A 450,313-nucleotide genomic window follows, 5' to 3' on the forward strand; every position below is an offset into this window, starting at 1 on the left:
TTGAAATGCAGTTTCTGGAAGCTGCTTTCCTCATAATGAGGCTTAAAAGAAAAGAGAAATATGCAAAAGCATATTATGCAATTAAGCTCTATTTTAATATAATTAATGGGATGAGTCATTACTAAATTGGCTTCTTCAAATGCTGAGTGTTTTATGGCAAACCTGACAAAAACAGCTGCTCCATGTGTGGTTTGCTGAATTCAAAAGAAAAATCATCCAACTCACCAAGAAATGAGGCTTCACTGTCGGGTTCATGCAGGTGCCAACATGCTGCTCGGTGATGTAGTTTGACCTCGCCGACACACCACTGAGACTAACTGCCCCCTTTTTGACCCCACCTGCAAGATGATGGACAGGAAAAAGAGAGAATAGAATCATATAGCTCACTTAGTAATATTCTTCAAAGATTAGGCCGTTTCAAAACACTACAACTACTCATTTAACAGAGAAAAAAATCAGCGTTATTATTTTATGTCTTAATGAAATCTCCAATTGTTTATTCCTCGATATAAGGAGTAGGCAAGATAGGGATCAATGGGAGAAGAAACAATCATAGCTTTATAACTTCACTGTATGTCTTTAAGTACAAATAGCCTCCTGTTCTACCTGTGTAATTGATTTTAAGATAAAAAAGTATATTTTGAAGCTGCCCTTAGGTCAAACAGATGCCATAAATAGGCATCCAGTGAGGTCCATTGAAAAAGTCTCTTCTCTTAGTGGCTTCCCTTTAGTGTGATTATAAAAATATTCTTAAACTCCTGAGGCTGCATTTGCATATACTTAACCTCTCAAAAGACACATTAAAGACGGCCTAAATCTGACGTGCCTTTGGAATAGCTTAAATTTGCATTTGCATTCCGTCTGCCTCCTGTGCAGGTGATAAAGCAGTATTAAGCCCGGATTACAGTATTTGATTTTGTTTGTGTGCCTGTGTGTGCGTCAGTCTGGGACTGTGTACAATGAATATAGACTTAGCTGTGTACCTGCATATGAGCAAACTGGATTCTGTTTGAGCTGTGCTGGCATGCTTCACTGTCGCCAGCAGGTCCAAAAGAGAACTGTGTGCTGTGCCTGACTGCCATGTTACTCATGTGACCTCTTGAAAGTACAAGTCCCTCCAAGCGGTATAATAAATCATGGCCGTGTGGCCAGTAACACATGCACATGCACTTTATTCTAGCCGTAACACAGTAGATCTAATTTAAGGGTGAAAACACAATCATGCCAGGCAGGCTGACCCTTCAAAGAAGCAGGATAGAGTTACAGTCATACAGCCACAATGGAAGAACTGCCCAGACTCATTAAGATGACCTTAAAGTTATACTTAACAACTCACCTACTAGAATGATCTTACCATACAACATACGTAATCAAGAAAGAGACATTCAATAAAAAATGTACTCTATCTTTGCATGGCCCACTGTCACACAGTGGCTAGTACCCTACTTGGTTTAACCTCTTATGTCCCAGTGTCAGCACATGTTACATTTTTGGTTCCCTGCACCATTACTATTAATTTTGTCAGATCAGCTGATTTTATACAAGCCCGCATCAGCTGATGGCCAGCTGATTTGCTCTAAGCAAGCTACTGGACATTCACTTGTAATGTTTCTCCTACCCAGCTTCTCCTTCATTCATGTAACAATAACTCAAATTAACATTGTCAGAGATAATACCAACACTTTTACAGAGTCTATAGGGGTCCAAAGAGTGCTAATTTGATCTTGTAACCCTCCTCCACCCCAGCTCCTCCTTCATTCATGTAACAATTACTCAAATTAACATTGTCAGAGTTAATACTGACAATTTTACATAGTCTATACAGGCCCAAAGAGTGCTGATTTGACTCTTTGGTAAGAGTTGGTAGCTCAACAATAATTAAGTGTCTGAATAGAGTTACTTAAGCTCGAGACACTTATTTTTGTTTTGGAAATTTACTCTTTCAGTGGATCATTTAAAAAAAAAATCTCATATTAACACTGTAAGACCAAACTATGGCCTGCAGCAAATTCTAGAAACAAAATGAAGTATGGCCCACATTTTGGCATGAAGCTTGTGCTTGACTGTATTGTACTTTCATGCTAATTGTAAACTGTATAAATAAAAAAAAAAAAACATCTCAACAAAAATAATTCACTGATATGTTTTTTTGTTAATATACTAGCAACACTGTACAAAGTTAAAATATTGGCAATCAAAATATTAACATGGTTTTTTCTTACTCCCTGATGAGTTTCAGCAGCAAAAATCAGTACCAATAATATTCCAGGGTCAAAGCCAGTGGTAGTTGGGGCCAAAGAGGGCCCCTGAAATCTGATTGGCATCCCTAAAAACCTGGAAATTATTGAATTATTGTCTTTTTGCCTTTTCAGCCAATTAATTGAGCCTTTAGTGTTAGTTCAGGCGGGTCATGGAGTCAAGCTCTGCCCAGATCAGCTAATCTAATGCAAGTACGCATCAGCTGATGGCTAGCTGATTTGCTTTATTGGACTATTGCTCTCATGCTGCCTGATTTAAACTGCTCTTGCCTGGCCACACTGTGCCACTCTCAGAAGAGCCACATCGCCAAACATAAATATTTCTATATGTGGCTCTCAGTGGAAAAAGAAGTTTAGACACCCCTGCTGTAAGTTGTACATTTCTATGTGACTAATTATAGACAAAATATGATAAAAAAAAAAGATTTCCTTTCACTTATGGTGTAAATTTGAAGTTCTTACAATTTTCAGTTGTTGGACACCTGTGGCAAGTCAGGTTTTTTCAGTGTTTTCATCAAACATCCTTTGATAAGAATCAGCTCACCACCCTTTTCTGTGCACCACCCCATGTCACAGGTCGAAAGCCAGGAACTCAGTGGATAACTTCAGTCATGGTGCAGAAGTGTCTCACATCAAAATCCACAGAAAACATGAACAAAGGCATACTGGCAGTGATGAATGCACAATAGGCAGGATGGTCTTTTTTTGCAAAAGCACATTAGCTTGGAAGTTGTTGAATGCTAGCATTTCCTTTATGGCAGAATTGGTTCAAAAATATTATTGAAATTGTGACTTTATGTGCCAGATTTTCACTGATAAACATCTAAGGTAGTTAATTTGCAGCTTTAAACACATAAAAATGCTTGACCTGCACCTCCAATTTTTGATTTTATAAACATCATAACACTATTTTAGCTTCCCCTGAATGTAACTCTTTCCACAGTAACCAGAACACAAAAAATCTTGTGAGCAGTTTTACAAAGGAAACTTTCAAAGTTGGACTCTAATCCAGGTCACCTGCTATTCCTGCAAATTGAGTTTTACATAACACGACCGCCTCTGACAAGCGTGTGGGCACCTACGTACAGACTATCGTCACTTAAAATGCTCTGCAACGTCATTTAACAAATGTCTCTCTCTCTTAGAAGAAACAGAAGCTTCAATTCAAATTTAATGCCTTAATGGCACCCAAACAGGGCATTCAGACGGGCTCCAACAGGCAATGCCACAGGGACTATTTTGCATCTGTCAGTGACAATTCTTCAGGCTCAAACTTAGACTAAGTCACTTCTCAGTGTTAAATATTTTTTTCCTCTTGCCTTTCCACTGAAGCCACATTTGTTGCTGTCATCTTTAATTTGAATCACTTCGCCACCTGGGCCTCCAACAAATTTTCACAGTTTTTCCACGGTAATTGCCATGAGGGACAGAGGGCATCATATGTGTGAAATGCTCTGAGTGAAAAGCCTCATCCCCTCTTGGCGCTTTCACTCACCTATTTAACACACTTGGGAGTAGATTGGAACCTGGAGGTGAGGATAAGGAGCAAAAGCAAGAAGCTATGTCCTAATTACAGGATGCTGGGTTTTGAAAAAGCCTTCCATATAAGTCTACTTCAAAAAGTAGCACAAGGCAAAACTTCCCTCTCAGGTACATTTGATAAGTTCACTGGCACTCCTATGGACCTGTATAGGAATGTTGTGGTGTGTGCTGGCCTCTGCCCGGGGAACAGTAACTCACAGCAGCACAAACGCTCCAATTACGGCTGCACCAGCAAGTCTTTAGGGGAAACCACAGCACTGCTCATTGATCTGAAAACAGCTCTGTGGAAAAGGGAAACTTACTATTTCCACAGATATGATATTACGACTACAAAATAAGTATAATGCAGATATCTTAAAAGATAATTAAAGAAGTAATTTGTTAAATTTAAGACATGGATTACTGTTTTTACTGTTATTAAATAACACATTGTATCATATTTTGTTATATTTCACGTCACATTGTCGGTAACTCCCCAGCTAGTGCCCCAAAAGGGTCATGTGACTTACTAGATGCCATTGATAAATGACTTCTTACCCACAGATTTATTATATTCATGCATTGTCATTAATTTGTCCATCCATATAGGGGTTTCTAGCATGTGCTTCCTGGAAAGTCAGCACGCTACCCACACTACTTTCAACTGAATAAGAATTTGAAAACACAGAGTACTCAGCATTGCCTCTTTGTTTAGTCTGATGTATTTTGACAGTTTCATGAAAACTACAGAAAGAATTTTTCATGAGGACGTAGGCATTTAGGCTTTTGTATGCTTAAAGGTTGCTGCCTGTGTATGGAGAAACGCCTTTTCGGTTCTCGATTCTCAGTTTGTAGGCGCTTATAAGGTGACTCATTTCATTTGACAGACTCACTTATATTTGGGTTAGGTAGGCTGACTCTATTGTATTACTTTCTTCAACTTTGATGGCTCCAAAATACACCTCAAACATCATTTATGGATGAGTGAAGTCTAAAGAAAGCCTGGCATCTCCTCCACATGCTGGTCACCAGCCTGGTCACACACTACCATGGGATGATATCCCATTCTTCAACCAGCATTTGTCACATGTCAACCAATGTGGCTGTGTTGGTCACCGTTGCACAAACAGCACGCCCAAGCTGATCCCACAATTGTTCAAGGGGGTTAAGGTCAGTCCATTCCAGTCCCAAATTCTGGATGTAGTCTCTGATAAACCCCACTCTGTGTGGGCGAGCATTGTCATCTTGGGTTAGGGACTGTGGAGATAAAGGATTGCCTCGGGTTGCAGAATCCCATCTTGATATTTCTGCATTGAGATTGTCTTCAACGATGACAAGCATCATTTTTCCAATGAGGGAGATGCCGCCCCACACCACCTCACTGCCTCCACCAAAAGATGTTACTCTTTTAGTGCAGCAATCAGCAGTGTTCCCTGCACCTTCTTCATACTTTGACCCTACAACCCAAATGCCAAAAGCCTCACACAGGCTGTGAGATTTTAGCAATCCTATAAGTTTCTGGCATGCTGCCCTGTGTGACATGAATCTCATATGACATCAAGTTTGATGTGTGCAGACTGAATGATGACAACTTACACCAAATGCTAAAGACTAAGACATTTGCCGATACTCAAGAAACAAATGTCATTGTGTGCATCATCCATCTACGCTGCCAGGGCCTATCTTGTTTGTTAGCACAAGTGTCATGTTTATTGTCATTTCTTGCTACATCCCTGTTGGTTCTTTGGTTGATGCAGATCGTAGCATTAGCAACATTGTGAGATGGTCATCTTACATTTCCGACACTGTCTTTATCCTGGGCTATCTTTAGTCGCAAGACCATGACAACGGTCGTCTGTCAACCTGTCTCACAGTTAGTGCTTTCAGACAGACACTGCTCTGGTTCTGGCTTAGTTCTGAAGTCTCACAACCTTGGTGCTTTCTTAAACCAGCCCACGTTCACACCAGTGTAAGCATAACAAAAGTCGGAGGACGTGATGAACATGTATCATCACATCCAGCCCCACTTTTGCCCAAGTCTTCTTGCAGTCCTGGTATTCTTCCTTCAGTTCCTTTCCTTTCTTGAGTTTATTAATTATTTGGTCTCACATTCGGGTGACTCAGCCTTCACCATCTCTTCTCCAAGTTCCTTCCTTCCTTCCTTGCACTACTCTCCAGCTTCACCTGGAATTCTGTCGATGCCCAGATCACAACCAAACATTTTGTCTCCTCGGCAGATCACTTTTTCCTCCCTTTTTCACTCCTCATCACAACCTAGAATATGACACGCCCATCGATGATGTCATGGTCCCCAAGGAAGAGTCAGCTATTGTTTGGTTCCATCTGATAACCAACTGTTCAGGTTCAAACCGGCTGGTTCATAATTAAGTTGGGGAACCGGAACCAGCTCAAGCCCTGCCAGTCTGAAAGGCCTAATTGTGATGTAGGACCACCGAGTTAGAGCCACGACCAAAGAAATTGCCACTAATACTCATCTTTCTTCTGGAACAGCCCAAAATTACACAGTGTATACCAGCCTTAAGACAGAATCTGGACTCATCGCTGAACATAACAGGTGCCAATCAGGCTGCTGATTGTCGACGCCTGGGGGTACCAGAAGCTCAGAACAAGGGTCAATAGCAACAAGATAGGATTTGGCACATTTTCATGGGTGCAACCCGTATACTCAGCTCTGCTGCTCATCTCTCAAATGCATGTTCCTTACAAACGGTGCACCATTTGTTTCCCCTTTTTTCAGTTAATTAGAGCAAAATGTTATTTGGAATCCACAATTGATGTGAATCGGATTAAACTGACCTAATCAAATGGAATCGCATTGAATTGTTCTGTATTTAAATGAACTGAACTGAATGGTAGCCTGTAAATCAAGATTTGAATCAAATCATTTAGAGAAGGAGAGACCCCTTCTCCCCTCCTATTTTATATGGTACAATATCATATTGTGAAATGTAGTAACTTTGTATTACACTTAGGCATTCATGGTCATAAGAGAGAGTGCTGTGTGAAGTACAACTTAATATGCATTTAAAGTAGGAGACCAGAGGTATGAATCCATCCTTGTGACAGTATTCTGGAGATTTGATGTGATTTCATTTGGGTCATCTCCTGCCACCAGCTTGTTTTCTCAGGAAGCCTCTAGTTGTACTCTCTCTCTCCCTCTCTTTGTGTTTGCATGTCAGTCCCTTGAATGTGCTAAAAGCACCTGTCAGACCTCCATCCATCTAACAGCTGTGAGAAGTGCGAATGACTGCACTGTCTTAATTTAAAACCTACAACCAGCAGCAGTGGAGAATTTTGTACTCCAGAGGGCACCATTAGCATGCTTTATGTTTGACATGAGCATCAGCAGATGTAGTTCCAACAAGGAATCTGTCATCCAGGATAGCTGCCATTCAAAAGAGTGTCTTTTTTAAATTGCTCCATGGAAATTTGAAATGAAGGTATTTAAAAGGCTTGGAGTATTATTTTTGTGCCTGAATTGACATCTGAGCATTTCTAACTGGATTTTTGTTGTGTTTCATTGAATCATATAACTCAAAAGGAAGGCTTTTACTCAGGATGTAACAAGCTTACCAGTTTGGAATAATTGATCGCGATTGCTGCCTCGAACCAGAGTGATGAAAGAAGTGAACTCCTCAGAATCTCCCTGCAGAGACAAACAGAGAAAGAGAGGTCAAGACTCCATTCATAACTTAACACTCAGTTCATGCTGCTGTGGATAAAAGCTATGTTTATTCACACATGGCGAGCGTGAAACAACGTACACAGTAACCACTATGCCTTGCTGCGTTATCAGCACAGTCCCATTAGGTTTGGTAAACATGCTTCATGTACTTTTAGGAGGTGATTTTCAGTTGTGCATAATGAGAGAGGCTAAAAATAGACTCCAATGCTGACAGCGTCTCCACCGCACACTGAAGACAGGATAGCAGGATGTTTGGTTGTGTGTGCTTGTAAGTAATAATTTCTGACAGTGACTCACTCTTGTACATCCTTAGTTGTGTGCAGGGAAGCATGAATATTAAGTGATGCACATGCACAGCATCTGAAGAGCATATAGCGCACATACGTTGAACGCTAATTGATTTTGTCAACCGCTGGGATCAGAGTAATGATTGGAAAATAATGGGGTGGCAAGGGATCCAAAGCATCTTGTTCCTTCTTAAGAATGTCATGCTTTCCTTTGTGAATAACAGAAACCATGCTAATCTCAATAATGGAAGAATTTAATGTTTGAAGACTTCAAGAGACACATGATTGACAGATCTCTACCAGTGTTTCCTGATAATTGGATATCCACACACCTGCTTTATCTACTGTCCACTTCTGCATCTTCAAAGCGCCACAAATGTGAATCTGTCTTGACTTTTCGCATCCCGACTTCGCTGAAGTACTTGATATGCAAAAATCGTATGTTTACTTTCCAGATCAAAGTTTCCCTCCCCCTCCTCCTCTCCCACTTTCCCATCTAAAAATGGACTCCTTGCATTATGCAAGGCAACAAAGAGCAGTGTCTGCTCACACAGCCCATTCCTAGCATACTGATTAATTAGCTTGTATAATTAGCCTAATGATTTAGAGAAACATGACCATGGCCACCCAAGAAGCTATGCTAATGGAGCCCTGTCCATAGCGATTAAAATGCCCATAACTTAACAATGGCTGCCTTAAAGTCCAGATAGCTGCTGTGAAGAAAAGTAGCTGGTGTGGTAATTGATGGAGCACCATACTATTCATGTGTTTGTATTGGATATCTTCAGGAGTGCAGACCCCACTTGAAGGCTGAGAGCTAATGAAGCGTTTTTATTTTTCACTCTGACTATTAACTTGAACGCCAGCAGCACATTCGATTCACTCGGACCCTAAATTGGACTTGAAATGTGATGTAATCCGCTGAAAGCGTGAGACCTGCTTTTAGTGTCACAAGGACCCAATTTATCTTCCATCTGTCCTATTATGCAATCCCATATATCTCCTATCTGCCAGTTATTTGAAGTTCTTCTTCTGAGCACACACTGTAAAGTGCACGAGTGAGGATGTGAACTTTACAGTTTCCATTAAAATGTGGAGCGAAAGCAAACTGTATCTCTGCTTCCTGACAGTAGCATCAGCATTCCTGGCTGCACTCAGCACATAAATCGCCCGTTTATGACCTTCTCCTGAACAGTAACCAACAGAGACACCGGCCTCTGCTCATAAAACCTCCAGAATGGTGAGGTGGAGGAGAGGATATTACTTATCCATACACGAAAACGCCAGTCAAGTGGGAGCAGTTAAAAAATCTAATCTGTATTTGTTTAGTGGCACAACAGAACGCTAGGAAGATCACAGCCTGTCTTATATTAAAACATAGTAAATATGTGGCCAATGCCTTGTATAAACATTGAAAATGCACTTTGTGTGTATTTCTGTCTTATGCAAGTTTGACATTTCAGAAAAATTCCAAAGTAATGGTTTGGGTATCTCTACACTCATTTTGGAAATAATACTAAGACACAACAGCAGCAACTAAAATGTCATCACATAAATGCGGCCCATAACACTGACATTATACCCAACCTAATATTCTTTATTACAGCCCATAAAAACATTTAAATACTTCATAAAGACTGAATTTAAATCCATGAGCTACTTTTTCTGGCCTCTTGAGAGCAGCAGGAAAAGATGTAAATGTGATCACCTTATAAAGCTTTACAAGTGCAGTCCATAAAGATTATACAGCTAACTGGCTGCACATCGAGCTTTCACGAGGCGGCATTAGCATTTACTGTGAGTCATCTTGCTGGCTTCCCTGTGAATACAAGTTCAGTACGTGCAATTCTCTAACTTCTGCTCCACCCAATGTCTAGCAGCTTCTGGTTTATTCCAGATAGTGTAAGTATGGTCAAGGCTGCCTATAAGGGGGGACAAAGAGCTCTCCGGGGCCCAGCCAAATAGGGGGGCCCATTGAAGTCTGAAAAATCATTGTCTACGTTAATGCTAAGATGTTATAACCATATTTTTGCCTCAATAATAACCACTTCTATTAAAACCATTTTTTTTGTATTGATTTACAGTGTAGTCATCCCATCCTCAAAATGTAAACACATTATCTTAAGACGATGAAAATAGATTAAACGTAGGGAAAATTGGCTAAAAATGGCAGAAATAGGATGAGAGAGGCAAAAATAGGCAGAAAGTGGCGAAAATGGGCATAAAGAGAGGTGAAAAGAGGTAAAAATGGCAAAACAAAAGGTGAACAGAGAGAAAGTTGCAAAAAAAATGGTTTCAAATTGGCAGAAAAGGCAGAAAAACCAGCAGAATGGTTTATAAACTGGCAAAATGGCTTTAAGTTGTAAAAATAAGGCCACTGTGGTGGTGAAATAGATTTGAAAAGTGGAAAAAATAGGCTTATAATGGCAAAAATAAGATAACAGACAAAAAATAGGTGGAAATTGGCAAAAATGTACATACCAAATCATGAAATCTGGTAAAATTGGCAGAAATGGGTATAAAGAGGGGTAGTATGGCAAATGGTGATGAAAAGCATTGTAAAGGCTAAAAAATGGCAAAAAATAAGATAACAGAGTCAAAAAATAGGCAGAAACTGGCAAAAATGGGTATAAAGAGTAGTAAAAAGGGATAATTGAGGCAAAAAAATGGTAAAATTGAGGTGGAAATTGAAAAAAAAGGATTAAAATTGGTTAAAATGCAGAAAAGTTGTGGAAATATTTATTACAGTGGCAAACTGACGTAGAATTGATCAAATAAGGCAGTCATGGTGAAATAGGATTGTAAAGTGGAAAAAAAGGGTTAGCAGAAGCAAAAAAAATAGCAGAATGTGGCCAATATGGGTCAAAATATTCATGAAAAAAATAAAATAACATCATGCAGTTGAACCTTGCACTCTGAGTCCATTGCATTTTTATTTGCCTTCTCTGTTTGAATTTGTAGAGTTTGTTGAATTGTTCTGCGGTGAAAATAGCCAATGATGACCCTCTGGCTCCGTTACTCATTGAAAAATCTCTCTGGATCCATCCATCCCGAAAGAGTTTCGTATGCCACCAGTTCTGCTGTCACAGCTGTGCCAAGTTGCAGAATGGGAGAGCAACTTTTAATTCAGCCTCAGTTAGGAAGCTGTGAGGACAAACTTTTGCCTCTATCTGTCATAATACAGGGTCAAATCAGGGAGTTTAAGGTGAGATTTTGGTGCAAGAGAGGGAGAGTGAGAGTGGAGGGGTCGGGGGTTGAGTCATCATCTTAGTGAATTGGATTGATGCGAAAATTTGCATAAAATCGAACCAGCTCTGTAAAAGGACGGATGAAAAATTCGGAGTCAGTTTGCAAACATGATTTGAACAAAATGAGCTCGATTTTTTTTTTTTTAATGTGAAATTCAGAAAAAAAAATTGACCCAGTGTGCAAAGGCCTTAAAGGTGAGGTCTATCAAAGGGCCTTAAATTTTCTTGGCATGTGGCCCTCAGTGAAAAAAAAAGTTTGAACAGCCGTGTACTGCACAGTACTGACTGTAGAATGAAAGATTCAGACCCACTTTGTTGGTAAAAATATATATTACTACAGTTGAAAACCTCTTTTTCATGGTATGATGAAAGTTTGTAGCTCTGTGAGCTTTACAGCACATTTCAGTGAAAGATTAAACGTTAAAAAGTAGCCTTCATCTTAACACTGACACAGCATGGCACTGGAAACAGTGACGCTCCCATCTGTTAAATAATTTCAAAGAACAGGAGCTAAGAGAAGAAATAAAACCCTCCAGACAACCACTCTGACATTACGCAGTTACTAAGTTTAGATCTGATGTAAGACTGGCCTCACCTTCCTTCTTGTTTCCAACCACTTAGCCCTAGATCAAGTTTTTGCAATTACACGGTACGTCAGAATTGAACACAACTATTATTAATCCAAACATGATTACTAGATAGCTCTGCAATTACTGATTTGATCACCAGGTCCTCCATATGCCATCTTTCTGCCAGCCTCTTTAGTGAGACATTGTAAAGCAAATGTGCCATTAGCATCCGCAGCACTCCCAAAACACACTAATTGCAACTCAGACTTGATAACAGTCTGTTTGTGTCTCAGTCTGCATGTTGCCAGCAGGTGCAATGCTTTTCACTTGTGTGAGCTGAACATCACAGTCTCCAGTTTGACACCATTGTGTCAAAAACTCTGTGCTCAGCTCGTCAGCTCTGGTGCGCTGTGCCCAAACAAGCCAGCTAAAAATGAGCATTTGGGAAGTGATCTGCCATTCGCTTCCCCACTCTTTTTCCTTCTCTCTCTGTACCAACAGCTGCCTCAGTGGCGCAGGGTAGCGTCACTGTCAGACGTAGATAGAATTAGTTACATAGTACATCATATTTCTTATTCACAATTGACGTCACTCAATCCAAAAAAGGAAACGTTATGGGTGAGAGTTGTTTTTCCTTTTTTTAATATATTTTAGAAACATTTGCATACGTTTGTGAAAGTCAGAAGGATGTTGACAAGACATCAAATCTTTCGTGTGAGCTGTCTCAGTGAGATGTTCTCATCTAACCTCAAAGATAGAAGTCTTTTTTATGTAGCAGCAACTTTTGCTTATGAGTTATTTGCAGAGCTGGCATGAAAAATGGAAATGTGTTTGAGGTTTATTTATAAAGGTGGCAGTTGCAAATTGCTCATCTTTCTCTAAAAAGCTTATCAAGTCAAGTTTAATCTTTTAGGCACATATATTTGCTGATTTGAACTGATTAATCTACTTACTGTACAAATAACTAATTTAATCTATTAACCATAATCATATGGTGCAAGTAATTCATCTCCCCCTGTAACTTCAATACTGTAGAAGAGCCCACTACGGTAAAATGCCTCACCTCATATGCATTTTTGCAATACTGAATCTACTTATCAAAATAATTACTGATCTAATTCAATCTATTAACTTAACTCATATGCTGCAAGTAACTAATCTATTCACTGTAACTCAAAGGCTGTAAGGGGCTCACTGTGGTAAAATTGCTCATCTCATGGGCAGATTTGCACTAATAAATCTACTCACTATACTATTGACTGATTCACTCTATTAACTGTACTCAAATTCTGCATGTAACTATTTTATTCACTGTAGCTGAGATGTTGTAAGAAGGCTCTCTGTGGTAAAATGCCTCACCTCATTTGCATATTTGCACTAATTTATCTACTTACTGTACTAATTACTAATTCAATCTGTTAACAGTACTCAAATGCTGCAAGTTATTCATCTATTCACTATAACCCCAATGCTGTTAGAAGGCTCACTGCAATAAAATGCCTCACTTTATCTGCATATTGCACTAATCAACTAGATTATCCTGTCTACCTCATGTAAATCTGCCCACATTCTTGCATGTTTTATACTCTAATCATGTCATCCTTGCACCCTTTGCACATCTTGCAATCATACCAACAGTGCATAGACGTGTATATACCTACACAAGCTTGTACATATTAAAATCTTAGTTTTTATCCTTTTTTCAGTTTTTTTTTTTTAAATTTAACGTTTAATTCCTGTACAGTCAAATGAGTCAAATTCCTTGTGTAAGAATACTTCGCCAATAAAGCTGATTCTGATATGCAGGACCAAACTGAATCTTCCTCTCTATCTTTCATGTAGAATGAAGACGCTGAAAGGCCTCTGCTGTGTCGTTGAAGACGTGGTGAGTGCAGGATTTCGTACCTAACCTTTCCCTTGTTGGCAATCAAAGCCGTCTTATCAGCGGAGTTTTCAATCACGCTGAAAACTTTCCATCATGCCCAAACTGCTGCTCCCTAAAGGCTATCATAATCTGCTCAGCATGTTAATCGTTCAAATGTCTCATCAACACAACAGGATAAGTATGCTGAAGAGGTTAGGAAGTGTCTGAACGAGACAAAGAGGGTAAAAGGTGAGGGATTATATGTGATATGGAAACTGAGTATCAAACAGGAAATAAGCAGCAGAAGAAGGGGAACACATTAAGGCAGAAGTGAGCGCAGAAACGTAGAGGAAACTGTTAGGAAACTCTGCACGCTGTCGCTGTTTCCAGTCAGCTTTGGCGAAGATGATAGCATTGATCATGTTCTTTAAAAGACCGCTTTTCCTGTCACTGTATCACCTCACATCATTAAGATGACTGGTTGAGTTGCCTTAAAAGGTTTTCTCTAATGCCTCGCAAAGATTATCTTCCACATTCTTTCATGAGACTGCTGACAAACCTCAGAAAGCGTCCGTCATATCGATTCCAGCTACCAGCTCTGTTATTAGATCAGATCTAATGAAAGTGGAGGGGAACGAAATCCACTCCAGACTGAATTGTGACCCAGCCCAAAGGCGGTGGGCACACGGATTGAGATCACTTGGAAACACATGTACATCAATCAAAAGAGTGTAATTCCATCACATTCATTGCCTCCATGACGGATACTCTATTTCTATTGTCCTGCTCTTTCTTCCTTCTACAGCCGGTTTCCCTAAGGACATTCTCAAATCTCATGAGTACCAGGCGAATGAACAGAGTAAATAGATTTTGTTCTCTGCATCGCTCCGCTATAAATCCACTTGTCGCAGCATAAATCTTTGGGAAGTTCAGGCCGCCCCTGTGCCTCTGCTTATTAGCCAACCCAGGATCAATTTATCACCTTTGAGGACAAAGAACGGGAGCGTCTGGGGGATTCTCTCCCTCCCTGTGATTTATGGAGTCGGAGCACAAACAGGGCATTTTTGGGTCATGCAAATGCGTCTCGGCACAGACGCCTGCCCCACCTTCCTCCTCTTTTTGTCTGATTAATTTCAGGAGTGGGAGAGTCATGTGGTTAGAGTGTAAATGAGAGCTTGTTAAAGTGATTGGTCATGATTGTGCCTTTTCAACGCACTGACCGTATATCAAAGGGAATTTTCACTGAAGGCTGAAATAACCGTTGTTAGATTTGAATCCTCAAACAGACTCGAAAATCCACTCCACAGATCTAAGATGTAGTGTCATGCCTTCGCCACTAGTCTGTACTATTGCTCTTGCAAATTCTTCTTCTTCTCTTTTGACCCATTTTTTCCCATGCAGGAGTGAAGCTGCTCCACCTCACCTGTGCTAAGTGGCTGCAGCCGTCTCTGCAAATGAACTACACTGCTAGGCTCTTGCTCTGTACAACTCTCTCATTTGTAATTGTCCTCATGTAAATGATGGGACAGGGGTGTTAGGGGCTTGTGGGAAATGTATTTCTTGTGAAGTAAGCCAAGCAGCTTCAGTGAGGTTGATGGATCGTTGCTGGTTTTTGGGTTTGCGGTTACAAGGCAGGTTTGAAACATTGCGTCACGTTTTATTTGGTGTGAATTCAGTGTGATTCAACCGCTTATCATCCACCACTTCAAAATGCAGGGAATGGGAAAAAAGGCTCTTTTTTTGAGGTTACAGATTGAGTCTTTTTGTGAGTTGTATGCAAGCACGAGTCTCTGTTTGGACAGCTGACAGAATAGTGACTAAATGCCGCTCTGTGTTTGCTTTGTCAGATATTGAAATCCAGATTCTACCATTTCAAACTCCTGCCTTTATCCTGTTTTCTTTTTCCCAGTGCGTCTTAACCACAAGCTGTGCGCCGGCTCCACCTCACAACTCACTCGCCACCGTCTTGGCTCGCATCCACACTCATCCCTCCTCATAACAAATGAGCTCGCACCGGCCAGCAGATTTCTCCAACACCTACCCTACCGCCACATCTTTGTCATCTTCCCTCTTCTTCTTGCTTCCTTGCCTTTTTCCCCTTTTTCTACCTTGTTTAGGCACACTCCAGCCTTGTATTTTCTGTGGCAGAGAGCACAAGACTCGCCGTTTGCTGAGTGGGCAGCGGGGAGCGGAGGAGGAAGAGGAGAGAAATAGAAAGAAAAAGGCACACAAGGAGGAGGGAGGAAAGAGAGAGTTATCTAACAGGATTAAAGGAGAACAACGGGAATGGAGAGCACTTAAAATACTCATGACATGAGCCCTCTTGCAAAAAGGAGGGGATGAGTAACAATAGCTGAATCACTCATGAGGCTCTCTACACAATATGCTCTCTCTCTCTCTCTCTCTCTCTCTCCCCTTCCTCTCCCTCTCTCTCTACTTTGCCACCTTTGTCTCTCTCACACTCTCGCCTTCCATCTCCCCTCCCTTTCGGCTTCATTTTTACTTACAGGCCCGGGGATTTGATGGATCTCAGAGGAGTTGTGTTAATAATGTGAGAGGGAGAGCTGCTTTAATTAACCAATGCAGGAAAAGGTATTCAATTCAGATGGAATGACAAGACTGCAAGGGGAAGATAGTGTTTGATGGCGGTGGGAAATCAGAAGAGAGGGGGAAAAAAGAGACCTAGGGAGTGAAGCAGAGGCGGTTATATGAAGAGAGTTCATTAAATAAAGGGCAATCTAGTGTAGCTTAAGTGTTAAATACAGGGTGATGAAGTATTTTCCTGTCAAAATTCTCCCCAGGGGCGATTTTAGAATCAAAACTTTAGGGGTGCTCAGCTCCTAAAGACATTGTGACACGTAGACATTTTTGCAAGGGAGCATAAAACCCTGAACAGGCGAGATTTTCCTATATGCATCATCTTACTGCTATAATTGGTGGCGTGTCTGTCTGTCTGTCTTGATTTGTACGCCACATCATTGCTCCAATTGTCCTTGATACGTCTCAGAAGAATTCTTGGGTGTACTGGTTTAAAAATGGTGCTATGATAAAATCATAAATATGTACAAATTATATTTATAAAATTCCCAAATTTCAACACCTTTCGCTTCAGTTTGCCTAACTCACAATCCCCATCTTGGCACACAAGTCTGCTAAAAAGCAAGTTGAAACACGCCCACAAGTAAATGTAATAACCTGACACGCCAGATGGAATTGTTTCATAGATCCACCTGGTAAACATCTCATAGACGGCGTTTGGGAAAGGGCAGAGCCTTTAAAAAAAAAAAAAAAAAAAAACTTGGAGGGTGACCGGATGAACGTTCTGTCTGTCACATCTTTACAGGCCAATCAGAGCAACAAAACACGTGACACAGCCGCTACCAAGGAGTAAACGCCATATAGCACTGCATAACGCGAACCATGGTGACTGTAGACATGTCAGTACACGACTTTTGTCATTTTTGAAAAAAAAAACAAAAAACTCAATGATGTTCTTTGTCCTTATTTTAATGAAGAAATGTCGTCAAGTTCTGATGAAACTGGCATTTTAGCAGCATCCAAGGTAATCTCTTCCGCCATAATTGCAGCGACCTCTTATTGCTGCTTGTTTTTATCACGACTCCGCTGTGCCTGAAAGTACCGCCCCTCATCGCTGATTGGTCCTGTCCCTCTCTAACCCCGCCCAAACTGTTCAGACAGGAGCTTGCAAGATGGATTCGCCAGTGAGACACATGGAAACAGGCGTATCCATCTGCGTTGCAAGGTTAACACAATAAACTTTGTAAGCAAGTCAAAATTCACGCATTAATGCTCCTCTTAATGTGCTGTTGGCCTATCACTGCAAATACGCACTGGTGCGTGGAAACACTGAGTCATTATACAGTTATCTGGGGGAAAAATTGACTACTTTTTACATGAAAATTGCATTAAGCATCTAATGACAAGGATGGTAACAGCACAGACTTGAGAGGTGATGGTTGTGCACTTCACTTTTTATGATACACAAACTTTCCAGAGATCAAGAAACAATTTCCCCTCTGTGTGACTTAAGAAAAAAGGTCATAAATGATGTATAAATAAGGTCAGGAAATATTACTTTGACATTGCTATTAGTAAGCCATAACCAGGAGTTAAATCAGTCTGAGACTCCCAGCTTTTCTTTTATCCATGTGTGGCATCATTATACATGATGTTAATGTTAGTGTTGCAGTTAGAGTTTAACTTCATTCAGAGAGGAAACTTCCCCAAGCTGCTGCTGAAGTGAACACATTAGTATAACCAATTCTTTAATTAAACACAATGTCTATTATTCTGAATATTGAATATTACTTTAAGTACTTTAAAGTAATATTACTTTAATTTCAGCATAAATTTCACCAAATGACCATCTTTTTGTATTACATTTAATTATTTTTTTTTTCATAAAATTGGGTAAAAATGCAATATTATTTAAAAATATCATTTTTGAAAGTGATGGGTAAAGTTCCCACTGTCAGGATTTCTTTTGTATAGTAGAAACATCACAGATTACAACATTACAACATTATTTAAACCATTTTTGCTTATACGAACACTTTCACAAAGAAAGAGAGTGAACAACACAGACCACAACGCCAAATATTTCCAGCTGTGCAAAGATATGACAGGAATGTACCCATATGTTGAAATCTAGGAGAAAAACCAAATAAATTTGACTTTTATCTCATATTTTGGCCTTTAAACTCATGATTTAGAGTTTTATTCTGTATTTTGACCCTTGAAATTCATGATTTCAACTTTTAGCTCGTAATTTGACCTTGTAAAATCATGATTTTGAATTTCATTTCATATCTTGCCCCTTTGAAACTCATGATTTAGAATTTTATGCCACATTTTGACATTTAAAAGTCATGATTTTGACTTTTAACTCATAATTTGGCCATGTAACCCATGATTTCTAATTTCATTTCATATTTTGACTTTTATCTCATATACTTGCCTTTTAAAAACATTATTTTGATTTTTAATTCAGTGTTTTGACCTTACGATCTAGTAAGTTCAAATTTTTATCTCAGATTTTTAGCCTTAAAGTTTCTTTTTGACTTTTTCCATCTCAAAATCATATCATCAGTGCTAAGGTTTTTTCCCCTGTAATTTATGACTGGTGAAAATGAGGTTAACACTGTGTGTTTGAATGTTGACCTTTAAGGCTCTCTTGTTTGACCTAAATTCATAATACGTCCCCTGCTGTGATTGACTTGGACACCCCTGATCCAGAGAATACCTGTCAGATTTTACAAATCTGTTTTGGCAATGGCTCTTTCTTTTTTTGGGGTGCTAAGATGAAATTTAGGGCTTCTTCAGTACACAAAAAAGGGTCTAAAATCACCTGTGCTTGGTCCACTTCTGTACCAAAGCAGGGAGGAGAAATAGAAAAGGATTTCACAACAAGGCCGAACAAATCTGTAAGTTACCTTTACCGCTCTGTTACGCACAAATGTGTGTACAGAAACGTCGACTGCAAATAGGAACAAATACCTTTCCCTTCACTCCCACAATAGAAGAACCAGAAAGGTGGAACAACATGACAAATTCTCCTCAGGGTGGATCGAACCTTTTCGGGAGAGAACAGCACTTCAAACGATCGGCGTGCTTCGCCAGTTTCCCCTGCTCGTCTGACTCACGACGATAGCAGCCTGGCAGTCTGTCCGAAAAACCACGCACGCACACATGGAAGCGTTCCTTCACACGCAGGTGTCAGAGCACTCAGGCTTCTGCATAAAAACACACAAAACCTCTTCTACTGTACTTCCCAAAAATACAACACAAACACAGAAGCATCCTCAACCTTTTAGAAAGAAAGACACAGCGAACCTCTTCTTCAAACTTGCCCAAATTTCAAGTGGGTTTTTAATGCACTGAGCTAATGTGTTTACACTTGCTATAAAAAGATTCTACTTGGCGCAGAATATCTGTGGAAGAGGTCTCAGGAGTTGCCGCTGCCTCTCTTTTTATATCACATAACAAACATGTGACGGCAGTGGGAGAGAAACTCTCCAGCCTTTGTAAATAGGGCACCATTTGAATATTTTACTTGTAGCTTGTGCTTATTTAGCATTCATTCCTTTTCCAAATAGAGAGCAGGAAGTAAATAAGTATATAAAAATATGTCTCCTTTTCCACCCTTCTTCTCAGCAAGATATTTTTCATCCTCATTGGTTACATAAGGGACGGCTTTAATGATGGTAAGATCACGCATAACATAATCATGGCAGCCTGGTAAATTGACTGAAAGATCTGGCTTTTGGTGCCGACTCTCCCACAAGAGGACTAAAGGAGCTTCTGGGATTTTAAAGTTGAAAGAGAAAGGCTCGGTTACACTTGGGGATCTGCGAGTGCTTCAATTTTCAGCTCCGCGCCATGACAAGAATCATCACTGCTGGAAAAAAAACGATGATAGAATAACTCAAAGGCATAATCGGTTGTTTACAATGGCAGAGGAAGATGGAAGAGGAGGAAGGAGACGGATGACGGCGGGGAAAAAAAAAACCTCAGAGTGACCAGACGGCACTCTGACATATTCTGAATTCTCGCTGACACACTCCTGATGTGTGACAGCAAGGGACAGATGGGAAACGCAGAGGGAGAAGTAAATGTGGAATGATGGAGGAATGGAAGCAGCTGAGGGGCGGTTGGAAGAAAAAAGGTGAGAGATTAAAGTAGAAGGAGAAGCTTGAAATGTACAGAATCTCCACATGACCTGAGAGTTCTTTCAAGTTTACTCAAGTGCCCCTTAGCAAGGCACTCCAACCACTCCCATGGAAAAACGCACACCGTTGGGCAGCTCCCAGGAGTGAAGGTGTAAATGAGTATGACCCCTTCCTCTCTCTGCAGCTACTCCCCAAGGCTGTTTCTGTAAACAAGAATGTGTTCCCAGTCAACACGCCTTGTCTGATAAAGGGTCGGGCAGTAAAGAGAGCAACATGGAGGGAAATAGAGTGAAAGCAAAACAGACCCCCAGAAAGGACACGGAGGAAGAGAGAGCAACAAATTACATGAGACTGTTTTTAACTTGAGATACAGTGAAGACGACGGTAAGGTCAAAGACACCCTTCCTCCATGAAAGCTGCTGAAGTGAGAGCTGTGACAGAGAGAGGCACAACACTACACACTTGGCAAAGACTTAGAGAATACTAAAAAGAAAGGCACGTCACTGGGAGGAGGGGGAAAGGAGGAGGAAGTGAGTGGATCAGGTGGAGTTTGAGAGGAGATGACGGCGAGGGAGGGATACATAAGGGTCATACATCCTGAATAAGAACGGCTGAACATACACCTGCAGTGATGTTGTTATGAGGAGATGTAGCTAGTAAACATATCCAGCTTTCACCCCTTTGGAGTTTAACCCTTTTATTAATTTTATAAATCAATCATGGTCAACATAATTTGGCTTTTTTGACCTAAAAAAAATCAAAAATCCCATTTAAAGTGACTGACCTAATTCAACAGAGGTCCAGCCAAGTGATGCTAGAAGTCTCACAATACCTGGCTACCATCACACCATGAAGGCAAAAGAACACTCTTTCTCAGAGAAAAGTTTATTAGATAGTATGAATAAGTGGATGGATACAAAAAAATTCCAACACACTGAACATCCAGTGAGCGTCCAGAGAGAGAGAGAGAGGAGGATTCTGCGGAGATGTTTCTCTGACTACTCATATGGTACTGCTCATAGAGCTACAAACTAGGGCTGGGACTTTATCACATTAATTAAGATTAATTAATTACAGAAAAAATAAAGCAATAAAAAAATAACGCATTTAATCTCAATTTATTTTTGCACTCCAAACAGCGCGGATTGTTTCTCATTGCATGAGTTCCCGGTATACCCGTAATACTGATGCACAGGACACAACATGACAAACACCATGGAAACCGATGAGAAGTCGTTGCTGGGTTTGGTGGGCGGAAAATTTAGTTTTAAAAAAACTACCGGATGGACCCCTGGATAAAAGCACAGTTGTGTGCAAATTGTGCAAGATAGAATTTCTTCTAGCCTCTAGCACAGACAATGTTCCTAGTTCGAGCAGGCAGTGTCGCCAATCCACACTTGGTAAGATGACTGGGTTCAGAGCCAAAATGAGTAAGTCCACGACTGACAAATTAACAAACTCACTGGCAAAATGGATTGAAGTGGACTGTCGACCACTCTCAGTGGTAGAAGATAAGGGGCTAGAAGCGGTGCTACAGATAGCGTCGTCTGACCCAAATTATGAACTGCCATGCAGAAAGAAAATGTCAAACAATGCAATCATAATATTCATTATTCATATTGCACTTTATGTTAACACTCAATGATGAAAATCAACACAATTTTGTTGTTCAAGCTCATTTATGTGTATTCATTGATTCAGTCATATACCAAATCCATTTCAATTAAAAAATGTTACTTCTTGTGTCAAATATTGATATGCGATTAATTGAGATTAATTACTTACAAAGCCTCTAATTAATTAGATTAATTTTTTAATCAAGTCCTACCACTACTACAAACCTAAACTCAATGAGTGAAAACTTGACTTATAAACACATATGCGATACAACAATTGTTCTTGAGCATGTCTGTTTTTCCTGAATCCCCCTGAGATCACTGCACACATCATGAAGAGGTGAATCTCTGTGAGCAATTTGAAGCCTTTTATCACTGTGCCAAGACCAAAAATGCTGATCTCTCAAGTCATAGGACAGCCTGTGTCCAGATTAGGATTAAATGTTCAGTTGTATAGAGTCTGTTTTATCGTTATGAGAGGAATTTTTACCGTTTGATGAGACCTGGAGTTAAATACGTAACAGGATTTATAAACAATGTCCCATTTAAATGTAAGCGATCAAGACCATAATTGCACTTCTTGTTGACATAAAATTAAAATTGACCCCTTAAAGCCTGAAAACACAAATAGCCAGAAAATTCTCTTTTTTTGGAATTGAAATGTTCATTTAACTTTCTACTGAAATTTTTAAAAATCCAAATTTCCATAAAATTTCACAAATTTATTTTTAGTATCTTATTTCATTCATTAGATGTTTTTGGTGACTGATAATCCACTTGAGGGCATTTTTATCATTTATCAGATTGCATTCAAAAGTTTTTTTGAGTAATTTATTGAGCATATTGATTAGATAGAGATATTATAAAAGTATGTATCAAATATGCGACAACAGGCGTTAAGGGATTAAATCGTATGTAAATAAATGTATTTATTAGTTTGGCATTACACATTTTTATAAATAGTGATTATATCAGGCTGGAGATTGAACTGAGTTGCTCACCAAAGCGAGATACGATGTCTGCATTTGTCGCTGACAGTTACGCAGGGAAAGTATTTGCTATCCTGAGAGCAGCTGTTTTAATCCCCCACAGGGATAGGAGTTTTGTTTTACCTCTGACATTTGTGAAGGCCTGAGATGCAGAAAACTTGTCAGAGGTGCAGGCATGACTGGACTCAATGAAAGTCTGTGCAGCTGTGCACGGTGGTTAAATTCTTCATCTTAAAACAAGGAATAAACAAAATAAGACAAAATAAATCCCTCTCCTTTAGTCTTAAAAATCATGCAGTCTGTATGAGACTCTTTTCAGACAGCATGTTTGTAGAGCTGTAGTGGTGAAGCAGCTTTGCTGCTGTGCGCTCTGCTGTGCTGTGCGTATTTTAAACACCTAAGTAAGTAAATATTAAAAATAAAACCTTATTTTCTGAAATTTCCTTCTTCTTTCCCAAATGTCTCGTGGGCCAGATGACACCTGCTGGCGGGCGGGATCTGGTCTGCGGGCGGGAAGCTGGCCGCCATTTGGGGATGGCTGGCTTAGATGTATTTTATATCATAGAAAAAAACCATTAAAATCTCTTGAGCTTGTGTTCACCACAGACCTTGCTCTGCCCCACACAGTGGTGTTAAGGTTCTTTTTCCATTATTAAAGCTGATGATCCTGTCTTGTGATAGGAGCATTATTTTCTGCTCTCACATATTTTTATCTGCACTTCCTGTCTAAACCGGAAGTAGTGTTAGTCTGCAGTTTCATTGTCTGTGGCTGCACAGTGGAGCTTAGAATCTTTATTTTCTGCATGCTAGAGCAATGTCTGTTAGCATGAACAATGTTTAACATATGTATGTCGACTTATCTGCTATGTTGTGTGAGTTTCTGTTAAGTTTATTTGATACCAGTTGAAGCAACATTCAGCTAACAGTTAAGCTAATGCTAACACACTGATAAACTAGCACCACCTTGCTAAAAGGCTAGTGATGCATTGATTTATACTTAGAAATGACTTATTTCAAGTTTGTGTAGAATATTCATAGAGCTTTTTTTTCTTTCTTTCTTTTTTGCAGTGTCACAGTTAAGAAAGTCAAGTATACCCTGAAGTAAACTTCATGAAAATGATCAATCTTGGAGTTCTTTGGGGACTGTTTAGCTGGTTGGATAGCTAGCATCAGAAGCTAGTAAGACCTGATTTCTGACAGTTTACCAAAAACTCAGTCAAAAATTCCATCGACTTCCAGACAAGGGAAGTGTGCTAAAAAGCTAGCTCACGCCCATATTTTAGGACTCATTCTTGCACCACTCAAAGAGAAATATGTATACAATCTTGTACCTTTGCCTTTCTCTCTGTTTTTGTACGCCATTATACGCATAATCCAACTTTTAGTAGTCATGAAGTATGGGTAGCTGGTTAACTTGGTTAATGCATTGCTATATTGTGTTTGGGACAAGATAGTGTACGACCATATTTTTACAGTAGCAATAGAAAAAAATTTACATTTAAAATCTAATAATTTAGATTAAAATAATTTTCCTGCTGTGATGGAATCCCCTTTACTCTCATTATATTTTTGTTCCTGGTTTTTGCTTTAAAAATCTCAAGCATTTGCTACAAACAATCCAGCCCCCTCATAGCTACCCCAATCACAATTCCCTGGTGCTGCTACTGTTAGATGACAGAGCATCAAAGTGTGGAGTGTGTACTGAAATCGAGACAGAAAATCAACCAGAGGGAGAGAGGAAATGGAGAAGAGGAAGAGGGGGAAACGGTGTGAATGTATATGAGGAAGAGCGCTATTCACCTGGTGGTAATATGGATGAAGGCGGGGAAGAACCGGGAGTTGGGGAAGGTGGAGACTGTCTAAAAGTGAGGAGAGTGTGCATTAGAGAGATAGGGCTTCTGACTCTCCACTGGGAGGCTTTGGGAAAAAAACAAGAAAGACAGCTGAGATAGAGAAAGAGTGAACAGGAGAGAATGGCGAGGGGACATCTTGGATAAAGTAAATGGAGAAAGCAGAAGAAAAATTTGGGAAGGAGGGCAGAGATAAAAATAGAAGGAGACAGAAGGAGAGACAATCCGAACATGCCCAAACTACCCGGCTTATCTCCCAAAGTGCAGACAGTACATTATCGCCAGAGGTGCTAAAAACAGCCTGAATCATCAATAAATGAAATCCGGCACAGGTAAACACGACACATTGTTTCAAGCAGAGGTATCAGCGCTGACAAAGGGAGGGCGATGCTGAGAGGATACGGCGATGCAGACGATTTCTCATTATCTGCCGTGTGTCAGTTATTAACGCTGTGTCCATTCCAACACCTAATTAATGCAGATAGCCAAATGCCAAACCTGATGAAATACCGTGATGAGGGATTAGCTGGAATAATAAACCCTTCGACCGGCATAACTTTGTCTCCTTGATTAGGTGGGAGATAGAGAAAGGAGGGGAGAGATTTTCAGATCACTTAAGTCTCTCTCCCTTCCTACCTCCGCTCTCTCTGTCCTTAATGAAGACTTTTTCCTTCTGCCCCCATTCTCCCAGCCTCTCTCCCCTCAGCTGCTGAGTGCTGTCCTAATTCCATTCTGATAGATGGAGAGGAAAAGAGGCTCATTAAAAATGGCTTTGCTGATTGTGCTGCTGCTATTTTCTTCAGTCAACTGTGTGTATTTTAGTGTATGTGAGTTGCACGGTCAAGTTGTTTTGTCCCAGGTGCTGCAAGGTAAAGATTCAGCATGTGGTGCAAGGGGGAATTGTAATCTGGAACAATTTACAGCCACAGTTTGCCCAAAAAAGTTTCCACAATATAAATCTTACATTACATTAAAAAAGAAGGTGAGCTAAAGCAAAAAAGGAGAGTTGCAACCAAGAGCAAAATATACAGGCCTGCTTTGCAATGATAGAGGTATAGAGGCTACATATACATGACAATGAACCACTGAAAATTGATCTTTTTGTGTCTTTAGTTTAAAAAAAATTTAGCATTGACATTTTGATAAAACCAGTCCACGCTGTGGGGGGTCAGTGCACCTGGGGCCCACTGCAGTCTGGTCTCTAATACACCTAACCATTATACCTATCCCTGCAGGTGGTGGGCCCACCATGAAGTGAAGCCCAGCCACGAGACACTCGTCCTCGTGCCAAGCACCCCAGGTCTGGCCCTGAAGTGACTCCAGACTGTAGATTCCGAATCATAAGGGTCTTCATGAATTACCTTAAAGTCCGAGGCTGTTGTCCTCTGCTGAAAAAAGGTGGATTGCTCCCTCCAGGTTGAGTCTTTGCCCCACGTAAAGTAATTCAAGTATCTCGGGTCTTCTTCACAAGTGAGGGTAGAATGGACCGTGAGATTGGTGCAGCATCAGCAGGCATTGTACTGAGCTGTTGTGGTGAAGAGGTAGCTGAGCAGGAAGCCAGAGCTTTCAAATCACCGGTCCATGTTCGTTCCAACCTCATCTATGGTCATGAGCTCTAGGTAATGTCTGAAAGAGTCTGGGCTCAGCCTTAGAGATAGGGTGAGGAGCTCAGACATCCAGAGAAAGCATAAAGTAAAGCCGTTGCTCTTTCACATCGGAAAGAGCCAGTTGATGTGGTTCTGGCATCTGATCAGGATGCTGCCTGGTCACATCCCACATCCCTGGAAGGGGACCTCCAGCAGATCCAGAACTTGTTGGAGGGGTTATACAGTATATCCCATCTGGCCTGGAAGCGCCTCAGAATTCCTCAGGAGGAACTGGGATTAGAGCTGGATAACTCAGTGGGTTACATGGTTGACTTGCAGGAGCTTGATCATTCAAATCCAAGTCAGGGCATGATCAGCATCCAGTGCGGGCCCTTTTGGCAAGATCCTTAACTCCTGGAACACCTGTCAGATGTACTTCGCTTTGGATAAAAGTGCCTGCTATATGACATTTTAACACTGGAAAATGGTGGGGAGCTGAACGTCTGGGTTGACTTACTTTGTCTGCTGCCATTGCAATCCAACCCCAGATAAGTGGAAGAAGGTGGATGGATTTTGATGAAAAGTTATCTGCAAAAAAGGCTAAGAACACTAGTTTACATGCCAGGCCAGTAGTTTGCAGAATGGCTTTGTAAAGCACTCACAGCAATTTCAGAGTGGGTGTAAAGTGGCTGCATCTCAGCTGCATGGTAACAAGCCAAGGCTTTTAGACTGCCCGTATTAGCCTCATATGCCTGATGTATGTGTCGCATTTGCTGAGAATCTGGAGAATAGAGGGCTCGCCTATCATTTTCTGGGAGCCGTGTGCATCTTTCTGCCAAAATAGACAGGAAAATAATAAAAACAGAGCCCTAGTTACTTAGTTTTAGAAGATATATGCTGCTTTAAAAAAATACATGTCACACAAGGTACTGCTGATGTTCCATTATGTTTCGTGTGGTTTACTGCTTATCAGCACTTCAAATTCCAAATTACAATTAAATAACTAGGAAGGACAATGTAACTCAGAGTTATTAAATGTACCAATTTAAAGAAACTATCAACACTCAATGTGGCTGTTGCCACTGATAGAATATGCCAGATAAACAGTATGATTTGATTCCAGTTTGTGCTTTTCAAAATAAAAGCCTGGTTTGACATTTTTGTGGAGAAACGTACCTGGTTTTTACAGATGCTCTTATTCTGAATTTCTTCCCAGCATGGTTAGACGATACAATTAATGATATGACTTGTTTAGAGATTTACTGCTGTAAAATTTTTCAACTTCAAGAGTTAGACTACTGTATTGGGTTTAAGTAGCGACTGGTTGCACTGAGGTAGCCGTGGAAAGTGGACTGGATAAAAGTGCTGTTTAGAAGTTTTGATTCTGTACTCATGTCTATGTATAATGAAACAACATGGGAGTTGTGTTTCGCTTCCAACACACTAATTCTTTGTGCATAATGTTGAATTGAAAGCGGGAGGAGCTAAAATTGGGAACTACCTACCTTTGCTACAATAAGCTAAAAGACCCTCACATCTGGATCTATGGATAGTAGACTCTTTCCTATAAATGTGAAAAGGCTGTTCCCCAATAATTCTAGTTTATTCATTTTAGACAAACTAATTTACTGCCACATCCAACTAGTCATTTATTGCAGTGTTTATAGATTGAAATTTGTCTTTGATTAGTGAAGTGCCCTATTCTACATACAAGGGCTAAGTGGGCTAAAATGGATTTGAAATTCCACAGCAGCTGAGAAACATCAATATGTAAAGGCTCCAAACACTTTCCAGATGAATCAGATCCTCAAAAGTGCCAAATAATGGAATGTGAATTCATTCATTCATAATTCAGGGTTTAACTGTAGATGTCAAGATTGGAAGTCACTGAATAAAAGATACTTAGAAGGTGCAAGGGAAGTGGGGAAAACGTGATGTGCCATATGACAACATCAGTTTTAGATCACTGAAATGGCTATTGATAAAGTTTTATAATGCACAGTCTGAACTCTTTGGGCTACATGTCCACATTGAACATGTATGAATTTCCCATGTTTTTTTCCAAAACTACCTGTATTTTACAAGCCTGTGACACATTTTTGCTCTGATTGCTGACAGTTCTGTAATAGCCAATTTACAGTGTCACTGTCAATGTACAAAATGACAGTTATGGTTGTAACCAACACTGACAGAATGACTGGTTTTGAGGAAATGCAGTAAGGATGGGCCTAATTCTTCCAATCAAACATTAATTAGTCTGTTTTTCATCATTAGAATCACTAAAAAGTTCACGCCTTTGTTTGCAGATATATTACAAAGCACAATACAGTTTGCACACACATTGCAAATGCAATTCCCCTATCACAAAGTTCCCCATTAGAAATGCCATTGGCCAATCCCATTTCTTGCTGCTACACATTGCACTTTGACATAGACCTTCACAGAAAAGCATTAGAGGTTTAAATGGGTATTACAAAGAGTCAAATGATGTGCATGGAGAGTGGAGTGCTGGTTTGATTAAAAATAATCTTTAAAGGCAACAAGTGAAAGGGGGCTATGTCCTACCTACTGGTGTATACTGCCACTTTTTAACAGCTTTTCGCCCTCCTTAAGAAATTATTTTGCAGTTAAAAAATTGTCATAGACTGTTAACTAAAAGAGCCCCTGGAGTGCTGGTTTGATTGAAAATATTCCTCATTTTTCATGCTGGTTAAAACTGCTACTTTTTAACAGCTTTTCCCCCTCATCAGGACATTATCATAAAGTTAAAGAAAATAGTCATAGACTGTTAACTAAAAGAGCCTCTGGAGTGTCATTTTAATTGAAAATAACTCTCATTTAAAGGCAACAACTGAGATGGGGCCGCATCCTACATTCTGGTGAAAACTGCCACTTTTAGCAGCTTTTCTCCATCATTAGGTCATGATAATGCAGTTAAAATAAATGGGGATAGTTATAAGCTAGTGGAGTGCTTGTTTGATTGAAAACCCTCCTCAATTAAAGGCAACAAGTGAGATTGGCAGTGCAGTTGATCTGACATGCTGATGCTTTAATTCTGGACTATTTTATTTCATCTGGATTTGTTTTTAGCTTCACAAAGCTGCCAAATTGCCTCGTGTCCCCTCCTCCCCCTTAAAATGCCATATCACCAAGCCATAGCGCACAGTCCCTCCTCCTCTACACCTCATTCACGGTCATAATCTGTATAAATAGCTTTCCTCCCACATGGGATCCAACATGCATAATGCTCTTACACTCTTAGAGAACCCTGTAGCACAGACATAATCTTACACATATCACCGCCGGGGATGAGCATGCGTTTATGCAATCAACCAGCCATGAGATGCGTGCAGGCCATGTTCGATTATGTATGGACTTCCATCCAGTGCAAGTGCATGCAAGTATCATGCATGTATGTGTAGACAGTTGCACTTTTAATATCAATGACAGAATAGCAAATGGTTAATTGAAAAGGCTATTTCAAATAATCCAAATTTAGATGTCTGCGTAATTTTGTTGCTAAAATTGACATCCTTTATTTGCTTAAAAGGGATTCAGTTCAACATTTAAAGCTTGCATCACTAAATTAAAGTGGAAATGTGAGAGGAGACGCATGGGAATTGTCTCTCTTCACTGTCTGCCTGTCTTACTCTGAGTCCTCTAAAGATGACTCTCTTTTCATCTGCTTTGCTTTCTGCTCCTCGCTGTGTACACAATGCTGCCAATTAGTTAATGGCAGACAGCGAGGTGAGAATCCAACCTATTTTCCTCGACTTAATTTTGTCTTTTTGGAATTCAAGGCTGTAAAGAAAATAAAAGAGAAAATCGAATGCTTAACGAGCTCAGAGCACACATGATTACATCCCAGCATACAAGGTTGCCCATAAAGAGAAGTGTTTTCTGGGCTCATAGAGGTCAGCAAAATTAAGGTCCATTGTAAAGTTCAGCTGTTATTACTGTATTATATTGTTAACCTGAATAATAACCACTCTTATTAAAGCAGCAAAAAATGAATTTTATTTATGAATGCTGTTGAACACATAAAAGCCTTTTTCAAAATGAAAAATAACCACTCTTCTTAAAACAGAATTACCTTTTTATTGGTCATGTTAACAACCTGGACGGGCACACAGAACTAAACCATGAAAAAATAATGTTTGACTTCATGGCTAAGCCATTATATTCACACATGTCATGATGCTGGAGAATAAAATAAAAGAACCTGGGACAATTTGAAGGGAAAAATAATTAAATAATTCCAAAAAGTGACAAAAAAGGTTAAAACTAGCAAAATTGACAGAAAAAATGGTGAAAAGTGGTTAGAGAGTGGCCAAATTGGGTGCAAAGAAACAACAATGGGACAATAGTGGCAAAAATGGGCAAAGAAAGGCAAAAAAGGGTGAAATATGGGGGTAAGATGGCCAAAAGTGGCAAAAAGAATTGGCTGAATGAAGTGGGGAAACATTGTTGGAGTGCAAGCATGGTTAAAGCTGGCAAAAATGGGTTTAAAGAAACAAAAATGGGATAAAATTGGCAAAAACTGGTTAAAAATGCCAAAAATGGGTGAAAAATGGCAAAAAGCGATTAAAAAGTAGCAAAAATGAGTTGAAAGTGGTGATAATTAGTTAAGAAGGACAAATATGGGTGGTAAAATGGCAAAAGTTGTTGAAAGGGGCAAAAATTGGAAGAAAAAAGTGATGGCAAAAATGAGTTCAAAGAAACAAAAATGGAATAAATGTGGACAAATGGGCTTAGAAAGGCAAAATGGGATCACAAATGAGGGGTAAAATGGTTAAAAGTGGCAACAAAGGCAGGAAAAAAAGTGATGAAAAGTGTTTACGGAGTGTAAACTTAGTTGAATGTGGCAAAAAATTATTCAAAGAAACAAAAATGGGACAAAAGTGGCAAAATGGGTTAAGAATAGCAAAAATGGGTAGTCAAAATGATTGAAAAGTGATTACAGAATGGCAAAAATGAGCTCAAAGAAACAAAAAAGGGAAAAAAGTGGTAAAAGTTGAAAAAAGGCAACACTGGGTGGAAAATGGTGAAAAGTGGTTTAAAAGTGGCAAAAATGGGTTACAGGAGTCAAAATGGGCATGAAGTTTCAAAAATGGGAAACTTTAGCAGTGAAAATGAGTTTAAAAGTAGAAAAATTGGTGACAAGTGGCTTTAAGAGTCCAACTTTGACCAAATGTGGTTAAGCAGTGGCACAAATAAGTAATTTGAACATCAGAACCCATAAACAGTTTGACATAATTTTCAGCTCCAAAATAAGGGAACTTTTAGCCGGGATGCAAGCACCAACCCTACTGATCCAACACACATGCACTGACATCATCAATAATCCCATTCTCTGGGTTTGTCAGGGCCCCGGCCAGTTCTGTGGGCAGGCCTGCCAGCATGTGACTACAACAAAGTGGAGAAGACTATTCCTGCACAACTTCAATGCAAACACAAGCCTATACTGAATTCAGCTCTACTTGACAGGCAAAGAAGCACAGTTTGACTGTGAATATGGGCATAGAAGGAAGAGGCAGCCTATGGCGGGACATATTCTAATTCCTGGCTGTTTTGATGCTTTTTTTGGAGTTCACTGGGCCAAAACCATCAAAGCAAACATTCCCCCTTTACATTTTTACACTCTCATACATGCAGACTTATCTGCTCTTAAACATGAACAGAGTCGTCAAAATCTGTATGGGCTTTGTGATAAGCGTGAGAAATATGTTTGAAAAGCTGTTTTATATGTAAATTGGAGGCTTCATATAACACACATTATAGCTACTGTCATGCACACCCTACAGATTTATCAGTGACCATTAATAAAACTGTAGCATTTGATTTGCAGAGCGGAAAAGATCAGGGTGATAAAGTAAGTGCTGCAGCTGTGGTGAACGCTGTAATTGTAACAGCAATGGTGTGGATGGGGGGCAAATGGAGCCTGCAGGAGTGAGCTGCATGCTTATTGCCTGGACGTAAGCCCTGGTTAGTGTTGATAATGTATTCTTGGCCATCAAAGACTCCAAGTTGAGAGTTTTAAAGGAGCTCATTGCTATTGATTTTGCATAAAGAGTACCTTTCCAGGTTCATTATAAAGATTCCATAAGCGTCAGGGCCATCCACAAACAACTGCTGAGCATTCTTGTGTTGTTCATAATGAAAATTTGCTTCAATCATTCACTGTTTTGCATTCTCCAGCTATTAAGAATAAGCCTTGGCTAATGAATACAATCCAAATGACTCGAGTCCCCCCGGCGCTTTTTCACAATTAATACATGTTTTAATTGAGCTCGAAAAAAAGCGGGACCATTTGGTGCTTAGCAGCAAGACGAGAGTGGCAGCAATGATATAATTGCAGAGGTTTTCTCAGCCTTGTCTCTCAAGGAGAAACTGTTTTTCTGCTCGTAGCCTTTGAGTCATCAAAATTGTCAAAACAGCTAAAAATCATGCATTTTCATGCAGTGCGGTTTGTGCTGTGTACGAGAAGTGTCAAACTCAATTGTGTGCAAATGCTTTGGTGGAGTCAGTGTGAAGCTGCTTAAAACTGATGCATATTCATTTAGTTATTTTGGGTTGTTTTGGTCCACTTTGTGCTGTGGGAGTATATGAAAGAAGAGAAAGTATGTAAAAATGTATGAATTATGCGGTTGTATTACTTACAGTTTATTCATCCCAACATCAGACGTGTCTAAATTGCACAGCAGCGCTCTGAATGTGCTTGAACAGATGGTCGATTGTTTATGGTGGACTTGGAGAGTATTAGACAGACAAAAGTGTAAACATCAGAGCGGGCAATCAATATCTCATTAGGGTGTCTGCTTTAGTTCATGTTTTGTCGCTTTGCATTCTCGGCACACACTTTATCTGATCGGTAACTACAGGCATTCGGAGGGAAGGGCGATGCAGTACATAGCACCAGTTATTAGAAAAAAATGGACCAGGTGTTTGAAAAACATTCGAGCAGCAGAACGTGTTCACACTCCAGAATTTTTAGCATCCTTTTAGCATATTTTTAGACGGAGGGAATCAGGGACACAAGATAGCTTGTGGTGCTGGTACACTGAGAGATAATGCAGGATGAGCCTCAGGCAAAGGAGGGCTAGAAAACTCCTCTTGTCACTTTAGATAAGAGAGAGGAAATGGGACTGGTTGCAGAGGGACCAGCTAAGTGCTTGTCGCTGTCCCTTTAGCTTTTCAACAACAGGCCCGCTATAGTGCCTCTGGACAGGCAGATGCCCATCTCACCACAATCAGTCGTATATGGGGGTCATTCCCAAATGTGTTGTTGGGGAGAAAGGTTGATGAGAGTGGGTCTAAAGTTTGCAACTGAGTTGAACTTCAGCTGTCATGCTTTGGAAAAGTATCTCATGGAAGTGGCAGATCAGAAAAAGTGTTAGAGAGGCTGTCCATCATGCAGAGTAGACAGATTTGAACCTGTGTCAAACATCCTAGGCCAAAATTCTCAAATTCTTACGTAGATTCTTATTCAAGACACAAGTTTACAGAAGGGAGCCATTAGGCATCAAATTTTGAAAAGTTTCCTTTGACTTTGGTTATGGAGCAAGCAAATATTATTACAGATCTTTGTAATAATCTGTACTGTGAGCCACTTGTTGACACTGCCTCTTTAAAACTTACCAACAGCACTGTTTCTTTTAAGGTACATTGGAAAATCTGGGGAGTCATTTTTTCGGAGTTACACAAATTTCCCTCAAAAATAGTAAAATTTACTCTTTTTAATACTACTAGCTGCCACCAGAATTGGAGTAGAACTTTAACCACACCCATTTCGTAATTGTCAGTTTAACTACCATCACGACTCTGGCACTGGAAAAAGCTGGCTGTGAAGTAACAGAGGTGCGTAACTTTCCTTAATCTTATTTCAGTCAGGAACTCTCTGGTCATATATTTAAGCATTTTAAAGCAAAATGGATTTACAGATTTGCTTGGTGGAGAAGGGGCTGCTCAAAAGATGCACCCTGGGTTAGTCAAGCAGCATGCTATGACTTTCCAGAGATCAAATAGCTAGAAACCCCCATATGGATTGGTACATTAATGACAATGCGTACTGAATACAACAAAATTAGTTCAAAAGCAATTACATGAATCTGAGGGTGCAACAAGCTTTATGCTATAACGGAGGAGGCTGGGGTGGAGGAGGTTAAGCTTTGCAAGCAGCTGCAGCATTGTGGTGCATCAGCATTAGTGAGAAGTACGTCATTGAAATTCACCGTTGAGAGAAAGAGCTGTGATTGGCCTGGGGGGGGGGGCAGATGTCACAGCTAATCCTTGGCAATAAAGATCTCCTTTTAATCACCTTGTGTTGTACCTTCAGACACCAGAGTATACAACAGCTTTCAGTGAGGTAACACCTTTTTGTCCTTTTCTTTTGCAGTGACCCCGCTGGTGGTTGGCAAACGCAGTGACCAGTGCGTCTGACAACCACCAGCCAGTATATTCACCATCGTTTGCAGTACTGTTGTTATTAAATATGTCTAATACTTTGTCTAATACTGTCTAATGCTTACATAGCCAATAAACTGATTTGTTATTTACAGACAGCAGAAAGATAATTATCTATTTACATTAAAATGTAGCTCTGTATAATGACGAACATTAGTCTATTTAGAGTGAAATACAGCTTCACATAAACTTTACCAATGCTTATGTATTTCTATAATTTTCAGAGCTTTTATTCAATTACAGTCAAATTCACTCAAGTAGATTTACTGTGTAGGTGGTTTTTATTTGTCTATAAAGATGACAACTGTCTTTAACAGAAATGTAACTGAATCTCTTAAAAGGGGGCTTGAAAACTGAAAATTGGCTATTAAATTGACTTAGATGTCGCACCAAGATGACCAGTAATATCTCAGTCTGGTGTCAGGCTTGTATGATAGGCCAATGGATTTCCCAAATCAAACCCACCTTGGAGTGAGATTGAGCTTTTGCCTTCAGGCAACTTTCTCAGGGCACAGTTGCCCAAGACCAAAAGACTTTTTTAGATGTAGTGGTGCAATTTCAGGTTGCTTTTTTTTGCTCTACTATTGCACATTTGAACTCCTCTACATCGCCCTTCTGCAATATTATAATATTTAACAATTTACATGTTCATATTGGGATTTTTCCTGCATGTGAGGTGGCAGCCTGTGCATATTTCATAGCACCCCTGGGCCTCAACAAAGTCTGATGAGGATTTTCATGAAGTAGTCCTGGGACAGCACCTGTTGAATTCAGCACTTCAAACTGCGATTCTATCATTGCATCTATATGATGGCGGTGTTTTATCCTTCTCAGTCCTCTGAAACCAGAAATGGTGCTGCAAAACTGCCAAAAAGGGAGATGATGAAGAAAAAGTTGTTGTGAAACAGTGTGTCCAGCCCCTGCTGAATTGTCCCTGTCAATAATTCATCCAAAACCGAGAAGACATTCAGATCTCTGAAGCACCATTTGTCTCTGCTAGTAGAGAAAAGACTACTCTGGGTCTCCAATGTTCATTTCATTTGATTGTGAAGATCATATGTCCCATTTCCAAAAGCCATGAGCAAGTAGGTGGACTACAACAACAACAATGGTGCATCAAAGTCATTGTTAAAATGCTTTGTCTCTCTCAGCTGTTTGAGTCTGTGGGCTTTGAAAAGACACAACAACAACGACAACAAACTAAAATAAAAAGTGAGCAACTCTGACTCAAGTCACGACAGCATGCCATTTACTGATATACAAGAGAATGGAGAGGAGCAACTTCTGCTGATGGAAACTCAGCAGGCCGAAAGAGAGGTGGGGGGACTTGAGAGGAAGCCAGCAGGAGAAATCCCAAGTTACCTGTGGTGTAGGTGTGTAAACTGTGAGCCCATGCCCATGAACCCAGAGAGCTACTGCTGTCACGACGCCTGCAGTCTGCATCACTCAGAGTTTCTTGGTGAATGTTGGTTTTGTACGAATCTTTTCAGCTTTTCAAAGATAAATGGGAAAAATGCCCCCAGCCAGGAGGACTGATTGGAAATTTGTCATCAAAGTTTGAGGGTCACTTTATTTTCTCATAAAGATACAGTGCCTATGAAAAGTCTTTACCCCCTTAGGTGTTTTACCTTTTTTTCTTGTAAGAAATCAATTATTGTCAATGATTGCAGTATAAAGACATCTGTGTCTGGAAGGTCCTTTCAAGGGCTATTCAGTATTCCTGGCAACCATTACACTATGAAAGAAAGAACACTCCAAGCAACTCAGAGTTGGTGGGTTGATACAAAAAAAATTCCAAGGCACTGAATATCCCCCAGAGTTAAGTTAAATCCATCCTAAAGAAATGTAAGGAATATGGCACATGTGTAAATCTGCCTAGGTAAGGCCGTCCTCACAAACTGAGTGACCGTGCAAGAGGGAGACTAGTGGGAGAGTCGCCACCAAGACACCTATGACCACTCCAAAGGAGTTTAAAGCGTCTGTATACAACAACTGTTACCTGGGTTCTTCATCCGTCAAAGATTTACTGGAGAGTGGCAATGAGAAAGCCACTGTTGACAAAAAGTTACATTTAAACTGGACTTGAGTTCGCCAAAAAGCATGTGGGAGACTACATGGTCAAGTGGAAGGAAGTGATTTGGTTTAATGAGACCACACTGGCGCTTTCAGACCATCAGGTGACAGCATCATGCTGTGGGGATGCTTCCCAGCAGCAGCCCCTGGAAGGCTACTAAGATAGAGAGTAAAATGAATGCGGCAGAATATAGGATAATATTATTCAGTCTGCAAGATAACTACCGCTTAGGAGAAGATTTATTTTCCAGCATGACAATGACCCGAAGCATACAGAGAAATTGTTTGATTTGGTTAAATTGACATGACTTGGTGAAAATCTGTTACACATTCACATTAAAGTGTTTTTAAGGGTGTTTCTTTGTCAAAACGCCAAATTATATAAACCATGATTGATTTATAAAATCAATAGAAGGGGAAAACATCTAAGAGGGTGAATAATTTGTATTAATTGGTACTTATGTTTGACTTTACTTCCCTGATTTTGATCTTTCTTTTAGTCTTGATCTTTGCTTTGAGTCTTTCTACTATATCAAAGTGGAATACTATGAAGCAATTAAAAGAATTGTAACATAAACACTGACTAGGGCCAATTTTACTTTGACAGAGCTGAAAAACTGAAAAGTTTGCACAATAAACACTTGCCTTACTTTGTACCCCTCCAGAACTTGTGATTGCACTTTTAAAAATGCATTTCTCCTCGTCATGATTATTGATTTTGCTTGCTGATGTTTTGTTGTTTTTAGGGATGTGTATAAGAAAGTATCGCTCGGAGGGATGTTTTTGTAAGAAGCCTGTTGTGGAATACTTAAAAGGGAAGTGATGCTCGCGTCTGGCCGAGCTCGATTGATTCTGTCTTCAAAGTCTTAGCATTTTCAGGCCGCTCTTCTTTGGCCCCTGTGGCAAAGACGAGGCTGAGGTCGAACCAGGGCTGTGGTTAAGTGTTAGCATGAAGCTAAAGAATCATGTCGGGTCTAATGAAATGCCTGAATCCAGAGCTATTGTAGGGAGTTTCATCACTTAAGTCAGCATGCGTGATCTCATCATTTTGTTTTCACTGAACACATTTAATAATCTACCCAGCAGGGCTTTAGTTTCATCTTATTTTTAAATGAAAGAATGAACAAAAAGTTTCTTTTAGAAACAAACCTTACAGGCTATTGTGTAGTTTTTTGTTTATAATGCTGCTTGATGGATGAAAAACTGCTGTCACAAACATCCGGCCCACCCACCCTCTTTCACTGGAAGGTCAGCCGCCATCCAAAACGTGTTTATTTGGAAGATAATTGCATCAGATTGAACAGTGAAATACCGTCACCTCGTGTCTGTCCCTTAGAAGATTAGCGCCAAGGCCATCAGCAGGATCGATCAATGCGCCGGTCGGTGCCTGCTTGAGGGATGGGAAGGTCAATGGCTGTGATATTACTCACGTCAGGGCGAGATCTGGTGTCAGGGGCGTTAATTTTGAAGAGGCTAAATAATGGGGATAGTTTATGGACAAGGAGGGGACCGATCGACATCAGCGATAAGTCGACACAAGCAGAGGAGATCAAGAGGCGGAAGTGTCGACGTAAGCCTCTTTGAGTCATCTTACAGGATGCTCTGATATTTTCATCAGCATGTATATATGATTCCCAGATCTCATAGAATGGACTCTCCCATCTTCGGTTTCAATGGATTCTGCACACATTTTGTTTCCTTGACTGAAGTTTTTTAATGCTGAGCACATCCTCTGGCGGAGTCAGATCATCAGAGAGAAGGAGCTGACTAATCTCAATCCCTAAATTTATTCATGTTCAATAAAAGCTATTCATCAGCTTAAACCCGCCTGTAGTTCAAACTAAATTCTAACCACCTGGGAGAAATTTAAATGACTCAAAGGCGACGCCGTTAAGTATCCCGAGTGGAGGGAGTGTGAAATGTTTGGGGGAGAGGAGTGGCAGGAGAGAGGAAAGTGTCCCCTGAGTGTGAAACCTCTCATAACCAGCAGGCCAGAGGGTGAATCTGTGAGCGCCTGTGTTTGTTGATCAAAGCTTGGCCATTGTCCAGTCGCTGTAAACAGTGTAACAGGTGAGTTGTCTCTGGCAGGCCATGCACATTGATTATTGATTGCTTGGTGTGATGTGGGCAGGAGTTTGGAGAGAGCAAAAAGAGGGCAAGAGAGAGGAAAAACTTAAAAGAAGTTGGTAAAATGGCCTTTAAAGAGAAAGGACGGACAGGTAAAGATCTATGGATAACAAGGAGCTTTGTCCTCAATTGTCTAAATGTTCATAGCTCGTAATGAAAAGTTCTAAAAGCTGGCAGTAAATAAATAAGTTCCAAGTCAGCTTGAGCCTAGACTGGCTTATATATGTTGGAAAGAGCATCGTCACACAGTAGGTATCAGTAGTCCTACGCGGAGCTGGCTATGTTGCTGCTGGATGGTTACAAAGTGGTTACAAAGTGGTTACACTACTGCCCAGAAAGTACATGCTATGAGTTGTTCCAGTGGCTAATAGGAAAGCAAAATCCAATGGCAAAGTGGACAATCCTGTACATATTATTCATAGCAGAATGTTTGTCTGCATTGTAAGAGGTGTCGTCATTGTCTAATGTTAAAAAGCTTTACCAGATGCAGGGTAACTCATAAATTCTGTATCTGTGGCAGAAAGAAATGGCCCAATTGTGCCACTTCCTGCTGCCAGTAGGGGGCGCTAGAGCAAAAAGATAAAATTAACCTTTGAATGTGTAGAGGTGCATACCTTGATCATGCATGTGAAATTTGAAACAAAGCAGATGTTTGGTATGAGAGTTATGGCAACTTCCTGTGAAAATGGCGAGATGCCAGTGAGGCTTTAAGATATGTCAGTGTTGTGGAGACGCTCAGTTAAAAAAATCTGAGCTTGATACTTTCAGCTCAGAAAGACAAATGAACAAATGACCCATTTGTGTGACTTCCTGTTGGCAGGATGAGGCATGATGAGATGTTTGCATTTGGGCATGTTCAGTGTGATAGTGTTGAGTTACCTCAGAATGCTGAAGAACACAGAATGATGTTCAAAAAAGTTCAAAAAAGGTTAAAGTCATTTGTCACCATCAAAATGCCTTATCTTGAAATTGAGATGAAGCTGGTAGACTTCCTGTGGAGATATGGGCACCGGTCCAAAAGGCTTTTTTGTAGGTCTGATTATGATCCATAAGCATACTAAAAATCATAATCCTAGGTTCAATGGTGTGTGGGGGCTGAATTTTAAAACTTTTTTGAGAAAAAAAAATCAAAATTCAGAAGAAGAAATATTCAATTGGTAGAAGGGGGCGCTGTGCCAAAGTGATTACATTGATGCATGCATGTATTTAAGATCAAAGTGTGATCATCCCAGGGAAATATGGTGATGATTGACATAAACACTGTAGAGATAGAACCAAAATAGTTGGCACACTTTAAAAAAATAGTAAAAAGGTTCCCTGACTTTGGGCCCTGATTACAGCCCCGTCCTATAGTGAAAACTCCTGTGTTTCACAACTTTAGATGTCCATCTTGTCTGGATTAAGCACAAAAACTTTGGAGACAATCTGATGAAATCTGTAGGCAGAGATTATTCAAGTGTGTGACCTGTGATGTTGCCCATATCTACCAAAAATGGCCAAAATTTGACCTTTAACTGTGCGTAGTGTGCATTTTAGAGGATGGTGCCAAGACCTTTCTTTTCATCTAATCCTGATACATACAGTATGTGTACTGATTTTCATGCATGTAGCTCTTACTCAGTCCCCTACCTCACAATCACTTTCTTGGGTCAGGGTGTGAAGCTAACACTGACGTCAGTCTAATCTGCTACGGTGCAAAGCTGTCAAAAGTAGCAGGTTTTCTTTTCCTTTTTAACACCAAAGGCTATCAATGCAGTTGTATTCGGTAAATCTAGCATGCCTTTGAATGTATTTGTGTTTATAGGAAAAATATAGATGCACTAAAACAAAACTGTTCAAAATAATCTCAATTAGGCATTTTCCACATATCAGTCAGCCCTTGAAGAGCAAAATGAGGACAGAAAAACATGGATTGAAAGCGTGAAAGCTCACTGCAGAGACGCTGCTGTGTATAATGTGCAGTGGAGCGTGAGACTTCACTCTCCACCTCAGTCACACCCTGCTGTTCTTCTCAGGTAAACACACAAACCAAGCCCAACCGAAGAAATGAGAAAACACACACACCAACTGGCAAGCAAACAAAAAATCTAAACCTAGCAGCTTTGGTTTAGAGCCGGCATCGAGGTCTTGCGGGCGCAGGAGAGGAAACATATAAGGGGTGTTTGTTTGTTCTGCTTTATTTGAGAGGATTGAAGGTTAAAGCACACATTGGTACAGAAATTTGAGGTTGAAATATTAGTGGAGTGCCAAGCTTTTAGGGCTCAAAATGTGATCCCAGTATCAGGTGTAATAATTTCTTTGCTCAACTTCAGAAAGGCAGGAAATTCTCTCTCTTTGTTGTCTCTGTCTCCTCCCTAGACAGTCTGCGTCCCATCTTATATTGCAGACAAATGGGAAATCAGAAACATCAATTATCCCTGTAAACAAGTTTGACCATGTAGAACATTCAATTATACATTAAACATTAATAGCCTGGGCTTGTTTCATACATCCATTAGATTGTGTTAAACATGGATACTCAATCTTATTAATAGAGCTTGAGTGACTTGAGTCTTTTTTCCTCATACATGAATTTAATTAGGGATTAATAATGGTGTGATGGGTGGGTATCAGCCATGCCTGAGACAAACAGTACAAAGAGGAAAAGTATGTAAAGGATAGAAGACAAGAGTCTACGAGGGTTACCAATGGGAACAGGAGGGAACACTGCACACCTTTTAAAGTGATTGTTGGATGAAAGCTGTGGTACTGAGCTCCATTTCTCTGTGTATAATACACCTCAGAGACTCTCCAGTTAGATCTTCACAAGCCTCAGAAATACAGTACAGGGACCCAACGCCCAGCGGTGGTTAAGTAAAAGCGAAATATTAATGCTTGAAAGTCTACCAGTTGTTTGGTTTGGCCCTTTGTGTTAACACAGTTAATAAGGGCATAATGGTTTTATTCAGGCTCTCGACATTACCCTTTTAACATTCAGCACTGCTTTAAAAGAGAATCAAGCTAGCAACTAAAGGACAATTTATTATGTAAGGAATAACAAAGTTAAATCTGCTTTTTATAAGAAACCCTGAGCTTATTTAACAAGTCAACCAATAAAAGATTGGAAACAATCTGTAGTGACTTTTGGATTGTGTTGATAAACTGGTTCTGATTTATGAGAGTTACAGTAGAAAATATACATATGTCATATGTCATGAGATAATAGAGACATTTCCAGCCAACTTTAGACTGTTCTATAAAAAATGTGACAGAAGCATGTTTCTCCTAACACCGCTCTCTAAGCGGCCTCCCTCCTTAAGTCGGGTGACCTCAAAATTCCATCTCTGCTTTTTTTTTTTTTTTTTGCAGATGGTTCTGTTTACTTCTTCTTCAGCTTGGGGCCTCCAGCAGGCACTGGGCGGTTTGTAGCTGAGTGCGAAGCGATTGGGATGAGGGTCAGCTCAGTGTTAATTCTGGCAGCTATTTTTAGTTTTAGTTGTAGTCTTTAAACGAAATGCATTTTAGTTTTAGTCACATTTTAGTCATTTCTATCCTTTTTTAGTTTTAGTGTAGCTTTAGTCCATAAAAAGTCCTCACATTTTAGTCTGTACTTTTATTCCAAGCATTTATTTTCTTACCTAAATTTGGTACCAAATCATGGTAGTGTGTTTTCTGCACCCTGCCAGACCTGGGGTCCCTGCTTTCTACGACTGAAAGGCATTAGAGCTACAGATGCGTTACATTTTGACAGATTTACCCACAGTGGAGAAATATCACAGATTTTAAATGTCCGACAAAAACTAAATTACATTTTAGTCTTGTTTTAGTCGTTTTGACAAAAACTAAACTTTGTTTTTGTCAGTTTTCATCATCACAGATCCATTTTTGTTAGTCTTAGTCTAGTTTTTGTTATGGAAAAAAAGGCTGTCGACGAATAGTTTTAGTCATAGTTGAATCGACCAACTTAACACTGGGTCAGCACCTCCAAGTCAGAAAACAGTGGATTGCTCCCTCCATGTGGGGAGGGTGTCTTTGGCCCAAGTTAAGGAGTCCAAGTATCTTGGGGTTTTATTTATTTATTTATTTCGGACAAACAATTAAAAAAATAAAGCAATGATGAAACAATTCATAGTCCATCCCATCCTGGGGTTTTGTTCACAAGTGAGGGTAGAATGGACCAGGCAGATTGGTGCAGTGTCGTAGATGTTGTACTGTACAGTTGAGGTGAAGAGGGAGCTGAACCGGAAGGCAAAACTCTTAATTTCCCAGTTGATCTTCGCTCCAACCTTCACCTATGTTCTTAAGCTGTGGGTAACTCACATTTCTGAGTTACAAACATTACATTGTACTGGATTATTGAGGTGAATATGGAGTGTTAATTTCGTCGACTAAAGCCAAGTCTAAAAATGTTCGTCAACAGCCTTTTTTTCCATGACAAAAACTAGACTAAAACTAACAAAAATAGATATGTGATGACTAAAACTCACAAAAACTAAAATGTTTTGAGTTTTCGTCGACTAAAACTAGACAAACTAAAAAGGATATAAATGACTAAAATGTGACTAAAACTAAAATGCATGTCATTTAAAGACTACTCCTTTGCCCTGAAAAGAGCCAGTTGAGGTGCTTCAGGAACCTGATTAGGATGCCTCCCTGTGGAGGTCTTCCAAGCGCATCCAACTGGCAGGAGACGCCAGGGTAGACCTAGGACTCGCTGGAGGGATCAAATATCTCATCTGGCCTGGGATTCCTCAGAACCCCCACAAAGAGCTGGAATATGTCGCTGTGGAGAGGGACGTCTGGGCTGACTTGCTTAGCCTGTTGCAACTGCATGGCCCCAGAAAAGCAGAAGAAAATCCAATAGGGATACTGCCATCGTCCAGCTTCAAATCCACAGAAACAAATAAGACAGAGACTATCTGTGCTGTAAATTCTCTTTGTGTTGGCTTGCTTGATTCTTGTCTTTCTCATTAGTCCTTTCATGACAACCCAATCCCCTAGAGAGTGCTATCCAAATAAAACAAACAAGTGGAAATAAACGTCTTGATAAGCTGCTTGCATAGACAGTTCTTGACGTTTTATTTTGGGGAAAAATTATTCACACATGGTATTATACAAGAAACGGTGTGAATAACACCCAGTAAGAGTTTAAAGCCATTTTTGCAATGAAATGAATCCCACTTTCATATCTAGGGTAGTTTGATATGTTTTTGATTGCCAGGAAGCAGTTTATCACCATACTCTGTCTTTATCAGCCTGCATGAGTCTTGATTCACCTCTAAGTTTATTTTGTTTTGTTTGTCTCCATCGATGTGCAAGCATCAGATTGTCTCTGTCAGGGAACAAAACAGTGTGCAACCTGCTCGTGCTCAGTTGTGGGGAAAAAAAAACAAAACTGCACACCATGGAGGGTCTCTCCTGCTGGGCTGCTGACAGAGCTGTCAGATGAAGAGTCACTCACACTGGATGGCAGCAGAGCAGGTTGGAATGCAACGCATAATTACCACCATCTCATTGGAGAGTGGTGTAACCAGTTTACTGACAGCCATCAGTTGAGCAGGGAGCATCAGTGCCTTTCAATGGTTAGTCATTTTGTTTATTCTGTGGTCATATGAGGATACGACTGTTAAAGCCTGACGTGTCTTTGCACCTGGATTGCTTTGACGCAACGGCGACTGTTTGACAATACAGCTTTAAAACAGTATGTATTGATTAATACAGCTCTTACTAATGCAGGACATAGATTTTACAGAGTTATTCAGAAATTAAACACATATTGTGTTATTAATAAAGAGGAAGTTTGCAATGCCATATCTTTTAAGAACGGAAATAAATGCTAACATTTTCTAAAACAAATCAGATTAAACTTCTGTTTATGGTTAAGGTAGGATAGGGTTAAAACCTGACTTTAAAATCCTAATTGCAAAACATCGACTGAAGCCAAATGAACAGTATGCTTACAGGAAAAAAGCGTGTCCTCCATGAAAACATTCTAACGCAGCAAATGTAGCTTATATACCTCCATTAGCTGTGCTATGTAGATAATATGGCTAAGTAGCTCTGCTAGCTGTGTAGAAAACATAGTTCTGTTAGCTGTGTGAGCAATGTAGATACATAGCTTTGTAGCTCCATTAGCTGTTCAGACTTTGTAGATAATGTAGCTATGTAGCTGTTAGCTGAGTTGGCTAAGTAGAAACATTGCTATGTTATCTGTGTAAACAATGTAGATACATAACTATGCAGGTCCATTAGCTATGTAAGCTTTGTAGATAACATGGCTATGTAGCTCTGTTAGTTGAGTAGATTAACAAAAAACATTGCTCTGTTAGCTGTGTAAGCTACATAGACAACATAGCTATGTAGCTCTGTTACCTGAGTAAGCTTTGTAGATAATGTGGCTATGTAGCTCCGTTAGCTGAGTAGATTAAGTAGAAAACAACTCTGATAGCTGTGTAAGCTACATAGATAACATAGCTATGTGGCTCTGTTAGCTGTGTAGGCTACGTAGAAAACATAGCTCTGTTAGCTGTGCAAGCAATGTAGATACATAGCTTTGTAGCACTGACAGCTGTGTAAGATACATAGATAATGTAGCTCTGTTAGCTATAAAAGCTATGTAGATAATACAGCTACATGACTAACATAGTTATTTCACTAAAGTAGCTAAAGCTAAGCTCACAAAGTGGCTGCATTAGGTCCATAGGTACATTCTCTGCCTAGCTACAATAGCTTAAGCTTAGTTTGCTAAAGCTCATGTTGCTTAAGCTAACTAAGCTACACTGACATATAAAGTAATTTTAATTACACAGCAAGCACAGCTATGTTAGCTTTTGCAAAAGCTAACAAAGCTAAAGCGAGCCACCGTTCATGTAACTCATGTAACTACTTCTAAAACTAGTTCAAACCTCTGATCCTTTTCTGTTTAATTGATAAAATGTTGCTTAATCTATAATCTTTGCAATGTAGTTATTTCCTGAATGTAAATGCCAGTGCTTTTGGCAATTCTGTTTTGAAAGAGATGACATCTCAGGTGAATTGACTGTGAGATTGTTCTGCTGCCAGACTGTCTTGGAAAATGTTCAAAAAGTACCGGCAGTCATACTGAACTTATTTCAACAAGTTTTACATAAAAAAAAAAAAAAAAAAAAAAACACACACACACACACACAAAAAAAAAATAGCATTGGATAAGATCCATATGACAAGACATTTGGGAGCTGAAAGAGCTGTCTCTTGTTGCTGGGCTGATCTAGATGACCAAGATCACTATAAAAGGCTGGAATTACGATTATGTGAATGCAGTTTAGATTTATAATTTTGGTCATTAAAACACACTTTGAAATTTCAGGAATGAGGATGATCAAAGAAAAACACTTCAGCTTACATAGGTCTGCCTAAAACTCCATTAAATTATCTATATGGCCGACATTTACAGCTGATGGTCCTGAATGCACTAAATGCCCTCTAAATCTAAAACTGACACAGTAGCTGTTAGTCACACACCTGTCAGGTTACTGCACTCATCCTGCCTCTACATGTCTCTATGACACTTTATTTGCAGGTATAGCAACACCAATGTGGTGTGAAATACATCAGGAAATGGTATTGACTCGATTCAAGGGCTTGTTTTGAGTCGGCCAGCGTAGATCTATTACACAGATCGGGCAGGTCTGGGCATGCTGCCCAGGTCTGAAGGAAAAAAAAGGGTTTATTCCCTTTCGTAAGACCTGGTTGGTACTGACTGTGACATGGCTGGCTGTTTATTGAACACAGCTTCTATGACAAGAGTCAAGTATCCTTCATTAATTCAAACTGATTGAATCGAACTTCAATTTTGATCCATTTAATGACCAAATCAGAGAAAGACAAAGACAACTCTGAAGATTAAAGAAAGCAGTTATCTGGAAACTCACAGAGGTACCAGAAAAGAAGTCGTCACTTTCAGAATCAGTGCAGAAATCATCATCATCATCGTACTAAAGGTATTAAAAACTGGTCTTTTTTAGTCTTACACCCAACCTGCCAGTGCAGCAGCAACAAGGGGATAGGATGTGAAAAGAGGCAGGAGACTAACATTTTCTCAAGCTGAAACTTGTTAATTAGTGTTCCTCACACTTTCAGAGGGCGTTTTTCATCTTTCTAAATTTAAAGATATCGCCATCGCTATTCTCGTGCATGTGTTAGAGAAGTATTTCTCCTACAGAGAAAAGGTGAAAGCAGAGAAGTTGTTTCAGTATGTTGCTTCTATACGTTCTGGTCTCCCTAGTGTAATGCATTATTCAGTATATCACTGTCACGATAAGTGTGTTTTCCCCACAGCAAGCTTTACACCTCATGGTTTATTTTATTTATTTATTCTGACAGTTGTTACTTCTGATTTTTCTCTTCCGTCTTGTTTCTGATACATTGATACATATCATACAGTTTCAAATAACGGTTGAAATGAATGAGTAGATGTTAGCAAGATGCCAACACCACATGACTCCTAAAACTCCTAAGATATTAATGCAGAAATGCAAAAACGAAAAATATTTTACAGGATTTAGAAACATCAAGCCTGACTTTGCTAACCACCAGCTCTGTGATTTAGTTTGTTGCATCACCTCACGGCTACATACACCCCTGTTGGTAGGGCTCTCAGGCATTGAGTTTTCTGTCCTCTGCCTGTGTCAATGAATAAAAAAATTCTGGCTCCAAACCAAAGACATGTTGCCAGAGAGTTGGCTCCCTACAGTAACAGCTGGCCCGTGTCTGAGGCATCACATCCGATGATGTCACTGATGTGACACTAATCGTATGTGTGGCTATCTGCTGGCAGTCCAGTCATCAGATCCAGCAGCCTCCAGCAACATGTCACTTCTGTGTCGACTGATTGTTGCACTGCTTGAGACGGAAGTATTTCATTACATAACACAGTTAATGTAGTCAGAGGACTTTTAATGGAAACCTTACATTAATATGTTTGTTTATGTACAAATACAGAATACAGAATCATTTTATTGTCATTGTACAATGTACAATGACATTTTTTGTTTTTGTTTTTTAATATCTGTCAAAAACATACCAAGCAAGCCAGAGATGAAGCCAACAGCTCTGTTATGCTAGTATCTCTGAGGCTGTACTTGTTATACATTTTGGTTTTGAACTAATCATCAGCATGCTCTTGTGCCTAAAATGACCAGCTAACATGCTAACATTTAGCACATCATTTAGTGTACCCTGTAAGCATTCTAATATTTTGCAACTATAACTATAATCAGACCATAACTTAAGCCTAGCCTTCGTCAAAACCACAAATGTAATACAAATAAGCACTTTTTAACAATCATCCCACAAACATAATACATTTCTGCAAGCGTAACAACTCCTTGCAAAGGTAATAAATACTAACTTGCAGGAATTTGTTCGGAAGCTTTTAAAATTGTCATTATTTTCCACAAATGCAATGTGAACACGAAAGCTAAATGTTTGGGGTCAGTGTTTGTTTGTTGTTGTATGTTAAACAAGTCAGCTTAAGCTCAAGTCACATCAGAAAACCTAGTCCTATAGATTCTTTGTCCGCCATGAAACAGGAAGTTGTTTACAACCTGTAGATACCTTTTAATCCACTTTACTAAGATTTGTGGCTTGAAAAATGTTATAAGACTTCCTGTTTCATGGTGAACAAATAATAATACCTAGCAATCTAGAGATGATGCTAAAAGCTCTGTTATGCTAGCACCTCTGAGGCTGTACTTGTTATACATTTTGCCTGAAGGAATCAACATTAGCATGCTCTTGTGCATAAAATGACCAGCTAACATGCTAATGTTTAGCACACCACTTAGTGTAGCCTATACGTGTACTAATATTAGGCAGCTAGATCTTAAATCGCACCATTAAGCCTAGCCTACACTGAGCCCACAAATGTGATCGAGATCAGCAGTTTTTAATGTAATAATCCCACAAACACAATACATTTCACACAAATGTAACAGCAGTTGCTTACTGCAAGTGTAACAATATATTCCTTGCAAAGGTAATACATATTATGTTTTCAGGGATTTATTTTGTTCATGAGAAGGTAGAAAATTCCAGCTTTTATTTATTTGTCATTATTTTCCATAAAAATTATATGATCATAACAGTTAAATGTTTGGGATATTTGTTTGTTTCTTGGTCAAGCCAGCTTAAGTGTTTTTTTCAAGTAGTTTACAATTTGTGGATACATCATAATCCACTTTTGTAAGATTCATGGCTTGACAACTGTTTTAAGACTGGAAAAAACTTCCTGTTTTATGGCGAACAAAAAATCTTACCCAACTAGCCAGAGATTAAGCCAACAGCTCTGTTTTGATAGCATCTTTGTGAGGATGTACTTGGAATACATTTTGCCTGAAGGAATCAACATCAACATGCTCTTGCGCCTAAAATGACCAGCTAACATGCTAATGTTTAGCACTTCATTTAGTGTAGCCTGTAAGCATACTAATGTTTTGCAACTAGAGCAAAATTTAGACCATTACTTCAGCCTAGCCCATACTGAAAGACTTTTAAAAACTACACAGATGTTTAAAATGTAAGGGACTGTTAACACCTGCAAATGTAAATACTGCACATGGATGTTAGAAACCATATACAAAAAACTAAGTTGCAGTTTTTAAAGTAATGCATTTCCCACAAATGTCATAGCAGTTGTCTACTGAAAATGTAATAAATAATAACAAATAATTAATAATGTAAAAATGAAGACTTTACTCATTTTACTCAGTTATGTCAGAATTGAGGATTTGGGCCTTCAAGCGGCCCTGTTATTTTGGAAAGTAAACCCATATTCAGGCTGATGTCTTGTGCTGACAGTTATAATAGAAAGAAATCTGTGCAGGATGAAAATATGGCAGTATGAAATGGGAAAAATATTTTTCACTGCTCACAGTCGAGGAGCTTAGGAAAAACATAAAACACGCTTGATAAATCAGGGCATGGCTGAAAACTAATCAGATGCTTCGTTGGCCCTTAGCCTGACTTTCCAGCACATTTAATTAAATCCTCTATGTTGATTTCAAGATACAAACCAACAAGAAAATAAACAGATATGCAAACAGCCTGGACTGCAAACATAACCTCATTGGCTGATGTAATAAAAGAAGCATTGCACAATCTCTCACCACTTATAATCCCAACAAAAGGCGCGCTCAGAAATTGAACCTTTTTAACCTCCATTGTATATTTTATGACATTGAAAGTCTTAATGAGAAAAGAAGAATATTTCTCAAGGATGGAGGCAGGATATAGTGGCTTGGAAATGTTATAAAGTCAAATGCAAATGCCTCAGATGATAAGAAAAGGCAGTAATGTCCAAAATTCATGGAATGATGACGCACTTTGTCTAAGCAGTGCTGCAGTCTGCAGTTGTAACAGATGGGAAAATTGAGACTCGCGTGTCTTGAATGCAAAATCAATCCCTTAGTTCATTTTAGACATCAAGAGAGGCCTTTGGATGTGAATGAAAACACTTGTCATGACAACTTACGAGTTACTGCACAAATATGTGTATTGATCAGACACTCTTGCGTTTCATAACAACCCTGACATGACAGAACCTTTACTCCACCTGCAATGTTAAAATCAAAGAGAAAAGCATGGGAGTTTAAAGAAGCAATTCAACATAAAATGAAAAGAAATTTAAAGGGGACATATTATACCCTTTTAAGACAATTTTAAAATGTTCTCAGAGGTCCCCAAAACATGCCTGTGAAGTTTGTTGCTGAATAAACACTCCAGTATAGGATTTTTGCATGTCTGAAACCCCTCTCTGTTTCAGCCCTTCTCAGAACAAGGTTTTAATTAAAAAAAAAAAAAATAATGGTTATCATCATGAAGTTTGTTCAAAAACATTTGAATCATGCTCTAATGGCTGATGACTTGAAAAACAGTCTGACTGTCATTTGCACTAATATTTAGGAAAATAAGAGAAAAATGTCATTTGCTTAATAATGTGGAACGTGGTGTATTTTGTTAGAAAAACCTGAAAAAGTGATTTTTGCATAATATGTCCCCTTAAACATTTTTTTCTGATTGAGGTTAGAAGGTACTAAATTTTTGATCTAACATCTACAACATATGGGAAAAAGCACCTCTTTAGAGTCAGATTGCATGCTTAAGACAGCCCTCTTCTATTATATCATGGCCAACCTGCACTGGCCTAAGCTTACTGATATAAACACCTCCAAATACCCAGTTTCGTATACTAAAGTGAAGCAGCTGCTCCCACTGGCAGTGTGAAAGGGCCTTGCTCTGCATTGTGTTGCGGGATCATCTTCCATTTCCTGCTTCCTGTTTTCTTCTGGCAGTGTTGCACTTGCTACTAACACAGACCTTCAGTGGCAGTCACAGTCTGGTGTGTAGCCTGGGCTTGTGTGAGCTCAACCCTGACTGTCCCTCACACACCCCAAGGCTTTGTGAAAAATGAGACCGTGGAGAATGAGATAATAACATTATAGAAGGGGGAGCGAATGTGGATTCTCGTCAGTTTTGTGCGTGCGCTGGGATGTGTGTTCGCATAGCCTGCGTGGAAGATAATTGTGTCCTCCCATGTGTAAAACTATCAATCAGCTTCACTTAATGTTCTGTCATTATGGGTAAATTAAAATTCCACAGTGATCGATAGGGTATTGACTGTCATATTATGTGTGAGCATCCTGATTAAATTCTTTTTAACTCATTTCATTCCCAATTTATTCTGGATATCAGGTTTTTGTTTGTGTGTCCAGAGAGGAGCAGCGCGAAGCCTCTACGTTTCTGAAAGCAGGGCCAGGGCCAGGTTACAACATGGAAATGAGTTTTCTGTTCACCCCTGAATTAGCATCATGTGTTGACAGATAGCCTGATAGGACAGCCAATGGTCCCCTTGGAGTGCTGTCTGTGATTTAGCATGTTCACTTATTCATACATGCCAGGACTACTGACAGTCTCTCTCTGCAGCCAGAGCCAACATTGCCATAATTGAGCACTCATGATGTGTTGTGACAACATATTGGCATAAGGACAGAGCAGACAGAACTAAGCACCTGCAGAGAACATTTCATATTTATAATTGTCCCTTTGACCTGGATGCATCTTTATCAGAAACTGATTAAAAACAGATGGAATAAAAAGCTTTTGCCTCTTTTTGATAAAAATATTCTTTTCTGCAAAACTGCTCAAGCTCCGTTGGGTTGTATGGGGATCAGGCATGAACATCCCTTTTTAAGTCCAGCTACAAATTCTCTATTGGATTGAGGTCTGGGCTTAAACCATTTCCTGTGTACCTTTGTCTGTACGCTTCGGGTCAATGTCTTCCTGTTAAAAAATAAATCTTTTTACCCTCTACTTTAACAGCCTGCCTTTTAGGGCCAGCTGCTGAGAACCATCCCCACAGCATGATGCTGCCACCACCATGCTTCACAGTGGAAATGGTGCATTTGTGGTGATGTAGTCCATCCATCCATCCATTTTCTTCCACTTAAACTGAGTTGGGTTGCAGTGGTAGCAGGCTAAGCAAGTCAACACAGACATCTCTCTCCCCAGCAACATTTTCCGCCTCCCCCAGGGGGATTCCAAGGTATTCCCATGCCAGATGAGATATATAATCCCTCCAGCCAGTTCTGGATCTACCTTGGGGTCTCCTCCCTGTTGGATGTGCCCGGAAGGCCTCCACAGGAAGGCGACCAGGGGGCACCCTGATCAGATGCCTAAACCACCACAACTGGCTCCTTTTGATGCGAAGGAGCAGCGGCTCTACTTTGAGATCCAACCAGATGTCCGAGATCCTCACCCTATCTCTAAGGCTGAGCCCAGACATCTCTCCTGAGGAATCTCATTTTGATCGCTTGAACCTGCAATCTTGTTCTTTTGGTCATTATGCAGAGTTCATGACCACAGATGAGGGTTGGGACATAGATCAACTAGTAAATTGAAAGTTTTGCCTTCTAGCTCAGCTCCCTCTTCACGATGACAGTGCGGTAAAACATCTGCAATACTGCAGATGCTGCACCAATCCGCCTGTTGATCTCATAGTCCCTTCTAACTTCACTCATGAACAAGACCCCAAGGTACTTGAACTCCCTCACTTGCGGCAAAGACACCCCACCCATGCAGTATGGAGTACTATGGAATCTCCCACATTCCTTTTGGCAAACTGTAGTTGTAATTTGATATAGATTTTCTCCAATAGCGGCTTTCTCTTTGCCTCTTTCCCATAAAGCTTTGACTGGTGAAGAACCTGGGCAACAGTTGTTGTATGCAGAGTCTCTCCCATCTCAGCTGCTGAAGGTCGTACCTCCTTCGGAGTGGTCATCGGTGTCTTGGTGGTCTCTCTCATTCGTCTCCTTCTTGCAGTCATTCACTTTGTGAGGACGGCCTGATCTAGGCAGATTTACACATGTGCTATACTCCTTCCATTTCTTGATGAGAAATTTCACTAAACTCAGTGCCTTGGAATATTTTTTGTATCCATCCCCTGACTTTTACTTTTCACTAACACTTTCTCTGAGTTGCTTGGAGTGTTCTTTGTCTTCATGGTGTAATGGTAGCAGGAATACTGATTAACCAGTGACTGGATCTTTATCACTTGAGACACATTCACTGCACTCAGGTGATCCCTATTCCACCAACTGTGAGTCTGCTAGCCCCAGTCACTTACTTTAACTGACATATTTGTATTGTTACTTAACGTTGTAGAAATCTGTTTTCACTTTGACATCAAAGAGAGTTTTTTGGGTAATTTATAAAAATTATATTGACTTAGATAGATTTCTAAAAACAATAACAGGTTAAACCATCTAAGGGGTAAATACTTTTTAATGACTGAATTTTCAAAAGGTCACTGGAATGGGTTCATGCTAACCAGGAGTAACAGGAAGAATAAAAAACAGTATCCGACCATGTCTACTTAGACGGCTAAAATCCAGCTTTGGCTTTGAAAGTTTTACCATCAGACACACCAACAGTAGTAGGTTTTAATAGCAGCAATCAGTTTCAACGTTACACCTCATTTTTGGGCTTTTGTGGTCCCTACTTAATTTCTAAAATGGCAAAATATCACTGTTAGAGACTTAAGTACTGCATTTGACAACTATATTCTTTAACTTTTTAAACCCCCATTTAGTGCCATATCACAGCTGGTCTTCACTCCATACAGTTTCTGAAAAAGACATGCTGGAAAATCTCTTTGGTTTCATTACAAAGTCTCAGTCTTGAGAGAGAGAGAGAGAGAGAGAGTGGTGTGCACAGAGACGAAAAGCAGAAGTGTGTCCTCCTGAGTGTGCGTGCTTTTCTTTGTTTCTCTCTGAGTAACTGTGCACATGAGACACACACAGTGAGTGTGTGAGACTGATAATCTACCTGCCTCTCTCCATACGCTCCCTTGTAAGTGCTCCCTTCGTTCTCATTAGGACTTAAGCAGGACAGGAATTAACCACAATGAGTGAAAGCTATGCCGTCTTTAATAATATGGCTGATCCAATTTGGCAAAACCGGATTATGTTAATATCATCATAATGCACCCATTTTAAAATAGCCTCACTGGAAGTCTGCCCTGTAAATTACCTGCTCCAACTCGTTAATACAGCTCACACACTGATGACATGATCTTCCTTATGAGGCACTCACAGGGTTCATCATTTCTTTCAAGAAGACCTTAATCTTACTAGATAATCTTGTAATGAATGTCAGAAGCATTTGCAGTTGTAAAATTAGGTTGCATTTGATACTTCAGTGCAAGTATTTGTACCTGTATGGCTAAGTTTCATGGCCTCCCTCTCTGGATTTGATTGATAACGCCTGTTATAAATGTGAATGGTAATTTGCCACCAAACAAAATGTTTTCTACCATAAGCTCACATTGTTTGAATCCATTTGAAAATCTGAAACAATGGGAAACTTAAGAGCAAACACAATTTCGGGGATAGGAAGAAGAAAGCAGCAGGATAAAAATAGATAACAGGCAATGTTTACAGTGCAAAGCTAGGGGGAGGAATAAAAATGTGGGAAAGATTATTCACTGCCGTTGACTGTGCAGTGTCAGCTTGTTATTCTCGCATACAGTTTCCTGATTCCCTTTCGTTGCTTGCCATCTTTCAAGTGAGGTGATTATCGCACCGAGGAAAAGAGGAGAAAGTTTGAGAGCAAGGAAATAGAAGAGGTGGTTGTGTGGTAACAAGATGGCAAATTAATGATGGGGTGTGATGCAGCAGTGACACATGTAACAGCCTCTTCATTCCAAGGAACGCCATGGTAATGCAACATGAGGATGCTATGAATGACTTCTGTAGCCTGGCAGTCGCAAATGCTATTTAAAATGCGTGGCATGAATGAAACTAGCCTTTTGATAAGTCCTTTAAATACATTATTTCAATGTCATCTTAAGCTAAACAGGTAGGCCAAAAAAGTTTGCCGTCACTCCAAGAAATTTTGTCATTATTGGACGGTAGCCAGTGGGTTGTGCAACTTGGCCCCACCCAACATTCCCCAAAAGTTTCAAGCTATAAAATCATCGTGTGTCTAGGGAATTTCTCATCCAACTGGCAAGTTAAAGGGAATAACAGGCATATATATTCAACCCCTTCAAAGTGACCGGCCTGAGGTTCTGCCAGTTGGTGCTAATATGCTCACAACTAGTGGCATCAGAGTCACTTAAGTGCAGTGAATGTATCTCAAGTGACTGTGTATAATCACTAGTGGTGTTCCTGGTGACCATTGCATCATGAAGACAAAAGAACACTCCAAGCAGCTCAGAGAGCAGTTGAGATGAGAGAAACTCTGCATACAAGAACTGTTGCCCAGGTTTTCATCAGTCAAAGCTTTATGAGCAAAGAGAGAGCCACTGTTGAAGAAAACACAGAATATCTGGACTAGAGTTCACCTAAAGTCATGTGGGAAACTCTATAGTCAAGTGGAAGAAAGTTCTTCCATCTGATAAGACCAAAATGGGACGTCCAGGCTGTCAGACAAGACACCTTATTTTACGGACGCCAGACCCCACACATCATCATAAATACACCATTCCCACTGTGAAGCACAGTGGTGGCAGCATCGTGCTGTGGGGATGCTTCTCAGTAGGACAATTTAATTCAATCTGCAAGAGCTTGAGAGAAGATTTATTTATTAGCAAGACAATGACCCAAATCATACAGCAAAGGCCTCACAGAAATGGTTTAAAGCCAATGAAGTGAATGTTCTGGAGTGTCCGAGTCAAGTTGCAGATCTCAATCCGATTGAGGAATTGTGGCTGAAATCCCCATGCAACCTGAAGAGCTTGAGCAGTTTTGCAAAGAACAGAGTAAAATTGTAGTGTCCAGAAGTACAAGCCTTATTGGAACCTAACCACACAGACTCAGTGTTGTGATTGCAGTCAAAGATTAATTTACTATATTATAGTATGGTATTTTGCATTGCCTTAAGTTAAAGGAGAGAGGTCTGTGTCCATAGACAGCATTTTCTGCCAATGACCTCAATTTCAGAGTCTTTCTTTGTTGTTGCAAGGAAGCAAATGTTGTGTGCATAATGTTTCCCTTTATCTAAGGATATATAATAAAAATCACATCCTGACTTTGTAGCTCAGCTACAATAAAGAGCTGAAGCCAAGATTGTGCTGTGGGCAAAGGCCCTCATTCACCTAATTCAGTTAATACGTTGAAGTTATATTAATCAGGATTGAAAGGTATGCAGGTCAATGTAAAAGTGACTGAGCCCCTCAACCTCTCTGATTCCATTTACACCTTGCCTGTCCATCACAACAACCCACATGCTTTAGGAAATCCCCTTTTTAAGGCCAAACTTTAGCATTTGATGGCAATTATAAGATGCTAATTCATCAAATTAGAGCAGAATGTGGGAAGCTGGGAATGATACAGCCCAGATTGCAGAGAAAAGCAGGTTTTCATGAAGCTGTGTAAGACTCGTGTCCTTGACATTTGAAGAAATCTTACCTCAGCACAAAGCCAGGAACAAATTTGCACATTTCAGACGGATAAATAAAGAAATGAACATTAAAAGATGCATAGCTGAGCTATTATTTAAATGTTCCTTCTGTGCAATTTCTAACTTGGCTTTGTCTTCCGCTGAGATCATAACCCTGTTTACAACACAGCAATTCATTAACCCACCCATATGCCACAAGCTTGAATCCTTTTGCTCTGTGGGGTAACCCCGCAGCAAGGCCTATGGTCACCAGAGGCTCTTGGCAAGCACAAAGCCAACCAATACTTCCCTATTTGACCTGCAGGAATGTCAGCGCACATGTCAGAGGGGAGAGAGAAAGAGAGAGAGAAAGAGAGAGAGAGAAAAAAAAAGCTTGGCTCAAGTTTCCCATCTGGCTGCAGGCCTTAATCTGTAACAAGGGACAGTTGAGGACACATCCTCTCTTGTATTTACAAACCTGGATTGTCTGTATGGCGGGCCACCGAGGACTAATTAACACAAGTTTCTATTTTGGGATCGGTCAAGAAAGCAAAAGTAGTGTTGCACTGGGACATGCTGGAGCAGCTTTGTGTACACAGAGCTCTGCAGGGTAAAGATGCTGCAGCCCTTAAGCACAGTACAGCGAGGCATGCTGCAAAGTTAAAAATAATTAAGGAAAAGAAACAACTTAACACAACAGGACACGGTTGAGGCCTCAGGCCTATAAATCATTCTATTTTGAATGCTAATCACTTAATATGTGATACATTTTTTATTGTATAAGACTTCCTATTTTTTTTGGATCAATTACTATTCAAATGTCGTCTCTCAAAGAGCAGCCGCTTGTAACTCTGAAGGAGTATCAAGCTTCAGCAGCTGAGAGGGGGGAGAAACTCTGCATACAACAACTGTTAGCCGGGTTCTTTTACCAGTCAAAGCTTTATAGGCAAAGAGAGAGCCACTGTTGAAGAAAACTCATCTTAACTATGGACAAGAGTTCACCAAAAGGCATGTGGGAGACTCTAAAGTCAAGTGGAAAAAAGTTTTCTGGTCTGATGAGACCAAAATGTTGCACTTAAGGCCATCAAAGAAGACACTATGTTTGGCGGTTGCCAGACATTGCACATCACCACAATCACACCATCCTCACTGTGAAGCACAGTGGGGGCAGCATCATGCTGTTGGGAAGCTTCTCAGCAGCCAACCCTGGAAGGCTTGCAACAGTAGAGGGTTAAGTGAAATGAATATAAAAATATAGGAAAATCCTGGAGGACAGTCTTTAAATATGTTGTACTGATTTACAAGCCAAACATCTTCAACTAGTAGTCATCTTATAATAGTTCATGTTTGCATGTTTCAATGACTCTACTTGTATAACAACTTCTGCAACTAAAGACTGTTTGGCTGCAGACTACAGCTCTCAGAAGCCCTCAATTGCAGACCACTACTGTGTCAGGACAGAAATACAAGCTAAAACTTTTTAAGTTAAATTGGATTAAACATCTGGTTTGCAATAGGGGTAAGGCTTTTAGGATTACAAAGGTTAAACGTCAAATAAAAAGGTAACAGAGCCAACCAAAAAGTCTACTTACTAGGAAAAAGCTTGTAATTCAAGAACGTTAGCCTATGCTCTTTTTGCTAAAGCTAACTTAGCTTCATAGCTAACTTATCTACATTAGCAAATGAACTATGCTGCAAGGTTACGTTGTTACAGCTAAAGCTGACGTAACCACATTGGCGTAATGTTAGCTACGTAACAAGTGTAGCTACATTAGCTTTAGCTAAAGCTTACAAAGCTAAAGCAAGCCACTGTTCATGTAAAGGCTTCTTTAATGGGTCTATGCATAATTTCATCCCAGATTCGACTTCTAACATATATTCTGTTGTATTTATCAAATGTTGCTTAGTCTGTTATGATTATTACAACTCAACCAAAAAGGTAGAAAAGCCTTACCAGCGCTTTCAAAATCTTGACATTTTTAATCATGATTAACCTCAGAATTTCTGTAGTTAAAACAGATTAATCACATTGTTTATTTATCACATTTTAAAATTCCACTTCTTTGCATTCAAAACTGTTTTTTGTGTCATTTTGGATTTTTCTGCTGTCTTTAACTAAGGGTAAGCGACTTCCTATCTGATTACAGACCACAGCTTACTGATCTGCTTTTATAAGGTGGATCGAAAAATTTAACAAGAACCTAACCACAGAAAAATTAACTTGTTATGGATTGAAAAGGAAATAGTTGAACAACAAGAAGGTCCAGATGACTTTTGACTTGTCCACTGAGCTATCTGTGAGGTTTTGAAAATGGAATTTTTTTTTTTTTTTTTTTTTTTTTAATCACTGTGGCTGCAGGAAGATGCTGCAGTAGCGTAGCTAAAGTTTGTGGAAAGGAAAACAAAATGTGCAATTAATCACAAATTTAAAAAACTATTATAATTATGGATTAATTGCGATTAATGGAATGAATGAAATGATTAATCTCAATGGGCTAGACCTACTATAAATGTTATCCTTTTTCTTAATAATGCAGTCTATACTGACAGCCCTAAAAATACATTTTAGTGCTGCCAAAACATAACATTTTTTAATCATAATTAATTGCAGGATTTCTGTGGTTAGTCATGATTAATCGAACCCTTTATATCACAAAACAGGTCTAAAATTGTATTTTAAGTCTAGCATGGATTTCACAAATAAACAGAATATTTACAGTAGAAAACTATTCAAAAATAAAAAGAGAGAAAAGTGATGTACACTTATGGCTGGGGTCTCAATGGCCAAATTTTAGACATGGTCCATGTCCTATGCATATGAAAAATACAGTCTTCTCTAAATGTAGCATTAGCATGGGTTGGAGTGTGAGTTTTTCTTAAACCACAACATTACTGCACCTGAACATATTTTAAGAGGCTGAACAAACACGGAGGCTGCTGGGTGCTACCATGCTGCTTTTGACAATAACCCCTATAGAAAAAAAATAGGGCCGTCACAGGCCACAGCGTGTCACTTATATAGTATTGTAGTCAAATGGGCACTGCACTGTGGCCTAACTTGAGCTATAAAACGCTTGAATACAGTGTTCACATTGAAGGAAAAATTAAAGTTTATTTAATTATGCTTCTGAACTAATACTCATTGAAATAAACCTGCCCTTTGAAGAGGATTCTTTGTTTCTAGCTGTGACATTCGGCATGACTTTAAATGAAGGCTTGCTGTGATACGTCTTGAAGTCTATCAAGCATATGCCTTTGCATTAAACACCTCTACAAACCTTGACATCCCACAAAGAACAAATTAATTAGCACCACTTTGCAGCTGTCAAAACATTGCTAATCAAATAGTTGACAATGACATAATCTTTCTGAATGCTGCTCTATGATGTGCACAGCCTGTCTCCACTCAGACACCCACAAAACACGCCACTTGATTACTAACATCCAGCCTCCGCTGCATGTAGTCTGTGCCAGACTGGCAGATGGCTTGGCCACCCAAAGACCTCTGACATTCAACCTTCAGAGAGGCAAGGCCATGGATTCTTTCCAGTGGTCTTGATCACTCTAAAATGTCCTGCCAGTTTGGTTGCAGGAGGTTTGAGTCAACTTAGGCCAGATGCTGTCTCTAAGGAGAGCATATGACTTCAGCTGATACCCCAACAGATTTTATCAGGCTTGATACTGCAAACATTAGAGGAGTGTTATCTGTAGATGCAGAAAATACTATACCAAGAAGGGCCTTATCTGAAAGTTGGAAGTGTTACGGTTCTTTCCAGCTGAATGGAAAATAAGACTATACTTGAGACATGACCCCTTATCACTGTCTAGTTAACAAGATGATGTAAAATCCAGTAAATTTCCATGATTGTTTCTCAATCAGGCACCATCGTGGCTTCACCCTTAATCAGCTGAGCCTATTGTGTCACTTGTTTGACTGCTTTTGTTCATTTAATGGCTAAACCCTGATACACAATGCAAAATTAAATCCTTGAAGAGCGGGCTAATTACTGCTGCTTATTAGGGAGACGTCAAAACAGGAATAACAAAACAAAAAAGGGAAAGCTCGAGGGGGTTTGTGGGATGCGTGCAGTGACATATGAGAGAATCCATTCATGAATTGGAAGTTGGCACAAAGTGGGTGTCAAGACTGAAGAAGGGAACGAAGCAGTGTGTTAAAAAAGCACTGTAGGTCAATCTGAAATATGAACTCCCTGTTTGTAAAAAATAATGGCTAGAAAAGGGAAGTGTTCAGTGTGGCAGAAGATGGCTGTCGCCAGTAAAAAGGAAGCTGTTATTAGCCGCTCTTGCCGAGTGCTTCCTCGTGCTGGATTAATGGGGGTCTGTCTGAATAATATATCAAGGAGCACTAATGGTGCCATACTATCCAGAATCTACTGGCCACCATCTGACAATGGAATATGCCAAGGAGCCAAGGCCATGTTAGCATTAAACAACTTCCTGCCAAGACTTCCCTTTCCATATTCTGCTTTCTTTACAGTTCAATTAACTTGGACCAAAAAATTCTTTTTGGTACATCCCCTGGAAGATTGCAACTTCATCTGTTTGTGGTGAGTCTTGGTTTAACTGTAAATACTTCATTTCAGAGGTGAACCGACAGAAGACAGGAAGTAGCTTGGGATCCCAGGCTAGTGAGTCAAGATATGCAAAGTTTGATGTGACAGTAGGGCTCTATCTGACTGCACTCACTCTTATTATGCTGCTAAGCATTATATGGATTACCACGATGCATAGTTTGCATATCTGTAAACCCATTTACAGTTGACTTCTGTGGGCGCCAAGACAATTGTTAGCCGCCATCAACCACTTTAAGAGAGAGCATTTAGAAGAGGGATGATAGCAAGAGATAGAAAAGTTTTTAAAAGAAAGAAAGAGACTGATGTAAACAGAGGAAGCAAGAAGGAGGCCTTGCTAGCTGTAAATGTGAGATTTATAAATGAATAATAATGCTAGCCAAAATCCAGCAACTATAACCCAAATGGCCGTCCTCCATTCCTTCACTAGGCCCACGCTCCTTCTCTCCAGGTATCCTCCCAGTCCCTCCCTCACAACAAGAGTCAGTAGCAGCAAAATAAGTCGTTTGGCATCGGCAGAGAAGACCCTGCAATTTTTTTTTTTTTTTTTAAGATTTATGTTTTGGCCTTTTTATGCCTTTATTTGATAGAGGAAGGGCAGTGGATAGATCCGGAAACAGGGAAGAGAGGAGGGAGAGACATGCAGTAAAGGCCAACAGGCCAAATTTGAACTCGGGCCGCCCGCGTATATGGGTAGCGCCTTAAACCACTCGACCATCTGCGCTCCCAAGCCTGCAAATTTTTAATGGGTGCAACCCATATACTCAGCTCTGCTGCTCATCTTAGAAACACATGCTCAAAAAATGGGCAAAAAGTTGCAGAAATGGGCAGAAAGCAGCAAAAAATTCATAAAAAATCACTAGTAAAGGGGTCCAAATGGGCTAAGATTGGCAAAAAAAATGCAAAATGGGTTAGGGTAACTAAAAGATATGGCAAAATTGGCAAAAAGTGCCAAAAAATGAAAAAGGGGCAAAAAGCAGCAACACTAGTAAAAAGCAGCTAAAGAAGTGTCAAAAATGACTGACAAGTGGCAAAAAAAAGTGGAATAAAAAGTGGTAAAATAGGGCATTAAGCAGAAAATTTGGCTTAAAGTGGCATAGAGAAGCAGCAACAAAGAGAAAAGAGCAGCAAATGGGTAAAAAGTAGCAAAAATGGGTAAACAAAATCTGAGGAAATGGGTTAAAAAGTAGCATGAAAAATAACCTCAACATCAGAACCCAACAGAAGCTTCACACACTTTTTAGCTCTAAAATTAGATAACTGCTAGCCATGCTACTGATCCACCCCACATGCGCATTAACATCATCAATAAAGTACAGCCAATTCTGTGGGCAGGCCTGCTACCAATAGAAACAAGAGAAGTAACCATACAAAAATCCAGGGACTAGTTAGTTTTTAGAACCATTAGTGTTTTAATTTTACAACAAACGCACTTAAATGTGTCAATGAAAGGAAAAAACAATGGAAAAAGAGGTGTAGAAGAGCTTTTCATGACAAACACTTTTACATCTACTGTGTACTTTCCAGATTACATGAGGTGAATCAAATTTTTGAAGTGTGTCTGATTTGCATCCAACCCAACGCTGTCGTGTTGGTGCATGGAAGACTGAGCCACTTGCTCAAGCAAACAAGGCTTTGATTGACACTCGGTTAATGTAGGAATGCAACACATGGAGGATCTGGTAAACATACTTTCCTTCCAATGTTGGAATCGAGCGCTCTACTGGGGCGGTTAGGTGGCGCGGGGTGGCAATGGAGGCTGAAAACAACACTTTCTCGACACAGCTGAAATTGCCTTGTAATTCCTCTCCAAGATGAAAAAGAAACTCCAATACCCCGTGAAAACAGTGTTTAACTGTTAAGCATTCCTTAGACACAAACTAGAGGAAGGGCAAAAATAGTAAGATAGCAGGTAGATGGATGGGTAGGAGAGCTGCAGAGCTTTGAAAACATGCACAATTGATCAAACAGCAGATCTCAATTTGGGTGCCCACTCCCTCATCAGCATGTTGTCCTGTGAAGTGAGCATCTGATGCTTGGCTGCACAACCACGCCATAGAACAGGAAGGCAGGGAAGAGAGAGAAAGGACACCTTAATGTGCCTCCGCCATATGCTGTTAGCTACTGACGGATGCTGCTCTCCCCAGGCACTAGAGCAACTTATCGCGTTTGCGTGTGACACCGGGCACCGCTGATAAAGTTAAAGATAAGCCATCTGTTCCCAACAGCAGCCCTGGATTGGGGCATCCATGTGTTTGTGGTGTGTCTGCCTAAACTGTAATTGCACATCACAGAAGCATCTGCATGTGCTTGGTATGTGTGATCATACGCCATAATGAGTGATTATTATGTAAATATCAAACATTGTCGATCAAAAGTAAGAGGGAGGGATTGACAGGCTCTGCTAACATAACGCAACGTTGGCGGATTTCTCTAAAGCGAACACTCGGGGAATCTGTCACTCACGTCTAATCACAGTGGAATGTATGCAAAGTCACGCTAACAAGCTATCAGTCATATTTCCTATTAACAACATATCCAGCGGTAGTTGTGTTTAAAAAAGAAAAGAGGGGGAAGCGATCACTTTAAGCTCCCTCAAGAGCTTTTGATATGCCAGGAGGCTTTTGACACATGCTTGAGAAACTCACCATTAGCGAAATGGCCCGTTACCCAGAGGGCACAGCTAAAAGTAAGAAAGTGCTAATATTAAGACCCGCCACAGGAACAAGCTACGGTTGCTCTCTAATGGTTTGGGGTAATGACTCCTCGCTCACTTTCCATATAAGCACTCCTATGAGGGCTGTGAATGCAAGATCATTGCCATCAAACATGTTCTGTTACCTTGCTTCTTTACACGGAACGAAACTATAGACAATGCAAAAACATTCTCCTAATTAAGCATTTATAAAAGATCATTTTTCCAGGGCATGAGAAGCCCAGATGGAGACTTGAAAGCACTGCGAATAGCATTGTTCTTCCCCTCAGAGGGACGAATAAACCAAAAAACCATTTCAGAAGAAGCCACTCCTGAGCATTACAAAGCTGCCAGTGCTTTGGATACTGTCCGGGCCAGCCTTTTATCATTCCCACCAAGCACAGATCTACTTTTAGCCTTCAACGGCACAATGGTATTTGCTTAACTAAGCAGCCAGCAATCACTCTCCTCTCTTCTGCCAGTGTCATATCGCTGATCAACTGTGGCTCAGTTCCTGTCTGAGAGGAGTGCTGCCAGACATAATGCAATAATAACTGGTGCACAGCTTGTCTAAGAGAACCAAGGTCCTATTTCACTGCTTTCACGATACCGGGATGAACTCTTTGTGCTCTTTTTCTCTTCTCTCCTTTTCCGTCTCTGGAGCCCTTGAGCTTCCGAAAGCATAATGAGCCAATTGTAATTCCTCGCCTATAGCTTGGTATTGAGTGTGTGAAAAAAAGAGAGGAGTACTGGACGTTTCTACTGTAAGTCAAAAGAGTGGGCTTCAAGGATTATCTAAGGAAGGAACATGCTTTTTAGTCTTTCTTCGACAAAAATCCCTTCGCCAAATCTTAAGAGGGAGATAAGAGGAACTTTGCTGACTATCTGACTATCTCCACATAGGTATTAAACATAAATTCAGACTCCTGTATCTAGTCTTATATCAGCAGAACAGCAGAAATTCTCCTAATTAATAGCAACTTAATGCCTCAGTTAAAGAAAAAAGGCCATTTTGCAGCACTTAGTGACTGCAACGGCCACTACAATCGTGCAATAAATGTCTTCAAAGGCATCCATTATGGAGACATTATTTCAGCTTCCACTATAACAGGTGGGTTTAATGTATTGTGAAATGCTGACCTTGAAAGTAGGTAAATGCATCATCTAGATTTGATGCATTCAAATGTAACAGCTTTTAGTCTCGACAAAGAGCACTCCTCTTATCCGACACGGTGGACGTGAACCTGCTCTGCTCTCCCACAGATGCCTAGTGTGATGTTTGACAGATTTCTCCCTCTCCAGCTAGGCTCCACAGTAAATGTCCATCTGGCAGCTTCCCATGGGTACTTATTATTCTCAGCTAGCCAGGGGTTTTCTGTTTCCGAGCAGTCAGCCAGCCAGCCTCAAAGAGTCGAGGGCCCGGACCAGAACTGCTTGCAGATGCTCCGCCGGGTAGCCAAACTGTGCGAGTGTAGTGGCATGGCGCTGGGTTTTCAATTACACAATGAGGTGGCTGTCTCCCAAAACTGTCTGAGTATGAAAGTCAAGTGCATCAGGAACAAGTTTGTATCGGAGAAAAATCGCCAGCCAGGAAAGAGTAACGCGGAGGTATGCCATCTCACTAATTTGTCCAATACGCTCCACTTTGGAGATGAGATGATTGATTTTTCCCGTGCGAACAGATGCTCAGAGCCGTGGGCAGCATCCAGAGGTCCTGCTGTCCTGGTACGAGGCCCTGCTATGGTGGATTCAATCATGCAGTTGACCTCTATCACACCCCAGCAGCCCGCGGAGCCTCTCTGGAAACACTGACAAAAACATAGGATGCTAGACTCGTCTTGGCATCCAGCAGATTGGGTCGTTTGCACTCTAGGTTCGTTTGCTTCAACCTATTGTTTCTCATTTCACTAAGCCTGTTAGTCTGCTGTCAGCTGCTGTTTACAGCTGATAAAATCTGTTTTATTTGTATTGTGTTGTACTCAGAACAAAGGGCAAACTGTTTACAACTGTTGGCAGGAGAAAGATTAGTGCCATTTTGGCATATTTAGTAAACTAAATCCATCTGATGAAGGATCTTGTATCAAGCCAGGATGGAATACTATAACCTCCACTGAGGCACCTTTTCTCATTTTCTTTTTCTCAAGGATGGCAAAGTACAGCTCAAAAGATTCCAGGGCTTTAGGTTGGCTCATGTACTTCCCCCATGTCATCGCTCAGTTTTAGAATTAATATTTCATCTTACTACTTTCATTGGCAGTGTGTCTGTCTCGATTTGCACGCCACACCGTTACTCCAATTGTCCTTGATACCTCTCAGAAGACTTTTAGGGTGTACTGGTTGAAACTGATCCCATAAAAATCATAAATATGTACGCATTTTCAATCCAAAACTGTTTTGCCTTTGGCTTGGTATTTTACAAACCACGAGACCAAATTTCAGCTGTAAAAAACATGTCTTAGTTCAAGAAATTAAGCTTCAAAATCAGGAATCCTAATTCCTAAAGATATGTGAAGTTATCTCACTCTTTTTGTTAAGTTGCTGCTGAAAACACTCCATTTCCTGATGTTGCTCCTCAAAATAAAAGTCTTCAATGATGATTAGGATTGGAGGCTTTTCATTGTGACAGAATTGGCAGAAATAAAATGTGCCTATCATCTGATACGTTACCGAACGTTAGCCTCACAGGCTAACAGACAGGAGGGATTGAACTGTTGCTGCTTTGAGAGAGACAAAGCCACCGTCGGCGTCTTTTAATCGTCCAGAACCGATAAACAAGAGAAATATGGATTAAAAGACACCTTCAGCAGGTAAGATGTTTGCTCCTGCTGAATTTGATTCAAGTGAAAATTAGACAAGCACTCCAGCAAATAGCCTGCCCCTTGACTTTAAGCTGATCACTCTCGGCCAAAGAAGAGAGACAGCAGTTGGGGGTTGAATTTACTGTTTTCTGGCACAATTCTTGTTGTTATGATACTTTTAATGACCCGTAGGCCACCATGGCTCATAGATTTTAGCTGGTTGTTAACTTTCAATGAAGACAGTAACATCAGCTAGCAGTAGGCTGTATCAAGATGAACTGCTGATTAGTTATTTTTAGGGCTGTCAAAGTTAACGCGTTAATATCACGTTAACTCAAATTACTTTTAATGCCACTAATTGTTTTGTTGCACGATTAATGCATGCGCGTTTTGTGTGACCCTTGACCCATCCCGTAGTTTGCCAGATCAGGATGCGGCACTGTCATGACGCAGTGCAAGCAAGCAGAAATGGATACAGGAGACTTTTGAATGGCAGGTTGAGCTTTGAGGTCATGCCAGATAAGACTGAAGTTATTTTTCCTCCTACTGTCGACATGAACTGAGTTACCAGGAGTTTGTAGAGTCTTAAATAGCCCGTACCACTCTCTGGCCGAGCACATCACTAATGCAGAGAGGCGCCCCCTAGGCCATGCTGGATTGTTTACAATAGAGATGCTCAGACAACACTGCAAGCAGGGATGGACTTGCTATCTGGCATACCAGGCATTTCCTGGTGGGTCGACGCACTTTTGGGTTTGGCATGATTTATTCATTTATTTATATCTGCTACGAACCGACACTACAGCTGCACTGATCCTTTATATTGACTGTTTACTGGTCCGTTAGTCTCCTAAAGGTCCGTTTACCCCCCGCTCCCATCCACACTCAGTTCCTGCTTGAAAGTGAAAGTATTCAGAGAAAACTGAACTTACTAAAACGATCAATTGGAACTGTAAATAAACACCAAATTTAAAAAATAGTCAATCAGGATGCGACAACAGTGTCAAAGCCTCTGCAGTCCCTATAGGAGACTGTCTGACGCTAGCGAATAACAGCTATATCAAGAGGAGAAGGAGGGGAAAGAACAGGAAATGCTGGTGTGTGACAGGGGAGCAGAAGTGCAGACAGGTGAGCCTGAGAGTGAAGAAGCTCTATAGAGTATCATAATGTAAGCTAAAAAGCATTATTAGACAATGGGTCCCCTTTATTTATGAAGAGATAAATGTTTGAGATTAAATCTGTAGCTCTTCTATGATCTGAAGAATGAAAAGATGGTTAAGTCTCTTACTACACCTTAAAAGTTCTCCACTGAGACTTCTTTTACTTTGTGTGTTTATGAGTTTTGAAATGCAGCTTCAAATGTGTGTTTATTGACATAATTCCAGTAAATCTACTGGACTGATAACAGTAATTTCTTACTGTCAGCATTTATTTTACATTTGGGCATTTTTTTAGTTTGAAAATAAAAAGATGATAAATTACAGCAGACATTTTTAAAGTAATTACTTGCTTTTTCTCTTGAGTAGGGCAGATGTGTCCACCTTACTCACCTCTGACCACATCAGAACAGTGAAACACCATTAGATGTGCCTATGCCTTACTGCTGAGCTCTCAGCAGAGACTTGACTTCTCCCAGTAATCTGTAGTGTAATTCTCTGACTGTATTTAGTCTCTCTTTTTGAATCATCCTGTTGTAAGTCCTCTTGGTGTAAAGGGATGTCAGTGTGAGCCTTTATTTCCCTCATGTGAGGCCGAAATTCTCTGCTTTAGTGTGAAGGATCCAGGAATGATCTTTAAGTGATATAAACTTCACTGGCTATGTTCTTTATGTCCATGTGTGATGATGAGATCTGAGTCTAAAGTTGGACACGACATCGTGGTATTACTCAGTAATGTTACATTAAGGTCAGTATCTCCATCTGTTGTCCTTGTTGGGCTTGAGTTTACGATGTTATGCTCTCAGCATATTTTTGATGCATTCAGTATCTTTAAACTTACACTTGAGAATTTCTGGACATTATCTGCTGTTGTTTTGGGTTGTTGACATGGAAAAACATTTGCATAAAGAAAGTATTTTTGTCCACTTGTGTTGATAAGGGTATTTAAATCATGAGAAACAGTAAGGTACATTTAGAACAGACAAAAAAGTGTGATTAATTTGCGATTATTATCGAGTTAACTATGAAATTTGTGAGATTAATCGCGAATAAAAATGCTTATCTATTGACAGCCCTAGTTATTTTATATCGCTGTAGAGTAAAGGGGAGGTGTAATTCCCAGTAGGGACTGGTGATATCATGGGCTGCTGTGTTTGCCCTGTCCAAGATAAAACCAAGCCAGGAAAGAGGTGAAAAAACTTGACACATCTAAATGAAAAATCAGTCACACGTAGATTTCCGTGTATTTACATGTTTACAGCAACCTTATTCCAACATTTTTTAGTGTGTTAAAATACAAAATTTGGATTTCAATTTACAAGGATGTTAAATCAGTCTTATTTATGTGGTTGTGAGAAAAAAATTTTGACCTTAATCTGTTATGTTTCATGGTTGAATTCCACCGAATGCATGGGCACAACATGTTGCAAGGGAAAGAGTCGCCTTTAGTTATTTTTAACTCTGACATTATAATTCTATTCAATCCTCCACCTTATAAAGTGTTCAATCACAAACTACTTTAATCTGATCAGGTTGCTTTCCTTAATTTCTCCTTTCATTAATTACAATAATCTGGATTAATGTATTGAATGTCTGTTTTTTCTTGATCAATTAATCAGAAATACCACCTTTTCAGGACAGCTGTAATTACAAAGCAAGTTTAAAGTGAATAAAGGTTTGAAGATCCTGAAAGATGTCTATAAAGTAATGCTCTGTGGACAGGGCATCCAATGCGACGCCACCAGATGGACGCAGTCAGAGTCCACATCACCAGGGGTTTATGTTGACAGGTGGAGTTGGATGCTGCAAAGGGTTCTCAGCTTCCCATATGAGAAATGTCCACACGCTCACCACAGTGAGGAAACAGACACCATCCGTGCTGTGCTTGTTTAAGTCAACACTGCCGGCGTATTCTTTGAACAATCTGGGCCAGTTGATTCTCATTTGAATAAATTCAAATTGAAAGCATGGAGCCCACAGTCCGCTTGCCAGAAAAAAAAAAAGTACCACTGTGTATTCTTCTGAGCACATGTGGGAGAAGGGATGGGTGAGGATTGCAGAGCCACGGATACCTTACTGAAAAAACAGCAGCATCTTGGTGCCTCTTGGACTCCACCCTCCTATCTAAAGCCTCCTCCATATTTATGCATTCATATCACTCCCAAAGACACATGACAACTCAAACATGACTCCCACTCTTGAGAAACAGCACTGTGAAAAATGGAATGAGTCTTACCTACTGTGGAATCGTTGGTCACATCTGTAAGTGGGCCATTGGGGAGAAGAGGGAGCAGGGGAAAGAGAGAGAGAAAAGAAACGTCAGCAAATTACAATGTACAGCAAGCTAAACTTCAATGCAGGCTGTCAAAAGCTCCACAGAAAAATGATAGTGTCCCAGAATTGTGCAGGCTGGGGGGGTTAAGAATAGTCCCTGTCAGGAAGGGGGCATCATTTATTAATCGGGGCATATGAAACATCTGAGATAGTTTCCCCTGAGAATCCAAAGTTTGCACCACTTGCATTAATATTTGTCAGGGTGTTGAGATTTGGAAAGTAAAGGCGGTTAGAATGTAAGCAGAAACCTTACCTATTAACAACCAGACAAACATACACCAACATACTCCCTACCCTCCATACGTCTCTGGAGTAATTTAGTACCCCAAGGTATCTCTGACCAACCTTTGCTTCGTTTTTCCCCAAGCTTGTTAGTTTGACAGCCAACAACAGTGTTTTACAACAGCAATGTGTCTGCGCCAGAAAGCATACAGATCTTCCCAGGACTGTCATTAAAACAAAATAATGAGCACACTGCACTTTATACAGTAGTACTGTATGCCAACAGTAGGTGGCATCATGACCAATGAAGATGCTGATACCTAGTTGTGATTAGAGCAGGACCTATATTTATTGTAAACATTTAAAAAAATCAGACGTAATATGTTAGAGTTGCTACTGGCGCCTTTGGGGAGTGGCACTTCAGCATTACCATGATATCAAAACTTAAATGTGTAGAGGGGTAGGCTTTGATCGTACATGTGAAATTTGAAGCAAATCAGATGTTTCAAAAGAGAGAGTTTTTGGCAACTTCCTGTGAAATTGGCAAGATATCAAAATGTTTGCCATTGGCAGTGAAGTGTTCAATAATATGCACATCACATTTTGTATATGTAGTATTACTGCCTGTCAACCATAGCTGGCATTATGACAAAGGAAGATGTTGATACGTAGGTGTGATTAGAGCAGGACCTACATTTATTGTAAAAATACAAAATAAATTGGATGTAATATGTAAGAGTTGCTACTGGCGTCCGACAGGAGTGCCGCTTTAGCAGAACCATGATATCAACATTTAAATGTGTAGAAGGGTAGGCTTTGGTCATACATGTGAAATTTGAAGTGAATCCAATGTTTCATAGGAGAGTTATGGCAACTTCCTGTGAAACTGGTGAGATATCAAAATGCTCACCATCAGCAGTCATGCATCCTTCAATACAACATGTCGGTGTTGTTGACAAATATTGAGGTGTTTCTATCAGAATCTAAGCTTGATAGATTGAACTCTGTAAGAGGAATAAAGACCAATTGTGACACTTCCTGTTGCCATTAGTGAGCGATATGGCAAATCAATCAAATTAACCTTTGAATGTATTGAGGGGCAGACCTTGATCATGAATGTGATATCTGAAGTAAATCCGATGTTTCATAAGAGAGTTATACCAACTTCCTGTGAAATTGGTGAGAAATCACAATGTGCACACTCAGAAGTGACACGTCCTTTAATATAACATGTCAGTTTTGTGGACAAATATGAGGCACCTCTATCAAAATCTGAGCTTGATAGATTAAACTCTGTAAGAGGAATAAAGAAATAGCCCAATTGTGTCACTTCCTGTTGCCATTAGTGGGCAATATGGCAAAACAATCAAATTAACCTTTGAATGTATTGAGGGACAGACCTTGATCATACATATGAAATCAGATTTTTGAAATCAGAGTTATGGCAACTTCCTGTGAACCTGGCAAGCTATCGAAATGCTATTAAATTGTCCATTAATGTATCTGTGTTGTGGACAAGTACTGATGACTTCAGTTGGAAATCTAAGCTTGATACGTTTGGCATGTTTAAAGAATAAACAAATGACCTGTTTGTGCAACTTCCTGTTAGGAGTAGAGGGTGCTACAATGAAATGTTTGCATGTGGGCATGTTCAGTGTGATGCTGTTATCTTGTGGGGCCCCTTTGCAATGGACTTGCCCAATTCCACTACTAGAGAAAAAGTCGCACTGGGGGACCATTTTTGGAAGGTTTGGGGACTTTTTAGGCTTGTTAAGCCCCTCAAAACAGTTTCAGTGGGGTCCTAACTCTGAGGTTGGTGCTTGGGCCCGTTAAAGCTATAAGATGGTTAAAAAAGAATGAGCATCATGCAACTTATTCTTGTTTTACTAGACTCTTTCACAGTCCATGACAGTGCTGTAATGACGTGCCATCATCATTACACCTTAACACATTTGGACAGATTATTTTAGGTTATAATATTTAGTGTTTGACTCTGCAATGATCATAGCCAAGGGGAAATGCCACAGGGGTAAGTACTGAAGGCTCAAACACAAAGTTCTTGTTATTTAAAGTTGGTCATTACATGAATTTTACATTTTAATTGGAAAAATTAAACACAGTTGATACCTCTTTAGATAACACAGCGATAAAAACAGTAGTCACAGGCACCCAGTATTGGGTATTTCTTTTTGGAAAAGAAACAATCTGTAACATTTCCTCCTTAAAATAGTTTGAAAGGTCTATCAGTACAGCAATTTTCAACGTGAATAGAAACACTACATTACTGTAGAGTGCCCAGGCTGCCTGCTTTTATCGCTGTATAACTGTGGCAGCAGTTGTCTTGGGTCAAGTGCTTAAGGTTTTAGTTCACACATCAGCCATCTGCTCAAAAGAAGCCAGACAGCCCAGTTTGGTAATGTTAGATGTAACGTCTGAGGCTGCAAGAGGACTGTGACGGATGTAGTGAAAAATAGAGATAGTGATACTTAAGTCTAGGTATAGGATTAAGTTGCGGCTCTTAAGTGAACAGACTGAAACTGCATTCATCTTTGATTTAAGGATATTTTGGATCCATCTTGTTGAGGTAGAAATCTGAATACGACTATTTTGGGTGTTATTTTGGGTTTGTGTAATTGTAAATCCCCCCATGGTTCACTGGTATTTACTCTCTGTGCCAGAATGCATCACATTTTGAATCTTGCCGCATCCCACTCGTCTCTTTTCCATTTATATTGTTGTCTCTCAATGCCATCCCTTCAAGTCTTTCGGTCTCTTGCTCTCCCTCCACCAAACAACACTGATGCTAATGTCATTGAAACCCCAGGTGCTTCTCGTGCCTCTTGAAGTCTGACATCAGTCCCTGCCACCTCTTCCCCTGGGTCCAATTTTCCCGGCATGAAGCTTCAAGGTCCTCAGCTGAGCTCTCTGTTTAGCAACAACAGTAGCCTGCGAGTGTGAGAGTGTGTCAGACTGAATGGTAATGAGCGTCCCGGAGATTGAACCCCCTCGTCTTCTTTCTCTCTCTTTCTCTCTCCCTGAAAATAGATTTGTTCTCACGTGCAAAACAGATACTGTAATCGCATTCCTCCATCGTTGATCCCTTTGGGATTTGTTGCATGCGCACCAAAAATGTAAATGAATGCAGGGTGGGGATAGACATCATCAGCGATAAATCATATTACTGGAAAATTCTGCTTAGCAACACAACTAGACTGCACAGTAAGCAACGGCCACTGAGAATTAGCCCAGAGTCTCGTATTTCCCAAACACTACGCACGCTTATTGTCAGCCCCCTCCATTACCTTGTTTTATTGCACATTTACAAGAAAGCAAAAATGTACTTTAGAAGAGTACATTCGAAGAGGGACCAGTTTAATTGTAAAAAGAAAAGCATGCTGTAATGGAAATTCACTTTTCTTGGCTGCAAGAGTTGATACAGGGGAGCATAGGGCTTGTAATACCGCTTTAAATCACTCTTCAGAGATGGGGATGTCACAAAGCAGTGGTTAAAAGGCACTTTTTTTTCTTTGCATAGTGCGTCATTGGTTGTGCCGGGGCCAAATGCATCACAGAGATTCTCAGGCCCCATAACAAGATGTTACAAAGGGCCTCTCCACCACAGCCTGAGCCAACTCAGAGACATTAGACAAGAATTGGTCAAACTCCTGCACATGAATTGCATTAAAAGACATTCAATGTTTATTTACTGAAAATTATCTTTTGGTACAACTAAGGCAGGAGTTTACTTGCAATCTCTGGCAATTAAAGCAGCGACATGAAGATATGGTTAAGTGTGCTCTGGTGCCCACTGGAGGTCACTGAGTGCAACTGCACTTTAATACAACATACATAAGCCACCCCCGTAATAGACAACAGGTTTTTGTAAAGGGTGGTGAAGATGGCAAAGACATTGTGAACATCCGAAGAACATTCTCCACTGAAGAGGTACTGTAGAGTACTTTTTTTTCGCTCAAGTATGACTGAAGCAATTACAAAGCCTGTGGATACTGAACTTCCAAAGGGAGATCGGACCACCTTTACTGTCAAAAGGATGCATCAAATACCAAATTAGCTACCATCATATCAAAGCTATTGTATCATTCAGTGGCTTCCCTGCTAACATTACCTTTAGAAAAGCATGGATTCAATAGTAAAAGCATGTATCAATTCAAGCCTAAGCCTGTAGTAATATCCACTGAATGAATTTGTGTTTGAAAGGCAACATTAGCTGTGTAGCTTTAAAGTCAAGCTGCTTTTTTATTTCCACATAATTGTATCGTCAGTGAAGGGTGGGACATTGGTGCCGGGTTAGCACTGTTTCCTCACAGCAAAAACCTTCCTTTAAATTCCTGAGAAATTTCAGGACAATTCACCCAAATATCTGATCAGATTTACAAATATTCCCCCAAATTTCTATGGAAAATGATCAAAAACAAATCTAAATCACTCAAAAACGACTCAAAATCTGACCAAAAGTCATGACCACGGACCTAGCACGAAGTTTGAATGGGAAATCATCAAAGGCAGAAACAATTCCCAATACCCCAACATGCTATCCAAAACTCCCCACAAATCTCAATAAGCTTTTCTCAAAAAGCCAAAAGATTTACATAAAATGTACACCAAAAAATCCTGGAATTTTTCAGGGAAATTCAGACAAATTTCTGACAAATTTGACAAAAGTCAAGACCACATCTGCTGCAGAATTTCACCAAGAAATGGACCACAGCAGAAACAACACAAGATTTCTGTGTAAATTCAAAAATCCCCTTAAAGAAAAGTCCACAAAACTCCCCAACATCTCATTAAGATTTTCTAAAAAAGCCAAAAGATTAAGATAAAATGTTCATCAAAAATTCCATTAAACTCCTGAAATTTTCAAGCCAAGGCCCCCAAATAACTGACAAAATTCACAAAAAAATTACAAATAATTCCCCATTGAAGTTCTGTGCTGGAAACAAATTTGACTCAACTGAAAACCAACCCAAAATTTTATCAAAAAGTAAACTCCCCAAACTCATGTTAAAATTCATCAAAACATTACGGAAAATTATTCACCAAATTCCATGAAAATTATGGAAATCAAATTCTGAAAAACGTACATATAAATTCCTGAAATTCCCTTGAAATAAAGAAAATTTGACACCCCCCCAACTCTCCAAAATATACAGACCTACCCCCCCCCCCCCCCAAAAAAAATTACAAGAAAATTCCTGATAATTTCAGTGTGATTTAAAAAAAAGAAAATCTTTAAAAAAGTCATTAAAATTTAGAAATAAATTCCCCCCAAATTCTGTGGAAAATTATGGAAAACAAATACAAACAGTACACATATATTTCTCAAATCCTCATGACATGAAGACAATTTTCAAAGCACACTGCTCCCCTATGCAGACGTACTCCCAAAAATTTACAAGAAATTCCTGGAAATTTCAAAGCAAATTCCCAGACATTCCAAGCAAATTATTTAAAATGTTATTAAAATTCTGGACAATTATGTCTAAATTTTAGTGGCAGAATTCACTGCTAGGAAAGTCAAAATGTAACAATGGCCTCATCTGTGCATGCAGGGTCTCAGGAGGTCAATACTACCAGACATCTGATCCTGATAACCCTGTCAGGCAGTCTTAGAGGTCAGTACCAGTGCCAGGAAGAAAGTCTGGTTTGTGAAATAGAGGGGGTTTTGGAAGTTTTGTTGAGATTTTGAAAGTTGGGAGGTCTGGCCGATAAAAACAGAGCATGGGCCTAAGTGGATTACACTAGCAGGAATTGTGGTGGGGGTCTAGAGGGAGAAACCAAAGCTCTGTTGGCTTCAATAAACCCACTCTGTGAACCAGGAAAAAGATGGAAGACGGAGACTGTGTTTTTTCACCCTCTCTCGCCCTCCTGTTTTAAGCAGATAAGCTGCTTGCGGGGTCTTAGTTATGCTGTGTAGAACCCACAACACGATATGGAAACTTTTGACGAGGCAAAGAAAAGCTGAGAAGTCCGTTCCTCGTGTTGTCTTTTCTTTATTGACAGGAGGGATTTAGGGATGTTTGGAGTGGTCAGTGCTGGGAGGAATTACAAAAAGCCGCTGTGATGCGACACAGTGAGCATGGCACTGGGAGTCAGTAAAGGCATGGACTCAACTTTGTAATGTTTCTGCTCTGACTAACCATTGCAATAAGGCGGGAATGGCAATGCCAACATGAGTAAGTGGCAGCCACAGCATGACCCCTGCTTCCAGATTAAAGTGGGTTCTTTTTGTGTGTGGTTTGACATTTTTATGAGGCAGTTCTCCTTCATACGGCCATCGCTCACTATGGCATCTCTTGGGCTGTGGAAGCAGGGCATTGGAATATTTTTGTATGGCTTAGAATGTGGTGCCAGCACCCATTGATGGCTTGTAAGGTAGTCATATAAACGCTCATGTGCACATGACAGTAGGCTGAATTTACAAGGGATTCTTGCTGTGTATAATTTGAAAGAGGCTGTCAGAATGTAAAACATCATTCAGGCTGCAGCGTGTCAACACATTTGATGTTTTTGGCCTGAAATGTCACAAACTTGTTTTGCAAAACTAGGCGAAAGATAAGACTTTCTTTTGAAATTTTTATTAAACTTTTACAGAGACATCATCTGCCCTTGGTTGGATTTTTGTGGCGCTGTGTACTCAGTCCTCTGAGACTTTGCAGCTCTCGGACAAGGACATCAGTTTCCTCGAGGGAGATTCCTTTTGACACAGCGGGTCTTGACTTTTCTCATTCATCACACAACAGTCACTGCACCATGGTAGGGACAAAAATGCATTTTTAGGGAGTCAGAGGAGCCGCTTTGTTTGGTCTCTGACAGTGAACGGCAGCTTCACCTACTGATACTGATTCCTAATGATTCCTCTCATACATAATATATGATGTCCGTGCCATAACAGTGATCTCTCCCAATATTACAGCCAATGTGATAAGAACTACACAGGTTTTAAAATGGTACACTTTTAGTGCCTGTCTCTGATAATGAAGTCTACCCTCATAATTTACAAGTAAGATCACAAATCATCCACTGTCATTCTAATAATTCCCTGAGAAATAACTCTTTATCTGGCTTGGAATAGCCATACCCATTACGGCTTTTACCTTCCATAACACAAATGACCACAATTTATCTTTTAGGCCTTGATAGGGTTGTTAATCAGGACCATTATTCTTCGCCAACCACCGGAAACTCTGTCAAAACATTTCTTGCAAAAGTCAGTTTTAGACGACCCGGCCCCACCGCTTCAGTTTTCAGTGGAGTAGAGATGAAGGACTGACAGTGGGGTCAGTTAAGGGAAAAGAGAAGGCTTTACTATTCTAGAATCTCGAGTAGCCCTTATCTTTTCTTTCATTTTAAATATCTCACTCACTCACTTAATACAAGTATCTTCTCCAAGGTAATTATTCTCGGTGTTAAAAGGGAAATGTGCTATCTAACATTTATGGTTGAGTGTTTGAACCTAAGCATATGCATTTTCATACACTATTAAACTCTCAATTATGAGTACTCTTACAGCCCACATGGAGCATAGTGGTATTTAATACCCTTTAAATGTATACATTGAAGCACTGTTGTTCCGTAAAGCTAATGAAGTATAGGCTATCCCTAATAAGTGCATATTTTTAGAACATCTTATTCATCTATTTGAATACTTCTAGAAACCGCCATTCTAGAAACCGAAGACAGATCATACAACACAGCAGGATGTAATGTCTACATTGATGGGAATAAAATCAACAACGAATACATGAAAAATGTTGCTGGAAAGAACACATCGATTCTGTAACCAAAAAAAGTGCCAAAATCAGTTTGAATTATCAGAAAAATCCACCCATTTATTAATAGATCAGTCTTGTTGACTCTATATTACAGTCTACTCTACCTTAACATATTGAAATATTGTCGGGGACAGTTGCCCCCCCCCCATCTAGCCTTTATAAATAACGCTTAATCCAGAAGACCCACAAAACCAAGACACCCAACTAAATTTATGAACCTTATGCAACATAAATGCTCTACAAATCTGTTCATTCATCTACAAAAGTAAATATTCAGGTTTCACTCTCCCAAATCATTTACAACAATATATTTCTAATGATTCCAACTTCCTTCCAGACCCAACAAGAAAAGCAAACAACCTCCAGTAACACTTTATTTTTAGGGTACATTCTCACCATTAATTAGCAGCTTATTAGCATGCTAATCAGTAGCATATTAGCTGATTATTAGTCATTATTAAGAGCTTACTGGTACCTCATTCTACATAATCTATGGCTAATAGGCCCCCAACTATGATATTTCCCGTGTTAACATCTTTATTGCTGCACATCAATAGCAAACTTGGAACTTGTTTCACATTAATCATGATTTATTCAGAGTAATTAAGGGAGAAGAACTATTCATGTTGTACCACTACCTTATACTAGGCAAAGCATGTTGAGATCATAATCATTAATGAAAGTATTGATGCATAAATGAGTGTTTTAAGTTGAATATTAAATCTACAATATGGCTAATCTGATAAGTAGAAGAAAATTCATTTCTTGACTGATAGTAAAGACTAAAATGTAAGGATTTTATATTGACTGAAACTCGAGTTTTCATCAAGTAAAACAAGACTAAAACTATACAGATAAAAAGTGATTAAAGTGTGACTAAAACCAAAGAACATTTTAATATAAATACCAAAACAATGACTGCATTCAAAATAGCTGCCCACACAGAATAAATCTATGTTACGTGGACACTCAAGTCAACCCTATAGTGATGCAATTCATACTGATGAATACCCACTATGCGTCCTCACGAGCACCTAAAGTCCCAGGAGCAAGCTGTAACTCTGTGGATAACTTCACTCATGGTGCAAATGTTTCTAACATCAAAAACAACAATCAACTAAAATGTGACTAAAACTAAAAAGGTCAAAAACGACTAAAATGTAACTAATACTAAAAAAAAATTAAAAAAAATAATATAAAGACCAAAACTAAAACTAAATTCAACACATCAGCCAAATTAACACTCGTCCACATGAGATACAATTATTTTACACTTAAATATTCTTCAGAACAACAGAGATGCAGTAACTCTTGAAAATCTGTGCCAAGGCGGGTCTCTTCTGGCAAGAACAAAGGAAAGTCTCAATCTAAGCAAGATAATTCATACTGATAAATAAGCATTATGTGTCCTTAAGAGCACCTTAAGGCACAGACTAATTCAGTGGATAACTTCAGTCATGGTGCAAATGTGTCTCACATCTAAAACAATGACCATTCAACATCCTGTACAACAGACAACATCAAACAACAATTTAAGATGTACTCTTACTCTATCTTTCTGTCATGAAAAGCATATTTTTGGTCGTTTTCCCAATAAACATTTTTCTCCTTTTCAAAGGGAAAAAACTTTTTTTTTTTTAATCAGTTTGATGTGTTAATTTCTCAAAATCTCAAATTAAAAACATAATTTTTGCCTTATCATTGGAAACATGCGTGCCAGTATAGGGTTTCTGTAATGACACACAATCATGTTTTGTTCCATATGGTACATACTTCAATACTCTTTGTTAAATAGATTTAAAGGTCACATATTTTACCCCTATAAGACAAGTTTATACAAGTCTCAGAGGTCCCCAAAACATGCCTGTGAAGTTTGTTGCTGAAAAACCACTCCAGTATTAGATTTCTGCATGTCTAAAAAAACAAAAAAAAAAACAAAAAACAGTTTCAGCCCTGCTCTGAATGAGCTGTTTCTGTATCTGTGGCTTAAAATGTTAATGAGCTGTCTGACTCCGCCCTTCCCAGGAAATGGATGTGGCTAAATGGATGAGGTTGTGGTGAGTGCTGAGGATGGACCAGTTGAGAACCACTTCTTTAGGGAACACCCAAAGTCACAGGTGACCTCTAACTCAGTGGATAACTTCACTCATGGTGCACATGTGTCTCATCAAAACCAAAAACAACAATCCAACATAAACATAAGCAACAGAACCCAAGCAGGGACTCTTCCCCAGAGTTGAACTGACACTGGTGGATCAGCACTGTCAGAATGGATGGAGCTAAATTTACATTCTGGGGGTTAAAATCACAGTGGATAGATAGTCGTTTTATAGATTTTTTTTGTGTTTATTTTCTCTAGTTTCCAAAGTAAACATATCAGTGACGGTATGCACTCGCTCACAAACACAGACAGAGTGAGGGAGCAAGAGTAGACTCTAAAATGGCTGCAGGACTGAGTGCTCACTAATTGGAAATCAAACGCAATGGAGCTGGAAGGCAGCCGAGAAGAAACAGTGGAACCCTCAGCGCCTGTTGTCGGTCAATTTAGACTGTGACGGAAAAAAAGCCCTGTTCTGTGTGTCACCATTTAACCTATTCACCAGTGTGGAATGGGAGCAGCTGTTTTTTTTTACAGTTCCACATAATGGGACAAAATGGCTGTGACTGGCCATGCTCCAGCTTGCTACAAAAAGGCCCCAATGCAGAAAAAAACACAGGCAAGGTGTGAAACTTGACATTGCAAGAGACAGAACAGTTCTGCCATGTTATCAATGATGCCGAGGGAACTCGCGCCCTTCCATCTGAGCTGATATAAACATTTCTTCCTTTTTTTCCGCTGCAACAAAGACTCAGAGAAGCACTGAGAGAGGCTACAGATGGCCCGGGCTCACACAGACTGCTGAAGTATCTCGAAGTTTACACAAGTCGTACAAGAAGCCAGATTGGCGCACAAACTGAGGCTGTTCTTTGAGGCGGGAGAAAATATTGCTCACTTGTTTTTAATCTCTCTTTGAGTGGAGGTGTGAATAAGTACTTTGTGAGTGACAGCCTGAAGAAACTCCAAACTTCATCAGGCGTTTGTCAGGCTCAGCGCTGTCCGGTTTAAAAGGGCCGCTCAGGCATGACAGTACAGGAGTGAGGTACGCTTGTGCAGCAGATGTTCAGCTCCTGTTGCAGCTGTTGAAAACAGAAGTGATGCACGATCTCTCTGTATGTCTCAATTTACATGTCTTCATTTTTTTCTCTGATGGCAGACATGCTTATAACGCACAGATTTTGATTGAATTTATTTTAAAATACTTCCCCTATCCAGCTTAAAAAGAAGGTTGAAATATTAAAGATAGTTCATGTGACTTTTCTTTATGGCCGTCTGCTATACCATAAGGGTAGGAATAGATAAAAGATATACAGCCATGTTCTGATGTATCCTCCCCAGGGTCTTGCCCACCCTCTTGTGTTAAAAAAGAGCCACTCTGAGGGGATTTAAAGGACTTTTTTGTAATACATCTTTTTAAAAAATTCCGCCTGGCAGACCTTGATGAGTGATCAGAAGTTGGGGAGATCAGAGACCCATGAGCTCTTTGCTCAATTCTGACCCCAAGTTCAGCTACACAGAGGTAGGATAAAGCCTTTCTTGCCTCAGGAGAAAAAGAATGGAAGGATGGACTGAAGAAAAAATGAAAAGAAGAGAAGGCAATAGCCTTGATTCCTCCAGCAGCACAGCACTGACTTGGCCCCTTCATATCAGACACTTATGAGATCGAGGGGGGGAAACCCTACAGGCAGTCATATGTCAGCTGGCATGATCGAGGCTGGACTAAAAGCAGCTCGGATTGGAGAGGTTCCTCTGGGATCTGGTGTGAGCGGCTGTAATAATGTTTGACACCTCACTCTAAACGCACAAATCAGGTTCCTAAACAATGGCAGCATGAAAACCATTAACAAAGGTCAGGAGGACACTCCTGACAATTGACTGTGTTTCCATTTGAAATGCAGCAGGTCCAAGATCAGAGTCATTTACAGCACCATGAACGCCGACTGTCGAGAACAGCCCGTACAAAAGGAGTCTTTTAAATCCTGACTCAAACAGATAATTAGACATAATGAGTAAACAATGTGGCTGCAAGATGCAAGCATGCTTATTGCTTTTTAATTGTGCTCACACAAACACACACCCCCTCATGCGCCGAGCGTGTTCCGAGGGCTCCGGTACCTGTGTGCGCGCTGGCCCGTGCGAGGCCAGGTGCAGTCATTACCACGGGACAGATGGATCAGCAGAAGTGGTGCTCGTTTTTCCCCTCACAAGGCAACACGGCGGCTGCCATATGTAGGCTCATCATTAAAATTGACCGTTGACCTTCCAGTGGGTGCCTGTCATTTTAATGGAGTTAATTAAGAGTGTCCACTGGTGTGCTAGATGTGGGTTTTTCTCTCTGTTTGTCAGGAAAATTACACTTTTTGCATGCATATGTCATTTTGTTTTAACCTGAATAATTACTACTCTTAACAAAGAAAGAAAAAAAATACGCTGTTTTACAATTTAATCTTTATTTCAAAATGTAAACCCCCCCAGAATGAGCTTTTTTATTGGTGATGTTTACAATTGGATATGCTATTGAACTAAACCATTTGGAAAGTAATGTCATACTTCATAGCCAAGCCATGATGTGCACAAACTACTGGATACCAAAAAATAAAGTAGAAAAACACTGGGACACTAGTAAGGTAAAATAAAGGAATGGAAAAAAAGGGCACAAAATAGGTGAAAAATGGCCAAAATGGGCTATAACTGGCAAGAAACTTGTAGAAATGGCCAAAAATCAGCTAAATCTGCAAAAAGAACAGAGAAATTGGGCATATAGTGGCAAAAAAGTGGCCGATGAGTGAGCAAAAATGGGACCAAATTAGCAAAACAGTGGCAAAATTTGGAAAAAGGGGGAAAAGTGACATACATAGCAAACATTGCAAATAGGGCATAAAACAGCAAAAACTGGTTAGAAGAAGTAATAGAGTAGGTTAAATTTGCAAAAAAATAGGTTAAAAGTGGCAAAAAAGAGTGACACAAAGCAAAAATGGGTGAAAAAAGGAACAAAACATTGGTTGAAAGGGGCAAAAAAAGGTTTGAAAGGGGGCAGTTGGCAAAAATGAGTTTAAAAGTGACGAAACAATGGCTAAACTGGGCAAAAAGTGGCCAAAGTGGGCATTCAGTAGAAAGTAAGGGTGACAAATAGCAAAAATGGGTTCAAAGTGACAAAGACGTGGCAAAATTGGGTGCAAAAAGGCAAAAATAGGTGAAAAAAATTGGTTCAATTTGGCAAAAATGGTAAGAAAGGGTGAAACAGCAAAAATTGGATAAAAGTGTCAAAACAATGGACAAAAAGAGTTGAAATAGTGACAATAAATGAAAGCAAAATGGCAAAAAGGGGAAACTACAAAAAGTGATAAAAATGGGCATTCAGTAGCAAAAAAGTTACAAAAAGCTAAAACTGGCAAAAAAATGATGGCAAAAGTGGCTGAAGGATGACAGACACCAAAAATGGGTTCAGAGTGACAACGAAGTGGCAAAATTGGATAGGTAAAGGCAAAAATGGTTGAAGAGAAGAAAAAAATGATTCAAAGTGGCAAAAAATGGAAAGAAAGGGTAAAAAAATTGGTTAAAAGGGGCAAAACATTTGCTGAAATAGGAAAAAAGTGGCTAATGAAGTGGCAAAAATGGGCCTTAAGTACCATTTTTTGACAAATGGGAAAAATTGCTGAAAAGAAGTGGCAAAAAAAGACAAAAAATGGCATTCAGTTGCAAAAATAAGGTGTGAAAGAGCAAAAATGAGTTTGAAGTTGTAAAAAGTGGAAAAACTGCGGAACAAAGGGGTGTTAAGTGGCAAAATAGAAACAAAAATGGGTGGAAAGTGCAAAAGTTGGGTGAATATTAAGAGCAAAAAAGCAACACATGCTTTCAGGTCCATATGAGGTAACTGTTAGCCAAGACGCTAGCACCAAATGCTACATCAATAAATCACAACTGGGGAGGGCCCTTTCTCTGGGTTTTTCTGTGGGCAGAGCTGGGTAGAGATGATGCATTTGCACGTGAATGTCCTTTACATGTTTAAGTTTGGGAGCGCTTCTTAATATTAGCAGTGCAGCTCCTTTGAAAATTCATTAAAGAGCTTCGACCCTCTGCCATCTGCGGGAGCCGTAGAGGGAGAAAGAGAGAGCAGCTGGGGAGAAAGTAAAGATGAAAACTCTGACACGTGGGCAAACCCCTCAGACACAGAATTAAGATGCGCCAGCTTTGAATCACTATTTAGCTATGGCTAAAGTGTAAAAAAGGCTGGAGTGAATTTTAGATGCAGAGATAGAGAGCCAGCTCTGAATGGAATTTGAAAGACGAACGTAACTTGTTACATAATGGCTTTAAGACAATAATAATAAAAGAACAATCCCCTGGAGATCTCATTAAAAATGCTGCACACATTGCTTAGAGTGGAGCAAAAATGTAATTAACTCCACGATTACATACAGGGAAGAGTGTCGCCTGATTATACTAATAAATCTCCATTGTTGACGTGAATTGCATATAGAAGCAAACACAGCCGAGCCAGATCATCATCATAACCTGGCGCTTAATGACTTAACACACATTTGGAGCCTTAATGCGCCCATGTCTGACACTTACCCAGATTTGAGCTCAAATTTAATTCACCAGTCCAACTCATTATCCGTGTTTCTCTTCCTTAACTCCAAAAAAAAACAACTACTTGACTAACAATGCTGCTTCTTCAGGGCTATTTTCAACTACTGTCATATTCATGCCAATTCCCTCACACAATAAAGCAATATCAGTGTCAGTGTTTATGCGGCGTAATCACTTTCTCCTAAACCTGATCTCCTTTTTATAAACTCAGCACGCAAACATTATTGCTGTTATTGTCAGAAAGATGCGGCTATGTATTATGCATTAACAATGATCTCCTGCAGGGACATGCTTTGATGGCATGCGTGCTTTCCTAGACAAATGTCTGCAGGTGCACATGCACATTTCCTGGCCTTGTCTGTCCCTCACGCTTATGCACACACTCACACATCAACATATGCCCCAAAGCTTTGGGGTGTAATGGAGGCTGCTTGCACTTTGCTTCGTCTCCCCTTCCCTGACACTAATCAACACCTCTTCTGCTGTTAAAAACACCACTTCATGCCTTTTGATCTGCTAACTACCTCATTTGCATGACTGGCACTCAGTAACAGAGGACTGGTGTTGGTTTGAGGTGCAACACAGGAAGGCGGCGATGATTGGGGTGAGAAGAAAAAAGGAGAGATGCTTAAAGATCATCTGCACACGCCGTTCAAAATAATAAAGCTTGGAATGAAATTTACGTCCAATTTTAAGTTTCCAGGACCAAAACCTGAGGTCTTTCCTCCTTCCTCCTCTTGGCTGACTTTGCGTAGCACCGTGGGGCTTCCAGTGAGCCTGAGCCTCTTTGGCAAAGACCTGTGAGCCTGGATGGCATTGAAGAGGCTGCGATGAAGCATCCACACAATGGGTGGAGTTGGGCAGGGACGTGGGAACAGGGGAAGGGGGGGGTGAGAGGGGTACGCTGCAAATGAGGCCGGGTGATGTGCAGAGATATAGAAGGTGTGGAAACCATTGTAGGTTGTTTCAATCACTCTGATGCCATCTGTTCCACTCCATTTTTTCCCACTGACAGAGGATTTTTTCTCTCCCTTGGTGATATGAGTGTGTGAGTGTATGATGATGAGAGATAGTCAAGGACAGAGCAGTATGGGCACAAAGTACAATACATTTATCGAGAACATACAGTACATCTGAACTGTAAAACCCTGATGTCTGACTCAAGTCTTGATAACTCAGTTTATGAAATCTCCAAGAATAGTAGAAAAATGTCCTGGAGCTTAAATTGACCTCTTTGAGTTACTTTTTATGTAATTTATTTATTTACAAAGCACCACTAAATCATTTAAGTTTCACATGATACTTTGTACACCTGCAGCTGGTGTATCATTCTCCACAAGTAGGCTGGGCTGTACATCTTAGCCTGTTAGCCTGATTTACAAGAAATTGCTGGAAAGTAGGGGCAGGGGTGGAAAGAGTACATGACTGTTGCTCTGAGAAATGGCTTTCAGTGTTGCAGTTATTTAAAAGTGTGAATCAATCTGACTAGAGCCAAATGATCTAAACTCTGCCCACTGCCATTTCAAATCAAAGCGTTTTCCAATCATGCCCTTGGGCAGAGTGTTTCACATGCTACCTTGTGTATAGTGATCACTGCATTATTATTGTTTTTGATGTTAGACATTTCTGCACCATGAGTGAAGTTATCCACTGAGTTACTCAGTTTTTTATTGTTTTCTTGGACATCAACTTCAAGCTGCTGACCAGCTCTTTAGGGGTGAATATTGCACAGTGCTGCTTTAAGATCAAGGCTTAGCGTGCTAACATGCTAGCTAAAAGTGCTAACATACTGTAATTTAGCAGGTTATTTTTGTACTTCACCATCTTGCATGCCAGAATTACATATTCATATGTGAAAACATATACAGCAATCACTGTATTATCATTGTTTTTGCTGTTAGACACTTTTGCACCATGAGTGAAGGTATCCATTGAGTCAGTCACTTCCTGCCTGTGGTAATGATGTTTAGAGTTAAAGTCAACATTGTGGGAGTTGAAATGACACTAACAATTTTGCTGTGTATAGTTAAACTGCACTTTTAAAGAGTTAAACATTTCACAGAATGACAGAGCTTTATTAACTCTTCAACATCTGTGGCAAGGTGTTTCCACTCTGTCACTATGCACTATCAGTCCTTTAGCACCCCCCAAAGTCACAGGTGTAAACTCTAACTCAGTGGATCTTGTTAGCCATACTAAAGGTATTTTCGTGAAAAATTACTTCCCATAATGCAGGATAACAGTACTCTATAGTGTCGTTGGATGTGGCAAATTTTCCAGTGGAAAATTTTACTAATATATGAAAATATGTATAGGCATCACCCAAGGGTAACACTGGATACAGAGCTAAAGTTTTATGAACTAATATGTGGAATAGGCATTCTAAATTCAGATGTCCCTGTCAAACGTTCGATGCACCCAGCAAGCATTTAAGTTATGTTTCTGCAACACCACAGATTTTGAGCTTCTAATGAAGCCAGATAATGACAAATTACATTTAAAAACCACATATTAGTGTCGCTTAAATATTGACAAGATAAGTAATGTGGCAAATTTTCACAGTTGGGATGCAGAGCAGGCTAAGTTTATTATTATTAAAGAAATATTGAAATTTAAACATTTATTTCATTTCTCCTGGGTATCTTTCTCTCATGAGATGCACTGCACCTGGTGTAATTTCTCCGCCTGGGCACTGGTACCTTCATCCTCAGGGCATTTAACTCATGTTATCTCTCTGCTTAAACATGCATGAAGTTATAACAGTGCTCCCGTTCTCCTCCGAGCTCTGTCTCCCCCTCATTTGCTCTCTCAACTGGATCTTTCTCTGTCGCTTTCTGCCTGTCTTTTTATGAGCTCGGCCTGACTTTTCTTTTCCCTCCTCCTCTCGTCTCTCCTTTTTTGCCCCTTCATTACCCATCCTGCGTCTCTAGTGTCTCTTTCTTTCTGTATACCTCTGTCTCTCCTTCCTGGATGAAAGCTATCAGTGAGAAACCTTTGTGTTTCACCCTTGTTGCTCATATAAAAACTTCCAACTCTTCAAGATAAAAGGCTACTGAAAATAACACCGGCATTAGGGTTTCCTTTTTCACAGCGTTATACCTCTGAGGGGTCAGTGAATCTGTCTTATGTTGAATATTGAAGAATATAAAGATTGGAGAAGAGCAATAATATTTTTTTCAGCATGTTTGCTCAGTGAATGCAGTGTTATTGGATCTACAAGTCTGCTTTAGTGGTTCAAGAAGAAGGTCATTGTTGATCTGCATTAACATCTCAAAAAGAAATTCAGAAAAAGGAGCAAATTTAAAGGCATAGAGCGTCTTGTGGAAGAAAAAAAATACATATGCTAACAGCTCAATTTGAATGTAATGAAGCACAGTGTTCCAAAGACAAGCTAAGAACATGCTAAAAATCTTGCTAAGAGCGCTAACAGTAGCAATAGCCAATGCTAGATGGACATACAACTGCTACAAAGTGGTACAAACTTGCAAAGCATCCCTTTTGGATGTATTCAGGCTGACTATGACAGTTACATGCTTATATTGAGGCAGGTACACGTTTTCAATGAAATTCTAGCAAAGAAACGAGGCAGTACTAAATGTGCACTCAGACCTCTGTAGGTCCCTTTGGTTTAAAAACCAAACCTTAACTTTAAACCACCCTGATATATAGCTAGAAATGTTTACTACCAACTGTCACCATGCTAGCTAACCACTGCTAAACAAAGGCACTGTATTCTAACATAACATTTGTTGTTATCATCATATTGAAACCAGGTAGCCAGACATTAGCATTAAACATGCTAATGTGCTAAAGATAGGCAGCTATAGTTCTCTTTAAATGTTAGCATACTAAAAATGCTACTCTAACAGTGTTTGCCACAGCCTCTGTTGTTATGTTTGTTGTCAATCCAAACACCATACGTGAGTATTGGAGATGCTAATATGCTAATGACTGGCAGGAATACTATTCCTTTAAATGTTAGCATGCTAGAAAAAAAATCGATTTTAACAGGGTTTGTTATAGCCTCTGCTGTTATGTTTGTTGTCCAGCCAAAAAGCCACACATGAGTATCAAAGATGCTAACAAGTGGCAGGAATACGGTTTATTTTAAAATTAGCCTGATAAAAACAAACATTACTTATCAAACAGTGTTTGTCTTTTGTTGGTTTGTTTATAGTGAAACAACAAGCTAAACACTGGAATTAATCAGCTTTCTTTTTGCTAATATTTAGCAGATATAGGTTTAAGCTCATTATTAAATGACAGCATGTTAAAACATAGTTGACATGAATGTCCTGAGACAGTTCAGTTGTTGAGGACAACATTGCTTTGATATGCATACTAAAGACATGCTTACATGCCCACAACAACAACGCTAACAGTGCTAAGGTTTTTAAGGTAATGTTTGGCAACAACTTTTTGCAAGCTGTAGCGAGAACTATAGCTATTGCTGATCAAAAGCATCTATCTTTTATCTTCATACTACTGGAATCATTACTGCTTCTATGCTAACAAGCAACATCAAAGGATGGTATGCTAGCAGTGCCTAGCAAATACAGTATCAGACAAAGTTTCTGCTGGAATGTCAATTCAAATGGTAAAACATTAGCCTTAAAATGCTAATGTACTAAAGATAAGCAGATATAAGATTTCCTCTTTAAATGTTAGCATGCTGACAAAAAACATTACTTCTCTCACAGTGTTTGTCATAGCCACGAGTATCAAAGAAGCTAACATTGTGCCAGGTAGAAGGAATGTTTCCTTTAAAAGTTAGCATGCTAAAAATAAACATTAGTTCCCTAACAGTGTATGTCATAGTCTTGAACCAAATAGCCAAATATTTGGGCCAATCCTCTTTCTTTGCTTATGATAGGCAAATACAATGATAGGCTTATTATTAAATGTTAGCATGTTAAAATAATAATTTTGGATTGATGGTGTGGCATAGCGCAGTTGTTGAGGATGACATTGCTATGATATATGAACTAAACACATGGTTACACATTCACAGCTAGGTTTGTCAGGTAATGTTTGACTTTTAGCAAGCTATAGTGAGAACTTTAGCTGTTGTTAATTAAAAGCATAATACTGAACTAAACAGGCAAACTTTGGAATCAAAACTGCTTATATGCTCACCAGTAGCATTGAAAGATGGCATGCTAGCAGTGAACACTGCCTAGCAAACACAGTTACTGGTATAGCCTCTGCTGGGGTGTTTCATGTCAACACAAATAGGCAAACACTGGCATCAAACATGCTAGCATGCTGATAATTAGCAGGTTAAATATTTTCCGTCAAATGTTAGCATTCTAACAACAAACATTACTGTGTCTGAGTAGCCTCTGCTGTTCTGTTTAAAGTCAAACCAAATAACCAAACAAAGGCATCAATAGTTCCAATTCTTCCACTGTCCCGTATGCTGCACTTTTAGCAATTAGCAAAACAAACAATGAGACTGAGTGGTTGGAGGTAGTCTGCTGGGATCCAGTCCCACCTAATAGTCCAATTAAAGCCATTGATTGCTTATATAAGCACACATAGGCAGTGGACATGCCCACTAACAACCACCCACAGGACCAGTAATTAGCACAAGCTGTAAGGTGCGGTTTTACCAGTCACTGTTTCTCCCACCTTGTGCAGCGGTATTGTTTTTTATTAACACTCTTTGCGTGTGTGACCTTTTCGTGTTGTTGCTTTTGTCCTGCATGCGCTGCCACTCTCCTGTGACCATCCCTATCACTCCCCAGCATCTGTGTTCAATCAGCATTCAAATCTCTGCCCCATTTTTCCTCTTTTTTTTCCAAACCCCACAATAGTCCTGATGATTTGGGATGTCTAAATGGGACACTGAATACCTTTGTGAGAGCTGTCTGGATTTGATGGCCCCCAGCGAGATCCATTGTCAAGATCACAAAAAGTCAGACACCTCACCTCTTCGGGCTCTCTGAGGCATGATTTTTATATCCCGCTGTTTGTGAGTTGTGACTCTTGAACTTACTGAAGGGGAATCATATTTAATGAATACTGGTGCACCCAAGGAGGCGAATAGGTTTTTTGAAGTGAATTATGTGAAATAAAGTATGCTCTGATAAAGCACAACACCTTCCTTGTGAGAAGGAATGTCGGAGCTTTCTTGTCCTATAATGCTGTTTTTTTCTTTAAATGAATGGCAAGGACACATGATAACCAAGAAAAAACAGATCATGTGGAAGAACATTTTTTATCTATTTGTGAAAGACAATCACAAAGTAAAGGGAGAGTCAAAAGTGCCTCCAAGAATTAAAGTATTATCCACACATAATCCAGTGAGGATACCCATGGACTTAACCAGTCTCCTATCTCAGTAAACAGGAGGGCAGATTTATTGGAATGATGCAGCAATTGGATTCTCACAGCCTGAGTTAAGCGCCAACAATAAGGAAACACAGGTTAAGCCTCCGTAGCAATGATAATAAAAAAACGAGGCAATATAAATTCTGAATTTGATCACAGACAATGAAATTTAGCGACAGAGGTCAAGAGGATCGTTTTGGCAGAGAGCTGGATGACAGTGCTGTCATGAAAATTCATGGCAAGGACACAACTGGTTTTCTCACCGCTTTGAGAGCAGAATACACTGAATGATTTATAGTACAAGACAAAGAAAACTGAATAGAGAGGAAAGAAGAGGAGCCTGATTCTCTCTGGAAGGCTGCAGAATATACATCAGCACAATGAAAGGCTTTAAAAATGGTAGTAAGATGTCCTGTTAGTGGTTTGTGTCCTAGAAAAAACAACCTTTCGTTATGTTTGCATACCTAAAAGTGGCGACAGCTATTCCAATACCAGTCATGATAAAGATACACCAGAACTACTCATAGAAAGTCACATATTGACTCATATATGGGATCAGTAAATACACTGTGCTGCGTTCCAACCAACTTGATGTGTTTCTGGCAGCAGAACGCAACCATGAGCAGCTGGAGACAAAAATAATCACAGGAGAACTACAAGTTCGCACTGGAATAGTATTTTATGAAGCTCATTCAGTGTTCACTTTGTGTGATTTTTTTTTGTTTGCTTCTACCAAGGATGAGACCCCAGAAATGGCTGGGCCCCTGACAAACCCAGAGAATGGACACTTCCCCGTGGTGATTTATTGACCATATCAATGTATTTGTGTTGGATCAGTCACATTGGTGCAAGCATGCTAAAGAGAATTTCAAACAATTATTGGGTTTGGATGTGAAGATAATTTATTTGAGCCATATTTAAACCCCTTTAACCACTTTTTCCACCAATTTTTGCCACTTTTATTTGCCAGTTTTGGCACGTTTTGCCCTACTGTCGCCATTTTCGAGCCATTTTTGCCACTTTGCATCTATTTTTGCCTCTAACCCCATTATTGTATAAACCCATTGTTGACACTACAATCTAATTTCCTCTTTTCTGTCTTTTTTAGCTATTTTGAAGACATTTTGGCCGATTTTTTAACTCTTTTTCACCACTTTATCCAACCACTTATGCCACTTTAATTTGCCCATTTTTCATTCATTTCTGCACTTTTTGTCCATTGTTGCTACTTTTAAAACATTTTTGCCCCTTCCCCCAATTGTCTATTTTATTTATTTATGTTTTTGCCTCTGTTAACCAATTTTGGTCCAAACATAAATCACTTTTTCCCCACTTTTTTTCCTGTTTTTGCCCATTTCAACCTATTTACAATACTTCGTACCTTTTTTTCCTCTGTTTATCCATTTATGCAAAACGTATCCCCTTTTCACCACTTTATTGTCCAGTTTTGCCACTTGTAATTGTTTTTCACTACAAGTAACTTCCATTTCTTGCCACTTTTAACACATGTGCTACTTGTACCCCTTCTCACCTCCTTTTAAGCCAATTTTTGCCACTTTCTCTGAAATTTTTGCCTCCTTTTATTCATTTTTGTCTTAACCCATTTTTGACAATCTAATTTCACCACTTTTTGTGGCCATTGTTGCTACATTGAAGATATTTTCCCACCTTCCAACTGCTTTTCCCCGTTTTTACTGCCTTTTCTTGTCACTTTTAATGCATTTTGCCACATTCTGCCTCTGTGTATCAATTTCTCCCATTCTTAACCCCCTTTTTCATCACTTTTTCTGTCTTTTTGTGCACATTTTAACCCATTTTGACCTCTTTTGCCTCTGTTAACCTATTCATCTCACTCCAAACCCTCTTATGATACTTTGTACCTTGTTTTTCCACTGTTTACCCATTTATGCAACTCGTACCCCCTTTTCAATACTTTTTTCCAACTTATAATCTTTTTTCACTACTTGGCCCATTTTTGTCTTTTTGTTGCAATTATTTCATATTGATTCTCAAAACGCTCTGTTTTCAGGCACCAAAAACATTGTTGGCATGTAATTAATCAGTATTCAAATGATTTTTGTTTTATTTTACACAAAATTAAAAGACTATACAGGAAAAACAAATATTTAATTTCAAATAAACATCATGTGAGAATAACAAATGACAGGTGACATTTATCGAAGTTGGTAAACAACATTGCAGTTCCTTTGGTGTCCACTTAATGCAAGTTGAAAAAGCCTCAAAAGTCCCATCTACATCCATATTACAAATGCAGATCCTTAGCGCATAAATATTCAAGTTTACAACCTGGTTGAAAGCATGCACTTGATCTGAATAGCTCACATTTTAATTCTTACATATATTTTGATGATATTTAGGCTAAGGAGTTATGCAGAAATAAGGGCATGGTTGATCTGATCCAGCTGAAAGTTCAGTTGAGATGCCAGTTAGCTCTGCTTTTGGACATCAACATCCCTGAGGCTGCCTCCATGTAGTTTATAGATTATCAGATTAAAATGCTTTTTTTGTATCTGCATTTTTATAAAAGGTGCTCTTCCTCAGCCAAAACTTAAGGTTATGTAACCAAATCCAAATCAGGAACAGGAAATGGTACAGACAGCTAACTACTAAAAATTGCACCATGATTGGGCATTGGTAAAAGGGCAGATATCCATATTGGCCATAAATAAAAAAGCACCCTCTCCTGGCTAGGAAACCATATCATGTACTGTGGATAATTTTAGCCAGTTATACAAAAGTATCCCCTGCTCTGAATCACACAGTATGTCAACTGGATGCTGCCATTGTCTCCAGCCTTTAAATGAGGTCTGACTTTGCAAACTGTTACCGACTGCACACCGACAGTAAGCCTGCACAATGCAGAATCAACTGTGTGACAGGGAGAGAGAGGGAGAGAGTGGAGGTTTGTATTTACTGGCAGAGAAAAGTCCCGTATTATGGCTGAGCCGGGCGCTAAGCTGCGTCCAGGTGTTCGGCTCTTTCCAGGTGGCCATGTAATACTCCTGACGACCCAGATCATGGCAATCATGGAGCTGGCGGAGATGGCTTGTTGCCGACACTAGCGTAGCGCCCGTGTAATGCGCCAAGTTGGCAGCGGTGTGCCTGAGAAGCAGGCGGGCAAACAGGCAGAGAGGCTGTAATGCTCCTGGAGTGGAAAGGATGGTGGAGAACCTTTTGTTTTCTCTCTGAATTCATGAAAACAACAGTCTGGTACACCACCTTTTCCATTTCTTTGACTTTTTGGTACTGTTAGTCACTCTTTGCTGCAAGAAGAATTGTCAGCGCCAGACCTCCTTCTTGCTTTATTTGCAAGTAGTCGCCCGTTTCAGCTGGATTTCTTGCGTTTTAGCGACCCTCAACTCGACCCCCGACTGGCTGGACTTCTGTCAAAGATTGTTGACATGCTACATCATGTTCAATCAAAAATCCCCACACCACGAGATCATCTCCATTAGCTCAGGAAGCCAGACTTGTCTGCAGCTTGACTCTGGCCCGTACTGTCTGGGCGCTGTGTGCTCCACAGTGTAAGTAGCTTGGCTGGCAGGCAGCCACAGACAAGCGCTGTGTTTTCTGCTTGCCATCCTCTCATTTGACTGCATGGTAATTACCGTCTCAATGCGGTAAGAAAAAGCAGCTTTTGGTGGAAGGATTGAGAGCGAGAGAGAGAAAAGAGGAAAATGTGAGGGTGTGTGGCTTAGCAGCTTAATGAACATGTCAGATGTATTTAAACAAATGGATTACCACATCTGTACACACTCGGCTGGATCAGGCTCAAAACACTTACCAGTGTGGTGAACGCTAGAGACTGGAGAGAAATGGGAAATATGACCCCCTGCATATGAGGGAAATTAGACCTGTGCCAACTAAATCAATTCTAGCTGTCACTCAACTCTACATCTAGAAGTCACCATATGTAATTTCCTGCTCTTAAAGGCTATAAAATGCCATACATTTAATTTAAACATGATGCCAGATATTTAATACAAGCCTGCATTTTTTTCCTGTGACCCTTTTAAGCACTTTTCTTGCATGCTAGTGGAAAATATTTAACAGAAACTCTTCTTTTCTATCCCTATCCTGCAATTTTATTTCTAGGAGGTTTGTCCTGACCTTACCTCTCCTCTCACCAGAGCTGCCCATGTCGATACATTGACAAAATGAATAATAGATGCTCTTTTGTGGTATCCTCCTGCCAAAGCGCCTTCTCTGGAATTTGGACAAAGCTTCTTGGCTCAGACTCAGACAAAAATATGATATTTTGTGGCATATTTGCCTGCCTATATCATTACATAGAAATGCATGGGGAAATCCTTAACACAAGTATTTTGACCTTTTCTGTATGTCAAACCTGATGCAGGTAGGAAAAGCCCACCTAGTACACTTCAGCATGCACTCATGCATCCAGATCTATTTCCATTTCTAGCAATGTGCGAGGTGATGATAACTTAAGAGCTCACTTGACACACCCTCGTGAGCCCAGCTTAGGCTGTGAGCACGTGTCTCAACCTTTGTTTGTGGCCTCAGGGCATGTTTGTAAAGAGACATTATTGCCAGTCGGCTGTCATAAAATAATCCCTTCGTATCGAGTCAGGAAATAGTGTGAACTCTGAGCAACCTAGCATTAGCGGAGGGCTAAAGGGCCACTCGGAAAAAGATGCTTTTTTGGCAGACGCCTCATGCTGACTTTTTATCTTTCTTGAAGTAAGAGCTGCTGCTTGACTTCAAACTGATCTCTCTCACTGATGTTTGAGCTACAGAAAAACCCAAAGCTGAATAAAATACATGAACTGAGGTGAACTTTGGAATTACGTCAGGCATGTTGTTAGTTCAGATTATCATCCTGCAAGCTTTGGCCCTTGATACAACTTTTCTATAGTACTGGGGGTACAAGAGTACGTTTAAAATATCTAAGCTGATGAGCATAGTAGCATAATGCCTGTGTGAATTTTACAATCTCAAAATGAAAACAGATTTCCACAAGTAATGCCAATTAAATAAAAAAAAAAAATTATTGCCAAATAAGTAACTGAATAAATATTCAACCCTTTCAAGTCAGCATTTAGTAGATTTTCTTGCTTGGAAATAAATCTCCCAAGCTGTAGTTCTCTTACAGGTTAAATAAGATTGTCCTCCAGCATTTTCCTACATTCATTTTACCTTCTACCTTTACAAGCCTTTCAGGGCCAGCTGCCGAGAAGCATCCCCACAGCATGATGCTGCCACCACCATGCTTCACAGTGGGGATTAGGGATGTATGCGGTTAAACTGTTAAATTTGTTTATCAAATTAGGTGGCCTGAGAATTACGAGTTGGGTAGACTAATTCTAAAGGTCTATAATGCTCTTTTTAACTGTGATGAACTTCCCGCCACTAGAGGCCGCTGTCGCTTCAGTGAATGGCCACTGCCTTCCTGTACGAGCTTTCCCCCAGCACTTCACCGGATGTAAATATGAAAAGCTTAGCAGTTAGCATGTAGTAGGAAATAAAGTTGTATGTCTGCTTTCGAGGGTTGAATTCACATATAACTACTCAATGCCACATATCAAAGCATGATATTTGTCTGCAAAAAGGAACGAAGGCTAGCAGAGCTAGCTGCTAATGTAAGCGCATGTGATGTGAGCCTGATAAACTCTGTACATATATATATATATATAAAACCCTTTCTCTGAGTTGCTTGGAGTGTTCCTTTGTCTTAGGGTGTAATGGTAGCCAGGAATATTGGCTAACCAGTGACTGAAGCTTTCAGACATAGCCGTCTTTATACTACAAAGGCGCCTACTACAAACATGTACTGCACTCAGGTGATCCCATTTTCACTAATTTTGAGACTACTAGCAGCAATTGGCTTGACCTCTGCTGAATTCTTTTTATAGAGCGACTGTGGCTCAGTGGAAATAGTCGGATTGGAAAGCTGAAGAGAGACAGGAAATATGAGAAGACATGCACCATACAGGACCAGTATTGGGGTTAAAATCTGGGACCAGTGCACTGAGCTAAACTGGCACCCATTTTGGTGCATTTTAAAGGGGACAGATCATGGAAAAATCTACTTTTTACTATTTCTGCACATACATTTGGGTGTTTGGAGACTCTACAGACCCACAAATTGTGACATATGCCAACCCAGTCTATTGGTTATGGTCAGCGAATCTCTTAAAACCTGAAATCTGACAGTTTGCTCAGGATCTGTGTTCTTTTTGATATCATAATGGAAGTCAGGATAATAATCACCACCCCTCACCTGATTATCTCCACCTGTGGCCATTAAAGCCTGTGCCACCACACCCCAGGGAAGAGGGGCTAGGGACCTTATTGGCATTTAAAGAGACCCACACCAGAAAGAAAGGCTGTTAATAGCTGGTTTATACAGAGTCCAAAACTTTCTCTGGTGCTTGATCCATAGAGACAGAAAAGGTAAATAAATGCTTATTATCCACATGTGTGTGTGACACCCTAATGTGTTTGACAGCCTAAGTGTGTAGCCCAGTTGGTCCACCCCAATCAACCACACAACGTGGCCCTGACTAATCACTGCATTGTCGAGCAGTTTTGCCAACTAAGTACCCAGGGAATGGTGTACCCTTTACCCAGCTGAGACTGGCCAATTAAACTGACCAATTGAAATTGAGTGAGCCAGGTTGTCCACCTGCTGCAGAGGTTAGAAAATGCCACTTCTACTTATTGCTCATTCTGGACGATACAAGACCCATTATTCTTGCAGTCATTACTAAGCACGATGTCAATAGCTTATTAGAGAGAGGGAGGGAGAGGGGGAGAGAGAGAGAGAGAGAAACATGGGAAGAAAGATAGATGGAAGCAAGAGTGGAGAAGCAGTGCAGAGTATTCATGCAGGTTGAGGCTTACATGTGCCAACAATGGATCCCTGCCTCTATGTTTGCAGTTTCTAATGGGTTGCTAATGTGCCGACGCCCACGTCTCTCTGAGCTAATCCTACCTTGATCTCTCTTTAACTAACTCAACAGAAAAGCCTCCTGAAACATCTCTTCTGAGTCCAGTTTCACCAACATTAAGAAACTTCACATACAGCAAGAGCACAGAGACTCTCCTCCACATTCCCCGTCTCTCTCTGTCTTCTTTTCTTCCTCCTGCTTCCCTTCACTCGTGCACTTTTGCTCCTCTGTCTGTTTCTCTCTCAGCATTGTGCAAATGTTTCTCTTGTCTAAGGAACCGTTCCATATGTTTGCAATCGCTCCAGCTCCCTCGCCTGCACAGATCATTTAGCAGGCTCCCTCATACATTTCAATTAGGCCCACCTAGCGAAGCCTCAGACATGGGAAAGCAATATTGATTTCTTGATATCCTGTGCGTGGGTCGGACCAAATTAACGCTTGTACTGGGGGATATGATAGATCCATAACTATTCACTTGTGTTTGTCGCCATATGTGTGATGTACTTGGATTGTTAGCACAGAGGAATGCCAGTCATTTAACTGAGTTGCATTTTTGACAGATGTCCCATGCACTCTAAAGTGCTGTTATGAACAGTAAATAGCATAATGAAACTTCAAAAGACTGAGCCAAAATAAGACCTTTATTTGGCAAAAAGAAAGTGAAAGAAGACATACCAGGGAGTCTTTGTGCTTCAAAGTGATGGAGGCATTTACCAAACGTCGCCTGCATCCTTAAAATGTACTTATTATTCAATTACAACCTGCTTTTAAAAGATAGGCTGAAAGCTGACGACTGGTTGCTTGGGGGAGCAGCTGCTGCCTGCTAGCTGTCAGTCACTCTCTGCCACCTCATCCATTCTCCTGACACTCTGCCAGGGCCCAGAGAGAGCGATCAGTCAAAGTTCGGAGAGACAGGGATGCTGCATCACAGAGCTGAGGGAACTTTGGAATTCTGGGGCACTGCGCAAAACTGATCTGTATATTAATTTTGTTTAATAACTGTTTTGATGGCTAAATATGGACAGAAAAAACAGAAACGATTGACGATTAGGAATTCAGTTGACATGCAGGGTAGCGCTTAGTATTGCTATGGCTGATTAAACATGGAAATACTTTCAGTCAAGATCCTTCACTTAGATTATTACATTGGTTTTTCAGGTAGGCTTAAACTGATTAGAATTATCATGCTAACTTGAAAATATTAGTCATTTTATGCTAATGCATCAGTATAATTTATAGTGATAAAAAGCTATGTGTCGTGCTGCAATGCAATGGGACAACCTGGGGTCTGGGACGCCCTAGTTGGGGAGCCAAAGATCTCAGACAGGGCATGAGGCTTTGTGTGCTTGAGGCTGAAAAAGTTAGATTTGCACATACTGTCTAAAACCATCTAAAACCATGACAAAATGAAAACAGTTATCATCTGCCCTCTTTGTAAAGTGTCTTAAGATAATTTTGGTTATGAGTTGAGGCCATACAAACAATGTTTGATTGATTGATGGCTTTGTTGTTTTGTCATGCTCCATGTATGAATAATGTCTTCAAGGAGGGGAGAGTGGGTTGAAATCCTGCCTTAGGCTCCTTTCCTGAACATTAATTCCTTCTCTCTACCCCCTATGTCCTACTCTACCAGTGTCCTATCTAAATAAGGGAAAATTAATCTGGAAAATATACAAAATATTTCAAATTAATTTCAATTCAGGTTTGTGTACACACAAGTATATTTCCATTAATTGGATATTTAATTGCATTTTCAGTGTTATTATTGATATTATCTAATTATCTATATTTGTTATTAAAAGGGATTGTTTATAACCCAAACCACCAGATGGATTTGTTTCACACATCCATCTGGAAAACCTTCCATAGAAGGGAAAGGGCAGAGGCTTTGAAAAAAAAACTCAGAGGATGATTGCGGGCCAATCAGAGCAACAAAACACGTGGCATAGCCGCTACCGAGGCATGCCCCTATCGAGGAGAAAACTCGATAGAGAACTGCATAACGTGAACCATGGCGACTGTAGATGTTTGTCGTTTTTGAAAATAAAACAACTCAGTGCTGCTCTTTGTTCTTCTTTTAACGAAGAAAAGTTCTGATAAAACTGGCGCTTTAGCAGCATCCACGCTAATGTCTTCCACCATAACTGCACCGGCCTCTTGTTGCTGCTTGCTTACGCCACGACCCAGCCGCGCCCCTCATCGCTGATTGGTCCTGTCACTTTCTAACCAGGCCCAAACTACTCAGATGGTAGCTTTGCAAGATGGATTCGCCAGTGAGAAACACCAAAACGGGTGTATCCATCTGCTTTGCAAGGTTAGACTGTTTATTGAGGAGGGGCTGAGGAATATGAGGATGGTGGTAGCTTCTGTACATGATGAAAATCAAATCAAATCATTGGAAAAAGAGACAAAATGATAGCATACAATGCATCAAGTTGCACTATGTTACAATATAAAATGATACACAGCATTATGACCTTGGAGGTTGTGTCTTGGACTCCCAATCTGTGCCTAGATTTAGCTGCTACCACATTTGCATTAATAGTTTGCATTACTTCTGCTTTGTCCACATTAGATACATGTTGAGGGCATTATGTGAGTTGACTTTAATTCATTAGCACTAGTAGGTGTATTATGTCAGATCCATATGATATTAATAAAAGTGAAGAGAAATAATAAAGGAATATGAAACATAGTAAGCATCACAATGCTGCTGTCTTTCAACCCATTTTACACCGATAACTAAGGGTTAACACACTTCATTGATCACATCCGTAACCTGTATTTGACCCTGACTCCAGAGAAGCCCTTTAACAGGTTAATGATTGTGCATTGCCACCCTTAATAAAAGTTCATATGGCCCTTTACATAGATAATTCCCCACCTTTTCTGAAAAAGCCTGTTACTCACAGCTGATCAGTATCTGTCTTAAATGAGGCTGTCTGGCCTTTACTACCACCTTCTGTAAGTACATTCTGATTCAGACATACCACCCAGACTCCCCTCAAGGTTTCATCACATAAAAGCCTGGCTGGGCTTCATAGACTCACTTTGCATGCAGATGACATCAGGTAAAAACATCAGAGAATATATTAAATTGAATATTAGACTCATCATTTAAATATATTTTATGTCTCCATTTAAGAAAACAAGACAATAAAGGCAGTAAATCTTCTTAAAGAAGATATTTCATTAATTCCCCCATTTCTTCTTTAGTCTTAGACCTAAATAAATGAGCAGTCTATAAAGATTGAGTAGGGATAATGTAGAGTAACTCAGCAGCATTTAATTTAGTTATAAGGCCATCTGCGGCTAATGTTGACTAATTGTTCCAGTCAAGTAAATGGCCGTGGCTTTGCCCTCTTATAAAGATGCATGTCCAGACTTGTGGTTTATCGCTATTCATGGGTTGGGTGCAGGGGAGGGGGGGAGGTGGGTAGTACACGTAGAGTCTGACATTTCTGGTAATTATCTTTATGAAGATGGGAGGCCTCTTTATTAGAGTGGCGCTTTATTAAAACTAATGGCTCTCCTCTCTTGTGCCAGTGAGCCGACTGACACGGATGGAGTCAAGTTCAGCCTCAGCTTGGGCTGGAATCTGTAAAACCAGTTCTGTAAACCTCCATGCTAGCCCGGTGCAAACTATACATTTTAGGGAAACATGGCATGGAAAGCTTCAGCACTAGCAACTTTATCTAAGCGATCTCCCAGTGAGTGTTTTTACATGTAATAGTGTTATCATTTTTGCTGCATTCCATTCCAATTCCATCTCCCCTTTCCCCTTTCTCTCAAATATACACTCACAAGACACACTGACTTGGCCTCCCTGTGTAATGACAGCCTTAATGGAAAACAAAACTGGCTCTCCAGGGAGTGTGATGGTCAGGGCGGCCATTACAGAGTCACTCAATAGCAGCTGATTGACTCGCTCCCCCGCTCCGTTATAAGCCAGTTAAGCTGCTGCTCAGCGTCAGAGCGCTGCTCTGGGCACTCTCTGTATTACTGGTGCTCGCCTTTTATAGGCCAGTGGATAAAGTGCTTACCCTGATTTGGACAAACTAAATAGTTGAAGACCTCATTTGTGATAGGTAGAGAAATATATTCAATCAAGGAGAAAGGAATGGGGAGAAGTTTCAGGTTCAGGTTAAGATTTTTTTTTATAATGCAGGAGGTTGGAAAGATTATATTTGCAAAAAGCATCTAATGTGTTATCTTATTTACTCAGCACATAGTTATTCTGCTTATTCTGATCAATGGCTTCCTACTGGTAGAAGAAAGGTTATGTTTATTCAAGTACTTAAGTTTCATTCAAGTTTAAGATAACACTTATCTTTTAAAAAATCTTTAACATTTTCAGTGGGATGATGATCATCCAAGACCTTTCAATTTATTCTAAATGAATTTTCTACATAAAAAAGCCTAACCGTGTATACAAGAGTTGTCTTGTTAAGGCTATGTCTCTATTCAACTTACAAGTTATTCAACACTTCCAAAAACCCAAAAGTCAAATAAAAAATTGCAGTCACAGAACTTTAGTTTGTCTCCAGTATAAATCTACCTGCAACCCCTTATGTTTATCTCACTTAACCTTTCGATCAGATTCACGGTAATTAACTCCCCAAAAGCATAAGAGGCTTTAACTAGCTGTGTACTGACAAGCTGAATCTTTAAGATCCTGTCACATTGTGATTGGTCACATAATATTGCGCTTTTAAATATCACACCACAATGGTCTATTGAATAACAGTTTATTGAGTACTCATTTCTGATGTGTCTCAGATGTGTTTAGCATGATTTAGTGGTACTAACTTAATAGGCACCTAACAAAGACATCAGGCTTCATCCCTAGTGGATAAGGTTTGGGAACTATACTGGCTTGCAGAAGTCATTGCCAGGTCCCTGAAAGCATCTTGTTACAATGAGTGCTTTGTCACATGGCACATTATCATCCTGGAGGAGCAGCGTGTGACCATGAAAGGATGCTCCTTATCTGCAACAATGCTTAGGTACACTATGGCTTTAAAATGATCCTCCATTTGTATTGAAGGGGCCTAATATGTGTCAAGGAGACACTCTTTGCACCATTACACCAGCGTGTTCTTGCTTTGACAAAGCGCAGCGTGACTGCAGATATCGATGCTCAATTCAAACCAGTTTTGTTTGCGAGCCGGTGAACAGCCTCTGCAGGTCACCCTCGCAGAAGTCCAATAAGTCGTGTGTTGCACTGAGCTTTTATTTGCATACTTTCGGCATTACTGTTGGTTTAAATGATTCCTTCCTCTCAGCCCTGACACATCTCAGTGACAAGTTGTTTTCTCCCCCTCGACAAAGAACTGCTGACTGCATGTTTTTCTGCTTCAAACACCATCCTCCTCTAACTCTGGACAACACAGTGTTTGAAAATCCCCGGACAGCAGCTGTTTCTGCAATTCTGGAACCAACTTGTCACGGCAGCAGCAATCACATCTCATTAAAAGTCAAGCACGAATTTAATGTTTGCTTAAATTTCTTTTTGCATAAGGAAGCAATGGACAGGATTTGCAGATATCAGATGTCTTTCTTCTTTAACAAGCATATACCCAATGGGATGCAAGTGTACACACTGTATGCTCTCCATAAAAGGATCTTCTACCTAATTTAGACAAATACACAAACAAAAGAGCGTGTTCAAATGGGATTCAGTGGAAAGAAATAACCCTAATGTACACCCACAATATAGCCTCGCACACAGACATAAAGAGAGACATGCACAATCTTTCATCCCTTTCTCCATTTCCCCTGTTCCTTCTACCTCAGGGAATCTGATCACCTCCTGATGTGAGGCTTAGAAACAGTAATGCAATAGACAGTCAACTTATATTTCCCCAGTGAGGAAGCCACAGCTAAAACTTCATACTCTTCAGCAACCACACAGCTCAGGGAGGAAGATGGCTGCAGGACATGAACGGGGAAAGAGTCAGGGAGACGGATGGAAGGAGAGATAGATAAACGGATATATACATAGAGGTTTATATACACGCCAGTCTTCTTTATTTCAGAATAGGACTGAAACAAGGCCGAGGAATGGAGCATCAATACTTGCCGACTGCCGGGTTAGCCTGAAAGACCAAACGGGCTAATGACACCTAATCATATCAGTGAGAGGAAATTCTAACCGCCCCTACAATGGAGCATCCCATCAGCAGAGAAGGAGAGAGCAGAGAGATGAGGAGAGAGATTTTGAGGCGAGAAGCTCCAGCTGAAGCATTTGTGAGGAGATGAAACAGGCGGGCAAACAGAGCGGGTTGTGTTGACACGCTCAGAGTGAAGCAAACAAGGACACGCACAGTCACAGATGTGATGCAGCCCACACTGAGCAGCAGCACTGCTCAGATAAGAACAGGGGATGAATGATCATGCATCAGTGTGGTGCAGAAATGCAATGTCTTTTGTTGACCACTTGGAGGCTGTTGACCTAACAGTGGTTGATTTTTACTGTCTATTTATGTGACAGTGCCTTGACTCCATGATAGCCTGATACCAGTGCACCTGTCTCTTAGTTAGGGCCTTAATGTATCTGCAGGCGTTTTTAGATATCATCATTATCTTTCCAACACTTCACGGCTTGTTTTGGGGGCCTTTACATGCATAAAAAGTCCCCCGAACCCTTCCAAAAAATTGTTCATATTTTGGTGGAATGTCCCAAAATGTGAGATAGGGGACTGAGTGAGAGCTTCATGCATGAAAATTGGTGCGCATATGTATCATGGTTAGATGAAAAAAAAAAGTCTCTTGAGACCATCCTCTAAAAGTCACAGGAAGTGCACTACGAACTGTTAAAGGTCAAATTTTGGCCATTTTTAGATGTTTTGAGCAGCATGGTTAGTGTCACATCTAAAGGATCTCTGCCTACAGATTTCATCGGATTGTTTTCAAATTTTTTGTGCTTATTCTAGACAAGATGGACATCTAAAGTTGTGAAAACTGTGAATTTTCACAGTAGAGTGGCGCCATGAATGGGGCACAAAGTTGGAAATCTCTTTTTAAAATTTTTTAAGTGTGCCAGCTATTTTGATTCTATATAACTCTACAGTGCTCACGTCACTTATCACCAAATTTAGCTTTTTCTACATTGGTAAAACCCTGGTTATATTCTTTCAAGCCTTTATTGAATCTGTCCTGTCTTTCCCTTTTCTCATGGTTTGGTAAGAAAAGGGATAGGGAAAAAAGGATATTTTTAGTCATGGGAGAATTAAGGTTAAATGTATTTTCTTCATTCCAGTGTAAATTTTAAAATGGTACCACCATTCTTAGGACAGGAAAGCTTTACATTTTATCAACCAGTTAACCAGTCTTTATGAATTACATCCAGTTGTGTTCTGTGATGACTTAACTTCAGTTATCGTAGTGTCAGCATTACCATGCCGTGTCTATGTAAACTGAATGATGTGCATTAAAAAGGATCTGAAGTACAATGAACAAAAGAGGCCGTTTAATCTTTTATAAGGCACTCATTAAAATACTTGAAATTACTTGCAATTTTTCTCCCAACATTGCAATTGCAGTTTAATAAGCAGTTATTTTTCAAAGTTCTTTATCTTCAGCAAACTCAAGCAATGAATCATTTTTTATTATAACAAACACAGTATTAGATATTTAAAATGAGGGCTGAACAATTTTGAAAACATATGATAAGGATTATTTTGACTCATATTGCAAATTCAGTATGAACTGTTATTGAAAGGTGTGTTCATTCTTTATACTAACTTCATTTTGAATGAGAAAAATGCATCCAACTATGAGGAAAGCTGGAAAGTAAAGTTAAATAAATACGAGTATTAAATGAGTATATACTAGTTTATTCTAAATACAAAATATTTGTTTTAAACACATAATGACTTTTGAGGTTCACACTGAAACTTCAAATAAAACTTAGGACATGAGGCATCAAACAGGGACAGGTTAAACCTCAGAGTCATCTGAGACAGCTTCAGTAGATCCTGACAGGCTCAGAAACATCAGAGTTGGTGAGGTTGTCTTTACATCCTGACCTCTTTAGGAGTCAAGACATGATTGACATCAAACTACTGTAGAAGTACCACAATTATCTTAGAATTCCAACAGGACACTTAAGAAAAACATATTTACTTATTAAGGGAATTTTAGTAGTGATAAGACTAAAAACAGATTTTTGCGATCTAAGTTTAATAAGCTAATAAACTGTCTGAATCAGTAGTTTCCAAAATGGGGGTCAGGACCCCCAGTGAGTTCGCGAGACAGTGAAGGGGGATCACAGGATGCCTTCCGAAAACAAAGAAAGGTTTAATATGATTTATAATCATATATCTTATACATTATTGTAAAAATATTGTTAAAAAGAGTTCAATTAGAAAAAAAACATCGTTATCAAGTGACATTTGTGCTTAAATGTAAGTAAAAGTCATAAAAAAAACTACTTAAAATGTAAGTATTATACATAATGCTTTGTGCAAAATCGTGCACCTTATCCCCCTTAAGGAAAGATGGGGGTCCCTGATCTCTGGCGCCATGATTTTGGGGTCACAGGCTGAAAAGTTTGGGAACCACTCATCTAAATCACTTAAATTTCACTATTTGTCCCACTTAATCTTCCTCATAATTCCATTGGAAACCCTAAAAATATCCACAAATCCTTTTGTCACGCCCAAATTGCTGGATATTCTGTGCCAAAAAAAAAAAAAGCTATCATGACATAAAGCACTATTATCCACCGGTATAATATGAGTTTCATTATCTTACTGTGGTTAGTAAAGACATTAGGGCCATTTGGGACCAAAATAGATGTAAAACTGCATTTCACAAGTTCTGGAGGAAACAGGAAGTTTGAAACATTCTTGGTCACTCCTGATTGGTCACATAGTGTGATGTCACTTGACATGATGTTAGCTGATCATGGATTGGCTGAGAAAAATCATTCTGGCTCTACTGTATCACAAAAAGTTGGGGGATGCTCCAAAGGAAGTTGACCAACGTGACCATATATGGTTCCTTGCCCCATAAAAAGTTAAGATATTACCTTGAATGAAAGGACTACTTTCTACCAGAGGAAGTCAATGTGATGAAATGTTTCATAAAAAATAAATTTCCAACAATAAAAGTAATTATAGTCAAATTTGTACAGTTAAAAGGAGCAGAGTCTGCTTCGGTTAAAGCCTCCAAGAGTTATTTTCACTCATACCTTGAGGCCTCTTTATTATTTTTGAGCTGGCTCAGTTTGCACAAAGACCCACCGACAGAAATGAGGCATCCACACACTCGTGAGCTATAGCTGTGTTCTCTCACAGCAAGAAGAGGATGCATACACAAACAAGTCCTTGTTTGTGCAAACTGGTGAAAGTCCACACATTTCCCGCTCTCCTCCTAAGAATGGCCGCCTTGACAAACACATAATGAAACTGACTCATAGTGAAAGAAACAGAGAATCTACATAAAAGAGCTGTGATTACCAAATGAGCAAAATAAAGCGTGTGCATGCATGTGTGCGTGTGTGAATACGTACATGAAAGCGTGCGTGTGCAAAGCTCAACAAAGCCCCATAGTGAGAAGGAGAAGAGAGAGAAATGCCTTCAGAGCCAGAAGCGTGGGAGGAAAGGCGTCACATAATACTTGAGGAAATGCATCGGCAACAAAGAGGAACCAGGTGTAATACACTCATGAATAAATATGCTGAGGGCTGGAATTGATCATTAGTGCTGTCTGGGGGAGGTAAAAAAAAAAAGACGAAGAAGAAGAGAGGACCTGCAATTTGATGAGTGGTGTTGAAGCGTGGAAAGATCCTTGAGGGATGCTTTCTTTTGTCACTGATGACAAATGGCTGTAGTTTTTGTGCTGTCTAATTACCGCCTTTTCTTGCTCTATTTAAGTCATTTTTTCTGCGTGGCTGTCTTTTCTTAACAATATGAGATGTAATTGTTTCTTGAGTTTTCTTTTGTGTATCACCACTTCTTTTTTAAATTTGTCAAGCCATAAATTATGATGACGCATCTACAGAAGTAAAAACACAAGCCCCTTATTTAGACTAGAACAGATTGCACCAAATGTGCTTCTGTACCAGTCTTAAGCTTGGACATAAATGCTCCCGGGCTCTTGTGTAGTTGATGTGATGTAAGGCCAGGGAACAAAAGGTTGTCTTCCCTGCCTCCACTCAGGAGTGAAGCAGCACGGTTTTTAATTGGCACTCTGATCAGAGAGGGATCTGGGCTGTGGGACCTGCAGCTCCCAGCTCCACCGTCATCCTGGGAACACTAGGGTGTTGCTCCTGTCTGTCTTGATTAACGACCCTCTCCCTTTGACCCCTCCCACGAGTCCTGACAAGTACCTCTGGAGCAGGCGCAAGCACAAATACAAAGTGCGTGCACTTTCCACACAAAATCCTGTACTTGGATGCTGGAGTGCACATGCATGCTGCTCAGAGTCATGTGGCTTGATTTAATGAGTAGGCTTCTGAAGAAGATCAGGCAGAGTGGAGGGCAATTTCATTGGCCCTTGATGACCGCACAAACACATGACCACTCTCTTTCCATTCATCATCTTGCTATGGTCGCTGAAATTAAATATAGATGACCTGGAGTGCACTTGTTGTAAGGCAGGAAACAGGAACTGCTCTGCATATTCTGCATACAGCCTTTATTTGTCTTTGGTCAGCACCCTTTCTGTGTACTGTTATTTAATCTAAGACACCAGTAATAAATCTGACTCCTAATGCTGATGCTCTCTGCTTGTCCTTTGGGCACCGGGGCAATATGTGATTCAGAAAGTCAGAGAGGTCTCTCGGTACATAGTAAATGGACTTTCCTACCCATTCACTGTACATTCATACAATGATGATAGAGATTGCTATGGAGAATTGGCCCTTAGCATTAGCTATTAGCATTCATATACACATGTACATGCCAATGACACAGCAGTAGAAGCAAACTGGGGTTAAGTGTCTTGCCCAAGGACACGTCGACATGTGACTGTAGCTGGACTTTCGGATTGCGAGACCTGCCGGGCTGCAGTCGCCCCTCAATGAAAATTTGGTGGTTCTGGTTTAAACAGTGTCTGGTGCTTGATCCAAATTATATGTTGATCAAAGCACTGCACAGATGGTTCATTTTGATGACATGTACTATATTATGATAGCTATAATAAGGTAAATGTCACCTTTAATGTTGGAAGTTCCACATCATCTATCTCCTGTTTCATGGCGTTCCACAAGGGTCAACTTTAGGTCCTCTGCTGTTCTCTATTTATATGCTCCAAACATGAGATAGGGGACTGGGTAAGAGCTACACGTATGAAAATTGGTACACATGTGTATCATGACTGAACAGAAAAAACTATCTTGGGACAATCCTCTAAAATGTACAGGAAACGCACTACCAACAACTTTCAGTCAATTCTTTTGGTCAAATTTTGCTGTGTTTGGCTGATGGACACGTTGCACATTATTTTCGTCCCCTTTTAAGTGATTTCATCAGATTCACTCCAGATAGTTTTTACTCATTCTATAAATCTTGAAGATCTAAATTTATCAAAAGCTTGAGTTTTCACCATAGGGTGGCACGGTGACCAGGGATCAAACATAGATAACTTTTTTCTTCTTTTTGCCGTCTTCCAGGAACAATACATACACATAACACTGCCGTGTTTATGTCAATCATCATGAAACCACAAAGGGATAATCACACAATAATGCTCAGTACATCCATACCTCTGATTCCTCTTTTTGTTACAGTGCCACCATGTGGCAACACAATTTTCATTCTTTTTTTATTTTTCAAACAAAGCAATAAACATTCAGCTCCAACTCTACTTTAAACTAGACCTACGATCTTTGGTACTTATATGCGTCATGACCTCAACCAAAAAAAAAAAAAAAGAAGCCTCTAGGAACTGTGTCCAAATCCCAACAGCAAGTCCGCTAACTTCATCTCAGTTTCAAAATAAGGCATTTTTTGATGGTGGCAAATGATTTAAAGTTCTTTTAACTTCTGAAAACATTATTCTGTGATCTTCTACTCTTTTAAATAGGAAAACAGTGTCATACTGAAGGATCATACTAAGGATCTTAATTTTTATAATTACTTTACTTTGCATCAACTTTTATTTGACATGTATTTAAGAAAGTATATGATTAGTCAATATCCTTATTTAAAGGTTTACCTTACATCATATTTTATTGCCCATATGCTTTAGAAAGTATACTGTGTAATTACTCATCTTCATTCAAATGTGTATTAGGTGAACAACAATAATTTAAATGTAACAGAAACAAACACTCTCACAAATGTAATGTGAGTAGCTTAATAAGTTTCCAATACCATGCGCACCTCTAGCACAATGAAAAGGTTGACTCGGATCACAAAAGCTCAGACAGCATAAGTGAAAGCAGCAGTGTTTGTCTTAAGAGACTCGCATGTGACGCAGTGATTAAACACACCCTCCATCAGGGTAAAGCCGTGGAGCCCTCATCTATAACGGTGTGTGCCAACTCCTCCACATCCTCCCTTCTATCCCCTCATTGCTAATTATCCAGAAGATGGATTACATCATGGGATCTAATAGAGAGAAGCACCATTACACTAAACCCATCCCCAAACACTCACATACACACAACCAGTCAGTACTCCCAAGCCCTGACAAAATCACTCAGCCGATCTGCCCATTTAGTTCCACATTCTTATTAACAAAACAGGGAGGAGTCGCTCGTTATCATCACTCAAAAATATGAGCCATATTAGTCAGGGCTTTAGCATTGTGAGGATAGATAGCATGCCCTGATAAAGGATGATAATCCACATCATTGCATGACCTTTAAGAAATAGACTTGAAATGCTCAGGACTGATTTAATAATGCAAAGCAAAATAGTGGACTAGCTCTTTATTAAAGCCTGCATGTTATTATTCCTTACATTTAATCTTTAAAAACTGAGTGATCAGCATAACACTTTACAGTATAGATGTTACAAGAAAATCCACTGGGTTTAATTCAGTGCAAAAATACATTAAAGGGTATTTCCTTTGGGCTTCTCTGCTGTGTGTTAAGTTAAATCTTACAAGCGGATTAAAATGTGTCTCCTTGTTTTCAGAGAGGTATAATTGCAGGGCGCCTTTGTTGGCTCTGCTCCCACCCTTGCTAGTTCAATACTCCTCTTTAAACTAATCTGGTTATTTGAACATCACCGGAAATAGAGAAGGCTTCAGTAAAAGAGAAAAGTAAGGTGCAAAAGGGATCCAAGAACTTGTGTGTGCATGTTGGCAACTCTTAAAAAGCTTTCTTTTACAAAATCCTAAACTCCTGTTGCTATGGTAACAGGGAGAGGGCTAAGGGGGAGAAAGTCAGTGTACAAAGACTCATTTGAAACCAAAAGTTGCTACTTCGAGATGCAAGACTGAAGTTTTCCCTCTTTTTTCATTCCTCCAGGCTAAAATGACAAGCGTGGTGACTTGGTGTGCACACTTGTTTGTCACTGCAGAGAGTAAATTGTATCTTGCGAGGTTCTTATCCAGAATCCAGAATATTCTTTTGGAGGAAGGAAGGCCGCCCATAAGGGAAGATAAAGGGGAGAGCTTTCTGTGTCCAAGCAAACTACGGGGACCACAGAGGTCAGGAAATCCATGGTACATTGTAAAGTTAATCTGTCATAACCATATTTTATATCTAACCTGAATCACTTTTATCAAAAAATGAATTGTATGTATTTATTTATACTGTAGTATAGTATAGCCTATTTAGATGAAACCCCTTTCATAAAGCAGAATTAACTTTTATATGTAATGTTAACAATGTGGATGAGTACATTAAAGTGAACCATTTGAAAAGTAATGTCAGACTTCAGCCAAGCATGATGTGCACAAATGTCAGGACGATGAAAATAAAATAACTTTAAGAGAAAACTGATCTACTTCAAAAAGAGGGAGAAAAAGCTGAAAATTGGTAAAATGGGTTGTAAGTGGCAAAGAAAAATAAGCAATTTAGGTAGAAAAAATGGAGAAAAGCAATTAAAACAGCCAAAAAATGGGTTAAAGTGGGTTAAATGTTGCAATAATGGGCAAAAAACCTCTAAAACAAGAAACTGGGATAGTGGGCCAAGCAAGGCAAAAAGGGGTGAAAATGAAAGAAAAAAAAGGATGAAATGTGGTTGAAAAGTGGCAAAATTGGTTACAAGCTGAAAATATGGGCAAAAAGTGGCAAAAATTAGTTAAAAGACTTCAAAAAGGATAACAGCAACAGAAATTGGCTAGGAGATACAAAAATGGGAGACAGGAAATGGTGAAAAGTGGTTTAAAAAGTGCAAAAAAACTGGTTAAGATAGGTTACAAGTACAGAAAATAACAAAAAAGAGTTAAAAGAGATGAAAATGGGATAGCAGCATAAAATGGGCTAAGCAAGATGAAAAGGGGCAAACTTGGAAGGAAAAAGTGTGAAAAGTGGTTAAAAAGTGGTAAAACAGGTTCCAAATAGAAAATATGGAAAAAAGTGACAAAAATGGGTTAAAAAGACAAGAATTGGAAGACAGTGGAAAAAAAGGGCAAAGAAATGCAAAAATGTGGGGAAAAAAAGGTGAAAAGCGGTTAAAAAGTGATAAAAATTGGTAAGTGGCAAAATGGGTTTAAAGAGGCAACAGTGGATTACAGAGCCAAAAATATGCAAAAACAGATACAGTGGGTTAAAAGTGTTTAAAAAAAGTTGCAAAAATGGGCAGAAACGTTGATGAAAAGGGGTCTAAAAGTTGCATTAATAACTAATTTGATCGTAATAGCTTGACACATTTTTCAGCTCCAGAATGAAATAACTTTTTGCTTTTCGTTATAACAAGACAAAACAATAAGAGGCAAAAATGGGTAGGAAAATTTTTTTGAGAAAATCAGTTACAGGGGCCAAAAATTTTTTAAAAGTGGGTTAAAAGTGGCAGGACTGGAAATAAGTTAAAAAAAGATGAAAATTGGATGGTGGCAGATATTAGCCTGGCAAGGCAAAAAATTGGTTAGAAAGTGGTCAAATTAGTCGCAAGTGGAAAATATGGGTGAAAATAGTGGCAAGAATGGGTTAAAAAGTTTTAAAAAGGGATAACAGAAGCAGAAATGGGCTAAGAAATACATACATTGGGGAAATGGTGAAAAGCTGATAAGAAGTGTCAAAAATTGGTTAAAAGTGGCAACATTGGTTAAGAGAGGCAAAAATATGCAAAAGGCTGCTGAAATAAGTTAAAAGGTGGTGAAAAAACATGGAAAAATTTGGTGGAAAAATTGATGAAAATGGGTCAAAAAGTGGCATGAAAATTAAGTTGAATATTAGAACCCAATAATAGCTTGACACATTTTCAACTCCAGAATGCTAGGATGCTGATGCCAATGCTACTGAGTAAACACACATCATTTTATCATCAATAAATCACAAGTGGGGGCCCATTTGCTAGGTTTTTTAGGGGCCCAGCCAGATCTGTGGGCAGCCCTGGGATGAAGGTAGTCAAAGCTCAGCTCTGTGCTTGGAGTCTGCTCCACTGAAGATAGAGCCAGTATGGGAATCACTTAACTCACCATCTTCACTCTGTCTAGCATCCTTGCACTCATCTATTATCTGTCTTTGTACTTCTATGTTTACTACTCTCTCTCTTCACTGGCTCTCCTTCTAATCCCCCCCCGCCCTCTCCTCCCAGATGAGGTGGTCTGGCCCTGGCCCCGGCTATTCTATTCCCTTCTAATCCCCTCCCCCCTCCCTTGTTGCCTGATTTGCACACTTCATGAACTGGAACGTCTCGATGGCTGGTATTCCCCTTAGCATTCGCCCCTGCGCGCCATCCCTGAGCTGTCGTGCCACCTTGAACACATCATCAGCCCCGATGACCGTGAAGGCAGGCGGCATATGCATGCGCACAAGCACGCTGGAAATAATAATGACGTTCCTGCCTCGCTCGCTTGCTCACACATTTCTTTCTGCCTCACAAATGAGTGATCACAGGCTTGCTGTCGAAGTCTCTCTCTTGCTCGTATGCGTTTTCGCATCCTGTCGAGGGACTCGATGCAAGTTTGAAGCTTGATGACAATCATCAGAACAGCCTGAGATGTCTACCTCCGTGTTGGGGGAAAGTAAGCCGGTGCTGCCTGAGTAGAAAGTATCTTCAGATGAAGATAGACGTTTATTCCCTGAGAAAAGTGCCAAAGCTTCACATCAAATTCCTTCTTTTCCTAGAATGATTGACTTAAACTTTTATACATACTTTCCTCCCTTGGATATAAACCACCCATGAATTTCTCCTCTCAACATGCACCCAAACTGTTGACCTCTAGTGCTAATTCGCCAGTAAGCCATGAGTCCCTAGCGGGTTTAGTGCAGGAAGCCTGCTTGCCTGTTTTTGTCACTGTGTGGAGGCTTGACTCATTGTTCACTTGGCCTAAGCCTGTTTTGGCCGGGGAGAATCAGGGTGATAGGATGCACTGGAGAATGCTGCCTGCCTCATGATCCAAGGGCTGGCCTAATTTGTAATTACCTTCTGCAGTGTTCTGGAAGACTGCAGTTTGCGCTTGTCCAGGATGTGGATTATCTAGTGTACTGAGATGGCGGGGTTGCATGCATGCGCGTTCACGACTTGCCCACACACAATCCCTTATAGCTGATGAGTTTCCACAGCCCGGCACTTGATTGACTGAGGCAGTCATGTTCTAAATTCGATTTTCCTGTCATGGTATTGTTAAATTTTTAATCAAACCTCTGTGTGCTACCTGCTTCCCTCACACTGGATTACATTTAATTGTGTGAATTAAATTTGAGTGAGCGGTAAACTTCGATCTTGGCAAGGTTACCAACTTGGCTGAAGTCTTTGAAGCAGACAATTTAGTTGGTAATCCACTGAATGCTGTTGTCACGTTTTCCATTAAGAGAAGATAAGTAAAGTTGTACAGAATGAAGGGAATCAAAATACTCTGCAGACTTCCTATTCAATCTTTACAGCTATTAAACTGAATAGCCTGAATAAACCAATTTTTCAGTCATAGGACACTTCATCCCATTATTTCTGTGCATTTAAGGAAACTGTCACAGAGGAATGAAGCTGGGGATTAAACAGAGAGAAAGTAGAAGCTCTTTTAAAGGAAAGAAGACCTTTAATTGATCTTATCCTCCAGGTTTCTACTTTTGATTTTTGTTTTTTGACTAAATAAATGGCTGTAAATCAAACTACATTAAAGGATGTTAAATGACATCTAGTGACAGTGAGTTATAATTCTTTCTCAGTGATGTAATATACAAGAGGATGAAGACAACAACGACCCCTCTTCTAGGGAAGCACCCCCACAGCATGATGCTGCCACCACTGCACCTCACAGTGGGGATGGTGTGTTTGTGGTGATGTGCAGTGGTTGTTGTCCTCTCTGATGGCTAAAAAGCACCATTTTAGTCTCATCTGACCAAAGAACTTTCTTCCACTCTACCATGGAGTCTCCCACATGTGTTTTGGTGAACTCTAGTCGAAATAAAATGAGTTTTCTTCAACACTGGCTTTATCTTTGCCACTCTTCCATAAAGCTTTGACTGGCGAAGAACCCAGGCAACAGGCTGAACTATATCAGATTAGTCATAGATGTCTTGGTGGCCTCTCTCACTAGTCTCACTCTTGCACAGTAACTCAGTTTATGAGGACGGCCTGATCTAGGCAGATTTACATGTGTCATACTCTTTCCATTTCTTGATGACAGATTTAACTGAACTCTGCGGGATGTTCAGCGCCTTGTCATTTTTGTCTCTTGAGTCTCTGAAGTTGATGCAGCAGTGAAGTCAGACAACATCTTTTTAAAAGTGCATAAGTCCACTGGAAGTGGCAGTCAGGAGCAATGGCCTGTTCAGACAAATAAAGGACCTCATCTAGGGGGACTGAGGTTTGATTCCTGAGTAATACATCCAGCTGATTCCAAGCAGTCTGCGTCATTGTTATCAATGTTAAGTTTAGTGCTGTGCAATTAATCTAATGGCACCTGCAATGTCAGGCTGTGCAATTACATAGCAGTATGAAAGGCTGCAATCATGTTTCTATTAAGTAGTAGTAAGCCCTTAAGATTGCAATTGTGCCACTGCTTTTGTAGAAGTACCTTTATTTTCAAAAAGGAAAACATCTATTTTTGAAGATTTTGAAGTCCCTGTAAAGTGAAATCCAAAATATGTGTCTTCACACACTTGATATGTTGGAATATGGTTGCTGTAAATATGTGAAAACACTGAGATCTATGTGTGACTGAATTTTGGATGTAGACTGTTACAAAGTTATTCACCTCTTTCCTGGCTTGGTTAATTTGGGCAGGGCAAATATAGCAGCCCAGAAATTGCCCTGCCCCCCCTAACGCTACAATGATATAAAATCACCAAGCAGTTCATTTCAATACAGTCTGTTGTTAGCTGATGTCACTGCCTTCAATGTGAAGTAATCAGCCATGGTGACTAATAAAAGTGCCATAATGGAGAGATTTGTGCCAGAAAACAGTAAATTTGATCCCAAACTGTGTCTCTCTGCTCCTGCACAAAGCCAGGCATTTGCGCTCTAGCCAGAAATCACTTTGAGGTCAGAGGGCAGGCTAATTGCTGGAGTACTTGTCTATTTTCCAATTTTTCAAAAGCCTTACTCAGAGCAGGAGATGGAAACTAGCAATAGCTATCATCTCTGTATGTGAAACATTAAGCACTCATAGAATACAACAACTCTGTTATTGTGATGGACTCATCAGCTTATCATTGAATTAGCTCAGCTTAGCGGTGACACCATTGAGTATACGCTACTACAGAGTCTACAGCTGCTTCTCTTACCTCGTTTATCACCACTTACTTTGAATCGTCAACTAAAACAAACAAATCATCAGTTTAAACACATCTTTACACAGATGTTGAAGCTGCTGCTGCTGCAGCGCTGGGCTCCAGGCGGTTTAGCTGTTCTTAAAGCTGCAAACAGGCTAACAGAGACACTGTGCAAAGCAAACACTCGCTTCATATTGCTGCTATTACAGACAATGAACTTGGGGAGGAGAGAACACATCTTTTACCTTTTTACTGTGCTTCAAATTAATCACACTGGTACAAGTGGGTGATGTTTGGCTTGTATGAATTGGCTGATGTATAGATTCTGACTGAGCTGCATTCTGTCATACATTGCTTTGTTATGCTAGCAGCTGCATTGTTTATGCCTTGTGTGCCCCTAAACACAACACATGCATTTAAACTGGTGATGAGCATGTTGCAAAAATCCACGGCAGAGAATTTATCGGTTACGTTACTGATACTGGTTCACTGCCCACCACTACAGTAGTGTAAACCTTAAGGTTTTGTATTTTTTTTAAGCTACTGCTGCTAAGCTAAGCATTTTAGCAGTTATTTTGCACACCCAGTACAGAGACTGTAGTTCTTGAAGCATGCAACCTGGTTTGAATTTGACTCACGGCACTTGAACCCATTCAATATATATATATTGATAGCATTTGGCAAAAACCTTGGATCTCCATTTTATAAGCTGATTTTTTTTCTTTCCATAAATGAGTGCTATTAGTCACCCTTTACATATTTCAGTGGGTTTTAACACATTTCAAAGCTATAAAAAGAGTCAAATAGATGTGGACTAAGACAAATCAGTGTTAAATTAATTTTAAAAAACAAATTTCATTTACTGAAAAATGGTTATTTTGGAGATAGGAGGTTTTGGCCTGGCGCCAGTCATATGTATTTTGACAAGTGTCACAGACAGGGTCCCATACCCCCCTGAAACCCTTTGCATCTACCCTAGGGGTGCCCAGACCCAAGGTTTGGAACCACTGCTCTACACTGAAGGCATATAAGCAAATAATAATAATAATAATAATGCCACTTTTTAACCACTTTTCACCTCATAATGATTGTCTCCAAGTTTTTAGAATATAATTGAAACTAAGTCTTTTCCCCAATTCAACTGCTTTTCTTAAAGTGTGAAGTGTTACTGTATCATTGTATTATGAAGGTTTGTGTCACAGACTAAGCTCCCATATCTGTCAAGTTAACCACGAGGACATGTTGGACCACTTCCTCCAAATTCTGACCACTTAGAGATGCCCATCATCCCTGCAGGCAAGATGAGAGAGTGACTTCTCAGCCTTCAGTGGACAAACGCTGAGCTCTGATATCACCAAAGGGAACAAAATAAACAGGGAGGAAAAGTGCAACACTTCCTCACTTAACTTCACTTGACTTCACACATAAGAAGCTGCACGCTGCTTTTCCTGGCCTTGGCTTACACAGCAGTCCGACCTACCAACAATAGCCGTGTACACCTGATTTGACTGTGTCGGGGTAAGAGCGAGCAAAAAAGTGGCAAACTACCAGAGCATTCAGAAACTTCGAGCGTGAAGGGAGAACTCTGCCAACTGGCTCCTCGCTCCCACACTGAGAGAGCTTTGTGACCAAATCTAGCAGCCCAATCAGCTGTGCCGCAGTGGGAGAGCTGGAGTCGGGATAGAGGAAAGGAAATGATTAAGGCAGAGAAAAAGACGAGTGTCAAAAGGATGATAACACATTTGAAGTACTTGTTTCAGCACTGATTGGCCGAAGCTTATGAATTCAAACTCGCCTTGGAGAGGCAGTTAACACAGACAGCATTTCAAGCACCGGGCTAATTCTGTTTCCCATCTGGTGTCAACAAGACTTTTTAATGAGTAAAACCTGATCGAGCATGGCGTTGACAGCTTTGATAAAGGGTGCTCCATGACTGCAATCTGTTGGTCCTGAAATCCACACAAAGATTATAACGGGGCAAGTACTCCTGATGGTCTATGAGGTATGTTCAGATCCTGTCGTGACTGATTGATTGCATTTGAGAAGCTCCCCTGATCCCGTGCTGAATGTGGTTTTGATGACTAAGTGAGACCTTTGAGTAGTCAGAGGACTAGAAAAGGACTACAACCTTGAAAGGCCAACATTTCAAACACCTAGCCAAACATTCAGAGGTCCTCAACATACTTTTTATCATTGGCTCCAGATTCATATTTAATTTTTGAACTGACTGGTGCAAAAAGAGTGCCAGTCTGACATTTTTAAATGTGGAACTGTATGTCAGGTTTGATCGTCAGGGTTCATACTCACTGCTCAGAGAGGTCAGAGACAGTGTTAAAGGCCAGCAACCATGGTTTTAATGTAGTCTGGTTCATAGGCTCAGTGGAGTGGTTGGCCTACAGTCTTTGATTTGATTTGATTTATTTCAACTTTGATCAGATTTCTATCTGATGGAGAAATTTCAACTGTGAATCGGCGGGCAGACACACGTACCATAAACAAGACAGAAATGTGAAAATGAAACAAGAACTGGTGTGCTTTCCTCTAGAGATTTAAGTCAACTGAGGCAATATGGTTTTTATTTAGTCTTTTCCAAATGTTGATAATAAGCATGGGATCTGAGAGTCATTACAGTACTCAAGTGGTTTCATTTCCTTATGAATGTATGTTTATATATTTAAAAAAAAAAAGTCGTGGCAAGAGTTTAACAGTGGCAAAGGGGCTTAATAGTGACAACATGGGTGGATGGGGCGGTGAAATAGAATTAAAATCTGGCAAAATGGGCTAATTGTGCCGAAATGTGACTAAAGTGACAAAAATGGGTTAACAAAAGCAAATGAAAAAAAAAGACGGGGGAAAAGTGACAGGAGGTTAAAAAAAAAAGCGGCCAAAATGGGCAGTAAAACGTGATGAAAAGCGGCTAAAATGTGGGGAAAAAAATGGGTAAAACTGTGCAAAATTGTTGGTAAGTGGAAAATGGAAGTGACAAAAAAGTGGTCAAACAGGGTCGAGTAGTGGCACGAATTAATAATTTGAACATCAGAACCCAATAATTTCTTGATTGCAAAAATTGGCTAAGACAAACAAAAATTGGATAAAAGGGGTTAAAAATGCCAAAACTTGGGTTAACAGTAGATAAATGTGGAAAAAAAGGCAAACAACGTAATAAAAAAGATAAAAATGGGATAGCAGCAAAAATAGGTCAAGCAAGGACGGGGAAAAAAATGATGAAAAGCGGTTAAAAAGTGGCAAAATAGGTTGTAAAATAAGTGGAAAATACAAGCACAAAATGGGTTTATAAAGACAAGTGTGAGCAGCTGCAAAAATGGGCTAAGAAAATCAAATTTGGAGGGGAAAATGGTAAAAAGCTGTTAAAAAGTGGTCAAAATGAGTTGACAGTGGGTTACAAGTGGCAAAAATGGGCAAATGGGAATAAGAGAGATGAAAATGGGAAAGCAACGAAAATAGGCCAAGTAAGATGAAAGCAGGCAAAAATGGATTGAAAAAAAAAGGTGAAGAGTGGTTAAAAAGGGCCAAAACTTGGTTGAAAGTTTGCAACAGTGGGTTACAGAGGCATGAATATGCAAAAAGCTTCAAAAATGGGTTAAAAGTGGTAGAAATGGGCAGAAACATTGATGAAAGGGGGACCAAACATGGCATGAATAAGAACGGTGAACATCAGAACCCAATATCAGCTTGATACACTTTTCAATTCCAAAATTAAAGACCTGTTAGCCAGGATGAATGCTAACACCAATGCCAGTGATCCAGCACACTTACACTGACATCACCAATAAATCACACAACTGTGGAGGGCCCATTCTCTGTTTTTTTTTTTTTTTTTTTTTTTCCAGGGGCCCAGCAGATTTTGCGGATAAGCCTACATCTGCATTAATTTCCAATACTGCCTAAAATGCAAATAATATAAATGAATTAGAAAGTCAGAGGGTTAAACTTGAGTTTAGGTTTGGGAATCAAAGGGAAAAAACACATCTTTTAGTTGATACCTCTGTGATCGACAGCTTTATTAGCCAGTTCTGTGTTGATCAACTTTAGCTCAGGCCTGGCTGCTACTTCTGTTTTGAGGATTTGAAACGGTGCGAGTGGCACTCTGTAGATAAACTCAGTAGCATAAAAATCTAGAAGGGGGGAAAAGACGTGCCAAAACATGTTTTCTGCAGTACAGGAAGCTAATAAACATTTAAATTAGTTACGCATTGTCTTGATTCACATGTTAATTAGACAGGGCCAGTCATTCAATCATCCCAATGAACGAGCTTTAATGAATACAAATGTTTGGATCCCTCAACAACTGCTAATAATACCACTCAGGGGCATAATTCAATTGGATGGCATAATTGGCACTCCGAGAACAGAAACACCGGGGAGCGGGTTCCCGACGGTCCACGCTGGAATGATAGTGTGACAGAGCTGGCAGAGTGTTGGCCTTTAGCTGAAACCTTTTGCCAAGAGCCTGTCGAAACTGAGCAGACCCCGATGGCTCCGCTCTCACTTTACAGAGTTAGGTACACCATTTAGAAGATTAAATTGGCATGAAAGATACCAGCTTTTAGAACTCGCTCGCACTTTTTAAAAATAATAACATGTACTCTGCTTAACAACAAAAAAATTCAGAGATAACCTGCTTGTGTATAAAGAAAACCAAACAATTGTTTCCCATATCAGGACCCTCTGCTTGGCATTCACAATGGCTCATTTTGCCAGGGCTGGACGCGATTACACAATGTAATCTTTCCCCGACTGCACAGCCATGGCATTAGGATTAATTTACGCTAGACAATGCAGGGGTGTGCTCCTATTCAGAAACAGCAAAATGATGTCAGCTTTAGGGGTATCCAATCTGTTGGCATCCTCTTCTAACCTCACAATTATGTTAAGGTCGCCCATGCCTCTCAAGAGCACTGGGGTGACTTTGGACATGCCGAGGTTACAATGAGAGGTAATTGCTAAAATCCACGGCGGAATAGCGTGATCTCTCACTGACACAGATGGGAGGGAAAAGACAAAGAGCCTTATGAATATTTAAATTGCAATTTTCTTCATTTTCTTCAATTGACCCTTTTTTTTTTTAGCAAGCGCAGAAAGGAAACACTGGGTAGACAAGAGTGTCAAAACTGGAGCATGTGGCTCAAGGCAGAAATCAGATCAAACAGCTAAAGAGGCAGAGATTTTCAGTGTGTTAACTGGCTTATGCCCTAATTCATTTGCTGAAAATGAATAAATCTTTTTGTTTTAGTTCACTGAGGCAGCATCTATTCTAAAGCGTTTGTGTTTCGTTTTATTTTCTGAAGTTGAAAGTGCACTGCTCTTCTGTTGGAGCTACAGAACAACAGTAAGGGTAAGATGGAGGCTAAAACAATGCAGATGACTCCTGCATGAACTATTGATTGTCCAAACATTAATCCCATGTATAAAGCATGTAAAGTACACTGTAAATCCATGTGATATGTACTGATTAACAATATCATGTTTGGAACAAGGAAAATATTGCAATTTAAGATTCAGGGCCCTGCTAATTTGTGCAGTTACTGATGTCTAGAAGCTGCTAATTATAGCACGTGCACAAGAGTGCAGGGCCATTGCTGACAAGACAAGGAGATCAGTGGAAACTTAAATCGGCTGGATTTAAACCTTACATCCAAGTGGTAACCTCAGATATTGAAAAGCAAACCAGTGTGGAAAACTGCAGTTCCTTGAGTGTCCACTTGAGGCTGGCCTCAAAAGCCTCAGAAGTCCCATTCATACCCATATTAAAACACCCATTAGGACAGCAGAAGTTACAGCTTCATTAAAAAGTTACATTTGGTCTGAGGAGCTCATGTCTTATTAGCACATACTGTACAATGTTGAGTAATTTTAAAGTTATAACTTTAGTTGTGCACAGTAAGGACCCTAGCTAATCCGGCTAACAGGAGCATGTGTTGTAGCTCTTAGTCAGGAGACTAAATGCTGGCATCGGTTACTAGGTACACTGGAATTTACCTCTATATACTAGAGCATCAGAATGCTTTGGAATCCATCTACGCCATCTAATAAAAAGTATCTGTCCAAGTTAATGCATTAATTCAGATTAGTTATTGTACTCAATTAGCACAATGTTTTTTTCATGGTGATTAACTGCATTCTTCTTTCCCTTTCAGTACACTTTAGTAAAGCCAGTGCAGCCACAGAGATGTAAAATAAGTACACCACTGCTCCTTAATGTCTGATTTAACTTTTGCTCAAATTTGGCAACATGCAGTCGGTTGACTCATTTCCACCGTGGTTTTCGCTCAAATTTGGAGACAAGTCAACAGTTGATACTTTTTCTTATTTCCGCTGTGATTGATTTTTTGCCCAAAATTAGCAAGAGGTCTGGGTCATGACTTTTTCATCAAATTTTGAGTTGATTCTACCGTGGTCAATTTTTTGCTAATACTTGGGGACAGGTCTACAGTCATGTATTTCTAGTCAGATTTTGAGTTGTTTCCACTCTGGTTGATTTATTCTCTCAAATTTGGCAACAGGTCCAAAGTCCTGAATTTTTAGTCTAATTTTGAGTCCATCCTGCTGGAGTCGATTTTCCAGTCAATTTAGCAAGAGGTCCACGGCCATGTCTTTTTTGGCAACTTTTGAGTTGTTTCCACAGTGGTCGACAATGGCAGAATAGACTGTTGGCAGAGAAGATTTGGCAATTTTTTCATGGGCACAATCCACATACTCAGCTCTGCTGCTCATCCCACAAATCAATGTTGCCAACATATGTGGCACAATTTTAAAGGGAAATAAACAGGCTTTCTAATGGTATAAACACACTGTGTCTAACTTCCTGTCTCAGTTGATCTACGCTGCTCAGAAAGGTAAGTGTTGGGAGTGGATCAATCAACTAGACTCTGTGTATTTCACAAGCAGAGCAGAGCAGAGTCGAATGGCACCTCTGACACTTGCTCAAGAAGGACCATGGTGAGGACTGTGTGACCAAGAAGCATTGACAAGGTGTGGACATAACACAGTGCACACAATCCTGTGAAATGTGCAGGTTAAGGCCTGCCTACACTCCACCTTCAATCTGCCTGTAGACGGATAGAGCAAATCCAATATGGTGACCCCCATCACTGGGATTTAAAAGTGTGCTACCAATGTGACACCAATTGGCTATATCTGTATAATAATATAATAAACACTACCCTGTTCTATGTAAACAACTAACCCGTTCAGTAAAAATGCAAAACAATTTTTGATTACATAAGTACACCAAGTAGTCATCTGCATAATGTTGAACATATGTAGAACAGTTTATTTGGCATGTCCTATACTGTTTCTTCACCATGGTACATGGGATCCGTTTGACCCAACATGAGTCACAAAGAGTCCCAGCATGCCCTAGTGTGGTGAGAAACACAAGCTCTTAGTCTCAATGTCATGCTCGCCTTGCTCAGTTACTAACCTGAGGCCATACTGCTCTCTACCACCAAGTAATGACCGAGTACACTTCACCTCTGACTCCTCGAAAAATCCCCTTCACCTTACTTAGATTGGAGGTACAGTCTCATTTGCAAAAGTGTTGGAATCGTTGCATGCTTCACAGAGGGTTCTGCCCCCAGGCTGCATTTACTGATCAGCTTCCAGTGCAGAATAGATAAGGAGGGGTTTCATTCACAAAATCCTAAACTTGCTCAGGGGAGAGGCCTTGTACCAGTGTGTTATAAGCATACTGGCAAGACCCTACAGCCCCTGTTCATTTCCTTTTGCATTAAGTGAAATCCCCCCCCCCACACACACACTTGCATTACTGTGCATAAGCCATGAATATAAACCACGAGTAACAGGCGTCTCATAAATGAAACATAGGTTGCAGGAATAAGCTCTATTTGGTTTGTATTAAGGCTCCCCTTTGCTGGGATAACATGGTATTGTTATTCACCTTAAGACAATTATTTGCCTTCCACAGCTGTTTTGTTGGAACGCATTGCCAGTAATCCTCACAGGCGCTCAGGCCTCTTCGTGCCGTTAACCCCATGCAGCCTTGCATAATAAAATGCTACGGATAAAGCTGGGAAAGTATTCTCGCCTCTGTGCCCCCACCACCATATTACCTGGTGAGATATGACACCAGAGCACCTTGCTGGTATCAACAAGCAGTATAAATAACTGCCAGTTATTTTATCTTCCAGTTATGATACAGGATCATTCTGGAGATTTTTTTTTTTTTAATTAATTGAATGTTTGAAGGTTGAAGTGAACGGGTCATTAACACAATGACATGTTATAATTTGAAGGTGTTCTTTCCTTTGTTTTTCTAAGATTGTTGTTTGTGTTAGTAATCCTTCCACAACTCAGCCATCACGGTGAGAGTTTGCATTTTAAGCGTGCTGTTTTTGATCATGGCAGTGAGCGCATCATCGAGGCATCTCGGCATCTTTGATGTATTGCATACTGATGGAGCGCATGCAGTTTTTTCCCCTCCTCGCAGCTTTTAACAATCTCACAGACTTCCGACGGCCTTTTTTTTCCCAACATGCCAGTGAATCATCTGCCAGAATGTGCACCCTGGGAATAGATCCGAGCCCTGATGAGAGCAACTTGCACAAGCGATTGTCATTAAAAGAGCTGCTGCCGAAGCTAAAGATGGACATCATAAGCCTGTAACAATAATTCTGTCTTTAATTAGATTATCCATAGGAATCAGCTCAAAGGCGTGGCTTTGCTTTAATACATTTTCCCACACAGCTTCCCATGAAAATAACCCCAATAGGAAAGCAAATCAGTTGCATCTTCATAATTCATCACCCCTTTCAAATGACAGGAGTGAGATCATGACGAGGTGCAGCAGCTCGGGAGATGAGCAGGGAGCTTTATAATGGCGGAATCCTTATTGATCCGGATCGGTGTAGAGGAAGGGGATCGATAAAGCTGATCCCTCTCAGTTGATCTTAAGAGAGCTGAGGTGCCAGGTGAAAAATGATCCATTAGAGGGATGTGGAGCAGCCTCAGTGGAGTGCATTAAGTCATTGTTCAAGGCTTCGCCACTGTCCTGTACAGCTGTAAGGGTTTAACCCTTTTATTGCCAAGTCATCATGAAGAACTCCTGATCATTAGTTGCAGATCTTGTTTTCCATATTAACTGTTTTAGCCATTACCATTTGAAGATTATTATTGTCAGATGGTAGGAGTGGGAATCATAGAACAGGATAGTTTAGGACAGGACAGGAAACCATAGGGTTGAATACAAACAATGTGATACTTGCCCCAGGATAGCAATTATATCATGATATATTGAATCTATGAGTATTAATATATTGCAAGATGATTTCAAAATGATAAATAGCAAAATCTTAATAACTGAAAAGTACTTTGTTCCTCTTAGATGTTAAAGTTCAGGAATTTTTTGTCACTATGTGCCAGCCTGCATCCTCATATCCTCAGGTGGGGGCCTCCTTGTCATTCCAAAGTTGAGACTTACAGCCAAAGGTCCATCAGGGCTTCTCGACTTTGGAATGACCTACCTGAAGAGATAAGGCAGGCAGACACAGGCACGTCTAGTAACTTACTTCTTTGAACATATTTTACGTTTTGTGAAATGCAGACTTGTACTTTTTTTTTTTTTTCTTTTTTTTTTTTAGGTATGCTGGTCCTGGCCAAAATCCCTCGAACTTAATTGTATTTAAGGCCCATAAAGGCTGATATTTATAGCTGACTCCTATGTACCAGCCTGCATCCGCAGGTCCTAAGGGGGAGGCCTCCAAGTTGGTCCTAAGTCGAGACTTAAATCCAAAAGTGATCAAGCAAATTCCATCAGGGCTATTCGACTTTGGAATGATCTACCTTAGGAGATAAGGCATGCAGAAACAGGCACATCTTATAAATCACTTCTTAAAACAAATTTTTACATTTTGTGAAATGCTGATATGTACAATTTTTTTTTAGGTATGTTGTCCTGGCCTAAACACCATAAAATTAGTTGTACATAAGGCCAATAATGCCTGATACTTAGAGTTATATATCACAGTTGTTAACATCTATGAGCCAGCCAGCAGCCTAAGATCCTTGGTGGGGGGGCTTCCAAGTTGTTCCTAAGTCGAAACTAAAAAAAAAACAAAGGTGGTTGAGCATATTTCATCAGGGATCCTCAGCTTTGGAACAACCTACCTTGGGAGATAAGGCATGCAGAAACAGGCACATTTTATAAATTACTGTACTTCTTAAAACAAATTCTTACATTTTGTGAAATGCTGATATGTACAACGATTTTTTTTTTTTTAGGTATGTTGGTAATTGCCAAAACGCATCAAAATTAGTTGTACATGAGGCCAATAACGGCTGATTTTTACAGCTATATATCACAGCCATTAACCCCTATGTGCCAGCCTGTAGCTTAACATTTTCAGTTGGGGGGCTCCTGGTTGTTCCAAAGTTTAGACTCAAAAAAACAAAAAAGTGATTAAGCATATTCCATCAGGGCTCCTCGACTTTGGAACGAAGGCATGCAGAAGCAGGCACGTCTTATAAATTACTTCTTAAAACTCTTTACAGACTTGCTTTTATGTGATGTTGTCTTCTTTCTTAGCTTTCATCTTCTAACAAAAGTTTCATTATTTTGCATATTTCAATTCCTCTTCACCTCAGTGTGTTTAATCTTCCTAAATGTCAATTTATTTCATTGCCCTTTTGGCTGTTTTTAATCGTTATTGCTGCCCTGTCTTTTGTACTGTAGCTGAGTATGGTATGGAGCACTTACACAAGCCAAAAAACCACGACTTTGAGGGTCAAACATGCTTGGATATAGTATGGACTTTCCTAACTTGAACAAGAAAACCTACGCAAAAATTCAAATGTAACCAAGGCAAAGCTGAGGAACACTGAAACTGAAACTACACAAAAGCACTGATTTATACTCCTCATGATATCAGTCCTCCACTTTATGTAAGCCTATTTCAGCATTCAGAAACAATGTAGGAGGAAAACAATACAGCTTTTAGATATAGAAGACAAACTGCAAACAACAAAATTATAGTTGAAAATGCATTTTCAGAAGTTAAAACAAGCTTCTATGGCTCCTATACTTGAAGTTTAGGACTGGTAAGAAATGCTCTTTTCTCGAAAGCCCTCCTGAGCAGATTAGAATGAATTTATACATCAGCACACATGTAAAAAGAAGACAAAGCCTTCTATCTTCCACGCGTCGTCGTCCTTACATTGTCCCCCAGGTGAACAGGTCTGGAAACACCCTGGAACGTGAGCGCTCATTCTTATATCGACTCGCTCTGGCGCAGCACATGACTTAACACGCTGCAACATCTGCCCCGGTGTGCAATCACCTCACGAGGACATTTCCTGGACACTAATCTGAGATTACAGTCAAAAACTGCGGCAGGACGAACAGGGATTAGTGTCTCCTCCTGTCACTTTCACTTGGCAGAAACATGGTATGATCACACCTCGGGTATTATCATCGCTCTCGCCCACTGTACCGCGTCTCTGCATGTGGTGCTGATGTACTGAAGGTGGTTTTTAAAAAGGTGACTGCAATTACAAACACCATCAATGAAATATTCCAGGTTGTGATGTTGAAAAAGGAGACATTATTACTCAGTATTTCTTCAAAATCCTTGGCTTTGATTTAATGATATAATTATCACATTTAAATTTGACTACCTTTTGTTTCATGAGGTGCAAAGCCTGCAATTAGAATCTGACAATGTGTAATATATTGCAGCTGTGCTGAGTTTCCTGTATTTAATAATTCTCAATAAGCACCTGTCTATAAAAGCAACATAAAAGAACACAAGGCCTGAATTATCAAGGAAACAATCCCACTAATGGTGCCCCATTATGTTGCTGATTTCCAACAGACTGTATCATTTAGCAGCAAAAAAAAAAAAAAAAATCTGACAAAAACAAAACAAAAGATGAATGAAAACAGCCATGCAGGTCCCTGAAAGCATACTTAAGAGCAGTAGCTGGCTCTCTGTACCCTTCAGATTGGCAGTTTGGATGGAGAAGAATGGGAGAAATGAAACACACACACATGTGGAAGTGTGAAAAATCTTTCAGAGATGATTTAGCCAAGACTGGAGGGATTAGCACAGATAGAAATGGAGCCAAAGTAAACATCACTACGCTTGTTCTGACCAAATAAATCCTTTGTATCTCTGAACATTGTTTCTTAATTAACCCAAACAAAAGACTGGATGTTATGTGTTGAACAAAATGATTTTCTTTTTGTTATAATCTGCTGATATAAAGCATAGGTGGGCATTCCCCCCTTTCCAGCTCTGTCTGGCCACAACTGATCTCTAAAGAGGCACAGTGAAGCCCAAACACTGGTGATCACCATATTGGAAATACAGACTCCAACTAGCTTCAGGCTAACCTTGAAACAAACAAATCCTGGTGCTAAAACACGTCTCTCCAGCTGGTCTATAAATTTTGCCTTTCTTGATGAAAAAAATCTACAAACAAATCTCTTCAATGTCAAAGCGACAACAGATTTCTACAGAGTAATGTCAACTAAATAAAAATATGTAATGTAAAATATGTAAATGCATAAATATTCATCTCATTTAAAGTGACTAGAATTCAACAGAACCTGGCCAATTGGTGCTAGTAGTCTCACAATTAGTGAAACCCACAGGGTGTTGTGATTGCAATATTAAGACACCTGTTTCTGAAAGGTTCAGTTTATGAGCATTCCTGGCTACCATTACATCATTAAGACAAAAGAACACTCCAAGTAACTCAGATAAAAGTCTATTGAAAAGTAAAGTAAGTCGGAGGATGGATACAAAAGGTACTGAACATCAGCTGAATCATCGTCAAGAAATGGTGGGAATACAGCACGTGTAAATCTGCCTAGATCAGGCCGTCCTCACAAACTGAGTGACCATGCAAAAAGGAGACTAGTGAGAGAGGCCGCCAACAGACCTATGACTATTCTGATGGAGTTACAAGCTTCAGCAGCTGAGATGAGAGAGACTCTGCATACAACAACTATTGCCTGGGTTCTTCACCAGTCGAAGCTTTATGGGAGAGTGGTAAAGAGAAGCTACGGTTGAAGACAACTCATTATATATTGACTGGTGTTCACCAAAAGGCATGTGGGAGACTCTGTGGTCAAGTTGAAGAAAGTTCATTGGTCTAATGAGACCAAAATGGTGCTTTTAGGCCATCAGACAAAATGCCAAACACACCATCCCCACTGAAAAGCATGGTGGTGGCAGCATCATGCTGTGGGGTTGCTTCTCAGCAGCCAGCCTTGGAAGGCTTGTAAAAGTGGAGGGTAAAATGAATGAGGCAAAATATAGGAAAATTCTGGAGGACAGTCTTATTCAGTTTGCAAGAGAACTCCGGCTTGGGAGATTTATTTTCCAGCAAGTCAATGACCTGAAGCAAACAATGAAAGCTACAAAGAAATGGTTTAAAGACAACAAGGTGAATAGTCTGGAGTGACCGAGTCAAAGACAAGACCTCAATCCAAAGGAGAATTTGTGGCTGGACTTGAAAAGGGCTGTTCCCACCTGATCCCCACGCAACTGACAGAGCTTGAGCAGTTTTGCGAGGAAGAGTAGAGTAAAATTGCAGTGTCCAGATGTGCGAGCCTGATTGAGACCTTTTCACACACTCAGTGTGTGATGGCAGCCAAAGGTGCATCTACTAAATACTGACTTGAAGGGGGTGAATTTTATGCAGTCACTTATTTTACATTACATATTAGTATTAAATCAACATTACTTTTTAGAAACCTGTTACACTATGACATTAAAGACTTTTTTGTCATTTCTTTTGGTTAAAAAAAGCCAAACTACACTGACCATGATTCATTTATCAAATCAATACAAGGGTAAAACATCAAAGGGGATAAATACTTTTTTAGGCACTGTTTTCTTTAGAAAAGGTTTTAACATTATTCAAGCTTGTTAAATGCTTAAATGTTTGACCCTTTAACTCAAAATCAATGGTTACTTAATGGTAGTAGTCAAGGCAGATTGAATAAATGATTACAAATTGGTGACTAAATGCGCTTTGGACATGACCTTGTGCACACTTCTTAGTATCCCCTATGAGTCTGTGCCTCATTGGACTACCAGATCTTAAAAATCCTGGACACATGCATTTTCACATCAGCTCACCAACCTTTTCCAAACAGTTTTTCTTGCAGTCATCTCCTACATATAAGGTTAACTCTCCTTTGCCCTCCAAAGCTCCGTTTCCTTAATGAAACGCCTCTATGGATCCTTCACGAAAAGATCACTCATCTTTTATGGCCTGCTCTACTTGTCCATCTTCAGTGTTTGTGCTTTTGTCGCTTGGTTAATTGTGTGTAGATCAAACTAACCTTGTATCAGGCGACGCTTGACAAAGAAAATGTGAGAGAGTATTGATTTAACCTCTTATTGAGCGTGTGCAGGGTGTGAGAGGGGCTGCATTGCACGCCGCTGCCTCTCGTATCTGCCCTCTCGGATTCAGGGCAGCAGTTTCTAGCAAATGCTTTTTAAGAACAGGAAATGGCTTAGAAGAAGCAGTGAAGGGTGCTCTTAAAGCTGTAATCTTCACGCAAAGTGAGGGCAGTAGTTACTTAACAGGCGACTGATTGCAGGTAATGACAAGTCTTGCAAGCCAGTGGGTATTGTAAAAGTCAATGCAATTGCACTATATTTAAGGAGAATTGTTTGTCTGGATGTGACTCTGCTAAAGGCTGGTCTTTGAATCATCTCTGCACTCTGTATGCTACTTGAAAGCTGAATAATTTCAGCCAGTCATTTAATCTAGGATGTGACAAAAAGCTGTTTGGATTGGGGCTTGATTCCAAGTTTTAGATGGCAAAAATTTCGACTGAATTGCTGCCATTTGGTAATTTTGTACTTCCTGTGAAGTGCCGGTGGATAATATCAGCATTAAAGAGTTTATTTATAACACAGCAGTTAAAAAATTCTCAGTTCACTTCCATTTTTTTTTTGCATCTTTGTCATCAATTTTGTTTTTGCATAACTTCAGAGCTTCAGAGAAAAATGTGTTTTCTTTGTGACTACATGCATCCCTAATACTAAGTGCTTCAGCTTGCAAAGTTTGAAACGAGAAGCACTGTTACAGCTCAATTCATGCTTCTTGTCTTTTCATTCATGCAATCCATCAGCAGCTCCATTTGCATCTCTTTAAACCAAAGGTAATCTCCAGGGAATACTACAACAAAACATCCGCCCCATTGACATTAAGCCCGTGAGCTGGCAGAAGGGTTAACCTCGCTTCAGATATACGCTCCCTGCTCAGGAGCCACCCGGCTGTCAGGGAGAAGGGCACCCACTGTATAACTGCATATAAACATAACACAAACTGCCAAGCGTGATAAGAACGGGAAGGAGGCTTCAACACCAATTTCGACCGAAGACAAACGACTGCTGGTGGACTTATCATGGCTGATTCGTGTAGCTGGTAGAGGCTTTGCTTTTGTTTTTTTTCCCTCCTTCTGTGAGTGGTTATTTATAGTCGGAGCACTTTCAGTCTTGTCAAAAAAGTGAGTGTTGGATTGAATGTGAAATAATTTAATGTGGATGTCATTAAATGTAAATGAGCAGATGCTCCCAGGTGGCTGTAGAGCCATTTAAGTACAACCCCAGTTTAAATACTTTTCCTTGTCCATCCCTAACTTCAACGCTATCAGTTTCCACTGTAGATAAGTGCAGCTATTTTAAGATCAATAAATAGAGACATTCAACCAACAAGAAGACAACAAATCAATTCAGCTTGACAAGATGATTTTTAAAGGATTTATAGCTATTTACTGTTATTACGGAGCAACATTGACAAATACATTACAGCTGCCACAATCACAGCAAGAAGATTGAATGTGACTTTAATTATGAAACATGTCACAAAAATGTGACCTAAATCACGTACATAAGGTCTCAGAGCACTTTAACCTTCAAAAAAGACATTAATACACCTCGATGTAATGTGTTAAGATACTCACTGTGGAACTGTTATTGTGATATTATGATGTGCCATGAAATCACTGCAAAAGACTGAATTCATCTCACACTAGGGTGTCTGCAATAGAGGTGGGAGAAAAAGTTGATGATTTGATGCATTGAGATGTGCCGGTGGAAGATCCTGAATCTATTAATAAATGTCCAATAATCAATAATTGTAATTGTTAATAGTTGTTTGTAATTTCAGATATGTTACAAGGAAAGTATGCTGCTACCTTTGGTTCAGTGCAGTTGTAACTTTCTAGTTTACATGGATCTTACATAGAGGATAGTGGAAATTTAATTCAGCTCGTTTTTTCTAAACACAAATGTAATGTTTTGAATGTGTTTGGCACAGTGAGAACAACAGATATGTAAAAAACAAACAAGTGCATCAAAATGCATCAATAATCGATTAGGAATCGTGAGGTGCCTAAAGATTTCCACCTCTAGTCTGCAGGGTCTTAAAAAGTGTGAAATGTTGCTAAATCATTTTAGCCGCAATCAAGGATTTTAAAAGGAATTGAAGGGCCTTAATAGAATAGAAAAAAATAGAACAAGCCCTTTGACCCTGCTTCATGTAAAATACCATGCACTGTCTCTTACTGCGGTACTGTATGTTAATACAGTAAAAAAGCTCACTGTGAAAAGAGTTTCACCTCGTGCACATTTGCACTCACAGATCTATTAACCGTGACTAAAATTTCTGTGGTTAAATGCCTCAACACATGTGCATATTTACACTATTTTAACTACTTACCATACTAATAACTGATTTAATCTATAAACCGTACTGAAATGCTGCAAGAAGGCTTACTGTGGTAAAATGCCTCACCTCCTATACTTTGACTTAATCAACTATCCTAAATTATCTACCTCATGTAAATCTGCCCACACCCTTACATGTTTCATACTCTGATCATGTCTAGTCAGCATCCTTTCAGCCTTTGCATATCTTGCTACCATACTAGGAATGCACACAGACTTGTATTTCCTAGAAATAACACCCTGAAGAGCTTGTATACATCTAAATTCTTTACACTCAGTTTATTATTTCTTTGTGTTTAATGTTTAATTCCTGTACATTTAAACCCATCAGGCACTGCTGAAATACACAGCAGCAAAACTGACTTTTAATGTATGAATGCTCTGACTATTTTTGCCCTGGGACAAAAGCCTGGCTGTAAATATGATGCTTTCATACATGATGCCAATTTAGTCATGAAAAAAATATTTTGGGATTGAGCAGGAACATGCTGCAATCACAGGGGATGGTGTAAAACACAGAGAATAGCACATAGACATAAATATTGTGAGTTTAAGCTTTTTGATTTTTGTTCATTTATCTCACATCATGTCCCCATCACAATGTTAAACAATGTTACATCACATTGCATATTTGTCTCATATGGTTCAGGCCAAATTCCTAGGTGTTGCATCTGTGAATACAAACACCAAAAAAGGGTCAGTCACACTACCAAAACAAGCTTCTCTTGGTTTCCAGTCAGTAATCCTCAGCTGCTCTTGCATATGAGTTTATGTGACATCTCTACACAAACCTGTTTTATCTGCTTGGCCTGTCAACCCCGTGTGGTTTATTCTGTGACGTCGGTACATCGCCAGCGAGCCCTAGAGGCTGCTGTCCTCTCTGCCACTTGAGCTCCCCTTGTTGTCGACTCAGCATGTCGGACAAGCTCCCCGGCTCGCTACGCACTGTAACGGCTGACACACTAGGTGGTTAGTATGTACTAGTGTGGCATGTGTGTGTGCCTATGTGTGTGTTACGAGGTCAGCTGTTGCCAGAGGCCGGTCGCTGGAGAGACAGCAAGGTTCCCAGCGGCCACCTGCTGCGCGGCCCCCCTCCGCCGTGTGTTGTCACATGTTATCATGGCTTAGTGAGGTTGTGGGGAGCAAACATGGGGAAACAAAGCAGTGGCAAAGTGTCAGTGGTAGTCAGTGTGTGCGGAAGGTTATGTTATGCATAAATAATGGGACAGCTGTGGTGACACTTTTAGGGTCATGTTAGGGAACACAAAGAGGGCAATGAGGGGCACAGTGCAGTGATGTCAGACATGGAACTGCTGGGTATTGATAATTGACATCATATCATGGGTGATCACTAAAACATCACTGTTCATGAAAGGGGGTCAGTGTAGTGAGAAATACAATTTCATGTGGATGTCATTGATTTTTAATTACAGAGGTGACTAAAAATCCCCTAATAGGCTAAAATGAAATACACCATATTTACCTTTTGACTTCTTTTAAATCTTTAATGTCCATTTAATTAATGCACACACACATGGAACTGATGGAATGGTATGGGTATTTGTTTATCCATCCATCCATCCATCCATCCATCCATCCGTCTGTCCGTCAAAGGTATCCATCCATCCCACACCAATTTGTTCATCCATCCATTCAATCCATCCATCCATCTATCTATCCGTCTATCTATACATCCATCATCTCACCATCCATCCCCAATCCATGCATCAATCCATCCATCCAGCCATCATCTCTCCATTTGTTCCCAATCCATCCATCCATCCATCCATCCATCTCCATTAATCAATCCATCCATTTTATGGTAAATCTGTCAGGCTAAAATTGGCTCCACCATTCAGATACATTGCTGTGACAAGCTAGGACTGTGGATAGTAAAGCTCTTTTCCACAAGACTGCAGATAAACCATGATTTTCTTCAAAAACCTTTGATAACATGCAAACATGTGTCTTCCACAGAACCATTTACCATTGCTTTCACATCTAAATTATTTGGAGTTGAAAAACTGCTCAATTAACAATCAAGAAACTATGCAGTATCTTATATGTGATAAAAATATGTGTATCAATAATATATGGCACCTCTACTGCTGGTGCAATTTGTGTTCAATTTGATAACAACAGCTCCATGTCTGATGTAACTTAGTGTAATGGGTATTTTTTTCAGATGGGGAATATTCTACACCACACTATGTACTTCCTGAACAGACTCCATTCTAAAAAGCACCCCTGGTTTCTTAATGAACTCCAATAATGAGCCGTGTGGAATTATGCATGCGATTAGGGTTTTGTTGAACAAGCCATTTGAGTGCGAGACATAATAGCCTCCAATTTTATGGCTAGATTTACAGGCAGTAATCATCTCCGAGTCCCCTCACCAAATCTCATTCTGTGTGACTGCTGTTCAAGAGCGATTATTTTTTGTTAATACTCCTGTAATTAAATGCATGCTTAGACTCTGAGTGATTACTGTTCCTGTCGAGTAATTGCGCTGCAGCTCAGATCGCTGCGAGAATGATAATCAAACGTGCAGAGTTTGTGTCCGTGTGTCCTGAGAACAATTACACAGGGATGAGTCACGGCTCCGGCAAAGAGAGGAACAGTCAGATGAGCGTCCTTTTAAACAGTGACACGATAGACTGTTACTCTTTCGCTATGGCTGTTTTTGTGTTACTGTGCGTGTTAGTTTAAAGAGCCTGGGTGACATTTATCTCAGACCAATTTCAACATTTGTAAGAGTGAAAGTGAAACTGAAATTGCACTCCTGCTGTCCTCGCCTCTGAGCAATCCTCGAGCAAAGTAACAGCCCGGCTGCTTCGAGGCGTCATGCAACACCTTATGGACATCCTGTCCACATATCTGAGCACATGTTTGCATGCTGATCAAACTTCACACACAAGTTGAATCTCCACTTTGCACAGGCACTTTAAAAACGCTCAAAGATAGCATTCAGAAGAGCTGCTATTTATTCCACTTATCACCAGAGAAACAATACCAAAATAGGCACATCAGTGGCTTTTTAGGAAAAATTGGAAGCAAAACAAGTTGAATAGCTGCCATGAAAACAGCAACAAAATCCCAGAGAGAGAGAGAGAGAGAGAGAGAATCTAAATATGAACACAAAGTGAATGTGGCTGATTAAACAGCGCTCCCGTCGGTGTCTCCCCGCTGTTTTTGAGCTGTGACATTTTCCAGTAACCTGGAAATAATTGCAGCTCTCAGCTGTCAGTTCGACTCTGTCACTGCACAGTTTTAAGCAATGGGGTTTTTGCACTGTGCGAAACACCGGGTCCGGGTAAACTAGGCATCACCTTGATGATCCTTGATGTCCCACAGCTTTATCAGCTCTGCAAGGGCGCAGCCGGACATCATGTAAGACAGTTAAGGTGACGCCAAATATAGACTAGTGACAGAGGAAAAAACAATGCACGGACAAATTATAGGGTGTTAGCAGAGCAAGGAGAGAGAACATAATATTGATGAATTATGTGTACCTAAGAGGAGCAAATTTGCAACAGCATAAGGCAGCAATTAGCATGTGATTCACTGTGAAATCGATGAAATCATCCTAGTACGCAAGCGGATCACTCAGTGAGTCATTTTATTGTAAAACAGGGACAAAAATTTATTTGGCATAAAAGGTAATAGACACAAAACAAGAGCTGTGGTATAGGAAGAAAAGGAGGCCACATTACTTTAGCAATGTTTTAAAATCACTTTATCTGTAATACATCAAAATAAGTCTACAGGCAGTAATTATTATAAAGGTTTCTTATGATAAAGAAGCTAAACAGTTACTCATTAAAAGAGAAGGGCTAGAATTAACTAGATTTTGTCCTTCAAAGCCACCAAATCATCAATAAGTGTTGTTTTCCTTTGTTGTTTTCTGTATGTATTTTTCTGTGCTTGTTATTTTTCTTTGTCCATCTTTACTTGCTTCCAAATTTTACCCCAGCATTTGTAATGTTCCAACATTTTAGAAGATTACCTTTCTTGCTCATATAATACATGATAAATACACAATGAATTCAAGCAATAGTTTGCTTAGCTTGGACTAAAGGGCAAAAAGGCAAGCAGCTGCTTTCAGAAAATAAATATCATTCTTTTCTGAGGGTACACTGCAGTCATATGCCCAGTAGTGGTGAGCTGACGGCCAGCTGATCCCAATTATCGCCCCCAGCTCCCACAGCCAATCACAGCTCTTTCTCCCAACAATACAAATATGACGTACTTCTCACTAATCGCTGCTTGCACCAGTGATGATGCACAACAATGCTGGTGCTGCTGGCAAAGCTTAGCCTCCTCCACCCCAGCCTCCTCCTTATTAGCATAAAGCTTGTTGCACCCTCATACTCAGAGTCATGCTACTATGTATTGATTTCTGTTGAACTAATGTTATTGTTTTAAATATAATAGTCATAAATGTATCCATCCATATGGGGGTTTCTAGCTATGAACTTCTTGGAAAGTCAAAGCATGCTGCTTGACTAACCCAGTAAGCAATATTTGAGCAAAGCATTCTCCGCCAAGTAAAACATATCCACTTTGCAATAAAAGGGTACAATGTATGATGAGAGTGATCCTGACTGAATTGAAGTTTTTTGAACTCTCATAAACTTTTGTGTCCGAAAAATAGTGAAATATTCAAGAAAAAATAGATTAAAAAACTCATGATGAACTCAGGAAAAAGCTAGTTTTTCCAAAATGCCAAACTATATTTTATCACTAACTTGGAACATGTTAGGCTAATGTTAACAAAAATGCAAAACTAATGTTTTTAACTAACTTGAAACATATTAGGCTAATGTTTACAAAAATGCCAAACTATTGTTTTTAACTAACTTGGAACACTTGAGGCTAACTTTGACCAAAATGCCAGACTATTGTGTTAAGCTTACTTGGAACATATGAGGCCAATTTTTATCCCTAAATGTCAAACTATGATTTTAAGCTAACTTGGAACATATTAGGATAATTTTTTACCAAAATGCCACACTATTGTACTAAACTAACTTGGAACATATTAGACTAAACAGCTTTACAAGTTTTGTCAGTAAGGGATCAGAGTTTTCATATGTATAAGACGGATGCACGGGAGAAACGGTAGGGATGGCACCAAATGGATTGGAGTACAGCTAGCAACAGCTAATACAGGGCTGTAGCTCCTGTGTATGGGCCGATAACTCTGCTCATCAACTGAGTCAAACCAGCTCGCTGGGTTTTGTTTCTGGCATTTAAAAATTTGAAACAAGAAGTGTATGAAACCTATTCATGAAAACTTCTAGTTAAAGGTAAAGCTTGGTGCAAGTTTTGAGTGTATATGTAAGCAGGGTCAAGTGTTTTCCAGAAAGGAACATGTTTAGAAGCCTTCGTGTTTTGCTAGCAATATTTTTTAATTAGCCTAGTGGCTATTTCAAACACCAGTCCTCTTCCTTTTATTATCATCCCTATCTGTAAAAATAGCCCTTTTCACACTGGCTTACTATAATTTTTGAAGACCTGGCTTTTGTGAACAATGCCTGATGTTCTTCAGGCCTCCCCAGGGTGCATGCCCCATCTCTTTGACCCGCTTCTCTCTATATTTTTTTTTTTCCATCAAGGCTCACTCAGCTGTATCTGTCTTATTTCAGCTCGCAGACCCTCTGGGATGCTCTCATTCCCATCGCAAAGGCTACCTTTGATATTGTTGATACCTTTGCTGCACACAGGTTGGTTGAGAAATTTATACCGCAGGCATATAGCTGGAAATTTCATAACTATTATCTACACATATAGTATGAAAGCTAGAATCTGCTATTAAACTCTGTCAGACGTTCAGCCGCTTCCATAGATGAAAAACACATCCTGAATACAATAAATAAATGTGATTTCATGTAAAGATAAATTGCTCAGCTCCAATTTTATGCATAAACATTCCCTCTGCAAAGTATTTCACTGTGAACAGTCCATTTATTTAGTGGAAGTAAGATGGAAATTGTCAGCTAAAAGGCTGCATACACAACAGAGAATTATTCATATATTAACCAGGGATTTCTATGCCGATTACTTATGTGCTCTGTAGAGGACATGCACTGCAGGCCAAAACGTGCAGTGCATTTTAAACAGGGTTTTGAAACATATCTTTCACTTTATGTGACTGTGCACAAGCATTTTATTTTTGCATGACGGTTGCCATGTGGAAGTCCAGGTGAGACCCCATCTAACAAAGCAAAGCAGCTACAAATGAGTTCTACATTTGCAAAACCATTTTAGCCCCCTGATTATGTGAGTAACAGGCCTTCACGCGATATAATATCAGAGGTGCGAGCAGCAGTAGCAGTGCATCATGATTAAATGCTTGCGTGGGTCGCAGTGAATGATCTCTGCATTTGTCACCAGAACGGAGCTTAGCGTCCATCAGAGCTGCCAGCGGAGGTGCGTCTGCCACCGAGTGGGAACAGAACAGGCCAGATTGTGTGGGGAGGGAGGCCTTGGCACGTGACCAGGTGCATCCGAAGCCTCCTCTGATCCTCCAATGTGCTTCTGAGCTGCTCTATTCCCCCAACACAACGCCAAACACCTGCTTGGCCCGATTGTCAGACTGAAAGCTCTGTTATCGGCGTGGGCCGACCAAATGGTGAGGCACTCTGCTTTCATCAGCGAGTAGTGTGGAGCAGGGGGGAGATTTGTGATTGATGTCAGTAGGAGACGGTTTGGAAAAAAGAGATGTCATGTGAGTCAGTTCGATACCTAATGTAGTAAAAAACACATGGACCTCAGGTTTAAATGCAACCAGACCTTCCTTTTAAAAGAAAAGTCTTCAAAATATTCACATACAAAAAAATCCTTGTGCTTCTTTTTATTGGCTCCATTTGTGCCACTACTCAAAGCACTTCCCGTCTGCAGAGACACAGAGGCCCACATCACGGGCTCTCTGTCTCTCTTTCTCTCCATTACGAGCTATTGAGGCCGTGTTCACCAGGATCTAAACATTGCAGCAGGTGCAGTTTGAAAGCCTGCCATTGGTTGACAGCCCCTTGAAAAGCGTTCTGGGAAACCAGTGTGGCATTATGCATTAGTTCATGCATAATTCATACATTTAAACTTGTATTACTTGGCCACTTAGCTCATTTAATGATTGTTTTCCAACAAAAGATGGTTCAAATGAAGAATTGATGGTCATGTGGAAAACTGGAGCAAGTTTATTATTGACCTTGTCTTAAGAAAGACAGTTTATTCGTGATCTCAGACAGCAGGACTACATTACACACAGTCCTCTGGTGTCACAGCAACATCTCTGATTGGTGGAGTACTTTCAGCTGTTGTCTGCAATGACTGAAGTTAATGGTGCTGGGAAAAGTGGATACTGCTGAGCTCTATTGTGATGGTGGATGGAACCACATACATCACAGCACCAGACCAACCAGTAGGAAATGTTCCAAAAAATTCAGTTGCAGTAGATGATTTCAACCTGTAGGGGGCAGTTGCTATGCACATTTTGAAAAGAAAATGTAGATTTTCATACCCTTTGTGCGAATCGTACTAATAAATGTACCAACAAAATGTATTAAAATACTTTGTACTCAAATGTTGGGAGACAGATTTGAATTTTTCAACGACACTACTCAATACCCATATACATAGCTGAAGAGTGGCTTGGAGGTTTACACCAACGTCTAAATTATTGTTGTTGTTAGTTTGCCAGGTGAGCCTTATTTAAGGGAAACTCCTTAAGGAGGTTGTCCCAAGTAAGTCACAGGTTTCATGGGGAAAAAAAAGATCTTTCTGGAGATGAAAAGTGTGGAATAGTAGAAAAGTATAAGGGAATAGCACTGTGAAAAGACGTGTGTGATTAAGAGCTTGAACGTATTAGGAGAGCAGCTGTGAAACATCCACTGACAAGTATCAAACAGTTATTAGAAGCTGTTGGTTCCTCTGGAGTCCCAAGAAACTCTGGATGCAGAATCCTCCAGAGGCTTTCTGAGGTACATAAAGATGCATTTCAGCCACCTTTAACCAGTGCCCTCAAGGAGAAATGATTGCAGTGTTCTAGTTGCATTTTAAAAGCAGAAATTAATATTAAAGTGTGGACAACGAGTTTGTGGTGCTGTGCAAAGCGACGCCACTTCTGACAATGACATACTGTTAGGACGTGAGTAAGTGAGCAATAATATTAAAAACGGTATGGGAAATGCTTCACATTGCTGCACAGAAAGCCAAAAATAGAAGAGTTTAATGAATAAATGGAAGAATTCACGAGTTTTAGTAGTTTAGGCATTTCATTTTTTTTTTTTTTGTTTGTTTTTGTTAGGGGAACTGAAGTACCTGGAAAAAACCCCTCAGACACAGTGGGAACATGCCGTCTCACAAACAAAAACATGCTCTTTTCTGTTTGTTCTGACTACATGTTCCCTCTGCTCTGCTCGGCCTGCTACGGCTCAAGTGCAGGGGTGAGAAGGAAGGTCTGGAAGAGTTGGTCAAGACCTCTCTGCAGCTTGTGCTGACGGAGGCTTTCCGGAGTCAAGAGTTTTTTAACTTTCCTCCACGGAGAGACCTGTTCATCCAGGAGATGCTTGATTTCCTCCACAACACTCTGGAGGATGTTGGCCCTCGACGAATAGTGGTCCCTCTCACCTCGAAGCCTCTGAATCTCCGTCCGCAGAGCAAGGCATTTCTTCTTTTGGACCTCAAGATTAGATGTGAGCGCTTTGTTGCTGCTGGCCATTTCCTTAAGCTGCTCTTTGTTCTGAAGGTCCCTTCTGGTGGCCTCTGCTCTCTGGACCCGAAGCTCCTCTTCTAGAGAATCTTTCTCTGCAAGAAGATTCATGATCTGCATCTCAATCTTCTCCGTAAATGCCGAATGCTGAAGTTTGACTTCCTCCAGTTCTCTCTGGAGACAGTCAGCCCTCGTCATACAGTTATCACTTTCACTCTGAGACACCTCCAAGTCCTTCTGCAGATCACGGTTGGCCTCCATCTGGACTTCTAATTCAGAGGAGAGCTCAAGGTTGTCCCTGGTCTTGTCTTGGAGCTGGTTGATCAAAGTTTCCAGTTCTTTTTTGTGCTGGATCTCCTTGCTGGTGGCCTCAGCTCTCTGGACCTTAAGCTCCTCCTCCAAACGGGTCTTTTCTGCAAGAAGACCCAGGACCAATGTCTCAGCCTGGTAGGTAAACACTTTATGCTGAAGCTTGACTTCCTCCAGTTCTTTCTGGACAGAGTAAGCCCTCATCATATGGTGATGACTCGCTGTTTGAAAAACCTCCACAGTCCTCTGCAGTTCAAGGTTGGCCTCCTCCTTGGCTCCTAATTTGGAGGAGAGCTCAAGGTAGTCCCTGGTCTTATCTTGAAGCTGGTTCTTCAAGATTTCAAGTTCCTCCTTCTTGATCTTATCCATGCCTGTGGACACTTTACTTTGGTCCAGAGCATCTTCAGTACTCATGTTCAATTTCTTGGCCAGCATCTTGTTGCTGTCAGTAAGCATCAAATTCTGATGTTTGACTTCTTCTAGTTGCTTCTGTAAGAAGTTCTTTTCTTTCTGGGTCTCCTCCAACATCTGTAACACGGCCATATTGCCGTCCTCCCTGGCTTGGAGTTTGGTTTGAAGCTCAGTGATAACTTCTGTCGCAGCCTCCAGCTGGGTCTTCAAGGCCAAATTCTCCCTGACTTTGGCGTCCTTGTCATCAATGTTGGAGTCATCCCTCTGTTGGTGAAATTTTTCTAACAAGCCGTCTTTTTTAGCCATTAGGAGTTTAAATTGCGTGTCCCTGTCAGAGACCTCTTCTTTGAGGCTTTTGACCTCTTTCTCCAGGGACGCCTTCTCTGCCAACAGCTGTTTTACCAGGATTGCGTCCTTACTGACGGTCTCCTCCTGCTCCTTTGCGAGGCTGTCAGCTTGTAGGATTTTACAATCCCCACCTTTTTCTGAGTCCTCCTTCATCTTAAGGAGTGCTGTGCTGCCTTCCATCTGCAAGTCCTCTGGCTTTTCCTGCAGTGCCTTATTTTCAGCAGGAGGACTTTGTTCCAGCTTGAGATCACTGGAGGATTCCACTGATGGATTCGAGAGCTTCGGCTGTTTATTTAAAAACATGATCTCTCCCCATTGCTCCAGATTCTCTCTGTGCCTGAGCTTCAACTCTTCGTCCATATTTTTCTGCATTTTCATGTTTATCTGCTTTTGGAGAATTTCCATCCCCTGCTGTGCATTTTCATCCTCCATCATGTCATGGTAGGATTGAGCCCGACGCAGACGCCGGCCATTGTCGTTTTGGCAGTGGCTTTCTCCATTGGCTCCATTTACTGAATCGTTGGATCTTTTATGACCCCTCTTCTGCACATCTTCCTTGCTCTTAGATTGTCCCATTGTTGGAAAAATAAGCGGACTGAGTCAAGGTCGAAAATGTTTGAGTCTTTGTCACTCGGACGACCTCGTAGATAGACTTGTCTCTGAGCTGTGGTCTTAGTTCTGAGAGTGTGGCTTGCCTGCCTGTCTTATTAGTCCTGAAGAGCTCTGATCTTGTCATAACAAGGGGATTGTGATGTCACATGATTCCAGAATTTTGGAAAGGGGATTTTTAAAAACTGTATTTAAATTCTGTTTCCATGACAACACATAATCCTTCAAAACAGGCTGTTATTCCAAAATGGCCTCCATAACATCAACATTCCAGGCAGCCCCTCACTGATGCAGTTTTAAGTTTTTCTGCTATTTTGAATCAATTCTTAGTATCTAGATGCAATTTTCTTTAGTCAGTTTTAACCTTTTTATTTTATGTCAAAGTATCGTTGATCAAAACTCAAACAAAAATTTGTGTCCAGTTTTAGTAAAAACAAAAAAACAAAAAAAAGTCCTCACATTTCAATCTTTAATTTTTGTCACATTTATCCTCTATAAATTGATTAAATCAGCCAGATTTGTTAAACTGGTAGCTTTTCATGCAGTCCATTCTTCGGCTGTGAAAGCATTCCCTTTAAAAAGTGTGGAGACCAATTCTTAAAGCTGCCGTGAGGGTTTTTTTAGCTGTCAATGAAAACTACTGAAATTAATAGTGATGCCTCTATGAGACCTAAAAGCAAACACTGTCAGCAACAAGACTGATTATTTCTACTTATTTTAATGCTTTTATCTTATGCTCTGGAGCAGGTGTCAGACAAGATCATTAGCAGCATAATGCAGAAAATACCTTTATTTTTAGTTTATTTTGAAACAGGCTGAATGAATACTGATGCAAGAACAACAAAAGCAAATATTGGACTGAGGTCTGGGCTTTGAGTCAGCTACACCAGAACATTCACCTTGTTGTCTTTACACCATTTCTCTGTAGTGTACACTGTACTTTTCCCAAGCCATAGTTCTCTCTGCAGAGATTTTCATATATCATGCTGCAGCCATTTTGTCCTCTACCTCTACCTCTACAAGCCTCACAGGTTTCTGAGAAGCATCCCCACAGCATGATGCTGCCACCACCGTGCTTCACGGTAGGACCTTCAGACTTATGCACCCTTTTAAAGCAGCCATCTTTTTGATCATTTTTAAGTCATTCTGGGAGATTTCCTGCTTGATTCAAGACAGTCAGACTGTAGATCTTAGACGCCCCCTCTCGAAGAATGTTACTGTGAGAGCCATCGCTGTCAGAATGGAAGTGCTGTAATTTTCTGGTAGAAGTATTTCCAGTTTTTTTTTAAAACACAACTGTCTTCATAAAACAAAGTCTGGCAGTTACATTCATGAATCAACCACACTGCAAACATAACAGACCAAGCAACATTTCATAAATGAAACAGAAAAAAAATCAAAGTTCTTATCTTTGATTAAATTGTGTAGAGACCCATTGTAAAAGTAGATAAGTGAATAGTGGCTTGGTTTAGCTCCATTAGCTTTAGCTAAAGCTAACATAGCTATGCTAGCCGTGTAGTTAAAGTTACTATGTTAGCCAATGTCGCCATGTTAGCTTTAGCAGTGTAAGCTCTAGCAACTACAGCTACATAAGGTACGTAGATAATGTAGCTTAAGAAGGTAACATTCGCTTTGTAGCTTCATTAGTGTACATATCCATGTGCTTTGTGAGCTTTAGCTTTTGCTACATCAGCTACATAGCTAAGTTATCAATGTAGCTTGCGTAGCTAACAGAGCAGTGTATGCTAAGTTTGCTCAATGAATGTTTTCACAGAGGATGAGCTTTTTATCTGTAAGCAGACTGTTTACTCAGCTTTAATTAACATTTTGTAATTAGTTTTGCAGGTCAAGTTTTTAAATTTTAACATTTGGAATCCTAACCCTGACCTTAACCCTTCCCCTCACATAACCGAAAGTTTAATCTGATTTTATTTTAAAATTTTAAGTGTGTGTTTACATTCTCATAGTAAAGGCCCATGAGAGGAGACGTCTGAGTTATGATCAGCAGCTAGATACATCTCACTTTGGAGTATGCCTGAGCCCCCAGCGCTTCAACCTACCTGGTCCACTCCAATAAGAACAGGGACACCCTACTCCTGGATGTGAACGTGCAAACATAGTGGTAGAGCTGCAGTGGGGTAAAAGGATTTAACAGGCCTAACCATTAAAGCTCCTGTGAAATTTTAACCTGGCTATAAGTCATACTGAAACTAATGGTGATGCCTCTATTCTCACAAAATGCCACAGAAACAGCCTGTTTTTACATTCTTGATTAATTTAGACATAATTGATGGTTAAAATAAAACAGGATACCATTTTTGTTAAAAAAAAAAACAAAAAAACACAACTTACATCAGTACCTGATAGAGAGATTATCCATCATACTGCCCTGCATACTGAGGCCATATTGGTTAAAAGTCACATTAACTTAATAATCTCACATGCATCAAAATAAAACCATTTTAAAGTCACAGTCTGCTTTTCACCATGCTCTCTATAAAACGTTGCTATCTGCTGAGGTGAAATATATATGTGTCTGCTATCTATGGTAATTAATTTGGATTTAAATGTAAGGGGTCTGGGGTCATCATCAAAAGGACGCACGGTCAACAATGTGACTCGCCTGTGATGGAACAGAGATGTATTTGACTAATGAGAATTCTGCAGAGAGACATCCATCAGATAGGGAACTAATGCCCCGATTCCCCCGTCATCACTCGCAGCAATGGCAAAAGATGACGGAGGCGCAGTGATATGACATTCTAATTGAAGGCATATTTCAGAGCAGAACAACAATATGAGCGCTCTGGGGGCCCTTAGGTATTTTTGCCATCATGTTACAGGGCAGCACAGGGAGATCTGAATGACTAATACAGTCTTTATGTGGAGCCGATTGGTAAGTCATTAAGTGACAGCGCTCCGCTGGCAGCCAGGATGTGAAGTTGTTGGGGCAACCAAGAGTGGCCGATCACAGCGTTTGGCAGGAGAGTAATTGATGGAATAAAAACAAAAGTGACGCCGGTTGTTTCGGCTCAACGGCGGCGTGATGGCAAAGGCGCGTTAGACAAAGATGTCTGGAGTGAGCGGGGCGGCGAGGGGGGTTTGTCGGAGAGGTGGTGACAGATAAATGAGGCCATCGCTAGCAGAGGGAGGAGGAGGGGAGGAGAGAGTTGCTCGTGAGCTCCCTCGCGATCTGTACCTGCCAAGTTCCTACCCTGAACAGCTGCTAGCAACTCTGAGGATGTGTAGCAGCTTACATCCGCACAACATCCATCTTTTGCAACCTCTGATTCACTTGCACTTCGATCTGTGTTTGATGCAGCATTTTACCTCGACAGAACCGTGTTATTTTTACTTTATAACTCTTATGGAGCCTTTATAGAGGGAACACAAAAGCTATTTCATGCTTCCAAATTCCAGCTGATTACTACTGGGTATCATAGAGGATTGCTTTGGTATCTAGCATGAATGTCTTGCATCCTTTTTCATTCTTTGTTTGGATAAGGTGCATCTTTGTAGACTGCAAACTCTTTTCAAACCCTTTTCATGCTTTCTTTCTGTCTTTGCAATACCAAAAGTAAAATTATCTACAAGTATCATGTCTAATTTAGCTCATGCCTCAACCCCCAACACTTAAAAAGCTGCACCCTCTCATTCATATCCGCTCTCCATGACTCGCACCTGCACTTGTGTTATACAACAAGCCTGTCCGAGAGCCACTCAACATGCCCGGCATGTGCAATGATGCCCCTGCCGTTAAAGACGCTCTGTCATTCAGGGCACACTGTGTTTTCTTATTCATAAACTCAAAAAGGTTTCAATTAGACATTTGTGGCTGGCCTCCCAGCAGTTTGTGTGTTTAAATGAGACGTCTCTGCGGGGTAGACGATGGAATAGTTCTATTAAAAAGCGGCCAGAGAGTAGCAAAGGAGATGATGAAATGCATCTTTATATTTGCAGCAAGTTTTGAGTCATTAAAGTGTTCTTGTGAAGCACTATTATCTTCCATCGAAGGCCATTTTTTTATTGTTTAGCTGCACTGAGCATGTAAAGCCTTTCTGTGAGGATTAAGATTGATTGCCAAACAATTCTCAACAACACCATTGTAACTTTTCCTAATTGTGACAGGCGAGACCCTCATTTGAAGTGTTTAGCCTCCTCTGGGCACTCTGATTTTGAACAGAAGCCAGCTCTATAGTAAGTGATAATGAAAACCCCACGTCAAGATGCAACACTCGCCAATTAGCTCCACTACAAAGGAAGTAGAACGTCGCCATGAGTGCGACCCAGATGTGAGCACGCACACAAAACTGGATGAAAATAGTTCAGAGGGGGAAACTAGCTGTGGTAGTCTTAAGGAAAGATGCCACATTTGGCCAAAAAGTTCACTCTCTCTAGCATCTCTCTCCACTGTAGAGCCTCGGAGCACTCAAAGCAAGGCTGTTATAAGTGGGATCAGGTCATCTTCACTCTGGCAGTGATTGTAGCAGAGCTCCGACTTGAAGTAGAGAGCACTGATAAGTCTCTTGTTGCGCTGATGTCAGGAACAAAGTTTTGGCCATGGTGTCATTTCTTACAGGGAGACAGGAGGGGAAATTAGCGTCCGCCGCTGCCAAATACGGGCATTTCTGAGCAGTTTCTGGTGAATTTGCTCAACCTACCAGCCACTGAGGCAGGCAAACAAAAGTGACATAGCAGAGTGATTTTGTCGTGGTAATAATAACCTTGACTGAGAAACAAGATCTTGAATACTTTCCTATAATAATAAATACTAACACTAAGCAGCGCATGGCATGGCCCAGCTCCCAGAGCCAATCACAGCTCTTTCTCTCAACACAGCGAGATCCATTTAAATGTGACATATTTCTCACTAATACCTGCTAGCATCAATGCTGATGCACCATGCTGCTGCTGCTGCTGCTGGCAAGTTTAACCTCCTCCACCCTAGCCTCCTCCTTTCTAGCATAAAGCTTGGAAAACCCTCTGGGCTTTTATTCCTCTAATAGAGCGATAGGACGGTAGAAAGAGCTTGAAACAGGGATAAGAGTGGGGAATGACGTGCAGAAAGAGCCACAGCCAGGCCACCATTGCGCATGGAGTGCGACCTAACCACTAGGCCATTTGAGCCCCGATTCTTGATTTTCCTATCATACCTCACTTTAGCTGCTTGTTAAAATAAATGGCTGGTAAAAAAAATGTGACTGGCTAGCAGACTTTTGAATCCACCAGACACAGTTAAAAATTTAATTTCCAACCTTGCAGGGTGGATAAAGTGTTCAATCCGCTTCACAGAAATGTGTCAGAAGAGGAGAAATGCTCAAGGAGATGTTATCAAATCAAGATTGTAAAGGAGAAAGTCATAAGCCCGCATGAAGAAAGAAACTGAGCGTAGTTGTGGAAAGAAATTGTGCATAAATAAAATACATTAACTCAAAGGTGAGAAACCCTGGATTGTTGCTGCCTCTTTTTCTCTTGGTGTGTAGAAGCATTGGCTTTGTGTGGAGAGTTCACTGCTGCAGCTATTTAATATGCACAAAGAGTAGGAAGTCATATTCTGTGAGGCAGAAACCTTGGCCTGGCCTTCTTTTTTTTTTCTAGAATTTGGTTTGACCTGATTGAATCTCACTCACTCTGAAAAATTAATACAAATTATAGGTCAGAACCTTCATTTAAAAGAGATAGCTGGCATATTGTTTATTTAAATTGTGAAACCATGGGCATCTGGGTAGAAGGTGAAATTAATCTACATAATTTTTTTAAACACTTTTTTATGGAATATAAATGTAAAATTGCATTGTGGCATTAATAGTCACAACTGGTTCTTTTTAAGCTTTGAATAGTCAAAGGTTTAATATGCCACTTCTCATCCACACTGTAAACCCCAAAGTTCAAAATAATTAAATCGATCACATTGTGTAAACTCAATCAACAAAGATTTAATTTAATTCATTATTTTGAGTTTCTGTGACTAATTCTTCATTTTGATCAATTGAAATGTATCATTTTTTATTAACCTGAACTATTTTGTGGGTTAAATAGTCCATTTAACGCGTGTTTTTCATGAACTGGGCTGAGTTGCATTAGAGGTCAGATAAATTAATAGTCTGGACCTTCACATAGAGAAAGTTGTCAGACAGACCTTGGAGAATTGTAATAGATGACCCCTGAGCCATATCAGCCCAACTGATTCAGTTGATTACTTGCAATTTCAGTTTCAAGCAGCCATGACTCGAGCTAAGTATTTTTTTGTCATTGTACTCAAAGTGTTTGGTAATCACCCCTTAAACTGAGTATGGGTGCTAGACATGATGGAAGAGCTCTTTCTGGTTCAGGGTGCACTTTTCATACATTTACTGAGCAGAAAGAGACGATTTAGAATGAATTAGACTGAGTTAACTTACGAAAACAAAACAGCCACATCAGCCCTGCTTTTCTTCTCTTTCGGGGTTTGAACACCTTCTGCACCAGGAGTGAAGTTACCCACTCATTCAGAGAAGTCCCATCTGTATGAAGCAATGCTACTCTTGTGTGGCTGGTGACGTACTGAATACAATGGAAAAGTCTCTTCTAAGTCTTGGTGATCATGGAAATGTGATAATCTGGGCTAATATCACAGTTATTTCCATAATTATCAGCCCCAAAAAGAAGTTTGATTTGATTAGGCTCTCAACAGCAGTAGTAGTGTAAGGAAAACAGCTTCATTTGGTATGATTTTTTACACACAATCAACAATTTTTGACATTATAACCTCAAAATTCCAAGCTTTAGTTCACATAAACATACATCTTTTAAAGATTTTTACATTGTGAATTTACAGTTGTTTTTTAACTTGAAAATGTTGAGTTTTTACTCATAAATAAGTGGAACCTCTATCATTTTATCTTTTGAAGTGGCGCTCAAACACTGCTATGCTGAAGGATAGTTTATACATATAGTACTGTGCAGAAGTTATAGGCATGTTTGGGCTGAAATTTGAGGCTAGAGTAAGGCGTGCAATGGCGAGTAGGGAAGGAGGATTGACACAACCCAGGTCATGCTCTGGATGTCTTTGTACATTACCAAGGGCATGGGAAAATAATCTGATGAAAACAAAACAAAAACCACAGCTTTAGGGCGGAGTACTAGGGTACTGTTAGGGTGGGTAGGAGGGTTGCCACAACCCCCCTGGTTGTTGTGTGTATGTTCTAAGCACCTGAAAACTGTTGGTGGTTGCTGGGCGTATTACCAGGTGTGCAAAGGTCCGGACAAAAGACATGCTGTTAAGCTCGACCTTGGCTGCTGAGCGACACATGTACGTGTCAAATGTGTCAACACTGACTCTGATATGTGAAGAACCATTAGCGCTCTACATGCCTAAAACTTCTGCACTGTACTGTAGATCTTTTGGCAGGAACCTGTTATATAAGCAGGCCAAATATGTCAAGATTTTGACAATGAAATCAACTGAAATCGTTTGATTTTTCTAAGTGGGTCACAATTATCATAATAACAAAACACAATAATTTTACAAACTTTTCCTCTTCCTTATGCTAAAGTCATAATTATATTGCAAAGTGTTGCTTATTTTATCAAGATGCATGTGTGATTACATTATGAACAGAAAAAAACTATTAATAATAGTCTTAACACTGACTGTGGGGGGGTGGGGAAAAATTGTTTTAAACATGTTTGAGCCATTACCAAAGCCAAAGGAAGCACCATCTGGTCAGTGTGAACACAGAGTTGAGAACAACAAACCTAGAGGGAATCTAGCTTCACTCTTTTTATAGAAGTATTACATAATACATTTTGTTAAAAGTTTTATACCATTGATAAAATGAATACTTACTCTTTAGTGGATCATTTACTGGTATTAAGTTAAACTAAGACTGATTGTAACCACAAGAGACTCAAGATAGAAGCAATTAAAACAAAGAAAATCCTGTCTGATGAGTTAATTTATTTATTTAATGGTCAAAACATGTCACCTTTCATTGACTGTTTCCCATGGTTTGTATCACATCGTCGACAAACAGGGAGAGGATCCCTTGGGAGTTAATGGAGTTGGCAGATAGAAAAATAATAACTCTGAAGCCTTTCTACTTTTTAATAGCATCACTGTAGAGTACAAAACATACCCACAGCTTACAGACACGCCTGAGCAGCGCGCCTTAGCTGACAAGCCTTTATTCATGACTGTAATGTGATAGAACTCTAAAACCATCAGTGCATCTGCATTTAGATCTGCCACAAACAACCCTATATCTGGATCCTGCCGTTGATTTGCATAATTGGAGATTGTGGCCCGGCCGCTTGTTATTCATTGACTTGACACTGCGGAGAGGCAGATGGAGGGATGTACTGAACTGACTGTTCCAGTTTGTGTCGGGCAGGGGTGGTGGTGTCTTGGCAGACGAGGACCAGCGTTGCCACCCAACGCCACAAGCAAAACTATCTCTGTCTATTTTGTTTGTTTTTTTGAGTGATGAATTTGAAATTGACATGCACGTCAGAGTCTAAGAAGTACCAGGGAAAAGCAGGTGGAAAACAACTGAGCAAAATGAGCTTTGTTCTGCTTTTCCCAGTCAAATTTAAGAGAGAGAAAAGCGAGCCGTGTGCTGGTTTACCAGCCAGCAGGCCTCTAAATAACCTGAAGTACGCACAGCACCTGACTGAGATGAGACACCGCTGACTGACTGACACATCCATCTCCTCTGCTATCTGTCTGAGTGAGGGAGGGGAGCGATTGCAAGTCCCTCATGCATGAAGAAAAGAGCGCTGCTTATTAGTGATGGGAGACAGAGGGAGAAAAAGAGAGGGGGGAATGAAGGGGGGGCCGGGGGAGATTGCATCGTCTCAGTTTCGGTTTGATGAAGGACACAGTGTCTCCTTAGGATGAGTGGAAATCTGTGTCACGTCGGTGTGGTTAAGACTTCAAAAGTGTACAGTGAAAATGTGCCGTGACTTCAAATAGTCTGAAAAGGCAATTCTACAGTGACACCAGGCAGGGTTATCTTCTCCTACAGGCCTTTATATTCCTTCTCGATGAAATGCAAATCCAGTGCCGTTGACCTGCATATTCAGCTTTTACCTCTCTGCAAAGGAAAGTTTCAACAACTTCAGGGACTGTAGGAAAAATATGATGGGAGGAAGTGGGGTCAGGGAGAGGGTTGGTTTTGTTATTTTCATTTGGCACAAGGGAGGGTAGTCTGCATTTTTGGAAGCAGTGAGGAGTGGCTTCTATTTTAGATTTTGCATTTTATTGTCATTTTAAAATTGTTAGAGGCCTCTCACTAAATATGGAATTTATTTATCATAATTCCAAATACTACCATACATAAACTCTGTCTGTAAACATGACGGGGGCCTTAAAGTGTCTCAAATTGTTCCACTTCATATTGTTTTTGTATTTAATCATTTTCCATTGTATACTTCCTAAAATCTAACAACAGTGCTTGGTGTTTTTTTCCTTACAATTAGATAGGGCCAGTTGCGCTGGGATAATGTTCTAGTTTATTTGGATTTTTATCAATGTTATCTTTCCTGATAAAAATAGCTGCTACTGTGGAGAAAGCTGAATGGTTGAGGAATTTGACTCCAACGTACATTTCGCTTACATAATTCAGGACATTAATGTGTACTGCATCAAATCGTTGGTGGGTGTTCCAAGGCATCTATTTCCCTTTTTGGCTAAATGCCCATTTATATTGCATTCAACCAACTCCCCTAAAGAGGCAAAAAAAAAAATAATTTCAACACAGGGTAATTGATAATCTTTACAAGCCTTCCAGGGCCAGCTGCTGAGAAGCATCCCCAAGGCATGATGCTGCCATCACCATGTTTCGCAGTGGGGATGGTGTGTTTGGGGTGATGTGCAGCGTTTGGTGTCTGCAAAGCTCATAGGTGAGTCATAAGTGTCTTGGTGGCTCCTTTTAACTCGTCTCCTTCTTGCCACTCAGTTTGTGATGACAGTCTAATGTAGGCAGATTTGCACGTGTGCCGTATTCCTTCAATTCTTGATGAGGGATTCAACTGAACTCTCGGGGGATGCTGAATGCCTTGGATGTTTTTTTTTTTTTTTTTTTCATCCATCCCCTGACTTGTACTTTTCAATTACCTTTCCTCTGTTTTGCTTGGAGTGATCTTTTGTCTTCATGGTGCAATGGTAACCAGGAATATTGACTGGTGACTGGACTTCCCAGACACAGATGTTTTTGTACTCTGTATCTCTTTCGCCTCTTAGCACTGCTTGAGACACAGTCACTGCACTCAGGTGATCCCCATTTCACTAACTACACTATGAGACTACTGGCACCAGTTGGCTGGACCTCTGTTGAATCAGGTATGTCACTTAAAAGGGGGTGATTATTTATGGAATCACACATTTTACCTTACGTATTATATTATTGACATTGTAAAATCTTAAAGAGTTGTTTTTTTTGTATGTTTTTTTGTCAGAAAAGCCTAATTATATCGACCATGACTGACTTGAAAAACAATAAAAGGGCCACCTTTCATATAAACAGCAACACTACGTACGTCATATTTTCTCCCTGACATTTTGCAGCTTTGAAAGTGGTACCATTTTAAAACACAACTTTCTTTGTGAACATGAGGGCAGGAAGAAAGCTGCTGATTTTTAAGGTAAAATGTGGCCCATTCTATCTTACCACTCAGGTTATAATTCAAAAAACAGATAAATATTTATAAAGGATCAATATGGGTCAACAACATTTTTCCCTTTGAAGATATTTTTTAATTGTAATTTGTCTGGCCAGTCTAGGGGCCCTTACACTTGGCACCCTACGGCTGCAGCCTTGGCCAACCCGTGTCTAAATCTGCCCAAGGTTTTTGCCATAGTTTCTGTTCTCTCCCTCCCTTATAATTTATCAGTCTCTTTAAAATGTGAAAATAGCATGTTTTAGAAGTAGCTACAATAATATTTGGAGGCATTTGCTGTGTATGCTGTATATCAGGGAATGGTCTACTTCTTTCTAGTGCATGGGAGCTACACATTCAAAGAGATCAGGCGAGTGAGTGAGCAGTAAATGTCAGTTTACGCTGTAGCCTCCACATTTTATTACAGCACAGACATTCTCATGATGCCTCCCTCTGAAAAACATCTCCCACTGTGACAGCAGAGGTGAAACAATGGTATGTGGTCTGACGTACGAAACTTTTCTGGCAGCGTAGTTTGGCTGAGGAGGCACTTTGTAAATTTAGAAAACTGAAGTAGCCACACGTGATTTATGCATGTATCATCTGAGCCAACAAACCTTTTAAAGCAGCATTTCCTGTTAAAAAAACTGTGCCAAAGGGACATTAAAATCTTTACATGGACGGAGATAAATCATATAAATCCTCAGCTGTTTGCTCTGTACACGGACGCAGCATTTCACAGGGAGTACTCCTAAAATGCGTGTTTATGAACAGATCAATCAATACATCTGACCTATTACCTGCAAGGGCTTGTCATGGGTACTATTTCAGGTTTACAGCCTTTCAGCGTGAGCTCTATTGATTGCTTGCCTTCAAGAACACTTCTGGTCTGAGGACATGAAGGGGGAAGGGGGGCTGGGGAGGAAATGGTTCATCTCCCGTTATTGGAGTTGTGGGGATTTGGATCTGAGGTTTGCTTGAACCACAAGAGCACTAATGTGTGACACAGCAGGCTTTTCTCTTACAGTGAAAAGGAGATTTTACTGGATGAGCTGACTTGAATTCAGAGAAAATATTAGAAGGGTGTAAAAGGTCAAATACAAAAATGATAGGTGGAATTTGATCTGTCAACAAAGCATTTTATAGTGATTTTCTTCTGAAATATCCTCTGAAGATAAAATAAATTTATACTTTTCTGAAATAAAAGACTATTTTATCTGAACAGCAGACTTCTTTGTATTTTTTTCTTCTGGTTCTCTCTTTCCAGCTAAATTTTGACTGTTAAGGACTACTATATTGCCCTTTAAAAGCAATGATTATATAACATTGTCCACGTATACATAAAGACCTTCTAAAAGCAGAGCCATATGGACATATTACACAATCCTACATTATCCGTGATGCGGAATCTTAATGGACTTGAGCGCAAATGAGAGTTTATAACAGTTCAGCCTGATCTGAGAGACCCTGAATCTTCCCGAAGAGGATAAAAGTCGAGGCTCAGAATGAAGAATGTGGACTGAATCTGACAGTTTTCTCTGGCTGCCCATTAACAGAGTGGGTATAGGCGTCTAAATAGGAGGAGGCAATGAGCCTGCACCCTATCGCCATGAGAAAATCAGCTCTGAATCAGCAAATTACTAACAAATATAAGCTTCCCAAATGAGATTACACAAACCAAGAACTATTCAAAGTCTCAAGGGCAATTCTCAAAAAAGTGTTGGTTCATCATTTTGTTCACACCAAAGGCCTCAAAAGTTTAAACTGCGGTAATTTGTATTGCATACTTATATATACATTGTTATATATACTATAATACCATATGATTCATTAAATTCAATGATGAAATGCTTCTTATTGTATCAGTGTATGGTGGTTTAGCCTGCGCTGAACATCTGACACTGCAAACATACCTGTGTTAGATCCACCTGGCACGTTTACTTTGAGCTGCAACTTTGCAATAACAAAATAATATGCATATACTCAGAGCTTTTCGCTTTTTAGTCTAACCTTTTCGCCAAGTTTGCACTAGTTATTATCCACCTTTCTCTCTTGATTATAACCTTGACTGTCTTGGGTCAGAGGGCTCACCCATTGACAAGGTACATGCAAAACCAATGTAACAGTATTGATTCCTGCCAGACGGACAAGGCAGCCAGAGAGAGAAAGAGAGGGACACAAAACTCAAACAATGAGCGCTCTTACCTGTGTCCATCCCTTGCGATTGCAGCTTGTTTAATGCCACTGTACACCGGCCCTCATCCTAGGACTGATTTCTAGATGTCAAATGTTGCTGTTGTATTATGACTACAATAGAAAAGTTGATCATTTCCCAGAGCTGTGGAAAGATCACTACAATTAATGCTGCAACTTGGTTTTATAGACCGCGAGCTTGAAGTTGCCCTATTTTAGGTGCCAATTATGCACCTGACTGTCAGAACCTGGGGGCACCAGAAGAACAAAACAAGAGTCAGTAGCAACAGCAGAATAAGCCGTTTGGCATTGGCAGAGAAGATCTGGTAAATTTTTCATGGGCACAACCCACATACTCAGCTCTGCTGCTCATCCCACAAATGCATGTTCCTTACAAATGTGGCATTACATAAAAGGCAAATAAACAGTCTCTCCAACGATATAAGATTTGTCAGTAAGCATTGTTACAACAAGAAATAATCTCCAAAAACTTCCAGTTCCAGGAGATGTTTCTTCACCAATGAGTCCGGTTCTGCATGAGGTTTCTATCTGTTAAAGGAAGGGTTTCCTTACCATGGTTTTCCAGTGCCTTCTCACTGACGGAATAATGTTGGGTTTCTCTAGACAAAGAGCAATGTCTAGACCTCTGAACAGTTCCCTAAGGCTGCAGTTGTTGTGAATTTGGGGTGTATAAGGAAAAATTTAAGAAACAGACTGATTTAAAAAGGTTTGGCCATAGAGACCAAAGAGTCGGTATATTATTTACTTGTGATGGCTGAAGGTAAAGGCCAACGGAAAAAGAACCGGGGGAAAAAAAGCAGTAACAAACATCCTGAGGGCTGAAACTGGCCCTGGGGCTTGTACAAAAGTGAGGAAAATAGAGTTCAGCATGTCCTGTGTTCTTAAAACAGAAGGCTTTCGATCCGTGCAGTTCGACAGTTTTGCTCTGACATCCCCCACAGAGAAGGGGAAAAAAAAATCCTGTTTTTAAGAATAAACGATGGCATCCTTACTGTCCACGCTCATGCCATTTCACAGCAGCTCTGAACATGAAGCTGTGCACTTCAGAGCTTGTTTTGTCTCACCCTCAGATGCAACAATCTGATAAAATCAAGCCCAGTGTGTCTGAAGCGTCACGGCCAGGAGGTTTCCTACCTATGCAGTGAAACGCTAAGCAGTTATGTGCTGTCTGGCTCGACAAACCATGTCATGTTTTAGATCGCTGATTCCCACGGATAAGCATTTTGTGTTTGAAGATTGTGGACTGGGGGAATAGAACAACAAAGAGGAGCACAGCAGCAGTCCACTGCTAAGCATAAGCATGTTGTTTTTTCAGAGATGCAGCTTAGCAAGCATCACACGTCTTACTGTGGATATTTGCAAAGATGGATATTGCTGTGTTGCGGTCTTGGACTTCACTGTACTGCTTCTTGATACTGGATTATGTTTAAGGATATGTGTTGATGCTAAATAAAACAAAAGACTCAGCAATAAAGAGTGCTTAGACTAACACCTGCATTTTAGTGCTAATGGGAAAGGAAAGAAGATGAAATGATGTAGCTGCTGAAAATGATGCTAGTAGCAATTATGTCCATGGAGAAGAAATAAAAGAGACAAAAAAGAACTGTACTAATGGACGCCATTGCTGTCCCCTTCATCAAAATACACCCAAAGTTGTCATCAGTCAATTTCATTTTCACTCCCACTGAGGACTGCGAGGCGGCGCAGAAATAAACATCACAAACATCAGCCACAAAACAAGCTCCAAAGAGATTCTTCAGAGGCTCTTTCAAGTCCAACCGTTGGATGGGGAAAAAGAGTCTCTGACTCAGGAGGAAGAGGGAGGGGATCAAAAACAAGCAGTTATAAAACTATTTACATTTACAAGTATTTAATGTTTGGTTTGGAGCTCCTCAGGATGCAAAGCCTTCCCATTCTTACATCTTTCACAGCTCTGAGAAAGGATTGACTTGGCCAATCGTAGTCATAATACAGCAGCAGAATCTGACAAAAAGGTCTAATACATACAGTATGCTGCATTTTGTGCAGAGTGGTCTTGTTCTGGTCAATTGGGTACTTCAACTATATGTGTTTCAACAGTCAAAAGATGGAAAGGAGCCAAAATAAACAATTCATACCCTCTTACTTTTTAGACACCCTTGGTGGTCCTGTATCGCAGCCACAATAATGGACAATCACAAAAAATTAGGGATGCACGGTATTGGATTTTTGACAATATCCGATATGCCGATACTTTAAAACTCATTTTGGACGCGCTGGTAGTCAACCGGTTAAGGCGCACGCCATATACACAGGCGACCAGGGGGTTTAAATCTGGCCCGTGGCACTATTTCCTGCATGTCTCTCCCCGCTCTCTTCCCTGTTTCCAACTCTATCCACTGTCCTATCTAATAAAGGCAAAAAAGCCAAAAATAAATCTTTAAAAAAAAAATCATTTTGGCCAATATTGGTATTTAATTACATTTTTTCCACTGTAAAAAAACACCAATTCCATCCTCTACTAACATTTTTTTAAATATTGGTAGCCAATTTTTTTAGAAACTGACAAAACATTTTTTTTTTTTTTTCTCAAATACAGCCATACACTAATGAAAAACTTACAGTAATGTCTTTGGGTTACATGTGCATCACATGCTACATGTATCTTTAACAGTACAGTCAAAGTCATCTGCATCTTTGAGGGCAATAAAAAGCAGCAAAATAACCTGCTGACTCTGAGCTCCACAGTGCAAAAAAGGAATGGCTTATAAATTTAAATTGATTCTCCTTATTACTCAGCCAGTTTGCAGGATGGCTCACTGAGATACTCCTGACAAAGTCATTTAAATAACAACAGATTCAGAGCTTAAATATGATTTTTGAGACTCAAGATGAACAAAAGAAATAAAACTTCAACTGACGTAGTTCTCCTGATTCTGCTTTAAACAGCACAAACTAACTAAGCATCCAAGTTTAATGGGCATTTGACTCAAAACAGCTCTGTAACAACACAACAACACAGGACACCTGCCGAGTGAGCGCCATGCACGGGAGACTTGGCACAGAGAAGTCCGTCATTGCTTTTGCCATGTTTCGTGCACTGTCACATAACACAGTGTGCTTGTTCTTTTTCTCTATTTTCCATATCCCAAACATGTTATCAAAAATGACCGCAACTGCGGCTGCTGAGTGAGCACACCTGTGAGTGCAGGACAGTCATTTTAAGAGTGAAGTCCTCATCTATGAGTGAATGAGGCTCAACATGCCTACAGGACGAACACTTGATGTCCATATATCCGTGGTGAAGCTAATATGTTTAGCTTTAATGAGGAGCTTCTCTACGTGACTGGAAATGAAGTTTTGCAGTTCAGGTAAGGCTATAAGCGCTTGCTATGTATAACGTAGCGGGGCTTTAAATGCATAATTAGCCTGCAGAAGCCCGTATATTCTACCATGCTGAAAGACTGATTATCAAGAGCTATAAATTCAATGATTTTCCTGTTCAGCTCCTTACCTTTGGGTGGTCGTTGCTGTATTTTTTGGCTTTGTCAACTTAAGTAGAGGCTGTTGACGGGTTTTCCTTTGCACAAGGTTTTGTCATTCTTTATCTTAAGAAAGTCCTTGTAGTCATCAGGGTGATGGTTTTTTAGATGCAAAATTAAAGTGGTGGAGTTAAAGGCGTGTTGTCATGCAAACAGCTACTTTGCTGTCTTGTTCCCACACAGCTGTCATGTTGAGTTTGTTGTTGGCGCACATCTGCCGTCATCGCGTGCGCTTAGTTATGACGTCACATTATCAACCGTACAGATGGGCGTAAATTTTATTATCAGCCAATACTGATATACTGCCGATAATATGGTGCACACCTACAAAAAATACCCCACAACATGATGCTGCTGAGAAGCATCCCAACAGTATGGTGCTGCCACCTCTGTGCTTCACAGTGGGGATGTTGTGTTTGTAGTGATGTGCAGTGTTTAGTGGCCAAAAAGCACCATTTTGGTCTCAGCAGACCAAAGATCTTTCTTCCAGTTGATCACAGAGTCTCCCATACGCCTTATTGACGAACTCTACTTTAGATCTAACGAGTTCCCATCACCAGTTACTGATGAAGAACTCCGGCAATAGTTGTATGCAGAGTCTCTTCCATCTCTTGCTAATATTAATATATTCTAATATTCTGACTTCTGCTTCCAATACAGGAAGATGCTTTTGCTAAATGAGCTGTAACAAAGTGTGCACTGCATCAATTTAGATTGTAGAAAAAGATTTTCAGTGACATGGTGAAATCTTTTTTCACATTCACAGAATTCTTGGAAACAGACTTTCTCCTGCAAACTTTATGTTCACAAAGAGGCTCTGCTTCAAACATTTCTCCATTTACTGACAGTAAAATAAGTGACCTTTACTATTTTTCTGTCCTCTCCCCACTCTGCTCTTTGCATTTTAACAGTGTTGTACCGTTAGTTGTCATGCTTCCTGTTTTCCTTGAACAGTACCTAAAGCCATGCCACCTTAACAAATTGGTTTCAGCCCCAGTTTGATTGTTGCAGAGGGGTTTTATTTTTCTGAACCGCAGAGCAGAAAGAATATTTAAAGGATTCAATTTCTCTGAAGAAACGAGTCATATGCAGAAGTTCTGCCTTCAGTGAAAATATTCCAAGTCTGAGCAAGACAACTGGCAAACATTTTAATCATGGCTGTAATTGATAGGGAGGAGCGTCTCTGAGAATTAATGAATCCAAAAGGGGCCCTTTGATGTGAGTGGGGACTGTGACATTCAGATTTGTGCTCGGCTCAGTCTGAAGCAGATAGCGGCTCAGAAATAGCTGACTTTGGCACTGGTCGGCCATCATCCATCACCTTTGATATCAGGCAGCAGACAGGTAGATTGATATGGCTGATACAGATTACAGAGGGATCTGACACAGGAACTTTGACTTTTCTACAGGTCAGCTCTCCTACTTTTAATCAAATTTAAATATATAATATCTGTTTTAAACCAGTGGTTGAATCACATTATATATGAATTAAAACTGAAAAAGAGCTTTCTGTTTAAACTTCGAAATACCATATCAAATAATGTAATGTCTGAATGCCAACGTAAGATCAACTAAAGTTGATACAATAAAATAAATATTGACGCCTTTTAAACCAAGACAGAGCAATCTGTGCATTGTATGCCACTACCTACTGTAATGCCGGGTGATAGCATGAAGCATTGCCTCTTAACACTCCATGATACAGCTGTTGGGGTCATATTCGTTGTTGAAGCAAGGCATTTATATTTATGGTCAGTGGTGGACTAAGGATGTTTAAGGGGCAGGGGGAACAAAAATAAAAAGGGCACCTATGCAGTGGGGCACCAGCACCCAAAAATACATGATGAATAACAAATAAGTCATAAAACAATTGAGGATTTTTTTTTTTTTTTTTTTGCAATTTAACCAGTTCTTACACAAAATACACCTCGCATGAAGCACTTCATCATGATTTGTCCACTTAGAGGGAACCCTAGAGGGCACATTACCTCGTTGTGTCTGCTAACAGGGCACTCATCACATTAGGATCCCAGCAGGACAAGAGGGAATTTAAATCTGTTTTGTTCACTTAGACAGCATACAACAGAGCACTTTGTTAAATTTCATTCATTTAGAGGGCACCACTTTGTCCATCTTTGTCCACATAGAGGACACTTTACCATGTTGTGTCAACTTAAAAGGTCCCCTGGAGGGCATTTTTCTTGCAGTGTCTGCTAAGAGGGCAATTATTGCATTTTGTCCACTTACAGAGCACCACTGAGGGCATTTTGTCCAATTTTGTCCACTTAGAGGGTACTTTATCATGTTTGGTCCATTTAGAGGGATCTTAGGCCCTGTCCACATGGAGATGAAAACGATATATTGCCGTTTCATTTTGAAAAAGTTTTCCGTAAAGACGGGACCGTTTGAGGAAATATCTGCGTATGCGTGAAACCACTGGAAATGACTGAAAACGCTGTAGTGCATATGCCAAGCCTGTACGTGGTGCTGTGTTGCTGCCATGGAAATGCACCAAAAGAGAAAAAGAACATCACAAAAAACTGATACAAACTTTGTTCTAGTTGCCCTTCTGGTTGTTCTCTGCATTGGATTTAAGAACATCTGGTGTGTGCGTTTCGGGGTGGTGGTAAAGGAGCATTAGATTTTTCTGTAAAAGCCATAACAAGCTCAGTAACTTCAGCAGCACGAACATAACCATGTAGTCCGCTATTATTGTTTTGGCCGGACCCGCGCAGGCGCCTTAAGGGAGCTATGCTGTGTGTGACGTAATTGTTTCAAGAAAGATGCGGGTAGCTGTCCACACGGAGACGGAACAGTAGTCGTTTACGGATTTATGCACTCTTTTCAAAAAGTGTCATTTACAGTCACCCAAAACGCCGTTTCCATGTGGATGAAACGGCGGTACGACAAAAAAACTTTTGCGTTTACACCTGAATTTGTCCCTGTGTGGACAGGGCTTTAGAGAGCTGTATATCTCATTGTCTCTGCTAAGATGTCACTAAGATTCACAGTTTGCCCACTTAGAGGGAAGCCTAGTGGACTTTTTAATATATATTTTTTCCACTTAGACATGCAACCTAAAGGGCACTTTGTCAATTTACATCCATTTAGAGGGGACCATAGAGGGAGATTTGTCACATTTTTATCCACCTAGAGCCCACCATGGCATTCTGTCCAATTTGGTCCTCTTAGAGCGGATCCACTACAGGTACAATAGGGGGCATTTTGTCTAGTTGTTTCCACATAGAGGTCACTTTAGGGCACACAAGAGAGTACATTACCTTGTTGTGTCCACTAACAGGGCACTCATCACATTATGCCCACTAGGGTAAGACTAGAGGGACATTAAATAGTTTTTGTCCACTTGGACAGCATCCTAGAGGGCACTCATGTTTTGTCATTTTAGAGGGAATCCTAGAGGGCGCTATATCTCGTTGGGTACCCTAAGAGGCCAATTAATACATTTTTCCCACTTAGTGGGAGTCTAGAGGGAGCTTTTATATGTTTTGTACACCTAGACACAATCATAGAGGACACTTTGTCAAATTTCGTCCCCTTAGAGGGCCACAACACTGACATATCTCATTAATCGACCCTTTCCTGGTGATGGCAAGCATTTTGGTATCTTCCAAGTTCCACAGGAAGTTGCCACGGCTGTAATATCGAACTTCTGATTTCATTCAAATTTTACATGGAGAATCAAGGTCTGCCCCTCAATATAATCAAAGGTTAATTTTATCATTTTGCCATAGCATCCCCTATTGGCCATTTCTTTATTCCTCTTACTGAATCAAACCTAGCAAGCTCAGATTTTGATAGGAAGGCCTTGGTATTCGTCCACAACACTGACATGTCTTATCAAAGGATGCCACACTGCTGTTTAAATATCTCGCCAATTTTACAGGAAGTTGCCATAATTCTTTTGTGAAACGTCTTATTTGCTTTGAATTTCACATGTAGGAACAAGATCAGGCCCTCTACACATTTAAATGTTAATTTCATGGTTTTGCTTAGCAGGATTATAAGATTCCAGTAGCAACTCTTACATACTACATCCCATTTTCTTTGTATTTTACACAGTAAACATCGGTCCTGCTCTGATCACATTTACATATCAGCATCTTCCTTTGTCAAACTGCCACCTACTGTTGAAAGACAGTACTGCAGCATATACAAAGTGCAATGCGCTCAAGTCCCACATACCCACACTTGCCACACAGCCCGATATGTGCCAGGGTGTGTATAATAAAGCCAGATGGTATGGTATGAAACATTCACCATCAAGTCATCAGCTTGTTTGAGGGAATTAGCAGTTGGTCTATGTAAATACGAAGATGCAGCGGTTTGTTTGCTATGCTTGATGTCTTTAATAAGGTTAAAGGAGCGGACCTAGGGATTACTCCTGATGCAGCTAAAGACAGATGGTAAAAGGACATGACCTCAATAATGGCTGAAAGATGAGGGTGTTCTGACTGCAAAGGAGATCACTGAGCACTCTGGAGGATTCTGCATCCAAAGGAAGAATAAACATGACTTAATTAACTAACAAAAGAATGCATTATCACAGTCTGCCCAAATAGGCACATGCATGATCGTTCCATCAACAGGTACCCCACATGGAGAGATTTCCTAGGCTCCCGAACAAATCCAGTTTACCCACATGGCATTTTGGCACATTTGAGAGAGCTTGGCAGCGTACTGTATCGCCTTTGGGGGAATCGCATGCTCCAGACAACATGAGCTTGAATGTTGTCTTAGATAGACCTCTGCTCGTTTTTATTGGAGGCGATTTATCCTCAAAGTCAGTCAAGCGGAGAAAGAAAGGTGACCTTCACACACACACAGCCTCCTTCGATACACTCTTGCTGAACATTAACAGCTCTGTGAGCATGCTCAACACCATGATGCAGCGAGTCGGCCTGTGTGGAGCATATTTAACTCCGAGTTTTTCTCAGGGATGGGTTGCTTCAGCTGGAAAGGAACACTTTATTCTCCCAGAGATAAATCATTCATCCTGTGATTGACCTCTTTGTGGGGCGGTGATTCTAAAGGGATCCTGACCTGTCAAAGCTGATTTGTTTCAAATGTCAACAGGGCCACAAAGGTGCCCTGATGTGAATTGTGTGTGATTAGAGAAGTTAGAACGGAAGAGAGAGCTACAGAGATTTACTACCAGAGGTAGAATTTAGCAAACTCAATTTATCAGCAACACATCATCCTGCTTCATAATCAATGCTGCTACGATTAATGGTCCTTCCAGGTGCATCCAAAGGCAAACAAAATCCCCTTCTGCATCATATCTTTCTTTTTTTTTGTACCAATTAGTCTTCCATTGGTACAAAACAGTCGACTGCAATTATTCATCTTCTTTTATTCTCTTGCAAAGAGTTTGATTCATTTTCACTTTATATCAGGAGGGAGCCAAGGGGTCAGGACTGACTGGCCAACGCATATACAGACCAGTTTAAGAAGTAGTAAAGTGAACAGTTGCTCACTTTAGCTTCATACTCTTAAACTCATGCTCATGTAGCTAAACTAGCTATGTTGTGGACATTACTATGTGAGCCAATGTAGATACGTCAATTTAAGGTTAAGCAACATAAGCTTTAGCAACGTACACTTGAGCAAATGTAGCATAAGCTTACGTGGATTCAGTGGCTTTTTAGCTATGCTAGCTACTTCGCTATTTCATATGAATAAAATGGAGAGATTTGCAAACCTCTAAAAGGTGTACAGTCTTCAGCTGCGTTACTCATGTAGCAAATATAGCACTGTGAGCTTTGGCTAAAGCTCACATATCTACACTAGCTACATAGTTTATGTTACTATGTAAGCCAATGTAGCTATGGCAGCCTTAGCTTTAGCAACGTGAGCTTTGGCAAATGTAGCATAAGCTAATGTGACTCCTTTGGCTTTGTAGCTGTTAGCTCCTTAGCAAATTTACATGAATAAAAAACGTGTTTAAGAGATTTGAAAAACTGTATAAGGTGTACAGTCTTGAGGTTATACTTATGTAGCTAATGTAGCATTGTAAGCTTAGCTAAAACTCAAGTAGTTACACTGGCTAGGTAGTTTATGTTACATAGCTACATTGACTTTAGCTCTAACAATGTGAGCTTTAGCAAACATAGCATTAGGTAACGTGGCTTCATTGAATTTTAGCTGTTACCTATTTATTGATTGATTTTTAAAACTGTAAAAGGTGTACAGTCTTCAACTACGTTACTCATGTAGCAAAAATAGCATTGTTAGCTTTAGCTGAAGTGCACGTATCTCCACTAGCTTCAGTGTTTGTTACTGTGTAAGTACATATGTCAACTTTAAGCCTTAGCAATGTGAGTTTTAGCAAACGTAGCAAAATCTCACATGGCATCATTTACTTTTTAGCTGTTAGCTACTTAGCTATTTTACATTAATAAAATATGGGTTTAAGAGATTTACAAAACTGTCAAAGATGTACAGTTTTCAGCTATGTTACCTACATAGCTTTGTTAGCTTTAGCCTTAGCTACATTAGCTGGGTTAGAATGTTTTCATTGAGGACAAGCTTTGTTCCTGTAAGCAGCCATTAGAGACTCTATACATGTTTATTTGTTTATTTTTTCCCAGATAAACCTTTCCCTGTCCGATCATAAGTCCAACCTTCATCTGGGTACACTGTTTGTAGTGGCATATAAGAGTGTTGTCATAAGAATACAGTCTGGGCTTCATATCCACAGGAGATCAGTCTTATAAATGGATGCACTTAGTTGGAGAGAGGTGTGGGGAAAAGGTAAGCAGAGGAGGTTTGTTTTTGGTGCAGACAAGCGACATCTATTGGATCAAAAGTTTAACAATTATACACATTAAAATCAAATATATTAATGTTTTTATGTAAATTCATGTAGATATGGTTGGTAAAAACAGGGAGTATAGATGCTGTTTAATCATGGCTCCAGATAAAGTCTGGATCCACCCATGCCTAAAAAGTCCATGTTTTATCCTCTTCCCAAATCTCATTGACCTTATAGATCAACTGTTCAAGGTTCACCTGAGGAGAAAAATACTACACACAGTACTGTACGGTTAAATGAAAGCCGTGGCGGCAGACCGGATAGATAGACATGCTCATTCATCCATGAAACCCGCTGCACTTTGTCAAGTGTCAAATTACACACCAGCAGAAAAAAAAAATGTAGCCAAAGCCCTGGGAACCTGAATGATCTTTTACTGGGAAGTCAATTTTTAAATATGTGAAGAATGATGATTGTCATGGCAAGGGTTGGTAAATTAATTTGTGATATTTCTGAAGATTTATTTTGTAGGATATTTGATATACTGTCTATGAAGCTGCACAGACAGTAAGAATGAAATCCCCAGGGATCAAGCAGTGATAAATAAATAATGCCTTTTCAACCCTGGAGTGATGTTTTCTATTTTATTCTTTCTAATTATCTCTAATAAGGCATTGTAATTGGAAAGCTAACGGTTTTGTTTCAACATTATTGAGAATATGTCCATGTAATACAGTTTTTCACCCTCTGATTACATTTTAGCTAATAAGTAGATTTCACTTTGTGTGCCTGTCAAAGAGAACAAGCCTCAGATGTCGCTGAAAATGCCAGAAAAGTAAAGAGGAAGAGAAAAAAGTCTCTCAGGTCCCAGCAGATTTTTAGAGGCCTTGATGATCCTCCACAGCTAAACTTGGGATTATTTCCGGAGTTGGCAGTTCATCACGCTCACATGCGGGAGGTGCTGAGGGGCGAGAGGCTTGTCAGGAAGGCATTCTGCTGCCAATTAGTATCAATCGAGAGGAAAATAAGGGCTGCACTGTTGCAATCTTTTTTTTTTACAGGGGGCTTTTTTCCTCACCACAGCTCCATTCCCCCCTGCACATTAGAGCTGTTTTCACGTCTTTATCAAATAATCAAACCTCCGAGCTGTGATGCTATCTGTGACACAGAGCTTCTGATAAAACTACTTGTGTAAAATTATATTAATTATCTTTCATTTGCTCTGCTGGGGGAGAGATCTGAATCGCAGGAAATTTTAAAGTAGGGCTTAACACTGATTGGGCTATTTTGTGCAATTTTCTTATAGCTTTTCTTCGTTAGTTAAATGCGATCTCTGCATGTGATAAGGATACATATTTACATCTAAGGCTGAAAATATCTTAAGCTGCTTTGTGAAGACTAATATGCAATTTATAGAAGTGGAAGTTGCCACTTGGACTTCATAAACCGTATGTTGAGTTGTTACTTAACTTGTATATCAGTATTCCTTACTACCTTTACACCATGAAAACAAAAGAACACTCCAAGCAAGTCAGAGAAAAGGTTATTGAGAAGTATAAGTCAGGGAATGGATACAAAGGCACTGAACATCAGTTAAATCCATCATCAAGAAGTGGAAGGAATAAATCTACCTGGATTGGACCATCCACATAAACTGAGTGGCCGTGCAAGAAGGAGCCTAGTGAGAGAGGCCACCAAGACATCTAAGACTACTCTGAAGGAGTTACAAGCTTCAGCAGTTTAGATGGAGAGACTCTGCAACTGTTGCCCAGGTTCTTCACCAGTCAAAGCTTTATGGGAAAGAGGATAAGAGAAATACACTGATTAAATCTGGAATAGAGTTCACCAAAAGGCATGCCAGAGACTCCATGGTCAAGTGGAAGAAAGTTCTTTGGTCCGATTAGTCCAAAATGGTGCTTTCTGACCAGTGTTAGTTTTATTTTTTACAGATAGACATCAGGGCTGAATGAACATCATACATTTTTAAAAACATATTCAAACAGGCTACTCTTCACTTATTATTTATTCTTTTAATGATGATGTTTGAATACAACTCCAGACATAAAACTACCACTATGTGAAGTCTTAACCAATCAGATCAGGGAATTTTACACTCCCCAGAATTGTATGTAGGTGCCAGTCAGTGTGGTTGTGTCAAGGACTGAAGCTAAGGATATTTTGTCTCCATTTTTATTTTATTTAGTTAGTTTTGTAAGTGCACTATATAGTTTTAGTTCATTTTTTATTTTTATTTTTTTGGTAAAGCTTAGTTTTTATTTAGTTTCAGTTAACTAAATTAATTTTTGAATTTTAGTTTTAGTTAGTTTTAGTTAACTATAACAACTTTAGTACTGCACATCACCACAAACACACCATCCCCACTGTTAAGCACAGTGGTGGCAGCATCATGCTGTGGGGATACTTATCAGCAGCTAGCTCTGTAAGGCTTGCAGAGGTAGGTATAAGGAATGCAGCAAAATAAAGGAAAATCCTGGAGGACAATCTTATTTGGTCTGTTAGATAACTACGGCTTGGAGACAATGCAAGACAATGACCCGAAACATACAGTAAAACTACACATAAATTGTTTAAAGACAACAAAGGGAATGTTCTGGAGTCAAGTCAAAGACCAGACCTAAATACAATTACGAATTTGTTGTGACTTGAAAAGGGCTGTTCACATCAGATCCCCTTCAGATACTTTTATAGGCACTGTATCTGTTGAATTAGATAAATTATGGTAAGATAGCTTTTGTTTTTCAAGTCAGATCCCAAAATTAACAAAATAGTAGCCCCTTAAAGGGTTGTCATGTTTGTAGTTTACATCCCACACAAGGTAGTTGTGTCCCTCGGGAGCATGAGTCCATTATAGATAGGTATATTTAAAAGAATGCTAATGATGCAGCCAGACTCATAAGCGAATGGCAAGTGCATCCCTGTAGCACAAGTAGTGTCGCCACCTGCGGGCCATGAGGAAGAATGCAGCGCTCCATTTGAACCAGGAGGCTCTTTCCCTTTTATATGGACAAAAAATATGGTTTATCAGGGGAATAAACTACCTTAACATTGATCTGAAATTAAATATGCTCTAGATGCATTCATCTCTGAATATGGTGTCTCAGGCTATGAATTTCAGTAATGAAGCACTTTTGGAAATAGATTAATGAGAGTTTAACTTCATGAAAGTTTTAATTTGGATGCAACAGCAGCAGAATATTTTTTATGCATGCTAAAGTAATTTAAAGTCCAATTCAATCATAAATTAAGAGTTTCTCCTGTCAATAAGTTGTGTTCCTTTTTTGTTAAGGTATATTGATGTAAACCGAGTAGTTTAAGGATCTCATGGCTGGCTGCTCTTGGAGAAGTTTTAGAGGTTATGCCCTTTTGTCCTGATAACTCCAACCTCCCCTCAGGACATCAGATCAGTTCATAGGAGGCTCGCCAAAAATCTATGACTTTTCTAAACTGTGTTTGAGAGGGCCATTTAGTTCAACCGCTGAAGGCTATTTCAGTACACATCCTACTCGATTTTTGAGGCGAGGGAAACATCCAAACATAGATTCTGGCAGTTCACATACCCACTTGTATTCCCTTCGTCACTCTCTCCACAGCAGCCATCATAGCAGGAGAAAATCAACGATCTATTGGGGACTGTCAGTTGAAGTGCAGAGGTTAAATTTTAATGAGAGTTTGGATGTGCCTCTGCCCTGATTTTCCTACTAAACTGAAATGATGTGGGCCGTGTAGGTGGCTGCTTCTCTGCTAACACAGGTTCAAGCACACGGTCATGTGTTGACACAGCCACTGAGCCGTTCACCCTGTTACTACCCACTGTTAAACAATATGTCAAACCTGCTTATGTCTGCTGAAGAACCTGTGCTGTTTGGCTCTGGGGACTCTTAAAATGCATCGTGTGTGAGATATCAAAGGAGCGCCACGTAACGATGGATGCTTTACCCGTCTCTCCTCAGTATTCAGTGAAAGCCTCCTTTGAAAAGGGAGGAGAAGGGCTCTGTGTGTAAAGTCAGTGCTGTGTAGGAGTTGGAGGCATCCCTGTTCCTGCTAATGTGATTAGCATTCTGGGCTGTTGTAATAGTTGTAGGACACACTGGAGATGGTAAAAGCCTGTGTCCATTTACAAGTGTTATCATTGTCATAGTACATGCAGTCCACAGTGACGTTTGTCTCCATGTGGCTTTAGCACTTTCTGCATTAGTAAGGCCTATCTGGCACTTTGAGTTTTTTTGCACCGAAGACTGACTTCCTGTTCGGATAAAGACCTGCTTTAATTCTGAATGAAAATAAAACAACATTGCAAAGAACTTGTCATAGATTGTTAAGACATAGCATTGTACTTATATGGCATTTCTGTGGCTAAAGAGAGAAGTTGCAGTGGCTTAATCCTCTCAGCCCTAGCTATTTTTTAACAGTTATATCTCACCTGGACTTATTGTCTTAAAAAGCTTGTAAAACATCAACCCTGTGGAATACAGTCAAGCTCTTAACATCTTTTTTTCAGGACAACCTGGGCTTTAAAAACATGTGTGCTGCCGTAATGCCATTTGAATTTTAAAAGAAGTTATGGGACTTTAAAGAAAAAAGAAAAAATGAAATGGAAACCAGTACGATAACCCCTGAAACAGGCCCAAACAACACCTCCATTTTTGCTAATTTATTCAAAATTGCAGATTCCCTATTGGAGTAAGAGTTTTGCTCCAGCAGACTTTTTTGTAGATCTCCCTGAGCTGAACTTTCACACCAAATTTCATAAGTCTAGTTCAAAGTCCCTTTTGGGGCTGTTCTGTACAGGAGTACACGTAATCGCTCCCCCTGCTCCTCACTTAAATCAAAGTGAGGGCTGTTTGTGTCATATATCAAATTTTACCCTTAATCCTTTTGAAATTCTTAAAGAAGTACATTGACAGGCTGCATAATGCTGGATAACCAGTTTCTGTTTTCCTGTAAACCTTCCTGTCAACAGCTAGTAAGCTTAGCTTGGCAACAATACTAAAACAGTTGGGAAAGGGATAGCCTGGATATAGTTGACATACATGCTCAAGACTCACAAATGTACCTCCTTTAAATTGTTTTCGATTAATTTTGTATGAAATTAAATAACTAAAGGGTCCTCTATGGTTAATTGTACTCAGCCGTTGATATGTGGACTGTTTGATAAAGCCATCAAAGCAGCACTTTACCCATAACAAATCTACCAATAAGCCTCAAAGTAATGTGGCTGATCTCTTTTATGTCACTCAGTCCCCAATATCCGGCCCCAGACAACATCAGTACAAGGAACACTGACTCACTACAGCAGCAAACAAAAAGCTGAAAATAAAGTGATTCATTTTTATTAATATTATCTCACTCCATCAGCCTGATGCAGTCCTGCTACAACTGACTCATCCGCAGAAACACAGACGTAAACGTGTACAAAATGGTATTTGGAGGTGCGTGTTTTTCAGTCCAGGCCACGCATTGAGCTGGAAGAGAAGGTCAGAGGGAAGAAATATTTTCCATTGTAGCGTGAAGCTGACAGGTCAGTTGCCCCTGAGTAGAGCAGCACCTTCTCTATTCTGAACTTATGAAATATTCAGCCGACTGGGAGACAAAGGAAGTGCTCCTGTGACATCGACCAGCACGAGCTGCTCCCAGTGGCTCTGAGCCCAACTGCGTGCCGCCGGGTGTGACTGCACCTAGCAACCTTTTGAGCACTTAACTGACCCTCATAAGAGGTCAGTGCTATAACAGGCTATGCTGCTGTTCATCGTCTTTAAAGATGAATATTAAAGTCCTTGTAACAGGAGTCAGAAGTCACCTTGTGAAATGGTGATATTAGGGAAAGGTGTTTTACGTAGAGGATATTATACAGCAGGCAACAGCTGTTAAATACTTCTTTCTGATTGGTAAATTTGGAGATGTTTGCTTTAATGCAAGTATCGATGGCTATAGGTTAGCTAGTTTAAAGCTACTATGAGGAGTTTTAAGGTGCCTTTATAACAGACTGAATTCATACAGATGTCCCTTCAACACCTAAAGAGGTCGCAGAGACCTGAAGCCACGAGACTGAGCTTTTTATAATTGTTTAAGTTTCAGTCCCTGAAGCTGCTGGCAGGGGGTAGGTGTCAGACATAGTTAGATTTATCAGACTGTGTCCTGATGAGTGATTTTTTTAAATGAGATTTGTGGTCAATCAAGACATGACATGGATCTTTTTTCTCCACAAAGGCCACCAAAACTGAAGCCGAAAGATCGTCACAGGAGCTTTAACCTCCTGAGGCCTACATGAACATGCTATGAGGTAACATTTCAGCTAAAGCAGTTTTACTGGAGGTAACTGTCCAGAACTTCCATGAAAATATAAGTCAATTCTTGGGATTTCTTGAGATTTTTTTTGGGGGGGGGGTCTGTTTTTTTTGTTTGTTGTTTTTTGTTTTGTTTTTTGTTTTTTAATATTTTCGTGGGAATTCTAAGAATTTACTATTACTTTTTTATAATTTGATCTGAATTTTGTTGGGGAATTTCCTTTGAAATTCTCTTGCATTTTCATGGAATATTTAGGGAATGTCTTTGGATGTTTGGGGGGGATTTGTTTGGAAATTTTCCATCATTTCCCATGGAATTTTTTGGGGATTTATTTGTAAATTGTAAGGAATTTGATTAGACAATTTGGGTGGAATTTGCTTTGAAATTTTGGGGGGATTTGCCTGGATTTTTTTTCAGAACTTTTGCATGAATTTTTTGGTGCAAATTTTATGCATATCTTTAGGCTTTTTAAGAAAAGTTTACTGAAATGTTTGGGAATATCTGAGGACATTTTTGGGGTATTTTTCAAAAGGGATTTTTGGAATTTAACAGAGGTTTTTGGTAATGTCTTGAAAATTTAGGGGAATTTTTATGGGGATTTTCCAAGACCTCCAGAACATTAAGTATTTACTGACTGAACAGCCCACTTCAACTGACCGAAATACACTCAAAATTCATTTAATTTCATAAATAAATAAATTCTGTTGTGTGTTGTACAGTAAGATAAGCTTGTTTTACTCATAAAAGGACATCATTTTTGGGTGAAAACTACTTCCTGTTCAAGGTCAGGGCTTAGTTTTTACACTACTATCAGGTCCCACTTATCCTAAATGAGTGGGAGATACTTAAAATGCATTTGAAAAAAGAGTGAGGGTCTCAGGAGGTTAAAAGGCGTTTACTATATAAAGTGTTGCTGTGGACAAATGTTCCCTAATTATGCAATCCTAAGGGACCAATCTGATTCCACTCTGCCATAACAACTTACTCTCTATATTATTCCACTTATACATGATTGCTGGAGGAAATCAATGTCTTAATATAAATATATTGATTTTGACCCAGTTAGACTGATTTAATTTCTCCACAGCCCCTCAGATTTTATTGGTCTGTGGTGCCTCCAAGGTAATGACAAACTGTAAAACCCTTATCAACTCAGTGCTTCTTGGTTCTAAATCCTAAAGACTAAACAATTGAAGTCACAGGTTTGAAACCTGACTAGTTTGACTTCTGTCAGCAACCTTTTCTATTTCCCAGCCTTTAAACACTGACGTAGCACACACCACATTCCATTTATGTTCAGACAATATGTTGTTGATTTCTCTGGTGCAGCCTTTTCCCCACCTCTCTGCTTTTTCTCTACAGTCTTCGTGTCTTTTTCTATTTTTTTCATAGTAACCAGGCCAACAGCAAATTACTAGACTTCTTCCAGGTGACTGGTATGGTCATTGTTCGTTTTCTGGAGTCCGTGCTCAGATTAAGGGTCTTCTCTTTATAGCAGTAGGCTGCTTTTCTTTCATGTGCCCTACACTATCAATCAGAATTCAGCACAGAAGTGTTCAAACCTTTTTAGGAGCTTCAATATTTAGAGACTCTTACAGGCTATCTGGTTTTGTACTGTAGATCAAAATAAAGACATTGTATCTATGAAAGTGCAAACAGTAATGGAGATGGACTGAAATAAATATGTCACACTGAGAGCCTTCACGAGATCTGTCAGCCTCAGCAGCAAGCCGTGTAAAATTTGCAAGTGTCTTGTTTCTATCAGTTCAATATCATGACTTCCTTTTCCCTAATACCCACACTGACAGAAAAATATAACATCTCTCATTGTGTCGCATGCTTAAGCAGAGGTGCCATCTGACAGCCCAAAAGTGAAATCCATTGGCGGTGCCACTCAAAGCAGCACTCTCTTTTTCGGGAAGCCGGCTTCAGATGGCTCCTTCAGTTTGCAGCTTATGATGTATGCAGCCGGTGCTTTTCGCTCACGCTCTTGATATTCTGAGACTGCTCTTGCCGCAGCAAATTGTCCTTGCTGAAAAGAAGAAAAAAGTAGAGTGCTTAAACTGTTTTGTGCCCCTACAACAAAAAAGAAACAAAAACACGGTGTTGCCTCAGCAGGAGTCAACAACACACAGCAACAGAGAAGGAATTGATTTGTCTTTTACTGTAAGCCAACAGTAATCAAGTGTGGTTGAGCACTTAAAGCACATTTCAATTCCCAGAACTCGTCCGAGTTTGGAATTAGTAGCAGTGGGAAGTCTTTGTGTTTGTATGTGTGGTGAATGATAAGCCTGAAGATCAGTGTAGAATTAATGGCTGAGGTTTAAATGCTCCAGTTTGCCAGCTGGTTTGTCTTTGTACGCTACATTAACCTCAATTTTAGAAGCTGCATCTATAGAAACAGGGCACAGTTATTTTTCAGGGTCTTTAAATAATTGTCATTACCTAGAAAGAAAAGAAGTAACAGGACACCCTCTACCCTCTGTTCTGCTTATCGAACTAGAAAAATTGTTAATCAGTTTGTTTAAAGACTCAGAAAAGTTGTTTCCAAGTCTTCAATATTTCTCTTTTACATGTAAAGTTGTGGCTAAATTTTGGCAGCTATTTTCAATGTAGTTTTCCTCTTTTGACAGAAGAAAATTTTTGTTTTAATCACATTTGAAAAAGTGGAGAACATTTTCTTAGCAAAGATAGATATTTCCAAAATTCACGGCATGATTTGGTTTAACCAAATATTCAGTTTTGAGTAAATGTTGAGATTTTTAGTTTCACATTTCACATGTCCAAAATCCAGCTATTGCCAATTTGACAAAATGAAGCTTAGCGTTCATGCAGGACAATCACAGCCCTTTCTCTCAACACAGTGGTGTATTTGACTCACTATTCCCTGCTTGCATTAATGCCAATGCTGCTGCTGCTAGTTAAGCTTAACCTCCTCCACCCCAGTCTCCTCCTTTATAGTATACAGCTTGCTGCACCCTCATATTCAGATTCATGCTACTATGGATTAATTGCTTTTGAACTGAATCCATTGTATTCAGTATGCATTGTCACAAACGTATCTATCTTTCTAGCAATGCACTCCCTGGAAAGTCAAAATACGCTGCTTGACTAACCCAGGAAAAATATTTAAAGCAGAGCCTTCACCACCAGTTAAACTAAATATCCATTTGCAATAAAATGGTCAAATTTAAGACGAGAGTGTTCCTGGCTGAGCTGAATTTCTGCCAACGTCATCACGTAACGGTATTCAGGCTCTGATGACTTGATTTACATCGCCCCGTCACATTTAAAAACAGATTTGTTGCACCATGTATCGTTGATCCAAAAGGGGTTTAAGATGTTGAGTTCCCTGTTGTTTTAACATTGATGTTGATGTTGATGTTGAGGCTATATCTGTTTTAAATTGTTGATAAAACATGCAAAATTCTCCTCCTGACAGCTTTTCTCCAGTATTTTCATTTGGTCACTTTCAGTGGCATATTTAGCAATTTTGGGGCCAAGGGCAATCCCAGGCAGGGGGCCCTCCACATCCATTTTTCTTCCTTTTTTAAATTCTTATTTGTCAAAGAAAGAGCTACTTTAATTTCATCTTTTATTCAGTCTTTAAATGGCAGTAATGTAAATATTTCTGGATGTCTATTAAAAAAAAAAAAAAAAGTCAAATAAATGCACTCATTTAAGAAGCTATGAAAATGTTATTTTCTGTATTCAGTTTGATCGTATAGTTTAATACAGTGTTACTCAACTCTGCACAACCAAAGATATAAATTGTTGAAAAATATCTTTGCAAGAGCCACAATCTAAGTGGGGAAAAGTGGCAAAAATGGGTTAAAGTGCTGGTAAAAGTGTAAGAAAATGGATGAAAAGGGGCAAAATAGGCATAGCATGGCAAAAACTGGGTGAAAAGCAACAAGAAATTGGGAGAAAAAGTGGCAAAAAAGGGCAGGAAGTGGCAAAAATGGGTGAGAAATTAAACAAAAATAAGGTACCTGTCGCAAAAATAGCCACAAAGTGGCAAAAACATGGTAAAAACGAGTGGAAAGTGACTAAAATGGGCAAAAAGCAGCATAAAGGTGAGAGAATTAGGCAAAAATGGGGTAAAAGTGGCATGAAATGGCAAAGGGCACCTTAATTGGCCAAAAAGTGGCAAAAACAGCACACAAGTGACAAAATGTAGTGGCAAAAATGAGCAAAAAGCACCAAAAAATGGATTAAAAGTGCCCAAAAAGAAAAAAGAGGCACAAATTGCAATTAAGGGCAATGGAAATAGATACAAAGTTAAGGCTGACAATTAAGCCTAAAACAAGAGCCATGTGTTGAGTATCACTGGCATATTTAATTTCTGATTTATTTCTGCAGTCTTTTAATGCCTTCAATATTTCATTTTATGCTCAAGTCTAGAGATGGTTTTGTGTGAAACTCCCAGTAGATCAGCCATTTCTGAAATACTTAGACCAACAACCATGCCACATTCAAAGTCATTTGAACCCCCTTTCTTCCCCATTCTGATGCTCAGTTTGGGCTTCAGCAAGTCATCTTGATGACGTCTACATGCCTAAATGCATTGAGATGCTGCCATGTGATTGGCTTATTAGCTACTTGTGTTGAACAGGTGTACCTAATAAAGTGGCCGGTAAATGTATAACATGTAAATCTCCTTGTTGTAGGCACTATATCACATTGAACTTGAAGCAGAACTTACAAACAAAATCAAACAGCAGTGAATGAAAGTCACAGAACATGAATTATGCAAAGTTTTCAAAGTTAGCAAGTGGCAAGAAAAGAACACAGCCTGGTCATTTCCCTAATGGCGCACGTTTCCTTTTGTTGTTTCAGCACTCTGGTAAAACTTTCTGCAATTAAAAGATCCAAAAAACAGATATCTGTGATAAGATGTCCTTGGCAGGCACAATGACCACCTCAGATGTAGCACACGCTGCTCTCTTGGAGGAACAACTGGAGGTGGCTTGTTAACTCTGCAGCCTTGTGTTTTCCCAACATTTCTGCTGTGTGATTCATCTATTGCTTCATGGCTACTCGCCTTTAACTCCTTCAACTCCTTTAACTCCGACTGTGTCTTTTTTTACACAGGCTTACGAGTGAGAGAATGTTTATCTTTAGTTCATTAGGGCTCAAAAATGGCTGGTGTATCCCCCTGACTGTGCTCATTGAACTTAGTGACTTCCCCTTCAATTCAACGCAGTAACACCAATTGTAATTATGCCTCGCAGTTTAGCAGAACCACTCATGTTGTTCTTTTGTTGTTTTCCTATTTTGTCTGACACATTACACTCGCAAATTATGGTAAAAGAAAAAAAATCTCGATCCTACTCACTACTTTGAATGCCGGTGCTGAATTGTTGCTCTTGTCAGCCAGGTGATCAAAGCGGCGTTTGAAATGAAGAGGCTTTCTGTACAGAATTCAAATCTCCCAGCGTCTAATTGTGCTGTTTAGAGCGAGAGAGTAAGGCTGCTAGATATGGCATTCATTTTGTTGTTACTCATTCACGGCTAGGATGTTTCCGAGCAAAATATTTATGCACAGGGTAACATCAACATCATTTGTGCCCTGCCTGTTATGCAGATGCTATTTGCAGTGCTCAATTTCCTCATCTGCGTCAGAGTGCTACTGTATGTGGTGATTTGATTGAAGTAGGATAATGTTACTTAAGATTAGCTTGTCAACAAGGAAAAAAACAAATGATTTCTTTGGTGTCAGCTTATTTCTAATGAAAAATGGACATATTAGGAGTGCAAATTGTCAAAAAACTTTTGTCAGAAATGCTTGCATTTTTTAAGTTCCCCCCAAGAAGTGACACATCAGCGTTTCATAAGATAGTGATTCTTCTCTGCTGCCAGAGGTATAAAAAACAAAAGTTTCCATCATGAAAAAGTACTTTTCCAACAATTCCTCCAGCCTGTCTGGATGTGAGAGATTCTCTTGTTGTTTGAACACAGCTTTTATGCTGCTATCATTCTTTCTGAGATGCTACAGTGTGTGCCGCTGCATCTCTGAGTTCTTCTCGCAGATAAATGCCAGGTGCTAAGAGCAGCAGGTACAACAAGAAAGGTAGAGCTGGACCTTTCACTCAGCTTCAGACAGAGCCAATATATCCCTGAGAATTCAACAGGGGGAGCTGGCATAAATAGAAAAAGCTGTAGAGGAAATGTATTTCCAAGGGAGCACACAGACGAGGAGAGCAGAGAGGAGAGGAGAGGACACCCCCTTGAAGGGCTCTTTCTCACTCCTTCGCCTGTCCCCCTGTCACCTGTCCTCGGCGCGTCACAATAAAGTGGAAGCCATTCCATATTCGCCTCTGATTGTCTTGTGAGTCATTACATTCGGCTCGACGTCGGGCCCATTTCAGCGCTGACACGACTCGCTGTCACCGTTGAATTGCATTGACATTCACAAAGTCTGTCTCCACTGGGACTCACACCTTCACACGTGTGTTTATGTGAGATGGCAGGCATGTGTCTATTTTACTCATATCAGCATCTGGGACAACTCAAAAGGTGCATATTACGGCTTTTAGCAGTCTCTCACTAGAGGCTGTCGAGCGCTTGTGGACTTAATTGAACTATTGCAATAGATTTGCAGTGATATTGCTGGGCATGGCCGTTTGGGTGACCTATTGAGCGCTGCGAGGCTGCAGGAATACTAACCTGTGGGGCCTTTTACATGTGGATGTGTGCAACAATTAATCCATTATGCATGAACTTCCTCCTGGGAAAGCATAGAGATACTCAGCTGGAATACCAACATTGAATTGAGTGTTGCTGACTGTACAGAAGAGCCTTAAGATAGAATAAGCAAATGTAGACTACATCACTCTTAAGGTTGAGCAGCGCTGACAGATGCCAGATGTTGGCAACAAATGGAATCAGGTGATGCAAATGCTTTGATAATGCTGTCAGTGAGGAATTGCTTTAAAAAGTATGATTTCATGAATACTGGGCACAATTCTCCTTGAAATGATGAATAGCCACAAAAGACAATGTTTTTTTTTCTTCACATATTACCAGCTAGCAGGTCACTGGAGTCCTTGATTGGCAAATGGGCAACATGGACTTCATCCTTATCCGACATCTTTAGCATGTTTTAAAATTGTGCATCAACTATTTATACTTACAGTCCGTGCAGCCTTTGCTTTACATTCATTCTTTTATGCAACCTATTAGTTGTCCCTTGAAAGTACCTTGGGTTGTGTAATACATCACAATTACTATCAAGTCTGCATTCATTTTTGTCAATGTCACTAAATAGTTGTGATGCAATTGATATCCAGCTGATCTAAGAGCAATTATAGCACTATAAAAAATGATTAGACTTGATTTTATTATGATGGATTACTTGATATAACTTAAATGTAACATTATTTTGCTGATTGATTTCGATGTGCTACCTTAATGTATGGAAGCAACTTCATGCCTTGAATGTAAATATATCAAACATTAAATGCTCATTAAGTCAGCTATTTAAATACTTCTGTCATTTTCTAAATGATTATTCAATCAAAGGGTAAGGGTTAGGTTTAGTCACTGAGCGCTTAACAAATTTATTAGAGACCATCCAGCATCATGAAGTGCTTTAATGCAGACTCTGTCATTTTCACTGAGCTCTCCACGTTTTACCATTTTGAACAGGAATGAGGAATTTCAAACTGAATTCACCTTTTTATACCCAAATTTGAGCCAGCTCACTGGGCTTCTCTGAGAAGTCAGAAATTAATCAAGCACAACATTTAACCACTAAAACTCATTTTTCTGTTCAGGAATAAGTGAGGAATAAGTAAATGAAAGTAAATAAATATAATTTGATATATTAATCAAGAAATAATAATATGCTTTACTGTTTTTTCAGTTTTTTTGTAAAATCAGTAAATTTGAAAATTCATGGATAACAATAATAACTATGTTTTAGCATTACAAATATCATTTGGGTTAAAGAGCTTCTACATATTGATGTCTAACCATTGCAGAAACATAAAAAATGATTTTGGTGATTACCAATGCTGTTAATTTAGGGCAGCTGTGGCATAAACCTTACTTTGGGTGGTGGTCTAATAAATTTGTTAAGCACTGTATGTTTACCAGCCTCAATCATCAGTCAATCGATAAATCATTCTTTATTTGTATATGGTCAATTCATATCCAAAGTTATCTCAAAACCCTTTACAAAGAGGGCAGGCCGTCACCAGGCTTGTAAAACCAGCATTCACAACAATAATGGCAATGATAAGAGTAGATGTCATTGTCAGAAACATGGGCTGCCTGTTCAAATAGCCTATTAGTACAGAAAAGACAGTAGTTGGCTGTAAAGGTAATTTTTTTGTTGATGAATTTAACCTAGAATCTTATTTTGAAACCCAACCTTGTGCACCTTAGATCAATAACTTCTATTGAGTACATGATATCCTTAGTAACTTAATGTACATAAATAATGGGGTATACATTGTTGATTTGCATACTATTACATAGTATGAGACTATGTATGCAGTGTGTAAAAATGCTCACTCAAACTTTAGGGCACTCCCTCCCTCATTATGCAGATAAACATCACCTGATAATGTTTCACTCCAATAAGCATTCCAGTTTATAGAGCTTTGAGTTGGAAAATATGCATGAAAATGAAGATAATATCAAAATACTCACTTGCCTAATAATTCTGCATGCGGTGTAGCACAAGAGTCCCATAAGCATAATGTTTTGATAAAAGGCACACAATGAAGCACACCATTCAAAGACCCCTAGAGAAGTTGAATAGATATTTTTTTAATTCTACTCTTAGCGTGCTCACAAAGGCACAGGGACTTGCAAGACATAAATCCCAATCACTGTGCTATTTTTGTAAAGGTACTGTTGAACACCATGGGAAATATGCTTTCACTATTACAAAGATGACTTCCCTTTGTGCTCTAGCGGTACTAATGCCTGCAGGTGTACCATGTTCCAGAGGAGCCAAGGGGCGTCATTAAAAAGTTGAGAATTATCTATGGATCACAATGAAAATTGTCTCCCGTTCATTTAGTTTTTCACAGCACATCTGGACATGTTTAACCTATTCCACCGAGCACCCAGTGTAATCCGTGGGGTGTCTAAAAATGAACTTCAAAGAGGTGGGCTTTTTTTTTTTTTTTTTCTAAAAAAAACGAGACACACTTAAAAAAATCTCACTGCACGGTATGAATCAGACAGCCATTGAAAGCAGGGAGGAAAGCGTAGGGGTTGGATATCAGAGGGTTTTTGTGAGTCACTGGAAGTGGAGAGAGTTCTCCTGCAGACAGAGGTAACTGAGAGTTCCATGCATGTATTACAAAAGCTCAAAAAATTAACCTCTGAATAACATTTCAAGAGTGATAGTCTACTAGAGTTAGACATTAGAATTAGTCGGGTGCCTGTCCTAGCCACTACTACGTGAGCTACATTTATTCTAATGTGTAATTAAGGCTGCAAAACAAACCGTGCAATTAATCCTGCTTATATCCACAATGCTACTCTCTCTGTCTGTGGAGCCTTTCCTTTGCTTACACCATAACACAGTAACCTTGACTTCTGAATATCAATGCCAGGACATTAAGCCTTTTCTGAGCCTTGATCAGCAAATGTATAAACAGATTTCAGCTCTTTTACATAAAAGGTCTGTAGCTGTAGCTTTAATTAACTTTAGCCACTTAGCTTATTTGGCTAAGTTAGTCAGTGCTAACACTTTCACATGAAAAGAAAGATAATCACCAGCTGAATTTACATTATTCCTAAACTTGATGATTTATTTGTACATTTTGCTCACATATAATTTAGACATATTTCTACTGACGATATGTAAGGCCAAGGCTAAAATAGCCAAAATGTTCATATCTATCAACTGAGCTGTCTCTACTCTGGCACAGAGCCAGGCAGCTGTGCTCTGATAAGAGTTCACGGTAAGGTCAGAGCAGGCTAATTTTTTGGAGTGTGTATATTTCACTTGAGCGAGTTGCAGCAGAAACAAACATCTTAGCCTGCACAAGGTGTATTTTAATCCATATTCCCCTTGTCTTGAATTCTGTTTGATTAAAAGAAGCCCACAGTGGCTTTGTCTCTCTCAAAGCAGCAACAGTTTAATCCCTCATGGCTGTTAGCATCACAGTGCTAAAGTTTAGTGAGGCATCCTGAGTATGACGGCATGACCTGTAATTGTCAGTTGTGAACAATCAGTCATGAGGGGGCGATTGCCGATCCTAAAGGGCATTAAATGGTCAGTTTAAAGTGATTATTCTTGCTGCTGTTGATAAGAAAACTAGCCCATTTACACAGTACATAAAATTAGCTTAAGTTTGACAACAGTGTTTCCTTTGACATGTTTGAAATGAGAAGTGGAATGCCAGCTACAGGTGATGCAACAAAAGGCTGACAAGACCCTTAAGTCCTTGTTTCTGAATGCCTAAGTGCTTTCCAAAGGGATAAGCATTCACAAGTCATTCAAAAGTATGCACTGAATTTAATGCAGAAGTTCAGCTAACCCCATTTTCACAGCTATTACATTGTTTCACAGCGATTGCATTTTCACGCACACAGCTTATGTACTTGTATGAGTGACTCCGATAAGCATCAGACACCCTGTCTTTTCATGCATCAGTTAGTCCTTTTTGCTTCACTTTATATGTGTTCAATTTGCAGACAGTCAGGCGGGCATCCATCCTGGTAGAAGGCGGGAGGGTGGCTGGGGAAGGTGGCGATCGTGGGGGTGGATGAGGGTTGAACCACAGAGAAGAATTATTGTTGGCTCTCGCCGTGTCAGCTGTGACAGTTGGGAGGCCAAAACAGCTGCAGTCTACCCACCCCTCACCACCCCTCTCTCCCTCCACTTCCCTTCCCCCCCTAACATCAAAGGGAGTCTGTGGCACGGCTTCAGCTGAGCTGGCCGGTCGGCTGGAGCTGCTACACTCAGGGCCATCTCTGCTTTAATACTGTATTGACACCCTACACTGCAGCTGGAAAGACCCAGACTTTGTTCTTTCGTTTTCGTCTTGTCATCTTCCTTCAGGCTCTCTTGCTCTCTGACACAGCAGCGTGCCCCTTGTCCCTTTGCCTCTGCCCCTTTTTCACAGAGATCAGGGTACCACAGATTGTGTAATAGGCATTGCTGGACATGCAAGCAGAGGGATGGGAATACTGGCAGTCCCGCAGTGGCGAATGCTGCCCTGGAGCTGTGACGGAATGATTCTGAAGGATTAGTCACCTGTCCAGTCCCATACCTTGGTCAAAAGTGTAGGTTTTTTACCGCAGCAGCAACACTGCAAATTTCTTTTAAGGCCAACTTTGAAGAAGTTGTACTTTCTGTGCGAAAGATGTCAAAGTTGTGTCGCTAAGTGGTTCACATTGTTCTAGGCTCCCAGCTTAAGGAAAGGGAGGTCACTTCAGTGCACTGTGAGAGACACAGCGTTTCTCTGAGGGAGGCGCCAGGGCACCCGGCCAGTCAGGCACCTGCTGGGAAGATGAGAATGCACCTGGGGTCGATTCCTGGGTGTGTGGGTGTGCTTGCATTTTTGTGTGTTTTATTGGAGAAGGCTGCATGAACCATACACTAGAAAAGAGGGCAGAAAAAGGATTTTTATACCGTGATTCTTTGTTAGATTTGATCTTTAGTACCAACAATCTAGTTTGTAGTTTAACATTAATAGTAAACCCAGCCTGTAGATAGTCTCATTACCATTTTTGATGATTGCAGACCTTCTTTTGTGTATATTTGCAAGTTACTATGACCAACAACTGTGTAGAATGATACACAATCCCCAATATTTGCTTGCTTAATTTGTTTTCAGTGCCTTTAAAAATGACGGAATGAAGGATGTGATGTTGGAACTTGAGTTTTCACCTCATCTTTCAAGTACTAAAATAGCACTGATTGAATTTAAATTTAAAATAGGCAGCATTTTAAGTATTACTATAGCAGGGATCACATACATCTTGAAATATCTACTGTATATAAAGCAGTAGTAAACTATGTTAATTGTTCTCAACACTGTTCACTTTTAAAATACTTGAAATGATTTCACATTTAGGCATGATTGTTTTGTACCAAACCCTGGCCCGACTGTTCCCCCACCTGGGTTGCTTTCATGTTAGTAATATTGTACCGTGCCAGAGCACGGATACAGTAGGTATCAGTATGCATGTAGCCGGTTGTAAATCTACCTAAAAAAAGTATCAGATTATCCCTTGTAATTATATTTCTGCTAATGCATCACCCCTTAAAAATCCACCACTAGCTGTGTAGTCAAATGACAGGCAGCCATGGTGCATGGCATGTAGCCTGTCAGAAACTCAAAACAAGAAGTAGTAGTCATGTGACATCGCCCCATCCAGTCCACCACACAGAAGCGCCATGGATGAAAAACTCCGGCTAACTGTGCTACATGAGCAGCTCAGTGTTTCCAATTAATTGCTTTTACTATGGTGCAGCGCCAGGGTCTTATCTATCACGCCATTGTCCAATTTGCTGCACTAAAGTCATATTTTTATGAGGCTGGTGCTCAGCAGTTGGCATGGACACCAAGTGACAAAATTGTTTGAAGAGAGTAAGGTTTTTACGGATTTAGCCACATGATTTTGTAACACGAATGATGCATTTAAACTTTAAAATATATACAATTTTCAGTTATTTACCCAGCACAAACCCAGTCAGGTGTGGAATCATCATTCATTAATGATAATCGAGGTGAAAAGTTAAATTAATAATGATTTTGATTTGTGCCGTAATGGCCTAGCCGTAGCCTGTGCTGTGGGAATAAGACAGTCTTTGAGGAGACAGAAGACATGTAGAATCGCATATGCAACTTTACTCACTGACTACAACTTGCAGTCATTTGTAAGGTTAGTTATAACACCATTTGTTGACTAAATTTCTACAGTGGATTCAGGAAAGTGTGAGTAAATTTGAACACCATTTGGAGTGAAATGGTCTCCAGTGTTGGTGTTATCTGACTGTGTTGGTCCATCAGTGTTAGTTCAACTCTAGCCTCTATGATTTCAAATCTGGGGTGATGTTTGGGCTGAGTTCCCCATTGTTTCCTTGGGTAGAGTGTTTAGATGTATTTTAGTAGTTGTGTTGGGTGTTGCCCGATGTACAGTGATCCCTGCTGGAGTTCTCCTGATCATGTTTCTGGTTGGTTATTGTTGTTTTTGATGTTAGACACAGATGCACCATGAGTGAAGTTGTTCACTGAGTTAGAGTTTCCACCTGGGACTTTTGGGATTCCTTAAGGACGCTTACAGTACATGATTGTTGTACTTGAGGACAGTAGTCGTGTTCTTTTTCCATCTCTGATGGAAAGGTTGCAATCAAATCTCCTGCATACTGGGTCAGAGTCCACATGAATTGTGCCCAAGTCAACCTCTCCAAGCAGACATTAACATTTACACTGACCAAACAGAATCAGACTTTAGGCTCGAGTGTGCTTAGATCTGCTCCCCTGAAGTGAAAGCTCCAATAAAATTATAAAAGCTGAATCAACTTTGCTGCCGATCTGAATGGGAATAAGCTGCACGGTCAGAATACTGAGAGAGAGGAGGGGGAAATGGGAAGCATAACTGTTTGTGTTGGTTTGAGAGACTGGTGTGAAGAGTGAAATCTACTGGACATTTCTGAAAGTGCCTTTAAACTGATAAATAATTAACCCACACTTTTCACGAAGCAGCTTGTGCATTTGCATAAAAAAAGCACATTGTTTGACGTGCTGTTAGGCGCCATCAAAGTCTGATTTATCTGAAAGTTTTTGTTGATGACAGGCCAGATAGAATCATCACTGTTGCACAGCTGCATTATGTGTGAAAGGATGTGTTTTAGTGGAGAGCGTGTGCTCTCTCATTTGCATCCCACACAAAGTCAGTCATAAAAGGATTCATTCTAAGCCAAAATGGTATCTTTTATTTACCTCATTGTCAATGATGTACATTTCTCCTCCCACATAAGCGTGTGAAAATCTCTGCATGAATCATAACACATTAGGACACCCCTTTAGTTCTCCTAAACATTAACATGGTATGAGTAATACGCTAAGTTTAGAAAGTTGGTCAAATATTTCAGCTTTTTGTTCAAAGTGTGCCATAATGAGAAATTCTGGCCTTTTTGTTGGACTCCTATCCTATTTGTTTTCATCATTTTAAACACTGGCCACACATCCAAAGCTAGTGTGATGAAGATAGCATATGTCTGGAGAGCCTTTACACAGGATAGCAGCTGTAAGAATTCTTTTCTTAATGTACAGTGAGTCCATGGAACATTTTCTGTATATAAGCAGAAAGGTCGGCCTTGTTCTCTGTCACTGGTCCTTTCTCCACGGAGAGACTGAGGATAGGAGAATCTTGCTGTCAACTCCTCTGACACCGCTTGGGATGATCGATGGCGAGGTGTAAGCTTAGCAACCGAAAAGAAAAAGACAGGTACTATGGGCCAGACACAGGCTGAGAGAAAGAAAAAAAGAAAGACATCTTCAAGGGACATTGCTCTCTTAAAATGAGATCTCTCTTTCTTCTTCTCAGCAGGCGTCAAAAATGTGTCAGAGTAATGGAGTCACTAGCCTTTCATTAATTAAATTTCAACACCTACATAATTAAGCAGCTTCTTTAATGAAATCTCTCACGCTCGGAGCTGTGAAGACAGAGGAGAGGCAGCATCTATGCAGTGATAATGAGGGAGAAAATGTTCATCTATAGGCAAGGTGTTAAAATACAAGATCTTCATTTTCACTTAGAGAGAACATGAAAGGTCCCGATAGCTCTTGCAAACTAAATCCATTATGGGTCTGATTCCCTTCAGTCTCTTGGTACAAATTGTGTCAGAATAATCTTTTGTTAATGAAGCAAGTCAGCCAAAATCATGAGAATGTGATTGATTTTTCAGGGGGAATACCGTGTTCGAACAGCTGCCGTTTTTCCTTTGATATCACACGCAAGCTGCGCCTCATTTTGGGCCTTCAAAGGACCCCACCTATGAAGAATCCAGCCTGAAACGAGACAGTCTGGGGCTTCTAAGTGCTGCCCCTGTCGCCTAGCCATCTCAACAAAGCCACATAACCAACGTTATGTAACAGAACCTCTTATTTCAAGTATTTAAAGTTTTTTGAACATCAGCATTGGAAGCTATAAGACTGAATTGAAACCACTTACTCTAAAAAATGTAATTATCTGGCTACTTCAGAGTCCACCAGCTCATTTGAATCAGTAAACAATGAATCTTGGAATATGGCCGTGAAGAAAGCACCCAATGGCTCCTTCAAGGGGGCCTTCAAAAAGAGACAATGCAACGCCAGCTGTATACGGGTCAATGATATTTAAGGCTTCATTTATCTGCAAGGCATCACCTAAAATTTGCATATACATGTCCTTAGTATTTGGTCGCATTGCCTTTAAACTGTATGACTTGGATCAAACTGTTTGGGTATCCTTCCAGAAGCTTCTCACCAGAGTTTTCTGGAATTTTGAGTCTATTTCTCTTGACACAGCTGGTGTAACTGAGTCAAGTTTGTAGGCCACCTTGCTCACCTCTCAGGAATGAGATCAGGGCTTTGTGATAGCCACTCCAAACATTGACTTTGTTTTCCCTAAACCACTTAGTAACTAATTTGGCATTTTGAAGACCCATTTGCACCCAAGCTTAAACTTCCTGGCTGATTTTTTCAGAAGTGCATCAATATTTCTACATAATGTTCTTTCCTCATGATCTATTGTGTGAAGTGAACCAGTCCTTCCTGCAGCAAAACACCCCCACAACATGATGCTGCCATCCCCCTACTTCACAGTTAGGATGGTGTTCTCAGGATTACAAGCTTCCTTCTTTTTCCTCTAAATGTAACAATGGTCATTATGGCCAAACAGTTCAATTTTAGTTTCACCTGACCACAGGACATGTCTCCGAAAATTACAATCTTTGTCCTTGTGTGTGTATCTTGGGTGATTTCTTTGGATTTCCCCATGACACATTAGGAAGCAGTGTGTTTGAGGTGCATTCAGTTAACTCAGATGTTGTCAGTTAAGCTACCAAAGCCATGACAAATATTATAATATTTCAGACAGATTTTTAGATTTTCGATTCTCAACCTTAATAGGACCTGAAACCTTCAATGCAGCTGCTCAACTGTTTAATGGCATTTCCAGTCTTAGCTCGATCAAGGGGGAAATATCAGTATAAATATCAGTTTGACTGATCACCTTTTAATACTGTCCTTTTTTAACTTTGTTTGGGAAATACTTTGACAAGTCCCACTTTCCCATGAGTTACTAGCCTGTGTGTCACATAGCTGCTGGCCCAGCTTTGTTGCATTCATACCTTTATTCCACAGCATTGATTAAAATGCTACAAACCACACCATCGCACCAACAGCAACAGGGAATAAAAAAGAAAGGAGAGAGATGCATTGTGGTTTGTCTTTACATTTTCATATGCTTGTGCATGCAGATCTCTCTAAAAATCCCTGAGGCTTTCTTATTATCGCTGACTGGAATATACTTGAGCTCTGTCATTACTTACAGTTTAATGTATAATACGCTATCCTGGCAAGATGGGGGTGTGCTAGATAGAAAGTATGAAGACAGACCAGAGGGGGAAAAATGTGTAACCTTGCATTTTTTTCCCTCCTTTTCCCATTTTCAGCTGAGCCCTGTCTGCCTGCACCTTCTCCGCCACACACGTGCCTAATCCGAGGAAGGGATTGTCAAGAGTCCTATGCATAATGAAGGTGGATATTTCTCCTCACACAAGTAGGCCGGTTTGATGTGAATTGTAGCGGTGTGTTGCAGTTGCACAAATAAAGCCTTGTTTGATATTTAACAGGAGCCGGGATGGAGGACGGTAGGAAGTCGTACACGCTGCAGCGCGAGGGGATTATAGGGTTAGGCTGAGTGCCCATTCAGCACATTGCTGCAAGTTAGACTCAGAAGAACTAACAGTGCACGATTAATGATGTCTTTGAACAATGGGTTCCATGCAAGCGCACTGTATTATTGCACTGATAGCAGTCTTCCTGGCGTATATCCTCCCTGTTAATGAAGGGGGAGTGATGGGGTGAAGAGGTCACCTGGCAGGGGTGTGGATCTCCACCCCTGGAAGCTTGCACTCCTAACAGGAAGACATTTGGGAGTCAGAGCGTAATGAAAGCGAGGTCAAACGGTTGGAGACGGGGTTCCTGTGAGAAAGGTTCCACACAGCGGAGAATCTCAGGGGGGGCAACTCGAAGATATGAATCTGCTCGGAAAATGAGAGACGACCTATGACCGCGAGCCGCTTGCAGGCTGCACACTAGCTTTCTATTTCAGAGGAGAGAGACGATCAGAAATAGAACAGAGGGGCTGTGGGAGCTGGGAGTTGATCGACAAAATGTTATGCAGCTGTCAATAACGTGTTTTTGGCCAGCAAAGGATCTCATAATACAACAAGCGAAGGCTGAGTGGACCTTTCATGAAAAATCAAAGTGAAACAATGACATTAAAGAACGGACTGGATGAATAAAGCTTGCAACTGTTAAATACTATCAAATGAGGCAAATGTAAACCTTCAGTCTAATGTTAAATCTATTTACAAGCTTCAGCAGCTGAGATGGGAGAGACTTTTCATACAGCAACCGTTGCCCAGGTTCTTCACCAGTAAAAGTTTCAAGGGAGAGTGGCAAAGAGAAAGCCACTGTTGAAGAAAACTCAAATTAAATCTGGACAAGAGTTCATCAAAAGGCATGCCAGAGACTCCATGGTCAAGTGGAAGAAAGTTCTTTGGTCTGATGAGACAAAAATGGTACTTTTTGGCCATCAGACGGGCACAAAACACTGCACACTGCTGTGAGGCATGGTGGCAGCATCATGCTGTGGGAATGTTTCTTGGCAGCTAGCCATGTAGGGCTTGTAGAAGAAATTAAAATGAATGAAGGACAATCTTATTCAGTCTGCAAGAGACAATGGCTTGAGAGAATATTTATTTTCCAGCAAAACAATGACTCGAAGCATACAGCAAAAGCTGCACAGAAATAGTTTAAAGACAACAAGGTGAATGTTCTGGAGTTGCCAAGTCAAAGCCCAGACCAGAGGTGTTCACATAAGATTTCAATGCAATTTGACAGAGCTTGAGAAGCTTTGTAAAAAAGAATGGAGTAAAATTGCAGAGTCCAGATGTGCAAGCCGGATTGAGACCCATCCACACAGTCGTAGTGCTGTGATTGCAGCTCAAGGATCATTGATCCTTGAAAAGGTAGGAAAGTAGTCAATCTAGAGATTTTTGGACAATGGTTATTCATCTCTGAAACATTTGTAAAACAATGACTACATTAAAAAAGCCAAAGCTTACAAGACATTTCGGGGTCACATGGCTGTAATTTTCTCATGTTGTCTGAGTTTCCATTCATGCTGCTTTTTCATTACAAAACGTCCTTGAATGTGCTTCATTCAACTAATAGGGCTTCATGTGCTAGTTTGTTTAGTGCTTATTATCTCAGTGGGAAATGGTAGGCTCAGCACAGTGGTCATCCACATCAATCCACCACATTTCCAGCACTTTCCTTCAGTTATTTCTCTCCCTTGCTGAACATCTCCTTCCACTTCAGACGCAAAAGAGAACGCAAAGACCAGACACAAAGAAGGAACACATGTACTTGTGTGAAATGAGACGTCTTTCTCAGTCGAGCATCGGCTGAAGCGATGTCAGTTACTGATGATGGCTGCACAGCTGGCGTACGTGTCAGTGGGCTTGTTGCTGCTTGTTAGCCATCGTGTTGCTGTGGAGTTTGTTTACACTGACAAGGTGACAGAGCTGTCTGGGTTATTTCAGGTGTCCTTCCACAAATGACTAAATGATTACTATGTACATGTTGCCCTTTGGAGGAAATCGGTATTTAACAGACGGTTTTCATCATGACAGCTTGGACAAGTAAACTGTGTTGTTTTACCGGATACCAGACATGCATCGGTTACTCTTCTAATGGGTGGGCTTTATTGCTCTGATCTTGTGGAGAGCTGCTCAGCTGTTGAGGGAAACTGAATGGCAGTGGTGACACTAGAAATAATTTAAAAATAGTCATAAGGAATAGCTCTCAATTTAAACTTTAATGGGGCTGTTTATTAATTCAATATAAAAGAGTGTTTTAAGATGATTCTCAAACAGTAAGTGGAGCACAAATGCATCGAGCCTCAAGCAGTGTGTAACAACACCAAAGCATTTCTTGTGTCATAATTCTCATTCATTTGTTCCCCTATAAATGAAAAATTTCTAATCCAGAGTGTGAAGAGAGCGGTTTATAGTGTGCTTTAGCCTTTCAAATGGCAAAAAATAAAATTAATAAAAAGAAGATACTGAATATGGTAGGCTAAACAAAGGTTTCATTGCTGGGAAATAGACAAATTTCTCTATAACAAGGCCCCGAGGGACTATTGTGTTCACTGGCCTTTCCAGTTCTACCCTTTTCGGAGGAAATGTAAAGGAAAAGTTCATTCATGGAGGATTTCCTCTCATGAAGATATGATAAACACAAATAAAAGCATTTATTGTCTGACATTAAGCATAAACTTATTTTATGCCCTCCTATAGGAGCCTTTATTCACCATTTTCTCATTAAAGACAGAAATATCATGTACCATGAAGTACCCAGTAAATTTTCAGGTCATGTTAGGAGGAAGCATGTGAACAACAAAAAAAAAGAAATGTACTACACTCAGCTGAGTTGTGTGCTTGAGCTCAAGCCAGTGAGTTTCAGGACCTTGGACAGCTCCTGTTCTCTTTTCTATGAAGTGCTTATCCTCCTTCCTGCAGCAATAAGGTCAGGGTAAGGGTTGAAATGAAGTATGATAACTGCATTTTTAATTTCAAATTCTTTATGGCATATTTTCCTTAAGGTAGCTTCATTTATCCAAAAAAAAAACTGCAAAATGAATAGAGGAATATGACAGCAAAGTTGATCTGTATTGCCCTACTCTGCTTCAAAACAGTTTTAGTCCCTTAACAATGGTTAAGCAGTCATCATATAGTCATATATAGCGTCATATTGACATCGTTTCTCCTGCCAAGCTCAAAATTATTCTTAATGGCTTTAAATTATATACTGTAAGACATGCTACAACCTGCTTTTACCAAAAGCCATTTACAGACTTGAAAGTATGATTGGCACACCAAAAACATGCTTCCAAGTGTGATTATTTCAGGGAACCATAAGAATAGTACCGCGAGGCCACAGGGAACCACTGATGAAAAAGACCCTTAAATGTTAGAAGGAGAAAGTCAGGAAAAGGAGAGAGTATACAAAGAAAAAATGAAAGGGGGAAAAGTACACACTAAGAAGAGGTAGGAGTGAAAATGTGGAGGTGAATTAGTATGCAGCAGTTGAGGCGGCCCTCTGAGCTTTGAGCGCTCTCTTCCTTCCAGGTGCTGTGTCAAAACAGCATAGTTTAGCTGTTAATTGTGCCAGAAATAAATTATCAGGGATTCTCATATGCATTTATGCTTACATACAGTGTTAACCCTTGTGTATGGCCCAGTTAACTATACTTTACTGTTAATAATCCAAAGTGGTTTCTTAAGATGAACAAAAGAAAAATCTTAACAGCTTGGTAAAAATCGCGAATCAGTTTTTTGGCTACACATCAACAAATCCATCATAGAGCAGCTTGTTAGCCTAGCTTAGCTTAGAGGTTAGAAACAAGATGACAAAGCTTTCTTTGTTAAAAGGTTTGAAAAAAATGTGTACACCAAAACACTCTAAGTAGCCTACAGATCAACATAGCTGTTAATCTGTAGGCGACTGGACTGTGCTAAGCACCATGCTAACCAGATATGACATGTAGCCTTATGTTAATTAGATCGAAATGAATATGAATTTTATAAAAGTCTCCTAAATTCAACATTTCACATTTGTGTATTTAATCACTATCAAGCAAAATAATCCTCTGACCTTCAAACAAAACCAGGCTCACAAATTCACCAGCGGTTTTAGCGTTTAGCGCTAAGCTTACCAGATACATGAAGCCCACAATGAAAGATGGAAATTAACGCAAATCAAAGCCAGCTCCATGAACTCAGTACAGCTTCTTCAATAATTACAATTATGCTGCTGGTTAGCATAGCTAATCTGAATGGCTGCTAACAAGGAAAAACAGTTAACTTTGATCCATCAAAAGTTAAAACATTAAATGAAATAAAACTTTTAAAAAAGGACCCTACACCAAGAGCTCTTGGGGCATTTTATTTTGTTGAATCTGTTCTGGTAGGATAATTTTCTGACCACCAAACAGTTTTAATGTATACTATCAAAGCCAGCTCCATGAATTCAGTACAACTTTGTTATTTGTTATTTTCAGGCTGCTAGCTAGCATAGCTTAGCTTAGATGCTAAAACAAGGGAATGCTTCCTTATTTGAGACAAGAGGGATTAGCTAAACTTGCGATGATAGCTAAACTTGGGATGATAGCTAAACTTGGGATGATAGCTAAACTTGCTATGTGCAGGGGTACGCTTCCCTTACAAACATCATATTTAATCAGGCTAAATGTTACTGAAATAAAACTAGGTTTGCAGTTCCCACTATTTTAGCCTTACCACATAGCTAACCTAGTCAATGAAACAAATAATAAAGCTCTATAATATGATGAAAATAATGAAATATATATGAACATAGACTTTCAAAAATTAAATACAACTCACATCTATGAAATTTATGACTATGGAGTAGCTAGTTGGCATTTTTCTGAATCAAAACTACACATACAGTTCCCAGTGTTTTAACCTTACCACCTGGCTAATGTAGTAAATGGATAAAGCTCTATAATATGATAAAAGTAACAAAATATGTAAGAACACAGATGGCTCAGAAATTAAATACAACTTGCATTTATGACTTTCAAGTAGCTAGCTAGCATGGCCTAGGCTGTAAGATAAAAATAAGAAGAAACAGCTAGATTAGTTGTGTCCAACGGGTAAAAAGCTGGTCAACAGCAATGTTGACATTCATGTATTGACTTATTAGTTGATTGAGTTGTGTTGAACAAGACATTTTTGCAAGTGACACTAGCTTTCTGTTTGTTTTAGCCTTTTCACTAAGCTAATACGAGCCTTATATTTCACAAAAACAAACAGGAGTGGTTTAGATTCTCTTGCTAGTTACACAACCATTAAAAGCCGCTATTCCTACATGAAGACAGCTCCATTAATGCATTTTGTTATCGCTGCAAATTTCCATCAAGGTTTGATACACATCAAAAAATTCCCCAAAATGCTTAGGGATATTCAATACATAAGAAGAAGAGCATTACTGGGTTTTTGTTTTGTCAAAATTTAGCAACCATTCCTTGTCAAAGTTTGAGAAAATGGTAGTTACTATAACAGTCTTTAAGCTCTCTACTTTTAAAAAACAAAAGTTATTTGAAGGAAGTCAACTTCTAATTATAAGTGGTTTTGGCCTTTAAACAAACAAAGAGATATATAGAGGAAATAAGTCAAAAGCCACACGTCAACCCTGTTGTTTAACTTGCTGCCTGAAGTAGGGAAGCTAATGCCCTGTTTACACCACGTTTTCAGATGAAAATGCAAGACTTTTGTAGCGTTTTGGCTGTCCGTTTACACAAGAACAGCGTTTTGGCACCTGAAAACGGAACAATTTGGAAAAGGGCTCCAGAGTGGACGTTTTACAAAACGCCCCTGTCGCCGTCTCCGTGTAAACAGGGAAAACGACACTTTCTGAAAACGCACATGTGCACTATGCAGTCAGCTGTCAAGCGTAAGCGTTGTAGCGAGCTGTGGGAGCTCGAGTCTGTTGTAGTTTACTGTGATTCAGCTTGTCAAGTCAAAGACAGCTGGATTTAGAAAAGGGGACACATTATTCTCGTTTAGAGGGCTATCAGTGCCAGTTTCTTTAGATAAAGTCATGCTATTAATTTTGAAATGATTACATTTACCTTTTTATCAATCATCATGATAATCACCATCATCATCATCGTAGCGAGGCAGAGAAATTTCAGGGCTCATATTAACACAAAAAATGCTTCGCTAGATCAGTCTTGTTATAATGTAGATATCCACTGAGAATAATTAATTCCCCACGGACAAATTCAGCTCCTACAGCCTTTAACTTCTCGTGGATTTTCTCATAAAGGGCGACACTGCACATGAGCACAGCTGGAGCCTTTCTTTTGCTGCACTAAAAGCAGGAAGTGCTGCACTTTCAGAGAAAATCCACGACAAAAATTGTCCCTGGAAAATCAGTCTTAGCAGGATTTCATTATCATAAGACTGGTCTTGCAATGCATTTTTGTGTTAATATGTGCCATAATATTTTGCTGCCGTGCTACCATGGTGATGAGGAGGAGGATTTAGTGACTCCCATGCACATGTGTATGATAAAAATGTTACATATTCTCAAAAACACATGAAAAACACTGTCCTTGTTGTAGACACAGTTTTATTGTGCAGTAAATCACCTTACTACAGCGTTTTTCTGTTTCCTTCGTTCTCATGTAGACAGAAATTGTTTTCAAAATGTTGCCATGTAAATGTGAAACTTTTTGGAAACGAAAACAGAAAACAAAGCAAAACGTTGCCGTGTAAACAAAGCATTAATTAGATGGAGTTGCTATGTCAGGTCAAATGTTATACTATGGTAAACTTAGGATATTTCTTAGTGACCTTGAGTTTGTATTTCTAAAAGTCTTAGCAGGCAATAGTTGATGACTTCAAACCAGGACCCAAGATATTCGAAAATGTGTCTTAGTATGACAGCCACATGTGCAGAACACTCATACTGTGAGGAATCCCAAAAGAGCCCTTCAGTGTCTAGCTCAGTGTCAGGTCTCCTCATTTTGTTGTCGCCTGTGTTGATAATGTAGCTCGGCTTTTTACCTCTGTCTAACACTTCATGACTGTCTGAGCTTCCCAGACAACTCAACACTGGAAGTAAAAAGTTGTTTTCCTGTGGTGTCTGTAATTTTCTTGGGTTTAGATGTTGTGTGCTGACAGCTAAGGGAAGGTTATTCTTACTTTGGATAATAAGCAGTTTGGTTTGAGATTTAATTAGGGCCTTGGAAGTCTGAGCTCCTCAGGTAACAGTGCCATCAAAAATGTTTTCACAGTTCAGTACATTTTCTCCTGTCATTCTCCTTCTACTCTAATAATCTGGTGCACACAGCATGGCAGGAGTTTAATGTGTCAACAAAGCTTTCAATCTTGGCGTTATACCCTTTTTTAAAGCATCAAATAACAAATTAAAGGTGCATTTCTGAGAAAAAAGAACAGTCAGACATAAATCAGCATGGCAGGAACTGGCTCTAATAACAGAAACCATGTATAAGAAAAAGCAATTTCAAGTTTGAACTAGGTCCCATCTGTTAACATGGAGGAGGCAAGCTTATGAATGATACTGGAGCCAGACAGGAGAGCTTCAAATGAATTGGCTCCAGTGTTAGAGCTTTTATGTTGTCCTTTTAAATATTTGTATATATACATATTCACATTAGTCCTGGGTGAGCTATTGTAGATATAAATATGAGCGGCCACAGTGGCAGATGCACGTCATCACTGGGACGTAAATGCACTGCACATTATGCACCGTGTTGCCATAGCTGGCATAGCAGAGTATCGTGTTGCACACAGCTCAGTCTAAGTCCAGTCATCAACATATTTTTCTCCAATGCCAAAGGGCAGTCTGATGGCAACCCAAATGTCACCTGTATATCAATGTGGAGTACAGCAATGAGGTAAGAGATGTGCTCTCTCCTCTTGAAGTTTAATGTCCGTATTAACAGCAATTTTACAGGCCGTACTCTGTCAGCCTGTCAGTGGCTTAAATGCAGCAACTCATATTACAACTACTTAACCCACTGGGACAGATGTTACAACAAGAGGAGTCCCACGTTACAATAAGTTGAACACTTCTGAACCATAAATTATAGACACTTCCTTTCATTCCTTTTAAAGCCCTCAGTTTTGCTGTTCTTAATGCCTTTGTAGCCCTTATAGTAGCTTTTCCAGCAAGCCTGGAACTTGGGTGATTTTCTAGGGTCTTTCAGGATTAAACTCACACCAACCCTAAACAGATGTCACATGGACTGTGACAACCAATGGCAGGCGTTTTTGTTGTCATGTCAAGCTTTGTCAAACAGCAACTCTGCTATGTTACCTCTCTGATATGTATTTAAGCTTAAAAAAAGCTGGTTTTAAAGTAGACAATGGTCAGCCATGTTTGTGTTTTTGAGCTGGCTATGTATGTATTTCAAAGTACAATACTATTTTAACCATCAGCTAACAGTGCAACTAACAAAAATAAAACTAAAACAAAGGCACGCTGATGTGACATGCCAAGGCTCAAACTTGGCTCTACAGCTGCTTTAAAGTAAGTTAAGTTGTGTCCCACCTCCTTTAACAAAATGTGACTTGCCTAATTGCTTTGAAGACACTTACACAGTGACAATAAAATTAGCTAAATATGCTTGTGCATGTTGTCTGAGGCTACTTCTTCATATTGACCTCTAATTCTTTGGTAGTAAAAGGTAGAGGCATAATTAAAATATCATGTCTGAGGTGTAAATGGCGACATTCACATATCTTAATCTCTGACTCACTCCAATAATCAGGATTACCATGGAAAACACTGGTTTGGCAGAGGGTAGCGGAAGTCACACCCATGATTTACACATGTATCTTGGGGCTTAACATAAAGTGGATAGCCTTTCTTGAACAAATATTCACATTTACATGCATATTTAACACTCATGCATCAGTTCAGGGACAGATTATTATCAAATGTGTATCCCAAGGGGTCAGTTGCATATTTAATCTGATAAATTATGTGCACGCTTTGGCTTTTAATTACTGATTTTCTAGTTATAATGGGTCATATGAGTGGTCTCATCTCTCCCATTTTTAATGTATTTCTTAAATAATTTACAACCACTAATTGTTATACTCCTGGAACAAATTGGCTGATTGAAGGGCACAAATTATTATTTCAGGTATTACAAATGACTTTTTAATGCACACAAAGGACCAAAACTTGACTGCTGATACATGTTGAGCTTTGTAGTGAGACAGACAAAAGCCAAATCAAAATCCTTGACTCAAATAGTGTGACTACAAGGGAAAAGGACAATAGAGAAGCAATAAAAACCTGATGATATCAATGCTTGGGGCAAAATAAGCTCATAAAAGGAGCAGTGACTTAAAAATGTGGGCCACAGTGTGTTTTTTTCTCTTTTTTTCACTGAGGTAATGGGAGCTGTAATATAGCTGGTGAAATCTGGACCCTATGGGCTGGAATTCACAGAGAAATGGCTTAAAAAAGCCTTTGATTACACTGCCACTAGCTTTTTCCTCATAATGCAATAACCTAAAACGGCACTGAAATCAGGTAAGTTTTATATTCACATCATTTCTGCAGGAGAGGGTCACAAAAACAATTCAGTTGCTGTTAGAAATTAAAAACCACATGGGGGTTTGTCTTGCTTGAACTCCACGGCAAAGCCACATGCATCCATCCTATTTACTGCAATGAAAAACCTATTGAGAAAAAGAAGGAGAGGCAGAAAGGATTGTCTTCTATCCCACACACTGAGGCCCGGCCGCTACACTGAATTAGACGTGGAATGAGATGTTTTGTTGGTGTTATTATGCTCACATTACGCGGATTGCTAGATCTTCCCCACTGGGCCCAGTGGGCTTTGTGCCTACGAGAGAGACAGAAAGAGAGAGAACCTGCCAAAAACAGCTGCCTGGCAAAATGACAGATTCTTCTGGCTTTGTTTAGGGAGGGGGAAGACGTGGGATTGAGAATGGAGATGGAAGAAAATTGGAGTAATCAGGTCCTAATGTGCTACGGCTTGCAAACATCTCCAGCCCTATTACATGGAGCGAAAGAGGAAAAAAACAAAATGTCAGGCTTCTCACTAGTTCTCACTAAAACATTAAGATGATTAAGCCTCTTCAGTGGTGGGGAAAAAAAAAACAATGGCACTTGAAATAATCGGTGGCAGTTGAGCCGTGGTCTTGGAATATTAATTGCAGCTGGAGCAGCCAGGGTTTTAGTGGCATACAGCTATGATGCTTTATACCCATTTTTCTGCTATTTTTCTCACAGGGCTTCTTGTCTAACTTTCAGATTAATTCTAGTCGTCCTAGCACTGGAGTTCTGTATTTCAAATTTGTAGCATGTGAAAAATATGCATACATTCCCCCCCAAAAGTGTTGGAACAGTGAGGCCAATTCCTTTTTTTTTCTGGCTGCAGACATTGGTGATAGCCAGTACAACCATTTGGAAAGTCCTGAAGAAGATAGAAACCACTGGTGTACTAAATAATGGATGCAAAACGGGTAGACCAGGAAAACAGCATCTGTTGATGACAGAAACATTTTGAAAGCTGTAAAGAAAGACCCTGAAAAAACTGTCAGTGACATTAGCAAGAACCCAAGAAGGCAGGATTGAAGGTATTACCATTTACTGTTCACTTAAAACCTCATGAACAAGCTACACTAAAATGTACAGAGACAAGCCTAAAAAATTCTGGGACAAAGTTTGATGGACTGATGAGACGAAGATGAACCTTTACCAAAGTGATGGAAAGACTAAAGTTTAGGGAAAGAAAAGATCTGCTCATGATCCCAAACATACAAGCTCATCTGTGAAACACAGTGGAGGTCATGTCATGGCTTGGGCTTGCATGGTTTCTTCTAAAACGGGCTCATTAATCTTTATTGATGGTGTAAAACGAGATGGCAGCAGCAAAATGAACTCAGAAGTCTACTGAAATATTTTGTCTGCCAATTCAAAGAAAGATGCCACCAAACTGATTGGGAAATCCTTCATCAAACAGCAAGATAATGACCAAAAACACACAAGAAAGGAGTTCATCAGGGGCAAAAAGTAGAAGGTTTTAGACTGGTCAAGTCAATCTCCAGACTTCAACAGTAATGAGCAGCAGTTCTCAACGTGGAAGACATTTAAAGGGGGTTTCCAAATGCCTTAAAAAAAAGAATATTTTTTTAAATTACACATTTGCCACTTTACTCCAATTTTGTATAATTTTAACCCGTTTTCCTCACTTTTCCCCACCAATTTTAACACATTTTTGCCACTTAAAACCCATTTTTGTCAATTAAAAACCCATTCCACCAGTTTTTTCTGCCTGTTGTTGCCACTTCAAAACCAGTTCTGCCACTTTCCACCTGTTATTGCCACTGTTGAGCCATTATTGCCACTTTTTACGCCCATTTTGGCCAGTGTAAAGCAATTGTTCTTCCATTTTCATAACATTTTCCACCCTTTTTTGCCACTTCAAACCCATTTCAACCATGTTTTTATTCGCTTTTACCATTTTTTTTATGTCTTTTTATGCCACTTTAACCCATCTATGCCATGTTTTGCTTATTTTTTATGCCACTTTTATCTAATTTTTGCCATTACTAACCCATTTCTGCTACTTTCAAAATCCAATTTCACCATCTTTTCCACCAATTTATGCCATTTCTAACCAATTTTAGCTATTTTTATCCTTCTGTTTTTAAGAAAAGGGTTGTACAGTTTTAAGAAAGCTATTTACTCTAGCACAAAAGAAATACAAAATGTAATGTATAACTGACCATGATTTTGCTGACCTCCATGGTCCCCCAGTTCGGCTGAGCCCCAGAAAGTTCTCCCATTTATGATTTTGCATGGCTGTGTTTAACCACCTCCAGGTACAGTAGGGAACCCTGGTCTCTGGCACCTTTATTTTGAGGGTCGCAGGCTGAAAAGGTTAAGAACCACTGCAATAGAGCATACATTTAACCTGCTAAAGAGGAGACTGAGGGGAGTAACCCCCTAAAACAAACAACTTACAGAGGTTACAGTAAAAGCCTGGAAAAGCATCACAAAAGAAGAATGCAAAAGTTTGGAGACATCAATGAGTCACAGATGCAGTTATTAGAAGCATAGAAAATAATGCTATCTTCTAAGTTGTGTATCAGATCTTGATGTAAATACCTGGAAATGAAAGCTGAAATGTTGATCTCTTGTCTTGTATTCCTTTTTTGATGTCAAACCCAGAACTTTTGATTCTACAGCAAAAATAAAGGAATTGGCCTCACTATTTCAATAATTTAGTAGAAGAAATGCTAATAAATTCCACAGAGAAAACTTGTGTATTTCATTAATTGGATATTCTGTGTTAATAAACCAATCAAATGTTGTGATTGGCTTATGGAAAGAGGTGGCATTTCTGTGCTCAGAGCATGTTGAAGAAAAATGGAGAACACGGTCTGTCACAGAGGTGGTGTCTCACATAATGAACGTAATTTAACATACACTCTGAATAATGACTTTACAGAAGCAGCCGATAGGATTTGCACTCAGCAGGGAAAATCACATTTAGCATTAAACCTTCCACCCTGTGACTTTGCAGGAAATAGTCCCCCCCTCTCCTAGGTGAGAGTGGTTATACGTCCTGATTACTCCTGAACAATCACGTCTAAAGTAATCGGCTATGCATTTATGATAGGGCGTTCCTTAGAAAAAGGCCAGACAATTATTTTTTTATGATTACTCTGTCGTGGTGGTTGTGAATGTTAATCACCCTCCAAGGTGAAAGAGGCAATTTTGGGGGGAGAAACAATAAGTAGAGTCTGCATGTACCTTACTAGTGACATTCGTACTAAAACTTCCCTTCAAAAGCACATGTGACTGTTTCCGACGGTGCTGAAAAGGCATGAATTGAAGTGTGGTCGCATGGTTTGATGCAAGCAGCTGACAAATCGGCTGGCAGGCGCCGCTGTTAGTTAATTGGAAGCGGTGCAGGCTTGCTCGTAACTTACCTGAGATTCTCATCGACAGAGGGATTCTTCAGCAGAGAGAGGGTGGGAGGGAGGCGTCCAGATGCCCCGATCGATGACTGCCATCTTTTACTCACACGGCAGGAGGGCGGGGGGGGTTTCATAGTGACGGAGACCGTGAGAGAAGAAATTATAGCTATTTGCCACTTGAGAGCAACAGGGGAGGGAGTGAGACAGAGGCCCCTCATGGAAAAAAAATCAATGCTAATGAGTGGTGAGTGCTGCCACACAAACGCTGATACATACACATATTAGACACATATACGTAGTTGGTGCAGACACACCTAGACGGCTGTCTCTCTCATAGTTGAGGATGCTTGAGGCAGGAGCTGTGCAAATGACTGACATCCAATTAAAAGAGTGTTAAGGAAGCTGTAGTGATTACTGTCCATGGAGCTCATTGATTGCTGATGGGCACAGCTGTCTCATTACACCGCTAACTACCTGGCCTTATTTTTATTTATCTGTTCCTTTATTTATAGCGCAGCATTGACCTTTCAAACATCCCTCTCCCTCACAACCTTGACTTATACCTCTCTAAATCTGCCCAAAGTGGCGTACAAATGTAAGACGGTGAAAATACGCCCGAGTCTGCCTTATAGGTCAACAGAGCTGTCTATTTCTACTTTACCCAAAAAAATGCCAGCCCCATCCCTATCTGGGTAAAAAAAAAAAATCAACCAAAATGAACAGCGGTTACCTGGACAGACAATATTGTTAGGGGTTTTAAAACTTAAAATACAAACACTGACAATTTAACAGTTATAAAAAGCCAGAGGTCAGCTAAACATGAAAATGATTACTCTTCTGAACAGCGATCAGGATCTAAACATTGATTAAAATAAAGTTATAGGTGTGTATAGGCATCTGTTGAGAGTCTCATATACACACTCTTGTGGGGTGGGAATAAAGCTTTCTAGTGCCCAGAGTCATAGAGGTTAGTGATAGGAATCCAGGCTCTTTTTGGTGATCCAGGTCATTTGGCTCAGCTCAGAACAGTAAAATTTAGCCAAATTTAACTTTGTCATGAAATTCTATTGATTTTTGTGCTGCTATTTTACTCCAATTATGCTTCATTTTTCAATTAATTAAAATATCATCCACAAGATCATCCCTACGAATCATCAAATAACACACAAATAAAATATATATAATTATTATAATAAAAAGAACATAAAACAACACTCCAGTGGGATTGGGCTCTGATCGTTTGTGTAAAAAAGAGCTGGCCCGTTTTTGAATGACATATCACTAATGGAGTTTACCAAAGACATGGTACATCCTAAATTTAAGCAATGATGATCTGCTTTCTTACACCTGAAAAACTCACTATTGCATTTTTTAAAATCAACCAAAAAATACATATTCTAGTTTGATTGCATCATTTATTATACTTTTACGTGTTTATACAACCCCAGAGATACCAGTGCTTAAGCAAATCATTCATCACAAGTAATGCTGTATTAAACAATCCATTCTGCCTCTTCTTCAAAATCTAAGGAAAAAAAGTTTCCATGCCCGAAGCAAAATTAAACTTTTTTCATATTAATCCAACCAAAACTAGACAAACCATAAATAGGGCAATAATACTGAAAATGGGGGTGAAGGTGGCCCAGTGGTTTAGGGCGCATCCTCTGTATGCAGTCGGCCTGGGTTCGAATCCGGCCTGTGGCGCTTTACCTCATGTCTCCCCCCAGCTCTCTTGACCCCGTTTCAAATCCTATCCACTGTACTCTGCTATCAATAAAGGCATGAAGAGCCAAAAATTAAAAATAAATAAATAAAACTGAAAATGAAACTTGTTCTAAGTTTTCCTAAGGTCGCACAACAATCAAACTTTGTCTTCCTCTGGAATGGGGTTAAACATGCCGGTCTCTGCAGATAAAGGTCAAGTTCGTGACTGCAATAAAAAGCTTCAGTGTGGCTCTTTTCTCCTGTTTTAATTAAAAAAAAAATTGTTTTCCAGCTTTGATAAAAGTGTCACTGTGGCTACATCTGATAGCAATAACTCAGACAGCAGCCATTTTTAAACCAACTCACACTACAGCTCTCTTTGTTACTGTCACAAACTCACGCCAAAGCAGGTTGCCAGAAGAGTGAAAAAACACCTCTTCTGTCACAACAATGCTTTCAATGCTGCTCTTTGCCCTTTAAATGTGGTCTAGTTCTGATCAAACTGCTGCTATACAATAGCTACATCCAAGCTAACTGCTACATCAGTGGCAGCCATTGCCATCGGCTTCCAGAACAACTAAGCCCAGCCGATAGCTACCGCCTTGTTCTCCACAAATCATGCTGACTGGTCAGAACCGTTTTGGGTCTGGCACAGACGGCGTAGATTAGAGCTTTGCGGTATGGATTTGCCTGATGACAAACATGGAGCCTAGCAAATCCAAGGTTAACAGATTTCTTCTTTTACACTCCTTTGTCCTTTAACCATGAAAAGAAAATCATAAATTACTAGAATAGTTTTCAATTTGTTTAAAGCACAAAATGCATCACCATAGCTTCCACCTGTTTTTTTAAATCTACTAGTGATTAACCTCAGAGATATTTTCACTCAGATGTGGCTAGCACCCTGCCCTTACACATCTTTGACTTCTGTCGCTACAATTAGGCCCAGACTGTGGCGTACGAAAGTAGGTGAAAAAATGCCCACGAGTGAGCTGCTGTGTTGACAAATTCAAAGGAGATAGATAAGATGGCTGATGCATGCATGTGTTGCTTTCTCAGCAGACTGGAGAAAAACCGAGCAGGGGCCGACGACAAGAAAGAGAGGGAGAGAGAAGAAAGAACTTATTTAGCACTTCATCCCATATGGAAAAAAAATACAGATGGAGAGAATGGAATAGTCGGCTTCCTTCAAGCATTCATAAATTTAATGAGAAGCTCCCAAAAAAATGAACTTTGCAGAGAGACTGCCAGCAGGTGGTATACAGGATTTCTGCAGAGCTACAAAGAAAGTCTTTAATCTTGAGGGGTCTTTAAAACCTCCGCCATAACATCATCATTAATGCTGAGGTACAGGTAGGCGCAGTCCGACTGTAAAATTAACTAGGCTTTGTATAGTGAATATTAAAATTCTGTTTTGAAGGAGCGTGTGTCTCAGATCTCTCCCTCTCTTTTGCTCCATCCTTCTTTTCTTTATACAGCCACTGGCCCACTTTCCTCAACTGGGGGGAATCAGCTGTTTTTCACCACTGCCCCCTCTACCTTTTGCACACCAATCTCAGCAGACGCAACCCTCACTACACAGTCCAAACAGTATTAACATGCAGAACACCTGTACACCATTAAGGGTATAGCAGGCAGGAGCCATCAACATATTTGCTGGCTGAGTATGGCTCAGATGAATGCAAAACTTACAGCATTGGATTTCCTTGCAGGTGCAAGATTGGCAGAAATGCAAAAGCAGGTGGAGAAAGCCAAGAAGAAGGAGATACAGGAGGAGCTCATGGAGTAAATATTACAGAATACAAGCTGAACAGATCAATATGATTGTAGCCCATTATGATCAGCATTGGCACCTTGTAGCCTGCGCCAACCTTTGCTGATTTGTGACTGTTTTCTTCATATTCATTTCATGTTGTTGTATAGGTTTCCTTCATTCAGAGAGGAAACGTAATCAGGGTGGTGCTAAAGTGAACAAATCAGCATTGTTTTTAATTTAATGCATTGTCTTTTATTCTAAATATTTAGCATAGATTGTCAGAATCCTTGCGGGATGGGAGTGGGATTGGATGGCATTTTTTCTTTATATAATCCGGTACTAGCATGTGCTACTGCTTCTATTAAAATGTCAAACAAGAGAAGCCAACAGCAGATATTGGCCTCTGCTGGCTTAAAAGGGTACTGCAATATATATTTTAGCAAATTGATTTAAAATGTCCATAATTGTAGCAATTTAGTATTCCTTCAGGGTATCTACATTCTTAAGCTTGGCTCAACTAAATGAACCAAATTAATTGACAATTGATTTCCTGGTCAAATTCAGTTATAATTCAAAAAGTAAGTTGAACCCTGTGAGCAGTTTTTTTTTTTTTTAAATTAAAACCTATTTGAATTCCGCATGTTGTGTTAGCAGTGCGCATTGTGACCGCCCTCTACAGGTTGAAACCAAGCGACTACTTCGGGTCCTGAAAAATAAAGCCAATGCAGAGGTGCAAAAAAATTGCAATATGGTGAGTGTCCACTTGAGGCTGGCTGCAGAAACACCATAGGTCACATACACAACACATATTAAAAACCTGTTTTTTTTTTTTTCACTAGAAATAAACTGGTTTACAGCCTGGTTCAAAAAAATGTAACATGTCTCATTAGCTAATGTCTTCGTGTGCTCTCGTTGTATGGTGGGTTAATTTTTTTGTACCACAATCATTTTAATTAAATTTAGGAAAAACCTCACTGTGCACTGATTGGTGCATCTCATTTGATTGACACATAGCTTGACAGGAAGGCTAGCTTTAGTGATTGCTTAGCTGACAGGAAGTAAGGCTCTGTGGGCAGGTTCTTGTCTGCTGTTATGTTGATCCAAAGTTTGGTCGAGACAGTGATTTAAATATGGAGGCCACCACAAACTTGCTTCAAAAGCTGTGTGAGTAATCAAATGGCTGACATCGCACAGGCTTTGTCCATTTTTTTTTTGCAGTCTGGTTGAAACTGTCTGCTGCAGCTGATTTTTTTTTCTTAATTTCTACAGGCTGATATGGTTCTAAGTGACGTATGTGTTGCCTGATGTTGTCACCACAGAGCTCAATAGTTATCTTCTCCTTTTTCCTTCCATTAACTTCACTCATAGCAGCCAAAATCATTCAATTCTCACATAGCGACAGAACAAAAGTTTTGTAGGCAAAAGTGAGATCGACTAACCAGAGACAATCTCACTTTTGCCTACAAAAGTTTTATAGGCAAAAGTGAGATCGACTAACCAGAGACACCACAATGACACTCTATGATTGTGGATAATGTAGTGCTGTTTACGGAGGTGACAAATTAAATTTTTTTCCTTCAAAGAAGGTCACTAACATACAAACTTGTCTTCCCCATGACCTTATATGATTGTTCAACACCGAGTTTGCTCATCGTAAGTCTGCAATGAACACATATGACCGATAATCACATCTGCAAAAACAGCATAGGCTGTAAGATGTTGTGTCTGATGGGAGCAGAAAAAAGGAGCGAGTGGGTAGGATAAATCTGTCTCGGCTGACACTCGAGGGTTTACTTTAAGTTGTGTTTTAAAAAAAAAAAATCCCATCCAGCTCTCTTTAAACTCTCCAATGTATCAGTTAAGGAGAGTTGTGAGAAGTGAAAAAATGACTATTCATGGCGTCGCTCTTTGAAGCGCCTTTGTCTGACGCCTACCCTTCGGCGGCCGTTTCAACTATTTGAAAATCTACCGTATAGAAATCGTCAATCTTATCCCTGATGGTCTCATTTAGTTTTTACACTCATAAAGATGTAACAGTATTGATTTTAATCTGCTTCATAAGCAGCTAAAAACTCCTCACAGGAGCTTTAAAGCATCTGTGAGGAACTCTAGTTTTGACAGAGTTTGACATCCTCTGTGGACAAAACTGTTTGTTCTATCTCTTTACTGATCACATCTTTGATATAAGTAGGCAGTTCTACCTCTGAGAAATCTTCTGCTGCTTTTAACTGTCATACATACCACTAACCATAAGTCTTTACTGGGGAAAAACGCAGCTAAGGACTCCTCTGGTTTGTTTGCTGGAACTTGCTTCATCTGACACCAGTGGCAGCAGTTAAAGGTACTGAAATACTGAAATTATCAGTCCTCTCCCTGATGGTCTCGTTTGCTTTTGAAGCTCATAAAGAGGCGTCAGTATTAGTCTGTTTCATAAACAGATAAAAACTCCTCACAGCAGCTCTGATTGGGTTACTTGTCATCCAAATAGCTGCTTATTAATTCTCTTTGCATGGATCTATTATTTCAGCTGTGCAGGACGTTTATTTGTAGCTTTTAAAGGCAACAACTGCAGCTGAAGTGAGGAGTCATTATCAAAGCTCACTGAGACACCGCCTGAATACAATCACAACTACTGAAAACTACTAGCGTCAAGCTAACAGTAGCTAGGAACTGGAAGATTTTCACATAACATGCAGCTGCTCCAGGACAACTTTCTTCTTCATCTGCTCAGATTAATGCTGAAAAGTGCTCCCAATCTTTACCCTCTACCTTTACAAGCCTTCTAGGGCCAACTGCCTAGAAGCATCCCCACAGTATGATGCTGCCACTACCATGCTTCACAGTGGGGATGGCGTGTTTGTGGTGGTGTCTGCCAAATGTAGCGTCTTTTCTGATGGCAAGGTATTCATGTGTATAAATTAGGGCTGGGCAATGAATCGATTTAATCGACAAATCAGGTTTTTGGAAAATCACAATTTTGAAAATTGAAAATTGAGATTTTTCTGTTAAACTTTACTGCTGTTATACCACAGTAAAAACCACTGTAAGAAGCTTTAATTTTATGTTAGCTCCTGCAACCCTGCAATCAAAATGATCCTTTTTTTTTACATATTGCTAATGTGTGCTCAGTTTTAATGATCATATTCATTCTGAATACTTTCAGTAGAAATTGAAATGAAAAGTAGTTTTGGTCTGCTTGCCATATTTCTTCTTTTTTGACACTGGATCTGTAGCAGAGATGACAAGAAATCAAATATAGAAATAATCAATATTACTCTGATGCTCTTGTTTATTTGCATACATCATGGTGAGACTTTAGCATTACTTTCTGTCTGCTTCTTAGGCAGATAAAAACTTTCAGGTCTGAATGTTCATGTAAATAAACCTGAATGGTGCGTTTTTAAAGATAAGTTCACACTTTGACCTTTAAAGGAACATTCAGTTCAATTTTTGTTACAAGTAAACATTATAAAAACATTATTATTAATATCATTATTATTGCTGTTGATAAAAGTGAAAGAAACCTGTTTGAGTTTTTTTCTTTTTCATTTGACAACAAAACAAAAAAAGTAGGTTAAAATCATAAATCGAGTTTGGTGTGGAAAAAATCAGAGGTACAGTGTTTTTAACCATGTCGCCCAGCCCTAGTAAAAATCTGTTTTCACTTTGACACTGAAGAGGGTTCTTTTTGTCAAAAAAGCTAAATTATATTGACCACCAATGTACAAAGAAGGTTTTTCAAGCTTGACATAGATGGCTTCCTTCACACCTCTCTCCAACCAGCGATCTTCTCTGAGTCCTGACTAGATGAGCTGGCTCTCCTGTGTCTGGCCATGTTGGGCACATCTCAGAATTATCTTCCAGAAACACAACATTTAAAGGACAAAACACCCAGACATGAAGTAAAGTGGCGTATGCCATCAAATGCACTGTGGAATGACTCTTACATTGGAGAAATGAAACAACTGTGACCCAACACACAAGTATTTTATTTGCTGTTATTTATTGTAATTGTCCTCTCAGGGCCCACACTTTGGGAAGCCCTGGTCTAACCCAGCATAATTTAGCTTTCATTTTTCTCTTTAAGCCAAATAAGAGTGCATTTATGTGCTTTAAAGTCAATTTAGGTGTCCTCCATTTTAACTCCACATAAATTGAAATGCAATAAGACTCTGCAAACACATATAGACGCACAAATGTGTGCATGAAATCCCTCCTGTAGCACACAATTCCTCTCTGCTGGCACGGCTCTGTTAGACAAACACGAGCCCACAGCTGAGGCGGCGAACACAAAGCCTGCTGGATGCATCAGAGGAGAGCTGAAGGCTTTGAGAGGAGTGATTTTTCTTTACCTTCTTCTTTACTTGTCCAATTTTCGATCAAATGTATGAACTACAGCATAAATCTGAGGGTGAAAAATAACAACAAAACAAACAGATAAAAATTGGTTTGATATTTTTTAAAAATGGCTTTCAGCATGGATTTGTGAACAACAATGAGGCGGATGATTGGAGTGTCAAAATGCTGCTGATCAAAGGGCTGAGAGAAAGTATAAGGCCTGTCAATCATAAGCCTAGACTAACAACATTAAAGGCATTTTTTAGTGCAATCATACATCAGGAATATCAAACTTTATTATTGTTATAGCATCAGTTTCAAAGGATTTAAATCCAAGCTATCGTTACACAACTCACATCATCAAAAGTGAGTTTTTATCCACTTGCCCTTATTCAATTTCTTTGCAGACTTTGTGCATTCATTTCTTGTTTTGAGGTCATGAAACATCACCAGTCCATAAAAGATTTACTCATTTTGCAATCCGAGTGCAAAAAATCGGAGAGAGAAGAAAAAAAGACTCAGTATTGAAGATATTAGAGCACAACAGAACCAATAATGTGGTTGCTTCTCGGAGCTGTCTGAATTATTCATACACTCAGAAATATATTCCTTCCTTTTTCTTGTCTTGTCTTTGTTCCCTTTTCGTCTCCACCCTCGTGCGTCTTCCATCTTTTTTCTTTTGTTCTAATTTCTCCACCACCCCTTTTTCTGAGTGCGCAAGCTCAGGTACAAGGCTTGGATTCAACTGCTATTAATCAGAGACAAGCACATGATTATGATGCAGCAGGAAGCACACAATTACACAACCCTTCATTTCAGCATTAGCACTCAGAAGTCAGACTTGGCATTCTTGGCATAACTGAGTGAATATTTAATCAATCCACTGGCAGTAAGTGATATGAAGGAATGAGAGCATTCTCTTATGGGCTTGTTGCAGAGAGTGGACATGGAGATAACAGAGGATGCATATGTAATCAGAGGGAGGGATTGGCAGGGTGGCTTTGTGAGTAAGAATGCAGCAGTGGGCAGAGGCATTAGCACACACATTGTCATTGGCAGGCTGGTATCGATCTGGAAGTCCGCCCTGTGTAACCCAAGCGCCGGTGGAATCTAGTGACATGCTTTTTTGCTGTCGAAAGGTGTGACTGTAGACTATTTGTCTGTTGTTGGAAAAAGACAATGCTCCAGGGCTACAAGTCTGAGCAGCAATTGAGCTACAAGTCTGAGAGTCAGGGTTGCGACTCTCAGCAACACCTGTTTGGCTCAACAGCAGGGCTGGAGCAAAAATGGTACATCTCAGGGGGCTTAGCCCAAATCTGGGAGGGGCCTGGGGGAGATCTGGATCCCCAGGAAGATTTAAACAAAATTTATGGCAGCTTTGCACTATTTTAAGTCATTCTAGATGTGGACGTGAATATGGAATGCCTTAAAATAAGGGATGCACGCAGTTTAAATGTTTAAATTTATTTATGAAATTAGCTGGCGCAAGATTTATGAGTCGGTTAGACCAATTACCATCATTTTTTTATAAACAACAGATTAAAATCCCATTTAGCGGCCACTAGAGGCCACTGTAGCTTAAATGAACAACTGCTGCCTTCCTGTCTTACGTGAAAATGAGAAGCTAGCAGTTAGCATGTAGTAGGAACAGCACAATATGACAGTTTTTGAGGTAATAAATAAAAATAAAGTGGTATGTAGGCCTAGCTCATGCATAACTACTCAACCAAAGTAAAGAGGCCACATATCAAAGCACGATATTAATCTGCAGGGTGGCAGAGCTAGCTGCTAATGTTAGCTTGTGTGATGTTAGCCTGATGTACTCTGCACAGTGACCCTGTGATGAATTTGACTGTTTCTAAGCATTTGCTTCTCTTTAGACTAGTCGGTTGAACACAATTTAAACAAGCATTTCGCCAAATGGGACAATAGACATATTCCTATTTAAATCCCTACTTAAAATCTGAAAATAGGTTGCTACAATGAATGAATGCCACTGGAAAAAAGACCTTGGCTCTTTTGCTAAAGGATAGCTCTGCAATGTCTTGCTTTCTAAGCCTTATGGCAAAGCTCAGCATCCTCCACTGAAAACAGATCTCCAATGTATGTAACTCTGTAAGAAGCTCTACACTGTTAAACCCAATTGGAAACCTTACTTTAAAAAAGAAAAATCATGCAAACTGATTGCCTTGAAATAAAACAACTTTTTGACCTGCTGGAGTAAGCTAGATATTGCATTTACAAAAGCTTTTTTAGTGTTGTGCTCTTGCACTTTAACAGTATTTGTTTAGTGGCAGGTACTTAGCCACTGTAAGTTAAATCAACTCAGTTTTAATGTACATTTCTGTTAGATTAACCTACTTTTCTCATTCGTTGTAATTTTCACGTAAATGTTTAATATAGTTTTATTTAAAACATCGTGCCACTTGGAAGTAGTCTATCTTTTTTACTTTTTTTTTTTTTTTAAGATTTATTTTTGGCCTTTATTGGATAGGACAGTGGATAGAGTCAGAAACAGGGAAGAGAGCGGGGAGAGACATGCAGGAAATAATGCCACAGGCCGGATTCGAACCCAGGCCACCTGCGTACATGGCGCGCACCTTAACTATATATTAGTCTATTTTGATTTATTTTTCCATTTCTCTTTCAGAAATCCTGAAAGCATTTTAATTCATGACAACTAATGGAGAAAATCCTCATCTTCAAGTTGCACAAAAAGAGTTAAAACTCTAGATGATGCAAGACCATATATTTTATAATACACCATTTGTTTTTTTATTTGTATACTATACATATAATTTTAATACATTTTTATTAATAGCTTAATTGTGTTGTTATATTCCATATTAACTTAAAATTACAAAGTTATTTATTTCTATAAATAAACATATATATACAACCACATATACATCCAAATTTGTATTTATATATATATATATGTTAAATAACAAAATTATCGTAATATATTGCCTTGCTCATAGTATCGCAATATATCGCAAAATATCAATATCGGCACCCCTGTATTGCGATACGTATCGCATCACCAGATTCTTGCCCCCACTATGGGGAGGGACACCTCTCACTGAGTCAGTAACTTCACCCATGGTCCAAGAGTGTCTAATGCATAATAAGAGATGACTGTCAAATGATTAAATTAAAAATGGCAATAGAAACTACTAGCACCAGTTGACTGGAGCTCTGGTCCAGTCAACTGGTGGTGTGTATTTATGCAATCACTGATTTTACATAACATTTTTATTTAAATGACATTGCTTTGTTGAAATCTATTTTCACTTTAATAATAGTTTTTTTGTCCTTTTTTGGTCAAAAAATCCTAATTATGATGACCATGATTGATCAATAAAAGTGTAGAACATCCAAGGGGTGAACACTTTTCATAGTTACTGTATGAAGAACAGCAAAGGCCTTGATGGCACAGCTGGGCCAGGTTTTAGAAAGTAATTTGGTTTTGGTGAAAGTAACAGTGGGGCAGGACTGATGAAATTCTGTGATCCTGCTTTAAAAAAAAAACCTTCAAGGTTTGATGAGAAATATCTCACTGCTTTTCTTCTTCTATATCATTGTCTTGTCTGAATTCCAACTGAAAACATCGATTTTACCCTGCTATAAATCTAACTCTCCCCTATTATCTGTTCAATATTCTTAATTAAAATCTTAATTGTCTTTGAATCCCCAATAAATGAAAGGAAGGTCTCCGAATTCAAGCTTAACTTGGCACGAATAAAGAAAAGAACTCGTTAGAAACATTGCCAGTGGACTGTACTGCAAATCACATCAGTTTCTAATGATGTGCAGAACTGGCCCCAGTTCTGACAGCCATTCACTAATGATCCAATCAACTGGCCGCTATATTACAAATACAAGCCTTCAAAATGCAGGAAATTGCATCCACTCATTAAAAGTCAGCTCCAGCACGTTCCACAAACTCTCTTTCTGTTTATAATCCCAGCTCCTGGCTTTGTTGTTGCAGTTAGCCAGCAGCAGCAGCAGCTGTGAAAAACTTCCCAGCCTCAGCAGCTTAGCTGTTTCTCCTTCCAGCAGTCTTTTTTTTTGTCCTCCCACAGCACTAGTTTGGACCAGAACATGTTGTGTTTTACATGATTGATAATTTAACAATGCACAATTGGTTATGTTTAATGAAAAAGGCTTGGCTGCATTAGCATTCTGTGACAGCAAACGAGGTGTACATCTTTGGGCCGCTGAGCCTTCCTTGAGGGGTTATAAGTTTGATTTTTTTAAAGTAATAATTGGTCTTCTTCTCATGAGACTTTTTATTCATAAATAGAACTTACACTTAGCAAACAGCTTTGTCTAAGAGACTCATTACCTCGGACAAAAAGCCCCATTGGTGCTCTTTGACCGTAACTGAAAAACAATCTTTTTAGTTCATAAGAAAGCTGCACAAAGATTGGACTTTAAAAAGAGAAAATAATTAATTTTCCTATTTGACAGTGTACAAAATGACCTGTTCATCTTGCTTGTTAAAACGTCGTCCCTGTCTGCTGCTGTCCATCTCCTGTACTTCAAAGTAGAAGCACAAAATAAAGGTGTTTTTAGGGTCCACAATGCAGCACAATTCCCTGTACAATTTTCGCAATCGCTATCCAATTTCAACCCCACCGTTAGCCACAGATGCCCAAAGACACATGACAGATTCAGACGAGGGAGAGTACCACTCTTCACCCAATCCAGGCAGAAGCAGCACTATTAAAAATACAGGCCGTTCAATTTATATCACGGTGGCATTAGCGCTAATGAGTATATTAGTTTCAGTCTGTCACTGGGAATAAGAGGCAACATTGATCTCTTGTCATCACGCTCATAATAGCCCCCCCCCACTCCCTCGTCTTGCATATATTATACTGCTGCTTTCCTGCCGAGTTCCTATGGGAGTTGCTTTCACATTTTAATCTCTCCACTTAAAGAAAAGACACTCTTCTGCACAGTCTATGCTAATCACGGCCGTTACAGTATTCTGTTGTGCCGGTGTATTTTTTACTTAGTATGCAGGGCATCCTTTGAATTACTGTTTGGATTTCCATATATTTCTTCCTCGCCGAGATCTATCTCCAGGAAAAGTTGCACTCTCTAAACAAACAGCGTGAGATCAAATTGAAACTCAAATCCCCGAATAAGACAAGGCAATTTTATTATATGTACTATCTCAGCACGACCTTACAACCCCGATGCAGCGCCTGGACATTTCTGCACGCTTGCTGATATTAAAACTGAGCCTGATTCCCAAATGAATAAATGACCTGAAAAATATATAAGGCATGGATTACAATGCACCGTATTTCTGTAGCTTGCAGCTCCCTGATTTCATGTTATTGCTTTGATTATTTAAAGGAGTGGAAAAGTTCACATTTGCTAACATTTTCTTAATGGTTGATCACATTGGAAGGTTGTTTTAAATGTATATTTTCTGCCTTATTGTTTTTTAAAGGCAATCTTTAAAGGATTAAGGATTTTGGAGCTTACAACTCTGATTTGCTAAAGGTTATATCAGGATAGTTTTCCCTTGTTAAGCTTTAATTTTCTAAGGATGATCTCTTTATATGGCAGCACTCATGCCCTCTACTACCTCTGTAACAGTGTATTCTCTATGAATTATCACTTTATCAACACAAGCATCAGCGCAGCCATCCACTTAGCCCAGTCCTTGATTACAGAGTCTATCTGACAGACCGTTAGAGGACAGTGAGAGTTTTGGCCTTCCCCAGGAGACACACTTGGCCCCTTCCAGTAAAAAGCAGCCACTAATGGAAGCGGAGGCCCTGTAGTCTCCACTCCACACTTTTTATGTAGGCAATCCAGGCATTTATGGTAATCATAAAGCAGGGCCGAATGGATGGTGGGGTCAGCTGTAAACGCTGCAAAAACACGCCGTCTTGTTTACAGCTGCTGTGCAGCGAGTGCCGCCATCTCCTTGTGAGCTGGCCACAGCAAGTGTCCTCCTTATGATGTAAGGGAGCATATTGCTAGGACCTATAATTTGCCCCCATTTTGCACCTTAAATCTGTCTGTTGCTGATTCAGAGTTTCTTCCTTTTTCTATCAGTGTTTACAGACCTACTGGGACAGCTTATGAAAAATGTATTGGCACAGTGGGGCAAGAAGAAAATGAAACCTATATGGGTGGCATGCCTCCCTCTCCCTGTAATCTGTCTGGTGCCCATGTGCCCTCCTATAAGACTCAAACAGCATTGGATATCTGCTCTCTCAAACGCAAGACTTACATTCAAACTTGCTCACCAGTACTAGAAAGCATTGTAGGTAATGGACAGATTAGAGTCGTTACACTAGCATTATTTTAATCAAATACTAGCACAAAACATGCAATATTTAAGTCACAGTACAGTGAAATACAGTTCATCTGGATACAATCTGTTGTTAGCATATATCACTGCTTTCACTGAAACTTAACAGCTAGCTACAGCCACAGTGGCCTACAGGTCATTAAAAGTATCACAACACAGAGATTTGTGCCAGAAAACAGTAAATTTAACCTCAAACCTTTGTCTATCTCCGGCACAGAGCCAGACAGCTGTGCTCTGACCACACTTCACCATAATGTCAGGGGACAGGCTTATTCCTGGAGTGCTTCCCTATTTGTCACTTGAACCAGAGGTAAGGCAGGTAAGATGTTTGCAGGAGCAAACATCTTACCTGCTAAAGGTGTGTTTTTATCCATATTTCACTTATCTTTAGTCCTGGATGAGCAAAAGAAGCAGGCTGTGATTTTGTATCTCTCAAAGCAGAAACAGTAAAATTACAACACCTTAATGACAGTAATTAAGGAAATACTGTGTCAATCTTTTTTAATACTCCAGCAAAGGGTATAACAGTTACCACCAATTCCTAGGTTATGGAGAAAATGATGTTTGAGTGCTTAAAGACATGAGAGAAGAATTAGTTTATGCCCCCCCCCCCCAAGGTACAACCCAAGTAAAAAAGAAAAATACAAATATATGGAACCTATACTTTTATTGATATAATTTATATGTTATTTGAGACAAATGGACCCCCCCCCCCCCCCATTCACCCACCCACAGGGCAGTGTCACCCCACTCAGAAAAAAAAATACAGATACGACCCTGGCAATGAGATTTCTGTCCACAATGTATAACAACATAGTTTTAAGGAAAATTAGATGTTGCTGGACTTAACTGGCAATAATTGTGGCCTAAATAATTCCATCATGATCCACACCAAATTTTTATTTCAACCCCCATCTCCCACCCCTACAGGGAGCAGGGAAGAGCCACCCACATCCAAGACAAAAAAAGTCTGCATATGTCCCTGGCCAAGACACCAATGCTTGAGTAAATTTTGCAGTGTTTAAGAGAGCAGAAGTAGTCCAAAAGAGAAAGGGAAGAGTCGTTCTGTGAATCATTACTCCACTTTATTAATATGCTCATTTAAATGTGGATGCTTGTGTTTCTTTTTGGAAATACTCCTCCATGATTATGGCGCAGCCTGGAGCTGAATGCCAATTTGTTCTCTCCTCTTCTCTGGCATCCTCTCTGGTAGCGCACAATAGCTCTGCCAGAAAATCCACAAGAATCTACAAGCACTTGGCCTCACTATACCACCCATGGGTGAACTGGGAAAAAAAAGAGAAATAATTCGAAATAACTGAATACAATTACTGCGTAGGTGTGAGTGTTGTTTGCTAGGCACAGCCGGGGGGGTTGCAGATTTTCCAGCTTGGGACTGTAGTGGAATTGCACTCTGCTGCGTGCAGATGCTAGGAATACACACGACACATTAAGTTCTCTTAATGTGACTGTCAAAAAAAAAAAAAAAAAGAACGAGGAAATGCTTTCAGAGTGTGGGAGAGAATGTGCAACACTTAACGAGCCATTTAAGAACATAATTTTCAATTATGAGCAGGAAAAAAACACTCTAGGTTGGGATTAGATAAAAGACTGTAGTGATGTTTTTACTGTGTTGTAAGCATTAAGAGGAATTGTGCCGTGATATGATGTAATGCTATAAAGAAAAAAAAGGCAGCCTTGGTCTAGACATCCCTGTGGGTAGTCTGTTCGGAAGGAAGATGCTTCTCTCGATGTTACATTCTTCATGGCCTCTTATCCTTTCACTGCGGACAAACAGTGGTGAATAGTTTATACGTTTGGGAGTTGTTCATTCACAAAACGAGAGAAACCGTGAGTAAAAAACAGCTAGGAGGTGAGTCTGCAGAGGAAAAATGGCAATCACTTTCAAGCCGATCTGCACCAACTGTTCTTATGAAATTCAATCAGCGATGCAGACTTCTTGTAGATGAAAAGGATTATGGGAGCACTGCTTCATTTTTCTATGCACAACAGACTGACAAGGGCAATAATAATGTGGTTTGTTACAGCCGAGTCATATAACCTGAATTTAATCTCAGTCCACAGGAATTACATTCAAAGACCAATTCAAATATACCATTAGACAATGTAATCCATATCCATAGCCTTTACAAATCCCCCAGTGCATTAATTCATCCCATGCAGTCCACAAGATTAATAGGAGGCTGGGGCAAGATGTGATAAAGCCAGCAGAATACATTGTCCCACCGGCCACCAGTACAGAGGCTAATTTGTATGGTACTCAATACGTGCACACAATGGTCATTGTTAAGACAGATCAAATTTAGTCGACGGTAGAGCTGTGATTAGCTGGAGGGGTAAGTGTGTTCTCTGATATAAAACCCAGTAAGAGCATTAAGCATGATAGGCACTTGAGGAGGAGAGACAGTGGGATTGTTTCAGTGCCGAGGGCAGCGGAGGGAAATCTTTCAGTGGACGACATATTTGGAAGTGAAAGATTGTAATTTGCCCAATTTCAATCAATTACAGGATTAGCTTAGGTTATCAAAGCATAGGATGATAAAGTTGTATCTTTGCAAGGCATAATGCTAGAAACTGTGCCATAACTTCCTGGAGCCAGTTTTTTTGTATTGTCACATTTCCATGTTTTTTAATAGGAACAAAAATATTGGCTTCTATTTGTCCCAGTATGTTTAGTTTTCTCTGCTCACTTTTGACGAAGTCCCTGTACAGACCTATAAAATGAGCTTTATAGCATGACTATTTAAGTCCAGCATTACCCAGCAGCATGGTGGTTGCATATCTGTTCCAGCATTTATGTTATTTTAATATATCACTATTGTTACCTCTCATTTCCGCTCAAATTACAGAGGCGAAAGAACTAAAAGTCATTTCGTTCCAATGGAAATCTCTGATATTTCTTGACATGCAAGATTAGTCCTGTTTTTGTCATGGTCATTCTCCAAAGACATCTTCCAAGCTACTTAATGACAAAACTAGGGCTGCAAGCAGCACTGAAGGGCCCTCGCACCCTGGTGTACCAAGTAGATCTTCCCAGGACCCTCACTAAATTTAAAAAAATAGCAAATTTTAGTTTGTGTACAAGGTATAACTTCAAAAGAAGGTAGCATTATGACAAAGAAAGATGCTAATATTTAAAGGTGACCAAGCCATAACTGATATTTATTGTGTTAAAAACAAACTAGAAAAGCACTCAGAGAGCGCAGACCTCCGAAAATAGCCCTATCTCCCAAAAGTAAAGAATTCTTAAAAAAATTCCTGGATCCAGACGGTGATCCGGATCACTCCCAAAATCTAATCATTTCTTCCTTAGGCCATTTCTGACATTTCCTGAAAATTTCATCAAAATCCATCCATAACTTTTTGAGTTATGTTGCTAACAAACTAACTAACTAACTAACAAACACTGCCGTCACATAACCTCCCTGGCTGAGGTAAAAATGGCATGTATTTTGTAGGAGTTGTTACTGGTGTCTTACAGTAGGTGGAGCTATAGAAAAACCCTGAAAATAACACTTAAATGTGTAGAGGGCCAGACTGATCGTACATGTGAAGTTTTAAACAAACATACAAGAATTAGATCAACTTCCTGTGAAATTAGCGAAATATTAAAATGAACCTAATTGGAAATGAGGTGTCCTTTATTTAGGTATGTCAGTGTTGTTGAAAAATATTGACGCCTTTCTTACAAAATCTGGGCTTGATAGGTTCAACTCAGTAAGGGGAACACGACTCTGTCACTTCCTTTTTGCCGGTAGGGGGCGCTACTGCAAAATGATAAAATTAATCTTTGAATGTATAGAAGGGCAGACCCTGATCATACATGTGAAATTAGAATGAAATTAGAATGAAATCAGATGTTTCATATTAGTGTTATGGCAACTTCCTGTGAAACTGGTGAGATATTGAAATGTTCACCATTCAGTGAAGCATCCATTGATAAAACATATCTGGGTTGTGGATAATTATTGACAACTTGAGATAATTTGCACTAAACAGACATTTGAACATAGTTAAAACTAGGAATGATTATCGAAATCCGGTACCGACATGGTACCGGCATCAATCAGACCTAGTTACACAGATATTGCTACTTCATTTGGATACCCCGCCACCAGAATGCACCTCCCTGTCACTCAGAGTGAAAGGCAAGCTCTCCACTTTTCTTATCCTACCTTCTACTGGCATCTTTTGAAGATAATTCTGCGAATCATTTAAGATAATCTAGCAAAATCTTATTCTCTATCCGACTTTCAACACACTTTTTTTTTCTCTCAAGGTATTTGTTCAGGCACAAATTAAGCACCAGCACTGTATAAAAAGTATGGATTTAGCACCAGTATAAGATAAAACCCAAACAATACCTAACCATTTTTGTAACTGTAAGATGCTAAACAGTCTTTTGATTCCAACATCAGAAGAATCACAACTGATTCTTTTGATATAATTATATAAATATTTTCTTTCAGAGTTAGTTCATTTTAACTTGTATAGAGTAAACGGATATCATGCCACATCACATGACACTACTATTAAATTATACTACCTTGTTCCTTGTCTCTGTAGTAATTGGTGCTCAAGGAGCCTGACCAGAGTGCACAAATGTACCTAATTTTCAAGAAGGTTGACATTTTTGTATTATAAATTCCTTTTTTCACTCATACTGTGCTATTCTAATACTTTGAGATGCTGGATTTTTTTTATGAGCTGTAATCAGCAAGCTTTAATAGCAAAGACTTAAAATATTTCACTTGGTTATACATTTTGAATTAAATTGTAGAGAAAAATGAATTCTCCCACATTATTCTAATTTTCAAAGATGCATCTGTCAGTGTGTGCTGAATGGTGTACAAGCAAAGAAAGTTATTAAACCAGAGTAACCAAACAAAGAGACCTAAAACTCCATGTGGCCTCAGCAGCAGTCCTTAATGCCAACCACAGAGTGAGAGTCAGGACCACCAGGTGTGTCCAGTTGACCCCAACGAGCACCAGCAGTAATATAGCAGAGTTATCAGGTAGAATGTAATCTCTTGCTAAACACAGAAGAATCAAACAATATATGCCTTGTATCTCATCATGAGTGATTTAAAAACTCCAAGGGAGGTCTTCCTCTTCAAACTACCTTTGTTTCTTCAAAAGTAGCTTGTAAAGTAAGCATGTGTGGGAGCCTCTTGAAAAAGGTAAGGCCTTTCTAGCTTTGTAAAATACACCTGCCTGATCATTAGTAATCACTACAAAAAGTCCGACATTCCCTGTTGGCTAGTGGAGGAAATAAACACAACAATGTCCATTTTAGCATGTCATTGTTCTGGCTAAGCACACCTAGCTTGCTTTTGTATTCATTTGAATTGTTTGGAGTGCTTTGCAGGTATGTGTCAACACTTGCCCTTAATTTAAGCCCTTTTTATGCTTTTGTGTTGTTGTGCAGTGGAAAAAGCTTGACAGGACCAACACAAAGAAATGTAAATGTTGTTTAACTAGCACAGAGGTAGAAGTGTGCATTTACTTTATTTTAAAGCAGGCTTTGTCCCCATTTGCCTTTACTTTCCATCCTGTTTCGAACACTGTATGACTAGTTAGTGGCGTACGACTTAACACCTTTGTCACAAGTCTCCTGTAGCAACATGCAGACGCACAAATCTCTCCAATTCTGCCTCGGCCTGTGTGCAAAGGGGTTACTTCCACCAGCACAGCACCAGATGTAATACACCCCCACATCACACTGACTGAAAACAGTGTGCTTCAACAAGTCCCACGAAGAGTCTGCATCACAGGAAGTGGAGAGCTGGTGCAATTAAAAGTTGTTGTTGGTGAGATATTTATGAGTATGTATGAAGAGTAGTTCGCATGTATTTTCTGAGTCTTGGGAGATCTCTTTAGTGTTTAACCCCTTGACTTTTCCCTACTTAACGGTTTCCTTAGTTACATAGCCTCCCGTTTCTCACTCTCTTCAGCTGAAGATTTTATAACCCTTCCCTTGTGCTTAAACACACATTCGTCATACGTACAGATCTTCTGTATGGATGAAGCTACAACATGGTACGCCTCAGCATGTCGATGACATGCCTGCAGAGGAATATGGTTAAAAATAAGGCAAAGATAAGACAGTTTTATTAAACATGGTGTGAATAATTTAACTTGCAGGGATCAGAGTGTATAAAAATTTGTTTTATGTAACATCGTCTGAGGTCTTCTGAGGTTTACTTCCAAAAGTATGTGCACGGTGCAAGTTAAGGGCAAACTTGTGTTTCAGCTTTATAAAGTAAGCCAAAACAAGCTTAAAGCCCACTTCAGACCAAAGATTCGCAATTAGACGAGTTGACACTTCTTGTGACTGGCGATGTTCAACACCTGTCATTTCACACTGGTGCAATTAAAGCGATGATGCATCTCTTCCATTACAACTCTCACTATCTCTTATTTTAAATAAATGTATTTATTAAGGCACTGAGCAAGAAGTCGATCAAGACAGACAGACAGTATAGCATATTAACTGTAAGTTCCCCTGCATCATTTTGTTAAGGCATATCAGGCTACATGATTGCTGCCTGCTCTGTTAATTGTCGTCCTGCTTACGTTCAAAGTTTATGGAGCTGACGGAAAATTCACATCATGTTATATCTAACTAAATATTCCAGTTTGAACAAATATTTGAGACTTCCATTTCCCTCCATAAATTCATCTGCTTGATATGTTCGCAATCAGCTGATTTCAATTTCATGAATTGAATTGAGGCAAAAACTTTAGACGACCTATGTTGAGGTGCAACAGCTTGGTTCAGACAGCAGCAACCGTCACCAGCGACATTTTAAAACAGTCTTGTTGCATTACAAATATTTGGTCTGAACTGGGCTTTGGAATATCATTTAAAAAGCAAGGGGATGTATTAGGGTTGTGCACAGTCAGCTGGCTAAACAGCTAAATTCAGATGTAGCCAGTGTAGCTTCAGTTAATGATAGCTGCCTTCTGATCAAATCTTCCCATGGTTCTTTGCCCAGGAATAACATTAGATGCTAAGCGGTTAGCATGTCACAGGAACAGTGCGGTATGGCAGTTTCTGAACTATACACCCATTCATCCATCTTCTGTTTATCAGGGGTTGCGTCAGCAGCATGCCAAGAAAGGCAACCCAGATATCCCTCTCCCCAGCAACATTTTCCAGTACCTCCTAAGGGATTCCGAGGCATTACCAAGCCAGATGGGATAATACCTCCAGCAAGTTTTAGGTCTGCCCCAGGGTCTCCACCCAGTTGGTTGTGCCTGGAAGACCTCAACAGGGTGACAACCGGGAGGCATCCTAATCAAATGCCTGAACAACTTCAACTGGCTCCTTTCAATATATAGGAGCAGTGGCTCTACTTTGAGATCTCTCTGGATGTCTGAACTCCTCACACTACTTCTAAGGCTGAGCCCAGAAAGCCTCCTGAGCAATCTCAGGAAATTCTGAGCCCCCTGTCCCAAATATCCTCCTACCCTCGACTGCACTTTGAGATCCTGTCCATGAAAATCACAATCAGAATCGGAGACAAGGAGCAGCCCTGGCGGAGGCCAACACGCCCCGGAAACTTGTCTGACCATGCTGAGGATGTGGACACAACTCTCACTTTGGTTATACAGGGACCTGATGGCTGACTACAGCTGCCTTTGAACCCCATATTCCCACAGTACCCCCCATATGACCCCTAAGGGACATGATCATAAGCCTTCTCCCCAGAAAATGGAAATAAAGTTTTATGCAGACTACTGAGAATTAAACTCAAAGATAACTAGTCAACAAAAGTGACAGGTAACCATATTGAGCATAATGTTAATCAATAAAGAGGAATGTAGGATGGCGGAGCTAGCTGCTAACTTTAGCCAGACTCACATCATATACTCAATGATACAGTGACCCTGTGATGAATTTGTCAGTTTTCTGAGCATTTTCTCCACTTTGGACTTTGCTAAGTGCAAGTTAAATGCATGTTTATCCGAATAGGTAAATAGGTGCCTTGGAAGATCCTTGAAATGTACATGTATGCATACTTTTCAAGTCAAGAACGCGACTGCACAATAAACAGAAAATGTCCCTTTAAGCCAAAGTATCAAAGATGAACTGTTTGTTAGCGAGTTCAAAAGGCAAAAAGCACTCCCACATTCAGACCACGTTGCATAGTACAGAGGAAGAAATGCATTCAAGTTGTAGGAGAACAGAAAGAAAAAAGATCCGCCGTAAAGCCACAAATACAATTCATCTTGTCGCGGTCCCTGCGAGGAGCGTGTAATCGCAATGACACACTGGTGTAATCCATTTAAAACACTTTGGCTCGGGCCTAGGCTGCTTTTGACTTTCACTGCAGGCCCGTGCCATCATCTTCATTTCAGATACGTCTCACTGACTCCCTGCAATTAGCAAGGATGTGTTAGCTGCCTTGTCGTCCACCTGCTCAGGCTGCAGGGTGAGCATCATGTCCTGGATGCATTACATGACTGGCAAGAGCGTGCTGGGAAAAAAAAAAAAAAAAAAAAGATAATAACCTGCTTGTTTCAGGCAGAGGTGAAGTGGAAAGCCTATTCGCTTGTCCATAGACGTGTAATCTGTCTCGAGAGGTGCTTTCTCTCTTCTGGAGCCTGTACGCTTCGACATTCAGAGGCAGGGTAGACCCACCCAACCTGACTCGGCAATGAGCTTAGAGTAATGGTGTCACCGGAGCGCTGAATCTCATTGAGAGTAGCTTGAGCAAACATTATCTCACACTGAACCTTCGCTACGGTGTCTGGAGGGGAGGCTCGGGTGAGTTATTACACAGGGAGTTTTAATCTCACAGCACGAAATAAACTGTTGGCTTTTAATGCAGGTGGACCATAAGGTGACCTGGGTCCAATCTGTATGTGCAGGATCGAGGCTAATTGAACTAATTACGCACTCAGGGGTTCCAAATTAAACATCTCGTTGCCATTAAACTGTGGATGATTTATACTTACCTTTAAACTTTGTCCAGGACTGCTGCCCAACACTACTGTGTTTATGCATGAGTGCTTTAATTATCACAATCTGTTAATGGGAAAAGGTCCTGAGGATTGGTTTAAATATTCTGAGTGATGAGGAATGATAAATAGAGGTTTCACTACAGCAGCGGTACTCATGAACAACCTTTAATGGGAATTTACTTTGGGTAAATTAATGATAATGTTCATCACTAATTAATCTGACAACTTTTGGTGCTTAATCATTTAGTCTTTGACTTATAAAATGTGACGCTGTTCTCAAAGAGCTCAAAATGACAACTTCAACAGCCTTAAAACTCCTGTACAGATTGTTTGAATTGGTAATGAAACAGACTCATTATGAGGTCTCTTTATTTATCTCCAAAAGCAAACAACACCATAAGCATGAAGATTTATCATTTCTATACAGTTCTTTTTAAGGCCTGTATCTACTGTCATGGGGTAGGTGTCAGAAAAGACTCTTTACAGCAGGCTGTGTAAAGATTTGTTAAGATCTACTGGGGCAAAAATGTACATTCGATCAATAGTGTAATCCCCACCTTCTTTTAGTGTCAAATTTTGGCAGAAATCCAGAATTATTTGAGCCATTGTAACTGTCCCTTGATCAGTTCTGACCCACCAAAATACATCTATCGGACAGAGATGACCTCACATTTTATGGCCAAGTCAATTTCAAAGATCAAGAAATTATTAAAAAAAAACATTTAAAAAATTTGACATGTAGAATTGAGTCACAAATACAATGCTATGCACAAAAAATAAATCTACATACACACATGAAATATTTCTACAATAATCTTTGATTTCCTGGCTTGGTTGTATTTGACAAGGGCAAATATAGGACCTCGACACAGCACTGGTCCATATGGGGAGTTGACCCGCCCCCTAACGGTACAAATGATATACAACCACCAAGCAGTTCATTTCAATACAGTCTGTTGTTAGCCAATGTCACTGCTGTCATTGAACGTAAACAGCCAGCTACATGCAATGTTTGTTCACTGTGAGGTAAATTTCCCAAATCAATCAGCCACATGGGTCTATGGGTCATTTAAAGTATCATAATCGGGAGATTTGTGCCAGAAAACAGTAACTTTTATCCCTAACTTCTGTCTCACTGCTCTAGTACACAGGGGATCAGGGGGAAGGCTAATTGCCGGAGTGCTTCTCTAATTTTTCACTTAAACCAGATGCAGCAGGGACAAACATCATACCTGCTAAAGGTGTGTTTTAATCCATATTACACTCATCTTTAGTCCTGGATGATCAAAAGAAGCAGACTGTGGCTTTGTCTCTCTCAAAGCAGTAACAGTTCAATCCCTCACGTCTGTTAGAGTTGCCATGCTCAAGTTATGTAAAGTATCCGATGATAGTTGATAGATGATAGACACAGTCTATTCCTGTCAAGTCTTTCACAATAAAAGCCTCCAATGCTAATCATCATTGAGGACTTTTATTTTGAAGATAAAAATCAGGAAATGGAGTGTTTTTCAGCAGAAACTCAACAACAAAGACATTTCATAAATGGGAGGGAGAAATAATATCACATGACTCAGAAAATGAGATATTAGGAATACCCAGAGTGAAGTGAGAAAATGAAACAGAGACTTTTTAGCTTTAAACTGTCTACCTGTCATGACTATTTTGATTGTTTCTCTGGTGGAGTTGTAACACAGCAGCATAACATACAGATGAGTCCTCCAATTAGGTTGGAGGATTTGTCTTAAATTAGAGAAGATCGTATTTCTTGTGAGTGGGTGTGGCTTCGGCTCGTTCAACTGACACACCATCCTTGAGCAGATTTTACTGCCTCATTTTTCCTGATTTTGAAGATGACATTTTTCATATGACTCAAATTTGGCCTGGTCGTTCATAACAAAGTGGCCTGCCATACAATCAACCTTAAACATGGTTTTTAATCACTTTACAGGGACTTTTAAAAGCTTTAATTTAGCATTACTACTGTGTTTACAAAACATGTAACTAGGTAAAATAGGTGTGATATATAATTCTGATGAGACTGCAAAAAACACAGTCATATGCTGTCAACTGCTATAAAGAAAAGGCAAGAGGTTTGACATAAATGTAAATAAGACAGATTTAATTTAAAAAACAATAACATCAACTTTTCAGAGGATGAAATAATATTGACATTTTGGTTTTGCCTCTGTATAAATGCAAACACAACTTTGTTTAAAATTCACACTGTGATGTAAACTTACATTTCCATGTTTTGTTCCATCAAAATGTTTGGCATTTTTGCTTCAAATATAATATGTTTTTATATGCGTGTTTATTTTCTTTAGGATTGTTGCTCTTCGATTTTCACTTGATAAATAGTTTCAGCAGCTTTTTGACCTCTTTGAAACGACACGTCTGCAGCTGCATGTTGTGCTCAGGGAATGAAACCGCCTTTGTAAACCTCCTAAATGAAATAATGAAACAGAATGAAACGTGGAAAGCCACGCAGCCTCTGAATTATCGCCACACCCATCAACACACACAGCTAATAGTGTCAGTCAGGGTTGACAACTAGAAGGCTGTAACTTGAATTCTGTGATATAACCTCAGTAATGTTTGATTGCTTTGGCACAAAATCCCAGGCTTGTTTGGTGGAGCTGATCAGGTTAGCTGTAATGTGCCAGCTCTTCTCAAAAAATGCTCTTATCTTGCGAGCAATAATGTAAACTCTTTATTTCCGCACTGAGCGTATCGCATTCCCCAAGTCAACAGTTCAATCTCACCTTCCTCGCCCACTTCTCTCCTAGCAGCAGATGCCATTATTTTTCTTGCCCCCACCACTCATATCCTCAGCCACCCTCACTCCAGGCCCACTAGATGGATCGGCTCTCCCTCAATCCATGCTTCCCTCTGCGCCTCCTCAGACGTGGGAGATTGATTTGTCTACAGGACGCCCCTGACCTTTGATATGATCCGATAACGGACGAACGGCCCTAACCGAATTAGACAATCAAAGGGGAGGACATTAGGAGCAAGATGAGGTGTTTCCCTTTCCCTCATAGCATACCTCTGTCTTTTTCCATGATGCTGAGATCCTCCGTCCATCTCCTGCCTACCCCTATCAGACACCCAGGGGAAAATAAAAGATGTGTTTTCAAATTGCACTTTGCCTAAAGGCTCTTTGGGCCAAATTTAATTTTCACCCTACATCGATTTTCCCCCTTACTCCCAAGTCAATGGATCCTAATGTTATCTGTGGTGTATTTCTGTGCTGTGCAGGATTACAGGGAGACCTTGGTCTGGGCTGCATGTCAGAACACACTGTATACAATAAGTCTTCCTTATAGTGTCTGGGGAGGGTAAAGAGTGAGAAACTGCCCTCTCATTTATGTCAGCTCTTTCTTTTATTTCATTCGAGATGCTTCTGATATTACCTCCCTTTTAATTCAGGAGAAGAACATTTTCTAAAACCAAAAGTGCTTGATTGAAGTAGCAAACTTGGATGCATTATGTCTTACAACTCAAAATAACCACACAAGCAGTTGACTTCTATAAATACAGCTGGCATCGAGGGATTCTGGGCTGACTCTCCTCAGAAGCTGATTGCAAGGAGTTTGAAAACTCGCTGCACATTTTAAATGTTTGCTCAGAAAGTAAGGGTGGTATAGTTGCTTCTTGTGTAACATGATACATTAAGAGGTGCAGTATTTAATTTCATTGTGTTAGTGACTGGTGTTTGCATTTTTTTGTGTAATTTGGATAGATATGTAAATAATAATGCATATTGAATACAATAAAATTAGTTCAAAAGCAAAACTCATAGTAGCATGAATCTGAACATGAGGGTGCAACAAGCTTTTTGCTATAAAGGAGGAGGCTGGGGTGGAGGAGGTTCAGCTCTGCCAGAAGCAGCAGCAGCAGCAGCATGGTGCATCACTATTAATGCAAGCAGGGATTAGTGAGAAGTACATCATATTTATATACAATGCTGTGGTGAAAGAAAAAGCTGAGATTGGCTGTGGGAGCTGGGAGGTGATAACTAGGATCAGCCGGCCATCAGCTGATCATGACTGGATGTATGACTACCGTGTCCTGCATGAACTAACACTAGGCTTCATTTAGTAAAACCAGTCAGATGTAGGTTGAGATATGCTAAAGTTGAATTGCTATTTAATGGCTGGCAAGGCCAACAGCAAATCATTTTATGGATTTCAGGGGCCCTGGTAAGCTCTGGCTATCACTAGCTCTGCCCCTTTTAATGGGACATCAGTAAAAGGGGCATCATTAATTTGCTGCCATCAAAATGTTACAGATTATTATTCTGATTGCCAATATATTGACTGGCGACCAGTCCAGGGTGTACCCCGCCTGTCGCCTGATGACAGCTGGGATAGGCTCCAGCTCCTCCGTGACCCGGAATGGAATAAGCGGTATAGAAAATGGATGGACGGATGGGATATATTTACCATTAACAGTGTGGTCTAAATTTGATTGCAAAAAAAGGGTCAATAAATTCTTTTTGTCAAAATGTTTGTCTACAGAATTAGCATAGTAGCAACACCTTGTACTGAGAATAGGAAATACAATACAATCAAACACAGGCTTTAGGTTCTAATGTGTGCCATATTTCATTGTATTTTTATAAGTCGCTGTGGGACAATCAGAAATATACCACAGGCAGTGTTTGGCCCCTGGCGAGTAGTTTTGGCACCCCTGATACAGGAAGTTCAGACCCAAGACCAGAGTCCTTAAAATACACTTAAGAGTTTAAGGATGAACAAAGAGAAAGACTTTAGTCAAATAACAGCTGACTTTACAATGTTGTATCATAATTGTATTCTAATGTACTGTACTATTATGTTTAGTAGAGAATTGCATCATAATGTACTGTATTATGGATAGAACAGTATTGTAACGTACCATAACTGTGCTATTAATTTACAGTACCACTCTATTGTGTATAGTCAGTATTTGGCCCTATATCATAATGTACTGTGCCATTAAATATTGTACAGTATTGTATCAAACTGTACCTTTCCATTGTGTATAGCATTGGTTCTACCTCCTCATGAGCAATTGTGACTGAAATTTTTAAAAAAAATATTTAGGGTATAAATATATACCCTAAATGGGGATTTCTTTTATTAACTTGTGAATATCAGCTTTTTTATCTGGGGAAATGGACATAGTCACAATTTTGGAAAAAGACAGCAATTTAGGTAATACATCGGTAATGCAGTATGTATTGTACTGTATCGTTTTGTATTCTAATGTGTTGTATCATATCATACAATACCAATATAGATTGTATAATATGTGCAAATTGAAGGTAACCCCACACCAGTGGATGTTTGAAAGGCTAAGGTTAAGAGGCGCATTGTAGGTCTTAGATTCAAATGTTACAAAACGGCACATATTTGATTTGACACAATCAAGACTTAAAGTGGAGATTTGAAAAATAAGCTGAGTAGATATTGGTCTGTTTCTAACTCTTAATGACTCATAAAGGAGATCCTAACCAAGCAGCACTGTAGTCATGACCTGAAGAGGATATGCACTGTGATTTGTAACCAGAAAAGGTAGACACTTGTACCAAAATTGTATCATCGAAAAAGACAGCACTCCAGCTCCTACCTGTTTTGATATTTCAAGAACCACTGGGGTGTCAGGGCTGAGTGAATTTCCATGGCAGCCTATCTTTAAAAAAAAAGTTGACAAGCACGACAGAAGAAAGGATAGGTTCTGACAGATCTCAGCCTTCTTTCATTGGAACATATTGAAGGAGAAAACAAAGGGAGGAAGAGGTGGATGTAAGAGGGCGGCTTCAAAGTGGGCAACGGCACTGCGAAGCCAACAAATGGTGTGAAAACACACATCAACTTGCTCGGATACACACGAGACCTGGTATTGCAAGCCACGACACATAACCGGGCTTGTGTGTGAACAGAGGGAGGGTGTCTGTGTGTGAAGGGAGGATGAAGCAGAGATGCATCCCACCCCGCCCTCCTTCTTTGGCAAGTCGGCGCTCCTTGGTACCATTTGTTTGTCATCTTAAACTGGCAGCGAGCTCAGGAAGCCAGGGTCTTACATAAACCCTACCCAGTATGGCTCTGTGCTGAGGAACTGATCCCTCCCAAAACCCTCATTGTTATTCTCTCATGATGCCGAGGGATCTGCTGAGCACCCACAGCCAAACCTACAGCAGGGCTGAGTGGGAGGTGGGGAGCTGGGGGTGCTGTGTTTACATGTGTGCTCTGTCAGGGGACTGAGCGAACTGCACACACAGGATTATAGATGGAACACAACCTCCTAAGCTTCTGCTGTTGGAATTTTCATTATTACATGGGCACATGATCGTCTCTTTTTTCACTTTAATTTTCAAATTCCACTCTGTTGTGTCAGTTCCTCTCATAGAAGACTCGTCATAAATAGCTGCAGAGAAAAAAAAAGTATGGAACTCATTGATCTTCCTGTGCCTAGACTGTACTGTTTGTTATATTATTTAGAGTGACTTAACATGAATATAGCTGCAAGCACTTGGCAATAACAGCAAGGACAAACTTCTTTTTAAAAGGTAGGAACCCCGAGAAGAATCAGAATCATGGAGGGAACGACCATCTGCCACCAGCAGACGGATAATCATTTAAAACATTTCCTCTTTGTCGAATTAAATTTCCAATTCAAAATTAGCATGCTGATTCTTGCTTGGAATCTTAAATTTTAGAAATAAAACCTAAAATTACTTCAAAGGAGATAAACCAATCCAATGTAATTGTAGGTCCAATGCTTTAGTTCGATCAAAATAGAGAACTGAACAAAAAGTTGACAAAAAAACAATAACAAAAGCTGAGTTTAGCTTGTTAAAAAGGTCATGATTTTATCAATTTTACTTTACTGAAAAAAAAGCAAAAAAAATCTTATCCTCACAAGTGTATTTATTGAATTTTAATTTTCTTGATGACATTTTTTAGATTGCCCTTATAGTCTTCTAACTGAGCTCACCTTGAACAAATCATTTTGCAACAATCTTTCAGCTTGTTAAGTTCACCAACTAACTAATCCTGCCTGTTACAACACAGATTTCAACAATGGATCAATATTTTTAACCAGTGGGACCAACTACAAAATTGGGGCACTTTTTATGGCCACTCTGAATAGAAGAGGAGTGGTGTGTACTACCAGCAAAACAAAGCATTTTCAAGCTGATGTGTTTAAAGCTTACTTTCTACCAGGGATGCATGTGATATGATAAAATGACACGATGTCAAATAACCCATAAATATTGATAGCAGTATGAATAAGCTAAGACATTATTGATTTTCGGGGTTGCGAAATTATCTGTTTTCCGTTTTGAAATACGCTGAATAGGTCCCTACAAAAAATAATTTCCACCTCCATTCCTAGTCTATGTTTGGAGTTATTTGACAGTGTTGATCAACCAGTGTTAGTTCAACTCTGGAAAGAGTCATTTGATCTGAACTATGCCCACTGTGATTTCAAACCTGGTGGGTGTGTGGCTGTAGTTTCCCATCATGCCCTAGGGCAGAGTGTTCAGATGAGTTTTAATTTTGTGTTTATTTGCTTTACAGTGATCTCTGCTGGGGTTCTCCTCCTCTTGTCTCTACTGGATTGTTATTCTTGATTTGAGACACATTTGCACCATGAGTGAAGTTATTCACTGAGTTAGAATTCACACCTGTGTCTTTAGGTGCTACTTATGGATGCATAGAGCATATTCCTCATCAGTATGCATTGCCGTGCTATGCGGTTGACTCTCTGCTCTGCTCCTGCCAGAGGAGACACACCTTAGCACAGATATCTAGAGTTACTGAAGCTCTGTCAAATATTTAACACTTTAAAAGTGTCTATATTGGCCCACACTTAATATAGTTAAGCTACACTTTTAAAGTGTTAAATTCAACTCTATACGAGTTTAATTAACACTGTCAAAGTTGCTGTGTGTTTTTGATTTATTAGAGAGGTGTGACTTTTCTGTAAAACTCTGCAGAAGCTACTCAGTATTTAAAGTAAACTTTATATTAAATATCTTTTACTTATATTTGCCCTTGAATTTCGTATATTTCTGATCAATCTAGTAAAATGAGGTTGAGTTAAAGGGTCTTAAGCCTACTAATAAACAGTCAGTGGGCTTAGACACTTATGCAAATTTAGACATAACTCAGGCTCAATCAAACCCAAGAAATCAGGTGCTAGGGCCAAATTTGTCACTGAACAAAGCTGTAAACTTTTTGTATTCACTATAGAATTCCAATATGGAACTTAAAGGGGATTCCTGTTCTTTTGCGGCCAGCCTCAAGTGGACATTCAAGGAACTGCACTTCTTTTCATTGTCTCACTGGAAGAAGAAACTTTACAATGTGGAAAGAATCCGCTGCTAACAATTACATGGATGGACATGAAAAAATGTTTTCAAAGATGAATGCATGTGGAAGCTTTAAGTTGCAATCTGCTTGTTTTGCCTGGCCAAAAGCTGCTTCTCTGCTTCTTAATGATCACAACTATTAATCCTTTCAGGCTCCTCCATTGTAGATTTCTAATAAACAGCTACCCAGACACAAAGAAGTGAAGGTTTTCTTTTCATTTATCCTTCTAGGTAAGCTGTACTGCAGAATTTATGCAATCACAACCATTTAAAAGACTCCCTGAGACAGGTCTTCTTTGTCAAATTGAATTTCTACTCCCCTATCACCACATTTGAGATATTCATCAAGGGAAAGCAGGGAGGAGGCCAGATTCAAAATGTACAATATAATAGAATGTAGCACACTTCCAGGGGTGTCCACTTTCTCCTATGTGTAGAGATTACCTCCTATCTCCTGGTGTTACAGCGGCTGAGCCTGTCAGGGGTTTTGATTTAAATGTCCAAGGTGGGGCTTGATCAAAAAGTGTCCTCTTTCAGCCTGATCAAAGCCAATGAGGCCTCTGGGTCCTGTGAACACCATGCTGTGCACTCTCAACCTCAGTATTTACAGAGCAATTCACAGTGCCAGTCGATGAAATATGCATAGAGCATCAATTGGCTGATCTCTTTCGATCATCCGTACCAGTGAAGCACAATAATTTTCTCATGATCTTTGGAAAATCCACGTATTGATTTTAAACATCTGTTTAATCAGGATGGTTAGCTGCATTTACTGTAGCACGGCATATATTTTCAAGTTAGAGCAAGACTGAGCTTGAGCTGGCTGCAAAATATGATTAATAAATGATATTCTGTGGAAACTAGCCTCTATGATACTACCATAATAGTCAGACTGTTTTATATTCAGTGTGAAGAATATGTCTTTAATCTTCAGGGACTTTGGAGATTTTTTCCTTTCAAACCAAATAAGGAGGTTTTTAAAACCTTAATCCCTATCTGAATACAACTTTTAAATTCACAGTTCCCTCATCGTCTGTTTTCTCCTTTCTTTTCAGCAAAATAAGGCCGGTACCCATAATGGAGAGGAAATAAAATGTTCACAGTGACCTCCGAATGACTTCTGGGACAGCTTTAAGGTAAGAATTCAAACACAAGACTGTGGATCTAAAGCTGCCGGGAACACAGACATTGCTGCTAAGGCTTCATCAAGATATTCTTTTAAGGTACAGTTTCGCCAGCCTTTCATTTTTCTCATTACTGACCTGAAAGGAAGGCAGAGAAAAAGCTTCTGTTTCTGTTTAAAAAGAGATGGGCAACTGTCTGGGATTGTAAAGCATGCATGGGTTGAAAACCTGAGAGAACGAAATGTTACCTTGAGGTCAGAGGCGGCTGATCTGACAAAGAACACAACAAACTGACACTCAAGTTCACTCTCTTCTCCTATACTTTCTTTTTTGTTTTTTCTCTTCCTCCCAAACACTTTTGATTCGCTCTACCCTTTCCCATGGTGGATGTCCCTTGGATAGCAACCGAGTAGGTCTAATTGATTTCTCTTGTTCATGTCGGTTAGAGGCAGCAGCATCGAGCTGTGCAGAGTACCTTGGCTCCAGCTTGCCTGCATTATTCCTCTCTGTTTTCTTCTGTGCCTTCATATCCCAGCAGACCATAATGCCAATACTGAACACACCAGTGCCCTCCCAAATCTTTCTAGCAGAGGAATGCTACAGCTTCAGCATGTATGGGGATGAAAGTGGCACCTTAATGAAGTATATATGGTCAGTCAGCATTAATCTGTACTTATAGATGCTAGATTAAAATGTTGAATCTGTCCACAGGGTCCAGAGTTTAAGTATGAGGTGCTCTCATTTCAGCTAGAAGCTGTAAGCATGAATCAGCAGGCTTTGGTGTATGCAGGAGAAACCACACAACAGGGCCCATCTATCATTCTCACAATGACTTATTTGTCTGTCTGCAGAGAATAAAAGTGCAGCTAACAATCTATAGCAGATCAAAAGTTTCAACCTGAGTTAAAAAATCTGTTTCCCATGCTGCGTTTCCTCTTACTACTATAATTGGCGGCATGTCTGTCTGTCTGTCTGTCTGTGTTGATTTGCACGCCACACGTTGCTCCAACTGTACTGGATACCTCACAGAGGACTTCTTGGGTGTACTGGTTTGAAACTGGTGCCATGAAAAAAATCATAAATATATAGGGATGCATATTGGATTTGCATCCCTATTGGATTTTTGTCGATATCCGATATGCCAATATTTACAGATCATTTTAGCTGATACCGATATTTAAATATGCTTTTCAAACAAGAAATTTCAGTCCTTTTGTACACGCTTTAAGGTTTGAAGATGACCAAGGAAACTTTAGTCCTTAAAAACACTTTAAAGTTTAAAGAATGAGGGTAAATAAAGAAAAAGACCTCAGTTGACATAGGTCTGTTTGTTCAGTCTAGAACTCCACTAATTTATTGGTATATATGGACAAAATTAACAGTCAATGTATGCTGAAATACACAGGCAAAATATTGGATGTAAATATCAGGTAATATTGATATCTGCTGATGCCGGTATTTGCCTTTTTAAGTTAGTATCTGCCAATACCAGAACAATAATATCCTGCATCCCTATAAATATGTACAGATTTTTTATAAAATCCCAAAATGTTGTGCTGAGTCATCATTCCAGGACTTAGGCAGTATTCCATTTACCTCAGAAGTCAGATGCTCCATGATCCCTGACCAAAGTTATCTCTCTTTAAAGTGATTTTCATTAAACAAGATAACACAGATGTGTCACACGTAAGTGTAAAGTGCCGCAAAATAAGATGCAGAGACGCTGAGCCATCATGTGGTTATTTGAGGAAAAACCCCCCTTTCCAAGCAAATCGGCCTAACTGTATTACACATCCAATGATGAGGATGGTAGTAGCACGGCACAGGTGCTATAAAGTGCACTGCAGTTTCATGACGCACAAACTTTCCAGTGATCAGGACACAATTTCACCTCTGTATGACTTCAAAATAAATGATGAGCCTAACCCTAACCCTAATAATCCACAACCAGGACTTCAATCAGTCTGAGACTACCAGCTGCTTTTCTTATTCATGTGTGGCACAGGTATTAAACATGGATGTCAGAATCCATGCAGGGTGCAGGTGGGATTTGATTTGATTGATTTTGGTGCGGGCGGGAGTGCATGGCACATGCTGCTTTTATTATTACTAGTAAAGAATACTATAAATATATATATATATATATATATATAAAATCTGTGACCAGCATTTGCTACTGCGTCTAAACAAATGTCAAACAAGAGAAGCCAACAGCAGATATTGACCTCTGCTGGTTAAAAAGGGTACTGCAAAATATATTTTGGCAACTTGATTTAAACAGTCCATAATTGTAGTGATTTTTAGTTTTCTTGCATGTTATCTCATTCTTAAAAGTGATCTTTAAGCATGGGAATAATCTTAAGTTAATTGTTAATAACCATATGTGCTGTTGCAGCAGCAACATCAGGCACGAGTAACCATCAGACTTTTTAAGAACATTAAAACTTATGTTAACCTCTTTTTATGGGTTATGTAGTTGGAGTTAAGTAGAAGTTGTTGGTTATTTAGGGACTTTTTATAAGCTTCCCGTGCGGTAAAGTCACAACTGGATGGAGCTTGCTATTGTTGCGCATTGCAAGTTCCAATGCACTGCAGTTCTAAATGTTCTTATTCCACAACTAGATAAGCTAGCACCTACATCTAAAAGAAAAAAGTTAGTGAAATTGTGTACCAACGTGCAAACATAAAAAGCCTGCTGTAATCCAGTCAACTACAGCACCCCTAAGGCTTATATATCCTTGTTTTGTGTGTGCTTTTGTTGAATTGTGCAATATAAGGCGTTTTTCATGGTATTTTGTCCAGCCTTGTGTAAATTGTTATCACTCCAGGCAGCGACTTTGACCCAGGGCAGCCCATCCACAAAATTCTCCTCTTGTCTTCCTGTTTTGTCAGCATCCATCAGTTTTGTGAGTTCCTGTCATGTAGGAGTAGACAGACAGAAATGCTTTTATTTGTGTTGTTTTGTTTCTTTCCAAGTTCAACTGCACAGCACAGACGCGGGGATTTTCTTTAGGCGATAACGATACAGGAAGTCGAGCAGAGATGGGAAACATCCGCCGCAGCCTTCACAGATGAGATGAATTTCAAATCATGCATCGTTGAACCTGGGTTAGAACTCGGGATACAGTGGGGGAGTACTTTGCCAAGAAATAATAAAGTAGTATATATGTTTGGTCAATGTAAATATAGCTAAGCTAGAAAAAGAAGTAATGAAAAATATGGTAAAACCTCCATCTATGCTAATGTACGCTCACTCACTCAGCATGGCACACCAGCTTTCTTTAATTCATTCAAATGTCATGGCAGCATATTCAAATGTTCCAGCGCTGAATGGTATAGGTCACATATTATTGCATTTGCCCTGAAGTATTACTTTGAACACAGTGCAGGCTTAGAAACTGATGGCAATTTAAAGCAAACAATTGGCAATCACAACATGTTGTGACAGTTGCTCAAAGCTGAATTTCTTTCCCTGCTTTAGCAGCGATGCAGGAAGGCCAGGAGAACCTTGTTGACTGTTCACAGGGAGACAATCTGCTCCAGATTAAATGATGTGATCAAACTGACATCAAATTTGCTGCCAGACATGTCCCTTCAATAACACCCCTGCTGAACTCTAGCTGCCTCCAAAAAGAGTAAACAAATTGAGATGTTAGAAAAGTAAGAAAGCGAGGATTTGGGTGAGGACTCTAACAGGGCTTAGATGTAGTGCTGGGCAGTTCATCAAGTTTCAATTTCAAGTATGATTTTGGCTTCCCACGATCATGAAAACAACATAATCAAGACTGAAATATTACTCTTACACATGTGCTTGTTTTGATATGATAGGTTTTATCATGTTTGGTTAATATTTCTCCATCACACTACCTCAAAAACTCTAACTTAGCCATTGTGGTGCCAGTAGTGACTTGAATCCATGAGTTTGGTGGGTTTTCTTCTTCATGGTGATTTAAAAGTGACCATAAATGGATAAAAGGGAATTTGTAAAGATACAAACAGTCTGCGTTCACTTGGAAAAGGCAGTCAATGGATGCACTGCTGACTAGACAAACATAACTTCTCCAGTCTTTTCATCCAATGACCTGCCATTCTCTCTTTGGAGAAAACCAACAACATCCCATATTCCCAAGCACTGGCTCACACCAAATAAATTCATGTAATACAAACTCTGAACAAGCCAATAAGACAGTTTTGGCAAGCACAGATACAACTAGCTGCTAATTAGTGCTTCTATATCAATAAAAAATGACCAGAATTTCACTCACAGGCTGTTAGCCATAATGACAAGCAAGCCTCATTATTTTTGTAATATTTGCTGTAAATAGAACACAAAATTGCTAAATCAACACTAACATGGCCTGTAGAATAAATTTAGTGACATTTTTCTACATTCAGGTCAAAACCTCTAACAGAGAGCTGAAAGCTTTTGAATGCCGTTGTGCCAGTTCCATCTAAAAAAGCTGATGGGTTTTCCATTTATTTTTGGTTTATTCCTGAGAATAAACTCTATGGTGGGGAAACATTTATGACATGTTTATCATGATAATCTTCATAAATGAGCTGGTATTTTTTAAATAAAATTAGTAAAAATGAAAATCTTTTGTTAAGCTGTAAAGTAGAGTTCATCAACTGGCGGGCAGGGGGACCCCCAAAGCTCCCCATTAGGCCCCCCAAACTTCAGACAATGTGGAGGAAAAAAGATGTTGTGGTCTCTTCTGTCTTTAGATCCCTACACTTTTCAAATCAACCCCAAAATGATCACAACTGCAGCAGTTTAATCAGGGATCACTTAGTGTTTTCTATTTTCCACCTAAATATGGTTCATGATAAACACGTACTTATCAGACCTGGGATGAGTCAGGATGAGTATCCAAAACCAGTACCGACATAGTACCAGTACCAACACATACCTACTGGACCAAATTACCACACAGATATCAATATTTAATTTCAATACCTTGTCACACAATGAAAGGCAAGAGATATGTTATAGAATTTGTGTGATTTATGTGTGAAGTTACACTGGGTTACTATTCTTAACCCATGTTCCACTGGCATCTTTTAAAGATATTTCTACAAATAATTTATCATACCCAGACAGTTTCAATGCTCACGCTGACTGAAAATACATATTTTTTTTCTCAAAAGTATCAATTCAGGCACCATTTAGGCACCAGCACCCTATAAAAAATATACATTTAGCGCTGGTATCAGAAAAAAAACCAAGCCTAATGATCCATAAGTTCCATAAAAACCTTTTGTATACAGTCAGATAAATAATTTAAGAAAATTCCTTCCAGTGGATTATTAATTGCCAGAAATGTCTAATGCATCCAATGTGACACAAAAAAAGAAATGGGAAATTTTATGGGAACTTTTCTGCTTTTGATTTTGGTAGAAAGTTTAAAAAACATCTCAGTTCCAAAAAAAATTGAATTTTCTGGCTATTATTTTAGGTTTCAGGCTTTAAAGGGTTAAATCTGCAGTTTTCTGTGTCAACTTTCCCCTCCAGGCTCCTGGAACGTGTGATTTTATTGCCTGAGAATCAAAAAAAAAAAAAAAAAAAACCTGTTTCCTCCAAGCATATTAGTGTCAAACATAGTGGTGGACAACATGGCAGTCCTAGTTACAACATTTCAATTGTCCCATAGAAAATAGGAACAGATGTGCTTAAAAATTACTAACATTTTGAAGGAAACTCAAATACTGATACAATAATGTGTTATTTGGAACAGCATGTCTATCATTTCAGTTAATTTGAAAGTCTTGCCCCAAAGCGCCTTTCAAGACAAAGGCTGGCCCTTGTACAAATGCAGCTGGTAGTTCCTGCTATAAAGGAAGTACACCATGGTCGACTGACATCAGCACATCCGCCATTTGCACCGTTAGATCAAGCCAGAGTGGAGTGCACAGGATGATGGGCATGCGCTCTGCTCCACTAAAAAGATGACTTCATATGAAGAGTTTATGTAACCTTCGTAAGGAAAAAAAAACAGCTTTATAATAATATAACCATTAGCTTATTATAGCAAACTCTGGCTACGTCACTGCCATCACTGTCATTGTTATCCTTTATTTCATTGTTTCCTTTTATTGCAAAAAAAAATTTCTGGCATCCAAAGGTCAAGGTCTCTTATTGACAAAGGTCACTTAAAGCAAAAAAAAAAAGCAAACCATTTCAGTGCACAATAACTTCAATGTTATATATCCATGCCTGGTTCACTATGGATGTGTTTACTTTCCTCAGAGCTCACTGTGTAGTCAAGTCTTACTCAGAGAAGGTAAATACAGATGAGCCCAGACAGACACAAGATGCTCTGCTAATAAGAGACATTCCTGTTGTGTTACTTGAGTCACATGATTCTAACCGAAGTGTTAGCTTTGCATGTTGAAAATAAAGCATTGTAAAAAATACCAGGAAACATTTTCATAATTTGATAACATGAGCACCCTGCAATAGTTAACCTATCTTTCTGCACATCAGGCTTTAATAGCATTGATGCCTCCTGCTGAAGACAAAAGTAGTTTTTTAACAACTTAATGAGAGTCTGATTTATGACTGCAGCCATGTGGCTGATAAATAATCAGCTCAGGTGAGCAGCTTTCATCTCGTGTAGCATATTTTAATCAACGGCAAGGAAAAAAGACGTATTTACGGTTGTATGCACGAGCCTGCTTGTGTAAATGTGTCTGCATGTGAAATGAATTAATCATTCATCTCTCGCTGTGCGCAGCATGTGCAAAAGATTCCTGATGAGTTGCATGATCATCCATCAAATTCTAGATCTGCAAACATTTCATTTTTGTACTGAAATAGAGCACAAAAATACACATTGTCATTTACAGTAAGATGAATATGCCTCTGATACACACCTGTGCTCCTCACATGATGCATTACATGTTTGCTAATGTGATGTGCATGTTCTGATTTCTTAGGAGCTTTTTTATTATCATACTTATGTCATTAAATTCAGAACTGATGGCATCTTGTGCACATCCTGGAGCCAAGGCAGTCTTGGCTTCGTGAGATGAGGAACTTTGGCAGCTAATGCATCAGCTCGCACATAACGAATCCCGCCTCATCCAAGAGCATTAAGATGTGGATAAATAAATAAAACAGTGCCACCATCAGAGGAGAGGAATGTGGCAGCGGGATACTTCTTTTCAGCTTTCATGTTGGCAGGCACAGGGATTTTTATTTTGGGATGAATCAAAATTTCCTGAAAACGCCTTCGTCAGGTGTATCTAATTATCTGACAGCGCTGGCTCATTATAAAGCGACCCCTGGGAGCATGCTAGTCAGCTTGCCGAGGCTTGGACCACAATCAAGGTGTTCCTCTCACAGCCGTTACTCCTCTCTTTCACCTTTTATTGCAGAGAATTAAGCATTATTTGCTCTTCTCCAAAACTGTACTTCCCTCTTTTTCTTTGCTATGAATCCCAGATTTCGAGGGCTGTGAGAATTATTAGCAGCTGCCCCGGTTATGTCACCTGGATGAAATTTATGAACCATAATTCCAGCGTACTCCTCTCCCTCTCCTGGGAGGTGCAGCAAGCCAGAAGAGAAGTGGGTGTGTTGTCAATACAGTCACACTACAGCAAAGCATAATTAATACAAGGGAGAAACAAGATTTGCAGAAACATTGCTCCCTAACTGGCGCTGCTTGCAGGGTCACTTTTGCTACTGTGAGCAAGCAGACCTGTCTCCCTCACTCACTGCTCGCTTTATTTATTTATTTTTTTTGCCTCAAATCCCATCCAACGGTGATTGATGCTGGGGCCTGGCGAGCAGTTTTGGGAAGCATCACTCAAAGGAAGGAAAAGGGGAAATTGCAGTTTATAAGATGGGAGCGCTGCTGGCTAAAGGATAGGGATAGGCGGGGGGGGGGGGATATTCCTACCTGGGCCTAATCCTTGAAAGCTTTGCCAGAAACTCGCTGCAACTGACAGCGAGTGATTCAAATCCACTTCTGTGCTCCAAACTGGCTTTACACATAGGGATAAGTAGCCTAAAGGAGTGTTGTGTTGCAACATTTCGTCATGTTACACTTTATTGAGCAATGTGTGTTTGCATCCTTTTGGTGCTTCTGCTGGATTTGTTTATTTTCACATTAGCGCTGCTGGTTTATTTACATATTAGTTTATCACGGAGCTGAATTTGAAAGATGTCCACAGTGTTTGTATAGCCCTCAGTACCACAGATATAGAGATAGATAATAAGCTTAAAATGAGCAAATCTCTGCCTCTGGGCCACATTAGTGTGCCAAATCCAGTCTTAAACGAGTCGTAAAAGGTTTCCCATATCCCAATTATGCTAACTTTGCTGCACAAAGCACTCAGCATGCAGACAAAATGATTATTCGGATAATAAAACCCAGCCTCAGTGTTCTAATTACATGTGTACACTTGTTATATTTTCCTTGTTGTGTGCCCATTCACTGCCTTTATAAATGCAGCAGCATCTCCCTTTCTCTGCCTCTTGACTGGCAGACCGTAATGCTATTACCTCTCCTCCATGGTCATGCTCACTTAGCCCTCTGTCACTCCACACTGGCCGGGGTAACACACATCTCTCTGCCAGTGTGAGCCGTCCTTGCCCCTCATTTGCGCTCGCTTGCTACAAAACACCCAAGCGCACAAACTTTTCACTTCATTATCTTGCCTTTTAGAGGCTTTCCACTTCTTTTTTTCCCCTCCTGGGCTGCATAGTATGACTGGAAATCACGGGTAATTGGCTATATGTGAATCACTCGTCTGTAGTAGTGACAAATAGTCTCTTACACAGTGGAAAGGCTGTTTTTAACAGGGACTTTGTTAACTTCCACAGCAGGCAGGGGGAGGTGGAGGTGGAGAGGGAGGGACCTGGGCCTTTGCTGACACACTACTGCGCATGATCAGCTGTCAATCACTCGTCAAATCTGACATCAAAGCCTGTCAGATAACAGCAGCTTAAAAAATACGTGAACTAGGTGAGTCAGAGCCCACCCACCGTCCACATCACCTGAGTCAGGAGCCCTTTAGCGTGCGCGTGCGCGCAATCACGCGCCTGCTCACTTACACACCACATCCCAGCCTTCAATTTCAGGAGCAGACCTTGAACCAAACTTTCCAAACACAACTCAAGCACATCATATCAAACATTTGACATGGCGGCGCGTGCTCGCGCGTCCTCCAGCATCATTCCAGCGTAAATTTAGCTCTGCTATGTGCACATTATGCGTGATAAATAGTGACGTTAAATGAGATACAATCAGTGCACGTCTCGCCAGCATCTGGAGCATAAAGGGGAGCAGCAGACCGGTGCACGTTGTGCGTTACGATATCCATAACGCAGCTCCAACATATGCAAAAATCTGCGCCCTGGGCTCCTACTCACAGCGCGGCACGACACACAACTTAAGAGCAGACACCGAGCCAAGACTGAATTTCACACAACGAGCAGCAAGGATGCAATATAAAGTCTATACTACTTACTATATTGCCAGGCGGAAGAATGCAAAACCCCGGTGACTGTAATTAAAATAGAGGAAGGGAAACATGAGCGATACGAGTTTAACTTACCAAAATAAGACTTAATAAACAAAAGAACTGCATGCATTGTCAATTTAAGAAGAGTATATCCTCTTACCGGGGCTGTCCGGATAAATTCCTGAGGAAATTCCAGAGGAGTCCCTTCTTTCTTCCCTCAAAGTCAGAAAACAGCAATGCTTTTCTTATTCCAAAACAGGCCCCCGCTTCAACTGAAAGAGAGAAGAGACCAAAAGAGCCACAACAAATTCCATTAGTACCGGGAGTCCCCCCCACCTCCACCTCCACCACCCAAAAAGTGTTGACATAACATCTGTGAGAAAAAAAAAAAAGGCAACTCGTGCAAAATAGTCGAGTACCTGCTCTCTTTATCACTGTCGACAAACACAATGAGAGCGGGCAGAAAAACTGAGAGAGCTGAGCTTTTCTTTGGAAACGCAGCTCCAGCGTGCTGTCAGATTCAGAGCAGCACACACACACACTCACACACACTCTCACGCTGCTGTCGGCGACGGCTGGAGAGAGAGGAGGGAGGGAGGAAGAGAGAGGAGACAGCAGGGATGCTGCGCTCACACGTGCACTTCTACATCCGGCCGCTTGGTGGCCAGAGAGAGGAGCAGGTGGTGATGGGATTTTTTTTTTTTCCCACCATCAGGAATTAACAGCCAGTTTGTCCCTTTATGAGGTGCTAAAGGCCGGTAACCTCGAAATATGTACTACACATTTTACAACAAGCCTTATATTCATGCCTGAAAATCCATCTGCAGCATCACATGAATGAAACTTCATAGAAAACGCACTAAAGCCTTCATTATTCAGTGACAGGAAGTATCATGTAGGAAGTATCTCCACTTGATGCTTCTTTTCATTTCTTGTTCTTCATTAAAATTCAACTTAAAGACAAATTAAATTGAAGAAAATGTGCAAAATAGCTTAATCACTAGGCTATAAATAAGATGATTCAGGCCTATAATAGTATCAAGGGTTTTTTAATAACCCTTATAACTCCACAGTGGTCATGAGTCACCTCACAGCAACAGGGCTCCTCATTCAAACCTCCATCAAGGCCTTCCTGTGTTGAGTTTGTTCTCGTGTAGTTCTCTCCATGTGCTCTGACTTTCTTCCATAGTCCATGCTCGTCAGGCTACATTCCTGTCTACAAATCCTAAACCCTTCAAAACATCTTTGTTGCTAGAAAAATGTAAAAACACACTCTTGTAAGCAGGGTTCCCACAGATCCTTAAAAAGCTTTAAATTAGACATTTGAAATTTAAGGCCTTAGCTGTTAAGAGATCCTATGGACATTTATTTTCTGCCATTTAATTTTTTTAAATTTTCGAGCCATTTTGGCTGTGTTGAATGAATAAAGCTCAAATTTCCCAGTGGATAGTCATTTAAATTGTTTTTTAGAATTTTCATCTCATTTCCTTGAATTAGCTTAAAACCGACAATAGCCGACACATTTGTTCCTGAGAACAAAAAAATGTCCCATTGAAAACCACTGAAAAGGCCATTTTTGATCTCATATTTATCTTAACATCAACTAATCCATTCCTTTATGTTAAGATTTCCTTTTAGACTACTTGCTTTCAATTTGTCATTTTTATCTGTCCACAAGATGGCGCTACTTTTTCCAATCAAAGCATGCCACCTAATTTCACACTTTTTAGCTTTTTCTGTAAGGGTGCCTTGTCACTGAAATGATAAGTGTGTGTTGCTATTGATGTTGGATATAGGATCATGTGTCAAAAAAAGTGTGTGTGTGTGTGTGTGTGTGTGTGTGTGTATTTTGTTTGAGTTTTTGTGATTTTGTTCTATTAAAAACAGTGGAGTAGTGTAAACATGCTCGCCTTTAGAGCATTAAAATCCCCAAAATATCATTAATATTTGATATGTATATTTAAGGCTGAGGTAGTTTTAACAGATTGACTCATTTAAAGTGGAAAAAAATTAAAGATAGTATTTTTACAACTGATTTTAGGAAGTTTGCAATTTTTGTCGTAAGGACCTCCAGTGTGATTTTTTTTAAAAATCTAACACTGCTAAAAAAAAAAAATTTTTAACAACGCAACAAAATCAATGTTGCTGACCCATCTCAGGCCCTGATAACAATCATAATCAAATACTCTTTGAAATGTATTTTATGGAAATTATTATTTAGTAATGTAAGTAATGTAAACACTCTGACATTGAAAGGGTTAGAAATCCAAAAATGTAATTAATATTTGATAAGTATATTTCAGGCTGGAGCCATTTTAAAAAGCTGACTTTTTAAAATTGGAATAAATGGAATTATATTGTATTTTTACAGCCTTTTTGTGGAAGCGGACATTTTTTGTCATTAGGTACAAATGCATTAGGTTATTAAAGTAATTCATAAGGGTTTTCAAAGTCTTATTTTTGCCAGTGAAAAATCTTAAATTTCAGAGGGCTAATTGACTAAGACTTGGACATTGATTAAGACCTAGATTCAGTCTTTGTTTTCTATCGGCCTCATAATCAAATAGATCAAAGTTGCAATTTCAGCCGAAATTGCGTGGGGATGCTGAGAGCTAAACTGTGGAAGACCTGCTGAAAATCCCTGAAAAAGCAAAAAATTGGCTGAAAATAGAAAACAAGAGATTAAAGTAGCCTGAAATAGCCAGAAATAGCATAAAATAGCTTAAAGTAGCATAAGAATAGCTCAAAGTAGCCTAAAAATGGCTCAAAGTAGTCTAAAAAAGGTCAAAGTAGTCTAAAAATAGCTAAAAGTAGCATAAGCACAGCTCAAAGTAAACTAAAATAGCTGAAAGTAGCAAAAGAATAGCACAAAGTAGCCTAAAAATAGCTGAAAAAAGCATAAGAATAGCTCAAAGTACCCTGAAATAGCCAGAAATAGCCCAAAAAAGCTAAAAGTAGCATAAGAAAATCTCAAAGTGGCCTAAAAAAAGGTCAAGGTAATCTAAAAATAGCTGAAAATAGCATAAGCACAGCTCAAAGTAGAGTAATATAGCAAAAAAAGGCAAAAAATAGCTCAAAGTAGCCTAAAAATAGCATAAATATAGCCAAGTAGCCTAAAAATAACTGAATGTAGCATAAGAATAGCTCAAAGTCACCTAAAATAGCTCAAAGTAGCACAAGCATAGCTCATAGTAGACTGAAATAGCCTAAAATAGCTTAAAGTAGCATAAGAATAGCTCAAAGTAGCCTAAAATTAGCAGAAAGTAAACTTAAATAGCTGAAAATAGCAAAATAATAGCAGAAAGTAGCCTAAAATAGCTCTAAGCAGCATAAGAATAGCCGAAAATAATTAAATATAGCTCAAAGTAGCCTAAAATAGCTGAAAATAGCATAAGAATAGCCTAAAGTAGCCTGAAATAGCCTAAAAATAGCTTAAAGCAGCATAAGCACAGGTCAAATTAGACTAAAACAGCTGAAAATAGCAAAAGAATATCTCAAAGTAGCCTGAAATAGCTAGAAATAGCCTAAAATAGCTAAACATAGCATAAGAAAATCTCAAAGTAGTCTAAGAATAGCTGAAAGTAGCCTAAAATTGCTGATAATAGCATAAGAATAGTTGGAAGTAGCCTAAAATAGCTCAAAGTAGCATAAATATTGCTCAAAGTAGCATAAGAATAGCTGAAGGTAGCCTAAAAAAGCTCAAAGTAGCCTTTAAAATGAAAAGGGTTCAAAAGTAGGAAAAGATGGTATTTAATGGCAAAAGGTAGCTTAAAAGGATGAAAAGTTGCAAAATGGTGAAAAAAGGGATGCTTACTCAGCATCCCCACTAATAATTTTGTATTGCTAACTGAACTTCCCCAAAAAGGTATAGGATACATTTTCACCAGAATTGAAGGAATTCAGTGTTGAATGCTCCAAATTTCCTGTTGGAGGACCCCAGACCCCTCTCTTGTTCTACTTTACCTGCTGTGATTAAATAACCCTGTACTGTTGTGAAACACTAGTCTAGTTCTCTAAGATCTGATCTACAAGGTAGCTCACTGAAAACTGTGTGGATCTCACATATATTTTAACAGGACTTCCTTGACAAAAGCATTACTCTGTTTTTTAGGAATTAAACTGTTTAGAATAAGTTCAACACATCTGTTAAAATGTGTCATGATGAATATTATAGCATATTGATAGAACAGGGGCATGCCAAAGATCATCAGATTTGGGCATTTATGACCAAAAAACTTGTTTGTCCTATACCATTTCACATTTCATGAAGAGTTAATTAAAAAATTTTTTTAAATCAGGCCTGGTCCAGTGTACAGAGAAATCCCATGTTTCTTTTTTGACCATTTGCAGTGCAAAACAATGCTATTAATTTTCCTCAGGGTGAGCTATGTGTCTTAACAAGTCTTTAGTTTCTAAAAGTTTGTAGGAACGCTGTGTAAAGAGCATGCTAAATCAACGGTATTTTGTCCTACACTGTGTGGAAGCAGCAGCTCAATCAGAGAGTAACAATGTGGAAATTTCCTTGGGGTTGCTCTGCATTGACCATTTAATTTTCAAAGTTGTCCCACCTACCCAATCTGGGCCTCATCCAGAGCCAGCAAAGCTGTCAGTAGGGTTTTTGATTGCAGAGTGTTGTTTAAAGCTGTGGTTTCCACCTTTTTGCGGGGGTTAGGGTTAGCCACAAGCTCAAGGCAGAACATATCCATACAAAAAAATATCTTTAAAACATCTTAAGTTGTTCTGTGGTTGTAGTAATAGCACATGGTTGTACAAATTCTTATGGCACACCAAGACCTGCCTCTAGGCAGGGTGCCTCGCCACACCATTTAAGAACCACTACATTATTATCCTTCTCACTGAAGGTATTATTTTTAGCATTTAAAGTACTAGTAACTGGTGGATTTCAGTGCACCTTTAACACTTCCTTCATACCATCTAAATGAGGTTATCAGATGTAAGAATGAGACGAAGGGTTAATCTCTTGCCAGAATGCAGTCATTGGTATAGAACAGCTCACGGTCCTTATATTATCAGTCCATGCAACTCCACAAGCAAGAAGTGACAAACTCAGTGAACAACTTCACCCATGATGCAAAAGTATTTGACTTCAAAAACAACAACAGTCCTAAGAAACACAACAAAGGAATCCCTGCAGTGATTGGAGATCTCAGCTCTGTCTGCTTTGAGGTTGTCATGAGATTAGCTTATATCAAAAACACTATGCAATTTAAGTTTGAGAGTATTTGAAATAAGGCGACAGTGAGGAAAATTAATATTGAATTAAAAATAAACCCTTTAATATCAACACTTAAGTCCTAAGAGGAGGCAAATGCACAAGTTCTGAAAATCCAGTCATCTAATTTATGATCCACCAATTCCTGAGATAACTTTCCTGCATGAGTTTCCTGTAAGTTAATTTAGCAAAAAATTAATTCAGTGCAGTGAGACTTGTAATGGAGTTTTAATGTTGGAGCAACAAAAGCAAACTACTGTAAAACATGTTCCAACTTTACAATATTGTTAACAGTAGTTCACATCAAATGGAATCCATCCTTTATATAACCTATTACACCTTTGTGAGACATAAAAATGTCTATTTATTCTGAAATTGGAAAAAATGTGTAGCTGAACCAAAATAGACACTAGAATCCTATTTTTACAATATAAAAAGTTGTTCTCTGCTCCTGGAGTTCAGCTGAGGTGAGATTTTCTGCTGCGTGTGCCTTTTTCACAGAGGACATTTTGACATGTCACAGCAGGAAAAACGCAGGTGTAAAATTAAAAACTGGCCAAACTCCATTTCTCTGTTTGAGTGTCAGGGGCCATCACGCTGCGACACTTAAATGGAATCATCTCTAACATTAATGTGATTATACAACTTTGCCTTTTTGAACCACAACAGTTAATGCCTGCCGTACGATTAGATAAATGACCACAGGCTACGACGGAGCTCTTCATTTCACTCGTGTAACCGCTTTTAAAACTACTGTGAGGGTTTGGAGCGTTTTCTGCATATTCACAGACAATAGAGATAATGATCATGCCGCAGGGGCTTTTTAAGAAGCATATCAACTTGTAAAGCACTATGAAATTTACAGTGTGGAGACCAGAGAGTGGTTGTAGTTTTCAGAGCTCCTACAAGGAACTTCCTGTTTGATGATCCTGGACAGGGTGGCTTATCTTGTCCTGTGCATGCATCAGCACTGTGTATTAAAAAATCCCATCCTCCTGTCTCTCTGTGATTTTTAGCAGTAGAAAATGTCAGAACAGGCTGTCAGCACATGTAACCCTTGGTACTGAATGGCAAATCAGGAGACAGTGTACGGGTTCTAGTTCTTTACTTACTCAAATCTCTCCAAAATTGATGCAGAATATGTCCTTCATTGTATGGAACACATTTGTATGGCAGCGCATAAATCACAACAAACCATTTTTGTTATGATTTATATGCAATGTGAAGTTATTTTACTGTTGCTGACTTTTGACTTTAAGCCAACTCTGTGTTAGTCATGGTGGAGTGACATCTTAAACTGTGAGACAGAATCGTCTGTGTCCATTGTGCACCATTTATGTGCTCACAGTGTAGGAGTGAAGCCAGGACAGACTGTGACAAAAATCTATGGAGTTTACTTTGGAAAAAGTCAGACATAGTGGAGTTGAAGTTGTGCAGTCTTAGCTAGGAACAAAATACAGACAAGAAAACTTAGAAATCTTCTTAACAAAGTGCAGAAGTGTGTTCAGGCCTGCCCACAGCTTTGGCTGGGCAACTGACAAACTGCAAAAATGGGCCCTCCACAGTTGATGTTATCAATGGATGTGTGTTTTAGGAGTGCTAGCATGTGTCTTTGCTAACAGTTACTTATTTTTGGAGCTGAAAAGTGTTCTGATGTTCAAATTATTTATTTGTGCCACCTTTCCCACCAAATTTGGGCATTATTATATGCCACTTTTCATCAATTTTGAGAACTTTTTTGCCCATTTTTGCCACATTTGAATTCATATTTCTGCCTGTTTTGCCACTTTTGACCCCCTTTTGCTACTTCTTTGCCTCTGTTCACCCATTTTTTTGCCTGTTTAAACTCTTTTTTGTCACTTTTCACTCATTGCTGACCCTTACAACCCTCTTTTGCCACTTTGTACCCCTTTTCACCACTTTTTAATGCCCATTTCTCCCACTTTTATTCACGACATTTCATCAGTTTTGCACACTTTTTTACCATTTTGGCCACATCCTAACCCATTTTCAGCATTATTCTGCTTTTTTGCAGCTTTACACCAATTTTTGCCACTTTTTGATCCAATTTTCACTAGTCTTTCTGGCTGACACATTTTTTACAGTTTAACCCCTTTTCATCATCTTTTTTCAGTCTGTTTTAGCCACTTTCAACCCCTTTTTTCTGCCTGTATTTCCAACTTTTGACATTTTTTGGATACAACTTCACCAATTTATTCAGGTTAAAGTTTGGTTTTACAGCTTGACTTTACAATGAACCTGGAATTGGCTTACCTCAGTGGGCCCCCATTTGGCTGGGCCCCAGAAAGCTCTCCTCTATTTCTATCCTTATGGGCTGCCTTGAGTGTGTTTTGAGAACAGATTTCTTCTTAAGAACAGTTGGTGAATGAGGCCCAATGTGCGTTTGCAGAGACAACTGAATTAAGTGTTTAGATATTTCATGGGAGAAATAAAAGAGAATTCTCTGCATTGCAAAATGCGCAAACTGTGCCATGGTAGAATAGAGAATGTGAAACATATCAAGAAAGAAACTTTTTCTAGGGCACAGAGTGTTGTGGATGGATTCCCTAACCTGCAAAGCCTATCTTACTGATAGAGCGGTAGGCAGGTTACAGCAGTTTAAATAAGGCAGCATTAGAGTGATTCACCAATAGCATGCTTAGAGCGAATCAGCTGGCTGTCAGCTGGCTGAGGACTTGGGTCTGATCAGCTGATCTCAATTAACAACTTGAGAGAGGATATTTCTCTCCAGCTGGGATATTCAATCAACGCAGGATTGCTTTGAAAAGTTGCATGGCTTGCAATTTGATGATGGAGATGAGTTATTTCTCATTACATCATTGTAGGGCTATTCATGTCCTTGCTGGCCTTATGGAGGATGCTGACTAATGCTGGATGTAGGCGTGCTGTGCTGCTGCAAATGTTCTTTTACCATGTAGTTTGATACACAAAGATCCAAACAATGCACACTTGAGGACAGGCCTGTTGTCAGATTGTAAGGGCAATAGGAGTCTTGCTAATTCGTCAAATCATATCTTTGAATTAATTATTAGCACCTTATGAAACTCATACTTCACAAGGTCACTGTTCCTTGCCATTAAGTAGTCCATCCTTATAAAACCACTACATGGTTTTACACCCTGCTTTTGTACATATTAACTGCACAAGAATTAACACTCTCATTTGTCATTTTCTCCAGTGCTACGGCCAGACAGCTCAGTCCAAGTTTACCACTATCTGGCAGAGGTATTTTGAAACACAGGGACACCAGAGTGCTATCAATTGTTTTACAAACCCACAGCAAGAAAGTAAGTGTATTTGCCAAGATGTCAAACTATTACTTTCTGTAGTAAAGAGGAATTTAGTCTGGCACCATCCCCAGACTGAGTATTATATTTTGCCTTCCTGAGGGTACTCAGAAATAGAAAAAAGCAGTGTCGATAGTAGGTAGCCTCAAAGAGCTACTTGTGAAAGGGCAGACTTTTTGTCTGTTTTGTCATTGCCTCAGATGAAAACTTGTAAATTGACAAAGCTTTCCTTCTCTGATCTACAAAAGCTGCAGAAATCTGAAGAAGTTCATTGTAAAAAGTTACATTTCTGTCATTGCTTTGTCATTCTTTCTTCTCTAGATTCGATCCCAATCTGTGCCAAGTCACGACTGTTTCCGAGTGAGCTCAGAGAAGACTTGTTGAGGACTAGTTTGATCCCTGTGCAGCCGGGGGAACAGTTGGGCCTCCATTAATGCTCTGAAGAGCTCCATTTGTACCCATAATTGTGCCATTCTGGGCAGCCCTTGAGCTCTGGAGCAGCTGTCCACTGAGACACAGCCCCTGTAGGGAAATGAGAGAAAACAAGATCTTGGGGATAATCCATGACTGCCGGAGACAGTCGCTGGACTGAACCTCCTGAAACATTCTCCATTCATCATGCTCTTAATGCTGCCTAGAGGTGCCTTGAATCCATCTGTCAGCAGAGTTGGCTCAAGAGGACAGCATTGCACATTCCAGTGCTGCTTCTGCTCTGTTTTTAGATATTGTGCTTTCCTTTAGTTACTGTGATCCATTAGCCAGGGAACATCTAAGACAGGGGTGTCAAACTCAACCACAGCACGAGCCGGATTCTGGATTCAGGACTAACCTGAGGGCCTAACAGGGTCACCTTTTTAACCATAAACTGTCAACCTCATTTACTGGTAAAAAAAATATAAAATAAAAACGTAGCACTGATAATAACTGATTTTGACATTTAAATAGTTAAAATGATAAGTTTAAAGGCTCACAATCTGAGAAAAGTAAAATTATTAGTTAAAAAAGGTCAAAACTTGAAATTGAAAAATAATGTTTTTAAAGGCAAATATATTAGAAAGTCAAAATTATAAGTTTAAAAGGTCAAAACATGAAATTGAAATTGAAAAATAATGTTTTTAAAGGCAAATATATTAGAAAGAAAGTCAAAATTATAAGTTTAAAAGGTCAGAATATGACATAAAATTTGTAATCATGAAATTAAAAGTCAAAATATGATTCAAAATTACAAATCGTCTAAAAGGTCAAACTATGGTATTATGAAGTCAAAGTTTGGAGTTCCAAATATTAGATAAAATACAAAATAATTAGTTAAAAAGGTCAAAACATCACCTTAAAATTAGACTTATGAATCTTAAAGCTCAAAATATTACATGAGAAATCAAAATGATGAGTTGAAATGCTCAAAGTATGAAATAAAAAGTCAAAATCCTAAGTTTGAGTCCTAATTGTGAGATGCTAAATTGAAAATGTGAAATTAAAACACAAAATAATTTCTTCTCCCACATTCCTGACTTCTTATCTAAATATTTTTACTCCTTACTTTTTCAGATTTTATGACTTAACAAGGATATCTTAAATCATCAAAGATAAGTTCCCATTTTTATACTTAAGGAAATCTGCAGGCCTCAGACGGATGGGCCAGTTATAACAGAAATATGAGGTCATCTTGTGGGCCAGATTTAACTGTTCCACGGGCCGGATTTGGCCCCCGGGCCTTGAGTTTGACACCTGTGGTCTAAGGGGTCCTTAGAACATGAGCAGTGACAACATCAAGCAACACTTATGAAAGGCTTTTGAGACAATTTTGGTTGTTTAGGCAAATAAAGACTGATGCAATCTTTGAAATCACCATTTTTAAAAAATTCTAAGTAGTAAAAGAAACTTAACATAATAATTAGAGAATGCAAAGTATTTGATTAAAAAACATTTTTACTTCAACCAACATATTGGTAATTTCTCACTCTTTTATGAAAGAGCTCCAAGTCCACCAAGCCTTTTTACAACATCTGCATTTGTTGAACTTAAACACTCTGAATGATTTGCAAAAAAAAAAAAGCAATATATTAATAGACATAGGATTGGCTATATTGGATTTTCTCTGATATACATTTTGATGATATTTACAAATTAAATTTGGCCAAAATAACAAGAGTAACAGAAAACATGACTTTCAGTTATCAAGCACCTTAGCCCTCCTTTATGTAAAATAGTCTAGTCTGGACCAAAATTTGTTCATTCCCCTTGAATTGTGTGTTTTAAAGACTGAAGTTTTTAGTCAGCCACAGTTAAATATTATTGACGATACTGGTATCATCAAACATTAATTTGTAAATACCAGCATATATCTGAAAAAATCCACTATTGGACTTCCGTTCATGCTAGGATCAGTTGTGATATGAAGTCCCCCTTTTTCAAAGCTTTTCTCTCTCATAATGAGAAATTTAACAATGAAACCCAAATGTGGGTTTGTTGGTTGGTAAAAACACCTTATGGAGTGCCATTTCAGATCCAAACATCTGTTGACTCTTTAGCTGATGATTTTATGTTTTATTTCAAAGCTTTCAAACGATTTAAGAGCTCAATGCCTCTCCAGGGTTACTTAGCAGTAAACACACTCACTTCTTACCGTTTGTACAAGCTCGTCTTCATAGCTAGGTTGCTGTCAGAACTTTCAATGTGTTCCCTTTTCCTCTTTCAAGGAAAAGTCTGTGCATCAAAACAGAAAGTAGCTCAGAGCAGTGCAGAAATACAAAATAAAGCCCTAACATGTCCTTCACATTCTAACTATATTCCTTGTTTGAAGGAGTAGAGAGTATGAAGGTCTGTTGCATTATGTTTCAGTGCAGTTATACATTTTATTGAAAAAATGTCTTAAAAAGCTCAATAAAGGGCAAAAAAAAAAACAACCAAGGAAGAATGTTACTAACCACCTCATGCATGCAGCAGCAGAAGGGAGCAGCGATTCAGTGGAAGAAACCCCAAGCTCACTTCAGCAGTTTTTGCATGAAGGAGGCCGAGGCTGTGGTTGAGGAGCCAGACCATCTTCACAAGAGGCTTCGAAGTGAGGTCCTTCTGAACACATAGAAGTGGAGTCATCTTCAGAGGAGACAGGGGGGCTCAGAGGTCTCTCTGAGGGCCAGGTACTGGACAGAGATAGCGGTTCTCCCTCGGACAAGCCTGGATCCAGCTTGTAGGAGTCGCAAGATATTTCTGTCGGACAGACCAGAATCTGGGTCATCTTCAGAGCTGTGAGCAGCTTCATCTGGGATATGTCTGAATCCCCGTCAGATGACCCTTTAAGTGGGTGTCATCAGAGACCAGGTCTTTATCCCCATCAAAAATCCAGTTGGGTAGAGTTTCACAACTAGAGCCAGCAGATGAAGGAGAGTCCGACTTCTGCTCAGCTTGTGTCCGGTGCCCATCACATCTCTGATTAAACAGAACAAAAACAGTCAATGAGTCGATCGATCAATAAACCAGCAGTCCATCAAAGGTTAATGTTATGTCACTTATGGCCGTGTGCTTTGAGGCTGCTGGCTTAGACATGTGGAAAGAAGGATGCTGCAGAGCCTCTTTGGGCTGGATCCTATTTTCCCCATCAAGGTCCTGCATACATTAAAGCAGATCCACAAAGCGAATTCAGCTGCTCCCTCATCTGGAAACGTCTGGATTAAAAAACACAGCCAGGTCTGGTGATTTAGTCCAAACAGTAGTTGGCACTCCCAACATAAAAAATAACTGTTAATGGACACAGGCCCTTAATATGTGACTGTATTTCCTGAAAACATACCTGCTGTCCAATGGATCTGATGGTGCACAAAAAAAAGCTGTTCAGAAACTTGAACAGTTCAATGTCAAGCATCTGGTTCTGTGGTCGGAATCAAGCTGAACTCATTGAAAGGTTGAGGTGGAGAAACGCACAGTGAAGAAGGTGGAGGCCATTCTGAGGAACATGGATCATCCACTTCATATCTCCCTAAATGACCAAAAACACAACGGTGGTGGACGGCTCCTATCCCTGCGCTGCAGGACAGAAAGATTTAGGAAATCTTTCATTTCATAAGCAATTAGACTTTATAATTCTACCGTAAACAGATGAGAAAGACTCCAGACAATTGAATTTCTCTGCAGGGATAAATGAAGTTATTGTATCTTGAATGCCAAATAAGTGTGATCCATGTACTCCGTGCCCTCACCTCATTAAATGCAGCCTGAAGTAAATTTCAAATACAAATAAGTTATACATTTAAAGAGAGCAGTCAAAATCTGCCATGAACAATGAAAACGGAAATATTTATCATATGTTACAGGTATACAGTTATTTATTTTATTAAGTTCTTAGAATTGATTAAAACTATTTTTAAAAATTTTCAATTTTTTATGATTTAAAAAAAATACACATATTCTGTTTTTAATCTAACTTGTATTTATTTTTGAATTTTCTATTTATTTTTTTATTTTTTGGGGAATACACTTTTTTAGTTTTTCAATTCATTAACAGTCAAAATTTATTTAACTTCTGAAACTTTTTTGGTAGTATTTTTATTTCATTTTTTAAAAATCATATTCTGTTTTAAATGATAAATTTTTTATTATTTTTCAATTCATTTTTTTTTTTTTGTTCAATATTATGCATTTGTTTGATTTTATTACTTTATTATTTTACTTCAATTTGATCTATTTTAGTTTTCTTCACTATGTATTTATCTAAATTTCTTTAATTTTCTTTTCAGTTTGATTTTTTGAGGGTTCAGTGTGTTCAGTTTCCACCATCAGAGATGGTTTAAGGTACCATGTCATCTGCTTGTGCCGGTCCACTGTGCTTTATCAAATCCAGAGTCAATACAGCGGTACACCAGGAGATTTTAGAGCACCTCATGCCTCAAACTGCTGAGAAGCTTTATGGAACTGCTGATTTCTTTTTCCAGAAGGATTTGGCATCTGACCACAGGGAAGCCAACAACTACCAGAAACTGCTTGGTCTTACTGTGTTTGATTGGCCATCCAACTGGCCTGACTTGAACCCCATGGAGGATCTCAGCGGAAACGTCAGGAGGAAGATGAGAGACACCAGAGTCAACAATACAAATGGAACATATCACATCCACACATTTGCACACTAATGGCATGCAATTCATGCCCATTATCATTTCAGACATTGACATGCCAACTACAAGTTCAGTCTTTGTCCAAGAACACTTCATCTTGTAGACTAGCAGGGGATCTACTTGGTGAGGACCAATGCTCCCCCATCATGCAACCATTGACAAAGGCGCTTTAAGTAATTTGTTAAACAGCGGTGTAACTGTGTTGTAATAAGGCAGGTGAGAGTGGTGCATCCCCGTCTGAAGCTGCACAGATTTTGATTGTAGTCGACCTGTGCTGACTTTGAGATGACAGTCAGGTGATGAGGATGTTGGGAGGGTGTGAGAGGTCAGTACAGAACATACCAGCTTGCCTCTTCTTTGATTGATGGTATTTCATAGCACTTTCCTACGCCTCCGCCAACCAATCTTACAGACTGTCCTCCCTGTCAAGATGTAAGAAACTAATGATGGCGTCTTTAAAGGAAATTTACGCTGAGTTAACTTGCTATTGAGCTGTTGTTGTACTGTCTCAGATTGGAGACGAGTTGGGTTTGGGTTTTCAAAGAAAAGATGACGACTCTCTTTAAAGGACTTCTGCATTTTGAAAATAACTAGAGATACATCTTAATCCCTCCATCTTATAATTTCTCTGCTCTGAAAAACAATAATTCTGAGCAGAGGTGTGATGATATTTCTGAACCTGTAGATATGTTTATTACTGCATATGTTTCATAAAAGCTCAAAAATGTTAAAGTCTATGTTATTGACTCCATTGCCCATTCAGTTCCATGTGTTTAGCATTTTATTTGTCTGGCAGCTCGATGTTTGTCTATAACTTTGTATCTTAATTGTGCTGCTGCTCATCTTCCCAAGGACACCCCTAAATAGGATTTTTAATCTCAATGAGTTTTTTCCCTGGTTAATAAAGGTTAAATAAATAAATAAAGGGAGAGCCTTTTTAACCCTATCTTTCTTACAAAAATGTTCAAATGTAAGTTGTTTTGTTGTTGTTGTTTTTGCTGTTGTGGGTTGGAATTAAACTTTTTCATCTGCCTGCCACTTTTAGCTGATACCGATATTTAAAGATGCTTTTCGGACAAGAAATTTCAGTCCTTCTGGACCCACTTTAAGATCTGAGGATGACCAAGGAAACTTTATTCCTCAAAAACACTTCAAAGTTTAAAGAATAAGAATATGTAAAGAAAAAGACCTCAACTGGCTTAAAACTTTCTTAATTTATTTGTATAAATGGACAAATTTTACAGTTGATGTATGATGAAATACGCAGGCAAAATATTGGATGTCAATATCGGCAGACATTTTGATATCGATATCAGACTGATAATATCATGCATCCCTAATGTTTTCTACACTCTCTACATGAAACAAAATCAATCAGCCTTGGTGGTCTACGGGTCAATTAAAGTGTCATAATGGACAGATTTGTGCCAGAAAACAGTAAATTTAATCCCCAGCTTCTGTCTCGCTGCTCTAGCACAGAGCCAGGCAGCTGCACTCTGATCAGAAACATTTTTTAAAGTCTGAGAGGATCATATGTTTTATGAGTGGGCGTGGCTTCAGTTCATTCAACGGACACACCCACACCATCCTAGAGCAGATAACACTGCCACATTTTCATGATATTGAACCTTAATTTTATAAAGTTAGAGATATTTTTCATAACTGAAATTTACCCTGGTGGTACACAACACAGTGGCCTGTCATACAACAAACCTAGAATATTGATTTTTTTTAAATCACTTTACAGGAACTTTAAAATATAACTGCTATGCTTTTCACATAAAACCCATTTTCATGTAATTCTGAGCTATCAAAATGTCTGCTGATATGAAAATGTCTGCACATAAGACCATTCTACACTGCAGATAAATAATCACTGGTGCTACTTATAAAAACACTTTAAAATTAAAGTTTGATTTTCTAAAACTTGCTGACTTTTGGACTTAATTTCGACTCTACAACTCCCACATTATTGATAAATACCAATTATCATAACTGCTGCTATTCCCTGAACTTACAGATCGACTCGATATTTAACCTCAGGGAAAAGGTGACATTTAACCCATCGCATTGGAAATTTACTGCCAGTAAACAAAAATGGGATTCCACAGTTAAAGCCTTATTTTAACTCAGTATTAGATCGAGCAGATATATATCAGGGAATCTGCCAAGTATCCAATATAAATAAAAGTTGAGTGGGTGCTGAGATGCTTGGTGCTTTGTATCTGATATTGGCTCTGGTTCACTCAGAAGTAAGGTGATATTTATGAGTCATTGTATTATTCTGGGAGACTGGAATTATTTGAAATGTTCTCTCGCTCATACCCATTTTAACAGGTGCACTTCTATGACTCTTCAGTACCTCTTGTGATCATTTCAGGATTATAGGACTAAGCCGATTTGCATATTTTTCCCATTCCATGCATCTATTTGACCATTTTCTATGTGTTGCTGTGTGCTCTGACTTACTTTGGGAGATAAGAGATAGATTGGTATTTATAGTAAAGAAAGGGAGGGATTGAGCCTTGGAAAAGAAGAGACTAAACTCACTTAAGATTTAAATGCTCTATATGTCCCTATAGAAGGAAGGAAAAGAGATATTTAGAGTCGAGTTTGCCACAACCAAACAAATCCCCTTTTTTGCTCTGCATTTGCAACAAACAGCATGTTCACTCCAACAAAAAAAAAAAAAAACTTCCCACTGACAGCCGAGTTTTGGGGGAAAGCACCAATGTGAACTCTGCTGTCACAAACAATTATTTTGGACCTAAGTTTGCCTGTCCTCTGAGATTATATCTCTCAAGTATCATACTGAAAGTGATGGCAAACATTGACAAAATAATTCAAAAGCCTGCATCCCCGAGCGTGAACATCAGCTTCATCGTGGCCGAACAAGAGCGACGCCGCCTCCAGTGCAACCTTACAGCTTTGATTGACAGCTGGTAACTTTCAGTCATGCAACGCTGTGTCACTGTTGAGGCGGCGTGTTCATGCTGCTCTGGTAGAGTTTGAAAACTACTGACATGAAGCATAAAGACCCAAAATACTGAAGAGGAGTTTTTATGCTTCATTTATATGTTGTCAGAAATAGACATGTCTGGACATGACCAAAATTCAAAACATTCAAAACACAATGCAGAAAAACGACTCCTCTTTTCCTTTTTTCAACAGTGAAATGTTATATAATAAATGTCCTCTAGCTTGTATAGTCCTTTTGTAGATGTCTGACCACTTTTCACACTCATTCACACACTGATTGTAAATGTAGCAATGTAAAGTTTCTGTAAGTATTAGGTGATCCATTCATACATACTTGGTGTTGAGTGTCTTGTCTAAGGACAAACTGACATGTGACTGCAGAAATCTGTTAACTCTATGGGGCAAGAAACCATATATGGTCACTTTGGTCAACTTCCTTCACGGCCTTCCCCAATAAGGAATGATTTTTCTCAGCCAATCAGTGGAGATCATTCAATGTCTGGGAAAATCACATCACACCATTTGACCAATCAGCAGTGACCCAGCGCATTCCAAACTTCCTGTTTCCTCCAGAACTCGAGAAATGCAGTTTAATGTCTCTTTTGATCCCAAACAAATGGCCCTAAAATCTTAACTGACCATGATAAGTTGATGGAACTTACATATTTTAAAGGTGAATAGTTGTGCTTAATGTTATGATAGGTTTAGTGTGAATAGGATTTCTAGCAATTACTGCAGTTTTAGCTTGAAAAATGGAGTGACCATATTTGGACATATACGCCTGTTTAGGGGTGTAAAATGTCTATTTTAAGACATATGGCCAACTCATCTGGCAAGTCATACTAAGGGTATTATCTTGACAACAACTCATCATAATATAGGAAACAGTGCTCTATAGTGTAGTTATATGTTGCCACAGGTTTGAAAAATTAAAGAGTGATCCAGAACCAACTTCTGTGGTTTAATATCAGTTTTCATTTTTACTGTTAGCCTTCTTTCTGCTAAAATGAATTACACGTTTAATATTTGTGATGTTTTTACAGTATGTGGTGAAATTTTAAAGGAAAAAAGTGTTATAAAAAGTGAAATACAAGTGATTTCAGTCAGATTTACAATAGTTTGACAGTTTTATTGAACTCACATATATTTGTTTTGTGAGCCTCATTACTGCTTAAATTCACTTAGCTACTCATTCTTTGTAGCCTAATTATTATAGGTGTTGTGTTGGAATTATAAGATAAAACTGGTGGTATCACCATAACTTATACAGTATCCTGAAGCTAGTGAAGTCTTGCCTCTAAAGGAGGTCAGAATCTAAAGACAATTCATGTCTTGTAAAAAAATAATTTTGTATTTAAGTAACTTCTTTAATGTGTAAGTAAATACTCCTTATATGTGTTTATTTTTCTATCATTGACATTATAATATGCATACACTTAATGGATTTTTTTTTACCATAAACAGGCCATACATGGTCACTTTGTTGACCTTGAATTTCACCATAATAATGAAAACTTTATATATAAATTAGAAAAAGTAAAGAAAAATAGTATAAGGAAGTCCAACAATAATATTCTCACTCTCATGCCCCCTTATTCAAACTGCTCTAGCCTGGCTACGCTCTGCTGCTCTCTCTGCAAACTGCTCTTGTAATCCTCCTCCACCCCAGCTACTCCTTCATTCTGCTTCGGGCTTAATCAGTGTCATTCTGTTGTCATTCATGCCTGCTCTGCTCTGAGTTTTTGCTGCTTCTCTCCCTGATTTATGCTTTTCTTATTGGCATAGGAAGAGCAGGAATGTGTTGCTGTTCCTGCTTGTAGGCTCATGGAAGGGCAGGGGGAATCCCAGAACAGCCACACCACCACACATAAATAACAGAAATGAGTGCTAACTTATAACAATAAATAAGGAAATATTACAGCTTCAAATCATGTGTGTAATCACTGAACAGGTGTTGTAAAATAGGACCTTATGGACAGCCCCTTAACCCTCAGATCCTACTATGTCCGTTTTGAGGACGTTCATCATTTTTATCATCATTTTTTTGAGTTGATAGTCACATTTTTATAGATTGAGGCATCAAATTTGGCCAAAGTTATTATTTTTCTTCATACCAAAAAAAAAATAATAATAATAATTTTGCCCATAGAACTCGATTGACGCGAAATAGCTCTATCCATCCTTGTTTGTCTGAAATCGGACAAATAGACTTCCATTAAAAACACGTTTTTTGACCGTGTGTCTAGGGCACCAAAACTACTTATAGCAACTGTTTCTTTGCAGTCACTCGATCACCAGGGATCTAAATTTCACCATTCCACAGTGATCCAGCGGATCGTGCCAGCACACCATTTTAACCCCTTCGGCAATGCACACATGGTTTTCCTTCCATGGACTCTGACTGTTTGGAGCGCTATTTCACCCACTAAACATCATCAGAATTAAATTAACCAATTTATGGCACTAGATATGGATGTCTGAGAGTGGGCTACATGTGTGAGGAAAAGTTTGTGTGCTCCTACGTGTGTGCTCGGGTGTGAATCTGCATCTATGTTTACAACCGGACATGCCGTAAGTGGAGTGTTTACAGTCGGAAATGCTACTTCTGAGTTCTGCAGTCTGGGACTAAGAAATGGGGACATTTGGACAATTTCAATTTTGCCCTCACTTCATAGCAAGTGGATGGACATGCATGAGGATGCATGGGTCCTTTCAATCAATAGGTAAGAATATATAATATCTCAGATATGCAGTAAATTTATATTTACGCATAATTGACATATTTGTGGTCACATTTTGGTTAGAGGTGGAAATGCGCATGTTCGTGATTCATATCCTACTTATATCCTCTGATTTTTTATGCCTGTACATAAAATAAACCTAACATGAACAAATGCATTCGCTTGCATATGATTTGGTAGAAGACGAGGCTCAAGAACTGGATGGTAAAACTGGCCTGTTTGGCATGGACGCTATCTCACTGAATCTAAGTCAGAGGCATAGTGTACAATAACTGGCATGAAGAGGGTGTAACATTGAATTTTTTTAAATATATTTTAGTGGTCAGGGTTGAAGTTGTTGAAGAGATCTGAAACAGTGAAAGTTAAAAAAAAGTTTGAAAAATGAGTATTTCATAAAAACTTTTCTGCATGTCCATTTTCTGGACAAACAAGGACAGATGGAGCTCAAATATGAAATTTGGCACTACAAAAAAAAATGTCAATGCATCAAAATCAATTTTACTATGCATCATTAAACTAAACTTATTAGACCCACCCCTTTTAGAGCCTTGACTGTGAATAAGTTGTATATAAACAGTTGAGAATCCATTTTGCTCAGCATTATAATAAATAAATAATCAATTATAACATTAACATTGACTGGGATTTTTGCCTGATAAATTCCAAAGACTCTGGATTTTGGAGCATTGATGGTACACAAAGTGATTACAATAACACACAGGGTTAAAAAGCAGATGATTAATGCGTTTCAAATGATGGTTTCCCCCAATTTATCCTCCCGTTAACGCACGCTCACTCACTTTTCCTCCCTCTCTCTCCCTCAATCTGTGCCTATTAAACATTTTAAGAGCTGAAACAAGAGCTGGACTCTTATTTCTAGGAAAGCTTGGAACACAGTTTTTGAAAAAATTCTTTTTCATGCCAACAATAAGCTCCATGAGGAGGACCAATGTCCACTAAGCAATAAAGCTGCACAAGAAACTATGACAGCACGTCAAAAGCAAAATGCAAACAGGCTTTTGCAACACAAATGTGCTAGAACTGTCAACAATATAGTCTGCATGAGTCAACATGCAGGCCTGTTGCAACTGCATGCACTGATCACGCATAAATAACAGCTATGCATAATGACTCTCATAACCTCAATTAAACTTAAACTGCAGGTGTGGGACAACACATACAGCAGATCTACAAGCACCCTCAACTCCCAAACAATCGATTGCATAAAATAATTATAATATTATCACAGACGATCACAGGTGAAATAAAGCCTTTGGACATTTATTCGGCACCCTCAGAGCATTTTTTCAGTTTTCTGAGCCAAATAGTCTTCTGACAACTTGTCGGAAGTCTGTTGAGAAATGAAAACAAGATTAAAAAAAACTGCGCTCTGTAGAAATGGGCATGAACTTGCTGCTGCTGCCATTTAGGGGTCGAAAATCTGGGTTTTCACTGCAGTGTTTCATTTTGAGGGCTCAAGACTTCTTACTGGACTTGATGATGGTTTGAAGAAAGGTTAGCTCCTGATCTGGTGATGTTGCTTCTCATTTAGTTTAAGACGAGAGGAATGTTCTGTCAATGTTAACAAGATGATGGTTTTGACAGCAGCACCTGTCCAATGGCTAGTTAGCAATGGCTAACGACTGCAGCTGTGGGGTTTGAGTCCTCAGGATTCCCACTTATATTCACAGTAAAATAAATCTCAAAACTTCTCTCTTTCTTCAGAAGTCCTCCTTTAGTTATGTCCCTTTTTATGCTTACATCCAGATAATTTGGGCAGTTTGGACACTGTATTGTACTAGCAAACTTTGTAAACAAAACACCTGTAAGTTTGAGTCAGTAGACCAGACTGTCATTGGCTGGTGAGAGTTGAACCGGGAGGTGGGGATTGGAGGAGAATGTAAGTGCTAATTGATTGACAAGTCAGTCAGCCACTCATTGTGCTTACAGGAGGCAGACTGTACCATGTGGACAGAGCTGTAATTGGTTACTATGTATAATTTCACATGCATATTATGCAATTTATTTTTTTTTGAGTGGCTCTAATCCTCTTCCGTACCCGCGCCACTGCGCCACAGGTCAATGTAATGAGAAGGCTCAAGGCAAATTTAGCCAGATTTTGGCCTGATAGCAACCCATCATCAAATGTGCACCAGAGTATGAAATTTGGAAATGCTCTTGCAGGCTAGTATGTCAACATTTTTCTTCGTTTTTGGCCTAGTTTGACACCCTGACCCGGCATCAGTGACGTGTATCCTGATGCAGACGATACCCCACACACATAACTATATTTAGCTAAGCCATTCGGGCCAGTTTAATATGCTGTCATATTTGTACCCCTGGTTTTATTTGGGTAATAGCCATTCCTCTTCTTAGTACATATGTGATTAGTCCACATCATTTCTGCCGTGTTTTTTTCTTCTTTCTCAAGAGTGCTTCTGTTTTAGCCATGATTGACACTTCTTGGCCCTACTCCCCATGAGCCATTGTTAGGACAGCAAATAAGTCACGACGACAGCATATGATGATTGGCCAGCATCACACTTGTTGTGTTGCCAGTCTGTCGGCCAAGACAAGCCAAGATTTTGCTGCATAGTCTGACATGGTGCCATCTTAAAAGACAAAATAAAAATGCTGTAGTCTGATCTGCTCATTTATCACTCACTGTAAGCAGGGTATCAAACTCAGTGATGTTCCACAATAACCTTTACTGATATTAAAGTCCACTTTTATATTTCTTAAGATGTAGGCTCAAACTTTTACGCTTGTATTTGTTTTCATTTCCAGTCATGAGGGGGAAATATGCTACTTAGTAGGTGTTCAGTCTGCTTACTTCAACAGAAAAAGAAGTGATGCTGACATGATGATGATGATGAGAAGGTTCAATCAGACAAAACTGATGTTTTAGTGAGGTGGACATGAATGAGCGGAGCTAAAACAACTCATTTAAACCAAAAGATGAGCAGAGACGCTGCATAAATGGCCGGTATAAGATGAAAAATAAGACTTTTGATGTGAATAATTCAAAGCAACACAAATGGAGTCTCAGAATCAAAAAATAGAGTTGAATCAGAAAAGCCCACACAGAATTCACATTTTAAAATAAGCATGTTTTGGCCCTACTGAAAAGAATAGGAAAGTCCGTTCAGGTTGAATCTTCTCTTCATCAAAGGCTGTTTAATTTAGGACAGGGTTATCCTTTGCATTTTTTGCCATCAGTTGTACACTGTATGGACAAACGTATTCAGCCACACCTATTAATTATTGAATTCAGATGTTTCAGACCTGTTGCCACAGGTGTAGAAACTAAGCACCTCAGCGTGGTACTGTGACATATGCCACCTTTGCATTAAGTTTGTGAAAGCTGGATATTTCCCTGTCAACTGTAAGTGATATTCTTAGAAAGTGGAAGCGTTCAGGAACAACAGCAACTCAGCCTCGAAGAGGAAGACCACTGGGTCAACAACTGTACATTGTGAGGCACATTGTGCATAAATGTTGCCAACACTGCTGATTCCATAGCTGAAGGGTTCTGAACTTCCTCTGGCATTAATGCAAGCACAAAAATGTGCGCTGGGAGCTTCATGGAATGGGCAGCCGCATACATCCTCACATCACCAAGTCTAGTTCAGCTGGCCTCACCCCAGCGGGATTTAGGAAACATTCGTATCAGGCTCGTCACAAAGTACAAATAAGTGGGTGTTGTGATAAATATGAGGGCTGAAAACAAACATCTGCATGAATATCATGCCCCTATATAATCACAGATCAGCCGGCCTCACCCCAGTTTGCATTTGCAAGCCTTTGTGATACAAAATAGGTCACTCTGAAGAGCTTAGCGGCTTCAAGTGTGGTATTGTGATGGATGCAGTAAGATGGTTCATGATGGATACTCCACAGTCAGCTGTTAATGAAATAAGTTAAAGCATTTAGGAACAACAGCAACTCAGCCACAAAGAAAGACAATTCTAAATCCCAGATGGTACTCTTTACAAGTCCAATGCCAAGTGTCTGATGGAGTGGAGTAAGACACACTGATAGTGGACAGTAGAGCAGTGGAAACATGTTCTGTGAAGTGATTAAACAGACTTCGCTGTCTGGCAGTGAGATGGTCCAGTCTGGGGGGGAACATTACTTGCCTGACTGCACTGTGCCAACTGTGAAGTTTGCTGGAAGAGAGACAATGGTATGAGGCTGTGTTTCAGGGTTTCGGCCCTTTATCTCCAGCAAAGAACAATCTTAATGCTTTGGGACACCATCACATTTTGGACAATGCTTTGCTTCCAACTGCTTGGCAACAGTTTAGGGGAGTCCATTTTCTAATCCAACAGGACTCTGCGCCAGTGCACAAAGCAAGGACTGTAAAGACATGTTTGAGTTTGGTGTGGAAGAACTTGAGAGCCCTGACCTCAACTCTACACAGCACCTTTGGGATTAAGTGGAACATTGATAGTGAGCCAGGCCTTCACATCCATCCAGTGCCTGACCTCATAAGTGCTCTACAGAATGAACGGGCACCAATTCCCATAGAAATACTCCAAAATCTTGTGGAAAGCATTCCAAGGAGAGTGGAGGCTGTTATAGCTGCAAAAGGGGGGCAACTTTATATCAAACATGTATTTGAATACAATGTCATTACAGTCCCTGAATACTTTTGACAATATATTGTATGTCAAGACTTCAGGGTCCTTGGCCTAATAAGAGCCCTATAGAAAACTTTCTTTAATGAAAGGGTCAGGAATGTGATTGATTCTAATTGGACTGGTATTTTTGCAATAGTAGACTTTAAATTCCTAATAGCTGAAACTTCTTCTACAGTAACAATATCCTGTAAGAGCCACGATAAACTGAGAGATATTGACTTCTTAAGACAGTGTCAGTAAAACTGCAAATGAAACAAAGTTCCACTGGAGGACTGCACACATCTATACCAATTAGACAACCAGGGGTCTGGTTTGCTGTCACGTATTGCAGGTCATTCCCCGCCGCAGAGATTCACTCTGTCTCTTTGACTCATTAAGAACTGCTTGATGCACGTTTAGAGCATGTGCCCCCATCCTATATGAGCTCACAGCTGAGAAGGGACTGACAAAGGAAAAGAGTTTTCCAGCCCAGTTATTTTTCTCGTCCATTTGCACATTCAGAAGTCACAGTTGACCAAGCTTTGTTAACAATGGCTTAATGAGATCCGATCACTCGTATGCCTTGCCAGAAAATGTTTACATGGTGGGGTTATCTGAGCCAAGCTGTGCTGCGTGAGGAATTCCCATACCCAGTGGCACAATCTCACAGCCTCTCGAAGTTTAATTGCCACAGTATTCCTTTGTTGTTATTCTATATGAATGATGCAACATATACAAACACCGGATATCCTCATGTACCTAATTAAGAAATCAGGTTAAATGCAATGTTCATATCATTCTTATGGACTTCATGGACAGACTTCCCCATAATGTCTTTATTTTGGCCTTGTCTTAAATGCCTCTTTCCCCATTTCACCACACACCAGCAGCATATCCTTTGGTACCAAGCACTCTCGTGTTGGCTTCTCGACCAACCTGGCTTTCTTGCCCTGCCAGAAGCAGTCATTTTATTTCCAGAGATTTTCCCCTCGGTGATATCATGCTGGGAAGGCAAAGTTGGGTGGCATTGCTTCAAAGGCCTTTGTTCTTGTCAAGACAAACTGCTGCCATTTACCCCTCTGAACGGAGAGATGACTCTATCTTCCTCAGCACCAAATATAACCCCATGTTCTCATTTTCTATTAGAGATGGAGCCAAGCCCGTCCTGTTCTATATAAGGCGGTTCTCAGTTCTTTTCATTAGGGACACTTTTGGAGGGGCTTTTAATGCTTTAAAAGGGATGTGCAGGCGGCGCAGGTGGCCGAGTGGTGAAGGCACGCACCATGTACGTGGATGGCCTGGGTTCGAATCCAGCCTGAGGCCCTTTACCGCATGTCTCTCCCCCAAAATAAACCTTTAAAAAAGAACAAAAAAGGGATGTGCACTGTCACAACACCTGGTTCCTCCTCAGTCAGCACCTTATTCTTATTGGTTCAGGCTCATGGTCCCGTTCAAGCCCCTACACCCCCAACCCCACACCTAACACATCAACACATGTATATCGATACACACTGAAAAACCATGTAAGGTATAATGTAGCTCTCTTTTCAGTAACCATCATCGTACAGGTGATGTCAAGGGCAAGATCTGACTCATCAGATTTTCCTCATCTTTGTTTTCATAGCTGTCTTGTGTGCTGATTAATTAGCTCAAATTTACCTGGAAGTCGTCTCTCAAAATTTGATGTTCTTTACTATCAGTGCAAAACAATCTAAATTGTTTTCTTTGGCTTTGCCGAGCTCCTCCGTCATTGAGGCCTGTTAACAAAGCTTGGTCAACAGATGTAAACAATTGGGGAACTGATATCGCTGATAGCGTCTTATTAAAACGATGCAGTTTAGCACAGTTTTGATCCAGGAAATGTGGAGAAAGTTGTATAAAACCGAAGTATTACATTGGGCACAGGAATATGAATGTTAACCTGCGACTGAAGGCCAGCGGTGCCTGAATGATTCTGCAAACCAACTTTACATTGTTTACCCACTGCCACTGTGATCCTGTCTTAGTTGATATTGCTCAGTTATTATTTTTTAGACCATAAATTTTTAGGCATTTTGCCTTTTTTTGGAAAGGATAGGGAATCAAACACAACACCAGTGCACTGAGGACTTTAGCTCTACCCACTTAGCTACACCAGCGCTCTACTGGTTTAAGTGAGTGTTGCCTCTTTAGATATTGTGCACTTGGAGAAGCTAGGCTGTACGGCGTAGCAGATGGGTACAGTTGCTCCGTGTTATTTAGCAAGTTTTAGATCAAACAATACTGGCTCAGTTGTACGCTATATTGAAAAGTTTTGAAGCATTTGACTTGTCACTCAGAAAGCCTCTGTGTTTGGCACTTTTTTGCAGTGAAAACTTTGGCTGCTAGCTACAGTACCTCACAAAAGTGAGTACACCCCTCACATTTCAGCAACCATTTTATTATATCTTCTCAAGGGACAATATTATGGAAATGAAACTAGGATATAACTTAGAGTAGTCAGTGTACAGCTTATATAGCAGTATAGATTTACTATCTCCTGGGAAAAAAAAAAACACGCAGCCATTATTGTCTAAATACTATAGCTGGCAATGTATGTGCTCTTCTGCCCCAGCAGATCAACCGTTTGGATTTTGTTCAGACAGATCAAATTACTGCACCACACATATTCTTTAGCCAAGGTTTTCCTGAACAAAAGGATGTTTAGAGCTTGACTGTGCACCACGGGGTTGATGTTTTACAGGCTATTTAAGACAAAAAGTCCAGGTGAGACAGACTGGAAAAAAAAAAATAGGTTTGGTCCCAGAGGGTTAATGGGTAGCCTATCAAAGTGGCGTCATCCTTATATTTTCTGATCTGTATATCCTAACGTCAGCATCTGTTTTCAGAGTGGACCAACTTCCCACTTGTACTTTCTTTTACATCTGAGCACTTTCTGTGGTTGAAGATGCTGGGTTATGTTGCCTAACATGGTAAATCCATTAGAGATTATTCCAAACTTCAGATTCTTTTATTGTATCCTCCTACTAGGAAACTGGGCATAAAAACAAGTGACGAAGTTTGATTTAAAAGGGCATTGTTACATCAGGATTCTCAAAGGCTACAATCATTTAATGAGTCAAAGCAATATTCTTAGCAATGATGTCATGTTTTTGGACTTTAAAAAATGCAACGTAAGTGGCAAGCCAGAAATTCACAGTGATAGACACAGTTTGTGACTCATCCAGCTGATGGCGTGGATAAAAAAATGGAGCACATTCTGCCTTAAAGTGACAGAATGAAACAACAGCTCGGGCTTATTCAACTTCCTCATTCCATGGAAGTCATTCTCTCTCCATTATCCGTCCACTTAGTCTAAAAATACCTAATGACTAACAGTAAATGCTGAGATGTCAAAACGGCTTCCAGTCTGCATTGTGTGAATACAAAATGAGCACCTGTGAAGCTTGAGCTGCATTCAGAATCCTCTTTTTACCTACAGAGGCCTTCTGTCACGTGCCAGTCATCTCTGGGTGTGCAAATAGATCAAGCTTGGCTGCATCAGCCAAATGTACTCTAGCTTTTTCAAAGCTATTTTCCCTCCATGGCATTTTCATTGAGGAGAGGGGGTGACTTTGTTTTCCTCCACTCAGCCTAGTGCATGAAGTGTTTGAAAGAGATAAGGACATCTGCATTTTGAATCTCTTTAAACCTGCCCTATCCTCTGTGAAATTCATAGTTATCAGGTGGCTTCACTGTTGGGATTGGTTTAGAAAAAAGGTGCTTGGCAAGCATTTAAACATTTTCCTCCACCAGGAAGCAGCAAAGGGTAATTTTCTATTTATCTGAAGGTAAATGACACCAACAGGAAACATTTCATGATGATCTGACGTTCTGATTTAAAATTAGCACTCATTTTAAGCAGGAAAGCACCAAAGAAACATAAAATTCACAACCAGATGAGTTAACAGTAAGTCATCTTGAATAGCAAATGATCTAGGCTCCCCCTCTTGCTCCATTGTGCAGACAATTTTAGCTCATAATCATCCTTTTTATATGAATCTTATAACATGGCTGTGCAACATTAATATCATGGTGTTGGGGCTTTGATACTAAGTCTCTCCCACAGGCAAAATCATCTTCCTTTAAGTAATTCTGGCAGTGGCAGCCTGAGTTTGGCACCGAAATGCATAATTAGGTTTTGGAGCTTCAGTTTTATCTTTCATGCGCTGTAACAGCAATTCACCTCACAAAAATCTCACTGCACAACAGATGTTATCAGTGTGCTCACAATAAAATTTTACCCAGACAGAAAGCAAACGGCATCTCCAGTGGTGTTATGGATTTACTGGACGGGATTTGGACCTGGACCAAGACTGCTGAAGCTGTATTGATATCATCCATGCTGTTCTTGCACTGCTAGATTTCCAGTGGTATTTTTAGGTCTTGATTCAGTACATGTGGATGGTGTTGTACACATGGCAGTGAAACAAATCCCTTGTATTCAAGTCACAGAAAAGCTACTGACTTCACACCAACAATGAATATATATCAAAAACTATCAGATTAATTTGCTAAGATGATCAGGATCACAAGTTGTATTCATTTCAGTAGGCTGAATGTGCACAATCTGGTTGCCATGCATTTTCAAAATAACCTGCTTAAAATAATTAAGAAAAGGTACTTTTTAATGCTTTTTATTGGCTGAAATTTCAGAGCAGTTAGAAACAGAGATCATATTTTGCTTGGTTTAGGGCAAAATCAAAGCAAAGGCCTCATAAAGCCGTTGATCCTTGAGGCACAGACTTAATCCTCGAATACTTCAAATGTTGCACCAAATACTTTGTGAAATGTAAGCCTACTGCCAAACCAAATCCTTACCTTCCCTCGAGCCTTGAAATGGCAAAATCCTACCCTGTGGTTGAGTGACTCTTTTGGAATAATAATGATTGTGAATTGATGCATACAGACGTGTAAAACTCAACCTCTTCCTGAACCAAACCAACACATATCTTTTCTAACTCTCTGATGCTTAATGTGCTCCCTTCATTTCTCTCTTTAGTGAGCTCTCTTCTTAACTTGAAGTTCGGCAACTTGGTGGGGCAGGCACCCCATATAAAGGAGCCTGTTCTGTCTTGGACTGGTCACAGGTTCCCAACATTGTTTGGTGCTTGTCGTCCCCCACTATCTCTGACCACATTTCCTGTCTATCTTAAGCTGTCCAATCAAGTTAAAGCAAAAGCTCACTGCAAAATCTAAAAGTATAAATAAATGAAGTAGGGTTGCAAGCAGCACTGAACGGGCCCTAGCACCTTGGCGCACATCTAGGGTTAGGTGCATGTCAGGGTCATGGCAATGCCACAACAAGGGCTGCAGCACCGATGCCCATCGGACATGTCCATATTGCTGGGGCTGACTTTTAAAACTTTGTAGGGAGTGCCACTGTGCCATTTGGCCATGCCCACTGAAGAAACCCCATACAAAACTCTAAATTACCCACTGTCTACCAAAATTTGCTCATTCAAGCCCCTGAAAAAAGAACTTCCTGCTTCATGGCGAATAATGCTCTGTCAGGACAACAACTTTGGTTGCAGGCCTCTGAGCTTCCATGATATCAGAAGTGGGTTATTTTAGGATGTTAAATATCAATTTTATGAGGGAGTTGGGCAACCTAGAAGGAATGGTCCCCATCTTTTGAGTCAAAGCAATTTTCCATACCATAATGGGAAGTAAAACTATTGGCGATACCAAAGCGACGCCCTGAATAACTTGTTTCGCCATCTCTTTCAACAGCAAACATTCGTCATAAATGCCCTTGGAGGAGTTATTTAAAGGATGCCTGAAAAAGGCTACTCTATCCAATTTCTTAAACAAAAAGTGTCACTGATTAAAAAAAATATATATATATTGTATGGGGCGCCACTGAGGCATTTAGCTATACCTACAATTTAACCCATATGTAACATTCAAGGTTTTCACTGGGCTTATGCCCACTAATTTTCATGGCAGTATAAGCCCTTTAAAGGCATTCAAAGCCCTCCACAAAACTATTTCCTCTTTCATGGCGAGCACTGGGTCACCATGGCAACAGCTTTAGTTACCTGCTTGAAAAGATAGCACTGGAACACTTTTAGGAAGCTTTGCATCACTTTTAATGCAGATTTTTCCAACTCTGCTGAGTTTTTGTGCCATTTTGAGATATCAAAGTTTGATGAGCTGCCAAGGCTAAACCCTTTGAGTGTTGTACAAGAGCCAAACAGCTTATCCTCATTCAGGTCTCTACTTTGACTATCCCAAATTTGATCTGAATTGGATGAACTCCCTAGGATGAGTTAATCATCAGATGACTCTTGAAATGGGCAAAAATTCCCCAATTTTGACTGATTTATTCAAAATAGCAGATATCCTGATGGAGTTAGGGTAATGCTGTGAAAGAGTTTTCATGCAGGACACTTTCAGGGATATTCACATCACTTTTTTGCAAATTGTTTAAACTCCACTGTGTGATTTAGATAAGACAGTTTTTGTGCCATTTTGATATGCCAAAGTTTGTCGAGCTGCCAAGGCCACACCCTTTGAGTTTTGTACATGAATAGAACAACTTTTATCAAATTGCAGATTTCCTTTTGGAGTTGGGGTATTGCTCTGAAAGGCTTTTCTGTGGATCATGTCGAGCCAAATCTACCTCCAAATTTGATAATTTTAGGACAAAATTTTAGTGGGGGGACCTTTCTTGTGCCATTAAGTCAATCTGGAATATTACAACCCACAAAATTTCATGACTTTTTGAGCATGTTAAAGCCCTAAAAACTCCAAAGAAAGATGAAAAGACTTCTTAACCTTTGACTCTGGATATACAATAATGTCCTCTCAGCGTGGTCAGTGTTGGGCCCAAATAATGGAACTGGTTATGCAACTTGTACCAGTTTTTTTTACTGGTTTCTGGTTGTAACGCAGTAGAGGCACCAGTAGCATATGTGAAAGCTGTTGCCAACCATTGGATAACAAATTGAACAACTCAAATGCTATGAACTTTTTTATTGCTCAAACTGCCTTTGTTGACCTGTCTGATCAACCTCTCTGAAAACCTCATACAGTCTTTTTCCAGTGTGTAAGACCAAAGAAGCATTGGCGTAAGGTGTTCATTTTCAACCCTGAAAAGTCATAACAAATTGACGCTGGTTATAAACTAGACTAACCCAGAAGCTTGACGTCTCCTGTAAAGTTATTTTGATTGCTTTAAACTCTTGCCACAGAGTAGGTGGACGACGAGGCGCTTAACAGCACGTGGCCTGTTTTTATATGATCTGTAGCTTATAGCCCTTTATCTCACCTACTCCCACAAACTCCTTAAATACACTTGAATAATGCTCCTGTTTGCACTGTGAGTGGGAGGTGAGGATTTTTATGCACAGGTTAATGGAGATTGTCTGAGATGATTCCTTACAGGGCAGGGCCAGAAACCCAACCTGCAAGAATGGCCAACGTATCTAATAACCCATCTACACCACACACAAGAGGTGACAAATCCATTAATTAAGACAAGCTAAACCTTGACTAGCAGCTGAGCATGCCAGCTCTGCAGTATGAATTGAATCTTATGATGATGAGTCATGATGTTGACATAGGGATGAGTTTTAGTCTGTGCATTGTGTACTTGACCGGACGCATTGCACGTTCTCTTTTGGATCCCTCCTCTCTTTGTGGATTGATTTATTTTGGCAGCACCTCCACCAAAAATAGACCTGGTATATATCTGGAATGGAGCAGAGCAGAGTGGTGCCCCCAGAGCACATGCAGGGGAACTGCAAAGACTATAGGGAGAAATTTGCTGCACAGATTGCTGCACAGACGCAGTATGTAGAATAAGGCTAACTGTACATTTATGGATTTTCTGCCCAGTAATTCTGCAGCTACAAAATAAGCAACAAATGCTAATATACATGCAAAAAAAAAAGTGTCAGATTCATACTCAGGAGCTTCACTTTCAGGTCACCACAAACAGGCTTGGTATGACTTTGATTAAAGCTCTTTGAACAGGCATAAATATGTCTCTTAGTCTGACCTCAGGCCAGTAGAAAACACCCAACACTGATCTGGCTGCAACATCTGGACCAGCTGTCAGTAACAAGCTGAATTAGCTTTTTAACTTTCCTCAGGGTATCACTACAACCTTAATCCATGATCAAAGATACTTCATGAACCATTTCCTGCCACAGTGAACTGCTGAGCCAATAACATACGAGTCCTTGGTCCAGCACTCAAGCCTAAGCAGGGTGCTCCAGTTCTCCTTTTGAGCTTTTACATGTCTGGATGATGTTTGCTGTTTGTACTCTGCAGTATGTTTTTGAATTCACAATGATCATAATTTTTTTAACCATGTTTCATGGGAGTGTGTTTGCTTTAGTCAGCCGTCCTACAAAGCAGAAGAAGCCATAGAGTCTTTAGTGGCGATCAATAGAGCGATGCCTATAACTACAGCCAAACAATATAAGAATCTTGGTGTTGTGTTTAGAGACATTCAGTACTAGCTCTCTTGTGTTCCAGAAGAAATGAAAATGTTGAAGAGTGAGTTAGTGTTTAGTTCAAGAGGATGCCAGACAAACCAGTGTCATCAGAGCAGCATATGCCACAGAGGTTGTCCACCACAGCTGGAGGCGCCCTTATTAATTACCTGTCAAAGATGTGTGTCTCTGGTGAAGCCGTGGCAGATGGCCTACAAGGCTCACCCAACGGCTCCTTGCCTCGCTGTGTGAGACCTTTCAGTCACTTAATGGCGTTTGGCCGTGATAGTTGTGCATCTGGATGCACAAAAACCTCTTCATTAGCACAGTGTTGATGTGCAGTGAAAGGAGTCATTTTTCCAAGTTTATATTCTTATTTGCAATGCTGGAGGGTATCATTATTGAATCATGTGAAAAACAGTGCTGATAATTCAGGAGAGGCTTGATCAATCCCAAAGAACAACATTGAAACACAATACATAACTGAAGCTGCATATCAATACACTTCAAGACTGAATAATTTAAGAGCTCCTCCTTTGATCGGTCAAAAATAAAGAGATTCCAGGAACATTCACTCTTTAAACATATTAAATGTAGACACAGATACAGCAAGAATGTTGTGCTTAATGCTCTGAAAATACAAACGACCTTCAACATTCATCATTTGCACCTATCAGAGGTGAAATCTATATCACTCTGGGCTCATTATTGTGAGAAAATAGTGGACTTAAACTGTAAATTCGCAATACATAAGCATGGGGTCATTCGGTTGTTGACTGCAGAGACATTGATTCACACTGCTGAATCTCTCTAAGCCAGTGTGAGGATTTACTTCAGTATTACAAGCTTATTGGTCTTTGGTCATGCATAATATGATTTCTAGAAGCATTGTAGCGAGCACATGAGGTTTTACGAGGTTGTATTTACCAATAGATTCAAATGTATGGACTTCCTTTCACCGAGCCAAGGGTAATAAGAAAGAATTGATATGTCAGACTAAAAGAACAACACTGCTTTAGAAGCAGTCCAAAGGTGAACCAGAAAGTCACAAGAAGGATACGATAGGTCATCGACTGTCAAGGACAGCGGCCCTCAGAAAACTGGGTATACGGTCATTTCAATGCTCAGATCCCACACCAGGTCTCAACTGGCGTACGCACGTTTTCAACTCAGTGTGGACTCGCTGTGCAGCGTAAGTCTGTTGGATTACATATGCTGTTTAAAATTAATGTACCATTCCACACCACTTCTAACAATCCCTGTGGATCAAGGCTTGATTTGAAAAATCATGAGGACCTGAAAGAGACTGAGGGAGACAAAAATGTCACGGAATTCATCAAAAGCGACCGGACTGGTTTCAAAATTTCACCCTCTTCCTCTCTGGCACACATTTTTATATTCATTTTTAACAACAAAATGTTCATGCAGTTTAATCAGAAAATGAAATAAAGACACATTTAAGGACATATTTCAAAATTTAATCAAATTAATTCATAGGGACAAATGTGCTGGATCCAATTACTAAATAAGTGCTGTCCCAGATCTGGAAGATGCCAGATCCTGTCCCTGCTGTGGATTATATGTCTTTTAAAATAATGTTGAGCAGTGCGAGCATTCAGCTGATGTCTTCATTTTGTAACATTTTTCAGGAACAAGTGTTTATCAGTTTACTTTAGAAATCAGGGAGGCTGCTGTCCATAATTTTTCAACTTCCACTGTACAAAGCAACATCACCTTGGTGAATATCATGGAAGATCTAAGGGGATATTTGGGTGTTTTTGAAGTTGGGCTCTATGCTCTTCTCCCTCAGTGTATTGTCATCTACTGATCAGCTGTTTTGGTCTGCAGGCTTCAGCAGAGACAAAATCAATAAACTGAACTGAAACATGGCTGGAGGATGTAAGACAGAGACAGGACTGACACAACGGATGGCTCAAGAAAAGGATTCAGGCGCAGACTTGATTGGGTCGTTTAATGCAGTCCAAGTTCGGTACACAAGAAGGCAGAGTAATCAAGGCAAACAAATCCAGAGGAGTAGGCTAAAGGTTAAGTCAAAAAACACGAGCAGGTCAAACACTGGGAATCAATCACTAGAAATAAGGCTGGAATGAGGTCACACGGGGGAGAATGCTACGAACTGGCGACATGAGGGAGCACACACTGGGATTAAACACACAGACGATCAGGGGCTGGCGAGACACAGGTGCGGGTAATCAGGGTAGGAGCAGACACATGAGGCGGGAAACATGAGGAGCACGATCTGGAAGATAGAGACAAAGGTTAGTAACTTCAAAATAAAACAGGAAATAACTAAAAATACAAGGGAAAAAAACATGACCTTATGTAAGTTGACCATCCAGCACCTCTAAAATGTTAAAATTCTTTTGTATTCAAATGAGCAATAGACAGTGCATTAAATGTTTTAATCATTCTGAAGGTTACTGGAAAGTTTAAGCTTTCTTAACTCTCTTTGAAAGTCTCATTAATAGCAAGGAGAGAGCGATTTATCTCCAGCGTTAACCAGCGTATCTTCGTATGCCCCTTGTGCCTGAATCCTTCAGTCACATCTTGATCTGGGGCACTTTCAGGCCAGGGTCTGGCTGGCCTCCTAACTGTCTGGGTGTTGCTTCTTTAAAAAGCAACACATTTTTAGTATCAATTGAGAGCCGACATTCAAAAATGGACACACACTGTTTGGACAAAAGTATTTGGCCACCTTCCCATTACACCAATAGGGCCTGAACTTTAAGATGGTGTTGGCCCCCCTTTTGCAGCTACAAGGGCCTCCACTCCTCTTGGAAGGCTTTTTACAAGATTTTGGACTGTTTCTGCAGGAATTGGTGCCCATTCATTCTGTAGAGCATTTATGTGGTCAGGATGTTGGATTAGAAGGCCTGGCTCACAATCATTCCAGTTCATCTCAAAGTGCTTGATGGGGTTGAGGTCAGGCCTCTGTGTGGGCCAGTCATGTTCCACCACACTGAAATCTTCAAACCTTACATGCCTGACTGCATTGTGCCAACTGTGAAGTTTGGTAGAGGAGGAATAATGGTATGTGGCTGTTTTTTCAGGGTTTGGGCTAGACCCTTTATCACCAATAAAAAGGCAATCTTAAGGCTTCAGCATACCAAGATATTTTGGACAATGCTTTGCCTCCACCTTTGTGGCAACAGTTTGGGGAAAGCCCTTTTCTATTCCAACATGACTGTGCCTCAGAGCACAAAGCAAGGACTATAAACTGAAACAACATGCAGGGTTTTGTTTCCAAGAATCTCACATTCAGCACAATGTAGACTTTGAACATCACTTTACTGATTTTTCTGCCTATTTGAAGTCATTGTGGTTTGATGCAGCACTCCAACACTCCTGAATTTCTCTGTTCCACAATGTGGCTCATCAATTTGCTTCAGTGATACATCAAGACCACTGCTTGCGGGAGCAACCTCACTGTGTCGAAGCCCACCTCTGTCATCCGTGCTGGGGACAAGGAAGCATACTGTGCTGACGTGGATAGACACACTGGACTTTTAGGGTCAAACGTGCTGATTGAGCCTCAAAACTGTCAGACAAATGTAGTGAAAGTTCTTCACAAAGCAAGTTTCTTAACTTTCAGTGCATTTGTTCCAGCTAAAGAGTTGATTTATATACTAACAAAAGAGCTATATAACAATAAGAGTTTCACTTTTGTTCCCATTTGAAACTCTGGTGTCTGAGTTGATCTCTGTGTTTTAACCCATCATTTTACCTGACTTAAAAGACTTCCTCAGATGATAGAAAAGAGCCCTCCACCCCCGGCACCTCTCTGTGTTCTCCACTTTGTCTTGAATCAGAGCATGACGGCAGAAAAAATCCATCTGTCTCACATATGACAAGAGAGTGAAAAAGATCCTTTCATGCTCGCTGTCAAAATAACCAGAGGCATTTGAAAATATACCAGACAGATATTAGCTGAATTAAGGTTATTACAGAAGTTGTTTCAAATCAAACTGCAGCAGCAGCTGTCAGCAGAATGACAAAAAAAAAAGATAACATGTAATAAATTGAATACTAACCTTGTTTATGAGTGAAATATAACCTTGTGTGTCACTGTCAGACTAGTGAACCCAGCAGCCATCTTTATGTGTTAACACTCCCATCGATGCCTGAGAGAGCGAACCGCAGTGGACATACAATCACTCTCACACAGGGTAACACTTAATTTCTTTCAACTCAAGGCCCTGCAAATGTCTGCTCAAGGTCAGATGTACAACATCACAGAAACACCCTATGACTGATATTGACATTGATTTCTTACCTCACATGCTAGGCGCTCCATTGAGCCCCCCGCTGAGCATCAACAGACTTCAAAAATTGTTAAAGGCCAACCAGGGCAGATGTGCTGGAAGAGTCCAAACGATTAAAAAAATAGACTCAAATAAAATGGACAGATTAGGTGAAAAAACATGCTGCAAAGGTAGAATGTGATTAAAAATACATAAACAGTAAAACATACACAATAAATGTAGGTGAAAAATGCTGAAGTGCTCGGTTGCTCCAATAAAGTACCTCATACTCAGTTTCCAAGCTTCTTTCCTCCCTTCCATGGCCGGATCAAGTCATGAGATGTTCTTTACAGGAGTGCAACTGCTTGAACTTTTCGCTTTAATGTGCCTCTACAATTGGGACCCAAATGCCTCAAGACTTGACTGGCACAGTTGTAAAAGGTGCTGAACCTCCCAATTTTGTCAGTGCTTCTCTGTTCACTTCCTGCCTCCCATCTGGAGTCCTTCACTGCCATGTTACTTCTTCTGCAAACAACCCATGGCTTCGTCATTTTAGCATCCTCGCCTGATCTGTAAATGGCATCCTATTGTATCTCTTCTGGAGATTCACAAATTATCCTGTATATAACATTTTAGCAAATGTGCACACTACTGCAGACCTGGCATATGAGTAGGGGAAAAAGTTTGTACATAATGAACATCATCAGTCGCACGAGTCCTGAACCACTGAATTACAGCTGGGTCAGATTAGGTCAAGGAGTAGTAAGGAGATGAGAGAGCCACTGCTGACATCATGTTGTGACATCAATTTTTTATCTTTTGTGGGTTTTATTGGCTTTTTAATCACTTCTTAATTTTCTAAACGTATGGGTTTTTCCCTTCGTCATTGTGTTTTGAACGTCTTTTGTAAAGCACTTTGAATTTAACCTTGCAAAGCAGCATGATATGCCCATTTCTTTGTTTTTCACTGGCGAATCTATCTTGTTAAGCTCCCTTTTGAACCGTTTGGGCCCGGTTAGAAAGTGACAGGACCATTCAGCGACGAGGGGGCAGTACTTTCAGGCATGGCAGAGCCATGATGTAAACAAGCAGCAGCAAGAGGATTATATGCAATTATGGCGGAAGAGCTTAGCGTGGATGCTGCTAAAGCGTAAGTTTTATCAGAACTTGACAACAATTCTTCGTTAAAAGAAGAAAAAAGAACAGCAGTGAAATGTTTTCTTTTCAAAAATGACAAAAGTCGAGTACTTACATGTCTATAGTCGCCATGTTTCGCATTATTCCCCGTAGCTGCGCACACGCAGCTCGATAGCTGCTACATCACGTGTTTTGTTGCTCTTAGTGGCCTGTGGAGATGTGACAGACAGAACGTTCATCCAATCACACTCCAAGTTTTTTTTTCAAATCCTCTGCCTTTTCTCAAACGTTTCCTATTGAAGCTTACCCAGATGGATGTGTGAAACAAATCCATCTGCCATGTCAGGTTACTTTGAACTGCCTTGCTGCTGCAAAGTGCTATACAAATAAATTTGCCTTGCCCATTCTGCCAACACTCCTGCATCGCTTATAAAAAGTATTCACCTCTTTTGATATTTTACCCTTCTATTGCTTTTATTAATCTGTTATGCTCAATATCACTTATTACAAAAATAAAACTCATATGTCACGGTGGAAACAGATTTTCATCCAGCTGCCAAGAAGCATCCCAACATCATGATGCTGCCACCACGGTGCTTCATGGGGATGGCGTGTTTGTGGTGACGTGCAGCATTCGGTGTCCACCAGACATAGCCTCTTGTCTGATGAGTTGTTTGAAATGTTCTTTTGTCTTCACGATGTAATGGTAGCCAGGAATACTGATGAAGCAGTGACTGGACCTTCCATACGCAAGCGTCTTTATTCTACAATCACTTGAGACAAATCCACTGCAAACAGGTGATCTTAATTTCACCAGTTGTGAGACTAGCACTGATTGGCTGGACCTCTGTTGAATTAGGTCAGTCACCTTAAAGGGGATGAATATTAATGCAGTCACTTATTTTACCAAACATACTTTTATTTCATTGACATTACTCTGTATAAATCTGCTTTTACTTTGACATTAAACAGTATTTTTGTGTTTTTGTCACAAAGCCTAATTATACTGACCACGATTGATTCACTATATATGTAGAGAGAGAAAGAGAGAAGGCAGGCAGCACAGACTGTTTGATGTTTTTCTGTTTTCCTCACACTAAAGAAATAGTTTCTGTTTCTGGATATCTATAAGCCATTACTGCTGGACTTTATAGGAATCGTGAGATTTCTCTCTTTCTCACAGAGTGTAATGTGACAAAGTTTACTCACTATATCATTCTTTAATCAGCATGTTAAGCTCTAAAACTTTACATTGCGAGAATACGGGCGCAGCAGCAGTGTTACTTTTACCAACTAAAATTATGACTAAAAATGTTCATAAACAGCCTTTATTCCAAGACTAGACTATGACTAGCCAAAAATAAATCTTTGATTACTAAACATGACTAAAGAAAGTTTAGTTTTTGTCAAGATGACTAAAACTTAACTAAAATGTAGTTTGAGTTGGACATTTAAAATGCATGATATTTCCCCACTGTGGGTAAATCTGCCAAAGTACAATGCATCTGTGGCTATTCTGTCTTTCAGCTGTAGAAAGCAGGGACCCCAGGTTTGGCAGGGTGTATAGAACCATACCAGGATTTGGTACCAGTTTCAGGTAAAAGAATGAATGTTTGGACTAAAAGTTAAGACAAAAATATAAGGGGCTTATTATTGACTAGAACTAGACAAAAATATTTTTGAGTTTCATCACAAAAACAAGGATAAAACTAGAAGTCGTTTAATCTAAAGACCAAGACTAAAATAAAAATAGCAGTCAGAATTAATCCTGTGCTGCAGGAGAGAGGGTTAACTTAATTCTGTCTTCACAGGGCCCCTTGTAGTCCAGGGCTCCAAGCAATCCCCTCCATCAGCCTTGAACCAAATCAGTACCAAACCCTAAAACAGAGGTACAAACTGAACCATTACCTCCTTAAACTGCTTACCCTCACTGTTGTTTTTGAACAATCAGAAAATACAGAGTTGTCTATTCCAGCCTGGGTCTGAGTTCTCTGACATCAACACATGGAGTCAAACCTCCCTGACCTGCCTGAGTGAGCTATGACTTGTTCTGTTTACAGGAGTTGTGATCAGCATTTCCATTTCTTTGTAGTCCTATTGAATGTCACTGACTTGTATTAATCAGACCCTCAGTCTTTCCTCAGAGACCAGAGTAGTGGCTGGTGGTGACAAACGTGATCCTTTGATTGGAAAACACACTCAAACATCTTGAAGGAGTCTCAGACAGACGTGACTCTGGTGTAAGCGTCCCGTTGTGAGTCAGCCTGTTTAACCTCCTATTCTGTATCCTGTACATTTCTTACATTTCTATGGGTCTCAGTTTACCTGCATCAGGGAATGACTCATCTGCTTGTGTACAAATACATTGTGCGCTGAAAAGGTAAAGTGTTTGTGTGAATCTGGTTAAAGCACCTCCTGCCCCAAGCCATTTTTTTGAAATATACTTTTCTCTGTCAACAACTCAGGTAATAGATCTTGTGTTTTCCTGCCTTTGCTCACTCTGCCTCATACTGCTCTTCAAAGATGAACGATTTCTCTCCATGTTTAATATCTAAAGATATTGGTCAGAGTGTGGATAAAAAAAAAAAAAAACTCCTGAGCAATATCTTCTCCAGCGCGCCCTCCACCCCCGACAAAAATTCAATAACATCCCACTAAATTCGGATCTTTGAAGTGACTATATCAACTGGCAGAGGCTTGAGGAAAGAAAAAGAAGTTGGCTGATGTGGAAAGGACTCGTATAGTTTCCTCTATGAGCAATTATATCAGAGAAATGTGTCAAGTATCATGTCAGAAGATCAAGCGTTGAACTCTTCTCTCTGCTTCATGCCACGACTCGTCAAGCTGTTGATGTTGAGAGTTTATTCCTGCTTGTTGTTTGGATCATTCTTTTATTTTTGATGTTGCAGCCCACTTGCCTTTTTCATATGAATATCAAAATGAAAAAGGGAGTGTACTGTTATGCACGTATAGTTCATTATTCAAGGTTGGGTGCGACTTTCCCGCGCCACAAGCAGTCTATTCGGCTGAGGCATAAGAAATTAAATCTCCTTTCCCCCCTCTTACTCTCGGCTTTACTTGTTCTCTTCCTCTGTATGTGTGCCTTTCTCTTTTCTCTCACCAAACATTTACTCTGCTGGGCACACTTTCTGAAGTGTGAACTGAATTATAGATTTCTAATTTCATCTAAACTTGGGGCCAGTAGGCCTTTGGTGAATAGCATGGATATTTTATCACAAATGAAAAAGTAAATAAAAATACAATAGCCTAAGGGTCTGGTGGAGGAGCCATACTTTCTGGGAGGATAAATGAAGGGAGTTGACAGTAACAAAGTTTCAGTCATTTCCTCTGGGTTCAGTCCAGAAATAATACAAGCGGGAGGTCTGGCACTCTTCGTTACAATGTACGAACATGAGGTCAATGCTTAGCCTTGGTCCCAAAGGCTGAAAAAGTACAAGCTCCTACCCAATAGTGATGACAATGCTGCTAAGTATTCCTGTCCAATCAAAGCCAAGTCCATCCTGCAAGAATCCATCTAATTAACTTACCTGTTTTCCCATTGGGGAGGTCAGCTTAAGCCAACTCAATGGCAGCCAATCAGTGCAATCTTTGTTTAACACAGCCTATCGGGAAAAGGTAAGAGCACTGCCACGGCGAGCAGCAGTGTATACCGATTGTTCTGCTCATTTCTTCACCCTCTGAGAGCACTCTGTGGGTTGTTAGCCAACCTATGTCACACTACCAGCTTTAATTAGAGCAGCAAACCAAAACAGGCATTAGCATACAAATATTTGTCAGGGATATGGCTCAGAGTGCATAATGATGATTCAAAGAGGTCTTGGAATGAGAGAAAGATGGAGGAGAGAAAGAAGGGGGAGATGAAGACAGAAATGACAAATGGAGGCAAAGCAAGAGTGGGAAAGCAGCAGGGAAATGATGCAGGTGTATGATCAGCCTGATAATGAAGTCAGTTTTCATTTAGACATTTTTAAACATTTAAATGCACTAATAACAGTGATGTTTGCAACAAGTTAAAGATTTGTCAACTTATGATTGAGAGAAAAAAAGCTGTTAAACGATCATTTTTAATGTATGAGGTAACATCAGGTAAAAGATGGGAACACCTTTACCTTGTACAGGCCATCTGATTGGCCAGGATAGGCGTGGTTTAGTTGTACTTCAAACCTGTAAACAGTGGCTTCAGATAAAGAGATTAGCGTGACTGTACCTACATAGGGCCCTATGATTTCCCCGTTAACGGAATCACAGACGGAACCTGAACCCCATAGAGAATCTATGAGGTATTGTCAAGAGGAAGATGAGAGACACCAGACCCAACAATGCAGATGACCTGAAGGCCACTATCAAAGCAACCTGGGCTTCAGTTACACCTGAGCAGTGCCACAGGCTGATCTTCTCCATCCCACGCAGCACTGATGCAGTAATTCATGCAAAAGGAGGCCTAACCAAGTATTGAAGGCATAGAAATGAACATACTTTTCAGAAGCCTGACATTTCTGTTGAAAATATCCTTTATTTAATTGATCTTATATAATATTCAAATTTTTTGAGACACTGAATTTTGGGTTTTCTTATCTGTAAGCCATAATCATCAACATCAAGAAATAAAGGCTTGAAATACTTCACTCTGTGTGTAATGAGTCTATATAATATATGGGTTTCACTTTCAGAAACAAATGACAAAAACTATTGAACTTTTTCATGATATTCTAATTTTTTGAGATGCACCAGTAGTCCTTGCTGTGTGCACTGGGGCACAGGGGCATCCCAAACTGTTGCCACAAAGCTGGAAGGAAAGCATTGCCAAAAGTGTGTTGGTATGCCGAAGCCTTGAGATTACCCTTCCCTGGAGATAAGAGACGTACCCCAAACCCTGAAAAACAGCCCCATACAATCATCCCCTCTCCACCAAACTTCACAGTTGCACCAGTGCAGCTCAAAATAGACTTCTCAAGCAAAGGGGAGCAGTGGTGCTTCTGAAATTCACCCAGACGGACCAGAACTACAAAAACAGACTAGAACGAGAATGATTTTCTCCAGAGTTTGCTTCACATGCAGATCCCTGTGTAGACATAGCATGTAGAATTGGACGCTTAGAGGCCTGTATCTGACCAAAAAGACTCCAAGTAAGCCACAAGGTCAAGAAAGTTGAAGTCACAATCTCTGTGTTGTTCTCCATTGATGTGACTTGTGTCAGGAGTGAGCAGCAGTCAGTCCATTGAGGTTCCTTCCATAGTTCCAGCAAGTTAAAAGTCTTGTTGTGCTAAGATTTAGCTTTTGGAGGAGAGCAGGGCTCGTGCTGTCATTCTGAGGCAGGAGAAGTGTTGTGTCCGGTTGATGTGGAAGGAAAGAAAGAAACTCCTGTACTCGACCAGCCGATTGCTGACTGCGCTAAAACTTAAACTGAAGCTAGGAACACAAAACAACAGCGGAAGGCAACTTGTCTGCTGCTGTAGTATATTCAGCATCAGGTAGCTCATTCTGCCAGTAGTAGTTTATTATAGGTCCAGTTATCACTTTGATCTGAAAATATCAATGTCCTTAGTCTCATGCAGGTAGAAAGTCATATGGTGTTTTTATGGAAAAAAAAAGTGTGAATGGAGAATGAGCTGATGTGCTGTGCCCATTTGATCATAGTACAGAACACCACATCAGAGAGGGCACTGCATTTCATGTTCTACAAAACAACCTGAGCGATGACAGCATTGCTTTTCAGTGCAGCTACTCTCAGTGGAAAAAAAAAAAACATTTCAGATGTTTCCCCCTGAATGACCTCTCAATGGTGAAGCAAACTGATGAGTATAGATAGGAGCTACCTCTCTTTGATTCTTACAAGTTGACATTGAGCTCCAATGATTTTGATCAATGAAACATTTTCTGCTATCAAGGACTGTTGTAGTTGTGTTTTGAATATCTTCTTGGGATAGTGTGTGGTCTTACATCATTTAGACAAGTTGTGGAAAAATCTAAATTGCTGTTTTGATTTTTTGATGTTTAACAGCGTGATTGCTAATTGACTTCATCTTCCTTTGGTGTCTTGTCTGTGAGCCTGATTGCTTGTCCCCCTGAAATTCTTGTGTTGACCTTTTCTCCCGTCTCTCTCAGAATGTTTAAGCTCTAATAAGGGCCGCCAGCACTGGGCTCAAACTTTTAGAAACTAGGAGAGTTTTTGCCACATAGTGCTTTAATAGTCTTGTGATGTGAATGTAGCTTTGATTGAAACTTCTCTGTCTTGTGGATTTTTTAAATTTTCTGAGCAGGTTATGTGTGCTTTTCTTTAACAAATTTATAACTTTTTAAATTTTTTAACACATTTCTGAAATTTTCAATTACAGCAAGTTGACAAGTTGACAATCTAGGTTGTCAACTAAACCAGTTTTTTTTTTTTTCCAGTGAAAGATGGTTTTTCGCCAACTGGAATTTCCTCTACTGTACGTATACTGGCACATAAACATCCCTAAGGTGAAGCTCTGGTATGACTTTTCTCATTTTAATGGTTAAATAATGTCCTTGGAGCTGTGTAATTGTCTAAAGTGACAAAAACGTACAGTTTCAGTCAACATCTCCATTTTCTTGCTATTTTCAGATGACGTAAACATTTTGGGGGTTACAGAATTATGATGCCCAGTGCTGCAGCTCTGCATAGTAGTCAAAGGTTGTTGTCCTTGGCTCTTTTTGCCCTCCAGACTTCCATGCTGTCTCATGGCCAAGGCCGTCCATAAGGGGAAGACAAAGTGGAAATCTTCCTGGGGCCCAGCCAAATAGGGGGCCCATGGAGGTCAGGAAAATAAAGGTCCATTGTAAAGTTAATTTGTGAAAAAATATATTTTATATTTAACCTGAACTATAACCACTCTTAACAAAGCAACAAAAATGAACATTATTAATTTCACATAGCCTTTTCAATATCTAACCCAGTTTCTTAAAACGTAATTACCTTTTTTGGTAATGTTAACTCATTGGGTACCATTGATGTATTTATACGTCAAAGTGTTCTTACGCTCCCTGTGAGTAATTTTGGGGTTTCTGGGCTATGTAGTCGGAACACGGATGAGAGATCACAGAGATCAGAGGTGGAGACCCTGGGGTCAAAGAGCAGAGTGATCATTATAGAGGTAATCTAAGCTAAAAGTTGGAAGAAACTTTAAACTTTTGCCTGAGAAATCATTTACTCACTGAAACCGACACTGAACTTAACGACAGTGAATCCAGGGATCAGCACTTTCATTTAGCTGCCTATGCCGGCCAAGAGGCTAAAAAATACGGCAAGGTCTCCCCCCTGCGTCTTAGAAATAAGGCAGCCTCTTACCAGCTGGATGCATACAGCGACGACACTTCAGAGACTGACTTTTCCAACCCAGACTCTGAGGAATGGCTGCCGAGTAAGCGGTGTGGATCTTGTTGTCCGTCCCAGAGCGATGGAGGAAGGTTAACATTAGGAACCCACTGATTATTCAGCTAAATTTATCAAATGAAATCATCACTCATGCTCCTGTGATTTCAGAAGCATACTTGAGAGAAGAGCAAGCCCCATGCAGTTCTGCAACACCGTCTGTTGGCAGAAAAAGAGGTGAGAACAAAAAAATTCTATATTATATATATTATATATAAAACATTATATATTATATTACTTCTATAATTTACAGGCAGTGCCAGGGGACATGTAAGCAGGAAAGGATGTGGGCATATGGGGGGCCTGTGGAGGCCGCCCAGTTCCAGAGTGTGAATGACAGTGACTGGAAGCATTGTTATTTATTTTACAATAAAATAACATTTGTAATACAATTTTCAGATGTCTTTTATGTTATTGTAGGCAAAATTATAACATTCAAATCATTGTTTTGCTTGACAGACTCTTTCACAAAAATGCATTTTACTCAGCTTTCTAGAAAAAAGGTGGTCTTTTTGGTGAAACCAGCCTCTATTCAACTTCAGATAAATCAAGAACGGAACAAGGTGCAAACAAACAGTTTTTCCATGATGAAAAAGAGAGTTTCTTCTTTCATTTGAGCTATTTGATGTTTTCAGAGTCATAGTGCAAAATATTCTGTGGGTCTTGAAAGATGACTCAAAATGGCCAAAAACACTGGCACAAGCCACTTTCCATTTTATAAAAGGGCTGGCACTCAATGGGTTAATGTGGTTGGGCACATTGACTATACTATTTGGAAAGTTATGTCAGACTTCAAAGCTAAGCCATGATGTAAATGAACATCATGATACCAGAAAATGAAGTAGAAGAAACTGTAATATTTTTCAAGAAAAATAATAAAGTAATTGAAAAATAAAGGGGAACAATGACAAAAATGGGTCAAAAGTGGTAAAAGTAGGTTAAATGGGACAATAAATGGATAAAGCAGCTAATACAGGTTAAGAAAGGAAAAAAGTGGCCAAAAATGGAAAGTCAAAATGGTGAAAAGTTGTTAAAAAAGTGGCAAAAATACGTTAAAAGGGCCAAAAATTGGCAGCTAAAATAGTGAAAAGAGGTTAAAACACAGTGAAATGGGCTGAAAGTGGCAAAAATGTGTTACTCTTGAAAAATGGGGTAAAAAGAGGGACAATGAATAATTTGAACATCAAAACCCAATAACAGCTTGACACACTTGCACTCTCAAATGAAGTAAATGTTAGCCAGGATGCTAGCACCAATGCTACTGATCCATTACACATGCATTGATATCAATAAAGCACAATTGGGGAGGGTCCATTAACTGGCTTTTCAGGGGCCAGGTCAGTTCTGTGGTCAGACTGAAAGCTATGATGACACTATTGATGTTTTGGCCAGTTTGGATCAGCACAACGAACCAGAACTTCAAATTATTATTCACTGATAAAGTTGACATTAGGATTGCATTGGTTCTTGGACTAAAAATGTTGCGGACTTTGAGAAATGTCCATCGAGAATCTGAATGGCCAATTTACTCCACAGCCACAGCCATCCGAAAAGCTGGCAGGCACTGTTGAGCTCTATTATAAAACTGTTTTTTGGAGGTGTTTTTAGAATTAGAATTAGAATTAGAATTAGAATTAGGAATCTTGAAGCTCAAAATATTATATGAGAAGTCAAAATCATGAGTTGAAATGCTCAAAGCATGAAATAAAAAGTCAAAATCCTAAGTTTGAGTCATAATTGTGAGATGCTAAATTGAAAATGTGAAATTAAAACACATTCCTGACTTATCTAATTATTTTTACTCCTTACTTTTTCAGATTTTATGACTTAACAAGGATATCTTAAATCATCAATGATACGTTTAAATTTTTTTTCTTGAGGAAATCTGTAGACCTCATACTGATGGGCCAGTTAAAACAGAAATATGAGATAATTATCTCATTATCTCCCATTACACGAGTTTTATACAGCAGTGAAACTCATAAATCACAAATTGCAAGGGGACATATATTTAAAAGTATTCTTGAGTGAATTATATTTGCCCGTATACACTACAATCTGTATGCATCCACCTCACAATGCTTCCCCCTAATCTGTTTTAACAACTCTCAGACCAAGGCCCTTTTTTTGTCCATTTGGCAATCAAATATGATTTTGTAATGAGCCTTTAGGCTTGAGAGAACTGTTGCTACTTGCTTGTGTTACACATAATTTTGTTATTCTTGGCTCACAAGTCTCAATCTAACTGCTGTTGAGTCTCCTTTGGGGCGTTTTTAATGGACTGGAGTATCTCAAACAGGAACAAGGTGAACAGCAGAGGTTCATTTGTAAGTTAGTAAAGGTAAGAGGCGTGCAGCGGTGCAGCAAAGCAGCAAAGTTTCATTATAATGAGCCTAAGTTCTCTTTTTTACCTCTCCTGGGATTAAAGGAAAATATCATTTTCATGACGACAAAGGAAAAATCGCTCCAGGGTCCTTGTGCCCTCAGAAGCCAAACAACAACAGAAATATTTCCACAGGAAAAACACTTCGGCTTTTATTTTTGCTCCTTTTAAGAGATGAAATGAATTTTTAGTTGGCCATCACACTATTTTCCATTATGAACAACAAAGAGAAGTGGAGACCTGGAAGACTTCCACCCCTGTTCTGTATCAACATATGAATGCATTTATTTTAATGCTTCTCCATATTATTGATTAACTAATCCACTCTGCAGCATGGCTTCCTTTTCCCTGGCTCACTGAGTACCATAACTTAATAGATCCCTTTGGGATTAGTATGCACTGAACTGTGAGACAAAATGTCAGGCTGCGATTGGCCCTGTAAAGGCCTGCACAAATGAGAAGAGCGTCGGCGCCTGGGTGTACATCCCTGCACGTTCAAAGAAGTGGGAGCTGGAAACAGAGGAGGGACAGGAAGGAAGAGAGAGGATGATTTGGGGGGAGAGGAAGGAAGGATGAAGAGATTCTTGAGGTTAGGTAGACAACCGGCTTATTTAGCTATTTCTTTAAGATAACCTAAACATCAACAAAATATATTAAAATCAGGATGTATTTCTTAGATAAACTGAAAATTGTCTCACTCCCACGCCAATTCTTTTGTTTACAAGAGGTGAAGGTAATTGAGTTGCAGGTGTGTTATTCAGACTTCGATTATGGATGTTCTCTGCAACAGCTACAGCAGCTTCTGGTGAAATTATTTGATATGTGATCAGAACGATTCAGTTGAAAAACCAAAATAAAGAAAGGAAAGCTCTTTAAGGTTTTCCTTCAAACTTTGCAAGACATAAAGTACAACCTTGTAAACATTTCAAACCTCTTTGCCTTTTAATGTAGAAATATTTCAACCAGGAATTCGATTAGACTTATCTATGACTATTTACTGTAACAATCAAAACTGAAATCAAAGCAAGCCAGCAAATTTACTCGAGTGCCTTAAAATATGATGCCTCTAAATAAGTTATCTTTTTAAAGACCCTTAAAAAAAGCCCAATTTGCTTTTTGACTAGACAATAAATGCACATGCTAATAATTGATCTTTTGCTTTAAACATACATACATACATAGAAGCAAACATCTTACTACTATAGTGTGTCTGTCTGTATGTCTGTATTAATTTGCACACCACACCGTAGCTCAAATTTCCTTGATACCTTTCAGAAGCCTTCTTAGGTGTTCTGGTTCAAAAATGGTGTCCTAAAATACTCATCAATATGTACAAATGTTATTCAAAATCCATAATTGTTGAGCCTTTCGCTTCAGTCCCCCACCCCATTCCCTATTCCGCCACCCTCTCTGTATAGCATTGCCCTTGCTCTCAAACATAGGCGATTGCCCAGGGCCCAGGACTGTTGGGGGCCCCATGAAGACATAATTAACCCAATCCTTTCTCCTGCAGCACCAGTGGCTGTTTGGAATTTAAGCAGTTAACACACTTTTAAAAGCACAAAATATTGAGTAAAATTAGACAGAAGACGATCTCATGATTCTTTCAGAGTCCAGCAGTAACGGCTCACATTTACACAGAAAAAGAAACTCACCCTTCAGTTTGGAAAACAGGAAAAAATCAAACTCACAGTGTGTGCTGCCTGCCTTCTCCATCAAATAGTAGTCAAAAAATCAGAACAAATCTTGGTAATCCTGATATCAGATGAAGGTAAGGGTCCAAGAAATAAAACTAGCAATTCTGGACCTCATTTACTCCCAGAAGCATGCTAACTCAAAAGTTTCACAACATATTGTGTGTTTGGTTTTGTTTTGTTTTTTAATTTGTGTATGCAAAAAAGATCACCCACATCGTGTCTGGTAGAATCTAAGAAGCAAAACAAGCGCAACCACATGATTCTTCGGTCCGTTTTGGCAGAGTATTGTGTGAGTAAAACCAGGTGTTGCTGTGTGAAATTCACCCATTTTAACCACAAATTTTGAGTCGCATCTCACTGAGAGGTCACACCAGCTTTCAATTAGCCCTGCAGAGCAGATGAATAAGCCAGACTCCATGTCTGCCATCAGGCAAATCAATCTTGAAAAACTCTAATCCATAACGTTTATGACGATCAGTGTCATTTGAGGGGAACTAGGCGGCGCTATAGGCGAGGTTTAGTTAATCTAGCTGGTTGCAATGGCTGCTTCCACTAGCTGTTAGCAGATTAGTGGATGTAGCTACCACTTATGAAGCAGCAGTTTTATCAGAACTGGACCACATTTCTGTATGAAATAAAGAGTAAAACGACATGTAAAGCTTTTTATGATGGAGAAGATGTTTACTAAGAGTCACACCAAAAGCTAGTCTTGGCAGATAAGATGTTTTTGCACATCTCCCGACTGGCCTTGGCTAAATTTATTCTCCAAAGATTTCTACCATTCAGCAGCGATAGCATGTCTGCTCAGGAAATACGTATGCATAGAACCTTACTTTATCTTGTCGTTATGATTGCCTAGTGATGGATGGAATAATCCTCCAATCAACTTTTAAGATTTTTTTATTTTTAAAAGCCATGCCCTTCCCAAACACTTTCACATTCATCTGGGTGCTTTCCCAGATGAATGTGAATATCCATGCAGTAGATATATGAAACAGTCTAGCTGGTATGTCAGGTTAGCTTTCAGTCCGATCAGGCACTGTTTGTTGTGCTACGTACAGGGGGTTACTATGACTACGGCCTGACCAGCTGCTCCCCCCTGGTCAGATGGATTTCTGACATGTTTGATATTTTTGACTCCAGACACTCCCACAGTGAGAGCAGAACCACAAGCAGAATCCTCAACTTTGGGGTACTTTTTTCTGTCCTTTCAGACAACATTGTAAACCATCGTGACAACAGCAGGTATGACTTTCTAATGTCCCCAACCCACCCACTATAATAAAGGAAATAAACAAGCAGAAAATATTCCTCCAGCTGACACAGATGGTGATGCTCGTACAGTGTGAGGACTCAGGTCATGCAAGACCATCAGGCCATACAGTGTGAGCACATAGATCATATGAGATGGTTGTGTGTCATAAGCGAGTCATACCACTGTCACAGAGTCGGCTTGAAATCAGACAGAGTATGCAGGGCTTAAAGCAATCAAGGGTTTCATTACCATTTTGCAGGTTTACTCTGTATTATCTTGGCACACTTTGGTCAGGAGCAAGCGGCTTTATTTTTTAGAACACCTCTCTCTGTCTCTTTTCCTCCTCTTGGATTGAGGTGGCAGTATTAAAATATATCTATCCTTCTAGACGAGAATAAAATTGACATTTTGTTTGAGTTAGTCTTTTAAATCTGCATAATTTGACAGATAAGCTCTCCTTTTTGGGAGAAAATTGACCTTTTCAAATCATAGAATTGGGTTTTGTATGTTTTTTTCACATTTATTTTCCAATCACACCATTAGTTCAAGCTGCAGCTGAATAAAATTTGAGTCCAAGATGAGCAAGTCATCACATTTAGTCGTAATTCAATCATTTTCCTTCGCACAAATGTAAAAACTAGTCCATAAGTCTTCCCAAATTGATCAATCTCTCGCCCAAACCATTCATCTTAACAGCAGTAAGATTACTAATAAAAGGGTCTTTTCACATAGCAGAAAATAATATTCTGTGTCTTGCTCGTCAGGATGGCAGTGGCAAAAATCCCAAACAGTGCAGCCATATGTCCTTTTCCCTTAAAGCCCTCTCCAGCTGTCATAGGTCCTCCTCAGGGTCACCTCCTATAGTCTCACATCTGGAGCCACTCCAATCTGGAAATCCTTACTTGGGCCGAAGCATCTTCCTTATGTAAAAGAGCAACATATCTCTGCTGCAGATCTCACTCCATTTGAATCTTACTCTTACATACAAGAGAAGACAATCCCCCCTTCGGGAAATCTTGACCGCTTGTATCTGCCATCTTAATCTTTCGGTCACTTCCTAAGCTTCTTATGAAATGTCTGACTGCCAGATCAAGAGCTTTGCTTTGTAGCTGGGCTATCTCTTTCCCACATCAGTCAGATACCAAGACAGCAGAGATGTAGAGGATGGCCCTGAGCGACTGCCCAGCTTACGATCCCTTTTACTGCCACTTGTGAAGAAGAGCCTGTGATACTTGAAGTCGTCCATTTGGAGACAATCTTTTTGATCTGGATTGGGAAGAACCCTTTATTTCTGGGTGGCATCACTTAGAGTGGCAAAATGCTTTGGTACGCATAAGGCCGGGTCCAGAAGTCAGACAGCATCGATGGTACTGATCTGTAACTGCAAGGACAGCTTAGGAGCACAGTTGATCTTGTAGAATCTCCTTCAACCTTTAACCCGAACCCCAGTGAAGTTTGCTGACCTCCCAAGTAGTTTGCACTTAAAATCACCTGAATGCCCTTGAAAACTCCCAATTGCTTTGTTTTTTGCCTGTCTGTTGTCTTAAGCACAGTGCCCTTTTGACACATTGATAATTCTAACTTTGTGTTCGACTAACTTAAAGCTGGTACTGACATTTTTGATGAAATACTCCCAACTTTTCAAACATGGGGGTTAAAATTTTCTGAACTGCCTTGGAAGTTGTTGTCGCCTGGTGCACACAAGTTCCTGAGATTATGAATCTGTCCCCTTTCATTGTGTGCAAGTGGCCAGGTAAGAGACATCCTTGGCTGGAGGGTACACTTTTTTATCATGTTTTCTCTCTCATTTGACCGTACCCTGCATTTAAAGAAAAAAAAGTTGTGAACTGGTAATCAAATAAACCTTGTGGAGTGCTGGTTTGATTGAAAAGACTGTCAACTTCAGCCTGAGTTTAGCAATTTGCATAGCGGTAGCAAGATTGTAAATTTGACATAGCAAAAGTAAATGGTTCAGGAGCTTTGCAGCTGCAATCTTTATCAGCAATGTCAAAAATGGGTTAAGCATGCTGTGAACTGTACTAACACTGATTTTAGTGTGGTTAATTCCACTTGAGTTTTCTAAATTTCAGATTATTTGGATTGTATAATGTGAAATTCAAAGAAATATTTATTGAATACCACAGTGAAAATGTGTTCACCTTGTGTGATCTATTTTCTAGTTATCCAGACCTTAAACTTCCCATAAACCTCCTTGAAAAATAAGGTCTGAGAGCGCCTCGAGGCTGCAGCTAACTTGGCAACCAAATGGTTTTTATCCGAGACTCCTCTCTGTAAGTGTGTCTCGACTCTGGAGGTGAAAGACAGAGAACCATGGATCTTTCAGACTGCTCTGCTAATTAAAGGTATCAGTCATGTGAGATGTATGTCAGTTTATATGGCGTAGACGCAGACCGAGGCCTCATTTGTCACTGCCTGGATTTATATCCAATAAGAATTCAATTGCTTGGCATAAATGCATGCTTTGATGTATGGTGTGTGTGAGTTTAAAGGGGGAAAACGGGGGAGGAGGGTGACTCAGAGAGAGAGCTCCGAACAGCCGAGTGGTAAAACATAGCGCTATCTCTCACCCATCTGTCTCTTTTTCTTTGTATGACTTATTCACACCAACACATAGACTGGGTACATACAGTATATGTATGTGCAAAATATATCACAGCTGATCTGTAAACATGAGCACAGTGCACTTAATCTGCTCTCTTAAAACTCTCCCTGACCTCAGTATCAGTTTATCAGTATCTTTTATTCAATCACATATGGTATACAAAGAGGAAAGCATGTGTAATGGGAACTTTTTTCCTATGCACAGTAAGTAGGAGCTTCTTTTTAAAAAACACAAAACACTTTATAAAACAGAAACTTTGCAGAAGGTTTACTTTGATGGATGGGAATACAGCTGCCTGCAACTGAAGCCAAAATTTTCAGAGCTTCCCCTGCTGCTGCATAGGTCATAAAACTCTTCTCCTCCACGTTATAAGAAAGGACAAGGGTAAAAGCCTAATTTAGACTTCTGATTCAATTCTGCATTGTAGCTGCATCAAGGTGGTGCATGACAACTACATCTGCATCACTCTGTAGTAACCACCATAGCATGAGTCATAAGCGCAATTTATTTTTTGGCCTGCTTGTTTGTATACAGGAAATTTTGGCAACTGTGAAAAGTATTTGACCACATCTGTTAATTATTGAATTCAGGTATTTCAATAAGACCCCACAGGAGTGTAAAATCAATACAAAATGGGTTGTTCTGAAGAGCTCAGTGACTCCAAGTGTGGTGGATGCCACTTCTGCAATAAGATGGTTTGTGAAATGTAATCCCTACTAGATATTCTACAGTCAACTGTAAGTGATATTACAACAGCAACTTAGCTACAAAGCAGAAGACCATGTAAAATCACAGAGCGGGGTCAACGATTGCTAAGGCCCATGGTGCGCAAAAGTCGCCAGCACTCTGCTAAATCCATAGCTAAAGAGTTACGAATTTCCACAGGACATATAGTGGTCTGGGTTTCAGCTACATGCAAGCCTCACATCATCAAATCCAATGCCAAGCTTAAGATGTAATGGTGTAAAGTACATCGACACTAGACTGTGTTGCAGTGGCAACATGTTCTGTGGAGTGATGAATCATGCTTCTACGGCAGTCAGATGGATGATACTGGGAGAACATTACCTGCCTGACTGCATTGTGCCAACTGCAAAGTTTGGTGCAAGAGGGATAATGGTATGGGGCTGTTTTTCAGGGTTTGGACGAGGCCCCTTATCGCCAGTAAAAGGTCATCTTAATGCTTCAGCATACAACGACATTTGGGGCAATGCTTTGCTTCCAACTTTGTGGTAACAGTTTGGGGAAGGCCCTTTTCAATTCCAACATGACTCTGCTCCAGTGCACAAAGCAAGGACTATGAAGACATGGTTTGATGACTTCAGAGTAGAAAAACTTGACTGTCCTATACAGAGCCCTGACCTCAACCCCATCAATGATGGGGATGAACTGGGGTGGAGATTGTGAGCCAGGCCTTCTCGTCCAACCTCAGCGCCTGACATCATTAATGCTCTACAGAATGAATGGGCACAAATTCCCACAAAAACATTCCATAATCATGTGGAAAGTCTTCAAAGAAGAGTGGAAGCTGTTATAGCAGCAAAATGGGGTCCAACTCCATGTTAAAGTACATGCATTTGAACACACTGTCATTGCAGTCCAGGCATCAGGCGTCTATAATTTTTGTCTACATAGTGTATCTGTTAGGGCTGAGAAGTAATAAGCAGCAGGGATTTTTTGGCCAAAAAGAGAGGAGACATCAGAGGAGAAGGAATGTTTGGTTACCAAAACAGTCTAGGAACTTGTTTGGCCACTGAGAGACAAATGCAGCTAAAATATTTCAGCAAGCAGGTTTGATTAATTTGTAGTTCCCTTACATGTGTATGCATGTGGATAGTTTCAGGGAGAGACAGTCACCCCATGCTACCAGGCGGATCAGCCACAGGACGTGCAGTCCGTCATTTCGACATATAGTAATATTATTGATGCGGTGCACATGCGGCTATGTGCTTAGGCCTAGTCATAGGTTCAGGGCTACGGCTGAGGTTGCTTTTTCTGGGCCAAACGTGGGACACAAATGATGTTTGGAGCTCAGTGCCACAGCTGTGTAAATGTCATGTTGATAAACTAAAACTGTATTATTTTCACGTTAAAGACCCCTTAAACTAAAACAATTCTGCCATAGACCTCCATCTGCGAACAATTTCAGATTTATATTTAAAATAAAATGAAACTAAGACCCAAAACCAACACATTCTACACATTCTTTGAGATGAAATGATTATCTTAGGACCCCTTTCAGCCCCCTTTTTGATCTCTTACAGTTCCTGAACTTCACTTTAAGAATCTCTCTAATACACCAAAAAATAAGACTCACCAACTTGACTTTTTTCCAAGAATATTTCTAGCTGCTTTTGACAGCACCAAGCAGTTTAGTCCTTTTTTGTCCTTGCAGAGAAATTTCCTTACACGACAAGACACTTCCCACACATAGTGGAAGTTCAAATTGATCAGCTCTGTGTTGCATCTGCATACGGCGTGGTATGGTTTGCACAAAGATTGCTTTACTGGCCTAAGCCTTCAGCTCCTGTTCTAATTTGTTTGTATATAAACTGTACCCTTCATCATTATTTTTACCACAAATGCAGTAATGCACTTACTTTTTGATACAGTTGCTGATTCTTTAACAGAGCCAAATCCTTAATATTGGTCTTTTACCTTTCTAAGTACAGCTTCATGGCTTTTTCCAATATGCTGCTAAAAGTGCATTGAGCAGAGAAGATAAGGAGCAGGGTAATATTTCCATTTTGATAACCTATTCCCAGGCTGACTGGCTGTTTAAAGGTGTCTCCATTTTTTAATGTGCCCTTTTTATCTTCGATTTCATGTTAATTTGTTACAGCAGTATGTTAAAGCACTTTTATACCAATGTATAAGCCCTATTTTTGACTTGTGTGGAAGTATTCTGTGTACATATTTGAGCTGGACAACATTTGGTTATGTTGGTGGGCCAATTGTTCCAGTACTTGTGTTTCAGAGTGCCCCGTAGTATTCATTACCTCGGACAGAAAACCAAACAAAATGTTTTTGTGAAAAACAAAGCTGCAATTTTCTCAAGTGGAGCATCCGCTGCTGCTGCATATCAGGATGAATCAGGTTGCCCTCTTGTGTGCCATCGAGATGAAGTTCCTGATAGTGTAGGTAAACAGTTGTTATTTTCTGTGTCTGAGAGCATCACACGAGTATCTGCTTAATCGCCATCTGACGAGGTGGTGACAGCTTCCACTGTGTGGGCTGTGTTGTTGTTTGCTCTTCACCATATCTCAACTTTTCGTGTCTTTTTCTACTTGAAGATCTTTTGCTTCCTCCATCTGCCTGTCTCAACCTTTCTCTGTCTGTGTCTTCTTTCTATATATTTATTTATATTCTTGATGTCCATGCTAAATTCTTCTATTAAATGTAAAAGCAGTGACATATTGAACTGCTGTTGCTCTTTTAAATGTTAATATAGATATAAAATTGCTGCTGTATTTCTGCTTCAAATGTGAAATAGTTTGTTGTCTATAAACAAAGATGGCTTTTGTCTATGGAAGAACTTTAATAGATCAATTTGGAGGAGACGCACTGGTTGCAGAAATAATGACCAGTCAGATGTCAGAACAGAGCAGACGCTCTTTTACAGACCTTCATGGTTGTACTGCAGCAGCACATGTAGCGATTAAAATTCTTCTAACATATATTACACAGCCATACAAGTGCTGTCCACCACAGTGATGCAGTTGTTCCACTTGAATTTGATAGCCTACTTCATGTAAAGCTGTGATTTATGTCCTTGCTGCTGGTGGCCATGTTAACCAGCTGAATTCAGCTGAATGTGTCTGTGGTTGATGTAGCTCTAACAGATTTTGAAGCCCCAAAGTTCTCCTAATGGACGTCTCTTTTCAGGTTTGCATTAAGGACACAGTGAGGACAGTATTTTTGACACTTTAAGTTTTGAACATCTGTTGAGATGACAAAAGCAACAGACACTTTCTGCTGAGAGTCATCAGTTAACACAGTGGCTTTTTAAAGTCCCTGTAAAGTGCTGGAAAAAAAATCTATATTTTAGGTTTGTTGTATGACAGGCCACTGTGTTATGAACCACCAGGCCAAATTTCAGCCATGAAAAAATCTCTAAGTTTATCAAATTAAGCTTCAAAATCGTGAAAAATGAGGTAGCAGTATCTGCTTGAGGATGCTGCTCCATAGCTGCTTCAAGCCCTGGGTATCAAAAGTTCACTCTGATAGAAAACACATGAAGTGCTTAACAAATTTATTAGACCACCCTAACCCTAACCAAAGTAAGGTTTATGCCACAGCTGCCCTAAATTAACAGCATTGGTAATTACCAAAATCATTTTTTATTTTTATTTTTTCATTTTCTCCTTCTGTTTCTGCATCTCCCTTCCCTTCCTCTGTTCATATTCCTCTATTTTTTGTCTCTCCCTCATTTTTCTGCATCTACCGCTTCTCTTTTACTGCATGTTCCTCTTTTTTTTCCCATTGCCCTATTCTCTCTTTCTGCATCTCCCTTTCCATTCTCTCTTCATTTTACTCAAATTTTTCTGCATCTCCCTCTTCTCTTTCTGTATCTCCCTCCTCTCCATTTCTGCATCTCCTTTTCCTTTCTCTCTTCATTTTCCTCTGATTTTTCTGTAGCTACCTCTTCTTCTGCATTGCACTTTTCTTTTTCTGCATCTGCTTCTTCTCATTCTGCTTCTCCTTTTCTGCATTGCATTTTCCCCTTTCTCCATCTCGGTCTTCTCTCTTACTGCATTTTCCTCCTCTCCTTTTCTGCATCTCTCTTTCCTTTCTCTCTTTATTTTCCCCTATTTTTCCCTGATATCCCCCTTTACTGCATTTGCCTTTTATCTTTCTGCAGCTGTCCCTTTCCTTTTTCTGCATCGTCTTTCCCTCCATTTCTGCATCTTCCTTTCCCTTTTTTCTGCATTTTCCTTTTATTTTCTGCATCTCCCTCTTTCTTTTTTACTGCATCTGCCTCTTCTATTTCTGTAGATTGTCTTTTTCTTCATTGCAGTCTTCTTCTTCTGCATTACCTTCTTCTTTTTCTGCATCTGCCTCTTCTCTTTCTGCAGCTCCTCTTTTTCTGCATTGCATTCTTCTCTGTCTCATCTCTCTCTTTAATCTTCTGCTTCTGCCCCTTCTGTCTCCCTGCATCTCCGGCTTCTCTTTCTGTATCTTCCACTTCTCCTTTTCTGCATCTCCAGGTCCTGTCTCTCTGAATTTGACTCTTTTTCTTCCATTTTTCTCTCTTCTCTTTCAGCATCTCCCTCTTGTCTTTTCCTGCATCTGCACCTGTACCTGCACCTGCATTTTTCTGCATTGCCTTCTTCTCTGTTTCATCATCTCTCTTCTCTCCTTTTCTGCATCCTCCTCTCCTGTCTTTTTGCATCTTTCTCCTTTCCTTTTCTGCCTCTCTCCATTCTGTCATCTGTATTCCCTCTATATCCCTTGACAAGCCCAACACATCTTCAGCAGATAGCTATTTAACATGAGTCTAGTTCTGCTTGAGGTTTCTGATGAAGAGTAGTTTTTCCTTGATACTAAAAATATTCTAAATGTAGCAAAGAGCTGTGCTCAAGGGGGATTAATGTTGAGTCAATCTATATAAAAACTCTGAGTATGGTCTGGACCTTTCCTCTTTGTAAGATGTCTTGAGATAACTTTGGCGATGAATTGGAGCTTTACAAATAAAAATGGATCGACTGTCAGTTGGTCTCTGCAAAAAATTGTGTCACAGTTCAGATGAGGCTAGAAAGAGTCTTATTTCAGTCCAAGTATGAAAAATTAAGTCTAAAGTTGCAGCATTCTTTTGCCCAAATTTTGTTTTTGAAAAACTGGATTGTGTTTTTGCTGGTTACACACGAAGGGATCCCATTAAGATATGTGTAAGATAGCCCTTGGTAGTAAACAGTGCTGCATGAGGAGCTAATGTTCTACTGTTTTGTGCTCACTAAACTGAGGTCAGAGCCAATCATCAGACGGCACAGTATGTGGGAAGTCGGAGAAGTGGCTTAGAAGTAGCCTTAGGACAAAACCATCTCGACTTCTTGCATGATTGGCCGTCATCATTATCACTCGGAAGAAAAGTAAAATAAATCCCAGACACATCGCGGCTCTAATTTGACTCAAACTTTCTCCAGCAGAATGGTGAATTCTGCCTCTGTTCTGGTAGATTGGCACCTCAAATTGGTTTTCATCTTCCCTTTGCTGCCCTCACTACTTAGTCTCTTCATCCCAGCCCTTTGTCTTTTGTTGCAAGCTTGCCAAACATCCTTCAGCTAATGTGCACACGAGCTAACAAGCATCAGCTCCTCTTTCATTTGAATGGGCCTTTCATTGGAATTCCCTCTCTGTCTTCCTTTCTCTCTGCCTTTATTCCATTTTGACAGTTTCAGATGTAAAGTGCAACAAAGTGAGGAGAAAATGTGGCTGTTTCATGATGAGTCAGGATCATTTAATAGCTTGGGGGTACACTTGCATACTTGCGGGTTGAAGTTTGTGGATTTAGTGGGAAATCTGTGCCAATTTAAGCAGTGAAAAGCAGAGATTGGAGCCAGACACAGCAGGTGTACTACAGCATAAAGACAAATAGAGAAAGCAACCCTGCACCACCACCAGTGGAGGTTTCAACTTGTCTGTACTGAGGTATTGGATGTTATTTCTCTCTTGTTCACCCCGGTGTGGTTTTGGTGTGAGGTAAGTAGGAGGAAACTTGTGTGTTCAGCTTGTGGCTATTTTTATCAGCAGCTCCCTGCCAGCATAAAGTTAGATAGAAGCCTGCACTCTCCCTCTACCAAGGCTTTGCTTTACTGGAGCATCCAGCAGGCAAATGTCTCTCTCTCTCTCTGCAGATTACATGTTAGCAATCAAACACAAAGGAAACAAAAGATATCACTGAGGCGAGTCATAGGGAAAGACTTGATTGCAAAACCAAACTGAGTAGGAGACTAAGGGGGGAGAGTTCATGGCCTATGTGAGGGTCATGTGGGCACAAGTAGTGCCCGCCTGTCTAACAGGGCCAGACAACGCCTCAAGCAGCTGCTTCTTCAAAAGGTGCCTGATGGCACCATCCCGACTGAAGTGTCACGTATCAAGGAGCGATGGTCTGGCTACTTTGAGGAGTTGTATCCGCCAGATCCAGTCGAGTGGATGCGGCAGATGCTGACAGTTGAAGAGACTCGACAGGCGGTAACAAGCTGAAGGCCTGGAAACGTCAGGTGTATACAGGATCCAGGCTGAGATATCTGTCTCTGAATGGAAAGTATTGACTGCTGTGTGATAAATGTTGTGTGCTTGTAATCAAATCCAAGCTTGTTTGGCCTTTCTGATCCCGTGCTCAGAGTTCAAGCTCCCTCGCTGTCTTTGGATGTGAAATCAGATTAGGGTTATTGCTGCAATGTGACCTCTTTTACCGGCTCTTTTCAACCTTTAGCTCTCAGGAGTTAGCATTGAACATGGTGGGAGGCTATAAATCTGGTGTGTTGCCTTTAACTGATAGAGTTGTTTATTTTGTTAGTGAAAATCTTCATCAATCAAGTCCACGTTTTGCCTCTAAAATTCTCTGGAGGTAATATTTCAGGGATTATCTGTGTGCAAGTACTGACTTTATTGCTGTACCTATTGGTATACAATCATTTAATATAGCTACAATCAACATACACCTGGAATTTCTGTTGCACTAAAGGTTCCCAAGAGCACAGTAGTGTCCATTATTCTCAAATGGTAGATGTGGACTCTTCCAAGCACTGGTCATCCAGCCAAACTGAAGGGCCTCAGTGAGAGAGGTGACCAAGAACCTGAAGGTCACTCTGACTGAGCTCCAAAGATCCTGACAAAGTTCCAGAAGTAGAAACTATCACTGCAGCCCTCCACCTATCTAGGCTTTATGGCAGAGTGACTGGACTGAAGCCTCTCCTCAGTGCAAAACATGAAAGCCTGCCTCAAGTTTGCAAAGAAAGCGCCTGAAGGACTCTCAGACAGTAAGAAACAAGATTCTCTGGTCTGATGAAACCAAGATTGTAACCAGGCACCACTCATAACCTACCCAGTAACATCCCAACAGTGAAGCGTGATGGTGGCAGCATCATGCTGTGGGGGTGTTTCTCAGCAGCAGGGACTGGGAGGCTGGTCAGGGTTGAGGGAAGGCTGAATGGAGCAAAGTACAGCAGTATCCTCAATGAAAACCTGTTCCACAGCCCTCAGGATCTCAGACCATTCCGAAGGTTCACCTTCCAACATGACAGTGACACCAGGCACACAGGTGAGGCTTAGGGACAACTCTGTGAGACTTGAACCCAATTGAACATCTCTGTAATGACCTGAAAATGGTTGCCACCAACAGTCCCAATCCAACCAGACTGAGCTTGAGAGGATTTGTAAAGAAAATTCACTAATACAAAATGCTGTTGGCAGTAACTTGGAGTTTAGCACTACAGCACCACATGTGGCTCTTTTGTGATGATTTGTGGCTCTTTTATGTCTTTTGAATTTGAAATATAATTCCCCCCAGAAAATGTTGAAAAAGGGAACTTTGACTTCAGAAATGATCCATTGCAAGTCACATTAATCAGTTTTTTCCCCACACCTCTATATGCTTTAACTGTCAAACTTAATTGTCAACCTTTATTATTGTCTGTATATTTCAATTGCTCTAATTTGCTATTTTTACCATTATTTCCCTTCTTTGCCACGTTTTTACCCAATTTTGGTGCTTTTTGCCCATTTTTGCCACTCTAATCCTGTTTTTGACCTTTTTCCCTTTTTTTTGACACTTATTGCACATTTAAACTGCTTTTTAATGCCACTGTTGTCCCCCATTTTGCCCGCTTCTACCTTTTTGCTGCCTTTTGCCTATTTTAGTCACTATTCACTCATTTTTTACCATGTTTTTTCCGCTTTCTGCCCATGTTGCAATCTGTAAGTACATTTTTGGTCATTTCTCACCCATTTTTGCCACTTTCTGCCATTTTTTTGCCACCTTTCCTCCCTATTTTTGTAACTTTTCACCTAGGTTTTGCCAACTTTTTCCACTTCTCACCACTTAGATTGTGGCTCTTTCAAAGGTATTTTGGCTCTTTGATTGAGCAAGGTTGAACACTGCTTTAGAAAATCATGTTTGATTAAAAATGGACTTTAACTAAAGTTCTCTTGTGCTGTTTCCATTTTCATTTAGCTTTAAATCAATAAAACCATTAAAGTTTAAACAAACTTAAGCAGCACAACTTCATTGACTTAATAACTCACTCTCTTTAATGTAGCTCTGAAATATGTAGAACAGGCTGGAGAAGTAACATAATGCCATGTTTGGGTAACCACTGAGACAATGTGTCTTATGAGTCACAGAGGAACAGCACCTTATGTGGCTCTCTGAACTTCAATCAGTCAACAACAATCAGATGCCGTTGTTGTTCTAAGTACCAGTTTTAAGCTTCCACTACAATCCTCTGACGTGAAATCACTGCTGTCGTTCAAAGTGAATCAATCTTAAAAAAAGGCTTTAAGTTGGAAGCTGTTGTGATGATCCAACAAGTAGGATGAATATAAAATATCATATAAACATAAGCATTCTGATCTTTTCAAAAAACCTGGGACACAAAGGATGATTTTCTCATGTTTTTGCCACTATTAAAAGTAAGGAAAAGTACGAAAATAACTGATTCTGCATGAATGTGTTAAGAAAAACGGGGTGAAAGAAACCTCTTTACTTCACGCAGTTTGAAGTGAAGTGGAGTCGACATTAGTCCTCAAAAATACATCAAAATTAGGCACACTTGTATAGTACATTTTCATAGTAGTAGAGTAATTAACTCATGCCGTGTGGACTCAAGACTGACCAAACAGAGCACATTAAACAGCGCAGTGATGTCTCACTCTCTCTGCTCTTCAGAGACTTCATACTTCGTCCTCCTGTTGTGGTTTGGAGAGGTATCATCAAAACAGAGCCTAACAACCTCAGCCACTGTTAGCTTGTGAATTATTCACAAGCTAACAGGGCCATGTATTTTGATCTCCCATTGTGAGTTAGTGTGTAGTTCGTGTGTGTGTGTGTGTGTGTCAATACTGTCTCTCACACACACAGATTTAATTTTCAAATCATTTCCGAATAACAAAACCAAGAGCAGTAATTTACTCCGTGCAGTTCTCCAAAATTTCATGAATAATTTTGTGTGCGTGATTTAAAGACATGACAGTAGTGTGAAGCTCTCTCCTAAGTGCAAGACTACGCAAGCTGAGTCTATGATCCTGCCGTGGTGCTTTGGATACCTGTGTAGATAAAGTCTGATCCACATTATGTTTGTGTGGTTCTCCCCAGTGTTATCTTATTGCTGAACCATGAACACTGACCTTAACTGAGTCAAGTGAGGCTTGCAGATCTTTCAATGTTCTTCTGGATAAGTCACTAATGCGCTCTTAGAGTAATTTTGGTAGGCAGGCCACTCCCTGGGAAGGTTCCCCACTGTTCCAAGTTTTCTCCATTTGTGGATAATGGCTCTCAATGTGTTTTACTGGAGTCCCAAAGCTTTGCAGTTAAAATAAGGACTGAGAAACTACCCATGGGTGAAACCAGTGCAAAGCGATCCAGAGAGAGATTTTTTGAAGTTTGTCTGAGCATTTTTTCATTTTCACACGCAGGTGAATACGATTTGAAGACTCTTGATTCAACAGGTTTGGCAGTATTCAGGCCTGGGTTTGGGATGCCCATTGCAATTGCTTCTGTCAGTAACACAAAAGACACAGGTGAGCTGTTGTCCCAGTGGATGAACATGATCAAATTAGTTAGCTAAAAGTGACCTTTTTTTTGCCTTTTTTAATTGTCTGAGCTATAAAAATCCAAGGCTGAAAAAAAGAGTCCCACTCCAGCCCTGAACAGTAATAGTGTGCCTGTAATAATGGTCAGTTTTGCAACACAAAAATATTCACACTTGATGGTTTTGTGTTTGATGTCTTGTGTCACTGGCTTTATTGAAAAGGGAAGTTTTCTTCACTTTTTTGCATACAGTGAGTATTAGTTTGTATAGTCGGAGTTGTGGTGGCACCTAAGTGTGGTGCACTCGAGTTATTTTAGCATAACCATGTGACAACAGCTGCACATGATTAACCTGTCACTTGTCGTACATTTATATCCCAGCCGAGGTAGCATCTGTTTGTCTTTAACTTGCGAGCCCTTTTCCTTTTTTTTACCCAGTCTGTTATTTTGTTTCGGTGTACTCCCAAACTCCAGAAACATATCTCTATTTATGTATTAGTTTAATGAAGCACTGAAATATAAATATAGAAGCCCTTGCCAACGCAGCACACAGGGTACAATTAGGCTCTTATAAACTGGAGTTGTTAAACATTGTTATAAAAAGTCTCTCCTGAGGATATACTGGTGTGTATAACACTCATTAATGCATTAGTTATTCAGTGTCCTACATGAAAATATAAGAAGAAATGCATAATGAAAGTGGTACCACTAAATCAAAAGCTTTTCCTTTGCTTGTAAGTTCACAGTGCTACTGAGAATCAGCAGATCTTATTGCCGTCAAATGCTTCTTGTCATTTCATTTTTGAATAAATTAACAAGTGAATGATGCTGTGAAATTAAAACCTCCTTAACAAATGCTACTCATTTTTTCAGGGCTGTAGTTGATAAAAACCAAAGCAAAAATAACATCACTTTGTGCCCATTAACCAAATATGGCACTTTATCAATGCTGGACTAGTTTTATTTTAGATTTTATTGCTTAATTATTTCTAAAATTGTATTGAAAACCAGCACAAAAAGAACTGACTCAAACAATATCTGCTAACATATTTATGGGTGCCTTCATCATGCTACAAATGTGCTGTTTAGAGCTCCACCATATCAAACTTTACATCATAATTACTATAATGTGAAATAATACTTAAAGTGTTATCACAATACTATTGTTTTAATTTGATGAAAATGTCCAAAAAGTACTGATACATGATTTGAAATTATTTTGGCAAATTTAACAAACAAAAACACAGAAATAAAACTGTATAAACATTGAAACCTGGATATTTTAAGGTAAACATAAAACCTTAACAAATGCTCGTTAACAAAAATTTTTCAAAATCCGTACGTACATCAATATTCATGGCCTCAAAATTGTCTTACAAAATGTAAATTAAACCATTTGCACTGTTTCGTATTGTTGAACAAGCCTCCTTTTTCATTCTGCAACACCAATAAGTCATCATGTGGATCCATTTATAAAGGAAAAAGCACCACAGGAGTGTGTTAATGCAACTTTAAGGTGTTTACTGCATGATGATTTCAGAGACAGTATAATTTTTCATGTGCCATGTGTTCTTCTGCATGCTGCCTGAGTTTGCTGCAGTCTTGGAGATTTCTATGAAGCCTCCACATAGCAGCTCCACTCGTGTTAGAGGATGTCAGTGAAAAACAACAATTTCCATAATAGTGAGAAGCTGGCAGAGCGTTAGAACATGCTTCACACCAAAAGAAGATATGACCCACAAATAGTCTGGTTACCTTCACAAAAAGGATTCCACCACCGTGTGCCACTCACCCGTGAAAACGCCGTCTCCCCTCCGTGTCAACACACCGGCTGCTGACAGCTGAAATGAGTTGTGCTAGCTGCACCTTGTCAAGTCTGCTCTGATAACCGGGACATCTGACTTAAATTCAAGCTTTTCACCCAGATGAATGGCTCTTTTTTTTTTTTTTCTTTATACCCACTCTGCATTACGCCAAAAAGCTTATTATGTGCCGAAGCATCTTGGGTAAAAACTGACAATTGGTTGTCTCTGGGGAGTATGCAGAAGAGGAGCAGTGATCGCATGAAAAAGAAGAGAATGGCAGAGGAGGGACAGCAATTATGCATGTTTTTGTGTGGGTTTTCTTTTGTGTTCTTGTTGAAAACAGGGAGATCAGTTAAAAGGGGAAGCGAGAGGAAGGTATGTCCTATATTAATGCAGCAATCTTGAATATTATTTACATTTTTCTGATTTAATGTAATTGCTTGTGCATGTGCTTCAGCTTTAAAAGCTACAGAACAGTTCAATTCTATACCTTTTTATTAATGTGCTCCCTAGAAAGGTCACCTCTTTAAGAATAAAGTGAGAGAGAGAGAGTTTTTTCCTCACTCTTTTCCACGTGAGTCAATGTAATCTTTGCAAACACTAACGCACTGCAGGTCATGGTACTAATCCTGCCAAAACAAGCTGTCATCCAATAATCAAACAGAGCTAGATCGATGGCGGCTATAAGATCAACATGTCAACAACAAGCCTGTTGGATAACAGCCAGTAGAACTATGGGGGAAATTGACCAGTGCTGTCCTTCAGTTAACAGGATCAGGTGTTAAAAATGGGTGTCGGCGGGAAAGTTACAGCAGCTGTTTTCACACTAAAACAATGCAGCATAAGCAAAGCAAAAAAGTGAACACACAGCTATGAAAGAACACCAATTTGTCCTCACTTTAGCTCTGCAGGGAGATGCCATTTGCCTACTTCCACAAACTACAGAACATAACCATTTATTCCGACCGTTCTCCGGTAGCTATTCTGGATGACATAAAGAACAAGTCACTGATATAATACATGACTCTCATTATGCTAAAATGTTTGCAACTTCTCAGCAGAGCGTCTCCTTTCCTTTTGTGCTGCTGTCTGATACGCATGGATCCAGCCCGCAGCAGGTGAGACACAAACACTCTCATAAACAGATACCCTGCCCTGGAAGTGTTTCGCTATTTTTATTCCCATCAGGCCAAAGTGGTAGCTAGATGGTCCAGGACCAAATAATCACTTTGAGCGCGTGGCACAGAAAGCGGCCTCTTCCGGTGTCACTGATCCAGAGATGTGCGGGAGCGCTCTGGGTCATTATATCCCACTGGAAAGTTAATCTCGCACCAATTAGTTCCAGCCCAGGAGGTAAGGACGGCTACTGTGCTATGAAATGGTGGTATCCTTTGGGAGCCCTCCTCCCACCTTTTTTTTTCTTTCCATAGATCGACCTCTACATGATGAGGCACAGCCTCGTCTTCACACACACACTTGCAGAACACACTTTCCCTCTAAGGTTTTCTGTATTGATCTGGCTATCATTCTATTTTAGCTCTGCAATTACGTCTGCTGATATTACCGCCGGTGTTACACGACTCTTCTAATTGGCGTGTCAATATGATGTCAGAGCGTTTGGTGCTCTATGATTTCAGGTACAAGTTAAGTGCATCTGATTTAGGTTTTTGATTTTTTTAACAAGGTAATTTTCTTTGTTTTAATTTCACCATCATAAATAGCTTGTTATCATCATTTAGGCCAATGGCATCTCCAACTTTCGTACGTAAACACTTTCTCGCCCACTGGCCTGTGTTCAGGTAGTTCAGAGCTTCATGGGGTTAACCCTCTTTACAATAAAGAGGAAACTACGTATCCCACAATCCATTGCAATTTTTTCTCTTATCCATTATTAATGATAACTTTTCAAGCTTTCAAACCATAAAATTACCCTTTTCCTACACATATCTTAAAAAATATTGTATTTGTGGTGGCATGTGTTGTGTTAATCAACAGTTGACAACCTTTGTTTGCAGGCATGGGTGGACATTTCCATGGTAACCAGAAACCCGCACCAATCAGAGATGTCACTGTGACACTCAAAGATTGTGGGTACCAGTGGCAGAAATTGCAAATGAACCTAACCTTGCAAATGAACCTAACCTTGCAAAGCAAGTTTCTGTGTTTCTCAATGCCTAATCCATCTTGCAAAGCTCCCGTCTGAACCGTTTAGGCTCGGTTAGAAAGTGACAGGACCAATCAGCGTCGAGGGGCAGTCCTTTTGGGCGCAGCGGAGTCATGACATAAGCAAGCAGTGACAAGAGGCCGGTGCAGCAATGGCGGAAGAGCTTGGCGTGGATGCTGCGAAAGCGGCAGTTTTATTAGAACTTGACAACATTTCTTCGTTAAAAGAAGAACAAAGAACAGCAGTGAGTTGTTTTTTTTTCAAAAACGACAAAAGTCATCTACTGACATGTCTACAGTCGCCATGGTTCTCGTTATGCTCTTCTCTATAGAGTTTATTCCTTGGTAGCGGCGACAACGTCACGTGTTTTGTTGCTCTGATTGGCCCGTAAAGATGTGACAGACAGAACGTTCATCCAGTCACCCTCTGAGTTTATTTTTCAAAGGCTCTGCCCTTTCCCAAACTGTCTATCAGAGGTTTTCCAAAAGGATGTGTGAAACACATCCATCTGGCGTGTCAGGTTAGAAAACAAACTATGTTTTTCTTAAAACGAGTGTAATAGCTGCGAACTTCTGTCTTTATAGGAGCATAAGCCATCGTTTCACACTCAGGTAGCACTCTGATACTTCAGATAATATGGCTCATAATCAAATCTGCTACAGAAAAATGAATAGGATTTGTGCTTCCAGAACCACACTGCTGAGCCCTACAGCACACCAGGGTTAGATGAAACAAGGATGCAATTTTTTGTTATACCCTTGTAGCAAAGTACAAGTTGACCAGTTGAGAACCACTGCTCAGGAGTATGGTGAAGACATGCTGTTGTATCTTGTGCAGAATGTGGCTTAGCACTGTCTTTGTGAAAAAAAAAAAAACAGAGCAGTCCCTGAAAAGATGTCTGGATAGGAGCAATTGTTGCCCCTAAGCCTGTATGTACTTCTCAGATGTGCAAGTTACCCATACACTCACACCATCACAGGTGCTTCCTTTTTGAAATTTGCATTAATCACAATCCAAATGGTCCATTTCCTCTTCAGCCTGGCGGACTCTGGTTATTTTTTTCAAAAAAATAAATAAATAAATAAAATGGGTTCTCATCATGTGGTCCATTTCAGATGAGTTAAGGCCCAGAGAAGTCACTCAGGCATAAGTCTTAACTTTTCTAGATGCAGTAATGCATTGTGCCATCTAAGATGGACCAGGCAAGACACATAAGTCATGTAGTAAGATTCCCTTATGTTTTTTCACATGCTTGCAATTATTTCTGGATGATAAAATGCTGTTTTGGTTGTTTTCTTAATGCAGCTGCTTATGCTCTGATGAGTCATTAATTACTATTAGATTTTCAACCACATTTTTTGTCTTATTAGCTGTGGAATCAAGCTGACAAACAGCTTTAATTCCCTCCTTCTTGTTGCCAAATACAATGATTTCTTTCTTGTCTTTGTGTAATGGAAAAGGAATTAATTGGGTAAATGTAGGGAACCAGAGGCAATCAAGGAAAATGCTGAGTAAATCTGAGAGTCATCTGTAACATTATGGCATTGTATTTGCTGACCTAGAGGGAGCACATATAGGTTAAATTACAGTGAGCCAAGAATCAAACCCTGAGGGAGGGCACATGTCATAGTGATTCACTCAGATTTATGGTCACCAGAGGAAACAACACAGCCTCTGACTTCGATATGATCTGAACCATGTGAGGACTGTGCCAGATAAGCCCAGCCTCTGCTCCAGTCTGTCAGGAATTACTTCACGGGCTAATAAATCAAAAGCTACACTCCCATCAAGCTGAATCAATTTTGTGACAACTGTCATTCAGCAAATGTGAGTGCTGTTCAGTGTGCTGTTGTCAGAAGACACATTGACTTTCAGCCAACAGACTAACAGGTCTTTCTAATTGAAGTAGACAGTTCAGTTTCTTTCAGCTAGTGGAACACAAGAATTTTAGAAATTCTTGCAAATGCTCAGTACTTAGTTGAAACAACTTTTTGGATGTGTTTTGCACACCTGTATGGGGGGTGGGGGTTCTGCCATTCTTCTTTGCAAACCCTCCTAAGCTTGGTCAGGAATACTGGTTGACAGCCATTTTCAGGTCTCTCCAGGGATGTTCAAGTCAGGCCTCCAGCCAGGCCACTATAGGACATTTCCCCTAAGCCACTCCTGTGTTGTCTTGGCTGTGTGCTTGTGTCATTAGCTGTGTTTCCATTACCCGTAGAAATGCACAAAATCTAAATAGCACATTAAAAAAACTGGTAGTGGAAACGCCTGAATTTCGAAAAACCTCTCAAATATCGCTAAAAAGTTTTTCATGAGGAGGTTTTCAGACGTTTTGATAAAGAAATGTATCGCAAAAGTGTAATGGAAAGACTTTTTCCGCATTTACATGTAACAGGACGTGATGCATGGTGTCACATGACCAGTTCACTCCAAGACAACATGGCGCGGTACATTTGGACAAAGGAGGAGACGTAGACTTTCTTAACATCCTACTTAAACCCTTACACATGACCTTTGCCATACATAAAGACTTGAACTGTCCTTCGTCTTTTGTTCAGAATTGTCAAGGCAACCGCTATAGATGTAATCATAACCAGACCAACTTGCAACAGGTTTTGAGCGTCCATCTTTCTTGCATCTTCTCTTCAAAGCACAATTGTACTTAGTTGAGATTTAGAAATATTGCTTTTATTTTGTGGAAAAATTTAATAGAAACAGTGACTGTCATGTTGGAAAGTGAACCTTCAGCCTAGTCTGCAGTACAAGGTTTCACTGAGGATAGCTCTGTCCTTTCTCCATTCAGTTTTCCTTCAACCCTGACCAGTCACCCTGTCCTTGCTGCTGAAACACACCCCTACAGCACGATGCTGCCACCACCATGCTTTACTGTTTCTCACAGTCTGAGAGTCCTTCAGATTTTTTTTTTTTTCTTTTTAAAGTCCATCTAGCTATTTTGCCATAAGCCCCGATCAGTGTAGAGCTGCAGTGATGATTGTCCTTTTGGAACTTTGTCCCATCTCCACACAGGACCTCTGGAGCTCAGTCAGAGTGACCATCAGGTTTTTGGTCACCTCTCTTTCCAAGGCCCTTTGTAACCCTCCTCAGATCTGTGCCTTGCAAAGTAATTGCATTTTAAAATGTGATTTAAGCTGTGATAATTAGCATTTAACTATCAAGACTGAGTCATTTATTGTGATTTAAGAATTAAATTGCCTTAGTCTTCATTAGCACAATTTTTATAATAAAGCTGCCTTTTAAAGGAGCTTGACAAATTTCATTTCCAGTGATATTCTGAAAATGCTTTCTTTTATAAAGATAAACTTTAATTTTAAATGGAAGACAGAACTTTGTCCTAGAATAACATTTATGTAACTTACTTGTTATCGCAAAATATCTGACAGTCTTGAAATAAATTGAAGAATGTATGCTCGAGTGCAAGTGAGCTTCGTTCGTACTATAAACCCTTTCTATGGCTGTCTTTATTTGAGATTAGAAGTTCCAGTGTTCAACCTTGTTTGACACAGCTACCAAGCCTTACCATCAAGCTGATTGGTATTTTTCCTCACTAACTTTCCTCCTACCTTACTCTCATTACACTTTTCCATTTTTTTTAGGCTTCCTTGTTTATCCGGCTTTCCATTTCATCATTGCTTGATTTCTCTCTCCCAGCCCTTTTCCCCTCCCTCTCCCACTCCGATTTTCTCTCAACAACTACTTTGACACGTCTCTGTGACATGACCGGGGGGCCTGTAAACAGAAACAGTGACAGATGCAGATAGGTGTGTGACAGCAACTAGTTCAGGATGGCTCTCCTACACATTGCCCTTCGACGTGCAGTTTGTCATACACTTAGCGTTGATATCATTGTTTAAGTGCATTCGTGGATGAAACACCAAAGTGTTGCAGGGTGCCACATAAACACCGATAATAAAAATGTCTGCTGATTTCATTTGGTGAGTGGTTTAGCCAATTACTGAGCTGATTAAAACAAAGAGGTGAAATGGGTAGATGGGGCTGTGACTCATAGAAAAGGAGCTGCAGTAATTTAATCAAAGCTGCTTTTTGGAACTGCAGGATAACATTAAACCTGAAACAGAAACCCCTGGTTTCCATTGGGCTGAAAATAATGCTGTGTTTACATCACAGCACCATTGTGTCAAAAGTAGTATCTCAGCATCCTAAAGGAATGCCTGTAATGATTTTTAATTTGAATTTATTTGAATTGTATTTATTTTTGGTAGTGTTAATGCAAGTAATTATTTTCTTATCCCACTTGTCTTGCCACAGCTTCAACTGCTTGAAACCCTCTGGAGCCTACGGATGCACCAGTGCGTCCAAATCACATGGCCAAAATACTTATTTGTGCAACTTTTAAACAGCTTTTCCAGCTCAATTTTGCCACTTTTATTAACCGCTTTTCATAATTTACTGCAATGTACGCCCATATTTGCCTCTTTCTTACCAATTTTGGCCACGTCACACCAATTTCGCCAAATTTGAACCAGTTTTCTTTACTTTTTCCCACTAATTTTTGCCACTTGAAACCCATTTCTGCCACTTTTAAATTCTATTTCACCACCTGTCCTGCTCATTTCTTCCACTTTTAAGCCATTATTGTCACTTTTACACTCCTTCCACCACTTATTTTTGCCCATTTTTGATGCATCCAAACCAAATTTGCGACTTCCACCTATTACTGCCACTGTTGAACCATTATTGCCACAATTTCACTTTTTTCACACCAATTTTAACCACATTTCACTGTTTTCTATGCCCATTTTCGCCAGTTTAACCTATTTCTGTAGCTCTCTGCCTATTTGTATGCCTCATTTAACCATTTTTTTCAGTTTAAACCAATTTTTCCAACTTTTTAATCCCATTTCACCACTTTTCCACCTATTTGTGCCACTTTTAGCCGATTTTGCCCCCCTTGCAGCACCTTTTATGCCTTCATATCAATTTCCACTACTTTTAATATCCCGTTTCACCACCTTTTCTGCCTGTTGCACCATTTCAAGCCCATTTTAGTCATTTTAACTAATTTTAATTCAGATTTTATCAAAAGGGATTTACATGGCTATATACTAAAATAGTAAATAAGATTCTTGTAGCTTTGATAATAGTGGTTATTATTCAGGTAAAAAGAAATAAACTATAAATATCACAGCTTAATTTTACCATGGACCATAACTTTGCTGACCTCTGTGGGCCCCCAGTTTGGCTGGGTCCGAGAAAACTCTTCCCTTAATCCCCCCTTATGGACGGCCTCGTCCTCATATGACGTTTCTTGAACATGTATGGCTCTGTTCAATCACCTTCAGGTACAATGGGAGTCTCTGATCTCTAGCACCTCAGTTTTGGGGGTCGCAGGCTGAAAAGTTTGAGAACCATTTCATTCTTTTCCACCTCCTGAAATAAGCCTTTTGTTTCCTTTAGTCCAGATGGTCACAAAAATAAGCCTTTGCACCAGTCTCCCAACCTCTAATAAAAAAAAAAAGCTGGGAAATATCCTCTCCCATCTTTTATGTGCACAGTGATTCAGAAAATAATTAGCCTGAAAGAAAGAAAAGGGAAAAGGAGGACGCTTGGAATGAAATAAGATCTGACTGTGAAGTTGCATAACATCCATCAGTAGTAAATATTAAAAGAACAGTGAACCCTAAAATAAAGTTCCACGAGCTGTGTGCCTTTTTAATGGATCTTGTGAGATTCTGATGCCCTTTTTCAACATAATCTCCTATGTGGAGACAATCTAGCCTCAGCAGTTTAAGTACAAGTGCTTACAGAAGTAGGTCTGCACCTATCAGCCAAGAAACAAATGTTTGATGTATGGACCTAAAAATACAGACTGCATTTATTTCCCAACCCACTTCTTAACTAGTTTTTACTCTCTCTCCTTCATTTTTCTCCATTTCTATCTGCTGCTTCAGCCTAATTTTTGGGCTCATGCCTGCCGGCGGCTTTACTTTTGAGGACATTGGACTTTTGTTGGGGGCCCCTCTGGTCACATAGATGTGCTTATTTAGAAAATTGCTCATGGTCCACTGGAGAATTTGGCTGGCGAAAGGCAGCCAAACCTCCTTCTACAGATTCGTCTGTGTCTAATACCTTATGCGGGCAAAGGAGCAGCCGTGCACGCTTTAAGACCCACCAAGCAGGTCTCCCTCGAGACTTCAGTGATGGTATTGTCGTGTAAGAGGGCTATTTTTGTCCTCAGTAGGAGGCACTTTTAGCATTGGCTGTCTTTTTTGATCTTGAGATATTCTCAAAAGGAAGTGAGGTAACATGCCTGACGCAAACAAGATACTCGGGATTAATAGCTGCTGTCAAACTCAATCTTGTGCTACAATCACCAAAGCAGTCACACAGTCATAAATATGACATCAGTAAGTGTCCCGTTTTTAGGAACTGCAGGGATAATTAAGCCTGCGCCTTAATATACCGCAGCCTGGGACCGAGAGAGTACACATACACCCCCATAACTTTTTAAAATGTTTTGCTTCTTTTCACATGAGACAACTCTGATGCTTGTAAAGAGGTAGTGGTAAATAGGGATGAGTCACAAATGCAAAAATAAAACTTTCTCACTAATAACTCTCCTCCTCCCCCCTTCTGACTCTCACACATTCTCACTCACAGTTTGTTCTTTTGTGTCCCTATAACGCCTCAACATGACGTACAGTGCAACCGGAAAGTATTCACAGCGCTTCACTTTTCCACATTTTGTTATGCTACAGCCTCATTCCAAAATGGAATAAAGTCATTTTTTTTCCTCAAAATTCTACACATAACGCCCCATAATGACAGCATGAAAACAGTTTTTGTTTTTAAATTTTTGCAAATCTATCAAAAATAAAAAGCTAAGACATCACATGTACATAAGTATTCACAGCCTTTGCCACGAAGCTCAAAATTGAGCTCAGGTGCATCCTTGATCATCCTTGAGATGTTCCTACTGTTAATTGGAGTCCAGCTGTGGTAAATTCAGTTGATTGGACATAATTTGGAAAGACACACACCTGTCTATTTAAGGTCCCACAGGTGACAGTGCATGTCTCAAGGCACAAATCTGGGGAAGGGTACAGAAAAATTTCTGCTGCTTTGAAGGTCCCAATGAGCACATTGGCTTCCCTCATCTGTAAATGGAAGAAGGTCGGAACCACCAGGACTCTTCCTAGAGCTGGCCACCTGTCTAAACTGAGCAATCGGGGGAGAAGGGCCTTAGTCAGGGAGGTGATCAAGAACCTGATGGTCACTCTGTCAGAGCTCCAGCTGTCCTCTGTGGAGAGAGGAGAACCTTCCAGAAGGTCAACCATCTCTGCAGCAGTCCACCAATCAGTAGAGTGGCCAGACGGAAACCACACCTTAGTAAAAGGCACATGGCAGCCCTCCTGGAGTTTGCCAAAAGGCACCTGAAGGACTCTCAGACCATGAGAAACAAAATTCTCTGGTCTGATGAGACAAAGATTGAACTGGGGTCATGTTTGGAGGAAACCAGGCTCATCACCTGGCCAGTACCATCCCTACAGTGAAGCATGGTGGTGGCAGCATCATGCCTTGGGGATTTTTTTCAGTGGCAGGAACTGGGAGACTAGTCAGGATCGAGGGAAAGATGAATGCAGCAATGTATAGAGATATCCTGGACTAAAACCTGCTCCAGAGCACTTTTGACCTCAGGCTGGGGCCACAGTTCATCTTTCAGCTGGACAACGACCCTAAGCACACAGCCATCAAAGGACTGGCTTCAGGACAACTCTGAATTTCCTTGAGTGGCCCAGCCAGAGCCCAGACTTGAATCCGATCGAACATCTCTGGAGAGATCTGATAATGGCTGTGCACCGACACTCCCCATCCAACCTGATAGAGCTCGAGAGGTGCTGCAAAGAGAAATGGGTGAAACTGCCCAAAGATAGGTGTGCCAAAATTGGGGTATCATACTCAAAGAGACTGCCTGGGGTGCATCAACAAAGTATTGAGCAAAGGCTTTGAATACTTATTTACATGTGATGTCCAAGTTTTTTATTTTTAACAAATTTGTAAAAATTTCAAAAAACCTTTTCCCACATGATTATGGGGTGTTGTGTGTAGAATTTTGAGGAAAAAAAAAGAATTTATTTTATTTTGGAATGAGGCTGTAGCATAACAAAATGTGGAAAAAGTGAAGCACTGTGAATACTTTCCGGATGCACTGTAAATAAGTTAGCTTTTCAAAGAGGCAGTTACAGAAAATGTACTGATGTTTTTTGATTACCCAGAGTATAAAGAGCATGGAGCTGAAAACACTCTTGCAACTGCAAATCCAGCTCTGAACTTTTTTTCCATTAGTTCTTGTCGAAAAGTTTGAGCATTAATATCTACTTCATGAAGAGAAAATAAAATCATAAATAATGCAGACGGGCCCATTTACAATTATTCATGGATTAACAGATTAACATGAAAACTCAACTCGACCAAAGCATGAAGACTTACCAAGTCCAGGTTCACTGATCCTGGTCAAATTTTGTCCTGTACTGCTCTGGCATCCTGATGGCCATCCTCCAGGCCTGCACAAGGCCCAGAGATACACTATATTGCCAAAAGTATTTGCTCACCTGCTTTGTCTCGCATATGAATTTAAGTGACATCCCATTCTTAATCCATAGGGTTTGATATGATGCCAGTCCACCCTTTGCAGCTATAACAGCTTTGACTCTTCTGGGAAGGCTTCCCACAAGGTTTAGGAGTTTTTTTGTAGGAATTTTTCACCATTCTTCCAGAAGGGCATTTGTGAGGTCACACACTGATGTTGGACAAGAAGGCCTGGCTCTCAGTCTCCGCTCTAATTCATCCCAAAGGTGTTCTATTGGGTTGAGGTCAGGACTCTGTGCAGGCCAGTCAAGTTCATCCACACCAAACTCTCTCATTCATGTCTTTATGGACCTTGCTTTGTGCACTGGTGCACAGTCATGTTGGAACAGGAAGGGGCCATCCCCAAACTGTTCCCACAAAGTTGGGAGCATGGAACTAAGGGGCCAAGCCAAGTAGGCCAACCCCACACCATAATCCCCCCTCCACCAAACTTTACACTTGGCACAATGCAGTCAGACAAGTACCGTTCTCCTGGCAACCGTCAAACCTAGACTCCTCCATCAGATTGCCAGATGGAGAAGCCCAATTCATCGCTCCAGAGATTGCGTCTCCACTGATCCAGAGTCCAGTGGTGGTGTGGTTTACACCACTGCATCCGACGCTTTGCATTGCACTTGATGATGTATGGCTTGGATGCAGCTGTTCGGCCATGGAAACCCATTCCATGAAGCTCTCTACGCACTGTTCTTAAGCTAATCCGAAGGCCACATGAAGTTTGGAGGTCTGTAGCAATTGACTGCAGAAAGTTGGCAACCTCTGCACACTATGTGTGCGCCTCAGCATCCGCTGACCCCGCTCCGTCATTTTACGTGGCCTACCACTTTGTGGCTGAGTTGCTGTCATTCCCAATCACTTTTATTTTTAGGAGCGAGGAAATATCCTGACTGGACTTGTTGCACAGGTGGCATCCTATCACAGTACCATGCTAGAATTAACTAAGCTCCTCAGAGCGACCCGTTCTTTCACAAATGTTTGTAGAAACCATCTGCATGCCTAGGTGCTTGATTTTATACATCTGTGGCCATGGATGTGATTGGAATACCTGATTTCAATTATTTGGATGAGTGAATACTTTTGGCAATATAGTGTATCTTACCAGCTAACCCTTCAATGAACAAGCAGTCACCTCTGGCGTCTGGACCAGCCCGCCAGGTTCTGGGCACCCAAATATGCGGTGAGCTGGATCCGCTTGAAAGCATGCCAGGTGCCTATAGCTGCCAGTCCTGTATCAGGCAGCTGACCCTTCCCTGTCCTGAGCACATCAGCATTCATTCATAAAAAGTTGACTGGAAGGGAAAGTGTGGAAAGAAAGGGTTCAGGCAGTTCTCTTGTAGACTGATTAAGATTTTCCTCCAAGATTTTGTATATTTTGCCACATTCATTCTACCCTCTACTTTTGCAAGCCTCCCAGGGCCAGCTGCTGAGAAGCATCCCGAAAGCATGATCCTGCCATCACTGTGTTTATAAGTAGGGATGGTATAGTGCAGTATTCATTACATCTCACCTGATGGCCAAAAAGTACCCCTTTTTTAAGAGGATCTTTCTTCCACTTGACCATGGAGTCTCCCACATGCCTTTCGGTGAACTTTCGTCCAAATGTAACCTGAGTTTTCATCAACAGTGGCTTTCTCTTTGCCAATCTCCCATAAAGCTTTGACTGATAAAGAACTCAGGCAACAGTTGTTGTATGCAGTCCCTCCAGTCACAGCTGCTGAAGCTTGTAACCCCTTAAGAGTAGTCATAGGTGTCTTGGTGGCCTCTCTTGCTAGTCCCCTTCTTGCATGGTCACTCAGGTTGTGAGGACGTCCTGATCTAGGCAGATTTAAACATGTGCCATATTCCTTCCATTTCCTCATGACTGATTTAACTGAACTTTGAGGGATGTTTAGTTCCTTGAAACTTTTCAGTAACCTTTTCTCTGAGTTGTTTGGAGTGTTCTTTTGTCTTTATGGTGTAATGGTAGCCAGGAATACTGATTAAGCTGTGACTGGACCTTCCAGACACAGATGCCACCTGAGACACATCCACTGCAATCAGGTGACTCCCATTTCACTAATTATGAGACTACTAGCACCACTTGGCTGGGCCTCTGTTGAATTGGGTCTGTCACTTTAAAGAGGGGGAATATTTATGCACTCACTTATTTTACAGGGTTTTTGTAAAAAGCAAAATTGCATGTCTATTTTGGCTGAGAGACATGGTTTCTTGTGGTAGAAATAGGGGAGCCCTCTATTCTTTAGATTCTTGGCGATGTGACAGGAGACGGCCGCTTACACGGAAGCCCTGATTTGGTGACTTGCTGAAATAAACAGTCATGTTGCAGCTGTTTTGTGGCTGCCATGCACCCAGTCTGAAGCGACCAGAATTCTACACATTGATGAAAGCTAATGTAACCCATCCTTCATTAAGACCACCAACAGCAGATGAAGACATGTTATTGAAGGCTGCATGGTGTGAACTCTGTTTCAACCTCTTCCTTTGGAGAGTCCTCCTGTAATTGAAGTGAGGATAGCTCCCCAAGGTCAGCACAATCATCTCATCTTCCATATACAAATGGTTAGTTAAATGGACATCCAGCAAATGTTGAAGCTGATTTTTGTCACCCACAATCTGTCAGGATGAACACTCGTCTGCGGATGTATTGATTAAGCAATATGGGCAAGATTGGCCGGGAGTAGGAAAGCAGTACATCAAATCACAAATCAAGAGTTCAGAGAGCACCCAAGGACTGAATCAGGACTGAAAATGAAAGCCAGTAAATTATGCCTATGGGATGTAAGAGGAGGCAGAAAAACCTTAACACTAAATAAAAAGAATGCATTTTGAATGGTGCCCTGGTGGTTAGACTTTTAAAGCATAATGAGGCACTACCAGCTTCAACGAGGCAAGCTCGCCTACGGTCAACCTGCAGGTGCTTTGGTGAAGAATTCCTGGACTAAAAGGTCAAGAATGTTGGAAAATTAGAGCAAGTCTGTATTTCTTGCAGAGCTGTGTGAATGGGAACATGAATAATATTGCAGTGTCAAGTTACAGGGGCTTACTTGGATTGTACAGACTTATTAAAAATTGAAATCAATTCAGAGCGAGTTTGACTCACTTTATCAAACAGATGGAAGTGGTTCTTGCGTTTTCTTCTCTTGCACTGGGTACATTAAATATGGTCAAGATCATAGTACAACTGTAGACTATGACAAACTGAAAATTTACTTGGATTTTAAGCAAACAAGTTTGAGTTTTACCTCACAGCTAATTAAGTACATACTTCTTCAGAGCCTTGTCTTTTTCATTTGAATGTCACAAGAATAGTAGGCTTTGTGTTATAGCTGCATCCACTTCTGATGTGTTTCAAATGAGAAAATATACAATTTTCTGGTCCTAATTAGGTCGATTTTTCTTTGAACCTAACACTGTGCTACAGGCGGAAGCTTCTTTTCAAATTCCATTCCATCACCTACAAAGAGTCAGTGCACACCTACGCCAAGCAAAACTCAAACACGCCTGCACGTAGAGCATCCACATTCAGCGGGCTGCACACACACACACACACCCACACACACACAGGGAGCACTCTTCAGAGGACTTTGACTTGAGCAGATTGTCAGCCTTTGCAGACAGAGACACGTCAACATCACAGGACTCACCCCCCCCCATGACAGGCGTCTCCATGGCACCCCTCAGATCACTGTGGCGCCACCGCGTCAGCTCCTTATATTTCAATCTCTGCTCTCTTCTTCCCCCACATCTCAGGCATCTTTGTGGAGAAATGTTTCAGAAACAGAGCACACATACACACACGCACACCTCCAAAGTGCTCACTGACAAAGTTTGAGAGAAAGGGAACCTCAATGATCGGAAGCGGCGTAGGGTTAAAGTGGGACAGAGTCATGACAGGAGTACAGGAAACATCAATGTGAGTGTATGACTGCTCTCGCTGCCATAGGAAGGCAAATTATGATGCTTTGTCATGCCTTGGGGTCTCATACAGATGCACACAGTAACCCTTAGAAACTGTGCAAGGCACACATTTTCAACCAACTCCACTGCAAATCCATCTGTAGCTCCAATGGAAGTCAGGTGATGCCTGTTTAAAATCCATGAGGGGAAGAGCTCAGGATGGATAGAATAGGCCAAAGCAGGTTAAAACTGGGGTTCTTTCCCTTAAAGAACTTCAGACTGTTATCAAGAACTACAGCGCCATGTCTAGCTTGGAATTCACTCCCCATCTAATGTAGCTAACTTTGTGCTTTTGGCAAAGACAGATATATTAGATAGGGTGTCAGTGGTTGGTGCTTTCATCAGTACAAGACATACTCTGTGCCAATGATCACATTCTGTTTTGAGATAAATAAATTACCCATTAAAGCAACTTAAAAAGCTTGTTTTTTTTTCAACAGTAGGCAAGTAAGTATTCAAACATTTCATCAAAACAGTGTAGGTCCTTGGTGGATGGGTGCAAGAGTGTTTGAAGAACAAAAAGCTGTCCTCTCTCAGATACCTCTGGTAAATAAACATGATAAAGTGCCTTTTAGATGGACTGAATTTGACAAATGGCCCTCCATAATGTCCTGTTATTTGACAAAATTTGACTAAGTGCCCACTGAGTGGGCCAAATTGACAAAGGGTCCTCTTAAGTGCCCTCCCATTGAACAAAGTTTGACTATGCACCTTCTGAGTGGGCAAAATTTCACAAAATCCCTCTATAAGCACAAAATTTGAAAAGTGCCACTTTAATGCCCCTTGAAATTGTCAAAATTTGACATAATCTCATTATTAGGGCAAAATTAAACAAAGTGTTTTCTAAAATGCCCTCTGAGTGGATAAAAGTGGACAAAAGGCCCTGTAAGTTGACCAAATTTGACTTGGTGCCCTCTAAATGGGCCAAATTTGACAGAAAGCTCTCTTTAGTGTCCTCTTTTAGACAAAATCTAACTTAGTGCCTTTTTTAAAGTGCCCTATATTTAGGCAAATTTGATGAAGTGAAATCTAAGCATGCAAAATATGACATATGGCCCACTTCAGTGCCCTCTAATTGGACAACATTTGGCTATGTATCCTCTGAGTGGATAAAACTTGACAAAATGCCCCCTAATTGGCCAAAATTTGACCAAGTGCAACCTTTAATGCCCTCTGAGTGGAAAAAATGTGACAAATGACCCTCTTTCGTACCCTCTTATTGGACACATTTTGATAAAGTTTCCTCGTTGGTGTCCTCTGAGTGAAGAACATTTCAGTAGTTAAGCACATAGGTGTAGTAGGTGTATTCATAATTTAAACACAATAACTCTTACACTTGCATTAACATTAAAGATAAACAAACTCCCCAAAGTCTCCAGCCTCCTCTTATTTAGGAGTGGGGGGGAACTGAGAACTTAAGAACTGAGATTAAAACAATAAACTCTGCAGGACAAATTTAAAATGAACATAAACTTCATCAAAGGTCATCAGAATTTCCTTTAAAAAGGACATTTACTTTTATCTGCATGAAAACACCCCTCCACCTCTACCACACTTGGCGTCTTCCACTCATCACACCCCTATATAAGCCAATAGCCGGGGTTGCCTCTGTTTGCCATTTCCTGGTTAGAGGTGAAGCAAAAGAAGGAACCCTGAGCAACAGGTGAACAAATGCATTTTGACATCTTTGGTGAAGAATCAATGTTTCTAAGTTAAAAAAGTGTCCTGTGTGTGTCTTTGATTTGACCATGCAGCACTTGATTGAGTTTTCAATGTTTTTGTTTGTCAGAGAGGGCTTTTTGAACTGAGTAGCTGTTTTTTAGCTATGCTAAGCTAATATAACACAGGCTGCTTGATGTTTTAAAAGAAAGGCTGTGTAACATTAATGCAGGCATGCTTTACTCAATCTAGAGGGCACAGGGTAGCCCAGTGACACTTGCTGACGAACAAAGGATGGTGAAGCTGACTAAGATGATGCAAGAATCCAAAGGTCCATGTCGACTGACAAGGTACGGTCATATTACTGTATTTTGCACTAATATTACCCTGAGCAGAATTCATGGTTCTATCAATTACAGCAAGTCGCCCAGGTCTTGAAGCAGCAACGCACTTACTACTGACCTTAACTGAGTCAAGTGAGACCTGCAGGTCCTCAGATGTTGCTCTGGGTTCTTTTATGAATTCCTCGATGATTGGTGGATGTGCTCTTGGAATAATTTTGGTAGGCTGCCTTAGAAATGGCTTTGCAACCCTTTCCAAACTTATAGATGTCAATGTTTTTCATCTGTTGTTGAATTTCTTTCGATAGCAGTATGATGCATTGCTTTTTGAGACTTCCAGCCTATTTCACTCTGTCAGACAGGTTCTATTGGAATGATTTCTTGATACAACATGTCTGGCAGTAATCAGGCCTGGGTGATGCTAGTGATGACAAGAAGGGAGGCATTAACTTTTTCACAAAACATAGCCAAGTATTTTCTGATCAAACTGGCATCATTTTACAACTTTTACGGCATTTATGATAAAGCTCCTGGGAGAAGGGCTGGGAACAGACTCTTTAAGTCTGACATGGCAAGAGGCGTTAAAAAAGGATTGCCAGTTGGCAAATCTTTGAATGACTGAAATTCAGAGTATCCAACTTTACAATACAATTACCATTTAGATCTTACTGCAATAACGCCAGTCAAATACAACTATATACTAATGCATCATGACTGAAGTATTCTTTTATCATTTATCCTTGTTGAATAAAGTCTAACTGGGTTTGTACAGAGAAACTGTTCAGTGATAGATATTATTTCCTCAAAATACTGAATTCTCCATCTGTCAGTCCTAAAGGATATAAAAAAGTTGGATTGAATCCCTTACATGGCCTGCAGGTATGAAAAGGGTGTGAGTGATGGGTCTAATCCAAATGTCCGCCCTCACAGACTCCAACACTTTGATGCTCGTTTCAGATAAGTCCACAAGGGCTCAGGGCTGTCCAACGGTGGAATAGGCCGGTGCCTTATACCTCTTTAGGAAGTCTTTTCAATTCCTTTAGGCACACTTTTGGCAAGCTGTAAGAATTCATGGAGGGAGTTGTCAAAAAGAAATTGACGTGCAAATAGTTCACAAACTTGAACAGTTTGAGGTTGTTAGTTCTAGCATGCCATTGAAACAGCCTCAAGAAATGCTTCCATTTGATCCATCAGGCTATGTGAAACTTGGCGAACAGATAGCAAACAAGAAGCCATGTCTCAACATAAGTAGAAAAACAACTCATTTAAAAAGCCCTTTCCAAACCTTTCTTGTTCAGTCAGGGTCGTTTTGAGCTGACCGTGTGTTAGATAAGAGATGTTTCTAGACAACTAAGTTTGAATTTGATAAGTGAAATTTAAATTTGGAGTAAAGAATAAAGAAGTAAAGAAAATGGTTAAAAAAAATTTGCAGTATTTACTGAATAAGGCTAAACATTGGATCACAGATAAAGACTTAATGGGCTAAGATTCTGTGACCAAAACAACACTGCCCCCCAGTCTTGGTTAATTATTTCTGTGATTAAGCGCTAATAAACTTATGACAAAAAAAGATACTGCCATCAAGTTTTAAGGAGTTCAAGTATCTCAAGGTTGATTTGGCTGTTATATGTTTGTCTCCTCAGGACTGAAAGTGATTTCTTTTGCTTTGGAAAGTCTGTTGTTGCTACTTAAGTTGTGTTCTTCCAACAACTCTCCATTATAATGCCTCTGGAAACAGTATCTTTGAGTGGGTGGGCTGTCTCTCTTCCTGGCATGGTGGCAGAGCTGAGGGTTGGTTGGACAGGGAGGCTCATAAAAAGAAAAAAGACATCTTGAGCCTCTTATGGACACTAAAAGGGACTGAAGGAAGCACTGTTCTGTCAGTGTGAACACAAAGCTGAAAACAACAAACCAAGGGAGGCATTTGACTTAACCCTCATTAGGACGTCATTATTTTACAGTATATAATATTATAGGGAATAATATCCCACATGGTAAATGGCACATGTATATTTGATGTCACATTAATTTTAAGACTGTGGCTAACATCAGCAATGTTAATCTTTGAGCTTCTTTCCAAATAAACACCCACACACTTGTGCTGATAGGGTTACACATTGCTCCAGTAGTGGTTATGTGCCAGTTTAACTTGACACAAGTGACTAACAACTTTATTTACATTTTCTAGATAAACATTTTGCTAAACTGCTCTTTGCTATGAGATGCCATCTGCTCACTGTGCTACTTTAACAATAATAATGACACAAGATTGGGCCACTGTTTAGCCAGGACCATTAGGATACAATGAAAAATTATTCCCAAAATAAGATACTAAATATTTTTCCTACAATGCTTGAATTTTAGAAGGGTTTCTTACTCACCAGCTCTGTAATACAAAATATTGATACCAATATGACCTTTTAAGTTATTCCTTATTCAAATGCTTTAGAGAAATAAAGCACATCAATACATAAACATTACTCATATACTCGTTTTTTTATACAATGATGCAGCAAAACTACCAACATCATAACATTTTTATTATTTCATTATTTACCCATTAAAACATTTTTTTACCTGACTTTTTATCACCCCTATCCCTCTTTCAATACAGCCTTGGAACCTAGGCAGGGGCTTCCTGGTTGTTCCAAAGTCGAGATTCAAATCAAAAAAAGATTGGGTGTTTGCTGTTAGGGCTCCTCAACTTTGGAACGATCTGTCCAAGGAGATAAGCCTTGCAGATTCAGATATATGTGTGATTGTGGTTTTTACCTATTATATTGTCTTTTCCTATATATTTTCATCATTCTTATTTAAATTGCCTTTCAAGACCTATTGTGTCATTTTTACATTCCTTTCAGGTGTATGAATTTTGTAGACCTTATGCTTCAGTTTGTTGACTGTCTGATTTTTAAGACTTTGTTTGATTCATTGCTTATGATTTATTTTATGAATCCCTGAGTTAATGTATTTGAACATCTAATATAAAGTTAACACCTTAAATAAAGAGAAAATAAAGTATGAGTCGGCCTTTAAAACAACAGTCCACAGCCTTAGATCCTTAGGCAGGGGCCTCTTGGTCATTCCAAAGTCGAGACTCAAAACTAAAGGTGATAGGGCCGTCTCCATCAGAGCCCCTCGACTTTGGAACAACCTGCCCGACAAGATAAAACGTCTTACCTCTTTTTGCTTTTTATATCTTTTTTTACCTTGCTATTACTATTATTTTTATTACTACTATTATTTCCTCACAGTTTCTACCTTTTTATTGTTGCACATTGCTAATTGTTATTTTAATTCAGTGGTAATCAACCTTATTTTACCAAAGAGCCAAATTGTCTAAAAAATACTTTAGTGAGAGCCACAATACAAACCGGGAATGCAAGGTAGATAATATATCAGATAATTTGTGGTAGAAATGAAATAAAACAGTGAATTTGTGGATAATTATGAGGTTAAATGGGATACAAATGTCTGTATAATGTCAGAAGAACCAATATGTCACTGATAATGACCATATATTTATTTCATTTATCACTGACATCAGGCTAAAACTTTGTATCTGAATTTTTCATGATTTTTATTTGTTTTTAGAAATCATATTTATATCATTTTTATAAATCAGAAACTTTTCATTCCCTGAAAAGTGGTCATTTTGGAGATACCAGTCTTTGGCCCAGCACCAGCGTTATGAGAGTTCCACCTGGCCTAAAGATTTTTTAAGATATTAGAATGTGCTGAGTTTGAGCTCTGAGATGCTTTTCAAAGAAAATGATGAATTATGGTTGGCTATTTGGGTATTTATATCTCACATTGGGCCATTTACTGGAGTTCTGTGACTTTTTTAACATAACAGAGATCCTTTCTAATTTTTTTCCACTCCAGCTCTCCAGACACATCGTTTCACCCAGCCTCATTTTGGAGCTTTGGTTTTATATTTCTGCTCTTTTGACAATATTTATGATCATTAGTGCATTAAAGATCAAATAAAACACCCATGTTTGGACAAATTTCACAAGATATGACGTTATATCCACGTGTGATCCGTGTGAGTTATGCTTGTTGATGACGTGCATCAGCGTAACTGTCATGAGATCTGGGTGCATCGGCAGGAAATTGCTGAAGAAAAAGTTAAAAAGAGGAAATGGGAAGCTTCAGATTAAACACAACAGCACACCTCAATGAATGAGCTTACTGAAGAGACGCACCACTGGTGGACTTCCTCTGCTCTCTTCGCTTACACACATTTAAAATAATAAACTTTTAAATTTAGAAGTGAAGGCCTGTCTTCTTTATGTGGGTAACAGATTTATTGATATGACCTACCATGAATCTTTACTGATGACGGTGTTTACCTTCATAAAGGTTTTTAGTTAAAGTTTGAGCTGCTGTCTGCATGTCAGCAGACACACTCAGCCAATGGAGGCAGCGACACACTGCATCTGGCTACTCAGGGGGCTCCGTAGTAACAGAAATGAGAGAGGAAAATAATGAAATTAATGAATAGAAAAGCTCAGAGTCGTGCATGCCTGATCGGGCAAGTCCTTACAAGTTTTGGTCGGCTTTTTGAAGTTGCCCCAGGCATTCAGGCAACCGTTAATGTTGGACCCTGCAGTTAAACACAGTACAAGAACCAGAATTAATTGTGATTGGTTGGTTGATTGATGCAGCTGAGGGTGGGAACGTAATGGGTGGACATGACTTGAAGCAAATCATTTCTGCTGACTTTTTTTGTTTAAATATTATATTTTTTTAAGAGGCAGTAGGACTTAAAAGAGCCACAACAAGTCATTAAAGAGCCACATGCAGCTCGTGAGCCGCGGGTTGAGTATCACTGTTTTAATTCATCTCTGAGTTCATGTCTTTGCTATATCCTTTAAAGCACTTTATAAACATCTGTTTTAAAGGTAAATAAAGTTAGTACTATTTAAGATAAACACATTTAATATAGAGAAGGTAACAAATACAGTGTGAGCATGCCGTTCAAACAACAAATGATGGATTTTGTTGTCATTGCAGTGCAGTAAACATGTAGCACAGCCCCCGCCTCTCTCTTGAGGTTTAAGAACACTTTATTGATTTTACTGTCGCTGTTCCATGCAGCACAGTGGTGGCAGATTTCTGAGGGCACTGATGAGTGAAGGCCACTGATGTGGCCTCTTGTGTTGGTGGGAAATGAACCCAAAGAGGAAGCTGGAAAGGACCAGTTTGAAATTCCCTGAGGATCTCTGATCACATTTAGTGACCTTGGAGAGGCCGTTAGGTTCATGCCTGCCTTGTCACCAATGTTTGTGTAGACCTTTAGATTCAGAGACATTTGTCTTTGTTCATTCAGTGCCAAATAAACATGAATGTCCAACGGAAAAGATTTACTCTATAGTTGTCAACCATATTTTTGTCCATTCAGCTCAAATTTTAGGTTTTGCGAAGGTAGACTTTTCCCTAACATCTGTAGAGTGGTACAAGTGCGCTTTGAACAAGGACATAAATAATGCTGTCAAATCATTGAAACAGTGTTTGTACTCCTTGTTCTCTTTGTTTTATTTATTTCTGGAACTTCTGATCTTACTTTTAGAGTATTAAGTTAGTCAGATAAAGGAACTGGTAGAAATGCCATCTTACTTTGGTTCCATTTATCTCCCGTCTTTGTCAGTTGTCGAAGACTTACATTTTCAAAGGTATTTTGTACAAACAATATATCTCTTTTCTGTACCTACTCACACAATAAATACTTTTTTGACATTTTTTCTCTGTCATTTAAAGCAGAGACAGTTTTCAAGGTTCATTGTTGTCCCTGTTGCTGAGTAAGTCTTGCACTCCTGCAGTGTTTCTGCGTGTATTTACACAGCTCATAACACCACTGAAGTGTCCCTCTGAGTAATTAAGAGCTTACCCTTTTGATCCACTCAGGCAACACAGGGGAACTGGCTCCACTCAATACACCCAGGATCCCACCACCACACAAGCAAACAAGGAGCCAAAACAGTGAGCACCATGCAGCAGACGATCAATGCCTTCATACTGTTCTGCAGTAATCATATTTATGATAAGTCTGTTTGGACTAGGGCTGGAACAGTTGGAGATATTCAGGAACCGACACAATCTCCCAAACCAAGTGAAACTGGCCGACAAGATTTTTTGGCGTTGCACTCTGGTGAAGCCAGTTGACCCACCAATTACCGGCAGTCTAAGAGGAGATCATGCTGTAACTTTGCATCAACTTTTTTAAAACAAAAAGCAACTAAGCAGAATATGTTTGGTACATTTTCTTCTTTACAAATGTGACCTTTTCGCTGAAGCAAACTCACGTCTGCTTGCTTTAGAATCGAGGTTTGACTAAACTACGCGGTCTTTGATTTACCAGCAGCTGTTCTGCAGGAAGAGAAAACCAAAAGAGTTTCCTTATGAGCTCGTACAGATTGAGAGCCCTGCTTGTTCTTCAGCGGCGCTATCTGCAGCACACAGTCCCTGTCGGACACTTAGTTTGTGGAAGAGATGGGCCAGGTGGCAGATCTTTGTTGGCACAGACAATCTTTGCTCATCAGACATGTTTTTACATTTGATAAGCCCGTGAGCTAGCTGCTCATATACCGCGTATTGCTTCTCCAGTTCCCATCTTTGTTTTGTATACAGCATTTTGCATTTCCCATTGCAAGCTTGTTTAAATAGTGCAAGATGCAACACATGGCCTTGGTTTACGGAAAGTTCAATACAATGTACAATGTCCTGCAGGGAAAGCAAAGCAGGGATAGAGAGCAAGGTGATGAGGATGGAGGAGTAGAGAGCAGGGACAGAGAGCAAGATTATGAGGATGAGGAGAAGAAAGCTGGGACAATGTACAATATGATGATGGAGGATAAAAAAGCAGGGACAGAGAGCAAGGTGATGAGGATGTTGGAAGAGGGGAAGCAAGTTTTTCTGCAGGCTGTGAAGAGGAGGATAGGTCAGAAGACAAGGGTGAGTTACGTGAGGGTAATGCAAATGAAATTTTGCTGGTCGAACCCAGGATTATTGCCAAAGAAGCTCACTGAAAGAGAATGTGTTGTTTGCAGACTGGCCTATAAAGATGAAGACATACCAAAAATGGCACCAAAGATAAGGAAGGCACACAATTTCCAAATTACCTTTAATATTCCAAGTTTGTGAGAAGACGAGAAGAGATTGGCTTATATCTGGTGAGAGTTTAGAGGCTCTGTACTGCATCCAACACTTTCTGTCTACTCATGAGGTGACAAAGCCATCAAAAGTGCTCTTAACATCAAGGATGGATTGACAGTGGTGAAAATCAAATGGCAAAGATTGTACAGAAAACTACCAGAACATGAGAAAAGCAATCCCCATAGTGAGTACTATTTGAAATGGAAATGCCTGATAAAACAAGTAAATTTTCATTGAACTATTTTTGCTTGGCTGGAAGGCATGGGGAGACCCTGTGTAATTTTATTTCTGGGGGCCCAAATCCCCTAGCTATGCCCCTGCAGTCAAATACTAACATTTTAGTCTTGTTTTAGTCTTCTTGACAAAACCTAAACTTACTTTTGTCTGAGTTTTTATCACCAAAGATCTATTTTTAACTTGTCTTGGTTTAGTCTTTTTTATGAAAAAAGAAGGTAGCCAATGAACATTTTTAGTCATAGTTTGGTTGACAAAGTTGACACTGCATTGGAATCTGTGGATCATTGTAGTGCATTATCATCAGACTTGAACCTGCATCCAGAACTAGTTCAACAATTGAGGATTTACTCAAGTCAGGTCAGGTTTCTTACAGTTAATCTGAACATTCCTGCATTTCTTTTAGTTGTTTTTTAGAACCTCTTCAAATATTTGAGGGGTTTTTTGGTTAGCTGTATTCTTAAAGAGTACATCAGACTTCATACTTTGTATGTTTTTTAGATGATGTAATTCAGTCATGTGTCACTGTAAGTGTTAATTAGTCCTTCAACTTATACTACTTTTTTAAACAAGTATATGTGCTTATCTTAAGTGAAGACTGTACTTTTTTAACCCCTGAAAACATTTGTCAATCAAATCTTAGTCATAGTCTTACATGCGAGTCTGGGGATTGTTGCTTAATAATGACTGTCATGAAGATTGATGGATTTTTTAATTCACGCAGTTGTTTTTTGTCACGATTATGTGTCTTGTTATGAAGAGAAAGAACACGCTAACAGATACACTTGTGTGTGCATACACTCACATCCCTCTAAACTGTCCCTCGAGCCTCCACCGATTTGAAACAGGCAAGGTTATTCATAAAGAGATGGATGCTGCTTTTTGTCTCCGCTGTCATTTGACGATCCATCTTAATGCATGATAATACTTGGCTGCTGGGCCTTTCCCTGCATCACGCTTCACACGAATGCCTCCAGTTTGTCTGTTACAGAAGGCTGATGATCAAGACGGATTACAGGTGGTTTACTGTACTTCTCGGTGGCCGGAGAGGTGAGAAAAGGCCGTTCTATTTAACACATAAGGAAGATTTAGTAGACAGAGAAAAAGCGGAGATAAAGGGATTAAAAATAGTATGTAAAACCTCTGACGACATAATGGAGTTATGAGATTAATACAAGCAATTTACACTTGACATAAAAATGAACCTAATAGCCCACATTTGTATATCAGTTGAGTAATTTTGTTTTACCATTGATTATCCACATATATTCACGTTTTGCACATTAAAATAAGGTTTATGAGTAACATCTTAATGGAAAGTTTATTGCTCTTCCATTTTGCTCCCATACTTGTCTTCCTCCTCCATTTAGCGCTGACGATATACGAGTCTCTAATGGAAGAAGCCGTGTCCAGCATGTAAAATATCTTGCGCCTTATTCACATGGAGCTTCCACTGGTATATGGAGATGCGTTACAGCATTTCCCCCTTGATACCAAATCAATATGTTGATATGTGTAGCCGAACATGCTCCGACAGTAATGTCCTCTTAATTAAATGTGTTGCAGAATTTGCTGATTTTGCACATGTGCTCTGTTTAAAGCAGCTTTCCTTGGCCTGTAAGGATATTGATATTCCATCTTAACTATCTCAAAGTATGCAAGACATGTGTAGTGCATGGCATTTATTTGCTCTGATGAAAAGGGCCAATAGTTGAAAAGGTAGGCAGTATTTGTGTATTGATTATATTTGTAAGGCTTGGATTGTGTTCACATATGGCTTCTTCTTTTCATGACACAGCTTCAACTTACTCTTTACTCGTTATCTGGGTAACAAATCGAACTGGAAAAGCACTCGAAGAGTGCAGACCTTCACCATTAGACCTATCTCCCAATAGTACAGAATCCTTCAAAAAATTCCTGGATCCAGACGGTGATCTGGATCACTCCCAAAATCTAATCAGTTCTTCCTTGTGCCATTTCTGACATTTCTGAAAATTTCATCAAAATCCGTCCACAACTTTTTGAGTTATGTTGCTAACAAACTAACTAACAAACAAACCAACCCACCCGATCACGTAACCTCCTTGGCAGAGGTAATAACAGATGGGTCGACTAGCCTACTGAGCCAAACCAGCATCCCTCAGCTATTTTTTTGGATTAAAAAATAGTATTAAAATCACATCTTACAAACCTGATTTTTCAGTAACTAAAATTCTCTGACTTTGAAATTGCTAACTTACCCGGTTTCTTATTTTTCTTTCTAAAAATCTGTATATCTTATTAGTGATTGCATAGCTATGTAAAGAGCATTACAGCATGGTGTTGTTTGGCTTTGGCTTGGTTAGATAAGAGGGGCAAAAATAGAAAGTGACCCCAGAAGGTAAAATGAATAAGTGTACTGCAATAAGGCAGTATAACAAATATTTATGAATAGATTTGAAAACTGTTCAATATGAATAATACTATTGTGAAACACTGGATCAGCTCTAAAAAAACACACACACCTTTGTCCAATTAAAGTATGAATTAATCGGATAAGTGTGTTTTGTAGCTGCACTAAGATAAAAACTCTGTCACCTCCAGTCCTTGTAATCTTCCTGTTTTCAGAGTATGTAACAGCATGTGTTGTGAAACCAATGTCTGCAGTCAGAGTTTTCAGTATTCATTTTTGCTGATGTTTGGTGCAAGGTTTGCTACTTTTTCAGCTGCCCTGCCAATAAATGACACATTAGCAGTGGCTTGTAAAAGCTGCATTGTCATAATAGACAGACGTGTCCTTGTCGCAGACTGTATGGTCAGCTCTTGTTGCCAGGGGATTGGAGGACTTTGGGGTTTTATTATGTCTCACTGTTAATGTTGAAACACTGAAACAGGCATATTGAAATAAACCAAGTTTAACAGATATGGTGAGGTACATGGGTAATTGTGTGTCTTGACTAATTGTTAAGCTGGGATGAACATTAGAGGTTTTTGGATGGTGAAGGCTGCCCCAAAAAATGGCTTGGTAGAGTTATTTTTAAAATCCATGTTTGCCTTTAAATGATGTCTTTTATTATGGATTGTGTTGTTAAACCAAAGAGTCATAATGAGCGTTTTCCCCTCTGTTGCCTTCACAGCGTATGTTATGGCTGCCTTTAATGGCTGTGCCTCTAACACTTCAAATGCCTCGTTTGCCAAGCGGGGGCTCTCATCCTCCCTCCATCCTGATCCCATTTGTCTTTTACAATGTGCACTCTTACATGCCAGGTCATCAGCCTGCTTGTCCTCCCCACTTTTGTTAGGCCAGGGGCCTAGATAAACGCTGGATAAACTCGATCCCATTTGGGATTTGGCATAAGAGCGGATGGTGATTAGATAGTAGTTGTTGCTGTAAACTGCCATCTATTCAGGCAAAAATCGATTTTCACTGGATGTATTGTTACTTGGATGGGCCACTTACTGCTCATACAATTAGATAACACTATCACAAAACTTAGGACACAAAATGTAGTGCTCGAAGACTGTGTAACAATACTTTATGACTGCAGGATAAACTGGGTTTTTCCATTCAGCCTGTGTTGTGTAACCATTCTTGAACAATACACTGGACTTACAAAAACAAACATAATGCAGTGGGTTCCTTTGGGCCAAGGACAGCAACTTCTATTTAGAAATCCAGCTGTTGTTAGGCATGATTATCAATTCAAAACAAGAGCAAGATTGTGATGTTTTACACTCATCTTGGAGAGCAATGGTAAAAATAATAATTCCCACCTCATCCAGTCCGTAATATCACCATTTTTTCCGCCACCCCCATGGTAGCCGTCAGTCATGTCACCACACAACCAAGTCAAAACAAGCCTTCCTTTTAACATCCACTCAATATAACACTAGCTCTGTAAGGGAGATGAAGAAATCGACCCTCAGGTGCAGTTTCTCTCCGCCGAGGTCACTGGAGAGTTGTCAGAGCTACAAGGAAGAATCCATTACTGAGGCAAGGGAAAGGTGTAATATTTTCCATTTTCAAATGTAAAGCTGCTGTTTCTTCACCATTGGTGCACACCCAAGGGTCATCCCGGCTCCAGGATGAAGTGACTGAAGGGGAACAATACTTAAGGGGGCAAACTCTTAATAATATAATACAGTACAGTGCTATCCATCTTTGCCTGTTCCGTGTTATTGTGACTTTCAAAGAATACTTCAAAAACAAAATGATTGCTGCTACCCTCTTTCTCTTAACTTCCTTGTTATGCCCATTCTGTTTTCAGCAATGAAACAGTAGATTTGATTAAATTGCTTGTTACAACAACAATAAGAAAGCAAGACTGAACTGAGCTCACTTAAGAAAGTCTATCTGTCATTCCAGCATCTTGGACAGCGCCGCCACACATGGAGCTATATCAAGGCTATTGAGCTGAAGGCCCTGGGGCTGGGTCAAGCCCCTGAGGCCACTTTTTAGTGGTTAAATTAACTGTGATAAATGCATTTCATTCAGGTACACTCTTGTCATGCATTTAACTATTTTATTGCAAAATCTATATTCAGTTTTGCTTGACGGAGACGGCTCTGGTTAAAAGTTGCTCCCTAGGTTTGTCAAGCAATATGCTTTGACTTTCCAAAGAGCTCATGGGAAGAAACACCCATTAGATAGATGCATTCATGACAATATGTATTGAATACAATAAAATTAGTTCAAAAGAAATGAATCCATAGTAGTATGAATCTCAATGAGGGTGCAACAACCCAGCTGGGCGTATGACTTCTGTATCCTGCATGAATTAAAAATGCTAAGCTTCATTAATGCCCACAGTCCTAATTTATTTGAAAAATTTAAAAAGATTTCAGATCTGAAAGTTAATTTTTTACAAATAGTTAATGCCCTACTGCACATTTTAAACAAATTAGATATCAAACCAATCAAAAACCTGCAAAAAATACAAAGATGGAGAGATCTACCTGCTTCTGTGACAAAGAAGAAAAAATTATATCAGTACCAAAAAATGCTAAACTGTTAGAAAATAAAACTTGCCAATATCATTTCTGGTGCTGGAGCTTTGGCTCTGTTTTTCTTTTCAGTTGAACAACATCCTGATATCTATTTAAAAAAAAAAATGTTTTGGCAAAAAGATAGCAATTCTGAGGAAATGTCAAAAATCAGCAGACAAGCGAACCAGATTTGAACCTTTTTCTAATCATTTCACCCCCTACAGTGTGCTCTGAGGGTCAAATCTAATCAATGAACCTCAAAACAGTGCATCACAGACAGAGCTGTCAGACTGACAGTGTTATGTTTAACCGTGTTTAAATGCTGTTTGTGAGGGAAGGAGACTTGATCACGTATCTGTCGTGTTCTATGATGGATTTTAGAGATTTATGATGCTTGTTTTTCTGCCACAATAATCAGGGCCTGGCATTTTATAGGGTAGTGCATATTACTTAAATTGAGGGGGCAGAGCATTAAGCTAATGGGGCAAAGTCCCATCTTGCCTCCTTGTGGTGCAGAGCCCACCCTAGGGATAGTGAGTCAACAACAACAAAACAAAATTGCCTTCTCTTCTAACAAAATAAGACACAACAGTCTGTGTTTTGATTTCTTCATTTCCATTTGGAATATGCCTGAAGGGAGACAAACTCCAAATGGCTGGGAACTAATTGTCCACATAAAAATGTAGAACTGCTTTTAGATAATAGAGACGGTTGTTCAAGATGAATTTTATTCATACCCCTTAAACACCCCTGGATTTGAGCATCTTGGTATCATGCAGATCCAAATATAACCAATGCATTTCAACAGAATTACAAACAATATTCTCAAAATTGGCTTGATGGTTTGACCAAAATTTCTTAAAAACAGTTTTAACGTATCTGCATTGAGTTGCACCAAACATGCGTTGTTTAAGTTTAAATATATAGCCTAATCCTTAGGATTCTAAATTATTTTATTCTGTGTTTTTTTTTTTTTTCATATTGGAAGGCCTCAACAGATCTGAAAAGTCTTGGAACATTACACATGCATGAGGCCTGGTGGAAAATGTAATATTCTGTTGGTTTTCAACATGGGTGATGGAAATCGGTCCCCCATAAACCAAGCTTAAAATTCAGCACTGCGAGGCCATTTCACCTAGAGAAAAGTAATTTGGTTCACACAGTCAGCTTCCTGAGGCACACACAAAAGTCTCCTGTCATCATGGTGAATTCCCAACAGGAAGTCTGGCATTTGGAATCAAAGTGTATTTTGGTTAAAAAGTGGGGGAAAGATGCCATTTTCAGGCACTCTTCTAAGATTTACTCCTCCAAGGGTGTTCATGAAACCTTTGGCTTTGGCGTCTTCTAAAGTCTAATGTCTCGCCATGGTACAGAAAAGACTTTTACACAAAAGACAAGAACAAATCCTTCTAAGTTGTTTAACTTCTTCTTAAAATGGGTTTTAATATCCCCTAGTAACCCCTTTTATGCTATCACGTAGTGCTCACAGGTCTGCGACTTAAGCTGTTGCTGACGTAGAGCATTACTCGCCATGAAACAGGAAGTCTTTTTTTAAGTGGTTTAAACCACCTGCACTGCCATGAATTTTGGTAGATGCAAGGATGGTGGATATAGAAGAAGTTTCACATTAGTTTCATCAGTGGGCGTAGCTAAATGGCTCTCTGGCATCCCCCTAAAACAAGCTAAAAAATGTAGCCTCTCAAGAGCGTCTCACCTTGAGAAATAACATTTGGCACACACAGTCAGCTTCCCAAGGGTCACAAAAAAAGTCTCTTGTCATCATGGTAAATGCCCAACAGGAAGTCAGTCATTTTGGGTCACAGTTTTAAATTTGGTGTTTCATGGCCATTTTCAGGGGTTCTTCGAGGATTACCATATCAGAGAGTGTTTATCCAATCAAGCTGAATTTTGCTATAAAATTAAAAGACAAATGAATGAACTTGTGTGCAAAACTCAAAGGACATGGCCATGGAAAGCCAACTTTGCATATTTTTCCAGACACAGGAAGTTGTGTATAACTCAAACGTGCATGGTCCAATCTGACAGGAAGTCCGCCATTTTTATTTTGGTTATAAAGTGGGAAAAGGATTTACTACTACAAGCGTGTTCATGAAACCAACTCAAAATTTTCTTTGTTGTTGCCCTTTTGCAACCTTCAGCAATTTAGATGAAATTTATTGAACTGTACGCATTGATGCTTGTCACCAACGTAACTTTTCACCCACAATGCTTACAGTGATATTCTGTACCAATCCATCTTCTTGAATTGATATACCATGGCTAATAGAGTCTAAAGCTATTTCAGATCAATAGGTATCCCCAATGTGTGTTACCTTTTGTCCAATGCAGTGGATATTTCATCAATTAGATCCTTTTTCCTGAGATTTCTGAAAACTGAGGAATCGGAGGTACCTGGTCTGTAGCTGGAAAACAGATCAAAGTTCATAATGCTTCACATTTAATCTGAATGGGATTTGAAAAATGCAAAAATAATAATGAATAATATGTATAAATGAATAGTACATTACACACACGGACAAATGCACTTCTCTTTTACTTTGAACTATTAGGCGATGCTTGAGTAAAAGAAACATTTTTAGTATTTTTGAAAGAAAGCAGAGCCAAAGTGAGGCTCAGATCAGCGGGGAGACTGTTCCATTCTTTAGGAGCATAAATTCTGAATGGCTTCTCATCAGACTTTAAAAACTGCTCTAGATACATGGAGGATGTATTCACTTGTGAAAAGAGACCTCCAAAGGTTATGAACTGACAGCATGTATAAGATATAATGTGAAGTCAGACCAGTAGTTTTTAGGAGGCTGGAGGAGGACTGATTTTAAAACAACAGTTTTGGAGGACTGGTGGTACAATACTGTCTGTTGTCATGTTTGTTTTTTCTCCAAGCCAGTTTGAAAATCCATGTGCTTCCTTTACCACAGCCAAATTCTCATTTTTCTTAATATTCAGGTGAAGGAAGTTTTATTCAAACCTCTCATTGATTACTACCTGCTTAGTAATAACCCAAAGCTGTTCATAAGGGGGGATAAAAGGGAGAGCTTTCTGGGGTCTGGGCGAACAGGGGGCCCATGGAGGTCAGCAAAATCATGGTCTATTGTGAAGTAAAGATGTAATAACCATATTCAATTTTTTGGCTGAATAGTAACCAGTCTTATCAAAACAACAAAAATACATTTTATTTACTAATGATGTAATGAAATATATGCTTTTTAAAACTGCAAACTCTTTGTATGCTATCATGTAATGCCCACATCTGCAGCTTAATCTGTTGCCCTCTATGGCACGCGATATGATGCCAGCTGGAAAAAAAAAAATGTTGGTGGTGTTTTGTTTTGTTTTTTGGTCATAAAATAGACTAAAGTAACATAATTTTTTAAAACATTGCAAAAAAAATTTTTGAAGGGTACTTTTTGGGGCGAGTTGCCTCAAGGCAACACTTGAGGCAACCCGTTAAATAAATCATATTGGAATTGCAAAGTAACTGCAACAGGTTGCAGTTCATGTTATTTGAACTTTAACAATGAAAATAATTTATTCTAATTTCTGTCTTACTGTACGCTGGTAATACTTGTTGTTGCTCATCATGCTCAATCTCACTGTCCTTGTCCTTGTTTTCATATCAGTAATCACAGATTTATACCTAAATGCACAATACTAAAAATGCAAATGGTATCATTGTAAATCCATAACCGTTTAGTGTTTGCTGTTTTCCATAATGGTACGGTGTTACCTCAAGGCAACATGTATATTTTAACCATTTTCCATTATTTATTCATCAAAAAAGCAACATTTACAACTAGAAATTAAACTTTACCCACTAATAATTACATACCCATTTTTTCCAGCCTCAGAAATATCTGGAAAATATATTTTCTTGCAGTTCTTTTGCTTCAAAATGGCTGAGCTGTTTTGTGTGAGAACGTATGCACAAAAAGGGTTCAAGATGGCTTCCAGAGAGTCAGATGACAAGTCAAAACACTGTTATGGGTTGCTTAAGGTCCTGCCATTTTTTAAAAGTATTCGATCATACTTGGAAATGTACTGTGAGTGCACAAGGCCAAAAAGTGGTATGTTGCCTACAGGCAACACCATACTACAGAGGGTTAATACAGTATTACCTTTTATTAGGTGGTGATAACAATGTGGATGGTAACATTAACAAAACAATTTGGAAAGTAATGTCAGACTTTAAAGGGAAAAAAAAAATAAAAGAGACGAAAGATGGTTGAAAAGTGTCAAAAGAAGTGGTCAAAAATGGCAAACATGGCAAAAATGGGCATAAATGGGTTAAAAGTGAAAAAATAGTGCAAAAACTGGCAAAATAAGGCAAAAACTGACAAAAATTGGGGGCAAGTGGTAATAAAAATGGGGCAGAAAAAATGGCAAAAATTGGTTAAAAGTGGCAAAAACAGGTGGCAAAAATAAGCAAGTAGTGGCAACCTGATGCAAAGAAGGGCAAAAAAAAAATTAAATTGGTAAAATAGTGCAAAAATAAATTAAAAGCGGCATAAATGGTTTTGTAGATGGTAAAAAAATGTGAAAAGTGGCAAAAAATGGCTTAAAATTGGAAGAATATGGCATAAAGTCACAAAATGGGTACAAGTAGCAAAAGCTGGTTAATATAAAGCAAAAAGACATAGCAATAAATGACTCAAAAAATTGGTAAAAATAAGTTGCAAAAATGGGTTAAAAGTGGAAATAAAGTGGCACAAAATGGATTAAAGCATCAAAAATGTGTTACAAGTATCAAAAAATGGCAGAGAGGGGTTACAAGCGCCAAAACTGGCAAGATAGGGCAAAAAGTAATGAAATAGTGGGCAAGTGGCAAAAAAAGGGGGAAAAAGTGGTAGAAATAGGTTAAATGCAGCAAAAATGGGTGAAGAGTGGGAATAAAAGTGGCAAAAATTGATTGCAAGTGGAAAAAATAGAAAATAGAGCATAAAGTGACAAAAATATGGGACAAGTGGCAATAAAAGTGGTGAAAAATAGGCAAAAAAAATGGGTTAAAAGTGGCAAAAATGGGCTAAAAGGAAACAAAATAGGCTTAAATTTGCAACGCAGTGCAAAAACTGCCAAAAATTGATCAAATGTGGCAAGAAATGATTTAGAAGTGGTGAAAAAGGTGGAAAAAGTAGAATGAATAAATAAATGCATCATCAGAACCTTCCAACAGTTTAGAGCAGAGCAGAACAACAGCTGGGTGTTTCTGAGACCTGCATGGATTCTTTATGATTATGATTATAATAATAATATTTATTATTATTATTGTTGTTATTATTATTGATTCATTCTGCTTGAAGATTTATTTGCAGCTTTTATGCCTTACTGGCAAAAGACAGTTAATAGAGTCAAAAACTAGGGAAAGAGAGAGGAGAATGACATGCAGGAAAGGAGCCACCGGACGGATTTGAATCCAGTTTTGGCCTCTATGAGGACAACAGCCTGTGTGCATGTGAAGCCTGCACATAATCACTAAGCTGCCAATGTCCCAGCTTCTTCTTCTTTCTTTATTTTAAGTCGAGGTCCAACAGCAGCAGTTTTCATGAAGTTTGACGCCCAGTCCAGTGAAAACAATTTACTTTAAGCATGATATAATCACATAAAAATGAAAACTTGCCAAAACAATTGATTTCAAGTGTCAGAAAGATCCCTGAGGGTCAACTGAGGATGCAATGTCTCAATCTAACCTCAGATTGGAAGTAAAATGGTGTCTTAAAAAACTGCTGTTGATGCCTAAAGTGTATTCTGCACTTCCAAAGCCTCCAAGTGAGACAAGTCTACCATTTACAAATAAACAAGCTTCAAATGTGCTGCATCACCTCCTCCTGTTGACTTCTCCCTGTTTTAGATATCTTGTTGAATGCTACTTTGGCTGACATGACCTGTTAAGAAGCTGATTATGTGTTAAAGAGGCCATGCGATATAAAAACTCCCCTGTCAAGTGGAGATTATCACCAAATAAAAGGATTTAGAGAATAGTCTGTGACCCTCTTCATTACAGCACTATTGTGTAATGAGATGAAATGATTGCACAAGAGAGACATTTAAAACTGGGTTACTCTGACAGTTCCCTCTGTGAACTGCTCTGACAAACATTCAAAATTTAATCTGTTTATATTTAGCTGCTTCATGATTGAATAATGCACCCCTTTTTTGCATGCACAAAAAACAACTGCAGGGAGTCGGCAATAATGAAAAATGGATACATTTGACTTAGTTTCGCATAAAAAGTTCTCTTCTGCATCATTATTCTGAAAACTCTGCCAAGCAAATCCATCATTAACAGCATTAAATCCATGAGACAGCAACCATCCTGGAGAGGAATGATGGGAAAATTCCAGCACAGTGGCTTACAATTAATTCCATCACAAGCTAAATCCATTTGTAAAGATTTATGGATTTGTGATTAGCATATATGTGAAGTGATCGATAGCAATGACATTATCTCTGCTGAACTGATCCCACATCAAAACAGGGCAGACTAAATTATTTGTTTTAAGACATCTCTGCACTGTATTTTGTTCAGGACAGAAGCAAGACACCACTTAAATGTGAGATTTTTACTACTGCAATCTAATGCTGCAGATTTAAAGTGCGCAATTGCAACACACTTTTAAATTGCAATCACTCCACCACATGCTGGTAGTGAAGATTGCAAAGCATTGCTGTGCCACCTTGTGGATTGCACCACTCTGCTGTGACCATTTCAGAGCCAAATCTCCACAGCATCTCCTGATTGACACGATGTCATCTCCTTGTCAGGCACAGCAATGGAGCTCAAGGGTTGCATTCCCTGACGGCTGGGAGCCTGCGGAGAAATGCCAGGGAGCCGGCAGGCACTTGTGTTTTTTAATAGAAACCAGGCAAAATAAGCTCTGTCATTTCCTCACTATTTCGGTGGCTTCTAGAGACCATTAAGAGCTGCTTTCCCCTCCGTAAACAACCTATCCGAGGCATGCACAAGCAGAAGCTCTGCATTTGCAGGTAGTTATTAATTTCAAGGAATGACTTGCAAATGTTATGCAAGAGCATCTGTCCACATTTACATATCACAGTGCATGTGTGTGCATGCCGCACAAACTATGCAGGGGACCAGATAATGTATGTTTATGAACTGCTGATTAATGAGCTTGAAGGAGATTCACTTTAAACTACATGATAAGGAACAACGAGGAGATTCTTCGCAGAGGTGTGGGTTTGTGTATGCGGGATTGGAGTTGTCAAAGAGAGGGAGACAAAGTGAGGGGAAGGCATAAGTGGCTGAGTGAATAATAGAAAATGAGACCCTTGATCATGAAGTATAGTTTACGCAGGTACAGTATTTCATCCTCTGAATGAGAGCCACTTCATCTCTTCCTCTGCTCTGGAAGAGTCTATTTCAGCACATAATGTGAGCAATTAGGTCTTGGCCATGAATAATGTTTGATTTATTATCTCAACAGCTGTCACTCTTTGAACAAGAAATGCCTCAGCTGGAAGATTTAGAAGAGAGCTGATGTATGAGGGTTTATAAGTCTAGGCTGAAGAGTGGTACCTAAACGATGATTCTTAGTTTGGGTAATTAACTTTAAATGAGGCAAGAGCATAACCTTAAGCTCTGATAAAAAAGATGGAGTGAAAGGTCATAGATCTGACTGCCTGTTATGGTTGCAAATCAATCAAATGCCCCTTCTTCAAGGATAAATAGCCATGATATCTTTGCCTTCTGTGGCCTGTTCATGTCCAAGCCCAGCAACCTCAACAGCAGCTCCAGACTAGCCAATATGCAGTGCCTATAAAAAGTATTATAATAAGTGAAATGGGGATCACCCGAGTGAAGTAAATGAGTCTCAAGGGATTGCAATATAAAGACACCTATGTCTGGAAGGTCCAGTCAGTGGTTGATCAGTATTCCTGCAACCATTACTCCATGAAGCCAAAGGAACACCCCAAGCGCCTCATAGAAAAGGTTATTGAAAAGAATCACAAGTAGAAGAAAGTTCTTGGGTCTGATAAGACCAAAATAGTGCTTCATGGCCATCAGAGAAGACACTTTGTTTGACCGACACCAAAAATCACCACAAACACAACATTCCCACTGTGTATAGTGGAAGCATCATGCTGTGGGGATGCTTTCAGTAGCCAGCCCTAGAAGGCTTGGTAGAGGATAATGCATCAAATATATAGGATAATCTTATTCAGCGTGCAAGACAGCTACATCTTGGGGGAAATTTTTTCCAGTAAAACGATGACCTGAAGCGTACAAAATGAGCCGCACAGAAATTGTTTAAATACAACAAGATGAATGTTCTGGAGTGGCCGAGGCAAAGACCAGACCTCAATCCAACAGAGAATTTGTGGCTGGACTTGAAAAAGGCTGTTCACGCCTGATCCCCTTGCAACCTAACAGAGCCTGGGCAGTTTTGCAAAGACTTATAAAGTAAAACTGCAGTGTGTAAGCCTGAATGAGACCTATCCACAAAGACTCAGTGCTGTAACTGCAGCCAAAGGTGCATCTACTAAATACTGACCTAAAGTGGTTGAATATTTATGCAGTCACTAATTTTATTCAACATATTTTGATTAAGTGATATTACTTCATAGAAATCTGATTTCACTTTGACATTAAAGAGATTTTTTTTTCTTTTTTTGGTCAAAAAAACCCAAATTATATTGGCCATGACTGATCTATAAAATTAATAAAAGGGTAAACATCTAAGGGGGTGAATACTTTTTGTAAACTCTGTCCCTATCACCATGCAACTTCCCTTTTTGTTTTAAAGATTGTTTAATAGCCTTTTTAATAACATTAACACTGGCAGGCAAAATCAGTTACTTATACTCAGTGTTGCAATACACACCAGTTTGTTGGCATTGTCTCGCTTTGCATTGAATCTTTTATTGCACTATAGAGTATGAATCCTTCTCGTCTTGGCTGAAGAGGGATGCATTTAAAAGTGCCCTCAAAATGAGACAACTATAATGAGCTTTAATTAAGCTAGCTATTCAGAGTCTAAGACCGTGTCCAAAACCACACTTAAATACTACCTACTACCAAGCCTGGGCAATGTGGCCTGAATATCACTTTGTAGTATTTCTTTACCCTTCACGGTTACGGTATTGTAAATCAAAATGCATTTAAATGTAAAGAACCACATCATCTGCAAAAGGGATCCAATACCATACTTAAAAATTCCATCAGATCTCTCACATGTACTCAATGCTCTACACAATAATAATAATTTGACTTCCAACTTATGAACAAAGAATAAAGAAAAAAAAAGTGGTTATAAACAGCTCATCTAATGCTAATGTCACTTATGGCAGGTAGATAACTCTGGGTGCTAATGTTAGGTGCGTTTAAGCTAAACATTTAAAACTGAGCTGACAACCCACACACGAAACAAACTCATTATTTTACTTGGTGTGTAAATCCAGTTCATTCACAGGACTGAAAGTAAGGTTCACAGGAATTCAATTGAATTTTTACTCTTAAATTATTCATCCCATGTCTTGGAACACAAATGTGTAAGTTGTAGTAAGCCTTTTATAAATCACCTCAAGTGATGTCACCTGAGGCAGTGCCAGAAGAAAACAAAGCCTGAAGGGATGGCACATGAGGAGCATAAATATCTGAGAGTGTGGGCTGGTAGGAAATGAGGAAACTAGACAGCTTGCTCCTTTTCTCCACTTGAGGGTGAAGCCTCAAAGCTATGTTGGCCGTGAGTAGCATCACACATCCACCATATCAGTCTTTTAAATTAACTGAGATGTTTAGTGGTTGATGAAGGCGCCAGATTTTAGAAAACACATTTCAAAATTGGTCCAGCATGGGCCCTATTGTAGCATACTGCTAAATCAGTTCTTCCACTTTTCTGCAAACTGGGACAACACTATTTGTGCATCCTCTGCCCTTCTGCACTTGAGCAGGTGTTTTTAGCAGCTGGGCTAGTTTCACAGAAGAAAAACAGATCTCAAGTGACGTTAATTACAAAGCTAAGGCGTGTCTCTACTCTTAGATCAAACGTGTATGACTAAAATCTGCTGTTCAGTGATCCTTCTGTTCATGCACATGCAGAGGGGGGAGCTAAGAGTGCTTCAGTACCTGCACTTTTGCCTCTGACATCCATGGTGTCCCCTTAGATTCAGATCCTCTTTCTTTTAAAAATGTATTCCAGTTTTATTTTGACATGATAACCTTTCACTTTAACTGCCAGCCTCTACACAACTACAACAGAAAATAATGTTGACTCTTACCAAAAAGGCTATGGAAAAGTAACTATGTTTCTTCATTTGATGCTCAAAAGTCAGACAAATATCAGAGTTTGGCATGCATGTTGAGCATACAATTTTTGTTTTAAAGTCCCTGTCAAGCGATAACAAAAAATCAGTATTTTAGTTTGACAGGCCATTGTTATGAACCACCAATTATATGTATTGCATAATAGCAGTTTAGAGCTACAAAGTCTTAGTTTCAATTTTTCATTTTGTATTTAACAATTCATGTGTTCTTTTGATCTTTTTTTATGTGAAGTTGTTGCTCTTCAAAATAAGTCATCAAGGATGATAAGCAGTGGAGGCTTTTATTGTGACAGATTTGGCAAGAACAGAACGTGTCTATCATCAGATCTTTTGCTAAACTCTAGCATAGCGATGCTAACAGACAGGAGGGACTTAACTGTGTGCTTTGAGAGAGACAAAGCCACAGTCTGCTTCTTTAATCATCCAGGACCAAACACAAGTAAAATTATTATTTCACACCTTCAGCAGGTAATATGTTTGTTCCTGCAGCATCTCATTCAAGTGCACTCCAGCAATTAGCCTGCCCCCTGACCTTACGGTGAACTCTGGCTAGAGTGCAGCTGTCTGGCTCAGAAGTTCAACCACTGGCTCAGTGGAATTAATTTACTGTGTTCTGGCACAAATCTGTTATGATACTTTTAATGATTTGGAGGCCACCATGGCTGATAGATTTGTGAAACTCACTTACAGTGAGCAAAAACCCAGGATGTAGCTGGTTGTTAACTGTTAAAGACACTGACATCAGCTAACAACAGACTGTATTAAGAATAACTGTTCAGGGATTTTTATCGTTGTAGCATTAGGGAGGTGGGGTCTTTCCCCATAGCGAATGATGACACTATGGGGAATGACCCTGCCCAAATTAAACCAAGACATAGAAAAGGTGAACAACTTTCAAACACTCTAAATCCATAATTCAGTCACACAAAGATCTCAGTGTTTTAACTTTTACAGTAACCTTAATCCAGCATATCTAGCGTGTTAAGACACAAACTTTGGATTTCACTTTACAGGGATTTTAAATGGTCAAACACACATCCAAAGCATTATGTAGACACTTGAACCTCAACCTTGTTTAGATTTTAAGGACTCACTTACCACAGCAGTTTTCCTGCCTTCCTGCTTTTCTTCCAGTTGGAGACAAAGTAAGAAAGGGAAGAAACAAATAAAATATGGGGGGAGAGAGGAGAGGAAGAAATGGAAATAGATGGAGCTGAGGGGCTCTACTCTGCTCTCGCCAATTTGACAGGAAGTTGGTATTGCTCTCATATGACATCTGATTTCATTCATTTTTCACATGTATGATCAAGGTCTGCCCCTCCACACATTCACAGGCTAATTTTGTTTTGTTTTGTTGTAGCGCCACCTACTGTGAGAGGCCAGTATTACCACTGACATAGAATACCCAATCTTCTCTGAATTTTATATGCCCAATCACATCTACACATTAGCATCTTACTTTGTGATACTGCCACCTAGTGTTGACAGACAGTACTACCTCATATACAAAGCACAAAATGCTCTCTTTTAATTTAATGTCAGTCCTGGGAGGATCTACTTATCTTTCTGTTGTGCTGCAGCACACTGCATGGGTTGTAGGGGTCTTAGGGTGCTGTTTGCAGCCCTAGGTTATTTTCCTAGTTGCAACTGCCTGTTTCTTTGCCACCATGGCAAACACAACGTGTTTTTAGTTTCTGTGGTAATGCTGCAAAACTGCTACATCAGGAGGCTTGAACTGCCCCTGGATGCTGCCATTTAGATACTTTATTTAGTTATGTTTTGCACTGGGCTGCGATTATTCCCAGCCATCTGTTTTGTATCTAAGCTCCCTCTGTAACACAGAACTCCACCCCCCCTTAGCATTGTGGCCCCTCTAGACTTTCCCAGGCTTCATAGAAATGCACAGCTCAGCTAGGCCCATCTCCATTGGCTACTTCCTTTTCGGAATTTGGGGAGTCTTTTTGATCAAAGCGTCTCTCCAAAATTTGTATTTATTTGTTGAAACTATAAACAATTATTTCATTTTACAGGTAAATTTGACATAATGTGGCACTTCCTCCTGGAAGCCAAGTGAACTCATGCCTCCACAGTCTAGGTGATGTTTCCTAGCTGTTGCTCCTATCTCGTACCCTCATTTCTCGCTATATATACTGTATGTACAAAAGTGACTGGCCACAGCTAATTAATTAACAGCTAGTTAATTACTAAATTCATGTGTTTCAATCAGAATAGACCACCTGACCACAGGGACTCCAACAGGACTGTAATGGCAGGTATTCATATACATGTACTTTAATAGGAGTTGGCCACTCTTGAAGACCATCCACAAGATTTTTGAATGTATTTTTTTTTATTTGTGACCATTTATTCTGTAGAGCATTTATGGGGTCGGGCACAGATGTTGGACAGGAAGGCCTGGCTTGCAATCTCTATTCAAGTTCATACCAAAGGTGCTCAATGAGGTTGAGGTCGGGGCTCTGTGCGGGCCAGTCAAGTTCTTCCACACCGAACTCAAACCAAATCTTTGTAGTCCTTTCTTTGTGCGCTTGGCCAAAGTCATGTTGAAAAAGAAAGGGCCTTGCAGTCAAGCAAATAATGTTCTCCCACATCGCCAGTCCCAGACTCACCCAGCTGACAGCCGAACAGAGAACTGTGATCTGTCATTCCACAGAATATGTTTCCATGGCTCCACAGTCCAGTGTTGGTGTCATTTACACCACTCCATCAGGCGCTGGTCATTAGACTTGGTGATGTAAGGCTTGCATGTAGCTGCTCGGTCATGGAAACCCAGTCCACGAAGCTTCCGTCGCACAGTGTGGTCATACTAATGCCAGTGGAAATCTAGATCTCTTCAACTATGGGGACAGCAGAGCATTGGCAACTTTTACGCAACATGTGCATTAGCTGCACGGTGGATGAGTTGCTGTTGTTCCTAAACTCTTCCACTTTCTAATACCATCACTAAGAGTTGACTGTGGAATAAACACCAGGGATGAAGTTTCATAAACTGTCTTCTTGCAAAGGTGGCATCCATCACAGTATCACTGCTGAAGTCACTGAGTTCTTCAGAGTGACCCATTTTGTATTACAAATGAAAGTCACGTTAAATTTGAGTTATGACTTCAATACTTAATTCATAGGATATTGCAGTCATGAACCAAATACATCTGAAGTTATAGTGGTAGGCCCTTGGACTATCTCTGTACTTACTTCTTAATCTAATGCAATTGTATTCAATGTGCTGATCAATTAACACCTACTATAATAATTTAGCTTAAAGAACTTCTGTGAATATGCAGGTCAAGGCACTAGCAGATGGTGACAACCTTATATTCATTTTCATTTAAATACGATGACGTAGTTTTATTTTCAATAAGTTTGAGGTAAAAGGCACTTGAGTTTGCCTCCAAACTTCCCAGATCTCACAGTACACTGTCTTGCAAACGTGTGCAAAAAATTTTCTTCAAACACATCCTTCTGTGGCTCAGCTCTCCTCCGCGATGATTCTTCCCTGACTCGTTCAGAGAGGACCACTGACGCTGGAGATAGCAGGCTGTGGCAGTCAGCCATGAACTTGGCTGCATTTGCTGACTCAGATGAGGACATTAGCATACAGCTGCCATTAGCCAGGCTGCAGCTGCTGCAGACGCCTTCCTCGGTTTGCTAAATGGAAGAGATGGTATGTCAGGCTAACTGGTGACAGAGGGTTCATAAGGAGTGCACTTACAGTCCACAGAGACCTTTGCTGACGCTGTCTGCCTGTCCTGAAGATTGATAATGTTACCTTAAGAATGGCCGTTTGTTTTAGTAGTATGAAAGAGAGAGCAAAAAAAAGGAAATCAAGCCGAAACTAAAAGTTATAATTAAAGATTTATTGGAGCAAAATGGTTGCAAATCAAGTCAAATGCGCCTTTTCTGCTTATTTCCAATCTGCTGCGAGAAAGCCATCTTTTCCTGTCTTGTTTAAGCTGCATCCCATTCTGTCAGGGTTGAGGTGATGTTGCAGGCAGATTGCTTATCCGTCAGGATCACGGCAGACACAAACAGGTTGCTGATGCTGCTTCTTAAACCTGTCTCAGTCAGGCCTTGATCATCAAATCTGTACCCTGTCTGCCATGATATATTGACAGCATTGCATTTGTCTCCCTCCTTTCCACCCCTCCGAGCTGAATTCCCGGCCAATCCTGGGCCTGGTTACCGGGCCATCATAAAGAATGTATGACAGGACCTTAGAGCACTGAGGGATGGCTACGCTGGAGCCGGCAGGGCTGGTGAAGATGGAATAATGCAGGTGTGGCGGCACATGGCAGCTTGACTTACGGCCTTGAGTCTTTTCACAAGCACCTTGAAATTTCCAAGTTTGGATGGTGTTTGAGAAGTTGCAGAAATAAACATGAAATAGATGGTAATTTTGTTATGCAGTGGTTATTAGAGTTGAAGGAGGGGAGCCATGTGAGTTCAGATTTCATTTAACACCCCGACAAGTTGAAGGCAAGTTTTGCATATTGAATGTTTGCAGCTGAATCCTTGTGTTTGAACTCATTAAGATTTAATATGACTTTTTTGGGGCATTTCTCGAGAGCACAGGCAAAATCGGGTATTTCTTTCATTGATTGAGTTTCATCCATGACCACTAGAGACTTAGATGTGTTACATACAGCTTTACCAAGGAGCTAGAATTCCCAGAAACCAGTGATCGGTCATGCTCCAAAAACCTCAAATGGCAGCTTCTCTTCACAAATTGTGATCTCAAGAGATAAACCCCAGACCTACATCAATACAACTGGCGTGACAGTGACGTCAAAACTAATTAAGATTGCCCGTGTGGCACAATGGTACCAATCTGCACCGGGTGGGCCCAGTGTCAGCATGGGCCAGCACAAGGTTATTTTTCTTCCATTGTTTGGGGCTTAGAGACGCCTCCAGAGGGATCCCTGCAGCCAAGACGCTATTATCTGTCTAAGGTTTGGGGACAATCACACCGTCCCCCCTCTCATTTCTCGTAAAGGTCGCTCTTCAATTAATCTCAGAGCCAAATCTTTTTATGCTCTCCTGTACAGACCCCGTGAAAAGAGACTTTCTCAAAGAGGCTTGTGAACAGGTTGGATTTCGGCACTGAAAGGGAACAAAGGGGGATTATGTCATATAGAGTGAACTGGGGAAGAGACGACGTCGCTAGGTGACTGTGATTATGTCCTGATTGTGTAGTGATGAACGAAAGCGATCCAGGTGAAGGAGTCGGGACTCAAGGGTTGTTCTTAACATTTCACTTTAGGTCACTCTCTGATCAATTTAAGACATCAACCATAAATATTATCTCGCTGTCAAGATAACCCTAAAGGTAGATTATTTTCTCTTTTTTTACCCCCAAATCCCAGCAAGCCTTTCCTTTCTTATTTGTGTTGTCAAAATGATTCTGCCCCCCAGCTCTCTTCCTTCCCATGTGAGGAATAATAACAAGAGATACAACTGTCATACAGTAAACTCATATAGCAGTCGTATTGAATTCAAGATGACAAATACATCTAATGAACTGGGTTTAGTACAAACAGTTAAAATGTGTTTGTGATATTTTTTTAGCTAGCTCAAAAAAGTATAACTGCTCTATTTTTAAAACTAGTATATATTTTTCTTTATCTACGACCTGTAGTCTCACTGTATCCTGACACCATGCAAGCTTAAGGCATTGCAATGCATCGTGCAAGGTTGCACACTTGCTATCAATACTGCATCCAGTGAATATCTAATATTCTGACCTTTGATTATGAGTTTTCTAGCAATGACATCTAGAAATGGAAGCATAATGCTTTTTATTGACAACTATTTGACAGCTGTTCGCTGAATAGTTTTGAATTTGTGTTGACACAAGACTGGGCATAAAAATTCAGGCATTAGTGTAGATATTATCAAACCTTTACTATCTCGGCCTTTGTAGAGCAAGCTAACAAGCTCTGTCGGGTTAGTAAAGTGAAAAAATAAATCGACTCTCCTGGTACCTTGTCATCTCCCTCTTTCCGTGTTCCGTCTATGTCAATGCAAGCAGCAGAGAGTCAAATACAAGCGGTGGAAAATGTCTTGCTACATCAGGGGCTGTCTGGGTACTACAATCGAAATTTATCAAATCAAGATGATTTTGTTGCTGATTCTTGCCCATGTCAGGTTTATGTAGTACATGCTGTCAGAGAGCTTCGATATTGGAATCATATATATATATATATATATATATATATATATATATATATGAACATCTAAAATCCCAAAATTCAGTATCTTGGTTTACTTAAAACCAATTTGAAAAAATAATTTTTAGCACAGAAATGTATGAACATGTACAGCACTCAATACTTGGTCAGGGCTCCTTTTGCATGAATTACTCCAGTAATGCAGCGTGGCATGGAGGCGATCAGTCATTTGCAGTTATCCCTGTCTCTCATGCACCTTTTGTCCTTCTTTTTGTCATTCAACTTTCAGTTTAAATGCTTGGATACAGCACTCTCCGAACAGCCAGCTTCTTAAGCAATGACCTTCTGTGTCTTACCTTCCTCGTGCAGGGTGTCGGTTAGCATCTATCGGACGTCTGTAAAGTCAGCAGTCTTCCCCATGATTGTGTTGGCTATTGACTCAGACTGATCCACAATTTCCACATACAGTGGCTGTGCTGCACCCCACAGTGCCATGGTTTTGCACAGACTAGAGGCGAGCGACCACACACTGGAAGCCTATCTAGAGTGCTCCATAACAAAGCACAGTCCTGATCAGAGAGTAGAGATCACAGAACTGTGAGCTCACGAAGGAATGGTATGCCAGCAAGGGATTATTTTAACTCTATGGGGTTGATTTGTCAATCGTTCCAGCATGAGTCCATGATATTATTGCTTCTGCCGTGGGGTGAGTACAATTGGAAGTCAAAGGGTAATGTTTGCATAAAGGATGTACAGTTTTATGTAAAATTATTTGGCTTTTACACTCAAAAGGCAACTTTTCCTCATCTATGGTACCGTTGTAGCTTTGTGACCAACTGACCTCCCGGTGACCTTTTGCGCTAGCTGCAGGGTGAGACATAATGTCTCTGCAAACTCTGCGCTTTTGACTTACTGTTTGGAGCTTTCTGAAGGACAGGAATTGACACAGTTTGGCAGCGGGAGGTGCTGAAAATAGACTTGCATCGTAACTCCAATGAAGCAGAGCAGAGTAGTGCGTCAGGGACGTACCGACCCGGACTGGATCACGGGCAGTGGAACTGCTTTGATTGACTAGAGGGGGAGCAAATTGCTCCGCAGCATGATTCACTGGTGGATTGCGACATAGCTGCTGTATGTTGAAATTGGAGGCTCAGGAAGCCTTTGCAGGTGCTTTAAGTTCCTTAGCTGATTAGAGCATGACTCCATGGGTCTCCAATGTTGAACACTTTCACAACATTCTAACTTTCTGAGACACTGAATTTTGGGTTTTCATTAGCTGTGAGCCATAATCATCAAAATTAAAAGAAATAAACACTTGAAATATGATCTATTCAGAAAGCGAACCATCTCTACTGTTTGTCATGTCTAGTTCTAGTTTTGTTTCTTTCTTACTTTTTACCACATCACACAGTCAGAAAGTCCCTGCTTGCTATTCAACCGTACCTGTTGGAATTAATCTCACTGATAAGACTGGAATTGGCTGATATTTAATGTTTTCTCAATCATCATGCAGAAAGTTACCTTGTCGGTTACCTGCAGTACCATGGAGATGAGACAAATTAAAACTAAATTGGAATCTTTAGTGACTGTATTACAAACTAATAAAATGCTCTCGTTGGAGCTCATGAACAATTTAAACTCTGACAAAACAGCTTGCGTTTATTTGTTACTCAAAACAAACATTCTCTCCTTAACCAACCTTGCTTACATGTAATCAGATGAAAATAACCTTGGAAAATGCAAACAAGGCAATTGTGTTTGGGTTGATTAATTCATTTCAGAATGCCGTGCCTGACTGCACGAGGAACGCAGCGAGATTAATTTAGTGAAGTTATGAATCGCACAAAGAAACGCCATCCGGAGTGCAAAGATGAATGTTTATTTGGATAAAGCAGCCGAGATAGAGTGTTACTTTCTGGCTTTAGCAGTGTAGTGCTACACACACTAAACAAACACACGGTCAAAGTTGTTTTAAAGTCAAATGGATTGTAACCAGAACCTGAGATGCTCTCTGTTTTCTTTACTCTGAGGATTTGGTGATGTGTAGAACAAAAGACACGTGAATAATTTATTGGCCCGAGCATGCACCGTCGTCATACTAGTGCTGGTTTCTGAATCAGTGTGTGAAACTCTAAACATGCTCATGTAAAGAGGTGGCAAAATCCCACAAGCATAAAAACAAGCCATTTAAAAAGAGACTCTCTGAGGGACAGCTCAACCAGTCGCTCCTGTGTTAGACTAAACCTCAAATTAAAAAGAACAAAAGGTACACTGAAAATACTTGTTTTATTCATGTCTGTCATGTATGACTGGCAATGATGGATTCACCCAAGGGCCATTTTTAGTAGGCCCCAGGCAAAGAGCAATATGAGGTCCTTCAATCACAGCTAGAGAGGGAAAGTATTTTGAAGCCTTTATTTTAGTTAATAAAACCCCAGAGCGACATAACTACAAGATAAAATTAAATTTACAAGCAGTACTTGCTCATATTTAGTAAGAACAAGAATTAAAAGTAATGTTGATTGGTGCTAGTAGTCTTACAATTAGTGAAGTGAGGATCACCTGAGTGCAGTGAAAGTATCTCAAGTGGTTGTAGCAAAAAGACACCTGTGTCTGGATAGTCCAATTACTTAGTATTCCTTGCTACCATTGCACCATGAAGATAAAAGAACACCGCAAGCAACTCGGAGAAAAGGTCATTGAAAAGTACAAGTCAGGGATGGATACAAAAAAATCCAAAGCACTGAACATCCCCCTTAGTTCAGAAGAAATTGAAAGAATATGGTACATCAGCCTAGATCAGGCCGTCCTCACAAGCAGACCGTACAAGAAGACCAGTGAGAGAGGCCACCAAGACACCTACGACTACTCTAAAGGAGTTACAAGCTTCAGCAGCTGAGATAGAGACTCTACATACATGCTGGGTCCTTCCCAGGGATTTTTCTTTGGACCAGGTTTTGTTGCTGTTTTATGCACCATTGGCCCCTTGTTTATATCTGAAGGCTCATCTTAAGAACTGAAATAACTCGAGCCCTGCGTGGGACTCTTCTTAATCTTTTTCATAATTGGGCTTGTACACTGATTAGTTTAGAAACGTGTACAGGAGCTGCAAAAGCTATCTAGACCAACAGCTTTAAGATTGACAGTTTCTAAGTTATTTTAACACCTGTAGCTCCTGTGTGGGGTAGGTGTCAGACGAAACAATTTACAGCCAGCTGCACAGACAGCCTTTGTTTATATTCTAAAGGGCAAAGATTCACAGTGATGTGTTTGACTGACAATAGAGAGCAGGATGAGTCTTCCTTGTGAGAAATTTTTATTTATACATGCAGGACAAAATTAGCTAAGAAATGAGATGTAGCACCCTGTTGACACAGGGAAGCAAAAATCTACAGGAACTCAAAGTTTGTTACAGAAGTTTTAACTGAATGACATGAAAGTAACATCTGAGTAAAATACAGGAAACACAGAATAAAAGGATTATTATAAAATTCATTATAAAATTTGTTATAATTTACCTAATTAAAGAACAGATATCAAAAAAATGTACTTCATAAAAAATATATTTATGCTTTGTTACATGCAGTGCTTTGGTATTAAGGAGGCACTGCGTGCACCTCTCTCCAAATGAAGAGAAGAAAGTCTACTTAAATGTTTTTAACATAAAATATTCAGGTGTCAATTACCATTATATATTAGTATAATGCTCCTGCCCGCTCCTGACCATTACCACCTACTCTCACAGTGTGTGCCATCCTCTCCTATTAGCCAGTTTCTTCCCTGAGTAAAGGAGCCTCAGACTGCCTTTACTGACCTTATTTACACATCATCTATCATCATTTATTTTAAGTCATACAGAGGTGAAATTGTTTTCTGATCTCCGGAAAGATTGGGCGTCATAAAAACTGCAGCACACTTCCATCAGCTCTCAGACAGTAGATTAATCTGTGCTCTATTAATGCCATGCTGTTACCAACCTCATCATTAGATGCTTAATGCAGTAAGGCCAATTTGCACAGAAAAGGTTGTTTTTAACCCCTATAATGACTCAGCGTCTCCATGCACCCGTTCATTTTTGCGGTGATTCACCTACAACATAATAAGGGGCCCTTGGGTGTGCATCTGACTTATTTTCAAAGTTTGAGGTGGGCACACTTTTTCATGGAGCTTTAACAAAACATCACACCGTTTGGCTGCACAGAGACGGACACATATTCAAGCATGGTAATGCAGCACCAGCGACTACAACCGACAAATAACAGCAAATAAACTGATTTTTAACACCAACATGTGACACATCTCCATCTCCTGTGTTATCTTGTTTGATACAAGCACAGAGAAGCGCTTTAAAGAGAGCTTACTTTAATCAGGGATTATAATGCAGGTGTGTCATCACATCCAGGCATGCCAAATGTGTTTCTTTGACTTCCTCTTTCCCTCACTTTTGGCACTGTGGCAGCGTGAGCATGTGTTTAACAGGGGAAGTGATGTAATCGGGGAAGGGGACAGGGAGGGGATGTGACTGAAGAAAAAGGTGTGACAACTCTGGATCTAATAGAAAATCTGTGCATATTTATGATGTTTTTACGGTACCAGTTTCAAACCAGAACAACTGAGAGAGATATCTAAGGAAAAAGGGTGCAAAAAGGGTGTGGTGTGCAATTTGGCCACACAGACATGCTGTAAATTATAATAGTAAGCTTTCTGGTGAGTCTATTTTGACATTTTTTAATGAATCTACTGATTAGGCTTTTGATAGGGTGCTCTCTGTTTTCAAAAGCTGCTTTAATGACATTTACAAACCCTGCTGTCTGAAGGTCACCAATTAACACAGTCCTTCAAAACACCAAAACACCAGGACAATTATGTCCACTCCTTGGGGGGTGGTGGTTCTGCTCACAGCTCATCAGTGTGAGCTTATCTGATGTGACTATTCATCATTGATTAGTTAAGTAGGTTAAGTAGGGTTTAATATTTTAATTCTAGTCCCAAAGAGTCAAAACGTGACTTTATAAAATCCTGGGCTTTAAACAAGAGTTTATATCTTAAAACCATCTGAATTTGTAATGCTGCTGTGCACACGAAGCACCGTTCTGCAGCTTGTATAATTATTAAGACCTAACTATGCTGCTGACTTGAGCGAACTTCACTTAAACTCTTTGCTAGCAAATAGTGAAAGAAATGCAACACTTGAGGCTTTGCTGAGTGATGAAAAATTCAGGTGTTTCAAGTGATTAATTTATCCCGTTGATTTGACAAAAACACTTCTGCTGTGTGCAGAAAAGCTGCATTATGATATAAAAAAAGCACCATGGGCTACATTGACGCCTTTTGCTTTTTTTTAGTCATGAAGAAGCTCTGTAATGGGGACTTCATCTTTTTTTTTTCTTTTGGGGCTATTCTATAAAAAGGTGCCAGTGTCTGAGGTCCCAGTGGTACCTATTACGGCAGCCTAGTAGTCATTAATCACGGACGAGTAAGCATTTCAACGCAGCATCCGCACAGAGTTTCCAATAGCCATTCATTAACAGTTTCCAGCGCTATCTCTTTTCTTAGCATCTGCCCCCTCCTCTCCATCGCTCCCACCTGGACTCTATGGAGTTGGACCTTTTCTCGCTGACATACCTGCTTTTTTATTTCCTCTGTTATGTAGAAACTGAAGAAGAGTGTACTTACCATTCAGGCCTGCGTAGAAAAGATCTAACCTTCGATAAAATCCTCCACTTGCTCTCAGTGTCTTTCAAGATGTTGTTAATTAGGAAGTACTGCCCGTTTATCTGTCAGGGATTCGTACGAAACTCTGTGGAAGTTGTCAGTTCGAAGCTGTCAAATTATAAAGGAAAAGATAATACCCAAACATGTCAGAGCTATTTCTGCTTCACATCTGTAAAAACATTTGTGCTCTGCATGTGCTGCTGTTTCATTTCTCTCCGCATGGGAAAATAATCCGTCACACATCACGCAATAGAGTGGCCAGTGGGGAAATTATACCCATTATTAATGGTCTCCAAGAACTCTCAGGGGCCTTCCATTATAATTATTGACTTTTCCCTCCTTTGTCTCACATACTGTTGGTGTTTCTTACATTAAATTAAGGCAGGGTCAGCATCTGGAAAAGCATAGCATACGCAGTTTTGTGGTTGGTGTGGTCTTGTGACAAAAGCTACGGCATGAAAATAACCAAGAATTTTAGAAATGTAATTAAAATCATTTCACAAACTCACTCTGAAGTTTCACAAGACCCCTGCACTGCTTTTTCTGGAACAAATGTCTCCCTTTGCTTTCATTTAAAACAAACGGGGTGGTGTAAGCACATGGGAAAAGTAGATTAAGGCCACTTTTATTGCACAAGAGGATGATTGTCCTTTTAGTCACTGCACAGACTAATTTGCGCCAATCCCAGCATGTACTGGGAAGAAAAACACATTTTTGAGTGGGCTTTTCTTAGTACCACAAATATCAAAAAACTGTTTTAGAATTGTCCTCACGTGGCACCAGTTTGGCACTTTTTTACCTCGCCTCTCCCAAAAAATAAGGCATCTGTGGTGGCCAAAAACCTGACAAGACAAAGCTGAGTGATTTTGCTCTCTGTGCTGATTGATTCGCTGTAGCTCTCAGGTCGCTAACTGATTAGCATCAAAGCTGGGGGTAAGTTTCTTCTCAAAATAATTTGATGACAGCGAACCTCCCACCTCAGCTGAACCTGAGTGAGTATAAATCACAGATGGATAACCCAAAGTCCTGAGGAGCAAATAAGTGGGGATATTCCTCCTCCTCACCTTACCTCCTGTCATATAGAACATTAACCCTGAGAGTTAGATTTCCCCCACAGCAGCCTAAACAAAATGATTGCTAATCATTTGTCGTCTGCTCCCTGGAAGGCTGGGGTTGTAAGTTTGCATTGATTAAATGACAAAAGAGTGAGAGAGGATGAGAGAGAGCAGCCGTCTTTGCTTGACTAATGTAGATGATGGGGAGGAGTGTGATGGACAGCAAACGGTAGCTAAAGTTGGGTTAACTGAAGGCTCATTTATGCTCAAATCGTGGGGGCAGTGTTGAGCAGAGTAGCCAGTAGTTCAAGCTAGAGCAGCAAAACACAAAAGATACTAATAAATGCTTTAACTCGGAACTCGGCACAGCTCATCACCTGCCAAATATCATCCCAATAATGAGGTGCGGTGGCAGCATCATGCTATGGGGGTGTTTCTCAGCAGCAGGGACTGGGAGCATGCTCAGGGTTGAGGAAAATTTGAATGGAGCAAAGCACAGATATATCCTCAATCAAAATCTGTTCAGCGGCACCCAGGACCTCAGACTGATTTGAAGGTACACTTTCCAACATGACAATGACGCCAAGCACTCAACCAAGACAACACAGGATTAGCTTCAGGACAACATAGCATTGCACTAGTTAGGAAGAAATCTACACATTTCTTATGGGGTTATATTTCTCCGGGACTACTCCAAATTAACCATGGTGGTTGGATTTTACTGTTTAAACTGAGGTTACAGTTGAGATCATCAGTTTATGAGGACCAATCGATGGTGACTCAATTTTTATTTGTAAAGTGGAGTTTTAACGTGGTGTCTAGTTAACAGGGATTGGTTAGTTATCTGTTGGGACGATTTGTCTGTGTTTTCAGTGGAGGATGTTATTTGGCTGTTGCTAGCTGCAGCTAATTAGCTAACAGTGCTAATGTAAAGCTAAGTGCTGTTGTTGTTTATGTTAAAATGTAGGCGTATATTGTGCAACCAAATGTTGGTAAGAAACAGCTTGCGCCTTTCATTCTGTTTGTTTGACTTACATAAAGACAATTAAAAGAATACCTTTCTACAGTCATTTCCAAGGTCCCAGGCTACTGTTCCTCTGTCCATCTTGGTATACTGTTGGCAGATGAAGATTGCAGTATGGCATGACAGCAGCATTTTAGCAAATGTTATGAGCACCATGTCAAAGTAAAATGACCTTTTTGTAAGGTCATATAAATCTATAAGCATAAATTCCGTTATTTAAAGCTGCTAATGAGACTTCTACCACCAAGCACAAGAGAAAGTTAGCCCAGAGTAACATTATTTGAACTTTAGAGTTTCACATGATTAAGGAATCAAAGGTAAATACCCCTGTGGCCACATGAAAAGTGGCAGAGCCATTACTCATATCCTGCAACAAAATTAATAGGCCGGAGTCTACCATACTGCGGGAACATGAGTAATGCAGGGTCTTGGCTGCTGGTGCGTTTCAGAACAGAAGCTAGCAGTACTTGCCAATTCCACGATAAATATCAAATAGTCTGGCAGCACATTTTAGAAATCGAGCTCCATGATGGAGTTGAAATTGCCATCAGGCTGATGCATTGTTAAAGACAAGCGGGAACAGCTGGTGGCCTTTTCCAAGATAATCCAAGCCTTGATGTTTTTAGACTTCTCACTCGTAGTGTGAGTGCTCTACTCTTCTATTCCTCCTAAAATATACCTCCGCTTCTTGCTTTGAATAAAAATAGCCTTTTTACATTTAGAGGCACACTCACACTTAGCTTACCATGCAGGATGAAAAGAGCCCGAAACAATTTGGACAAGGAGTCTATGAGTCTGCATATATGCAGAATCTTAACTACTGCTCCATTAACTCACAGTAATGATGCATGCCTTCCGTCTGTTTGCCCGTTGGTGATTTGGAGATGGCACACTGTTGCATGCCGTATGCCCTCTCTCACTCTGGCCAGAGCCTCACAATCAGAGGAGAAAGAGCAGAAATAATAACAGTGCTTTTGGGCTGAAGTGAGCATAAAGGTCTGTGTTTTGAGGGCACACAAATTCAAGAATAAAATGGGCGTGAAAGCGCATTGTTGCTCTTCTTTCCCTGCTGTGAAGTATATTTGTCTGCAGCACCTTTGGAAGGCTCACAAAGCAGCTTGACAACTGAAGACATGTTTTCTTTATGTGAGAATGAGCCTCTGTGATACGCGGGGAGAAAGCTATTTTTTACCCCCAACTGTTGTTTATGGAAAGCAAGTGTCAAAAACCAGCTCGGTCTCCAAAGAGGTATTGATAAAAGTAACGTTATGAAAAGTGCGTGCTCTTATTTTGGAACACACGCGCTGCTGTGTGAGAATTCAAAATTTGCTTGTGTGACTGCAGAAGTTGACTTTGTGCTTTGATATGTTGGTGTGCAGAATATGTATGCAATACAGAGCACAAAAAAGCAGATATTTCCCTCTTCTGAATTTGAATATTATTTAAAAAATAACAGCACACTGCTTTGTAAGTTTTGCAGCCTAATTATTTCTATTTCCAAAACTTCTGCTGTTAACCTAGACCTAAAAACTGGAGAATAATGTGAAACTTAAACTTGTTTCATGGACTCTTAAGGCAGGAGAATATATAATTGATACCAGTAAAGTATGTAGAGTTGTCTTCAGTATTCCTTTAGATATAATATTGAACAGATGGCTCTGCCTTTACTGTTCCTAACAGCACTTCTGCTCAAGAGAGGAATTCTTTAACGACCATATTCAAGTGATAACCTCTTTTGTAAATGAAATTCTGCCTTTGCCTCGTCACATTTTCAACACCATTATCGTATAAAATGAATGCCCCCAGAGGGACTGATCAGTGTGACTAACCTCCGTGTTCTGCCTCAGAACCTCATCAGATAGACTCTCTCAGCTGTGAGCGTTTGTGCCTGAGCGCAGTGGACCCATGCAATCATTTGTGCAGCGTGTATCTTCTGAGCAAGAGCGAGAATACACTTTCCCCCCCTGCTAAGATAAGGACTGGTTAGTATGTTTGTTTTGTCACTTTGTGGAATTACCCCCCTCTCCTCTTCTTCTCTGTCTTGATGCTTTCCTGGATGGAGCCCAGCTATTTCTATTTTATCATTAAAAATTTGTGGTTGTATTTTTGAACTTAGTTTTGAACTCAATGTGGGCGTTACATTCAAGGGTGTAGCACAGGGGGGAATAGGGTATCGATTACCCAGGCCAAGAGTAGGGGGGCCTTGAGAGCCTGTACTGAAAAGTGTGTCTTTATTTTATAGTAATTGGTGTCATTAGTCAAACAGACTGAAATTTGTAACTAAAACAAGGTGGTTGCTTGCTCCTCCCTTCAATAATGTCAAAATGGTAAAGTCCACCTTAGCACTTCAAGGGAGAGCAGAACCTGGAAGAAGGAAAAGGGGACTTTAATTTGGAAGAGTGATGCCACCTTAAACTCTTAAAATCAGGTGCCCAAAAGAAAAAAGAAAAGGAAGAATGAAGGAGGCAGAATGGAGGGAAACAGCTCCTAGAACAATTGAGAGTTCACATGAGTGAAGAACGCAGGGACAGAGAACAAGAGATAAAGATGAAGAAGGAGAAAAAGGCAGGACCAGAGAGCTAAATAAGCCAGGTGGAGTAGAAAAAACAGGGATGGAGAGCAAGATTAGGATGATGGAGGAGAAGTAGGCAGAGAAAGACAGCTAAATAAGCTGGGTGGGGGAGAAAAAAAGAGAGTGACAGAGAGCAAAATCAGGATGATGGAGGAGAAAACGGCAGGGATAGAGAGCTAGGTAAGGATGGTAGAGGAGAAAAAGGCAGGGACAGAGAGCAAGAAGCTGAGGATGCTGGAGAAGAAAGGGAAAGAGAAAAAGATAAGGATGGTGGAGGAGAAGAAAGCAGGGATAGAGAACAAGATTAGGATAGTGGAGGGGAAGAAAGCAGGGATAGAGAGCAAGATGAGGATGATGGTAGAGAAGAAAGCAGGGACAGAGAGCAAGATGAGGATGATGGAAGAGAAGACAGAAGGGATAGAGAGCAAGATGAGGAGTGTTGAGGAGTAGAAAGCAGGGACAGAGAGCAAGACATTGATGATGTTGGAAGAGAGGAAAGTGGGGAAAATTGAGTTTTGTCTTAGGGTTTTGAAGTGGAGATGATAGAAGAAGAGGGTGAAGAAAGGGAGGAATTTTTGCCAGTCGACCCAGGATCATGTCCAGAGAAGCTCAAAAATGGCGCCCAAGTATAAGGAAGACAAGCCATTTCCAAATTACTTTCAGCGTCAGGCTAATAATAGAAGGAAATTAACTTGAACCAAAGTAAAGGGAATGTTTTTTAATACAGGAAAATTAAAGTTAAAACATACATAAAATGCATAGTTTATTGTAAAGTAATGCAACATTTTTTGCTTGGCTGGCTGGCTACGGGGGGCCCTGTGTAATTTTCTTTCTGGGGACCCACAATCCCTATCTACACCCTTGATCACATTCATAATCCCAAGGATAAGTAATTTGATAGCATTACAGAAACAAGAACAACTTTAGTTAACTGTCTGAAAAAAGTTGATAATCAACGGACTTTCATGTATTGCACAACTTTTAACAGCAATAATGGAATTGAAGAAAGTGGACAATATAACTTAGGCCAACCTTTAAAAGTATGGCTCTATATGCAGTGGTGTTTATGTATCTTTGCTCCTTTAGTAGAAGTAAAATTTTCCATTTTGATAGAAGTAGGCATAAAATATTTCATAAGAATAAAAACTTCTGTACATTTGAAGAGTAAGAAGTTGTTTAAATAAAACATCAAAGTTTGTCTCCACAGTTGTCATCTGCCTTAACTCCAAATATGCTTCTGAAAGAACACAGTCACCGTTTGCAGCACACAAAATATTCCATTCAAAGAAAATATAAAACACATTTTGACAATCCACAAGTGCTGTGATTTTTCTGGAGCAAAACTTTCCTTTTCTCCACCTTTAGCCACCTCACAGACTTAAAACATTCAAAAGTGCGCAGGGATTGGATGTGTAGTGTTTTTCTTCTGCCTACACCTAGAGTTTAAGAGGAGGTTCAAGTCTGAACTTTAAATTCAACTCATTTGAAAGAAAGAAAAGGAAGAATTCTGCTTATGGACTGTGCTGAATAAGAGTAACCTTGGTAAGTATATATGGGCTTTATTATGAAGATCCTGAATTTCTAATGTAAGTAAAGTAGGTTTTTTGTGTAAAAAGTGTTATATAAATGAAGCTATTACTGTTAAATTGAAACTTTAATTTGGTTTTAGCTTCCTGTTTCTACAAGTCATTGCACTAACCAAATGCATTTTATCCACCAGGCCAAAAAAGATCTAATAAACCATAAAAATAATCACATACTTCTTAACTATTTCTATTTTTTCTATAACTCTAAGCCTGAGTTGATTCTAGTCTTTTAGGGTCAAACATCTTGGGCATATTAGGGATTGCCTACTGTGATTGCACCCTTAGGGCCAAATCCATAAAAGCATAGCTTCGCATGCATAAGGTGGGAAATCAATGTAAAACATGCAAACTTCTCTGTAAAGCAGGCAGTGTCCCGGGTGCGTTTGTCTCCTTTGCATGCATGTAAATGAGGTTATTTTTGAAACTTCGGTGCTAAATTTCTTCCTTCTTATGCAAATACACCTTGGTGCAAATGGCAAATAATTCACAAAGGCCAGCAGTGATTGCAATTTTTCACCAGTTGAACCCACACATTAAATCAACACCATGTATACAGCATATCTACTCTCTCTTTCCCCTTTTTCTCCACTGAGTCAGTTATTACTGTGAACCCTAACATAAGCATTTTATGTACAATTATGAGCCAGGGATCCAGTAGGAGCCTTGATATCAGACACCATTGATCATACATGTATGTATGTATATATACATACATCAGCCATGCTGAAATGAAGCAGTCAGGACAGAGAGAGAGCAAATTTTTCATGTTCCACTTCTGCCTTGGACACCATTTGTCCAAGTTTTGTGTAAAAATAATCATAAAATCATAAAAATGTAAGGAAAATTGGTGTTTATGTTATACATGTGCTCTGCTAGCTAATGCTAACTTCACAAACACTAGCTGTTTACTGCTGCTATTTTGGCTACTTTGCAGATAAGTGTTGAATTAGCTGTATTTTCATGCATTGCTCCTTAATGTCTCATTTCACTTTAAAATCTCAGACAGCTCAGTGGACAAGTCAGACATCTTCTGAACCTTGTGATATCAAACATTTATCTTTTTGTTGTTCCCTTATTTCCTTTATGATACATAACATGTTGCTTTTCCCTGGTTAAGTTCATGTAATGATCTTCAGTCTACCTAAAAGCAGATCTGTATTCAATCAGGAAGTCAATCACTCTTAGTTTTAGGAAAATCCAAAACAACACAAAAACAGTACTGAATGCAAAATAGTGCGAAACAATGAGTCGATTAATCACAATCGATCACAGAAATTCTGAGATTAATCGTGATTAAAGAATTTTAATCTTTTGACAGTCCTAATATATATAAACTGACATCTTGGGGCTTGTCATTTAAATGACAATTGTTTTCATCTGCCGCATTGATCAAGACCCACTCATTCATACGCTTTTATTGGCAAGATACGCATGTTTTAATGTCAACACCCAAATCTTTGTGGTTTCCAGTGTGAATGCGTGCAGTCATACGATAACAATATTATCCCATGCCAAAAATCCATCTGCCTATTCAAAAGAAGATCGGGCCATCAAAAGTCTACTTCCAACTCAAAATCCAGCTTGAAATTGCACAGTGTTCGCCTTGTTTTTAGCCTTTTTTGCCTGCCATCTGCAAGCATTGCATCAGTAAATTTTCTATTATCTCTAGTGCATCATCAACAACAAGTTTTAAGCCATATGAATAATATTCCCTAAACTACTGACCCAAAAATCAACTTCAAGTTTCACAGCACACAACCTGGATAACACTTGAACTAAACTTGTTGTTACATCATCCGAACATCTCGGAGCCTGTCAGGGCTGCTTCTAATGACTTTGCTCCTTGCTGCCTCTGATATGTAACTTGTCAATCTAACATACAGCCTAAACTAAAAACAAGAACATTTTGCTCCATATGAGACAGACAACAGAAATGCAAATCCTTAAATCCCCTGTAAATTTGGGTGGAAAATATTCAGTCACACATTCCTGCCCTGTATCAGAGCTGAGAATATCGTGCACCAGGAGGCAAGAGAGACACTACATCAGGGACCAATTTACATCATGACACTGTCAAGATGGAGCCTCAGAGGTGTTACATCTGGAGGTGACTTGCACTGAGCATTCTAAAATTATGTGCACATATATTTGAATATTATCAAGTTCATTCTGTACCGAGTATGAAAACCTTGGAAACATGCAAATCACTCGACAAGAAAGAAGCAGAAAGGTCTTTGCTTTTTAATTCAAGATATTCAAAAGAGCACCAAAATCTTCACAACATTCTTGTTTATTTATTTTAATTATCCTTTATTCAACCAAGCAGGCCCCTTAGAGATAGTATTTTCTGCTCAAAGGGCATATTAATTGCATCACACTGCAAAATCTGTAATTTATAATTGAGTATTCAACTAACAAGCGGTAGTTATGTTCATTTAGACATTAACTAATCTGCTTTTGAATGTCAAATCAATCCACATGATGAAACTATCATTACAGGGGAGAAAATGCTGTTGCCATCATACCTTTTTTCGAGAACATCAAGCTTCCTTTTGAGGCTTTCCCGCTCTGTTCCTGATTCAACAGCCGATTTAACATTCGACCCAGTTTCAGCGAGGTTCTCTACTGGGACACAACCCAGAAGTGTCATACAGCAGAACCAGAATAATAAGGCCCCTTCACTCTGGAAATGAAAGCAAACTATACCCCTCTTTATGCGCCATAGATTATCGTGCAAGCACAACATCTCTCTGGATGGCTGCTTGTTTAAGGCGACAGTCCTCGGGTCGCCTTATTGCAATCAATGTGTGTGATAAAAGAGGCGCAGACAGGATAAGTGCGGTGTAATCCAACACATACACGTTTTATCTAAAGGCTCATTATCTACACCATGCCACTTGGATGTTAGTTGGGCATGGAAATGACAGCCAACATTTTCTATGACCCCTAGGAGTATAATTAGTGTTACAATATAATGTAATTAGTCTTTGCATGCCGTAAAATCACGCCTGGCCCGGGATATCAATAGTTAATGTGAAAACTGGATCACAAACAACCTGATTAGATTTCCTTACTTACTTTCAAAGAGCTGGTAGCAGTCTGCCAGCAGGTCTCACAGGGATTTTAATGTTTTTTTACTCAAGTTGCAGGGTACATATTGTCTCTGAGGTGAACTCTGAGGCTGCCACAATTAGCATCAGTCTAATTATACATATGTAAAGACTGACAATGGAGTCAAGTATGTGCTTAAACTACAGAAGTCAAACACTTTAAGCACATCAGGCTGTGTTGTGATTTCATACTTGTATAGCTCAAGCCGTGCAGTTTGAATGTGAAAGCTTGTGTGAGGGTTATGATGGCTTAAACACTGTAGAATTCAAACTCAGTTGATGGATTTCTACATTGAGCCCTTAGGTATTATTAATACCATACATCAAATTCTATACAAGTGGAAGTAGAAATACTGGTCTATAAATCAAACTTGTTAGACTCATATAGAGGTAAATTAACATTTTAAAAGTGCCTATGTTGGTCTAAATATTTTGTATATTTTACGGTACAACAGAGCTTCAGTAACTCTTAAAAATCTGTGTTAAGGTGGGTCTCCTCTATCAAGAATAAAGCAGGCATTGCATTTTAATGCACTATGAGTCCTTTAGGAAGGAAGTCTAACTCTGTGGATAACTTCACTCATGGTGCAAACCTTTATAACAACAAAAATGCAACATCGTTGTACATAAGGCAACATCTAAACATATAAAACATATCTAAGCACTCTGCCCAAGAGCACTGGGCCCACACATCCCATCTGATTTGAAATTGCAGTATGCCATTTGATCAATCGACTTTACAGAGCTGGACTAATATTGGCGTGTATCAAACTACAACCGTTAACGAGAATACATAAACAAGTTTCAGGCATAACATTTGTAGATTTTTTTGTACCTTGAACAGCTTTGTGTCGAGAGTGGCTGCAGAGCATTTTGGTTAGAATGGTGGCCATCTTGAATGTACACTGGTGATTATAATGTGCTTTTGTGATCACAAGATGGCAGACATAGTGTCCACAAATGAGGCTTACAGGTCTAAGTTCAGCAAAATTAAGAGTAGCTGTGCAGGGAATCCAAAATGTCATGTCCTCATATGAGGATGCTGGGACATAGAAGGTTAAGCTAGCTAGCTAAAAACAAATTGACCAATATGTGCAGTTATTTCATAATTTTAGCATTTCCTTCAAGCTAACTTATTTTCCAATATGTTAGCCTTACTTCAACTACTTTACATTAAGTTTAAGCTGAATATTTCTGTCTTATGTTAGACGTGTAGTTTTTTTTAATCTATTTATCAATATCTGAAAGCTGTTTCAAACGTTAGCAATTACACCTTCTGCTTTATTTCTCTCTTTTAAGTCTGTTTTTTAGTTTTCAGGTATTACAGCTGATTCAATATTTGTGTGTAATGTTTCGAAACAAAACACAATTATTTTTGAGTTTAAGTAAGAAACATTAATCCACAATTTACCACTCCCCACTGATACCCCAATGGCAGGACACAAAGGAGAAGAGCAACGGAGTTACTCTAATGGCCACTCAACAGTCACAGAGTCACTCTAATGATAACTCAACAGTCACAGAGTCACTCAAATGATAACAGTCACAGAATCACTCTAATGATAACTCAACAGTCACAGAGTCACTCTAATGATAACTCAACAGTCACAGAGTCACTCTAATGATAACAGTCACAGAATCACTCTAATAACTCAACAGTCACAGAGTCACTCTAATGATAACTCAACAGTCACAGAGTCACTCAAATGATAACAGTCACAGAATCACTCTAATAACTCAACAGTCACAGAGTCACTCTAATGATAACTCAACAGTCACAGAGTCACTCAAATGATAACAGTCACAGAATCACTCTAATGATAACTCAACAGTCACAGAGTCACTCTAATGATAACAGTCACAGAATCACTCTAATGATAACTCAACAGTCACAGAGTCACTCTAATGATAACTCAACAGTCACAGACACTTTAACAACCACTTAATACCTAACAGTCACTGCTGTAACGGTTTCCTTTTTTGCGCTAATGCCACTCACAGAACTTCATGTACCTCTGCCTATAATTTTATGATTTATTTATGATTCATTGTGCTCCACACAGTCACTTTGTTTATTCAATATGGGATCATTTCATATTACCTTGTTTTTATTTATTAATTTCCAGTTGACAAATTTGCCTCTTTGCACCACAAACATTCTTAGCTTTCAATTTTGTCCTGAATTGCACAGCTTGGTTCACATATGTAAATGCTGTTATTGTCAATATCTGAGACCCATATTTAAAATCATTTGTTTAGAGTGTTAATTTTATAACAACATACTTATAATGTACTGGGATCCATATTACAGCTGTAGAGTAAAATACTCAATAACACAGCTCTTCCAGTCTCATATCTGTTTATTAATGTACCATAAACCTATTCTGTCTTACTCAAGAAGTCCAATGGAGGCAATTTCTCAGTGTTTAAAATAATGAATAATGAAGCAAAGAGTCCTGCTTGATGTTTGTTGTGATCTTTAGTGTTCCCTGATGTCATTACTGTGGCATAAAGTAGACGATTATAACTCCAAACATCACACTTTTTAACCTGATGTCATTTGTGAAAGCGACATAACTAGGTGTTGACTATACAGTCCTATAGGATCCGTGTTTGAGCATAAACAAGCCCCTGCGTTATCTAGGCCAGCTTGCTGTAAATTACACCGCCTCAGTAGTTGTTTTGAGTGTCTTTGAGCGAGCACTCCTCTCTCCAAGCATGCTTCCGCTATCCAGTCTCCAAAGTGTTACAGCCATAATTAGCCCAGATTAATGAGGAGGACACTTCAAAATGAAACGTATGAATAATAAAGGTGTTGTTATACAAACACTGTTTCATCTTTCATTGTAATCTTATGTGCTTCTCACATGGGACGCTGAAAAAAAGCATGTTATCAAATTTATTAAGGCCACACTGACAATTTGTGCCTGTGAATATTGATGAAGGAGAAAACACTTCCTTTTCAGGTTATATAGACAAGAGAATGCACTTTAAAACGCCTTGTAAATCAATCCAGGCAAATTTCCCCCTTTATTGCTTTTCCCATGAAAGAGAAGGGAGAATTTTATACACGTGAAGCATTGCACCTTATATTAAATTGCATTGACACTGGTGAGAATGCATTAAGACTGCCCCCTTTCTACCGTTCCCAGCACTTACAGATAATTAAACCCAGGGGACCGGATTGTGAGACTACCGAGGGATCAGAATGGCTGAAGGGAATACAGCTATAGCACTGCAAACACTAGCTTTTCTTCAGTCTGCAAAGGAAGCCCTAAACTGTATTTATAAGGAGTGATTTCACTCCTATTTTAAGCTTCATGAAGGCATTACTCCCTCAGATACTAAGGTCATACTCAGGATGTTCTGCTCACGCCTATTTGTTGATCCCTGCACAAATAAAATATTTAGTATTTTGCAGCAATTCTTGTTGGATATCTGCAACAGAGTTCCTGATAATAGGAAAGCAGCTCCAAAGAGGATGAACAAGGAATGGCCGCCTCTGATTTCTGAATGAAAGCGCCGCCTTTCCCCCTCATTTCTGTGTCTTGAAATAGCTTCCTTGATGGAACATTTCAGCAGAAATTACTTCAGAAAATGAACACTCAAAAAGGGAATTTAATATGACTTTTTTGTTGTTTTCTTCCAGTGAAGTTTCTCTAAAATGAGAAACACCACCGCCTGGCTCCCTGTCCCAAAAAAAAAAGCTGGCTTTGTGCTATGTTAAATTTAGCATGACAGGATGAAAGTTAATTTCCACATTAAACAAATGTGCTGATCTCTGATTTCGGGAGCAACAAACACAAGCCGCACTGTGAGACCAGTGAAAAGTGGAGAGAAAGTGGAACAAACTTTTCCTTAGAATCCAGGCCAATGCTCTACCCCTCTGCCAAGTGCTGCTTTTTTTTCCTCCTGATGCCAGTGATGCTCTCTGATTAGGTCTTTGTTTGAACTCAGTGGAAGCCCACACACAAATACTTTCCTCTTAATTGGAGTTTTTTGAAAGATGAGAGTGGGAAGGAAGAAGACGGAAAGCTTCAAAACGAAGGGAAGGAACCCAAATCTGATCTTCTACAAAGGCGGAGCGCTCTTTTTCTGGAGGTGCTTTCTTTTTCACTTGCAACTTCATCAAGTGTATGATGCTTTTCAACGTCCTGCAGGAATAAGTAAAAACCCTTCAGGAGTTATTGATAGTGGACCAGCAGGCATTAACAAAGACATTTCATATGTTTGGCAGCATGGACCCTCAGGGCCTTGGCAATTCAGGACCAGGCCTGTTTGATCTATAGAGAGCACACCGTGCATGTCAGTGCCGGGAATGCTTATTTCCCTGGGGAAGCAGCCAGTGGGGACAGCAGAATCCAAGAGGCTAAAAATATATTTGTGAGAGGCGATTACAGGTATAAAGTCGGATGTGAACAGTGAGGAGGCTTTGAAATGCTAAATTAGTGTCCGCTCTTCTCCTCTCACGCATGATTGCCATCCGTTGCACTTGCATATAAACTACTGCACTCGTTGATGTGTCCATTACATGTCTGCATAAAGTAGAACCAATTATCCTCAGCATAGCATGAAGAAAATTGTCCCATACCTGGCAGTGCTGCTTTTGTACTCTGCTGCTGGCAGAGAGACTGTTATCCAAAGATGCTCTCAATTTAATCACAAACTGGAGATAATATCACTTAATAGCTGTAATAATGTCAGTAATGCTCAACCTAAAGCTGAATACATCTGCATTAATGTGCCATAGCTTATTTTATCTGCATTTCCTGCAGCTAAATTGGCTATCTTGGGTAACCCTGCATGTAAGAAAAACTGTTTAACAAATGCTTTTCTTATCAGCAGCCCCTCCAAATTCTTTCTGTTCCACCTCCTCTTGATGAAGAGTAGCCCCAGACACAAAGGAGCAAACACGCTTATCAGACAGGGATCAGGGAAGAAAAATAACCCTCACGGCGAAGACGCCTCTCCTCCCCTTTTTTTTCTATTTCTCCCCCAGCTGACCAAGGGGGGGGGGACAAGCGGTCGAGGAGCGTGAGGATCAAGAACACCTTGTCAAGATGGTGGATGATAAACAGGACGCTCCATGTGGGTGGAAGAAGTGCTGCCATTTGCCCCTTGGGTGGCTTTACTCCTGTTTGTAAGGAATGCAGCTCATGCCGCTTTGGCATTCATCATGCAGACCTTTCTGGTAACCCTAAAGAAGTCGGATGTGGTCTTCAAGGACAAAAATCCCCAATTGTATCAATTATTTAAGCTTACCTCATGCCAACTCTCCCATACTGCTTTGCAACCAAACAGATCTTTGTGACTGTTCTGAAGTGTGCCTCAGAGAAATCTCACAGGTACTTTATAAACAGTGCTGAGACGACAGCGTCTGCCTGCGTTAAATGAAGTCTCTGTAAACTTTAAAAGGTGAGGTGAGGTAGCATAAGCAGTGTTTTCACAAGTCCAAGAATAAACCAAACCGTCGTCTCACCACGCTTGCAAGTAGAGGTGCATTACGTATCTGCTAATGAAGTGGTGAGGCCATAAATAAGGGAAAACAATCTCCAATATAATGTCAATTTTATTCTTGCCTAAATATATTTTAACGGTAAATTATCCAAACTCATCACAAAAGGTAAGGACATTTGTGCTTGGTAGATTATTTCATTGTTGTAACAATGCATCTTAATAAGTCTTATACTGTTGAAACACCTGTTTATTCCCCTTTAAAATAGTGCCACTTTGGTAAGGAACAAAAATGTGTTTTCTAAATAAATAGTCCAAATAATTCATACAAATGTTTTGATTTATTTATCTTATATTACTAAAAGAAATAAAAATGTACAAGCTTTTGTAGGTATTATTTTGAGTATATACAAGTCTGTGTGAATTGTTAGTATGGTTGCAAGATATGCAAAGGGGGCAGGGATGCTGACTAGACATGATCAAAAGGATAAAACATGCAAGGATGGGTGCAGAATTACAGGTAGATAAGATAATTCAAGATAGTTGATTAGTGCAGTGTGGATATGAGGTGAGGCATTTTACCACAGAGAGCCTTCTTAAAGCATTTTAGGTACAGTGAATATATTAATAGCTTTTAGTGTTTGGGTATGATAAATAGATTAATATAGTTATTGTTATGGTAAGCAGATCAGTTATTGCAAATATGCATAAGAAGTAAGGCATTTTACCACAGAGGGCCTCCTGATAGCATTTTAATTGCAGTAACTACAATGATTACTTGTAGCATCTGAGTACTAGCAGTGTTTGAATATGATAAAAAGATTGAATTAAATTGGATATTAGTATGATAAGTGAATCAGATATTGCAAATACCTGCGAGGCATTTTACCACAGTGATTTACATTACAGTTAAAGGAATAATGAGTTCAAATGTGCATATGAGGTATGGCTTTTACCACAGTGATTTACATTGCAATTAAAAGATGAATGAGTTCAAATGTGCATATGAGGTGTGACTTTTACCACAGTGATTTACATTATAGTTTAAAAGATGAATGAGTTCAAATGTGCATATGAGGTGTGGCTTTTACCGCAGTGATTTACATTACAGTTAAAAGATTAATGAGTTCAAACATGCATATCAGGTGTGGCTTTACCACAGTGATTTACATTACAGTTAAAGGGTTAATGAGTTCAAATTTGCATATGAGGTGTGGCTTTTACCATACACTGTAAAAAATGTCCGTAGAAAATACGGCAAAAGACTGTCAAATAGCAACAGTAAAAGACCGTAAAACAAATAAACATATATTACTGTATAAAATACACAGAATTGCTGTAAATCAAGCAACGGTATGAAACATAAATTTTTACAATTAAAGTACGTAATAATTACAAAATTGTACCGTTTAAACGAAAGAAGATTGTGAAAATAAAGGAAAAATACTGTAATCTTCAAGACGGGCAATTACTCTAAAAATTACAGTAGTATTTTGTTAAAATTACAGACTTTTCTCTCATGTACATTTAAATTCACAGTAAAAATCTGTGAAAAAAATTGCAATCACATACCGTAATTTTAGCAGGGACAAGAGGTTAAAAATACTGCATGATCAGGAAAGTTCTGTAGAAAATACAGTAAAAACCTGTCAACCTGCAAAACCTGTGAACAAGCACCAATTTGTTGTTATGTCCACATTTGTTTCTCAGTGCTACACCACATGATGCTGCCTTGTGAAATAAACGGACAGTTACAGTTAATATGAAAACCTTATTGAAACCAAGAATGGTACCAAAAATCATTTTGTTTGTTCTTAATTTGATGGATGAAAGTGGTCAATTATTTTAGTTTAACTGATTTATTGGAAAAGAATGATGTTAACTGCTCTCACAAAGAATGCCATTGCATTTGTAAAGCCATTCCACTTCCTTTAATGCATCTAACACAAAATACATTGATGTACTTTAATGTTTCAGTCAATCTTTCAGAACTGAAATTGGATGACACATATTACCGATAGGAAATATAACAAGGTAATTGGAAAGAACTATTTTATATATACATAAAGAGAGAGAGAGAGAGAGATACATACTGTATATATAATATGTATATAATACAGTTGAATATATAGTATATACATTATATAAATACAATAGTTATTTTTACTGGTTAAACAACTTAAACATGAATGCAAATAGAATGACAAGAAACCCTCCATAATCAGTTTTAAAAATGAATGGGAACTGTGCATATAGTCTATCAAATTGATTTCTAAGGGAAAAAAAATTCTTAATTGAAAAACTGTTTCCCGTCGCCATTCAACCCTGTCTACACAGGAACGATTTCTATTCTGTCTGTACTAGAACAGCGATTTGGGTGTTTAAAAATGGAACAATTTGGAAACGAGCTCCAGAGTGAACAGTTTCCAGGCACCTCCCTCCATGTACACTAACAGTGCTGCTTTCTCCAAATGCGTTTGCGCACTGTGGTTGCAGTCAATTGCCATGCGCGAATACGGTTTCGCGCAGGCGCGGGGAAAGAAGGCCCTTATACGCATGCGTGTGTGGTTCGTTGGAAAATCAAACCGCCAACGGCTGCCTGGTAAACTACAGCGTTTTCGTGTCTTCTGTGGTCTCGTGTGCGCGGAAATATTTCATAAAGTTGCTGTCTGCTCGTAGAACGAGCTGCAAACGAAGATGGAATACAAAGCAGGACATTGGCGTGTATTAATTCGACGTCACCCGTAGCATCAGCCTACGAGCTATTGGTAAGGTATGTAGAACTTCTTTTGTCGTAGTGTCAAATATTTCTTGAGTTCTTTTCATTCAGTAACACCACGTGTTTATAGGTAGAAGTTAAATGGGTCAGGAGGCATTTTGTTTCAATTCTAGACCAGCCAACATTGCTGTTTGATATGTATTTTTTGCTGTCATTTTAGCGTGGAGAACGTTGAACACTTGCTGTGTTGGGGACCATAAGTGAACCCCAAGCTCAGAGCTAACTCCGCCCACTTCAGACTTTTGAAAAATGCACAAAAAATGGGCGGTTGGATACTGGGAACACTGGGAAGAGGGAAAGAAAAGGACGGAGTTTTCCAGATGAGGTGGGAGTGACCGTGAGGACCGTGATGTCCCCTAGCCAAAAGTGAGAGTCCCCGCAGCACTGATGCTTCAGAGCGACCTAAGGTGAAGGATTTTTCCTCTTCAGAGTCACATTCATATCTGTGTTCAGAGTCTCCTGAGGTAGGCTTTCCAGCTTATTCCTATCCCTCCATGAATATGGGCGCAACTTCCGCTCCGTTCTATCTAAATGGGACTTTGCATAGAAACGAGATGCTAAACGTGACTATTAAAGCAATTTTAATACTAAACTACATAAAGTTAGACTGCTTCACCTCAGACGGGATAATATTATTATTATTTCTCTAGCCTCTACTGGAGAGTTCAAATTGATGACATTACTTTAGATAACCTACAAGGGCATATTTAGCTAACTTTAGTAGCTTTATATCGGTATAAAAAGATACATTTCTAGTTTGTGGAGTTGCTGAAATTCTCATTTTACAAACTAATCCCTCTTAAATATGGGAATTATATTTATAAAATTATCCATGACTCAAGTTGCCAGCTCTTCAGTTTGGTAAATGTCAAGTTTTGTATTAAGAATTAATGATAAATTAATACTAAAAGAATCACATCCCCGATGCATTTAGACAGTGGACAGCATGTTGTGAGAGACATATTTAACTTTGTCATAATATTAGTACCATGAACATAGCAACAGGTACTGAGCATTACAGAAAATATGATTAAAACATTTCAGCTCATTGATTTAACAAAAATGAAGCAGTATTTATTACAGCAAATATTTATTTATTTCAGAACAACCACTGTTGACACTAAATCACTTTAGTAAGCCTTTGGAAAAATCATGTTTTGCTATTATTGTTACTGTACTGGAAGTTCCACTTCCATTCATAGCTACAGTAGACCCCCAGGAATAATGTGGTATCCACCTTATTTACTTATCTACAGCTTATAATACAAACAATGTGAACATGTGATAACAAAAATATAAATATTTACTAATTCCAGAAGAATTCCTATTGAAACAACTGTCGTTCTTTGTTAGCATCTATAGTTAGTTGCTGTACTAGAATACATGTATTTAATGTAGCCTACTTCCGTTTGGCACGGAAGTTTCGCCCATATTCACATTTGCAGTAGCGGCCCCAGGAATAAGGGGGATAGTGTGGTGGTGGACTGTGGTGGTCCTGGGCACTACCTGTTGGCTCCAGCACCTCCTAAATGCACAATGGGGATATGTGCACGTCAGTGTCATGGCACTAAAGATTTAATAGCTCACTTGATTTTTGCAGGATGCCACAAAGCTCAAGATTCAGAGAGGACAGTTGGAGGGCTGCTCAGAGGACATAAAGGGCTTCTCTCCTGTTTCAAAAAGGAAGACAACCTCTTTTGCCTTGTTGAAACATTCTTGCCAGATGGGGTACCAGTGGAAAGCCTGCCCCATGTATTGTTTTTTGTAGTAAGTGGATCTCAGAAACACTTTAAAGACTCATTTGGATGGTAATGGATGATTTGCTTGTAATTCTTTTCTACTTTTATCATCCTCCCAGGAGCCTCTTGCTAGGCTTCAAGGCAGCTCATGCTATGCATTGACCAGCATTGGGATCCACTCAGGAGTTCCTACAGAGGTAATAATTTTTCCTCTTTAGAGGTAGTTATATGGTATAGTGTAATGCTGGCAAAATGTTTTATTTCCTTCCAGCCGTGTGCATCATATGATACAATATCAGTTATTTTTATAACTGTGTTATTGTCACCTGTAACAACTGCTATCCTGAGGAAGACGGTTCAGGACAATAAGAGCCAAAACTAACAGACTGAAAAAGCACATATCCCAGAGCAGTTGCAATAATAAACTAGAAAAGCACTCAGAGAGCGCAGACCTCCGCCATTAGCCCTATCTCCCAATAGTGAAGAGTCCTTTAAAATTCCTAGATCCAGACGATGATCTGGATCAGTCCCAAAATCAAATCAGTTCTTCCTTTTGCCATTTCTGACATTCCTGAAAATTTCATCAGAATCTATCCATAACTTTTTGGGTTATGTTGCCAACAAACAAACCCTGCTGATCACATAACCTCCTTGGCAGAGGTAATAATAATTGCACTGAATGGAACTGTGCAAAATTTCGTTGTACTTGTGTACAATGACAATAAAGATTCTGGTTCAGATTTTTAGGTTTGATAGTATCCAAATTTTCAAATTTAAAAACATAAAGAAATAGATGTGCAGCATTTTTTTCTAAACCAAAACTGTTGTGAGCAGAAAAAGCGCAAGGGCAAGCAAGATGACTTACAGAGCTGTGGGATCAACACACACTCTAAGTGGAGAGGGTAGCACCAGTCACAGCTTAGTGTTGATTTTAGAAGAACATATAAACACAGCAACACCCGTCTGATAACTGCTTAACAGCTGGATCACTCTACATGTATGTCTGCATTTTGTGTCTGCTGTAGCTTCTGCCACAAAACACAAGGGATGTGACAAGACATTCAGCTCACGGGACAAGAAGAGATTGGGTCCCCTCCTTTTTTGAGTGAATTCAAAAATTGGATAGTACTTTGCAATCAGTGCATACATAAGTGTTCAAAACTTCTAAGTTGACATGATTTGGTGCTTTACCTTGTCTTTCTATTTTTCCTTACTCTTTTTTAAGGTCCTGTTTCTTCTGCTAGTGGTGACTAGGACTCCATTACTTCATACTGTCTCCGGTATTCCACTCTTCTAAAAAGACGCCAGTTATCAAGGAAAAATAATGGTAAGCCTTGCACAGCATTTGTACATACCTCAATAAATTCTTTAGATTAATCTTTCTTTAAGCAACATGAAGCCATTTTATGTTTATTTTATGTAGTTTACACCAAGCACTGCATTAATCTGGTCATGTAGAAATACCCAGAATACTGCCATGCCACTGCTTTGTCCAGCTTGTTCTCAGTGTTCTGATGATCACACCATATGGGTGACAATACAGTTTTCTGTGTGAGTCATATGTTTTCATTATGATTGATTTAAAATTCAGCACCCATCATCTTTGTTACAGCAAAATCCTTTTGTACCCCAAAGCATTTAGGGTAAGTGTACCCATTAGGCCCACCAAAATCTAAGTTCACATATTTTCATAGATACTAAGATGGTTTATAAACATGATCATTTGTTAGAATGAAGGATTAATCCCTCATTTGAAGGTATATTTATTTACTTATGCATATTTTAGAGAACAAATTAAAGAAATGTTATGAATAAAGTCAAAAGTCTGGCATGGGCTTAATTGGTACCTAAGTACCATTTAAGCCCACGTGTGTTCCAAATAAGCCCACAACCACGTTTATTGACAGAAATTTTAAAAATTATTACATTTTTCAAGTAGTAAACATATATTAATTCAGTAACATGTTATACATGTTAAACACAATTTATTTTTTGAACTTGGATTTAATGTTTGGCTTGTAACAATGGACCACCACAAACATGACTAAGTAGGCCTAAACCTAATTTTCATTGGCTTCAGTATTTAACATTTCATTGAACATTTTATTTAATATTGACAAAATTTGATTCAATATTGACAAAATAAAAAAAATGTGTTTGTTTTTAAAAGTATTAAATGACATTACAGTGAATCAACAATATCTTATTGAACTTGGATTTAATGTTTGGCTGTAACAATGATGATTTTAGGACAGTTGCTGTAATTCCTCTTTTTTGTTGGCATTTTTCTCACTATAAACAAATAATTATGCAAAATTAACTGACATAACAATTCTTCTGGTCAGTGTGTGATCTGTGATGTACTCGTGTTAATGAAGTTAGTATAACAACATCCAACACAGGATTACAGCGAAAAGCTATCAAACCTCAAAATTTCATTTTTTTCTATTGAAACACATCAGATGGGCTTAAATGGAACACACTGGGCTTAAATGGTACTACAGTGACTACCAGGGAAATGAAGATAATATGTTCTCACCAAAATTAAACAAATGTTTAAAGAAATGCCTGTAGGCTAAATATGCTGCAAAACTTGCCATCACAGTTATTCCTCTTCTGCCAAACTTTCTGAATTATCAAGGAATTCTTGTTCAAAGTTTTATGTAAGATTTATGTAAAATGAATCAGAAAACACTTAGTTTGTGTACTTATCATTTTTAATCATTAAGCAGTGTATCTATCAGTAGGGCTACATGTATTGACTAGTGATTAGCTTGCTACGCTAGCTAGCATGACTCATCTTTTCACATAAAACTAAATAGTAAGAAATTACAAAAAACTACCTGTTTATACACAAAAAAACAAATCAATAATCTCTCAAATTACATAATATGAATGTACTTAACAAGTCAGTGGCTGAAAATGGTTGAAAAGAGGTTCTTTCTGAGGGTCCCAAAACACCAAAGTTTTGAGGCGACTTTATCTGAGCCTCCTTGAGACTGCACAAATGTAGGCGGGCCTTTTTCAATATCTACAAATGTGATTGGTGTCAAACAAAAACTGACATATAATTAAGAAATTGTGTGATTGGACAAAATAATGTATAGCATAAGACAGGCCCCTCTTTTTTTTTTTTTTTAAATTGACTTCAAAGTCGCAAGTGGGCTTAAATGGTGCCTGGGCTTAATGGGTAGGCTTACCCTAATACAATACAATAATAACTTTATTCATCCCCGAAGGGAAATTATATAGAAATTATATATAAAATTATATATTATATTTACATGTAAAAGCAAATTCTATATTTATTTGGGTGGTCTTACAAGTAAATATATAAATAAAGAGCATAGTTTGCAAATATTTATCTTGTGGTTCAACTACCTAAAATCACAATATAACCCTTATGAATGGTTCATACCAAGGTCTTTTGCTAACACTTGTGGTTTGGGCTATGGTGTGTAGCTTTAAACCAGTGATAATTACGACTAAAACTATGACTAAAAATGTTCATCGACAGCTTTGTTTTCCATGACAAAAACTAGACTAACAAAAATAGATCTGTGATGACTAAAACTGACAAAAACTAAGTTTAGTTTTTGACTAGAATGTAATGTAGTTTTCGTCGGACATTCAAAATCCATGATACCTCTCCACTGTGGGTAATTCTGTCAAAAAACAATGCAGCTGTAGCTCTTCTGTCTCTCAGCTGTAGAAAGCAGGGACCCCAGGTTTGGCAGGGTGCAGAGAACATCCCACTATGACTTGGTACCAGATTTAAGCAAGACAATAAATGCTTGGACTAAAAGTAAAACCTAAAATGTGAGGACTTTTTATGGACTAAAACTAAATGGACAGAAATTACTAAAATGTGACTGAAACTACAATTCATTTCACTTAAAGACTAAAACTAAGACTAAAATTAAAAATATCTGCCAAAATTAAAACTGCTTTAAATAATGACATCAATTCAAATTTATGTTTAGTTTTTACAGCAATAGCTATGTCACTTTTTGTGTGGGTCCATATCTTCTTGGATATGTGAAGGAGGGGGGAGCTCAGTGGATACAAGCCTGGGCACCACAGCTCTAAACTATAAAGGAAAAGCAAATTGCAATTAATATGTCATAACTGTCTCATTATAATCAATAACGGAAAAAGTAATTGGCTGTTGTTAGGTGATTGCTGACTTAATAGCTGGCACTTGTGGGTACATTTGCGTTTCTTCACCATATTCTATTATAGAAATGATCTGTATGTACTGTACACACTGTTTATTTTATTCTGTTGTGCTGATTGTAAGCATGGCTTATTAGAGCCTAGTTTTCTCAAATTTACATCTGTGTAGGCATTAAACTGAAGCACTGAATCACTCTAACTTTGTTTTGTATATGTACTTCCTGCAGAGAGGATGGAGCCAGTCCAAAGTAGAACACCTGATGAACTGTGCTCAAGTCTTCAAGAAGATGAAGTTTCTTGGCGTGAAGCTTCCCAAGTGGAAGGCCTTCTTCAGTCAAGACTGGACTCATTACTCTTCAATCATTTAGGGGCAAATGACTTTGTTTCATCTTCATGCATTACACCAAGGACTACCTGTCATACATATGGACACAAGCTTTTTTTCCAAGATCTAAACTGCTTTGTGAGTATACAGACAAGTTATCAGATGTGTTGAAAGGTTTTTATTGCAAACATATAACTGCAGAGTTTCTTATTGTTTATCAGAGAGCTTGAATCTTTTGTTAAAAGTAGGAGTATTAGGGCACTACTGCAAAAATCTAGCAAATTAACTGAAATTTCACATGTTTTGTACTGTATTTTACAGTAAATTTCTGGCAACCACAGCTGCTGGTAATTTACAGTAAAATTTAAAGTAAGGCAGTATTAAGCTACTACTGTAAAATCTGCAAACATCAGCTGTAATTTCTCATGTTTTGTCCTGTATTTTTTACAGTAAATTTCTGGTAACCACAGCTGCCAGTAATTTACTGTAAAATTTAAAGTTGGGCAGTATTTTGCTACTACCGTAAAATCTGCAAATATCAGCTGTAATTTCTCATGTTTTGTACTGTATTTTTACGGTAAATTTCTGGTAACCACAGCTGCCAGTAATTTACTGTAAAATTTAAGTAGTTATAATAAAATACCGTTTAACATTATACGGGTCTACTGTTTTTATTACTGAGATAGATTGTATTTAGGTTTACAGGATTTCTTGTGTTTTTACAGTAATTTACTGTAAACAGGTTCGTTTCATTATCGTTATTTTTACAGCCAATCCCTGTAGAAAATGTTGTAATAGAGCTGTAACTTCTACATCAAATTACAGTAAGTTGTACAGCAAATTACTGTAAATATGGTTACAGTATAACTGTTATTTTTACAGCAAATCCTTGTATAAATGGTTACAATATTGTATTTTTTTTAACAGAAATTTACAGTTAAAAAAAAACAGGTTTGAACTGTAATATTTACAGTTGTAGAATGAAAACACAGTTTTTTCTCATACATTCTCACCGTAATTTTTACAGTAAATCTCTGGTAACCACAGCTGCCAGCGTTTTACCGTAAATTTAACAGTTTTTTTTTTTACAGTGTATTGATTCACATTACAGTTAAAGGGTTGATGAGTTCAAATGTGCATATGAGGTGTGGCTTTTACCACAGTGATTTACATTATAGTTAAAAGATTAATGAGTTCAAATGTGCATATCAGGTGTGGCTTTTACCACAGTGATTTACATTACAGTTAAAGGGTTGATGAGTTCAAATGTGCATATGAGATGTGGCTTTTACCGCAGTGATTTACATTACAGTTAAAAGATTAATGAGTTCAAATGTGCATATGAGGTGTGGCTTTTCACCACAGTGATTTACATTACAGTTAAAGGGTTGATGAGTTCAAATATGCATATCAGGTGTGGCTTTACCACAGTGATTTACATTACAGTTAAAGGGTTAATGAGTTCAAATGTGCATATGAGGTATGGCTTTTCACCACAGGAATTTACATTACAGTTAAAAGATTAATGAGTTCAAATGTGCATATCAGGTGTGGCTTTTACCACATTGATTCACATTACAGTTAAAGGGTTGATGAGTTCAAATGTGCATATGAGGTGTGGCTATAACCGCAGTGATTTACATTACAGTTAAAGGATTAATGAGTTCAAATGTGCATATCAGGTGTCGCTTTACCACAGTGATTTACATTACAGTTAAAGGATTAATGAGTTCACATTTACATGTGAGGTGTGGCTTTTACAACTGTGATTTACATTGTAGTTAACGGATTAATGAGTTCAAATGTGCATATGAGGTGTGGCTTTTACCACAGTGATTTACATTACAGTTAAAGGATTAATGAGGTCAAATATGCATATGATGTGGGGCTTTAACAACAGTGAGCTTTCTTGATTGAGGCATAGACGCGATTGAAGCATAGACACCGCCCTACTTCTGTTGCAGGTAGCTGGCACATAGACGCACCTGTCAGTGGAGTTGTTTTGGTGGGCGTGGCTACGCTTTTACCTCTCAGACATGCTGTCACCTCAATCCAAGAGGAAGAGAGATAGAGAGAGGTGCCCAAAAAATACAAACGCTTGCCTAGATAATGAAAAGTAAATCTGCCGATAACCAATGAGGCCCTCGATTGCTTTTTTTACTGACACAACACTCAGCCAAGACAGACCCAAGAACGATGCAGGTGTGCTTGTTTTGCTTCTTAGAGTCTACCAGACATGAATAGGGTGAGCAGATAATCCATTCACCTGTTATGTACTTTTAGACTCTATCTTGCTTTAAACAATTAATTAAACAATTATTCTAAGTGTCCAGTGGTTACTTTTACCACATTGAATAGAATCATTGAAATACTCTATTTCTTTTACTAATATCCCTCCAGCCTCCAAAGCCCTCAGTGTATTAAATGCTAGTTTGGACAACGACTTCCACAACACAGGCCCACATAATAGTGGATTAATGAACTATTTGTCAGGGTGATGCATATTAAGCTGTGTTAAACAATCTGTCAGGCAGGGTCTCGACAGCCACTTGGTTGGGATGATAGATTTCAAAGCGGGATGAGACATCAATCACTGTCCCTCTGTGATTGGTTGTTTGTGTGTGCCGTGGTGGCCCTCCATCTCAGCAAGGCGAAGGTTGGCTGATTGCTCCCTCTGCCTCTCTACATTCATTGTGGCTACCTGACACCATGTTATACACCTAATGCCGAGCGTAGAAATGCTTATTTACACTTGGCCGGGCCGAGCCACCGCACGCGCAATATCATTTGGGTGTCTCGATGCTGGATTGGCTGCCGTGCTGGAGCGAGTGTGGCGGGGTTTTGCAGTCTGGTTATTGCCTCCCTTTGCTGCTGTTGTCCATTTATTCCAAGATAGGTTAGATGGAGGAGTGTTGGTTGTTTGTTTTGTCGGCCTGCCTGTCTTCTGGCACTGCTGCTACGGCAGCTGACTGACAAGTGGTTAAGACGTCTCTTTGTGCTTATCAAAAAGTCGGCACAGAAAGGTGAAAAGCTGTGCTCTCTATCTTCTTTGAAGCTGTAAGAAAATACAGGTTTAGGAGCCACAATATCAGCTAAAATACACATGAAATTACAAAACAGTTTATAAAAGATACTCCTGGAAACAAAGAATAGATTTCTCTGTGTTTATTTAGTTTTGCATAATATCAAACACCCTTCTTCATAAATGGCTTATTGTGCCATTGTTTCTCATTACTCTTTTATTCTATATTTTTCCTAGACATAGAGGAAGAGTCCGTGAATCTTATTTCTGGTTGGCATTGTTGAAATATGTGCTGCGTGTGATGTCTTCAAACTTAATTAGGAAAGTCAGACATGCAGTTTTAATGTCCTATGACGAAAACGGGGCAAATCTTCAGAAGCTCTGAACAGGAAGTTTAACCATGTTTACCCACTCAGTTTATTTGCCAAATTAGACAAAAATGTCAAATCACAGTGCTCCATTTTCTCTTGACAGAAATGGAGCAGAAGTAGATGATAGAGGAGACGACATATTGAGCAAGGCTTCTTGAAGGCAGCAGACTTGATTTTGATATTCACTTTTTTCACCCCTGCAAACTTCCATGCAGTTTCTCTGTCTGATGATTCTTTCTTCATCAGTGGGTAGAAGATTTTTTAGTACTGACGGTTTTTTGGAGTGATCTCTTGATTCCTCCTTAGTTTTTGAAGAAACACAGTTAAAGTACAAGATAACTTTATCAAAACATCATTATAAAACACTGCTACATTAGGGGATGTAACTGTTCCACTGGACATTTCCAAGTTGGGGACAGTGCCCATAAAAAGTGTTCACCCCATTAGATGTTTTATCCTTTCATTGATTTTATAAATCAATCATGGTCAACATAATTTGGCTTTTTTGACAATTAAATTCGATTTTTAAAAAATATTGTAAACTAGAAGATTTCATAAATATTCACACTCTTCGAGTCAGTATTAAGTAGATGCACCTTTAGCTGCAATGTCAAGCTCTGTCAGGTTGCATATGGATCAGGCGTGAACAACTCTTTTCAAATCTAGCCACGAACTCTCGATTGGATTGAGGTTTAGGCTTTCACTCCAGAACATTCACCGTGTTGTCTTAAAAGGGGACATATGAAAAAATCCCTTTTTCAGGCTTTTCTAACAAAAATATGTGCCCCCGGCCTGTCCACATTCCCCACAAGAATCAGAAAAATCCATTTCATCGCCCCTCTCTTTCGCCACCTTTCAGAAAATGTGTGCTAAAACAAGCCGTTCTCAGATTTTCCCCTAATGATGTCATGTGGGGTGTTAGCCCCCAGGTTCGGTTGGCCCTCCCCGTTTGGAGGAAAGTCCTGCCCTCCTCTCCTGATCATCCTCCCAGCTGAGGATCAGGAAAGCCACATCCATCTCCTGAGAAGGGCGGAGTCAGGGGAGGAGACAGACAGATCATTAATATTTAAAGACACAGACACAGAAACAGCTCGTTCTGTGCAGGGCTGAAAGGGAGGGTTTTAGACATGTAAAAATCCAATACTGAAGTGTTCTTTCAGCAACAAACTTCATAGGCATGTTTTTGGGACATCTGAGACCAATAAAAACTTGTCTTAAAAGAGTAAATTTTGAGAACTATAACAACCTTTTTTCAGTTGCTTGGAGTGTTCCTTTGTCTTCATGGTGTAATGCCAGCCAGGAATACTGATTAACCAGCAACTGAACCTTCCTGATACAGGTATCTTTATATGACAATCACTTGAACCAGGTTCACTGCACAATCACTCACTAATTGTGAGACTGCTAGCACCAGCACCAGTTGGCTCTGTTGAATTGCAGTGCTTTAAAAGGTCTTGATTTTGACTTCAATTATTGTGATGTCTTCTTTGGATCCGCATCGTCTGTCTCTTGATACAGCTCTCTGAACCATGCACTTGCACCTAATAACAGACAAAGTTTGCACCAGCAGTTAAGTTTTTCTTGAAGTTGTGTTTTGCAGTTTTGTTATTGTGTAGTAGAAAGAAACATGGTGTATTCAAGGGTAAATTATGTTCAAGATTTCTTCATTTCAGAGAAAAGGCTTAAAAGCAGGTCAGTACACCCAAGTGTTGTGGTGTTTTTGTGAGGAAGACGGTTTCCCTGGTGGCTGAATGTGCCAGATATCCTTCAGAATTTCACACATTTAAAAAAATGACACTTTTTTTGTTCCTTTCAGAGCACTCTGCTGCTATGTGAATATGTAATCCTAGCACTGTAAGAGACATGCAGTGGACACTGTTAGGCCATATTAGTGGTAAATGATCTTGTCAGGCCTTGTACTCTTGTACTATTTCTGCTACAGGTGCTTTTAAAAGCCTTTTGTAGTCTTATTTGAAGCATGTTAAAGAAAGCACAAGCTAATTGTCCACCAGAGACCACCCACATTAAATCAGACTGGTACGGTCTTTTGTTTTTAGGATAGTCTTAGCTGTAATGCCTCCTCCAGATGGCCCTGCAAAATTAAGCTACTCTTCTCCAAAGCACTGAAGAAAGCTTTGATGGTGCTCAAACTCGTGACAGTTATGTACTGTATGTTTAGAGTGTGTTCCTGCACCCTTCACAGGATTAGTCATAGGGGTTTGAGTGTTATTAGAATCAAATTAGAACCCCACTGTGTTTGAATCCACATGAATAATTGAGAATTTTTTAATCTTTGCACTGAGGAGACGTCAAATTAACCACTGACTGACCACTTTGTTTGTGTAGCATATACAGAACATCAGGAAATAAGCATCATTGTGAGCTTGTGCTGCTTCTTTTATACAACTTCATTCTTTAGGACCTGTTTTATTCTATTTTATCATACTTGGAAGCATTTAAACAGCAAAAACATTAACGTAAGAAAAACATCTGTCAACATAGCTTTGACTGAAGAGATCTCATTTAGAAATCAATACCCAACAAGACATTTTCTCAATACTTTTGGCTCCTCTGACAAATGAATGACAGTTTCATGGGAGAATCCTTGCATGTCCGATCATTCCTCTCCAGCCCAGCCACAGAGGGTTAAGTGAAAATGAAGCGCTAATTTTCCCCCAGGGGCGAGCTGTCTCGCTTCTCTCAGCGTGACTGGCGTTATGACCAATAGATTCATTTCAGTTTTCCTATAGTTCACAGTATTGATGATCCTCTGGTATTAAATCACAGCATGGTTTCTGCATGATTACAATGCCCTTTCTTCTCACAGAGGTCAGTGATAATAACTAGATTAGCTGAACAGCTGGGTCAGCCTTTTAGGAGCAATCTGCAAGACTCAAACAGTGAGAGGATCTTTGCTTGTTTTTAATGATTTCATCAGTACGCATACCCTCGTGACTCTGAGGCTGGTATAAATACAAACAAAAACTATCAAAGGAATGCATAAAGTGGCTGTGCAAAAAGGAGACGGGTGAGAGAGGCCACCAAGACACCTATGACTTCTCTGAAGGAGTTTCAAGCTTCAGCAGCTGAGATGGTAGAGACTTTGCATACAGCAACTCTTACCCAGGTTCTTCACCAGTCAAATCTTTATGGGTGAGTGGGAAAGGGAAATCCACTGTTGATGAAAACTCACTGAAATTTGATCGAAGAATTTTGTGTAGTCTGATTAGACCAAAAATGGTGCATTCTGGACATCAGATTTGATGCTATGTTTGGTGGACACTAAACAATGCACACCACCACAAACACTCCATTCCCACTGGGAAGCACAGTGGTTGCAGCATCATGCTGTGGGGATACTTCTCAGCAACTGGCCCTGGAAGGCTTGTAAAGGTAGAGCATAGAGTTAACGCGGCAAAATGTAGTCTCATTCAGTCTGCAAGACAGTTATGGCTTGGGAGATTTATTTTCCATTAAGACAATAACCCGAAGCGTACAGCGAAAGCGACACAGAAATGGTTCGATGCCACCTGTGCAATAAGACACTTAAAACAGTGATAATATCTCCTCTCTCAATAATTAGAAGGTGGACGCATTTAGGAACAACAGCAACTCTGCCAAGATGTTGTTTGGATATTTTCATGGAAATGTGGGATAGTCTATCTGGTATGTCAGGTTATTTCAATCCATAAAAAGTTCCTTTTTCCGTGGTTAAGTTCATTCATTATTTATGTCATCATTTTCTTTCAAAATAAAAGCAGGGGTGTGTATAAACAGGAAGTTATAAGCCTTGGTTTATGATGGCGCAACAATCTAAAAAGAAACTAAAACTGTTTTTAGTCATAATGTTTTTGGGGGGTTTTTTCATGTCTGTTGCCATGGTTACTAATTTTGAGGACTTCTGGCCTTTGAACATGACCATGATTCTTCATTTAAAAACTCAGTGGTAGTGTTAAACGGCCTACAATGGAGCGCTCAGCAAAGGTTAATGACTTTGCACTTCAACAAACACGTTCATTTGGGAGTTAATGACGATGTTATCCAATAAAAGTGAAACTGTTTGAATGTGCAGCTTCTGAACACCTCTTTCAATCCAAAGATAATACATTGATAGATACTGTATGGTTCCACATGAATGTGAGCAGAGTGCAAGGGTAATTTATACAATTACTCCTAATTGTGACTACTATCACACATTGTGATGGCAGATTTTTCTCAATAGTATACATCTCTCTGTCATACCCAAAACAGCCAATACTTTCATCTTCCCTACTATCACCTTTCAGGTTGCCTCATTACGTGCCTTGATCTTTTATGCAGTCGGGTAAAAACAGAAGCCTGGATACACTTTGATCTGAAGCATAAAAGCTCCCCAAGAACTGACAGTGGTTCGAGATGGAAATGGCGTTAGATGGATCACGTTAGACTAAAATATCGTTTGATACTTTGATGCATTATTGACCATGAAACAAAAAGCAAAATATTGACCTCATCAAATATTGAAAGGGATGTGACAAAGTGTGTCGAACAACAAGGCCATCCCTTTGAAGACATTTAATCCAAGTCAGGGCTGCTGGGATGACACATTAACACCCAAAGGTGCTGTCGAACATCACTCTGTTTTTAAAGAAGACATCTTAACACTATTAGGACCACTCTTTTTAAATATTCCCTGATTTCTTAAGTAAAAAAAGTGTTCAAAGACATCAAACGTTATGGGAGGGCTCCTTTAAATGTGCATTTTGCTGATATTTGCTCCCTCTTCATCTTCCTTGTCCCGACATGTGTTTGAACAGTTAAACATCGACTCAAACGTTCCTTCATTTGGGAATTAGAAACTCTTAAGCAACTTCAAAAGCAGTGCCTTCATTTGTACCAACAAAGAACAGAATGTGATGATTCATTCTCTTCTTTCATTTTTTCCTTTTGGACATATTTTGGGTGATAAGCAGAACCCCTCTCCTCTCGCTAAAGGCCCATATGGCCATCAAAAACATGCTGCCCAACAGGATACTTTACAAAAACACACACATTTACTGAACAGACTTTAGCTGCATATTTTTAGCTTGTTCGTATTCACAACAAACCACTGCTTAATTGGCTGATTCTTCATTTTCAGCAGTCACAGATTTGTACTTATGTTAGCTTGTTTTAGCAGCTGCCTGCTGATTTAACATGGGTGGCTCAGGTGTTGATGATTCAACCTGCCATTAAATATGCAGCGCTTAATTAACATGTTGGGTTTTATTTGTTTTAACTCAGGCTCCCACGGAGTACAAGCAGGAATGTCACTGAAATAAAGGCTCTGGATGATTAAGAAGAGGGTACAAATCACTGCAGCTGCAGATTTTAGCTGTAGCCTTATCCCTGAAGAGTTCTTATAATATCCTAATGCATTTCTCCCTAAGGAAAAAAAAGTCTGCTTCCCAAAAACTGCTGTAAAAATAATATGTATTGATACTTTTTTCCACTTTAAACAAGTCAGTCTTCTAAAACTACTTCAGCCTAAAATATACATATCAAATCTTAATGATACTATGGGGATGTTAACCATTTAAATGCAAGTATGTTTACACAACTCCACTGTTTTTATCCCAAAAAAAAAAAAACACAAAACACAAAAATAATTTTGATAAAATACATTTCAAGTATGAGTTTTTGGTTATTTTTATTACTATCAGGCTCTGAGATGGGTCAGTGATTGGCAGGGATATTGATTTTCTTGCATTAGTATTTTTTTTGTGTCAGAATCTAAAAAACTACACTCAAAGGTCTCAACGACAAAAAGTGTCCACTTCCCAGAAAATTCTGTAAAAATAATACATCTAAGTATTTTTCCTCCACTGTAAACAAGTCAATCTTTTGAAACTACTTCAGCCTAAAATATAAATATAAAAGATAAATATAAAAATATATATCAAAAAAATACAATATATGAAAAATATTTAAAAATTAATCATATTTTGGGGATATTAACCCAGTATGTTTACACAACTCTCCTATTATTAAAAAACAAAACTCAAAATAAAATACACACCTTTTTTTTTTACACACACTCCATTATCCAACATCAATAGCAACACACACTTATAATTTCAGAAGCAAGGCACCCTTGTGGAAAATGGTAAGAAAGTGTGACATTTTGAGGCATGCTTTGAATGGGGGAAAAGTAGCGCCATCTGTGGACAAATATAAAAATTGAAAATTGAAAGCTAGTAGTCTAAAATTAAATCTTAAAAAAAAAAGTTTATGTGAAGATAACTGTAGGATAAAAAATGGGACATTTTTTGTTGTTAGGAACAAATTTGTCGGTTTTTGTGTGGCTTAGCCATTTTTGGGCTACTGTTTGAAAACAAATATATCATCTGGCAATTTTGAGCAACATTCATTTGATGCAGCCAAAATGGCTTGAAAATAGAAAACTGAATGGCACAAAATGTCCCTAGGAATCCTCAAGGTTTAATAATAAGGATATTTTTGTCCAATCCAACTCAGTCTACTTTACAGGTTCTTTGAAGTGAAGTCACAGCAGCAACAAGAGGTAATATCTGCATAGAGAAACACTACCAAAAAGGACGTGTTTTGAGCTGTTTACAACTATGCCAAGCATTCAAAGTGCAAAAAATTAAACACTTTTAATTCTTAAGCTGCTTTTTTGCCCTGAAAGTTGTGAAATTTTTTGGATATTTTTATGAATAGTATGCCAGACTTTGTTTATAAATAAAGTTAATTTTTTTTTAAATTTAAAACTGGAAATGTGTTGTACCAGCAAATATAAGCATTTACTTTCTAAAAAATTACAGCGACAGACCCCTCTCAAATTTTTCTGATGATAGTTTCAGTGTAAAGGTCTATTTAGAGCTTTAAATGCTAGCTTTCCTCTGTCCCTATTCATACCTAATAGCTGTCCTCCACTTCCCGACCCTCAGTTTGTTATTAGGGTCATGTGATTGCAAAGAACACATAAAGCACTGTTCAGTCTTTATGTGAAATTAGCCATGTGCTGCTGCTCCATATTAACAACTCTCAGCCACTTCATTAACACTCTATGCAACACATCTTAACATGCATAACTTTCATTTATTCATTTGGTAATTGGCACATTTTCTATCCTGACATTTTGGCCGTCAATGTCTTTTGGGCAGATTTTGTGGACTGAAGTGTTTTTTTAGTACTATAGTGATAGTACTCTAGACCGTCTTTTGTGCCGTCTCGGCGGGGGCAGGGCTGGATGGAACAAAACTGTGTGACATCACATGGAAAAGGCCTATAGGTGCATCCACGGTAATCTCTTCACCAGCTGCCATAGTTTACAGGCTAGCAATAGCTTTTATTGGACCAGCAAATCAGATTGAAGCTTGACAAGACGGATCTGCCTGATGATAGACAGGGAATCTGGCCATTTCAAACGGTTTATTAAAGTAACATTTATAGTGCTGGTTTGATTGGAAACACCTCTCAGGGTGGGTGCTCCACCTTATGGGTCTGTACTTCACAACTATCAGCATTGCCACAGGCTGATAGCTCAGCTACTGTGCTGGTAGCTAGCAGGCTGCAAACTCCACATGGTAAAAACATGTTGCTAAAGGAGCTACGCAGCTGCATAGGTACTGCAAGCTGTGGATTTTGTTGAATGCAATGGGGGATCACCTCACTGGGAGACAGTTTAAGTCTTTTTTTCCCCTCTGGAAGCCAAAACATACTGCATCTCAAATACCAGTGTGACTTTCATTCTGGGTTTCACTCAAATTATTATCCAAGGCAACAAAATTAGCAATTCACTGAGCTTTGAATTTGAAAAAATATATTTTATACTCCTTATGTGACCTCCTAAATGGTGACTCAGGTGATCTGCAGCCAGGAGACATGCTTTGTCATGACATAACCGTCTAAGCCTGTTTGTTAGAAAGATATTGAAAGCAATGTGAAAGAAATGTGAGATGAAGCCTGTGCTGACTCTGCAGAGGAAAAAGATCATTAAATCTGATGTAATCAGGGTTTTACTCCCAGAGCAGGGTAAAAAATGATTCTTTAAGGATTCCTAGCATGTGCTCATCTCCATTTCTGCATATGTGTACAACTGTAATGTACAACACTAGGGTATCATATGGGATCACATTACTTCCACACCAGCAACAGTGTAGTGCTCCAGATTCAGAAGTACCCACAGTGTCTCCTTAATTGTTTACCCACTTTCTTCCTCATTCTGTTTGAATATGCATGCAGAGGAAGAGCACATGTAGTCCCAAGGATATATAATGTTTGAGAGTTTGGATCAAAACAGAACTGGCTTAAACTGGATGCTGCTCAAAGAGGAGTTAACCTCGTTTTCTGCCTTGATCTGATTCTGGGTGTTATGAAAGAAGGTGAAGATTTAAAACTTTTGTATACAGTAAATCGGCTCTAATGATGTGATCAAAAACCAACCTTGGAGTGGTAGGTTGGCTTAGACTTTTCAATTTTTTTTAAGAGAATTAAAGTTTAGTTTGTGTTGTTTTCTTACAACTGCATGTGCAATGCCGTGAAAAAAATATTTGCCCACTTCCCAATTTCTTTTGCATTTTTGTCACACTCTGTTTCAGATCATCCAACCAACTTTAATATAAGACAAAGATAACCCAAGTAGATACAAAATGCTGTTTTTAAATGAAAGCCATCCAAACCTACCTGCCACCCTTGGCAGCAACGACTGCAAGCATTTGCAGTAACTGATAATAAGTCTTTCACTGTGGAGGAATTTTGGCCCACTCTACTTTGCAGAATTGTGCTGCCATCGAAAGAAATTCATTGGCATCTATCAGTCTAGAAAAAGTTACAAAGCTCTTTCTAAAGCTTTGGGACTCCAGTAAACCAGTGGTGAGAGCCATGACCCACAAACGGAGAAAACTTGGAACAGTGGCGAACATTCCCAGGAGTGGTCAGCCAACCAAAATGACTCCAAGAGTGCAACGACAACTCATCCAGGAGGTCACAAAAGGACCCAGAATGACATCCGAAGACCTGTAGGCCACACTGGCCTCAGTTAAGGTCAGTGTTCATGACTGAACAATGAGAAAGAGACTGGTCAAACATAGCATCCAGGGAAGAGTTCCAAGGCCAAAACCACTGCTGACAAAAAAGAACACAAAGGCTCAGGAAACCTTGAGATCTTGAGGATGATCCCCAAGACTTTTGGGGAATATTTGGTGGGCTGACAGGACAAAAGTTTAACTTTTTGGAAGGTATTCTTCCTGTTACACCTGGTGTAAAACTAACACAACATTTCATAAAAAGAGCATCATACCACCAGCCAAACATTGTGGTAGTTTGGTCCGGGGCTGCTTTGTTGTTGATGGAACTGTGAATTCTGCTCTCTACCAGGAAACCATGAAGGAGAATGTACAGCAATCAGTTCGTGACCTAAAGCTCAAGCACACAAGTCCACCTCTGAATGGCTTGAAAAAACAGGCTGTACACTCTTGACGACCATATAATATGGCTGAATTCAAACAATTGTACAAAGTAGAGTGGGCCAAAACTTCTCCACAGTGTTCCGAAAGACTCATCACCAGTTATTGCAAAATACACTTTCACAGCATTGTACCTATATAGTAGCAAGTGAAGCAGAAGATCACGAGAGGTTCAGATTGACCTTACCTTTACTTTACAAATTCCTACTGGTTCCCATTATCTTCATATTCAACAAAAATAAAGTCAGCTAGAAATAATGCATATGCTGCTTTGCTCTTGTAATATAATGCGTATGGATGGTACTTGAAGCGTAAGGACCCTTTTTTCTCTTAAGTATCTGAAATGTTAAAGCACGCGGTCAAGTTTAATTGCCCTATTATTCATGCCTAAATGAACCTTCAAACCTCTCTTTCTTCCATCTGATTCAAATGGAAAATCCAACCTAGAAAAATAAGCATATGCTCGTCTTGTTTGAACATAAACAGTTTCTTTCTTTCAGCCAGGAACAACACTCTGACCTTGCAGGTGTTCCACTGATGGGAAATTCATACAACCTGGCGTTGTTAAAGGAAGAATACTCTAAATCTTACAGATGTATTTTATATGGAGGAGTTTTATTATAATACCAAGAACAAGAATGATTTGATTTGATTTTGCAGTCTATGATTGAAGTTAACTTTGCTGGAGTTTAATTTTTCTATCAGGTAGAGTCTATCCATGAGGGAGAGCCTAATTCTTTAATGTTTAATTAACAAACAGGCTTAGTATGGTATCCATATTGCTTGTTTGAATTGTAGACTCCTGTTTCATTGTTGATGTTTATTAAAAAAGCAGCACCAATTGGAATTGAAGCACTTTGTGCCACTTACTGATGTTGTTTCTTCTTATCTAGATCTTTGCTTGTGTTGTTTTTGCTCTTGAATGTATGTCGCTTTGGATAAAAGCCTCTGCTAAATGACATTGTAACATTGTAACAGATGAAGAGCCGTTTGGGAGCCGAAAAAGCGACTCTTCTTGCCAGGCTGAGCCAAAGGATCCGGATCACTGAAAAGAGACCGATTGCCCATTACTAAAACAGAAACAACTCCCCACTGTTGTAAAATACACATTAGATCTTTTCAAACACCTGTAAAGGCAGCATACTAATGCAAAACTAGAAGCTAAAGACCCCTCTGGATCCCACTGCTTCAAATTGATACCCTAAATGTCAAAGAAAATCATCAACATGGCCTTCAATTTGGACTTGCTTTGTCGTGCTTTCTTCATCCTTGGTAACGACGGTGTTTTCCAATGCCTTGACTGCCGTTTTGTATTTGGTCGTATTGGAAGATCCCAGTTTCATCTCATGTAATCACTCCTAAAAATGTAGAAGTTTCTTTCAATTTGTTTCAAAATGTCTACACAAATTTGCTTGTATTTTTAGTCTTAATCAGGAGTCAGAAGTTCCAGGACAACTATGTTAAAATTTTCATGAAAATTTGCCAAACTGTCTCTTTATCAATGGAGACCATTACTGCTATCATTATTCTACTAAGTCATCCAACATTTCAAAAAAATTCCTCGTTTATTGAATGTTTTCAGGAGTTTCTGATGTGCATTAATGCCCAGAATGTTCATTGTCTTGGACATCCTCTCTGCCTTTACAAAATCTTTTATACCACTAGAATGTGACCAAAAGTAAGACCTAGAGATAATGTAAGTGTTCAACTAAATATATCTATTATTGTTTTGTAAATGTTAACATTTTAGTGTGAAAAGTTGTACCTTTGAGGTTGGCAGCTTTAGCCTTCTTTCTGGTAGACATGAGCATGACTAAGTTTCTACTGTACCGTCTCATCCGATGAACTTCGTGGTCTTTTGCCATCTTTGTGCCCTGAGATTTTCACCTACACATGCAATAGTTTTCTGTGCATATTGTATGCAGACATTACTGTAAGAACTGTTCTTTTAAGCATCGATTAGTTTCTGGTGTGCACCAGAGACTTGTCTTTCGTAACCATGCGCCATAGGTTTTCAAGGGAACTGCTACAAGGAAAAACAAGGAATGTTTGGCTCCCTTGTTGACCCTTTCAGTCTTTCATAGCTCATTAAAAAAGAAAATAATGGACTCAACTCATTTGTGTATTTCTAAAACTGATGACACAAACAGCAATACTCTTTCCCTTTGCTAAGATAAGAATGCTCTCAAGCTATGTCCTCATCCCCCCCATCAGATCCACACTTGTCCGACATCACAGCACTGTGGATAAATCAAGCACCACCTAAGTGAGAAGATGTGTAGCTTCAAGACCCTGGGATGCTGAAACAAGCTTGCATGCACTCAAGTTTGTTTTTCGTTAATGTTGCTCCATGACTTTGATTTTTTTTTTTTTCTTTTTTTAAGCTAAGGATGTGTTATAAATATTTAATTTCAGGAAGAGATTTAACTTTGATTTCAGTCAAAGTGCATACAACACTCAAGCTTTTGAATGATTCAGTGTTCACAAGATCATCTGGAAGTATTCATCAGGTTAGAAGAGATGTGCTTGAACTCGCTTGATTGTGTGTTAACACTGTCACTTTCATGAAAAACATGAGTTTCTTTTTGTACAACAGTCCCTGATTGGCTTAAATATATATTTCATAAAGTCTGTAGTCAAGACCACCTCTTCTAAACCAAAGCAAACCAAAACCTAGTTTTCACCATGTGGTCTGGTTTGGCTTAGTGTAGTTTTGCACCGTGAACCCTGATCTTGCTTGTAATGGGTATTCCAACTCTGTTTAGAGATCTGGATCAATAAAAAGAGTCAGTCGCATGGCACCCACACAGTTCTACATTAAGTAAGATTTTGGCTTTTTTATGTCTACTGAAAATGGGGGGATAAAAGGAGACCAGCTCTCAAAAGTGAGCCACTACTGGCATGTAGCTTTTGATCTTCAACTAAGTTGTCATTTCAGTTGTATTCAACTGTTTCCTTTCCAAAAGAACCTGTTTGGATCAGTATAAAACATGGCAGACTTTGTGTTTTTACCCCTGACTTCAGTGAGTCTAGCCCCACTCTCCAGGGTCAGATAGGTACACTCAGTAACCCAACAGAAGGATGCTAAAAAATTTTTGCATCCATCCCCTGACTTGAGTGTTCTTTTGTCTTCATGGTGTAATGGTAGCCAGGAATACTAATTAACCAGTGACTAGACCTTCCAGACACGTGTCACTGCACGCTGTTGATCTTTATTTCACTAATTGTGATACTATTAGCACCAATTAGTGATGGGGATTTAGACTCTTTTCGGTGATCCGGCTCATTTGGCTCAGCTCAGCAAAAAGAGTCGGCTCTTTCTGCTCCCAAACAGCCCTTCATTGAGGAACCTGTTTGGCTTCATTTGACCTGCCAATTTTTGCAATGTTCTAACATTGCTATTTGGGGAGGTATTTTACCCCAACTATGCTCAGTTTTTGAAATTGGTGAAGAAATCATGTAATTATTTTTCAAAATGTACTGGCTCTCCAAAACACCTTGTGGGTCAGACGGAATCCGCTCACTGGTTGGGATGTATGACACACCTGACATCAAACATGAATCCTTAATGCAAGGTGTATCTGTGGTAGGGGATCAAAGATCATGCCTACTAATCAATCAAATACCACACAGACACACACAATCTATTTACAAATGATAATAATAATAATAGCTTTAAAAATATAAAAACGGCTCTCTAATGGAATCCAGTTCTTATCGTTCACGTAAAAGAGCTGGCTCTTTGAACTGGTTCGTTCGCTAATGACCCATCACTAGCGCCTATTGGCTGGACATCTGTTGTAGTCACATTAAACAGGGTTAAAATTTCTACAGTGGCTTATTTCAGGTTACATATTTTCATTTAATTGACATAAAATTGTAGAAATCTGTTTCCACTTTAATATTTAAGAGGGTTTTTTTGTAAATTTTTAGGCAAAGTCACTCCCTGTCTACATGCAACCACTCAACCAAAAGTACTACAAAATTTCACGCCAAATCACACATCCTCTAAAGTCTGATTCGAGGGAATACCACATCTAATCTGAATAATTAAAGAGGAATATCCTGTATACAAACACAGATATGTGGGTTATCTAAGGGCTCAAATTAATAAGTAAAGCTGGTGCGAAAAGTTTCTCTTTGCTTGCTTTAGTAAGTACATGCTTTGGTAGACTCTTCCCTCCAGTGACCCTAGCATTAATTCACTCGTCAAGGCAATAAATAAATGATCAAGTATGCAGTCTAGTACCAATGAACACTCATTGGTGTGCATTCAAAGACTCCAGTCAGACTATGATTGGTTTAAGGAAAGAAGAGTATTAAAGGCTCCCTGTCCTTTGCTTGACAGAGCCTTAATATTAATGTTACTCTTGCTCCAAATACTACCAGTTCCTTTTAATCGTGTCTGGCTGTTTGAAGATAACTTCACCTTTAAGGGACTGAGCCTATATATCAATTCACATCAAAGGGCGGATGTCTGAGACATTCCAATACCTTGTCCGTCAATAACCTGCAGGAATTCGTACACTTCTGATCATCATTATCTGCTCGGTCTTTGTTCTGTGGGCAAATGTGCCTGGAATGCTTCAAAGGCATGTTAATCAAGCCCTGTGTGAAGATGCCAGGAGACCAATTACACTTGCGAGCTGCACTTCAGCTTTCTCATTTCCCCTGAATCCTGCTGCTCAAACATGGTTATAGCCCAGATTTCTTTTCCAAACCGATGAAATGGTTGACCTTGACAAAAAAAAGGCAGAATGAAGAGAGGAATTGGTAACATGAAAACAGCAAGGGGGTACTTCAACTTTTCTGCAGCTCCTGTGGGAAGCAGCAGTATCTGCTGTGCATGAACTATATTATATGGCTGTGTATTTCCATGCACAGAAGACAGAGTGGCTTTGTTAAGGCTTGCATGAATGTGCCTGTAGATTGAATTTGTCTCTAAAGATGATTGAAAGCTCTTTATCACATTAAAAATGCTTTAACCTGGACTTTATAATACTCACTAGCCATGCACCAAGGTCCAGGTGTGTGATTCAGCCTTACAACTTTGAACAGAAAACATTTCTCTTGACTTTCATAACTGCCCAAGGTCACTGTGCTCACAAAGCGCCATAACTCTGACATCCAATATGTTAAATGGCCAGCCTTCCTACGAAGGTAGAGTTATCAGAGAGCAGATGCGGCTTGTACAAAGTGCTTTCCATCCCTCCAGCTGCTTCACATTTCACTGGAAAACAGAGGAATCCGTCACCAATGGAAGATGCATCCCAGTTGGCTTTAGGAAGCAACAGCCTTGTCCTAATCATCGTCCGTCCATCCATCTGCTACGTGATTGATAAGCCTCTGGATGTCTTGAAAAGCCCTGGCATGCCCCTCATGCCAGAGCGCCAGTGAGGGGCTGTCTTCGCTCGGCTGGCGTTGTGCTCCGTTCGCACCAGGACAAACTTGATTTGACCAGAGGGAGGCTCTCGTGATTGATGATTCCACCACATATCTTCAGCCACAGCAATCTGGCAGGGCTTTACTGCTGTGTGATAAGTGTGTGCTTGTGTGACAGTAGGTTATATTTGGTGTGCAGATTAGGTCCCATTTTCTTCCCAAATATACCTACACTTTGATCATTAGTTTTTATTTTCAACTGCATCGGAGTATTCATTCAATCAAGTAACCAGCTCCTTGAACACCTGCGGATTGAAATATGTATGGAAAATCACCAAAAATTTCCCAACTTTGACTAATAAAACCACCTTATGAGCCATGCTGTTCTTGCGATCTTATTAGGGTTTTTCTGGTCTACTTAGTATTGGTATCAGAGCGGTGCATTGCTCAGCATACTCAATACCTGCTACAACATTTGAGGTCCTACCAAAGTTCCATTATGATGCTGTGATTGGAATCAAAGCACTTGAGTGTAGTCTAACTTTCTAAGGTTCAGTTAAGTTTTAGACTTCTCTGATAGCATCTCCTCATTTATAATACTGAATCTAATACCTGGTCTTATTACAGCCTATGTCAAATACTCCCGAGACAGTCTGGCTGCAGACTGCTTTCTCAGACACCTCCTCTTGCAGACCTCTACTGTTAGACACTGCCTCTGTCAGAATGGAAATGCATGCTAAAACTTTAAATTAAATGTGACTGAACTTCTGGTTAGGGGAGAAGTAAGGGTTGGGATACCAAAACTTACAAGTAAAACAGGCTGCTAGGGTTGTCCTCCTTGAAAACATTCCAACAAAGCTAACCTAGCTACATCGAAAGCTTTCAAAGCCATGTTAGCTACGTCAATAGCATATCTATGTAGCTAATGTTACTAAATCTAAAGCTAACAAAGCTTTGTTAGCTACAATAGCTACAAAGATGCATAAGCTTACACAGCTTCATCTAAAGCTTTCAAAGCCATGTTAGCTACATAAATAACATAGCTACATAGCTTATGTTGCTAAATCTAAATATTACGAAGCTTTGTTAGGTACATTAGCTACATAGCTAAATCTAAAGCTTTCAAAGCCACATTAGCTACATAAATAACATGACTACGTAGCTGATGTTGCTGTGCTAAAGCTTACAAAGCTTTGTTGGCTACATAAGCTCCTTAGCTCAGGTAGCTAGCATATCCAAATCTAAATCTAACAAAGTCACATTAGCTTTAGCTGTGGTAGGATACCAAAAGTTAAAAGTCAAAAACCTGACCAGCAAAACCTAATTATAAAACATGTAATAAAGCCTAGTTAATAGCCTGCTTACAGATAGTCTTTCATGAAAACATTTTAACATGGATAACATGCTAAGGCTGAAGCTAACTGAGCTGCATTAGGGTGATAAATAAGGATGCTTCATCATCAGCTTAGCTGATGTTGCTAAATCTAAATCTTACCAAGCTTTGTTAGCTACATAGCCTATGTAGGTGACAGTTAAATCTAAAGCTTTGGAAGTAATGTTAGCTATGTAAATAATTAAACTACGCAGCTAATGTTGCTTAATCTTAAGCTATAAACCTTTGTTAGCTATATAAGCTATGTAGCCTATGTAACTAACATAGCTAAATCTAAAGCTTATGAAGCTATGTTAGCTGTAGTTACCTTAGCTGTAGCTACATTTGCTCAAACTAAAATTGCTAAAACTACAGATCACGTAGCTACATTGGTTTATGTATAAACGTTAATTATGTTGCTAGCATTGCTATGTTTAAGTTATAGCAAGCTATCATTCCAGTAAGTCCTTCTAAAACGGGTCTAAAATCTGATCCCAGATCAGACTTCTGACCTTTTTATGTTCTATTTATGAAATGTTGCTTGGTCTGTAATGTTTGCAATGTGGTTATTTCATGAATGTTACTAGAGTACTTTATTTATGAATGAAATTCAACTATAAAAAATCTAAAACTGTAAATACATTGTACCAGCAGATAACGTCACCTCTGCCAAGACAAAAGTGGCATCTCACAGAAGTGGTGTGCAAGGGGTGGGGCAGAGTGTGACCCAGGTCTGCAGCCAGACCCCTCTCAATAGTCCTCCCATACCACAATCAAAATGTACAAATACAGTAAAATCAGACACTTTTAGTGCTATGTTTTTAACTAAAAGTGGGTTGTGTCCTTTGTATCGGTGTGATACTAGTGTAAAATGCCAATGTCATTTAAGTGCAGCTGCCACTATCACACACAGATGTGACTGATACTATGATTAAGTTTTCAAATGTTCACATTATCCAAAGTGTGCAGGGATCTACAGCAATGTAGACCAGATTTGTTACACCTTCAAACAACTCCATCATTCTGCATTTAGAGAAAAAAGTGATGTCATATTAAGTAAGTAAACCTTGAGGAGGACTGGTTTGATTGAAAAGACTTCAAACACAAGAAATGACAAATGGTGGTGGGCAGTGTGACTTGTGGGCTGCAGATCTATTCTTCAGAACTTTTATTATTACATTGGACTGAGAGCTTTACTACCTCACTTGTGGCTACTCCACATGGTGAACACAGATGGTATCCTACTAATAAAACCACGCAGCTGTGCAATAACTGAAATCATTGCAAAGGAAGTCACTTTAAACCTGAGTTTTAATTTCTGAGGCCTTGTCCACATGTAGGCGGGTAGAAATTCTGCTGAATGGACTGTTAAGCTCAGTGCTGCTTCATAAAATATTCTGAAATCATACAAGTCACCACTAACAACTTGATCTAACTCTGACAGTGAAATGGTCATTGCACAAATGTGGCCAGCTTTACTGTTGACATGGCATGTGCTTTAAACATAAAAGTATGATTTTCATGGACATGGACAGGATTATTTTTGTAGAGTAGAAAAATTCCATTTTCAAAAATACCTGCCTGGCCTAGGTCTGTTAGACCCAAAATCCTCCTCCATCTTATGTGCAGGTCTGCCTCATGCCTCTGGATTTTATGGTAGTTTTAGTTGTGAAACACTTACGTGATGTTTGCTCAATTATCAGTCGCCATTAAGCCTAACTCTTGAAGTGTGAGTGCTAGAAGGCTGGAACCAAGTCTTATCCTGGCTATTTCTTTGACAGACTTTCAATTAGTCCAAGCCCTGTTTGTCTATTATGTCAGCAAGTTGGCGTGACTTGCAAAAAAACATATTAAACTGCCATTATCTCTGGAATGGAAGGTTGTGGAGGCTTGAGGTTTGCTGCATTGGATTCAGGAGGCCTTAAGCTTTCCATGGGTACGTATTCAGTCATGCTGCAACATCAGGAACTGGAGTTGTAAGTGTTATGTGTTTCACATAGACAATGAATGTGATTGTCCAGGGCTGCTATACTGTATAGCAAGATCTGACAGCATTTTTCTAAGTGCCACAAGCATAGGAGTGAAAGATTGTGTCAGGGTTGGGGACCAATCACTGTCAGGTGAGTCAGCTGACAGGTTACCTCTGTCATGGATTGGTAAAGGTGGAGCTTCTTGTTGTATAAAATTGACGCCAAGGCTGATAAGGAGATGTGCAAAAACATCTTCTTTTATGAGACAAGCTTCTAGTGCAGCTTTTTGCTCTTGTTTTAGTCAAAATCTGACTAAAAACGCCTTCCCTACAGCTAACAGCCACCACGGCCAGCAAACCCCACCTGTAACTCAAACTCATGCCAATGACTATTTTGCAGTGCAGGTTTTGGCTACCAGTTACATGCTGTTGCATTGCAAATAGTGACGAAAACAAAAAGGCTTTCTGGGTAATGTTTGATAATTCGTATGTTTGAGCAAACATTTTTTTGTGGCCCAATTTACCCTAAAACTTGCTCAATTCCACTGAAAAACTGTACGCATCTGTTAGTCTGTGTAGCTTTTCCTTCTCAAAGGACCAATGCTGACTGAAATCACTGGAGGCTTATGCCACTACTACTGCTAGCTACCTCATATGGCTCAACTTCAAAAATACTAAACATCCCTTTTAAATATAGTGAGACAGCTCAGATGCAGGTGCAGGATTAAGGTTTAAAGCATCGCATTAACTGGGTCATTTTCCCCTCAGCAGCTGCAGCCTTTTGCTTGTTGTTTGTGGGGAAGCATGTGACAAGCTGCAAGACTGCGCTATCCCGTCTTTTGTTAAAGAAAGCTCAAAATGCCATTGGACTTACCCACGCATACACAGGTCTCCTCAGCCATGGCAGTTATCAGTGCCACATGAGTCTATGCCTTGCCGCCATACTGCTTACTTCGGCTTGCTCTACTCCCCCTTTTTTACCCCCCTTTTGCTCTTAAATGTCAGCTCCCCTCATGTTCTTCTTCCATGCTGATCCTCCAGCTAACACTGAAGCTATAGTGTTAAACCATTACTGCACTACAGCGTGGATCAATTTGGGCTCTTCACGGGGAGGTTTAGGATTACAAGTTGATAAAAGATGGATGAACTGTATGCAGGTGTAGACATGGATTAACGCCTAATGGAAAAATACTCTGCGGTTACTTGTGATTAAATAAATTGTGAAAGAAGAGAGATACAATTAGGTTGAATGTCAATTAGGGAATCTGTCAAATAACCCTGCATATTTCGGCTTTTAAAAGAGTCCAGATTATTTGTGCTGTTATGTAATATGTCAAAGAAAGAGAAAAATCATGACATTTTCCCAAAACGCTGCATCAACAAAAAGTAAAAGTACTGAAAAGTCGGTACTAACTCACCCAAGGGAATCAAATAGATACATCAGTGTAAGACAAGTTGACAAATACAATCTACTGACTTGCGCATTTGTTGAATTTCCTCACATTTTTGAGCTTCTGCAAAGTAATCCCTCCTTTAACAGTCTTGTAAGATTTTGTGTGTCCCTTGTAACTCCGCCTGAGTCGATAAACACACAGAGAGAGGCACACAAACACCCACACAGCCTCAACCTTAATGACATAAATGGCATGTAATGGTGATGATACGGAGCTGGAGGGAGAAATAAATCACTGATGTAATGTTTCCGGTGAGAGGGAAGCCAATGCGAAGGGCTCCATCTACTGTTGGCTCACGTGAACTTCACATGGTGTGTCCTGACAAAGCTCCAGCTGACTCACTTCAGCTCCCAGCCTGTAAATGAAAAGGGACAGCCAGACTCAGCAATGAGGCTAAGGCAGTCTAATTTATGCCTGTGAATTATGGATATACCAAGCAAGTGAAGGCCAATATATGCTTTATACCATGCTCCCCTCCATTTATTTTGGCTGGGGTTATGACTTGATGGCTGGCGGTTCTATTGATGATGGACTTCCTGATTTATCCGCATGAGTCAGGCAGGGCCATCAATTAAGGCGGCATGCCAGCAAAGACATGCCGAATGTACTGTCACCTGTTGTTTATGACTGACTGACTGTGGCTTCCTTCCTGCAGCACGGGGCGGTTCTACCACTGAGACAGGAGGCAGTAAAACAGCGTGCATTACCCAGCCGCAATTTTTACAGCCACTAAACCAGCAGTATCTCTTTTCAAGCTTCATTTACACATCCACTTTTTTTTATCATCTGATCAGAATAACTGAAGGCAAACCTACAGAGCATTTTTTATAACCTCATCAAAGTCAGTCATATAATTCCTCATAGATAGACTGAGATGTATACACTATCCATTCCCCTGGAAGGCATCGCCAGTGATTTCCTTCCTCTTTCATCACACTAAATGCACCTAAATGGTCTGAATGGAGGGGGGTTGAGCAGTAATAACCGCACCTTTGTGTCAGGAGGGGGGATTTGGAATCTTTGATGCTTTCCCTGGCATGAAATGTATTTACAAATACCTTGGTGGGAGCAAATAAAAGGTTTAATATTTAATTAGGCCTAAGGGCATCTCACAATAACCGGCACATTTCTGATCAATGGAAATGATGGAAGAATCTTCCCCTGCTGTCGGTCTGTGTGAGGAGAAAGCCTGGCTTCCTCCTTTGAATACTACAGTTACCTACACACAGACAGCACTTTAGAGGGAGCAGTTAATCACTGAGTATTTACAAGCAGCCAGAGAGACACCAGATTCATGTTTGAGTTTGAGCCTTTATAGGGCACTCATTGAAATACTTGGGAATTCTAAATTTAAGCCCTAGAATATTATCATAGAAACATTTTTTTCAACTTACGTCACTTACATTGATTGTTTTTTTCATTATTATGGTGAAAATCAAGGTCAACAAAGTGACCACATATGATTCCTTGCCCATTTATGGTTGAAAGAAATACCCATAAAGGGTATATTTAGGTGGTCATAATGGAAAAGAAATGCACATGTTAAAGGTCCCTATAAAGTGAAATCCAAAATTTGTGATTAAACACTCTAGATACAGTTCATTGGAATAAGTTTGCAATCTATGTGTTGGAGATTTATGTGAGAAAGTCGTTCACCTTAGCCTGGTTTGATTTGGGCAGGGCAAATATAGGGACCCACCTCATCACCTGCCCCCAAATGATATAAAAGCACAAAGCAGATCATCTCAATATAGTCTGCTGTTAGCTCATGTCACTGCCTTTGTTTAAAGTTAACAGCCAGTTACATGCTGTGTTTTTATCCAGTGTGAGGTAAATTTCCTAAATCTATCATCCACAGTGGCTTACGGGTCATTAAAAGTATCATAACAGAGAGATGTGTGCCAGAAAACAGTAAATTTGGCAATTAGGATGGTAATGAAATAGAGAGAACTATAATTGGGAACTGGGAACTGCTCTTAGATTCACTTTAACTGTTCTGGTAATGATAATATCATGTGATTTATAAAACTTCATATAAAGTTATAAAACTGACCAAAAATGACGCCTATTTACTATTTATACCTTGAACATTTCTATAAATTAGTCAAATGTACCAATGGATTACTCTTTAATTTTTTCCAATCCTATAGAGTGCTCTGTAGAGTACACTATGGAGTACTATTACTACATTATAATGAGTTATTTGTCAAGAAAATACCCTTAGTATAGCTTTCTAGATGAGTTGGCCATACATCTTAATATTGCCAACATTATACACCTCTAAACAGGCAAATGTCCAAATATAGTCTTTTAATTTTTCACGCCAAAACGGCAGTAATTGCTAGAAATCCTACACAAAGTCAAGGGCTGCTGTAATTGAGATCAGCTGATCTCATGCAAGCTCTCATCAGCTAACAGCTAGATGATTTGCTCTAAGCATGCTATTGGCTAATTGCTCTCATGCTGCTTTATTTAAACTATTTTTTGTCAGCCTGTGCTCCGATGCTCTTTCTGCAAGCTGCTCTAGCAACACACCTCCACCCCAGCTCCTCCTTCATTCTGCTTCTGACCTTAATCAATGTCATCTGCTCTGCTCTGCTCTGCTCTGCTCTGGGGGGGGGGGGTTGACTCTTCTCTCCCTGCCTTATGCTTTCTATATCGGCATATGTTGAGCAGGAACTCGTGTTGTATATAACAGCAATCACAGCAAAAACAAAATATATATATATATATATATATATAACCACAAACAATGTGTGTTTCTTGACAAGTGGTCTTGACTGAAGTGTGAGTTTCATCAACCTATCATAGTTGGTTATGAGTTTAGGGACATTTGTTTGGGCTAAAAAGAAATGTAAACCTGCATTTTTGGACTTCTGGAGGAAACAGGAAGTTTGACACCTGGGCCATTGCTGATTGGTCAGTTGGTGTGATGTCACTTTCCGTGACACTGACTGACCTCCACTGTTTGGCTGACAAAAATCATTCTGGTTCTACTATATCATAGAGAGTTAGGGGGAGGAAACGAAGGAAGTTGATTGAAGTAACCATAAATGGTCCCTTGCCCCATAAAGGGTTAAGGATTCTGACTTCAGATGATTTCCATGAAAGATGAATTGTGAATGACGGATAAAATATGTATTCAGCTCTCTCTTTGTCCCAGCAATGATGTAACATTCATGATCCTCATGTGGAAGTCTGACATGTCAAAGTGCACCGAGACACTGGATTATATAACCTAGAGTCTAGCTTGTGGATAATATATAAGACCATCCCAGTCTGACTGGAACTTTCAAGCTCCATGTCCCAGATCCTAACAAATACCTTTAAAACACAAACATGGCTTGGTTGTGAACAGTTTGTCCCAATTACAAACCAGTCAGAATACCAAAATATTTCACTCTGACCTGACACACCAAATGCCAGGTACACCAATTTATAAACCCATTGTATTGGAAAAACAGTGCCATGAAAAAAATATTTGTCCCCTTCCTGATTTCTTACTGTGTTGCATACTTGTCACACTTAAATGTTTCAGATCTTCAAAGATAACTTGAGTAAATACAAAATGCAAAATAGAAACGCCTAACCCTAACCTTACCCTAACCCTTAAACTAACACAGCATTTCATATGAAGAACATGTCAAACATGGTGGTGGTAGTGTGATGGTTTGGGGCTGCTTTGCTGTTTCAGGACTTGGACAACTTGCCGTAACTGATAGAACCGTGAATCCTTTTCTCTACCAGAAAATTCAGAAGGAGAATATCCAGCCATCAGTTTGTGACCTCAAGCTCAAGCACATTTGGGTTATGCAGAAGGACAATGATCTGAAACACACCCGCAAGTCTATTTCTGAATGGCTTACAAAAATAAAACGGAGGTTTTGGAGTGGCCTGGTCATAGTCCAGGCTTACATCCAATTGAGATGGTATGGCATGACCCTAAAAAAGCTGTTCATGCTTGAAAACCCTTCAATTAAAACAATTCTGCAAAGTAGAGTGGGTCAAAACTGCTCCACAGCAATGTGAAAGCCTTATTGCCAGTGCTTGCCAGCAGAATCTAGCCAACCACTGGCTTTCATGGTTAAATATATCGTGATTTTAGGTCATTATCATTCCCATGGCTTTTACAGTTTCAACTGATAGATAATCATCACTCATACCTTGCAAGGCAAAGTTTAATACTGATTTGTCTGTGCATGTGCCAATCAGTCTTGCCGTGTGGCTGACACTTGGCTAGCCCAGCATACTGGTACGACCTTTTGTGTGACCTCAGGTAAGCTAGCCGTCATGCCGTAAAGGAAGAGTTCTAGGAGAGGTACTGCTTTCTTGAAAAAAGCACCAGACCAAGAACAGATAAAAATATTTCTGCTCTCTCTTTGTCCCAGCTCTGATGTAACTTTCACGATCCCCACGTGGAAATCTTACATGTCAAAGTGCACCCAGACAGTTGATTGTGTAACCCAGAGTCTAGCTAGCTGATTACATAAGACCACATGTCCCAGTTTGACCGCTTTCAAGCTCCATGTCCCAAGTGTCAAAAAACATCTATAAAGCACTAATATGTCTCAGCTCTGAACAGTCTCTGCCCCAGCAGTAATGAATCAAAACACCAAGCAATTTTCCATGCTTGCAGCCAGAGTTTAAACTACACTGTCTCCGGCCAATATAGTCAGTAGTCCTCCAGAATTTAGACCATTTAGAAAGACTACTGTACATATAGCCATATGGTGCTGATAACCTGCATTTAAAAGGAATGAGACATACCAAAAAATAAACACTGTGATACAGCGTTACATCTGAGCAAACCTATTGGGACTTGTCCTGATTCTGAGACTGTAGTAACCGAGCTTGACAGTAAACCCGAGTTGTTGTTTGCACAGATTAAACACATGATTAAACCTTGGAAATAACTGTGAAAAGTCATTACTTTACTTGTCTGTAGTTGGTCCTTTCACCCAGGTCAGTTGCACAATATAGACCTGCAGTTAACCCATAAACAACAATAACAATAAGCTTCACGTTAGCTCTTAGTTAGCCCTTTAGCACATTAGCTCTTATCATAACTCAGCAGCTAACAAATAACACCTGACACAGAAAACACCAACAAATATTAATCTAATGAGCATTTTTGTATGTTATACACCACATTAAAACTAACTGTTAACCACTGTCCAAAGTTAGTCCTCATTAACTGATACCAGAAGGCTAGCTTTCATGCTTAGGAAGTCATATGTAAGCCGTTCCTTTGTCCCAGCACTGATGGGAATTTCGCAATCCCCATGTGGAAATCTGACATGTTAAAGTGGACCAAGATACTGGATTGAGCAACCTGGAGTCTAGGGCTAGCTTTTATTATGCCAAGGAGGTCAGCATTTATGAAAGAGCTCCGGGAGAGGTATAGCTTCCTTTGAAAAGTACCTGACAAAGACTAAGTTACATTTTGTGCACAACACAAGCAATCTAGTCACTCTACACAAGACTTTTCTTCTCAGACAACTTTCTGTTTGTTGCGTGTGTGCAAGCCTCCTGTTTACTGTGAATCTCAAAGCCCAAGACTGACTGTTTCAACTTGATGATAATTTCTTTAATTCAGTGCTGCTCATCTATTCAATCCTATCAGTATCTTCAGTTGTGAGAAAAGAAAAGCAACATATCTTGGCAAACATTCTCAGGATTCTGTTTTGATTTTGATAGCAAAAGATACTGTAGAGAAGACCTGTTTTCTTAAGGTTGTGGCACAGGGTTTTTAAATTTTAATAAAGTTAAATTATACTAAGTAACAGGGCCACCTGGGCATCTATGTATCGTATATCAAAAATTACTCAAGATGGGCAGCTACTGTTTATGATTCAAGTCCTGTTTTCATTTTTTACATTCAAATATCTATATGGGAAAATCTGGGCTTATTTGGACCAGGAATCTTATATTGTTTGTTTTTTTAAACAAGTCAATTCTGCCACCAGACAAAACAATAACACAAGATTACACATAGACATTTAGCAAAGCTAAATGATTGTTGTTACATGGATGATTTCACATAATGAGGGAGGAAAACTATTAAAAGTGGCTTTTGTGGTTTGCACTCAGAGGTACAGGCTAATCAGGATGGCCACCTTTAGCAGATTTCTGCCTTCATTGTGTGAAATTCTAGCTATGCAATCAATTTTACTATATAAGCCAATGTATCTAAGTTAGCTTTAGCAATGTGAGCTGAAGCAAATACAGCTAAAGCTAACGTAGCTACATTAACACATAGCTGTTTTTTGAGCTAAGATTTAGATACGTTAGCTATGTAGCTCTTATCTATATGGGAGAATGGGGTTGGTTGACATGCTTTTTTACTATGGTGGGAATTGCTCATCGTCAAAACATCTTTCAATAGTCACTCCTACATCATATTATTATTAAGATGTTGGCTTTAAATGTGTATGACTCTCATTTTCCAACTTAGTGAAAAAAAAAAGAGGTACTTAACTATCAAAGACACTCTGACACATTGTGACAACTAGCCCCATCACGGGGAGGGTTGTCACAATGTTACTTTAATGGGGGAAAAAAATCTTTAAAAGGAGGCAGAACTAAGTTTGAATCTCTAATTGCATCGACAAGTTGACAAATACATCACTTAATTCATCTTGACACAACATGGGCAAGAAACAGGAACACTGTAAGGCCAGCTTCTAGCAACATAGAGAACAAAACAAACTAGAAAAGAACTCGGAGAGCGCAGACCTCTGCCATTAGCCCTATCTCCCAATAGTAAAGAATCCTTTAAAAAAATTCCTGGATCCAGACGGTGATCCGGATCACTCCCAAAATCTAATCAGTTCCTCCTTATGCCATTTCTGACATTTCCAGAAAATTTCATCAAATCCGTCCATAACTTTTTGAGTTATGTTGCTAACAAACTAACAAACAAACAAACCCTGTTGATCACATGACCTTCTTGCCGGAGGTAATAAGCCTAACAATAACAGCCTACTTAACTAGGCTACACACATTTACTATCATGTGACAACCAACCCCAAAGAGAAAGTGACAACTAACCCCAACTGGAATTTCTCGCTAGCATCAAGGCTAACAACTGTCTAATAACTAGTCAGCTAACTAACAATAATCTAAACTATAGTTTTCCCTTCACATTTTTTAAGGGGAACAATTGTTTGTCATAAACCCAGTATCTAAAAGCCTATAAGAAAAATACTAAGGTGCTGAATATGAATTTGACATGAAAAACACAAAAGTCCCCTCACCTCAAGTTTAGCTGTCCTACAGAGAGGACAATGTAGGTAGGTTCTGATCCCAATTCTGGAAATTTCATTTCAAAATTTTGGAAGAAAGCGCCCTCTGGGGGGCGAGATTTAATGGCTGTGACAACCAGCCCATGTGACAAACAAACCTGTTCTCCCTTGGCTAAGATAGCTTCGAGTTATGGGTATTAGCAAGCGTAGCTAAAGCTAACTTAGCAACAAACAGTCACTAGCTGCTTTGTGAGCTTACTGTAAGCTACATTAACTAAATAGCTTAAGCAGCTTCTGAAGATTTGTAACCTATGTTTTATTGCATAAAAATGTTTTCATGGAGGAAAAGCTTGCCTGTAAGCAGACTGTTTACTCGACTTTATTCAATGTTTTGTAATCAGGTTTTGCCAGGTCAAATTTTTAAATTTTGCTTGAGCTAACATAGCTACACTAGCTACATAATCAACATTACAGCATAAGCCAGTGAAGCTAACTTAGATCGAGAATTAATCTTACATGGCTGCTTTGTGAGTTGAGCCATATCTAAGTTAGCAGCAGAGCCCAATTAACTACAGCTGAGTTAGCTTTAGCAATGTGAGCTTAGCAAGCATAGCTAAAGCAAACTTAGCTACATTTGCTATGTAGTTTATGCAGCTTACCCGGCTAAGTAAGCTATGTTGGCTACATTACAATTTTTTCTTGGAGGACAAGCTTTATTTCAAGTCAGCAGACTGTTTACCCGACTTTATTAAAAATTTATAAGGATGTTTTTCAGGTCATACTTTTAACTAAACGGTCTGCAGCCAGACTGTCTTGGTTCTTATCAAATGACTCCTTACTTATACACAATAAGAACAATCGTGGGCCATCACAAGTAAGCAGCACGAAACATGAATAAGACACAGCAACAAAACAACAGCTTCTGGTTGTATTATCTTTTTCTTGCACTACTACGCTCCATTGGATCGCCACTTGACCTTGTTCAGTGAGGGCCTAAATCACAGATGCCCAAGTGCGAATGCATTTATGGATGTCTGCAGCCAGGTGCCTCTCCCCACTTCAGCATCAGTGGCGTACAAATGTGTATGAATGCATATGAATGGGATTACTGAACACTGATGGCCTCTATATAGCAGCCTTTGCCATCAGAATGTGAGTGTGGAGTGAATGGGTAAATGTTACCTGTGGTGTATACAGCATTTTGAGTAGGCCCTCGATAGACAACTAGAAGGGGGTTGAACAAGCTCAAATCCTTTTAACAAAAGTTCTTAACTTTATATACATGCACACTGATATTGGAGATTTAATCATTTTATTTTAGAAATAATTGGATCTACCATTTTTCTTGTTTTTTAAGTTTTCATGGGGAAACTTCCACTCGGAAACACTCCTGTCTCCTCCATCAGCTGCACCACATGCACAGCCGATGTAGCAGTGAATGAAGAGCTTTAGAGTTCCAATCATGGCTTCACAAACGACAATTCATTTCCTGTGTATTTTTTCAGGGATGATTTTTGAGAGATGTGTGCCAATTTGCCAGAGAAATGATGTCAGACCAGCTAGCATCAAAACAGCATTATTGACTACACCTCACTGTTGTGTAAATTAGCACACCTGTGAAAGCCTTAATTGTAGTGCTATCAAAACACAAAAAGCTTAACAACAGCTGTCAGAGCCTCGTGACAGCTGTCACCGAGTCAACATGCTTTAAGTCTGCTTGCTCTGCTGCTAGATTTTTCCTGTGAAACTTTCTGAAAGCTGGATGAAAAAAATAGCAGCATGTCACATTTTTATTCCCGATGACAGCATGAAACCCTCCGTTCTTTAGTATTTATCGGGGAGATCCAGCCCGTTCTTTTCAGCCGGAGAACAATGAGGGAACGCGGGTGCTCTGCGTTGGAGACTTTTTTGTTTCGCTGCCTCTGAACTCACGTCAGAGAGCGTGGATGCCTCAGAGACGTGGCACAAAACATATAAATGCCCAATTATAGTTGCTTCAAAAGGAGATGCATTAAAAAATTAATAATGGGGGTGCATTACATAATTCATAACAGTTGGTTATGTAAGTGGCCCAAATTTGAAGAACAGGAAGGGTATTGTCTCCTACTCTGATGGGTGTGCCTGCGTGTGCTTTGTGGGCACTCGCGTATATTGCCATGTGCAGAACTTGCATGCCCATGTCTCCTTTTAACGTACGAACATTTCTCTAAAAGGAGCGTGTAAAAAAAGTACAAGACACTGCTGAAGGCAGTAACATTCTCTGTTATAAATTCTAAGTTGTTCAGGAGTCAAGGTGCATTCATTCATTCAGTTTTCAAGATGATCTGCAGCTTTATTCTGTTTACTCCCTGCTACAATTTAGTTTGAAGGCTACAGTGTCAGTATGAATGGCTAAGGTGTAGTTCCTCAGAACTATCTTGAATAGTGGATTCAAGGATAGAAAACTTGCCAAGCTTTTATGTCAGCTTTGTGTCTTACACGCAGGTGTGGATACCAGCTGGATTATTCTTTAAGTCTATATACAAGCCATAATTCAAAATTTAGACACAAGTTTCTGTTTAATCAGATCAAAGGCAGGTTAATCATATCCTTCTGCTTGTTACTGCCATTCGAAAAATGCAGTCTTTTAAACAGCAGTGGAAGGTTGAGATGAAAAAGTATGAAATCATACAGTCATTGCAGAAACAGAACAAATATTGTTGGTTTCCCATCAGGCACCAGGGCCTGGATCCAAGTAAACCAAACCCTAAAGACCAGTTAATTTGAACTGTGTGAACACAATCGTACTGTGTTTGTGCCGTGACTAAGTCGGCTTGAAGATGTGGTCTCTGGCATGATTTATGTCCCGTTGAGTTAGAGACCCTTTATAAAGTATTCACCCCCCTTTTATTGATTTTATAAATCAATCATGGTCAATATATTTTTTTTTTAACAAAAAAAAAATACAAAAACACCTCTATAAAGTCAAAGTTAAAACAGATTTCTTCAAAGTAATGTCAGTGTAATAAAAATATGTAAGGTAAAACCACTGATTACATAAATATTCACCACCTTCAAGTCAGTATTTAGTAGGTGCATTTTTGGCTGCAATCATAGCACTTAGTGCACAACACTCCTTTATTTTGCCGCATTGATTTCACCCTCTTGTCTTTGTGCGCCTTCCAGGGCATGCTGCCAAGAAGTAGTGATGGGAATTACGACTCTTTTCAGTGATCCGGATCATTTGGCTCAGCTCAGCAAAAAGAGTCAGCTCTTTCTGCTCCAGAACGGCTCTTTATTTGGGTACTAGTCTGGCTTCATCTGACCTGCCAAATTTAGCAATTTCATGACAAATGATTGATAATTGGTTGATAACCCCCCCATTATGCTCTTTTTTTTCAATTGATGAAAATATCATGTAATTAGTTTTCAAAATACACAGTCCACCCAAAACACTTTGCAGGTCAGATGAAATCTGAAATCTGCTACATCATCAAGCATGAGTCCCTAATGCATGGTATGCCTGTAGTAGAGTAGTGTGGAAAAAAGTTCATGCCTACCAATATATGAAAAGATACACTTTTAATAGACAATGGCTCTAAAACAGGATCCAGCACTTATTAAAAGAGCCGGCTCTTTGAAACAGCTCGTCCACAAACGACCCATCACTACCAAGAAGCATCCCCCACAGCAAGATGCTGCCACCACGTAAATGTAGGTTGCATGGCTAGATGCTTGATTTTATATACCTGTGGCAAGCACTGAATTAACAGAATTCGCTGCTATTACAGTTAAATGAGAGGCTTGTTTTATTTGTGAGTTTTTCTCAGTTTTCTCATGTTTTAAATTGAAATCACTGATGGAGAGTGAAATGTTTCCCAGGGAAATGTTCCCAGTCGAGACCTTGAGTTCATTTTATATTTAGTCTCCTTGTTACTTCTACAAATAATTGAATTATTCAAGAGGAAGAGCACTTGAGATTTTCCCAAATCACACCCAATGAATTTTAAAGAATTTAAAATAAAAACGAGGACAGATAGGGTTAGTTGGAATTTGATACCAGTTCATGCTCTGACTATTTAAAACCTCTTCTTCTCATGCCCCTCATCTCCATTATTTCAGTGATACCAAGGGGACGGATTCCAAGCAAGATGTTCTTAACCAAAAGCAATGAGTCATAAAAATAAGCGAAAGCATGGGGGACCTAAGGGTGTGCTGAACCTGTTATGTGAGCAGAAAATATAGCTTATTCCTGCAAAGATTAAAATAAAATCTGAATGTGTAACATTCCCTGAACAGAAAAAAAGACAAAATCCTCAGTCTTTGATTAAGCTTGTTGCCTTGTTAGTGCTATGTCGCAGGCTAAGAATAAATCTACAAAGGAAACAATGACAAATGCGTTTGCAACACTATTCCTTAATTAGTAGCAGAAATCCCAGTTGTTACATGTTTTCGTTTACAGTCTTAGGAAAGAAAATCTTTCCTTTTGCACTTTTTTGATTACTGAGGGTTTTTTTTTTTTTTTTTTTGACAGTCTTTGTTCTTGTTTTCGAGTTCCAATCTTTTGTTAACTTCCTGTTGTTTCATTAGCATTTCTCTCATTTTCACCCAGGGTGAGTGTGCCTTGTTTTAACTTCAGTCATTCTAAAGCACTCTTTAAAATTGCACAGAAACCTGCATTTAACTTATGAGTGCTCAAGCTTTGACCAAGTACTTCCAAAGAACGGATCAGAAAGAAAAGTTCCACACTTTACAGAGAGCTCAGGTCTGGCTCCCAACTATTCAGTACTTCAGTGCCTGTCTCTTCAGAGAAGAAAGGAAGCAGTTTGATCCTTTGGATCACTGAGAAGATAACAATAAAGGAAACAATAAACATGGATCATGCTTGACTTTCTTGGATACTTTCTCCTTAACTGGCTTGAGTCCTAGAGTAATACAGCTGCTTCTTAACCCCCTCAAAAGACTAGAGTAGCTGAAATCCCAAGACCACTTTTATAGATAAAACCTGTTTATGGGTATTCAGTAGAATTGTTTTCCAGACAGGACCCATGTAACATTTAAGCACTATATATTTAAAGTCTATCAGGATACTTCTCTGCCCACTGCGGTTTTCAAATCTGGGGGGATGTGTGGGCAGAGCTCCCATCATGCCCTTGGGCAGAGTATGTAGTTGTATTTGAATGTTGCCTGTTGTACAGTGATCCCTGCTTGGTCATGTTTCTGGTGGATTTTGTCTGTTTTTGACGTGAGACACATTTGCACCATGAGTGAAGTTATCCACCGAGTAAGAGTTCCCGTCTGTGACTTAGGGTGACCCTAAAGGCCAGCTCAGGCTACACAATTATTTTTTGTTTTGGTCGTTCAAGACAGCACCATGCCAGACTATGCAACAAAAATCTTGTCCCGTCTTGGCCAACAGACTGGCCACACTACAAGTGTGATCTGGATCGCTCATTGCTGCACGTCGCCAATGCTTCTGCGACTGTGTTCAAGTTGTTGGGCAAGCGGGTCAAAGAGTATCAATCATAGAAGCACTTGATGTGATTGTAGCAGTCTTTTGCTAGTAAAAGACAAAACAAACAAGAAACAGTTATAGATTGTATTAGTATAGAGCCCGGGAGGTGACATAAATGTGTTTATCTTTTTAATACGTGTGCACAATTTAGAATCTCACACGCGTGTTTTAGTATCTCGCACACGCAAAATACATATATACGTAAATGTAAGATGCGCATGCGAGATAGAGAGATACGAATAAAACACGTGTGCAAGATACTAAAACACGTGTATCAAAAAAATAAACACGTTCATGTCACCTCCCGGGCTCCGTAGATTTGGGATAAAAGTTATGGATGTATCAAGAGGAGGGCCATGTGGACTGGGTCTTCATCAGATAAAACCTATGCATATGCATAAAAAAAAAAAAAAAAAGAAAAGAACATGACAACATTAGAGCCCCAGAGGGAGAAAAAGTAGGTACTCTGGTAAATGTTGATGCAGCAATATGGGGCAGATAATCTCCTTTTGGTTGGCGTTAGATATATGTTGTTAGAGAAGATTCTGACATGATCATGAACATGTCATTAAATATGCCATGCTTAAAGACCTTTAATCGTCCCTGATGCTCATGATGAGGCCCGATGTTTGATGATGAGCTGCAACGATGCAGTAGTCTTAGCCATCTGTTAAGGACGCACAGTGTGTATTCTTCATCAGAAGCGTTGCCTTGCAATGAGGTTTACTCTCTGCTTTGTTCTTCCCAGAGGAGACCCACCTTGCCACCAATGCTGAGGAGTTTCTGCAGCTGTTTTACAGTGGGGTTCTTTTGGTCATGTTTCTGGTGCATTATTGCTGTTTTGGATGTGAGACACATCTGCACCATGAGTGAAGTTATCCACTGAGTTAGAGTTCCTGCCTGTGACTTTAGTTACGCCACAGTGTATTGTTATGCATTTTTTAGGTTGACTGCTTCGCTCTCTTGCCATAGATTTTCAAGAGTTACTGCACGTTGCAAAATACTTAACACTTTAAAGGTGCAGTGTGTAATATTTAGCATCTTAGTATTAAGCGGAACAATCTTAGTAAGAATGGAACATACTATTTATAAGAAGGCCTGTCTAAATGAAAGGTAAGTCACCTGAAAATAGAAAACCATTTCATTTTGTATTAACTTAGAATAAGCCATAAATTCATAGAATATACATACCTGTGCACCCCTCTGTTGCTCAATGCATCTGTATTTTTGCGGGGCTGCTGTTTGGATTAATATACAGCTGTAACTGCAGACGAGCACCCAGTTGGATAAAGAGATACTCCTGTCCTGAATTTTAAAGTGTCTCCTCCATTCTTCTACAACCGTCATGTTAGTCATTCATGTCACCTGCTTGTAGAGTTGATAAATTCTCATGGTCCCACATTTTAGCATTTTTCCCCCAGAGTTTTTCAACAGAACTCCTGCTGGATTCCAGAAACATCTCACAAACCCCATCTTCCCCTTTCTCCAGAGACTGATTGTGATTCCAATTATGAAGAAATATGTACAGGAAGTCCGCGACTGTCACAGGTCCCATGGAAATTTCATTTTAATTAATCTTGGGTAGAAACTGGCAGCTCAGGCATCACTACACTCATCGCGGCTCCCTGAAGTAGATCCAATTTTCTGTCTCAATAGGCATTAAATTAGCAAGAACATTTCCACCTTTGTCACCACAGCACGCATAACAAATGAAATACATTCAGCTACATGACATAATAGTGGGCTAATAAATGACCCAACACACCTGTGAGGTACGGAGAGGTAGTAGCAGGTAAAATGTAGCTGTTGTCATCACATCTGCAAGTTTTTGAAGGGAAAAAATGTGCAAGAAGGAATATCTGAGATGGGGAGTCAAGTATGTAAAAGTGTTTTCCACTGGTGAGGATATTTGAAGGTTAGTCTGAGACCATGACTACCCAGAAATAAAACCTCTCAATGCCAACTTTTCAAATCACAATTCACTTCTCTCCTGCTTGGTTGTGTATGGTTGTATGCTGTGCATTGCTTTTTAATGTGAGAAACACAGAGAGAGATGGCAAAAAAACAAGACAGCTGATGTTCTTGAAATGGCTGAACCACATGTGGCTTTATAGATGGAGGACTTCAGACAAAGAAAACCCCCTGGTGTGGCTAAAGAGTCTACAGTTTTAGTATGGTAACTCCATGGCACAGAAACCTAGTGGCCGGACTCTCATTTGGACAGCAGTCACTAGTTTTTGTGTAAGTGAAGGCACTGTACCAGATAACATAAGAAACGATAAGACAAGTGGAGCTTTCAGTGACTGCACATGAAATACTTCCTAAAGCAAGTTCTGCCCAAATCAAAGCCTCCAACTCATGATCACTGTGTGTGATTACAGTCTGGTGTCCAACTGGGTCAAGGAGAGTCCATTTATGTTCCTTACAAGGTTCCAGCAAGTTAAAAGTCTTGTGATGTCCCACTTTTGATCACTGTGTGTGATTAGATTCTAGTGTCCAGCTGGGTTCAGGAGTAAGCAGAGATCAGTCCATTAATGTTCCTTCCGCAGTTCCAGCAAGTTATAAGTCTGCATCTGACTTGTGGTCACTGTGTGTGATTAAATTCTAGTGTCCAACTGGGTTCAGGAGTAAGCAAAGATCAGTCCATTCATGTTCCCTCCACGGTTCCAGCAAGTTATAAGTCTTATGCTGTAAGGAATCAGCTTTAGGAAGAGAGCAGGGCTCGTATCATCTGTCTGTTTCCTTCTTCGGATTCTGGTGGACTTTTTGGCACTCCTGTCCAGACAACATTCAAGGAAAGAAGAAGCCCTTGTGCTGGAGCGGCCAGTAGCTGACAGCGCTACAACTTAAGTTGAATCTTGGAGCATGAAGACACAATGGAAGGCAACTGATCTGTCTGCATGCTTTATTACCTGAGGACCCCTGCAGAGTCTCCTCAGGTCTGCTATCAGAGAGGACAATAGGTATTTTCTGTGGGTGCTGCAAAGGATCCTTGGTTTATGAGTCCCTCTTTTTTACAACTCTTTGCCTTAACAGGTCCGTCCAAAACTACAGAAACAGGCCTCTACACTGCACTGCAGTCCAACTCTTTATTTCACAACATTAATAAAGACATTTCTTGTCATTTCTCTTCAAAACTATGCAGGAGACTAGTTTATTCTATTTTTATTTGTATCTATTAACATTTTACTGTAAATGTTTATGCTGCATTGCCATTGATTGACAGAAGTTTTCCATCTCACCCATGAACCCCAAGTGATCTTCAGTCCACTTGCTCCTGAAGACAACTATCCTTGTCTTATAATAATAATAATAACTATAACCTCAGGTTTTCGTGCCTCTTTTTACCTTGTGTCTCATTATGAGTAGACTTTTCTGACTGTTCCTCACTACCTTTGAGAGTATTTTCAGAAGTTTAACAAGTCTCATGGTTTCCTGACTTCCGAGATATCATTAACTCAGAGAAGCTTTGCGTCTTCTTTGTGCTTGGATGCTGGTTTTATCAAAGTTTCCTCCAAACCAAAGCAGTTCTGCAGGAACAGATCAATGAAAATCTATTTTAAAAAAACTCTGCTGTATTAATTTCCTTTAGGAAAACTTTAGCACGTAGCTATTTGTGGATGCAGATTCAGTATAGGAACAGATTTACATATTTCCACGATATTTGGAGCAAATTTTGAAAAGTTACCAAAACTTTTATAACTCCATATGTGACATGGCACAAAGGAAATGTGGGATTTTTATAGATGTATTCAAGCCCAAAATATGACTATTAGAAGGAGACGTGAATATGTGATATTTTTTGAGATGTCACACCTCAGCTGTGACTGTAAGTAGAAAAGAAGTGCAGATCTTATTTCAGATTTATGATATTGTTCGTGTATGCCTCAGCTCAACAGGAGATGTGCTTCTGTCTCTTAAAACTCTTGATACATCAGTGCTTGACTGATCCACCCACAGAGCGAGGTGGAGGTTATAACTCTATAGACTGAATAACTCCACATATACAGCACAACTGCACATTATGAGAGAAGCCTTCTTTATGAAAGTGTAGATCTCAGAGAGCCTGATCCATACTCTGTGCCAGTAGTTACTGCCATGTGCCCAGTAGAGTCGGAGTAGAATCCGGATAGGGGACTTTACAAGCTCTGTCCGAGGCTTTTGATCTTCTATCTCTGCCTTCAAATCCCTTTGTTCCTGGTGACAGTGGGCTTTAGGTAGCTGTCTCAGGGAGACAGATGTAAGGGGACACCTAATGATGGTATCAGAGAGACCACAAGTTAAAGAAAAGATTGAACAAAGGGGATGACATCTTGTTGTGCAAGTCAATAAAAGATTTAAGAAAAGAGCTGGATGTTTCACAAGGGGATACCAATGTGTAAACATTACAAGCCACAACACTTCTATTCCATTTTATTCTTACTCTCCTCTTCAAGCTGAGTTATTTCAGTAGCATGTTAAGGATGTTTGAGCGGCATGGGCAAAAATGATGAAAAGGGCATGTGACAGGGCACCAGTGCATTAAATGCCCCTTTAAAAATTCCTTTCTATTAAAACACACACAGAAATATGAACTATTGAGCCATTTATTATACAAAATAAACAAGTAAAAAATCTGTTAAATAACTTTATACCAAGGAGGTTAGTCAGGGTAGGAGTAGTGCTAAAATCTGAGCAGAAGTCCATTTTTGCCATGCATTTAAAGCTATTGGTGACCTCATTTGCATCAGATGTCCCTGTCAGTGTATGGCAGCATATCTGTTTGCTGGGTTTTGGTCAGCTTCAGTTATGAGAGTGACTTTTCTACTTAAGCAGTCGTCAGTGTGGCATATACGTGATTTCCCGCTTCGTCAGGGGAAGTGGGGGGGGGGGGGGTACTTATCACATTTTATCCAAAAGAAGGATACCCTTTGGGCACTTTCCAACATTTTGTCCAAAAGAGATGTGCCCTATGGGCAATTTGTCTCAAGGTGTCCATTAGAAGGCTTCCCTATGGGCCCTTTATCTCATATGGTCCACTATAAGGCTCCCCTATGGGCACTTTATCTCATGTGGTCAGCTAGAAGGCTTCCCTATGGGTACTTTTTCTCATTGGTCCACTAGAAGGCTCCCCAATGGGCACTTTATCTCATGTGGTCCACTAGAAGGCTCCCCAATGGGCACTTTTTCTCATGTGGTCCACTAGAAGCCTTCCCTGAGGGCACTTTATCTCATGTGGTCCACTAGAAGCTTTCCATTTGGGCACTTTATCACATATGTCCAATGGAAGCCTTTCCTATGGGCACTTTATCACATTGTGTCCACTATATTGCTTCTCTGAGGGCCCTTTTTCTTATTTTGTCCTTTTAAAGGCTTCTCTATGGGCACCAGATCACATTTTTTCTTCTAGAAGTATACCCCAGAGGGCACTTTATCACTCTGTATGCACTAAGTTTACCCTAAGGGCTTTGTCCATTTTTGACCAATAGAGTGGTACCCTATGGTCAGTTTGTCATATTTTGACAAATTGAGTGGTACTCTATGGTCACATCTTGTCCACAAGAATGGTTCCCTATGGGCAATGGCCTTTGGCCATTTTGAGACATTTAGAAGGCTCCCTATGGTCACATTATCATATTTTGTCCTTTAGAAGGCTACGCTATAGGCACTCTATCTCATTTGTTCACTAGAAGGCTTTCTTATGGGCACTTTGTCACATTTTGTCAACTAGAAGTGTACTCTTGAGGGCCCACAAGTATATTTGGTCCACCAAAAGGGCTCCCTGGAGTGTACTTCATCATGTTTCAGCATCTGATGGAGGATTTTTAGAATGTTTTTTTTTCTTGACACCATGAAAGCATTTTTCATACTAGTGCATTTACTCAGTAACCTTGCAAAGCAGATGGATACGCTTGTTCCTTGTTTTTCACTGGCGAATCCATCTTGCAAAGCACCCACCTGAACTGTTTGGGCCCGGTTAGAAAGTGACAGGATCAATCAGTGATGAGGGGCAGTACTTTCAGGCGCAGCAGAGTCGTGACGTAAACAAGCAGCAGCAAGAGCTGGTGCAGTTATGGAGGAAGAGATTAGCATGGATGCTGCTAAAACACCAGTGTTATCAGAACTTGACAACATTTCTTCGTTAAAAGAAGAACAAAGAACAGTAGTGAGTTGTTTTCTTTTCAAAAACAACAAAAGTCGAGTACTTACATGTCTATAGTCGCCATGTTTCGCTTTATTCTTTAGTAGCTGCGTACGCGCAGCTCGATAGCAGCTACTTCACCTGTTTTGTTGCTCTGATTGGCCCGTAGAGATGTGACAGAACGTTCACCCAATCACACTACGAGTTTTTTTCAAAGCTTCATCCTTTTCTCAAACGTCTCCTATTGAAACTTTTCATGCATGTCAGGTTATTTATTCAAGACTTTTAAGAAACCTTATTAGACTAAACAACTGCAGAAAGAGCCCCCCTCTTGATAACCCTTGAGATGCCCTGAGTCTTTGTTACCCATCTGTCTACATGGTTGGGTTGGGGACTGGGTTAGGGGACATGCGTTGGGTTGCTAGTATTGGCATTGTCACATTCTGGACCTTGCATGTATGGCACATGGGTCTATTAAAAGTGTCAGTGCTTTGGCAAATGGTAGGTTATGTAAATTATCAGTAGAGGATTGGAGTCTCTTCACTGAGCATTCACATTTTCTTTGCAATGAGCTCTTGAAACTTTGCATTTTGAGGTGCCCTGAAAGAGTGTACTACAAAGCCCTTTTAAGTGTGCAAAAGAAGGTTACTTAAAATTGCGCAACTTGGTCGAGTGGTTAGGTCGCAGCCCTGGGTTCAGGTCCTGCCTGTGGTTCTTTCACGCCATCCTCCACTCTTTCATCCATGTTTCCTGTTTTGAAGTGTGCAACTTTAAGTGTGCACCTGAAATTGTGAACTTTGAAGTTCATTTATAAAAAAATGCCAGTTTTAAATTGTCCTTAGCCAATCAGTATTTCTGGATTCCTTTTTTCTTTAACTCGAGATTTCATTTCACGAGGCCTAATTGACTATGAATTCTCTGTTTTTTTAATGACCTTTTCTTTGCCCCTTATAGGTTTGTTGCAACATGTTTGTGTTCTCCAACAGTAATAAACCCTTATCCTTGCCATCATCTACCTCTTTGTAACATTTTAATTGGCTGACGCTGGCACAACCTTCCGACCCAGCTGTTTCCCTGCTACATCCTAAAGCAATACCAGAGTTTCTCACTAATTACTGCTGCTGTCTGCGCTGATCTGTGACACAACCGACTGCTGCTGAATTATCCTCACTTCTTCCATTTACAGTACCTGTCAATATCCTGCCTCATTTTCATACATCAGTTTAAAAAAAAAAAAGGGAAGTAGAGCACAGGAGTGACCGAAAAATGATGAGGGCCCCCACAAGACTAATGACTGTTAAAAAGCAATCATGTGGCAGCAGCAGTCTGGGCGGTAGATCTCTGAGTTTTATTGCTAACGTCCAGTCACGCAGGCTCTGCTGTTTAAATGATTGCTATGTAAATCACCTGAAGTGCTTTAGTATTGGAAAGCAGCAGATTTAAGATGCTGGTGCATGTGCTAAGTAGACAGTATCTCGATATTCTCAGAGGCCTTCATTTGAAGGACTAACTCCTGCTATTCATCAGCGTGTCATTCTAGCTTCAGCTGGCAGTAACTTTGAGAAGCTCGCCACCGGAACAAATGAAGTCCTCTCTGAGTCATGGAGAAAATGCTTATTCTGAATTTCTGCAAAACTAATGTGAAGTATGTCAGAAATTCCTGGAGTACTTTTACTTTACCTTTGCCTCTTTTTTGCACATTCATCTTCAAATGTAGGTACTTCAACTCTGAATACAGGCGCAATTAAAAGTTATTGTGTGGTTTTCTTGCAATAAAATGTGTGTTAACTCACACTTGGGATATTTTTAAGATCAACAAAATGTGAACTCCCTGGAAATCCACTTGACCTTGAATATATTTGGTGCCAGGTTTTCCTGTATTGCTTTACAATAGACACACAGGCTGCAGCACAAATAAATACATGAGATGTCACTGCCCTCTGCTGTTACTTTGACTGTATTACAGCTGTAGATGTGACAGCTCCATTTAAGGCAAGGTCAAAGGTCTTTTGCCCTTATTCCCCAAACTCCCCCCTCATATCCTTCATCCCCCCTTAATTCCCTCATTCCCCCTTTTTTCCTTTGTGCCCTTATTCCCCTGATTTCCTTTATTCCCCCTTTTGTCCCCCTTATTTCCTCTTAATTTCCCATTATTCCCCCTTATTCCTCATTCTTTTCTCTTCAATCCCCCTATACCCCTTATTTCCACATATACCCCCTTTGTTCCTCTCATTTCCTGTTACACCATCTCATTTCCCATATTTTTCCCTTATTTCCTCGTATTCATCTTGATTCCTCATTATTTATCCTTATTTCCCTCTATGGCCCCCTGACTCCCCCATTGGTCCCCTTGACCCCTATTATTTTCCCTCACTCTCCCTTTGGTCCCCATAATTCCCTCTTATATACCCTAACTTCAAAATATTTACCCTTTATACCACTCAGTTTCCCTAATTCTCACCTATTTCTACACTATTTCCTTGTATTCCTTGTTATCTTACCCTTATTCACCCTTTTTTTCTTGGTGCCCTTATCCCTCAGATTTAACTTATTCCCTCTTTCTCCATTTATATCCTGTTCCTTCCTCTTCAGTCCCCCTGTACCCCCTTATATCCCCATACTTCCCCATATCCCCCCTTTGTCCCCCTTATTTCCCATTACTTCACCTTATGTCCCATTCTTTTCCCATATTACTTGTTAATCCTCATTATTTCCCCCTATTTTCCTATTTTTTCCTCTTATTTCTCCCAATTTTCCCTTTGGTCCTCCTATTTCCCCTTATTTTCCCTTATTTTCTGTTGTTCCCCCTTTGGTTTCCTAACCCCTGTTATTTCTCCTTACTCTGTCTTTGTTCCCCATCATTTTACCTTATATCCCCCATTTCCCAAATATTATATAACCCTCTTAATTTCCTAAACCCCCCCCCCACCTTTCTTCGATCCACTGTACCCCAATTTTACCCCAGTCTCCCCTTATCCCCCTTTATACTGCTAGCTCTCTTATTTTTCCTTCCCCTGGATTCTCCCTCTTTTTCCTTTCTTCTTTGTTCCTCTTATCCCCCTATTGCCCCTTACTCCTCCTTTGCACCTCCTTTATTTTCCCTTATTTCCTTTCCCTTTTTCTACTATATTCCCCCTCATTCCCTTTAGAACTAGTTATTACATAGACGCTTTCAATTCCTAATACTCCCATTTTGCCCCGTATTTCCCCTTTTTCCCCTTATTCCCCCTTTGCTTCCCTTATTCCACTTTTTTATCCTTTCTCATCCTGATTTTACCTGGTTCCCGTTTGTTAATCCGTATAAATCCGTATTTCACCCCCCCCCCCAAAAAAAAAAAGAGAAAAGAAAGAAAAACAAGCACTTAGCTTTTTGGATTAAACCAGCTACTGTAGCCAGAGGAGTGCTAAAAAAACAGACAGACCTGACGAAGAAACAGTTTTTTTCTGCCAATCATCAGGCTGCTGTTTGCTTACATAAAGTGCTGTTTGTCAGCAGTTACAAACCTGGCAATCACTGCACTAAACATTAGCATGTTAGCATTTGTCTTAAAGGCCTGCTTTGCCTCAGTTCCCCCCCACAGCTAGCATAGTTGGGGACTTGAACTGTTGTTATGTAATAAATGCCTCTAACTTTGACAGTGTGCCTCCATATTTCTCCCCCATTCACATAAATCAAGTTGGAGCAAGCAGAGTGAAATGAGAGGCACTGGTGAATGAGAAAGTGAGAAAGTCAGGTTAGCTGTTCCTGTTTTGAAGGAGGTGCAGAGTAAAAGAGGCAGACAGTCATATGAACCGCTCCCTCCTAACAGCTCCCACTGTGCTTTTTTCTAACCAAAGGCAAGGATTACCATTAAGCTCGAGTCACATCTTCTCACATGATCTACCACTGCCCAAGGAAGGTTTATTCACACACATGCACAGACATGAGCACACACAGACTGAGTGGGGGGGGTCGGCTGAGCAGTGGTCACGGGACGATCAGAGCGGTTCATTCTGTACTTGTGTAGTAGAATAATGCCCTGCTAGAGTATTTAATCAGACAAATGGCTTAGCTTTAATCACAGTTTGAGACTTTTTGTTTTTAGTTAAAGTGCTAAAGTGTGTGTTACCCAGCTTGACATGACCTTTGACCTTTAATGAACAAATCACACATGAAAAATTGTAATAATGACAACATGTTATTTTCTGCTTGTTAAAACTGTAATTATGTCTTTGTTATATCTATTTTTTCTAAAGGAAGTATCTCAGTCAAAGTTGGCTCCTCCATTTAAATGTGACCTTCAGTACACTTCAGATTGAAGCTATCAGTTTAAATTATTAAACACACATAACTCTGTGGCTGTGATGGATTATAGAAAATTCTCTTAGGGCCAGAGCACGTCTCTTAAGTCAAACTAATGTATTATCATGACTACAACATGATGCAGTTAGCTTTTTTAAATTCATGGCAAAAGAGATAAGGAATAGATGAGCTTTTAATGGTCGTAGCGGTCTAGCATGCTAACAGGTCTGCTCTAATTCTTCACTGAATCATCTGAAGTGTGTATACATTAGGAATGTGGCTGTAATTTTTAAAACGTACTCCATGAGAATAGGCTTAGAGCTAGCTTTGTGTAATCCCCCTCACCAAAATGCCCCAGTTATGAAACATTACACACAGCCAACGTGAAGCACATGTGACTGAGTTAAGATCGTTTCAGAGGTCGGGATCACGGCGTTTCTACTGGTTAAAAACCATGATATTGTTTTGATGCTTTTTTTCTGCAGAGGAGTAGCAACAAGTAAGGACATTTAAGTTTGGTAGATTATTTCTTTGTTGCTTCTTGGTAATAAATCTTATGCCGTTAGAAAGTCTGTTTATTTCCCTTTTAAATGGCGCCACACTCATGAGGAGCAGGCCTTTGTGGGATGAGCAGCAGAGCTGAGTGTGTGGGTTGTGCCCTTGAAAAATTTGCCAGATCTCGTCTGCCAGTGCCAAACAGCTTATTCAACCATTGGTTCTTGTTTGGTGGATTGGATAATTGAAGTCTGAAGAAACAAGGCGTATTGGTAATTTAGCAATTTATTAGTTTAACAAACAGGAGTCCAGTAGTGTGTTGATGAACCATAAACAGCCAGCTGAGAGTGGAGGGCCATCATTGCAGCCCAGAGATTGGCTGTGTGCAGTCTATTATGGATTCTAGATATGTTGATTACATGACAGTTTTTCCTCTGGCAAAAAAAACCAAACATATACGCTGTGAGACCAAACAGTAAAAACATGTTTGTGTTGTGCTAAGATAAAAATCCAAAATGGCTACTTCAGCTCTATTTATCTGAGTTCAAAGATCACATTTTTAGCTCTAACTAAAGCACTTGATCACTCTTTGTATGTTTTTAAGCTCTTCAGTGGAGTTCAGCACAGCATCCTTATGTTGCAGTTGGTCTCAGCAGGCAGGATTTATCTAATTGATGAGGTAACTTCACTCATGGTTCAACAGTGTCCAATGCCCAGACATTCTGCGGAAACTATGCAGATTCCGTTATAATTGTTAAATATTTGAGAACAATGGCTTTCTAGGTCAAGGTGCACCTCTCAGTCTATGTTACTTGTAGTTAATCAAATTAGCTTTCTTTGGGTGGCATGATTGCTCAAAAGGGAAAATTGCAGTGGATGAGAAACATAAAGTATTTTAACTTCAATCACACTCAAAACATGTGTTCACACTGCTTAAACGCTTTCACGTAAGCAGTAATGACAAATATTTTGAGTATTTTCAATTTTTTCAATTTTAGAGTGTGTTTAGAGTATATGTTTAAATACAGTCGCCTCATTTTAAGGAAATACTATTTTGAGTTTTTGATTTAGACCTTGGGAAGAACATAGTTTTGGTTTTTCTGGATTTATTTTGGCCTTTTATGCCTTTATTTGACACATGAAGACAGTGGACAGAATTGGAAACAGGGACGAGAGAGCTAGGGAGAGACATGTGGGAAAGTGCACAGGCCAGATTTGAACCCTGGCCGATCGTGTACATGGGGTGCACCTTATAAACCACTAGGCCACCTGCGCACCATACTTTTGGTTTTGTTGTCAGAGTCTTAATTCACAGAGATTTCTCTGTACATCAAATGCTGTTTGCAGTTCATTTGTAGGAAGGTGACAATGAGTGCATGACAATATCATCAGTATAAAAATTTTACTTGTATCTGTAGCATTTCTACATAAATTATTGATATAAATGATAATTAGATTCAGACCCAATATGGACCCTTGAGGGACACCATTTTAAACATTACACAAGTAGAAGACCAACAATAAACTTACTTAAATTAGATTGCCTATCGTCTACTTTTGGTATCCCACAAGTGTCCATACTGGGTCCGATTCTATTCTATTTATTATTTATGTTTCCCCAAAACTCATGGACTGAGCCTCAAACTCTAAGAGTGAGCAGTGTTAAATATAATCATAGTCATTAAAAAAGAAACATTTTCCCCATCATTCATGGATGAACTATTTATCTCTTTTACTCAACTCAAAGCAGCAACACAACAATAACACTCTTTTACTTCTATATTTCTGCGGGAGTGTGGTACCTTCGGGAAAATATACTGACAGAATGAAGAATAGTTCTCAGAAAACATCCCTTTGAAATGCATAAACATTGTTCTGTACAAAACACTGTAAGTCTTTTGATACTGTTTTTTCAAGCTGTGTATTGTTGTAGCATGAAACTCTTATTAGGAAGAGTTTTTGGGGTTATTTCTGGAGTTTTCAGCCTTTGTTATGTGAAAGAGCAGTGTTTTAGGAAATGGTAGAGAGACTTAGGACTGACAAAGCACCAAGGGGAGTTAAAACCAGTTTGACTGTGACCTCTGTAAATGACCTAACAGCAAGAACAACTAGTGCCCTAAGAGCTTGTTTTAACTGCTTTAAACACATTAGTTTCATTCAGTAGTTCCCAACCTCCTGGTCATTTCAGCTCAAAGGGATCACAAGGTGACTGAGAGATTATGAGATGATTATTGCATTAGGACTTTTTATGTGATCATTATTTTTCTGTCTCTCTCATCTTTTATTCTCTTTGAAATATTTGATGTTTAACCTCTGATTATTTAAGCCAAACCATTCAAGTAAGACAGTCAATCATTATGTGATCAACTCAAATAAAGCTACACTGTAGCTATGCAAGACAGGTAGGGAGCGGGTCAAATTAGCACTATATAGTGTCCTATCATTTATGAACCTCAATAAATTATAAAATCATTAAAAAGTATAATAAATAGAATCAGACCCAATATGGGCTCTTGTGGGACAACATGTTGGATTAAGACCATTTTTTCTGGAAATTTTATTTGAAAAAGTGAATTTCAAATATATTCAAGATTCATCATACACAAAGCTCCAGACAATCTGCACTGTCTGAGCTGGTCTGATGTTACGATTAAATCTCAGAGTGAACATTATAACAACCTCTTTGAGTGCCTCCATGTTTATAGTTTACATCTCACACATCAGGTGGCTGTATACAGCCTGAGATCTCTCATATGCCCTCTACAGGGATTGTGTATTGACAAGTATGTTTAAAGCTGCACCACATACACGAGTGCAAGGTGAAGCAGCATGTTTAACAGGGCCACTTTTGGCCAAACTGAGATCCTAAGCATTCTCTTGAGTGAGGCCCTCTACAAAGCCCCCAACCACCATGCACTAGTCATTAGACGTGCTCCCTTTACATTACTTCTACAAAATCAGAGTGTAAATACAAGTCAGTTTGATATGAAATACAAAGCCTATGCAATTTAAGTATAATATTGTACTAATACAGACTCCTGTAGTAACTTAAACCAGAAACAAATGCATAAAAATATCCTTATGAATTAATGAATCAATTTCATGTTTTTATTCACCAAATTTGCCAGATTTAAAAAATGTTACATATCAGATCACGTGCTGCATACACACCAGTTCTCCTGTCTCTGTGTCTGTTTTAATGGTTTACTTCATCTACAGCATATTTTATTTAATCACCTTAAAACAAAAGTTTTCATTATTCATTCTCAGCTGCAATCTGATTTTAAAGCAGGTGATCTGCATGAGGAAGTCTGGTGTAATAACGTCACATATACAATAAGAGTCAGCCGAGTTACTTTACAGAGTTTAGGATAGATTTACATACTCAACAATGGCAGAAGTTGATGTTAAGCATAAGAGGTCTCTTAAAAATGAGTGGATTTACAGGAGAAACATGTGAGGGTCTTTGTGCAGTGAGTGTGAGCAAGCGGGTGATCCCAAAAGATATAGAATAAGAAATAGAATATGAGAGTTATAGTAGAAAGATGTGACTCATTTCATTCAGTATTTTGAGGATGGTTCCCTAATAAGGGTTGTTAATTTTTTTCTACAACCCAAATTCCAAAAAAGTTGGAGCACTGTGTAAAACATTAAAAAAAAAAAAAAACAATGCAGTAACTTGAAAATCTCATACAGCTATATTTTATGCACAAGAGAACAAAAACAACATAGAAGTATGTTGAAATTTCATGAAAACGTGAACTAATTTTGAATTTGGTGGCAGCAACCAATTTCAAAAAAGTTGGGACAGGGCCATGTTTACCGTTTTGCTGCATCCCCTCATTTAACAACAGTCTGTTAATGTCTGGGAAGTGAGGAGACCAGTTGCTGGAGTTTAGGGAGAGCAATGTTGTCCCATTGTTGTCACTTATAGGATTATTGCTGCTCAACAGAGATACACTAATAAGGTGAGTGTATTTTCTGGCAGTTCCATTTCCTGGTTGACATGAGCCTCAGAAATCGAGGGAAACTCTTGTCATTCCGTGATTTCATTTTTGACAAAAACTTGAAAAAAACTGACAAATTAGCGGTTGCCTCGTTTTTTAAGTTTTTGACAAAAAATAGAAAAATTAGCTGTTTTCTCTTCTCTTTTTGTGTTTGACAAAAAAACAGGGAAAATTTGAAAGAATAACTGTTTTCTCAATTTTTCATTTTGTTCAAAAAAACAGAAAAAGTTTTACAGTATAATGATAGATGTATTTGCTCTATATATTGTATTAAGATTTAATGCCAGCAGTGAAAGTAGTGGTGATTTAATGGACTATATTAATATTAGAAGGAAAATAAATTAATATGAATAAATTAACCTATGTTGCTTGAGGTATTTGTGAAGAAATGGCTAGTTTTTTCCTTTTTGCCCATTTTCTGTCAAAAACAAGAAAACAGAAATGGAATTGCAAGAGTTTCTCTTCATTTCTGAGGCTCGTATCGACCAGGAAATGGAACTTCCAGAAAATACACTGACGTGAAAACAAGGTGGAAGGTCCCGTACCTCTTCTGCAGGACAAGGCGTCCAAAGAAGAATTTCAAAATTCGATTAGTCTGACCACAGAACAGTTTTCCATTTTGGCTCAGTCCATTTGAAATTAGCTTTGGTTCGTCTGACCGCAGAATAGTTTTCCGTGTTGCCTCAGTACATTTGAAATTAGTTTTTTCCCTGAGAAGACAGCAGTGTTTCCAGATCATGTTCACACATGGCTTCTTTGCATGATACAGCTTTAACTTGCATTTGTGGAAGGCACAGCCAACTATGCTGACAGAGAATAAATTCTGGAAGTGTTCCTTAGACCATGCAGTGATTTCCAGTACAGAATCATATCTTATTTTTTATAACTCTGGGTTAAATTTTTAAGCCACCAGACTTTGAGAGATTTTAGCACTAATGATACCACATTAGCGTCTGTTTGCTGTTTTAAGGTCACTGGGTAAATCTGCTTCCCTCTGAGTTGTAACTCCTGGTTTTTGAAGTGGAAACGTGCTTATTTAGAAAAAAAACAGTGACTTTTTCCTCTCCACTGAAAGACTCCAAGTTCACAGTTTCATGAGTGAAGTTTTGTTGTGTTTAATGGCTAATTAGCTGCCGCTGTTCCCCTTTCAGAATAACATAACACTAACCAAGTTGTCATGAAGAAATTTCTTACAATTACTGCAACCAAAAAGCTTTGCTCATTCTTCCCATGCCCTCTCTGCCACCCTAGTGTGAAGCCTGCAGTTAACTATTCAGAGCCTGTTAGCCTTTAAATGCTTGAGAGAGAAACTGCCATACTGATCTCAGTCTTAAGTCTTGCCCCGTGGGGTTATCTCTGTGCGTTTGTAAACAAAAACATTCAGTCATACTTCCAACCGCAAAAAATGGCCTGTGGTTATCGTTCAGGCAACCAGAATAATCAGGATTTGGCTGCTTGTGTCATCGAAATTAATCAAAGACTTTTTTTTTTTCCCAGACCAACTTCTCCGCCTGCACATAAACAAACAGAAAACACATTGGAGGCCAGATTGGAGAAGGAATTTTAATGAATGCATGGGTAGCTCATCAAAAAGGTAAGCAAGCTGAAGCATCTGTTTAAGGAGAGGAGAGCAGGTGCTTTTCAAACCATCCATTAAGCACACAGTTTATCCTGTTTGGAGTCACTGGGGTTATGCTTATTTACATTACACACATTTCTTTACACCATTTTATTGACATTCACTTGAAATTTATCATTTGGATAGTCATCATCAGGCCTGTAGTCAGCTAAATAGAAGGGGGAATATTGGGAGTGCAGTGCAAATAATGGGCAGATGGTTTTATTGTTCCTGTTGATGGGAGCTAGTTGTTGAAAAAAAATTGTGGGTCCTGAATGGTCCTGCATAGCTTGTGATTACAATGATGGAATTGTTAAATGGCATTTAAGTGCACAGCCTAGCCTAGCGGTTTCCCATGTTTCCCACAGTCCCACCCTGGTTCCTCTACATCTTATTTTCTTCCTCATTGCTGTTTGGTTTGAGACAATAGCACCACAAATATGCAATTGCTTGATGTTATCCAGACAGTTTGGTTCATTTGACCAAACCCAATGTGAAAGCAAACCAAATCACGTGAAAGAGCAACAGTGTTGAAATTTCAACCCCAAATCCAACAGAGTCCCCTAGACAACCAGGTGTGAAAACAGCCTTAGCTCCATAGGCTGTTGCTTAAACCTACACAGCTATGCTAGCTACATAGTTTATGTTGCTACACAAGCCAGTGTAGCTAAGTGAGCTGTGCTAACGTAAGCTGTAGCAAACAAAGCTCAAGCCTATGGCTACTTAAATTAAGTTAATAACATTAGCTTCATTAGTTTAGATAGCGGCGATTTTTGTACACTTTAGCTTTACCTATTTAGCTTCATAGCTCCTCTAACTACATAGCTTACGTAGCTAATGGAGCTACGTAAGCTATGTAGATAACATTGGCTTCGTAGCTTTGTTGGTATAGATATCCGTGAGCATTGTGAGCATTATCTTTAGCTACGTTAGTTGCATAGCTTCTTTATCTACATAGCTTACACAGCCAATAGAGCTATGTAAGCTATGTAGATAACATTAGCTTCATGCTTTGTTTGTACAGGTATTCATGACCTTTGTAAGTATTACTTCTTAGCTATGTTTGGCTCATAGTTCCCTTATCTATGGAGTCTATGCAGCCAACAGAGCTACATAAGCTACTTTGATAATGTTAGCTTTGTAGCTTCATTTGAAGATATCCTTCGTGAGCTTTAGCATTTGCTACATAAGGTACATAGCTCTTTTATCTATGTAGCTTACACAGCTAACAGGGCTACGTAAGCTATGTAAATAACATTAGTTTTGTAGCTTTGTCAGTTTAGATATTCCTGAGCATTGTGAGCTTTCCCTTAAGCTACGGTAGCTGCATTAGCTACATTAGAATGTTGTCATTGTAGACTAGCTTCTTTCCTGTAAGGAGACGGTTTTGCCTTATTAAACATTTTGCAAATAGGTTTCCCTGGTCAGGTTTTAAAATCTTAACTTTTGGTATCCTAACCATTAGTTTTAGCCTAACCAAAAGTTTAATCTGATTTCATATTGAAAATTGGAGCGTGATTTCTGTTCTGACAGAAAAGGTGTCTCACGTTAACAGTCTGCAAATCTAATGTTTGGACAAATTTCTCATTATAAATAAGAAAGTAACTTAATTTGATGCACAAGAAACAGATTTCTTTTGTCACAACAATCACAGAAAGTTTGGATATATAACAGGTGCGACTCTGGCATGTCTGGGATGAGACAAAACACATGCTTAATATTATCTGATAAAGGGAGCTCTCCTTTAAAGGTGACATGTTTACCCTTTTAAGACAAGTTTATATTGTTCTCAGAGGTCCCCAAAACATGTCTGTTAATTTTGTTGCTGAAAAAAAAACTCTAAGGTATTTTGATGCAGGTGATACCTCCTGGAGGGGCTTTCCAACATTTCCACACAGAGAGGAGTTCACTAGTCATAATTATACCGTCACCACATGAGGAAAAAGTTGAACAGTGTCTTCTCTGACTCTGTCGAAGCTTTGAAATGCTTGAAGAAAGAGCTGATGATGTCAAGTCATGAGTTTACCTTTGCCTGAAGGCACAATTGCACAAAGCTTGTCTTTAAAATTTGACTTTTACCGGGCTTCAGTCATGTCACCATTGATTTATGATGATCGCAAATTTCCAGCTTGTAAAAATACATGAAGATTAAACAACAGAACAGACTATCACACCTGTGCTGAGGTTTGATCCAGATGCAACATGGTGACACAACTCTGTCACCATGTACAATCATTCCAAAAATGTTGGTACGTCTTTTAAAATGTCAGTAAAAACAGAATACAGCGATCTGCAATTCAGATTCTGCCTACATTAAATTGTACAAAGACAAGATATTTAATGTTGGAACTCATAAACTTCATTTTTCCCTTTTTTTGCTTGTTTCTTTTTTTTCAACTGCCTGCAGGCCGATGTAGTACCAGCACCCTTTTACCGTGAAGCTATGCTGCTGGTTCATAATGTGGCCTGGCATTGTCTTACTGAAATATATGATAAAGACATCATATGTTGCTCCAGTCATTGTACCAGGCCTGCTGCAGAGTTGCCTGGGCCCTGGACAAACTCAAGAGAACGAGGCCTTCACAGGTGTGATTTAATGATAGGATTTAGCATGTGTGTTGGATCAGGAGCATTGGAGCTAGCATTCTGACACTTACCTCATTTTGGATTCTTTTGGTTCTTATATTGAAGTCATTTATTTGTGCCACTTCTAACCCCTTTTAACTATCTTTCTGCCCATTTTTGTCACTATTATTTGCCACATTTTATCAATTTTGCACAAGTTTTGCCCATTTTTGACACTTTTTAATGCCATTTAACCACTTTCAAACCCTTTCAAACCCGTTTTTTGCCCATTTTTCCATTTTCCAGCTAGATTTGCCTCTGTTGACCAATTTTAACCCCATTAACTCCTTTTCAACCCTTTTTATCAATTTTTTCAAAGTCTGACCACAGTATCCCATTTGTTAGTCCCATTTTTGCCACTTCCACCCAATTTTTGCCATTTTAAAATCCCCTTTAACCATTTTTAATCCCATTCCGACCACCCTCTTTACCTCTTTTTCCATTTAAGACCAATTTTGCGACTTTTCAATCCCATTTTACCACTTTTAAAACCTTTCTACCATTTTTTCTGCCCAATTTGGCACTTTATACCCATGTTTCCTCCTTTTGTTACCATTTTACTACATTTAAACCCTTTCCAGCTCTTTGTTATGCCCATTTTGCCACTTTCATCCAATTTTTGCCATTCTTGACCCATCTTTTGCGTCTTTTTAACCCAATTTCACCATTTAAACCCTTCTCCTTCATTCTTTTTGCCAATTTTAACCACATTTTACTTTATGTTATCCTCATTTTTGCCACTTTGACCCATTTCTGCTATTTTTAAACCCCCCCCATTTGTGTGGCCTTGCATGGTACTTTTACCTGTCACCACGTTATCCACTCACCTCTTATCCACTCTTATTTGGGGTGTTTTTGCTACTTCAATGTGCAAAGCCCATTTCAAAAGTAAATGCTGGCTGTCTCTGAATGTGTGTCACCTTTCATGATAGTAGAGTGTTTATCCATGATAAATCCAGTTGACTTGTAGAAAACTGGGAGGTCTCTGACATGTCCCACTTTAGCCTCAAATCTCTAAATCCAACATCTGTTATCCATCGGATGTGTGTAGTTCTATTCTTTAATGGCAGAACTGACTCAAACATCTTGCTGGTATATTCAGTGCTTAACAAATTTATTAGACCACCACTCAAAGTAAGGTTTATGCCACAGCTGCCCTAAATTAACAGCATTGGTAATTACTAAAATCATTTTTGATGTTTCTGCAATGGTTAATACACCAATATGTAGAAGCTCTTTAACCCAAATGATAATTTTAATGCTAAAATATAATTATCATTGTTATCCATGAATTTTCAAACGTACTGCTTTACAAAAAACTGAAAAATAGTAAAGCACATTAATATTTCTTGATTAATATGTCAAATTATAGTTATTTACTTGCATTCCTGACAGTCAAATTAGTTTAAGTGGTTGAATGTTATGCTTGATTCATTTCTGACTTCTCAGGGAAGCCCAGTGAGCCGGCTCAAATTTGGGTATAAAAAGGTGAATTCAGTTTGAAATTCCTCATTCCTGTTCAAAATTGTAAAATGTGGGGAGCTCACTGAAAATGAAAGAGTCCGCATTAAAGCACTTCATGATGCTGGATGGTCTCTGAGACAAATAGGGAAAGACATAAAGTGTTCTCACACTGTGGTCAAGTATGCTTTGGAGTCAATTGCCAAGACTGGTACTTACAAAATGCGCCAAAAAAGAGGCAGGAAACCAAAGTTAACTGAAGCAGATGTCAGACACCTCAAGATTTGAAGTACTAGAGACAGAAGGAAGACCACTGCTGATCTTCAGGCAGAGATGAATGCTTCTAGATCAGAGTCTGAGAAAGTCTCCAGAATGACCAGAAGAAGTGCCTGTTGCCTTATTATCATTCTTTTAACTTTTTCTTGCAACCATTCTACTTGAATGTGGGTTTGATACCAAATTGATACCAAATTCTTGTCAGTGTGTCCACCTTTACAAATAACACACACATCTCACTGTAAACAGAAGAAAGCAACAAAGACTTTTTCCTATAAGGCAAACATGCATGCCACAATTTTCCTTTGCTTAAGGGCAGACATAAAGCAAAGAAAGACAATGGTGTGTTTCCTGTGCGGACTTGTGCAGTTTTAAGTACCAAACAACAAACTAAAAAGATGAAATTCAAGACTGTAAGGCAATAAAACTGTCTGAAAACATTGCAACCTCTTGTGTTTGTATCATGTGGTTTAAAACATGAAACTGATACAAAGACTTTCTTCTTGAAGGCTTCTTTTTTGGCAGATTTTTTCTTTTTCCAAATGCACCTTAGGTTTCTCACGTGCTTTTGGCGGCACACGCACCCTTGAGGTTTGGGGAAAGAAGGTTGAGGAGTGGGGGAGAGAGGGGGAGGCCTTCCTGAGAAGTCAAATGACCCAAAATAGGATCTCTTTAGCACACAATGAACCCCTGAGGCATTTTGAGATTAGATCATGGCATTTTATAGCATAAGGGATTTCTTTAATGTACTGGAACAATCAGCATATTCAAAACAAGCAATACAATAAAAAGTTATGTCATATTTGTATTCATGAGTTTTCCTGCAGCAGAAAGACAGTTATTGCTGTAATGTGGCAATGCCTTGATTTTTTATAAAGCATTGATTTTCATCCAGTGCCCATGAAGTAGTGCTGACTTGTTTTTGTCTACAGCCTTTCTAAGCCTCTCAAAATGTGTGTTTAAAGGAATTTCATTTTTACGCACAGTTTCTCCGATTTATTTAGGAGTTTTTAGGGAGAATAGTGGAGTACATGAGGGACACACAACCTCCTCTCCCTCCATCCTCAGTAGGAAATATGATGTTATGTGAAGGCATCACGCGGGAGTCAGAAAATCCGGGTAGCCTGGTCATGCGCTAATCCGGTATTTAAGATCGACGCTTCACTGGTTCAGAGGAAATAGACGCAGGGGTCTGGATACACTGCAGGGGAAGTTTAAGACAGAGTTATCCTTGATGTGCTGAAGTGATCTCTTGGATAAGGGGTTAGTAAAGGTGCGTAAACAGCCGGTGTAACTGACTCTCCATCAGCCGCGGCCGTGCGTAAAAGTTTGGATAATGTTCCGGTGCTGCTTGTTGGTGCTTGTGGGAGCGACTGTGGTGAGCGCCCAGTTCCCCCGACAATGTGTGACACCCGAAGCGCTCAGGAGCGGAACCTGCTGCCCGTCACCCAACGGACTCGGTAACGACCCCTGCGGCGCCAGTGTAGGGCGCGGACAGTGCGTGTTAATCACAGTGGACGCGAGTCCCCACGGCCCCCAGTACCCACACGACGGTCAGGATGATCGGGAGCTATGGCCCATCCGTTTCTTCAACCGGACCTGTCAGTGTAACGGCAACTTCGGTGGCTTTAGCTGCGGCCGCTGCAAAACCGGATGGACCGGGTTCAACTGTGACCAGAGAGTTTCTGTGGGTAAGTGCGCGTGCTGGGGAGAAACCTGGGGGCATATTACATAATAATGGTGTTAAATATATATTAACATGAAAACTATAATTGCCAGAAATGGTATGCCTTACTTGAATGTACTTTTGGTGTGCGCAAAATGGATTGGTTTGTGCGTATTTACGCTCCTTTGAATTGTAGTGTTTACTTAAATTTCCAACCCAAACATGGAAAGCACTTAAACCAGTTTTCAGCCTAAAAACTGTTGGAAAGTTTCCTTTTTACACTAGATTTAATGGACCTAAACTATTTATTACGCATATTTCTGCAGCTCTTTCCACAGTCATTTAATTCTGATCCCCAATTAACGCATGACTTATTCGGTTAATCCGGTTTCCCTCTGCCATAATCCTCACAGTAAGAAGAAACGTGATGCTTCTCAGTCCGGAGGAGAAGCGTGCGTTCGTCGACGCGCTGGATCAAGCCAAGCGCACGGTGCACCCTGAGATCGTGATCGCCGTCCGGCGCTATCCGGAGATCTTCGGGCCCGATGGGAACACGATGTTTGAGAACGTCACCATCTACAATTACTTCGTATGGTCCCACTACTACTCTGTCAGCAAGACGTTCCTGGGCGCGGGACAGCCCAGCTTTGGAGGTGTGGACTTCTCGCACGAGGGGCCTGGTTTCCTCACCTGGCACAGGTATCATCTGCTGCAGCTGGAGCGAGACATGCAGGTGAGAGCATTTTTTTTTTTTGTTTCTCTGACAGCTAGTTTATTTAACTTTTCGCGCTTTTTCACAGCTTTATTGGCGTAGAAATCACAAATAGCCACACAATTTCATACTGTAACAAGCGAGCAGCGCGTAAAATTAGAGATTGGATTGGCTCTGGTTGATTCTGTATGCACGTGCTGTGGGAAGAGGAGTCATTAAGCTACACTAACCTCCAAAGAGATGTATTAACAATGCCTTACAGTGCTCCAGCACATTTTTTATGCGCCTTTTTGCTCCCCTATGGGTGCGTCATTACGCACAGAATCAGAGCACAATGATGGAAAAGCTCGTTTTAAGAGTCAATCCGAGAAAGCAAACCAAATATGCCTCATAAGTTTTTCCTTTCATGATAGTTTGGGACTTTGGTGGGGTTTTAAAAGTGGTGCTTTAGTTAGTGAAGGGAAACAACCAGCTTTAGCTGATTGCTTACGATTTAATGTGTTAATAGCTCATTAGTGAGCAGATTTATTAACACTGATTTGATCAAAAATCACATGGTTTTAGCATTGGATTTGTTGACTTGCTGACTAAAGCGTGATTAATAATTAGACTTTACAGTGGCTTTTTCAAGTTAACTGAAATGTTTTGTATTTTCTTTTTAAATTGGAGTTTTGCAATTGGAAGTCAATAAAAGCATTAAAAATTGAATGATTAATCTAAAATGTAATACCTTTTTGATGCTTTCATTATCGCTCCATCCAGTCCATGCTTCAAAACCCCTCATTCGCCCTGCCCTACTGGAACTTTGCCATTGGTGGAAACACATGTGACATCTGCACAGATGACCTGATGGGAGCCAGGAGCAGCTTCGACATGAATTCTCTGAGTCCAAACAACATCTTCTCACAGTGGAGGGTGGTTTGTGAGAGCGTAGACGACTATGACACGCTGGGAACCATCTGCAACAGTAAGAGTGTTGTTTGTCTAACAGGAGATACTATCATAGCCTTAGTGGGATTTTCTTTGTACTTTTAGAGCGGAGGAGTTTATCCACTCTGGTTCCTTTTCCAGGTACTGAGACTAATCCCATCAGGAGGAACCCAGCAGGAAATGTCGACAGGCCGATGGTGCAGCGTCTCCCAGAGCCCAAAGATGTGGAGGAATGTCTGCAGGTTACAACTTTTGACACGCCACCGTACTACTCCACCTCCTCAGAAAGCTTCAGAAACGCAATTGAAGGTGAGAAAAACACTTATTGTTCCTTGCCTGTTTGAGAGCCATGCAGTCTTTCTCCTAACAGCTTTTTTTTTCCACATTGTTATCTGCAGGTTACAGCACCCCCCAGGGGAAATACGACCCAGTGGTGAGGACTCTCCACAACTTGGCCCACCTGTTCCTGAACGGGACAGGAGGAACGACTCACATCTCGCCCAATGACCCCATCTTTGTCCTTCTGCACACCTTTACCGACGCCATATTTGATGAATGGTTAAGGAGACATGCTCCAGGTGTCTCAGCGAAACATGCTCCTTTTGTTTCCTCCACAAAACTCTGCATTTGTCGTTAGCATGATTAGCTCTTTGGCTAACTCCAACCTGTTTCCTTTGATCTACATGATGGGGCTGTTCCCTGTTAGCATGATCAGCCCTTTGGCTAAATTTCACTGAATCGTCTATTTCATTACCTTTAGCATGTTTTTACACAGCATTAACTTTCAGGCTAGCTCCAAGTATCCCTTGATAGAATTGTCTGTTTTTCCCAGGTAGTATTTTATGCAACTTTATACTTAGTTAGCACTTTGGCTAGCCCCAAGTGTTTCAGAGTGGACATGCTGTTGCTGCATGATTTAAGCTATAGCTTTATAATTAGCATGATTAGCTCAGATGTATCAAGCTGTTGTCCTTTGGTCCTTTTTTTAACACAGCGCTCATTAACATCAGCTTTCAGGCTTATTTCAAGCAAGGCCACCCTTAAAGGTGAATGAAGGGTGGAGTTTTGTTGGGCCCAGCCAAGTGGGGGGCTCATTAAGGTTAAGAAAATCATGGTTCATTGTAAAGTTAATATTTAATCATAACCATATTTTATATTTAATAATAACCACTCTTATCAAAGCAGCACAAAATTTATCTATTCATGCTGTAATAGCCTTTTTCCAAATGAAAACACTTTTCCATAAAAACAGAATTACCTTTTATGATAATACGGATGGACACATTGGCCTCAACCATTTGGAAAGTAATGTTGGATTTCAGCTAAGCATGATCTGCATAAATGTCAGGATGCCAGAAAACAGAGTTGAAGTAACTGTCATAACTTAAAGGCAAAATAATTCATTAATTGTGAAGCCTAGAAAAAAATATGCAGATTTGCAAATGTGTCTTACAGGTGACAAAAATTGGCTGAAAAGTGCTAAAAAGTGGTTGAAGAGTGGCAAAAATGGACTTACAGCAGCAAAAATGTGCTAAGAAAAGCAAACAGGGATAAAAATGGAGACAACTATAAAAATATGGGGTGGGGTAATGGGTTCAAATAGGCAAAAAATGCAACAAAAATAGGCAAAAAAGTGATTAAAATGGGAAAGTGGCATAATAGACTATACAAAGCAAAGTGGGCAGGGGAGATGGTAAAAAAATGTTTAACAAAAAGGGGCAGAAATGGGCAGTTAAAAACAATTAAAAAGTGGGTTAAAATAGGCTACCAAAAAATCGGCGAAATTTTGTCAAAATCGGCATAAAATGTGACTAAAATGGGATAGTGACCAAATGGACTTTGCAGGCAAAAAGGGGTGGGGGGTTCAAAAGTGGCAAAATGAGTTAAAAGAGAAGAAAATTGAAAAACAGCCAAAAAAAAAAACCTGACCCAGCAAGGCAAAAATTGATGGGAAAATGGTGAAAAGTGGTTAAAAAATGGCAAAAATAGGATAAAAGTGGGTGTCACAGTCATGTGAATGCATACAGCCTGATTGTTGACATGATTTGGCTTACTCTTAAACTTTTCTAAGGAAAACTGCATTTTTTTTTCCCTTTTTTCTTACCACTTATTGTATTTCAGCTGTATTGTTAGCATGTTCAAGTATATTTCATTGCAATTTTCTTTAAAAGAATATTGTATATTTTTTTACTCTTTAATATCAGTGGCATGCCAAGCTCTTCCAGCTTTTGTTTACAGAATCATGTTTCCAGATGAATTCCTGCATGTTTACAGCTTTATTGTCAGCATGTTCTGCTCTTTTGCTCACTGTAATTATTCATTGACAGATATGTCGGTGTTTCCCGGAGAAATGGCTCCCATCGGTCACAACAGAGGCTACAACATGGTGCCTTTCTGGCCTCCAGTGACTAATGCTGAGATGTTTCTGACTGCCCCTAATAACCTTGGTTACTCTTATGAAGCTCAGTGGCCAGGTATTTCTTTTCACAACATCGAATCAAACATTTTCATGTGTCTGTTTTCTCCCATAACTGAAGCACTAATAATCTCTTCAAACTTAACCAGGCCAAGCTTACACCCTGACTGAAATCATCACCATGGCCATCGTTGCTGCTCTTGTGGTCGTCGCTGTCATTTTCGCTGCCACCACATGTGCCTTGCGTGCCAGGTCTTACAAGATGGATGGCCACCAGCCTCTGCTCGGGGATCAGTACCAGCGCTACGACGACAAAAACAGCCAATCTGTAGTATAACAGCTGTGTGCCTCTTTTTTTTTTTAAACAAAAACATGAAGCCTGTTTGTTAAAGTCTGAATCTGTGTTCACTGGTGAGCTGGAGTAGAATTGTGAATAGGAAGTGATCCTTATGCTTCATTCATGCCCATATGTCAAAAGCTGATGTAGTCCATTTTAACAAATAGTACAAATGTAAACATTCAAACACTGATTGAAGATGACTTTTTGTAATTGAAGCTGTTACAAGTTTGGTGAGACAAATATGCACTTTTTTTAAATTGGAACTTTCTGACATTGAAAATGTTAATGTGTTCAAATAAAGTGAACATGGACAACCTGAGCGTGGATGTGATAGCAGTGCGGCCTGTGAGGGGATCTGGTGTCACGTTAAATGCTCAAAAGACAATCCATTTTCTATAAAGAGTGTAACTCCTCTCCTTTATTTTAAATTCACAGTTTAGATCAGCTGCACAAGAGAAAAATGTTAAAATAAACTCTATTAAAGACCATGCTAGTGTAACAACCATAATGACCACAAGGGGGTGCAAGAGTTCACTTTATGGAGCAGCAATCTGTCAAATGGGATATGTTTTGGGGTTTGTTTTTTAAGTTATGTGTCATAAATTAATCTTAATGGCATATGTATAAATTCATACTTAAATTAACAGGATTCAGGATCTTTTTTGTTCTTTAAATGTCAAATTCATGTGGAAAATTTTATGAATGCTTTCTTTGTTTTTACATTTTTACTCTTGTCCAACTGTTGTTGATCTGGGTGAAAACGACATTTTTAAAATCATTAAATTTTACACTTAAACATTGGTTTGTGTTGCTTTACAGTCAAGTTGTGTGTTGACTCAAGATTTAGGCCTAAATTTTACTCAAGGCTTCTTAAATCACCGAACTATATTCATGTAAATCATTCCATGGATTTTTCCCTGCATATGTTGCATTTAGAGGTCTAAACATTTTGTGGACACTTATTAGGAAACTTATAGATATTTGATGATATCAGTGTATTAGTGTTGGATCAGTAGCATTGGTGTTAGCGTCCTGGCTAACACTTACCTCATTTTGGAGATCAAAAGTGTTTTCAAACCATAACTGGCTTCTGATGTTGAAATTATTTGCGCTACTTTTTAACCTGTTTCAACACTTTTTTACCCATTTATGCTACTTCTTGTAGCTGCTATTAACAAATAGTTGCCATTTCTCAATCTAAACCAAT

At 39.6% G+C, this 450,313-nt stretch overlaps 1 protein-coding gene and 1 long non-coding RNA gene across 2 annotated transcripts; one reads left to right on the forward strand and one right to left on the reverse strand.

Annotated features, from left to right (window-relative positions):
- Positions 1–283: 283 nt before the first annotated feature.
- On the reverse strand, positions 284–246,051 carry LOC121504522. The gene is made up of 6 exons (XR_005991472.1): positions 245,922–246,051; positions 245,663–245,774; positions 245,509–245,544; positions 70,223–70,246; positions 7,374–7,446; positions 284–338 (listed from the first exon to the last, which is right to left on the reverse strand). It is a non-coding gene; the product is annotated as an uncharacterized LOC121504522 (long non-coding RNA).
- Positions 246,052–444,378: 198,327 nt separating this feature from the next.
- On the forward strand, positions 444,379–449,103 carry LOC121504813 (5,6-dihydroxyindole-2-carboxylic acid oxidase-like). Its single transcript, XM_041779878.1, has 7 exons — positions 444,379–444,733; positions 445,122–445,441; positions 446,183–446,387; positions 446,492–446,659; positions 446,749–446,928; positions 448,678–448,824; positions 448,916–449,103. Exons 1-7 carry the CDS (start codon positions 444,379–444,381, stop codon positions 449,101–449,103), a joined length of 1,563 nt encoding a protein of 520 aa, XP_041635812.1.
- The last annotated feature ends 1,210 nt before the right edge of the window (positions 449,104–450,313 follow it).

The sequence above is a fragment of the Cheilinus undulatus genome, linkage group 22, assembly GCF_018320785.1.
Source record: "Cheilinus undulatus linkage group 22, ASM1832078v1, whole genome shotgun sequence".
In the NCBI taxonomy this organism is placed as follows: Eukaryota; Metazoa; Chordata; class Actinopteri; order Labriformes; family Labridae; genus Cheilinus; species Cheilinus undulatus.

What these genes read in the sequence shown, in the direction of transcription:
- LOC121504813 (XM_041779878.1), top strand. Translation starts at nt 444,379, where the DNA reads ATGTTCCGGTGCTGCTTGTTGGTGCTTGTGGGAGCGACTGTGGTGAGC. An exon ending in GCTGGGAACCATCTGCAACA is followed by an intron (nt 446,388 to 446,491) that starts GTAAGAGTGTTG and finishes TTCCTTTTCCAG; the next exon opens with GTACTGAGACTAATCCCATC. An exon ending in GTTAAGGAGACATGCTCCAG is followed by an intron (nt 446,929 to 448,677) that starts GTGTCTCAGCGA and finishes ATTCATTGACAG; the next exon opens with ATATGTCGGTGTTTCCCGGA.